Here is a 487,587-nt window from a genome sequence, read left to right as displayed (position 1 = left end):
TAAGCATCATACTAATAAGTAATAACAAACTTTGAGCATCAGATTATGTATAACAATATCTACAGTAATTAATGTAGTGTTACATATAGTCCTTGAAATTGTGGTAATAAATGATTTATGAATAAAATATGTGATTGAAAAGCGCTTCTAAATGGTCCAGTTGAATATAATATAAGTTTGAGATTTAGTTTGGTTTTACTCATTCGATCATTTTGCACACTAAAATAATGAGGTTTTAGATTTGAAAATGACCATTTGATCAAAAATTTAAACGTTATCTGCGTAAGTTGCTTTGTTTTACTAGTTCTTTTAAAATAATTCCCAATAAATTTATTTGCTCTTAAACTTGACATACGGTTTTGAAAGGAATTCAGTCTGAGAAGCTAGACGACCGGAACCTGCAAACTATTCGAGCTTCACTGGAGAGTTTAGCTTCAATCAATAAACTAAATACAAATATATAGGAAAGTACATAAACACGTAAAATAAAGAGGTTAATTTTAGCTCAAAGAAGAGCTAAGTAATTTCAATGGAAGTACCGCAACATTAATTTAATACTTAACAAAAAATGATTGCTAATTTGCATGCAAAATTTTAAAATTAATTAATTTGATCAAATCCAAGCTATGTTAGCTCAAAATTAATCTAAAATTATAATTTGCTCCTCTATTACACAATAGAATGTATTCTGATACATTATGTACACCTACTTGATACGTTTTGGCGAAAATCGGAGCTTACATTAAGCCGACTAAATAGTAAGGTTTCTTCACGCACCTACACTATGTTTATATTTACTATTAATCGAAGATGCTTGCGCATTTGTACGTATAAAAGTATATTGTGAATATTTTGCATCACGTAAAGCATGATACTGAAGCATTATTTTGTCCTTATCTATTTCTAGGAAATATTTTAAATCCTTAATTCGATGACAACGATCTGTTTTTAATAATTACCCAAAGTTCGACGAAGAAATTAGACTGATAGAAGCTTTATAATATTAATTATTTAAAGTTTGGACATTTCAAAGGCTAGTTTCTCGTTCCTATAAAATATAATCTTCATTTATTTAATGTACTTATTTCAGAACTTTAGGACCTAAGAGGGTTTAGGTTCTCAGTTACCTAAGTGCGGGTTGATAGATGTCACATTTCGTACTGAATTGGTTTGGAAGTCGAAATTTATAAACTATGTACAAACTATGTAAATATATTCTTAAATATTAAACTTACGTTGTGATGTATTTAGTTAGAAACCTAGGTGTAATGAAAATGTAATTTGTTACTTAAATATCGATTACATTAAATAATTTTAGGTAAATCTGATAAACCTTATGGATATAAATGAATTTATTAAGATATTGAAATAATAAATCATTTGCCTAATTGAACATTAGTAGATAATTCACAAATTGCTCACTTATCTATCAAATTAACTACGATAGAGTACCTTATAATAAATACAAATTACGACCTTGCTCAAATTAATAAATTACTATCAACCACGAATCTAAAATGTTCATTAAAATAATGTACATAATAAATGAAGATATACTTATAAGAAAGAGTAGTTAAACTTTTCCTTTAAAACACTGATAACATAAATTAAAACATAATTAATATTATACTGTTTATTAGCATCAATTTCTATATATACAATATTGCTTTATGCTCTGAACTAGGTTAATAGGTATCCCTGGAACTAGTGTCTTCCCTTAATTGAAGAGAGAACAATATTATATCTAAACTAGGTTTGCAGTGTAGGTCAGGTTTCTTGTAAATAAAGAAACTGTTTCAATTACGGCTGCAACCTTAGAGGCATAAAATAAATAGACATTTTATTCTAAACAAAGAAATAATGAAATACTTTAGACCTTCTTAAACATTTAATGATAAATTAAATTTGCATATAAAATCTACACTGTATATTTTGTCATCCTAACATACTTGATCGATTTATTTTCTCGAGAAAAATTTGACATTATCTGGTTCTAGGCCAAGAAGTTCATAAAATATAGGACGTACTGAAGTTACAGTGAAATCTTTGAAGTAAATAAGCACGTGGGTGTTGTCCTTAGAGAAGGGTCATTCTTTTAATGAGACAAATGCGATTACCGGGGCTTAGAAGCCTCGCACGTTCGTAATCCTCTATAAATCGTGAAGGAACACAGTCCATGTCGCATTCAGCTATACACTTTCAGTGTCGGTGAACAGAAAAATCGTATACAAGTAGTGACTTCAACATGGTTTACAATTTTAAAGTGTATAAAAAGTGCTCTCCTAATGGAAAAATCACCCTGTATATGCCGAAGCGGGACTTCGTGGATCACATTTCTTATGTTGAACCTATAGGTCAGTTTTTTTTCGATATTATGCGATGAAAAATAAGGTGAAAACTTTCCGCGTATGTAATCTATGCGTAAATTCTTAAAGTTATAAAAGTTACCATGGATTATTTCACATCATCTACTCCTCTACGAGGTCCTTGTCCCTGCAGTGGGAACATAATGAGCTGATGTTGGTGATATCACATCAAAATTTTAACTGTAATTTAAGATAAACTAAAGAAATTCTATGCTTCGTGTTTTCGGGTTTTTAAGTAAACGTAAATTAGTATTGAACGAAGGTGTAGTAAATGACACAATTATTTACAAAAAGTTTGTACCTAACGGTGATTTGAAACTTTCTTGCTTTAAAGAAACTTAAAACCGTTCCAACAATCAAGGAACCTTCTAGAAAATCAAAACAGAAACGAATGTAGCGCAAGTTGTTTACAAATACGAAGTTAACGACTAAGATCGCAACAGCTGAAGCTATCCATCATCATGCAAGACTGGCATGCTCCTTCTAACAGATACGACTTTAATAGCACCTATTAAGCAGTGTTTGTAGTTCGCCTTCATGTTTGCAAAACCTTTTGCCTTTCGGATTAATCGTGATAACTTTGGTAACGGTGGAATTTTTAATGATGCTCAGTTTGGCCGAATTTTAGGATGTGAAATAATTATGTTACGTAATTTTTTTGTTTTATTATTTTCATTTCAATTGAGTCGGAAGCTTATAAAGTGACATATTAAATAGTCATCAGTAGCAAGAAATGATTTCTTTACTGAGGTGATATTGTACATCAACAATAACCATATTGTGTTTACAAAAGGAAACAAACAATAAACATTTTAATTGAATAGCATTATTTGTGTTCGATAAACAATTTAGTTACGCATCCACCCCAACCCTCGGTATTAGGTTGAGCAATAGCCTTCCGCTGGCCTCAGCAAGACCACCGGAGAGTTCTTGCAATTTAGCATAAGCGTTGCAGTTATTGAAAAAACATTTATTTCGCAATAAGGTATCGATTGTATCATTGCATGTAATTCTGGCATTAACATTTGTGACTCCAAATCGTCCACTTGTTATAGTTAATAATTAAATAAGTTTAATTTTAATTTTATTTTATTTTTTTAAAAAAGTCAAATCGCTCCCGCAAAGTTTAACTGGCGCAGCCGGTAGGATAGCCATATAAGGTCTGCATGTCTAGAGGTCTTCAAAATTAGCCCTAGAACATTGCTATAAAGGCCGTGCTATCCTAAAAGAACCGAATAATAAATTTGTTAAACGACCACGACGAGGACATGGGATCGACGATCGGTTGGTGAGTAAAACTTTTTGCCATCCTTTCTGATATATTCCTATATCCTTTTCACGAGAGTGTAATTTTGACTTTTAACTATTTTTAACTGTTATTTTGGGATTGAACGTCTCGCATTATAACGGATCTGGTTTTAATATGAAATTCTATTAAATCAGTAATTAGTTATAACTTATAAGAAATATCGTATTTAATTCTAAGAAATTGTCTTGCATAAAACTCTGCACAGACTAATTAACTATAGAGTGTAACTTAATTAAAAGTTTTAAATTAGAAAATTAAATGATTTTTGCATAAAGAAATATTAATATTAATTGATTTAATTGATCTCAAAATCGATCGTAATTCAATTAATGATTTTTATATTTTATATGTGATTTTATACCTAACTTCAAGTTTTAATTTTTATAGTAATTGATAACATATATTTTTTTTATTGTGCTATATTTTAAGAATTTTTATTATATTGTGTTTTAAATTGATTTCTGTGTGTGTGTGATTTTTATAATTCGAAATTATTGTAATTGGTTAAAGACTTCAGAACTTTAATTACTCTGTACTTATTTAACATGGAAAGCGTAAACGTAATAACAATTCCGAGTGATATGTTAAAGCTTATTCCTCTTTTTGGTGGAGACAAAAGAATTTTGAATCTATTCTTTCGAAAATGTGAATATATAATTAATAAATTTAGAGGGCATGAAGAGCAGAATATTTACGTTTTACATGCAATAACTAGTAGATTAATAGGCGATGCCGCCGCGTTATTATCCGAGCGCGAAGATATTAACACTTGGCCCGCGCTAAAAGAATTACTGGAACAACATTTTGGCGATCCGCGAACTGAGGATTGCATAAAAATCTCTCTCGAGTCCTGTAAAATAAAATCCGGGGAAAGTTATCTTGAATTTTGTAATAGGATACAGAATATTAGATCGTTACTAATATCGAAGGTTAATTTATCGGTAGATACGGAAATTAAACGCGCGAAAATTGCGATTTATAATCATACAGCCCTGAACGTTTTCTTGTATAATTTGCCCGAAAGCATGGTGCGAATTGTTAGACTAAAATCGCCTAATACATTAGAACAGGCTCTAGAAATTGTGTTAGAAGAAGTTAATTTTCACGAACAATATCAGTCGCGCAATCGTACCCATAATAATACAACGGTGCCCCAATTTTTACAAAATCCTCAACAAAGATTTAATTTTGGGACACCAAATGTACCTCAAAAATTTGGTTTTAAATTCACACCCCAACAACCGTTTAATAAAAATCCACAATTTGGTTATAAGCCACCGTTTAATAAAAACCCACAGTTCGGGTATAGGCCTTCATTCAATCAAAATGCACAATTTGGTTATAGACCAACATTAAATCAAAATCCACAATTTGGTTATAGACCAACATTAAATCAAAATCCACAATTTGGTTATAGGCCAACATTTAATCAAAACCCACAATTTGGTTATAAGCCTCCTGAAACTTTTGGTATGACGCCACAGAATTTCGGTCAAAGACCTCCTCAAAATAACCGCTTTGAGTCTACGGACGTTTCCATGAGGACGGCACCCCCTCGACCACAAAATATAACTCAGCCAGGTTTTAGAGTGAATGAAACCGACTTACATAATGACAATTCACTATATGACAATTATTACTATGACTATAATCCTTACGACTATACGAATTACTATGGCTGTAATCCTTACGACTATACGAATTACGAATACGATGAGAATGAGATTTATACACCCACTGATGATACTCAAGACATTAATGTGCTTCCGTCTGATGAAGAAAATTTTCAAACGAAAGCCTCTATAAAGAAAAAATCATAGAATTAAATTGCGATCCAAATCTGAAATTGCCACACATTTATATTCCTGAAATTAATTCCAAATTTATGGTTGATACTGGGAAGCAAAATTTTAACGCGGACGCTTTATCTAGAATTAGAGTTAACGCTACGCATTCCGATAATGAAAACGAATCCATGGTTGTTAATATAGGCGATAGAGACAATAGGCCAAGAACGCGTAACGACTCTAGTGCAATTTCTATACCAGAACGCGATTCTAGTGAAACGATATCTATTCCCGACTCTGAAACTCTATCGGCGCTAAGTTCTCCTAGAAGATGTGACTACCCAGTCAGGTCACCATCTGTAACGTCAAAATCGGATACAGTTCATTCAGCTAATACAGTAGAATCGTCCGGTATACCTATATTACATGAAGCAATAGATACGAAACCAAATCAAATTTTAGTATATACGTGGTTTAAAAACGAAATGCAAGTTCACGACCTTTCACGTGAAAAGCAAAAGGTTTTAGAAGTATTCTTGCCTACTAATAACCCGGATCTAGTAAAACAATTTTTAAAAGAGTATATTAAACCAAAAGTTAAGTATTTCATTTATTTCGAAGATGATGAACATCGCAAACAGTTCACTAGCATTGTCATAGAATTATTTAGAAAGGATACAGTATTGTTAATTGAATGTACGGAGCGTGTAGTTTTTATAGAAGATGAGAAGGAACAAAAGGCTATTATAATAAAACACCATCAAGGCAAAACGTGTCACCGCGGTATTAAAGAGACTCTAGCAAGTATACGTAGATATTATTTTTGGCACAATATGCAGGAAACTATTTCAGCCCTTATTAATGCTTGTGAAACGTGTTCTAAAATGAAAATGATCGAAACTAAGCAAAAAGTAAAGGATAGGAGAGGTGGTGAAGATCAAATCAGTCTCCCTTCAGGAAAAATTATATTTGCGCAAGACGTTAATAAGCGAAAAAGCAAGGATAATCCGCGATTCCATAAAGCTAAGGTTATAGGTCAAAGGAAGACTATGGTCCCTATTAAAAATGTAAAACGCCTTCCGCGTTGTGGTGTTGGCTGATAGTGATGAAGTCAGCGCTGACCCTTCAACTACAACCTCTTAAACATAACCGGAAATTTAGACTATAGTGACGCAATTAGATACGATAAACTTACAGCTAAACTTGAAAACGATCAGACTATCATTAGAAATAAAATTACCTTAATATCTAAAATGCTCGATAGTTTTATCAATTCTACTGAAGTCTTAAATCAAAATTCTAATATATTAGATAAGCGTTTAAAAATTGTAGAATCTATGATTAAGGAATTAGCATCTAAGGATAATCATTGGGTTTATACTACTTATGTTGTAAGCCTTTTAAATTTATTTGTTAGTAATTTTCGTTCTATTTTTATAAAATTAGGAGAAATAGAGACTGCTCTAGCATTTAGTAAAGTATCCATATTACATCAAAGTATTATTAATTCTACTGAACTGTTGCAACATTTAATTCTTATATCTCAAACTGAAAATTTAGTGTTTAAAGCGAGTGAGGCAAATTTAGTAAAACTAGAAGAAACTATTAATGTTAAATCGTATATTAAACAAAACCAGATTACGTTCATAATGGAGGTTCCAATTACAGATAATTATACTTATAACTATTACAAATTATACTCTATACCTATGTACCGTGAATCCGATAGTAATACCGTTTCCATTTTTCCTAAATATCCTTACCTGTTGGCAAAGGGGATGAAATACTTACCGGTCGTAAAACCGTGCCGATCGCTCGCTGCTGGAGAACAATTTTTATGCGATGAACAAAATCAAACGCCATATCCTGAAACTACTTGCATAGAACAACTGCTTAAATTTGAAGGAAACCCAATGCACTGCGAACAACAGCTAATCAATATAGAGAATGTGAGAATTCAAAGAATCACACCTTATTCATCTTTGCCCGATCGGTTAAACTGTTTACGTCGTATAAAAGTAGCTCTGTGAATTATTTTCTATAACTTCAACAAAACGTGTGTCTATCAGTATAAATATCGACGAAAGTGTTCATAAAGATATACTTCATTACTATAGTGTATCAAAAGTGATTATAATAACGTAATCAAGTTAAATACTATTATTGTGTGTTTCAATAGAACAAAATAGTGAAGGGTATTAGTAAACTCACGTGCGGCACCGTGTGACTAACAATCAATCCTAACGCTTCACTGCAATACGGCGAATATCGCGTGCGGTCGGCGCCAGAGCCGAGCGTCCGCGTCGCAGTGGCCAGTGACTCATACAGCGTTTATTGACCAAAGATTAAAAGAAACAGAAGCGGTGAGTTACTACTTACTCCCTATCGATTACGAAGTACTGTTTTTATTATATATCAATAAAATAAGTTTTTCTTTTATACTTGAAATATAAAAATGGTTGTGAAGAAATGTAGTACATGTTTGAAAAATGTAACTAGAAAACTACCTGGACTGGAATGTAGTAGATGCTCTAAAATTGTTCATGCAACTCCGGAATGTGCGAAATTAAATAATAAGCAACTGAGCACTCTACGGGCTTCAAATAGCCTAGAATGGAGCTGTGAAAATTGCCTTAAGAACATTTCTAATCGCTCCTCCTTCTTCACTCCCGAGGAAGAAAGTGAGGATGAAGACAATGGAGACGAAAACCCTAAATTAGTGAGTGTGGACATCAAAAAGCTACTGCATGATATAAGCCAGGAAATTAAAAAATCTATCAGGGAGCAACTCGAGGATTTTCAAAGGGCTCTCACTTTTGCCACTGATGAAGTCTCTGAAATGGGAGTTAAATTGGAGGCTCAAGAAACTAAGATAAAGAAACTGGAAAACCGTAACATGGAACTATGTAACCAAAACAAAAATCTAGAAATCCGTGTGGCCGCCCTAGAACAGCACATTCAAAATACTGAGCAAAAAAGCCTTTGTAATGCATTAGAGATTGCGGGTATTCCCAAACTACCGGAAGAAAATCTCAAATCTATCGCTACTTCCATCGCAAATAAACTAGACATCAAGGTCATAGATATAGAATCTCTTCGTCGAATGCCTGGACGCAATGAGAAACCAGGACAGATTTTTATAGAACTAAAAAGTCCCGAGATGCGTGATCAGTGGGTTGCGGCAGCTAAATCTAAAGAAATATTTGTTAAGGACCTGAAGCTCCCAACGTGCACTACTTCTACTGCTGCAGAACGTATTTACATACGTGAGGCCCTCACACCAAATATGAAAACGGTACTGTATAATGCTAAACACAAATTACGCGGAACCTACAAATACGTGTGGCTTAAGAGGGGCAGAATATTTGCAAAGAAAGCCGATGGAGATAAGCCTCATATAATTCGTTCTGTAGGTGATATTGATTTGCTACTAAAATAGATATTAATACTACTTGTCATTTAAATTTAGTTTTTAGATGTATTCTGTTTGACTTATATTTATTATGGCTTCATGTAATATTAGTAATAACAACCCAACAGAAATATTGAATTGTATAGATATAGAATGTTTTTTGAACAAGTTGCCATACACGAAGTATCAATTTTTGTGTATGCATGTTAACATACGCTCCATGTATAAAAATTTCTGTAAACTCTTGCAAATAACAAGCTCCGCCATGTTTGTATTCGATATGATCGTTGTATCAGAATGCTCAATATCAACCGAGGTCTCCAACCTATTTAATATACCTGGCTATGTAATGTACTCTAAATTGCGTGATAATAAGAGAGGCGGTGGTATTTTGGTTTATGTTCGAAATTATTTAAAGTTTACGGAAAAAACTGTACCTAGTAATACATTTGAAAACTTATGTGGAACATTAAGTTTAGGTAATAAATCTACTGAAGTCGTTGCAATATACAGACCACCATCATCAAATAAAACACAATTTATACACGAACTACGCAAACTATTATCAGCAGTAAACAAAAGTACGTGCAAAGATGTAATAGTTTTAGGAGACATTAATATTGACCTGAAAGACTCTAAAAACGATACACGTGATAATTATCTTGACATGCTTTCCGAATTTGGTTTAATGTGTGGCATATCAAACTACACACGCATAGAACCTAGGGATAATAAAATCACAAAATCTTGCATTGACCACATTTTCACTCGTACTGACGACACGTCATACACTGCAGCAGTTGACACGGTGTTAGCTGATCACAAAATTGTAATTATGGCATCCGTATATCCAGACACGTTAGCTCATCGCTATAATACAAAACCAAATAGAGCTACCCGAACACAATTTGAAAAATTAAAAAATATAGATTTTGAATGTACTAACCATATGAAGAACCCAGATGAAATATATAATTACATACATACACACTTCAAAAATGCGTCAACTGAACACGATAATAAAAAACACAACAATTGTAATGCATTTCCCTACTATGGATGGATGAACGAAAACTTAAGTAAACTGTGCAAAAAACGCGACTACCTATTTCATAAATGGAGAGCTGATCCAAACAATCATATCCTCAGACTGCAGTATATTAAAGTTCGAAATAAAACTAATAAACTACTTGAATATTACCGAAATAAATACTATGAAAATAAAATAAAAACTAACTACGGCAATCCGAGCAAGTTATGGCAAATTATAAATAACATATGTGGTAGGGAGTCAAAAAGTATTGATGAATCAATACTTAAAGCGTTTGAAGCCCAAAATATATCAGTGAAACAAATTGCAAATAAATTTTCCGTTGAATTTTATAACTCTATAAAAAATATTATTCCAAACTGCACTGAACGCCTATTTAAAGAGTCTAGAAATGTCCCGCCAAATGTATGTATGAGATTTCAAAAAACAACACACAATAGGGTCTCCAGTGTTATTAAAAATCTACACAATAAAAAAAGTCCCGGCATAGATGGAATAAGAAATGTGGACGTTAAATATATATCAGAAAATCTTACTGTTGCTATAGTTAACCTTATAAACATCTCGGTCCAGACAGGTAAATATCCAGATAAGCTAAAAGTAGGATGTATCCGACCAATATTTAAAAAAGGGACGCACGATGACCCTGTGAACTATAGGCCAATTACATTACTCTCGTCAATTGATAAAATAGTCGAAAAAGTTATTAGTGATCAAATACATAAATTTTATAATGATAATAATATAATCTCTACTAATCAATACGGCTTTCAATCTGGAAAAAGCACCAATGCCCTTCTATCAGACTTTACTGATACCGTAAACTTAAATCTGAACGAAAAAAAACACATTCTGGTGCTATTTATTGATTTTTCCCGCGCCTTTGAAACCCTTGATCATGAGAAACTAATATATAGATTGGAGGATAGTGGATTGGCCGGTACTTTACTGGCTTGGTGCAAAAGTTATCTGCAAAATCGCAACAACTTTGTCAGAATTGGTAGTACGTATAGTGATGCTACAAAGGTGGACATGGGAACAGCGCAGGGTTCTGTGCTGGGCCCCTTGCATTTTCTGGCATACGTGAATAAAATGGGAGAAGCAATAGAACACTCCAAGATATTTCAATTTGCTGACGACACATGCCTTTTAGTATCCCATAAAAATGTTGACACAGCGATGAATTTGCTTCAAGATGACTTCGATAACCTGTGCAGATGGTGTCATGATGCTGGATTAGTAATAAATTCACGAAAAACGAAATTAATGCATATCAAATCTCCCCACATAAACGGCAATCTATATCAAGGTATAAAAAATCATACGCATAAGTGTATGCATTGTAAACCACGTGCGACAACTTGCGAATGTGAAACTGTTGAGGCTGTCGACTCCTACACTTACTTAGGTGTAATAATCGATAACAGATTCAACTGGAGGATGCACATTGAAAAGGTGTGCAATAAACTTCGATCTTTTCTGGCAGTCTTGTATATTATAAAAAACAGATTACCATATAAAACAAGACTGTTGCTGTACAATGCTTTTGCTGATTCTATAATATCATACGGCCTAAGTAGCTATGGTAGGACTTATAAAACATATATGCAAAGGATTCTGAACCTACAAGTTCGAATTCTCAAAAAAATTGTGTCGCCGCAAATAAAAATAAAATTTAAAAATGACATACCTAAACTTTTCAAACATTGCAGTGTCCTGCCAATTAATTATAAATTTGAATTTCAGTTGCTCAAAGAAAACTTCTTCAACACAAAATATCAAACATTAAATTCACACTCTTACCATACACGGAACACTACTCTTAATAAATTAATTAAACCATTCTCAAAAAACATGTATGGCCAACGACGTACCGCGTTCTTGTTACCAGATATCTTGAATGGGTTGGATATTAATTTAAGAAATTGTATCACCAAAATAAACATAAAACGTAAACTTAAGCAATATTATCTAGACAAACTGTAGTTGATGTTATAGTTATAAGTATCTATAAAAAAAAAACTGTTATTTTTGTGCAATCTTTAGACTCAATTTATGTATTCTACAGTTAAACCGAAATTGTTTTGTTTAAATTATTGTATACGAACATTACTATAAACCTCAGTGGTTTTTTAATTCACAACTGTACACTAATATATCTGTAAACCTATTTTGTTTCTGATAATAAATAAAAAAAAAAAAAAAAAAAAAAATAAGTTGGATACTTTTCTCAAAATACAGAAATACTCTGACTCAAATTTGCAATGGTGATGTCAGCAAATATCCTGTCGTGGGCACATACATAATGACCATCGACGAACCATGTAGCATCGAGATCCAGAATATAACGATTCGCCCTCACCAAGTAATCACTGAGAATGATCCTGTAGAACCAACAAAAATTATAGTTTTGCCGCAATTACCTGTGAATAGAACTCCAATATTATCCAGTACACGTGTACTCAATATGCGAGGCATCAACTTGGACGAAGTTAAATATATGTCAACGATATTAAAGCAATCAGTGTTCAGTGATAGTGAAATGGTTAACAGTGAAAGAAATTTTAGATTCAGTGCTACTTTAGGCTATACGTCTCTATTTTTAATCTTTGTACTTGTAATTCTATTTTTACTTTACTTACTTCGTTATAAGATATTAAATGTAACATGTCTGCGAAATCATCGGATAGTTATTAAAAATGAACAAACCGATAATTTCGCACTTAAGGAGGGAGGAGTTACGCATCCACCCCAACCCTCGGTATTAGGTTGAGCAATAGCCTTCCGCTGGCCTCAGCAAGACCACCGGAGAGTTCTTGCAATTTAGCATAAGCGTTGCAGTTATTGAAAAAACATTTATTTCGCAATAAGGTATCGATTGTATCATTGCATGTAATTCTGGCATTAACATTTGTGACTCCAAATCGTCCACTTGTTATAGTTAATAATTAAATAAGTTTAATTTTAATTTTATTTTATTTTTTTAAAAAAGTCAAATCGCTCCCGCAAAGTTTAACTATTTATCTTCGAGTGTCGGCAACAATAAACTATGTTTGTTTTTATACTCGAATTATTTTACAGAATAGAAATTAGTTCCAAGGGATTTAGAAACATGATAACATATTATATCATATATGGCATTATTAACACTAAATAAATCCTTGGCCTGATTATTAGTGTGTTAATAATTTAATAGTTAACGATATATATCCTGGAATACTATCATATTGACCTATTACGCATTAGATTATACGCGATTTGCGCAACCAACCACATTAATATCTGCGTGTTAGGTTTTTATAATTCCTTAATATTTTGGTGAAAAATTTGATTCTGTCTTAATAAATCTATTGACCGTTGCGCTTATATACAATTTACTAATATTTCGAAAACAAAATTTCGGGTCATTTTTAACAGGATGGCGGTTCTACAGGGGTCTTAGTACGCAATGACAAAAAGAAATAATTTGGAAAATCCAAAAGTGCACGCCTCATAATTTTTTTTTAATAAATATTTATTAATTATTATTTTTGTTTAATTAATAACAATTAAACCACATCGAATCAGACCCTGAAAAATGAAAGGGTTCTATTCCTGAGCATACTCAAGCGTAAGAGAAAAAAAAAGACTCGATTAGTAAAGTATTTCGGTCGCTATCGTGTTAACAAGAAAAAGGATCCGCACATACAGACACACGGACGTCCAAGACAGAACTTTTTTAAACTGTTTTTTAACTAGTTTAAATAACAAAAATGACATCAAAAATATCATGAACGTTAAAAATAGTGTTTTTTCTTAATATGTGTGTGTATGTATTATCTTACAAGTGCAATGTATGATACATAAAGACATTTTAAGTTTGAAAAATCAGATGTTTTGCGCGAAGTGACAGTAGTACCCACCTCAACGCTTCGCTTATGAGGCGTGCAAAATGATGGCCAGAACGCTGATACCGGATACCTTAAGTTACTGTAATATTTTTATATTAGAGAATCTTAACATAAAATATTATATTAATTATAACATAAAATATAATATTATGTTCTTCACCGTGTGTGATGCGCTTAAGTCGTCATTAAATCGATGCTATATGAAAGCTTTCAAGAAAATTATTTCATAATGCAAGATTCTCAATTATTCCGCGCTCTTTGCACACTCTTATAATATCGTTCAGACATAAATATATTAATTATATTACACACAATTACAGATGGCATTGTAGTAGTGGACGATGAGTACGTCCGCGGTCGTAAGGTCTTCGCCCAAGTGGTGTGTACCTTCCGTTACGGTCGTGAAGAGGATGAGGTGATGGGCGTCAACTTCCACAAGGAGCTGTACCTCGCTTCGGACCAGATTTATCCAGCCCCTGAAAAGCGGTCCTATGATCTGACTCGTACTCAGGTATGAGTATTATTTGAGGCATAAGTATTAGGGGCGAATAGTTTTAGTTTACGAAATTTTTCTATCTGTTGTACCTTTAAATAATAATGTCATAACTGAACAATGTAATTCTGATGTTACTAGATAGAAACTATTGATCTATTTTCAATATGTAAATGATTTTACTATTCAGTAATTCTTATACTGTTACATAGAAGCCTTTTTAAAAAAATTTTACATGATTACAAATAACATTGCCAAATCTTTAGCAATCAAAGACGTTCAAAAGCACCGAATTGAATGCCAACTCAGTAACCTCACCCCAATTCCAAATGAAGTCATTACCCTCTTCCTATAAGGATTATATAAGACTGAAGCAGCTGTTTAATCATTCATCCTTATTACTTTACGGCGCGTATTAACCAGCGCTAACAATAATTAGATGAGCGCGGTTGAACGCCAGCTCCGTGGTAAATGAAATCTATTTGGGGATTAGCTCATGGTTCTTGAAAAGCGGATTTTACAATACAACGTTAAACGTAGTTACGTACTTGGATGGAATCTTGTAACGCAATAATGCGGTGTGGGAAATTATTTACCGAATAATTATAAGCGAGCGAGTCGAGTTCAGCCGGGGGCGTGTAATGAAGAAGTAAATGGGGCTTTGGCGGAGAAATTCATTTCATATATAATTTCAAAACTAGTTGCACGTGGCTTTATGCGTAGAATGAATTTTCTCTACAAAGATTTAAACAGATTTTTTTTCAGTTATTTAATAAATTAACCGCTTAAAAATAAATCGAGATAATCAATTTTTTTTGTATGTAAATTTCTATAAACTAATTAGTTTTTTAAGGTATAAATGTTATTAAATTTGCAACTAGTACTTATAATTTACAAATGGCATTGTGTATCGTAATATGCTGATTATAATCAATTTCAATGGACGCTGTGCATGGTTCAATATCTCTATTGTGCGTTTAATCTAGTGATTATTATGATTGACATTAGAAGGTAAAAATTGGAAAAGGGACTTACTGTATTTGTTTACTGTATGTGTTTTATTAGAATAGTGGATAGTACACATTGGAATACTTTTGTACGCCTGTCTCTTGGGTCTAGATATTTTCATATTCTGACTAAAAACGGATGAAATTTCTTGGTATAGTTCACTTACAGACCTGTTTTCATTATTTTGCGAAAGGCCCTTTTAATATTGTACACTAAGCAAATTTGCCAACTTACCAGACATGGCCAATTAGATATCGGATATATCTTACTATTGAGGCCTGTCATCAATACTTCCCAAAGCCTTAAGTGCGGGCACACGTTATACAATACAGAGGTTTCAAATATCCTTTTGATTCCCGATCCAGGGTCGTGACCATTAGGACCTTAAATAGCACCCCTAAATTGTTCAATTTGTTTCAAGTGTTTGATTAATTGGTTGGCATAAAATGTATTATTGTTACCGGCTAATAGATCTATCTTCAATAGGTATAGATATTTTCCCTTTAATGAGTGTTAAATTTGGTATAAGGTTATTCAAGAATGAGAGAGGAAAAGAAGTTTTTTGAAGAATTATGTTGATTTTTTCATACCCGTTGGTAATTTTTGAATTGACCGCCATCTCAGCAGTAGACAGTTTCTATTTTCAATTGTTTTCGAAAGAGTTCAACTCTATAAAATTTTACTTAGTAAATTTCGTATTTCGTATCCTAGGAGAGACTAATGAAGAAACTCGGTGAAACCGCGCTGCCATTCCGTCTGTCAGTCCCTGCTGGGTCCCCTGGCTCTGTGACCTTACAGCCAGGGTTGGAAGATGAGGGCGAGCCATGTGGAGTGCAATACTACATCAAGCTGTTTGTGGGAGACACTGAGATCGATCGCTCCCATCGCAGGTATAGTACAGTATAGTCCAGGAGACTAATTAAGAAAGGTGAAAAAATGACATTATTGCGTGGTACAAATAAGTTACTTATCGATTTCCAAGCAAAAAATAACATGCAAGCATCATACCAACTATAAACGGAAAGGTATTCACGTTCCTTCAGATATTTTATGAATTTATAAACACTCTACTTCTCTACACTCTAAGAAATTTTGTTCTCTTTCCGTACATAATTCTAAATTATACTTTTTAGTATCTGATCTTGCCAATAAAATACAATAATTCAACTGTAAATACGCGTCTTTTATAAACACATAGGAGCACTGTAGCCCTGGGTATCCGCAAGGTGCAGTTCGCACCAAACAAGCCAGGGCCACAACCCTGCACTGTGGTGAGGAAGGACTTCATGCTGTCTCCGGGACAGCTTGAACTGGAACTCACCTTGGATAAACAGGTAAGTGATCAGGAAATCGTTATTTGAAATAATTAAGTAATTAAGTGAAAGTCTTGAATTATGGTTAATTTGGATAATGTCTTTCAATGCACTAGTTTCCCTGTCCTCTTTTTAAGATGTAACTTTCCATACACAACCATCTAATTTTCCGAATAAAAAAAAACTTACTATAAACAAAATCATCTGTAAGTAATATTGTCCCTTGCATTTCGTAGCTGGAAACATTTCATATTGATCATGCACGTCCACAAATTATCGAAGTTCCTTTAAAATGCCCTTTGCTATATAATATTTCGATAAAGTCACTAACCTCTGCATTCCTATATAATTAAAATCGATTGTTAAACTATACCCCAATGTTATAATAATTGTATACATTGTTGTGCTGCGATCTGCTCCCGAAAATAACGTAACGCCTTTAGACCTAACAAGATCTAAAGTTCCAAGGTCTAACGACCTAACAAGATCTGTTTTGTGTAGGTACATTTATTGTTGTGTTTGAATTGTATTGTCCTATTCTAATTGTATTGTGTGCTAATCGTGTTTATTGCAATTTTGTGGAGTCAAATAAATGACCTTTCTTTTATTTCTTTTCTTCTAATTTAAATAAATAAATAAAATCCCAGCTGTACATCCACGGGGAGACAATAGCCATAAACATAAGCGTTCGGAACCACAGCAACAAGGTGGTGAAGAAGATCAAGGCCTGCATCCTGCAGTCCGTGGACGTGGTGCTGTTCCAGAACGGGCAGTACCGGAACGTGGTGTGCAGTGTGGAGACACAGTGAGTTTATGTAGCTTATTTTAGCAAAATTTACGGAAAATTAGAAAAACTAGTGGTTTATTTAGCTAAGTTTTACGAAGACTGGAAAAGTTCCGGAGATAAGAGAGGTTGGTAGGAAGGCATTTGAACTGCAGAGGGGTGACAAAGGATGAAATAACAACTAAAGCCAGTTAGAACCAAACCTAATTTAGCATAGTATTTTAGTCTTTTAATAGTACCTACATGAAAAATATATTTTTAATTAGGTGTAAGTGAAGATTTACCTTGTACGTCCAATTGATTTAGTTTGTCCAAACTCGATTTTTACCTCCTGTAAAATCTCCAATCTGTTTGCAATTTGTCTCATGTTTTGAAGTATTTTCCACAACTTTCAAATATTTGTAACAGATAATATTTCAGTAAATATTTTATTCCCAAACATATTGTATTTCAGAAATGCAGTTCGTTTACAAACCAAATCTAATTACACGTATTCAGAAATTCAAGCTGCACCAACGTTTCTCTAAATAGCGTTTACACACCACATATATTTATTAAGCAGATATAATTAGGCGATGCATATGTTTAACTTAACATTACCTATAACTTACATTTCTATTTTCTTGATTCGAAATTTCCTAAGACACATTGTTTATGTAACTACATATTGTATATGACGTGTTCTGTGGATGTGGCTAGAAATAAATTTAGCTTGAGAAGAACTTTATAGCTATTTTAACGAAAACAATATTTAAAGATCAACTATTCTAATCACCTGTTTTATAAGAACAGAACCTCTAACAAGCTCAAATCACGCGCTTGTAAAAGGGACGAAAACGCAGAGAATAGAAAAATTAGACAGACAAATAAAATCGAAAGAGTAGAAGAAGATAGAGATGATCACGATAGAGATGGCCTAGGGGTAGAGGAGGAGACGAGGGTTCGAATCCCGCCTCATGATCGAATTTTTCTACTCTTAACAGATTTAAAATTTATAAAGCACTAGTAATGCCCCGCGGTTTCACCTGCGTGGCTCCGCTCCTGTCGGTCTCAGTGTGATGATAATCCTAAAGCCTAAGCTTGTAGCCTTCCTCGATAAATGGGCTATCTAACACCGAAAGATTTTCAAATCAGACCAGTATGTTCCTGAGATTAGCGCGTTCAAACAAACAAATAAACTCTTCAGCTTTATAATATTAGTATCTAGATTTGAAGGCTACAAAACTAAATAGCGGGGACCGAATCCAGAAATTCCGTAACGAAAAAACCTCACGCTCCCCACTACGACGGGCACGGAGGTGTGGCTTGAAGGCATGCAATAGCTTTACCGCGGCAGTCCCCGAGTGCCATACGTCTTTTACATTCATTCATACGCAATCATGCGGAAAAGAGCAGCATCCTATCTCTCTTCGTGGACAGATGGGAATGTCTTGAGACATTGGAATAAAATCCATGTCTCAAGCACATTATGATTTAAAATAGATTTAATAATAATAATAATAATTTAATAGTATTGTTGATAATTAAATATGTAATTTTAATACTTACATAGTTTTTAAGGTAACAAGATACTAACTATTGCAATTATCTGAAAAAAAGACGGGTTGTACTCCGGGAGTGCCGGCAGAAGTGAAAACTTGATTATTAACGTTGAGCATGTTTGATATTTTGGAATGGTTTTTGATCAGGTCACGTGTCCTGACGCGAGTTTAAGATTTTATACCCATTACAGAAAAAGTGCTCAACGTCGCTAAAGAAGTTTTCACTTCAATAAATAAAATAAAATAAAATATAATCCACAGGGACGGTTGTCCCCTGCAGCCGGGCGCGAGCATGCAGAAGGTGGTGCAGCTCCGCCCCGAGCTCAGCACGCTGCGGGATCGCCGCGGGCTCGCACTGGACGCGCAGCTCAAGCGGCAGGACAATAGCCTCGCTTCTACTACGCTGTGAGTCTTACTTTAACCCCGAGCTCAGCACGCTGCGGGATCGCCGCGGGCTCGCACTGGACGCGCAGCTCAAGCGGCAGGACAATAGCCTCGCTTCTACTACGCTGTGAGTCTTACTTTAACCCCGAGCTCAGCACGCTGCGGGATCGCCGCGGGCTCGCACTGGACGCGCAGCTCAAGCGGCAGGACAATAGCCTCGCTTCTACTACGCTGTGAGTCTTACTTTAACCCCGAGCTCAGCACGCTGCGGGATCGCCGCGGGCTCGCACTGGACGCGCAGCTCAAGCGGCAGGACAATAGCCTCGCTTCTACTACGCTGTGAGTCTTACTTTAACCCCGAGCTCAGCACGCTGCGGGATCGCCGCGGGCTCGCACTGGACGCGCAGCTCAAGCGGCAGGACAATAGCCTCGCTTCTACTACGCTGTGAGTCTTACTTTAACCCCGAGCTCAGCACGCTGCGGGATCGCCGCGGGCTCGCACTGGACGCGCAGCTCAAGCGGCAGGACAATAGCCTCGCTTCTACTACGCTGTGAGTCTTACTTTAACCCCGAGCTCAGCACGCTGCGGGATCGCCGCGGGCTCGCACTGGACGCGCAGCTCAAGCGGCAGGACAATAGCCTCGCTTCTACTACGCTGTGAGTCTTACTTTAACCCCGAGCTCAGCACGCTGCGGGATCGCCGCGGGCTCGCACTGGACGCGCAGCTCAAGCGGCAGGACAATAGCCTCGCTTCTACTACGCTGTGAGTCTTACTTTAACCCCGAGCTCAGCACGCTGCGGGATCGCCGCGGGCTCGCACTGGACGCGCAGCTCAAGCGGCAGGACAATAGCCTCGCTTCTACTACGCTGTGAGTCTTACTTTAACCCCGAGCTCAGCACGCTGCGGGATCGCCGCGGGCTCGCACTGGACGCGCAGCTCAAGCGGCAGGACAATAGCCTCGCTTCTACTACGCTGTGAGTCTTACTTTAACCCCGAGCTCAGCACGCTGCGGGATCGCCGCGGGCTCGCACTGGACGCGCAGCTCAAGCGGCAGGACAATAGCCTCGCTTCTACTACGCTGTGAGTCTTACTTTAACCCCGAGCTCAGCACGCTGCGGGATCGCCGCGGGCTCGCACTGGACGCGCAGCTCAAGCGGCAGGACAATAGCCTCGCTTCTACTACGCTGTGAGTCTTACTTTAACCCCGAGCTCAGCACGCTGCGGGATCGCCGCGGGCTCGCACTGGACGCGCAGCTCAAGCGGCAGGACAATAGCCTCGCTTCTACTACGCTGTGAGTCTTACTTTAACCCCGAGCTCAGCACGCTGCGGGATCGCCGCGGGCTCGCACTGGACGCGCAGCTCAAGCGGCAGGACAATAGCCTCGCTTCTACTACGCTGTGAGTCTAAAGCGCGTCACACACTATATTGACGTGATAACGTTTTTAAAATCGTTTAAGTCGGGTGATATGTTCAGAAACTTGTGTCACACCAAAACCTCACGAGCGCGATCGCAGGTATAACGAGAGAGAGACGGACCGATCTCCCGTCTCATCTCGAGCGCTGCCACCAATAAGACGTTATCACGTAAACATCTCGATTGTAAACCTACTTTACAAACAACCAATTTTTTTTTAATAAATACTTATATAGATAATTAACGCCCAGACACGGAGCAAACATCTATGTTCATCACACAACAGAAATGATAAGTATTGATTATTTCTTGTTTTCCTAATTATCTTCTTGTCTTTTAATTTTGTATACATCAAGCTAAACAGATTGTCAATCATTTAATTCTATTATCACCATTAATTTTTAAATATCCAACTAGTCTACATTCTGTTCAATGAATAAATCAGATCATAGGAAAGTTTGAGCAACACAACGTTGGCGATTCGCCATATAACACAGGTACCTGTGAATTATTGATGAATGTTAAACCTATTGTTTCAAAGAACTTCTAAATCCTAAAAGGTTAGGCTTAGGCCTACTACATTTTTAAAATAGTATTGATTTAGGTCTTTTCACATCGTAATGGAATAAGGTGGTGAATGTACCAGATAATAATGTAAATTTAACATTTTATCCTGGGATATTTCAAATGAAAATAATAATCTTCAAATTATTTTTCAAAAAATTTATTACCTTTACTTCATTATCACTCATATTATAATTTCAAGAAACTATCAAATATGTAGGAGAAAATAAACTAGAGATAGAACCGGTACAGAGACGCATTTCGCATCGTAGCGAGCACAAAACAGTGAATTTAAGTAAAACTGTGCCTGACAAGTCCGTTCTAGATCTGCAGATATTATTACTTTCGAATTTTTTTGAGAAAAAGTGTACACGTGTCAGAAGTGAAACTTCTTTGACAAGATTCAAAGATACCGAAACCGTCGCCTTACTTCATGACGTTACGGTATTGCCATGACGCGACCTTGAAATTTTACTCTCAACGCGCCTAAAGAAGTTTCACTTCAAAATTACCAAAAAAACTTATTTTATATTTTATAAAAAAAATTGGTTGTCTGTAAAGTCGGTTTACTGATAGTTGAACGTGACAACGTCTTAAGACTGATTGTGCTTCTTTGTCGGTCGTTCCGCGCTCTCGCTTGCACTTCAAGCCTTACATGGAACGCCTCAGAGCGAGGTAACGCCGCATGAGTCATGTTTTTTCGTGCGTGCAGCTGGCTCTATCGAATTATAAGACGTTGTCACGTCAAAAACTTAATTGATTTAATAAAAAAAAAGACGGGTTGCACTCCGGGAGTGCCGGCAGAAGTGAAAACTTGATTATTAACGTTCAGCGTGTTTGATATTTTGGAATGGTATCCGTCTTACGCATGGAATATAAGGGCTAAAAAAAAAATCCGTCTTACGCTTTTTCGATCAGGCCATGTGTCCTGACGCGAGTTTAAGATTTTATACCCAACGCCGCTAAAGAAGTTTTCACTTCAAAAAAACTGTTACAGATTGCTCGAGCCAGAACAGCGTGATGCATTCGGCATTATAGTGAGTTACAGCGCCAAAGTGAAACTGTACCTCGGAGCACTGAACGGGGAACTGAGCGCAGAGCTGCCCTTCATACTGATGCACCCTAAAGTAAGAAATATTGACGATATCCTCGATCATACCGACTTTAGTATTCACATGTGAATAATTAAGATACTAGTACATTGACATTTTCTATACTCTACTATATTCAGTATAGGAAATAAGCGAATTGCTTCGCCCACCGCCTAATGGTTTTGCCAGATAGAACGCGTTCTTAGCGCACCTCAAAGCGCTAACCTGACGTCACGATACTTCACGCTATAGGCTGTCAGATAGAAAGTATACTTAGGCGGGCCGCACACCAGGCATCATCGTCTGATGACGACATTCTCATAGACAGTTTAATAACTGATGCAATCGATATTTAACAAAGTAAATAATTTTGTTGATCATGGCAGTTTTAGTATAAATATGTGTTGTTGTAATAATAGGTATTTGTAGTGATTAATCGTTATGGGCCGGTTTTACCGCTTGCTGTAAACAGTCTGTAAAAATATTATTTGTATCATCGCATCATTACTATACTGCATGAGTTGTGTCAATCGAGACATTGTCTAGACGTGTTCGGCTTTTACTCCGAGATCAAAGGCGTTGGTCTACTGTATGCTTTTTATACTGTGGCTCAACAGAATAATATATCAGGAAGCTGCAAAACTGTAATGAAAAAAAACTGTAACATTATCTTGTAATTTAGTAGTTCTATTATAATTTGTTAGTATACTTAGTTGATAATTCATTGCACTTGTTAAAACAGGCCAATATTAATTACCTCAATTTAACTTGAACTTTTATAAGAATTGGATCAATATACAATTTTTTTTAACAAAATACGTTTTTTATTGAGTTAATGTATGTAGAATGTAGAGTAAAACATTTTAGTGCCATAAACTGCATTAATTGGCCATCTTTCTACGCACATTTAAATCCGTCCACATTTAATGCACACAATTTTAATTAAAAATTTATTCATTAAAACTACCTATTTAAGAAATATTTTATTATTCAAAATCTGACAAAATACATCTTTCACAGCCTGTGTTCACAGCTTACTATTCCATGTTACATAAATGACAAACGAAATTACATAATTATATTAAAGTGTTTTCATTTGTTCTACACACACCCCCAGAACTTTCTGAACTTGACTTGACTGAATTGTGTTTTATTGATTAGACACACATCATTAAAACACAATACAAGCCATAATTTCCCACAAAAAACAGCATAATTTCCATTAAATAAAAACATTTCCCTTGAAGGAGGGTCGCGCTAAACTAGTGCAAGCTGACAGCCAGGTCGACGTCGAGATGTTCCGACAGGACACTGTGCATCATCAGGAGAGCATTGATGTCTACTGAGAATAATAATAATACATAGAAATATAAAAAAACGTCAAAAAATATGTCTACTGATTATAAAATATAAAAAAAAATGACAAAAAATATAAAGTTGCATGTACATGTGAAATGTATTTTTATTGATATTTATCGAAGATCTGTAGCATTGTGTCATGTGTGATAAAAAATAAAAAATAAAAAAATTACAAAAAATATAAAGCTGCCTTTACATTGAATGTATTTTTATTGACGATATACCTATTTTTGAATTATGTAGAAATGTTTTTTAATAGTAGATAAAATTAAAGTGGCCTTATGAATTATTATTATATTAATATTTTTGATGCGAAGACAAACTTATTCCTAATTTATGTTTGAGAATAAAATAAAATTAAAATGTCACTATTATAGTTACAGATAAAGTACGGGTTTTTTTTTTCTAATCATATATTGCTAAGAGTCTTATTTTTCTTTAATCAATATTATAGGAATTGAAAATAAAATATGATATAATATTATACATGTTGGATTCTAAGAGAAACTTAATTCATAACAGCATTATATTTTTAGTAAAAAATAATATAATGTAACGTAAACTAGAATTGTTAAAAAAGCTATAGGAACGTAGTTGTAAGAAAAAATCTATTTATAACAGAACTATGTAGGTGCCTTATTTTTTATTAAATTTTGCACTATGTTTGGCTGTAAGCAAATATCACTCGTAGTGAATTATCGAATTTAAAATATTCAAATATTTACTTAACTATGGTATTATACCTACAATGTATTATTTTAACGTGTAACGTATCGTCTTAATATTAAAGGAAAATATGAATGTTATTAACATTAAAATACTTATTATTAACATGAAAATGATGGCAATAAATAGATTATTTTGAAACTGTGTTTTATTTTTTCAACCCTTCCCATATTTAGTTAAGAATCTTTTTATTTTTACCACCAAATATATATTTTTTATTTAATTTTTTATTTAATCGTGTGGTCATAATAAAATTATTATGTAATGTTAACAATTCATAGCAAGCACCTGTCTTTGAGAATCTGTGGTCGTTCATGGGTAACTATCTCATACTACTGACACTGAAGTTACTACATACCTATTCAAAAATTCATATAGGTATACAAAAATTCATAAAATTTAAACGAAAACGACCAGACTACACGGGCTCTATAACGAAAGCGCATCTACCCATAAAGGTCACTAGCAATTTAAAACTGTACTGCACCAACACATTAGGATAGAGTTACGCAATATCCCTAATTCTTCGCAACAAAAACCCACATTCATTCAAATGATACTTAGCTCGAGTGCGCTGGAACGACAATAAAAGCCTTTACGAGCCTTGACGCCATTATGATTCATTTGTGTCATCTACCCTAACGACTGCTCTCTTGTTGGGCGAGTGTACACACGCGGGGTATTAAAAATAATAAGTGTAGTAAGTAGTTAATTATTAATGTGTGGTTATGTTGTAAATTATTAGTAAATTGAAGGAATGATAGTGATTTTTTATAGAAAAGGATTATAAAAAAGTAATGTCTACGTGGCCGAATACGTGGCTATAATAATATTAAAACAAACGGGTGAAAAAATTGCAATTTATAATTAAAATTTATTACATATTGTATATGCACCTTTACATTTCCAACAAATATACCAATCCCAACCTTATAAGCTTATTCATAAGTCTCAATTTGTAACTCTAGTTATGTACTACGGGTACATAGCACCCCATTTATAACGCTTATCCTCATTACTGATTATCCTTAGAATGCTAAGTGTGTAATAAGTGAATTAAGAAAACATCCAACTGATGGAAGGCTTAAGTAAAAACAAAGATACCATTTTGAGTTATCATTTTACATGCATAAGAAGGTATTTAAATGTATCTGTTATTTTTCATCTCTAAATGGAGAATCTATTCATGGTCAAACTGTATAAAGTACATCATTAAATTATATCGTGCCTTGTCGTTTTTAAAAATGCGCAATGTGTAAAGAAAATCCTTCAACATTTCTTGTAATTATATTATATAATGAGATAGTTAATAACATACGAAGGTGACACAAAAATGAAATAAAAACAGTAGTGTACGAGTTTGATTCTAGTTATTGGCATAGAGAGGATTGCATCTAGGTACTTAATTGTTATGTACTAGAATTTGCTTTGAACGTAGTATTAATATGTTTTCCTAAAAGAATGTTGGCAAATTACATACATAATAAAATAATAACCTTATATTAAAAGAACAACAAAACACACTAATTATTATCTAATAAAAAAATAAACAGTTACTTCACATTAATAATAATATATGACCATAATAAAATACCACGAGATTTCCAAAAAAAAAATATGTGTACCCATAAGCTTAGCTTCTTAAATTAGCTCTTAAATTAGCTTCTTTACAATACAACACTAACACTTCTTAACCAAAATCATATATAAACAAATCCCCACATTAACAAACATACAAAAACGAATATAATAGCGCAACTGCAGCGAAGAAGTAGCCTGTAGATCCGGCTGTAAATTACGAGCTCGTAACAGAACGGATGTGGTCGCGCCTGGACCTCGGCTCATGATTCAATAGAACAATGATACTGTCTTATTGTTTTTTGGTAGCGATTCGTATTCAGTGTAGCTGGGTTGAAAACTTGTGAGAATGAAAATTGCGAATTAAAGTTGTGGGTTTCTATGTTTTATGTGTGATTTTATGACATTTTGACTGCACTGGGCCTATAGGCCAGATAGATATATTATATATCTGATAACTAGCCGCTCGTTTCGGTCTCGCCCTGGATAAATACGAAATAAATATAGCCTTTGTGGCTCAGGAAAATATAACTTTCTGTTTATGAAAGAATTTTTGAAATCGGTGCAGTCAGTATGTAGTTTGTGTGTACAAACATAGATGCAAGAACACAAATGTTTCCCGTTTATAATATTAGTTTGGATAAATATTACACCTCGATCTTGCTTAAAAGATCAATACGGTATGAGCAGTGAAATTGCTGCTTTTATAATTTTCATTTTTTAATACAGTCTCTACTCTAGTTTTCTTACAGAAACCTTGTGAAATAGGCAGAAGGCCATTTTTACAAGTTAATTTTGTTGTAAGTGGAGACTGCTAGAGATTGTAAGCCTACTTCTTACTTTTCCTCGTTGTAATTTTGTAAGTGAAGGCCTTTAGGCAGGTTAAGCAGCAATCATAATATTTTCCATTTGTTTTCGCTTTTATTTTCCAAATACCAGGAAATTTTTATATGCGTCCAAAAATAGACTGGATCTGTTGGAATAACAAAATACGAGTCATTCAATTGGTTGAAAAGGGTTTAAAATAAGACAAAATATTTCCAAGACAACCTTTAATCTCGTCCAAAATAAATAACAGTAGGGCGAACTCTTTGAGTTTTAAACTTTATATTAACAAATCACTTATAATTATAGCTACCTAAATTATGTCTAAGCTAAGTTTCTGAGACCAATCGTTCGATGATAAAATAAGTTCGATAGATACAATTTGTTTGTGTTCAACTAACTAGTAATAAATAAAATAATTTGAAATAATCAATATATAATTATTATGATGATCATTATCGTTATTCATTCAAAATATTAGCATCGGCACATTTACTTACTAAATTTATATAAGCATAGGTACATATTATAATTTGTGTCATATAATTTTTGAAAGAAAAGAAGTAAACAAAACTGGATACCACATAATACAATTTATCTAATTTCTATGAACCCTGAAACAATGACACAGAACAGCCATACGTAATTTTGTTAATTATTATTAGATATATGAAAAGCAAGTTCTTCATTGAATAATTCCTGGAATAGTAGAGCAAATATATAACAAATATAATAAAACATTTTTCTGATGTAATAATTTACTTATTAACTTTATATGAACACAAAGATAGTGTGACAGGATATGTAAAAAGTGATATGTTCTATTTAAAATTCACTCTTTTATTCTACTTTTTGTCATTTCTAAAAATGATATGTTTTCAAACAAAAAGTACATCTATATACATGAGTCGAGTTATTTTACCGTCGAACCGAATACGAAATTCAAATCTATACAAGATACATACAACACGCCATTCCAAAGACCGGATCTTTCCATTACATTATTTACAACTGTCACACACGAGTCCAATTAATTATTATTATCTTTTACATTTATTCTAAGTCGTAGACATGTAAAAAAGTGGCAAAGACTCAGTCACTTACAACCTACTATGTACATCACAGTAACGAAACGTATAAGAGAACTATCGACTTAGGAAGGTTCTTGAATATCCGATTTTTAGTGAATTGGCAAAAATTAAAAATTGCAAATTCGCCGTTCAAATGCACTCGATAAATGAAACGTAAAATCGGTTTTCGGTTTAACTTAATTAAAGCTGTTTGAAAGTTTACTGTTTCACTTCTGATTCGTTTGTATGACATGAAATTAGTCATTGGTTGTTTCAAAATCGGATATTCGGCTTATTGACGAAAATTTTTCATTAACTACTATTTTTATTATTGGAGAGCAAATCATATTTGACACATTACGCTTTGAACAAAGTTTGGAATATGAAAACGGAGAAAATAAAATAAGGCGATTATTTTTGAAGGAGATATTTCATTCAAGCTTTGCACTATATACAATGCATTTATACATTATGTGTCGAATATTGAAATATTAATTTTGTATTCAGTCTGGTTTTTATATATTATTATATATAGTGCTATATTCTATTGACTCTATGGATATTTTGAAGCGAGTAAAAGTTCTAGTGGCCGTCGTAGAAATAAAAGTAGTAAAAAATTTAGTGTACAAAGTACCCTTCTGAAATATCTCCTTTGGTAAATAATAATTATTATCAATGACATTTTACAGAGAAAATGAAAATCATAATCTAATTAAATTGTTACTTTGAAAATTTATTTCATTACCACATTCATAATTTAGATTTTCCCGTTATCATGTGACTGACTGGAAATAAGTTTTTAACAAAATCCTTTTTGTAGCAATTTTAATAATATAAATAATATATAAATTTATAATTGAATGCAATAAACCCAAAAATATCAAATTCAATTTTAATAATGTGGTTATACCAAACTTATTCATAGAGTTCACACAAATTTGATTACATTTCCGAATCTTATATATAAAAATGAATCGCAAAATGTGTTGGTAAGCGCATAACTCGAGAACGGCTGAACCGATTTCGATAATTCTTTTTTTATTATATTCCTTGAAGTACGAGGATGGTTTTTATGTAGAGAAAACGTAAATATGTTCCACGGGCGAAGCCGGGGCGGACCGCTAGTTAACAATAAAACAGTCTGAAGAATCGCACTGAATATTACATAACATTTTACTAGTCACAAAGAACACAATATACAAAAAAAATAACATTTCCACGTGTCACACTAAAAACAACTAAACAATTACAAAAAAAAATACATATTGTGTCAATAATTAAGTCAAAGGGTAGCAATGCCAGAAACAAGAGAAGTTAGGCCATATTGCGTCACAGATTTTATTCTGGACTACCGCGATCTAACCTGATGTTAAGGCTACACGGTACAGTTAAGGTTGATTTACGCTAAACCGTGTTACGACCGGACCGTGCCCTGTCCGTGCCCCGTCCGGGCTTCGATCAAATATTATTGTATACTAAGTATTTTTAGAAATAATTAAAGATTTTAACGGATTCTTAGTTTCCCCGTTACCACTCTCGCTGCAAAGCGAAATTTTGGGATAATATTACCATGAATAAATCCCGTTTAAAATCCGTTAAAATCTTTAATATCTAAATTATTATATAGTTTTTATATGAAGTGATTCATGTGGCCCGGACGAGACCCAGCGTTGAAATGTATATGTATTGTTTCATTGGTCGACACGATGTAGCGTGAATCATGCTTTTCCCCAGTTCTAAACACAAGACTCCGGTATACGGTTATCTAGCAGCTTCTCCTTAATGGCGTCCACGTTGAGGTCGGTCGCCGGTGTGACGCGGAGGGACGCGGAGGCGCTTCTACCGAGCGTGACGCCGGGGGTCGTGGCTCGCGCGCCCCACGTCCACGACGCGCCCGGGCCGTTGCAGGCCTGTGGATAGAGATACATCTATACTAATATTATAAAGAGGAAAGCTTTGTAATTATGTATGTATATGGTTTTCACGCATAAACTACTGGACCGATTTTGATGAAATTTGGCACAGACAATCTTTAGACCCTGAGAAAGATCATAGGCTACTTTTTAATGCGAAATATGTACCACGGGCGAAGCCGGGGCGGACCGCTAGTTTTAAATAAATAGTGATAAATCTGCTATCAACTGTTTAGACTTGTTTATTAAACGACAATTTTTATAAAGAGGGTAGGCTTGAGCAGCTAAGTTAATTGGCTGCGATAAATGCATAAAAACTTTCAATTTATTATGCTATTCAAAAATTTTGATGTTTCTTATGATATTAGACAATACGTAATCTAATAATACTAGCAGGAGAAGTTATATAATAAACTTCATCTACTACGTAAGTTACTTACTACACGCAGTTTATTGTATGTGTAGATTTGTTGCTACCTAATCGATTATTACGGGAAAAATTTGTTGTCAACACCCACAATTTCAAAAATTTTACACTCAAGTCTTTTTTTGCTCTACAAACGAGGCTCAAGTTCTACAAATAAAGTTATTGCGACCTGAAGTAAATATGTTGAAACAGCAGGTATCATTGTTCCAGTGATAAATGGCCAATGAATTAGTTACCTTAACTATCATTTATCAACCGCACTTGGCTACGAAACGAGCGAACTTTCAGCATGTTACATTACATCTGTAATTCTGTTGGCAGATGTGGGACGTAGTGCTAGTTTCCATGTTCTTCGGCAACTTATATATTCTCTTTTTAATGAATTTAAAAGCTTTTATAACGGTTTGGTTTAATTTTAATTCTTTAAACTTGAGGATACTGTGCATGTTGCTGATATATATTAATATCTAAATTACTATAGTAAACCGAAGGATCTATAAAAAAAAGTAAGCATATTTTTCCCAAATATCGCTTTAATTTAGCTCTAGTCTAGTATCGCCACGTATAAAACCCATTCAAAACCTATTTCAAAATTCATAATTCTAAATCTCTCCATCCGAAAGGTAGAATTAATAAGAAAATTGGATCAAATTAATCATGGACATTGTCTTTCGCCCGTTTACTGGTCGTACTTCTACCTCAAGGGGTGTGGACAAAGGAAGAGTCTAATAAAACTATCGCGTTAATTAAAAAGCGCCCTCGAGCCGTCGAGGCGACACGGTTAATCAACAGACAGGTGGATTTATCGCACTTACTCGAATCCGGCTTAATGCTCTATTTGAGACGGCCGATGGTACTTATGAAGCGATCATGTGAGCTGTATGATATAATTCTTTTGTTGTTTTGTATGGGTAAAATAATATATTTGATAGTATCGCAAATAGTGGCTAAAGGTAATTACATTAATTACTGCATGTTTCTGAAATACTTATATTATCCTCCTCATAATAAGGTTTAGGAAATATTATTATTACAATAAAATGCTCAAGGCTACAGATAAAATTTGAGCAAAGCTAGTTAATGTTGTATGAATAATTAACTTTTAACAAACAATTTACCGTTCACAAATCATTCTATTTTTAATAATAGCCTACTTTTGTAAAAACTATTTACTATTCACTTGAACTATGGCTGCAATATAGGGAGCATGCAGATAAAGCTATCAAGGAATAAAATCGCAATATCCACTAATATATGTTGGAAAATTGTAATAATGGATGCGATATCGACGTAACAGATGCATTTTAGCGATTCTGTGCGTGATCTGCGAGGCGGGTGTAAAATACCCAGTTGAAAATTAAAGGCACAAATCAATTGGACATCTTGTTCCATTCCTGAATTTAGAACACTCGGCACCAGAGTTATGTCGCGACCCTCACAAGTTTATGTAGTGTCCAAGAAAGGGTAATAATCGAAAATATCTGGATATATTATGCGTTTGATATAGCTTTATGGAATGAATCTGTAAATGTGTTCCAATTTATAAGATTTCGCTTTTATTAAAGTAGATTGGATTAGAATATAGTTGGAATCTGACCAAACTATTTCTACTTTTTATGCAGATAAATTTTGATGCCAGTAGCTTTATTAAAAATAGTAAAAAATACGCTCGTGATAATCACACTTCTTGCTGCTTTTCGAGAATTTGCTTAGTTTTCAGCATTGCCTTTGCATTAAAGTGTTAGTTCATTTAAAATTTTAATTACTAAAACATAAAAGTACAAATAACTAAATATGGACAACATTCGATCAATTTAGTTTTTTACGAGAACAGTCAATAATAAAATCTAGGGCTGTGACAATCACTCTGCGTAGATTAGATTTGCCTGAAAAATGCGCAGTCAGTTATACCCCACATTTGATATAGGTCTTTGTTTTACGACCACGATTGAGTCCGTCAGTGGGCAGTCCGCGGTATCTTTACGGTTGACGGCCAATAACTTCTTTTTACGAGCCATTCTTGATACGAGCTCTTAAGATCTTCGCGAATGCGAACATTTAATATAAAAATGTGTATCTTTGTAAATGCTAACGTAGATGTTGACATAGGTGATTTGTTGAAACCAAATGATTTTTATTTTTATTTTTTTTTGTTTATCATAATTTTTTTAATTTTTTTATTATATCGGGTTTCTAGTAGTGTTTATTGATATTTGAAACTGTAATGAAAATTGATAATTATTGGAAATATAACTTTTTTTGAAACATTGAAATAAACAGATATCACAACTGATAGCTTTTACAAGCTTTTATTATCCTTATAAACAATGTAATAACAAAACATAAATTAATTCAAAAAACCTTTGATAGCAAATATCACATCAATTAGACATTACCAAGAAACACCCAACATTTGGATTTAATAATGATACAACAAATCAAACAAGTCATACACTCAAGCCTAAAACTAATTTCCTACAAGAAAACTCCATACCTGCTTGCGTCAAAGTTCTGCTATTTGTACTGTGAATCATTTACTTTAGCAAGTCCTCATCAAACAGAACTGCTAACCGAGTTACTAAACGATAAAGCAAAATGAGACGAATTTTAATACGAACTCGTCAAAAGTCTGATCGCGAAGGTTAATTCGGTCGCAGTATAAATTTGCTGATACTTTTGCAATTTTGGCGGCGAGCACTTGGATTCTAATGACGTTGCTTTTATTTTAATTAGTGGAATAAAACTAATTTAATATTATGAAACTAAGTTAAAATCAAATTTGAAAAAGGAGGTTTGGTTTGATTGAAATCTTGCTTCAAATTTCTTCAAAGAAGTTATATGATATAAAATAACTATTGTTAGTTTATACAAATATTGTTCTCTGTATTTCGTACTATTTGGAAGGTAAAAGCTCAAACATTTAGCCTCAAAATTATTTAGTTCTATACAGACCCAGATCAGTCTTTGAGCCTATAGAAATCACTAGTAACTTTATTCTATAACTGATTCGAGATTCACAATTACGGTACAATTTCCTCCAAGACATTGCGAAAAATGAAATGTTATTACGGAGTGATAAAAACGTTTCACTGAGCCTATAATCCTTTTGATCTTACAAATCCTCTTACGTTTTTAATATAACGCGCTATTTATTCTGTCTTGACCGATTTCGAGATTTCACTCCATTTTATTAAAGCCTGCATGAGAAATGTTTTATTTCGATAGGCTTGTTTATTTCCATCTTTAATAGATAATCTTATATATAAAATTCTCGTGTCACAATGTTAGTCTGCATACTCCTCCGAAACGGGTGGACCGATTCTCATGAAATTTTCTGTGCATATCGGGTAAGTCTGAGAATCGGCCAACATCTATTTTTCATATGTACCACAGGCGAAGCCGGGGCGGACCGCTAGTTGTTTATAAAAATTTAATATGTTAACGTACACTATACTTAGAGTATATTTTTATTAAGTACCTGCACTTAATAAAAAATTAATGAATCAAAAATCTAAATTCGTATTTATTGTTGAGGTAGAAGCTACTGCAGACTCATTAAACTGGTAATAAATAATTGTAGTTCAACTAAAGAATTCATCAAAAAGTCGCCGAATATGCAAATAATTTACATTCCATCGTCCATGTCCATACTTCAAAGACATACAATTTCCAATTTCATTACCGAGATCACCTTACAAGATTTGTAAACATAAACCACAGTTACACATCCAAAGCAACATTACCAAGGAAATGTGCCCAAGACAGTGGTAGCATTGCCACAGTTAATAGCCGTGCTAATGCGGCCATAATGCAGGCCAGACCTTGTATTACCTCTGCACTAAACTAAGCGAAATTAACAGATGCAACTATGTATCTTTTAGGTCGCTAATTGCAAGTACTGCAGTGTGCTTTAAGGATAGATAAGTTGTAAGGAGGCGGTAAAAATTGTAATCCCTTTAAAGTGTTTCTTTTGACTTCCAATGTTCAAGAATATAAGACATTTTTTATGCCAATCTACATGACTTTCGTGTTTAAATATATTTCTTTGAACCGAACAGACCGGTATTAGAATTAAAGATACTCCAACTTTTAAAACAGTATAATAAATAACTTATGTCCAAGAAAACACGTGAACGCACTTCACAGAGCATTTAGCTCCAGGGCATAGACTTTTTAACTAAATTACCATAAGAACTAGTACTAAAATCTAATAAATAAAGCATACTAACTGGTGTGGAAATCGGCACCGGTCCAGATCTGCTCGGAGACGATACAGCCAAACACGGCGCACTCGATGTTTCACCTGTCGGGAACAAAATAAATTGGATAAGCAGGTGGACTTAGGCAAAGATATTACGCGCCATTTCGGTTTGGCATTTGTGCACAATGGGTTATTAGATTTAAGAGACAATTTATATTTCTTCACTTGCTTTTAACGATGACACCATAAACAATGGTAAATTAGACTATAATAGCCTTTATTGCAAGAAAATTTACAAGTAACAATAATTTAATAGCTTAACTAGGTTTCTTCTGGGTATCTTGCTTGCCTTTCGACAAAAGCCTCCTCCAAACTCTTCCACGATTGCCTTTGAAGTGCTGTTCTTCTCCAAATTAGACTATAATATCAGTTAAATAATATTTATGAAGTCTAGGTTTACTACGAGAAAACATATTCTTGGCCATAAACATACTTCAGAAATCTGTATTATTTACAGCTTCAAATTAAGGCGATACGTAAGTACCATAATTAATAAAACTTTAAAAGTAAAATTGCAGCAGTAAAGCCCCGTCGCAAAAACTAGATCCGCTGACAAAACTGAACGTTTCGCTCATTAGTTCCCGTTCCCAGCAGTCTTGAAGCGTTTTTAACATTTAAAACGGCCAGATGAAGTTCCGCGGTCAACAATTAACCGTCAAATTTATTACTGTTTGCTGTCGGAATGGGCTGCATAAATCTTACCCGGTTTCCTTGCAGCACGCGGGATTTGCCCATCCCGGAGAAAAAAGATTGATTAACGAGCAAGGCCAAAGCGACAGATTAAGCTGTGAGCTCGGATATACGTAATTGAACATTTTGATCTAGGGTTGTTCTCATAAATATCTGGCATCATTTGGCCTAGCCTAATTTAGCTTCTGCTCCTGGACACTACGTTTGTTACTGTGACATGTGCTTTATGTGGAATTCTTCGAAGATTAATGTCTCTTGGACGAAATTGAAACAACCTGTTTGGATTAAGCAATATTTGAAATCTTATTTTCACAGAAATTTCTCAGAAACAACGAAGCAATAAAAAGTAGAAAGTGTAGAAGAACATAAAGAAGATTATTTAAATTATGGCTACAGTTATAAAGAAAACATAAATACGTTTCTACGTAAAATAATCTTGTTAATATTATCACCAAGAGCAAATAAAGCTAACTTTTAGGAAAAAACATCGATTTCCACGTATGATAAATGATTGCTACGGAAAATGTCACCCAAAAAAAGCTGCGAATTTATTCATTTATAACCTCGAGCAACTAATTTTGAAAATGAAATATGTACTACCAAAATAAAAAGCTTTGCTTGGCTAGAGGAAAACCTTGATTGATCAGGGAAATGGGGGTGTGTGACAAATAATTAATTGGAGTCCTGCTTCGTCACACCCTCCTTCATTACACTCACAATCTTTCTGATAAAACCCTTGAGAACTTTCCTTTTTGCAATCAGGGAGGTGAAACCCTATGTAATAGAACTAGGCTCGAACCTATCTAATTTCCAATTGAAGCTACAGATTTTTGCTGTCGAAGGATTATGTGAGCACTCCGAGGATTAGTAATTATTGGATAAAAGCTAATGCTCGTCTTCACGTTATATTATGTATTAATCAAATGATGCTGATATTTTAAACAAGAGTTATTGAATATTTTTTTATTTTAGTATGAAATAGGTATATCAACTAATCCCTCTGATAACAAAACCCCTCCTCTTTTAAATATAAAATATGTATTAGTAAATAGTCCAAAATTGAATATCGTATTTCAAATATTAATATAAGTAGTTAAATATTAGGTTATAAAAAAAATAAATGATAATATATTTCAAAAAGTGTAATAAACACATTCCGCAATAAAGAGGAAAATTAAAATTTAATATTGATGCAACACTTGAGCTGTTTTAGTTTAACAAATAAATAATTAAGATTCATGACGGTAGGCACACAGCACGGCAAAGTAGAGCTATTAATGAAAGCAATTTGAATAAAGTTGGGCACATTAGTGAAGCTACCCGCTCTGCGCTGCGTCGATTCATTATTTCTTGTAGTCTTAGTTGTTTTCCTCCTTCGTGCGGTCTACGACCACCTGATTCGTTGCAGGAATAATTTTCTATTTTATTGTAGATTATTTCGCTAATGACCGGCCATTATTTCGGCTTCTTGATTATTTTCAGTGAGATACAGACTGGAATAGCGTTGAAGCCATTTTTATACTTTTTAGAGAAGCGATTTATGGAGAACGCTGACATAAATATTATTTATTGGTATAGGTATTCATTTAGTTCGGCACTGACGACAGTAACGTTCATTTAAATTTTTAATCTTATGGTATATGTTCAAGCTTTATGTAGTGCACAAAATCAGAGAACACAATAATTATTAAAACCATAACACGACCTTACTATACTTAACACAGTGCGACAGAGTTACAACTGGTTCAAGCACTATAAGCTTTTTTGTGCACATTTTAACGAGGTAACGCAAAAACTGCCAAATGAAGATGATAACGGCTCACAACGGGGACAAGATCTGCGATCAATCGGCTGACTTTTAAATGCTGATTCCGTATTGGAATATTTGGCGGGATTCGGACTGCGGTTGCGGGCGACGCGACAATCGGAGCCCTCCGGCATGTTTTCAATTGCTAGTGTCGTCCCTGAATATTCAACACGACATAAATATTCATGAATACGGTCGGCGTCGAGCTTTATGAAAATATTTTTCAATAAACTCCTTCGACGCCTGTCGCAATGGATTTATCCTCCAATCAGCCCGGCGCGGCTTAGAAATAGAAACTATTGTATCGGCAAGCTTATCTAATTATCTCCGGCTCTGATTAAATATACGATTTAGTGCTGTCGCAGCGAAGTATAAATAAATTAACATTTCATTAAATTAAATTCAGTGAAGGGTTTTATATGGAAAATATTGTATTTTGTAATTGTATTGTCAATGCTACGCAATATGACCTTTTTACGTATTACCATAAAATATTTTATGAGACAATAGAAATCTAATTATTTAGTCATTAGTGTGTCTTACACATAATATTATCAAACATAAGAACATTATCGTAACCTACATTCAGCATTCACTATTAAACGCTATAAAATTTTCCCGTTGGTAAATTAATATTTTACCGCACTAAACCATTTGGCAAACACGCATAGTGTAAGAGACACTGGTCATGTTCTGCGTCAAATAATAGTCCACACTTCGGCGTCCAAAACCGCGAATTACGCGTCATTCGCACGGCAACGTTAAAATTTCCAGGAGGCGATGCGGCGCCATAAATCCCCCTGTATCATATAATGTGGGAGTTTTTATTGGCGGGAACATTCATTACTGAACAATTTATAGCCCGCTCCGGCGTTATGAATATGAGATGGCCTTTTATTCATCGGTTGTTAAGTTTCGAAACTGGTATACTAAATGCTGATACGGCATGCGTTGTGTTAGTTAGAAGTATGGGTTTTCTGTTCTTTTTGTTTGGTTGAAAGAAATTTAACAACGAAGACTTTGATCTTAGAATCATTTTCTTTTCAACATGCTATATTAGGTTATGACGTCGTTGATTTTACTCATACAAAAATAAATTCTAAAGTGGTTAGAATATATTTTCAACATGCCAACGAACGCTATGATGAAAGTCTTACCAGGCCTTTTGTTATGTATTTTGAATTTCACAAAGAAACCTAACAAATTACAAAAATAATTATTCATTCAGACTTCCATGTCCAATATAAATATTACAACGAGGGCTCCTTTCACTCATTGCTTTTTCTGCAAATTAGTCCACGTTCGCGCAATTCGTCACACGTAAGTAGGACGATTTTTTCATTTATATTTTGGAGCCTGTGTCCGCGGGGTACACCGAGTTATGACAGATATATTTCAACCCACGCATTATATTAAAGGGAATTTAAAAGCGTCAGTTGAAAAGGCGGATTTGGCCTGGGAAATTACAATTGTCCCACAGAATGTGACAATTATAATCATTTTACAGGACTCTGGATTTCATCTGTTCGCTGGAGTGATAAAGGACTAATTATATTCCATTCAACTGTGTTCGACTAGATTTTTAAAAAGCTTTAAAAACAATCACATTTTTTTTCTCATCTTTCGTAGACTTCATTATAATTAGGTACATCGTGATCGTGATTTCGTATTTTTCGTTGTTATAGGATGATAATTTTCACATTTTTGTTGCTGGTAGTTGATATTCCTTGTGGCTCTAAAAGCAAAACTTTTTTCATTTTAATTGCGCCGGCTACTGAACTACTTAGTACCCTCTAGACCTCTCGGATCTACGCATAAAGAATTAAAGATTAAGAATACAAAAAAAATATGAAATGTGACGTCAATAAGACCCAACCAAGATTTTGAATAGAATAGAAGGCAAGATTCATCTCTATAATAAATAGTATTGTGTGTCATGTTTTAAATACCAACGATATTGTAATTTAAGCTTTAAAAACATAAAAGTCAGAATATCGGTAAAATCCCAATACGTTGGATACGCTCCCCCAACATTAATTTGATTTACAGGCCTCTTTAATTGTTAACTCGTTTTTGCGATATCGATAGATAAATATCCTGATAATGGCATGCCATTTTAATTAAAATGTATGTTGACTTAAAATAAATGAACACATGTGAAATTTCGCGGAAAAGCTTTTGTAATAACATTTAGATTGTAGAATGATTTTGCAAATAATTCTGTGTATTCATCACATAATTATTAATTATGTGAAATTAATAATTTGAAAACTAAATTTTATATGTTTGTTGCTATATTTGTAAAAAAAGCTTACGTAAATTTTTCTACGAGATAGTTTTGTGATACGAATATTGATACCATTATTATGTAAGAAATTATTACGTAAGACTCCCTTTTTAACAAAGTATATAAAGATTTTGAAGACTTTCGAGGTTACTACTTCAGAGATAAGCAGCTCTTAAGCTACCTCTCTCTATTTAACGCATCGCTTAGACTATGACGTTTTCCTATGCGTGTGATCTAATAATAGACGTAGGCCTACTCGATACTATTAATACTTGCAATTTCTTTAGAAAAATAATCATTTAATACGTTTGTAAGAAGGTTGAACGTTTATTCATCGATCGAGCGGTTTGCTGGCAGCGAGTGAGCACCGGAGATGTACTTTAGCGTTTAATTATCGCGCATCGTTAGTACGTTGTGGCTCTGAAATAAGCGTTTATTGAAGGACATGCAATATTTTTAGGTTTATGGTACCGGCTGGAAAAAGGGACGCCTTGTTACATGTTTGTAGTGACTGATAATATTCTATCGTATTTTCTTTATAGCATTGGAAGGCAAACGAGCAGATGGCCGATGTTGATGGCAAAGTGCGTCGCCCATAGCCCATAACATACGTTATGGGTGTTGCTTACCATAGAGGGGAATGGGATGGGATAAAAACGGTCTTAAGGAGAAAGGTGGAGCTAACCGTGAATTAGGTAGCGATGTGCTTTTGGCCTTTAAGAAACACATATGCTTTTTTCTTAAATATATTCGATTTTTTGAGGAAATATTATAATCAAAACAAATAGTACAAGGAATAGGCTATCTTTTCAGAGATTGCTCTCTGAAAAGATTCTTTCCATCACTCTCACGAAAAATCCTGTTTATACTTTTCTCATTATGTTTTTGTAGTAGCGTGAGCACTGAGCATTGAATTCAAGAGTTTTTCGATCCCACTGGGAACTAACAAAATAAAAATTTTCTGTCTGACAGGACACAAAAGGTTGACTTCTCTTGGCTGTGTTGTATACACAATAAATAATAGTAATAGTCATTCATTCACTTGTTTAATAAATAAATGAACCAATCCGCTCATTCCCTAGCCTAACCCGCGACCGCGTGTCGCGTGCCGCACGCCACACCTCTTTTCACTTACAGTCGCGTGAACGGCCACCCGTCGATGATTGACAAATTATTGTGTGACGTACTTTGATTTTAATTAGGGCTATATTTGCTTGAAGTTTGACACGCTTGCCGTGGAGTAAGAGCGTGTCTTATTAATTTTCGTAAGAGTTAAATAAAATTATTAAAGGCACATAAAACTTTCATACATAAAAAAAAAACAGAAATATACTATGCACAAAGGGCAGCCTTATTGATAGCTAGTAAGTGATCTCTTTCATACTAACAGTTTCATGATGAATGAAGCGCTTTTAATTCCTTAAGCATTGTTTGTAAGCAGTCATTTGGAAAATCAATTTATTTAATTTCTAGGAACTACTGCGGTTAGAATAAGAATGCAATGGCCATTAGACAGTAGGTACGTAGCCATTGTACAATATTGTGTTTAGCTATAATCGTGAACTCTATTTTTGTAGTCATTCTTGATTATCTTAAAGATATTTACGAGTTTGAGAAAGCTGCAATTTTAGCACTTAGGTATTTGGCTTGCGTAGCGGTCTAGCAAAATGTGTCCATATCACAATATCATTCGTATTAAACTTAGATCAAACAAGTGTGTTTTCTAAAATGTTTTAAGCACTTTGCAATATACAATATAATATAAATATCTTATTGAAAATATTAATTTAAATTGATATAAGGGGCATTTGCTAAAAAGGGTGGCTGGTTGCTAAAAGCCGTTTAATATAATCCATCACCAGTAATAATTACAAAAGGAGTCACAAAATGTTAAAAAGGGATATTTTATATTATTTCGACAAATTGAAAAGAACAGAATGAAAGCGATAAAAGAATATATTTACTAAATATCTTAGATATTATCTTTGTTTTAGACGTATTCAATATTTTAATGTCTATATCGTTTGTACAATTACGTAAAGAAACAAATCAAAACGTAGCGACTCAGGGACTATAATAAATATTAATTACTAGCTTTCCGCCCGCGGCTTCACCCGCGTTTTCAAAGAAAAACCCGTTCCCGTAGGATTTCCGGGATAAAACCTATCCTATGTCCTTTCTCGAGTATCAAAATATCTCTATACCAAATTTCATGCAAATTGGTTCAGTAGTTAAGGCGTGATTGAGTAACAGACAGACAGACAGAGTTACTTTCGCATTTATAATATTAGTATGGATTAATAAATCGTGGCCTTTCTGCTACACATTCCCGACATTCGAGTTAAAATCGGAAATAATATAGATTGTTTTCACTCCGTATAAGATAATTAATATCTTCTCTAATTGATAAGGTAAGGTCGATTTTCCAAAAATTCTTTCTTAGGACTCTTCCAGTTTCCTAGGAAATTTTAATGAGTGTGCGGCTGTTGGTCAATATAATATTATGTGTTTAGGACACTTTTTTCTAAATTCCAATACGACAATAATTAAAATTAAACAGAAATTAATTCACGACTATTCAGTCAAATTAGCTAAAAATTAGACTAAATAATAATGAATTGAAATGTTTAATGTGTTCCTAGAATTTATTTTATTCTATTGTTTGTATTGAAATCAATCTCAATAAAGCTAATTGATCAATTGTTACTTGAAACAGAGAATATCCTTCGTGGAAAAACGAAACGTGAGAACTAATAATGGGGAAGAAAATACCTAAACATTTAATTGTACGAAATACATTTTAGTATGTTTTATATTTAATTTTTAGACATATAAAACTTGGGAATAGATTTCAAAGGTTTGTTTGTATAAATAACGTAATCAACAAGACATAGCATTAAATTAAAGTTTTATTTTCAACGTAGGTATGTGTTTTAAGTTGTAAAATCTTATTACTAGTCTACGTCATTACTATAAATTGTTATGAAAAGCTCATGGAGTGTTTACCTAATATAGGTAAGTAATAACTTTGCAAAAAGAAAATCTTGTCCATTTCAGTAATTTCATACATGATACCGACATTCATGAGAATTGTATGTCTATTCTTATATCACCCATTTAACGATAACATAACAAAAGACAGGTAGGTTTCTAAAGACAGGCTCCATAGAGCTTTGTAAAGTCGGAAACGATAAAGACGGCATTCGATAACTTCCCGTTAACAGACGGATTAAAACTTGAATATGCTCAATGTTATTATCTTTATACTGCTTTAGTTCTGACTCTAAAATTGTATGCAGCTTCTTCTATTTTCAACCGACTGCAAAAAAGGAGGAGGTTCGCAATTTGACTGTTTTCCTCTTTTGGTTTTGTTATTTAAGAAATTTAGACTGCGCGAACCGATTTTGATGATTCTTGTTTTTTAAACTAATGCCTTCAAGGTTGTCCCATTCAATTTTGTATAAGTTCAGACCATTTGAAAGCATTTTAGTTATTTGTTAAAAAATAATGATAGTTCAATAAATTTTTACAACAAAATTACAATTGATCAAGTAGTATTTTATTGAAAGCACTTCACTGTTTTGTGATACAAACATTTCAATAGAATTAATGTAAATTGGATTAATTGTTCGCTTCGTAATTCGTAAATATTTCCAATACACTTGTAACATGTAAATTTTATATTTATTTATAATAGGTATTAGTAATCGTAATAATTATTAAACTGATGAATTTCCTCCTCGTCTACCTATTTCAATGGAAACTAGCCTATTACGCATTTACGAAATATTATAATGTACAGAATATTCACCATACCAGTGAACTCACAATAAACACAAAAAAGTTGAATAGTTATAAATACTGACTATTTGTATATTTTTTTAATATCGTACTACAAGGAAGCGACACTTTGCTGACGCGATATTTTTTCCCATTGCGTTTCACTTATTCATTAAAAAACGCAAAAATATTTCACTATAAAAGTGCCCGAGGCGTTTGTTTTCAATCCCACAAATAATTTCTCAAAAAAAGTTGCTGGCTTTCATCGGTCATAATATGAATATTTGAAAGGGGATACCAGTTAGTATTGGCGCGGCCTGAAATTTTATTTTTAAAAGGAAATGTATTTTAGCCGATTGCGATGGCCGTTCGATTTTTACGAGTCAAAGATAATGCTGGAGTTAAGCCCTGTTTCCTCTTGTGGGTAGGGCGGATGGAACGTGTAATTCGTTGTTATGTGGGGTTTTCTTTTGTATTTTATTAGCATGTACCTAACAGGATTATTATTCCATAGGTACTAAAAACTAAATTAAACGTCACGTTTTCTGACTAGTTTAGTATCTTTAATTATTGAACTTGAACACTTCATAAAGTCTAAGTTATGGTAGGTGGTCTCTAGTTAGGTATCTAGTTAGGTTCTCTCTCGACAGAACAATTTTATAAGATGCGATCTTCAAAAACAATTCGAGAAATAGCAGCCTGGCGTATTGCCCGCACATTGCAATCAATGTCAATGGCTTTTAAATAATGTCAGTGAAGTTAATCTTAATGGCTTAAATTTTAACGTTTACGTATTATTTATATCATTTACCTTCATATACGAATACATTAAAATGAATTCAAAAATATTATTGATATATTAAGAACTAGCTTTCCGCACCCGCGTCTTCGCCCGCGTTTTAAAGAAAAATCCGTTTAGTTCACGTTCCTGTGGGATTGCCAGGATAAAACTATCCTATGTGTTAATCCAAGTTATTCTCTATGTGTCTGTCAAATTTCATGAAAATCAATTCAGCAGTTTTGCGTGAAGGAGTAACAAATAAACAAACATACAAACCTACGTAGCATCTTTTCCCTCCCCTTCTATATGTATAAAAATGAAACCCGTTTTCCTTGGTCACGGCATCACGCGTGAACGGGTGGACCGATTTCGATAATTCTTTTTTATTATATTCCTTGAAGTACGAGGATGGTTTCTTATGTAGAGAAAACGTAAATATGTACCACGGGCGAAGCTGGGGCGGACCGCTAGTTATTTATAAAAGTTTAAAAAAAATCATGAGTTTACAAAAAAAATATCAGACCTGGAAAAGGTCGACATGTAAAGTGCTTTAATAAAACTTATCAGGAGTCGGTCTGTATTATCAAATACGAAGCCATGTGGATGAAATTGTGATTTGGATTATAAATGAACGCAACTTGTGAAAGGGACAAATTTTCTAACAAACACGTACAAATGTTTTACCAAAAAGGTCTACCTTTCCTTAATAGAATATTAAACAACTTTTGTTTTCACAGTTTACGCGTGAATATTTTATATTTACGCGAAACCAAGCTTAAAACATTTTATCAATTTGTGCCTATATACGACCCGTGTTCATATATCTACGGCGCGACATTCGTTTTTGTTTAATTCTTTTTAATGAGGGACCTTGGGCCTAAGACAAAGTAACAATTAAAAAACGATAACGAAGTTAGAAAAGGCAAAAATGTATGGGATTGACATACGCCGCGTTAGATCACGTGGTCTATCTAATGTCAATCCCATACATTTTTCCTTTTCTAACTTCGTTATCGTTTTTTAATTGTTACTTTGTCTAAGGCCCCTTATTACCAACTCTAGTATACGCAATTTACAAGTTTACAAGTAAGGTATAGCTAATGAAAATAAAATATAAAAGCTTACCAGTAGGTATAACTACTAAAATAAATCCAACTTCCACATGAAAATGCTTATCATTAATTAAAATATTTTTTTACGTGAAGGTGAGTAGATGTAAAATATGTATAATATAAATATCTATAATATCTATAATAGCTGATGGAGTTAATGTTAGCTTTAATGTAAATACTAAATTCTATAATTCTAAATTCTAATACATACATATTATTACCTTTTCATACTTTCTATCTTAACAGTATATTTCAAATTAGTTCTAGTTTTAAGTTTACACAAATCCTTAGGGCTGCTACAACAGTTTTATACCCATAAAGCTACCGAATTGCACGACCCTATATCTAGTAAATACAGAAACTATCTTCGCCATTCTCAGTCGCCCGTTGAAAGAATAATGCTCTAAACTGCAAAGAGGACTCGACAGCTCCACGTATCCTCTATTTAAATCTTTAATACCCTCTGTTTATATCCCTTACGTACGAGTATAAATTGGCTTAACAACTTATAGTGCATGCTTGACAAAATACGATGCTACGCTTGGTACGATTTTGTTCTTTGGATTGTTACTTCGTTGTGTTTATCTCTTTGTGGAGGACGAATTTTTAGTGTTGGTTTGCGTCATAAGTGAATATGAAAATAAAAACATCACCAATTATGAATCATCAGTAAGTTTATAGTCAAGTTGGTCAAGTCTAAAAAAACTTCTATTCTTTACTTGACTTGGAATGTTTGTTATTTTCAGTAAAATGAAACCACGAACTTTCGGTGCTACGATAATAATTAAGTTTCATAACTTAATAACAAAAACGATAACGTACTACGAGATATTTCTAATGTTAGACTTAAATTCTCAAAGTCTCAGAATGTTTGATAAGACCCCTTGGGTCGTACAAAAAGTGTATCTTATAGAACAATAAATTTCGATCTTATCTTAATGCAAAAAATTATAATAATATCGCATATTTTTAGACGTTCCCATATTTCATGACACAACACGATAGGACCACATTTTTATGTTAGCCAGCACGGATTTTCTGCCCGAATTTTCAAGGCTCGTTTCGAAGCATTTTATCGGCGTAATTTTTTTTTGAAAAACTTTATTAAAACAATAGTAGCGACAGCTATACGGCTAGATAGGCTTCAAATTTTCAACTATATTTTTGTTTGAAAAATAATATAGTTGAATTTTGATAGGCGAATAGTCAAGTTTTAATTTCGGCCATATTGAATTATGATCCACTAGCCTGTCCTATTGACGTCACTCAGGTAGAAAAATGCGTTTACCGGTGAAAATTCTGCTTTTAATTAATTTAGTAAAAACTAGTATTTTACTGAAATTAAGCGTATTTAAGTGTGAAATACTATACTTTACACAACTTTCCCATAAGGGTATAAACCCACAATAAAGTTCATTCGGTTTTTCTCCTGTATTTGACTTCCTGTATCATATTGAACGTTATACATAAGAGGTATGAGAAGGAATAATTTTCTCTCTCTTCTTAATCTCTAACTGCAGTCTTATCGTATCCTTCTCATCTTATCGTTTCTCATTTGTATCATCATCACATATTATAAAAAATCTAATTTAATAATAATGCTATTTTAGTTTTTATAAAAAAGGTAATCTCAACAATTAAAAGAAATAGTAAACACTAATTAAAAGTTACATACCCGTGAAGCTTTTATCCGATGGTATAATACGGTAAAGTCTATTCAGAACACTTTTATTTTTTACGCTTGCTATCATAGTAAATTATGTTAGCGCGGTCTGTGTCCGGGATAATACCTATTCCCTCGGATTTCGTTCACATTCCTTGAACTGTGTTTATTTTATGTATTCTTATTCTGATTCTATCCCAATGTGTATGATGAAATTGGCTGTCGCGGTGTTAGCGAATTATTTTCAGAATATATCCGCGACAAATCTTTGTTTAATATCGTTCGCGTAATTTTAACGTACACCAATCTTAGGGTTTTATTATGTTCGTGGTATTTAGGAAAATTGTTTATAGTGAAACGAATTTTTTCATTTTCTTTGTAATAATGTTTTAGCTAGCAGACTAATCTACAAGGATTTCTTGAATAATATAAAAACATATTACTTTTGAATGTTATACGTTGTGTTGAAACGAAATCTAATATAATATTTATAGGTAACTTTGAGACTAAAGAATTCTTTTGCTACATTATCTACCTATATTATATTTATTTAGTTTAGATGAATAGTTCAATATATTTGTATTTTTTAATAATTTCTCAACACAAGTGAATTTACATGAATTAAACGTAGTATCTTAATCTTCTTAACTAAAACTATCACTATGTTCTTAACTAGGTTCGTTAAAATAAAACGAGATTCTTCATGATGATGGTTCACTCTATCATTCACCATCATCACAAAGAACCATAATATTATTCGTCGTATCAGCCATGAGACGTCCTGGTGCACAAAGGCCTTTCTATTTTTTTTGGACTAAATATTAGTACTTATACTCACAATAATTATTAGGTATAAGATCAGGCTCCGCATCATCATGCTCAACAGGCTTATCAAGCTGAGCAGACGGCGGGGCCTTCCTCGGTGCCCGCCGCCGGCGCGCCGCCCGCCACGCGGCCACCGCGAGTGCGAGCGCTGCGCCAGCGCCAATGACGGTCGCACCGGCAGCGCCCGCGGCACCCGCGCCGAGAGATGTTTCTGATGCTGGAATAGGGAGTTCGTGTGATTAGTGCTGTAGATTATCACAAATGTTACGTGATTGATGAGTAAGTTTTTTGCTTATCTTTGACAAAAGTGCTTCTAGAAGAAGTCAAATTGATTAAATAGATGAATTAGTTCTGAATTTTGTTTTTCTTGATTTTTTTTAAACATTGAAAGTATGTTAAACCAATGTATTGGGAGAGTACGGATATGAAACGCTTAATATTAAATGGTACCTAAATCTCGTAGAAATTTTATATCTAAATACGATTAAGGCTAACCTAACCTAAACCATATTTCGGAAAAACACATTTATTATCTTAGCGAAAACACAACACAACACCGCTTTAAAAATTATAAAAATTATATTATTTACGTTCATACACCAAATAAAACTAAAACAAGAAATCAAGAAAGGAAATACAGAACCCAACTTCTTGATTGCACACGTCATAATCCGGTAATGGTGGAAGAAATGGTATAACATCTGGATTTCAAAATGAAACCAACACCGCAGCGAGCAATAAAAATATAATAAACGTTAATATCATAAAACATGCCATTTGAATAAAAATACGCTCGCTGCACTATAATTTAGTGATCCAATTACGGGTTAAGCTTATCGAGCGCATAATTACGTCTGCGAGAGGTTAATTTATGTTATAAGGAATAAATAATATTATTTTCATACTCAAAAGAACGTAACGTTTTCTTTTACAGTGGACGATATAGTTAAAGAGCAGGAAGTCGGGTCGCTAACATAAAATACATTTATATTGTAATAACTGTCAAGTAAAAACACAAACAACTTCATATTTTACCGGTATTAGTATAGAAGATAAAATTAATAAATCAAATATAGATGCTAGATGTTTCCCTTTATCAGTCCAGTACGGACTTTAAGAAAAAATCTTAACTTGTAACCCTACAATCATATTATGGAGTATAGTTATCAGTTATCAACGATACTATCATTATTGTCAGTTACTTAAAAAACAATACCCTAATACAATGTACACTTTAACCGCTCACCCCGACCTATAAAGTCCAAAACCAAGCACTCGCAAAACTGCAGCGGAATTATTAATAGCCTTTAACTTCGACGGCGATATACAAAAACAGGCGAAACTTTGCAGATGATGCTTGCCAGAATATAATCGGCAGATGGATCGTTAAATAAACAGAAGGACGAATGCAGCAGAGCGGCAACTTTGTGCCGGCATTCTGGTAACTTCCAACTTATGAAATTGCCAGAACTCTGCACTTGCTTAAATTTCGGACGACATTCTTCGACTGTTTAAATATTAATTAGCTCGGCTCTAATAGGGTCCGTAATAGAGGGGGTTATTCTGAGCGTGGTTGTGGAATGTAGTTTGATTTGTTGCTTTTGTGAGGTGCGTTTGCTCTTAGAAGCTTGATTAGAAGTTTAGTTAACTAGACGTAGATTACGCTTTTGATTTTGTCATTAATAGGTACATATTCATTTTCTATATTTCTTGTTACAGTTTACTTGCAAAGTAAAAAGCATTGCAATTCATAATATATACCTTCTAACCTGAAAGAGAAGACAGTGAAGAGAACCTGAAAGAGAACTTAATAATATTGTATACTAGCATACCGCCCGCGGCTTCGCCCGCTTTGTCTAAAACCTAACAAATTATATACTAAAACCTTCCTCTTGAATCACTCTATCTATTAAAAAAAACCGCATCAAAATCCGTTGCGTAGTTTTAAAGATTTAAGCATTAAGCATACAAAGGGACATAGGGAAATAGGGACAGAGAAAGCGACTTTGTCTTATACTATGTAGTGACTTAACAAATAGGGCAACACTGAACCCTAATTACATAATAACACAAAAGTTTCTTCTTATCATTTTTATTTCAATGGAATAGCAATATTAATCTACCACAAAAATGACTTGTTAAGCCATATTTTCATTTCAGATATTTTTTCGGGGATTAAAGTATTCGATTACAAGCCGATACACCGGTCTCTATAGAATTGTTTCGATATTTTATTACAAAATAATGTCGAAGGCTATTACACTGAAAAACTTAATAATTATAATAACAAATGTTTGTTTCCTGATCACTTTACTATAATAGCGAGAGGGCAACTTATCTTCCAGTCTAGGAATTCTCGGCAATGAGCTATCAACTTAGCATGCTCTAAAGTTGCAGATAATATGAGGCCCTATCGAATAGTGTTTATTATTTAGTTACATACAAAATCATCTACACAAGTGCAATTTAGCAAGTAACAAACGAAGTAAAATGTAATAATTTGCATCTCTTAATCGAATATTCGGGCCAATAATTTAACTAAAGCGTCTGCGGCATTGGACGTGATCATATTGACCACTTTTCCCGATATATTGTGTCCGAATTTCATCCAGGCATGAATGCATGTTGCGACCGCACCGCACCCACGCGGTCCTACGCGGACGCCTGCGATGCGTCACGGAACGTTTGAATTATTTATGTGAATAGGCTAGTTCTAAATTATATTTGATTGAATTAAATGGTGCTATTATTTTGGGTAGATTGGGATATAAGGTAATAAGTGACACTTTATCAGAACGATACGAATAGTTTTAGTGATAACAAATAATAATTATTGATTTTATGTATAAAATTACAAGTTTACAACTGCTTGTATCTATGTGATTCTAATTAGCTTATATTCTTAAGTCTTTTAAGCTCTATGTTTAGGGAGCTTTTAAAAACACGTTGTTATTTATTTGATTATTTAAATTAAAAAAAAATTCTACTACGTATATTAAAATAATTAACCAAAAATAATAACTTTGACTAAATTTTCTTCAATTCATCCTTTTGTGACACCGTATGCATAATTTTGCTAAATACCACACATAGTTTTAGAACTACAATTTGACGAATAATATTTCAAAGGGTTTAAACGGTTCACTAGCACTCATTAGGGTTCGGATTGGAGTTGTGAACTTTTAATTGTAAAACTGCTTTTGTTTCCTGCATGTAATTATAACTTATATTTTATATTAAATTGGCATGTTAATGGAAAGGGCTTCTTTAAGTACTTTTATACATAAAGTTTCTTTTAAATGCTGTAATTTTGTTTTATATTCAAATTGTATGAATAAGTGACCTCTGACCATTGAGGTAGTACTTAGTATATGGTAACTCAATGCCTCTGACACGTATAATAGTTGACCTTAAACACATTCAGCAAGCAAATCATTTGTCGTCAAAAACTTGTAAGTATTAACCGACCAAATCAAAACCACACTTTCAAATGAGGTATAACCCGGCCAAATTGGGAGTGACATATACAGGTGTCTTGAAGCACTCTGTCAGAATGGGCACTTCAATAATTAATCCTGTGCGCAGGTGCGTTCAGCCTATGCAAATTTCATTGCTCCAGGCATCATGTCTTTACTGTTCTCATTTGAATTATTTCAAACCCGCCAGGTATTCGGTATTATTTATTGAAAAAATAATAATATGGCTTTTGATGTTAATTCATATTTTTCTTGTTTTATCAATTTCAGCTATGGGATAATTATTTTGCTATAGTGAAAAAATTGCATTTGTATTTATTTAGTAAACAACCGTCAAAAAAGGAGGTGTGCTCTACATTATTGTAGTGGGTAACTAGAATAAAAAAAATCTAAATTAATACGCCTATACCTATTTGAATTCAATATAATTGTTACTACATCTTGCATTTTTTTATGAAAACATTTAATTCTACGATTGTTTCTTTGCGTTAAACAACAATCCATATAAAAATGAGCAAAACGTTATCCTTTCTATTTCTATTTCAAACTATACTGAAGAGCTAAGCAAAATGGCTGCGAGAAATTTTCCCACCTTCACCATTCAAACTTCAATTAATATTAGAGCATCCCTTAGGCGCTGCGAAGGCATTGAAATACGAATCCTTTTTAATAAACCAGTACAGCGGAAGAAAAAAATACTACTCGAATTTCTTTTTCTAAATACATCCCGTTAAATAATACAGAATAAAAGATAATATTTAACTTGTGGAAATGACTGTTATTTTTTGGTAATGCAAATAGACGTTTCACCTTTGTTATTAGTAATAGATTGTTATATTTAGTACTATGGAAATAGAGAGGGTAAGTGATGTGGATTTGGGATACTCGACCACGATAAACCTTCTAGCATTTGACACATGTAAGTTCTATGAAGAATTTTTTTACACAACAATACCCAACGCCGCTTGCAAATGCTGAAATGTTTGATTTCTAAAATATCTTTGTCTTGTTGAAGTATCATATTAAAAAGAAAAAAAAATACATCAAGCTATATCAACATAATAATTTGTCTTGTAAAAGCAGTTCCAATTAAAAAAACCGCGGGAGCGGAAGCCAAGTAATTGGTAACAACTCAAAAATTAAAAATATCCTAAAAATAATATTGTACAATATGAAATTACTTTGCCGCTGTTAAAACAGGAAAAGGTTGCTTATAAAAATATTTTATAATTAAATCAAATCAGAATCATGGTTTTTTGACGCGAATTTTTGTGTATATTTTTTATTTAAGTGGCTTTCACGAAAAAGCTCTCTGTTTGTGAAAGATTACTCAAAAGAAAATGGGTCGATCCCAGGTTTAATATTTTACACAAAAATCTGGGTGTATTCTGACACATTTTTCTATCAACAACTTTATTACTAAATTGTGATCACTAACATATTATAAAACAAAGCCCTCGTGCGTATCTGTTTGTACGCGATAAACTCAAAAACTACTACATCGACTATCATTTTGTTTTAACCATCAGATAGCATGATTTTCGCGGAACGATTTAGTGTATGATTTGTTATGTTGACTAAGCTACGTTACCAAGTTTTTATAAAATAATTAAAAGTGGCCACAACTGTCGAAGTTTAAACAGCCAGGCACGTTCGGCCCGCAGTAATTTGTTCCTTATCAGTTGAAGCAGTTCTTTTCCGAAGCTCCCATTTGTACAACAAAGCGCTTTTACGAGGCCGTTTAGTTCTCAAACAACTAACTATTAGCGCTTAAGTTTCGCTAGTTTATATAATTATATTGTCATGTGATGTTTTGAGTTGGAATTTGATTTGGAGTTTAGGGTATAGGAGAATTTTGCCTTGCTTTGTTATTCCCCGTATGAAATGTTTAATGAAGGTATTGTATGTACCATATTGATTATGTAAAACTTTAGTTCTATCAAGATCTGTTCAAGTATTCATACACACTTTCAATATAATGTAAGCTATTTATCTACTTTATTGGTTTCAAATTGAAAGTTATCATAATCTAAAAGTTCGTAGGAATGGTATAGAAAGTGTCAGACATTCAAGGTTCGATAGGAAGCTGTAATGTGCTAAACGATTGAAATATTTATGGAATTAATAATTTGTATAAATAATTATCGTTCCTGTCGGCACTTAATCGTTAAGGGTTTGAAAAAAGGCTCGGTCTAGCAAGACACAGAAGGGCACCTGCATACCTTTCCATAAGCATAAAACATTAAGTATTCAAACAAGAAATGGTAATAAAAATAGAATTTTTAGATACACCATGTATCTATGTCAAGCGGCTGCGAGTGGAGCGTGCGTAGCTCGCAAATTGCCACAAATTAACGTCGAACCGGCAGTTTGCATGAAATTATTATAAATATTAATCATGAGCGCGTATTAATGATTGAAGTTGCCCGCGGCTTAAAGCCACTGTGGGGCTGTGAAACGAGAGTTTCAGTAAAGAGGTAGCGGGATAGAGAACATTAATGGATACTGTACTGGTATCTCAAATAGATCTATTTGATACTAAACAGCTAGTTTTTTTTAATATCGTATAATTAAATAGTGTAAAAAGTCTATGACGTTTTACGTATGTTGTATTTTCAGGTTTATTTCAGCATTAAGCATAGGCAAGTGGTCATATTGCGTGTACTGAATGTGTAGTCACAGTTTATTTTACTATTTTTTCACAAAATACAAATAACCTTGGTCACAGCTACTATGAATTAACACAGTAAAATATAAAAAATACGCCTATTAACATAACAAGTTCGGTTTGCAAAGTAATTGCATAATGTTTAGAGGCGTCAGTTGATTATATTATAATGCGCTTGCTAGCCACACAGTATAATGTATTCATTCAGTAGCACACGCACACCTTGCAAACGAGCGTTTCGTACCGTAGACGGACAGCTTTGACAACGAAATGAATATATTTACTGTGTCACGAAAGAGATGGAATTGAATTAGATCGCTCAGAATATATTACTGTCGTGAAATATTCGGTTGAACGCGGTTTAGGAGTCAGAAACAAACACCTGGAAACGTCATATCCATTATTTTGATTAACTAAGGCCCGATATTTCAAAGCTTGTATAAAACTTATTCGTCGAATAATGTATAAAACTACCATTTTAAAAACGTATTCTAATTGCCCGTATTTGACAGTTTACGTGACATTTTAATATTATTGTGTAATACTTTATTGGACGGATAAGTTTTATCCAAGCATTGAAAAAACGGCCCTAAAAGCGCGAAATTCCGTGTTCCTGTGATATGTATGAGGTTGATGCATTGTATATGTTCCTATATTCGATACCTGATATGAGAATTTCAAATGGTCTATTTTTTATAATATTCTGATAGAATAAATAAGATTAGATATGTTTGAAGATAGAGTTTGGCGTAAGATTAAGCATTCTTTTAGATTATAAAACAAGCAATTTCTGATCCCGACTTCTGTAAAAATAATGAAACATGATTAATATATTTTTTCTCTTCACATCTTTATCTTATACACATCCCCTGGGAAAGAATGTCATAAGATTTTACCCCAAAAGCTCAGAGCATACATAATAATCGTATCTCTTTACGAAATATATCCAATTTGTATGTAAGAGTACATGTCACCTGATTAGTAGAGGGGTGCGGTTAATGAATATATTAGTGCAATCAACAAACACATCTTGTTACACCTCTCATTAATAATAATAACATCTCTTGACTATATTATTAAATTAATTAATGATAGATGTAATTATTTCGGTATGTACATATTTGGTATACATACTGAGATGTGTTTTGTTAAAATAATTATTATAATATTCAAAACCGGAATATTGATATTAAGGTATAAGTTTTCCAAATCTCGATTTAATAGAAATAAACATATTCATTATTGCAATTAATTAAAGGTATACTTGTTATAATTATAAATTATAACCAAGTAGTATTACTTAGAAGTACGTACTTGATGCTCAACGTAGAGCATACGTAGACACGTCGTAGACATCTACATTAGCGTAGCTTGTGCTACGATATCAATAAAATTTGCTATAAACAAACGAAAGAATAATATTTGGATAAATTTTAATAAAATTAAACTAGTTATGTAAATTATTACATCTAGAAAATTTTATACAAATACACGTGCCCTATCATGAATTAACCCCTTAAAATCTAACACTTATTCTAACTTCTTGACAATATAACAATGTTGATACAGAACTAGGCTACTCGTTTCTAACTTACACTGATACAGTTAACCTTGATATCACACGGCCCTTGTCTTCTACAACATACACTATAATTAAAGGCCATATACCCGAAATCTTGTAAAATTACTTCCAACAGACTTATTCATACCCTTGTCTTATACAAGCCCAACGTGTATGTTTATCAATTCATTATTATTCACATGGTAGGTTCTAGATATTTCGTGTGCAAATCAATCAATCTATGTGGATGTATACAGTATGTTAATTGAGATGAAAATTTATCCTCGAATGCGCTGCCTTGAAATAATTGTGAGCTAGCTTTGCGCCCGTGGTTATGTTCTCTTGCATTTTGCTTAATTCCGTATTACAAGAAGTGTTGTGAATTTCTTATATTCGCGGCTGTTTTATTTTTGTTGTGGTTTATTTTGATTGACGTATTTTATTGTAAAAATGTTTGCATTTAATAATCAGGGAAAATAGCGCACTAAATCTTAGTTTTCAGATATTACTTTTATTTCACACTTCCTTCAGCAATTCAGATGATAAAACATTTACGTACTGGACAAACATCACAATATTATTATTATAATAGCATTGTTGTGATTTCATTACTCAATGTGTCGAAAACAGAAACGAAATCGAATTATTCAATTACTTAGTGACGTCAACATTAAATAATCATCCACATGAATTATGTAGTAACCAAAACCGAAGCTTGAAGATAAAACCTCCGAACTTACAGCGGATCGATATAATACCACCGCTAACGTCGACACCTTTTTATATGATAATTTAGCAAGCAATAACGATCATGATCCAAAGTTTAAAGCGATTGAAACCTGATGAATATTCCATCAATATCACGTCATATAACCGTAAAGCGCTGCAGCGCTGAATTATAAATGCCATATTTCCGTGGATCTGTCGGATTAATTACTGCGCGGAAAAATACAATGGCCCGAAATAAATCATCGATGAAGCTCAATAAGCTGTGATCGTTTCACCATTTTTTGTTGTTTTTATTTTTGACATGCACGCTACGTACGGCTCGGCATTTCCAGATAGCGGAATAGAAACGTCTGGTTTATTCGTAGTGTATGGAACGTATTCTGTGCGTTTGTTTAGTAGAGTTATACCACGGAGTTATATTTTCAAATGTACGTCGTAAAGATTTACGAAATATGCATTATTAGCTTTCTTATTCGTTAATTTTCAACACGTTAGAGATTAGAGCGAACGGGATGAATGTCCAATTTAAAATAAAAAAAAATCATGATCGCTTTAAAATATTTTAATTAATCAAGTCAAATACAACATTATAATGGAAAATCACCAATTCTAAAATTTTACTCAGAATACTTAAAAAATACAAATTTGTAATTTATACGAAAGCTAATAATTTATTATTGTCTCTTAGGCATTTAGAAATAGAGTTTTAAGAAATTTTCCAAGCGTAGAAAAATCGTCTCGTTCACAGTAATATCAAAAAGAATTAGATGTTTATTTTCCTTTTACGCTGTTTAAAAATTTTTCCACTGAATCCGGTTTTAGTTTCTCTTAAATATTTTTCATCTTATAATTCTTTATCTTAGTGCGATAACTCATAATTACGTGTATACGCTAAAATATTTTATATTTAGCGAGTGTACATAGTGTGCTCTTATCTCACTAGTTAAGGCTCGTTCACACGTAATCCAACTAAGCCTTAATAAACTATTCATACAAATAATATTTACTTGATCTTATAATAATTGTAGTAAAGCTTCTTACTCAAACTATAATTCCCATATTTGCATTATAAAAGGAACTTGATTGCTATGAAGTAAATAAATAAATATTATATTATTCAAACTAGCTAGAAGAAACAACAGAAACAGCTTTAAGTCTCGGAGCTGCATGATTATGTTAAAATTCATTAACTAAACCATAAGTATAATATTAAATCGTTTGTACTATTAAGAAAAAACCAATCGTGCGGCTCCACACATTCTAAACTTGGTGTACTATAAAATCGTGCGACTCCGCACGTTTCTGTTCGACTAGCCTTAACTAGAACAGCGCTTCTCATTTGGCTCTAATGTAGTGCACCGGTTGTTTATTAGTCCAGCCATTAACACGGTATGTTTTAAAGAATTAAAACTCCCGAATACGGCATTTTCTTACGTAAGCTGCTGGTTTTATTATACGTATAATTTTATATATAATACCATAAACAGGTTTAATAAATAGTCTATTTTGGTTAATTAAATAATAATTTACATATAATAATAATAATACACAATAGAAAACTTTAAATTTATAAGATTTGTTATTAAAAAATCAAATGCATAAGCTAATCAATAACTTATATCTTTATAGAGCGTTCGTTTAAAATGATTTGATCGCTATTATCAATATTTTTAGTTTTAGTTTTAATTAATATAAAACATCACTATCAATTTACATTTGAAAATCTATTTCCATTTAGAATGATTAACAAATTGAAATGAAAATGCATTTTCATTATAGTTTTATTAGCAAAGTGCTATAAAATAATAACTCCATTAAAAATGTGATATTTCAATGTAACAAAGAATTTTGATAATATATTCAATATTTAGCTGATTTGTTTTCACAGTTATAATAAAATAATTGACATTAATGAAAAAGCTATCGATACCAATATTTTAGGAAGAGTAGGCAAAGGAGTAGACGTGTCAACTAACATCATTTCAACGATATTTAGTCACTTATGGCATCATTTAGTATTGATAGCGCGTAGTAAAAGGAAACTCTCATGTGATAACTGATGACTGATATATGCCACCGCGGAAAAAGTAAAATTTGTCTAGCTTCGTAACTAAATCCAGTGTCCAAAATATAATCCATCCTACTATAAATATTATAAATGCGAAAGTTTGTGAGGATGTGTGTGTGTTTGTTACTCTGAACCGATTACAATGAAATTAAGCACACATATAGAGGGTAACTTGGATTAACACATAGGATAGGTTTTATCCCGGAAATCTCACGGGAACGGGAACTATGCGGGTTTTTCTTTGAAAACGCGGGCGAAGCCGTGGGCCGTATAATTTATTATTATACAAAATGTAAAAGATAAATTTGGATGATTGGAATAATTTTTAAAAACAGCTTGACTCGAATGCTGAGATCAAAGGCCAAAAACATCAATTGATATTTAACAAGATTTGATAAAAAATAAGAACAAAAGAGTACACATTTAATTTACAATAGAAATTGCGTCGCTTATTTGGTTATGTAAATGAGATTAATATATTTTTAATAGTCTACTTTTAAATATTTTAACGGGCAAAAATGTGTTAATAGGCTTCTGTTAATTTATATAGGGGCTTTACTTTTGTACTTTTAAATTAATTATGTATCTTAATTTTCATAAATCGAAAATACAAAAAGAACAATGAGCTATATTATAATAAGTCTTCCATAAATAATTAATTATATACATAATATTAATGTTTGTGAATAAATTACAAACCACGGTTATTTAATAAGCAATCATTTGGAAAGAGATCAAAGATTCCATTCAAATTGATGATACGGAAATTAAATGGTAAATTGATGAAAATTCATTGTTAAATAGGCAAATAAGCTACAAGATGAAAAGGTATCTGTCATCTTTTTCATGTTGTTAATATAATATAGCTTGGAACTAATACCATTTGTACTATATTATTCTCATTAGCAAATGCCACACTAAAACATTAAAACACAAACATAATTGGAATTTAGGGAAACTAGTTTGACGCAGATGCGGCAATCTAAAATTGAGTTAAGAGTAGAATGTCAGAAGAATAAATATTATGTATATTAACTATAGCTGTTAAAAATATTGTTTCAAACTTGTTTCAAATTAAATAAAAATACAATAATATACAAGGTGGGCCAAAAGAAATCACCCTATTGGAAGATGCTCTCATTTTTGCAAATGGCCGCCAATGTCAAATCTATTTTGACATTTGTGTACTAGACAGATGTAGAATACAAGTGAACAAGCCATGGAGCGATACAGTCCCCAAGGACGCGGAATAATCGTGTCTATTTTTTTTGCGTAACAGTTCGTCGCCGATTCCCCGGCCGTCCGACACCGACTGCGCAAACACTGCGCCGTTTGGCCACCAACCTTGAAGAGTAAGGGACCACACGAGACGTTGCCAAGAGTGGCCGGCCCCGGAGCGCCCATTCTGCCGAGAATATCGCCGCTGTTGCCGAGGATGTCGAGCTGTCGCCGGAAACATGCTACGGGCACAGTAGACGCTATAGGGCCATGTTGACTGAGTTTTTTTCTGCCGCAATTGGACGAATTAGGACTGGAGAATATGTGGTTCCCACAGGACGGAGCAACGGCACACACTGCGCGAGCCACAACCGATATTCTGAGGGCGGCTTTCCCGGGTCGCCTCATCTCTCGTTTTGGCGATTTGCACTGGCCCGCAAGACCGCCCGATTTTACCGTTCCAGACTTTTTTTGTGGGGTTTTTTGAAGTCCCGTGTTTACATGAACAAGGCTGAGACCTTGGAAGCCCTCAAGGACAACATTAGACACGAGTGCGAGAATTTGTCGCCCGAAGTTCTCGCTGAAGTGATGAGAAATGCCCTAAAACGAGCCCGTATGGCAATCAATTGTGACGGCGCCCATTTGGTCGATATCATCTTCTCGGCTTAACTAATAAAATTTTAAAGGTTCAAATAAACATAATCAAAAAACAGAATCGAAGTTTTTCATTTAGAAAAAAAATGAGAGCCAAACAACATCGGATGACTTCTTTTGGTCCACCTTGTATTTCAATAAGAACTTAATCGCACATAATTATTAAATGTTCAGTTTCAAATATGTTCCCCTTGTATTTTTAAAACAATGTACCTCATAGAAGATGTCTTCATAAATAATAGAACTATTTACCAGCCTCCGATTCCCTATCACGCGGTTAGAGGTTACCCACAAGGGGATCGCCGTAATATTTATTCAAAGACCTTCAACATAGTTTACGACGTTACCCATAAGGGTTTATAGATCAACACCTTGATATATTTTGTAAGAACTAAGCCACTGTTAGCTGTCTTCAACTATTTTGAGAAGCCTAATGTTTCGGTTTGTTATGAACAAATGTATTTTAAACGTTTATTCACTTCTATTAAGACCAGATAAATGATCCAGATATTAGATAATTTGACAATAAAAATATCTTAGTTTAATACATGCTATAATGTGTGTTTACAATATATTCTTTTCTAAACATGGTACGATGGTGATATTGTTACAGTTTAATTATGTTAAACCATACCGAACAAAAAGCAATGGGGCCTATGGCGGTCGACTTGACCCATGGGTTTTTGTGTGACTTAGAACCCTTTCTTCTTCGTCAAACAAAAAAATTTCCATCTTAAGTCAGCAAAATGTAAAGTCCTTGTTGTGGCAACACCTAGGCTTAACTTGCTTGCCGAAGGATCACGTGTTTATATCATAAATAGACTTCAGATACATACTATAACACTAAAATATTTTATTTCCATTCATATTGGCATCCTACGTTTCAACTTACAATTTAAAAGTCGTCTACAAATATCAATTATGTGATGTTGTTATCAAAAACATCGCTCGCGAAATTTACGTTTGAAACGAATGCTCTCCGAAGTACATTTCACTCAGCGCTCGAATACCTGGATCGAACTGTTTGTTTTCAATTTCCTTCAAAAATTATTGGCGTCTGTTTATTTGTGCCCTGTACAAGTGTAGATAGAGACTCGCCCGAGCGACGTAATCCTTTGGGTTCTTACGAAAATTGGTTTTAACGAAATTGAACAAAAGTCACGGAGCCATTTTTCATTTATATTTAATGTCTTGAGTACTTTCGCGATTGATTAATCCATCAGTCCTCGGAATCACAGACACAATAGAAAATCTATTGTGTCGCGCCCCGATCGGGGCTTACGGTGGTCAATGGGTTAAGTAAATAGACATATAGGTCGTTGCTAATACTCGATAGATAAACTGAGTTTATTTGGGAATTCATCGGGATAGGAAATAATTAATCATCGTTGTACAAAGGTACGAGAAATTATCTGTAATAAGAGTACAATAGTGTAATTTATCATGAAAGAGCTACTGAGGTTTTCTTAGAAATATAAGGGAGTTGATTTGATTTATATTATTAAGTATGTGAACAGATTTGCGGTTCGTCTAGTGAGGTGGTTGTTTGTTGTGGCAAAGGGGTTTGAAAAACTTTACCCTAGTAAAGACATCTTGAAATACCACAAACTATTATGAGATAAACCTGTGGTAGACAGGTTTAAGGCATTAAGCTCTAAGGCAGGTATACTATTAACGAATGTGACAGTAGGTAAAGAACAGGAGCAGACAGAACATTAATTTAACAACGAATACATTACATTGACTTTCACGTCAAATTTTTTGTACGAACAACAATTCCGATCTAAATCAATCCTGGCCTTCTGTGCCCCATATTTATCGAAGCCTAATGGTCCGATGGGCCACCCAAAATCCATGAGCCAGCTAAACGAGATCAAACGTGCGATATTAAAACCTTCCAAACAAGTTCTGTAAGGAGTTTTGGCGGCTGTCAGGCGAGAAATTAAAGGTCCGATATCTTAAAGGCTGGTCATGTGACTGATAGCCTATTTTTCGGGATCACTTGCGAATTTCGCTTCAACGAATGCGAAGTAATAAGTGCTAATGTTATGTTTGATTTTCGTTTGCTGTGATGGATTGAAACAATTTATTTTTGTATATAAAACCTTCGTACCTTTTTCACTTCCTTGAATGATTTGTAAAAAAAGAATAATGAATTTTTTTTTAAATGTTGTTTTTATATTGGAAATAGTAATTATTTACCACAAACCATTTTCTGGAATCTAATTTTCTTTTGGTTTTAAGTTATGTTTTCTGTTAGATGTATGGTATGTATATTTGAACATATTTTATGATATAGGTCTATTGCTTCTTCGGCATATATGCCGTGTTCACAAATCAACTTGTACAATGTACACCTTTATAGTTTGGCTAGAAGTTAGAACTACACGCTCTTAATATCAATACATAACCTCACGACATTCCATTACTCCAGTATATAAGTCCATAATTGGTGAATGCATTGCCGCAAGCATACAACGCTTCAATAGATATTGTTGCTGCCAATTTAGCTAAAGCTTAAGGTCAAATTCGGTAAGCAAACAAGTCTCATCCAAGGCATCCTGAGAGGCTCTTGATTAATCTCGCCGCTGGATTGAGGGAGTTTAATTAAAAAGGGATTATACGGAGGTTGCACTCGGCCTACATGTGCCGTGCTATCTGAGTGGCTTTAGAGGAAGAATTAATCCTTAACTTGAGCTGTGCGCCCCTTGGACTTTTAACGTTTTTGCGTTTACGACGTTTTGCTCGTAGCTTATATGTGGCGTAAGAGATGACCTCGTTACTGTACAGCAAGTTTATTTATGAATTTGGTAATTTATTTTGTGTTTTAGGTTGAACTGGGCCATCAACTATTTAGACGATCAAAATAAATATTGTGAATCTTAGGCCGCAATGGCAATTAATATTAAAACAACTAAATATAATCGATTAACTCCATTAGCCTGCAAATTTGTATTACTAGGCCGGTCTCATTTTATTTCGGAGTTACGGAAAAATACAAGGCTCGTTGGCGCAAATGTTTGCGGAGCATAAAGAAAATCACGGTTCCACGAAGGCATCAAATCTTCGGAACATTTTAGCTGCCACTTTTCTCGTAACTTATATTCTCCCGGCGAGCCTAATGTTTTTCCTTGGGCTAATAATTGTAAGGATAAGGGAGTAAGCGCCAACCATCACTTAGTGTGGCCCGCTATCCCAAGAGACGGCCATGCTATAAATTGAGTTGTGCAAATTGAATCGAGAGATTTCACGGGCTGTTTTAAATTGTAATACGACTGACTAGATATTTGGTAATAGGTTTCGGATATATCGCGGCGAAATGTTTCTGAGCAAAACGAATTCGTGGAAACAATATTATGTGATAAAATCTTTTACATATTATAGCGTATTCAAATCCCATTAAATGAAACATTCCACGCGTCTAATATATCGTGGGTGTTTGTGACAGCGATATTAAATGTAAGTGAAGTCCTGCGTCAACAAGTGGGGCATGGGACAGGCATTTCAAATGTGTTTCACAGAGGGATTGCAAAAAGCTTACAAGCATGGTGATTATATAATTTCTCTTTTTTTATATCAAAACGTATATAGAAACTTGAAACTCTCATTGGAGTGTAATCAATTAAATTTAGATAAGACTAAAGTACCTAAAAAGTCTGTACCTGACCTAATTAACTTATGTGTCATGATTTGCTTCTTATTGCAGGATGAATATGACCTAAACTTTTTTTAAGTGGGGAAATATTACATCAAGGCCCCCGGGGAAGGAGCCGTGGGCTATGTCGATTTTTACCGACTAAAACCCCACTGTGTTCCGTCGAGCCGGATCAATGATGGGTATTGTGTCGAATTTTTCCGCGACAGTATTATGACGTAAACATAGCAAGATGTTACTAAATATACTCAATCCAATTAACCTTCACACGCTTTTTCCATGTATCTTAACCCTAACTTCTTAACACTATTACATACCTGTTCGTTTCTCAGGATCCCTAAAGAGGATATCTTCTAAGGGCGTGGGGGGAGACCTCCCCTTACTGTTCACGGCTACAGCTGTCAGTCGGAACCGAACGTCCCACTCCAGGCCCCGGACTGTCCATATGGGCTCTTCTGATGTTAGGTTTATCCTGGAGACGTTATAATGGGTTATAGAAGTGTTCAATATTAAATAATTGATGTGGCTAAAAGTCTGTGAACGTAAAAGAAAAATAAAATTGTGTTACTAAATATAGTTTCTGTATTTTGACGATGGAATAGCGTTTCAAAAAGTAAAAGAAAAAAGAATAGTCGAATAAATAAATGTTTGAGTTTGAAATAAATGTTGCAATAGCCCGCGATTAACAAAAGTGCAAATATTATATTCGTTGTACCTATAAGGGTAATTGTGAAGAATACGAATAATAATTATTATGTTCACAAAACAGTTTTATAGAAAGAACCTGCGTTATTCAAAAAAAGAACCCTAAAATAAAATAAAATAATCGTGAAAAAATTTAAACAGAATTCAATTACAAATTATGACACATAAAAACTGTAACAAATCGTTTATAATGTTTCCCAAGAAGAATTACTGCTAATTACAGGCTTTAATTAAAACGTTGAATAAAGATGTCCCAGTATATTAGATATTCCGTTAGTCAGAGGCATTTTGAAATAATTAGTTTATAATGACGATGTCGCAGGAACCTACTGTTACCTGGAAGTTTGTAAAATTAATTCATATTTTACCATAATATTAAAATTGCATTGCGTAATTTTCATTGGTCTGATATATTGAGATATTATGTGTTCCAATTATGTTGTATTCTTTTTATTTCTGTTTATTGCTTGATTGATTGATATTGTTAAATAAATTATCTGAAACTAAAAAAATAAATATAAGTTTCTGTTATTTTTTATCATATCTTAAAATAAATGTATTATATTTGTTCAAATCTCAAATATCGACACCCGTTTGACAGTTGATTAATGACTCTGAGATCGGAACCGGAGGGTGTGGGTTCGATCCTTCGTCTAGGAAAAAACAGTGTTGAAAATATATTTTTCTTCCCTGTATAAAATATATATGAGTATGATTAATATGAGTTTAGTTTTCATATTATAATTGTAATTGAGCCTATAAAGTGAAAAATATCAATCAACTTAGACTTTAAATTAAAGTCCTTCGTAGTGACTTTTTGTATTTAAACGATAAATTCAAAAATAACTTACCGATTTTAATTTTTTTTTTACCAATGAATCTTGTGGAAGATTTATTTTGTTAAGATAATATATGTTAAGTTTTATTCTCTTCAGGCGAAACTAGTAACAACTGCAACGTCCCATATATTTAACTATGAAAAATATTAAGCCAATATTAACATATTAATTAATTCACATTACAAGTAAATCAGCGTTTTAATCTTTAATAATTAAACCACAGAAAGTTTTCCTTCCAAGACGTCTTTTTCGGTGCGGTAAAATATTATTATTAATGAGATTCAGCCTGTCTCTTTAGTGTACTTTTGGGTATTGTTCTAAAACATTGTAACAAGCCTTGAAATCTAGTTCGTATTATATTTGCTTTTATAACATTAAACAAAAAAAAAACTTACATTAATTCACCGCCAACAGTATTAAAAAACCTAAATTAAAAATCACATTATAAAATTAACTAATCGATTGTCTTCTGTTTTTAAAAGAGCGCGTTCGATTTTTTTTTTTTTACAACTGGCCAGTATCAAAAATAAATTATTCATATGAAAGCTTTTTCGTTGAGTGCCAAGGAGTTCGTATATGTTTTAATTTTGTTCCGTCAGCAGCCATTTTGTAGAATATGCTCGCAAATAAACATAAAGTAGCTGATGACTATCGTTTATTGCTGCAAATGTTATTACGTATACATTTCTCCTCAATAGGCAATTTCACTCCATTACTGTTTTTATGATCGCAATAGAGACATATTCCCGTCTCCACTCTGTAATGTATGTGTTTCAATTTATAGTAGTTTTTGTAAAGGCAAATTTGGTTTAGGATGTTATAACAATTTGCGGTAAGTAGATATAGTCATATTTTCTTATTATTTGACATTTACCTAACATGCAAATTACCATTTTTGTGTTTGACAGTTAATATTTATTATTTTTTATACTAGCAATAATTCATATACTTACATAAAGATACCCGTGTATGATTAATTATTTATAAGTTGATGTTTTTTAGAATATAACCACTATGTAAGTAGTTTATTATTAATTCATATTATGTTGCTTTTAAATAATCTATTTGTTTATTGAAAACTTAATTGTTAATAACGTTAATACAGCTAATCACATTGCGAGAAAATTGGACAAAAATAAAGATTTTCTACATTATAATAACCTCTACATTAATTTATTTAATTTTTTAACAAAAGATAAAAACAAACATTTGCCCACATAGGACGAGAGATCTTATAAGATACAAAGGGTGTCCAAATATACAGCCATACAATATGTAGTCTTGTTAACTGCGATTGTCCGAGCCCCTCTCCATTGTTCCCTTCCCACACCCTGTAGCTAAACCCTTTTTTGGGTCATTACCTTTAACGAATTATTTTTTATATTGTACGTCGGTGTACGTTTACATTGACATAGATTGAAATGTGTGCTATTTTGGGTTTTTAGGTTACTATTTTTGTATAGAGATGTTTATAATGTTATACGCGGCGTTTGTTAATTTTTTTAATTCTTCTTTTTCGCGTTTTAATTCTACCAGTAAAAATAGCTTGTTTGTAAAAAATCTAATATGCCTTTTAGATAAAGTTCATGAAATTTGGTTTAAATATTTTACTCTGTATACGGACCAGCAAACGGACCAGCAGTATGTTTTTTTACATGATTGTGAAGTGTGTATCGAGTTAGCAAGGTTTTAATTTTAAGTCAAAATTATCAAAATAAAATAATAATAAATAAATTTCGGGACAATTTTCACACACGGCACGATCTGATCCCATACTAAGCTTTCGCTTGTGATATGGAAACCAGATGGCTGATAAACATACATATATAATTTTAAATAAATACTTATATAGATAACTAGCGGCCCACCCCGGCTTCGCCCGTGGTACATATGAAAAATAGATGTTGGCCGATTCTCAGACTTACCCGATATGCACAGAAAATTTCATGAGAATCGGTCCACCCGTTTCGGAGGAGTATGCAGACTAACATTGTGACACGAGAATTTTATATATAGATTAACACCCAGACACAGCGCAATTACTATGTTCATCACACAAATATTTGCCCCGGGTGGGAATCGAACCCACGACCTCTGGCTTGGAAGGCAGGGCCACTACCAACCAAGCCAACCGGCCAGTCTAAAGAAAAAGATAATAAAGTCCAAAATAAATACGACAAAAAGCAGATATTTCCACGAATTTTAACGGGAAACGTTCCCGAATTTCCTATAATATTGTTTCACATTCCGCATTCTGCTGACTCCTTCATGTTATTACATTATGCTGGGTTTTAATGTATAATGAACGTACGTTGTTCAGCGCTTAATGAGTGTACCGTGTTTACAGCTCATCTCACTTTCTGATATAATATATTTGGTGACGAACTTATAGCTTGTTCACAATGAAGTTCGATAATAAACGATGTAACACAAGTGATAACTGCGTTAAAAACAACCGACTTCAAACTTGCACTTGCAACATTTACAATTACAGACAAAAATGCTCATAAAATAAAAACTACTGGGCCTATCCGAATAAAATTTTTATGGGACCAATTCGACACCATCCCGCATCGAACAAAAAAAGAATCACGTAAATCGGTTCAGAAACCTCGGAGTAATCGGTGTACATACATAAAAAAAAAAAAAAAAAAAAAACATACCGGCCGAATTGATAACCTCCTCCTTTTTTTTGAAGTCGGTTAAAAATTTAAAGGTCACGTAATGTAGTCTCTTTTGAAACAACGAAATTTAGTAAGGTAGTGGTATCTTTTCAATCAGTGAGGATAGATTTCCCCTTGTACCATCTTCAAATACGTGAATAAACTCACAAAAATTATTTATTATGTTCTGCCTCCTATTGACTGAAGATAAATCTTCGGACGGATAAAAAATATAGGTAATCAATCATTAATTAAAAATTAACGTCCTAATTTATATAAGCTAAAAAATAAGAGCTACATCATATAAGTGCTTTCCTTGCCTACCTAATTTTAATAGTTACCTTTTTCCATACGTTTAACGAACGTTAAATCCTTGGAATATTTCTTATTTATTCACCATGTATCTTAATACAATATAGCCACTGAAAAGCCACATAAAAGAAACTTTATAGGATTTTCTAACCATTTCGAAGATTACCAAACGTGCGTTGGTAATCTGTTTACTGTTAAATCGCATTTGTTATGCTCAAACTAGTATAAGAATAGGCTTTGGTGAAAATTTGTTTGTATGAAGGCACAAATCCCCTGTCTATCGATCAGGATAACTTCAAAGATTTTGACTGTAGTGTTTTTTGAAGTGAAACTTCTTTATCGGGGTTGGACAAAAATTTAGTGTAACATTTTTGCGTTACGCCGTACGCGTAACATTTTTGCGTTACGCCGTACGCGTGACATTTTTGCGTTACGCCATACTCGTGACATTTTTAAGGTCATAAAGAAGTTTCACTTATTACGTGTGTACTCTAGTACACGCATACATTTTTTTATTCACAGCTATTGTTCCAGTGAATTAAATTCTATTGTTTTTATGTAGTACAAGCTTAAGTCTGCTGCTTTGTAGAATGTAAAATCATGACTCTACGTTTGTGTTAAATTCCATCCAGATCTGGTAAGCCTATTTTGCATTATTGAATTATATTTCATACATACATATTACACATTTCTTATTATTTTATATTTTCAGATGATCAAGTTTGTTGTTGGAGATGAAAATATTTACACAATTACGTTTAATTTTTTATGAGATTTATGAAATAACAATTCATATCAATTACAAAAAAAGAAAAACGGGTGGAAAAAGCGAAAACATCGCTGTGTCACAGAGCAACAGCATGCGGAACCAAAAAATGCGCGATATTAAAAACTCCCCCAGCTCTTGACAAACGCTGCTTATTAGTCAAATCTTGTTTTAGAGTTCCGTATTTTATAGACCTTTACAGCTTTTAAGCCGATATATATTTAAGTCCATATATGTCATTTGAGACGCTTAAAATATCAATTGAGATAAAAAAATGATCTAAATATATAATATCTCTCATCCCGATTACTTTTCCAATTTTTATTTCGTCCAGAATGCACAATTTATTGTTCTCAAAAGTATATAGTTGTTTTATTGTTCTCCTCTATTTCTTAATAAAAATTCCTTTCTACGGAACCCTGTACTACAGTTCCGAAACGCTCTTATTAGATTTTATTGCGAACAAGAAGTATGATTAGAGTCTTCATTAGCTTACTTTGAGCTCACGTAATTAAGTGGACGTAATGTCTATTTAACGCTGCTGTTATTAATATTTTATAATTAAGGCGAGGCATTTTTAATTTTTGTCTTTTCTTTGAATATGTTCGATGTTCTGAAGAGTTTACTGTTGGAGAATGGAACTATAGGTAGTATAAGAGTGATAGTCAAAAATAGCATAGGTCCAAAGTTTCGCTTAGTCGGTACGGTTATTTTTTTATATTTAGATGAATCTATTTATTCTTCTTTATACACATAAAGGAGGTTCTTAATTGGACTGTATTTTTGACAACAAACACTCACGTGTTGTTAGATTTTTGTACTTCTGCTCGTAATGGATAAACAAAAACGGATTTCCAAACATTACCATAACGATTTGTACAGAAAGATATATTTAATAGCTTCTAATATTTCTTACCGAGGTTTCCTATCATCCCCAGAATAGACTTCCAATAGGAAATGCTGCGGCAGGCCACCGTCGAAGCCAGCGACGCAGGACACCTCCACTGAGTCGGAGGTTTGATTCCATAATGTGCAATTGCGGAGCGCGTGTGGCTTACCTATCAAACAAAAATGAAGGTATTTTTTTAATATGATAATAATAAAAAGGCCATTTGATACTACATAAAAAAAATAATTTATTAGCTTAATTCAGATACCAAGATAAGATACATGTAAGCCATTTCGAGGGTGCTAAAAGTATTATCATCGTGATTGTGTGAACATTTAGATCCAGTATCAGTCATAAATGTTCACACAATAATTTTCCATCCTCGTAGGTGGTCATTGTAAACGCTTTGCTTAGGTTTAAAAGAAGTTGTTTGTTTTACAAGACGTTAGTGATTATTATTGATGACCCATTACTTTAGTAGACCTCTGTTTATTCTTGATTCATGCTAAAATATTTCTAGAAGATTTATTTTTATCCGTTAAATAATATAACTTACCAGCTGCCACCATTTGGAAGACGCACGGCGTGATCTGACTACCTACTTCATTAGACGCTGAACACGATAATGTGCCGTAGTCCAAATCTGCTACCGGCGTGTATCTAAAAAAAATTATAACTGAGCAACTTATAAAAATTCAAAGAAGTATAAACAAATATATTAAGAAGTTGATTATTGTAAAAGATTGTTTTTATAAAATAGGATTCGATTACTTAAAATACAAAAAATACTTATGATGTAGCTACGTATTTAATACCACTTCATGTTCGTCTCAATTAGTAACCCTTAGCCGAAACACGGCTCGAACAGCTTAAGGTGCGGTCAACATAACCACGTGGACACCGCTTAAATATTTTAGGTGTCTGCATACGGTAAGATAAACGGAGACCAACTTGTAGGCTGTTATTAGTCAAATTCATATGGGCCTTAATTTATTTCAACGATTTTTTTACGTTTATTTGGTTAATTATTGTGTGTTTCTGTTAATCATCATTAAAAATGAATGTTTATTTCTTTCTCTTTTTATATTTTAAAAATACTTTCTGTATTTAAAAATGTTCCGTAAAATAAGTATTTCCCCTTCTTATTTCATAGCATCCAACTATAAATTTAATATGCTATAAAACAAGTATTCCCCTACTTATATCTACTAGTATTTCACAGGAGTTCCTCTACTTATATCTAATTTGGACCAGTATTTACTTCAGCAGCACTTACTTCAAACTAGATGCGCTGCCGTTCGACGTATATCGATCAGCTGGTACGTCGAGGGTCTCTCCGGAGTTGTTAAACTTCCACTTGAAGACCGCGGCTGGTGGGTCCGCGTCCACCTCGCACACGATCACCACGGACTCCCCCCGCGCTGCGCCCACCACGGATACCCCCGTGGTGCTACCACTGCGACAGGAGGGGGCATCTGTGAAACAAGAAATAGGAGTTATATCTGTATTATTTTGAATAGGTACGAAATATCCTTTAAAATTTTTAAATACGATGGTACCACGTATTTTTACACGTTGTAACATAAATAATTATATTGTTAATTAAGTACATAACTGTACGAAATGTTTTCTGCGGTGTTAACTAAAATTATAACAGACTAGCTGTGCCCTGCGATTTTACCCGCAGTGCTCCACTCCTGTTCGTCTTAGCGTGATGATAATATATAATAAATAGCCTTCCTCGATAAATGGGCTATATCCAACACCGAAAGCATTTTTCAAACCAGACCTGAGATTAGCGCGTTCAAACAAACAAACACTTCAGCTTTAAAATATTAGTATAGATATTAGACCTTTGGGCTTTAAATTATACGCTCTTACGTTGTTTTTTACTTGTAAGTCCTTAGCCACAGGAAGGTAAAATGCATTACATGATTCATAATGGATGTAGGAAGCAACAGCTACATATGTACGCTTACATAATTAAAGAGAACCTGAAAGCAGACTCTTTTTAATTCCTTTTGATATTTAAAGTAAGGGCAGAATGATATATTTTAGGGCCGATTTTTCAATGCTTGGATAAAACTTATCCGTCCAATAAAGTATTATATTACACGATAATATTCAAATGTCACGTAAACTGTCAAATACGGGCAATTAGAATACGTTTTTAAAATGGTAGTTTTATACATTATTCGACGAATAAGTTCACTTAACCAAGGATTGAAAAATCAGCCCTTAATGGTAATAACAGTTTATCTACGGTAGTGTCAGTTATTGCCTTTTATTGATTGGATCCTCTTGTCTTCACAATTTTGAAAACTTAAATATAAGTTTTATTTACGACAATTTACTATAAATAATATTGTAATGTTACCTAGAAATATTCAGTTAGGTATTTCAATACAGCTGTGCAAATGAGAAAACATTATCGTATTCCAATCTCGCAATGGAACTGTCTCTGTAATAGTTCATTCGTTGTGAAGATTGAAACGGAGACATCACGATTTAGGTGGGTCAGATAGTATCGAAAAGGAATCACTGGGTACAATAGTTGTACGCAATTCCGACCTCTCAGGTGTGGTGACATGGTTTATTTTAGCGTGTATACGTTTGATATAATTTGTGGTGTTTCGGAGGGCTGTAGAGCAATTTGATAGAAATGAGTACGGTTGGAGTGGAATCGAAGGTGAAATGCATTAAGTGGAGCCGACCCGGTGACACGCGATGCTTGAGATATTGGTCAACGGTTTTATGGTTCTACTAGATCAGGACTTTACATACAGGCTTTGTCTGTGTTAAATGAATAAGCGTAATTAACTTTTGAAAATGTCAATGTCATCAGTCATGTGCCATCTATCCAATTGTTGGAATAGGTAGTTTAACTATTATGTAAAAAACCGATATTTTTTATTTATGACTTACTTTGACTTAACAGAGCTTGCCACATTTTTTATTTATAGTTGTAAGTAAATTGTTAAGTTTAAATACCTATACAGTTTTGTCAAATATTAGTTTGTATGTAAATTTATTGAATGTTTGGCTATGTTTTAATTTTGTTGTTCTTTGACTTCTTTTGTAATCATTTTCTATACATTTTATTTTGCTCTTCATTATACATATATAATAAACACAAATTATATACATTTACTATACTAAAATACAACAATTGTATAACTTCATCGAAGTACTTGAAAAATTAAACGTTAATAACTACCTACCAATAAGCTTTCCAGTAAATTGTTAGCACAATTTTCTTCGAACTAAGAAAGACGAAAGCGTTAAAATTAAAAGCGTTTTCATTGAGTTTAATCTTGTAGAAATATTTTATTATTGAGCTTTATATAGATAGAAACACCTATTTAATTCTTGGAAAGGTGGAGAGCTTTCGAAATGAGAGCTATTCTCTAATAAAATTTCATTGTTCTTCGTAAAATACTTTTCTTTACTTTTATTTAGGAAATACAAGGAAATGCACTCCGTTGATTGTACTTGTAGCACGTTTGTATTGTAATTTGAAAGTATTGCGTGGGTATAAAGTTCGGTTAAATGGATTCAACGCATCGAATGTTCGCGAAGGATGTCGTCTAAATCCTGGTACTATACGCAGTATAGGTGATACCTAGTAACTTGGATGTAGGAAGAAATTTAAAAATATACAAAATCGTCTAAAATCATATTAACGATATGCCTATCATTTGTGAACATAATTTTATCATTATCTATAACATCAATAAGATAAAAACAAAGACTTATTGAGTGCAGCCAGAAAATGAAAATGTGCTATATTGTATCAACCCTAAATATAATATACCATAATATATTGTAGCATCTATTTTACCTAGTATCTATGTACCTGAATACCTACACATTATTATTCAATTCTACCTTGTTATTTTGTAAAATATTAAACATTTTAATGTTTTCCCCCGAAAAAAGTTGCACAAATGTTAAACCTAGAAAAAAAGCAATGTGAAAAAGACAGCTGTTGGGATCATGCGCTTTTTTATTCCAGTGTAAGCTGTGAGTTTCGGCGCAAATATTGGTTCCGATTCCGAAACATTGCCATTGTTTATTGGGACAAACCGGAGCCTTGTTCGGACATACATACGGATTTTTAAACGAAATATCGCTAGTGGAGATTGGGCTTGGTATAAAATGTGTGGTGCAGTTGTGAATTAATATATAAATGAGATATTAAGATGGACATGATGTGTAATAGATTTCCTCTTATGAGAAATGTAAATTCATCTCGGTAATATTAGTGTAGATCATGTTTTATAATGTTAAAACCAAATTATTAATAGGTAGGTAGTAAAGGAAAGATAATATTATTATCTTCTATGTTGTAAAATCCCAAAAGCTTTATATAAATGAAATTTTAATACAGTATTGCGGGTATTGATATCTAAATTTAGATATATGATTGCGAAAATGCTTTACCGGATTTCCTAGTAATTGTCCAAAATTGGGTAGGTATTAACTTACGTACTTACAAGTTGATATTATGTTATCAAATATTGATAACTTATATATAAAATTCTCGTGTCACAATGTTAGTCTGCATACTCCTCCGAAACGGGTGGACCGATTCTCTTGAAATTTTCTGTGCATATCGGGTAAGTCTGAGAATCGGCCAACATCTATTTTTCATATGTACCACGGGCGAAGCCGGGGCGGACCGCTAGTCTTATATATAAAATTCTCGTGTCACAATGTTAGTCTGCATACTCCTCCGAAACGGGTGGACCGATTCTCATGAAATTTTCTGTGCATATCGGGTAAGTCTGAGAATCGGCCAACATCTATTTTTCATATGTACCACGGGCGAAGCCGGTGGGGGGGGGGGGGGTAAAATATATTATTTCCGAATAGGTGAACAATTATTTGTACGTTATTATTTATAATAATAAATTACATATTTCCTTAACGAATTACCGCTGAAAGAAGCGAAATAGTATTTAATTTAACTGAAAATATGTTATATCAGGTACGACAACAAGCAAAACACTTTATCGGAACTAAACCCCAAATTACAAAACTATCACGTTTCCATCTGAAACAATCGATCCAACAATCCAATAGAACACATCTTAAGTTGTCTTAAGTGTACACTTAACCCCCACTAACATTACAATTTAAGCGACATTTTAAATTGAAACAAAAGCTACGGAGTCGCAAGTCGCAACTTCATTCCGAAACAATTTTCTTTCGGAGCAGAAATTTATTGCAACATTTCCCGCTATGGGTCCATTAAAAATTCCTGTCTTGTTTCGTCTTGGGACGCGGGTGTGACGTCACCAGGCACCTGGGGCCTGCAGTCAATAGTTAATTTACGTTAGATATAACTGTATCAGTTTAATTAAGATGAAAGTTGAGAAAAGTATTGCATGTGCACTTTGTGTTATGAGGTATTCGAGAATAAGTTTGTTTAGAAACTTATTTGGTAAATATATATTTGACTGTATGTTTTACACACGGAACGCTGTTTTCTTAGCATCATTATTACTTTGTATTAAAGTAACATGACTCGAATAGAGAAGGTCTCTTGTCGGGTTTTCTTCGTAGAAACTTTCTGATCTATACTTAGGTAATATTATAAAGCTGATGAGTTTGTTTGTTTGAACGCACTAATCTCAGGAAATACTGGTCCGATTTGAAAAATTCTTTCGGTGTTAGATAGCTCATTTATCGAGAAAGGCTGGCTATATATTATTATTACGCTAAGACCAACAGGAGCGGAGCCACGCGGGTGAATTCGAAAATTCTATGACCATTCAAAATTTCCAGTTGTAAAAGATTTGCTGAATATTTGGTTTGAAATTATATAGGTAGAAACTAAACCATTAATTAGAAAATATCACGTTTCCATCTGAAATAATCGATTATTATCTGAAATAATCGAATATTTGGTTTGAATTAAAAAAAATGGCATTGAAATTATATAGGTCGAATGTTCGAGAACTCTACACGCACTAACAAAAACCTTCAAAGTTAACGAAGTGAAATTTGCGTTAGTTGCGATAAACGATACAAGTTTCATCGACAAGTTTTAATGATCGTCTTCAAGGTAGTTAGTTTATCTAAGAATTTAAATTTTGCAGATTTATTACGGTTTTCATAAACATTAATAATTCACTTTTAGTATTTCGAAAATTATAACGAAAGTGGTAAATTAATACTAACTATTAAATTCAGTCAAAGTCAGTAAAGATTAATCACGAAATCAGTAAATAATTTTGAATTTAAATAGAGAAATAGTTAAATTAAAGAAGGATAATTCGAATCTTCAAATATAAAGGACGTACAAAATGTTAAAAAGACTATCAGAAAAATGTATGCCGAAGCCGGGACTAATAGTTAGTTTTTATAAAAATTGAATTTTTAATAGATTTACAAGTATGATAATAACTAGCTTTTTGCCCGCGGCTTCGCCCGCGTTTTGAAAGAAAAATGCGCGTAGTTCCCGTTCCCGTGTCATATCCGAGATAAAATCTATTCTATGTGTTAATCCAAGTTACTCTCTTTAAGTGTGCTAAATTTCATTGTAATCGGTTCAGTAGTATTTGCGTGAAATAGTAACAAATATACATATATACATAGACATCCATCTTCACAAACTTTCGCATTTATAATATTAGTAGGATTAGTAGGGTAGGATATTATGTACCTCATAAATATCGAATAAGGATAAAAAAAACATTATCCAAAACGTGCCTTCTTGAATGTCAGTAAAATATAAAAATGCAGTGAGAAATTCTACGAGTTATCATCATTATTCACATGAAGGCGCCTGTAATCACATTTTATTAATATTTCAATAAATCGAGAGCTAAAATATGAAGCATAAAGGATGTACTTCTGAGAAATGTGTATTTTTAACGTTCGAGTAATCATTTCAGAGTAATATTTTTTAATTTATGTTGTTTTTGAGATTAACACACATATTAATAATTGTGTTAATTTATATTACTTCAACAATTATACAAATATAATATGAATCCCTTATTTTCTTAGGCTCGCCATAACATTGATAATCTAAAACCAAACCAATCATATACGGAAGTTTTTAATATTGACATGTACATTTTAAATTCTACAGAAAATTAGATATGCAGAAAACTATTACAATAGATAGGTACCTATATATAAACAATTGGATTTGCTCATTAGTATATTCCAGACCTTAATTACGGATTATTAAAAAGTTACTACACGACTTATAACTGTTTTCAAAGCGATTCATTATAGCCCATCATAATATTAATTGACGGGACCGAATCGAGAAATTCCGTAACGAAAAAACCTCACGCTCCCCACTCCGACGGGCTCGGAGGTGTGGCTTGAAGGCATGCTATGCAATAGCTTTACCGCGGCAGTCCCCGAGTGCCATACGTCTTTTTTATTTTTCGAGAAGATTATATGTTTAAAATTGCATGATTCACATACTATACAAAAACATGTACTTTGATGTTAGGCGTACTGTGTGACTATACTGAGCTAAATGGGGAACATTGGTATAGGATAGGTAATAATAATAATAAAATTTTTGGTGTATAATATTTGCATTTAAATAAATAATATGTGTTCTAGGTTCGAACTTATTATTAGTTTGTGCGAAGATAGCGTCGTTTATGCGGTTAGTATCCTCCTTTTAGGTTCCTTAAAATAATTTTGAAATCCACCATCCATTGCACACAAATATAACAATATTTCACCAACAATATAATTTACTATAATTATAAATTAGCAGGGATGACTCCGCGTTTATAATAATTATAATTTATATGTCCGTGCCTTAATTAATCCTGAGGCGCCATTGTTGGTTCCAACTGATTGTTTCGAATGAGCTCCAAGTTTAAATGAACCGGGCTTTTTCAAAACAGGCCTCCACGCGAATGAAATTCTATGATTGTGTTCGCGATTTGGGCGGAACAAGTCGTATTCAGAAATATTCAGAATTTAGACGTTTAAGGCGGGTGCATTCGTATAGTGACAAATGGGCGACGGGATTTGTCTTGTTTTGGGAGAATATGGGATTGAAAAGTGAATTAAATTCGCTTTGCATAGGATGAGTGTTAATTTATAATGTATACCAGAAATGCAGTTGTTTCTACATTTATGATATTAAAGATAAAAATACATATTATCTATACTAATATTATAAAGCTGAAGAGTTTGTTTGAACGCGCTAATCTCGGGAACTACTGGTCCTACTTGAAAAATTCTTTCGGTGTTGGATAGCCCATTTATCGAGGAAGGCTATAGGCTATATATCATCACGCTAAGACCAACACGCGAGTGAAACCGCGCGGCACAGCTAGTATATAAATAAATGCTCATAACATAATATTATGACAGGATAACTATGACAAACATAATGTATCAATTTGAATACCATCAAAAAAATAGAGTCAAAATTAAATATTTTGCTTCCCCAAACGACACCAACATTAGCACAACAAAATTGTAGTAATTTACCAGATAGTCACATAAAATTCAACATATTAATTACAACGAAATACTAATATGTCCGATTACTTACGTCTATTAAAATGTTATACATTACCTATTGTTTGCTTTATCGAAATTCTTCAAAGCTTTGCGGCGGTTAGCTTTATGACAACGTCTTACTTGCAGTTACGTATGCAATGTGAATAAATCAATATGATTACATATTTAATTTTCAGTATTTTATTGAACCAATCCTTTTGATGCATTCGAGTAAAATAGGAGCAAGGGTACATACATATAATATGTACAATGTACATATCTACCTCTATATTAACCTATCCCTAACATAGACCCTTGATAACTTAAAACCTCTATAACTTAAAATATTTTGTGTTTCCCTTGGACTTTAACTTATCGAGGTTCTACTGTACTATAATATCATCAAGTTGTAAGAAGCTTTGTATTTGTACCATTTATTTGCACATCAACACCTTAGTACACCCTAAAATGCAGTCGTATATCTATAGATATACGACTGTAATAGATAGATCTATTATTACATTCAATACTCACATTTAACCCTAAAATGCAGTTCGTTGGACACGGTCTCGCCCTCCCCATTGAGCGCGGAGCACGCGTACCTGCCGCTGCTTTGCCTCGTCACCTTCTGCAGCACCAGGCTCTGGTTGCTGTGGAACACGCGAGCTGTCGCGTTGTGCGCGAGCGGTCGGTCCTGGAGGGTTAAGTGGTTAGAGATTTATATGTATGTACTATAAAACTGAAGAGTTTGTTTTGTTGTATGAGGTAATAAGAAAAACTACAAAATACGAATTGAAGAATGTAATTCATATCGGAGAAGGCTTCTAGGCTGTAAACCTTGTATTACAAGCAGTGCAGTAAGGAAAGTGTTTCAAAATTGTTCCTTTTGAGTGGAATATCAATCATTAAAGGCTGTTCAGTCGATTGAACTGAACAAGTTGATGATATAAAAATTATTGAGTTGTTTCATCTTAGATTTATTTTTATAAACATTAGAATTTTATATTAATTCCTATACTTATATTATGTTATTCCTTGGTAAAGAGTATCCCAAGAAACAATAGAACGTAAACATCGATTTGTTCATGGAAAATTTCCTAATAGGTTAGTTCTCGCAGCGACAGAAACATTTGCCAGTCTCATTTAAAAACATACATTTTAAGCTGAGTAAGTAGGCTTGTATTGAGTATTACAATCGTAAACCGGGATGTAAACTAAAAACGCTTAAACCGAAACGATCTTACGTGAACTTAGCATAATTTTGCTGACACGAAAAGCTTTTTAACGCAAAAATAGAACAGCGGTACAATTATAGCAATTTCATACATTTATGATATTGAAAACGGGTCTAATTAGTCTGAGCTGAGAGAGAAAGTTTCATATATTTTCAACATATCACATATTGTACCCATAAAATATGTTAAACTCATAACTAGAAGCTGGTAACTATATTAATAATTGTTGAATAAGATAGATGAATCTTTAACGAGATTTTATTAATTAATTTGTTATTTAAGCTATTCTTCTACGAAATAGAAGGTGATTGTAATTTTGAACTTTTTACGAATATGGTATAGATTATACGATTATATCGAGGAAATAAAAATTACTGTACGTTAAGTAACCTTTTATATACTTGTTTATGTACAAGAAGAATATAAAATATACAATTATTAACACCTAGATCGAGGATAAAGATGAATAATAATAATTTTTGGCAAATTCAGAGCTAGAGGAAACATCAAAATAACTATGAATTAGTATTAACTTCCCCGTCTTCTAACAAATAAAGCGCAAACCTTTTTAAAACAAGTACCAAGCTAAGGGCCCTGTTTAGGGGAATATGATTATATACACAAAGGGATGCCCATTAACTGCGTTCTATAAAAGATCCTCGTTGGACAAAGGCTGGTACTCTGAAGGCTGGGTTATTTCTTTTAACAAAAGCCTGTCTAATTATTAAAGATAAGTGGTGGAGATTTAGAAGCAGTGACGGTGTGATGCCGTGTGATTAGAGTTGTCTTTATTAAGGTAACTGTGTATGCTTGGGAATTGTAATATAGTATGTAAAAGAGGAAGTATTTTGCTGTTTTAGCTTATATGTCGAATTTAGAGTGACAATAAGACAATAGTAACCAGAAAAGATATCCGGGAAAATTATCTATATCTATACTGTATATAATAAATCTGTAGAAGGGTCAATTCTGTACATTGAAAATATTGAAAAAATAAATAGCAGGGGGTGTTACTGGATCGATACCAAAGCCAAATATGTGATTAAAAAAATTTTTGTCTGTCTGTCTGTCTGTCTGTCTGTATGTGAAGACATCACGTGAAAACTAACGGTTCGATTTCGATGAAACTTGGTATAATTATACCTTATTATCCTGGGCGTAAAATAGGATACTTTTTATTCTGAAAAAATACGAAGAAAAAAAATAATCTTAATTTTTCAGTTTTATCCATAGACGTTGTTCTGTAGAACAGCGAACACACGTTGGGTATTATTATAGGCCTAGCCGTATTTGAGTCCAATAGATATTTATAAGATGTTATTGTCAGAGTTACTCAAAATGGAGAAATATACCCTCCACGCGAAGACCGACATCCGCGCGGACGGAGTCGCGGGCGGAAGCTAGTTCTAAATAAATGTAAATATTTCAATATTCCTTCATATCTATATTTACTTATTTACCAATACTTTAGGTTTCCTATATCTGCCATGAAAAGTTATTTAAATAATATTCCACAACACCTATTTAGACCTATTCAAACAGCATGTGATTTTCTCGCTTATTCTGTGTATGTCCTTATTATACAATTATTTAGAAAAAAATTCAACTCATGAAGCAGATAAGTGGATTTAAGATCTTTATATCACCCGTTTGCAAAAAGAAATTCGCATCGAATTCTATTTCCTCAGTCCGAATGTATCTAAAATTAAAAGGACATTTTAAACCGGCAATACGAAAGAAGCTTTGTGAGAATTGAAAATACAAAATTTCCCGTGACTATTGTCAGCCCGTCGCTTTGTCAGTCCGTTTAAAAACAGTTACATTATGGTCTTGTTTTTTTTTGTTTTTCAATTTTTTTTGACGCGAATTTTAGCTGCCACATTTATAGTTCTTCGTTTTGTATTACTAATACGATTGCTGGAAGATAAATAATCTATACTTGAGGTGAAGTTTTTGATGTTAAAAAAAATACGTGCGGCACTCGAGGACTGCCGCGGTAAAGCTATTGCATAGCATCGTATCGCTGTGCCGGTCGGAGTGGGGTGTGTTAGATTTTTTCGTTACGGAATTTTTACATTCGGTCGCCGCGCCCAAAGTCTGAGATAAAAGCTATGCAATAGCTTAAAAAAATCTTTGCATCTTTTTTTGCTTTAGTAGTTTAGTAGTTGAGGAACCAATATAATTTTTTAAATTGAACAAAATAATCAAACAACCAGAAATGATATTATGATATAAACTAAATCCTATTTCATAAAAGTATAATTGAAACATCAAAAATAAACATTAATGAATAAATAATTTAAGACGTTTTGTACCAAATAATAATATGAGTTGAAGCGTTATTAAATGTGCGAATGGAATTTAATTTGATAAAGTATTGCGTCTGAATACTTAGACTGTGTTTATAGAGGTAGTAACGATAAAATTATTAATATATTATGTACTTAGGTACTCTAAGCAATAAACTACATTAATTTTATATTATTTTATTATTAACTAGCGGTCCACCCCGGCTTCGCCCGTGGTACATGTTTAGTGTTTACGTTTTCTCTACATAAGAACCATCCTCGTACTTCAAGGAATATAATAAAAAAAGAATTATCGAAATCGGTTCAGCCGTTCTCGAGTTATGCGCTTACCAACACATTTTGCGATTCATTTTTATATATAAGAAGAAGATTCAAATTCCATGTCGACATATTTATGAGAACATTGAAAAAGTATGAACAGTTTACATTATTATCTATTCAAAGGTGATAAAGATTATAGTTTAGTAGAACCTTTTTTTAACTCGGGTCTCGAATAATATTTTATATTATATAAAATATTATGTTTTATAACACTACTTCGTAATATCATTAATATTTTGAAATGAATGAAAAGTATACTTCTAAGTTCTTTACGTAGCTGTAGTAATGAGTATGCGTAGTGTTTACAATAGTTTTTAATCACGTAATTTTGATGACAGTTCACAGTAAAAACAGTAAAGAACAGAACATATAAGTTAAGCACTAAAGAGTTGCTTTCACGTCCAACCTCACATAACGACACTGCCAGGGTACATAACCATTATTATTAAAATTAATATAAAAAAGTTTTTATATCTAATCGCTTGCTCTCACACCATAACCACAGTCTTACAAACGACCTTGTTTCTCTCTGCAGACGACTTCAAAGTTAAAACGTTCCGGCTTAGTTTGAACATGGAAATAGGCTTTAGTTTCACTCGTTTTGTGTTGGACATATTACTTTATCTGTCTTGTATTTTTGCTTATGAAAGTCAAAGTAAAAAGACAAAAGTAAGTCAAAAGGAGGAAGCTATTTTTACGAAGTGAACTAAATATATTCAAAATCATACACATTTGAACAACTAGGCAAAAATGAATAGTGTTCATAAGTCATAATACTTTAACATTACTATTCGAAAATCTAATCGAACGTTCCCGTTGCTGCTCGATGTCATCTCGATAAGCATAATATTATTATCATATCAAATTCATATCAAACTAGCGGTCCGCCCCGGCTTCGCCCGTGATACATGTTTACGTTTTCTCTACATAAGAACCATCCTCGTACTTCAAGGAATATAATAAAAAAAGAATAATCGAAATCGGTTCAGCCGTTCTCAAGTTATGCGCTTACCAACACATTTTGCGATTCATTTTTATATTATAGATTTCCCAAATCCCATATTATTATTATAATAGTTAAGAAAGCGACAAGTAGATGTTGCCTCAAGAAGCTTAACCTACCTTTAGCGCTTACCTTACTTCAAATTTTATATCTATTTAAGGCACCTTAATCCTAAGCGCATTACTTCATCAACGGAAAATCTCAGTGAATCAATTCCAGCTGAAAGGAGTATAAATTGAATCGTGAGTGTCGATTAGAGTGTACCGGATAATAATAGGAGATCATCAGGAAGACTGCGGGGTGCCGGGTTAGTAGAAATAACTATCGGAAATCCGTGAGGAAAGGTACGTTATTTTGTGAATTATGTGCAGTTTGGTGTGCCACAAGGTAAGAGATTTAAAGTGATTAAAATGGTTTGGTAAATGAAAAGGTTAGACTGATTTGTTAGAGAAAAATTTATACTTATTAGTTTTTTTAAAGGGTTGACGATCATAATTATGTCAAAAAACCCTGCCATTTATCGTCTTTACCATAAAAAAGTAAGTAAAAATCAATATGTTACAGGCAATAATTAAGAGCCATCAGGCTATAATTTTTTTTATTCGCTAACAAAATTACATCTGTACTTTAGGAAATTACACATTATTGTATATGACATACACGTGCCTGACATTTTGAATTAGATTTCAAAGGAAAAATAATAGAATTATGTCCATCTGTTTTATGATAATATTGTCTGAGATACTCGGTTTTATCAAATAATATCTTAACGGTTACGTTACAGGTAAAATGGGTAAGGAAAATCTTTGAGGAAAGTAACCCAGGTATTACTAGTTATGTTTTGTGGTTTCACTCTTGAGAATTCATTGCAATCTACTTTCTATATTAACTTGATTATTATTTCGAATTTTGCATAGACTTTTCCCAAGTGCAGTGTGAATTGTTATGGATCCTTTTTCTGGTTTAATCTAGCATATTTATTTTATATTTAATTAATATTAACCTTTGAAACATTAATTTTGTAATTCACGTTAACACATTTTACAGCATAACATAACGTGAAGTTTCAACATCGTTTTAGTTTAATAGAAACTCCTACACGCGGATTAATGACGAAAATTATCTAAATGTATTAAATAAATAATATAATAAGTAATGTAATAAATCAGATTTATGCCTAGAACAATGTTGGTTATTTATATAAATAATTTAAATTAAATCTAATAACTTAATTATCTCGGAGGTTAAATATCATTACTTATTTTAATATAAAACGAACAAAACTATTATACATCCAAAACAATGGAGCATACAACACTAGTAAAATAAATTTGTCTATATCACAAAAGGTTAAAAAATATTATACATAAGATAGGGAAGATAATTAACCGCCACCTAAAGCCCCATAAAGTTCTCTATGTAATTAGATACGAGAGTGGGCTGAATACGAAAGTAAGCTCATATTAGTTATATTTTTTCATATGAAAAATGTTAGATTTGTAGCCGATAGAACGTGCAAAGGATAGGTCAAAGTCCGAGGTGAATAGCATTTTAGGATTCTTTTATATTCTGACTTTTTAAGGGACAAGTGAACAGGCAAGTCAATAGATAGAATGAAGTGAGTGTGTGTATTTTTAACTGGTAAAATGATTGTGAGCATAGGGTATAACTGGGTATAACCGTATAATGTCTAGAACGTTCTATATTTTATTTATTTCAGAACAGCATAAAGTTAATTCTTAGGTCTGTATGAAATATTACAATTACAAGCTTATATCCATGACATCACCATCAGGACCGAAATTAATGGTTAGTAGACTATTATTTGTTAAAATTTTCTTTATTCAATGTCAGCTTATTGTGACATTAACAAAAATTATTCGCTACAAAAGACTTCTTTCTTTATCACATAAATCCAAACAGAAAAACTAAAACTTTAGTAAAAGCAAAAAAATATTCATTACATAGTAATAAAGTGGTAAAAGTTGGAACAGAACGGGAATATTTGCGTCAAGGACAACAGATGTAGGCCAGGTAAGTAATATAAATCAAGATCTGAGCCCCGCTTTAATATAATTTTTGAAATGAAATGACAATTCATATAATTTATGGTCTTGGGTTTTTAGAAATTAACGTAAGAATACGTAATTAATGTAGTATTTAGGTTGGTACTCTGTCTAAGAAATGATTCAAGGTTTGGATAATATTTTGAATATTTTATGATATTAAATGAAATTAAATATGATTTGCGAGATATGTCTAAAATATCTTACTTAATCGCTGTTATTATAATATAAATTTTCTCCATTACATTATAAGTATGAAAAGTTCGAACAAAAATACAACATTTACCTTCTTCTAGCATAAATTGTGAAGAATTGAAATTTCTCAGAAGTATGGTCTGACAATTCAAAGGTAAAAGATTCACTGCATACATACACATACGTAAATCCTGAATTATTACTGACAATCCCTGCAAGACCCATGGTATATCATATGTACAGTATACACGGACCCCTTTTCATAGAAAATTAAACCACAGTCATCAATATAGTTTCAAATTGTGCGCCGAAATATATTATATGCCGTATTATTTTGACGTCTCATTCGTGGGTGGTTAATATTCCGGGCGATGTTTTGGTCGCCCTCACGAGCCTAATTGATGAGAGTAATTTACGCTCAGGATTGAAGAGAGCGACAAAGGGAAACCTTCTCGAACATTCTGGAATGTTTAGAATTTTTGAAAGGAAATTTTCCAGTCGTTTGTCGAATCTCTGTGATATTCTTGTTCGTTGAACGCGTTATATTTATGTGAGGGAGGAAATATTCATAAAAAGATGAGAAGCTAGATTACTCAGGATACGTTTTAATCAAAGTCTTGATACAAATTGTGTTAGATTTTTATTATAGAGAAGCAATTAACAAACAAAATGCTGAAAAAAAGGGACAGCAGCCTGTCACATGTCCCCTTCCAAAACCTGATATCCTTTACAAATTATAAGAAATCCAGTTGCGAGATTCTCAAAAACAGAGCAATCTTATTATTCAGAACGCTAAAATTCGTCACCGTGGTACGTGAGCGCACCACGGAGGTAGCACTAATATAAGCAAGGAGGCGGCGGGAATTTTAATAAAGAGCACGAACAAGGCACGTCTGAATTTAATAATTCCTTGATTGACGAGTGCTCGGATTTGTGTTTTGAGTCGACCTTTTACATGGCTTTGATACTACGACGTTTTTAACTAGATATCGAAATGTTTTAGAACTGTTCCGTTTCCGTGGTCGTATACCACGAATTGAATTCAGAGATTTATTTTTGTTAGGTATTGACTGACCAGACGCTGACGCAGACGCCAGATATTTCCAAATATGTTTGTCCCATGTTTCTTTTTCTATTACAATACGTAAAACTTTTATCATTTTAAGAAAGTTTTTTTTCACCACTAACATTAGATATCTAATAAATTGACAAAACTTTATCTATTCAAGTCTATTTATCACTCAAACTACAAAATTTTATTTCACGAAAGAACTAGATCAATGCTTTAAAAATTTCCATTTCTATTTTACTGGAAAATTATCGTTAAATTCCATCAATTGAAACGATAGTTTTCTCACAAGTTTTTCTTTAATTTTCTCGTTTGTTAGTACAAGACTTTCTAGGAATGAAATTAATTAAACTATTACTGGAATTTTCTGTTTTATTTACGTTCAGATTTCAATATTGATGACTAAGTATTAGAACTATCTAACAAAAGTAAAAAAAAAAAACTCAATTTACAAACTTTACAAAATCGAAAAATATTTGTTATCTGTAGAAAAATATGGCGGGCTCGCTATAGTCTGTATTCTGTAACATAGATAAACTATAATATAATAGTCTGTAATCTGTTTACATCACTTATACCAAACAATAAACAAAATGCCTGATTCCATACAGCAATCTCATTTCCAAGTACATCTCGCTTCATCGATAAAGTATCTTAGCAGTTTCGTTAAAATTTTGAGCGGCAAAATTACGCGGGGACATCAAAGTAGGATTATTCAAAGTCCCTCAGCGATAATCCTTGAAAACAGCGTCTTTCGGTGTACTCATTCAATTTCCATGTTTTCACTTCATTGCGTTGTAAGGCGTTATGTGAATTAGGATTGTTGCTTTGCGGCTTTCTATTTAAAGTATCGGGGGGTATTTTTGTAAAACTCGATAGAATTGTATTTAATTTTCCACGGATGACTTTGTGTACTGAAAAATATCTGGTACTTATTAGTCGAATAATTCAGATAATTTTTACTACACTTTGCAACATGGAATTATTACTATACACATCTCCATAATATGTACCCAAACACTAGAACAAGACCGTTAGTTGTCAGAAAGTATCATAATATAGCTTCATCATATCCAGATTCCACGACTTCCATCTTATTCAACGCTGCATTACCTAATACATAAACTTGCTTACCGATTTTCTCGAATATTCCACACACTCAACATTAACTAAAATAATCAACAACATAATATACTGCATTGAACGCATTCGCAAGTTATAATTGCTGGACAGAATTCAATCTAAAGCAGAATCATTTATGGAATATTGGAAATGCTTTGAAGCCAGCGTGTACCTCTCAGCGGGGAACAATATTCTCCAAATTTCCTTCATAACTACCAAGTACCGAACTAGTGTTTTCTGCTACACAATTACAGGGATCGCTGTGGAAAACTTCTAGAATGTTCTAGATGCTTCTATTGGGACGAGCGAGGAATTTACTGCAATAGTTAATGAATATTTGCAATTGCTAGGGGATTTGTAGGAAAGACAAAGGAAAAACGCAGTATTGAGCATCCCATGTAAAGGTAAGTGTTATGATTATGTATAGTACACGGTCTGGTACCTAGTTACTTCTTTATTATCGACAACAACTACAGTCAAAAACTTTTTCAATAAAATATAACAACTTTCAGTCAATTCGCACGAAAAACAATTTGGAAAGTACAGTCTTTTCTCGAAATGATAACATGCAAGTATATTATTTCTTATTCAGATACCATAAACGTCTGTTTATGTTTTTAGCGCAATGTTTCTTCAGTTTACATTATCTCCAGAGTTTCGAGCAATAATAAACAATACCGTAATGGCAATAAAAACTCCACTCAAAGAAATTGTTACGGAAAAAATTCCTCACTTCTGTCGCGTAAAGGAATTCCTTAGACTGAATACCTTATAATTTTCACTGAATTTCTTGTGCTCGAAATCTTGGGAACATTAAATCCAACGTGAGTTGTAATAAAACAAATAACACGCCGCATACGGTAGGAAATAATTCATTATAATATAATACAGGCAAAGAGCCGCTGCTTAAGATTTAACCATATTCCTTACTCGGAAATCCTCTTAAATTATTAATGTGCAGATGTGAAGGTTTGATTGCAATTTCGAATAGTTTTACAATTAATTTATGGTTAAGTTAGATTGAGTTTAGGTTGTATTGATTCGGTTGTTGAAAGTTAACTACAGAATATATTCACTGCCTTGGGATTTTTCGTAGAGACTTTGACTCGTTGGTATTCTTTTTACTTTAGCTAGAGTTTAACAGAATTCGAATTATTATTATAACTAAGCACAATTTTTTTCTCCTTTTAGGTCCAAAATTTAAATGATAATGATTATCCACTAAATAAGAGAGACTCAGTAGATTTAAATAGCTTCAATGAGTTCCAGTAAAGATACATAATTTATTCATGCTTTCTATTTGACAACAGAATAACCCAGATACGCTATTCAATTTACAAAGCCATCCAGCGTCCGGCTCTTAGGCTAGAATATGTTTTGCTACGATGTGATCCCATAGGAGTCGTATCGCAAAAAGCATTATGTGGGTAAAGGGGTAAGTTGTTGAAACAAGGCTTATTACGAGATGAGAGCTAATATTAAATGTGAGATGCTGTATGTTTCAATTATGTACATTAAGTTCTGCTGATGTATTAGAGATGAACGTATTGATAATTGCTGATTCGTATGTTACTTATAGAATGATGTAATAAATAATTGGGAGGTTTCTGAGTTTTATAGCTTTCTACTGGCGAATGAAAATATAAACATTGGTTATTGAAATATCTCATAAACATAAAAAGAGCGTGTGTGCCGAGCACACGTGTCAGAAGTGAAAATTCCTTGGCAAGATTCATAGATACCAAAATCATCGCCTAATACTCCATGACGTGACGGTATTGCCATGACGTGATCATGAAATTTTACTCTCAACGCGCCTAAAGAACTCTCACTTCAAAAGGAAATAAGAGCCTTTGCTTTTTTTTAACATGCGTCTACATGTAGATTTAAATGGTGTATTTAGCAAGATCAGTCCCTTTTTTATAATTTCATCAAAGATACTTTAAACTAATCGAAATATTCAATACTCCAATATCAATAGAATACAAACATCGTCACAGCAATTTGGCCGTAAATGTATGAGGCTCCAGCGATGCATGAAAATAGACTAGCCTTGGGAAATCTAGACTGTCTTGGAGTGACGGGAGAGTACAAGTGGAGTGTACAAGCAATGTATAGTGTCTTGTAGACTTAACGCAAGTCAATTGTTGAGAATTTAGGGTTTGTAAAATGTGTTAAAAAGATTTTGGCTGTGCTGTGCGTTTCAATGTCTTTAATTACGCTTTAATTAAATTTAGTTAACTTTAGTTTAGACTTCAGAGGCTGTACAGTGTATAAGTAAAACAATAGCTTTGTGTTATTGTGTATATTGTGTGAATACTTACTTATTTATTGTTTTCTATTTAATTTATATTTTTAAACTAGCGGTCCGCCCCGGCTTCGCCCGTGGTACATATTTACGTTTTCTCTACATAGAAACCATCCGCGTACTTCAAGGAATATAATAAAAAAATAATTATCGAAATCGGTTCAGCCGTTCTCGAGTTATGCGCTTACCAACACATTTTGCGATTCATTTTTATATATAAGAAGAAGAAGATAAAAAAGATAAGACATACTTCAGACGATTATTATCAATGAAATGGACAGTTTTTGAAAAATTCTGTGTATCGCTTACGACAGAGCCTATCAAAACACATAGAAAAATACATGAATATACTAACATCATTCTGTTGTTTTTAATTTCATCGTCTATAGGGTAACGGCACCAGTGGTCAGCCTCATAACAGCTTTTTGAAGTTTTGACAATTGCCATTTCTACAACAATCGTCGAATAAAAAAACGTACAACATGTATGGATTTATTGTTTATTGTAGTTTCGAATCAGCGTTTATCAAAAACAATAATTCTCTTAGTAAAATATATAATTAATTTTAAACAAAAAATGGCCCAGTGTCCCAGTGAACAGCCTCTAAAAACTAATAAACAGCCTTGTTGAACCCAGTGTTCAGCCTTTAGTAAGTATAACTAATTATGAGATCAAAATAAACAATGTTATATCAAAATCAACTATATTAATCACATTTTTATAGCAACGATTCACTTAGCACAAAAAATGTATATCGCACATAATACAAATATTATTTTAAACATACTATTACAATCTCTTTGTGTCTTCTTATTTTCTAGGAACTTCTTATTATTTATCATAAAAACAGCAATAATTCTTTTTAAAAAAATCAGCGATATTAGTTTATAATATTATTGATGTATCTATAATCCACAATATATATAATTATAATCAACCACAGGAGGATCTCTTTCGGAGGATTTCTCTGGAGGATACTGTTGTCTTGGCGGCATTTTTAGCTAGAAAAAAAGGGAACAATAATAACTTTTGGATATGAATACACATAATACCATTATTTCAGGTAAAACTTAACTAACATGAAGTATTACTTATAGATTTAAACACAAACATTCGCATTTATACTTAAAATATTATTTCAATAACATCGTGGCTGAATACTGGATCATTGAGACCACAGATTGAGACCCAGTGGTCAGCCGCTTGAAAAAAATATTTTGAAATGCGGCTGACCACTGGGTTTTCTAACAATTAGGAATAATCCCAGTAATCAGCCCCAGGGGCTGTCCATTGGATCTTTCATAAAAAATCAGTATCCAATGGTCAGCCCCTCAAATTTTTAAGTAAAAAAACAATATTTTTTATCAAATTTCATAAAATTAAATGTTCTAAGTAATCTATAAAGTTATTATCTATAAAACACAATTACATTTCATACTAAAATATATTATTTCTCACCTTTCAAAAGAGCACCACGTGAAACAAAAAATATTGCAGACATGACACTTCTGCTCTTGTCGGCGGACAGCACCTGTACGAACGTGTTTACTTCTCTCCCCTGACCCCCTGCTGCTCCTATCGCGTGATGCATGAACCAATAACGAAACAGAGCTTCTATTTAAGTGCGCGTGATTTGGTTATTTTGATTACAGCGATATTTATGGCCAATAAACAACGCAATAGGCTGATCACTGGTGCCTGGCTGACCACTGGTGCCGTTACCCTAGTATAAAAATGAATCGCATAATGTGTTGGCGCATAACTCAACAACGCCTGGACCAATTTGGCCAATTATTTTTTATAATATACCTTGAAGTACGAGGATGGTTCTTATGGAGAGAAAACGTCAACATGTACCACGGGCGTAGCCGGAGCGGACCGCTAGTCATTCTATATTTTTGTTAAAACTCAAAAAATATTGAACAAGATGTCGTGTTCCAGTCAACATTTTCATTTCCAACCGTCACTCGACGTTGCACTTATAAACGACTTGTTTGCACATTCTTCGCATTTCTTCGGGACTTTACAACATTTTTCATTAAGTTGTCATATTATATCATGATGGGAATGTACCCTTACAGTTTCGCAAGGGATATAATGTGTGCACGTACCTTTTACTATACCTGGTCTATATGTAGTTTGGTTCATGCCATCCAAATGTTTGGAAAGTTTTCTTTCGATTACTATAGATAAATAATTAAAAAAAAATCAAATGATTTGTAAAGAAACCGTAGTTTCCATAAACACGTTCAATATAGGTAGTAGTTTTACATTTCTTTTGCATATGTGTGTTCATATATTTTCAGATATTTCGTCAACATTTTTTTTAATCGCTAATATTTGTTGTCAAAATATACCTGATAAAGTTTTAAGATGGATATCTAACTAGATATCCATATTATCTGGTGAATACTCCTCTAATTCCAACTGCAACATCACAAACAACAAAAAACAAACACTCTACATTATAAAGCCTGACACATGTTTATAAATATAAAACGTCGCATATAACGATTTATTGCTGAGTTCTGCAAAATGCGCGTACATTTATATTATTCAGAATTCAAGTCTCGTCTGTACTTACTAATGCTAGCTTTTCGTAAGCGGCATTTTGATGTGATACGTTAATATTTAAATGTGGGGATGTTATCTAGTGGAGGGAGCAGATTTTTTGATATTATAGTAATATTTTTTTGTTTTGTAAGAACTGTTTTGTAGGGTATATACCTAGTAGTAGTTATTACATGATTTGTGGTTGGTTGGTTTTATCTACTCATGATGTAGGATACTGTTTTTAATTGTTTAGTACGTAATGGTAAGATATTTGAGCATAATTGGAAAATGTAAACATATTATTTAATAAAACAAAGAGACGATTAATTTATATGTGTGTTGTTTGTAAAACTTTATGGTATTTATTAACATAACATAATATATCTAATATTTAAGTAAATAATAATTCATTAACAAATAAAATTATAACTCTTACATATTTCAATTAGAAAGCGAAGTTAACCCTTTTCCACGACAAAAAACGAACATTCCAGAACATTTTGATTTCGCAAATGAAATTATATTACCGTTAATAACGAAAAATATCCTTTGAGGGGTATGGGGGCGTCAGAAAAGCTTTCGAGTGGCTCTCTTGAGATGGCCGCCATTAGGATCCAACAATTAGTATGCCATTAGAGGCCGGCCCACGGTATTAGGGTGCCAATTTATATAGGTTGTATGATAGTTTTCGTGTTGAAAATAATATTTTTGAAGGAAATTTATTAGGTTTGATTTCGGTTTTTATTTTAATTTGAAAATATAGCTAAGATATACTTATCTATACTAATATTATAAAGCTGAAGAGTTTGTTCGTTTGTTTGAACGTGCTAATCTCAGGGACTAAAGGTCCGATGCCCCTGCCACTTACACTGATGGAAAGTGTTACATCAACATAGAGGTGGTTACAATATTTTGTGAAAATAAAATATACCTAAGCCACTATAATACTATATAATAGTGTAGAATAGTAACGGCCGCACGCATAGTAACTTAACTACCTACAAGAGAAATAAAATTTATCGGGTCTCTCAGACCCTATCCCTCTTGACACCGCGTAATTATGATACGACCTCCTTGATAAAAAAATAAGTAGGTATATGAATATTTAATATTGTGAGTAAAAAATATTATGACAATTTAGTAGTTAGGAATTCTACGAAATCTAATCATGAAGCCTCGGTAATAAACTGAGCGGTTTCTGAGTGAAAGAGAAACAAACTTTCGCTTACCCCAAAAATAAACTAAATGAAAAGAAAATTTTTTGTAACAATTTTCCTGGTCAAGTCAAGAAAAATTGCGAATTTAACATGAAAATTGACAAAGTATAAATTTTGCATGTAACATCATTTTAAAAGAAATGTTTAGATGTTTTCCTGGAAATTAATATGTTTATAAAGATACTGCCTTATATTTTTATCTACGATGAAAGATGATAAAATTATAAATATAAAAATTTTAATTTTATCACTAAATGTTTGAATCATTATAACTGAGTCACCCAAAACGACTGCACCAATTATGATAAAATTTATAACACAGATAGCTGTTAAATCCTAGACTACTAAAATATTATTAAAATAGAAACGAAGTAAAAATTATAAAAACACTTCAACGAAAACCTACAGTTGTCTTCATAAATTTTAACAACTTATTTATATTTTAATTTTCCGGTCTATAAATTGTAGCGAGGAGATCCTCCAAAACTTTCGACTAATTGTTCTTTTCGGAACAAAATGGCAACAACAATACAATCTTAAACAAATATCTTGTTGAAGGGTCTTAAGTACAAACAAATGACATTGTAAAATAATATTATAATATCTTCTCGTTTTATTAACAATCTACATGTTTAGAATGATTTAACATATTATAAGAAATTACACACGAGGCCGGGTTAAATATTAGTTTGAATGTAATAAGAAAATAAAAAATAAATAAATAAAAATCGTTTATTTGTTTCAAAACACAGTGTACAATCCTTTTAGAATACACTAGTCCCCACACTAGGATCCCCTGTGTTGTGGGAAACTAGTCTCTTCCTATGTTACAGAAGTATTTTTAGTTTCTAAAAATTAAAAGCTATACATTGCAGTGTAAGAAATATAACAAAAAACGAAAAACGAAAATAAAATATTTAACAAACTCCAGTGTATGTGTGAGCGAGTGTGCGTGCATGTGAGTGTGTTTGTGTGTGTGCATGTTTATGTGTGTGTGTGTGTGTGTGTGTATGTGTGTTTTATTTTTCACTGACAAGCAATGCTTCAGTTTCACTATAATTTAAGTTAAGTAAAAGTTGTTCTAATCTCTTTTTAAAAATATATATAGATGCATTTATTATATTTACATTTAATCTTTTAATGAACTTATTGTAGAGGAAAGGGCCCCTATAACTATAAAAGCGTTTGACAAAATAGGTATTACATTTCGGAAGCGTGAAATTGACTCGTCTTGGGGCTCTTGATGTTGGTGCAAAGGTTTGCTTAGACATTTTGTGGAACTTTTGTGCGGTAGCCAGAATGTAAAGTTGACGGACTGACAGAACTTTTGCGTCGGCGTAGAGTGTAGATGTAGCATATCGAAAAGGTTTCTTGTAAGCAACTTTGAGTATTGCCCGTTGAGCGCGCTCAATTTTAAGCATAAGGGTGGAACCGCCGCCTCCCCAGACTGAAATGCAATAAGAGATAATGGATTCGCAGAGTGCTTTGTAAACTAGTTTTATTGTATGGGCATCGGCAACTGAACGTAATTTTTAAGAATGTACTGTGATTCTACACAACTGCCTAATTGATGTAGGTAGATAGAGAGAATAAGAAATCGCAGCAAGTCAACGACTGCAAAGTGAGGGTAGTTGGGTCGAACGTCGTAAAAACATCGTCCGAGCCCCTAGGCACGATTCGTACGAATGCGCCACGAGTCAAAGGAAAGCGGCAATTTATATTTTATAGTATTCGACAGCTAAACATGTTTCGACAGGAAATAGTGACAACTATTCATCCACAAAATTATTAAATCAAAAGTTACGTCTAACAATATATTATTTAGCCATAGAGTATCGAAGGACGCGAGAAGCTCGAACCGTATCTTCATCAGCCCTTATATTATGTTCCACTGCAGGAACTCAGTCTTCTTATGAGGGCTCATAATCCACCACGCTAGGTAGGTACAGATGCAGGTTGCAGGATAGCATATAATATGTCACGTCATTGCCCCTGCTGCAGTTACGTGTGTAGCCGGCTTCATCTTTTTTTTATTCTTAGACAGCTTATAGGTTAGTTTAATGGATATACCCAAAAATATGTAACTGATTTCAAAACTCTTTCAAGTATTTATAGCTATTTAGCTATTTAGCTTTAGACATTTGTCTATATTTATGTATCTTTACTCTGAGTCAATACAGAATTTGCTCCGTCATCTAGTTTCATTTACAGAACAGTATAAAAATGATTGTAAAACCTGTTATCTCACCAAAGTCTTAACAATGAACACGTCTAGCTGACAGGCAAAAGGACATGATATTTTGTTGTGTTTAAAAATCCGTTTTGAAAGCCCGAGCTGTAAATTCAGTATATTATTCGAGCGTGTCGCGAGAACGGAGCCATTTTTCAAAAACAATCACATATAAAACAATGAGGCATGTCCACGCGATTCGGACAAATGGCCGCTTGTATGTCAAAATTCGAAATACATTGCGGGTGCGACGTCGGGAGATATCAATAATTTGGCGAACGCAAATGATTATAAATTAGATGCTAAATGGGGCGTAGAGTAATTCATAAAATCTCATAAAATATCAGACTGTAAACATTTCTATATTGATGGTTGTGAAGTGACGAAAAGGCAAAAATAAATTGCAAACATTGACAGGAATAAAAAAAAATGTAGCAGCCGAATTGAGAACCTCCTTTTTTTGCTGTCGCTTAAAAACAATCAATTTGAAACAATGTGCAGCCTCTTTAGAGAGCTTTAAGACCTAAGACCTAAATCTTGCACTAGTCAAAATAAAACACATTCATATCATAGCATTACAGTTGTACAATATTTTAAACTTCCATACCACTGCTCCGAATCATTCTACTCCTTTGTATTCTACTACACCATAATCGTATTAAAAATATCATGTCCCTACTACAACCAAAACCCGAACAAACCAATTAAAATACAAAATTTACAACCCCATGATCATTCGCAAAGCGACCGCAGCTGAAGCACCATGTACCTCGACTGATTGCCTCTGATTCTCAGAACGTAACAACAAAAATAAAAGTTTCTGATTAAAACGCGAGTACAAAGTGATTATCAGAGCGTGCACTGTCATCTATTACTTGCTATTGTTGCATCGATGGAAGCTTTGATATTGTAAATCTCGCGGTCGATGCAGGAGTGCTTTAGAGTACAAATTTTTGTTATTTTTAGGGGATTGGCTAGTGTAATATGTTTTATTTAATAATATCATTGTAAGTCGTCGTATTTTACCTATTTGAATTTGCATTGTGATATCAATTTTTATTGTTACTGTTTGTTAACTGTTTGTTCTGGTTAATGTCAGGAAGCATTGTTGCAATTTTGAATTTGATTTTTTATAAACTCACAATTAATAATATTAAGTATAATTATTAATAGTATTTACCGAGCAAAAAAGTGACAATCCAGCGTTATTAAATATAGTACAAATATTACAAAAGATCGTAATAAGAGAGTCATTCAACAAAAATATTTCAGCAAATACCATCTCAATTATAATAAAATTACTCATCACACTGCGTAAAGCCAACAATATAATTTCATACATAATATTCACGGTTTCAGTACATTTATAAGCCGCGATAGAGTCGGATAAAATTGGACGGCATAATTAACCCAATATCATTAGGCTAGACCAAACAAAAGTCCCTCCCTTCTAATTAAAGCAAATATTGTGTTTTGTTTTTCTTTATTGGGACTTGTTAAAACAATTTTACTTAATTGCAACTTGGGCCAAATTGTTCGATGAGCGAGTACCTATTTTGGTGAGTTTCGTCTGGTTTTAATAAAATTGTTGTGAGGAGCTCGCATCGGTGCCGTACTATTATTATATTTTAATATAGTTTTTCGCCAAATTTCGTAATATTCATGCTGGATGCGAATATTATATCGTATATTGCATGAGAAATTAAATTGTCGTTTAATGTGAGAGCGGCGTAGTTACATTTTAGGCTACTTGTAAACTGTCACATTGATGTTATAAAGAGGAAAATTTATATCCTAGGTGCATTTATGGGTGTGCTAGTTTCTCTTATATACTAAATAGACTCACGTTTAAATACCAGTTACCTCTTCCAGCATAACTTATCAAATTATAGTCAGAGAAAGAACGTACGTAGCGTTTACCTTACGATTTATTTATTTTATTTTTAACATTAATCGCGTATTCGTCCGAGACTATGCGTGGTAGTAAGCTTAATTACAAACAGACTAGAATATTATTTTCATAACCTATTACTCATTAAGAGAGAGATATACCTCAAACACAATTTTTGAAGTGAAACTTCTTTATCGGGGTTGGAAAAAAATTTAGAGTAACATTTTTTCGTTACGCGTGACATTTTTCCGTTACGCGCCATCTTTTTCTTATCCCTACCACGCGTGATTCGACGTATTTCTGTAAAGTTGCATATAGTAAATTATTTTTGAAAAATAAGGTCATAAAGAAGTTTCACTTCTTACGTGTGTACACTAGTACACGCACACATTTATTTTGTTCATGTTAATTTATACAATCGAATAGTCATTTTTGTAAACTAAATCTTTGCTTGAAAATACGTATAGAAATAATAATAAATTAACTCACATCATGAAGCCACGACAGCTTCCTGGCCGGTGGGTTGGCTCGCACGTGACACTCGAAGTAGACATCATCCCCTTCCTTGATGTCTCCAGCTGCTAGAGAACTTCCTAATCTTAATTTAACTACAGGCGGATCTGTAAAGGAATGTTTTATTTAACAGATTAGCAATTAGATAGAAAAGTAGTGAAATGAAGATATCCTAATTTTATATAGATTTTCTGAATCCGAATGTTTCCGGGCCTAACAATAAACTTACGAAAATAGTGAGCAAATGAATTTACAAATATATTAAATCAAATAGAAATGAATCTCTGTGAATCTTTTACTATTTTTCGACCAATAGAGGAATTAATTCATGAACAGATTAATTTTTAAATTAATCATCAGTACGTTTACGTATATGTTCTATGAAAATATGGTCGCAATAACATTAGCATCCACTATAACAAAATTGCGAAACTACAGTAGGTAAGTACTTATTATGTAACTAGCTTTCCACCCGCGGCATCGCCAGCGCAGTCAAAGAAAAACCCGCATAGTTCCCGTTCCCGTGGGATTTCCGGGATAAAACCTATGTCCTTTCTCGGGTATCAAAATATCTCTATACCAAATTTCATGCAAATTGGTTCAGTAGTTAAGGCGTGATTGAGTAACAGACAGACAGACGGAGTTACTTTCGCATTTATAATATTAGTATGGATTGTATCTAACATAAAGCTACTTACACACGACATTTATAGTCCACGATGTCTCCATAAAAAGTGTCGTGACGTTAGGATTCTCGGCACGACACGTTATCGGTTTGCTGTCGTCATCCAAAGTAGGAACAAAGCTCATTACACTTATTGTCAGGTTGTCTCTCAACTCCTCCTGTAAAAGAAACAGTTATTTAAGTCTAGAAGATTCTGTTTAGGTATACAGACAATCAATTACTAGATTTATTATTTATTTATTTATTAACACTTTATTGTGCTGGCATACAAAAAAATCCTTAAAATTATAACTTATAACTAGTCCAGCACAGAAGGCGGCCTTATCACTTAAGAGTGATCTCTTCCAGGCAACCTACTGTGTGGAGTAATATTATGATAGAGGAGGTAGGTAGGTAGATTATTAAGTAATTTCGATTTTCTCAAATATTGGATAAACTTAATAAAACTTTTCAGCCGTATTGGTAAACCTACTACCGATTAAAAAAGAAAAAGAGATAAAATCTTACATGCATTTAATTATATTTTTACATACAATTTTAAAGATGGCGAATAAACTTAATCAACATTTTCGGCTCTATATATCTGGAATTTGAGCCCTAGAAAAACATGTTTGAAATTCTATTCCTCACGATGATGTGTATTTCTTAGATCTAACATATTCCGTATGATTCAACCATCTAAACCACTTCAGGGAGCGCACCATGAAATGTTTTTGCAATTCAAATTTATACATTTTTCTTTATGCTGTGAGATGTTGATACTCAAAACGTTTGGCATAAATATCTGGGAAAAACTAAACATGAGATTGTATGTTTATCAGCACTGTACAAAATGTGACTATATTTAAAATAAAAGAAAATCTGAAGAATATTCGACATCCGCATCCAATGGCGGAACGCTCAAAGACAGTGGTGGGAAAACGGAAAGTATAAAACATTTTACAAGCATCTTAGAAGAAATCTAAGAAGCATCTAGAAGCTTACAGTGATTAGGCAAGGATTTACAAAGATACCCCGTATGTTTTGGAACCGTATAGAGCTGTTAAATTTAGTTACTTTTAATTAAAATATTCGACAGTCTCAAGGTCAAATTTCATGACAGTAACTCGTTCCACAGACAAATAATTCAACCATTAAAATTACTGATAATTCAAATAAAACAAACCGATTTAACGCTGAAAACCGAGCAAATTACTCACGTCACGTTACTGGCCAATGAAACAATAATTCGGATCGCGTCAATGGCAATACAGGGAACGCATAAACATGTCAAAATGCTCATGAACGATTCAATCGTAAAATATCATCGAGAAGTGACGTGCAACAAATTCCGTCAGAACGCACTGAATGCAAGCACTATGCTTAGTTTCAGGTCCCTGTGATATATCGTGGAATGCCTGTCGTGAACGCTTTATGATGCACAGGTGTAAAATCAAGTTGGTCATGATTTTCGAGTGTAGAGTTTCATCTGTTAGTACGGTTTTATTAAAGGCACTGCTCTGAACTTCTTAAATGCCGTTACCAATTACGTTCTCTTATCTTTATTATATCTATTTATTTCTCATCATCCTAGTCAATGAATGGGCGGAGAAAGATGTAAATATAACTATGGTTATGGGCTATGGCAGAATCAGTATTTCTGATAAAATTTTTAGATTTCCATTGAATAAACGTTTATTTTTTCAAATCACAACGACGCGGTCATCGCTAATGAACCAAAACTTTAAATGGGTACATAATATACCGTAGCCGAAGTCCGTAACCCCCTAATCACTAATTACAACTATCCTACAACGAACATTTTGGACAAACAGCGTATTTAATAACGCGCTAGATAAAACTGAATATCGGAGTTCATAATTACATTCACGTTGTTCGTAAACAGCAGTTTTAGTTATAGTTCTGTTCAAAGGCTTTGTTTGAAGTTGTGGACTGTCGTTGCTTGTTCGGTTTGCACCTGAATGCAATGCGGAGTCTGCATAAAACGCTTGCGGTTTTAATGTGAATGGAATAATAATACGATAGGGCTTCGTGTGTTAACGGTTTAGATGAAAACTTTTAGTATAGATGCAGATGGCGTGTGACATAGAAGGAATGGTCGAATTTTTGTAACTGTCTATGTTGTTTTTTGTAATAATATGAACTTCTGTCATTATTATGATAGAATAAGATAAAAGTATAGTCTTACTGCTAAAAGTACAAAAGTTTCATATCAACTTATGGACTAAACTCTTGCGTGTCAATCAAAGATTTGTAGTGTTATAAACTACCTACACTACAAATATTCGATTTATACAATTGTTTCATGAATACTTGAGAAAGCGTGTATACATTACTGTTTACACATTTCATGAATATTTCAGTGGTACACCAGAGTAACGTCTTTCAGAAGATCACGTCGGAAACCTATTAAGGGCCCCATTGTTCGGGCCTATATCGAAACTTCGCACATAATTCGGTATCGATTATGTAAGCTTAAGCAAATAGTTGTCCGGTCACACGCCGCGTGATCTCTCACCGCAGATTAATGGCTCCTACACACTGCGGGACACTATGGAGAGATAGGGTTGTCAATGAAATAAAATTTCCGATGTTTACAAATGAGTACCTACTCATCGTATTATATCTATTATACAGAACGGTGAAAGAAAACATCGTGAGGATACAGACATGTAAAATAATCAAAAGTACGACGACATTTGACTGTGAACTGATATGAACGTGGCTGATGATGATGATATTACACCTGTATAATAGCTATGATCTCTTACTGCAGAATATTGGCTAAGCTGGACATGAAATAAGGTGGTTGCATAAAAGTTGTAATATGAATGCAAATGTTACGACAACAACAATTTTTCTGTGGTACAATAGGACTGTTAGGAAATTAAAATACTTGGTGTGTTAGAGATATAGATTCGACAATAATAGCTCCATCTGTGTCTCAAAACTTCTTAACGTCATTATCAAAGTATAGTAGCAGTTTAGTTATAAGAGCATAATAATACATTTCAGTTATGAGGGCTATATTATGCTTAATGATAAAAGTTTTTAACTAAATTAAGGTACATACAGGTAACTACTGTATGTTATCATTGTATTTTATGAAATACGAGGTTATAAAATAAATTAACAGACAACAGAACCTTGAAACTACTATAATTGTAGAATCGCTGCAATAAATAACATTTATTTCATTTCTTATGAAACCTTAGAAATCTGTGGAGGCAGCCCTGATTAAACATCTGGTATTGTGTTAATATATTATATTATACAATTTATACGATCCTAAACTTCAATACGCATACCTTTGGCGATAATGACTGAATTCCTAAGACCTAATAGTATAGGTAATAGACCGTCAATATATTTACTTCATGTCTTTAATTTGTTTCATTAATTAATTATTATTATATCTACCAAGAGAAATACAAGTAAATCATAAATGCCCAAACACTTGATCGAATCGAAAACGTCTACCTAATCACTAGTACACTACATCCACAACAAGTTTAACTTCTGTGCTATTTATTTTGACATAACTATTGATTGATCACACCTTTTTCTACCCGATTCAAAAACTGCACTGTAAGCATGTTCACACAGTTTTTAGTTGAATTATACGTATCCTAGACCTATAAAACATAAGCCATCGCTCGAGGAATCATAATACGTCATGGTGAAAACTCAATCCATTTACCATTCACAAATAAACCGACTTTTTCCCAGCGAATTAACTCGGCACATAAACACAATCGCGGTTGAAACGTTCTTTTCGAATAAGCACCAATCCGCTTAGCGGATTTATGCACGTTTGGCCGCGATTTGTCAACTGCTATCAATAATGCAACGATTATATCGCTCGTTCGTACTCGACTGGCTTAGGGTGATTTTCCACGAAAGATGTTGCTGTAGGTGTGACGTTAATCATGCAATCATATTTCTTGATGCATAATATAGCTTAGCATTGGTGGATTCAACTCAGATGTGTTTTATGGGAAGCGATGCTTGCTATGGAAGGTCGCGAGTGGTGTAAATGCGCAGCTTGAGCTATGCAATGACGTATTGATAGTGGAGAATATAATTCTCCGTTCTACACATCATAGCTACATCACTCACGACCATTCATAGCACACTTCAATATAAAAAAGAACCGAGCACCGTGTGAGAAGTGAAACTTCTTTGGAAAGATTCAAAGATACCAAAATCGTCGTCTTACTCCATGACGTGACGGTATTGCCATGACATGACCTTGAAATTTTACTCTCAACGGGCCTAAAGAAGTTTCACTTCAAAACACATCTTAGTTAAATCTGTTTACTCTAGCGCAAAGCTATATGCCATCAATGAATATGATTGTTGGATATAGTACCCATCTACAAAGCATAGCACAAGTTGATAAGCAGCCTTATCCTACCCTTTTTCATCGCAGCGATCACGTATGAACGATAAATCGTAAGTGCGACCCTCTCCGCGATTGTCACGTACGCCTCAATGGATGTTATAATTCTAGGAATAATTTTGAATTCTTTCCCGTTGTAAAGCAGCTATTGTTACGCCTTTTGCTAGTATTTGTAGCTTTCTGGAGTGTTAGGTTAGGCACGAGTAAGTTCGATAATACGTTGTAGATGTGTTTGTAATTTAAGCAGTATAACGTTTAATTGGACTAAGGTAATTTCCATTGATTTATTGCCATTTTTCAAATAAGCAGCATATTCAAATATTAATGATTATAATCTCATTACGTTCCTATTATTATAAACTTTTAATGTTGTTCTATTTTCTTTGCAGCTCGGCGTTACATTATCAAAACTAGATATTTTTATAACTCTTCAATCGTCGTATCTATTACAACGATAGTATGTATATTTAACTGAATACGGCAAGATAATTTCGACACTGAATATCTTAATTGCTATCTTAGCTATCGAATATCATCCCAAAATACCATTCCCATCAGATATCACAAAAGCATGTACCATAAACCAAAAGCGTCAAAGTCCACTAAACGCCAGAAATAGATGCTCAGTTTGCTTAGGCCTTAACATCGATAGGGAATTTAGGCAGACTATACAACTGTTATAATTGGAGGAAATATTATATCTATACTAATCACTACATAGTATAAAACATAGTCGCTTTCTCTGTCCCTATTTCCATATGTCCCTTTGTATGCTTAATGCTTAAATCTTTAAAACTACGCAACGGACTTTGATGCGGTTTTTTTTAATAGATAGAGTGATTCAAGAGGAAGGTTTTAGTATATAATTTATTAGGTTTTAGACAAAGCGGGCGAAGCCGCGGGCGGTAAGCTAGTAATATTATAAAGCTGAAGAGTTTTTTTGTTTGAAAGCGCTAATCTCGGGAACTACTGGTCCGATTTGAAAAATTCTTTCGGTGTTTGTTAGCCCATTTATTGAGGAAGGCTATAGGCTATATATCATCATGATAAGATCAAGAGGAGCGGAGCAATGTGGGTGAAACCGCGGGGAATAGCTAGTTGATAATATTTCTTTTACGAGTAATGAGCATTATAAAGTATGTACGTATCTATAAGTCTTATAACGTCTCTTACATTTTCCGATAGAGTAATTGTAAAGATAAATTATTTTGTTTTGTGTCGATAATACTTTCGAATGTGTTATATGGATTTAATGTGATTATTTTAAAGCAAAACAAATGGCTCTTTTCATAAATTGATATTGTATCCCAAATCCACTCTACAAAACTATAGTTATACAAACGAATGCTATGTTTGTGTAACTTTAGTTATCTTGTAGCCATTTCTTCTGTATTTTAACGATTCAAAGGCGGTTCTAAACGATTCTATATGCAGTTCTAGTTGACGATTTAAATGTTTAATTTGCAGCTACATAGCCGTGTATAGCCAGCCTTAAACATAGCTATTACAGCGGCATATTGAAGTACAATCCCGGGAGGTATCGAGTTGGTACACACTCGACATACTGTTAACTCAGCGAGGTTTACGGCTGTCGAGCTAAATGCCCAAATGCTTAGTGTTGATCGAACACCAGTACATTCCGGTTATCAAGAAGTTTCTAGAAGTTTTTTGGAACTAGATTCCAACATAAGCAGTGTGCAAAAGTGACAATCATGTGTTATCGATTAGAAGATGAATTTCAATGCTCTTGTAGAAAAAGCTGCTAATAAGTATGTTTGAAATAAGTATTGTGGCTTTATGTTAAAAAACTTGAGTAAATAGTAAAGCATCTTCGCCAATTTATTTTATAGTAAGATTTTGGGTGGTTCTGGTTTAGCAGATTTATTCTTATTCACACAATAAGGCTTATTGAGTGAGGTAGAATACTGATAATACAGTAAAGATTTTATAGAATCTATGTTATTTTCAACAATATTATGTTCAGAAATACAACTTTAAAAAGCCCTATTTTAGTGTAAATACCGTAAATATCACAATAAACATATTACAGGTCAATAAAAGAGGTATTTCTTCAGGTCGTAACCTGAGCAAGACTGCTAAGGACATTCGCAGAAGACTCGGCTTAGTACAAAAAACCTGGCTCCATTCTAGCGAATAATGCGGACCATTTACTTGTCTGAAGAAAATCAATAGGTAAACCTGATGTAGGTACTTTTTATTTAATTGCTTTCTTTGTACGATTTAAAGTTCAATCTCAATATTTTAATACTACCTCTAAAAAGTCAAGAGGGATTCCCACATCGTCTGATTAGATGTTTCAGAATTAACATTACTGCTGAAATCACTGCTGAACATAATATTTGTTATCTAGTATAGCATTTTAGTTTGATTTTGTATATGTAACCTTTATGTCTACAACCAGTGATCTTTAGGATTACTGAACCAAAATTTAATTTCAGATATATAAAATACAAGTGACATGTGGCATACATTCTTTAGTTTTTACTTCTTTGGTAATTTTAAAACTAATCTGTTGGTTACGTAAGTTTGAACAATATCTTAACGGTTACATAATATATTTTGATATTATCACCAAAATCTTATTCCGCCTTTTTCCACCAAAGTGAAGGAGGGGAAACACTCATGGAAATTTGTATGGGGAATGTCAAACGATAACGTGACATGCGTGCGAGAGAAGTCGAGTAGAAATATATAACTTGTATCTTTCTTCAATAAAGTGCTTTGGGGTAAGTTATTACGGGGTTAACCCAATAATATATTGAAATGTAAATGGTGATTGTTGTAATAAATGTGACTGATTACTCAACTCTATTTTCATCACGATTTTTTGTTGTATGACATGTAAATGCGAAAGTAAATCTGTTTGTCTGTCCCTTCTTCATACCTCAACCACTCAACCGATTTGGGTAGAACTTTACAGTGATAGCTGGAGACCTGAGAATGGACATGGGACTCGAAAATCATACGGAAACAAGAAATACGCCGTTAGAATTTAGGGTTTTTTTTTCTGTGAATACAATATTCGCAGTTACTACGCATCAAAATTTAAGATTTTCAATGAATTCGTATCTATTTGTAATAATAACACGTTTTATCAAAAATTGTTATAAATCGGTGAAAATTCAGGTTAATTTATTTGTTTATTTATTATCGATAAACTTAAAATATACATTTTAGACTCTTTTTGTGCACAACGTTCTAATAACCCCGCATAGCAGCCTCTTCGTGGCAAATGAGCATCATTATTCTGAGAGGTGATTCAGTCAGTTGGGAACATGCCAAATGGAGGAATTTTTTTTTAATATTGGTGGGTTTAAAGTTTGATGTAGTTTAGATTTTATGTATTCAAAATTGATAGAAATAGCACTGTGTGTAATATAATATTATGATTTATAAATAATTGTGTTTATACGAAAATAAAAACCATTTGTTTCTTCCTATTTTAATGAAATAAATACCGTATTTATATCATAATTTTGAAAGTATGTTTAAATATGGAGATTGTTGTTCATATAATATGAGTTTTTCCTTATGTGGGTATGGCGAAAAATTCGTGTGAGGTGCGGGAAGGAGGTATATTATTTATTATTCACTAATAATAAATAATATACCTCCTTCCGTAATCTTCTGTAATGAAATTTGTATTAGAGAAAGTTAACTATAGCTGCATAACGTCTCTATAAAATCAATAAAACGTAACAGAATATAGAAATCTCAACATAATATACCTATTTTAAAGTAAACTGCAACCATCAACAATGACAAAACCCACATTTTATCCAACCTCATAAATACTAGAGATAGCGAAGACCTTAATCGAAGTGCTTTCATAGAACGTGTCATAAACTGGAGACTTTACAACATGGTCGGATAATAGGGTCCCTGAAGCTCAAGTGGACACCACTTTAGGGCCGGCGCCCACTGCCGGCACGGCACGGCATGGCACGGCAGAGCATCCCGCGGCGTGCAATGGCATCCCGCGGCGTGCAGTGGCATCCCGCGGCGTGCTGCGTGATCCCGCGGCATTCAGTGGCATGCCGTGGCATCCTGCTAAAAGCCCCACTAATGCTGCATAAGTTTCAACCTTATTTCAACTAGCTAGCAATCATAATTCCTCGACCCCAAAGTGACGCATACGCCTCGCGGGATGCAATGGCGCGCCGCGGCATTCCTTGGAATGAAACAGCAAGACACGTCATGCCGCCGCATCCTGCGGCGTGCCGCGTCATGCTGCAGCATCCTGCGATACGTCGCGGCATCGTGGCATCGAAATAAAGTAACTTCAATTCTAAACTGATTGAAATAAGATTCAAAATAACTTCATTAGTAATAAAATCCTCTGCCCTGCCATGCCACGCCGTGCCGGCAGTGGGCGCCGGCCCTTAAGTTCCACAGTCCACTGGCCATACAAGGTTATTGAGTTTTGTTATAAACCGGACGAATTATGTGTTGCATAACTCGGCGCTAACCAGAAGGCACGCGGTGTCGCATTGAGTACGAGAGCTCGCGGTTAAATGTTTGATTGTAGTTTTTAATGTGATTCGCTAGGGTCCAACTGGAAAAGTTATGTATTTATATGAAGGTTATTACTATTATGACCACTATTTTTCACTGAAAATTTTTGATAAAAAACGTCTGGAGATCTTGTTTATAATGATAAAGAAGAGTATTCGACATCTTCCAAACTGGAAAATCTTTGATATCCCGGTTTTCCTGACAAATAGCCAATAAGTTAAATCCAAATTGATTCTTTCTTATTTCGTTATTAGGTAAGAAATTTATAAAGTGTAATCTATATCATCTTTGTCATCATTTTATTTAGATTTTTAATAAGTACTCAATTTCAATTTTAATGGTTTTGAACTAAAACGATATGTTTAAACGTTGAAACTATAAAAATGGTTGTATAACAGCAGCACTTGATAATAATAGTATAGAGATTAAACTATAACCTACAACTTCATGAACACAATAAACATACGTATATATTTCTTTTAAATGACAATGATCACGCATAAAACTACATCTCTCAAGCTAACACGCAAGGGATGCGGGTGAGAGAGGCTATGCGAGGTGATCTCGCAGCTTATTAACTGTGGCATTGGCCGGCTGCCAGGGCTGCCGAATTATGAAACTGCGAAACTCGGCTCTGATTAAGATTTGCATGCAACCCTATGCGGGATTTTTCTTAGCGTTACAAGTTACAACGCTATGTTGGTGTTTGGAAGTTTAATTTGATAAATAGTAATGAAGTAGATAAATAAGTAGTCAAATAGAGACTCTTTTTTTATAAATTTTTACGTAGTTTGAAGACAGGAACTTGACGATATAAAATGACTGTAATAACTGACTGTATTATGTTTGATTTTAAATAGATGGTAATACGTATATCAGATAGAACAAAATTCAGAGAGGTATTACGGACTAAATATGAATTCATTGGAAACGAAAAATTTTGAATTAGTTTTAACATAATTGAGCTTGTACAAACAGGCAAAAACAGAATGTAGATACAAATATAAAAATATGTGTTTACTAAACCACATTCTCAGTTACCGAGGTTAGTTACAAAATTGCCAATGAACAAAGGGAAGGAATCGATTTTTCAACAGGCAATTAAATTGATGTGTTACAAGCGTCCAGTAATCGCAAACATTTGCAGTTTAACGCCTTCCGAGCCGATATAGCTGTTAAGTGTTGTATAACTTACTAGTAAATATTCCAAAACAAATTTCTAATCACGCTACATTTCACATGCTTTAAGCTATTTTACAGCTAAATCTCGGACTAGTTTAGTACGCTTTAGAATTTATTTCTGTACATTTTTTCGTTTATATTGTGTACTAATGTTACAAAGCACAGTTGTATTAAATTGGATATGTAAGTCTATGATATGAGATGGGTTGCGTAAACCCTACCTCATTGTAAAAAGACGGGTTGCACTCCGGGAGTGCCGGCAGTGAAAACTTGATTATTAACGTTCAGCATGTTTGATATTTTGGAATGGTATTCGTCTTACGCTTTTTCGATCCTGCCACGTGTCCTGACGCGAGTTTAAGATTTTATACCCAACGCCGCTAAAGAAGTTTTCACTTCAAAAAATCTGTACAAAATAAATGAACTAATTCAATAAGCAACGTTAATACTACTAATACTTGTTTCGCTCATGTATTTTGTTTCTGATTTAAATGGAAAAAAAATATAATTTAGTTCTTTCTTATTCACTCTTTGTGACCTCCTTTATCCAATCTTACGCTGCAGCTGTCAATATCTAGGTATCTAACTGATTGGTTTTTCAATAATAAAAGACTCAAATCATTGAAAACTTTTACTTTATACAATAATTATTAACCCGCCATTGGTGACGTGAATTTGACTTACAGCGTTGGTGACCCCGGTCTCACGCACCGGGGTTTTTGACTACGAGTTTATCTGTAATTTACGGTTCATGCTACTTTTCATTGGGATAGATATAAAATTTGATCTTTTATTGTCAATAAAACATAGGTATTTAATAAATCAAATCTCTTTTATTAGCATAAGACAACATCTTTGAAATAACTAAAATTGTCAAGTATTTTAACAAAGTTTTTTTAAAACTCAAAAATAAAGCATCAATCTTAATTATTTAACAGTAAAATTAGGCTTAGTCAGTCTTATGACACTGAAAACATAAAATGAAGTAACATAAATGGTAATACTTCGACCAAAAAAAAAAAAAAAATATACAATACTAAAATCACTCATCTTCAACAGCCAAACAACTAGAGCAAGTTATTGGTACTACGTGCGATCTGGTTCGAAATTATCTGGTTCGAAGTCACTTCCAGATTCACTTTCCGATGACGTTTGTAATCTGTCCTCATCAGATACTGCTTCTTGCAAAAGAGCCTCGAGACGACACTGATTACTTTCGTAAGACATGCTGAAACAGTGTTCACAATTTGAACAAAAAACACGTAATTTCTTGTAAAATATCGATCAAATCTAGCAAAACACTTACTAATAATAGAATTATATGATTAAACTATAAATTACAACAATAGCTTTATCAAAATAAGTAAAATAAAAAAAAATACACAATAACCATTTTACTTACTTAGTTGGTGACGCCGGTCTCACGCACCGGGTTTTGGCCAAAACTCAGTAACGTGCGCCCGCGTCGCTGTCATGGGGTAGGGGTAGGGTAGGGGGCGCGAAATTAGGCAGCTACTCGAAACCACAGTGCAATTCGATAAACGGTGACAAAAATATTGGGGTTTCTTTAACTGCCCGGTCTCACAGACATATGAGGTCACCAATGGCGGGTTAATTAAACATCATTTATTATTATACTCGTCAATAACATTTCAATCAGAGCCCTGTTTTGGCAAATACTTATCTATGAGCCAATATTTGAATAGGTCTATTTATATCCATATTTATTCATAATCAAAACTTTTAGTTATAAATTCCTGATAACGGAGGTTTTACAATTACTGTTTCCAAGCACTTAAATAAAATATTATTTGAACTGCCATCCGTAGTAAACCTTTAATAAAATTACAAAACTTCGTCTTTGCGACTTGCCCAAGGACTGATTAATGTTAATCTTGTTAAGTCTTACAAAGAAAACAGAACAATAAATTAATTATAGTAAGTATTTAGTTTATAGAACTTAATTAGAAACATTGAGTTTAACCAATTAGGGACAAACTAATCATTACTAACCTTAATTACAGTTTAAATGTAGGCTGGATAATATAAACGCGAAAGTTTTTGAGGATTGATTGATGGATGAGTAGACGCTTGTTATTTTTAAGCTATTGCATAGCTTCTATCGCGGGCCTTGAGCGCGGGGACCGAATCCAGAAATTCCGTAACGAAAAAACCTCACGCTCCCCACTCCGACGGGCACGGAGGTGTGGCTTGAAGGCATAGCATGCAATAGCTTTACCGCGACAGTCCCCGAGTGCCACACGTCTTTTTTATGTAAAACAGCTCATTAGATCTAGATTAAATTTGCCACAGAGATAGATTAAACTTTGGAATACCGCCCCGGATTGGTGGAAAGACGCGGGTTCGAATCCCGTCTCGTAACCGATTTTTTTCTATTCTTTAAAAAAATATCACGGTTTATTCCCACATTTGATATCATGTCCCAGATATAAATCTTTTTTCTCTATTTCATATTTTATTCTGAGAATAAACAGGAAAAGGTTCGACTCAGCATTGACGTAGTTTTGCAACCAAGACGTTGGTAGCCTGCCAAACGGCTTGAGAATGTACAACGTTATTTTAAAATGTGATAAAGACATGACAAAATCAAGATGTTATGAATAATAGGTTTATTTATTTGGAAATTTATAATTTTATCGATTTTTAAACCCGATTAATTAATATAGTCATCGTTTGTTATTTGTTACTGTATATATTTATTTACTAGCCGTTCCCCGCGGTTTCACCCGCATTGCTCCGCTCCTGTTGGTCTTAGCGTGATGATATAATATAGCCTATAGCCTTGCTCGATAAATGGGCTATCTAACACCGAAAGAATTTATCAAATCGGACCGGACGGAGTAGTTCCCGAGATTAGCGCGTTCTAATAAATAAACAAACAAACTCTTCAGATGAGATTTAGCGTAACTTAGGGCCGATTTTTCATTGCTTGGATAAAACTTATTCGTCGAATAATGTAGAAAACTATCAGTTTAAAAACGTATTCTAATTGCCCGTATTTGACAGTTTACGTGACATACTAATATTATCGTGTAATACTTTATTGGACGGATATGTTTTATCCAAGCATTGAAAAATCGGCCATTAATAGATATCATATCCTGAAACCAAATAGGAGAAGCTAATATCATCTTACACTATATTTAACAAGTTCAACGAATAGCCCGTATGGTTTCATAACGTATAGTAGGTATTGTATATTTTTGCATGAATAAAGCATATAATAACATAACACATAGTACTCAATACATACTAAATTTTTATCACAAACAAACAGTATGTAAATAATGTCTTCATTGGAAACTTTTGGAACGACGAGAGCTCGTTATAGCAACCTAATTAATGCAAATACTAATTACATTGAAAGTAATTAAGACCAAATTAAAAGATACGGGAATGTCCCTTAGTAACGAAAAAGGCAAATAACCAGATGGCTTACGGTGAGCTGCGACCAAATTGGGCCTTTTACCCGGCTATAGTGTTGTGTGAATGTCGATAAACGGTACGATAAAATTCTATTGACTTGTCGATTTTCCTAATATTCTCAATTTAACTTTACCTTTATTAAGTATTGTGCGTATTTTCGCAGAAACTTTCATATAGTGCTTCTAGTGAAGTGGTCGCTGAAAATAGCAATTTATTAATTGAACGGAAATTTCGTTACGAGAAACTGAGTATCATTCGCTCAAAAACAGGTATTCGAATTATTATAGTATGAATAATATTTTTATTCAATTTATTAAATTGGTTTAAGTAATTTTAAAATATTGGTGAGCACTTAACAATATTACTGTCAATTCAAGCCAGTCTATAAAACTATGTAATGAAAGAAATGTAACAATATAATAGTTTTATTGAAGCCTTATACATTTAATTAATTATCTGTATGTCCGTTTAATTAGGTCGTGCTAAGATACATTTTAATAAGATAATAATTTGCTTTTTAATAAGATAATTATATTTCTTTGTTTCATCGATAAAGACAAGTCGTCACTATAATAATATTTGATGCAAATTTTAATAAAGAAGTTATTCTGATATAGTCAGGTATTTTAATTACAACGTAGCAACAGGAGGCTCTGGAAAATAATTCGGGAGTAAAAAGGCTGAGAAAGTATTTGATTTGAGGTTTTTGGTTAATATCAACAGAAGAACTTGTGTTATTATCTTATTCTGTATTTTTTTTTCTTGTAATAAAAATGATTCTTACATATTTGTTTGTTGAATAAAAAAAAGACGTGTGGCACTCGGGGACTGTCGCGGTAAAGCTATTGCATGCTATGCCTTTAAGCCACACCTCCGTGCCCGTCGGAGTGGGGAGCGTGAGGTTTTTTCGTTACGCAATTTCTGGATTCGGTCCCCGCGCTCAAGGCCTGCGATAGAAGCTATGCAATAGCTTAAAATTACATTTATTTTAACTATTTATCTTATTATAATCGCCGAATTAAAAAAAATATTTGAGTAAGGATAACTATAGGCATATTTCGAGTTAATATAATATTATTTTTTGAACTCGATTAAACAACGCAATCCATATTTAACCCGAATTTTATTATGTAATTAAGCCAGTTAAAGATTCATTTAATTTTAAATTCAAGGTGCTCTATTTTAGGGCAATTCATTAGGCGCAGTCCACAATAATTAAATTAGATACATTGCTGCGTACCTTTCGTCTAATTTAGGAGATTATATAACTGTGTACGTAATGTATCTAAACATGATTCAAATATCAAAATACGCGGGATGTTATAGAATGTTGTAATGTTCAGAAACATGCGTTTCGGGTAATTATTCCGAAACTAGATGTTGTGTATTAAATTCTAAATTAACTGTATACATCAGTAGATTTTGTATCGTTTGTATGTAATTATACTATTCCACTTATTTTATCAATGTGATAGTAGGATGTATGAGTGTATGTTTGTAAGTTTGTAACATAATTCTGCTAATAATATCTTATCTAATAACGTATACCAGCCAAGTCAGCGAGTCCTTATGGCAAGAACAAATATGATTGTATTTTTCAAATACAACGTTTAGCATATTATACTGTGGTCCAATCCTCATCAGAAGCCACTCTCATTGTAACTTCGTCACATTATTTCAAAGATTGTCATACATATCAAGATACTAGCTGCGCTCTGCCGTTTCACCCGTGTGGCTCCACTTCTGTTAGTCTTAGCGTGATGATATTATATCCTATAGCCTTCCTCGATAAATGGGCTATCAAACACTGAAAGAATTTTTCAAATAGGACCAGTAGTTCTTGTGATTAGCGCGTTCAAACAAATAAACAAACTCTTCAGCTTGATAATATTAGTATAGATTATGTTTATTCCGTACTAGCTTCCGCCCGCGGCTTCACCCGCGTGTTGTGTTTTCGCAATGAAAGGTAGGAAAGCGTAACAGACAGACAGAGTTCCTTTCGCATTTATAATATTAGTAGGGATTACACAAAGAATATAGGTATTGAATAAGGATCCATCTCACAGGCGTAACGTGACAAAGGGGAACTTTGCGCCAACGTTACAACAACTTCGGGAGTGTGAAGTACCCCATTGTTCCTGAACGTCGCACAAGTTATGCACGAGCTATGAATAGAGTGGCTACACGTTGTGTGTTGGAATGGACACATTAGTTAATAGGTAATGCAATAATTAATGTTATATTATTAAAAGATACAATACAATTACTTAAAGTAATTCTGTATTCAAACTTGGCTTCACAATGCCTGAGGTAAAATGTTTAGCAATAAAAATTCAGCACTTTCAATTTTCCCTTCCAATTTGAATTGCTTGAATTGATATGTGAACATGCATACAAGTAATAATTAATTTCACTATGCTAAGATGCAGCCAATCGTGATATGGAGAGCAATATTTTATTTATAAGGAATGCATGAAATACTATTTTATAAAACATCAACTCCTCAGAAGTTAACTATCCTCACTGACTATAACGAAGCTGTTGTCACTAATACCACCTAATAGACAAAAACCTGCCTCCATATCAAATCTCACCCTAACATCAAATGCCACATTATAACTCCCAAATATACAGCAAATGTTACTTAACATCAGCTGTTGCTTCCCAAAAATCCTATCACCACCCATAGCATGGACACTCTTCGGACGTTAGACATGGGCACCTGTAGGCTTTATTATTTATGGATAGGACGCCTTACGACCTGCCTGTAGGCCTTGAACAAACGACTGAGATCGTATGAACTGTGAAACCTACAAAGACAATTTATAATACTAATTAGTAAGAACTTAATCCTATTGTAATTGATAAGATGGTTTACATTTGTAGTCAACTTTTGTAATCAATATCTCATAATCAGTATATATAAAATGTGATAAATAGATAGATATATCTATCTTATTTGTAACAAAAAAGCCGATATTCAAAATGTGCTTAACATTTAAAAATAATTAAAAAGTTTTAAATTCGAGTTCTTTTCTTCATCATATGGATTTATAATCCATAAAATATAATAATACGAATTCTGTTTGTTACAATATCAGAGCTCCGAATTGGATTAAATTTGTACTAGAATTAGTTGAAAAAGCAAGGTCAAAATATGATAATATACCTACCTACTTTATTTGTCATCAATTTGGTTTGAAATAGGCGATGCCAGATCTTATCCTTAGATGAAAGCGAGAGTAATAACTAGTATATTAAATCTTTAAAACTATACGCAACGGATTTTGATGCGGTTTTTTTTTATAGATAGAGTGATTCAAGAGGGAGGTTTTAGTATATAATTTACTATGTTTTAGACAAAGCGGGCGAAGCCGGGGGCGGAAAGCTAGTATTATTATAATTTATCTATCTATCTAATTTAATCAACCAAAAGCATAAAATCCATATTGCATGCTAAACTTACTGGTCGTTAAGATTCGTGCAACGCTAGACGTTCACTTAACATAGTTATGTTACTCCGCATATAGAATGATCATTTAGGTAATTTACAATTCATTGCCTAATTAGGAGAGAATTGGCGGTTCTATTTGCAAATTATTTAATACTAGTGGTCCGCCCCGGCTTCGCCCGTGGTACATATTTCGCAATAAAAAGTAGCCTATGTCCTTTCTCGGGTATCAAAATATCTCCATACCAAATTTCATGCAAATTGGTTCAGTAGTTTAGGCGTGATTGAGTAACAGACAGACAGACAGACAGAGTTACTTTCGCATTTATAATATTAGTATGTTAGTATGGATTGAACAACGTGTGGTTTGAAAGGATTAAAATAGACGTGTTAATTTATAGATACTAATATTATAAAGCTGAAGAATTTGTTTGTTTGCTTGAATACACTAATCTCAGGAACCGAGTTGAAAAATTGTTTCACTGTTAGATAGTCCATTTACCGAGGATTATATCATCGCTTTATGACCAAGTAGTGGGTAAAACCACTAGTAATAAATATAATGCTAATTTTGTAAGTGGAAAAAGAAGTGTTGGTCGAGAAGTCAGGTTGATGATTAGTAAAATAACAGGAAAAAATTATACGGCAACTTTTACTGATAAGGAAAAAAAGGTTGGAAGAAGCTTTTACTCTTGGAAACATTAATGTGTAAGTAAAGGTTGTAAGAAATTAAATCTTGTATTTTTTTTTGTAAATGAAATATAATAAGCAAGGGTCCTATAATATCAATTTTCTTAAATTTTCAGCTTACATATTATTATTAAGATCTATATGAAAAAAATGTTGTGTGGTTTTATGAAACCACGGTAAAAGTGAAACTGTTCGAACGGTTCCGAACACTGCTTTGTGTAGCGCATGTCGCGTGCGGCGTGACGGTCGGCTGCCGAGTAGGTATACCTACTCGGCAGCCGCGATACACGCGACATGCGCTACACAGACCAAAAAGTTTGAGACGATGTAATAAAAGTTTCACTTTAAAAAAAAATAATAACGTGAACATGAATTAGCACTTGGGTTTACAACATAAAATAAAAACTATCAAATGATTTTCCTTATAAAATGCTATGCACTCGCAAGATACGCGTAGACGTCATCCGTTAAAATTGTGCGCTCATTGAAGTGAGTTGAGTTTATTTCTTGAATCCGTTTTCATATTTGCAAAATTTCCAGCTTCGCTTACTTTGTAAGTTTACGGGCCGCTGACTGCATTCTACGAAAATGTATTTTATCGTGTTACTGAGTTTTGAAATGATACTTTTACGCGAGATTGGCTTTATCAGATGATTGAGTAATAATAAATGGTTATCAACAGCTTATTTTATTTACTTATAATAAATAACAGTACATGTGAATCTACGTAGAATTTTTCTATGTCCCAAAGAAAAGATGTATATAAAAATATGTGCGTAAATAATTAATAAATGCTATTGTCGTAATGAAAACATTATTAGAAGAAATCCTGATCTTCCAAAACTTGTATTGAACATATTATTTTAATTGTATAGTTCTATGTACCTTAAAATAAATTATTACACATTGATCGACGAGAAGCACATGTGCAGCAAAAACGCACCAAGGCGGCGCTTCTAAATCGGATACTAGATAGCGTGCAAAAAGCCGCAAGCGTGCAAAAACCGGCGAGTCGCAAACACGTAAAAAGTGGCACGTCACTGCATAGACCACGCTATGTACGTGACACGGTACTGGAGCGAGCCATGTCCCAATCTTTTAATGGAATCAGTTTTTTGGATGGACTTTATGGAACTATTCTGGGTACTTATAGGTGTCTAGTTTTACTGGTATATTTATTTTGGGGAAATTTGGTTGCCACAGTCGAATAGAGACTTCGTATTGGAAGGGTTTAGAAATGGAACGAAAGGCTTGGTTGTTATTTATGGTAATTTTTCAAATACCTGTAATTAAATCCTGTAAATAATTTGTATAGATTTTTTAATTTTATTGTTAATATTTATTACAATTTACAATTTATATTCATGTTAAAGTATAAAAATAAAAAAGGGCAATAAAACAATTTGTACAACCCAATTAAAAAAAAATTATAGGTTATTGGGCAACCTGTATTTAGGAGAAAAAGTTTGCCTTAAGCCAATACAATAGCTAAGTTGTGATCGTAGTGAAACTGTAAGAAATAAAACCGTTAGAATGTATAATGCTTACCATTAAATAATTGAACGTGATGAACCGTGCTTGTATTATCAAACTGCTATAATAAAAGACAATGAAAAATTCTATTTTAATTTGCATCTGGAAAATAAGGCAGATAAAGTTAAGATCAAATAAACTTCACGGCACAGCTTTGTTCAGAAAATGCAGGCACGAGACAAAAAGTTAAATTATTTGATGTTACTTTAATTAGAATGTCGAGGTTCATTGTTTCCCTTTTCACTTGAATTTAATACTTAATTTGTTCGAACGTATTTTTATAAAGTTTTTAATGTTCTGCGGTGTTGCGGAAAATGTTTAATTTCTAATGTTAGTAGGATTTAATAAAAGCCTTTAGCTGATGTTAATTAGTTTTTTGTAATTCAAAGTAGGTATGGATATTATTCAAGATAGAGGGTAAGATCTTATATATAAAATTCTCGTGTCACAATGTTAGTCTGCATACTCCTCCGAAACGGGTGGACCGATTCTCATGAAATTTTCTGTGCATATCGGGTAAGTCTGAGAATCGGCCAACATCTATTTTTCATATGTACCACGGGCGAAGCCGGGGCGGGCCGCTAGTATTCCAATAAATTTAAGAAGAAGAAGAATAAAGGAGTTTTTAATTAAATTAGTAATTCCTATAATCATAATGAAACAAAGTGAAATTAAAAGATTATTCCCAGAACTCCTTCCACAGCTCATTCCTCCAAGATCTTTCATTAATCCATATAACCATTTCACACACTGCAGTGTACTCACACATAAACAAGGACATAGAGCTATAACAAATAGACCATCCACTAGAACGAGAGGTCACGCTCAAACGATAAATTCTAAGAATTCCTTACCAGTGTAAACAGATAGCAACGTCCAGATACAGTTGCTATGTCACTGATGTGTTATACGTTCGTTACATTCTTCATCAACTCGTGTACGTTAAATTGTTTCTGAGGGCATGTCTATTTGTTTTGTGTGTCTTGAAAGTATTTTTATTTAGACAGGGAGCGGAATTTTAGAATTTTTGCGAGCATTATCTTGAAGATGAAATAACTAATATCTGAAAATACAACTTTTTGTTTTGAAATTCTTCTTTTCTTGAAAGCAAATAATTGGTTTCAATGTTTGCCTCTAATTTAAATAATAAAAAAAAAAAATAATAAACTTCTTCTTTTTGTTATTTTCTTTTGCGCATTCCAATCAGCAAAATACATTATACACGCGTCCCCTTATCATCTTCTGTTTTCACTGTTATATGAATAAACTAGATTCCTATTAAAGATGTAATAGAATTTGGATATTTTCTGTATAATGTCAATTTAAACACACTTACTTTAATCAAATAAAAATGTAATACGCTCCCAGAAATCTTTCGGCCAAGTTTCTTTTTTAGAGAAAACATGATATTGAAGGTAATCCTGGTAGAAGCAGTGACGCAAACAGCTGTATTGGCTCTTTGGACGTGCAAACACAAACAACGCAGGGGAAATTGGACTTTCCACTGTAGTAAATTGAATTCTTATTCGCAAAACGCCCCACCAGCAATCGCTGAAAAGCTCGACTCAAAATTTATTGTTTATATCATTTCAAAGACATCTGCCTCGTCAGTGAAGATTATTTTGTAGGGAATTCCATTGATCATGTTTTCATCGATTGTTCTGTTTAGTTGTTTGTTTGGCACTTCAAAGAGGAATAGGAAATAAATTAATTAACAGCCGTTGTGTAAAATAGTACCTAATAAAACTTTCAATCTTAATGTACATAATATTTTACGATCTATTGATTTAAACCGGCTACTCACGTACCTGCAGCAAGGGCAATTTTGAAATTTGACCCTTAATTGGCTCCTTAATTGTGATATTGTGTATAGGCAGGCAGGAACAATTTAGAGAACAACTGAAATTGCTCTGACCGCCGACCAACCGAGATTGTTCCAATATTGCCCATGCGGCCTTATAACATATTGTATTGTATTGTTATTATAATTACAGTAAAATAAATGACTTGCAAAACTGCCCGTTAATTTAAATAATCCTACAGATGCTATAACGCTTATTACAGCAGTTATCGCATAATTCGGACACATGGTAAAACAATGCATGCGTGTTAAACAAGAACATACATTTTAACGGCTATTCGGTTATTTTAACACGCCTCATCTGTATATTTGTGTGTAGCCGACTTCTTTAGACTCGATTTTGACCCATTTTAAAAGGATTATTTATTTATTTATTTATGTATAATAAAGCGTCTTTTGAACTACATCTTCTCTATGTATACAGTATACAAATCTTGTATCACAATGTTACTCTTCCGAAATAAATGGACCGATTCTTATGAAATTTTGTATGCCTGTTGGATAGATCTGAGAATCGGCCAACATCTAGTTTTCATACCCTTGTCGTAGAAGAAAGAAGAGTACAGCAGAATATCGTTTGCCTGGACAGCTAGTAATTTATATATCTATTTATCTATACTAATATTATAAAGCTGAAGAGTTTGTTTGTTTGAACGCGCTAATCTCAGGGACTACTGGTCCGATTTGAAAAATTCTATCGGTGTTAGATAGCCCATTTATCGAGGTAGGCTATAGGCTATAATTATATCAGTACGCTATGACCAATAGAAGCGGAGCAATGCGGGTGAAACCGCGGAGCATAGCTAGTATTATACATAGAGAAAGATATATCACAATGTCCATTGACAGTCACCGCTGACCAATATAATATCGATGTAACGGGACACGCAATCGATCACGTTTTACCAAATTCATTTTATTTACATTTGCCGATGCCGTAATTACTGCGGTTTCGTTTTAAATGAACATTTTCAGAGGAAAAACATTTGATTAGTTGACTTGTGTTTTTACAACTTCTGGATATGTTTAAATGATATGTCACAGCTCCCTGATTTGTTATGTTTAGCTCATCTCTGAGTTAAAATGACACATAATATTTGAAAATGTACATATTTTTGTGGCATATCTCCTTTTATTGACCTTTAGGTTGTTAAATGAAGTTTTTAAAAGAAGGAATAGGGTATTGATAGAAGCTGTTTATTATGAGATAGCAATTACCAATAATTTTACTTATTTTTTTAGGAGAATAAAAATTCAACACATCTTATACCATTTTATACGAAAAATATTCGTCCATAAAATATTCATTACAATAAAGCAATTTCTTATTCGAATAAAATAGACATCCACTTAACCACAAACTTCTTCTCAAACATTGCTTACACAAAAATCCATCTAATTTTTCAAAAATTACACCCAAGATTTACCCCAAAAATGTTCTAAAAATTGCAAACAACTCCATACTCGGATACAGTGAGTACTGATCGTTATCTCCTCAGAATAGCCAAGAGGGCCCTCCAAGATTGCGCCTCTCTCGTTAGTTTAATGCAATACTTGGTCACTTTAAAAACCTGATAAAGTGGCGCCTTGGTGCAGTGTAATATGTACTTTATAACTATAAGTTTGGCATGTCAAGATTATTAAAGGAAAAAGAGAATACTGCTGCATTGAAAAGATAAAATTTTAATTTGTTTCGTTGATGCATAATATTGACTTTTAAATAATGAACTACTGTCCATTGATGTAAAAAAACAATCCCTTTTTAATGATAAAGATTACATCATATCAATGTAATAATAATCACTGTAATTATTACCTTAAAAATTATTAATACTACGTTTAAATTATTAACATTCAACGGACGTTTTATATCACGTAATTCTGATATCGATATATCAATACAGAATGAGTTCATCTATTGGCAATAAAAGTAATGATAACTTTTAATAGCTACTGCAAAATATTTACACTGAAATATTAAACCCAATACCAAGCTGAAAGATTACATTTGCAGTGCAACGTAAAAACTCAAAGGTATTTTAAATTGCAATACGGAAAGAGCAAAGAAAATGAAACTGTACTAATTAAACGAGCCCGGGTGACGAAATGGGTTAAAAAGGGAAATAATAAAAACTTTAAATGCCAACGACAAGAGGAGAGCAGTTGAAAATAAATATCTGAAACGGTTTTAATTCTAGGGAAGGTAACTTTGACGCGTTCTGATGAGAAGCGTCCCGGAGGAAGGCACCTGACTGTTACTAATGGGCCTGTTTTGCGGTAGTCATCAACGGACTTCAAAAAGGAGGTTTTTTTGGGTTTGATACTTCAGAACTTTCGACAAAGTAGATCGATTTAGATGAAACTTTTTTTTTATTTGAAAGCTGCATCCTGTGTGGTGCCATTAAACTCCGTCTAGTTCTGACAATTTGAAAATAAACAAGTTTTTTGTTAAATCAAATCTAATTATCGTGTTCGGCTTGAACTGTTCTCATGAAATTTTTTTGTACATCGGGACTCGGGTAGATCTTAGAATCGGCCAAAATCTATTTTTATACCCTTTAGTGATAGGAGTAAGGCAGAACAACGTTTCCCAGAACATCTAGTAATTATATAACTTACGGGACTATATGGGAGCTACGGCTATTCTGAGCTTAGGGCTAGTGATTTGTCAATAGTGGCTTGTATGATTTTGGGCATTGTTTGTAACGAATTTGCGGTGGCTCTTAGTCGTTTGTTTTCGTTTGTGTAGTAGCCGTGCTGGAACAAACGCTGCTATTGATTATCAGTCAGCCTTTGTGAAGTCGGTACCATCACAATACCATTGTACTAAGTGTGGTGAATTTTATAGATGACAGACAATTTTTTTGTATCCGCTCAGAATGGGTTTTAATTTTAAGGACTTGTGATTGAATAATAAATTAATGAATGTTATATGGGTAAGTTAATTACAAAATAGCGTAGTTCAGCTTAGTTAGGTTATAGTTTTTTATGTCGAAGAATGTGTACAACTACATTATTTTATATGTTTGTTTTTAAAGTATAACCTACTTATTGTTTAACTGATTAAATACGTAGTAGGTACGACGTAAATCATTATTTTTACAAAGTGAGAAAACACATTTAACATAAAAGAGTATTGAATGAAAATCCTATTTCCATATTACATAATAATATGTATATAAAATACATTTCCTTTGAACATTATTTACAATATAAGTCTCAATAAATCAGTACGCTGGCTGCTGACCTCTTAATCTTTGAAGAGTCCACTTCTAGGAAGGAGTATTTAGTTTAGAAATCAAATTTATTCTAGGAGACGTTATTCACTAGTTATGACTGCGGCGTTGTCTGTATTTTATTCTATTTAAAGCGAGTTAAAGAAAATAAAAAATGCTAACAAACTGATTCTTTTTATTTCTCTGTGGGTGATTGTAATCGTATTCATATTACAGTGAAAAACTTTTCCGATGTTACAAATAGATTTAGTCTCTATATTTTTATGCACATCATTAATTCTATTATTATTCTATTGTATCATGATTGAGAACACTACTAAAGCAATGATTTCGCAAGATCATGATTTAAAATAAAAATAATATGGAATCGTGGTAATTAAGTAGCAGAAGAAAATAAAAATAGGACTAGTGTACTCCAACAATACGTAGGATTTTGTCGAGAACCTAAAACAACATTGACATATTGATATAGCACACAATAATGGAGAGCATCGACCAACACAGCTCCAGAAGTAATTGCACGACGTTGTACAGTCAGGTAGATGGCGCTTAATTTGCTTTGTGAACAAATGGCATTGTATGAACACTGCTAATAAATTCAAAATTAGAGAACCAAACAATAAAGATTTTAAAGAACTCAAAGCTTTACATATAAGAGAGGCTACAGAATTACTGCGCTCATTCCATTGTATGAATTTAGTGTAATAAAGTACTTTAATAATTCCTGGAGTATACTAACCAGTCATTCCAGCTTAATACGACGAAGCTGCAAGCGAAAGCCAAAGTAATCCCATTTCACCGAATTCTCTATGCACAAAAAGCACTGAACAAAATGTTCGCCTATTTTTCTCTAGGAGATATTAAGTTTATCTTCCAAAGTTTTTTCAACGGCATAGTGGACGGGTAAAGCGCTAACGGCTCACAAGTGGCCAAACTGGGTGCCGTAAATCTTTTTATGTGATCGTAAGAGTCGCTTAGTTTTACGGCAGTTTCATTATCGTACTTAAAACGGACTATCTGAACGTCAGTGGAACTTGAACATTGCGCATTATGGGGGTTTTCAATTTGCCTTTTTGGCAGACTTTTTGACTATCTGTAATTGTGGTAATTTATGGTGAAATAACGTGTGATGTCGCTATTATCACTAGTGTTCTTAATGTTTACCGTTTGCAGTTTTTGGAACATAGTGATGGCTTCTCTATAGCTTACTCCTTCGTACGATTTCTTTACGTTATTAATTTATCCCTAATTTACTGCATGTCTTGTTATATTATTATATACCGCAGATATACATATTGTTTTAACTTTCACTATAACAATTGAATAGTATTATTCTCAAGGGATAAATAACATAGTTTTTTCCCAGAGATAAAAATATAAGTTCAACATACCTAAAAGTGTAGCATAACGATCCAGAGCATGTTAATAATAAAACAAGTCTAGGCAGTAATATACCTGCAAAGTTTTCCCGTTGGACAAAGAGTTAGATAATTACATTAGCAGAACTCTAGAGAACATCTAGGCTAAATATTTTACTTAGTCAGTGACTGTATGCTTGAATTTTTAGTACTTTCGAAGGCATTTCGGAGAGTACTGAATACCCTGAAGTCGAATTTCAGAAAGTTCTGGAATCTGTGTATTCAATCGAGCGAAATTGTAAATTCCGAAAATGTTTATAGAAAATAGTTAAAATTGTTGTATGGAAAGATTGGAAGGCAGATTTTATTGTTTTAATGAGTTTCAAATGACAATTATTGTAACTGGGACACATTTCCTGTCCAATAAATTTTCTATGTAGATATTTATATCTTTCCGCTTTGTAGTAATCTTCAGTCACTAAAAGTAGACCAAAATGAGATTATATTTTTTGCGACGGCTCCACCAGGGGAGTTAGAAATGGCCAGGTAATTTGCCCGAAAACGGCGCCAAATGTCTAAGTGACATGGGCCATGCATCATTTCGGAAACTTCCCAGAGGAATTATGGTGAAATATTATACTTTTTACTGAACATAAAAATGTTTTTGTTTTTCTATGACAATCTTCAATTGTATTTTTGTGAATTTAGTTATTTATGCTCTTGAGAGAAAATTTAAGATCAGGAGATTCCGCATTTTTTGTCATGCAATTTAAACATTTATAAACTGACAAACAAAGTTATTATCAGTCATTATGAATGCAAAAGACGTGATTCTAGCCATATATGTATTTTATGTGTAAGTGTGTCCTATCTTTTACGAATAACTTACTCCTTATCTTTATATTTTAGTATAGTATATAGTAAATCCAGTATTGGATATGAAAATGGAATTAAAACGGTACACGTTGGGCAGCTAATGCAGTGCGACGGACTGGCGTGACGCCAGCCGCTGCAAGGAATGTCCGAGCTCAGCCGTAATCAACTCCTGAAAACGCGCTTTGAATTTCCTAATTAGAAACAGTTGGCCAGGAAGTTGATGTGGCTGATGTTGTGGTGACAAAACTGAATCTGGGTACTGATTGCTGAAATGTGTTCTGTCAGTTTGAGTTATGTGATTTGGTCCTGGATTTAATTTAGGCGCAATGTTGGTGAGACAACGCAAATGTTTGGATAACTGATATAATTTAAGAATTTCATATTACATTAAAATACAAGTTGTCAAAAGAAGTATGCGTTTGTATATTTCAGTAATACCTTATGACTAACTGATATTATGAAGAGTTATGATCGACAATATATTGAAAGTAGCAAAGAAATTTGGATAGAAAATCTGCTACATTGTCTTTACATAATTTATTCATTACGTTCTTGTTGAAATAAGAATAGAAGAAATAATAATAATTCGTTTAATATTCATTCCATGTATTAACAATTTTGTAACCTTGAACATTCAAATACGGAAAATTTATCTTCTTACTTAAAGCAGAAAATTATGATAATACATTCAATTCGCTTTGTCCCTGAAAATGATATAACTGCTTTTGACACAAATTATTATTTGTTACAAAATAAAAAATTTATCGTAACAAAAAAACTTGCCGTAATAAAAAAATATACCAGCAAATATAGCTCAAATCTCTTAAAAGTATCGGAATTAAGCTATTCCCTTTGCCCGTTCTGGGTTCTTTGCGAATGGATTGGCAAACACACTGGGGCTGTTTGCTTCACAAACTGAGCTTCACGAGAATGCAGGGCCGGATTGTAACAGTTGAGGCCCCACGGAGGCCTTATAATTACTCGAATAATAATATAAGGGCCCCATAAGACTATTAAGTATGTGAATGTCGGATGTTTATATCGTAAAATGCAGATTTTAAAGACGAATGGGAAAAAATATTTAAAATTGATGTAAGATTTACTTTCTTAATATGGTAAATTCAATAATTTAGGCAGAGTCTTTTTAGAAAAAAAGATTTGATGTTTTGATTACTATTCTATCCATCATACTGAATGATATACATTTTATTTTGGTTTAAATACAGATTCAATTCAATTAAAAAAATTGTATCGCATGTATTAGTTATTAACCATACAATTATCGGGCCTCAGTATTCAAATAAGTGCCTGGATAGCTAAACTACTTTCACGCTATACCGTCATGTCTATCCCTTAATGTATAAAGCCCACCCTTTAACTTACTCTTAAACCTTACACAAATACTACGTTGAATAAATGAAAACTCGTAAGGGAAGTGAATTATTTTAGTATTGCTGTTTTATATGCAAATTCTGGAGTTTTATGTAACATGTTTTAAGTAGAATTGCTGCACTTTATGAAAAAAATATTAAACCATTTAGAAGGTACGTTATTTGGGTTTAATAAGTACTTTTAAATATTGTTCAATTTTGTTTTGTGACATTAAGACAGTGAATTATTTGGGCGGATTTCATTATAAAGATAATAAGTGCCGAGATATACAGTACATTTTGTTTTAAGCATTTAATTTGACAACATTTACAATTGAACATTAAACACACAATCGAAGAAATTAATTTCAGTATTCGCAAATAAAGTCTTATTAAGATTATTTGCGTTCATAAACAAGAAGCGAGGAAAATCAAAAATGAGGGTGAAGCAAATTCTAAATTTCACGAAAGTGCGGTAGGCGAGGATCAAAGAGAATTCTGTATTTGTGATATTCAAATTTATCAAAAATTTGCTTTTATTTCCTGCTCAGAGATGTTCGCTTCGGAATGCAATATTGTTTATAACAAGTTTTTTGTATTCCCGTTATTGTTTATGCAATTAAAACTTTTCGATGTTACGCTTCTGAAACTTGAACGTGTAATGAAAGTAATATGAATATTTTTAATTGTAAACCAACGTTTCGTAGATTATAAATGAAAATCTAGTATTTTTACGATAAAAACAGCTGCACTATGATAAGTGAGGTAATTCATGTTATATTGTATCCATTGTAGTATTCGTAAAAACTGTAAGTAGTTAGTAGCATTCATATTAATACAAAATATCTGACCCTTATTTCAATAAAATTCATTTTACAGGGAAGCGATAAGTTAAGCAACTGCAAAACAAGTCCATTATCAGACTAATTAATTCTACACAAGACACTTAAATACACAATTATCCAAATAAACAGGACCAATGCACATTGAATCCGTCGCAACCCTTACGCAACAATTAGGATGGTCCACACAGTGCGAGCAGCCTCGCGATGTAATTGCTATGTGTGGACGTGCCTTGGTCGAGGATATCATGTGTGCCGCATTCCCCAGTTACAGCCTTACCCACATTGACCGAGCTGCTTCGCAATTTCTTCGCGAGGCTGCTCCCTCTGTGTGCACTCGCCCATTACCAAGCAACTAGTGAGAACAGTACTCAAGGGAAATCGGACAAGTTTCAGTTGAGGGCTTCGGATGGGTCTGACTCGAATAGGGTCGACTAGTGTAGTCTATTAAGCGGAGTACACAATGCCGTCTGCGCCCAACTTGCTCTTGAGAACGCTTCCTTAGACCGGAATCTAGTGACAATCAAGATCTCGCGTCTTCTCGCCGTGAAGATTCCGTTTAATTAAATTTAACTGGAAGTTTTTAAGATCGATCACTTTGTATTTTTGGATGTTAAAGATTGTCTTGGAAAAATGTTTATTCAAAGCATATTAAATAGCTCGAAGAATTATTGAAAATTCGATTCTTGTCATAAATTTATTTCAAAATTTTATAGACACAAATTAAACCTGAAATTATTTTATAAATTCATGATCCTCTAATGCCTAAATTACTAATTATTTTGGAGCCTAGCCAAGAATTTAATAAATAATTAATATCTCTATAACAAAATATATACCTACAAAATTCGATATCTCAATCTTGTTTTCAAGCATGATCTTTCGCCTCATATAAGAAAAATTTATCTACAAGGAAACGCGTATAAAATTACGTTCTAATGAAATGAAAAGTACGCGGTGAGGTTACATCAATTTGCCTTTGATGCGACCACTCACGGAGAAGCATGCATAAGTTGTCAATATAAAATGCCATAAGTTTCTTTGTGTTGGCTGTAATTTGCGTGACCCAGCGTCATGCAATTACATTTGGCCTGGAGTAATGAAGTGAAAAATCTCTCAAACGCGTCTGCACTAAGCTAATGAGGTCATGTGGCATCTAAGCACCAACGCGTACAAAGTTTCCTACTATTTTCCAGTTAGTTACAACGGAATAATTGATTGTCTCCATATAACCTAAATGAGTTACAGCTCTCACGAGTATATTCTCTAATTATTCGTGGCCTTTTTGGGTGAATAACGAGTTCATTTGTTTTATAAGAGGAGAGTAATAACAGGACAAAAGAGCTGATTATTATATGAGCATTTATTTTGCGCGGTTCTAAAAGGAATTCTGGGGTTAGTGCTCGTATAATTTATTTGCTTTTGCGTCGACCGTCTTATAGTTCTGCGTTCATAAATATTATATTTCCCACCGATATTTGGAGGTACTACCTACCATTTTTTCACCAAGATATTTGGTGTATGTACACAGGGTTTTGTCGAAAGTTTTCTTATTGTACAAACACTGAGAAGACATTTCTAAAGGAATGTAAACATATTGACAATAGACCTTCAACGTAGAGTTTGTTAAAGCGGATGTAGAATCAATACGATCATTCGAGTAAAATCAGATGGGCTTTATTGTCAGATGTAACGCACCATTTTTGTAATGAGGTTGTCTGCTAGAAGATTCTATGTATTATGTTACCTCAATGTAACGAAAGCACAGTATAAAATCTTAGGTTTCAAACATATGCCTGTTTCAGCACGAAAGTCTTACTCCCCAGAGACAAAAATTGTGACCGCAAGGTTACGAACATCACATAAACGTAAATGAATGTCAATATTTATGCCTATATCCTGAATATTAAGCCAAATTATAACGAGCAAGACTAGTGTAACCCTTCCATCACGATCCAATGGGAAATGACTACAGCATCTCAATCCATTCCTGATCCAACATACTTGACTGGATTCATTGTGAGTCAGAATCATTTACATTACAGCAAGCCCGGTTGGCTTGGCGGGGCGCCAGTTAAACCACCGTAGATGCACTTTATGAGGCATACCTAGAATATATAAAATCTTTGACAAAAATGTTGCTTTATTTTAAGACTGAAATCTGTGTGAGTCGCGAGGTAACCTTTCACTCTCATAAAAAGAAGCCAATGCTCTAAAATAGATAGTAAATTATCTCTGTAAGGAGGTAAACTGACAAAAAAAGCCTATCATGTGCTAATCCAGACAATAATCTACGTCTGTACGAAATTTCATTATGACATACCTATAACTTTCAAATCCTCTAGAAATTAAAAACTTTTTAACAGGTTTGAAACGCGTTTTCATTATAATATGTATTATTTAAACCGAGTATTATACACTCGTGTCAAACCAAACACGAGAAAATACTATTCTTATAACTTCTTCTTTCAATCCTTAAATAAATTCATCAATTGCATAATCATTTATTGAATAAACTTGATAAAATTCAAACAGTTTTGTAAGACGCTATCTAGCTGATAACAGCCCACATTATACAAAAACTAAAACAAGAACAAACTATCGGGAGATACAAAGTTTCCTCCATAGCTGAGATCGTTCCCCGCGGGTCTATTGTGCTGCTATCATATCATACACGAAGCTAGAACCTGACGTGATAGACGCTTTTAGATATTTGAAACGGTACTGTCACTCGTCATTCTACGGTGGTATCGTTGTTTAACGCAGATAGCTTGATGGTGTTTCTATACGTATAGACGCATATTTGAAAACTAGCTGCTCCACGCGGTTTCACCCCCGTGGCTCCATTCCTGTTGGTCGTTGCGTGATGATATATAGCCTATAACCTTCCTCGATAAATGGGCTATCTAACACCGAAAGAATTTTTCAAATCGGACCAGTAGTTGCCGAGATTAGCGCGTTCAAACAAACAAACTCTTCAGCTTTAAAATATTATAGTATAGATTTCAAATCGGACCAGTAGTTCCCGAGATTAGCGCGTTCAAACAAACAAACAAACAAACTCATCAGCTTTATAATATTAGTATAAATAGTAAAGATTAAAATTCACGTTTTATCCCGCTACGTTTAGTGGAACACAGCGAGGATTGTCGTCAAGCCCTTACTTATTGTGCGTATTAAAAAGATCAAGTGTCGTTAATTGAGCGATCCTGGGACTATTAAAAAGTATAATTGAAGTATTGGTTTGAAATAAGCGCTCTAGTTAAACTTAAATATCACTAAAGATTATGTATTATACTAACTGGCTAGCTGTTTTTGATTAATTTTATGCTCATATATTTTACACCTGGTCATTATGTTCTTTTGATTTTATTTTTTAATCTCTATAATATAAAAATGAATCGCAAAATGTGTTGGTAAGCGCATAACTCGAGAACGGCTGAACCGATTTCGATAATTCTTTTTTTATTATATTCCTTGAAGTACGAGAATAGTTCTTATGTAGAGAAAACGTAAATATGTACCACGGGCGAAGCCGGGGCGGACCGCTAGTTTTAGTTATAATACTTGTTTCAGTTGCACATAATTTATATAATTGAAAGCGTGTAGGTTTGCCAAAACTTCTTCATATTTACCGTGAATATAAGAACTATCATAAGTTTAATTTTGAGAAGATGTCACGAGAACTTTTGAAAATTGAAGCAACTTTCATCGCAGTCACTTGAACTTATTTGGAGTTGTGTTGTCGTAAAGAAAGTAATTTGAAAAATATAAAAGAGCAATATTTTTGTTTTGTGGAAGAAATTCCGCTGGTACATTGCTTTTATTATATTTCTAAATAAAACTTTTATGTAACGAAAAAATATCGTTCCAAATTAGAATGGATATTAATCAATATTAATTATTACTCAGAACTTTCCTAGCACTGCTTTTACTTAAGAAAATAAAAAGTCAAATTTAAGGTTAAATAGAACAGTGAATTCCCACAACCCATCTAACGTTAAAAAAAAAGTTATCTTTATTGAAACTGGCTAGTTAAATAATTGTTCCAAAGGACAAACTTTCGCATAAAGTGGCTTCGCAGAAACATTTTCCACGTGTAAAAATGACTTTGTTCGTGATCGCAAAAAATAAACAGACCCTCTTCAAAGAGAACTGCCTATTATGATCTTGAAACTGCTTATCTAAACTTTATTACAAAGAAGTTTTTAATGAACCCACTAGAAACTCAGATTGAGCCTGCGACTCCGCTATGGAACCAATTAGTTTAGGAGATTAAATGGTGAGGCGACGATGGAAAATTCTCGAAAAGTTTTTCTCTTGAGCTAGGCTCATTTACCTCGGCCGATTTAGCTCTTAAGGGAAGTTATGAGTTTCTGAAAGATTAACCTTAACAGCTTTACTAAATTTGGTTTTAATCGAGCCAGTCGTTTCGGCGACACACCTGCTTAGGCAATGTTTTAAACACCTATAAGGTTCTTGGGCCTATTAATGAGGTACGCTTCGATGTAATCGAGCTAGAAAGATTTATTTTCACTTTTTGTTTTGTTTCTTTTTTTTACACCGTTTATGAAGATAAGTGTTTGCGGAAGTGTTGTCGTCGTCTTCTTAAGATTATCATTATTAATCGAAAGTCGAACATTCATTTTCTAATCTAATCAACTAATATTATTTATTCCTTGAACATAAGCAAAAAGAGGACAACATCATCAATCAAGTCGTCTTTACTTTAGAGATAAGATATATTTTTTTTTGTTATTTTCTCTATATATTTTCTTTGTTATTATCTCTATAATATATAAGATTTATTATAGAGATAATAACAAAGTCTTATAAATTTAAAGTAAATTTCAGCTTCCCACCCCTTCTCCCACATATTTTGTTTATCCATTCAAATAGTTAATTCATCTATTTAGATAGGCTTCATGCGTTGTACTTCACACTCAAGTATGTGTATCATGTCATGCTGATTAATCTTCTAGCGTGTTCTCAAAGTATGTTAGTGTTTGAGTGACCCGATATAGTATGAAGCCTTGAGACGATGTGTCGTGTAGTTTAATGGCAAACAAGGTGGTTTTGGCTAACAGTGACGTTCTGATATTGGCGTAAAGTTAGAAAGTGTTAGAAGACAAGTTATTTATGTATATTGTTTTCTTATTTCTACGAAAAATTACGTAATAAGTCATAGAAATATAATTTTCGACAAAAAGTACAATTCTGTAAAATTAACAGATTAATTGTTACAAATATATATTATTGATGCTGTAATTATTAACAGATATAAATTTCAATAATTGCAATAAAGGTTTATCTTCACATAAAATTTAAATTTCATAAATGTATGTGAAAATTGTCCTGAAATATTTATTTATTTATACATTATCTATATTTTTGTAGATTTTTAAGCCAAAAGATATACGCTATCTATATCATAATGACGTTAAGCGCATTCCCTACAACCATCTCTCGTTTACACGACCTACTCCGGGCAAAACAGCGTCTGTTAAAAATTAATTGGTACACAATTATCACATTGGAACCGTTCCAAACATTCGTCCGTATTATTTTATAGCAACCGATATGTGTAATTCGACATAATACGAGAAATCTCCAAAGGAATATTGATAAAAGATATTCTTAGGGATGAGAAATTGTGTGTCAATGATACTTGAAATGTGATATTTGTTAGCAATGTTTGGGTTTATTCTTTTTATTTTCGTATAAAGTATTGGATAAGTGATATTGTTATAGTTAATACTAGTCAATAGCAACTGACCTAATATTTAATTGTATCCTTGTGAAATGTAATACGAAAATAATATTTCCTAGTAAATCTATACTAATATTATAAAGCTGAAGAGTTTGTTTGTTTGAACGCGCTTATCTCAGGAACTACTGGTCCGATTTGAAAAATTCTTTCGATGTTAGATATCCCATTCATTGAGGAAGGCTAGGCTATATAATCATAACGCTAAGACCAACAGGAGCGGAGCCATGCGGGTGAAAACGCGGAGCGCAGCTAGTATTCTATAGAAGTTTTTTATAGGATTTCTCATCTTCATAAAAACGATTCGTCTGTTTTGCCAATTATAACAATTAAATAAATAAAATAAATAAATAAAGCTTTTATTAATTCCTTCACTTATATCTAATTACAAATTTTGTTGTTAGTGTGGTTAGTATTAACATTTTTCTTATTTCTCTATAACAATTCTATTATTTAAACATTAAATTAAGTGTTAGTTAATTAGTCTTTCTAATTGTAATAGTATGTAATTAAATATTTGCGGTAAAAGCCTCCTCCAATTTCTTCCACTCATCCCTGTTCTTAGCTAATCTAGTCCAAAGGGCACCTGCATGATTTTTGATATCATCACTCCATCGTGTGATTGGTCTTCCCCTCTTACGCTTTTTATAAAAAGGTGTCCAATTTATTACCGAATGTGACCATCTGTCATCTCTCAATCTGCACAGGTGACCTGCCCATTTCCACTTCAATTTACATACATATCTTACTGCATCTTGAGCTTTCGTTCTTTTTCTTATATCACTATTTCGTATTCTATCCTTAAGTTTAATATTCAAAAAGCTTCGTTCCATGCCTCGTTGGCAGATGCTAATTCTGTTTAAATGCTTTTTTGCAAGGGGCCATGTTTGACATGCATACGTTAGGCAAGGTGTAAGACATATGTCCATGGCTTTAGCTTTTAGTGGAATTGGTATTTGTCCTTTGAAAATCTCTTTCATAGCCCAATATTTATTCCATGTTTGCTTGACTCTTCTTTCTATTTCTTTTTCATTGCATAGCTTAAATGAGATAAGATGTCCGAGGTAAATGTAGTCTTCAACATATTCTATAGGAGTTTCATTTATTGTGACTTGTAACTGGTGGCTGTTTGTTATAATCTTAGTTTTTTCCTGATTTATATTTAAACCTGCTTTTATGCTATATTTATTTAGCGATTCTATCATTGTTTGCAATTCTCTTACATTTTCTGACAACAGAACTATATCGTCTGCAAATCTCAGGTGCGATAAATATCGTCCATTGATTTTGAGACCATATGACTCCCAATTTAGCTGGCTGAAGATATATTCCAGTACAGATATAAACAGTTTTGCTGAAAGTGGATCCCCTTGTTTAACACCACGGTTAATCTTGAATGTTGGTCCTTGTATATCTAATTTTACTCTAGCATAGCTGTTTTCATATATTGTTTTTATAATTGATATGTATGTGTCGTTGACACCTTGAGCTTTTAATGCTTTCCATATAGTACTATGTAAAATAGAGTCAAATGCTTTTGTATAGTCAATAAAGCATATATATAAGGGCTGGTTGAATTCTTTATATTTTTCTATTAACTGTTTTACTGTATGTATATGGTCAATTGTAGACATTCCTTTCATAAAGCCCGCTTGTTCAATGGGTTGTTTGTCATCTAAGATATATGTCAGTCTTCTTAGCAGAGTTGAGGTAAATACTTTATATATGCATGGAATTAAACTAATCGGTCTGTAGTTACTTATAAATTTAGGGTCTCCTTTTTTGTATAATAATATTATATCTGAGCATAGCCATTGTTTTGGAAATTCTATTCTCTGTAGAACGAGGTTGAATAAATTTGTCAGAGGTTTTACTATGTGTGGTTGGCTCGCTATGATCATCTCATTTGTTATACCATCGGGGCCGGGGCTTTTTCCTGATTTGAGCTTTTTAATAGAAAGTTCCACTTCACATTCTAGAAAGGGCGGGACATCATCAAACTTTTTGTTATATTGTTTTTTATTGGTCATAAAATTTTGCAACGTTTTACTTGGCTCTTGATTCGTACTGCTGTATAAGTTTTTGTAAAACGATGTGGCAACATCCAGTAATTCCTTTCTGTGTGTGGTAACAGAGCCTGTGGGTGGATTAGTACATAAAATATTATAATCTGTTTGAAAATTTTCCATCCATTTGTAAATGGAAAATCCATGTAGAGACGTCTTCAAGTTAATTACTAGAGCTACAAGCTTGAGCAAAATATTCTAAAGGTGAGTTCATAGATGTGCGATGTTTAGTTAGACATAGAGTAATTGTATTATAGACCCATATGTTTAAAACCCACGACGTATTAGAAAGTACACGTATTATACGATAAATATTTGTATTAAAAACAGGTATTATTTTAGAAATAAGTGTTAATTTCTACACATAGCTTATGAAATCCTTTTCTACAAAATTATAAATACTTGAAAGATTATTTTGGTTTTATTTTACTTAAAAATGTAAAACTTCTTGATGTGGTATGAGCATTGAGCACTCAATAGTCATACGTAGCAATCGTAGCAGGCAGTGGTACGTAGCAATCGTAGCAGTCGTACGTAGCAATCGTAACAGTCGTACGTAGCAATCGTAGCAGTCGTAGGCCGCCTCTATGAATCCCTGGTATCTCGATGTTTTATGATTAAAGAAAATGATATTCGAGACTAAAGTTCTATACTCCCGTCATACTTTTTAATACTTTCAATCAAAATCTTTTTATTTATTTCTACTTCGTTATATCAATACCTAAAATCAAATATCTTAACTCCTTAATAAACGTAGCCGTAGCTGGTCACTTCTACAATTCGCTACATCTCCATGTGACCACACCCTTACAACAGCAACGAGTCCCACAGGTCAATAACCCGCGCTTGCACTATCGTCTATGCCCCATAAATTATTTCATTTCATTGCGTTCGACGTGCTATATTGCAAATCATGTCTAGATTAAGATTGCCTTCAGCGTATTGAGTGGTATTGATCTAAAATTGGACTGACATGTTAATTAACACCAAATACATATTTCAATGGATGTAATTGGACTATTATATTTTCAGAACTGTTTAAAAATTGCGACGTATTTAAGTCTCATGATCAGAATGTATAATTTAATCGAAAGATTGAAAATAATATACATCCCTTGTTGTTTTTAAATAATCTATGTATAATAATTTTCTTTTAGCCGAAGTATAACTCTTATTAAATATGTTTCCACATTTTTCACGTCGATATTGAAATAGAGAATCACAGTATTCCAAAAATTATCACTCCTAAAACACTTAACAATCGAGTCGAAACAGTCGAAACTATTGCACCATAAAATAGGTTTAGAGACATTGACAGGTTTTTCAAAATATCGATTCTTATCAACATACCATCGATTTCTCGACAAACAAAATATTTACTCCTACTACCTAGTATATTATCTGTGCTCCAAAAAACGCTTCACCATGATAACAGCGCTCAATACTTTCCATCAGTCGCTCAGTTACAAGCCATATCTCGCAGACTTAGCTAAATTGTTCTCAAGAGATTGCAGCCTCTGAATGCACTAATCGTCTCGCTAATCCACTTGCCCTATTAATTGTTGGCACATTCATGAATGTAGCATTTGTAGGTTCAACTTATGTAGGAATTACGAAGTTTTGGTCGTGAAATGGGTTCGACAGTTTTGGATTTGGTTGAAGTAATTTGAATTATAATAATTGTATAATATTATATTAGTTTTAGAAGTAATAATTAAGAAATTGGTTTAATAACGTAGAAATATAAGAAAATACCTTTATTTTGTTAACATTGCCTCGAAAGGCTATTTGCCTTTAATTTTTATATAATAATTATTAATTACCTAGTAAGTCTTGGAATATTCCAACGTGATAAGATTATATACTTTAAACAACTTATTACAAAAGAGCACTATACTTATTGCCAATACATTTTTATATTCTACGTGTTATAGGTATACAATAGTAATTAAACAAACACAGTAAACAATAGGAAAAAAACCTTAGCATACCCAGCCAAGCAACCGGATTATTGATCGAATTTTCAGTTCGTCTTTTCAGTATTCATTTTTATGTAACTTTATCCCCCAACTAGCTGCTTCGCGCGGTTTCACCCCCGTGGCTCCACTCCTGTTGCCCGTAGCGTGATGAAATATAGCCTATAACCTTCCTCGATAAATGGGCTATCTAACACCGAAAGAATTTTTCAAATCGGACCAGTAGTTCCCGAGATTAGTGCGTTCAAACAAACAAACAAACAAACAAACAAACAAACAAACTCTTCAGCTTTATAATATTATCCCCCAATTGTAATTAAACGTTAACAATAACCCTCATAACCCGTTTCATTGTAACTAAAATCTTGAAACTTTAAATGTATAAAAATTAATAACCCTCTGGCACGAGTTGGGAACGCGGTTTGCGGCGAAGCAAAGTGTTCTGCGATAATTTGATCTACCTCTGTTAGACGTCTGACTTCCAAGCGTTATATTGTTTTTCTTTTTACATTATTTCGTAAATGCTTTTGCTTTAGTTACCGTTAATTGTCAATCAAACGCTTGGCTTTCGATAAAAATCTTGGTTAACCATTTTTAAATTTTAACGGTAAATTAAAAGTTTCCCTGTAGGTACACAGAACGTACAATATGACGCAGTGATTTGTTAAATTTTAATGCTCTAAGGTTAAATTACTTTTATCTAAACATATTTTACTATATGCAAAAAATTAAATATTCAAACATAATATTATAATTTCATCACACCATGTTTTTCGTTCGGGATTCGGCATTTGATAGTTTTATGTATCACAAAATAATAACACACTATAGAATAGATTTTGTTTTTCACTTGCTGTTATATTGTAGTATTTTTATTTGCAGGCTCTATTACAGAGCTTAATGGACTTTAGCTAAGCTTAAAGCTTAAGAGGTAACATTAAATTCGTAGTAATTTTAAGAGTATAATATTAAAAGTTACAAAATATTATAATGTAGTGGAATTTTAACCATGTTCTTTAGCATTACTTACTTCATTTAGTTATAATGTTATGTTTTATAAGGTTGATATGTGATTTTCATGATACTGAATACAAGGAAATGACAATTTTTCAATAATGCAAGAACTCGATGAATAAAAAACATCTACGCATAGGATTCTTGGAAAAGTTGGGATATTAGAAAAATGTAGGTACTTAGAAATTCTAAAAGGTTAAAACTCAACTTCAATATGAAAATATGTAACGAAAACTTAATTATTAAATGTGGGTATTTTAATTTATATTTCGGACCAAAGATTAAGTTAACAGTATTATAGTTGTGATTTCATGAGTATATTTATTTTTTTGGTAACCTCTGAAGAGTTTGATGGGTTGCAACTTGAAATTTGTCACATGAAAAATAAAAACGCGCAAAATTTTAATGAATAAAATGCTTATTCTTTCGATATGATTTCCATAATTATACTAAAAATTCTCGTAAGTTAATGACTTAGAAGCCATAGCAAAAATGTCATTACTCTAACTCAGAATAGAATTACGAATAAAAAACATAACTTATCGTTCATAGTCCAAGAACACGATAACTTTTTTCTTACTTAAACTTTTAATTTGCAGTTAACTCGCCATTTTGTAGTATTGTGCAATAATGGCGCGAATAATTTCTTATTGTTTTGTTTTTTACGGGCTAAGTTGGTGCGGTTAGTTCAATGGCAAGTTTTCAATGAGCAGCGATAATTGGATACCCGGTGAAATGCTAGTCTAGGAGATGCCGAACTTTTTAAATATTTGGTACACATTTTTATTCCACTCTTTATTTAATATGTTTGAATGTTACAAATAAAGTATTAAACTTAACTATTTTTTGTACCTGTATTTTCCTAATACATATTTTTACGGAATACGAAATAGAAAAGTTAGATACGATGAATATTATTCACAATCGTTTCATTGGGAGAAAATAAAAAGGAATAATAATTTATTTCAGTAATAAGTTAATAAGTTTTATAGCAGCATCATATTCAATTTTTACCTACAAAAATAAACAAGATGAATGAAAGTTATATCAGCTCTTGGTCTACAACTTAACCGCAACATTGTCTGATGCTAAAAACCTTCCTCCACGCTATGTTTCGAAACAATCATAATTTTGAAAATTTACTATTAAATTTCTTTAATAGATTTCAATTTTGTTTTCTTTGTGTTGCCTCTTATTGGACGTTGAAGCTTTTCACGTAGTAATACAATTTCTACAAGGAATATAAAAGTTTTCATATATTTTGAATTTAATATTGGTTAAAATGTTTAATACGTTATCGATTCTAGAGTCCTCTACTATGTTTTATATTATGCTAAAATAATACATCACTAAAACGTCGGCATAAAGCGACGGTGAAGATCACACATCACACACGGTGAAGATACTACTTATAATATTTTATGTTAAGATTCTCTAATATAAAATATTACAGTATGGTCAGAACGCTGATACCTTAAGATACTGTAATATTTTATATTAGAGAATCTTAAGCGCGTCACACACGGTGAAGATACTTTAATATTTTATCTTAAGATACTGTTACAAATGACCCGAAATTTTGTGAGTCATTTGTAACAGGATGGCGGTTCTACAGGGGTCTTAGTACGCAATGACGAAAAGAAAAATGATGGTCAGAACGCTAATACCTTATACCTTATACCTTAAGATACTGTAATATAAAATATTACAGTATCTTAAGATAAAATATTATAGTATCTTCACCGTGTGTGACGCGCTTTAAGACGATACACAAAAAAAAATCTACTGCTTGGCGGGCGGAGTCTAATAGCTCGCTATCGCGAACGCGGGTGTGCGCGAAGTCATTCTTGCAAACTCGCCGCGCTGCCGCTGGCCGACTCGGGACAAACATGTATGGAGTCGTCATACAGTTATAATATTCTTATACATATATTTAATTGTTGATTTATTGGTTTTATTTTCTTGCTTATAAACAAATAATCTTCTTTTTAACAACTACTTAGACATTATTAATAATAATATTTCGTAATGTTTACTTTATTACAAAATAATACAGGTTATAAATAATCTTTAAAATAACAAAAAATATTGTTACTCTGAAAAAATGAAATGGTACTCAATAACGCGGACTACTGAATGGATTTAGATAGAATTTGATGCTGACGTAGATATTACGTCATGCCCAGAAATGAAAGGTAATATTTCTGAAAGAAGTTATAAACCCTAATTCTTCTCAGTCAAAATCAAGAGTGGAAGATATCACTAATACAGTAAAACTGATGCGAAACTTTGGATGTTAATTTGTATATTTTTTTGTTAGTTGTTACTTAATCACGTCAAGACTACATTACCAATTTTGATAAAATATAGCTAATTGCCTGGATTTACACATAGGATACTTTTTATCCGAACTGAACACTTCTGTGGGATAAGACAGGATTCACGATATAATCTAATTCCACGCGGGCAAAGCCGCGGTCGGAATGATATTTTTTTAAATAAAAAAATTGTTTAAAAAAACACAAAATATATTGACGCATGTATTTATTTTTTGCACTCTATTATAATTGTAATTATTCATTACAAATAATCAAAATAAAATAGCCAGAACAAAGTTAGGCCCTGGTAGGGTAGGTAGGCAGGTACAGCAATGTGAGACGAACACTGGCTTATTTATACCAATAATAATGTATTATAAACATTAAATTAAGTTTACTTTCTAACAACAAAAATACATAATATTAGCTAATGTGAAAGCGAATCAACCAATCATCCCACAAAAATGAAATGTGCACACAAATATTCATCCAAATCGGTTCATGTCATTAGGAGGAGTGACTGCAGCGCCATCTTCCGGGCCCAATTGTGTTTCCAGATCACCCAGGAACTCAATTTAATATACTTACACAAAATTTTTCGAAATGAAAACTCACATTACTATGTAAATATGAATATAAACCTGTTTTATTACTAAGCAATTTCCCGCACAGGTGTAGTAAGTATAAATGAAATAAATATCAACATCAAATTCTTTATACAACATACTTATCTACCACCTTCTAAGAAATGTAATTCTTGAAATTATTTCGTATTTTTTTTTAAATATAATACTACTCCAATGAGCTCCTGTTCCATATTATGTCCGCCATACTTCCACTAAGTTCACCATGATTTTTTATTTCTTTGCACTTTGTTGCTTTTTGCTAAAAATGGAATCATGCGTTAAAACCAGTAGAGCTTTGATAACATACATTTTTGACTGAATAAAGGTACTTACGAAGGAGTGGATTCACATTGTGAACAATCAGTGGGTTTATTTTCCTTCTGGATTCCGGATTTCTGAACAGATTATTTATGCTATAAATGAAAAAATCTTACACATTCGTTATGTACTTAAAACAGGGGTACATATCAAACATCGTCTATAATACAATTATCATCAAATTTAAAATAAAACCAACTTACTTCATTAATTTGTTCCAATTGTAAGCATTCTTTTTCCTCCAACCTTTATGTTTCTTCTTCTTATTTTTTTTATTGTCCCCATTTGTCTCATTTTGTCTTATCGTGTTGTCACCCTTTTTTACGATTGCGCGAGCGACACAAGTTCCCCGTGTGACGGCCGTAGCGGGAATGACTCGTGCAGCGATCGGGGTAGGAAGGTACAGGGCGGCTCTCGCTATATTGGCTGGTCGCGCGCTAATTTCAAGTATTTCTTGTTTATTTCAAAACCATCGCATATTTCAAAATTCTAACACGGTAGACGTATAGGTTGTATATTTTATAGTTAATATCCAAAAAGTCGTAACGTTACATTTGTTATTTTGAAGATGCCAGAGATTAAAAAAAAATAACAATGATAACTTTGTATTTTTTTTCTATCGAGAAAATATCATGGAATCATGTTTCTAAAACGGTAGACGTATTGTGTTACTATTGAACTTTCTTGTCAAGAATTTTCATCACGACAACTTTAATAATATAAAAATTACGAAGGTTTGAAAAGGGCCGTAAATGTTAGAAAAATTAATTCATCACCTTAACATGAAATATTATAGTATCTTCACTGTGTGTGACGCGCTTAACTGTATAATCGTTTATGTATTTTTTATTTATTAATCAGTTAATTCATTGTTGAATCAATGAAAATATATAAAATATATTTTGTTAGTAGGTATTGCGAATCGAAACCGCGTCGATATAATGTTAGTGAAACAATGTGCCTATCGTAAAATATAGAATTTTAAGGACCTATCGTAAAATATAGAAGTTACTTCAAAGTAGGAGTATATTTGATAGGTATGAATTATAAAACACCGTATCCACTCTTATACAAAGTTTTCTCAAATCAAAAAGCGTAGGTACCTACTTGATGAATTTCAGTATTCCTTCGTCATTAGGGAGCATTAATTCAGCGGAGATTATGCGACGAGCCCCAAACTTGCTCCTCTCCCGTGCACTAGTTTCGAAGTCGCTTTTAATAGTGATGCGATAACTTTACCGGTTCACAAATATCGATGAACGCAAAACCAACCAAAAAACAACCCAAAACCTAACCCAACCATTTGTCACGCCAAGAAATACCAATTGTTTCCAATTTAATATCCGCAAAAATGTTATATAAATTTCATATCCCCGTATCAGCTATCAGCGATGTATCCGACGCAAAATTAACTTCCGATTGCGCCACAATTTTAATGGTCCGCCAAAAGATCGATAACATCGATATGAAATATTGGAACGGGCATCCCTAGTTATCGATAGCAGAGCTGGACTATTGCCAACTGGTCTCCATCATCGGCGATAATTACCGGCCAAATGCGGCTTTCGGACTTATTACGTGAGTCCTTGTATATTGCATCGTCGTCATGTGTTTGCTTTTGGACTAGTAGTTCGTAGCCAGCGATGTATCAATCCATCAGCGATTAGGTCATGGATGTCGCAGTGGAAATAAATAACGGCTATTTGCACAATAGGCTATAATATTACGCAATTTAGGGTTATTATTTTTGATTACGTTTACGCAGTGTTATTAAATACGATTTAACATGTACATTATACATAGGAAGTTTAACTTTGGATAAATTAATTTCAACATTAAAGCGAATAGACTTTCTGATATGACTGTTTGAAATTCATATATGTACTTAATTTTTAGACCTCGCGTTGTTAATAAGTAATTCTCAAATATATTCTCATACAAAATTATTATGCCAATAGGCAAATAAGTTAGAGACACACACCATATACATTATACATTTAAAGGGTAGATATATTCATAGGTTCCGTGCCCGGTACAGAAAATCAGGGCAGTATTTAATATTTCATAATTAATATACGTTCTATCTACTGCAACTTGCACTAATTGATTCATAAATCGAATGAAAAATATTTTCACTCCTGTATCATGTTTGGTTTTGATTTCATAATCATAAACATCCATCAACAAATTACAAACAAAACCAAAAGGACGACTAAAACAAAATCAAAATGAAAATATCCTAAAAATATGAGAGTGTTTCATTTTAATATTTTGTAATACGTTACTAACCTTCATTTCAAAAACATGATTTGATATGACTTGAAAAAGTACTCTTACCAAAATTGCAATTAAAAACAATTAGCTTTTGAATATATTATGTCATAATTTTATTTGAATAAACATTCTACCAGACCTCACAAAACAAATTACTCTTACTTTTACTCCTGTGGCGCTAAAACCCCGTAGTACCCACTACGGGGTTTAAACCCACAACAAAACAAAACACAAAACATCAATAGCAATTATAACTATCACACTTGTCGAGTTAGTCAGGTACGATCGACTTCAATTCGACAAACATTCAATTACGAGCCAAGTCAAGTATTTGGCAAGTCGATAATCATTAGAACAACGTGGGGGCATTAGACACAGAATGTCGAACTAATGGTACATTAGTCGATGAAGCGGTCGCTTAAATCTCAATTGTCGCCTGACTTACGATTATGATCACGCAGGAGTAAACTGGCCTTGTACGTGTTAATTGCTAATGGTAACAATCCAAGCATTGTCGGTCTGTATATCAACGTAACCAATAGATAGATAATGTATCGTTTTGGTATCCTTTGGGATTGTGCATTAAATGTTATAATGTAACTAGCTGCGCCCCGCACCCGCCTGGCTCCGCTCCTGTTGGTCTTAGCGTGATGATTTATAGCCTACAGCCTTCCTCGATTAATGGACTATCTAACACCAATTTTTTAAATCGGACCAGTAGTTCCTGAGATTAATGCATTCAAACAAACTCTTCAGCTTTATAATAATATAAATAGTATAGATAAATCATAGCAGAATTTTAATGAATTTGAAAGTGTAGAAGCTTAATTGGATAAAGTTATAACTTTGTGGAATAAATAATTAGTAAAATAAATATACAACACGTTGCCTAAACCCGAACTAAGCAAAACTTTTAATAAGGACATTTGATAGCATAAACATACTCCAACAACATTTTTCTCTTACTATAGGTACTAGTAGTACACACAACATGAAATGAAGACTAATTTACTGCGTGAACGCAATTTTTAACCAGTGGTGTCGATTGAATCGATATTCTTAAAACATGCGCAGACATTGTAAATGTCCAAAGAGATGTTTCTTTAGGGGAATTTACAAGAGCCGATTTAGGGAATTTGAAAGTTCAGCATACATTATGAAACTTGACACTACCTTCCTAGTTTACGTATGCACCAGATGCCGACACCGAGTCTATTCGAATCGGATCGAATAAAATTGTTATCGTATCGATTTTCGATTCTCATATCCCGGTATCGCGTGATCGTGGTACTTTGGAGCAGGCGTTGGCGGTATTCCAGTTTTCTTTCCGACCATTGTTATAATCGCAATTCATGATTATTATCGTTCTAAAATTATTTGCATAGGTTACCGTTCCGCGTTATTAACGAGCGATTTATTTTATCGGATACCGTGTAGTATCGGTACGATTAAATGTGAATTTTGGCGTTTGTACTGAATCTAATTTTTAGAGGCTTTTAGTAAATTTTCGTACGTCTGAAACTTTAATAATCATATCTCAAGTAGATAGACTGTTCGGAAAACCTGGAATGGAAAAATATGTTAGCACAAAGCACAGCACAAAATGTTAACACATCTAGGCGATAATCAACAAAAGCATAGTGAATACGAAGGTGTATTCACCATGTCCAAAAGTACCGTGTAAAATTAAAAAATATGCGTGTTATTTACTCTTGTTTTGAAAGGGTTTACGCTCATTAGTTATATCTGACTAAATTTAAAGAACTACAGACATTAGGTATATAAATGATAAAAAATTAGGAAGAAATCACACATAATATATGGCTCTTTGAAGTGGGTGTAACAACCAGCACCTGTAGTCTCGACACATTAATCGACATCGATCTCGACCGAAAACGGTCGGTAACTAACGATGTTCAGTAACTATAGTATGGACCTAAAAAATGTAGTGTTGTTTTTCCAAGAAATTTACCCTGATATTATGGAATATATAGTAAATTAAAATTAGTTACATAAATTTTTCGCATTATTACAAATACAATTGCATATGAAAAAAGCACATGTTATGCATAAAAAACATGGCAGTTAATTTAATTTTAATCAAATTCGATATTTTTTTATATCAATCGTTTAATTAATGTTCTATTTATTACATATTCATGGAATCCAAAATTCCATGTATGGCAATCTCCTTATTTACTTTTTTGACATTTGACATCAATCAATCAAAATAATATTTCTATCAAAATAAATATAAATTTTGTGTTTTCAAGAGGATAATTTTTAATTATTATGTTCTTAAAAATCCTATAAATCTATGGGATAACAAATATCCTAAGAAAACATCAATCTGCGTTATGTTTTTATATAGTTAAAGCTATTAGTTTTAGATTACTAATATTTTGTTATTTGTGAAGTGCAATAAAATTCTAATCAAAAGACTCTAAAAGCTCTACAAGATAATTCTGCTCAATTCGAAGCCTTTCGAGAAATCTTTAAGACATTATAGAAACGGACGGAACTAAAACTAAGGACGGAACGGATAATTTGTATCACTTGTATTTTTAGCTTGTATTATTACATATATTATATTATGAGCATCATTGTATATTTTATTACAGTTAATAAGCAAAGGATGAATATTATATGCAATTGATTTAGCGGTTCACGGGTAATTATTTATGTAACAAATATAAATATTTATCTATAAATTTTATAATTTACAGATGAACAAGTTACTAGAATTATGTTGATGAGAGATGATGGTTTTGAGCCAAATTTTCAACTACGCTATTATAAACTGTTAAATTAAATTTTTCTAATAATTTTTTTTCTTAATTCGATCGTTTTTTATTTGTATTCATCTGTATAATTTTATTATCCTAGAAGTTCAGAAAGAAATTAATCGAATATGAATGCAATAATTTAGGCTGAATAAATGCAGACAGCAGTACACTACATATTTTAATATTTATTTAATATAATATAAGAGGCTTCTTAACATTTTCAATAAAATTTTGAAACCATCTTAAAAATAAAACATTATTTGTTTATTTTATTTTAATTGCAATAACTTTAAATAAGAGAAAACAATATTGCGTTAAATCATGTAGCATCGGAAGTTTGAAATATCTTTTTTATTATAAAATTATAATCCATACTAATATTATAAATGCGAAAGTAACTCTGTCTGTCTGTCTGTTACTCAATCACGCCTGAACTACTGAACCAATTTGCATGAAATTTGGTATAGATATATTTTGATACCCGAGAAAGGACACAGGATAGGTTTTATCCCGGAAATCCTACGGGAACGGGTTTTTCTCTGAAAACGCGGGCAAAGCCGCGGGCGGAAAGCTAGTAATCTATAATTTTTCCGACATTATCAACCGTATCTACAAATCCACACAAACCGTAAGGCCCTTCTCCCATTACGATACTTCTAGAATACGATACTCAAGTAGAATACTAGTTAGATATTTGCTCGCTACCCGATGCTCACATATTATGCGACTGAAAAATGACTAAATTCATCATTATTGTGCCTCGTTTTTGTAGACGGACGCTATGTCGAGCGATTCCAGTGACGACGTAAAAGTAGGAAGTAGGTACTGCAGGATTCATCCATATATTGAAAGAAACATAAATTGTAGTTTTTATAGCCGCACGAGAACTACAACATGATGATAAGGATTTTTTATCTTTCTACCGAAGAGATACGCGCGAAACGCGACGCAAAAGGGACCAATTAAACTAGTCGCGGACGTGTAGGATACCGGTAGCGTAATGGGAGAAGGGCCTTCGAGATCTTGTCGAGATCAAACGTCGGTATCATAACGATTGACAATGTCAAAGAATAATTTGTTTTGACAATATTCGAATGTGTTGCAAAGAAATGATTTTCCAAATCCATGAAATCTATATTTTATTTATTTTTCATATATCTACGGAATTGAAATAATGATGTTATTAATTTAGATAAAAATGCATTGCTACAAGGCTATTATTATGTAAATATTTTGACGCATAACGGAAAGTTTTGTGAAGAATAAAAATTATAAACAAATATGTATCCATTGTATACTTCCATCAAATTGGGGAGAGGTATTAAGCGACATCATTTTCATTGCTGAAGACGGGACTATAAATTAGTTATCGGTAATTACCGACTAATTTGTACAGACTAGGGCCCCAGTTCTTAGAACGAAAGCTTCCCGCCCATGCTTTTTGCTAAAATACGGAATTTCAGTAAAAAAATTATATGCTATACATAAAATTAAGTCAAAATCTCTTCTTTATGAAATAGTTACGACGCGACGGCATAAAAATACGCTCAAGCTATAATTATATGTAAATATATTCAGCTAATAGAATTAAGTTAATCAAGATCAGAAAAACCGCCCGTCATACGCAGAAAATTATTTTTTCACATAATTAAGGTCAACAGTATAGCATTAATTAAATTATATCGAGTATTGGTCTAAAAATAGATTTTAAGTAGTTTATTTATCTTTCTCGTTATATTAACTACGCGTTCAACGCTTTGTGGAACTATGGAAAATTCCAGGTATTATTTATACTGAAATTTATAATATAATTCAACTATTTAAATTTATCGTAATTTAATAGAAGAAATATTCTATAACTAGAAGAAAAAAGATACCAGAATCGTCGCATTGCTCCATGACGCGACGGTATTGCCATGACGCGAACTTGAAATTTTACTCTCAAGGCGCCTTTCCAAAAAGCGAAAACGATGATATTAATATCAAAATGATTAAATTCATTATGATGCATAATTACAAAAAGCCTTGATTACTTAGTAAAAGTCAATAATATAATAGTAATAGTCGATATCTTATCCTACTAAGTTGCCATAATACTTTAATATCATATTCAAAGTTACTCAGCGGTACAAATCGCAAAATTTCCATTGCACCATAAAAATACATCAAGTTTCGCGTTACCTATATTTAGTTCTTTATAATTTTACTAGCTGTTGCCCGCGACTTCGTCCGCGATTCGGTCGTTTTTCGTCATTCGTCGTTTAAAAAAAATACGTGACACTTTATTTTTGAATGTTCTTAATTGTCTCTTATAAAATTTCACTACATTAAAATTGAATACTCTGATAAGAAAATCTTAAAATCATCGAAAATCATAGACATCGAATATCTGAGGAAAACATGAATGAATGTGATTTAAATTCTACATTTCTTAGTAATTAAAATAATAATCTAAATTAAATGTAGATTAACAGTTTGAGCGCACCATTATAGAATATGTACCTAAGTAATAAATTACGTTAGTTTAGATAGTAACTTTACTAAAAACACGATGACTTTCTTTCGCGCTCGGTACCACAAACTAAACATGTTTGTGGTACGTGGCCCGCGTCACTTTAGGGCGCGTTCCCACTATGTCGTAACGACTAATTTATCGTTCGACGACTGTCGTCTCTACCTGTTCCCATTATAACGATTGTTTGTCGTCAACATTTTTTATCGTTTAGCGACTGTCGTATCTAGCTGTTCCCATTGGATCGCGACGACATTTTATCGTTTTCTGGCAGTCGCTTTGTCGTTTACACATCATCAGCAAGCTACAAATCTAGTCGCCTCTGCGTTCGCTTGGTGATTACTAGTGCGTTTACTCTCCTGAGTTCAATGGACGTCATAGAGTTGCCGTCCACGATTTTTTATCGTTTTACGACTGTCGTGCTTGCCGTTCCCACTGTCACGACAAAGTGTCGTCACTGCAAAAACTGTCGTAGACGACAGTAAATTGTGTCGTTCTAAATGTGAACACCTCCATTTAAACATATAAGCCACGACACTTAAAACTACACGATTATCTGTCGTCACGACACGGTGGGAACGCGCCCTTACCCCCCACGAGTTCCCCTCCGTTGCTATGCGAAAATACATTCGTCGCCCTACTGTAGGAAAAATTGTAATACTGTGGCCTGGGCGTTATAACACGCTCAGGGAATTCCTGAGTGCTGATAGACTTCCGTCTATCGGCATTTATACCAATTTTATATTAATATCACCATCTTGAGGAAAAGCTTCTAATGTCGATTTAAAACGCATTTATACGGATTAACCTGATGAATTAACATGTTCTAAAAATGTGAAATGAGTTCAGTTTTAAATTCGAGAAATATTGATTTCTTGTATTCGATTATTCGTCGTAGTCGAATACAAAATAATATATTTAAAGAAACTTAGGTTGGCCTTCAGGCAAAAGGGATCCTATCAAATGATAAACTTGACCTTGTATCTTAAAAGTAAGAATGAAAGGAGCATCTGATAATTGTTGAGCACCAAAGGATCATTTAAAACGCAATACTATAAGAGCTAATATTGTCTAAGAACTGTTTAGATTGCACATGTTCCTCTAAAACTTAAAAGTAGTGATTTCAAAGGTTCTGGCGTATCTTCAAACGAAAGCCGACTCCTTACTCCACTTTAAAGCATTACAAAAAGAACATACTACGTTAATATCGCCTATACAGAAGATGATCTGTAATCAATTGTGAGGTTATAAGCAAACCCACTTTTATATTATTTTGTCGGACCACACCACCGAATTTGTAGATTGATCTTCTATGTTTACCTCTAAGTCATTAAGACTATGTCGAAATCTGTCTGCAGTAAGACGGGCCTCTCGCTATTCGTCCGTTTCAAGAGACCAATAGTTTCAATTCTTAATCTTTCATTAAACAAACTTATTAATCGTTCTTGTCTCAAATAATGGTAATATTCGCGTCCCTACTCTAGTCATTGCTTATGCTCATGTTCATCTTCGAGAGATCGAATAATATTATGGTGCATCCTATTATTTGTCAAACGGTCTTCATATTGAGTAAAAGTTTCAGAATTCTCGAGATAAAATATGACGATCGTGATCAGCTGTGAGACGTAATTCCCTCTCAGTGAGGGTTTCGGTCTCACGGGATAGTACAATATGCCATTTGCGATCAGCTGTGAGACGTTATATATACCCTCAGTGAAGGTTTCGGTCTCACAGGATAGTACATGCCGTTCGCGGTCAGCTGTGAGCCGCAATTCTCGTTGTGAAGCGGTTTCAGGTTCGGCATAACACATGTTGTTTTCGGTCAATAGTAAGCCTCTTATCTCTAACGATCCTTGAGAACTCTTATTTCTCATTTTCTTAACTTTGCTCGAATTTCGATATATAAAGATTTTTTAGGTGGCACTGATGCGGGTGAATAAAAATTAAAACGGACTAAGAGTGTTATAATCTCAATCATCATCATCAATACATATAATAAAATTGTGGAAAAGTGATGTCTGTACAATTAAAATATGTAGAAAAAAATTTGCAGGTGTTATTATTATCGAGAAATCGAGAGAAACCATTTTTTTCTCTTAAAAGCTCCCCCCATCGCACTTCCCGAACTCCGATTGACCGTAATTTATTTTTCCTTACATTTTTATCATATCCTTTTCTAATGGGTTTCATCCTACTGCGATTTTTTTTTGTTTCAAAAATTATCTACCCTGGTGTATAGGTAAATTTTCCACATAAAATGTCCTTTAAATTATGTCGTATTATATTTTTAACCCCCGACGCAAAAAGACTGGTGTTATGTGTTTGACCGCTATGTATTTCTGTGTGTGTGTGTGTGTCTGTCTATGGCACCGTAGCTGGCTAACAGGTAAACCGAATTAGATGCGGTTTTTTTTGTTAGAATATTTTCCGACGCTGGTTCTTAGATAAAGTGTATCAAAATTGGTTCATCCACTTATTATACCTACATAGGGGTAAAAGTGGGAATGAAAAAAATGAAAGTTATAATTTATTTTTAAAGATCGTCGGGAAGTTTATGAAATTATTTATTCCTTTATCTATACACTTTTCTTCGTCTCAACGGTTTAGTTACGTGCTCTCTCTCTCTTCAGCCTTTAGTTACGTACGTGAGACAGGAAAGATCTAATTTGGATTTGTTTCTGGATTTGATAAAAACTGAGTATCGATTAAGCTGATCAGTGGCTACTGGCTACACCATAGATTATTAAAAACATCCGTTTAAGAAAGGAAGGAAATAGAATTTGCTCCTCTCCCCCCCCCCCCCCCTGGTTCCTAAAAAATAATATGACATAATTTAAAAGAAATTTTACGTAGAATTAGTTATAGTTAGGCATTTTTGATTTTCGATATTATATACTAACCATAATTTTTAATTACAATAATATGTAGTAACTATTTGGTATAGGTTAGGCATTTCATTTCTTGATTTTCTTTAATAATTTGGTACGTAAGTTTTTTAGCTCAGTTTAGTAAGAAATTTTGATAACAATTCTTTTAATTATTTATGGTAGTACAACAGTACAGTATGGTTGTACGTATTTACTCAATAATTGTATGTTAAGTAGTAATTCAGCATGGGCGTAGCCACGGTGGGGCTGGGTGGGGCGCTTACCCTGGCTTTGATCTGGTAGGTACTAATTGTGAAGGGGAGTGGGCGTGGGCGTGGGATTAGGACTGAACGTGGCATATGGCGTGGGAGTGCGAGTGGGCGCGGGAGTGGGAGCATGAAAATAAAAATGATTTTTTATTGTTGCCCCACCCTGAGCCCATGGTCATAGGTCCCATAGTCACTATTCCACGCGAACGAAGTCGCGGGGACAGCTAGTAGACAAATATAATCAGAAAGCTTTGAACTCCTAAGCTCAACCATAAAAGATAGACATTTATGATGTCGGGAGATATTTTTTATATAATATGGAGAACATTTCTTTCATACTTGATTTCTGTGTAGCTTTAACCATTAAGATACACGCATTAAGAACGCACACGCGACGAAAGCTTAAAAATGGAGTTGCTGCTCTGCTCACGAATATGAAAAATAATTGTACCAAGTTTCGTTTAAATCCGTCGAGTAGTTTTTGTTTCTATAACGGTTATACAGACAGACAGACGGACAAACATTTTTGACGTCGATGTCGATCTCTAATCACCTCGTGATAGTTATTTAGGAAATATATTTCATGTGCAGAATTGACCTCTACAGATTTAATATAAGTAGGTATACATATATTTAGATTCCAATTTCCATGTAACGTTAAATTCGACTATACAATAACTAACAGACAACGCAGGTTACTCTCGTTTCCGTAAGTTGAGGCGGCTACATATTCGGTCCTAATAACATGACTTTTTGTGAACGAAACGACAGCGCGGTTTAATTCGATGGCAACACCATCAGAAAAAAGGAAATATTTTTAACTTTGAAAAAATATTATGATTTACACTATTAATACTATTTTAACATTAACACAAAATATAAGACTGTGAGTGTGTAAAAATAAATCCAGCTAGTTTCACATCACACTTATGTTTATAATTAGGTATACGACATGAAAATATATTAATTACCAAGCAATAATCATACAGATAAATACTGAACAAAAGTATTAACAGTCAAAGTATATTTTTACTAACAACATGTAAATGATGAAGGAATAATAATTATCAACGAACTAACCTTTTTGTATTAGAGTCCCGCCTCGTGATCGAATTATTAAAACACGAAGATTTTTAAAAATGTAACCAATGAACACAATCAATATTAGATTAACTGTAATGGTGTCTAGTTTGAATTAAAATAATATACATCTACCCTCACTTTTAAAAATGTAGTATATTCACACGAATTATATAAGCGCACCTTAAAGGGAAGGGAAGATTTATTATGGGTTAAAGAGTTAAATAAATAAATAACATAATTATATTTAAATTATTAATTTTTAACATTGTGTTCAGTAGTGATAACATGTAAATTGATTTGATTTTTACGAAATCTCATAGATGGCGCTGAATCAAATTTGTCTTTATAGTACTAAGATTCATTAAACAGTTTCTCTGCCCAAATTACGTAAATGACGTAGTTTTTATAGTGTAAAGCTAGATAATAGCATGGCTTACTCAAAAACAACATTTAAACATGAGTCTTTAGATTGTACGCTGTCGTAGTACACGGAATACGTAAGAAAAGTAAAGGTTCACAGCTCCTCCCCCGGAGGTGATAGCATGATAATATGTTTAAAAAAACCTCACACGACCTGTTAGTAATATTCATGCAAAATTTGAAGTCAATCTATGCAGTACTTTTCGAGATTAGCTCGGACAAACATACAGACAAACAGACAAACAGACAAACAGACAAACAGACAAACAGACAAACAGACAAAAATTCTAAAAACTATATTTTTGGCTTCTATATCGATTATAGATCATGGATTATGTATTCTTTTAAAAAAATATTCAATGTACAGTTTTGACTTTCCTACGATTTTATTATATGTATAGATAGCATGTAAATGCATTCATATAATAACGTGACAACTTCGCTACGGTGTTGCTTTCACAGGTCAGTGATCTAATGATGTATGGTTTTGATGTTTTATTTTGCCCTATTTAACGCTATTAATTTATAATTCACGTAATTATGGCGAGTAATAAACACTGCATTGAATGCACAATTTAATGACTGACTTTTTTACTCTTTTCTATTGTAGCACCCTGTGTCTTTGGCTCGCAGCACTCTGTATACCATAATAGTGATGAGACCTTAGTAAATAAACTGCTATTATATTAATTACTAGCTTTTCGCCCGCGGCTTTGCCCGCGTTTTCAAAGAAAAACCTGTTTCCGTAGGATTTCCGGGATAAAACCTATCCTATGTCCTTTCTCGGGTATCAAAGTGTCTCTATGCCAAGTTTCATGCAAATTGGTTCAGTAGTTGAGGCGTGATTGAGTAACAGACAGACAGACAGAGTTACTTTCGCATTTATAATATTAGTATATGGATTATCACTGAGTATCAAACCTACGGGAAGTTTACAGTTTTTGTACCACCAAATATCGTCTAGCATAGTTTAAAAATTCATCAAAAATACATAACATATAGAAGAAATACTTTTATCGGATTGTTAATTCTATCATATTATCTGAAATAACTCATAATATGTAGGATGAGAAGTACTTTTTAACTTCGTGGATAATAATTCTGTAACATTTTTTTCCTCTATAACTTACCGTTATCCTCTTTAACTGCCGCTTCCCCTTATACCACGTGATGATAGCTGGAGGGCGGCTACCAGCGGATTCACAGGCGACCTCGTACCTCCGCTCTGCCGTGAGCACCCCTCCCTCCCCCATCTCCGCTGGCTTCTTAATCTCTACTGTTAACGGCCTTACTGTAAACAATATTTATAGTGGTATTTTGGAGATCTTTAAATACACATGTCTTATGTATTTGACTTGAAGATAGTTCATTTGCTCTCAAAGGGAACATCTTCTTTTGGTTGTAGCGTTGCGGTTTATAGCCATTTAGGTTTCCTCGGTAATTAGAACACAAAAATACTTTCTCAATTTTACCAGCAGTTCCTGAGATTATGGCGTGCAACCAGAAAAACAGACAACCTCTCCCACTTTTAACATAAGTGTAGATTTATTTGAGTGAAGAAAATAAATGATTAAAGATTATTCTCCTCTTTGTTGTTTATGTTCTACATATAAAAGTTCGTTATTCTATTTCCAAACTTAATGAAAATAATTGCCCTCTTATGTAGTCAAAACAAACAATCAAGTATCTTTAAAATCAATAATAATGTTAACAAGAGAGCCCTCAAGGTATTATTCTCCTAATTAGGTATATTCAAGATATTTAGTATCAAAACGACGATTTAATATCACTCAGAAATAAACATTTCTACAAATAAGATTTCTTTCTGGGAACGTGGATTCAAACGTATACTTTTGTGATAAAGCAGGCAAAGGTAGTAAAGCTTGAAGGTAAGGGACCACCATCGTCCAACAAAATTTGAAGCACCTTGCGCCTCTGAAAATGGCGCCTTGCAAATCTACATATTTCCAGCTATAATAGATATACTTACAAAACATATCCAAAACCAAAGAAACTTCCTTCGGCGGGACCAGGTGCGAGTTCGCAGCCTGGCATGTGAACACCGCCGCGTAGTCAGCGCGCCGTATCGCTGGCCACATCAGCCTGTTCTCTATGACGTCACCGGTGTTGTGCTCGTACTCTTCGTCCACGAGCACACCGTTGACGAGCCACCGCACTGAAGGCTCTGGCCGGCCTGGAACAAGGGACAATTTGAAATAGAAGTTAAGGCTATCGGAAGAAGGTGTAAAATACAATGGGATCAGGAGTCAGGACAGTAAATATTTTTCGGGAGTATACGCAAAACTGGACATGCAGTTAACGTTTAGTTGTATTTACAGTTATGTATGGGCAGAAGTGAACCTATTATATTAAAATTACTTATCTTAATAAAGGATCCGATGAAGTGGAATAATTAAATAAGCAATCAACCTAGTGCATAAATTCGATACAGTTGATATTACAAACAAAATCCGATGCTAACTGCATTAGAGCGATAAATATCTAGTGAAATTTCTAATTTGCCATCTGGAAATATGAGTTTATAACGACCAAAGTTATTTACAATTATAATTGGTGTTCTCTACATTTCCAAATAAAATTGTCATCTAGGCAAACATCATAACATTATTAAACAAACATGCTGGTAATGGTACTTAGGACATATTCAGAACGAAATATTTTAATGACGAAGTATAAGTACGCTTTTGAATGAGCTATAATAATGTTACCAGATTATTGTGTAATTAAATATTGTATTATTTAGGTAATGCTGCTTTAGCAGGGATTTAGTTACGTTGAATTAAAACAGTCAGGTTTTCGGGACTTCAGTAATCAGTATGCCCATATAGATGATTTGATCACCAATTGAAACTTAGAAAGATAAGGAAAAATTTCATCATCCTACTATTTTTATAAATAAATTATGTTACGTAAATACAGAATAAAAAAATAAAAGCCTAAAGAATGAAAAAAAAATTGTTCGATCTGATGATGATTAATTAGGTCATCGTGATGAAAGCACCACCTCTTAATTATAGTGTATTTGATACAAAAATAGATACTTTACAAAATATTGTAAAAAATAGATACTTTACAAAATATTTTCCATTACCAACGTGAAAAAATATAAAAGCTAATAATACATTGAATAATTCCACCCTTAAAAATCAATTCAAATGACATTTAAGAACCAAATAACAGACTTGTTGACGACGAAATTCAAACTACAAAAGCACGGAAAGCAATTCACACGAGGCGCTGTAAGATTTGCGTCCAACCACTTTAGCCAAATTAAATCAGGAATAGTGTTGGTGCGTCCAATCTAATTCAAAGTGTCAATGGATTCAATTTGGATTTGAGTTCCTCGAAGTTGCTCGGGCATGCATCTACTCATGAAATCGGTTAGCACATGCTCCTAGTTTTCGTGAGGGAGTGATTTTATGAGGACGAATTTATTTTCCCATTAAATTAGATACGGTTGAGTGGACTGGTGAACGGTTAAAGTTATTGTTCTGTGTATAGATAAAATTGTGATTAGGTTTGATTCTTATTCTATATGGTTTTAAGTAAAGATTGTTCATTGTGTAATAGTTAACATTAAATTTATTAGAATATTATGTAAATGTTGAAACGTATGCATTACATTTTCGGTTATTTAATCATATCTATTTCGGTTATAAATAGGGGAAACATGACATGAACATTGAACATAGAGGATAATTAACTCCATGTCTTTAGATATTTGTGTCTTTATAATAAAGAAGATTCTACATGAGTTTACTCTTGAGACTTCACAATTTTTAACATTATTCCTAACTCTTATATTCCTCTGAATTCTCGTTTATAGCAGACAAAATGCAATTCGCAATACAAATAAAGGTGCACTTAACTTGTAAGAAAGTTAACAATTTTAATGAGTTTATACAACGTTCCAGATCCAATTGTAATTTAGAATCTCGGGTATTGCAATATTGTCTGACATCTCCTTAAATTAGTTGCTAGCTCTCCAGGTCTTATTATGTTGAAATAAACATTTGAGTCACCTGCATTTCTATTTTATTCCTTCGCTTGTTCTGAATGATAAATATTTCATTTTATTGTCTTCGTTTGTTATTTTGTTGTATATCAACTGACAAATTTAAATCTAGAGACTAATTATATTTAACGTCAATCATTCTTAAATAAAACATCTAATAATAATTTCAAACAAATGACTGTTTGTATCATATACAAAACCTATAAAATTGTTCTGTGTTACTTAATAGGTTAAGTTGAATGCAGTAATATTGAAATAAAAATGAAAATTACGTATATAAATTTATAAAGAATAGAAAAAAATCGATTACGATCGACGAATGCCATAAAACCAAAAATATCAAATTCAAAATTACGTATTCAAAAAAATAGAAAAAAAATATATAAATAATATATAAATCGTATATAAATCGCCAATAGCAGAATGTCTATGCTTATCATTTAAGTGAAATTGAAACTCGACAAAATATTGTTAGCAGATTGTACGTTTATGAATCAGCTGTTACAGATGAAAAATCATTATTTGATATTTATGAATTTTATACAAAACAGGAGCAATTAATATTCTCGTCTTCGTTCACCTCGGAATCCTACAAATCAATCGATCCAGTCTCCACCTTTTCGTAATTACAAATAAAGCAGGTCACGAGCTAGCGTACTCCAGTACTCAAATTCAGCCTAGAGGCAATAATCACACGCCAAATTGAAATTTATTTCGATAACCATAAGGACTACTCTTGTACCGTTTTTCCACTCTGTTAAACAAGCAATGCTTATTTAAATTAGATTTCGGTGTTTGCGCAAACACGTTGCTGAAATAATGAATTTGTTCATGATGGTATTTTATTTTACAGTAATAAATTATGATTTAGATTATTTGTATACAAGCAGGAATAAAGAAATAATATTTCTTAAATCTCAGGCCTTTTTAAACTTTTTACTCATACTTGTTAAATTTTGATACTTGAAAGGAAGAGCGCTTTTTTTGTTCGAGAGTTTTATCTGTCATTCACTCGAATATACAAAATACTAGCTGCGCCCCGCGATTTTACTCGCATTGCTCCGCTCTGGTTGGTCTTAGCGTGATGATATATTTTTCAAATCGGACCAGTAGTTCCTGAGATTAGCACGTTCAAACAAACAAACTCATCAGCTTTATAATATTAGTATAGCGCATCGTAGCGTCATATATAGAGCTCATAGTATACTAACTAAAAATGGTAGGAAAACAAAGATTAGTTTGTTAATTTTACCATTTTCAACGTATTCTAATAAATACCTATAAACTATAAAAAAATATTCAAATCCACAAAAAGGTGTTCAAAAATACATTCATAATTGAAATCAAATCAAAGCCATAACAGCCAGCAGTTTCAATTAATATTCAAAACAAATACAATTATAGACGCATCACAAATAATTTTCGTCTGCCACAATAGAGCGCACGATACGTGTGACTAAGTAATTATATCGAATTTTCATTAGCATCCACTATTAGTTCGGTAATAGAATATAATGTGCGGTATGTCTATTAGTGATATTAAATTTAAATGAAGCAAGGAGCATTTAATTAGCGCTCTTATTATAATAGAATGTCGCACTAATTATGAATTTTATAGGTACTGTATAGTGATGGTAATTTGTCAGAGCAATATTGTTATTTTATGGCCAGTCTACTGTCGAAAACAAGGAAAACTAGAGATATTTTATTGGCCTTTCCTGAATAAATTCAGGTTGACTTGTAACGATTGGTTAGTTCACCAGAATAAGATATTTTTTTCATTTTTAGATTGACTAGTATTTACCAGAATAAGTTTCCTTCTAGTACTTTAAAAAAGAATAATATAAATAGACAAAGCTATTGATATTGTCTATCTGTTATTTAGTTCACATTCTCAGTTTTAATGATGCTTCTTTTTACAATTTTAGCTATATTTTTTCTCAGAACAGAATCTTATATATAAAAATGAATCGCAAAATGTGTTGGTAAGCGCATAACTCGAGAACGGCTGAACCGATTTTAATAATTATTTTTTTATTATATTCCTTGAAGTACGAGGATGGTTCTTATATAGAGAAAACGTAAACATGTACCACGGGCGAAGCCGGGGCGGACCGCTAGTATAATATAATAATTGATGCTATCTGAAGAGTAAGAAATGAAATGTTTGTTAAAAATAGAATTTAAAATATCCATTAGTTCTGAAGCTAATAAAGAAATCTTACATTCAGAAATAAATGATGGAAGACATTTTATTCTCCCTCATAGTGATGGCTTATTAAATCAGGATTTACGGTAAATTGGTTAGAAATGGTCTATCCATTTTATCTGATTATAAGATAGTTAAAATTCAAATTGACAAGGGTCGGTGTATTTGCATAATCGTGAAATTGATTGGAGGCTTTTCTTGAGGAACAGGTAAAAGAATCAATTCTTCGGAGGGCAGATGTCGTTCTAATGAGGTGGATTTAGGAAGCGAACACTTCCTTTTGGGCGCCTGTTGCTTTTGAGAAAATGATTTCTTTCTTATAAGGGGTGAGAGATCGTCGTCGATGGTGGGACCAAATAGATGGTAATTGTGTACATGATAAGATTTTTTTATTGCTTAAACTATGACATTTTAAGTGTAAAATTTATCTGATTTATATCAAACTAGCTGCGCTCCGCGGTTTTACCCGCGTGGCTCCGCTCCTGTTGGTATAAGCGTGATGATATATTCCTTAAGCCTTCCTCGATGAATGGGCTATCTAACACCGAAATATTTTTTCAAATCGTTCCTGACATTAGCGCGTTCAAACAAACAAACTCTTCAGCTTTATAATATTAGTATAGATATTCTGCTGGAATATCTTAACTTTGATACTACGTAGCGCTTTTACCGTTTTAAGATTTGCATTTCGAAAATGTTGTATTAGATAGATAGATTCATTTTTAGACAGCATTATATTAATGTTTGTTTTAAAAAAGCTTAGTCCATATTCTTCTCTGTATCATATTACAGTTTCCTGATTTTAAAGTAATTTTACAAATTTTACAGCTTTTTTACTACACAATTTTTCCTTATACATCCATTACCAAATCGCTTGCAAAGTCCGAAGTTGTCGCTTTATAGGATCCAGGTGTATAATACTATTTTCGTAAAAGAAATCTTTGTGCTAAAGAATAAAAGCATTTTCGTGTTATATCGAGTTGAACTGCGCAAACATTCAGTATCCAATACGTAAGACTTTGAGTTGAAACTTCTTATGTAACACTGCGTACTTCCCGTGACTTTACTCGATTTACTTGACATTTTTTAATATTGGTTAAGATTTTGAAGATTTTGAGATTAATTATAATATTTTTACTGGTATGCTACATCTATGTAACGATAGAGATGACTTGATTTCTATGTTATAATAATATGTTTAAAATAAACTGGTATCTAACTGAATCCTTAAATATCTCAAATACTCAACATGTATCCATTAATATTTGAATTAATATTATGAGTGAATTTATTATTTAGTTAAATAAAATAATCCTATACTACGTACGCTAAAGCAATTCCAATAAAGGACAATGCACCAAATTCTTCCCACCAACCAATGCTTCTTTATTTAATACTAGCTTTCCACCCGCAGCTTCGCCCGCGCACTCAAAGAAAAACCCGCATAGTTCCCGTTCCCGTGGGATTTCCGGGATAAAACCTATCCTATTTCCCGGGATAAAAAGTAGCCTATGTCCTTTCTCGGGTATCAAAATATCTCTATACCAAATTTCATGCAAATTGGTTCAGTAGTTTAGGCGTGATTGAGTAACAGACAGACAGACAGAGTTACTTTCGCATTTATAATATTAGTATGGATTCCATTCCCCCAATCAGCCCACAATATGCCGTCAAGTCTATGTTAAGAACAGTATTATATACGGTTGAAGCAATATAATGAATTATTCATCACTCATGGACCAGAAATTCATCACTTTATTGTACTGCAAACACTGTTCCAAGGCATCTGAAACGTTGTTAGAACGTCGATGGAATTTCATTTGGAGTAATGGTGTATAAGTGATAAAGTGAACCGTTTAAAGGGACTTATATATCTAGCTGGTTCAAGAGAAGATTTTTTAAAAGTATGTTATAATTCTTGAGAAATATAGAATGGTTTTAATGCTATAGCATATGATATGTTATCTTATATGATAGATAACCTTATGTATGATAGACAACAGAGGAATCAGTTACATAAGGAATCAGGTAGATTTTTTCATCGTTAGTTAGTTAGGGTTAGTCTGAAAGGTGACTACAATCTAGATAGAGCAGTGGGGCGTTGCATTTCTATAGCAACCTACCCATACTTACCTAATTCAAGTAAAAAATTTAATAAGTCATAAAAATTCAATCGACTTATTCTATTGTCTTAGGGTGATGAACAAACCTACTCTCCCACACAATGTTTTATAACATGTCACAAAAAATACCCTTAAAAATATTTCCCTTAAGGCAAAACGTTTCTCGCATGGCGCGCTTTTTACCACTTTAGAGGGGACTGAGGAACTTATCTTTTGTCTTTATCACGCGCACACTTGACGGACGTTGTGAAGTAGGACAAAAACTTTAAAGAAGGCTTTGATTTATTAACGTATAATCCTGTATATAAGTGCACAAAATAGAATTAAAGTATAAATTTAAAAAAATTGGTATAAGAGGAGGTTGGATTTGTTAATCCATACTAATATTATAAATGCGAAAGTAACTCTGACTGTCTGTCTGTTACTCAATCACGCCTAAACTACTGAACCAATTTTCATGAAATTTGGTATGGATGGTTTTTATCCCAGGAAAATGGCGCAATCCCGAAAATCCAACGTGAACGGAAACTATGCGGGTTTTTCTTTGACTGCGCGGGCGAAGCCGCGGGTGGAAACCTAGTAGTTAATATAGTAACAAAACATTATTTCAAAATATGGTGATGGAAATTACTATCTTATAATATTATAATCAACGTGAATCACTATAAGTACATAATTTTATGTGAACAATCAACCTGTAATCAAATTTGAGCAAATGAATGAACAAAGAGATAAATAAGAAAAAAAATTAAATAATAATATTATCATCCTCTTTTTTGTGTAAGTTATATGTCAACTAAAGCCGGCTACTCACGTACCTACCTGCAGCCCGGGCAATATTGGAACAATTTCTGTAGCACGGCCGCGGCGGTAGGAGCAATTTCAGTTGTTCTTTAAATTGCCCATGCTTTCCTATACACATCACAATTAAGGAGCCAATTAAGGGTGCAATTCCAATATTGCCCTGCTGCAGGTAGGTAAGTACCTAGCCGGTTTAATAATACTAATCTGGACACTCACCTCCAAGCACGCGGCATGTAAGCAGTACATCATCACCCTCCTCATGAGGGCCAAGCGTGGTGGTGTTGATCACGCGCCCCCACCGGTCCACCACCACTGGCTTTTCTGGTGGTACTGTAACAAAATTGTTTCAAATAGAGTTTTCTATAGACCATATCTTTAAGCTAGACCATAACTTATAACTATTATACTTGTAATCAACAGGAACAGAGTCTATTTTAGACTTTGATTATATTATGGTAGCAGGTATTCTTCTTCTTATCTTCTTATATATAAAAATGAATCGCAAAATGTGTTGGTAAGCGCATAACTCGAGAACGGCTGAACCGATTTCGATAATTCTTTTTTTATTATATTCCTTGAAGTACGAGGATGGTTCTTATGTAGAGAAAACGTAAACATGTACCACGGGCGAAGCCGGGGCGGACCGCTAGTGTGAGTATAAAGATGTTAGATGTTGAATTCTTTAAGATCTAGCACATTCCAGTTTTATCAAGGGGATTTTCAACAATTGAAAGAGTTATCTATACTAATATTATAAAGAGGAAAGGTTTGTAATTATGTATGTATGTATGGTTTTCACGCTTAAACTACTGGACCGATTACAATGAAATTACCACACATATAGAGGGTAACTTGTATTAACACATCATAATAGATAGGTTTTACCCCGGAAATCCCACGGGAACCAGAACTAAGCGGGTTTCTTTGAAAATGCGGGCGAAGCCGCGGACGAAAAGCTAGTAATGTAAATAAAGTGCTAATAGATTTGAAAGCTAATAAACCAAAAACCGAAGATGGAAGCATAATTATTGTACTTGTACATATTTGATTATGGATTTCCTTATATTTTCAATAAAAATCATAAAAAATACATCAAGATCTGTATAAAATAGTTAACCACAATGTGTCGAAACGTATGACTTCCCCACTACAATCATATTGTTAGATATCAAAAGATAAAAAGCATTGAATTATTTATGAGACAAAAGTTAGTAAACGATTTAGTTTCATTCTTTATGTGATAGGTCAGTGATGTTTTATTCATTTGATTATGAAAGAAACTTCGTGTTATACCATTTTTTTATAAAAGCGTAAGTAGTTAGAAAAAGATATGTTTTAAATTCTGATACGTAACTTCAAAGAACAAATAATTTATTAGCATTGAATTATTTATTTAAAAAAATATAAAAGATGAATAAGTGCCTGAACTATAATAAATATATCTGCAATTCAAATTACTCTATGATAAACTCATATATAAAAATTTAATATTTTAATACCATAAAACGAAACATCTTGTGTTATACAGAGAAATAATGAGAAAATCAACTTTAACACCACATCAAATTCAACTCTACAACATTAGGAACTAGCAAATAATTAATCCAAAGCAAACGCAATTAACAAAAAGAAATGTCTCTTTGTATAATCGAGCAGAACTTTGGAACAACGTTGAAATTTCCGTACAACTTGCAAGCTGCGGTTTTCTTCTGACAAGTTTTTGAACCTCAACCAATACGTGGGAACCGAACTTGGGAAACTTTATAACGATTCACGTATATGAACTTTATTCATACGATGCAAAGAAACGAATCCGCGAACAAACAAAGTATGTGGCTCGTTTAAAAACGTTGGGAAGGAGATTTTGCACGCTTATTGAATTGTATGGATTACTCTCACATAGTATCTAGGTAGATATTGTTCTAGAACTTTGTCGAAAAATGTTTTGTAAAACGATGGTAACCTTAACAATAATATAATAATACTCATATAAGTGAAGTATTAATCATATCAAAAACAGACATTGTACATGTGACGGAGATAGTGCGTAGTCATATTATGGGTCATGTCGTTAATATCCACCATTATTAATCGCCTTATATTTTGTGGATAAATAGCATGATTTTTAACTCCAAGATTTGACAAGATTTAATTCCAGTTGTTGAGTTTTTAAAGGATCACGATAGATATAACCAGAGGGGATTATTTTATTTCCTAAACGTGCAATCTATTAAACTTAGGGCCGATTTTTCAATGCTTGACTAAAACTTATTCGTCGAATAATGTATAAAACTACTATTTTAAAAACGTAATCTAATTGCCCGTATTTGACAGTTTACGTGACATTTTAATATTATCGTGTATTACTTTATTGGACGGATAAGTTTTATCCAAGCATTGAAAAATCGGCCCTTAGAAACACCCACCACTTCAATGAGATGTTATAGGTAATGTAAATGTTAAATTTCATTCATTACATATATTAAAAAATAATTTGGAAAATCCAAAAGTGCACGCCTCATAATTTGTTTTTAATAAATATTTATTAATTATTATTTTTGTTTATTTAATAACAATTAAACCACATCGAATCAGACCCTGAAAAATGAAAGGGTTCTATTCCTGAGCATACTCAAGCGTAAGAGAAAAATAAAGACTCGATTAGTAAAGTATTTCGGTCGCTATCGTGTTAACAAGAAAAAGGATCCGCACATACAGACACACGGACGTCCAAGACAGAACTTTTTTAAACTGTTTTTTAACTAGTTTAAATAACAAAAATGACATCATAAATATCATGAACGTTAAAAATAGTGTTTTTTCTTAATATGTGTGTGTATGTATTATCTTACAAGTGCAATGTATGATACGTAAAGACATTTTAAGTTTGAAAAATCAGATGTTTTGCGCGAAGTGACAATAGTACCCACCTCAACGCTTCGCTTATGAGGCGTGCAATAAACAATACCCAAATAACTATTAATGCTATCAATTCTATTAATTAAGATCGTTTCAGAAGTTCAACGTCTAAACATTTATTGACATGAGTTAATTTTCCAATTTCTTCCAATTATTTCTCAAGGTATTAAATATATATCTTCTTATATATAAAAATGAATCGCAAAATGTGTTGGTAAGCGCATAACTCAAGAACGGCTGAACCGATTTCGATAATTCTTTTTTTATTATATTCCTTGAAGTACGAGGATGGTTCTTATGTAGAGAAAACGTAAACATGTACCACGGGCGAAGCCGGGGCGGACCGTTAGTTTATAATAAAATCATTTATTAATTTTAACATAAGCTGTGTTTCCATCAACTCTTAATTTGTTATCCAATCAGCTTAACATATTAATTATATTTCTGAATTCCCTTTTATCAAAAATATTTGATTATTCATAACTAAATAATTCCAGCTAACATCAAAGGCGAAATTTCTCTTATTTATAAGATAAACCGGTCCCAATAAATTGCCTGAAATTACAAACAGTACTCTCTCTTATTTCTGTTTATCTGGATAATCTATTCGGGGACTAATTTGTTTCGAAACGCCTACGTAGTTAAGTAAAGGACCGATGTTAAATAGTGGTCCTACTAGTAATAGTCTGGGTGTGTTCTCTTTCTATAGTAAATTTGTACGATAACACAGATGTTTTGGCGCTTTAAATTATTTCTTGAATAAATAATTTGAAAATGAAATTTAAGCTCTAGTAATCAATAGTATATGGATAACGGCCAACCAGCTACCCGCATTTTTTGCGAATTTGAGTTAAATAATATTATGTAAAGTGTATATTTTTTGTAATATCAAAAATTAATTCTATTTTTCAAGCATTTCTTTGAAATAAACTGAATATACTAATACAATGTTTTTCACCGGAGTTTACGATGGGAAATTTCGATGTAGAAAAGTGTCTACGCCTATATTAAGTGAAACTTAACTTTCTGGTCCATCGCAGATCAATATTTTACATGATGCGTAAGGAACTATCACTATTTATACACATTTTAATTTTCGTATTTTTTGCAATATTATACATATACCTATCAATGATCCAGAAAATAAACATCCATCTAATTTTCGAATGCATCCTTTGTACAGGATTTGGCGACCAATACGCCACGCGTTATGAACTCGAACGGCGATCAATCACCGTCTATGTGCTTTTCTAATTTAAACCAGATGCAATAAACAATAATATGGGATGAGCTGAACGCAATTAATCAGCTAGACACAACCAGGTGATTGCTAACAGTTCAGTTCTATTAGCATTAGGCTACCGAACGAGCGGATATACAACGTCTAATTCAATGCTATGTGTAACAGAATAAGGTCCCTTTTCGCTTGCACCACCTGAAATAGTATCTTTGTCTATTTTAGGAGGGTTATTTCGGTGGGCTACGTTTAAAGCGTCAAAGCCCAATTGGGTTTTACATTCGACGCAGTGGGCTCGTCCAATCTAACTTTAGCCTCTAATTCCGGTTGAAACATTGACTACACTGAATAAAAGTTGTGTCAATTCATTAACCTTTTAGGTAAGGAAATTAAGACATAACGGGTATGTTATAATTAAAACCGTTATAATGGAAAGCGTAACTTTTCAAAATCGCAATTTGCATTTAATACGGAAGCTGGGACAACAAAGCATTGATAGGATCCGATCTTTAATGGCTTCTAAACAAAATTTAAACTTAAATTCAATTGCTAAGTTCGATCAGTTTGGAACACGTAGGAACAAATAGAAAGTGGAGACACGCTTCTGTTTTCGTTTATTCTTCTCTATACAGTTCAGGGTAATGATAATGTATTCGATTCTTAATGGATCTGTTCAAATGTATAATTAAATTAAGAGTAATATAGAACAAAAGATGTTAGAGCAAAGAAGAACAAATATAGAGCACTAAATTTCACCATTCGTTAACTCTTTAGATTTTGAAGGGATATATAAGTTATCAACTACATATGTGTTTATAGTAGTAGTATTACCTATTTGATATCTTTTATAATACATTTGGCTTGATTATGAATAATTATTATTAGAGCATACAATGCCACCTATACGTGTTGGCAGCTGATTGATGAAGCTTTCTCTTTTCTATCCTGCAAGTTAGACTGAAATAGAGCATGATCGCTTAGATCGGTTGCATATCATGCAAATGCGTAACGTTTTATGCACTATACTCATTACTCTGGCCAGACGCGAGCTATATAAAAATGCATGGTTTATTTTGGTCACTTGTACAGCATTACAATTCACGTAAACATGTTATGCTTGCATTGTCGTATAGGTATTACTTCACATACTAGTCAACCATACCTACATAAATTTTCAAATCAAGTTTTAACGGTTCTCCCTACCATGACTCGCTTTATAAAAACGTTATGTTCTGCACGCGCGTCCCCACCAGCCTTGGCGTTAAATCGGTCAACAACAAACCTCCAGGGAAAAGAATCGTACTGCGGAAACGGCGTCGAATTTAAAGCAGCTGAAATTGAATGGCTGTAAACTGATCGGATTTCAATAAAGCGACGAATGGGAGCTAACGAGCTGGCGTTGTTAAAAAGACCCATCCAATTATCGTGGTGAGGCAAGGCCGAGTGATTACGTCAAGATTGGGAGTCATGAGTGCGTATTTATTACGAGTGTGTAATGAAGGAATGCTGTTAACTGGTATGGTGTTATAATTAAAAAAAATACATTTTTGTAGTGTGGAGTTGGAGTTTTTAAATGAAAAACAAATTTTATTCGGAAAGAAAAGAGTAGGTTGGGATCAATATTAATTCTACGCTTGATTTCACAGTGTAATAATATCTTCCGCTCTATTAGACTTTTAGTGATGGAATGCTTTGTTATAATATGTTATGCTGTTTGCCTAAATTACATGACAATACAAGCTATCAAAATCTACAGATCTTTGCTATTCCTCATAAAAAATTCTTCGTTACTTTCGTCATAAACTAACTATATATAACGATGCATATAACTATAGGCACTATTTATTAAACAAATGCTATATTAAATATTGAATTAAAATCATAAATTGTGTAAACAATGACCCGTTAATGAGTGTGGTGTTTAATGCTGATTTTGTTTGGACAATTATGTCGTTTGTGGAGCGGCTTCATGTTAAAATCACATCAACTGTACTGTTATATAATTGGAAAAGTACCTAGAATGTGATCACAATAATTTATTTTAGGAAACTTTTTGTATTTTAAGGGTCCGTGAATCAGAAATTTGGTACGACGTAACGTCTTATAGCACAGATAACGGAAAAATTGTGAAAAGCATTACTCATTTTCAGTTAGGTACATTGATAAAAAAAACATGTTTGAACAATGATTGAATATGAACCCTAGAAGCGCGAGTCCGACTTGCACTTATCCGGTTTTTATTTAAACTAATATTGCCGCTATATTATAAAAATGCTTCTACTGAATAGCCCAAGATGGTTATGATTGATGTGTAATTTTAATTTTTATCATTTACAAAGAAAATAAACTACATACATAGTATTTCTATCTAAATCGAAACATACCAAGACTTGCTTTAATAATATTTTTATCTACATATTAAAAAGTTATAAAATGAAACCACGTTAATCCCCTTTCAAAGTTATATATCGTATAATTCACGCTTAGATAGCAGTGAATATAAAAAAATGTGTCTGACCTTACATTGAAATGCCATGAAAATGCTAATAGCTTCCATTCCCAGCACCTGAAGGTGAGAGGTGGAGATAAATGTCAAATAAAACAAAGAAAAACATATATTTTTATCAGTAAAACTAAATTATGTACTAGCGGTCTGCCTTGACTGCGCCTGTAGCTTTGTATTGCTTTAATGTTTTTTTTTATAACTAGGTTCAGTATATCCAAATAATACAAACTATATTAAATCAGAATGTCACAAACTTTGCCTCTTTATAACATTCGTGTAAGTTTTTTTTCTTAAAATTTATCAAAAAGTTTAATCAACTTTATACTCATCATGAATACTGAATAATCTTTAGTAAAATTGAATATAAAATATCCCATATTAAAAGCACTAAAAGCAATAAACAGTAAAATATTCAATATCCATTCCTAAAGACCGAAAACTTGCAAAAGTAGCTCTTTATACTCCAAGTACGGAACCAATTTATAACCCAAATGAAGTTACAGCGCTGGAGTATTCGCCGAGTGTAATAATAAGCCTTAAAGCTCACATTTCAGTCGTACCCATAAGTTATGTGGAGCTTCCTTAAGCTATTTAGGGCGGTCGCACACTAGGACACTTTAAATATTACCATTAAATAATTAATCAGTTTTTGATGACGATTATTATGTTCAAAGTTATCTAGAACACTTTAGATATAATGAATAACAACACTTGGATATTAAAAAAATACTTATTCTTTTTTATAAGTAAAACTTTGAGTAGACTATACAAGTATTATTATCATAACTTGTATTACGATTTATAAAATATCTACTATTAAAAACATACTGTGTAATTATGAAATTCTAGTTATTAATAACTAAACAAATTGTATCCACTGCTCAAGAATCTCAACTGTAAACCTGTAACATAACAAAACTGAAAACGTCTTTATTGCGCAACTATCGCTAGCCGTAGCCAAGTTCTCGAGAAGCCTTACATCTTGTACTCGTATATCTGCCGGGTACAATACTGCACATTCCGAAGTGAGAAACTAAACAATTAAACGGGCCCTAGTTTATGAATACGTATGAATTCCAATACACGTTCGTTTCCTACCGCGGCAGCTTAATTTAGTACTCTTGAGAAATTAGAGGGAACTTGCACAATTATTGTAAAGACATAATTCCAGCTAATTGAAAACATATTTAACTAAGTGTTAAATTCACTTTGCACGTTCGTTTAAACGCAGTTCTTAGTTTTACCGCATTCCTTTGAAGACTTGGTCCTCGAAAATTCGTCGGTAAATGTGGGAACAGAGATGACGTCATTGGGTTTCATTTACATAAATATGTATGAAGAACAGAAAACAGATGGGACAGGTGTTGTTTGTACGGTTTTAAATTAATTAAAGGGATGATGATATAGGAGGAGTATTTAGTATAATTACTGGGTACATTATATTTTGGTATACTTCACTCAAAAATGATAAATTAACAATATATTATGTAATAATATGTGTATTATGGATGAATATATCGAGGTACGCGATATAACACTATGTGTACAATAATTTATCATTATGTATTCTAATGCAGTACGAGAGTGCTACATTATTTTTCGCAGAATTAATTTAATAAGATGATAAAGTGCCTGGCCGCTTCTGTACCACGTGGTCTGCGTGGTATAGAAGTCTATGCGACATCTGCAAAGTTATATCTGAACTTGTTTAGACCCAGGTCTAACCATGTACACCCGCACCGCTCCATAGCATATAGAGCCCTACTGCTTCTACTCTTAACTTTTAAAACTTACCAACAACAGTGAGGTTATATCTGAAGCTGGTGGTCTGCGTATTCCGGAAGTCTATCCGGCACCTATACACGCCCTCGTCGCGGCGCTTCACGTCTCTAACGAGGAGGGACGCGGGGGACGGGGAGGTGGAAAAGTGAGCCCGGGGCCCGAAGACTTCTGGCGCTGACCAGTGCCGCGCTTCGGAGAGGTGCTTGCCACGGACGTCGAAGCTGCAAGAGAGGATAACTAATTATTAATCATAGAATTTAGTCATTTCGGTATACATAGTAGGTATCTCATTAATTAGTTAACATAAAGTTTGGTCATTCAGGGGGACTTTATACAAATGGTATAAATAAGTGACACATAAAAAGACAGTTATGAAGCTATTGAATTTGAAATATGTTGAATTGTATTATAGGACCAAAATTTACTTTATAAATAGTAGCTCTATCGTGTTTTTTGCAGATTTTTGTAAGAGAGATTAATTTCACTTTAAGATACTTTAGATTCACAAAATTGACATGAACAAAATTTGTTTTGAGTTCAATGTTCTAATAAGATGTAGGATACACGTCAACGCAAAGAGTGTGTGATTATAAAATAAAAATAAATGGATAAAGAATAAAAAATGCAACAGAATTTAGAAGAAAATGGTACCAGCTTAGAAAGCTTTAGCACCTGGTCCCAATAAATTGGCCGGTCCAAACTTCTAAGTATGTAAAAGGTATATTGTCGGGCAGTTCGAAGAATTCCTAATTTGTGAGCTAACTCTTTCAAAACTCAAACATTTCTATCATTTTTTTTGAAGCAATACTATAATTATTACGATATATAATTATTACGATACGCTTAAATTAGCAGGTTCATCAACAACGACTACGACTTAAAAATTTCAGAATAGAAGCAATTTTTAATACGACAGAAATCAAGGCTTATCTTATTACTATAATTACAACAATCATTTCTTTTATAATTAAAATTCGCAACCAAGTATATATTTCTTTATAAAAATCACATAATAAATAGTGTTCATTTTAATATTCATATCCATTGAAGTCTCTGCCGCGAAACGATTAATAAATAATACAAACAATCGACATAAAAATTTATTGAAATCGTAAATTGAAAATGCATAAAAATTCAACTCATAGCTTTGTATTGAAATATGCATGAAATTCATTTAATATTTTGCTACTATTTGCAGTAAAGAAAGTATTGTTTCAAATTGAATATAATAAATTTTAGGATATTAATACGCAAATATGTGCTATGTTTATTATAAGTATTCTAGTAAAACTGACACTGGACATGAAAAATTCAATTTTAAATAAGTCAAAAAACTGAACAAGCGATTTATAAATAAATACGTATTCGTATATTGATTGGTAACCCATCGGAAAATTTTAAGGTTTATCATAATATTCAAGGCCATCTCCTTGGTTCAGTGGTTTACGCGAGAGCGTAGAACCAAGGGGTTCGATTCCCGGTGGAGACGAAGAAAAAAAAATGTCTCGGTCTGGCAGGACACAGAAGGCTGATCACCTACTTGTCTCTAAAGAAAATAGATCAGTGAAACAGATGTATGTATAATGCATCTGCTCCTTACCCCACAAGGGGACATGGGACTTCACTTCTTTTTTTAAATAATATCCAAAATATTATACTGCTTAAAATGTGTTGTTTCTTCTAAAAAGCAACGCATACCCGGCATGGAATCTTAACTTAAAATCCAGTCCAAACTCTACGCCATCACATATTTTACAGATTATAATATGAAACCAAGTAAAACTGGTAAAAAAGATAAGATGAAGCCCTTAAAATAAAATATTAAACGCTTATTCAACTTTGTTTTTTTTTGCAAAGAACATAAACTAAACTAATCTGGACTTATTTATATTTCAAAAGTTCTTCAACGGATGAATTATGAAATTAATTTTTAAATTGAAATGTGTATACGGAGTTCATTTTGAAGTACTTTTTTGAGGGACCCCTAATGTTCCAATGCAAATGGTTGTATGTAAGGATGTTTGATATTCTATTCAGAACTGAATTCTCAAGAGTTAAGGTAGAAAGTTGAATGATGAGTGGTGTCCTCAGGGACGTAACTGTGATAGAGCTTCAGCGCGTGACTTTTGTCACCTTGGAAATTTCACGGCAAAGTTTAAGGAAGGGTTGGGAAACTGTTCGTATAATGCATTTTTGAATGTGAAATCGCTATGGAGTTATTTGAAATCTCGTAATATTAATACTTCTCGATAAATTTCGGTAAGTATTGGATTAATGTTTAGTTATTTATAATAGAATAAACATATGTAAAGGTATAGAACAATGTTTGAAAAACATATGTGATCCATAACCAACATTCAATTTAAAAATTAAGATTCTAGATGGTTCTAAAAACGTGATTTATTCGTTAAATTAATATTCATTATGTTTTACAACTACAATCTAATAAATTAACAACCGTTCATTGCAAAACAAATTCAATACCGACTACCATATTCTACATCCAACTATTAATAACTGGTACTTATTTTTTGAATCGGTTCATTAGTTCCTGTCATAAGCGCATATATACAAACAAACTTCATCTTTATAATAATAGTATAGATAACCGCCCAATCCAATATAAAGTTTGTATCACAATTTTCATCACGTATTCGCGATCCCACTCCGTCAGTCGGAAAACGACGACACTTTGCAGTCCTTTGTCAATTTACCACTATCCCATTAGCATTTCACACACGTTACGTCTTATTACGAAGAACATATATTTGTATATGTTTGGAGTGTTTGGCTACGCGTTGTTCTTGTATTGGTCACTTTTGTCATGCTTTTTATTGCGAAATATGTTTGAACAAGAATTTGTAGTCTAATGTTCTAAAGAGAAAGATTTGATGTTTTGTTTGTTTATTTAAGTCAGCCAAGTGAAGCTCAGCCGAGAAGCAGCAGGAAAATGAGCTGACTAGCCTCATGGCGATCATTATCGCTTAAGAGCGATCATAAAGTTCTATGGGTCTAGCATCAGATATTGTTTTATTTGGATGCATTAATATCATACCTGTGCAAAATTTTATTGACAGTATTATATGCCTACATAAGAATAACATTTATATGTAACTAGTGGTCCGCCCCGGCTTCGCTCGTGGTACATATTTCGCAATAAAAGATAGCCTATGTCCTTTCTCGGGTATCAAAATATCTCCATACCAAATTTCATGCAAATTAGTTCAGTAGTTTAGCCGTGATTGAGTAACAGACAGACAGACAGAGTTACTTTCGCATTTATAATATTAGTATGGATTGTTAAATATGTAGAAAAATTAGGTATGTGTACTTTCCTATAAGCACATTCTAACAACCACAGTGGCTAACTTTAGTCGTCAAAGAGATGTTACGACGAATATGTTTCTCTTTTATTATACTTTCGAGTACTAAATGAGGGGCTTCGAAAGTCATGTCTGTATATTATTTTCCTGTCTTATATTAAGTACAAATAGATATATAATTTGCAATTAATTTTGAGGAAAAAATATATTAAGCTTATTAAATACTGAGAATTTTAAGACATGTATTGTTTAATTAACGTATCAGTTATGTAAGTACACGTTTAACATTCAATAGCTTTTAGGTGATTTTAAACCTCCATAGCTCTAATAAATATCAATATTCCAAAGTGTGATACATATATAAAACTATACAGAACTAATTTTAAAAAATCTGTAGGTTATAATATTTTATATTTTTCGGTGAACGGTCTTTAAAATTGAAACTTCATACTCTACGATAAAAACATGAGCTAAACCTGTAATTTACGTTGTTATAATGTACCTATACATTTTTTTTATTTATAACGTGTCTACTGTCTAAAATTTAAACGAAGTATCATATTATTTGTACCTATAACTTTACTAACAAAAATTAAATTATATAACGCTTGCATGCTAATACAATCGCTAAGCGTATTATCATTAGCGAAACAATGTCCTATTTTGAAAATTAAACAATAAAAATAACATAAAAATATTCCTGTTTTATTTGTAAATATCAAAACGGCATGTTGTTCCTGTATTGAAGCACTGTCAAAACATTTCCGAACGATTCTGCTAAATCCAAAACAAACGTAATTCAAGCTTTTTGTACCATTTCATTTGACGTATTGACGTTTTTATAAAAATTGTTTATGTTCCTATCGGCAACGTGGATTTCATAGAATGTTTATTTGAATTTAATTCGGTTTTATTTTGGCGGCAATATTTGTACTGTATGGGTCGATAATTTGTTGATGGGTATCAGGTAAGAGGAGCCAAAAGATCAGACGCGTCACCTGATGTAAGTGTACAGCGCCGCCCATACGCACTAGCAATGCCGGGGACATTGTCAGTGTGTTGCCGGCCTTTAAAAATGTGAAGCAAGTGTAAAGTTGTACAAAATCCTTGTATATATAACCAATAACACACTAAATACAGAGCATTAAATGCAATATTAAAAGAGTATATTATCATTTTAAAAGTACCACATTACAGTAAAAGTGTTAAATAAATAGTTATGTAAGGTATAATGTTTTGGCAAAAAAAGTATTATTAATTAGTATAAGTATATTATGTTCTACTCATCGAAATTCCCTTAAACGCACACGGGAATCTCTCAAACATCCACAGTTCTCTGCTCGTTTATATCTGTCAGCCCGTATGACGCCGAAGGCCACCGAAGGCAGTATCCATTGCTATCTCACCGTTGACACGAACAGAATCAATTTTTCAAAAACAATACACTTTTTACTTGTTATGCTTTGTTCGAAATTATGACCTATGTCACTGAGCGATAACGTACAAAACCGCTTGTCACAGAGGATATGGTCTGTATACTTTGACGTAACAATAACAACCTAAAATAGTTTGGAAAATCCAAAAGTGCACGCCTCATAATTTTTTTTAATAATTATTTATTAATTATTATTTTTGTTTATTTAATAACAATTAAACCACATCGAATCAGACCCTGAAAAATGAAAGGGTTCTATTCCTGAGCATACTCAAGCGTAAGAGAAAAAAAAAAGACTCGATTAGTAAAGTATTTCGGTCGCTATCGTGTTAACAAGAAAATCCTCCGCACATACAGACACACGGACGTCCAAGACAGAACTTTTTTAAACTGTTTTTTAACTAGTTTAAATAACAAAAATGACATCAAAAATATCGTGAATGTTAAAAATAGTGTTTTTTCTTAATATGTGTGTGTATGTATTATCTTACAAGTGCAATGTATGATACATAAAGACATTTTAAGTTTGAAAAATCAGATGTTTTGCGCGAAGTGACAGTAGTACCCACCTCAACGCTTCGCTTATGAGGCGTGCAATAATAGATATACATACCTTGTATGTTGGGAATTTATATGTTTACATTATTTTATTCAGCACGCAGGTAGAGTTTAAGCTCTACAAAAATGTAAAATTTATCTAAAGACGAATCATTCAGTATTTTCTTACAATACTATTTCCCCCCACAAAAATAAATGTTGTGAATAAACCTAATAATAATATAATTTTGTCCGATATTTAAAACACATATATTAAAATACTTGAATATGTAGCGCCTGAATAAAAATTACGCTTAACAATAAACATAACATTCAACAGAAAATAATATTATGTAGGTATGTAGTTAAAAATTTACTATAACCACACTCTTATCAAAAAATAACAAAATTATCAAACAAGATAAGCTCCCAACAGCACCTGCCATAACCATCGATCTCCGTTCATTATTCCGCGCCACTTTCACAGTCACAATCCCTCCATTTTTTAGGGTTCCGTAAACCTTCCTTCTATTAAAAATAATTTCAACTAAAATGTTTGATAGTGCTAAAATAGCTAAGTAAAAAATGTCATTTGCATTCCTAGGATTTAAATCCGATGCATTTATTTTTTAAATTTAAAATTATGTAAATTACAAGCAAAATAATTGCAAATAACGTATCGGCGATACATTGATACGTTGATTTATTGTAATACCGATAAGCAGGAATACACTAAAAGACTGATAGATTTATAATATTATAATCGCAATAATAAAAAAAAAATTGTATCAGTAGACAGTATCAAATTTAAAGCAACATCAGAAGCTCCAATAAATTAAGAAAGAACCATCAAAAGTTAAATTAAGACCCACTATCGTAAAAGACGCAAACCTACAGAACTCAGCCACTATAAATCACTAGTCACTTGACCGTTTCTATGTTTATAAAAACCGTGCACAGTTAGGGTTGTCACTTGAATTGCAAATTTAAACATGACGCCCGGTTCTTCCCTTGCGACTATTTTGGTCATAACGTTGCCTGTTTTATACCATTTTCGCCTAGCGTGTGACAGAGTTGTGTGGTTGTATTTTGTATAAGCTGTGTTCTTTGTGGAGCTCATTGAAACCGTGACAAATTATTGTAAAAGTTTTGTTAACTAAACTCCTTAATATATGAACGTGGAATATTCATATACATAGTAAGCTTATACCTTAATGATATTATGTAGCTATAGGTACTAATTTATAGTTTATATTGTACATAGTAGTTTCGAACTAAAAGGTATTGTCGTATCATGTTATTTTCAAACAGATTGTTCATTGATTTCAGATCCTCACTGATACTCATCTAGATACATAATTATGTATCTAGATGAGTATCAGTGAGGACACTAATTAGTGGCAAAACATCTCCCTCAAAATATTTATAATCGTGGATGCTCTTTATGAGCTGTATAGATTATCATTTCTATATTAGAGTGACCGGTTGGCTTGGTTTGTAGTGAACCTTCCAAGCCAGAGGTCGTGGGTTCGTTTCCCACCCAGAGCAAATATTTGTGTGATAAACATAAATGTTTATTCTATGTCTGGGTGTTAATTATCTATATTAGTACATATTTAAAATTATTAATTTATTTTTATCAGCCATCTGGTTTCCATAACACAAGCGAAAAGCTTAGTATGGGATCAAATCGTGGTGTGTGGGAAAAATGACCTGAAATTTTTATTTATTTATTATCACTTCAAAAGCTTAAATCTTCATACCCCAAAATACGTACCAGCATGATAACTGTACCATTCTATAAACGAAACATAACTCAGATAATCCCAATGTTCAATGTTTCGCGCCTTCGATCTGTTTTCAAAACAACTGATTGCTAGAGACAGGTTGATCATTGACAATCCGTATTGTACATAAATTAACGATTGCTTTGTGAAGTCTATTGTGAATTTGGAATGTAAATTTTTATCCTGAATCTATGATAATCAAAGGTATTGTTGTCAGAGATTTTGCTGAAAATGGTTTGGTAAAATTATTTATTATGGTATGAAGTATGCTATATTAGAAGGGTTTTAATTAGTTCTTAAATGGATAAATATTTCTCCTAAGCTATGATAAAGCCAAAAGGAACAAACAAAACGTAGAAGATTACTGATGGACATGATTATCTATACTAATATTATAAAGAGGAAAGGTTTGTAATTATGTATGTATGTATGTATGGTTTTCACGCATAAACTACTGGACCGATTTTGATGAAATTCGGCACAGACAATCTTTAGACCCTGAGAAAGAACATAGGCTACTTTTATTGCGAAATATGTACCACGGGCGAAGCCGGGGCGGACCGCTAGTTATACATATAATTATTTTACTACAATTAAACTGTAACGAATGTTTATTCTATTCAAGTTATTTTTAAGCGATATGCTGTCACTTTTTACTAAGACTGTATTTTTTCAGAAATACTACTTGCCGGCATTTCAAACCTAGTCTTTTTGACACGAATATAAATATTAACAAGTGGTTTAAAACACTGTTAGAAAACAAAATATGTTTTAGACATTGACTGAAAACAAGTACTATATCTGCCGATTTTCCCTGCCCACCAGCCATTTAAACTATGATATACACGAATCAATTTTCTATCTATACCCTAAAATGTTATAATCATAATCAGTAAATACAGTGGTGTGAGAAAGCGCGATTTATAACGTAATAGCCAGGGCGATACACGGGGCATAATAAGCGCAAATAACTGTTCATTCCGAACCAACACGTAACTTGTGGTTTGGCTCAAGTTATAGACAGATAGTTGGTTGTAATATGTCCTTTTGTGGGTAGAAATATTACTATTTTATAAACGCCACAATTTGTGTTATGTTCCTCTTTCAGACGAAAACCATTTAACAGACTTTGCTGATACTTGGATTGATGATCGTGTGTTGAATATTTTTTAAGCTATTGCATAGCTTCTATCGCGGGCCTTGAGCCCGAGGACCGAATCCAGAAATTGCGTAACGAAAATCCTCACGCTCCCCACTCCGACGGGCGCGGAGGTGTGGCTTGAAGGCATAGCATGCAATAGCTTTACCGCGGCAGTCCCCGAGTGCCACACGTCTTTTTTTATGTAATTATTTGCAAATATTATTACAATATTACTACAATGTTGACAGGATGCAGTAAAAAATAAATCAATGTCAAAATTCTTGATTTATTTTCATAATCATTCTACACGACACAAAATATACTTAATCGGAGTCGTTGAATAAAGGCAGTTTTCATTCTTATGAAATTAAGCGAGGTATTCGCTATAATAAATCGCTTAAGCTCTTATCTTGCGTCACACGAACTATTATGGTGCTGCTAAATTATGTATGAAATAGCCTTCAATCGATCCCCCTTCGGACCCCATCACAGCTCTAACCAAAGCCATTTAAGCTAATGTTCCAATACTTTTGTGGGTTAAACACATCATGGGAATAACTAGCCATAACATATTATACGTATCTAAGGGCCGATTTTTCAATGCTAGGATAAAACTTATTCGTCGAATAATGTATAAAACTACCATTTTAAAAACGTATTCTAATTGCCCGTATTTGACAGTTTACGTGACATTTTAATATTATCGTGTAATACTTTATTGGACGGATAAGTTTTATCCAAGCGTTGAAAAATCGGCCCTAAAAGATATAACCTTTGTTCCAGAATCCGTATTCATACGCAATATAACTGATTGAAGTAGCTTTTTATTTAATATTTTAGTTCTTTACAAATATTTACCGTTGTACTATTCGATGATATTAGTTTGTAATGTGTGCGCTGGTTAACTCTACATTTATTTTACGAAAAAAATCGTGATGATATTTTCATTTTAAGTAGTTTAAAGCGCAACATATTATGCGGAATCGATTGCGATTTCAAAATTCGTGCACTTTAAATTATGTTAACCTTCAACAGATATATTATTATGGCTTCTAATCTATGTATTGTGACGATCTCGGATCTGCAAGTGCTTTTAAAGAAATCTGGTTTATCTATAGGTATATAAATCTTACCTTATTTAATTAAATAAATTCAATCTTAAGGTCACACAGCCCACACAAGTACATATAAAAGGCAATTTAAATGCAAGAGACATTTCCCCACTATAAAGGCTATTTCGAACAGACCAATTCCCAGGTCCACATTAACATTCATTTCCTGCGATCTAACTATTGAAAGTTCACATTAATTATTGTGTAGTTCAAACTATAGAAATGATTTCAATCTTATAGAAGACTCTGAATATAATTTCTGTTTCGTTACTCTGCGAATACTGTTAAAAATGATACATTCAACGACTTGACATTTCATACTAAAATCAATACGAAATAAAATGTTGTGTGGTTTTATGAAACCACGGTAAAAGTGAAACTGTTCGAACGGTTCCGAACACTGCTTTGTGTAGCGCATGTCGCGTGAGGGTCGGCTGCCGAGTAGGTATACCTACTCGGCAGCCGCGATACACGCGACATGCGCTACACAGACCAAAAAGTTTGAGACGATGTAATAAAAGTTTCACTTTAATTATATAAACTTTTTGTTGTTTAAAACACATGTACGAGGAATAAATTAATAACGAAATGTTTTCATTGAAATTAGCCTATCTGTGAATATCATACTCTACACAACACTACAGAATGAAAGGTTTTACTTCGCAACATTTTATTTTTTTCTTTAATAATTCAAACATCTGATCAAACCTCACCACATTCATCTATACAAAACAATAATTCCAATCAAACCACAACTCCAATCGCCAAAGATCAAGTGACGAAATACAATGCTAATCTCATATAAATTGAATCGCATGAGTGCAATTCGGAACTCAGCACCGACATGCAATACAAAGGGATTTGCCAAATCCTGGGTTTAGGGCACAAAAGTTCGCCCGGTTGATTCGCTCAAAACGATCAGATTTCGTGCGACACTGCAAAACTGCTAGCTTCGTATATTTTTGGTCCCTACTATGTTAAAAAGTCACGCGTTTGATGCAACTCTTTCGTACTTATATTGGAAGATTTTGAATGTGAGTGTTACTTGCGTTGGTTGGTTGGTTATGATGCGTTGCTTGTGATGCGTACTTTCTTAATATAAGTAATATTCAGTCCCCTCTTATAGGATATTGGTTAATGATATTTTGCATTAGTTTTAATGATTTATTTTCTTTTATATTATGGAGAATGCATGTAATGCAATGTAAATATTACAAGTCCGTGCCCAGCCCAGACGTGCCTTTTCCGTTAGTTTTCATATCCATCAAACTCAAATCTCTCTGTTCTCTACATTATTATTTGAACCAATTTATTTATTATTAATCTAGTAGACTCAAACATAGTAATAGGTAGTTATATTATATCTATGTTAATTAAGATCTACAGCAGCAACATTTAACAAATAATAACCCTCATAGAATATTCTATATCTCAACATCGCAATCAATTGGACAAATTTTGTTTCACCAAATTGTCAATTAAAAGTTCGTGCGAGTTACTATAGTAGGTGCAAACTGCTTTCGTTATACCACGCATGTGCAACGACAAACTGGCTGAAACAAATCTGTATAGAAGTGGGTTATCCCTTCCTGTCTGTTTGTCAGGCATTTGTCCGCGATACCACATGGATTTGTGCGTATTTACTTACATGTATTTTTCTACTGGCGTTATTTTGTAATAATGTATTTGTGACTGTTTGTGTGGTAGAGAAATTGGCACATGCGAGTTACTACTGAGAGAATTTGGGTTCGACTATCTGAGAAGATTAATAAAAAAAAGACGGGTTGCACTCCGGGAGTGCCGGCAGAAGTGAAAACTTGATTATTAACGTTCAGCATGTTTGATATTTTGAAATGGTATCCGTCTTACGCATGGAATATAAGGGCTAAAAAAAAAACATCCGTCTTAAGCTTTTTTGATCAGACCACGTGTCCTGACGCGAGTTTAAGATTTTATACCCAACGCCGCTAAAGAAGTTTTCACTTCAAAAACTAGATCCAAGATCCATGTTGAATGAAATATGTCCGTATGTATCGATTTGTAAAATTAATAAATTCTCGTATATACGCATATTTTGCCCATCTCGGTATATCACTTTTATATCGTACTTTTTTATTTCGCAATAATCACTATTTATTTATTCATTCATTCATACATGGACCATGCATTTACCAGAATATAAAAAAAACGCGAGGAAAATATCTAAACGCTATTTCATACACAGTAAAAAATATTTGCTCGTCATATAAATATAATAATATGAATGAAGATATAAAAAATATTAAAGGTCACTGCAGTAATATCCGCATTCGCGAAATAGGGAATACGATGCCCAAGAATAAACATAATATAAATTGCTGATCGTATATTGATAACAGATTTGATTTATTGACCGCCCAGTTGATAGTGCCTTAATTCAAACAACATTTATTTATTGAACTAATGTTCTTGCTAATTTAATCATAATACAGATAGATTATTTAGCACTGGTTTGCAGTCAATGAAAAGAAATAGAGGCTCAGTAATTTTCTTGTAAACTATAACTGTTCAACTGTATTGATAGAAAAATAAACATTATATAAACATGCTATAGTAAGGTATTAAAAAACGCAGATAAACTGATCCTATAATTTTATACCAGCTAAAACCCGTAAAACAAAAATTAACGGAGTTGTCTATAATTTACAAGAAATATTTTTTTGGTGCGCATCAACATTAGTCAATTATGTCAGTCAGTCAGGCATTAAATAATGTTTTTAAAGTAAGTATTTTAAAAATTTAATATATCGATTGTATTGCACTAGCGCCGGCCACTGTACAGGTGAAAATACACTAAAGCCATAACTTCGAAAACGTTCTACAGTCGGCAGGATATTACATTTGAGATAGCACGCTTTGCAAGGCCTTTCCTTTTTTGTATTCCAATAGTTTTTCTCGTTTTTATTTGAGGACACCGGGCGATATGGCTGAATGCTGGTTTAAAAAATGTTATTTCATACATGTAGTATAAAGCTTACAATAATTATTATATTGTAGAGGTGGTAATATTATATGTTAACACGCGTGGTAGAAATAGATACGTTTAAAAATCCTTTCCTAGTTCTTCACGTATCCTACAAATATTATTTCGCCATAGTCCATGAATATTCTAAAATGCATTCAATTAGTCTAATAATTTTATAATCATTACAGTCTTGAAATCTGAATATTGGATATGCTTCAAATAACTATAACTAAATATTCGCGCTTACACGCATTATACCTTCATAACCTTTGTTAACAGCCATTACATAACAGTAAGAAATTACCATAAATTCTTTGACTTCTTAATTTAAATAGTATATTGCACAAAATAACTCTAAACATTGAACTACAAAAATCAATCCACTTGAATAAAATACGGTAGATACATCATACTTCATCATTCCCTGTCAATGCTCCTTTATGTGGCTTCTAGAAATTTACCAAGATTCCATGTACTTGATACGTATGTAAATAGTGTAAAACTTGATGTTCTAGGAATACCAGGAAGTCACTATTGAGTATTGGTTTTTGTTGAAATAGTTATCTATAGATACTAATATGATAAAACTCAAGAGTTTGTTTAAGAGAGCTAATTAGAAGAACTAATGATTTAAAATTAATAATAATTCTTATAGTGTTCGATAGATTCAGGAAGGCTTAATGCTACAACCGATATGATACGTTATCAATGAAAAATGTTGCAAAAATGGCAACATATATTCCTTTTGAAATAATTTGTGGATGGAAAATGGACTAGCGGAGGTCCGAAACAATTCAAATCTCCACCGTCGTAAGAAATAACTTAGATATTATGTACATCGCATACTAATGTATCAAAGTCCCATATCATAAACACGTTCCATATAAATTAAACGCATTACAATTAAGTATAATCCGGCCAGTTTATAAACAACGCTAATCCCTAAAAACCAATAAACTAACTAGCATACAATTTAAATTAGCATAATATTGGCGGGATTACCCGACCATATTGTGAGCGGCCGGGTGGCAGGGTCATCGATCGTGGTATGGTTATATGAATTTATTGGTACACACAATAGTGTAGTTATTTTTGTTTGTGTGCGTTTGGTCAGCTGCTGTAGTGAGGCTATAGCACAGAATAATGAGGGATAACTATAATTTTGAAACGAAGTTCCTCATCGCGTTTTGCGAAAGGCAAGACGGAATTATTAAGACCAAAAATTATAACGACACGACCGTTTGGCGTGCCCGTGTTTCTCCGTCTGTCTCTCTCTCTCATAGAAAGCAAGCCAGTTATTTTATTTGTAATCATATATTTGACACTTTAATACAGTTGCACCTAAAGAAAACCTTACACCTGCATAAATAAAGAAATAGAAAGAGTACAACTTATTGGGCGGTCTTATCACTTATTAGTGATCCGTTCCGTGCAACCAGGGTAAAAGATAACAAGCAAAATAAAAAATTGTGCAGCACGAATTTTCGATGGAATTTTATCTACTTCATATTGTCAATTTACACAAGGAATTTAGGCCAAGGTCTATAATTTTTGAACCCATAAATTTGAACAGGAAAAGCCGCTGGAAAAGGAAGAAAATATAAGAAAAACAAAATGCAAAATAATTTACCGTCGCTTTGAGGACGGGAAGTGAGTCTTTAAGGGAAACACGATTTCCGGTTCAACTATGAATCCTATCGTATCAAAGTAGCTGAATTTAGAAAAAGAGTCACTGAAATCTCTTTTTTGTGAAAATGATAAAAAATGTATAATGAAAATTTATTAAAAAATGTAAAAAAAAAACGAGAGAGGATTTTTTTTATATTTAAAGATTTTCGGACCGAAATTGTGAATTGTAATTCCTTATTCATAAAAATAATACCTATAATAAAATTAATATACCTACAATTATACAAAATGCTGAGAACTATTCAAAATGTTATCTAATATTTCGAGAATATCAGAGACAAAGAGTTAAGGAGAGGTTTAATATCTAGGTTTATGTCAGGACATGAATATCGAATGAGTTCGGTTAGAACGCTTCTTAACTAATAATATATATTGTATCGACCTGTATCATGTACCTAATAGCTTTCAGGGATACCTTGAAACCACTATTATGAGTAGACTAGCTTTCCGCCCGCGGCTTCGCCCGCATTTTCAAAGATAAACCCGCATAGTTCCCGTTCCCGTGGGATTTCCGGGATAAAACCTATCCTATGTGTTAATCCAAGTTACCCTCTATATGTGTGCTAAAATTCATTGTAATCGGTTCAGTAGTTTTTGCGTGAAAGAGTAACAAACATCCATACAAACTTTCACATTTATAATATTTATGAGTAGATATCAGATGGGAAATTTATATTATGTTTGAATGAGAGAATTTACTAACCTAGCTACTAAGATTTCAAATCTATATTATAAAAAACACTGAATTTGTTGCTAAGCGCAAACCTCGAGAACAGCTGAACCGATTTCGTTATTTTTTTTATAATATTCCTTGAAGTACGAGAGTGGTTCTTATGGAGAGAAAGTGTAAACATGTACAACGGGAGAAGCCGGAACGGATCACTAGTACGCTAATAAAATATTGAGTAACGGTTTTAAACTTAACCGTACTAATTGTTTATTACATAGAGGAAACAACATAAGCAAAACAAAAATTACTCTAACTTATAATAATATTTCGAATCTATAAACGCAATATCGATTGATAAAACCTCAATACTTATATAAACAGAAATAAAAACGTAACGTTATTAAAACTCTCAACGTTTGCATGTTCTTTACAACTTTCATCGTTTTAAGTAACGTTACCCATAAATGGCATAAAAATGAGCGTTAATTTCCCTAAGTCTTAAATTTATTAGACCATACATAAAGAAATTAAGAGCTTACGTTATTTCCGTAATATTTTGAATTTCACCTCATCAAGGGAGCACGCAATTTGCAGAAACATTTAATATAATGTTTATGTTTTAAATGAATATGTAACAGAAATGTAAACAATGGCTTTACCCATATCATATCTCGGTACTATGTGATGATATTCGACATGGATTTTAAATTACATGATTATGACGGCTATTAAAAGACAAATATGACGAAATACAAAACGGGTATGTTTATCACGTTTTATAAATGCTATGGAAAATTGCTGAATCTTATAATATAGTTTTAATATAAGCTCTTACAACAGATAATCAAATAATACACTAGAATGATAGAATAAGTACTACTAACAAACATCTAAAAAAGTTTGAAAGTGAAGTCCCGTGTCCCCTAGTGGGGTAAGGGGCAGATGCATTATGTATACATCTGTTTCACTGATCGATTTTCTTTAGGGACAAGTAGGTGATCAGCCTTCTGTGTCCTGCCAGACCGAGACATTTTTTTTTCTCGTTTCCACCGGGAATCGAACCTATGACCCCTCGGTGCTACGCTCACACGTCAAAAAAAGCTTAAATACTTACAAATGTAACACAGTTAATCTATAAACTTTGATTGTCTTAAACATTCAAGAAGAGCTCTTTGAAGCTCTAAACTAAATCCACGGGAACGAACGCGACAATAAGGGCTTAATCTCCATACAAATGTACCGTATAATTAAGGATATGTAAAATATCAATGAACAATACCTTATTGTGTAACCCTCGTGTCTAATGGTACGTGTAATGAAAAGGTAAATAATACAACGATTTGTTAGAACCGCTATTAGAATGGATTTATTTTTATCACGTGAATGCTTTAAGCTGGTTAGAGACGAGGACACTTTTTAAGATGACAAGTTTTTTTAATACATAAGAAATGTATTAAAAATACTTGTCATTTTAGACTCTTCCTTTGCTGAAAAAAATTAGCTTAACTACCTATATTATCTGTTAATGCAATCATGTGATACAGTGACAATTTGGTACGAAAACTTAGGAGTACTGGCAACTTGTAGTGAAACCAATTCATGATAAAATATTGTTTAACTGGAAATACTTGACGAATTTTAACCTATTTATTTATATTTTTTTTATTTAACCTAATTTTAAAATATGCGTTACCCCGATTATTTTTGATTATTTATACCAATTAACAATGTTAGTTAATGCTTACAAATCAACAACGATGTAATTAAAATATACAGGGTGTAATCGTTAAGTGTGCACAAGCGATTATTCCGTAACTATTGCAGATATCAAAAAACTTTAAACTGATATCGAAAGTACTTAACCTAATGAGTAAAATGGCCATAATAAATTTTTAAAAATAAAACGAGAAATAACCAAAAATGTTACATTAAACGCTCCCATACAATTTATTTCCCATACATTTTGTATTCATAGTAGATTTTCGAAGTGACGTCCTTATTGTGCAATACAATGAGGAGGTCTATTTACAGTTTCTAAATGAACTTCCCTCCAAATTTGCGAAGTAATTAAAGCAGAAAACCAAAAAAACAAAAAAAAAGCTAAAATCTTTCATATTAAATGTATAGGTTGATCCAAAAGTAATGATAATTGGGTATTTCCTGTGCACATAAAAATATAAAATAAATTTTTTATGCTTGCTCATGTAATCACTAAGTTATCACAAAAAAATTATATCTACAGGCCACGTTTCCAAGTATTAACATTAATTTTAATGTGAACAGTGCGAGCCAGAATGTTTCCCGACGAAAAGAAACAACGATTCGACATTTAGAGGGTGAATTTCTAAATTTTTAATGAGATCAGGATAATTTTTTGTCACGATTTGTGACCATGGGCGTTACCTGGGTTCACCATGTTTATGCTGAAACCAAGAAACAATCAATGGCCTGGATGCGAGCTTCCAAAGTGACGGTGAAGATTTTCAAAGTGAAAATTAGTGGGATAGATTAAAGCCGTAGTTTTTTGGGACGCTGAAGAAATGTGCAATATTTTAAGAAGGTAGCCACTACTACACAGGGCTCTTACTACACAGACCAAATTAAAAGATTGCGGGTAGGTTAGTAAGAAAAAGAGACATGGCAAACTTCAGTCTTGAATGTTGGTTCACCAAGACAACGCACCAGATCACAAAGCGTCAGTTGCGATGGCTGCCAATCAAAAATCGGCATTGAAAATGCTTGAACACCCACCCTGTTTGTAAGATCTAGCTCCTAGTTAATTCTATCTCTTACCTCGGCACAAGAAACACCGTCGATACAAGAAATTTTAAGACGACAGCGAAGTGATGGCCGATTTTGAGGGGTTTTTGTAGATGAAGTCAAAGCTTTTTTTTTTTCTAAGTTAAGAAAAAAAAATATCAAAGTATATTATCTAGTTAGAAGACTATCTAGAGAAATACATAATTATTTTAACTGTAATGACCTTGTTTAATATTGATTATCATTACTTTTGGATCAACCCATGTACATGGGATATTCATATCTCATACTAAATGTATGGGAGGGTTTAAAGTTAATTTTTTAGATATTTCTCGTATTATTTTTAAAAATTTATTATGCCCATTTTACTCATTAGGTTAAGTACTTTCGATATCAGTTTAAAGTTTTTTGATATCTGTAATAGTTACGGAATAATCGCCTGTGCACACTTAACGATTACACCCTGTATAGTGGTTAAAATAGCATACACCATAAATGTTTATTCGTGTATACTGTGCCTAATTCGGTCCCTTAATAAAGCCTACAATTAAGTGAGCATCATTCTTTGTTTGTACCATGTTTTGGATTATCTATTATCGAACAGTTACTGAGAATTAGGGCAAGTTTATTTGCAAGGCTATTGGTACGTTTAAATGATATTTTTTTGAACTAATAATTTGTTTAATTACTGTTGGTTCAATCAATAATATTGTATCATTACTTTCAATTGATATTTCGAAAAGAAATTACGTCTATTATAATGATTAGGTATAATAATTCAAAAATAGGTTCATTATTAATATAAATAATGTTTTTATCTTCATTTTCTGACAGGTTTACTTAGTTTTTAAATAATTATGAAAACCCAAATAATATTAAAAAAAATTAAGAGTAAAGAATGTATTTTGTATGCCCGTTTTTCCCAAAAACTATTGGAAATGGAAAGCAACGACATCCATTCATACTTTCGGATTCATTATATTAGTAGGCCAAGTCTCAAGCCTTTATTCCTTTGACGAAACTCTTACAAAAACATGTTTGTTCCAATAACAATCTCAACCTAAACTACAAGTTTCGTAACACATTAAAATGTCACATCAGACTTCACGTCAAAGGGGGCGAAATTTCCGAAAAAAGTGCATTAAAATCACGGAAATCGAGATATAATTCAAGTCGCGAAACCGCAACGTGACAGAAAAATCCGGCGCGTCTTTCCGCTGCCACGTAGCACGCATGCATCCCTCGTCATGCATGCATGCACACTAGCCATGCATGCATGAACACTGGCCATGCTTGCATGCATCCTCGCATATTAAAGCTTCCGAGTTCGGATACTTCATACTTTGAAGTTGCATTTTATGAAATGTCATACGTATCTTTAAGTTGATAATATCATGTCGGATTTGTTGCGAACTTTTAGTGTCTCTTTGATTTGCTGTGAATGTGAGAATTAAACATTCTTTTTATATTGCTTTTAAAAGTTACTTTATTTCTACTTAAAAATAAAACAGTTAATAGAGAAAGGGATAAGTTTAGATTTTAGAAATATTTTTCCATTGTAAGGCAGAGTGCTGGTTAGACCGCAATATTTGCTCACACTTCAATAATTATAAATATTATATTGATGTTGTTATAATTTATTTAATTTACAGGACATAGATTTACAAATTAATAATTTAAGATGTCTATAACGCAGACAACAAGCAACGATTGGCAAACTAAAAGTTCGCGCCACGAAAAATAAAAAATAAAAAATAATTCCAAATATAAATTCAAATTAGAATCTTCTGCTGCAATAATTAAGGACTTAATTTGTACATAGAAGTTCCGAGATTGTATTTATGAGTCGAAAACTAATTTAAACAGCCAACCGCAACTCAAGGATTGTTTAGTTCGTAACTAACTATTGTCTTATTTTCACCGCAATTCAAAACAATTTCACATAAGTTGTAACGAGAAATCTTAAATCTGGGAAATTCACGTCTTTCTCTACGAAACTTCAGCCACACGCTACACGGTTTGCTGCTGAATTCTTGCGCGTGTTTTAGTTTTTTAATAAAGTATTAAATATATTTTAACTAGCTGTATGCATTAGCCTGGCATTTCGCTCATAGCACCTGTCTAAAAATAGTGCAAGTGCAAACAGTAAAGGTAAGTTTTTTTGTAAATTGAATCTTTTATTTACATGCTGGAAAACTCAATTGTTAACATATTCTCTGTATACCATGTTTTTTTGACTAAAAAATTAATTTGAATTTGAATTTATAGGAAATTTGAAAAACGTCCGTTAAGTAGTTTGAAATCAATGAAATAAGGTTGTTTTTGCTTTTACGTTATTTGTGAATCAATATTTTTATAGTGCAACGATTATAATGAAACCCTTTCCCAAGGTTAGAACGAATGTATGTGTACTAAATTATATTTTGTTGTATTCTTTGGATATTAGTAGATAAATATTATTGTAATATTATCTTTCCTCTCGCCCAGATATCGCGATTACCAGTCCCCATACTAATTTCCATACTTACCTTCACCCTCTTTTGTTTTTCCTATAAAAAAATATTTTTGAGATATCTTTACAAAATTGCTTTCAAGTATATTCAGTGACCTAGGTGTGAAATATGTTGTACATAGAAAGGCATATAAGCAAGATATCACAGTGTTTAGAATTAATATATTTCAGAGGCTTTTCTTTTCTTTTTTACACGCGTAATAAACATTTAATTAACTCTAAAATACTTTATAAAAGCAATTCATAACCTTTTAATTTTCATGTTTCACAGCAGACAATTGATTGATAGACAAAACTCTTCACGAAATTCATTTCATATAGCACAATCCGTGACATTAGAATCAGGGCTAGCACATGCATAATATATCATTTTCCCTTCACGCACGTGTAAAACGTACCACAAACTTTAGGTATTATGTCAGCAATTATAATATTAAAGGGTGTTTGCTCCAGTTTCGAACAAAATTTCATAACGCGTTGCTAAGAGCTGAAATCTAGTGGATATTCTCGGCTCGAAGTTTTAATAACCGTTTTATAAGTAACAGCTAAACTTTTGAACGCGATTCTATGTCTATGTGGAGTAAAACTAATGTGAAATTTAGTTGCAAATCGTAGGACTAAAACTTTACGTTACAGATAATAATTTTCGAGGTGTAGACTCAAGCTAATTGCTGGAAACTGGTAAGAAATAAACATGTATGTTGATGACATTAATATAAATACAAGATATTATTTAATTAATTAATCTTTAGTTACGCTAATTTCAGTAAGCTACATTTAATCTGATTATAGGCTTTTTTTTAAGTGGGGAAATCTTGCATAGATACCCACGGCCTCCGGGGAAGGGGGTTATGTCGGATTCCTACCGACCAAAATCCCACTGTGTTCCGTCTAGCCGCATCAAAAAAAAACCTCACTAAACTCAGATGCTCGGGTTTTTTTATTAAAAGTATAAGATAATAATAATATGATTGTATTAATAAGTTCTTGTTCTGTGCTAAAAGTCCCGTTCTATAGTTTTTTTTTCATAAAATAATCAAAACGAAATTGATATGAAGTATGGATATAAAATTAGGAATTTCACAGATAAACTTAATAAACACAATGTACGATTCACTACATATCTTCAGCAACTCATAATAATATATTGTATAAATAAAATAAATACGTACATTCATTCAAATCAATTTACATCAAACTCAGTAATATTAATTATGTTATACAACACAAATTGTAACCAGCGATTAGTTTAACTAATTGTAATTAAATTAAAAACAAATACACGTGAAATATTTGCAACATAGCCAAGACAAACGACGAGGGACGAAAACTCCAACCTCCATTATACAAATTAATTAATGTCTCCTACAGTTGTCTAAATCCAGCCTCGTGTGAGACGTTAGAACGAAATCCTAAGTTTTGTAGACTTTAGAGCTTTGTCAGATAGAACGCGTTTTTAATGTCGTCAGAGCGCTAACTTAACAGTGTGCTACGAGGGTGAGATGCTACACGCTACGCGCTAATACGCTACGCGTTCGCGCTACGGCTATAATAGCTTTGTCTAAACGCGTACTAAACGTGCGTCAGTGTGTTGACATTCTGTTTATTGGTATATTATTACCGCATCACGTAGTACCTATGATACATCTCGGCGTCATAGCACGGCGTCAGGTTGACGCTCTGACTCGTTATCATCGCGTTCTATCTGGCAATGCCTTAAATTTTGTAGACTTTAAGTTGAACGGTGCTGTCCCGTTGATATAAACAAACGAAGTATTTGCAGTTCAAATTTTCCGTTCGCGTTGTTATGTTTTAACTGTTTGGCTTTATAACTTCGCTCTTTACTTGTTTGGATTTTAATATGAATACAGGGTGCAATTATCGCTATTTTGAAAAGTGTAATTAGGTATACTGATAATTTTGTTATCATTCTAATATTTGATATGTTTCCTCCTTAATACTGAAATAATCGCGTAGTTCTATATCTGAGAAGATTTGATAAGCTTTTTCATTGTGACTAATACTTAAGAGATTGTCTCATCTTCTGATTTTGATTGAACACAAAATGGATTAAATATTTACGTATAAAAAATCAATGAGTGGAAAGATAAGACTCAGAGACCCACATTAGGCCTAATCGAAGATTTGTTCGCTTAAAGGATATAATAATATGTCAGTTCTACTTTGATAAGCAGATATTATTATATATTTTTACTTAACACGTGTATGGCCTATTATACTAGATGACCTGCTTAACTTCCTTCTCATTACTGTATAATATTACGTATTCCTTTGGGATTATATTAATTAGCCTGACCTGAATACCTGAGACCATAAGAAACGGAACATACTATATCCATCTTTGTAAGTTTTTAAAGTCAATTTTACAATGAAGATATTGCTCTCTTAAAATGCATATCGAGATATTATTATAATTTAATAAACCTATAAAATACATAATGCACATTATACTATTAAATAATTTCCATTCTATATAGCAAGATTAGATATCTATTAACTATAAAAATAATTGCGTGAGATTTTCCTTTAATATCGTCATAACCACGCAATCTAAGACGGGCAACATCTAGTATATTAAAGATAACACAACACCGTCATAAACCATAACAATAATCGAAGCAATCCCAATATAATACGGTGGCAATAATATTAAAATAAGGCCCGTTTCAATGGAGCATTATAAAGTGAACAGATAAGACGAAACATCTCGACCATTAAGACAGTTCGGTAATACTAAGGGTGTATAAATCACAAACTTCTGTACCATTTATCGGCGCAATAAACTGCTTTACGAGGCCGCTAATAGAGCCCGCTGTATGCGCCACACGTTTGGATGTATTGGGATATTTTAGTGTCTACAAATAAGGGTTTTTTTTGGGATAGTGATTTATTCGTATGGTATCGTATGTTTTTTTTAAAACGTTTACTTTTGCCAATATTTTTACTAATATCTTTTTATCTTCCACCCGTCGGTCGATTGCTACTAAACCAAATTAACGTTCTTAACCCCAATCATATATTACCAAAACAATAGACTATACTACCTTTATGTAACATCAATATCATAACACACCAAACTTTAAAGATATATGAATTTAATTCAAACGCTTCACAATCATATTAATACCATTACTAAAAGGCAATCGCGGATAATTGCTAAACTCTGCACGTCTTCGAAAACTAATTACAATGATACTTGGTACATTCCTACTGATATAAGTTTATGATAGGGGGTATCTATGGTACGTGTAATTCCGTTTATTGTACTATTAAATCGCTCCATTTAACTGGATTTCACGTTTAGATTTGGAGAACTTTGGAGATATTTTAAATTGTATAATATTGTAGCACGTACTAGGTGATATCTTCAAGCGTAGAGTGAACAGGTACCTTCTAGGGAAGCGCGTTCCATCTTAGACCACATTTCAGCTTAACATCAGGCGAGATTGTGGTAAAGCGCTTCCTTATTACCAATTAAAAAAAAGATGTGTAGCACTCGGGGATTGCATGCCGCGGTAAAGCTATTGCATAGCATGCCTTCAAGCCACACCTCCGAGCCCATCGGAGTGGGAGCGTGAGGTTTTTTCGTTAAGGAATTTCTAAATTCGGTCCCCGCGCTCAAGGCCCGCGATAGAAGCTATGCAATAGCTTAAAAATATTCTAATTAAATGTGTATTAAAATAATCCTCTTGTTATGTTTATTCATGCTAATACAATAATATATACCTATAACCTATATATATATATATATATATAATACCTATCCACTTCATAACCAAATTATAATTCTTTAATGCAAGTTACATATCAAAAAAATAATGCTAAAATACTTAACGATGAGAAATAATTGCATTTTATAAGGTATATTACTAGCTTCGCTTCGCGGTTTCACCCGCGTGGCTCCGCTTCTGTTAATCGTAGCGTGATAATAAATAGCCTATTGACTTCCTCGATAAATAAGCTATCTAACACTGAAAGAATTTTTCAAATCAGACCCGTAGTTTCCGAGATTAGCGCGTTCAAACAAACAAACAAACACTTCAGCTTTATAATATTAGTATAGATTATAATATTCCTTATGCGTAACTACTAGTAGTATAAAAATGGGCTACTTTAAAAATATCTTGTCAAGCTTTTTACATAGTAACTAAAACATCCTATCACTCAACAATCTATTGACTATAAAATAAAAACCCCAAGTAAGTAATGCTCAAAAATAATAACAGCTATCCAACTATGGGAAATTATACCTTTTTTCAGCATGCAGTAAATGGTCCGTCAAAACAGAACCTTACGACTTAATCATACACCGTTTCAATCAATTTCCTTATCTATTAACATAAATCTAGTGCTTTTCGTGTAACTGGCACTTAAATATTTCTATATACCGCCTCTTTTATGTAATGACACATGAGGTACTATTACGTTTTTAGATTCACGATTGATAAAATGTATAACGATTATGAAAATTCTGAGATATTATAGACTCATAGATAAAAAAGCCTTTTTCGTGCAGTTTTCGGTTCATTCTTATCAAAATATCGAATTACAAAAGGTCTTCCTTATGTACAAAAAGTTATACGCCTAATATTTTGTTATAAGATTGGTTATAAGTAAAAATATAAATGTTTTCTTTCCTATTTAACTCTTGAATGTCAAAAACACTCTCTTCACTCCCAAGAAAGGCTACCTCTTCACATGTCACCAAAAAATCTTCATAATTATTTCTTCGTCACAAAAATAAATATATTTTCTATAAAAGCAATAATAATAACAATAAATAAACAAATTCAGAAAGATCTTAGCGTTATATTGCTAGCAGACACTTCTCAAATAGAAACTCATGCATACATCAGCCATAAAGTTGGATGTCAAATTTATCGACTTATAAGAAAACTTGGCGCAGACGATAAGCCAAAAATATTTCGCGTTCTGCCTTGGTATTCAGTTTGATAATTGTATTTGTAACTTTATTTTCACGCTGTGTTGTATATTGTCACTAAGTACAAGAAAGTTTAATTAGTAATTTAGTTTATTATGATAATCTTATTCTTATTTGAAAAAAATACTAATTTTTTTTCTTATTTGAAAACATACGCAATATTTTTCCTATCGACACTTTTTTTCTGAAAACTTTATTAACATAAATAGAACTCTATTTTTATAAAATATCACATCGATTTTAAATTTTATTGAATGTATAGTTTAATTATATTTAGTACATAAACCAAGCAAAGTTTTCGTTGAATTTATCTTTATTTACTATTTCCAATACATTCTTTTGTATTTTTCGTTCAGAAATTTAAAACATAAACTTATACAAAATATATTCCATAGAACTCGTTACTAAATGAATCTCGCGTCCGGACAAATTTCTATAGCCAGGGCATAAAGCCATGTTTTCTGCATCTATAATATTATAAGCGGTAGCGGAAAAATTAAAAATAATAGTGAGTTTGTGTAAGGCCATTTCATGAACTCTCTTTTTGCCATAGTATGGTTTAAATTATACAATAATAATGCTTTAATAACCTATTGCTAAAAACATGTCACTTCCATTAATTATTTATAACAGTTGCTAAACAAACATAAAAATACTTTTCTCTCATTTTCACATAAATAAAAAAAAAGCTTTACCGTAGCACTCGGGGACTGCCGCGGTAAAGCTATTCCATGCTATGCCTTCAAGCCACACCTCCGCGCCCGTCGGAGTGGGGAGCGTGAGGTTATTCGTTACTAAATTTCTGGATTCGGTCCCCGCGCTCAAGGCCAGCGATAGAAGCTATGCAATAGCTTAAAAATATAAGAAGCACCATTATATTTTCTAGACAGTGCACAGAACAGTGATAAGATTTATAGGGAGACTACCCTCCCTACAAATCGCTTATCACATTTCCCATGAACACACACTTATCTGTCGATCTTTATTCGCTCGGAAAATTCCACTGATGTTTCGCTCGGGTCAGCGAGCTTGCTAAGTGACGTCACAGGTGTGTATTGACACTGCAATTGAAATACATGCCTTTGAATTGAATAATTATTGTGATTATTTTATTTTATACTTGCATATTCCCTTGAGTTTCAGCTATCAGAATAGCAAGTACGAAAATACAGCATATTTGAAAACTTGAATTTATATGGCAATTGAATCAATAAAATAGTTTTTTTAAAGAATATATTGGTATACGTGATTGATATTCGTGTCCAAATTGTATTTTATAGAATATTTTCAGTGTAGTTTGTGAAACATTAAAAACATTTATAAGTATATAGTCTCGATGTCGATAGAATAAATTAGATAATAAATTGTAAAACTTCACTTTTATGTTTCAAAAACTATGTATAATATACCGAAGGCCATAAATTATTAACAAAAATAGAATACAAAATATGCCTTCATCATAACTTAGATTTCGCGTTATTCCAAATAGTTTACACGACGCTTTATTTTTATTACTCCATAAAAATAACCCTTATTTCTTATTTATTCGTCTACGCAAAAGGTAGCGTCACGTGGCATTTTGAATGTAAATATAAGATAGTCATGTACCTTCCCTCGAGAGTCATAAAAAGGTAGTGCGTTGTGTACAGTTATTTCGAGAAGGAATACAAGACACTACCATGTTTATGAGTTCGATGGGGGCGAAAAGGCTACAGTTGAAATATCAAGTGCTATAAATTTTCTATGACATTTAAATGAGTATGTAAAATATAGTTAATCAATTATATTAGTGCATCGTTTTAAGGGAGACTCTCACTCTCATGAAAATGGTATCTAAAAGAATAAGTTTGAACAAATAAACTCTATGGTAGAGTCCTTAATACTAATTAAGTTAAAGTATTCTCTATATTCAACAAAAAAAAAAAAAGCGGACTGCAGGCATAAATATCAAGTATGAATAAGATCAAATATATTCTTTAAAATACTCTATTTTAAGGCCTATGAAATACCTAGGTAAATACTGTTTTCAATCAGTCCATGGCCTCGACATTCACTAAAATATATTTATAAAATAAAAATCTCTACCATACCCCGATACTAAATAACATGTTTGTTTCATGATTGTGTATATTCAACATAACCCTTATTCAAACACAAGTCCCACTGTGTAACTCTATGTATCAATTATGTAACATTATTTCTAGGTCTCAGCCACTTGGAAAGTTCTAGAAACGTGTGATTTAGGTTCTGTTGAACGCAGAAGTCTTGTTTGCGAACTTTTAGAGGTCTGGCCGTTCGATACAAAAACTTGGAGCTGTTAGCAGGCTTTAAAGTACCTGTAACTCTGTTATGTACACTTTCAAGTATTTTTAACGCTGACTTGGAAATATTGTGGCATATTTTAATTTAAATTTATTGTGTAACTCCTATAGTCAGTTTCACAACTTCTGTATATGTTCAGTTTAGCTTATCTGTTAGTTAAATGACTAAATAGTGCATGAAATTTGACGTCAAAAATATCAAATCCATACTAATATTATAAATGCGAAAGTAACTCTGTCTGCCTGTCTGTTACTCAATCACGCCTAAACTACTGAACCAATTTGCATGAAATTTGGTATGGGGATATTTTGATACCCGAGAAAGGACATAGGCTACCTTTTATTGCGAAATATGTACCACGGGCGAAGCCGGGGCGGACCTCTAGTAAGCTATAAGTGATTCTAAATAAGTAAAAATGTTGGAGATAAATAGCCGCTGATCACACCACAGGCATGTTATGTCCAGCAAGACACATAAAATGCTGATTTAATTCTTGAAAAACTGGTAGAAATCACTGCATAGTGATATGAAACCCTCTGTGCTTTTGTTTACTGTAAAATTGTTATTTTATGTACTTGGTTTATTTCACAATAAAGTGTTAAATAATAAAAACAATTCACATACCTCATACCCAGACAGAATATTTAAAAAAATAAAGTACATAAAAATTAATTGGTACTACCATCACGCATACATGAGTAAATGTTTACAGGATAAACAAATAGCGCAAAGGAAAAGTATAAATATTAAAATTTAAATTGGAACAATCTGTCCTTCCTGTCGCCATCTGTATTTCATTCATACCTACGTAATTATTATACGTCACTATTATTATTTATTATGTATTAATTTATGTAACAAAAATAAATAATATTGAAGTGAAACTTCTTTATCGGGGTTGGAAAAAAAATGTAATGTAACGTTTTTTCGTTACGCGTGACATTTTTCCGTTACGCGCCATCTTTTTCTTATCCCTACCACGCGTGATTATTTCTGTAAAGTTGCATAGAGTAAATTATTTTTTGAAAAATAAGGTCATATAGAAGTTTCACTTCTCACGTGTGTACACTACCTAGTACACGCACACATTTTTTTTGTAATGAGCATTGAGACAATAACAATTTACGCTCACCTGATAATTATATCCTTAGGGAAAACATTTCACTATTGTATAGTATTTTTATCATTTCTAGTATCATTTTCCTAATGACTACGTATTTGAATCTTTTCCTGTTAAATAATAAGGTTAATAACCTCTGAGTACATTTGAATGCATGGACTTAATGCATTTTATGAATCAACGAGAGATTTTAATTTTCTCAAGTATATGAAATTTTAAATGTATATTTGCGACTTTAATTTCTACGCAGAGATCGAATTAATGAAAATTCCTCAATATTAACCATATCAAAAGTTTTATAGCGATACCGATATAAGTATAAGTCGAAATTTTTTTTTAATGTATTAGCGGGCAAACGAGCTGGCGCGTCACCGGATTATGCGATGATTGGCGCCGCCCATAATCACCCAAAAGACCTGTACGGTTGCAGGTGTGTTGCCGGCCTTTTAGGGATGAGTACTTTTTGACGTACCCTAAGTCATATCTGTCCGGAAATGCGGAAATTCCTCTTTTTTTAAGATGGTTCGAATTACTAGATAGTAGAAGAAAAGCGGCCGATTTATCCCTGTTTAAAATGTATTATTATTACTACTTTTATTTATCTTACTAATCTTTTTCTTATTATTTCACTAGCTTACCACCCACGGCTTCGCCCGCTTTGTCTACAACCTAATAAATTATATACTAAAACCTTCCTCTTGAATTACTCGGTCCAATAAAAAAAACCACATCAAAATCCGTTGTGTAGTTTTAAAGATTTAAGCATACATAGAGACATAGGGGAAAGCGACTTTGTTTCATACTATGTAGTGATTCAACATTACGAATTGACAAAATATTTAATATTTTAATAGTGATTGGATATAAGTTAATTTCCTCTATCACGCAGGTTGTTCAAAGAATATTACATTCAATTTCAACTTAGCTCGAAAGCCTTTTAAACCGGATATTGGATGGAAGTTGGAAGAAAAAGTTATATATGACTTCACGGTAAATACAGACTCGTAAGTTCTTTGCTTTATCTATTTATATACACTAACCTGAAGAAGAGTTTGCCTGGAAGAGATTGCTTTTAAGCAATAAGGCCGCCTATTGTACACTTTCCAATTTTATGTATTCATTTATTTTAAATTCCTGTTATATGTACAATAAAGTTTCATAAATAAATAAATAAATAAATAACCTGAATTTTCGTGAATTTTCAACTCTTTGCTTGGAAATAAATTTATAGATATGTTTGCAAATGATGCTTAAATATTATTCTATCGAGTGGTTTTATGTTTGCATTATAGATTACATCTTTTCAAATTATGTTTTTATAATATAAAAATGAAACCCGTTTCGCGTTGTCACGGCATCACGTGTGAACGGGTGGACCGATTTCGATAATTCTTTTTTTATTATATTCCTTGAAGTACGAGGTAGAGTAGTAGTTCTTATGTAGAGAAAACGTAAATATGTATCACGGGCGCCGGGGCGGACCGCTAGTGTTTTATAGTAAGGTACCAGTCAGCTTATGAAAAACTAAGCAAAACATAATTTTTATGTAGGTTATCCCATTCAATTATTGATTATTGATAAGAAAGAAAGAAAGAAAGAAAGAAAATACATTTATTTTAATGTCTTGCCACACAGGAAAAAAACAGAGAATAGTAAAATACAATAAAGTTTGGAGTGCGAAGAAAACAGAAAATTATATTCAATACTGATTTTAACATTAACACATAGGGTCTGTGCAGCATCAAACATTAAAAAAGGGAACCACTCGGTGATATTCTGTGATGCAGAGGCATCGCAGCACCGGTTTTCAGTGGGCCCTCCTCGACAGTCAAAGGAACAGTGTAAATTTTTAAATAATATATTTATATAGTTAAGAGAAAGCGATAGGTATACATAAATAATTAATATATTAAAAAAGAAAAACATATTACATAAATATACAATATACATAATTACATTATAATTTGTATGTTATAGAATTATAGAAACTTTACTACATATATATTGACTAGGTTGTAAGGGGAGCAAACAATGTGAAACATTTAGTTACGATGCAACTAAATAAGAAGGTTTATATAATTTCTAACTAGATTTTTATAATTTTGCGAGGGGTTCGTATCGTGGATCTTTTCACTAATTAATAAGTCAAAAACGTTAATAATTAAAATAAGATATAAATATAACAAAAGAAATGTGTGCGTGTACTAGTGTACACACGTAAGAAGTTAAACTTCTTTATGACCTTCATCATTATCAGCCCATGTTTGTCCACTGCTGGACATAGGCCTCAGTCATGGCACGCCACTGAGCCCGGTCGTTCGCTCGTTGCAGCCAGTTATGCCCAGCCTTTATGACCTTATTAAAAAATAATTTACTATAATATGCAACTTTATAGAAATACGTCGAATCATGCGTGGTAGGGATAAGAAAAGGATGGCGCGTAACGGAAAAATGTCACGCGTAACGAAAAAATGTTACACTAAATTTTTTCCAACCCCGATAAAGAAGTTTCACTTCAATAAAATGTACTTGTCACAACTTCCTTTTTATTCAAACTGTAGATTGAATATTCACTCTGTTCATATTACCTACTGAAAAATTAATAATATTTATGTACAAAAATATTTCAACTTACACATCATAATATAAGATTTACTTTCCTCTCGTGAATAGAAGCTCTATCCATTTATTATTACCTAACGAAAATATGTACCTGTCAATACATTTCACCTAAAAGCAATTTCTATCTTTCGGTGTTGTTTTTCTATTTCTGTATAACATATCTAGATGGAATTTAATATAACCAGACTTAGATATCTGCCAATATATCAATTTTTGTTTCTAAAAAAATATCTTGTAGATTTCACGTTACATGTAAATTATATTCGATGAGAAATATTTGCTACAAAACCAACAATTTTGCAGTAACATCAAGTTCTTTCGAAGCATAATAATTATATTTCTACGTATTAAACATAGACCAATAAAAAATACAGAAATTTTTTCAGCAGCACTTTTTTCCTGTCACCGTTATTATTGAGGAACTATGCAGAACTTACATATAATATAATTATATATATATATATATATATATATATATATATATTAGGGTGGAGTGATAATGTATGAAAGAAATTTTTTTTTGTTTTTTTTCAAAAGGCATAGCGACAGAAAGGTGCCTTTTAATGAGTGAATTCAGCATACAAAATATTGTTTACCTGTCTTGATGTTTTGAGGTGCCCCAAACCAATTGAAAATTAGAAAAATATGATTTTTTTCGCAAACTTTGATTTATTTTTTAATCACACTATTTTTATGGCCTTCAAGTCTATTATATAACAAACTTCTTTGTGATACACTAAATAATAGCCTGATTAGTTGTTTTAACGTATTTCATTAATGAAAATGATATTATAGAGGAATGAAAATATCAGAAATAAGTAATTATTTAGTACTAGCTGCGCTTGCGGTTGCCTCGCGGTTTCACCCGCGTGGCTCCGCTCCTGTTAATTTAAGCATAATGATATACAGCCTATAGCCTTCCTCGATAAATGGGCTATCTAACACCGAAAGAACTTTTTAAATCGGACCAGTAGTTCTTGAGATTAGCGCGTTCAAACAAACAATATCTTCAGCTTTATAATATTAGTATAGATTATAATATTAGTATAGATAACGCTGTTTTTTTTTTCAAAATTAGGCATTAGCAGTCGTGATACTGATGCTCTTGCCATTATAAAATCATTTTGTTTACTTTCTCGGCAAACTGCACTTGAAGCTTATGTCACCAATTTGATAACATGCTTTACGGCCTGGGCAAGGCATAGAAAATCTTTGATATTCTGAAACGTAGTCAAACCGCTTTTCACGATGTCTTTTAAGGTTTCTTCAGATAAATTAGAAGTCAGAGGCTCAGTTTTCTTACATTCTTGCCACATAGTTAAGTTGGTATAATCTTTTGAGCAAGTACAAGAGAATTAAAAAAAAATGCATTTGCAACTTCAAATATCAAATAACCTTTGGTACTGAGTGACAAAATACTTCAGTTATCTTTTCTTGTTCTTTTTTGTTAGTTTGTCGGTCTTGATAAGGTTTTAATAAGCGTCTATATTCATTGAATATGGTGTGTCGAATAAGTTGTAGTACTCTATTAAAGCTAATAGTGGGAAGCGATGCTTTTCGCCACACATCAAACATTTCCGTAGCTTATCTTTCGGAAAAATCATGAATTTTGTTATTTTATCAGGTTTAAATTCATATCTAATAAATAAGTAATAGTTTCTTAGCATCAGTATAAGTTGGTAATTGAGACACTGGGTACTTCTCTGGCAAACAAAATACAGGACAACATGTCGTTTGTCGTATTTTGACTTCCAACACTTTACTGTAACAAAGCGAAATTATAGATAGAACTCACATCAAAAATATTAAATTATGATCTTAATTGTATTTACGTGTAAAATATAATTAAGAAATATTACTAACATTAGTGTTATTTCCTTAACGGCACTGTTCAAAATCAACGTTTCCTACAGTAAGATTCGGCGCAAACGGGCCACCGACCAGAGCCACTGGTAGCCAGCGATAGCCACTTTTTTATATATTGAAATATTATGTATTCTGTGTCTTCCCGTTGGCAACCATCGAGATAACACAGAATCTGATTTAGCGTTAATTTGTCAAAATTAAACTTTAATGATTTTCGACTAAATTTTTTGAATTTCTGAAAGTTCATGATGTTGGGGGCACCTCTAAATGTATCATCTGCAAAGTATAATTTTGCATGTGTATTTATGAGCAATAATGACATCTTTTTACAGGTATGCCGAAACGAAAATGAAAAAAAATATTTTTCACTCCACCCTAATATATATATATATTTTGTAGCAGTCACATGAAAGCCCCAGCCGCAGCAAAATATACTCGTTTATATTAGACTAGCGGTCCGCCCCGGCTTCGCCCGTGGTACATATTTCGCAATAAAAGGTAGCCTCTGTTCTTTCTCAGGGTCTAAAGATTGTCTGTGCCAAATTTCATCAAAATCGGTCCAGTAGTTTATGCGTGAAAACCATACATACAAACCTTTCCTCTTTATAATATTAGTATAGATAAACGATTTAATCAAGTCTTTATTTACTAAACCTTTAACAGGTTTACCTACTCTAGACCAAGAACACTTTCAAAGTTATCAAATCTTTCAAAAAACCAACATTACGTATGTAATCCAATGTCCTGACATGTAGACCGTGAAAGGCCTGTCCTAAGCGCAAAACTTGTATATTGTTTTACAAAGTTTCAGGCTCACGCTCCCGGCTGTTATTAGAAACAATGTTTTAGTTACAAAGCAATAACGTCAAGCACTACGCGTAACACACTATACGCCGCGAATCTCAACGAGAACAATGGGCCTTTGTTGCGTCTTCCGTCGCAGCTATAATTATGGGATTATTTAATTTATTACACGGAGCTTTGTGTTATTTAAGCGCGATTTCGCTTAACGGTGTTAGTGGGAGTGTGATCGTCTATTGATATCGTGTACCTGGAGACTTGAGTAGAAATAGATAAATGGGTTCGCAAAATGTTTTTAAGCTATTGCATAGCTTCTATCGCGGGCCTTGAGCGCGGGGACCGAATCGAGAAATTCCATAACGAAAAAACCTCACGCTTCCCACTCTGACAGGCTCGGAGGCGTGGCTTGAAGGCATGCTATGCTTTACCGCGGCAGTCCCCGAGTGCCACACGTCTTTTTTAATAACGTGAAAACATTGAATGATTCTTTTTAAAGCAGAGATAAGACACAATATAATAACCGCAATGTTAGTTTTTCTATCATTATTAGATTGATTTATCTAGATGGGCAAAACCATCAATCTTACACAACTAGATACTTATCTATTATGTTCGTAAAGTGATCGTAAGTAAGCTTGGCAAAAGTACTTCAATAGTGCAAAATCATTATTAGTTCCTTCTATGATATGATTTCACTATGATTTCCTTTCTTCCTAGCGTAGAGAGCGTAGAGTAGAGTACTACTCTACGCTCTACTTTACTACCTACGTAGGTAGTAAAGTAGAGCGTAGAGTAGAGTACTACTCTACGCTCTACTTTACTACCTACGTAGGTAGTAAAGTAGAGCGTAGAGTAGTATAGAGGGTACAACATCCTACAATGTTGTCTGAATCATAATATTATTATCTCCTCTTACAGCGTGGGTTGTAATGGAATTTACCACAAGTATAGAAGTGTTTACTGTTTACTATCTAATCACATTCGATTCAGCAATTAATAAACAAGTCATAAATAAAACAAAGCTAATTTCAAATGCGATAATTATTCCCTTGAGCCATGAAATTATTAATTCATCGGGTGTTCGCAAGCGCAGCACAGACAAAATATCAAAAGTACAGACGCATAATTAAGATTATCATTCGTGTCGCGAACATGAATAATGAAAGACTTCTTGGGGTTGTAATTTAAACTTTATTACGGAGGCAATAAAACTTTACGGTCCCAGTGACCCTGTTCGAACTACGCGAATGACTTATCAAAGTAGATCTGTTCCACAGCTGGCATTTCATCATGGTTTTGGAGCGTCGATATGCGGTACAAGTTATGAGAAACTGTTCCTTCTCTCCTATACCAACAGTTTAACAGTAGTTCAATCCAATGGCATACATAAGGTATTACCTATCTGGCTTATATTCTATGACACTGCACTGTATTTCCTTCCTCTCTAAGATTGGTTTTTAATATGTAAATTAGGTATATACTGAAAAAACAAAGATTAACGACCCTTTTAGCTACGATCTAGAAGATATTTCATTTTTTAAGTTCAAAAACACATTTTAACGAATATATGTTTTCACAATTGAATACACAATATTCCTTTTTCCCGCTTCCACTTACCCAGAACACTTCAACTGCGAAATAAATAGATAAATAAACACATACACATTATAGTCGACTAACTGTGCCTCACGGTTTTACCCGCATTGCACCGCTCCTATTGGTCTTAATGTGATGATATAATATAGTCTTAGCCTTCCTCGATAAATGGGCTATCTGAAAGAATTTTTCAAATCGGATCATTAGTTCCTAAGATTAGTGCATTCCAACAAACAAACAAACAAACTTCATCTTTATATTGTTAGTAGTATAGATTCCATTCCCGCCTATAGCTTGCACCACCCGTCCCCAGTATTCTACAAACCACAGTGCGTTAATATAATACATATAACTACTCTGCTCACTTACACTAACCCAAAACACTACAATATAGAAATAATCAAAACCACATTGAAGGCTATCCTCTGACGCCTATACCTTGCACCCTCCATATTCTACAAAGCACAGTGCGTTAATATTTCACACAGAGGTCATACCGGGACGGGCCACTCTATAAATTAATTTCGATCTCGGATTATGAAGGAATTTATCCCTAACTCCGGGAGCTATTGCTCGAAGATTTCAATACCGATTTACAAGCTCTGCGATTGGCACTTTTGTGGATTATGGATTAATTCAAGATTTAGAGAAATCCGATTAAAATATGAATAACGATTTGCGGTAAAACCCTTATGGATTTATGGCTGATTAATCTCATAATAAACTGATATTAACGAGGAAATACATTGTTTGTTTGTTACGATTTAGTATTGTTTATTTGATCGATTTTATAAATATTTATTGTTGTAAAGTTAGTTTCATCTTTAATGAGAATATATGCTTATATATGTATTCATGCCAGGCTAAGCCGATAGTTACACATATTTTTGTAATACATAATAATATGGTCTAAGATCCGAATATAAGTCGAATTGCAACGGCGTGATAATAGAATGAGACCAATTTTATAATAAATTTAGTGTATTTAAAAATGTATTAAAAATGGGTTGCCTGGGAAAATCCTGGACAGGATATTTTTTATTAATTATTAAAAAATCTTTTATTTTCATTTTTTATTAATTGCAGTTTCGAGATAATAAAACAATTTTGTAATAAAACAGCGCTGACATATTTTTTTTCCATCATCCTATCAAGTGAAAGTAACTGGTACCGACATACCTGTTTATACCTGCCAACCTAGCCGTTTGTCCCGGTAAATATTAGAAAACGAGTATGAATGCACATTCTGTAGGTTTCATACTTTAAGTCTATTATAATTTTTTTTTATTATGTTGATACTGCAATTAATTAAAAAAAAATATTTTCTTTTTTAAATTCATTAAAAATGTCCTGTCTAGGATTTTCCCAGTCAACCCATTTTTAATACATTTTTTAATACACTAAATTTATTATAAAATTGGTCTCATTCTATTATCACGCCGTTGCATTTCGACTTATATTCGGATCTTAGAATATAAGAATAAAAACTTGAAGAACAAAATTTTTACCACTTCTTATAAATCGAATATTATAATAAATAATAATCATTGAATTGTTCCATATACTCGTATTCCACAAAATTACGTAAATTTATTTCAAGTTTTGAGACCAAATACACAAATAACACCATTTACAAACAAAATAAACATAATTTACTATACAATAATCCACCATGGACCAATATTAGAAAAACATTTTTGGAACCGAAATGTTCTATTTATTGTTAAGAAGGCCGAAAATCATTGACAAGTAAATGACTCTCTAAGAAATTATTGTTACTCAAAAATGTTAATTTTTGGTTGGTAAAATCATTTTTGTATTCCTATTTCTTTATTGAAAGTAGTAACAAAGATATATTACAGTTGGAATCAACACTATAATGTTAAGTAATGAAGCCGCCCAAAAGTTGTCTGTACATTTTTCAATATTATTTTGAAGTTACGCATTTTTATTGAAGAGTTAAATAATAAAATAATAATTCCATACCTATCTTTTGAGCTTCTTTCAAATCAGCACAAAAAGTAGTAAGTAACATATTACACACACCACCACAAAAGGCAGCTTTTTCCAATTCAAACACGTGCAACCTAAACTTCTGCAGACACCATTACAACGATTCCTTTAAGACCAACCCGAGCGAGAGAACAAGCGTACTATCAGAACAACTCGTGTGTAAGCTTCATCAGTCTGTCCTTATCGCCTGTCCACTGCTGCGTCACAATGATTAACGAGACCGCACAAAGGAACCGAGCGCACAATGGTCAAACAAAAATATATAATATCGTCCGTTCTAGCATTGTCTAGCCTCTAACCGCTTTATAAAGGCTTTTGGACCAATCGTTTCACAATTTTAAGGCATCGATCAATCTAACAGTGAAAAATGCATCAACAGTGCATTCATCTTCCTGGCGTTGATAGTTTTGGGAGTGTATTAAATTGGCTATGTTACTTGGAAAGTACACAGGGCAGTTAACCGACTGCGCAATAAGGGGTAATTATGGTTATTGGGTCATTAACTGAATTATTCTTGGTTAAAGACAACGAAATAAGATTTATAAAATTAAAGAGAAAACAATAATCTTTAAAATTATTATCCTAATTGTATACATTGCAAATGTCGTGGTGTTTATTAATGTTAAAATTAGATTCGTATAATTACATCCTTTTACAATATTATTTACTTACGATTACTACATATTATCTACTAATATCTTAACGAAATGAAACGAAACTGAAAAATAAATTCAAAATGACCTACCATGATGCGAGGTGCAGTTACCGTACTCATACATCACAAATTCAATATAATCTTTCAACAAACTGAACCATTTATTGAGTGTAAGGAATCGGGTCATAACACACACGTTCGTTATTGCAGGAAATCAATGCCTTTCAACTTGTGACGTCACCAGCATTTATGTTGGTTTTAATTGTTATTTTTAAATGTAATCGAAATGAAGTATTATGATAATGTGAAAAATTAAAGAGAGTTGAATTTCGTGACAATTTACTTGTCGAGTATTATTTACGTTTAAGATGAGTTAATACAAAAGTTAGCTTATACCCCAAAATTCCCATGGTATTAAGAATTTTCTCCACGGTAGAAAAAAGCCTATTAACAAACACACTTTCGCATCTTTAATATATTATATACGGACAGATATTATTAATACGAAAGTTTATAATGATTGAATACAGATCTGTATTAAATGTATAGATATTAATGACACCATACTAGCATGTAGAGCCGTGGGCTCTAGCTAGTATTCATATACGTATAAGTATGTTTTTCTATTGTCTACGTTTTAAATGTACTTTCCTTAGTTTGTGGTTGATGACGTAGTATACACTATACAGTATTACATATTTAATTAATATAATTAAAGTATTCATTAAGTCTTAATGAAGTATAATAATACAATAATATTATAATTAATATATATATATTCCTTATTATTTCCTATAAATGTTTGCCTATTTGCTCTAAGATCCTATGACTTGAGATATAAGTAAGTCAATTTTTACTCTTAAGAACATAAAAATATCGAACCCATAGGCCATAATGAATAAATCAAAAAAGGGATGAATAAAAGACGAGCAGAAAAATTATAACTTACACAAGGAACTATTTCTTACAGTGACGTCATCAATTCATCAAAGATTATAACTAACAAATTAACAGTACTCTCATAAAAATATTTTCACACCAAACCAGCCAGTCACTAAATGATATCAACGGTCGCTATCAATAAAAACAGATAACAATTTGATCAGCAAACGCCGAATCGAATATTTACTCTGGTTTCAGAACAATTTGTTCCTGTCATGGCCGCTATCAATCATAAAACAATAAAGGTAAAAACACTAACACCCACTTACTACGGATGAAATCGAATCGATATTAATATCGCAATTTGCAGAACGCTTTTTGTTGCGTGAAATTATTGTAAATGTAAATAAAAAGTTGTATAAAGTTTCTTTTTTCCATTTCAGGTGTGGAGGATATACATACAGTTGACCGTGGATATGAACATGATGACTACCAAAATTTTTCTCTTTTTTCTCTGTTGGGATTGAAATCAGGATCTTTCGATAACAACGACTGGTTAGTCGACAAAATCCAAAAATAGCGCCTGAAAAATAATTATATGTGTAACGAGGTACCTATATTAGATGTATTACCGACAAACGACAATAATATTTCAAACGATACAAGACCAAACAACGTTACGCAAATAGACAAAGAAAGAAAATTGAAAATGCATATAAAAAATACCAAAAACAACAGCCAATCGAATACAATTATTCGATAAAAGAACTGTCTTCAGCATTATTCAAAGGAGAAGCAATGACTGACGCGGACGGTGAACCATTTTAAAATGAAAAAGGACAAAACAGTTATAATCGCAGAGTGCCGACAACGTTTAAGTGTTGTTTCGTAGACGGAAATTAAAATGGATTTCCGAGTTTTTATCCGCTGCGAACTTTAAAAGAATTGGTTCACTCCGCCTTGAAAAATAATAACCAGCGTCTGGATTCTAGGTTAAAAGATCACGTAGTGACAAGAAAATGTAATTTATATAATGGATTGAATGTTGTTTGTGGCTGTTCGCTTTAGTGTTATTTTGTTTTAGAGATGTACCTACGCCGTACGGATCTATGCTTACGTGCTACGTGTTATGTTTTAGGTTTAATAAGAGCAGTTGTATTAGATTAAAATATTATATTCTGCTGTATACTTTTATGCATGTAAATTTTAGTCCATTATATGTATAAGGAGAGACAAATTAAAACGATGTTAAATATTTTACCATTTCTGAAAACTGAACGGAATTGGTTTCTAAGGCATGGGGGGTGTATAATAAATGAATACCAGTTTGAAAACATTATCGTAAAACTGTTATTTGAAAACCTCCTTAGCTTAGCAATGAATGCGTGAGCGTCGAAGGACCTGAAAAGAAAAATGTTCTCAGTCTATTCACAGAACTAAAATTCAGAAAAAAAACCGTCGAATTGAGAACCTCCTCCTTTTTTTGAAGTCGGTTAAAAATAGAGGAGTTAAACCGAGGTCAATTTCATCTGCCCATACAGACTTTCACACCCGTTGTCCTCACTTCACGTAGTTCTTGTATACAGTTTTAAAATAGATCCTTTGAAATCGACAACCCTCGTACATAAAGTCAGCAACATGGAAAAAACCATTGTAACCGGCATTGTTATATTTCTGTATCGGATGACACATTAATCAATATTATATTGACACGAACATCTGTCTACAAGACTGATGTGGGGGGACCATTTATCAAATTACCCACACTTTCTACAATTGATATTTGATAGCAAATATTGCGAAACTGTAGTTATGTTTTTGGTAGTAGTGGATGTTTTAATGGATTGAATTGAAAGAGCCAGTGTAAAGTTTTTGGTAAATATTATATTTTTAAACGAACTGAGTGTATGTGTCTCTACATGTAAGCCCGGTTTCCTATAATATTTTTTACATCGATACCAGTGGTTAGATGCTAGTGAAATAATATATAATATTACCTATTATACATAAGTAAGTAAGTGAAGTCCCATGTCCCCTAGTGAAGTAAGGGGCAGATGCATACATCTGTTTCACTGATCGATTTTCTTTAGGGACAAGTAGGTGATCAGCCTTCTGTGTCCTACCAGACCAAGACATTTTTTTTCTTCGTCTCCACCGAGAATCGAACCCAGGACCCCTCGGTGTTACGCTCACGCGTCAACCACTGTACCGAGGAGGCGGTCAAACCTATTATACATAATAATATAAAACTAGTTATAAAAATACTAGATAATTTAATATTTAATCGTTCCAAATCGAAAGTGACATATATCATCACAGATTCACTCAAATAAATTAAAACTATCCTGCAAATAATTATTTATATTATTTTAGTTAATTTTCTACCCGAAACGTTCAGCCATTGACGTGAAACCATAACAAACAACCATTCATTCAATCTCTACATATTCAAAAACATTCGTATTTACAATAATAAATGAGTAAAATTATCAATATTTACTCAAATTGGAAGAAAAACAAAAACAGTATAGTTATAGGAGTAGTAACTCCAGAGATGAAGTCACTATGATCAAACTAAAAGGAAAAACATATTCAGAAACGTGTAATTTTATTATAAACAATCGTAGTAGTTACTATAAATATTATGCCATAACTGACAATATATGCTACAACCAATCGTGTCGATTTTTTGAGAAACCGCGCAGCTATCAATGCACAAAATTGAAAAAAAGAAAAAGAAACATTCGCTATGAATGCTATGAATTCACTCCGTCGTTTTTGGGAACGGTAAAAAATTGATCTCCCTTTTTTTCAGCTCTATGTCTATGTAAATAAACAAATCTCGAGGATGGCTGGACCAAATCAGCTCACAATTTTCTGTTTAAAAAAAGAGAAAGAAAAAAAAATCGATGATAATATAGTGAAAATAAGACTTCTATTTTTCACTTTTAGCCGAGTATAACTAGAGTAACATAAAGTTTTAATACAAATATTAGCTTATATCGTTACATCATAGATTATTTTACCCCCAAATGAGTAGAAGTCATGATATTACAGAATGTTGTTATTTTGTTATTACCAACTTACATTTTTTTTATAATATGTGTTTCTCGCTAAATAAAACAATTCACTTTTTCATCATATTACTACGCTAGTAATTTTTATAGTGCATGCAGTGCTCATTTTTTATTAGTTGTTCTTCATGTCCTATATTTTTTGTGTATTTTTATACTTAATCATCGATGTACCGCTGCTAATGACCCTCAATAAATAAATAAATATAAGTAATAAAGACGTCAAAAGAATACATACCCTTGATTACGTATATCCAAGCTACTAAAATGCTAGTCGTGTTGGGATTAGGGCCTCATTGAGTTATCGCCACCCCTGGGACCTTACCTCCGTCTAATTCAAGGTTTGTTTACAGAACAGAGGTAATTTACATTTGTTTTTGCATTATTATTATGTATTTAATGGTGTGGATGAATTATATGTGAAAGAATAATAAACACACACTCAAGTACCAATGTAGCACATAAGTTTTTGTGCTCTATATCTACGCCTCAATTAGGAAGATGGAAAAGAAATTATCGATCTATAAATACTAGATGAATTAAAATTACAGTTCGAAGAAGAACAAGAAGTTCTTTCCTCTAAAAAATGGCATTATTCCTGGATGAAACTGACTTTTTAACACGATTTTATTAGCTTCACCTGTATGTTTGCATACTGACTCATTTAGACTTGATTCTGACCCATTTTAAACGGACACATTTAAAAAAAACAATCAAGGATCGGCGACAATACAATTATTTCATGAGTTTAAGCGTGTTTTTTAGTTTTAATAAACTTTACCAATTATTTAAAGTGTTTAACCCCGAACCAAACGTCCGAAGCTATCCATAAACAACCTACCATACCAATAATCCTTAAAGCTCTTCAGATTATCTTCAAGACCAACTTCACTCCAACAATGGTATAATCAAGCGTGGGCTTTGGCCGAAGTAAAATCGATTCGCAAGGTATTTATCAGAACATCAAAGAAATTCTAATAATAGGATGAGAAACCATTGCAGTCAAATACAGTATTAATATCCGTGTACCTAGTAATTTTCTTCGATACTGCGTACGTGGTCTTCTGACGGGATGTTATAATGAGCGAATACCTTGTTAATGTACCATTTAGCAGTATTTTATTGAAAAATATTATAATTATGAGGATTTACCTGTACTGATGTTCTATTGTATAGGATTTGCTTTAATTAATAAACTTTTATACATATACTTTTATAAATAATTATGTATCTTGCAAGATGTAATTTGACCATTGTAATGATGACCACATCATACATCAGAAGAACCATGTCAAATTAGTACTGTTAAAAATGGTCACAATAAGTAAAGAACCTAGTAAAAATACCAACTCAATCACCAGAATCTTTAATAACAAAAAGGTCTCTATACAAAGACGTATATATAAATGTAAAGAGTAACATTTATCTATCTAAAATCCCTTGGAATAGCATCAAAAGATCGATTGACTGTGAAGTCTTCATTATTGTGACAAAAATACAAAAGTCCACCGCATGATTGTCTAAAATCACGGTCCGTGTGCACCTTGATAGCATTTAATGTACTGCTGGTGACAGTTAATTTCGTTTCCGCTCGCCTTTTGATACTCCTTGTTATTTCTCTCCACACTGTTACCATAGTATAAAAAGAGAAGTAGCCCAACTCCCGGAGTTTAGGAGCGCACGGTATCTTTTAACTCGCGCGGCACAGGGTTGTCACTTATCACATTGATACTTTAAATAATTGTAAACCTAAACAAACTACACTCACAGCAATAGTGTGGCCCAAACATGAACGGTCCCAGAGTAGGAACCGAGCGGCGTGGTGTGCGTGAATACGTACATGAATGGGGAGCGTGGACAAGAGCTCCGCGTACATACAAACGGCGCGATGTACCTTTGTTTGAGAATAACTTACTTCTCTCTTTATACTATGCTACGAAGTTGATGGAATTTCTTTTATTTGCTGACTTGTCATGCATCGAGAATGTAAATTGTCGCAAATTTCGCGCACGACGTTCATGTTGGTACGTTTTAAATTATGAGGAATGTTATTTTTATGTTCTTGCTTCTGCTTTTGTAGATTGCAATTGTTTTTCAGTTTGTCATTGTTCATTTAAGTGAGCTATGTGAATTTGTGTATGATATACGCTGAAGGGATTGGATAATTTTACTTGTAATGTACCTTTAATGAAATCTTGTCTATACATATTATATCATTTAAATATTTTTTTTATACTAAGCAATTGTAATGAAACTGTCTGGTTTGTTTATGAACTACTTTCATTTGTTATAGCTCCAAGAGATATCATCTTATAAAAAGAGGTTAGATCAAACAAATATTGAAACGGATTCAATCAGGAGATTGTAACTATTCAACATAAAAGAAAATTCTAATACCTATTAATTTATAAATTCTATTACCGTCTGAACTCCATTCTTCAGCAAAGATTTTATTTAAAGGTAGCAAGTACTACGTCAAAGGGCCTATTAGCTCTGAATTTAAATCAGGGCAAGTTCGTTAGTACTTTCTACAATATGAAGCCTACGTGTCGAATTTCAAATAATTCACTTCATTAGAATTATTTTTCATTATTTTTAAATACGCAAGTCTCGGTATAGGAAAAAGACGCTAGAAACTCAATCGTGTGCGTAATTATTAATTATTTTATTAAACTATAATGAGGATGAGGATGGACTTATAACAAAAAAAGCTTTATTATAATGAGGATTTCTTAAGTAAATAAATTAATGAAGCGCTCTATACGTAAGACTGTTATGTCGTCACTGGACACTTATGACGTCACGAGATCAACGACTGAGTATTGGAATGCTCAAACAAGTTTTAGAACTTTTTGTTATAAACTACGTAAGCTTTGCGTGTATGCTTTTTGCGTCGACTACTAATAGTATATCATAAGTTGTAATACTTGATTGAATGCGATATAGTTCCAAGCAAATCTCATTTATAAAACAAGATGATCGAAAGAAAATCTCTATAGTAGTAGCATAATGTCCTATTTCTTATTCTGTACGACGGCTTACTAATTTGCTATTATATTATCTTAACCTAAACAATATTTTAATAACATTTTATATCATACTTATATAAAAACTTTAATAAAACCTATAAACCTAAATCAAAAATATATCTAAAATAATTTGGAAAATCCAAAAGTGCACGCCTCATAATTTTTTTTTAATAAATATTTATTAATTATTATTTTTGTTTATTTAATAACAATTAAACCACATCGAATCAGACCCTGAAAAATGAAAGGGTTCTATTCCTGAGCATACTCAAGCGTAAGAGAAAAAAAAAGACTCGATTAGTAAAGTATTTCGGTCGCTATCGTGTTAACAAGAAAAAGGATCCGCACATACAGACACACGGACGTCCAAGACAGAACTTTTTTAAACTGTTTTTTAACTAGTTTAAATAACAAAAATGACATCAAAAATATCATGAACGTTAAAAATAGTGTTTTTTCTTAATATGTGTGTGTATGTATTATCTTACAAGTGCAATGTATGATACATAAAGACATTTTGAGTTTGAAAAATCAGATGTTTTGCGCGAAGTGACAGTAGTACCCACCTCAACGCTTCGCCTATGAGGCGTGCAAAAATAAACAATGGAAAACCATAGAAATGTTTATAAATCTATTCAATTTAATGATTTAAGTCGTATTTCTCTTTTTATAAAGGAAAAGTGTTGTCTCAACTTATTATTGTACAAACTTTATTTACCGTACTAATTTTAGTACATTCACCGTCGAACTCAAAATCTGATATTTTAGAAGTCCAATATAATATTCAGTGAAGATATTGATCTCTTTGAGAGCCGTCAGCTTAATTAGCGTTCGTAATTAGCAGAGTCTATGTAATCTCCTTAATATTTACGCGGCTTAACTGAAATGCCTTACTTTGATATCTTTTGAAATAGTGGATTTTTTAATCACGGCAAAATGTAAAGAGTCCATGCGGCAAGGCTTTTCTGGGTGCGCGAATTACGTTTTTAGTAGGGTTGTTATGATGGAACTTCAAGTATTACGGTCAATAAAATTTTAGGGCTCTATAAAAATATAAACAAAAATGCATTCATAATGAGATTGATGCAAGAAACTGCGCGTGATCGAGGAAAGTGGCGTAAACTCGTGTCGTAAGCCAAACTGGTTGGGTCGCAGAGCTAGTAAAGTAAGTAAGTAGTAATGAGATTATGTATAAATAACTAGCAAACCGGGCGAACTCCGTTTCGCCACCAGAGACACCTTTTCTTTGCTATAAACCTCACGGAGCCCGAGACCTTTCCAACGAATGCAAAACCGTGGAAATCGGTTCGTGCATTCTGGAGTTATAGCGTCAGGAAGGAAAACCCGACTTATTTTTATATAGTAGATAGTACAATAGTTTTAGTTGAGTGTTGCCTTAGTATCTTTGGGATCTGAATGAATTGAGTTCATATTCAAGTATGTATTTTGTACATATTTCAAGAGCAAAATGCTAAGCTTATCTTTTGATAATTTGCATTGAATTTCATTGCTCAAAATAGATGTATCAGTCAGCTAATGTATCATTTACTTAATATGTAGATTCTTTTATGTATATAATATTTACATGTATATAATAACTTCATACATGACTAACAAGCCCGAATAAATTCATAATTCCGAAATAACAAAACATTTGAAACATGAAATCAATTTAACGGAAACTTCAGATGTTTCGTGAATTGTAAAACGTGATTTTCAATGTCTGCTCTTTGGAGTATAAGTTGATATATAATTTTCATTTGAATAATAATTCAAAAGCGTATTTACAATTATTGACACATTTAAGAATTGTTTACACGGAGTAATTCACAAAATATGAATTATGGTGTTTACAACCTTCGTACAAAATTACATTTTTTAATATGAACATTATGATATATTTTTATGTAGATAAATAAAGTTTCTATGTTCGAGAATCTAGTTTTTATGTTGTAATAAAAATATGTAGATTGATAGAACGATATCAACTTGAAGAAGTATAATAGTGTTTTCTATCTGCCACATAGAAAATCCATACTAATATTATAAATGCGAAAATAACTCTGTCTGTCTGTCTGTTACTCAATCACGCCTTAACTACTGAACCAATTTGCATGAAATTTGGTATAGAGATATTTTGATACCCGAGAAAGGACATAGGTTACTTCCCACGGGAACGGGAACTATGCGGGTTTTTCTTTGAATGCGCGGGCGAAGCCGCGGGCGGAAAGCTAGTTGTTAATAAATTGATGTTTTGCAAATTGTATGACACACGGCAATCGCTGATCAATAGCTTAAAGATAAAGATAATTAATAAACATTACTAAATATTAAAAGGTTGCTTTATACTTGATCTATTTATTTTCTGTACTCGAAAATCTCGGAACTGATAGGAATTTCGATTATAAATTTTTATTCCAAAGCTAAAAAAAATATCAGAATTTCACGTAATGTGTCAGAATTTATACAGTTAACTATAACCTTATATAACACGTGAATAAAAAGTAGTCGATGATAAATAACATTAATGACACATGTAAACGATAAAACGATTAAGCTAACGACATTCAAATGAACAAACGCGCTCGATTATTAATAACTTATCAAATATATTTCTAGTATTACAAGATTTCGGATATTGAATTAAATAACAAAAAATGATACTCAATTTTCGATCTCATTCTGTGTTTGTTACTTCATCACCGACGTTAAAAAAACGTATTAGTATTTTTTACAGTAACATCTTTTGGGAACGTCTGCGATATAGCCATAAATATAATGCAGTACAAACGTTTGTGTTTATTTGTTGCGTTTTATATTATAATCATTTTGTATTCAGTTTAATTCATATCGCAACGTGAAAGGTCACCCATTTACTCACTGACATAGCAGATAATAAAATGGCTATTGGAATCGGGGCACCTCATTTTATTCTTCAAAATAAAACTGTTATTTCTTCAATCAGCCGAGCTATCTTGAATATCATTGGATACTTTATTAATCACGAAAATCAAATGAAGTGAAACAAATACAATCTGCTACAAAATTGATACGTCTGGACTTCCCAATGATAATACGATGTTTACCTCATTACTGACCCGTCTATCGCTCTGATGTTCGGAGAATAATTGGCTGACGTCATTACAAACGATATAGCAGTTTCTTGTTTAAAAACCCGTTCAGTGCGAGACCGGGCGCGAAAGTGGTCAATCGTGTGTACTGTGTACTACATTATAACCAACGTTTAAAATGGCCAACAGATATCTGTTGTGCCTCTTGTTCTTGTGTGTGACGCTAAGTGCGGTGAACGGGAAATGGGGTAGTCGTAGTAGTTCTCGCTCGAGCTCAGGTTCGAGGGGATGGGGATCGAGCAGTTCAGGCAGATCCTCGGGATCCTCGGGATGGGGATGGGGATCGAGTTCTGGAAAATCATCCTCGTCTGGTTCGAGTTCCGGTTGGAGCTGGGGCTCAAGAAGTCCATCAAGTTCAAGTTCGAGTTCAAGCCACTCTTACCCGTCGTCATCATCTGGGCTATCGGGTTCCAGCAGTAAGCACAGCTATCCATCATCAGTATCAGGATTATCTGGATGGGGATCGACCTCTCATAGCTATCCTTCTTCTTCGTCGGGATTATCCGGACGAGGTACATTTTATTCTTCGTCATCTCCATTTTCAGGTTTCAATCATAACAAAATATTTAAATCTACTATCGTTTACTCCTCATCAACTAAAACTAAAGCATCAACCGCCTTAATGTCGATTCTAATAACTTATTTGAATCTGGTTTTATTAATATAAAAAGATAAAACGTATATAATGATACATATAACATGCAATAAATAATTCGAGGTATTTTATTAGGCATATATTATTACAGGCAAATAAATGTAACTTGGATAGCTTTTATCAGAATAATATTATCTAAAATGAACTTTTTCACTGTACAGTGTAGATTTTAATTTGCAGAACTGCTTGTTTTTTGCAATACAATTTTACATCCGGTTTATTTTGATGCCAGATATAAGTTAGTAAATTGTTATTGTTATATGTGTAAAGTGTATGTATTATGAACAAGTATTATGTAATACAATGAAGTATAATATGTAAAGTATTTATTAATCCAGTGTACTTATTAAAAAACTTTAAACCTAGTGCTGCTCCAATCGTTAAAGAGGAGCTATTGAAAATCAGTATTGCAACTGTGATGCAGCGTAGGCTGCGTTTAGTTCCACTTTTTATGTTTTATTATTTTATTTTTCATGTTTTTTGTCAACTATTTGTTACAACCGTGTTGTTTTTAGTGTATTTTTCTGTGTGTTCTGTTTTATGGAGTCAAATAAATGTTGTTTCTTTCTCTTTCTTTCTTTCCTTCTTTTTCTCTTTCTTTCAATCTCTCATTATTTTCTATACTAATTACAAAACGCTTTTAATATTCCTGAATTTTGCCTTTATCACATGTAGTATCAACAAACAAAAATATTTTTTATTTTCTTTGTCAGATTCCCCAAAATACCCATGGTCAAGTGGAAGTTCATCAAGCTCCGCCAGCAAATACCCAGCATCAACAGGTTTATCTGGATCTGGCTCTGGAAGCAGATATCCAGCGTCAACAGGTCTATCTGGGTCTAGTTCTGGAAGTAGATATCCAGCTTCTACAGGTCTATCGGGATCAAGCTCGGGAAGTAAATATCCAGCATCAACGGGATTATCTGGATCTAGTTCTGGAAGCCAATATCCGACAAACTCATGGCTATCGGGATCCTCTTCTGGTAGCAGATATCCAGCATCTACAGGCTTATCGGGATCCAGTTCTGGAAGTAAATACCCGGCATCTACAGGTCTATCAGGATCTGGTTCTGGAAGCAGCTATCCAACAAACACATGGCTATCGGGATCCTCTTCTGGTAGCAGATATCCAGCATCTACAGGCTTATCAGGATCCAGTTCTGGAAGTAAATACCCGGCATCTACAGGTCTATCAGGATCTGGTTCTGGAAGCAGCTATCCAGCTTCCACAGGTTTATCAGGATCTGGTTCCGGTAGTAGATATCCATCAAATTACGGTAGCAATACCCATAATCCACCATCGAATACATATCATAAACCTGACTATAGCTATCATCCTAGCAACACTTACAATACTAATTCAGGCTACAGGCCAAACACGCACACTTCATACGGCAATTCATACGGATCATATGGCAGTAACTACCATACACCCACTTATTTCTCATCACCTCAACACATTTATGTAACAGAGTACAGAAATTCAGGAAGTCGCTATAATGACTTACTAACAGGGCTTACATTATACAATTTAGGGCGTTCTCATAGCCATTACCATGACCATTATTATTATGACGACTACTACAGGCACAGATACAATAGTAACTCCGGTTATCGTCCTTCTAATGCACCACCTAGAGACGAAGCACATTGTTTATTGAGAGTAAAAGAACATAATAAAATTGAAGAACTAAAAATCCCATGTGAAATCGTATCCACATTCACAGAAGGAAGTAAAAAAGTATCTAAAGAATCAAGTCAAGTAGAGAGCGTGGTTTGTCACAATTCTACTACTGTTATAACTGAGGGTGCAACACCTTCTACAACCAATAGTCCGACTCAAAATATGACTGCTGTATCATCTACAACTGAATTTGTTGCCAAATTATCTGTTATACCAATTGTTACTGCCTTATCTGACAATCAAACAAGTGTTAAGGAAAATATAACATCAACATTAACCCCACCAGTTATTAGCACCACAATTTCTCCAGCGGTTAACATAACTACACCATCCAGTTTATCACAAAACATTTCATCAACAACAGAAACCTCCACTCCAGCAACTAATGTTTCATTATCTAGTAATAGCACTGTTTCATCAACACCTTCTACTAATGCGACTATATCTGTATCAAATACCAATTCAACTGAAACAACAACACCCACCGCTGTATCAAACACAACAATCCAATCAGTGGCCAATATCACTACACCAAAAACCAACACAACAGTAACAAACACAACCACACCAAGCACAACACAAACTAAAGAAACAAAAATAACAAATTCAACATGCGTAGTAACATCACAGCTGAAAGACCCGCTTAGTGTGAAAGGCCCACCGCCCGATCCAAATGGTATGGAATGTGAAGTAGAAATAGTCACAAACAACCACCGACTTAAATCTAAAGTGAATTGCGTTACATTAATGGAATATTCGAGAATGCCAGAACCTAAAAAAGACGCTGGTATTGTGCCAGATAGAGCGAAATTGAAATCTTGGTTAACCAAACCACCATGGTGGATGTCTATGTTTATTGCTGTTTAAATTTAATCTTTAGAATTTAATTTTAAGTATTAATAAGATACTGCCCCGTATATGTATTATCGATATGTAAAGACATTTGTATTGTGTTTCTTCCTTCCTTATGTAAAGTAATGTAAAGGCTATGAAAGAGATATCAATTTATTAAATGATACTAATTCATATAAAATTACTTTTAGTAGGGGCCAAAGTTTATCCGCCGATCCGCACATATACATAAGTCAATATAAGGACCTTCAGTTCTCAATGAAATAAATAGTTAATTTAATTTATCTGTCAAATACAAATGTATTTAATGACAGATAAATTAAATAATTAATATAAATATATTATCTAAACACAATGACAATGATTATTATTGTATTTAGATAATTTGATCATTATAATTCTTGTCTTTTGTAAATATTTTTCCTGTTTATATTTTAAGAAATTAGATTAGTATACCTACGCAATGAAATGACTGCCGTGAAATGTATAACCTATTTTTGAAATAAACGATACACAATATAAAGATATTTTTAATTTCCTTTTCCTGGCAAATGTTTTATTAAAATAATCAATAACTATACAATAGTCTTAATAATAGAAAATAATATTCCCGTAATTTTTTGGACTTAGCTAATCATAAATATTTATAATATTATGTATATTTTTTAATGAACAGCATTTAATATAAAAAAATCGAAATTCTATACTAATTTTTACATTATAATATTATTAATATTATGACTCCAGTCCAACATAAACATTAAAGACTCAAAACAGTTCGTAGTAGCTGCTAAGGTTATCGTCTCTGATAACTTGTGTAATCAGTTTTATCGTTGTGTTATTTTAAATAAACGTGTAGTGTAAATATTCTAACCATAGAAATCTAAATAACAAGACACTAGAAGTCGTAAGCGTGCGTGACCTTGTCGCCACTCAGGTGATTTGCACATCACCAGTGCATTCGTCACTGTTCAGTTGCTCTGGAGACGTATGAGTGTATACATGGTGTGTTTCAGCAATTCCCATTGCGGAAATTCTTCCACAAGTTGTAATTATACTTATAAAGGAATAATATTTCATCGGAAAATATATTTTTTTAGAAATAATGCCGTTTTTCCTTAAAATTATAGAATATTTACAAGTATTACGAGTGTCACCCAAGTGTCACCATAGTAATCGAAATAACAATGAATGACACAGTCGACCATTCTTATTATCACGTTTGTTCGTATTGGAGCAAAAAGTCTCATATACTTAGGGATGTTATTCTAAAATAAACCGTAAATTCGAGCGTTAGGATACATATTCAAAAGCTTAATTTAATAGATAAGTTAGTTTTCACTAAAATCAAGCTGTCCAATAAAAGTCATAGTTTACTTGTGTGTACTGTTTAGCTTTCGATTTGAATGTGTTGATTTTGGCGACAGCGGTTTTCATACGAATTATGACATTCTAGCACTTCTATGTGTCTTGTTATTTAGATTTCTATGATTCTAACTAATTGACATATAAATCTATATTTGTTGTAATAAATTTGATAGTTTGTCTTTCTGTAATTTTCATCTGGATTGGAAATAATAAAATATCTACCCTATTGAAACAGAGAATACCTAGGTGGTTATCACGACGTCTTAAAGCAGTATTAATCCCAGTGTGGAAAAATGACAACAATATATAAGTCGTCTAGCACCATCTCTTTCTCACGCTGGTAATAATACTATAAAACCCACCTGATATAAGCAAAAAATCGGGCCATTAATTGAATTTAAATACCGAGAATGAAAGCTAATATAAAATAATGTTTCCCTGACAAAACTGTCAATTTATGTAATGGCACTGAACCGTCATGCTGAACTGTATTTACCAGTGAAATAGTTTTAAATTCGTGGCCGTAACTTACGAACCTCCCTATTACACTGCAGCGGTATAAATTTCCCACTGCCTATTTTGCAGTTATTATAGCCTGGTATATGCAATTTGTTATATCGCAAAAAGGCTTGCATGTTCAGAGGAAGTTTAGAGAAGGTAACTGTTTCGAATAGTTTCAGCCTGTGGTCATTACATCTGGGGTTATTGTTTATGCTAATTTGGTCGTATTTAGCAGTTTGTTTGTGTGAAAAGTATAGGACTTTCATTTATTAGGGTAACTGTGGGACTTAATATGATACCAGTAATTCAAATAGGTTTTCCACTTTTAGAACTTTATCATTAACATGCTTAGAAATATTTTAAATAATTTAAAGAATAAAAAAATAAGACTACCCAAGCAAGAAATTTTTTTTGTATTGTTTATATTTCGTCCAACATAAGCATAATAAATTATACTAAACAATTCGCTCTTAGTTGTTATTAATTTCCATATCAGCCTATGGTTGCGGATTATTTTTACCTTGATTAAACTTATTTTTGGGGCTGCGTTTTTACCTGAAACAAAAATTAAATATATTAAGAAAGTTATTATTTTTATTCAATAACTAAATAGCTATATTGGCCATTTTCTGATACTCTATGTATAAATATTATGAGTAATAATTATTACACTAGGAGTCAATTAATTGCTATAGCGACAGTTTTTCCTGTTGATCTACTCGGATATTTTAATGAGGTTAATATTTGCCTTACCGCTTCGAATGGGTAAAAAGATAAATGTTTTCAAAAGCTATCGGAAAAATCTTAGATCATTAAGTAATGGATAACACTCGCAGGCGTTTCCCCTTTTGCCGAGGTATAAGATTATTTTCATCGAAAAATCTTATCCTTTCATAAAAACTACTTGCGTAATCGATTACAAGCACTCTGCGTATTCGTAAAACGTCGAACGGACGTCTGCGAGTGCTCCGCTAAAAATGCCGTTTTGTACTGTCAAGTCTTGCAGAAGCAATTCAAACATGTCGAATATTAAAAAAGATGGAATAACCTTTCATTTGTGTATATTTTTTTATTTTTTTAACGTACATTTCTAATAAAATGCAATTTCTAATAATCATCGATGTATCGTTTAGCGATATGATCAAGAAAAATAATCGAGTCATGTTTACTCGATCATTGATGCGGCCCCACGAGACTATCATGGAAAGAAAATATACAAATTTAATCTTTATGAACTAGGAGATAAAGTTGAATTTAAAACGCCTTAATGAACCGCATTCCTTACGAGACTATCTTGTAAAGAAATACAAATTTAATCTTTATGACCTAAGTGATAAAGTTGAATTTAGAACGCGATATTGAACCCCACTCCACATGACTATCTTGGAATGAAATACAAATTTAATCTTTATTATCTTAGTGATAGAGTTGAATTTAAAAACTCGTCGCTTAAAAGGTCGTAAATTTTTACGACTTTCGTGACACAAATTATTTTTGTGAATGTGTGATTATGTTTCATTGTGTTTCATCAGTGTGAGTTACCCTCCCCGCACCAAAATCAGCAGAAAGTTTAGTTAGAACATTTGCCAGCGTACTCCATCCATTACTTAATGATCTAAGGGAAAAATAGATGAATATTTATACTAATAATATAAAGCTGAAGAGTTTGTTTGTTTCAATGCACTAACTCAATTCTTAGTTTTTGTGTTTAATAGTCCACTATTAAGGAAGGCTTTAATAATATTATCATGTACAACGTGTGTGAAATCGGGGCATAGCTAGTTAGTATAAAATCATCTATCGCCTGACCAATTTAACATTGTTTTACCCAAATTATCTATTGCCAGACCAATTTAACATTGTTTTACCCAAATTATCTATCGCCTGACCAATTTAACATTGTTTTACCCAAAATTTGCAACGCAAAGCCGCTACAAAACAAATTCGACAAAACTATGTCTTAATAAATATAATACTGCTTTCAAACATCATGGTCTCTCTAACCTTCCTAACGAACATTCACACTTTACCGCCTACTATTGACAGTTTGAATGTATTTATATGCGTACACCCGTACTACGTAGACTTGTGTATGCATTGGACTGTCTTGGGGAAACAATAATAGAATGGAGAGATCAATATGTATGGTGCATACGAGCGGAATGTATGGAGATTACGTTGAAATGTTAGTGGTAGGTATTTTATTCTTATTTTAACAGAGACTAAAACTTTTACGTTTTAAAATTGGGGAAATAAGTTTCGAATTAAATCAACAAATTAAGAGAAGAAATATCCGCTTCTTAAAAATATAAGTGTAGATTATTATTGAAGTTAAATAATATTTAGCGGTAATAATAGTTTGTTATTATCTGCTAAACATAATTTTTGTTATTTTTATAGCACAGTGATGAAATTAAGAAATTTACTATAAGAATACTCAACTCCTTAGAGCTAAAGTAATTGTGAGCGCATACGTCTAGTCTAGCTGGACCGTTTAGAATTTAGATTAATTTTAATTGTAGAGTCCTGAAAAATGATTTCATCACATCTGAAAAATCTTATCCAAATTCATTTGTATGTTTATTTATTTGTTATTCCTTCATGCAAAAACTGCTGAACCGATATTCATAAAATTTGGCTCACACATAGCGGGTTGACTTGGATTATCACTTAGGATAGTTTTAATCCCCTCCTAAGAGGCCCGTGTTCCAGTAATGGAAACGTATATGGGCTGATGATGATTTTACCCTGAAAATCTGAAACTATGTGGACTTTCCTCCAACGGGTGAAGCTGCGGGCGAAAAGCTAAGCTGTTATATAAAATAACAGGAAAATCAATTGAAACAGTCGAATCTAAAAATATATAATAAAACGTTGTATGCGTCATCTTATAATATAAAAATGAATCGCAAAATGTGTTGGTAAGCGCATAACTCGAGAACGGGTGGACCGATTTCGATAATTCTTTTTTTATTATATTCCTTGAAGTACCAGGATGGCTCTTATGTAGAGAAAACATAAATATGTACCACGGGCGAAGCCGGGGCGGACCGCTAGTTCAATATAAAATTAACTGCCAAAACTTTACCAAGCAATTTGACCGTCTTAATAACACTTTATTGTCGATTAATCAGCGTCTCGCGATATCGATCTCGTTAATGGCTATTAAATCACTTATTATGGACCTTTGGGCATTTTTGTATTATATTGTTATTTAATGTGTGAAATATAGGTTAGTTGTAGGTATGTACCTTAATAATTAGGGTATGGGTATAATAAAAGCTATTTATTAATTTTATTTCGTGTTTAAACATATATTGCACGCCTCATAAGCGAAGCGTTGAGGTGGGTACTACTGTCACTTCGCGCAAAACATCTGATTTTTCAAACTTAAAATGTCTTTATGTATCATACATTGCACTTGTAAGATAATACATACACACACATATTAAGAAAAAACACTATTTTTAACGTTCATGATATTTTTGATGTCATTTTTGTTATTTAAACTAGTTAAAAAACAGTTTAAAAAAGTTCTGTCTTGGACGTCCGTGTGTCTGTATGTGCGGATCCTTTTTCTTGTTAACACGATAGCGACCGAAATACTTTACTAATCGAGTCTTTTTTTTTCTCTTACGCTTGAGTATGCTCAGGAATAGAACCCTTTCATTTTTCAGGGTCTGATTCGATGTGGTTTAATTGTTATTAAATAAACAAAAATAATAATTAATAAATATTTATTTAAAAAAAATTATGAGGCGTGCACTTTTGGATTTTCCAAATTATTTTTTTATTACTTTTACTACGAAATATTAAGTACTAAGTAGACGGTTAGATTTTTGTTAGTGTTTTCATTCAGTTTGTTGATTAGTTATGTAGGTAGGTATTAATTTGCCAATGACTTTTCCTTATAGATGTTTTGCTCATACTGCTCTTTATAATTAAGCTATTGCATAGCTTATATCGCGGGCCTTGAGCGCGGGGACCGAATCGAATCCTATTTGGCTATAGGAACTAATTATTTATTCACAAAGTTCGCATAACAACTCATGAAAATTATAACGAAGGCCACCTTCCCCTTCAATAATAATTGACTCGAATAATACCTACATCATTTTCATATAATATAAAACCATATTTCCTTGCAAATCATCCCAAACACATACGTATATTAAATCGAAAAAAGTATCAAATTATAACTTCCTTTACATACACCCATATTTTTCCAAATCATCTCAAAAAACCTATATTAAATCGAAAAATCGTCTCTAATACAAACGGAAGGTAAAGCAATCAGCTTTAAGTAGGGAGTTTTTTCACCGGAATCGTACGTGACAAATTTCGTCACTCCGGTGCGTGCTTCGCGCGTGACCGGGCCAATTCCGCCTTGTAAAACAATAGCTATCATACTGATGTAAAGATATTGTAAGTAGAGCTTTACGCTTTAAATTTTGAGCTTTTTAAGTATAATTAAGTATAATCAATATGAGTTGTATGACGTATGTGTTAGCCAAGATTTGAGTTTTTAATAATTGAGGATTTAAATTAATGTTTGTTACACTTAAGTGCACGTATGATGTAAGAAGTAACGCTTCGTTATTCAAGCTTAAAAGTAGGCAATAAAAATATAACATACGTACTTAAATAAGTCAAAAATTTATCGAAAGCTACTTGGGACAATATAAAATGGACAAGGAAAAATCCTGTGACAGAAAGGAGTATTCAAACTAATATTACAATACAGATCCGAATCAGTATAGGATAGTATAAATAAAATAAATAATTATTATTGTTTCCTAAAACCAAACAACCTATCGCAAAAATAATCATGTTGCGTTTTACAAATACAATATGTAAATGAATGCAAATGAAAATTCTGTTCCCTGCTGATTTATGAACTGATAAATCGCGAATACTAATTATTAATTATTGAATAAGCTATTATCAAGTTATTCTGATTGGTATCAAGCATCGAGGGGCGTGAAATTGACTGAAATGTTATTACGTCCGACATAACTTTTTGTTCGCTCATTACGGGAAACGTTATAAATGATTTTTTTAAAGATGGGTTCGAACGGGGACCAATTACAGTCTCTGAGTTATTGAATAATCAATTAGTATAATGTATTGATGAAGTATCATTTTTGCTTCATATCTCTCCATAAATTGTATAAAAAAAAGTAAGTAGACGTATCGTAAAATCGATTCATTTACTTTATTTTTCATTGTGAATAGGGAAGCGTTTGACCACAATCGCCTGATGTGAGATGTGGTCCAAAATGGCACGCGCTTCCCTAGAAGGTACCTCATTCTACGCTTGACTTGTTAATATAATAAATAAAAGATTAGTAATACTGTTTCTTCGAATTGTTTTTTGGAGTTATTTTAATATTCACGGAGGAGATACTCGTTTTAACACAGTTTACACTGTCACATAGAAATATGTATTTTTACTTAATGTATGTAATGTTCACTTGAATAAAACTGCTAATACTGATAAAAAACGGATCTTGAAAAAAGGAAAATACATTTTCGGTGTTATTTACCTTATCCTACTGGAAATCTACTAGATGTATTATTGTAGTTGTAATGGTATGGATACCTTCGTGTTACACTAACATTTGAGTGGATTTTATATAATTATTAGCCGCTCGCCACGGGCAGAGCTTTTTGTAGTAAGTTTTAAATTTTTTAATATTTATTATCCTAAGACAAGAGGCAAACTAAAAAAGTTTGGAAAATCCAAAAGTGCACGCCTCATAATTTTTTTTTAATAATTATTTATTAATTATTATTTTTGTTTATTTAATAACAATTAAACCACATCGAATCAGACCCTGAAAAATGAAAGGGTTCTATTCCTGAGCATACTCAAGCGTAAGAGAAAAAAAAAGACTCGATTAGTAAAGTATTTCGGTCACTATCGTGTTAACAAGAAAATCCTCCGCACATACAGACACACGGACGTCCAAGACAGAACTTTTTTAAACTGTTTTTTAACTAGTTTAAATAACAAAAATGACATCAAAAATATCATGAATGTTAAAAATAGTGTTTTTTCTTAATATTATGTGTGTGTATGCATTATCTTTCAAGTGCAATGTATGAATTATGATACATAAAGACATTTTAAGTTTGAAAAAATCAGATGTTTTGCGCGAAGTGACAGTAGTACCCACCTCAACGCTTCGCTTATGCGGCGTGCAATATTAGGTATGTTTTGAAATCATTAAAATTTATACAGCCATTCCTGAGTTATAAATAGTGTAACTAACATGACTTTCTTTTATATTAATTCTTAAACATTAGAGTTCAAAGTTAAATTTTCAAACACTTTTCAAAATGAGATTAAAATAGAAAAATAAACAGCAAAGTAAGCGCAGTTTTGTCCCTATTATAACGCTATTGTTTCACAAAATGTCTTTATGCTTTTTAGCTATTTTATACGTGAGAAATGAATTCGTTTTTGAATTCACCTAAGCCTTAAAAATTTCACATGAACAATACGCGTCTGAAACACGCGAAATGAGAATTTTTTAAGAAAACTAATAAGAGTAAGAACGAATTAATTTTAATGAAAGAATGCTTTGTTTAAACTGTGCTTTAATATTATGTACGTAAATGTTTTAAAGGAGCGTAGTAAATTATAATGCTGTTATTAGAGACCCGAATTAACCAAAATGAATCGTAAATTATTAGAAAAATATACACCATATAAACTTGAATGTATGATTTTCTTATTACTGAGTGGACAAAATACTATCAAACCATAAAAAGTAAATTATCAGCATTTCATATAGGTACCTAATAAGTAGGTAATAACTTCCTGTTCAAAATCTAACACCAAGGTCACAGAGCATGAACAAATCAAGCCAACAAATTACGCCAATATAACCAATGACATTCCCATTTCTCAATATTTGCCAACAGCCAAAAAGTTAACATAAGCACGAAGTCACACACACATGCATCCATATCTTCATACATACACGTGCATACTTAACAAAATACGAACAAACTCGCACTATAATTGTCACCCACCATAATTACTTTGTCGTGCAAGTTCTTTTAACATCTTAGACACTGAGTTATAATTATTGTGCAGTCAACAGCGACTATTAAGGCTTCGTCAGATAGAATGCGTAGATCGCACGCGTCGCGCTAACCTGACTCTGTGCTATGAGGCCAAATTGTGGTGTAAAAAAATGCATTATTTATTGTGTACTGTCAAACAAATCAAGCGACATCGCTTTGACGTGCGCTAAAAGCGCGTTCTATTCGAAAAAACCGTAGGCGCGTAGCATAATACAACGCGGCGTCATAGCAATACATCGGGACGTCATAGCGTGGTAGCCGTAGCAGGCTTGCGCGCGCGTTAAAATCGCGTTCTATTTGGCAAAGTCATAAGATATAAGAGCACTGACTAATAGCTACGTCTCCGCCACACCTCTGCGACGAAGCAAAAACCCACTATAAAGGTATTAAAATTGTGGTCTACGTAACTTTATACGTTCTTTGAGCTTGTTAGACAATTGTCAAGGGCTATTAAGGTTCTGTTTCACTTATGGCGCGACTTTGACGGCAATCTTGTTGTATTATGTTGCCTAGATTTATTCACTTTTAAGGGTGAAATCCTGTGACCCTTCTGTTGTATACAACTACTATAGTAATACCTCGTATTTCATAGTTTAAATCAGTTTTATTATGTTTTATCTATTGACGACAGATAGAGCAGAACTTGCCTAATTTAATATAATGATAACATTGATCCTTAGCTACATAATCAATATTTTTTCTATTTAAGTTATTAGGAAATATATCTATACTAATATTATAAACCTGAAGAGTTTGTTTCTTTGATTGAACGCGCTAATCTCAGGACCTACTGGTCCGATTTGACAAATTATTTCGGTGTTATATAGCACATTTATTGAGCAAGGCTATATGCTATTTATCATCACGCTAAGACCAACAGGAGCGGAGCAATGCGGGTGAAACCGCGGAGCACAGCTAGTATTTCATATTTTAATGCTTCTTTCATAATCTGATCTAAATTTTAATAAACATCATCATCATGATACTATATTACTCCAAATGTAAACACATCGGAAGCTTTCGCTATTTGAAAGCAAATCCATGCCTTGGCACATAAATAAAATCATCATTTTGTTAACAATATCAAGTTGTAATTGATTTCCTAGCGCGTTCAATAAACTAAATTACGAGTAAATCTCAATGGAGCAGGCACGTAGACTAATCCATGGACATAATTAATTTACCTACAATTGCTAGAAACTATTTGTGACACTACACGTAGTACTTGTAGGATAAAATCAAGACTGAACTCAAACAAGTAACTATTCTCTAATCTGTGCTCAAACTCAATGTGTCCTGCGTGAAAATCTCCTCTGCACTGTGATTACTACAGAAGATGAGATTTTATTAAGGAAAGCTTTGATGAAATGATCGCTTTTACAAAATATACTACTGGATGGATTTGAATTAAGCTAAATGTCTTACTGAAGCTGGTGTAATAATGGAAGAAAAGAAGGTTAAAATAACACAAAATTTATCACTACATAGTATAAAACAAAGTCGCTTTCACTGTCCCTATTTCCCTATGTCCCTTTGTATGCTTAAATCTTTAAAACTACGCAACGGATTTTGATGCGTTTTTTTTTAATAGATAGAGTGATTCAAGAGGAAGGTTTTAGTATATAATTTATTAGGTTTTAGACAAAGCGGGCGAAGCCGCGGGTGGCAAGCTAGTATTGTATAAAATATGGTTTTCAAACACAGGTTTATATTTAAACCATATATCTAATCATTAAAATCTCAGTTCAAAAGTATTTACAGTACTGATCATTCTTCAATATTGTGACAATTATAAAAAAATAAAAATAAAAACAATCAAAATCAGGGATTATCTTTATTTCTGACATTTTAGATACATCGGAACTTTCATTATGCTCTTCTTCATTTTCACTTTCCCTACTGCCATCACCTATGTAAATCATTTCATCGATTAATTTAATTCACCTTTAAAAACAAAACCAAGAAGGGTATGTAATAGCAGCTCTATATAATTCCACACAGAGAGAACACGTGCAGTCACCACCAATATTTAAAGACGACTGACGGATTTTTGAGTTTTTTGACTGACAGGCTACCGTCACCTACCGCCCGATTTGTTTTTGATTGTGTATGACCGTGAATTGACTTCTATTTCTTTTGAACAAGGTGTAAAATGCAAGTGCGTTGTTTAGGGTTCTTACGATTCAATAATTCGAGTGTCTTCGGAAATACGACAATTAGCGAAGATTTGCATGCGCATTATTAAGTTTGTCAAAGTACTGTACTTGATTTTGTCCTTAAATTCGTCCGCGGATGAAACCACGCTGCACAGCTAGTAAGTAGTATACTATAATATCAACGAGTAACATCTTACTCATGCGAACTTACAGGCTGTCTTAATATATCAACAACCCTTTTCCAAAAATCTCACTACTACATCTATCTTTATATTCTGTCTATGGGTTCTAAAGCCCATCCAAAGGGGATTTTCTATCTAAACGTGAGTCAAAGCTTAATAAGCATTTCACCATTCAATTATTTCCCGTACATCAAAGTCCAACTTGTATCTACTGCGGCTTTAGACTGCGGCACATTGCTTTTATGTGACCGACACAATCAGTTAATCAAAATTAATCGTCTTATGATCACAACTTATCGATACATTATATAGTGTCACAGAGTCATAGACTAGATAGATATAGTGTAGAAAGTGCAGTTTTGTAGACAGAAGAAAATTACAAAATCTATGACGAGATTCAGATCTAGTCATAAATTTTGTAAGAGACCAATCTTATATGCATTTTTTTAGTGCTGCCTGCACTAAAAAACTGCACTTTATTCGTAATACAAAAGATTTGTGAAAAGGATCCAGCCAGCTGATCGTATTTAAAAAAATCTACAAAATTCTTAACTTATAACAAAATCGTTATTTTCTTGGTTGTTTTACAATAGTTACTTATAAAACTGATCTAGGTGAAGATCAGTCTAAGAAAAAAAAAAAGATGTGTGTCACTCGGGGACTGCCGCGGTAAAGTTATTGCATAGCATGCCTTCAAGCCACACCTCCGTGCCCGTCGGAGTGGGGAGCGTGAGGTTTTTCGTTACGGAATTTCTGGATTCGGTCCCCGCGCTCAAGGCCCGCGATAGAAGCTATGCAATAGCTTAAAAAAATACGTGTGGCACTAGTGGACTGCCGCGCTAAAGCTATATTTTCATAGCATCGCATCGCTGGTTGTAGCGGGGCGTGTTAGGTTTTTTCGTTACGGAATTTTTACATACGGTCGCCGCGCTCAAAGTCTGAGATAATAGCTTAAAAAGTTAATCCTTTGTAGAGCTATACATGTTATTTAACTAGGTATTTTATGTCCACCTTTTATTTTGCGTATAATACCTACGCATGCATTGTGAGTTTGTCTCAATAAAACGAATAATAATATCATACAAACGCTACAATTTATTACTTAAACAACAACAAAACAATATTCGGGTGAATTTAGTTATAAACGTGATCATGTTTATCATTTATCTAAATATTGTTGACACAATTCAGTGAATATGATAAATATTGGCTTTCATTGAATATTGATGAGTATACAATTATGTGTTAAATGGCTTTGCACACAATATGTTTAATATGTAAATAATCACACGTTTTTACGTTTTGTGTCCATGAGAACCCTCCTCGTCCTTCAAGGAATATTATAAAAAAAGAATAAACAAAATCGGTTCAGACGTTCTCGAGTTTTGCCCTTACAAACGCATGTTCTCATTTAATACTTATATTCTGAAAATCGTCACAGTGCCACTGAATCATGTACCTACTCCAATCAATAAAATCTCGAATTATTTCATAAATATTTATAAAATTAATATTTCCAACATTAACTTGAATTACCGGCCAAAAATGTTCACGTTATAAACGTTATAAAGTCTTCTCTTTTTGGCTAACACGTTAAACGTATTACGATTAATTAATAAGATATTAACGTGTTTTCGCCATTTAAATTAGTAATGTGAATAAATTCGATCACCGACGCGCGACGTTTCCACTTACACGGCCAAGTTAATTAATGCAAAATAATTAATTTATTCCACGAATATATTATATTTTAGCTGAACGTTATTTCTGAAATTCAACTCGTATAGTATTTAATATTGATGAGAAACTAACAAATTATATATGTACCTATTACATAAAATATGTTATTAATTACGGCTCGTGTAGGACGGGGTAATTGTTTGACAATTTCATAAAATTTTAACCGAACTGTACAAAATGATGGTATTGCTATACGCGGGTAAGTATATGTTTATTAATTTAATATTTGGCATTTATATAGTTTTTTATTTATTTAAATAAATGATTGAAATATATTTTTCCGTATTTTTCATAAAAGAAATGGATAAAATATTCAGGAAAACCTATGTTATAATTGTAATACACAAATTGGAATGTGAAAAAACGAATGTATTTTTTTAATACTTCAATATCAAATATTTTTATGCTAGTCATGTTATTTGGACTGTACTCCCAATCATTCACTAGATGCTATGTACATAAAAAAATTTAAAGTACGTATAAGCTACTAGCTGTGCCCTGCGGTTTTACCCGCAGTGATCTGTTCCTGTTTGTCTTAGAGTGATGATATATTATAGCCTATACCCTTCCTCGATAAATCTACTATATAAAAATAAGTCGGGTTTTCCTTCCTGACGCTATAACTCCAGAACGCACGAACCGATTTCCACGGTTTTGCATTCGTTGGAAAGGTCTCGGGCTCTGTGAGGTTTATAGCAAAGAAAAGGTGTCTCTGGTGGCGAAACGGAGTTCGCCCGGTTTGCTAGTTAGCTATATAACCCCGAAATAATTTTTCAAATCGGACCAGTTATAGTTCCTGAATTAGCGCGTTCAACACACAAAAACTCACAAACGTCTTAGTTTCATATTGTCTCGAATGTCTTCATTAAAAAAACTATATTGAAGGTTGCCTGGCAGAGATGGCTTAGAGCCATAAGGCCGCCATGTGTACATTTTGAATGGTTTTGTTGTACCTACTTTTATTTTATAAGACTGTTGTACAATAAAGAGTAAATAAATAAATAAATAAATATTAAAGTATTCTCCTCTCTCTGATTCGATCAAGTCTTCATTACAAATACTATTTTAAACTACTCAGAAAATAGCGCAAACCTAATGACCTATGCATACCAATCAGGTCTTTAGGTCTAATTAATAGGCTCAACTCGCACTGGCTCTTAATCGGCCATGTGGTAAATAAAATTATAAGGGGCTGAAAGGGATAATTGTGTTCAATTACGCCTTTTTAATAAATGTGCCTCGCACTATTGTCATTTGTTGTGATTTGGTATGTTGGAATGATTTAAGGCACATAAGAAATAAACTCATATACTTAACTGAGTTTATTTCATGCTGAATTTAGAAATGTTTAAAACACTTTGGCCGGTTGCAGAGCTTCACCGACCATCAAGACAAGCGCGACTGACGTACGCACTGATGGTCGGTGAAGCTCTGCAACCGGCCTATATGTTCTTAAATGATCCGTTAATTTCTCATGGTCTGTTGGATTAATCAAAACTTGAATAAGAATAATATTACAGCTTATAAACAACACTCACTAAAAGCAGCAGAGGAATACAACAAATATCTACGTATTACGCATTCTATCTCCCCTAAGCAAAATGCGTGGATTCAGTTACAAATTACAATGTATTTGATTGCATGACGCATGCACTTCTTTTGTCATGAAAAATGTTCTACGCTTTTTCATTATGAGGTTATGTTTATATTCTCGACCTGATTATGAAAAATGTATTTGTTTTGGGCGACTTCGTTTTGTAAAGGTATGATTTAATTATTGGCGAACTAGGTATAGTATTCATTTCTAAATTAAATTGTTGACATAAATAACTAAGATAAGCATGTAGAGATGCTTAATAACAGTTTCTTTCAATAAATTGAGCTTTCACAGGTAGGTACTTATCGCAACAATTATTGCTTTCAAAAGCTTTCACAGGTATTTATTGAAAAAACTTTTTCTTATTAACTCTCTTGACATTTAAAATGGTTTATCTAGGTCTATTATATTATTCTTTTTCAAGTTGTGATCATTCAATCAAAGAAATAAATAATGAACCGTGGCACTAGCAAAATATTATGTATTCTCTAATTTCTAAATGCATTACTATAAAACATTAATATTTGCTGCAAAACTATTATTAATTAAATAGATTCTCTAACCAATAATAAAACTATTCATCCCAAAATATGATTCCAATAATGCGTATCTTTGAATAGAGATTGGTTGGATAATATTTCATCGCGAGGATTATGCCTACAACTGACGTACTAAGAAACCTTCCAGTGCGTTTATCTTGTAGATTTAGCGGACCCTCGGAATGAGAGCGTTAGGATTAGGTCAAAGTAGGAATGACTGTAATATATAGTGTCTTAGTTTAAATAATCGTGGGTTAGGTTATGTTTACCAAGTGTGTGTTAGAGATGAGATGATTTTTCTTTGCCTCTGATCTTTTATTAGGATACTAGTGGTCCGCCCCGGCTTCGCCCGTGGTACATATTTCGCAATAAAAGGTAGCCTATGTCCTTTCTCAGGTATCAAAATATCTACATACCAAATTTCATGCAAATTGGTTCAGTAGTTTAGGCGTGATTGAGTAACAGACAGACAGATAGACAGAGTTAGAGATTGTCTAATCTAAAAATGAACGCCCCTCCACTGTGTTTACGCTCACATTCAAAGTACGTGTATAGACGCAATACACACAAATTGGTCTGCCTCATTGGTCGTTTTGTCCTCCAGTCCAGTCCATGCCCGAACGACAGGACCAGTTGGCCAACTAGTGCATAAATGACGCGATGCACGACAGAACGGACGTGTACATAGCGCGCTCTCCCCGCCATACAATGCTAGGCACCTGAACTGATCGCCCGATTAGTTGACAAATCAGTGCGCGAGAGAGTCAAAGTTTGCAGTAGAATCGCCGCGCGCACACATATAAAGTGGTTCAATAATTATTTGTCCTCACACATTGAAACAATTAAGTTTAGTGGAGGGGCGTTCATTTTTAGATTAGACAATCTCTACTTTCACATTTATAATATGTATTAGTATGGATATTATTCCGATGTTTCAAAATTTATTTTGTTTTTAAATTAAGAATCTGACTTCATATATAAATTATATTCTTTGTGAGGATGAGTATGTATTGTGGTATGTATGTATGTTTGTTGCCCTTTTCACGTGAAAACTACTGAACGGATATTGATAATATTTGGCAGCAATATACGGTCTATCTTATGTGTCAGAATAACACATAATCCAAAGATATATTTGTTTTTACCGCGTAGCACAGTACTCTATACCTAAGTATAAAAAGCACAAAAATACATTTTTTATTAAAAAAATATAGATCATTCTCAAGATTTCATCAACATACAAAGTTACATTAGGTACCATACGTTTCAATAATCCTATATATATTGAAGCAATACATCTCTGTTCTGCAAAGGAATAGCGTATCTACATCCTAGATTGAGTGTCTTCAGATATTCTCTGATAAATCAATCAGCTCCAGGATATCCCTTTATATGCTCCATACATATCCACTATGACGTCACTGCCTTTGTGTTGGTATAAAAATTTAAATCAAGATTTAAGGAAGGTATTGCTGTATTGGTTTGGTTTTATGGGCATCTAATATTCAATATGAGATTCATTTTAGCATAAAAAGTATTTAAATATAATTTTTTCAAAGATAGATACTTACCACAAATTCAAAATTTACACCGAAAAAAATCGGCAAGGAATCGATAATAATAATCAAACTTTTAAAAGTGTTTTATTCGTTACATTATTTTGTAATTATACAAAAAAAATGTACTGATGACTTAATAACAACTTTATATTGTGTTCATTGCTCCTAATTTATCACTCAATTGTTAAACTTTCATATAATGTACACATGCATTCCCGTGTCTTGGTACTTGGCGGTTGTCCAGCCGTCGACCTAAATATCAGAACTAATAGTGAGTTGTGATTTGTTATCAACTGACAACGTCAATAAATTGTCAATTAAACGGAATAAGTCCTATATTAAGTTCACATAATTTTTTATTCAGAATTTAATCAAGAAGCTGACTAGCTAGAATCTACTGATACGTAGCTCTTAAATCAAACATATTATCACAAACTATAACAATAATAATATATAAGGGCTAGCAGTATAATTAAGATAAGCTATTAAACATGGCCACTTTTTATCGTATATTTTCTCTGGGACATGTTATCTTACTAAATAGAATGTATTGTATCTCTTACCACCAAAAATGTATGAAGAAATTATCTTCTTTCTATAACTTCTCTTAACAATTCATAAAGAACTAAAAAGTAAACTAAATGTACCATACATTACCTCCTGAATACCCGAAACTCACAATCAATTAGAATATTCGAGAAACACAATTCCAACAAAGTCGATTCAAACTCGCATTTGGTTTCATTGCGAGCGGTCACTATGTATACAATTACTGAATTCGTTTTAACACGAAACATTCTGGTACATACCTAATAATATTATGTAGTCTTTGAAAATGTTCATTCATAAGCATAAATTTGTTTAAGACTAGGGAGATTTTGTAGCGTATCAAAATCTTAACACTAGAGCGCACGCGCGGGGGACATAGGTCACCCAGTGTATTATATTGGAGTTTAAGATTTTATACCCAACGCCGCTAAAGAAGTTTTCACTTCAAAAAAATCACGTAAATCGGTTCAGAAACCTCGGCGTAATCTGTGTACATACATAAAAAAAATATATCCGCTGAATTGATAACCTCCTCCTTTTTTTGAAGTCTGTTAAAAACCAGTCGTAGGCTCTGTCCGAGTTGATGTGTTTTCCTTAAAAATCTTCTGACAATGACAAACATATTATAAACGAAAGACTTATCCAATTTGATCCAGTCCTCTGAATCACTTGTAGTCGAAGTCGGTGCTCAAAATAAAGAAATATAAACGCACAAATCATTTTACTTTGATTTATTCGGCCTAGATGTAATAATAAAGAAATAAAGAGTTAAAACATTGATTAAAAAAGTTTATAAGTAATTGTAAACCCTTTTTAAGTTTACAATTTATCTAATTTAAAAGTTAGCGAAGTCGAATCTGAACAAAATATTTTAAACGAATTGGACTCCAAAATTTAAAATGTCAAAATGAACAATGTAAAATATGTATTTTATAGAAATGTTCTTATTAAATTTATGTAACTACATAAATTTAATCCCCTATTTTAAAAAGCCATGTTTAATTTTTCATCAGCAATCAGATTATTTACTTCACATAGTGTGGAATTAAATTTTCACGTAATTAACAATTTTATGACGTTCGTAATAAAATTACTTTCATTACGATAGTAATTATGTTGATTACTCTTAATTATTTAAACAACTGGCAATATCACGCTGCTTCTCTTGTTAGTGACCGAGCAGAATTAAGGATAAGCTTTAATAGGAAATTATGTACGTACATATAATTAGTTATTTATTACGTAGTGTATACGATACTAATATTATAAAGCTAAAAAGTAAAAAGTTTATTTGTTTGCTTGAACGCACTAATCTCAGGAACCACCGGTCGGATTTGATAATTTATTTCACTATAAGATATTCTATTTATCGAGGAAGGGTATAATGTATATCATCCCGCTAAGACCAATAGGAGCAGAGCAATGCGGGTAAAACAGCGAGGTACAAGTATAGTAACATGTTATTTGGCTGCGCGTTATTTTCTTTTTATATATTAAAATGTTTCCTCCTCCTATCGCGATGATGTGTAAAAAAATTGGTTGTCTGTAAAGTCGGTTTACTGACGATAGTTGAACGTGACAATGTCTTAAGGCCGATTGTGCTTCTTTGTCGCTCGTTCCGCGCTCTCGCTTGCACTTGAAGCCTTACGGAACGCATCAGAGCGAGGTAACGCCGCATGAGTCATGTTTTTTCGTGCGTGCAGCTGGCTCTATCGAATTATAAGACGTTGTCACGTCAAAAACATTCCAGTCAAAGCTCCTTCATTTACATATTATTCAATTTACAAAATAATCTCTCAATCAATCCATCAGTTTAAATTTAAATCACCATTATCATTATCAATAGTAGGTAAGCCATGTATATTCGTATATACATCGACTGCGGCTTGTTTGAAATCAAGCCATCGTCCTAATTAAACTTGATATTAATGATCGTACGTTAATATATTAACTGACTTAATGGTTTAGTGGTTTACCTACTGGTTTTAAGAGATGGGTTCGAATCCTATGTCAAACTAAATAAAATTTATAAACACACGTAAGAAAGTGTAAGATAGCATTTTTGATGTAGCTTTTTAGTAGCTAGTATTTACACTGTTATTAATAAAATTATATTAATTTATATACAACTAAGGAAAGAGGAGCAAACATGCAACCATTCAGGAGACAAATTTTCTCTCATATACATAATATTAGTAAGACTAATAGCCAATATTTTCAAAAAGTTATATATTTGGAAATAAATAAAACAAAACGCTTATATTTTATTGCAAGTTAAGCATTTTAACTTTTTTTTTATTTCGCTTTAATAATCATGAGCATCTCATTTAAATCTTAGTTCGGTGCTCAGAAAGTTTAATTAGAAGACGGAATCGCAAGGATTTAGTGAGTCAACTAGACGCGGATCGAAATGTTGCTGCAGATGGGAACTTTATACGGCGAGTTATACACAATATGTTTTTATATATTTAAACTAGCTTTCCACCCGCAGCTTCGCCCGCGCAGTCAAAGAAAAACCCGCATAGTTCCCGTTCCAGTGGGATTTCCGGGATAAAATCTATCCTATTTCCCGGGATAAAAAGTAGCCTATGTCCTTTCTCGGGTATCAAAATATCTCTATACCAAATTTCATGCAAATTGGTTCAGTAGTTAAGGCGTGATTGAGTAACAGACAGACAGACAGAGTTACTTTCGCATTTATAATATTAGTATGGATATATTATATTGTAATTTCACATATTAGCTTCATATAATGATATAATCACTTTTAGAAGTTTTATTAGTATAACTAAATAAACACAACATTATACAAAAAAGTCAAACACAGAAAAAAGTTGAGAAATTTCGCCTTTTATGATTTTGATAGATATTATCCTTATATCTAATTTAATAATTTAATCCTTATATAATTTAATAATTTAAATTTGTATTTTAATAATCTCAAGCACTCAGTTGGACAGCACAAGTGACGGCATAGTGATGAATCTTATTATTTTATGCTCTTCTATCGTTCTAGATAATATGTCCCCTGGTGGTTCAATTGACCCATATTTTTTTCCTATGCGGGCTTGTAGTCTAAGTATAAAACAAGCTTTAAATCGATCTAATTAAATGCCACTTTTAACACTGTTAACAGCAAACATGTACGCACTTTTAGATAAACATATCATACAATAAATCTTCAATCTTTAATCTAGTTTTATACCAATACGATTCCATGATTTTTTCATTCACAAAGGGTACCAGATACCCGATTAGCCCACAGAATGTAACTAGTTACGTAACTAAGCCGACAATATCAGGGTGTGTCCAATTTGGGCGGTGAACCGACCGCTACGAGTTTTTGCGCCAATAACTTCACTTTACACTCACGAGCGAGGGATTTTTTACGGATAAGCCGATAGAACGGTTCGCCGAAACCAGGCTGGATCCGGATTGCGTTCAATATTAACAAGCAATTGTATATGCAATTGTTTGTTTAATAGGCCCTCTACACAATGGGCAGCGTTGGGCGAGTAAAGGCAATCACGATAGTGTAGCTTAAGGTGCTTTTCCACCAATAATCTGCGGGATGTGTAGCGAGGGATGTATTTGTTAATTATCAATAGTAGTTTGAAGTTTGAAGCGTTTAGCGTTTGAAGCGATACTACTGCATCTTATTGGTGGAAAAACATCCGAAATGACTATGATCGTCTGACATTGTAGATGTTTCATAATCGCCGTAATGGCGCCAAACATCGACGATCATTTGTTGGGCCAACGCTGCATATTGTGTAGAGGGCCCATAAGGATCCCGTAATAGGAAATGATTGCTGGGATCCCAAATAATAGGTCAGTGATATTGCGTTTTATATTTTTAGTGCTGCTGAATTGATAAACAATGTATATCTCAATAATGTTTGATGAGTGGAATATTTCAATACAAAATGTTAGGTTATGAATGTTTTATACATAAATCTTAATATTTGGTCTAATGTTCGAATGAGTATGTTGATTTCAGAATGGAAACATTATTCGTTCTTTTAGGATTCGTAAACATTTGGCTCGTGAAATAACACTATGGTTTATATTATCAGTTAAACAATTTTGCTTTGAAGTTTAATTTAAAAATATTGTAAATACATAAACAGATTGACTATACACATGACCAAGAAGGTAGTATATTTATTATTTTTTTACTGTTTTTCAATACTATTGATCATCATAATTTTGCTTTTATTACCTACCTTATTAACATAACTTAACAAATGACTATACAAGTAACAGAAATTCCAATGCAAAACCTTTACAATGAATCCCTTTAACCCCTTTACCTAATTCTCCATACATTACAATACATTCCTTAAACATACAATCATAAAATACCAACCAATTGACTACAAACCCTCCACCAAGTAAATAAGGTTCATTTTACCATGTACACAGAACCCTATTACCAAACTTACAAACATAGGAAACATGTAACAATAACTGGGTTACCATTAATGCTACCTGACTTCCGGTGCCGACCGCACCGGAAGCGGCGCTTAGGCCTCCTTCCGCTGGATGAGCATTAGGAATGAATCGTTCAACATCATTCAAGTTTTGCAAATACATGAAGGTATATAGGAAAAATATTTTTAGTTGTCACTGAAAATAATATAGAGAAGTTTTAAGTTTTCACAATTTACAATAGAATAGAATTAGAATTTATTCGCAGTAAAAATCAAACATAAAAAATACACAAGAAAAATAACAGTTTACTACGAAAAGGCTATGGACTCAGCATAATATGGTGGAAACAATGACCAAAAGGACAGTGCTGTCACCGCTGTTTTTCATTTGATACTCAAATATATTTAACACTCATAGTAATGATCTATTTTTGATTAGCGATATAAAATAATACGACGTTTTTGCATCACCTGGATCGTGATGGCTCAGTGGTAAGTACCTCCATCTTTAAATCAATTAGTCAGGGGTTTGGAAGCGTGCAGGTAACAAAAATTGATGTTTCTATTTATCTATAACATCGTGTTGAAAACCGACAGTTCAAAGAATCAAAAGTATGACAATTTTAATTTATCCACTATTTATGTTACCTACATCACACCCCGGACACTCCATACAAAATGATTGTTTTGACAGTCACACTGTAGATACTGCAAATGTGTGTGTTAACGCTTTATGGTTGGCACATTTGTAAGTAGCGTAAAAAAAAATTCGCGTTTTTCTGATGAAATACATCCGTAAACAGCACAATATTTAACCATTTTCTACGAAAAACGATAATCACAAATCCAAAATAATAAAATTACTTTAAGTCAATTTGATTAATGTTGTCAATCTTCGTTGCGTATCGTCCTTGCAGAAAAATATGGCCCATTTTATGTCTGATCGCGCGGGGGTGAGGTAAGTTTAATTTTGGCGGGAGGCGGAGAGTGTCCGTTCTGTAGCGTTTAGCTACTATTATGTATTCTGTGCCTACATGTCTATTTATTAGACAAAACATTCGCTGTCACATTGTGTTCATTCACCAACAAATAAAGTCTATCAAAAAATAAAAATGAAGTGCTCCAGTGCACGCGCTCTATCGACTTGAAATCGTGAACATCCTGAATTATCACAAACTATCGACTACACTGTATGCCAGCTTTTAGCTTCTATGTTAAACGATTATCAACCCTATTCCAAAGGAATACAGCAGAACAACAGCGCAATTTTAAACTGGCCACCTCTCGCTAAATCAAATGACCCGAGCATCTGGCTATTGAAAAGTGGACTCTATTATAAAGCAATAAGCGGTATACACGACGTATATGTTACATGGATATATCGAAATAATTTGTACAATTTATAGGAAATGTTTCGATAGCTATTGGAAAGTGGGTAACGATTCTGTCAAAGGGCTAATAGTCTCGATGTTACGAGCTCTTCCAGCTTTTTACCAATTTTATGTATTTTACGATCAACGTCAGATGACTAGTCGTTTCAGTAAGAGGTTTTATGGCTTTTGCTAGCATCGTAATGAGGTAGGTCAGTGCTTGTTAGTGTGTGTTTATTGTACTTAGAAAATTTTATATGAGGTTATAAGAATGTGTAGGTTATAACTAATATTATGAATATTTTATGGCGTCATTATATAATAACTTGGTTTATGCCTAAATATTAGGAATAGGCCTTAGCATTCTTAAAAAAAATAATATTTACGTTCACGTAGATGTTGCTCATCCTGCCCGCTAGAACTTTTCTTATATCTTACTAGGATTAACCTCATTCTTCGTCTTTTATAATATCAATCTGTAATAAAGATCTCTATAATTTAAACTGTGTTTTAATTTCCCAATCAGTCATATCTTGATACCTATTCCTCGAGATATCGGGTAAGAACGGGAAAAACCCCAAAGCTTGGCGCAATTTGTCCGGAGTGGGTGAAACGGTGAAATATTCGGAAACTTCCCGGGCATATTAAAGTTCGCTCCTTTTGTAAATGTCACGTTTGGGGCCGCTTTGAGGTACGGTCTTGCTTCTTTTAATTATCAATTTGTCTTTCAAGGGTTTTCGAAAATATCCCTACGCTGTTTTCAAATGAGTTTTTAATTATGGTTGTACTGTGGGTGTGAAGTTGATTAAATTGGCTGTTGAAAGGAATGAATGATTCTGTTACGAGTTTATTTTTGATTTTATTACAGGAAGAGACTTCTCTTTTGACCTTGCTTTGAGTAAAAGAAGAAAATATGTGATAATATAGTCGTTATTTTACTGTAATGGTTTGTTATTGGTATTAATAACGTTTATTTATGATTTATGCGCAGCTTTTTGTGTTGAAGCAAAAAAATATAATTAGAGATTATTAATTTATAGAGTTTTATGATGTAATTTTTTACCATAATTAATACTAATATTCTCAGTAGAATTATAAATAGCATTTGTTCACAATTATTTATGGAATTTCAATATTCACGAAATATTGTCTGTATTAGCTACAGAAATATGAATTGAATACTCTCTATTTCTACTACGTTTAGAAAAGCTATAATAGTAAATCTGTTCTACAAGCACATAATTGTACTTTGTAAGTTATATAAATAAAATATTTTATACACTCAAAGTTAGAGCATATACGCACTATGCGGGTAGCCGCATTGCGGGTAGCCGTCCGGCTGACCGCAAGCACAATTATGTACGTAATATTCATTTCTATGCGCACTGTGCGGTCTGCGGTAGCCGCATCGCAGTGCGCATAGAAATGAATATTACGTACATAATTGTGCTTGCGGTCAGCCGGACGGCTACCCGCAATGCGGCTACCCGCATAGTGCGTATACGCTCTTAAAGCGTCTCAAATCTAATTGAGCAAGTGTCAAAATTCACATAAATGCTAATATTTTCTAAAATTACCAAGCCAATTCCCAGATTTTATGGATTAAAACATATACGTAAAATATTTCATATTATAAAAATAACTCCATTGAATTCTATAGCTACAATAAGCGGATATTTTTGGATACGAATACCTACTCTGCTATTTTTTATTAAAAATATTGCTTTTGCTGTATTCAGCAAATTTAATCCTTGTTATTTTTAGAGAATGGTTACACTATTGAATTTCTGGGAATTTAAGAAAATAAGTATATAATTTTGTAGAATAAGCATACATTTTTCTTATGAAAAAATTGACTGAAAATTAAAGATAGTGAAAAACAAGTTAACTAAATTGACAACTAAACTGACTGATTAGAACAAGGTTTTGAAAGAATTACAGGTTATACATGGTTTCAAGGAATTCTTCATCTAGGGATTTGGATTCTAACAACAAACACTTCAGCTTTATGATTTTTTAGCTTTACTTAAAGATCTTTCAAGTATGTTTTGCTATTTTATGAATAAAGTTGGTTTTATGCGGACAGAACTTATTAGTTGATGTAAAACGAGTTACTTTCCAATGTGAAATATTTTCCATATGCGACGAAATAAGTATCAAATTAATATTAGTGATATAAGTGGAAAATCTAGGTTAATATTAGTCAAATATATCACAGATAGTATGCGCATCGTCTGTAAAGGTATAAATTGGGGCTCTGAAATATAATTACCTCAAAATAGCATTAAAAATTCATACAACAATAGCCTACAGTTTTGACCAATTGAGCTGAAACCTTGCACAAACAGCCCAGTTTTAGATCTAGGTCGAGTAAATAGGTTAAATCGGTTACGTTCTCAAAGAAAAAGTTCGCAAGTTTTTTCTTAGAGCAAGACAGAACTTTTAGAAGCTAGATTTAAAATTGTAAAATCTTGGAATTGTAACTGTAATTAGCTATTGAATGTAGGTATTTTTATAAGCACGTAGCTGTAGTAACTCATATTATTATTAGTATAAACGTCGAGCTTATAACTATCCCCAATATGGATGCGTTTTTTATATGTAAAGTATATAAAAATATATTTTATTACTCTGAAATTAAGAAATGATTGCGTATATATTATCAAGTATGAAGTAAATACTTCCATCACACAGTCAAATTGAATACATAGAATTTTGACCTCTAGGGTGGGTACTCCCAACAAAGTACGCTGGCGGCTGGTCTTCCGCCTACAAAATTTATCCTTAATTATTTAAACTGGGATATAATTAACGGCCTGTGACACGCTGTTAACCTTTTATAAATAGGGAAATATGGAATCATAAAGTTGAACAATGAGCTCGTTACGACATAATGGACTTCTTGAATGAATTAAAAAAGGTACAATGTAAAAAATGTTTGGGATTACATAATGAAATACGGTGAGATGGTTTCATTATTTATCTGTATAGAAGTTAAATTCGAGCGTAATTTACTTTAAAAATGATGCCGTTGTTCTGCGTTTATTTAATCGGACGTACTTCATTAAGTGATTTTAAGGTACAGTGGCCTAACAAAGGGTGTTGAGATATCTAGAGCTGTTTTTTTTTATATTTTTATACTTTTAAACAATGCCATTTTTAGTTATAGGTTCAGATCACTACTACACGTAACGTAAATAGCTCGTACGTATTAAGAAATTTGTACAGTTTAAAGTCATAGATGATAATTAAAAAAGTGCTCTATTATCTATGCTAAAACATAAATATTTTGAAATATATGATTACGAAATATTTTTCATCCTGCTACAATATTGTGATAGGATTAACGCCTACACCCCAAAATCTCCAATTGCAACTGCAATAAATAATCAAGGAAACTCCATAGTTTTTTGTCTTCAACATAACCTTTAATTTAAAACATTTAAATCCCGAGTTAATTGCCCCAGCACAAGAAAACTAAGGAGCATTAATTAATTCATACAGTCGCGTCTCGTGACTTGCCAAACTTGCAAATTAACTACAACACGTACTGTAAGGGTGCTTTTCCACCAATACTGTACGAGGGAATTGTGTCGTGTGAGGATGTCTAGCTGTGCTGTGAACATTTGTGGGGGTTTCCACCTAAGTCATCATTGGCCTATACGTCTATTACAGACGGTTTATGGTGCTATGCCTGAGCAATGCTTTTGGTGTCCAAACAATCCGATGCGAGATCGACATACTTAACCTAAGTAGTGCATAGAAATTGTGCAGTACGAGAATGCGTTGAAAAGTCTTATAATACTCAAAATTATACAACTAATAAATATTCCTCGCACGCATTCCTCGCACACATTCCTCGCACACATCTCTCGCTTGTTTTGTATGCTCAAAAACCTAGTACCGCTGAGCCGTTTCGACCAGAGCTATGCTGAGCGAGGTAAATGAAGCGATGTGATTGGTTCGTTACAAACACATCCCTCGCTACGCATCCTCGCACATCTTTGGTGAATAAGCACCCTCAAACCAGCTAATGAGTTCGGCTGAATTACAGTTAATTTTCAGTCTAGATATGCACGCTACTAATATAGAAATACGGTGAAGCTAGCCAGTTTATTTAGCGATATTTAATACTGCTGAAGTTGCGAACTAAAGCTAACGCTAACACAACTTTTAATTTTTATTCCCTGACGAAGAGAATCATAAGGTTTTTATCTATGTGTGTGTAAAGTAAAATATGAATGAATATACGATGATTCTATGTTCCTGCGCTATGTTTTTGAACCATAACAGTTTTGTCAGTACTTACTTTAATCATAGAATATATACCTACTCTAACGCGTCCTTTGATTTGATGTATATAGAAGCAACGGTTGATAGCATTTATTAATCAGTATCATTATGGTCATTTTCAAACGTGTACTACGTTACACAAAATGAAGGCGAAAAATGTATAATTTAATAATTAATAAGACTGTACGTACTGTACCCATACGGCCATACCACAAAATTATACAACACCTACGATATAAAATTTATTATCAACACGTTTAATTATACGCACGGCTATTATAAATCAAAGGTGTATAGAATTTCAGTTTTTCTTTGCTCTATCATACATTGTAAGTATAGAAAAAGGTCATTTTTTTGTATCTAACTTTGATACCAGTCAATAAAACGACTTCTTATTAACATAGAATAAATTTGTAATTTATAAACATGTATAGCGTGTAATATTTTAATAAAAATATCATAATATCTTGTACCATATAAATCCATATAGTTTTCTAATAGAAATAAAAACATTATTACCTTTCTGCAACAAATATGTAAATGATATCACAAAGTACGATCATTAGCTAATCTAAAACTAAGAAGATAATGCGGTTTTGCAATATGAAAGCTTTGTGTCGTTTCCTTTGATAAATTGTGTACTGTAGCATTTTATTTTTCTTGATTTGTAAAATGAAGGAAAATACACGTGCATTATTTAATAGTGTAAGTTGAAGTCGAGTGGGTTATAGTAATATTTTAAAATACACATACAATTTAACAGTAAACATACCATGACATAGAAATAGTCGAAGGACCCCTTTCCATCTCTATTTTTAGGAAACTTTTAAGTATAGAAAATGTTATTTTTATGGAATAGGAGGCAACGGAGCGGACGTGTCATTTAAAGTGTGACCAGCGTGACATGTTTTATTTATTAATATAATGATATTAAAACAATTTCAAAATATGATGTTGCAATCCTTCCAAGGTTTGTAACAACGCTTACAGCCGCGTAGACACACAATGCACAATTTTCTGTCATTCGCAAGGTAGATAAAAGATGTGCCGACATAGACTAATTATTTATCTAGTCATCACCTACAAATATAGAGTAGTATTAAAATAGAGTATTGATTTTATTTGGCATACTGTTTAAACCTATTTATTTGTAATGTTTTAATGATTTCTTGATACCAGGAACATCATCATGCCAGCCTTTGGGAACTTACCTGTACAATGGTATCCCAGCATCATCCCTGAACCAGAAGACCATGTAGACCTTGTCGTTGGCCGCGGTGCCGAGGTCGCAAGGGAACTGAGCGACCATGCCCTCCACCGCCTGCACATCCACCGTCCGAACGCCAGCTGTGAACAAATATCTGTGTTATTTTCTCGTAAAAGATGGTAGATAATGTTTATTATTGTCACATTGGTGAAGTTTACTGGTACAATTTATTTAAGAATAATTAACTCGATTCAGTTAACAGAGAAAGAATCTACTGAAGGGAATAGATGTAATTTTTTATCACTTTTTAATATGTTTTAGTAGTTGCACTAATTCAATAATATTTTACTAGTTCCACATAATGTAATCCATACTAATATTATAAATGCGAAAGTAACTCTGTCTGTCTGTCTGTTACTCAATCACGCCTGAACTACTGAACCAATTTGCATGAAATTTGGTATAGACATATTTTGATACCCGAGAAAGGACATAGGATAGGTTTTATCCCGGAAATCCTACGGGAACGGGGTTTTCTCTGAAAACGCGGGCGAAGCCGCGGGCGGAAAGCTAGTGTAAAATAAGTGAAACTAGTGTGGGGATATAAAATGGTTTTTAATTCGTATTTAACTCACTATTTAACATTTTTTTATATACAAGTCGCAGTCGTAAAGAGAAGTCTGCTAATTTTTTATATTGAAAAATGAAGACATCATTCATGATCTTGGGTAGAAAAATCTCCAAACCCAACTATTTATTCCTTCCATCCTTACTCTTACACCAATTTTCTCAACAATCACGACACACTAACTGTAACAGAAATCACATAGTCAATAGTTTCCAATGTACGTTATTTCATACAAACATCCCTTGAGATATGATTGTTAACGAGTGTATGAAGCCTCATTATATATTCATTATGCTTTGTCACAAGTGAGGTTCGTTTACATGCATGTCTTTGAACCTTCTTTGTTTCTCGCCAATTATTTGTGAATACGTAATAGTCGATTGAGTAAACGTTAGATAGATGTCTAGGTTGATATACAATTTTTCCAGTGCAATTTTATTCGTACTACTTAATAGTTTTTCACCTACTTTGTCTAAAACTTAACAAACTATATACCAAACCCTTCCTTAAGAACCACTCTATCTATTAAAAAAAAATACATCAAAATCCGTAGCATATATTTTAGATACATAGTACGGACAGACAGCGAAGGCGAATTTGTTTTATACTATGTATGTAGTAATTAGCAGTTAAAAGTTTTTAACAATTGATTATTTATAATTAGTGTAATGATTTCAAAATATTATTGAAGTTGTAAATTAATGGGATATAAATAAATAAGTAGACTTTTTCATTAAACTCTATTACTAATATCACAATAGAATAGCATAGAAAACTTTTTATGACATAATAAAAAAAAATACAAAAATTGATAAATAATCTAATACCTACACAGAAAAGAATGAAAAAAATAGCACAATAGTGGTAAAAAGGAATACCCGTCAGCCAAGCAGCAACCATTAATTAAAATGTATGACTGCACTAATTTTCAGAGGATCAATCATTTTTGAAGTGAAACTTCTATATCGGTGTTGGAAAAAAATTAAGTGTAACATTTTTTCGTTACGCGTGACATTTTTCCGTTACGCGCCATCTTTTTCTTATCCCTACCACGCGTGTTTCGACGTATTTCTGTAAAGTTGCATATACTAAATTATTTTTTGAAAACGCACACATTTTTTTATTTTGAATAATCCAACTCTCAGTTAGTATTAAACCATTAGCATTACTAATCAAACATCAAAATCAATTCAAATATGCAAATCTGGCGAACTTCCTCAACTAATTGAATCTATCTATCTTTATTATTACAGTAACTTTCAATACCAACTATCGAGATAATTAATTTCAAGATCACAATGTGGGGATTACCAACAACCGGATGGCTATGATTAATTATAGATTATGCATAAATTATGAATATTGAACCGTCTGTCTTGAGGACTTAGGTCTAGATTAGAATGGCTTATCTTGCATGTGATTTGTGAAATACAATGGACGCTGAATAGCATTCGATTATTGAAAGAAAGATAGTGGAGTCATTTGAAAGTATTAGTCTATCTATTGCGAGGTCATTGATCCCAATAAACTGTTCTATGATTTCATACATATTATTTTATTAATACTAGAGACATTAGGTCAATCTTGTAATTTTCCTGGTAATGCTTAAAACGTAGAGACATAAGGTGCATCTAAATTAAAAGGGCCAACGGTCAAATGACGCTTAACTTGGTTTTAAATCTACACCATGTCAAACAAAATGAGCAACAAAATTGCGCTTCAATGCGATTATTTACTGACACGAATTAGCCGAGTTTACAAAAATTACGCACCTCAACGTTTTAATTACGCCCATAAAATCGTAAATGTTTATATGATGTCCGAATTTTCCCGTTTTCGTGTTAACGCATAGTTTGGTTTTGACGTTAATATTGCGGGCAGCACCGCACGCGGCCTGTAATCAAATTTCTGTTATAGGTGTAATGTTGTGAATTATTATAACGATTTCGCGATTCCTGAGGTAATTTCGTTTAAAATTATAGTATTACACCGCGTCGGGAGTTTATACTCGATTACCGAATCGTCGGTTACATTGACCGAAAACCACAGCGTGTTTTAAATTTACAGCCGAAATTTTGTGCGTGTATTTTTAAACGTGGTGTATGATTTTTAATGTATCATATGAAAAATGTTTAAGCTTCATTTATTATTTAAAACATGGAGCATAATTTCATCAATAACACGTAATATTAAAAAGATCCAAATATCGTAGGATGGGACATGATATTATTATGACCACAATCGATTACTGTTATCTAGCTTGATTCTTTATATAGAAGGTTCAGTAGCGATACTAAAAAAAATTATTCAGATTCATCTATACTAATATTATAAAGATGAAGAGTTTGTTTCTTTTAGCGCGCTAATCTCGGGAAAGACTGGTCCGATTTGAAAAATTATTTCGGTGTTAGATAGCCCATGTATCGAGGAAGGCTATAGGCTATCTCGCTAAGACCAAGAGGAGCGTAGCACTGCGGGTAAAACCTCGGAGCACAGCCAGTCTAAAATATGGAAATTATAAAAATAATAGAAATTGATAGCGCTTTACAAAATTTTAAAATTCGACCTTGTAATACAACAAACCAAAAGATGACAACAACAACGCGTTCTACTGCAGCATAATTTCATAAAACCCAAAACACATCACCCTCTGTTAAATTTAACACAATTACGACGTTATTTACCCAAATTAGCTACAATAAAAACGCTGCACACGCATTACCGTTCATTATAACACATGTATGAATTGTAACAATATTTACGAACCAAAACACTCGTCTAACTCGTAACACCGTGTCAACGAGCCTCATAATTCACGAGTGGTGTCGACAAATATGTAAATGTGACAGTTTTGAATTCTAATAAGTGGTAATATGATTCAAAACTATGTAACTAATGCGTATTGTTGTACTTTCTGTGTAAACTGTGCCAATTATGTTGGCCTTTTATTTGAATTTCAGTCTTGTAAGGATTGTGTAGACGTAGAGAGTATGTTTAGCTTTCATTGCGACGTAAAAATAACAATTTCATTTATAAATAATCGAATCATTTATACATAAAATTTGACATCGATATTAGAACAAGCTCGATCTTAAAAATTTCACTGGCTTTCAATAATGGATAAATTGTACATTGGATATCAAACACATTCTACCATATTTCAAAATATTTTTTTAACTATTCATAACGGTTTTCTTAGCTTTTTTTCCGTGATATTCCTTACTAGCTGCGTTAAGCGATTTCACTCGCGTGGCTCCGCTCCTGTTGGTCTTAGCGTGATGATAATATATTATAGCCTATAGCCTTCCTCGATAAATGGGCTATCTAACACCGAAAGAATTTTTAAAATTGGACTAGTAGTTCCTGAGATAAGCGCGTTTAAACAAACAAACAAACTCTTCAGCTTTATAATATTAGTATAGAATATAGATTATAGTGTGTTTATTCGCAAAGAGAAAGGATATATCCTTTCTCTTTTCTAAATTTACAGTGTCATAAAACCCATTTCTGCATAAGTAACATATATCCACTATCTAGCCTTCTGCCTTCAGCCATCTATTGTCACGTTTAAAGAATTCTAAAACTAAATCAAATCCATCAATGTTTACACACAAGCCTTCAACATGACACATTACATTAATCTAGCAAAATTAAATCCCCTATTAGCAAACAGTCTAATAAAAATCAACAAATCCATAGCTTCCATCAAACCAACACACCCTCATCCCTGTCCGGCTTTGACTATTCCAATTAACAAATGGAGTGACACCACACGACCGAGTGTTCATGCCACTTTTAATTACCATAGTGACGACCGACATGCCAACTCATACTGTCCATACGTACATTGCTCACTTGCAACCGCTGTCGTTAAGGAAATGCCAAATTGGAGCGGTAATGTAACTCGTAACTGTAAGTTTGTCAATCGGAATCGTTCATTGGTACAGGTCGATAGATGAAAAGCGATTCGACACCGGCTATCGTTTTATTTGCAAGCAGACTTATTGAATTTATTGGCTGTATGCTCGGTCCTTGACTGAATTAAATATAGTTGTGTTAGGATTTAAGGTTGATTTTTCACAATTAGTTTACGCTGTTGTGACTGATTTAAAAGGAGAGTGATATAAAAATTTATTTGCATGAAATTACAGTATTGTAGTTTTTCCTTTATATTTGTATGGAGAGGGAATAATTATAACAAAGGTACGGATATTAGAGTAGGAACAGATTTATTTTAGACTTTATCATAGTATATTACTACTTTAGGCAATGAATATTAATTACGGACTAATTATTGATTGATCGATTTCATGCTCTACTAATTATAGAGCAATGCATTAAAAAATACAAATATTACGCATGGTAAGGTAATTTTACATTAAAATATTGTAATCTTTTCATTACAACGTGTGTTATAAATATCAATTTTTTAAACTAACAACGTAAATACTTGCTCATTCCTTCAAAATCACTTCCTTGTTATACTGAAAGTGTCAAATTTGCTCGTAACAATAAACATGAAAAATAAGGGCTGGTTTTCCGGGAATTTGTCGCAGCGCAATTAATTAAACAGTTATCCCGCAACCGATCAATCAACCGATTTAGCTAATTGTTTAGCCTTGTCCTAATTTGTAAAATTTCGCACTCTCAGACGGTTATATTATTATTATGTGCTTAGATATAGACAAGAGATAAATATTTTTGCATAAAAGATACATATGAACAAGTTGTTATTTGTACGATTGAATAAACAAGCAATTTTATAACAAGTTTTAAACGTTGTTAGAAATAATATCTTTATAAAATAGTTGTAATAAACTTGTTTGCTAGGAAATGTAAATACAGAAACTATATTGCTGCAGAAAGCATTTACGTAAAAGTAGAGCAAACATATTATTTAAGTAAAGTTGTGTTTTACAAGACAATACTTACCTACGTATAAAACATCACGTAGAGAACGTAATTCAGAACAAATTTATAATTAAATCGTTCAGAAGACACGCACATATAAAGTACCTATTTCGTATATAGAACGTATGCATAAATAAACGAATGTAGAGTAATTTCTTCAGTTTCTGTTCGCATCGTTGAATTTGCATACGTCACGAGTACCGCTTTATACGCACGAGTGTTTGCTAATTAGGATCGAGTTTACCGCTGAAAACGGGACTTAAGATATCGGCGCACTTCATCTTATCTCATGATTATCCGCCATCAATCTTCATTAGCATGATTCCTTTGCATCTTTGGATATCTGTGGAGGTATTCTGAATAATATAGCAATTTGAGATAAACTAGATACGTTTGAAAGCCATTTATAGTGTCTTTACGGTGCAAAAGCACCTTAATATACATTTGATGAAGCTTTGCGTACGCTTCATTTGACGTTGACAATTTTGACAGGCCCCTTTTTACACTTCGTGTATCTTTCGCATTTGATGATGATAATGCTTGTTTTTTCTCTTTTTATACATTGTATTCTAATATTGAGGTGTCAATTTTAATGTAAAGTATATTGCAATATGCAAGCAATGTTGTAAAGAATTTATTATATACTTTTAAAAATTAATAAGATGTATAATAAAACAGCTAAAATAAAAATCTCTAGCTTTCATCAATGTTGTAACAAGCTTATTGAAAATATTTATTTTATCTCATTTATTACCCAAAAATGGATTTAATATCCACTTTTCATATAATCTCTCAACACACATTAAAAAAGACTAAATACACACGCTCAGTGAACACGAACAATTTAAAAAATATCACGCAAAAACCGAACATTAACAACTTTTTTGCTTTATTTACTGTAAAGCATAAAAACATTAACGGCTTTAAAATTACCTTAAAAGGCTGAAAACTCAGAACCTGTCAACTTATTTCCAATTACACAAATAGTAATTTCAACACTGCATAAAATGAAATCGGTAAATAAGCTCAATAATTAAGCCTCAATTTGCTCTTTGAACGAAACTTTGGTATAAAATTGTTGAATGAATTTCCAGTAACATTGTTTATTAGGTTTAAAAAAATGCAGTTTGATTGCCTCTGTGCGCCGTGTTTGAATAATTACTTCTGTGGTGTGGTAAATGCGAATACGTATTGTTTCAATTCTATAAGTTGTTTGAATGGATGATGTATATCTATTATCTATAATAATAATATTGGTTATAAGTTGTTAGTAAGTTGGTTTGTTTGAACGCGCTAATCTCAGGAACTACTTGTCCGTTTTGAAAAATTATTTAGGTCTTAGATAGCCCATTTATTGAGGAAGGCTATAGCCTATAGGCCATCATCATCGCACTAAGACCAACAGGAGCGGAGCAATGCGCGTAAAACCGCGGAACACAGCTAGTCATGAATAAATTCTATAATAACATTGTTGAAAGAGCCTAATGATAAATTAGCAATAGAATAGGAATGGTTACGACATACAAATTTTTACTAATGTTCAACAAACTCAACTTCAAAACTACGCCTGTACACTTTACTTAAAATACCTACAAAACAGTATTAAATGAAATAGATACATTTTTGAAACGAAACAGTTCACGGGCACAAGGTGCGCATTTAATCATTTCATGAGCAGAGCATCTGGCAAAGACATAATTCCCGAAATATTTAGACAATTCCAGCTTTTGTTTCCATCGAGTAATTAATATTCATTCATAATAATCCGGTTAAAGAATCGCTGCTTTATGATACAGCAATTCTCGAGTTATTAATGGGGATATCGTTTGAGGCACACCTTTTGTATTCAAGGCTTCACTTGATTGTCTGCTGATTTAATGGTGTGATTGTTTAAATCGGAATAGGAGAAGCGCACGATTTATAGATATAGGTATATTTATAGAAGCAAGACGTTTTTAGCTTACCTTTTATTACAGTAGGTCGATCGAAGCAAGGCGAATTAATTCCACCAATAGAATCATTTTTATGGCTAATCTGATTTTATCGTGAAAATATAGCACTATAAAATTAAAATATCTACTTCGTCGTTTATCGTACTTATTTACTTCAAGGAATATTATAAAAAAAGAATTAACGAAATCGATTCAGCCGTTCTCAATTTATGCGCTATACATTTGGCGATTCATTTTTTATAATATACAATACATCATGCCAGAAAAGTATAATTTAGTATAATTTTCATATCTTCTCTGATTGAAAAGCATTTTTACTATTTAATTTTGTGGAGACATTTGACGTAATCCATACTTAATATTATAAATGCGAAAGTAACTCTGTCTGTCTGTCTGTTACTCAATCACGCCAAAACTACTGAACCAATTTGCATGAAATTTGGTATGGAGATATTTTGATACCCGAGAAAGGACATAGGCTACCTTTTATTGCGAAATATGTACCGCGGGCGAAGCCGGGGCGGACCTCTAGTAATATGTAAATGTTAAAGGCTCTTGCCTTTTGCTCTTGCATAGTATAAAGAGAACGAGTAGGTCCGGCGTTTAGGAGCGCACCGTACCAAAACTCGCGAGGCGCAGGGTCCCTTGTCACGTTGATATTTTAAATAATTGTTTAAACAAACACCGACCAATGGTGCGGACCTCACGAGAATGGTCCATGAGAAGTGACCGAGTGGCGTGTGTGTGCGTCAAGCTTGCGTAAGTACATGAACGGGGGGCGTGGCCAAGCGCTCCGCGTACATACAAACAGCGCGTGTACCTTTGTTCAAAGATAACTTACTTGTTCTCTTTATACTATGGCAAGAGGCAGTGAAATACGTGTTGTGTGGGTGGACGCGTGTAACCTAAGATACCTTTATTTGCTGAGACTGTTTTTGATTCAATATATAAATTATTGAGGCCATTTTATTTGTTTGTGTAGAGTGGGACATTTTTTCTACTTGTGTAATAATATTATTTGTGCCTGTCTTTATTGTTTTCAATATAAAGCTTAACTAATTTTACAGTTTTTGTTTCTTAGTTGAAATGAATGGTTTGAAAGTATTTTAATGATTTAAAAGCTCTAAATTTATTTTTGCAAATTAACAATGGATTAATAACTGAAGTTACAAATAGTATTTTTTATGTTTACCTCTAGGTATTTAAAATAAATTTTACTGAAATAATAATACTGTTGGATATAATATTTATGTGTAAAAATGATTATGTAATAGCTAAATTATTTTTAATAATATAACATATTTTGGCCATGATACAATATTCTTGCATCCTTCCTGAATACCCAGTACTATTTTCTAGGGGCATCATTTGCATGTGCTACATAATACCGTAGCCTCGTAGCACTCGTAGCTTGTTGCCTAAGCTCGTAGCTTTGCTGTGCTACAGTATTAAACAAGATGTAATAAGTTTTTGGTAATTGTGAACTAACTGTAATATATGAAGTAACTATGGAAGCTTATTGGATAATTAACAAGTTTATGTGCTATTATTAGTATAATTTATATGGTATACGCTCGTTGTGGTGTATACTGCAACGTATTTACTCTATCTTATCCTTCCTACTAATATTATAAATGCGAAAATTTTTGAGGATGGATGTATGTGTGTGTTTGTTACTCTTTCACGTAAATATTACTGAACCGATTACAATGAAATTTAGCACACATATAGAGGATAACTTGGATTAAGGATAGGTTTTATGATAAAAATCGTACGGTGAAATATGCGGGTTTTTCTTTGAAAACGCGGGCGAAGCCGCGGACGGAAAGCTAGTACGATATATTTACAAAGTTGTTAAGTTTATAACGTTGATCAAATAAAAGCTAGAATATAATTTTATATGTACATAAAATGTTATACGGAATAATGTTAGTCATCATCGACTTCCTGTACATGACGGCACATTTCTTTTGTAGGAGTTGAAATGAGGTCGGCTAATATTAACAGCTGTGTCAATAAACGCGTTAGGAATATTATGCGAATCAGAAAGAAATGATTACATTAAATATCAGTTTAGAATAGATACCATTTATTACAGCCCCCCTAGTCAAGTGGTTTTCTGTAAGCGTAGCGTTCAATAGAATAGACTACGAATGTATGAGATTGACGTAAGCTGTAGATAAAACGTATCTACAGCTTACGTCAATCTCATACATTCGTAGTCTATTCTATTGAACGCTAATCTACAGCTTACGTCAATCTCATACATTCGTAGTCTATTCTATTGAACGCTAATCTACAGCTTACGTCAATCTCATACATTCGTAGTCTATTCTATTGAACGCTAATCTACAGCTTACGTCAATCTCATACATTCGTAGTCTATTCTATTGAACGCTAATCTACAGCTTACGTCAATCTCATACATTCGTAGTCTATTCTATTGAACGCTAATCTACAGCTTACGTCAATCTCATACATTCGTAGTCTATTCTATTGAACGCTAATCTACAGCTTACGTCAATCTCATACATTCGTAGTCTATTCTATTGAACGCTACGCTAACAGAAAGCCACTTGACTAGGGGGGCAGTACAGTTAAATTGATTTCACAGTCAAAATCAACTAGGCCTGAAGTCAAATATGAACGATGAATGATGCTAATAATACCAGTAATAACATTTGTTGGCTGATACATTTCTAAATAATAATGCATGTACCTGTAGGTAACAGGTGTTTGAATTAGACGTGAAGAAGATCTTTAGGGCTGGTTTCACCAATTGCTGAAAACGTCTTTGGTAAGCTATTTGCAATTTTTTAAGTATATTTTCATATATTGCTTTTCATTATCTATAAGATACGCGATATTGATAATAAATCAAAAATCTGTGAAGAGGGTTATAAATGAAATTCAAATTCAAATTATATTTATTTGTAAGAATCTACTTAAAATCCACAAAAAGCACACGTTAGTGGAAAAATTGTGATAGTTGTAGAATGTGCTATAAATAAAAAAAGAAACCGTCCAAAATGGAGTAAAATGGAGCAAAAGTATTTTGTGTGGAAATTCTTAGTAAATCTCCTCGATTTCGAGCCCATTGTCAAAATGTGCGCCTATAAAAAAGTTAAAAATAAATAGAGAGAAGAATATGTGGGAGAATTTGCTTTCAATACAACGATATTTTTTTATACATTTGGATCAAACGAATGAAAATATATCGTAGTAGATTGTATGGATTTAAACGCCAACTAAACAAACATAGTTTTTATTTACTAGTGAATTTACCATTAATAAATTTTTTTTCGTGTCTATGTAGTGATCACACATTACATCACTACATAGCATAAGACAAAGTCGCTTTCCGTGTCCTTTCAATGTGTTTGTACGCTTAGATATATAAAACTACTCAACGGATTTTGATAAGTTTTTTATGATAAATACCACTGTATCTATCATAAAAAAAAACTTATCAAAATAGAACCGAGTTCTTGAGGAATGTTTTATAAATTGTTAAAAACGAGGGAAGCCACGCGACGAAAACTAATATAATATGTAACCATGCCATAATATTATATTTTCTGCATAGAACGAGACAAAAATACCATTCGTCCAATCCAAACACTCTCGAGGAAAATAAAAGTTTTCTATACACTGCAGTAAACTTGTGCATAATGGTTATTTACACGAAAGTACACTCGCAGTAAATAATGATGTAAGTTTGTATCAAAATACGTCGGTAAAAGCCCCTAACGACGTCCAACCGCGGGATTAGTTTTGATATTATTTAGGATTTACCAACTTTCAGCCGACTTAAGGTTTTAGCAACGTCCTTTGTGCCTCTTTTCTTGTAAAGTGGATTCTTATATTAATATTTTCAAAGATAGTTCGAGCTCTTTATCCACAGATAAGAAATATAAGTATTAAAAATAGTATTGATTTACCTTGGTGTACCGCAAAATTTTTTTTATTTAATGTGAAGGAAACAGGTTGCGCGTGTGTTGAATAATTAATTTTCCATAAAATATAATATAGTGATGTTCATTTAATTTTTATGAAAATACAGATCTTGTATCCCGTATAAAAGATGTATTATGAAATTTTTCATACTTTTTTGCGTTTTGAATTTCATTAAGCTACTGTTGTATGAAATAATTTATTTTTCAGAGCAGACAAAATTGCTACTTGATGTAAAGTCACCACCTCGCATAAATAACTTTGTAGTTTGTCGGCTGTTTCTCTTTAATCTGATCTTCGCACAAAATAAATAAATTAAATCTTCATTATTACTTTACTATTTTATATTTGCAATACCATAAAAAAAAACATTCAAAATATAAACTTTTTTCCATAAAAAGAACCAGCAAAAATCAGGCGAAATACTTATTGATTTCAACTCCACTCCATGCCATCTTTAGATAAAAAGCAAGGATCAAATATAGCGTTGAACCCTCCGTGCTATATCGATGACCTTAGAGTGACTCTTACCCTGGAAACCGCTTTCCCTCTGAGGGTCTGACGTCATCGTTTTGTAGGGCGTAATGAGTACCATTAGCGTACAATAGTTATTATCGACTTTTTGATTGTTTTTTTTTGTTAATGAATTTTATTTGGATGGAATTATGACTGTAAGTACTTTGCTTGTTTTATACGTTTACTGTTTATAAAATGTGGGTAAACTCGTACTTTTGTTGTTCAAATCGACTCGTTAAAATAATAAAATATTTAATGGCATTCCAATTATAGAACAAAGAACTAGAAAAAATAATAGATAACACGCACTTAGCTTAATTTTCAAAATCGCTCTTATATTTTCAGACTTTATTTAGTTCAAAAATAAAATCAATGGATCTTGTTAAAATCAGATTTATATACAACTAGAGGTCCGCCCCGGCTTCGCCCGTGGTACATATTTCGCAATAAAAGGTAGCCTATGTCCTTTCTCGGGTATCACAATATCTCCATACCAAATTTCATGCAAACTGGTTCAGTAGTTAAGGCGTGATTGAGTAACAGACAGACAGACAGAGTTACTTTCGCATTTATAATATTAAGTATGGATTTCCATTTCTTATTCGTATTATTTATATTGAACCAATATAGAGCATTTACGTCTACTACCCAACTGTATTATTCAATCAATAAAAAATAACATCATTAATCTTCAACCTCACTTGAACTAATAAATTTAAAAGCAAAAACTAGACCTCCATATAAATCTAGATCTACCTTATTTCACTTTCAACTCAATTTTCTAGTTTCTTCGGAATAACTTCTTTAGTAACTGGCTTCTTTATCCGAATACTCGAGGGTAACATTTTGAAACATCTTGGTCTTTTTTGAAGGATAGGATCTTACTAAGTAAAGAAACGTTTATTTAACTACTATACGCTTTTGGTTCAAAGCAATTTATTTTTACTAAGTTATTTATTGAAGAGGTTCTGCTGGGGTGCTTTTATTTTGATGAGGTAGTGACTAATAATATTATTAAAATCAATAATAAAGGTATTTGAGAAGTCTTTCTATGATATAAATCATAGAACATCGTTTTATGTTATTACAAAAATGAGTCGTTTTCATTGATTTAATTCAATATATTTAAAGTATTACGTATCAAAATTATTGTTGAGGAGCGACGAGCGGCAGGACAACGAGGCGTCCGGCTCGCGTTGAACGAACGGGAGCGGGGCTATACTTAGTAGTCGACGACGCGCGCGTAGGCGACGGCGGGGTGCTTTCGCCCCGCAACATCCGGTCCCCGTCTGTTTAACTACACATGTTTTGTACCCTTTGTAAATTGTATAAATATAGTAAGATTTTATTGTAAATAGTTGTAAGAGATCAAGCTTGGAGGAATAAAGAGCTATCAAGGAAGAAACTGAGTTTTCAATCAACATACAGTCCACAATATTCAGTGGTCCATCGAGCGCCGGATCAAGAGTACGAGCGAGCTGAAACCCTACTGGAAGAAGAAGCCATCGATATCTACGGGATAATATCGAAGCATGGTCGTCACACGCAGCCAGGGCGAAGCCGCGGACACGGAAGACCGGGCTATGGAGCAAGTGCGGCAGGAGAGGGCTCGACGTTTAATACTCGACCCTCCGGCCTCACCGTCGGAGTTGAGGACTACCACAGCCACCGAGTCGGCTGACGTAGCGCAACTACGGCGGCGATCACCTACAAGGTCCGTCAGATCGGCACGGTCCACGGGGAGCACGGCCACACGAATTAAAATGGCGGAATTAGAGGCGGCGGAAAAACTCGCGGCCATTCACCGCAAGGAACTCGAGCTTGAAAAAGAGCTCGTAAAGAAGCGTCTGCAAGTCGAGGTGTCGGCAATAGAGGAAGAAAATCTACAAGAAGACATCATCACCGCACAAGACGAACATCAGAAGGTGGACGACTGGCTGCAGGCGAACCCCGTAAACACACGGGGGGAGCCGAGCAAAGACGACAGACAACTACGGTTCGGCGTGCAACGAGGGCGATCTCCCACGCCGACTAAGTCCCGAACGGGCATCGAACAGTTAGCAGCGTCGTTAGAGAAAATGGCACGACCGCGGCTGCGCCACGTAGAGCTCCCAGTATACGCGGGCGCTATTGAAGAGTGGCTGCCGTTTCGCGCTGCATTTAAAGACACGACAGAAATGTACAACGTCTCAGACGCGGAAAATATTCAACGACTACGCTCGTGTCTAAGAGGCGAAGCAAGAGACGCCGTGGCGGCATTACTACACACCGCGACGTCGCCTGCACTGATAATCCGAACACTCGAACAATGTTTCGGACGGCCGGAGATACTCGTCGATAGAGCATTGGACGAATTAAAGAAAATGCCGAGGCCGGGGACATCGGCGAAAGAATTGAATAGCTTCGCCGTTAAGCTGCAAAATATAGTCTGCACAATACAAACAATCGACCGCAAAGGATACCTTTTCAATCCGATGCTGGCGAGAGAGGTTTTGGACAAGCTAAGTCCACATATTCGATCGCGTTGGTGCGACTACGCGCTCACACAAGAGGGAACGATAGACCCGGAAATCGTCGTGCTATCTCGCTTCCTTATGCGAGAGGCCGATCAGGCGCTGCGATACACGTACGCGCCTGTGAGCGACGCTACGACAACAACATCGAAGCCAGCGTCACGAAGGAAAACTGCAGTCTTCAATATTGTATCAACAAATGAAGAAAAGAAAGAAAAAACATGTCCGTGTTGTGGGCGTGACCACGAACTCACTGCGTGCCCGCAATACACAAAACTCAGCGTAAACGAGCGATGGGCGCTAGTAAAACAAAAAGGAATTTGTTTTAAATGTGCTACAAGGAAGCACAGACGCAATTTCTGTAAGGCGAAGTTGTGCGGCGTAAACGAATGCCAGCGCTCACATCATTCGTCATTGCATAACGAAGCACCGAGGGAGGAGCCATCGACGTCTGCGGAAGAAACCGTTATGTCAGTTGCGGACCGCGCGACCACACATCGACGCAACGTTTTATTGAAGATGTGTCCCGTCACCGTGGTTGGTCCACGGGGGGAGATCAAAACTCATGCGCTACTGGATGAGGGATCGACTATATCTCTCATAGACGAGGATATCGCTCGTCAAATCGGCGCAGAGGGCCCCACATTGCCTCTTTGCATACACGGGGCGAACATGAAACAAAGTGAGAAGAACAGCAAATTAGTTTCCATTCAACTAAAAGGAAGCAACGAAGACATCACACACACGGTGAAAGCGCGAACGATGAAAAATCTAAAACTTCATCAACAAGCCATACCGAACTCGCTTCTCCGTTATGAACATTTGCGCGATATACCCACCGATGAAGTGTGTTACGAACGAGCGCACGCGGGCCTGCTAATTGGTACAGATCACTGGGAATGCATTGTATCGCGTGAGCTGCGCACGGGCGGTCCCGACGAACCGGCCGCGTCAAGAACACAACTCGGCTGGGTGGTGCACGGAACCGCACCTCAGAGAGCACTTATAAACAAAAATAATGTGCTACACGTTCACGATAGCGAGCATCAACAACAACTCGACGAGCGACTGCACGACATGGTCGCCGAACATTTCAAAATAGAAGCCTTATGCATCGCTAACAAACCACGCATTAGCGACGCCGGCGCAAGAGCCACAGAGATAGTTCAACAAACTATAAAACAAATAGAAAATGGTTATGAAGTCGGACTACCGTGGAAAAGAGACAACACTATCATGCCTCTCAGCTACAACAACGCGCTTCGTCGCCTAACAAACATCGAAAGGAAAATGGACGCGTCACCGGAGTTTGCCGACGAGTACACGCGACAAATAAATAATTTATTTGCAAAAGGATACGCGGTACCGTGCGACGGATCGGAAGCAAAAAGCAACGTGTGTTGGTACTTGCCGCATTTTGCCGTTACTAACCCAAACAAGCCCGGCAAACACAGACTCGTATTCGATGCGGCGGCGAAAAGCTACGGAGTTTGTCTCAACGACGAGTTGTTAGAGGGACCCGACATGTTGCTATCTCTACCGGGCATACTCTTCCGGTTTAGAGAAGGAAGCGTGGCAGTAACAGCGGACGTGCAAGAAATGTTCTTACGAATCAAGATTCGCTCTGAAGATCAGCCTGCACAACAATTTCTGTGGAGAGGTGATAAGCGTGATTCACCACCGCAACAGTACAAGATGACATCGATGATCTTCGGCGCAGCGAGCTCGCCATTCATGGCACACTACGTGCGTAATCATAACGCACAAACCCACGCCGAAAAGTATCCGTTGGCGTGGGAGGCTATCACAAACGGCCATTATATGGACGACATGGTCGTTAGCTACGACAACGTAGAAGAGGCGTGCAGAGCCGTAGAAGAAACAAGAAAAGTGCACGCTGTGGCAGGCTTCACATTGCGTGGGTGGAGCGCGAGCAACGAGCGCATATTGCGAGACATACCGCAAGAGCTGCACGCCACCGCGCCGACTCAGCTAGGCGGCTCACAACCCACGCCTAAGATACTCGGCCTCATGTGGGATGCCGTACGAGACGAATTGGGATTCAATACATCTATGAATCGCGTGCCGGCGGAGGTGCGAGAGCGAGAGCGACCGCCGACAAAGAGGGAAGCACTCAGCGCCGTCATGTCTATCTACGACCCGCTGGGACTTCTAAGCCACTTCACTATACGGGCGAAGATTATACTACAAAGCTTGTGGCGCCTTCAGATATCGTGGGACGAAGCGATACCGGCAGAGGAGGGCGAGTTATTTGCGGATTGGCTTGCACAATTAAAACAAGTCAGCAAGCTACGCCTACGACGGTGCTACGACGCTACGAAGGCGCGGGGCGTCGAGCTACATGTGTTTTGTGACGCGAGCGAACAGGCCTACGCTGCAGTCGCGTATTGGCGTACGCTCAAGGACGACGGCAGCTACAACATCAAATTGATTGCGGCTAAAGCAAAGGTAGCTCCCCGACGCACACAAACCATACCGCGTCTGGAGCTACAAGCGGCGGTTATCGGCGCGAGACTCGCTGATACGATAAAGCGGGAACATCGATACGAGATCGAACGTACGGTCTATTGGACGGACTCCTCAACCGTCGTTCAATGGGTGAGGAACGACGCGAAACGCTACACTCCGTTCGTCGCACACAGGCTCGGTGAGATAGCCGAGCTAACCAACAAGACCGAGTGGCGATGGCTGCCTACGCAGCATAACGTCGCGGACGACGCTACAAGACTTTCCAACGTCGACGTAGACGTACGTAGATGGTTTTACGGACCGGATTTCTTAAACGAAGACGAAAAACGGTGGCCCACGGAACGAGAAGCGTACGAAGAGGACGACGTGGACGTACTACACATCGACGAGCAGCCTACCTTGTACGACTGGCTGCCGGACCCCGCACGTTTCTCAAAATACGAAACGTTAGTGCGTACGATAGCGCGTGTGTTAACCTTCGTAGACGTGCGTATTAAACGCACCGCTACAAAAATGGAGTATCGCCACATTCAAAGCGCAGAGCGAATGCTCATTCAGCGCGCACAGCACGATAGCTTTGGTGACGATATAAAGAGACTACAGGAAGCGCGCTCAGTCACCAAATCGAGCAAATTATTCAAGTTAGACCCAGTATTAGAAGAAGGAATCGTGCGAGTGAGAGGTCGCATCGACGCGGCTACGGCGCCGGTCGAGACAAAGCGACCGATTATTCTAGACGGCCGACATCGAGTCACACGCCTGCTAGTTCTAAAAGAACACTGCGCAGCGGGACACGCAAATAGGGAGCGTGTGACCAACGACCTAAGACAATTGTATTGGATCATACACTTGCGACCAACAGTGCGTGCCGTCGCGAGAAGCTGCGCGTTGTGTCAAGTGCGACGTACGAAACCACAAGTCCCAGCCAAAGGGGACTTGCCTCGCGCACGATTAGACGCATTTCACAGACCTTTCACTAACTGTGGAGTGGACTACTTCGGACCAATGCAAGTGAAAATTGGAAGACGGCGTGAAAAGCGGTGGGGCGCGTTATTTACGTGTCTCACGTCACGCGCCGTACACATCGAAATCGTCGCATCGCTGTCTACCGACTCCGCAATCATGGCGCTAAGGCGTATGGCGGCGCGTAGAGGCTGGCCGCGTCTCATCTACTCGGACAATGGGACTAATTTCAAAGGCGCGAGTGAGGAGTTGAAGAAGGCACACGGCGAGTGGGCGGCGGCGCTGAGCGAAGAGGCGCTGCGACACCGCACCGAGTGGCGTTTCATACCGCCGGGCGCGCCGAATCAAGGCGGCGCGTGGGAGCGGCTAGTACGCTCTATCAAGACGGCGCTCGGCGCTACGCTTCACGAGAGGGCCCCCAGCGAAGAATTACTACACACGCTACTTACGGAGGCCGAGTTTTCCGTCAACGCACGACCGTTGACGCATGTGAGCGTCGACCCGCACGACCCGGAGGCGCTCACGCCTAATCACTTCCTGTTGGGCTCATCGGCGGGCCTACCTACGACGACACAATGCGACGTGCAAGATCGGCAGATGTGGCGAGCGAGTCAAGCGCTCGCGAATCATTTCTGGCACCGCTGGGTGAAGGAATATTTACCCACGCTGGTGCCACGCGGCGAGCCACGAAACACAGCAAGGCGCGTATTGGAAGGCGACGTGGTAGTGATCGTGGACCACACGTTGCCCCGCAACACATGGCCGATGGGTGTCGTAGTGCGCACTCATGCCGGCCCCGATGGCGCTGTACGGGTGGCAGAGGTGCGAACAAGGAGCGGCGTGTTTAGAAGGCCAGTAAGCAAGCTCGTCGTCGTGGCCAAGGAGGCTACGCATGCTACGCCGGGGGGAGAGCTGTTGAGGAGCGACGAGCGGCAGGACAACGAGGCGTCCGGCTCGCGTTGAACGAACGGGAGCGGGGCTATACTTAGTAGTCGACGACGCGCGCGTAGGCGACGGCGGGGTGCTTTCGCCCCGCAACATCCGGTCCCCGTCTGTTTAACTACACATGTTTTGTACCCTTTGTAAATTGTATAAATATAGTAAGATTTTATTGTAAATAGTTAGCGCCGTCGTGCCACCACTCCACCCACGCGATCCGCGCCGCCCCCGTCGTATCAACGTGGAGGCGGCCGAGGAGCCGCAACCGGGCCCGTCCGGCTTGCAGCGCGCTAGTGCGCCTGCGCAGCCGACCGCCCCCACACCGAGGGCGACAGCAGCGCCACCTAGCGCCACTGCCCCCGCACCTACTACCGCTACTAGGGCACCGCCTAGCGGCGCGCCGAAGTCGCCCCGCTACCCGCCTATCGTGGTTGAGTCGCTCCCAAACTGGGCGACTCACCTACGTAACATCACCGCTTCGCTGGGGAGACAGGTGAGCGCGCGCGCCTACGGGACTGGCGTGCGCTTCTCGCCCCAAGACGAGGCGGAATACCGGGCGGTCGACCGGTACCTGCGCCACATCCAGGAGGAGGGAGAGGAGATCTCCTGGTTCTCGTACTCCCCTGAGGCTGAGCGCAGTGTCAAAGTCGCCGTCCGCGGGCTGCCGGTAAACACGCAGCCCGAAGAGCTCATGGCTGCGCTGCGCGACCGGGGATATGACCCGGAATTCGCGCGGCCCATTCGCGCCCGGAAAGGGCGCCCCGGCTGCATCTTCCTCGTCATCTTGAAGAAGACGGAGAACCTCACGCCGGGCATCTACGCAATCAAGGAGCTGCTGTACATGCCCGGCGTCACCATTGAGGCGTGGCGCTCCAAGCGGGGCCCCGCGCAGTGTCACAGGTGCCAGGGCTTCCGGCACTCCTCGCACAACTGCCACAGGCCGCTTGCCTGTGTGCGTTGCGGCGGGAGCCATGCGACCGCGGACTGCCCGCGGCCGAGGGACGCCCCTCCCATCTGCGCCAATTGCGCGGGACCACATCCCGCCAACCACGCCTCATGCCCGGTGCTGCGGCGCGAGGCCCGCAACAAGAAGGCGGGCCCGATAGCGCGCACCACAACCACCCAGCAGCAGCCGCAGCAGCCGCGCGCCGCACCGAATGTGCGGCCCAGCGCGCCGGCGGCGCCACCCGCGCCCGTGGAGCCGGTGCCTCGCGGAGAGGCCCTCACCACGGGTCTCATGGCGGCAGCGAATAACGCCCCCGCAACCACCTCCACAAGAAGAAACCGAAAGGGGCGCAGCGGTAAGAAACGTTCCCGCACGCAGCCCCCTCGGACCGCTACCGCCTCCGTGCTCCCCGCCGGCCCGCCCGCGCACATTCCGCAGGCGCCGGCGCATGCGCAGCAGCGCCAGCCCGAGCATATACGAGCGCAACCGCCGACCTCCGCTCGGGTAACTTCGGCGCAACGAACGCAGCCGAACTTACCCGAACCCGCCCGAGTACTGCAACAGCGCACAGCTCAACCCAGCTCGACACAGCTCGGCCCAGCATCGGCACAACTCGACCCAGCCAAGCGGGCTGCGATGCGAGTGGCGTGCCAGGTGCTCCAGAGCATGCTGGCCGCGCTGGAGGAAGGCGCCGACCCGATCCCCATCATCATGCAGGGCCTGCTGACTCTCGCTCAACAGTGAGTAACCGCTTCATTTACTGGAACGCGAGCGGGCTCAGCAAGGAGAGAACGACACTACTGCGCCACCTCATGCGGGAACAACGAGTAGACGTCGTCCTCCTAAACGAGACGCACCTGGGCGCGCCTGACAAACTCAGCGCGTCTGGCTACGTCTCGTACAGACAGGACGAATGCTCCCCGTATGGGCGTAAGTACCGCGGACTTGCGATCCTTATCCGCAAGTCCATCCCTCACACCCCACTCCCCGCTTTCACATCCCAATCCTTTTCCGCGCTCGGCATCGAGGCGGAGTTTCCGGTGGGCAGGCTGCGAATGTATGCTGTATACAGGCCGCCCGGGGGGAGAGTTGACACGAACGAGGTGAAACGTCTTTTCGCCTCGAGCGTGCCGACGATCGCCGCGGGTGACTGGAACAGTAAGCATTCGCACTGGCTATCCCGCCTCGATTGTTGCAACGGCAAAGCCCTTTATAACATTATCGATTATAACGACATTGTTATAGAGGGCCCTTCCGAACCTACTCATTATCCTCGTACAGACTCCCACCAAGCGGACGTCATCGACTTTACGATTCACAATGTGATCCGCCAGTCGATGACGCAAACTGTTATTGTGGACGATCTCGGCTCAGACCACCTGCCGGTATTGGTCGAGATCACCGCAAACAGTTCCGCGCTTGCCCCATCCTACTCCCGCCGCTGTGTTAATTGGGAGTTATTTGCGAATGCGCTTGAGCGCTCTACGCCCTCACGCGCGGTTTCAAGCGCCGAGGACGTGGAGATATTCGCAAATGACTTGCATGATGCACTCAAGTCCGCTCTTGTCCAAGCCACGACTCTTAAACCGTCCACGTCCATACTCCCCCCCATTCCTTCTCATATCAAAGCCCTTATCCAGAGGAAGCGAGCTCTGCGACGGCAGTGGCAGCATTCGCGCTGCCCCACCCTCAAGCGGCAACTTGCTCGTTTGCGTGAGCAAGTTAGCGATGCGCTTGAGGCGAACAGGATCGAGGGCTGGCACCGTGCGATCGACTCGGCCGCCGAGGACTGGCCCTCGCTCCACAACCTCTGTCGCAGGCTTAAATCTTCAACCGCCCCCGCGCGCCCACTCACCGATTCCGCGGGTAATTATATATACGCCCCTCAGGGTCGCGCTGACTTGTTCGCCGAACATCTGGCACAAGTTTTTCAGCCGAACCCCCTGACGCCGTCGAGCGCCGCCCACGCAGCGGTGGTGAACGAACACCTATCAGGTTTTCTAGCATCACCGATACCGCCCGCTGAGGAAGTATTCTTCACCTCCCCGTCCGCCGTCCGCCGTGCGATTTCGCGTACAAAGTTGCGCAAAGCGCCCGGTGAGGACGGCGTGACGAACGAATCCCTTCGCCACCTCCCCCGTAAAACAGTCGCGGCTTTGTCGCGGCTGTTTAACGGTATATTACGCGCCGGTCATTTCCCTTCAGTGTGGAAAACCGGTCGCGTAATAATGATCCCCAAACCCGGCAAGAATGCCTCCTTAGCGGGCAGTTATCGACCCATCACCTTGTTGAGCACAGTCTCCAAAGTGTTCGAGTCACTACTGCTGCCTATGCTGCGTCCGTACGTGTCGCCGCGCGCTGAGCAATTCGGCTTTCGCTCGGCACACAGTACCACCCTTCAGGTATCTAGAGTATTGCACCATGTTAGCTCCGCCTTGAACAGGAATGAGAGAGCGGTCGCAATATTCCTAGATATCGAAAAGGCTTTCGACCGCGTCTGGCATGAGGGTCTTATATATAAGATCCTTACCACCACCCAATGCCCCGCGCGACTCGTGAGGATATTGCACTCTTTCCTCACGGACCGCTCCTTTCACGTTTCCGTGTCCCCCGCCATTTCCCGAAACCACTCTGTGCAGGCGGGTGTCCCGCAGGGCAGCTGTTTATCGCCCGCGCTATACTCCGCCTACACAGATGACTTCCCCTCCCCCGCGCCAAATTCTAATCAAATCCTCGCGCTATACGCCGACGATGTAGCTTTGATCGCCGCATCGTTGAATACAACGCATGCGATGGTTAAGGCGCAACGCTGGCTTGATGAGTTGCCTGCTTATTTCGAGCGTTGGCGGATATCTGTCAACGCGCGAAAGACACAGGTGATTCGGTTCGGTGGTTTGACTCCCTCCCACCAACTCACCTTGGCTGGTGAGCAGATCCCATGGTCCGATACTGTCCTTTACCTAGGTGTAACTATTGATTGCCGGCTTCGCTTTAACAGCCACGTGAAGCAGGTAATTAACAAGTGCAAAGCCGCCCACTCCATACTTCGTCCGGTGTTATACTCTGAACTCCCGCTGCGTATAAAGGTAAGCGTTTATAAAACCTACCTACGGCCGCTCCTCACGTACGCCGCGCCCGCCTGGTATGTGTATGTGTGTGAAAGCCTGCGCCGCAAAATGCGTGCGCGGCAGTCACTCGCATTACGCGCTATCGTCGGTGCGCCGAGGTATGTGAGAAACGAGCTAATACGTAGCGATCTCGGTGTAGAAACGCTGGATGAGTTTATCCTTCGTCTCTCCCAAAATATGTTCTCGCGGGCGGACGCCTCCTCTCATCCCCATCTCCGAGAGATTGCTCCGCACCGCGCCATTCCCGGGTCGCGTCGTCCAAATCCGCGCGATCTACTACCACCCCCCTCTCCTAAGGCGAACACGCCGTCCTCACCACCGGCATTGCAAACAATGCCGGCGCCCCATACCGCGCTTCCAGCGCCACCTACCGCCCACGCACTTTGTGCGCCCCTCACTATTCCCTCCTACCAAACCTATTCCCACGCGCAAATAGCGCAATCCCTAACAACGCCCCCACCCACGCAAGCCCCGCCTGCGACGGCGCTCTCTATCGCGCCGTCTGTCGCCTCACCCTGCATAACTCCTACACAGTCGGTACACAACGTACCCAGCCACTCCACCGCCCACTCCCACGCGCAATTGGCGCCTCCTATCGCTCCCATCGGTTTTGTGTCGCTCCCGGGTTCCCTGTCCGTCCCTGGCTTAAACACAAGTTTAAGCCGGGCTCGAAAAACTAAACACGGGTCGGTTGAGTCATCGCAAAATGCGAAAAGATTAAAGATATCAAAGTCGGGCACAGTCTCCTATACTGTGCCCCAAATAACTAACACTTTTATTCCCAAACAGGGCGATTCGTCCTCCCAGTAACCCGCCCGTATTAGCGGGCGGCGCCATACACCTGCTGCAGAGGACGAATCGTCCTGAACAGCATCCCCCACGCAGCCTCCTAACGGAGGCCGCGTGTGTGAAGACCCTTGCTTGCTTGTAAATAGTTGTAAGAGATCAAGCTTGGAGGAATAAAGAGCTATCAAGGAAGAAACTGAGTTTTCAATCAACATACAGTCCACAATAATTATATAATATTGTATATAATATTGTAGTTTATTCTTGTAATATATTATGTAATAGAGTCTACGGAGGCGACAAGGTAAGAAATATTAAAACTAAATCGTGCGTTTGCAATTTGTAGCACAACTACAACAGTATTCGGTGTCCAAAAATAGACTACTTTCTCTTTTAATATGTTACTAAAAAACTTAACCTATTTTATCGTCAATAACATACAAGTCCAGACAAGCGTGGTTACCGAGTCCCGTATTTTTCCAATATTATAATATTCCGCACTAACACACCAAACACTCGAGCCACAATCAAAGCATTATCTAAAAATAAGCGATTTATTCGTAAGCTAAAAGCGTTGCGATATAGGGCGGGGTTCCATCAATCTTAATAAAAGGCTTGAAAGCCATATTTTTCTTCGTTTTCCAGGCGTGGTGTGTCAATCACGATGATAGACTAACTTAGATCAAAGACGTTTGTACTGGTGTCCATCCGTCCTAACCTTTGTCTTGTTTACATTATATATTCGTGGAAATATGTAAATAACGCTTAGTGTTCTGTGTTATGTCTTATTGTTGTTTATAAGGAACATAAAGGTAGGGTCTTTTCGAATTGTGTTTATATTTTCTGTGGTATGCTGCAGAAAATAGTTTTTGGAATAATTTTTCAATACAAAAATTGCATCGCGAATAAAACAAACTATTAAAGTTTATCCATGTATGTATATTTGACATCATAATTAACCTACCTTTTGCTCACGGACTTGAACCAATAAATAGCATGACTCCAGACGGTGTTCAGACTACGTATTCATAAAACTTGGTGATACCAATAAATCCCAACACAATAAATCCCAAAAAAAGCTGATCTCATGTAGAGCCAAGCGTCTAACAATACACGACATAACTCTATAAGCAACTGAAAAATCTACATAGAAATCCATACTAATATTATAAAGCTTAAGAGGATGTTTGTTTGAACGCGCTTATCTCAGGAACTACTGGTCCGATTTGAAAAATTATTTCGGTGTTAGATAGCCCATTCATCGAGGAAGGCTAAAGGCTATATATCATAACGTTAAGACTAACAGGAAGCTAGTAAATAATAAGGTCTATATAATGATTTATATTAATTCGTTTTGGTTTCATTAATAGTAATGATACATCGTTCCACCGATATAATTCAAAACACACATCAACCAATTACATACACGAGAGACACAACATACATGTAATATTTTGCATGCAGTTCTTGAGTTAGACCACAGTATAAGTTACAAATATAGCAATAACAGTATCGACATAAAGTTCGCTAAGCTCCCGTGGCACATTTAAGCCTGTTTTCGTATTTCACCGCTATTTAAAGTGACTCTATGTTATGTATTTAAATGAACCCCACTGGGAATGTGGGACTGAGAAAGTTATTTGATTTTGCGAACCGCAGCGACGCGGACTATTATGTGAAATGCACCTAGTTGTTTGTTTCATTTTAACCTGTGTTCCGTTGTAAAAACAAGGCTTAGCCCGTTTGCCTTCATCTACACAGTTATACCATGGCCTATATAAATCGTATATGAATATTTGAAAAAAATTGAGTGAATAAATACTAAGAAAACGAATTGTAGAGGATTGAGAAATTAAATAGAAAACAGTAATCAATAGGTATCAGATTCTTTACAAAGTTTCGATAGTCAATTTTAAGGGGATTACTATGGTCAAAACCGGAAAACACCTTATACATATTGAATTTTGTTGAGGAAACTGTTGGTACGATTGTCTTAAAAAAAATATATGTGATACTCAAGGATATAATTAACAAAGTGTATTGTTTACTTTTCAGTTTAGAACGGCCTAAACATAAAAAAAATACATACAAATCAACCCCTTTTTGAACATAAAACGCATTTTGTTAGGAAAACGGCTACATATTTATACATGAAATTTATACCAAAAAATATGTTATGATATTTGTAACAATTTGTATTGATTGTTTTTTCAATTTTCATTATTATCGTTAAATTATCAAGAAAAAACTCGAATTTATAATAAAACCCACATAAAACCTCACCTCTATTGCATATTTTCGACGAAATTTGACGGTGTCAGTTCGACTCGGACGGGGGACTGTACGTGCGGTTTTTTTTGCAAAATAACGCTAAAATTCACCGAATTGAATGTTTTGTTAAATTAAACCAGATTGTAATAGGTATTTACATGAGCAGTTCATGAAATAAAAGTTAAAAATAGGTATGTAAAGATATAAAAATCTGTTTGTAAATTAGTTTTGTTTTTGAAAGGCGTCATTGAATAATATCCAGTGTTGATAATTTTTGACAGTAAAATATTATCAGAAAACACATACCTACCTATAAAACAGTAACCAGATTTTCCCTGTGCCTTGAATATTTTTTAAAAAAGATTAATTGCTGTTCTATCGTATATTTTAAGGGTCCAAAACAATCCAAAGCCGGGAGATACTGACACAAAATTTTGGGTCATTTGTAACCGGATGGCGGTTCTACAGTGGTCTTAGTACGCAATGACAAAAAGAAAAATCATGGTCAGAACAGTGGTACCGGCAGACTAGTCGCGTGGGCGTTAGTCGAACTCGTCGGATAAATTACGGAAGGCAAACGATTTGTAACACAAAAATTTTAGGATTTACCGATAGCCCATAAAAAGAAGTAGGCGGTAGTGTCATGCCATACTTTTCCGGTGTAATTTACAGCCCACAATACCGACGTGAATGCGTTGATTTAAAAAAAAAATTCAACCATTTGTACCAGGCTAATTTTTGCACAGGTAATCATAGTCCAGTAGCCATGTACGAAAATCGCCATGCCATACTTTTCAGACAGTTCCAAATGGTCGCCATACCGCCGAAAATCAGCAATTTTTTTTAATATTGTATTCCGTTCCGTTCCGTTCCAGCCTTTTAAGACGTCCACTGCAGGACATAGGCCTTCCCCAAAGATTTCCATAACGACCGATCACCAGCGGCCTGACTCCAGCGGCTCCCCGCCACTTTGATCAGGTCGTCTGTCCACCTCGTTGAAGGCCGTCCCACACTGCGACGTCCTGTACGTGGTCGCCATTCGAGAACCTTTTTGCCCCAACGGCCATCGGTTCTGCGGGCTATATGCCCGGCCCAACGCCACTTCAACGTACTAATACTAATAAACGTATAGCAACATTTTTAGCCGATGCCATTATACGAAATTCTCAATTCAACTGAATTTTTTGTTGGTTCCGTTACCTCCGCACTTTTAACTGGGTGAACCGATGATTTCTTCTACACTAATATTATAAAGAGGAAAACTTTGTTTGTTTGTTTGATTGTAATGAATAGGCTCATAAACTACTGGACCGATTTTAAAAATTCCGTTCACCATTCAAAAGCTACATTATCCACGAGTAATATAGGATAGGTTTTATCCCGGAAATTCCACGGGAACGGGAACTATGCGAGTTTTTCAAAAATTAACCCCGAACTAACTACAAAATACATAACAAGTCGTAAAAAACGTGATTTCTTGTCCGTTTCCCTATTTTTTTCGGTGTGTGTAGGTTGCATGCATATATTCCTACTAGAACGCTAAATACATTTGCCTGGTCACCATTACCATTCGATACACCATGACATGGTAGAGGCCGTTCTATAGAATTACGTCAAATAATGTACTCCATCTTTTATATCTCTGCAGGTGAGATGTTCTCCACCCTAGCCATCATCAGGTCTCCAGAATATAGTAGAGTCCGTGTTCAATAAAATTTATTTCTAAATCGGTGTTTTCTTAACTGTTCCCCACTCTAGAGACTTTGCTTATAACGGTTAATGTTGAAAGATGAGTCTTCCTACATTACATTTACAACATACATACTACACAATATTTACTATTCATAAATGTAATACATATGTTACTGCCTCTCAGAGAAAACGTAAATTAGGTAGAAACCAACTACTTAACACATTACGATACAATACGATACAGTATACAATTCCATAATCTTTGGTCACTTTTACTTCAACAACGATGTATATTTATAGAGGGCGGTTAAAAAAACAAATTCAAATGTAGTGACAGAATCATTAAGGTCGTTGAACCGTGTAATTGCCTTAATAAAACTTTGCTATCATTTTGCCAATATTAATTGGTAAACTTTACTTAAAGTTTCAATATTATTGTTAATTAAAATTAATGAATTAAAAAGTAAAAACGTTATAATATTATTTATTCAAAACTTTTGGAAGCTGTAGTATAACTTATGGCAGTTTATCAAATCCAAAATTATATATTATTAGTTTTCCGCCCGCGGCTTCACCCGTTTATAGTGTAAAACTTTCATCAAAAAAATCGCATCAAAATCCGTTGCGTAGTTTTAAAGATTTAAGCATACAGAAGGATATAAGGGACACAGAAAGCGATTTTGTTTTATACTATGTAGAGATTGATAGTAATGCCAATATACACAACAACAATAAGTAATACATAACATTCACAAAATTTTCATCACTGAAGGGAAAATATTAAAACGGAATCTTGTATCTTTACAGACTTTCTACCGAATATATTATGCACATTTTTATGGGACGGTAAACAAATTAGTCACGATGTCACGGGAAGTATAAACATAGTCGCAGGTGTAAAGCCGCTCTAAGTGACATAAACCCCAAATTATGATGGAATTTATGTACACCGATGTCTTTTGCTACTTCAATAGATTAAAATATAGTAATTTAATTTATTTAGTTGTGTATTATATTATAAAAGAAGAGCGTGTGTGCCGAGCACAGATGTCAGCAGTGAAACTTCTTTGGCAAGATTCAAAGATACCAAAATCGTCGCCTTACTCCATGACGTGACGGTATTGCCTAAAGAAGTTTCACTTCAAAAGTGTAAATGAGTATGGGTAGATGTTGCGCATAAGTTTTTAAAAAGAGGCAGATTTGGATGAAAAACAAGGAAATATTGAATAATATTTAATAAATAATATTATTCTAGGTGTTCATCAATCATAATTTTATTATTGTACTAGCGGTCCGCCCCGGCTTCGCCCGTGGTACATATGAAAAATAGATGTTGGCCGATTCTCAGACTTACCCGGTATGCACAGAAAATTTCATGAGAATCGGTCCACCCGTTTCGGAGGAGTATGCAGACTAACATTGTGACACGAGAATTTTATATATAGAGATATTATTATGCAGCAATACCTTTTCAATGTGCAGAATGCAAACACCTAAGAAATGCAAATAAAAAGATTTATCGTTATTTAACTATACATTTTTCTAGTTTATCTTTAAGCATTGCAGCCTTCTTTACACCGTAAAAGAGACACAACATAGACATAAAAGTGTACCTGAACAAAACCCCGTATCTATTATCCCAAAGTGTCCCCAGACATGGGACCAACATGACTACTGTTTCACTTATCGGTTTGTCTTTATGAATAAGTAAATCCTTATGTGACCATGGAAACCTTTGAAGCTAAAGCTATAGTTGAGCATTGCTTATGCTATTAGAATGTTTATCCTATTGTTGGTTATCCGTATGTCGATATTGTTGAAAATAAACGAGTAAAATACCTTATATACAATTTAAGTTCTATTAAAGCAACACTTAATACATTGTTTCTTTTTTTATTTCGTTTTCAGCTTCATATTATACCATATTATAATTAATAACTATAATAATTATTTTATGTGTAAATTTGATATAACTATTTAGTATTTATATTAATTTTTTATAGATACATTGAGTTCAGACTCTAATAACAAAGTTTCAGACAGTATATAAACTAAAACGAATTGTCCAAAAAAATCGATCAGTGCAACAAATATATATCTACTCAAAACACATCAAGTTGTAGTATTTTTCTACAAAACTACAGTAACGCGGTCTGAATGATAGAAAAATAATGATACAACGTTTCAACACCTCAATCAAGAAACATGTATTGTACGATAAATTGAACACCTATCCCACGGAATAAGCTGTACAACGTATACGTAATTTATGCGTAAGGGAGCGAGGCAGGAATGGATTTTTCTCGTATCGTGATCAACTTTCGGAGAGCACGTGTTCTTTCACATCTTATCGATATAACCATAAATTGTTTCTGCTTTTAAGAGCCCCTGTAACGTTTTGTTACGAGCTATCGTTCGAAAGTTTTGTACGGCCTATTTTCAAAGTGTTGGAGTGCTCATTTTACCTGGCAATTACCGTTTTATGGTGCGATGAAAAATGCGAGGTGATCTTAACTAAATTGGTATATGCTTTTAGATAAAATAGGTTTATGCTTTGTGGACATTTACAATTTAATGTTAATCGTTATCCAGTTACAATGTCTTATTATTACAAGGGATAACGGTACCGACTAATGTTATAACATATTCGCAACCATGAATTTACACAGATCGTTTAATTATTTTATAGAGACTCATAAACAAATACAATTTGCAGTTTGCAATCCATATTAAGTTAATGTTTTCAAATACTTCAAAAAAGTAGTTGTTCTCTTTAAACCGAGCTACAGAAAGAAAGTCCGATCGTGCATGGAATACTGCTCTCACCTCTGGGACGGTTCCGCCAAGTACCAGCTGGAGGCGTTTAAAAGTGGTAGTCGAGCACGCTTCGGCAGGAATTGGGCCAGCTCGCACCGGGGAAGGTACCACACCCCCACAGAAAACCGGCGTGAAATAGTAGCTACTACTGTGTTTCGTACGGTGAGTGGGGGGGCCGGAGGCCCGTATGAAAATGAAATGAAATGAAATGAAATGAAATGAAATGAAATGAAATGAAATGAAAAAATATTTATTGCCACAAGTTACACACACTTAACAACTACTTACATTACTAAAAAAAAAAATAGGGAATTTACATGGCAATCGGGTCAGACTCAGCCATGCTGTCGGGCTTTAACACCTGAACAGCGCTGATTTTCAGTCTGCCCGTAAGTTTTTATTTCCGAGGCTCACTAAGTCTACATTAAAATACAAATACCAACCAAAAAACATACTTTACAGTTCTGAAAATAATTTGCATTGTTATTATTAATAATTACTTACGAATAATATTATATATATTTAAAACAGATTTATATAGATAATTAAGTACATATTATGATTATATTAAATAAAATAAACAGATATCTATGTATATACTTCGTTACTTATATATACATACTAAAAACATATAAATATATAGAAGGATATATTATTATATTATACATTTGCAATCCACAATTTTGCTTTATTGGGGTGTCCAGTTTGATATTTGTTTGTTCAAAAGTCTCACTTTGTATTTATGCTTGAACGATATGTATGACATATTAAGTTTCAAGGGTGGAGGAAGGTCATTCCAAATCTTCGAGGCAGAATACTTGAAACCACCCTTAAAACCCGACGTGTGGTGCTTCGGTATTACCAATGCATTGCTACTTCTACCTCGTGTATTCTTACCATGGTACTCCTGGGTCCATTTCAATTTTTCATAGAGGTAGACAGGAACTCCAGTGTGTACTAATCTATGTACCAGGCCTGCTAGATGTAACTGTCTACGACCGGCCATCTTTAGGATCCTTCGGCTATTTAGGTAAGGTGTGATATGTGCACGCTTTGGTATACCGAAGCAGAAACGAGCGCACGCATTCTGTACACGCTGAATTGCTCGCTCAGTTTTAGCGTACAAGCGGGGACCATATACAGTATCGCAGTAGTTAAAGTGGGACAGAACCAATGACTCTGTAAGCATTATTCTGGACCGCTCTGATAGATCTTGCCTAAGACCATACAAGACTTTCAATCTGTAAAAGGCATTTCTGATAGTGAGATTTATATGATCGTCATATTTAAGCTGTCCATCCAACACTATGCCGAGATTCTTAGCCCTATCCACTTCAACTAACTGTTTATTATCGATCTTTATTTCCAAATTAAGATTTTTTATTTTCTTTATTTGATTTTTTGTACCTAATACAATGTATTTGGATTTGCATCCATTAAGTACCAAAGCATTCTGTTTAGCCCATAATGACACCCGTTCTAAATCTTCGTTAATTTGACGCTCTGTGATTATTGAATGTTTGGGATCTATAGTATAATATATCTGCGTGTCATCGGCATACAAGTGTACTTTACCGTGTTTTATGTGTTTTATCAGGTCAGTAGTGTACAGTGTGAATAAAACCGGACTGAGTATTGAGCCCTGAGGACAACCACGCGGAGTTGGCTCAGTTCTTGAATAATTTAAGCTTCCTTCATTTTCGGTGACAACAAACTGTTTTCTATCGGATAGATAGGATCTGAACCAGCCACTAGCATTTGGACTAGCACCGTAGTACTTTAATTTGGCTAGCAAAAGTTCCTTATCGATGGAGTCAAACGCACGAGTGAAGTCCAATAAAATCATAATACTACCCATCCCATTATCACTGTCTGATATGACATCATCAGTTACGTGTGCTAAAGCTGTAGCTGTGCCATGCTTCGCTCGAAACCCAGATTGAACATTTGGCAGGATTTTTTCACTGTCTAAAAATTTTACTAATTGATTACAAACTACTCGCTCAATAATTTTTGATAAAACAGGTAGTATACTGACGGCCCGTAAATCATTCAGTTCCTCCACAATTGGTTTTTTTGGCAAAGGCTTTATCTTAGCAGTTTTCCAAGCATCCGGAAATGTTCGGGTAGATATGGATGTGTTAACCATCCGCGTTATCCGTATCCCTTCCTTATCCCTCTCCCCATCCTTCTTACTCCTCTCCTTTCTTCCCGTCAATATTCCCTTCTTTATCCCTCCCATCCCAATAATTCCACCCCATCCCTACCCCCTTCAAACAAACAAAATGGCAGCGGGATTAAATATAGAACTACCCCAGGAGGGTACTAGCATCACCGATGCTGGAGAATCCCTCTCTGAGTGTCATCGCTCAGGCTGCCCCGCGTACTCTGGGGGGGGCAAAATTCCGCTTTTCAATACAGCCACAGGCATAAAAGGTAAGCCTTTATCGGCGACCCCTTCCACATTACTATCTGTGGACTTCTGCAACATTAGGGGACTTCATTCAAATCTAAATGCCGTTCATCAACATCTCGAGACGGCTAAGCCGGCTTTACTCTTTTTGACGGAAACGCAGATCTCCTCTCCTGCTGATACATCTTACTTAAACTACCCGGGCTACACGCTGGAGCATTTATTTTTACCGCGTGCCGGAGTTTGCGTCTACGCTCGAGAGGATATCTGTTGCCGTCGCCTTGGCATTCTTGGAGACAACCTGTCTATACTATGGCTTCGCGTAGACTGCGGCGATCACCCCCGTATTTACGCATGCCTTTACAGGAGTCATAGCGGAAATGCCGAAACCGATCGCCTCACCGAACACATGCAAGATACGATCGATGATATACTGCAGAAGTTTCCCTCCGCTGAAATAGTGGTCCTCGGCGATTTCAATGCCCACCATTCCGATTGGTTAAGATCAAGAACCACAGATCATGCGGGTAGAACTTTCCATGACTTCGTGTTGTCCTACGGCCTATCTCAGCTCGTATCTGTACCCACGAGGATTCCTGACGTGGAGGACCAAACACCATCTCTTTTAGACCTTTTACTCACCTCTCATCCAGACGACTACCATGTCTCAGTTGAAGCTCCACTTGGGTCTTCCGATCACTGCCTGGTGCGGTGTACCGTGCCTGTCATACGCAAATCTCGGTCAAGACCAGCAAGTTTCCGTCGTGTCTGGCACTATAGATCTGCAGATTGGGACGGCATGCGTACATTCTTTGCGTCCTACCCATGGTGTCAGATTTGCTTTGTGTCCGAGGATGCTGACGCTTGCGCTGACTCTGTCGCTGATGTGGTCACACAGGGTATGGAACTCTATATTCCTTACTCTGTGGTACCCGTTGGCGGCAGGTCTCAGCCCTGGTTTGGACAGCCCTGTAAAACGGCATCCCGTTTTAAACAGGAATGTTTTCAGGCCTGGGCAGAAGCCATAGCAAAAAAGGACCACAACGCAAAGGATTTAAAAAAAAGGTTTAATGCTGCCTCCCGACAATACAAGAAGAGCATTCAAAAGGCCAAGGCAGAGTTCATCAAGAGAACTGGCGAGAGACTAGCACGCTACCCTTCAGGTACACGTGCCTTTTGGTCACTTGCCAAGGCTATCCAGGGGAACTTTTGCAAATCATCCTTCCCATCTTTGCGTAGGGATGACGATACCCTGGCCCACACCGCAAACGAGAAAGCCGATACGTTGGCCTCACTCTTTGCGTCGAATTCGACTTTGGATGATGAAGGAAAATCACCACCTACCATCCCATACTGCAGCACCAAGATGGCTGACGTGAAGTTCACGCAACGTGCTGTGCGTAGAGCCCTTCTATCACTTGACATTCATAAGTCGAATGGGCCAGATGGAATCCCTGCAATAGTTCTGAAAACCTGTGCTCCAGAATTGGCTCCAGTTCTTACGCGTTTGTTTCGATGCTCGTACAACTCCAGTATAGTCCCAAGCACTTGGAAAACCGCCCTGGTACACCCTATACCCAAGAAAGGTACGCGCTCAGACCCCAAAAACTATAGGCCGATCGCGGTTACCTCCTTGCTCTCAAAAGTGATGGAATCCATCATAAATTCCCAGGTGTTACGGTATCTAGAGGATCACCAGTTGTTAAGTGACCATCAGTACGGTTTCCGTCACAGTCGTTCGGCTGGTGATCTTCTGGTGTATCTGACCCATCGATGGGCATCAGCAATTGAGAGTAAGGGGGAAGCCATGGCAGTTAGTTTAGACGTGGCCAAAGCTTTTGACCGGGTGTGGCACAAGGGGCTCCTCTCCAAATTGCCTTCATACGGACTCCCTGAGAGACTTTGCACATGGATCGCCAGCTTTCTCAAGGCACGAAGCATTAAGGTCGTCGTCGACGGATCATGCTCAGAGCCCTTGCCTGTGAATGCTGGTGTTCCACAGGGCTGCGTGCTGTCGCCTACGCTATTCCTTTTACATATCAATGATATGTTACAAATACGTGACATTCATTGTTATGCCGACGATAGCACGGGTGACGCCGCATATACCGGTCTTGCAAATCTCTCTCAGGAGCAAGTGGACGAGCATCGAAAAAAACTTGTGTCTAAAATTGAGAAATCCCTTGAAGAAGTCTCAATATGGGGCCAAAACAATCTTGTACAGTTTAACCCCTCAAAGACACAAGTTTGCGCATTTTCAGCTAAGAAGAAGCCTTTTGCAGTGTTCCCTAAGTTCCAGAATACTCCGCTCAATGCCACGCCTAGCATCGGAATTCTCGGTGTCGACATTGCGAGCGACGTACAATTTCGCGGTCATTTGGAAGACAAGGCTAAATTAGCCTCAAAGAAACTCGGGGTGCTCGCAAGAGCGAGACAGTACTTCACGCCAGCTCATCGCCTGCTACTTTACAAGGCACAAGTTCGGCCACACATGGAGTACTGTTCTCACTTGTGGGCTGGAGCACCCGAGTATCAATTACTTCCTTTTGACCGCCTTCAGCGTCGTGCCTGCCGCATTGTCGACCTTCCCGAGCTCACCGATCGGCTCGATCCATTGGCTTTGAGGCGTAATGTTGCGTCTCTATGTGTATTTTATCGCATTTACAACGGTGAGTGTTCTGAAGAACTATTTGAACTGATGCCACCTGCAGAGTTCCATCACCGCACTGCTCGACACAAACAAAAATATCATCGTCACCATATCGATGCATGGCGTTCGACAACTGTGCGTTTTGTACGGCATTTCCTGCCTAGAACCACTCTCTTGTGGAACAAACTACCACCTTCCGTGTTCCCCAACCAATATGACATGGGAAGCTTCAAGAAAAAAGCCTACACCCACCTTAAAAGCCTTCTTCCACCTCAAAACCGGCAATACGTTCCCTAATGCTGTGAAACGTCATGGGCGGCGACTATCACCTACCATCAAGTGGGTCGCCTGCTCCATTGCCGGGGTTGCAATAAAAAAAAAAAAAAAAAAAAAAAAAGGCGCTTGAGGCGATAGAGAGGCGTGCCAAGAGGCTCATTAACGACGATGACCTAGTAGGCAAAAAGCTCCAGAGCCTCGGTCACCGCCGCAGAGTGGCCAGCTTGTCGGTCTTCTATCGGATACACTTTGGAGAGTGCGCTGCGGAACTGCACGATCTCGTTCCGCCATCCCCGTTCTTCCTTCGATCGTCGAGGCGCACAGATTCTAGGCATCGCCATATGGTGGACGTTCCATGTACCCGGACTAAGCGGTTCGGTTCCACATTCTTTATCCGAACCGCGAGGGACTGGAACATGCTTCCTGAGTCTGTGTTCCCCGACGAGTACAATATGGGGGTCTTCAAGCGTAGAGTGAACAGGTACCTTCTAGGGAAGCGCGTTCCATCTTAGACCACATCTCAGCTTAACATCAGGCGAGATTGTGGTCAAGCGCTTCCCTATTACCAATAAAAAAAAAAAAAAAAAAAAAAAAAAAAAAGAAAATCTATAGAAACATATTATTGACATAGAACCGAACATTTCAAGAGTCAATAAATTGCGAAGTCTCTACATCTCAACCTACAATATTGTCGAATTCCAAGCTGTCTATTCTTGTTAGAGCCGATTTTGACCTTAGATAATATATAAATGTCAATGCAAACATCACACCTGTCCTCTGCAGAGAATATATTGCATGTGAAGTAGTTTGGTGAATATATTTGCGTGTTATGATGATGTTGTTTGCCGCATTTTGAACGTTATAAAAGCTACGATTGGTTCATGAGATGTTTTTGAGGAGGTTTTCAATAAATAAGAATGTAAATAAAAAAAAGACGTGTGGCACTCGGGGACTGCCGCGGTAAAGCTATTGCAAGCTATGCCTTCAAGCCACACCTCCGTGTCCGTCGGAGTGGGGAGCGTGAGGTTTTTTCGTTACGGAATTTCTCGATTCGGTCCCCGCGCTCAAGGCCCGCGATAGAAGCTTTGCAATAGCTTAATAAAAACTTATATTGTTTTTACTGCTGTCTATTCACATTATCTATACCTTTAAAGAGAATAGATTTTTATATACTACCTAAGTATGCTTGTAACAAATTGTCTCAGAAAGCACTAGACGGGTTTGGTTGAAACAATTCAGTACCTAATATAGATTATACATTAGAATAGCACATGCTACACGAATAGAAACTTGATATTTCCCGCGGGTGAAACCGCGCAGCACAGCTAGTGTAACATAAAGAGGGTCATTTTAAATTCATAATACCGCTTCGTTTAAACTGCACTGTACATTAAAAACGTATTGAAATCGCACACCAAGAAATCAGTCGTACTGCGCACATGCGAATCCTTTACCCATTTTCTACCGAAATGGTTAAACGATAGAAGTTGCATATAAAAATATATTTTCCACTTGAATTCTACGACCGTCAGACCGATTTCTAGTGGTCGTTTAGTGCGAGCACCGCCGGGGCAGGCAGTTAGTACATATTTATGGTACGCTGCAGTGTATTCCTGTCTATTATCCATTGATACAATGGCCTGAAATACGGAAAGGTACAGAGGAAAAATAAAAGTTACATTGCGAACGTTTAGGTGCATTTTTAAAGAGAATTTTATGTAACAATTGGTAGTTTGAGAGTCATACCGCTTATTGACTTTTGATTGTTGAGTTAAAATAAATAACTATTGTAATAAACGACAGTCGACAAATTTAATCATAATATAAGAATGAAACTACTAGTGTATATAGATAGTGTATACTCATTTTTAACTTGGCTCTGTGGTATACACAATATGGAATTTTTGATTGATTGATTGATTGATTGACATGGGTATGAAATACACCTGGAGGAAACATAATATTATATATTATAATGAATACGAACGCTACACGGTTTTTAAGATAAAGCTTTGTTACACCAAATGTTATGTACCTCATTGTGCACGCATTACAATTGATACAAATCATAGGGATGTTCTTATCTCATAGTCGATTGGTAAAACGTTCGAAACTCTCAAGGAACGATACAGGATTCCCAAGCCTACATCGCAAAGAAAGTTACACGGCTCCCATTATCGGCTGTCTGATGCAAATGTTTGCGGCTCAAATAGCTTTGTTTTCGAATTGTTCCCGTTTGAATTGCTCTTTCATTCTTGTTCAGTCGTTTGTTTTTTGTTTGCTGTAGGCATTAGTGTTTGTATACGCTTGCTAAGGTATAAATAGTTGGTTTAATACAATTGATAACGAACTCTTTATTGCAAGTGGTGTAACTTCTATAACAGCTTACTGTTTTATTGTACAGTGTAAGTCGTTGTAGAAACGACAATTAGGTTATTTTGTTTGATTGAACTTGGATGAAATATCCGCAGTTCGACTGCAATGTGAAATATATTCTGAACTCCGTAATAACGGAGAGAGAGTCTCTTGTATTAAATTTATTGGAATTTCTTGCCAGGATTATCCTAAATTCTATAAAAAGCATAGAACAGTCCCTCCTTCTCTTTTAAGTTAGCAAACAAATCTATAGCGGTATTAAATATCGTTTCAACCAGGGCCACAACAATAACATCTAAATATTTGCATTCAAGACCCTCATTAAATAAAGTAAACATCTGAACCCGTTGATAACTTACACCACTAAAGCTTGGTCAAATTCGATTGACACTGTAACAATACAATTTCCTACAAAACAGTATAAGATCAAACGTCTGGAATCTATAATTGGTTTTGTTTCATACCGTCTGTATTTCAAGGAAGCTTCGCGATATAAAAAGGGGATGTACTGCGACATCGTTACTGGGCTCGTTTATCGATACTAATGGCTTCAAAGTTCAATTTATGCGAAATATTCTTGGTTCGAATAATAGTTGCCTTGTATATTGTGGCGTGAGGATGATTTCTTATATTTTTTAGGGTTCCGTACCTCAAAAGGAAAAAACGGAACCCTTATAGGATCACTTTGTTGTCCGTCTGTCCGTCCGTCCGTCCGTCCATCCGTCCATCCGTCCGTCCGTCTGTCAAGACCCTTTTTCTCAGGAACGCGTGGAGGTATGAAGCTGAAACTTATATCAATTACTCAGGTCTACTGTCCCTTGAAGCTGTGAAAAAAATCAAACTTCTAAGCCAACGCAATCAAAAGATACAGCCGTTTATGCCGCAAATTTTCGACACTTGCAAGGGAATCAAAACCTACAGGGTGCTTCCCGTGAATTCAGAATCTTGAAATTTGGTACGAAGCAACGTCTTATAGCATAGATAAAGGAAAAATTACGAAAACCATAAATTTTTAGTTACATCACATAATATATATTTTTTTAATAATTTTAAACTTACTACCCATTTCCTCATAAACGCGTAGAGGTATTAAATTGAAATTCATACCAAACACTCAGGTCTATAATACCTTTAAGCTGTAACAAAATCAAACTTCTATGTCAACGCAATCAAAAGAAACAGCAATTTAAGCTGCATATTTTGAAACTCGCAAGTACTCGCAAGGGAATCAAAACCTAAAGGGTACTTCCAGTCGACCTAGAATCTTGAAATTTGGCATGAAGCAACGTTTTATAGCACACATAAAGGAAAAATTCCGAAAACCTTAAATTTTTAGTTACATTACAAAATATACCTATATTTATTTTTTAACGCGTAGAGCTATCAAGTTGAAATTCATATCAAATACTTGGATCTAATTGCCTTTAACCCGTGAAAAAAAAATTGCAGGTTTGTACGGAACCCTCGGTGCGCGAGTCCGACTCGCACTTGGCCGGTTTTTTTTGTTGATCACATCACTTTTCATAATATCACCAATAATTTTGATTATTTGTTACGTGTGTGTGTGTGTGTGTGACATTTATTAATAGGTAATTGAAAGTCATTGTATACATAAAACTCTAAAAGTTCATATACCTATTTAAATACCAGCAACATTTTACTGTCATTATCTTGGTGTTAGAAGAATTTCTTTAATTTAAAGGCTCGTGTAACGTTTTATATTAGGTTACAAAATAAACTTAAAGAAAAAGATCTACGACGACATCAAGGACTCATAATTCATATCTAGTTACAACTTCTTTCAAAATACCTTAGTACCTTTCATTCGAAATATACCTTCACAAACTACAAAATTTAAAAATACAATAAAAGTTATTCTAATGTGCATAAATATGAAAGGCAAGTTACAATTAAGTGATCAGCAATATCAGCTCGTACTGCCTGTTACGGACTACCATTTCGAGTGCTCGTTTATATGGAAATCGTCGTGTCGTTTCACTTAGGGCCGACCGTTGGATCGCTTGTCTTGTAAGGAACGCAAAAATTCCTTGTCAAACGATGGCTATAAAATGTCAAGTGTCAAATGTCATTTCGATAAGAAAAGAACACTATACAATTATAAATACATGTCAAAGTAAAATAATATAAAAAGGCTTTGCCAAATTATAGTCAAACTAAAACTGAGTTTTGACGAATTGTGATTTATAATTTCCTAAGGCATATACAGCAACTATAAGAACAAATATATTAAGATTAAATACAATTTGTTCAATCATCAAGCAACATATTATTGATAGTGTAGAGCAAGCCGTCATAACATAATCAATAATTGACATTTTAGAAATTAAAGATTTTTTAACGGATTTTAAACGCGATTTATTCATTATATTATTTTCCCGACGTTTCCCCGTGACCACGCTCGTATCGCTGTAAAGTGTTCGAAACGTCGGGAAAATAATATAATGAATAAATCGCGTTTAAAATCCGTTAAAAAGTCTTTAATTTCTAGAATAATACAAAATAAAATAAAACAATTGACCTTTTAACAAAATTTTACAACCTTAGAATAAATGCTAACGAAAAGTACACTTTTAAAACTACTCTTTCAGTATCTATTCTACCAAAGTCAAACCCATTTCGATCTGTTAAATTAAACCATATTTAACTCTACCACCGCCGTATATCATGTTTTAAAGACAAACTAGTTACTTTTTAAACGTCCAGTTAAACAACTTCACGCTAAATCTGTCACATTTCAATTCTTGACACTAAATATACTTTCTTCACATTTCAATCCTTCACACTAATATATTTATCTCTACACCTACACTCGTACTGAAGGGTTGTTATTCACCCACCTACTAAAAGTGCGCAATTACATCCGAATTATAAGCACTCAGACATCCACTCTAGCGCAAGGTTCGAAACCATATTTCTTTAAAAGCCGCTATTAAATTTTGAACGTGATATTAAGGATGTACTCGTCTTTTTGAATTAAATTTTTAATTATGTGTGTATAGGTTTTTAATTGTTTGAATGTTTTTAGGGGATTTAGAGCAGAATTGAAAAATATTGTTAAGTAGGTATATTGTATATTTCATAGTGGATATATATGTTTTCATTTAAATTTATGAAGTTTACACTTTATAATAACTGATAAATTCACTTACGTTAGAGTAAAAAAAAAAACATCTAATTGCAAATAAAATAAAAAAAGACGTGTGGCACTCGGGGACTGCCGCGGTAAAGCTATTGTATGCTATGCCTTCAAGCCACACCTCCGCGCCCGTCGGAGTGGGGAGCGTGAGGTTTTTCGTTACGCAATTTCTGGATTCGGTCCCCGCGCTCAAGGCCCGCGATAGAAGCTATGCAATAGCTTAAAAAAATCTCATTATTTATTTACAATTGTGGTTACAGATATCATATTATTATAAGATAGTATAACATATTTTTTTCCAGCACAATTCCTTGTTTACTGTAGAAATATTCTAAACAAACAAGCATTAAATCTTGTGACTTTTTTTTTTAAAGTACAAATTTCTATTCGTATCCCTTTTGTTCAACATACCTAACCATCTCCCTCACAAATGTATAAAATAGCTCAAGCGTCGACACTAACAACACACTAACAACGCCCAAATTGTGACGTAGCAACAAATATCGTAACACAATGCTAAACAGAATAACGAAATAAAATAACGTTCCCATCTGTACTAGCAAATCAATCTAATTTGTTGCGTCGCGCTATAAACATGTATGCAGTGTATTCGCAATTGTGCACACTATTTTGAATTCTCAGACTAACTGCAAGCGGCTTATTTTGCTATGCATTTGAATATACATAATGAATGTCCCTGTGTGCAATAGCGTGAATGACGTAGGGCTGTGTAACAGGTAAAAAGTTAACGGAAAAAATAAGTTTTTTGTCATAAAATAATATTTGGAAAGCAAATGACTTAGATGTACTGAAAAGTAACAGAGTATCATCATTTATACTGTTTATCAGCCTACGAAACCTGCAATATCTATCTATAGAGGGTAGGTTGATAACTAATACATTATCCTAAAAATCAGGGATCATTATTTAATCATCCTGAAAAGAATGAGTCTTACTTAATGTGAAGTTGTGTATAAATATAGTATTAATTGAATTAAGACATATTCTGATAGTATGAAAACGAAATTTTCTTCATCAAAAAAAATATGAAAGCAAAATTGTTGTTCATAAAATACACAAGTTGACAACCCTATCCGCCGTAATGTGACAATTTGAAATATGTTCGTATTGCATTTCATGTATATTAGCTCCACGTAATGCTCATAGCTAATGAGATACTCTATTTAGATGACAGGCGAATGAAAACGTAGTAATTCGAGACGTTTGATCTTTGGAGAGAACGTTAATTTAGAATTGGCATACGTTAAGAAGTAAAAGGTTACGTCTAGGAAAAAAATGTGTGCGTGTACTAGTGTACACACGTAAGAAGTGAAACTTTTTTATGACCTTATTTTTCAAAAAATAATTTCTGTACGCAACTTTACAGAAATACGTCGAATCATGCGTGGTAGGAATACGAAAAGGATGGCGCGTAACGGAAAAATGTCACGCGTAACGAAAAAATGTTACACTAAATTTTTTTCCAACCCCGATAAAGAAGTTTCTTCAATAATCTGAGTTGTTGTCTTTATCATTGTTACGTATCAATATTGTTTATCACATTTAATGTCTGCCACCCACGCTAATGTACACCTGACAGGTCCAACTGAGTTAGTAGTCCTGCATAGCTTTTTCCTGTACAGTCGACCGGAGCAAGATTGAAAATCAATTCTTTTGAGTGACACCGTACGGTATACCTAAATGTCCCCACACACGTCAGATGACCTGTACAGGCCTACCTGTACGGCAGACCGTAGCTTCTAGGGCCTAAATTATGTGTGTTTACCACTCAAAATATATCCTTAAATAAAAAAGTCCGTCCTTATGGTTTGTTAAGCGCATTACCATTTTACCAAAAGGTCCAAGGTTGAGATAAGGGCATCAATCTTTGTCTGATCTCTAAAGGATTATTTATACGAAAAATAAGGAAACCCTTTCATCTCTATGTTCATATGTTTAAAAATTCCAACGATGATTCGATTGTTCGTTCTTTTTTTTGTTACTTTTAAGTGGAATTCCAGTTTTTTGGTAAAAGCTTCATCATGACGTAGAGCCCTATTTTAAGAAAAAAAAAATGAATATTACCTTATTAAGATTAATTATACTCACTTCACTCGATCGACTGTATTTTTTTACATCAAAATATCGTCCAGAATTTTCCTGTTACAGTAATAATTAAAATATTTTGTTGTTTAAACAGTCCTGTTATTCACTGGATGCAATTATTTTGTCAATGGAGTGTTTATCATGACGTCATATGCGTTTAGTTTTTAATCAATTCCATTAAGCAAAATATGTAATTTTACATTCAATAGTGGTTATTAAATTTGAGTTTTAATTGATTGAAATTAGAGTTCATTTGTGCTTAAATAATAATGAAATTAATGTGTATTTGTGTTTAATAGCGTTTAATATGAGAGGCATATAATAATAGTTTTAAATTGAGGTTCAATGTCCTCTAATAGAATGTGTATAATTTATTTAAAAATAGCTTTCCGCCCGCGGCTTCGCCCGCGTTTTCAGAGAAAAACCCGTTCCCGTAGGATTTCCGGGATAAAACCTATCCTATGTCCTTTCTCGGGTATCAAAATATATCTATACCAAATTTCATGCAACTTGGTTCAGTAGTTCAGGCGTGATTGAGTAACAGACAGACAGACAGAGTTACTTTCGCATTTATAATATTAGTATGGATATATTATATATTAAGTATGGATAATATGTTCTTCCACAATCTAACATATTATTTTCTATATACTTACTGTGGTTCTTCAGTAATAGTAAAATTACTTTGGTAGATGCGCTATATTATAAGTTAGACTATTAAGTTAGACTCTTAAGACATCGATACGTGAATGATTATAAAGTGTATTTAGTTTAATTTTTAGTTTCACGAAATATTATTTACCAACGATGAATGATTTGAATAAAAAAAATACTCCATTTTTTCAGTAAATGTAACTAACGTATTGGTCGATTAAGTATATTGTTCAGTCTAAAACTTAATAAATTATTAAATATCGTTGTGAAAACGATTAGTCCTGTACAGTGTACATGGCAACATTCTCATGTAAGATATGAGCCCAGTTACGTGACACGCGACACTTGTCACGCGGTAATGGGCCACTGTGGTGACGTAATCGATGACGTCACACTTCATTATGGGACCTTTTGTTTGTAGTGTCGCGAGCGGAAGATGTTCAATAAAAGGATCAGCATTTCTGAAAAAAAATATTTCTAGTAATAACTGCGAGTAAAACATACTGTATTGATCTAAATCTGTTTTATTAGGCACTTATAAATGACTAGCTACGCTCCGCGGTTTCACCCGCGTGGCTCCGCTTCTGTTGGTCTTAGCGTGATGATAAGCCTTCCTTGATAAATGCAGGGCTACCCAACGCTGAAATATTTTTTCAAATCAGACCACGCGCCTAAAGAAGTTTCACTACATACATACTAATACTTTTTAATAATGTCGTAACCAGCTTCACAAAAACCTTATTTAAATCGAGTTAAACCTATCCAGTCTACACCGTAAATTAGTTTAAATTTAACACAATACCTTCATAGTTTAGCTGTGACATGGAGTCCAGGATTCCATTTATATACGTCTAGCTGGAGTGTAACGGACAGACTTGAATTTCCTTTTGAATATTACTACATTTAGTATGAAGCAGTTTGCAATAAAGCCTGTTCTGTCATTTGAGTTGCGTTATGTTTATATCCCGACTTTGTTTGACTATTATTGTCTTTACTATGTCAATCTGGAATCTAGCGAACCGCTAGACCGTGAATATTTGAAACTAGTTCAACTTTATTTTATTGAAATGAAATATTTCATCTGTCTATTTTGTCTTAAGCCGGCTTCTCACGTACCTGCCACAGGGGCAATATTAGAATAATCTCGGTTGTTCGGCGGTCGGAGCAATTTTAGATGTTCTCTAAATTGCCCCTGCTTACCTACACACATCACAATTAAGGAGCCAGTTAAGGGTGCAATTACAATGCCCCTGCTGCAGGTAAGTGAGTACCCGACTTTACCTTGATTAAAAGGACAATGTTGTTTCATAACCTTTTGATTATTACTTATGATTGATTCAAGCGAACACTTAATTTTATTCCCAAAGCGGTGACTTTTGTGAACAATAATTTCTGTTATTTAGTAGGTACATCTCGTCAATACAAAGACTTTCAACATAATATTAATTAATATGTAAATACGCCAGCAGTCTATTAATAAACGGATTAAAATACAATAAGCTCAATTAGCATTCATTATAAAACTAATAGCGCCAAGAAAATGATTTTGTTACGGAGTTTCATTATTCGGTTGCAAAGTGATTCCGTCAATGCTTCTGGCAGCAATTAGAAGTTCAAATTGGACCGCGACTACCCACACATGACGGATATAGAGATACTGGATCCTACACACGAAACTTGTGTGTTTGTTACTCTTTCGCGCGAAAATTACTTAACGGTTTTTGATTTATGGACCTATTATGGTACAGAAGCTATGGAAGTTCTTGCTTCTTCCTGCAGGTTTGTTTGTGAGTGAAGCCGAGTGAAATTTAACACTTCAATACAGACACGGTGTTTCTTGTGACAGCGAACATTCTGTGTTCATTTTTTTATGTTATTTTGAAAAACACAATAATCCTAGTCAATTTAAACTTACTATGTTTGATTAAAAAGCCCAATTCCATTGCGTAAGTAATTACTTCCATATACATAAAGCTATACAAAAATTGTGTCAGAAAAATTCGTTTGCAAAGAACGTTTCTCGACTGCTGAATAGTTTTCCTTTTTATTTTTAAAAATACTGCATTAAAAATCTCAAATGTAAGTAAACTACATTTCATTTGCTTTATATAAAGCAGTCCAAAAGTCAACCACACCCGGTTGACTTTTGAGCTGCTAGACTATCTTCTAGACTTTCCACTTTCTAGACTATCTTCTTTAGCAAAGCTTCAATACGCAAAACTAAATACTCTCAAGAATTCCCAGAAATCCTTCAAGTCTAAGTAATGCAGAAACTGTAAGTAGAACTGCATATATCTGCATTTAATTTTATTATTCATTCGCTGTAGATACATGCTAATTTAATAATAAACTCATGTTTGTTACACATCTCCATATTAACGAGTCTTCCGCATAAGGGTCGGTTCATATATAACGGAATATGCGTCGCGTATTATCGGTCGCGTAACGCCAGAACTGACAAATGTATAGAAAAACACTCGAACGTTCACACTCAACCGGTGATACGATATGCGGCGATTACACCTAACGAGTACAGTGGCGAGTCAGTGTCCTCGGCCGAGTGCTCGGTTGGTATAAACACTTCAACGAGTGCTCGGCCGAGTACTCGGCCGAGAAGAGCGGCGAGACAGTCACTAGAATCCCAATTTGTTTACTCGGCCGAGTACCCACTCGCAATCCCGCTCGGCAGGTATAAACACGCACTCGTCGCGTCACTCGGCCACTCGCCACTCGTTCGTTTCGTCATTGTATTTTTTCAAAGAATTATTATTTTTATTTATTATTTCTAATAAATCCCACAATTCGTTAATAATATCTGGTAACAGCCGATTTAAAACCCGTTTAAATTCTTTTTTTTTTTCGATCCATTGCAGACGTCCGCGTCGTGATCAAAACTGAACTGACTCGCCACTAGTGAAATACGTGTAAACACCCACTCGGTTCGGCAACTGTCTCGGCCGAGAGCGTATTTACTGACTCGCCACTGTACTCGTTAGGTGTAATCAGCGCATTAGTGCGTCGAGCGTACAGCGAGTGTGAACGGTCGAGTGTTTGTGTTGTTTCTATACATTTATCAGTTCTGGCGTTACGCTACCGATAATACACGACGCATATTCCGTTAGATATGAACCGACCCTAAATGTTATAAATGAAACCGACATGCCTTAGAGTCAAATGTTCGTCGACACGTGACATCCGCCAACCCGCATTTGGCCGAGGCGGGATGCCCCTGTCCAATCTGTGGGAACATGGGCTGATGATGATGAAGAAATCTTTTAAATGCGATGATGATGATAAAATCTTATAAATGTTAAAAGTTCGTATGTTTGTTTGTTACTCCTTCATGCAAAAACTGCTGAACCGATTTTCATGAAATTTGGCACACACATAGAGGGTCTTTTTATGCCGAAAATCCCATCTGACCGGGAACTACGCTTTTCCTTTGACTAAGCAGGCGAAGTTGCGTGCGGAAACTTAGTTCCGATATAAATCCAAAGGATTGATATATTTTATTGCTTTTCCAATTAAAAATAACTATGTTTAAAGGTAAACAAGAGCATGGCTACTTTGATCCAAGTACTCTCATTCAGGCTAAGTAATTATTGACCTAGATTAAATAGAGTAAATAATTGTATTTATGTTGCTATCTCGTAGATTGACTATCGATGGCTTGATTTTGCTCCAACTTTAACAATCCTCAGAAAAGGCTAGTGTCTCGGTATTTTGAACAAATAATTTATTTTGCATTTAGCATTGTGGAAGAGTCACCGGACAAACTATTCAAGTATTTAATATTTTGAAATCATATTATATTTCATTACTAGCGGTCCGCAACGGCTTCGCCCGTGGTACATATTTCGCAATAAAAGGTAGCCTATGTTCTTTCTCAGGGTCTAAAGATTGTCTGTGCCAAATTTCATCAAAATCGGTAGAGAGGTTTAAGCGGGAAAGCGTAACAGACAGACAGACAGAGTTACTTTCGCATTTATAATATTAGTAGGGATATTAGATTGGATATGCTGTATGTGTAATGGAAAAACTCCACCTATTACATAATATATACTTTTAATTCTTTAACTAGAGAGCTCTATTATTTTTAAGTTCATTAGATTTTGCATTATTATGCTTTGATTTACTATAATTATGCCTGATAATTGGGGTGATGAAAATCAATAAATATTTTAATATTTTTGCTCCATCCAGTACCCTACATCCATGTTCAATTTAGCCGCTAGGAAGCGTTTTGTAGAGCCTGCACCGACCGTGCCTAATGTAACTATGTTTGAATAAATACCTTGACTGTGATAAATTACTTGCATAATATACTGGGATTAAGAAAAATCATTTTATGCCAAGCGTAGTTGGGTAATTTATTGTTTTATAAGTAGTGTAAGATATTGTTTATTAAGATGTTACAGTACAACAGTCTAAACTGAAAGTAAATCAATTCGAATTTTGAGTAATTTTATAGAAGATAGATAGAGACAAGATTAGCAATTTAAATCCTACTAATATTATCTTATATATAAAATTCTCGTGTCACAATGTTAGTCTGCATACTCCTCCGAAACGGGTGGACCGATTCTCATGAAATTTTCTGTGCATATCGGGTAAGTCTGAGAATCGGCCAACATCTATTTTTCATATGTACCACGGGCGAAGCCGGGGCGGGCCGCTAGTAATATAATAATATTATAAATGCGAAAGTTTGTGAGGATGTGTATGTGTGTGTTTGTTACTCTTTCACGCAAATACTTTTAAACCGATTACAATGAAATTTAGCACACATATATAGGGTAACTTGGATTAACACATAGGATAGGTTATATTCCGGAAATACCACGGGAACGGGAACAATGCGGGTTTTTCTTTAAAAACGCCGGCGAAGCCGCGGGCGGAAAGCTAGTTGAAAATAAAGAGAGAAACACACACAATAATAATATATTTTATTGCTATAACTAATAGTTGTAGTAATTGAAGTAATTTACAAAGTATACAGTTCAATAAACCAAGAAAACTTTGTTATATAATGCACCTAGACATGAAAAAACGTTAATACCGCTATGTGGTTTATAGCAAAACCAAATTTACAACCACGAACATTTCGCGTAAAATGCAAATAACAAAAAGATACCGAACTGATTGATCCCTCATAAACGTCCCTTAATACATTACGATTTAATTTACGAGCCGAGATGTCGTGACGACGAAATATGACCTTCCTTATAATCTTATTTTTATTCCCCCGGTATTACATCTAAGCTAAAATCAGTTAAAAGGCGAACGCAAACGTATAAATTTGCATGACAAACGTTAACCGCACGGATGTACATTACTTTTTTTAAGAAAAATATGACGATAGAGTTCGGCTCTATTTCCATAAATAATAAATAACGATCGTCGATCCGTATTCGATATTTATTCTGTTCGGGAATTTTCATCCCCTTATCAAGTTTTATTCAACTTGCAGACTTCATCAGCGCACGTTTATATTTGGCTGGTATTTTTAAATTACGTTGTGCTTTTACAAGTTTTTTTAACAATTTCAGTTGCGAAATGAGTGAACAATTTATGCATGAGCACAAATCTTGCGGATGAATACAAATATGTTTTATGAACATTGAATATCTAACGATGCTATTAATATTATTATAAAAAGAGCCTGTGTGCCGAGCGCACATGTCAGAAGTGAAGCGTCTTTGGCAAGATAAAGATACCAAAATCGTCGAGCATCAGATTTATTCAGATCTTATCATATTTGTTATTCAGATAAATTATTGTCTAGATTCTCTACAATAGTGTACCATTTAATCGGGTACCATAAAAGTGACGTCGCGTGTCACAGCTCTGATAAGATACTATTTTTCTTATACAAAGTGCAGTTTTGGTTGCAAAGTGCATAGGAGCATATTTAAACTAAAGATCATTAAGATGGGACAATGTTGGTAACAAATACCTTTTCTTTCGTTATAGAGGTACAATTGCAAAAGTATTGTCCCGTGTCCCCTAATGGGGTAAGGAGCAGATGTATTTCACATCTGTGTCACTGATCGATTTCCTTTTCCAGTAAGGTGATCTTTTGTGAAACAGAAATTTTTATAGACTGGACTCGTTTTTTTACAAAACTCCTTGATTATTAAACTTTTGTTATCTTGAGACTGTAATTATAAACAATTACTTGTGGCTTTACTCTAAAAAAAGCCGCGGGTAAATCAAGTATTTATAGAAATAGTTTTAAGTTTAGTTTTTAGTTTTAAAATATAGATCGTATGTAATACTCTAAAAAGTTATGTCTGCCAAATATCATCAAAATCAGTTCAGTTGTTTTCGCGTGAAAGAGTAACAAACAAACACCGACATTTAAATACATTGTACACATAGGTAATATGTCGCATAATTGGTAACATAAACCGACGATTGAAGAGACATAAACATCAAAACTTATAGGAAATGTATTTTATATTGCACGAACAATTATGTCAAATGTAAGTGGTTCGTGAAAGACAGCGATTTAAAAGTTTTCGCTCCGTGTCTGATAACTTTTGGTTTTATTTTTGGATAGCAATAATCTATATTAGCGTTGATAAAATTATGAAAAGCATGTGAATTCACTGGTTTATTTATTTTTGCGCAGAACTACTTCATTGGGTTGATAAAATTATTAAAAGTAAGTATGTGAGTTTGCTTTTTTTTTCATTTTGCACAGAATTATTTTGCGTTTTGTGTCTATCATCCTACTATTATTATAAATGTCAAATTTTTGAGGATGGATGGATGTTTGTTATTCCTTCACGTAAATACTACTTAACTGATTACAATGAAATTTGGTATGTAGGTTTGTATTAGTTGTAGCTTTATATTAGTTAAAATGACTAAGTATATTTGTAATATTATGATTGACTATTCAAATTTATGTTCCTATCTGTTATCGATTATACGTTATCGAGCAATATTCCAGTTATATACAACATTTATATTAAAAACTAGCGTTCAGCCCCGGCTTCGCCCGTGGTACATATTTCGCAATAAAAGGTAGCCTATGTTCTTTCTCAGGATCTAAAGATTGTCTGTGCCAAATTTCATCAAAATCGGTCCTGTAGTTTATGCGTGAAAACCATACATACATACAAACTTTTCCTCTTTATAATATTAGTATAGATTACACTCTAGAAAGGAAACAACAATTAAATAGAGCCGAGTTAACAAAGAACGTTAATTTAAATCAGATGTATATCTCGACAACACAATCTAACTATTATAACAATACAAGAAAAATATGAGCCATTAAAATGCAATCTTTCCAGTAAATAACTATCGTTTTATGTAAATCGCCTTAAAAATAAATTGTAAAAGCAAATATTGTACGTGTTCGCAATTTATCGTTTCGCCTACCAATTACTATTTGCTTGAAGCCATTGCATGACTTAAAACATAATACCGTAACAATTTTTATAGCGAAGCCTTACAAAGCTTTTTAAAATCATTCAAATGGAGATTTTATTGCTAATATCCGTTTTGTTAACTGGCAACGATTGGGAAAAGTGAATTTATTCGAGAGTAATTGTAACGTAAAATTTTATTTGGGTTTTATGTTTCTTTTTTAATTTGGGAAGATAATTGTTTGAAGGGTGAGGCTATAAAATGGTCGACGGATTGTTAGTATTGGCAATCTTTATGTGATTTCATTCTGTGGCTTTGATTGCTAAGTATTTGAATTCACGGAAAAATATTACCCTAATTCTTGCTCTAGAATCTAGACTATAATAATCTTATAAATTTATAAAGAATAGAAAAAAATCGATCACGAGGCGGGACTCGAACCCGCATCCTTTCGCGCCATTCCGGGGCGGATGCCTGACCAACTCAGCCACTCGTGACCCGCCAGAGCAATCGAATTTATTCTATTCTTTCAGTTTTATGTGTCTGAAGGGACACACCGCGCGCCATCTATTGAGATGATTAACAACCATTTCAACCAATATGAAGCACTTTTCAGTGAATACAATATTGTAACGATGGAACACGACCGTTTTTTGTTGAAATTATATTTTTGGTTTAAAGGCATTCAAATGCTTTATAAATATAAATTTATAAAGAATAGAAAAAAATCGATCACGAGGCGGGACTCGAACCCGCATCCTTTCGCGCCATTCCGGGGCGGATGCCTGACCAACTCAGCCACTCGTGACCCGCCAGAGCAATCGAATTTATTCTATTCTTTCAGTTTTATGTGTCTGAAGGGACACACCGCGCGCCATCTATTGAGATGATTAACAACCATTTCAACCAATATGAAGCACTTTTCAGTGAATACAATATTGTAACGATGGAACACGACCGTTTTTTAATAATCTTTCTAAATACAAATTTCAGGCTAAAGTTTTCACATTAAAACCATTCAGGAACTAATCAAATATGATTTTTATAATGGGTATATCTGTAGGAAGAAATAAAATGTATTTATTAATTTTATACATTTGCTCAATATGACTTTATAAACATAGGTAATATAGTTGTCGTGTACCTATAATGTAAACATAATTTCACCATCAAATTACCGACCATATTTACCGACACAGTTAAAATCGATGATACAGAACAATCTATTTTAACCGACTTCAAAAAAAGAGGAGGTTCTCAATTAGGTCGGTATATTTTTTATCTAAATTATTTTTACCACAGTAACAAAGCCCGTCATCAAACACACGCGTCAAACGCCTCACGAGTCGAAGATTCTTTCAATATCTTTGAAAAATTTCCAAACTTAAGTCTCTGAGGCTCTATATATCCGAGCCGTGACTGGTCATTCTCAGCGACATCTGATAGACGAGGGTCCGACCCAACTAATGCGAAAATGAATTATGTAAGGAAATAGGCCTCGTTATAAAATAATCAGTGTTTAATATTTGAACACTCGATGTTCTGGATAAATGGGAACGTGTTTCGTTTGATGTCTCAAATTTATAAACAGGTAAAACTACTGTTGAAAATAATGAGCAAGAATAATGTTAATATGATATTTTTCATGTTTATTTATTAAATACTAGTGGTCCGCCCCGGCTTCGCCCGTGGTAGGTACATATTTCGCAATAAAAGGTAGCCTATGTCCTTTCTCGGGTATCAAAATATCTCCATTCCAAATTTCATGCAAATTGGTTCAGTAGTTTAGGCGTGATTGAGTAACAGACAGACAGACAGAGTTACTTTCGCATTTATAATATTAGTATGGATTAAGAGCCAAACGCAGAGATTTGTAATGCTTTATCTTCTTATATATAAAAATGAATCGCAAAATGTGTTGGTAAGCGCATAACTCGAGAACGGCTGAACCGATTTCGATAATTCTTTTTTTATTATATTCCTTGAAGTACGAGGATGGTTTTTATGTAGAGAAAACGTAAACATGTACCACGGGCGAAGCCGGGGCGGACCGCTAGTAAAATATAAATTACATTTGGTAATATGTTTACTGAAAAAATTCAATGCTGAATGAAAGTATTAAAATAACTAAGGTATAATATACGTTATACAGGTATTTTCATTTCAATTATTTTACAAGTATATATTATGCAGTTTTTTTGTGAACCAATTTGTATATTCCTTTACATATTTTGTATTTATCAAGACGATTCCAATACTTCTTATGATAATAAAAATCGAGCGTTCGGGTTGCCATATAAATTGTAAGAAAAGGGGTCGCAAAAGGCCACATTAATAATGCTCAGATATTGAACCATAATATTAAAAGGCCGGAAAACCTAAAAGGGGAAAGGAAACAGGCTTAATTAAGGTAATGAAGGATCATTCAGGCCATTATTACATTAAAATCGGGAGCTACTCAAAACATCTCGTGTTACGGCACAAGTATCAAATTTCAGAAATTAAATGATTTCACGTTTTAAATTATTCAAAACCTTTCTCAGCAATTACTGGACGCTGATATTAAATTCCTTTGGGTTTTACGCTATTTGAAATAATAATGGCGAACAAAAATATACAGTACTTAAATATATCTTGCCGACCTTTAGGAAGTTTGATGGGGTTTAATTTGATCCGTTTTCAGAAACACGACTGTAATATTTATTACTAGCTGTGCCCCGCGGTTTCACCCGCATTTCTCCGCTCTTGTTGGCCCTAACGTGATGTTATATATATAACCTTCCTTGATAAATGGGCTATCTAACACCGAAAGACAATCAAATCCGACCAGTGTTCCTGAGATCCTGAGAAACAAACAAACAAACTCTTCAGCTTTATAATATTAGTATAGATTAAAAACGTAAATTTACGTTAACAGTATATTAAAGAATATAGACTTAAAATGCATTCGATATTTATCTGAGCGTAATATTGTACCTACTTAAATATATTTTGGAGCTACGAAAGAATAAAATTATTTTTTATTAATGTTTGCTCAACCTAACACGGAACAATGAATTTATGATAAATTTCCGTATGCAAATCCCGATGGATTACGGATTATTTTTCCCGGATTTGTTGTTTATTCACAAAAGAGTAAAAAATTTTTGAATTTGAACGCTTACCTTTTTACTGAGTGTCTCTACTGGTGGATTTTGATTTTGTTGTATCTTTTAGGGTAATTGTTAACCCTATAGGAGTATAGGAAAAGCTTACTCAAAGGAAATAAAAAACAGTACATTTTACATATTCTGTTTTTTATTTCCCAGTGGTAGTATTCAGTAGAACTAAATTCGATAGAATATATAACGTAGGCATCTTCAAAAAGTCACGAACGAGGCCATTAAGGGAAAAATGACATAAAAATCTAATGTTCGTACAAAGCTTTGAGGGAATCTCACAAAATATAGTAGGCGTGATATAAAACACGATATCAGAATAATGATGCCCCGTGAATACCTTGTATCACATTATTTACGAGATATAATGAGACGTGACCTTATACGTCATTATTCTGCTGCGTTTTATTGTGTGAAGGAGTATTTTAATTATTTTTTTAATATAATGAAACCCTTATGAAATTAAGTCAAGTATAGCGCTTGCTATTAACTCGTTTATATTTTTGTGGCCTAATTTGTATTTCACGACGCGCCTTTAGCTTTACTACTGCGAGACAAATATATAATGAAAATTTATAAAAATTTCATAAGTACAAGTATATTCTAATCCTAATAATTGTTACCAAATATTCTGATCGAAAATGACGCTACATAGTATGTATAAATCAGTTGATTTATTGATCTTCTGTCACTATCAAAAGGCCTGCTATAGTTCAGTAAGGAGCAAAACATCAAAGCGTTGATGCTTATTCTTAAAAATACCGTCAAATACACACGAATAAAAATCGACTTTACGCCTGGGAAACACAGCGCTCAATCACTCGAGCTACGGCCTGTTTAAAGGTATGTTTTTACGAGTGCCCTCGATAAAGCCCCACTGAAATATGACTCGGATTTGCAACTCTGCGGCTGTCATAAAAGAAAACGCCAGGTGGCATGTTGCTTTACGAAAGTGCCTTTTTAAATTTTAACACGCTCCCATAAAAGTTGGCTAGATACAAGTTGGTGACGTGTTAAATCTTAAGATGACACAAAATATAATCTAGTATTCATAAATCATACACGATGTGTTTGAAATGCACGAGCGAAGTCGAAATCGCGAAATATATTACAATGATATCAAAATTAAAAGATAAAACTTTTTTATTACATTTAATAAATGTTAATCTGCTTATCTCATTATTGGTTACACACAGCCATTTCAATCAAAACAAAATATCAATCAATTGCTATCGACTGTAACAAAATGAACGTAACACTAACCTATAAAACATTTTACCATCAAACCATTAATCACATGTCATTTATAATTAAAACACTTAACCATCAATTCGATACATTGAATCACAAACAAAACGCAGGTATATAAAATAAATATATAAATAATATTTATGTGAAACATTCCGCAACTATGGTATTAATAAATGGATGATTTGCGATGATATTCGGTTAAGCTGTAATGTATGCAAAGTCACGTGAGCGGTATTGTAGTGTGGCTCTGCAAAATTCGAACCCACGGCTGCAATTATAATTTCCGAACTCAATGTATGTGCATTTGTGTGCGTTCCATTTAGAATGTTGTAGTTGTAACTATTTTAGGAATGTTTAAATCTTTACATTACTTTTTGTAACGTTGATAACTTCGATTCATTTATTAAGATCTACAAAATGCATTAATATGTGTAACACGTAGATTAAAAGTTAAAATAACTATTTACTATTTTGACTTTTAGAAGCAAATACAGAATTAAATTTTGTTTCAATCCCAATAAACTATGAAACAAAGGAACCAGAAGAAAAGGAAAGAAAAATAATAAACACTGAATTATGATGTTTACTTTACGATAAATATCCAATCCTCTATCAATCCTGCTTTAATTGCACCCTGTTTAGCAAACAATTACTTAATTCTCTTTAATTGCTACAACGCATGCGACCTGCTTCATTCTCGAGTCAAGTGAACAGTCGTAGTTGCACAAAGCGCAGTCCAAATCAAACTGCCATTTGTAGTGACCATTTAATTATCGTAGGAGTATTGTGGCACACGTGCCCCAGTCTAAGTGATGGGCGGTCATTAAGCAAGTGCTGTGAAATCGGCCAATTACGAGTCACCGTCAGGATTGGCCGTTCTTTGAGAGGCGCTGAAGCGAGAATCTCGGATGTGTCTTGAAGGTGTCCTTTCTAGGATTAAAGGGGTGGAATGAAAAGCGAATTGAGTAGTTGGTGACGATGAATTAACATTTTTAATTAAAATGTATCTTTACTTGAAGAGGTAGAGGTTATGTGTGTCAAGGGATAATATTTCAGGCTTCCTTATCGGTTTTAAAAAGGCCGAAACATTTGAAGATATGTATCTGTGAAATTTCGTTAAGAACTTTATAATAATTACTACGTAAGATTTAATACACTGTTAATCTCCATCTCTTCTTTTTCTAAAAGACAACTTCCATTCTCTATATTCATGTATCATTTATACAATATTATATTTAATTTTGGTCGCATTAGACTAATTTATCTTTGATCAAGTTAACCTTCTCTTGTCCTTTTGTCCTTTTCAACCTCCTATTCGGTTTTCGAAATAAAACCTAGGCATTATTGATACCCAAAAATGTTATAATTGGTTGTTTGTAAAAATAATAAGGTATAACTTAATTGGTAATTATTTTGTCTCAACTTTATTCAAGCTAATAATATTGAAGACAAAATGTTTTCTTTTATAAGTTCTGACATTTTATACTATTATGAAACCGTCTGACCGCCTCCTTGGTATAGTGGTTGACGCGTGAGCGTAGAACCGGGTTCGATTCCCGGTGGAGACGAAGAAAAAAAATGTCTTGGTTTGGCAGGACACAGAAGGCTGATCACCTACTTTTCTCTAAAGAAAATCGATCAGTGAAACTGATGTACCTATGCATAATGCATCTTCACTTATGAAACTGTCTCCAAATGTATACATTTTCGCTGACAATAATTTGATGTAACAAATGAAAGGTACTTCAAAGACATAAAAAAATATTTAACATTCGTATTATCCTCTATTCTGATTCAATGGTTCACTACCTTAATGTTTTATCTAAATCTAATATACGTTGATGTTCGGGACATCTGCAAACAGCTGTCCAAGTCTGGAGCACTTCGTGGCACTCCATAATTGTCTTTACATCAACATTGAAAGGGATTAAATTAGAATGAACGGTGTTCGGTAACAAGTTGAAACTCGTTTCCTACCCGTTTCGGAAGTGCACCGAGTTGACACTGAATTCCCGCCGGATTCAGAGGTCGAACTTTGGAAGCGGAATGTTCTGGTCTTGTGTGTGACAAATTTTGGTGGATTTCTTATGATTTTTATTCGTATTGACGCGTTATAGGTGTGAATGTGCTGGGTCGGCATACTATTTTTGACGAACAGTTCTTAAAAAATGTACTCTTTAGAAGGCTCTTGGAAAAAAATATATGACGTACTTGAAAGCTTTCTGATTTGTTCAGTATCTATTCTGTGATATTTTTATAACTATTTACAGAAAAAAATTGTATTCAATTCTCTTTTCTTCGTCTTGTTCTTAAATATTAGATAATAGGCTTTGTACCTTTGTGTCAGGTAGTCTAGGAAAATACACGGTACCTATGATCCTATTTCACATTGGCTTTGTGATAGTGACAGAACCTAATAGGTAGATTTCTATCCGACCTACCTGTTCCTATAGAAGTAATTGGAAGACGTAGAAATACGTTTCAGTGAAGGCAATTCTATTCAATACTGAGTTTCTTTTTGTATAAAATAGTATAAAAAATACTCAACAATGTAAAATATATTTAAGATAAGGAAAATGTAAGATGAATCTTGTTATTATCAGGATTGATTAATTTCGACCCATTGGTAGCGTGGTTGATTATGTCTTTTTGAGGTCCTTTCCTGAATAGGCTTTGATGGTAATGATAGAAACAATTAATTTATTTGTCAATTGTCACTTTCAAAATTATCATTGCTTTGAATTTAAATGAATACATATTTAAAAAATTGCACATCCAATTTTATCTACATACAAAAGGATTTCTACCTCAACCAGTGTAACATTCGCTTGTAAATTATAGGTCTACGAATATAGCAGTAATAACAATGCTCATAAAGTTTACACTCGAATGGCAATACGTAAAGCAATTATTAAATTGAACAAGGAATTAGTCGTAGTTACTGTAACTGTACTATCAGTAACACTTCACAATAGAATAATCAAAGGGAAAGGTAATTGCGCGAATTTCGTCGTTAATTCGGTATCGTGGGAGTACTTAGTTATTATATTAATTACGTTCACTAACGTCCATCGTATTTGTTACGATAAGATCTACAAAGTAGTGCAATCAAAATATGTTAAATTGATAAATACTTGGAGATAACTTATACATACTTGATAATTCTCTTAACAATGACACACACACACATACACGCGTAAACACACACACGCACACTATCACAAAAACGCGTGCTGCAACCCGCAAAATTAGTTTGGGACCCACTGTCGTACAATTCATTTCATTTCTTTCTTCAGTAGAATAAAAATATATAGTAAGGTATTCACACTTAATGTTGTTTAAAACACAGAACTGTGGCAGAACGTAGCACATAAATGTCTAGGAAATTTTATATCATAATAACCCTTGCTCTTTAAGTTTCACTCGTGTGCAACTATTCCAACAAGAACACACAATTCTATATTAATTTTATACTGATTTTGAAAAGGCAAGAAAACCGTTACCATAATACTGTATCAAAATATATCTATTCTTTTCGACTAAATTTTATTCTCAACAAAAAACCTCTTTGAAACTATCACAAAACAACTTAAAACCTTCCAATTAGTAACACCCACTCTAATGAGTGTCCTATCTATTGTTCCAATAGTCTGGTCTATAGAAACGTATTGCACCCACTCAATATTTATAAATTCCACTTAACAGCGTTTTGAATAAATAAATTTCCATCTCCCTTCAGCTGGCAGCGGATCGTAAACGCTTGAAAACAAAGCGTTCATTTGTAAGCAACGGTTACATGTATAAATAATCCGGTCGAAAATATTGGACAAACATGAATAAGAATTTACGAATGGTTAATTATGGTGTCTGAGTGAACGGGCTTATTATACAATAAATTTATCAAAATAATTATGACTGTGGAAATTTTAAGTAGCTCTCGCGAAGGGGATGCCATAATATCTTAAAGTAATTTTAATTCCAGTGTGCGAAAGAGATGAAAGTATTGAAAGGGATGAAAGTATGAATACCCGTACCATCATGTCTTAACGCAGTATTATTAACAGTGCTCTAGCGCCGCTAGCGCCATCTCTTTCCTACACTGGAAGTAATACTGCTATAAGACATCAAATTAACCCAGCAAGTTATATTAGTATAGAATTGCAACTCAGTATGAATTTTAAATGACATGGATATGCGTCACATCAGTTGCAAAGCTGTTTGTAAGGACTTTTATTGTATTCATAGGTGATACTTACTTTGTTATTTACATAGTTTTCTATTAAGTTCCTCCTATATTTTTTAAATAAAGGTTTGTGGGTTAGATGGAACTGTATACGTTCCAAGTGACTATAATATTATATTCCTACTCCTGTTATGTAGAGCTTCAACATTGTATGAAAAGCTTATGAGCAAGACGTTTGAGGTGGTTTTTGTATCGAGTTACGTAGCTATCTCAACCAATAAACAAAATAATATCTACTTGATAAAAGTAGTACGTAAAATATTTGTGGAATAGATTGCGGCTAGCCTAAAGAATCATTACCCGGTCTACGAGTATGACACTATAATGCGTTAGTCGCATTCACTAAAAAATATTTGAAAACCCAAAGTAAAATTCAAGCCTCAATTTTTTGAAGACCAAAGAGCATTTATTTCGCCTGGTGTTAAACGAACGAGTAAATGTATTGCCTTACTAAAAAAATGTTTTTAGTAACCAAAATCATAATATCAGCAATGTCGTGCAATGAATGCTCAAGAAATCATCAAGATATATAATTTAATCTAATCATTGAAAAGTAAAATAACAAATAGTTTTTACTCTCACCTTCGAAAAAGAACCAAGTGTAGAAAAGGCATAAATAGGATTCCACAATGAAATTACCGTCACAGTATGAAATGGAAAAAGGTCTAGCAACGGCATTACTTCTATCTGATAGTATTACCAGAAAATATCATTTGCGAATTGAGTTTAGATACATGGCTCACGTACAAGATGGAGTGGAGGAATTTTAATGAGTTTCTAAGTTCTGGAAAGGACGAAGGTGATATGCATTGACTAACGATTAGTTCATGAAGAATAAAGTTTATACTATTTCATGGATATTGTAGTAAGATAAAAAGGTTGATAAATCGATGCTTTCGTAGTTCATTGAATGAAGATTATTTGTTGCAGTGGATTAAAGAAACCAAATCAAATGATTCCGGTATTTAAATAAGATTATAGTTGTAGGTACAAAATAACATAATATGGTATACACTGCAAAATGCTTCAAACCGAAGTTTAAGTCGTAAGTAATCGTATCCCAAATTCGTAACTGCAAACTTACACGATAAAATGAATTTATAGTTTATCGTGACGTTAAAAATCTGAAAATATTATAGCACACACAAACAGTTGGTACATAAAACAAATCGTGCTTGTTACAAGCGAATGGATGGTTCCATTGGGGCTCGTAAAAATACCACGGCGTGAGTGGCCGCATTATAAATTAGTGTAACTATTTTAACTGGTATAAGTGATGTTTCATTGGTGATGCAGTTGACTCGAATAAAAAGGTAATATTTTTTTTATTTATTTAGAGGAAACAATTTTTATTTCTATTGTTTACAATGCGAACTTTCCTTTTTTCTGGTGTTAGTTTGCTGAGTGAAGCCGCGCGCAGAAGGTAGTGTTATAAATCTATCGAGATATGAAAGGAAAGTTATGAAAGGTATATATTATCAAGCTTTTAAAACGAAATCAAACCATAAGTAATATTCATTACGTTTTCTACAAAATGTATAAAAATACACATCACATAAAGAGCACAGTTTTTCGCCCTTCTTTAATACAAACCTATTCTCATAACCGTTTAGCTTATATTTTATAAACTGAAAATTAGCCTTAAATTCTATGAGGATATGTTCAAGAACATTTAAGTATCTAGTTCTCAAATAAACACGTAGTAACTAGAATTCCGGACCTATCTAAGCTTATAATCTTAGTTTATTTAATGTAAGGTTTGTATTTCGGTTTAAATACACAAATATTGAGTATATAACAACTACATTTTTATATTCGTATGTCTGTCCGTGTAACCTGCTTAACGACTGAATCAATATGAACGGGATTTTGACTGGTAAGTAATTGCCTGATATTTTATGGCATAAAGAAAAAATATATATATATATATTAACTTTTTCCACTTTGTCATTGTTATAATTAATGTAAAACTACTGTCACATTAATTGTCTTATTATTGGTATTCCTTTTTATTGGCGTATTGTTTTGTTAAAGTTAATTATAAATATTGTAATACAAATAGCTGTAAGGAATCTATGTATGTAAAAAATAAATAAATAAATAAATAAATAGCTAAAGCATATTTTTCACATGAGGGCAAGAAAAGATGTCGGCCGATTCACGCAAATATAGTATTGTAAGCGATATTGTGACACGAGAATTCATTCCTAAAACAAAGAAGAATTTTTAAAAAACAAAAAGAAGAATGTTCGAGCAAAATAGTAATATTATCATAACATAGCTTGCCTTAGATTACGTCTTGTTAGTGGAAGATGAATTTCACAGTTGTTACGGCAATTAATTGAAGTCACAACATTCATTTGTATAACTTACAGCAATTTAAGCTTTATGACGCAAATGTTTTATAAGTTTTTAAGAGAAATAAAAATATTGGACTTTATGTTATATATATAATCACATACGATGTGCGATTGTATAAAAACACAAAATACTCAGCGAAAGCTAAATAAACTATCGCAATGAAAATTAAACTTATTTCTAACTAGCTTCCTTTGTTTTTAACTTTGTTTTTTTCGCAATAAAGGGTAGCCTATGTTCTTTCTCAGGGTCTAAAGATTGTCTGTGCTAAATTTCATCAAAATCATTTGAGAGGTTTAAGCGGGAAAGCGTTACAGACAAGACAGACAGAGTTACTTTCGCATTTTATAATATTAGTAGGGATAGTAGGGATAGATACTACAGTCTTCTTTACAGCCTTCGTTCTACAGTCTTCTTACTAATATTATAATACTAGCGGTCCACCCCGGCTTCGCCCGTGGTACATGTTTACGTTTTCTCTACATAAAAACCATCCTCGTACTTCAAGGAATGTAATAAAAAAAGAATTATCGAAATCGGTTCAGCCGTTCTCGAGTTATGCGCTTACCAACACATTTTTCGATTCATTTTTATATATAAAGAATTGCAGATACAATTACCTATAACATAACCTTTAATCTCGTATCCGTAATCAAAGTTTATGCTTTATTACTAATACATAAAATAAATCTGATGTCCCGTTAAAAGTAAACATGAATGAAATTTCTAAGAAACCACGAGAGTTCAATCTCAAATATCATTCCGTGTAAATTCTTGAGAAAAGACCTAATCTCCTTAAACCCTGGACTCCGGGAACGCTACAGCATTCTAATAATAAAATGTAATAAGAAGTAATTGCGCCAAACCACGTGTAACATGACGAGTACAATCAAAATGCAATTTCGTTACAGAGGATGTCGAGGCAAATAGGGCTGCCACTTGCGGAATTGTATTTTCTATTTATTTTACACAAAATCTGAATTTTGAACTCCGTTTAATGTATTGCTTTTTGTACTTACTTTGCTTTAAGTCCCATTTAGGTTATCATACGGTCGTTAGTCATACAAATTACAAGCTCCTTCAAGTTATGTGCCTCTGGAAAATGTAGTAAGTGTGTATGTAACTACTTTATGTCAATATAAATCATAGAAAAAACTACATCTATTTATATATAGAATTTACCTAATATTTGCTTAGTTTCATTCACCTTGTTTACCTAGATAATAATAATATAGCTAGTATGATCAATAATTTAAAGTAAGATATTCCAAAATTTATGCATTATTCACTGTTTGTTAGTCTGACACAAATTCGCTAAAGAATATTCTCTATAACATTAATTTCATCTAACAGTGAAAATAATTAAGTCTGTCTGATTCAAACGTAATTAAAGATTCCAGTAACAAATCTATTGAATACAGAAATTTCATTCAAATCGCTATTTTAATTAAAAACTGAAACAAAATCACACGAAGCTATAAAACGAGACAATACAAAATAATGAAGCACATAATCCCCATGCAAGGCGTGACAAATTGAAACTTATACAAACCGTAACATTTATTATTTTCGTCACAATTGTAATATTTCAAACGTCTATTTCCGGCCCCGGTGTCCCCGGGCTCACTCGGCCGCAATATGCATTGTCCGGGACAATTTCGTGCTTTTGTCGTATCTCGTTGTTTTTTCAATCTTTACCCTGTCCTGATTTTGAATAAAGGTAGCTAAAATTGCAGATATTGTATTTCGCGATGTTTTCATATAGCGAGTTAAGCACTTTATTGAGACTCGAATCAGTTTGATTGCTAATTGTTTTTTTTTGTGTGAGTTTATTTCTGCTTTTTGATTGGATTATAATGGATTTAAGTAGAATCAGTTAGTGAGTGGTGGAATATATTTTTGTCAGATATTACGTTAGTTATTACTGGGATGGCTCTTTTTAGTAAGGATAGCGCATTAAAATTAGAAATGATAGACTGCAGGATTCTATCATTGATTAACTATTAAGAAGTATGTTCTTCTTTTATTTACTTCTTTTTTTTCATAGATTTTCAATATTAAGAAAGAATTTCCGGCAGGATACCAATATCTGTTTACAGTATGAAAGTCGAATAGTCGAAATATATTTATTCCTAGCAACATGCAACTTATTCGTCTTATCACTCAACCTTTACTCAGTTAAAATGAAAATTAATAATATTTATTTGCCCGATTGAGTAAAAGATACATACTATATTCTAACCCATAAAATGGGAAATTTTTAAACAAACATACAATGACTGCGAGATTAATGGCTCGATTAAAAATAATATTTTATTTTAGTTTACCATGTTCAGGGAATGAATTAAAACTCAAATATTAATTACTTAGAATAATAAATTATACGAGCAATAAATCGTTCCCCTAATCTAAAACAATTCAATTTACAACTTGCAAGAGACTGTAATTACAGTTTTATAGTAATCGTCTAATTACAATTGTGAGTAAACTTCAGAACGTTTTACGTATTGTGTAATTAAGATGGCCGTTTAATGTAGCCAAAGAGCTGTTGAATATTTTTTTTGTGTGAACTTTTTTTTTATTTCTGGAAAGATAAGAATTCGTAGTATATTGAGAAGTTCTAACGTCTAACGTTAAGTAGAAGCTATTATTATTACACACAATTATATAATATTTACAAATTGAAATGTAGGTAGGACATTAATTTAAAAATATAAACACTAAATATAAACATTAATCTTTCTCTCATTCGCCTTTTACGCTATAGCACGTATTTATGGAATGCCAATATTGTCTTTACAATATGAGTTATTTATAACAAGTAAAAATAAAATATCAGCATTCCATTGATAATACGAAAATAAACTTGAATAAAATGAAATTCAAAATTAAATACTTTAGTATCTTATCAAACTTTGCATAGAACGTCTAAAATTAAATCTAAATATCATCAGAGGAGCTCCTAAAATTCCGGGAACCTTTATTTGACTCAAGCTAAATATATTTAGAAATTCGATAACTTTATAAAGGCTCAATTGAATGCTTAAACGAAACAAATACATTACGGCAAAAATAAGAAAATAATAAAGGTTTTTGATACAATCCTGACAGCTTCGAATGACGTGGCTATTATTTTTCGTTTCACAAACATGTGTCCAAAATGTGTAAGTGGCTCTTAGTATTTTAGTCCCATAGAATGATCGAGCGATTACTCAGGCTTTACCGAGTTAATAAGTAGGCATTAATGTTAATTGGGTTTAAAGGTCGCGATCGTTTAAATGTTTCTGATTCCACTTGTATTGTACTTTCCCTTGCATGTAGCGTTCTACGTAGCTTCTGTTTTGTATTCTAATTATAAGCTTCTGGATATTTGAAACTACATTGATTACGTGTATTTTCATGCGACGTAAAAATAGTTTAATACATATTACGAACTAGGAATTTTGTACTCGATGAATTACCTTAAGAAAGCTGTACATAAAACGAGGAGAAAGCAGGTTTATAATATTATTATGTTGTTAAAAGCACGCTATGGCCAATATATAATACAAGCATCCATGAAAAACGCAAATTTAAAAAATACTAGCGGTCCGCCCCGGCTTCGTCCGTGGTACATAATATTTACGTTTTCTCTACATAGGAACCATCCTCGTACTTCAAGAAATATAATAAAAAAAGAATTATCGAAATCGGTTCAGCCGTTCTCGAGTTATGCGCTTACCAACACATTTTGCGATTCATTTTTATATATAAACTAGCGGTCCGCCCCGGCTTCGCCCGTGGTACATATTTACGTTTTCTCTACGTAAAAACCTTCCTCGTACTTCAAGGAATATAATAAAAAAAGAATTATCGAAATCGGTTCAGCCGTTCTCGAGTTATGCGCTTACGAACACATTTTGCGATTCATTTTTATATATAAGACTAGCGGTCCGCCCCGGCTTCGCCCGTGGTACATATTTACGTTTTCTCTACATAAAAACCATCCTCGTACTTCAAGGAATATAATAAAAAAAGAATTATCGAAATCGTTTCAGCCGTTCTCGAGTTATGCGCTTACCAACACATTTTGCGATTCATTTTTATATATAAGAAGATTTAGACTGTCAGCTCTCGAAGTCGCGTAACTTTATGAGTATTCCTGTAAAAACAGACTAAGTTGCACCAGCTAGTAACAAATAAGCAATCTACCTTCCATACAATTTAATCAAGCAGTACACTTGTACAACAAAAAGCTGAGCACAATCATCGCTGTAAAGGAACGGAGATCAATGCTTAACCAGAGTTTATTCAAGAGGTCAGGTGAGCTGGCGGGGATCCAAGGTAAGATTTGATTTTGAATGAATCTTTTTCTCACATTCCCCGCTAGCAACCGCTGTCTTATTTACTTTGCTGTACCTGAATCGAATATTTGTGGAATTTCAGATTGCAGAATTGTGAAGGTTTTTATGGGTAAACGTTAATAGTTAAATTATCCTTTACTCTTTATTGTATTAAAAAAATATGGAAGTTTTGAAAGTAAATTATAAAAAAGTGTGTGCGCCGAGCACTCGTGTCGGAAGTGAAACTCCTTTGACAAGATACCAAAATCGTTGCCTTACTTCATGTCATGATGGTATTGCCATGCCGCGATCTTGAAATTTTTCTCTCAACTTACCTAAAGAAGCTCCACTTCAAAAAAGAAGTTGGACGGAATATTGTATTAAAGTGTATAATTGATATGCAATCTTTCTAAAAGAAAACTCATGAAGAGAGTTCATGACAAAATTTCATAGCAATCGTAAGTCTGCCAAAGAATTCTCAATTAGTTCTGAGGACGTTGACCTCTTTGAGTTTACGAAGGCTAGAAAGCATTAGTGAAATGAACAAATTGAATAAAAAGGAACATTACAGATGTAATGAAATTCATTACTTCACTTTACAACTAAATTTGATTAATTACGAATTGAGTCTAGGTAATTCGTAATTAATCAAATTTTGTCGTTAATATAATAGCCAAAAAGTTTTACAAAACCTTTCCAAATAAATTGTCACGCATCATAAAAACGTTAAAGTTAAATCATACAAAGTTTGGGACATTTCTCCAAACCCAGTCAACGCGAAACGGTATCCAATCAAGCAAAAAACTAATCGGAGCCGAAAGGAAGTGGACCAATTTCCTTAACTATATGTTCGAGATCCTGGAATGCAATATAGCGATGTTTTGTGACGTCACTGTATCACTTACGCAGGTCCCAATTCTGAAAGCCCTTCGAGCGTAAGAATCGCAAATGAACAAACGCCTGAAATTGTTTTGAAACATTTCGTATGTGAATTCTTTGTGAAGCGAACAATTCTAATTCATTTCGGCTTCAGCCTTGGAAGTACGGAAGATGTAGTCGGAATCAAATCCAAAAGTTTGCTATTCATGAGGATTTGTAAGTATTTATTACACGTCACTCTTGTTTTTGATTTAATAAGTTTAACTTTGAATGTTTATTTGTTAATATTGTTCTTGGTTATATTTATTTAGTGAATATGTATTAAGAAAGGGAATTAAATAAAGAAAATGCAGAAATCCCCTATAGGTTCAATTTAAAATTCAGTTGCCGTCGACAAAACTTTAACTCGTTGGAAGTTCGCAACATTGCAGGTGAAGAGAAACAGGCAGAATAGATTCTTAACTTGGACGTATCTATTTATAGATTTATATTTATCCTAAATTTACTATTTACTTGAAAATAATATTTAAATGTATGGCTTGGAACTGCCTTTAACTTATTTTTAACCTAAAACAAACAAAAGTTACTTATCATTTCATAACAGTTTAAATACAAAGCTGAGGTGGGCGGTGGCATAAATAACTGTACTGTCAATATATTATTTTAAAAACACGAGTATAAAAATATTGTATACAATATACCCACACAATAAATAACTTAGGTACTTTATGAAAGCAAAACAATCGTTTTTATAAGATAGAGCCATTCCCGTATTCGTACGTAATGTTAAAAATGTTACTTTATTTTTCCCTATTTAAAACAGAAAAACACGATCTAACCTTGGCACTAAAATCATAAATCACAATTCAAACAAAGCAAACGATAAATTATACAAACGTATTCATAAAAATAAATACAATATTCCAATACAATGACTAAACACAATACACACTTAATTCAGTGGAAATCTATTAAGTGATACCAATCTTTGTTAATACGATTAAATGGAAAAGCTATAGCTACGGTGCACTTACAAAACATTTAAAGACTCCTCATTAGGGCGCTTCACACAACACTGCGGCCCGCAACTGAGATTGGCTGAAACAATTCTTCTTTATTTACGTAACTGTTACGGTTGCTTTAAATTTACTGTTAGAACGTGCTTACAGAGATTTCGCTACAAGCGTCCGTGTTTTCCCAAAGTAATCAGTTTGGTTTTAAATGGAAGAATGCTCGCACGCTGGCAAATTGAGGTTAAATACTGTTATTAGACAAATAGCTTTCAGGGTAAGCATTTTTATGGGCATGTAATTGAGAGCTGGATAAATAAGTTGAAACGCGTAATGTTACTGCGTATGATCTTATTGTTACATTTTAATATTATCTTAAGACATAATATTAATTATTTTCTACGCTTGTTTCAGGTATCTTCTTACACTCTAACATGATGTTAATTATAGCGAATCAATGAATTCACAAATCTATGCTGATTAATTAAGCGTTGAAACTCCTAGCAATTTCTTACCAACGCACAAGAAACGCTTTACCGCAGTGCAGTGTGAAGTGGCATAATATAGTGGTAAAACGGAACGGCTAATGATCACGCCATACAATCATTATTCGACTGCACACATTGACAACCAATAAGTGGAAACTTTGTGTAATAATCTGATTAGCTTTCTATTAGCTATTCACTTTATGTGGCTGTGCTTTTTGTGGGTTAACGTCGAAATTCATTTGTTTTATCCGTTCATTCAAGAACTGTTTGTAAATTACTATATTAGTTTTATAACATGCAACGTTTTTCTGCCTTACTCTTGTCACTTAGAGGTATGAAAAATAGATGTTGGCCGATTATAAGACCTACCTGATATGCACACAAAATTTCATGAAAATCGGTCTAGCCATTTTGGATGAGTATGTTAACTAACATTGAGCCACGAGAATTTTTATATATAAAGTTTAATATTTGTTTATATTCGATACAACAAGTTTTATATTTTCATCGTCATAGCTTTACAAATTCAGAGAACCTTCTCTTTACGGTGTTCTCTAAATCGGAATTTTTATTATTTTCTGGCGCTTCTACGCCCACATTTAATATCTATGTTATAGAATGATAAATTTAGTGGCTTCAATTTAGTCATTCTGTTACTATTATAATGCATAATGGTAATAAAAGCAGTCAAATAATAACCTATTATATTATAACACTAGCTGTTCCCCGCGGTTTCACCCACTTTGTCCGCTCCTGTTGGTCTTAGCGTGATGATACATAGCCTATAACCTTCCTCGATAAATGGGCTATCTAACACTGGAAGAATTTTTCAAATCGGACCGGTAATTTCTGAGATTAGCGCGTTCAAACAAACATACAAACAAACAAACAAACTCTTCAGCTTTAGAATATTAGTATAGATTCTAAACATACATCATATCAACCAAGTATATACAAAATGTATACATATATTTATATTGGATATAATATGTTTTAGTTGATGAAAGTTACTCGATGAAATCAATAGATTTGTTTCGATTTGATAATGGAAACGGGTCATACAACAAGTTTACAACTATTCTATAGAACAACTAAGCTATGCAGAACTGCTAGCTTTCCCCTTCTTAACTTCTTTGTCTAAAATATAATCCATACTAATATTATAAATGCGAAAGTAACTCTGTCTGTCTGTCTGTTACTCAATCACGCCTGAACTACTGAACCAATTTTCATGAAATTTGGTATGGATATATTTTGATACCAGAGAACGGACATAGGCTACTTTTTATCCCGGGAAAATGACGCAATCCTGGAAATCCCACGGGAACGGGAACTATGCGGGTTTTTCTTTTACTGCGCGGGCGAAGCCGCGGGCGGAAAGCTAGTAAATTATATACTAAAACCTCGAATCACTCTTTCTATTAAAAAGAACGTGTTTTTCTCGAGCACACGTGTCAAAAGTGAAACTTCTTTGACAAGATTCAAAGATCTAAATCGTTGCCTTACTCCATGGCGTGACGGTATTGCCATGGCGCGACCTTGAAATTTTACTCAACGCGCCGGATTTTCAAATCTGTGTAGTTTTAAATGCTTCTAAGCATACATACAGTCAGACACGGGATACGACTTTATACTATGTAGTGATCACACAAATCATAGCACAGCTAGCATGCTGTACAATATGTCTTCCACAACCGCTATCAACAGTTTATCGCCGTCCCATATCACTAATTCCAGATGCTTGCGGCTACAAAGTATCCCTGTTAATTTAGTATCAAGCCTTATTAATGTTGGACCACCAAGAGTCTTGGAGAGCCGCCAATACCTCGTTTGTTGACCGTGGTGCGGAATAGTGATCACTCCTTGGAACTAAATATGTAATTTTGTACATTAGGGAGTGGCAAGTGTTATTGGAATGTTTTTTGTTAATTTAGTTTTGTTTAAAATAACTAAAACAGACATTGTAAGCTCTAGATACTACTGGACATACTTTTCTTACGTGTGAAGTCATCGTATTTTTATTTAAAAACATGTCTGCATATCCTAACATTATGTGTGTCTGACAATAAATTACCTGTACTATATAAACGGTCTATATGATAAACAATGTATTTTCTTGTGAAAAATAAATTTACTTTATTCAAGTTTATTCAATATAATCAGTTGAAATAAAACTGAAAGATAAAATACATATAAAGAAATAGTACGAAGTAATTTAAACTAATGACACGTTTTGATACTGAGAATTATGTTTTATAATAAAAGGATTTGTACTGAGATTTCGAATGTAGCTCCAACATCATTATTCTTTTATAATATTTTAAGTACTAAAGTTCTTTTATTTGATCTGATATATTTTCTGTTTGAGTTGAAAAGAAAGCGCTAAAGACCCTTTTAAAATTATAATGCTTATATACTGTTAACAAACGTCAAGGATTAAGTTTTTCTTTTTGTAATTCTGGTATCTGATGTATTTCATGTTTTACTAAAAGTGCTGAAGGCTCTCTTAAAATTATAACGCTTAGTCGTTGCCTATTAACAAACGAATAAAGCTGAAAAAGATAAATTGTTCACAAAAAGTTATCAAAGATACATTTCTTTGCAGACAATCGCTATGAATTATGAATAAGATAAGGCCACAAAGAGAATGTTCGAGATGTAACCTTATGACGTCACAAATGACAAGCCTTCACGTTGCCTCACAATCGGGGTTCCAGATCAGTTGTTATAGAACATTAGAGTAATTTAAATTTTTACGATCCTTATATTGACGAACGCATTAACATTACGGTCCCTGTTAGGAAATGTAGATAAAAAATTTGAGAAACTTGAATTATGATTGTGAATGACTGTTTTTATGACTCCAGAAAGCATTCGCGGCAGTTACGGCTTCGCGACGCCCACCGCCATATTGTAAAATTTACTGGTGTTTCCCGCGCTTTTTTCCAATATTGTTCAAGTTTTATATTGTCGTTTATTGAAAATGTACCGGTGAAGTGATCATTGTAATCATAATAAAATTGGGAACTCGCTGCTATTTATGCGTAGTTAAATTTGGAAGATGCCTATAAAATATTATAGTGAGATAATGATTACTTTTTGTGCGATTGCCCAAATGTCATGACCAAAATGCCATTGCCAAAATGGTTATGGACAGGTTTTTGTAGGTATAAAAGGGTGTTGAAAGATATACTTACATTGTTTTCATGTTGTTGATGATTTTAAGATTACGATTCCATCCAGTAGCGAGAATGGAAAATATGTTCAACTACAATAATTTCAAGTATTCAAATACTCATTAATAAATTTAGCCCACTATAATTTCCAAAGCGAAACAAATTTCTTTCAAAATGAACTGACTAGAAGTTGTGAGCGTTTGAAATATTTAGATGCACATATTCTGCAATATGGCTATTATGAAACTCCAAAGCCCCAGATTATTTAGAAGCAAATTTAGCATATTTTAGCATAAGGCAAACGCTCTGGCCCCAGAAATTTCGTGCATAAGGAGTTCATATGTTAGTTAAGTTGTGAAATATGCTGTATAAGGACGCAATTTCTCTTCAAACGATGTATGAAGTATCGTATAATGATAGGGACAGGTTGAAATTTAGTATTGTACTAGCGTCGGTTGTGGAGCTTTCCAAACCGATGGTAATTGTTGGCTTGTTTTGTTCTGACGTTTTCAACTTACTTTTTGTAGGAAGAATTGGATGAATAAGTGTGTTAATTATTATAATACAGAATTAAATATTCATTTTATTTGGTTTGGACGTCTCTACAATAATACAGGGACATTAAATTAGGGTGTAAAGCTTTATAAAAACTTAGCCAAATAAAAGCTTTTTTTTTTCAATGTCGATCACAGTTTAATGTCTGGTAGAAAATTAATTCTTTATCAGCCAAGGTGACAAAAAAGTACACAAATTTTCATGAAATAGTTTATGATATAAAAAGAGTTTATACGACATATTAATAACACACAAAATTAAATACAACGAAATCGTTACAAATAAAGTAATCACTAGTTCTTAGTTAAATCACAATAGGATATTTTTTACTACGTTGCTAACGAAATCTTTGAAATATTTCTAGAGCAATACGATCTGAAATTCCACACTAAAAACGATCATAGCTAAAAAATATGAAACGTCAATTATACACCATAATTATTTGGACATGAAAGCTTGTTTGCGCAATATTTTGATAACAATACAAAGCAAAACAAAGCCCTCGTTATGAATAATAACTCCATAATCCATATGCTTTGTTCATCCATGACAGCCGTATTTCATTTATCAAATTAATGTCGTTTCCTCGAATTTAGGAAAGAGAAAAAGTATCGATGCCGTACCATGCAATTCGCGTTTTAACTGCAGCTTTATTAAACTCATAGATTGGTTCAATACATGATGTGAACGAGCGACCTACATGTCAACTTTGTAATCGATGTCATGTGAATTTCATTGAATTTGAAACACACGAGAAAAGCAACAAAATGGCTTGCTGGCTTTTTTCTGTATCTTCTTTCTGTAGTATGGCGATTCAAAGGCGCTTCTGAAACCTAATTAAATATAAGTACCAAGAAGTCACAATACAAAGTATCACTTATTCTATAAAACGCTATGTGCTACTAGCGGCTTCGTTCGCATGGTCAAAGGAAATTCCAATGAGAATGACAAAGACCGCATTAAAAAGTATATATGACTCTCTATAGGCTCCTCACTATTTGCAGAAGCACAAATCGTGTCATAAAATCGCTCCGTTGCGACGAGCAAATACACTTTCGCATTTTCAATAGTAAGATTGTTTGACAGGAAAGTACCAGGGAGTAAGGAATGTACAGTAGCTTACCGAGCTTATCCTGCAACACGGTCTTGGTGTCGCAGCGCACGAGGCACAGCACGAGGAAGAGGCACACCTGCCGCGCCATCATGCCGCGAGATCACATGCACGCCGGCGCGCGCGTCCGCCACCAGCGGCGCATGTCCGTAGTTACTGCGGACAAATATACACTGTTAAAAGATGAAAGATAACATTTTCAGGAATCTTCTGAGATACCTTCATTATTGAGAATCAACAAACCGTAGTTTGTAGTAGTACCTACTAAATTAATTCTATATGACTGTTCATTTCATAAGGTTTATGGTAAGGTTTTATATTATTTTTTTAATAATATTTAGCCTTTAAAATAAACGCTAAACGACATACGTTTCTCATCAGGCGCGTCTACCACGCTGGCCAAGTGTGGGTTGGCCCATGTCACAGTCACGTCGGTGAATTTTTTCATTCTTTGGCATGTCGGTTATCTCAAGATATTTTCTTCGCCGTTTCAAGTAGTGATGATATTATCAAAAATATAACGACATCAATTCAAATTTATTAACTCACTGAAAAATGTATGGGGAAAATATTTTTACGTGATATATTCATCGTTTTTCTCACATTAACTACCCCCATGGTTACACTTCCATGCCCATGGGACGTAACCTTTCAGAATAAAATCAAAAAACTTATATTTTAATACGAGCTGACCGCTATTTATATGCAAATTTTCATCCAAATCCATCTGCTCTGTCAGCTTGGTCTGAAGGCTTAGCATTTTAATCAAGAAAGGCCAGAAAAAATGTGTCTGCAATGGAATTCAGAAAAAGAAAACATTAAAATGCGCAGTAAATATCCATACATATTATTACATGCCTGGTAAGACACGCTCGCGTTTGATAATATAATGTAGAGTTGAAGCAGTTATCATGAGCTTGCAACTGTCTAGTATTTAAACTGATAAACATACCTCCAACGGATTTACGCTTGTGAATACAGCATAATTTTATTTTCAAAGAACCAATCCTCTCAGAACCACATTCCTCTTTGTAATCGTATACAAAATAAACTGGTAAAAGCATTGTGCATCTCCGAGAGAATATTTACTCCTTTATTTATTATCCAGAACGTTGCCAAGTCGTATCTGGAGCTAAATTTCAAAAAGGAATTAACCTGGTCGGCCAGAGCGGCCGGGGACTGTCGCACGACAGATTTTATTACAACCATGAATAAATTTCACCACTGGGACGTTGGCTCGCACCTCATATATTATAACGACGGTTAAAACCATCAGAACGATTTACTGCGATGCTATAACACGGCACGGTCTAAGCGAGTGGCGTACACAGCGCGCGATGGATGATGTGCTAAATGAAATCGACGATATATTGTCCACTGGAAACGATCTTGGTACGTCCAGAGTTACATGATAGGGTAAAGTTTAGAGCCGTTTCGTTTAACATTTTATAACGTTATCTTTTGTTCCTTAACCATTTATAAACATTATTTATCTATGTGCCCAGCCAATTCATGTTTATTTCAGTGTTTACGAGCGAATGTAATGGTCATGCTCCGATCACGGCAAGCTGTTACGGATTTTTAATGGTAACCGTAAATTTTGTCTTCAATGAACTTTTCTGCGCCTCATAAAGTGAACATTACATTATGGTTTAAACAATTTTGTGGTCATTATCTCAATTCTAGTTATAAATTACAGTTACAATTCTTCTTATAAATCATGAATTTCTTTTGAAAACACATTTTAGTCAAAAATTTGTCGATAGTTGGTTATATCCTATTATTTAAACTAGCCTCACAATTTCACTGTCCATAACATGTCTTAAATATCAATTGCTAAAAGCATACGATAAAGTATCTTCCTATCACAGAAACATTATTCAAACAATTCCAGTAATTCTGAAGAGCGCTACAAACGCCAATGCCTTTACATAAACCGAAGTATGCTTTGTACAATTAGCATGAAATGTAATAAATCCAGTGCATAATAATCAAATGATTCGTGTAAAATACAACGTATAATTATTTAATTAATTTATATACTTCGGAGAAATACATATCTTTTGTGTGAGAGCTCATTTAAACTGTACTGATAAAAACTAAATTATACGCCACTTTTCTTCAGAATTCTGAACTCTAACTTTCTAGTTAGAGTTCAGAATAGATATATATACTCAAAGCTTTAAATATAACCTACCTCGTTCCCAACTTAATTGTGTATAATAAAATGGTTGCCAAATTATTTTGATAATTAATATCAACGATAAAAAAAAACTTTTATGTTAAAAATAGATTTGACCAACGTCCTTAGTTAAAATCTTTTTTGACCGCAAAAATCAGTCAAATAAGTTTTTGACTCAGGTCATTTTGGTTATTTATTTGGTTTTGTGTATTAGTTCTGTATCCATCCTAAAGACGTTTCATTATCTCTACTAACACAAAAGTCACTTTATAACATGTATTTATCACAAAGACCACGATTTGAATCACAACTTACCAACCCTTTTATCTCATGAAATGTTAAACAAAATCAGAGATCCCAGCAATAAATCAGAGAGAAGAATCGCGCGGTTATGAGCCAATTTTTTTGTCCCTTCCCTTTTTCAGATTTTAATTCACAGGTGTTCACGTGTTTTGATTTACGACCATGTATATATGTATATATAATTTATGGCGGTAATAAAACTAAAGTTTATTGTTGTAGATAGATTTGTGAGGTAAATTCTATATATTACTAGCGGTCCGCCCCGGCTTCGCCCGTGGTACATATGAAAAATAGATGTTGGCCGATTCTCAGACTTACCCGATATGCACAGAAAATTTCATGAGAATCGGTCCACCCGTTTCGGAGGAGTATGCAGACTAACATTGTGACACGAGAATTTTATAAATAAGATTTACCTACATCTTAATATATGTATATAAATCTCGTGTCACAATGTTTGTCCTCAATGGACTCCTAAACCACTTAACCGATTATAATAAAATTCGCTCACCATGTGCAGTTCGATCCAACTTGAGAGAAAGGATAGTTTAAACATGTGGGTACCACGGGCGAAGCCGGGGCGGACCGCTAGTAGGTATATATAGAATTAATACATGTTAATAATATAATGGTAGAAATGTATGCAAGTAAAGGTTTACCAATAGTTATAAAAAGTATGGAAACTCTACATTATCTATTTCGTATTAAATGCTTATAAATCAAACATAAAGAATTGTCTCGATTGTCCGTTACACAATAAAATAATGAAAAATAAAAATATCATAACCATATAAAAATCTAACGCCGCAATTAATTCTTATGAAATGTTATCAAAATTTATATGAAATTTTTAATTTCATCTATAACTACTAATATTATAAAGAGGAAAGGTTTGTAATTATGTATGTATGTATGGTTTTCACGCATAAATTACTGGACCGATTTCAAAAATTCTGTTGCCATTAGAAAGCATCTTCACTGAGCAACATACCTATATTGCATTTTCAAAAAAATTAGAGATCCTTACCAAAAATGCAATAATGTAACCCAAGGTCTGAGTTATCTATTCCTTGAAGTACGAGGATGGTTCTTATGAAAAAAAACGTAAACATGTAGGAACCACGGGCGAAGCCGGGGCGGACCGCTAGTAATTTATAATATACAAAGTAATATAGTGCATCTCTATCAGAGTAATAAAACACACTTCAAACTACACTAAAATAGTTAACCAAATTAAACTATAAAATGAGCAAATGGGTGTAATAGCGTATTTCGATACAATGATAGTTATTTAACAAAGTTAAATTAAGCTACGGCTAAGCTTAACCGGGATACGAGCGGTCACGAGCTTAGAACTGGATTAATGGTGAATCCAAATTAATATATTGTTAACGGTATGCTTCCAATTTAAATAAAAGAAATGGGGAATTGTTCATATATGGGACATGGATGTATTATTTAATTAATTTGTAGAGACATTTTAAGTTTCATCTCTTCTTTTTAAATGGTACTTAATGATGAAGTGTGAAAGATTTTTAGTAGAGCTCCGTTTTGTTGTTTGTTTTATACCTAAAATGGTAGATATAAAGAAAGAAAGAAAAAAATTATTGTCTTCAACTCCACCACACCACACATAAACTGGTTAAAAAATATTAAAAATAAAATGTAAATAATCACTATACACGATGTGCGACTTATTAGTAGATGACAAAAGGAGTTGTCTCAGCTAATAGTTATGCAAGAGCCAGAGCCCTTATACAGTACCGTAACCCGTAGTTTTAGTCGCTTAAAGCTTGCTTGCTTGCATACCTACATTTAAAAGGATTAATGTTAGGCCTATAACTAAAAAAGGCATTAATAAATTTAGGAATAATATTAATAAAAACCTGCCCATACTAAATGATCAATCCTATCCTAATAGTCCTTGTGAAATGTTTAAAAATCTTTTTAATTTAGTACATAAAGAATTTGAAAAAATATTTAAAGTTAAATCTTTAAATATTACCAAGGATTTACCATTTAGTAAATGGGCGACAGCTAGTATACATAGGTGCAGGAACATTCTTTATGAATTATATGGTATGAAGCAATATAATAAAGACCCATCTTTTCTTAGTTATGTTAGAAATTACTCAAAAATTTTTAAAAAAGTTTGTTTCACTGCAAAGCGTTTGTATATCAAAGAAAAAATACGCGACTCTGATAATAAAGTTAAAACAGTTTGGTCAATTATTAATGGTGAAATGGGTAAAAGCAAATCAAGTAATACCATAAAACTTGTAAATAATGACAGGGTTATTGACAAAAGTGCTGATGTTGCGCTTGCTTTTGAAGAATTCTTCAGTAGTGTCCCTGCTACTATTACTAATAGTTTAAATTCGTCTTCAGCACTTGCAGAGACCTTTTTGAGGGACCATGTTGCGGAGTGCAGTACATTATTTGAATTACGACACGTAACTGCTAATGATATTGTTACTGCCTTTATGACGCTTAATCTTAAAAATACTTGTGATCTTTGGGGAATGTCCGTAAATTTAGTTAATAATATAATAGAAAATATTGCGAAAAATTTAGCTTCCATATTTAATAAGTGTTGTGACTATGGTACATTTCCTAATTTACTAAAGCTTAGTAAAGTTATACCTTTATTTAAGAAGGGCGATCAAGAAGACTGTAACAATTATAGACCTATCTCTATTTTACCAACATTAAGTAAGGTATTCGAGAAGTTAATATTAAACCAATTGAGTAGTCATTTTGCATCTAATAATTTACTGCACACCAAACAGTTTGGTTTCACAAAGGGGCGCTCAACCACAGATGCTGGAGTTGCACTTCTAACACATATATATAAGGCATGGGAAAACTCAAAAAATGCTCTAGGGATATTTTGTGACCTCTCCAAGGCATTTGACTGCGTTGAACATTGTACTTTGTTACGTAAACTTAATCACTATGGAATTAAAGGAAAAGCCCAGAACCTCATAGCGTCATACCTGCATGATAGGATACAGACTGTAGTTGTTAATGGAGAACGTTCTAGCGGTGCGTCAATTAACATTGGTGTTCCACAGGGGTCAATTTTAGGTCCCTTCTTGTTCTTGGTATATATCAATGATCTTCCCTATTATTTGCAGGATAGGTGTGAAATAGTTCTGTTTGCAGATGATACCTCATTAATTTTTAATGTGGATAGGCATGACCCAAATGTTGACGAAGTGAACAGTGCTCTTTTACACATATCTGAATGGTTTACTGCCAATAATTTATTATTAAATGCCAAAAAAACCACTTGTGTTGAATTTTTACTTCCTAATGTAAAAAAGTTGAACAGAGATATTACCTTGAACGGGGAGGTATTGCATCCTACTGAGTCTACTGTATTTCTAGGGTTAACATTGGACGAGAAACTACAGTGGGGAGCCCATGTCAACACCGCTGCAGGTAAGCTCAGTTCTGCTGCATATGCAGTCCGAAAAATAAGGCATCTCACCGATGAAGATACGGCTAGATTGGTTTATTTCAGCTACTTTCATAGCATTATGTCCTATGGAATTCTACTGTGGGGCAGGGCTGCAGATATAGAAACTATATTTATCTTACAGAAAAGAGCCATTCGCTCTATATATAATTTACGTGCTCGGGACTCACTAAGAGATCATTTTAAGAATACTGGTATCCTTACTGTACCATCACAGTATATATTTAATAATATTTTGCATGTACACAAAAGCTCTGACTTACACACAAGAGTAGGAGATAGACACGATTATGGCACAAGGAACAAGAATAGAATTGAAATGCCATTTTTCCGATTAGCTAAAGTTAAAAATTCATTTATGGGTCAAGGTATACGCTTATACAATAGAATTCCTCACAATATTAAAGAGTTTAGTAGTTCTAAATTTAAAACTTACATAAAAAATGTACTAGTTCAGAGAGCGTACTACAGTGTTCAGGAATATATGGACGATAAAGACCCATGGAGGGTTGTCGCGTAAAAACCACAGGACAGTTCTTTGGCATATTATGTAGTTAGGTAGATATAAGTTACATATTATGTAAATTTATTGACATTATTTAAAAGAGCAACTATGGAGTTTCTTGCCGATTCTTCTCCATAGATACTGCTTTCCGAATCGGTGGTAAATGTTAAAAATACTATGTAATGACGATTCGAAAGTGCTACTAAATAGTAGTCTAATTGAATAAATGAATGTTTGAGTTTGAACAAAAGCCGCTTAAATAATATATCATTTATTCACAGAAATAATAAAATTGAATACATACCTTTATCGTAATTAATTTCCACACCAAAATACAATAACATTAAAAATATACAGTGGACATGATGCTAAAAAGATAACATGAACTGCAGACCTACTAAGGTATGTATCGTAGACCTGCAACCATTCCTGATATCGATTAATAAGGTAAGTACTTATCATTAGTCTGTTGAATAATTAACCAAAAAAAAAGCCTTGAAATGTTGGTGTTTAATACGAGTTTTTAAGTTCTTTGTTAAGTTTTTTGCAATAAATTCCATCACTTCGGCCACTAGTTATAAATTTCCCGCCAATTTACAACATACACATTTAACACAAAATTATAAAATCTTCAGCAGTACAGACAGCGCATTATTCACTAACATAAAGACATTATTCATTTGGTCTGTACGCGAATTCAAAAGTGCGTCCACTTTTGAATTTGCTTGAAAAATATTTCAGCATCAAACGTATGTAGGACAGGCTTTTGAAGTAAATTAACTCGATCTGTGTCCATTCTACTCGGAACAGAGGTTGCAAACAAATGACGTGAGCGTACAGTCTATGAGCATCGACTTTTTGTTATCTGAAGTGGGGTTAGAACTATAGAAATTTGTTGTGTTGTTTAAAAATGTTTTAATAAAAAAAATGGAATACTTTTTTCATGGCAATCCCGAATAATATTTCTGGATTCTACACACTATCATTTTGTAAGTACAATAAATATACAGGTATTAAAATACATAATAATACAACATTTTAATAAAAATGTTCACCACTGGTAATTCACATAGTTTAAACTCACAACCGTGTTGCATGAGTCAGGGTGGAACATCATTGTGCCACAGAAAAGTCAATTTAACTATAAGCCAAGGAAAGCTTAATTTCAATAAGTACATATACCATTATCCCCTGTCTATTTTTGGTTTAATGCATCTGCTTTCCAATCGCGTTAAAAAGCACTATTTTTGCGAAGCCTCAGGAAGTTATAATATGTATGTTTTTGTATACTTACTTTTTGCGGAAGTGACATTTAAAATACAACCTACGCAGTGGCAATAAATAAATTAACGCAGAATGTATCGCAAAATAACAAGAATTCTTTTATCGCTGTTGGAGGCGTGTAACACATAAAAACATTATTACTTGAATACCAAAACTGGTTAAATAACTCTTCTAATGTTGGCCTTTTATCGTTGAGCTTTGATGATTTATTTGCTTTATTCTGGTAATGATATATTAAATAGGTATACAGTTTATTCAGATGTCTAGTTTTTATAAACTTCTAGCGGTCCGCCCCGGCTTCGCCCGTGGTACATATTTACGTTTTCTCTACATAAAAACCATCCTCGTACTTCAAGGAATATAATAAAAAAAGAATTATCGAAATCGGTTCAGCCGTTCTCGAGTTATGCGCTTACCAACACATTTTGCGATTCATTTTTATATATAAGAAGATAAAGATAAATATTATTAATCCTAAGAGAACACAAAAGAAACAGTGAATGGTTTCATGAATCTAAAAGATTATATACAATTGTCAGACCTGACTCTAAACTCTATCAGGTAAGGTATCTTATAGAGATCATCTACATATGAAAGTGAAGGAAATTGTCCACTTTTGTTGTTGGAAAACTTTAAACTTACGGTTAACGTAGCTTCTTCGTGTGATCTTTGAACGGAAAGACAATTTAACTACGTTATAATATTATATTATTGGAACATAATTATTGTTTTATATTAAACTAGCTGTGCCGCGCAGTTCACTCGCGTGGCTCCGCTCCTGTTGGTCTTAGGGTAGGATATATAGCCTATAGCCTTCCTCGATAAATGGGCTATCTAACACCGAAAGAATTTTTCAAATCGGCCTAGTAGTTCCCGAGATTAGCGCGTTCAAACAAACAAACAAACAAACTCTTCAGCTTTATCATATTAGTTTTCAACAATATATAAAAATACAGTACAATATCGTTCTATCGTAAAATTATAGTATGTTATCCAAATCAGACATTCATTGTCCCTTTAAAATTTGATGAAAAATATTTCGGAATTATGAATTCAAATGCCGCTCTCGTCTATTCATATAAAAGAATTTATTAACAGGACTGTGGAAAAATTCATATTCCATGTTAAATTCATTTGGCATTAACGAGTGTATTTATATGCTATAGATTTTTAATTTGTCAGCTAAAAGGTAGAGTATGAAAATAGGTATATTTTTTGTACAAAAATATTGTTAGCGTCTGCATTTTGAACAAAATATAGGACATATTGTTTGATGAATGTACTAAGCACTCTAAAAATTAATGTTATTTGCGTTCGATTGAACATTTTTTCTTTTATTTTTGTTTGTCACTGGCGTCCACAAATATCACATTGTGGTTTGTGCTTTTAAGCCCAGTGTGCTCATTCCCGTACATCTATATACCAACAGATGTTATGCTATGTTAAAATTATCGATCACTAGCTTCTGCCCGCGGCTTCGCCCGCGTGGTGTTTTTCCGCAATAAAAGGTAGCCTATGTTCTTTCTCATTGTTTAAAGATTGTCTGTGCCAAATTTCATCAAAATCGGTTGAGAGGTTTAAGCGGGAAAGCGTAACAGACAGACAGACAGATGTTACTTTCGCATTTATTATATTATTAGTAGGGATTTTCAGTTAGTAAATAGTTTTGCTGACTAGAGACTATGTTTTTTTTGGCAACTCAATCTCCATATCTTACTATGTAGTTGTGTAGAATCACATCACCTTTTTTATATGTGTATAATTTATGTCCTTCTTTTGAATTTGATTACAAATGAACTGAATTAAATTACTGATTTAACTAAAATCTTTATTTTCTCTTTTTTAATTAAATTACTCAAATACTGGGTATATTTTTCTACCTTTGTAAAAGTTATTATCTAGGTACTACCGAAGCCTTAAATTTCATAAACACAGATACCCCATATACAATACACGATCAACGTTTTTAAATAACAATATACCATCCACGAACTTAATTGAAATTCGTTTAATATATCCAATTAAAGTATGAAAGCAGCCAATCAAACGCGAAATGCGGAAGTCGAAACACAATAGATTCCACTATATATTGGACATGGAATACATCAAACTACATAGTTATAAATCATCTTTTGAAAATATTCCTCGATAATCTAATAAAGTTTACTGCTTGTCCCTTACAAAAAAGTTGCTATATTACGCGTGTTAGTCGCACGTTTGCTCCGCTTGGTTCTAGGTCGATTTTAATTTCTTTTTTTTTCGAGTCTCTATTTTAAAAGACTATAAGGAATACAATAATCTTTATGCAGGATTTGGTGCTGGCATAAGTATAACACGCAGCAACTCTAACCTTATATAGAGTTTTAATGCGCAACCATTGATACACTAAAGATATAATAGGTCTAAGCAACCTACGACCACGACACATTACATTGATAAACTTCATAATAACTATGAATGTACTACAGATATATTGTGTTATGTCAATTAGTTTAGGTAAATCTTTAAACTCATCATAATAAAGAAGGTTTTTTTTTATAACGAGTGGTACGAATAGATTTCAAAATTGCCCTTCATCGAAACGATGTTTTATTGGGATGTAGCGCGATAATTTTATAAAACCTTTCACTTACACACATGTTTGTATAAAGTCGCTTTCAAAGTAATGAATGCACCAAGCTTTATGTCTTTGTTATTAACTTATAATGTTTTTTTTTATGATTTTTTATACACAAAGCAGAATAAATCAAATAAAGGTGCGACCTTGCCATCGACTTTCAGAGCGCGTCTGTATTATTAGGCATTTTCACACGCGACCTGCGTTTGTGAGGGACGTCGAAATTACGAATAGATTAGCCCCTAGTTTTACATCCTACCCTTCTGAATATTTTGCTTAATTTTACCGGATTTGTTTGTAAAAGTAGATTGCGAATTTTTTGTATATTTCATTAGGTTTTCGCTACGATATGAGCAAATCTGGGTTCTATAAACCTTTTTTGTCAAAAAAAGCATATTATCCTGAATAAATTTGAAGAAATAGAATATGTTATTCTACCGTAACATAATTCATTATCAACATAATAATGAACCTCATCAACCAGAATCAGATTTTATCTTTCAGTTATTTAAAGATTCATATTAATGCTTATCAGTATTGCTCACCGGAATTATCACGCCAATTAGGCAGTATATAAATATCAGTATGAAATTATAACTATCTAATACAGATTAATTATATCGAAAACCGTTCCGGTATCACAGCCTGCGGTGACTATTATATTATAACCCGACCTAGAGAAACGTAATCGAGTGGTATTGATCAGGCCAATAATAACATACCCTATTATTCTGTTGGATTGCTTTTCCTTTGGGACTTTGATATCATAAATAAAGGCAAAAGTTTTTCACGAATATTATTATGGTAGAGAAATGCTAATTGTACGTCAAGAGTTAAATTATTTTATGAATTGTCATTTTGTTAGGCGTCTATAGGAGTAACGTTGCTTGTTACAATAAACATTTAAAATTTTCGAATAACATTTTGATCCTCTTCAATAGTAATACAAAAGTGCTAGTATTAATTCACTTTTGTATAAGTATGTAACTCTATCTATTTAATTAAGTATTGAATTTGAAGAAAAATAAGAATATCATGTCGAAACTAGCGTGATAAAAAGTTGTATATGTGTTAATTAGAATAGTATAAGAATTCATATAATCGTAAGATAATTGTATTACAAACATGATAATAACATGACTACAAAGTATGTCCACGAAACATTTCCTAAATCGAAATCCAATCGCGGTACATACCTCCGAACTGTAAAAAATACCGTATAATAATTACGTAACAAAGCGGTCGGCATCCAGACCGTAGCCCAAAGCGACGTCAATCGAACTTAATTGATCAAACCAAACTCTTCATCAATTCATAATTTGTTTAAAAGAAATTTAATGGGCTTCCCGTTTTCGTGAACGCCGAAAACTTGGTCAAGTCCCTAACTTTGCTAAATCTTAATTGTTTCAAGTCTCCGGTTTCATTTAGTTTCGTTCCGACTGACTTGTTCCGTGAAAGTCGTTCAACTCATTGTTGTTAGCTTTTGTATAATGTTTCCTTTTTATAATTTGCCAAGGAATTTCTGTTGCTAATTTTGAGGAATTGCCAAAGTTTTGAATAAATGTATTTATATTAATAAATGTCTGGTATTTTCCGCTATTTGTCCGCGAGCCTTGTAAATAATTTTCATTGTTTATTACGTTTTTGATGGCATGTTATTTTAATTGCGTGTCAAGTGTGTCGCAAATTTCAGCTTTCGCGTAACAAATTATTTCTTTCGCTGCTCGAGTGAATGTGAACTTTATTACGACCCCCTAAATGTCAAATATTTTATTCCTTAAATCTGGTTTTAAAATAAATTTGCTTATTAAATAAGGTACCTAAACCCACATCAAAGTTCATACACAGGCAATCATATTATTCAAGACAGCTGAGTCAAAAATCTTAAACGCGAATCAAGTCATGAGGTTTAAGCATTTATATACCTTTTTATTAATTGACTGGATATCTAACAAAATACATCTCGATTGTTCAATACATAATATTATATTCCTATTGTATTTTTTTTCTTTACTATAGTTTTCTATGTATGTGCTCAACAAAGATTGTAACTCAACATTAATCAATCCCATTACTTCACGCTATTAACAATTTCTTAACAAAATATTATGTTCAAAAGATAACCTCGGCTGACGTCCAGCACATAACAGGGTGACGATCAATACTCGGCCATTCCATTTTTCTTACGAGATTGATCTAGTTTATTTTTACTCTCAAGGTTTTATAGAAAACTGTCCCATTATTATGCTAGAACGTATCTTACAATTCATTTTATATAGTTAACTAGAGGTCCGCCCTGCTTCGCCCGTGGTACATATTTCGCAATAAAAGGTAGCCTATGTCCTTTCTCGGGTATCAAAATATCTCCATACCAAATTTCATGCAAATTGGTTCAGTAGTTTAGGCGTGATTGAGTAACAGACAGACAGACAGACAGAGTTACTTTCGCATTTATAATATTAGTATGGATGATATTAGGCTATTCGAGAGAGAATTTGGTGTCAAAATACAATTTTGGATATTTTCTGACATTGTTTTTGTTAATGTCTTGAAGTGTTTAGAGTATTTTTAAAGCATCCAGATAATCTTAAAAATCAAGATAAGGCCATACCGAAAAGGAAAAAAAAATATTTTTTATAGGAATGCATCACAAATCTTTTTTATTTTATGCACTATGACATCTCCTTTCGTACACAATCTGATGGTGATATTTAGCCATCTTTTCTTTTATTACTTAAAGATAACAGAGATAAAACTGGATCAGACCCAATCTAAATCTATAACGACCTTGTTTCGGATTCTGTCCATTAATTTGAATATTAATATTCTGAACTATTCACAATTGTATTAACAAGTTACCATTGGGACCAGGCAAATTGTATTATGTGTGACACTGCATTTCGTTGTAATACCAGATGTTGTCAAAGGACAGTATTGTAGGGTAGTATTCACAAGGGTGTGAAGATTAAGGAGCCTTGTACTAAAAACATACTTAAATACTCTTTGATTGTTCTCGGATAGAACTCTAAAGGATTCAAAATTGTATGTCTTGATTGTTGACTCCACTAAGATTAAGAACACAACTTATTCAATGAATTGCTCGTAGATACGAGTAATTCATTGAATAAGTTGTTGTGTTTTATTTTTAACTAGCAAGGCACTTGTCTTGTTAATTAAAACATTCAAACTAACATACATACGGTACAGTAGGTACTTGCTGTACCGTATGTATGTTAGTATTATGTTATTATGAACGTTTTAATTTATCACCTATATGTTATCCAAATCTGGCTTTAAAGGTTACCATATTTATAATATTAGACGTGTATTTTCAGCTGAAACGTTTTAAGTCAACTTAGAGATTTTACGTTTGTAACTTTTTCAACAATATACTTGATTTCAGAGCATCAGTTCAGTTTGGTGATTAATCCAGCCCCCAGTGTGCACTAGCCCCAATCTAAAGTTTCTGTCAATACCCACAACACGATAGTCCAGTCATTACCATACCCGACAGCTGTTACAAAACAAATATTAAAAATCAAACTTTAAATGGAATTTTGATTTGATTTCTTCGCAACGAATTATAATTTCAAATTACGGAGATGAAAAATCTGGATCGGACCGAAGTTGAGGCTTCGGTGTTAAAAACGGTTTTAATGTAAGAAACATTAAAAAGTTGTGATGAGACGCTGTACTATACTTTGGAACGTTTTATCGGGATGAAGTTGGTACTTATTATGCTAAATAATTTGCCGTCATACATTTTATATAAGGTATATTATATGGGTATTTCAGAATTCCGGGAACGCTTACTTGATTTGATTGGGTACCGAGTTTGTGTTATTTGGAATTAGGTCACGGGTTCCGAGCGTTCGTTTCCTTTTTTTATGGACATTTTCATTGGAATATGATGTCAGGACTAGAGGATAAAGAACTAAATGGAGCGAAGGATGTGTGGCAAAATTTCTGTGTCGATTGTAAATCAATTCTGCGGAGTTCAATCGTAGAAGCTTTATTCAATTGCTTAAATAAAAGATGTAATACTTAACTCTATTTATTTAGTTTTCAAAACATTATTCGCACCTGATGAATATTTTCGATTTAAAATTATCATTTCCATATTATGAAGCCATGATACAAATTGTGTTTGAAAGAAAAATGAAATAAGACAGCAATTCCAAGTATCAATAAAATTAAATTGACAAGCCTTCTTCAATGTTAGCGAAGACAACGAGTACTTGTACCTTCAAAAGACACTAGTATTCAAAAGAATCGCTGGAAAAACAATCCTACACAATACACATAGGTATAGATATAGACCTATAGTTGAAGAATTCACATACATTATTTCTTTTACCATTCAATGTTAAAGTTTCCAGAGTTTACGTATCAGTAAGCTGGCTCAGACGGATTCACACTAGTATAATACTCTTTTCTAGGTAGAGTCCACTAAACCTATACTCGCCAGGTCTTTAAACTTTCCACTCATTCTTTTACCTTCAAATGTTTAACATTTTCTCTAAATTATCTTTATATCTTGAGGTATTTGAGAGCTTAACGTTGCTATAAAAGTGATTTTTAAGCTATTGCATAGCTTCTATCGCGGGCCTTGAGCGCGGGGACCGAATCCAGAAATTCCGTAACGAAAAAACCTCACGCTGCCCACTCCGACGGGCACGGAGGTGTGGCTTGAAGGCATAGCATGCAATAGCTTTACCGCGGCAGTCCCCGAGTGCCACACGTCTTTTTTTTTCTATATTTTTTACCTCTTAAAACACCCCATTTTTTGAACTTCAATTTAGAAACCGATTAAGTCTAAATTACAGTTCTAATACATAAATAGTCTATGAATTTTGAACAGAATTCATTTTAATAAGTACCACAGATAAGAAAATCTTGCAGTAAAATCACAAAAGACATTACAGCATAAGAATCACCAGCGATCAGACTTCACGGATGAAGTGTCTCTCTATTCAGCCGTGACGCTCTCGGACCACATTCTAGTTAACTTAATGATTATAGATGCAGGCTCTTAAGCTATTATGCGAGAACAAATAGAATGTTCGAGAGATTTCTAGAATATCTATACTAATATTATAAAGAGGAAAGGTTTGTAATTATGTATGTATGTATGTATGGTTTTCACGCATAAACTTCTGGACAGATTTTGATGAAATTTGGCACAGGCAATCTTTAGACCCTGAGAAAGAACATAGGCTACCTTTCATTGCGAAATATGTACCACGGGCGAAGCCGGGGCAGACCGCTAGTTTTGTTATAAGTCTGAACGGATGAAGAATTTTAGGCATAGCTTTAGTAAGCTTTATATCGTAAAAGCTACAATTCATAAATTAAAAAAAGAAGGGGAGCGATATTTCTATTACTCATGCGATTTTTTTTGGAGTGAAACTTGTTAAAGCGCGTTGAGAGTAAAATTTCACGTTATGGCAATACCGTCACGTCATGGAGTAAGGTGACGATTTTGGTATCTTTGAATCAGGCAGAAATTTCACTTGTAACACGTGTGGTCGGAACACTTTTTTTTAATGAAATGAAATATGACCTCGAATGACCTCGAGTCACACTAATAAAGTAAATTGCATAACATATTACCGTATAGAAGAGCGTTATAGACTTTAAATATTGTAGGGCTTAACTAAAAGCTTAACTCAGCACTTGTTTTCTACAATATTGGAGTCAGGCATATTAAGGTACCATAGAGTACACTTTTCAGCTAGTCATCAATTAATAATGAATCGTTTTAAACTCGGAATATGCTAAATTCTCACATTTTCAGAGAAAATATCATCTACTAAGTTTAATTGCAAGCGTGTGTAGGTAAATTAAGGTCGACTTGACGGACATATTTCTTAGGTTAACTTAACTAATTTAATTTCTTAATATTTGTTTTTGCATATTATACATTACCCATTTCAATAATAAATATACATCACACATTCTTAAATTTCAATAACAAAATTTACCTGTGTGCTTAGTTGGTGACCCTGCCTTCCAAACTAGAGGTCGTGGGTTCGATTCCCACCCAAGGCAAATATTTGTATGATGAATGTTTGCACTGTGTGTGTATGATGAACACAGATGTTTGCTCTGTGTCTCTGGGTGTTAATTTATATAATATCTATATAAGTATTTATTTCAAATTATATAATATGTATATGTATGTATATCAGCCATCTGGTTTCCATAACAACAAGCAAGAGCTTAGTATGGGATCAGATCAATAACTATCCGATATCTATCATCCATACAAAATAACATGACACATTCTACCGCACTACCTTTGCCACCATGAAAGTTATACAAAACTAATCAAAAAACTTTAAATGCCGCAATCTGAATCCAAATATAGTTTGAAACAATTCCGGGCCAATTGAGTCTACACCAGTCTATTCACAACAATACAATGGATGTCGAATTAAAAACGCCATTCTAGTTTTAACAAATAGAACAATACCAAAAATTGAGATGAATACAATATGGGAATAAAAATACGGTTCGCGACCGCAAAATAAAGATTGTTGTGGCTTTTGTGATTTTAGAATGAATTAATTTTGTTTTTTTTTTTTGTTTTGGGGCGTGCTTGGAAGCGCAATGCCTGATTATTGTGTGCTAAATTTCATCCGATATTTGACCTTCTGGAACGAGTCTCACCTGCGTACAACGTATGTACATGCACGTATTGCAATGAAACGTATTATATTCGAGACATCTACTTAGTAATATGAAAGCTTATAGTCTAATACTTAAGTCTTTATTGTCGTGATAAATTTAGAACTCTATATGTGTATAAAGTAGATTTTTTTAATGTTAGAGCGATGGTACAAACTAGTCGGTCACCTGATGGTAGACGTTCACAATGTCCAATAAACATTTGGATAAGTAAGATCTTGGGTGACCAGGAAATAATTTGATTCCACGAAAATAAAGCAAATTATATTGCAAAAGCATATAGCCTTATATAGCATTCCTCAAAGCCGGCAAACGTTCGCAGTGTTCCCTAATGCTGTGTATTGTCACGGGCGGCGACCATCACCTACCATCAAGTGGGTCACCTGCTGCATTGCCGGGGTTTGTAACTAAAAATAAGGTGAAGGATATTTTCAATCTCCCACACAAAAAATACAGTCTATAAAATAATTCAATCAACTTCTAAATATAACTTAAAATCATTGAATGTTTACCAATACAGTGGGAAACCTTAAAAAAAGTATAACTTTAATATTCTTGAGTGATCGGTTTTTAAAGGTTTTCTTGCAAACTCTCGCTAAACTTCATTGGTAGTGTTTGGTTTAAATCCCTGAGGAGACCAAAAAGTTTCAGCTGCTGGGAGTAAACAGAAAAACCTTTAGATTTTATCTCCTAGTATTAAAGTTAAATTGAAAAGGATATGAAATCTACACTTTGTCCGTGGAACGTCTCGTGGGAACATGGAACATATTATTGTGTTATGTTAAACGTTATAATATTATAGTGAATTAAATTACAGATCATGAAGTTTTCTTCAACCTTTTATTTATTTATTTATTTAAAAAGGATAGCCAACAATTGTTAACACTAATTATAGACATACAATGAAAATACAATTAAACATATCAAATGCAACAATTAATTATAGGCTAACACCACATGCTTTTAGTGATAGTATGAACCCAAAATGTTGTACAGAACTTTTAAAACGATCGGCATGAGAGAGAATAGCCAAACTATTTATGACAAAATGTGTTGAATGGCAATACAATATTGGCTTGTTATTATATTATTATCCTATCCCCTTCCCCCTCTTACTATTATTATAAAGGCGAATATTTGTAACAGTAACTATTATCGAAAATTTGTAACATATTATTGTAAAAACTGCTGCATATCTTAATGCCACTTGACTAAGAAAAAGATTAATTGATGTCTATCTGGACCTTCATCCAACTGCTAACGATTATATTAAATCCCCCTCACCGATTCTAGCCAAATTTTTAAAGCTATTCCAAAATTATATAACCATTCGTTCTTTCAGCATCTGCGCAATACCATTAGACATCGATGCGGGACAAACGTGACCAGGGTTCTGACGGTCGTTATGGTGACCGATCCAACGATCTGGGATTACTTCAGTTTGTGGTTAAATATATCGCTCGTAGTGAGGAAAAGTACCTGTATGTGCTCGACGATCAGAAGAAGTTTTTCGAGTGGTTTTTTCATTAGTAAGTGATATAAATCTGCTGTATCCTAATATTTGTCTGGCGTAATATTCATTCATTGCTAAGTTAGATGTATCTGGTGTTAAGGGTTTTATTAGTGATTAATAATCTATACTAATATTATAAAGCTGAAGAGTTTGTTTGTTTGAACGTGCTAATCTGAGATTAAATTTTTTTAATCGGACCAGTAGTTCCTGAGAACTACTGGTCCGATTAGAAAAAATCTTTAGATAGCCCATTTATCGAGGAAGGCTATAGACTATATTATATTATTACGCTAAGACCAACAGGAGCGGAGCCATGTGGGTGGTTTTAAATATGACCAAAGTAATCATGTATACTATATATTGTATAAAAAATTGTCTTAATTATTGTTTTTAGTATAAGTAACTTTAAGAGCTTTCATATTACAAAAAATGCCCGCTTCTTCACAAATATGAGCACAATGATGCTAAAAAATTTCAAATGTTATTTAAATATAATAACATTACCAAAACACGCATCGCAAGCGTGGGAAGGAATCCATTTTTATGTATACTTGCAAATCAGATAATCCAAATTGGTTTTTAGACGTAAACTCAATTTTGACGTGTACTCCATTTTATCCTCTAGATAAATTGGGTGAGATAGCGGGGAGTGTGAATGTTGCGTATAGTATTCCTGTTATTTAAGGCTTGAGGCTGAAACGAGTAGAAAAGCCAGAAGAGAGGATTTCATAACTTCCTGGTATGTTCCGTTTAGCTTATCCATCAGTTAAAATAACAGTGTATTAAAATAGGTCATGATTTTATTTATGTATGAAAATTTACGTCAGAAAGTGTCCAATAAGCGATAGGGACATTTACAACAAGCGGTGCATATAACCTTCCTCAATAAATGGGTTATCTAATACGTAAAGAATTTTACAATTTGGAACAGTCCTGAGATTAGCGCGTTCAAGCAAACAAAGAAAAAAAAATTGCAAGAGTAAATTTCAGCTTGTAAAATGTTTTGCTTTCATCAAAATTAATTCTAATATTCGTAGTACGTTTTAAGGTATTGAAACATAAACATAGCACTTCTATTAGTGGTATATAACCTTAGCTTACCTTCACAGGGGTTCAATACGATGTGGCCAATTACGGCGTAGGATTTCCCTTGTGGGTTACTTGATGCAATTTTAAATTATCAGGGAAGTGTCATGATTTCCTTTATTACTAATATATAGTAGTATTTTAACCAATGGTACCAACCAGTACCTAAATATCTAAATATTGAAGTGAAACTTCTTTGGGTGTGTTGAGAGTAAAATTTCGAGTGTCATGGCAATACCGTCACGCCATGGAATAAAGCGATGATTGGGTATCTTTGAATCTTGTCAAAGAAGTTTCACTTCTGAAACGTGTGCTCCGCACATCCCTTTTTTTCATATCTTTCTAAATAATTAACTATTTGAATGTGAGTATTTGAATGTGTGTTATATATAACGCCAATTAATAAATAATAATATCCGGCTACACTTACAACAGACTAGCTGTGCCGCGCGGTTTCTCCCGAGAAAGAATATGCATAAAAGTATCAACATTTATACATTCTTCCACTTTATAATATTAGTAGGATTCTTAGAAAAATATCTGTATAATTAATTAACAAAATACGTAAGCATCTCCACCTTAACGGAATATTTTGAGAAATACGACCTGAGCGGGTTAGAAGGTCATCAATTAAATTTATGACAATAAACATTTGCTGCACCATATATTGCTCCTTTCATTTGAAATTCACTGGAAGTTTGAAATGTTTGACTCATAAATGGAGCAATGTATAGTGTAACGGGTAACAAAATCTGTGTGATTTGGCCTAGTCCCAGGCGGAGAGTTCGGTCGTTTCAAGGTGATATTTCATTTCTACGTTCAAATTCATACTCTTGTAAATGTTTCATGAATTTCTTCCTTAAATTCATTAATGAATAAACTAATTAGAAACAAATTCAGGCCTTAATTGAAAATTAATGAAGATGAAAAATGGAAACTAATTTTACTATGACAAGTTGTATATTTTACTAACGAATTAACAAAAAGTGGTATTATTTGCTAAAGTCGGTTAACATTATGCAATAACACAAAGGTAGGTAATATTTAGAGTTAGTAGTAACCACTATTGCGCTAGTAATATTATGCAGCACTAGCGGTCCGCCCCGGCTTCGCCCGAGGTACATGTTTAAGATAAGAGCTATCCTCGTACTTCAAGGAATATTATGAAAATAGAATTATTAAAATCGGTCCACAGAAGCACACAGAAGTGTCCGACGTCACAAAGAACAGTTGCACGCTGACGTGGCAGAAGCCGGAGGACGATGGCGGTTCGCCCATCGAGTACTATGAGATTGAGAAACTCGATCCGCTTACTGGTATGCGGGTTATAGATATAGATAAACCAAAATATCGATTTGTTTTCCGCAATCATTTAGTAGTACTTCTACTAAAACTCTCGTCTCACACCACTGCTCAATACAAATAATATGGCGAAAATAAACCATTCTCTATTCTTGTAATCCAAACTACAACACGGTTTTACCTCATTAAGCTTCTATTTTAACCAAAATAAACGTGTAAATAACGTGTAATAACATAATAAGATTTCACTTAACAATATTAAAATGGCGTAAAGATCCTATTAGAAAATTAAACTCATACATAATTCGCTTAAGGTAATTTACCCGTCACGATTTTTAGCACCTAAGCTTATAACACGAGTTAATGAGATGATATGAAAAGTATGCTTTATTATAATAATACTAGATTTCCGCCCGCGGCTTCGCTCGCGTTTTCAAAGGAAAACCCGCATAGTTCCCGTTCCCGTGGGATTTCCGGGATAAAACCTATCCTATGTGTTAATCCAAGTTACCCTCTATATGTGTGCTAAATTTCATTGTAATCGGTTCAGTAGTTTTTACGTGAAAGAGTAACAAACATCCATACATCCATACATCCATACATCCATACATCCATACATCCATACATCCATACAAACTTTCGCCTTTATAATAGTATTAAGATAAGATAAGATTAAGATTAAGATATTGGCTTTTATGGATTTAATCATGAATTTACATTTGTTTGATATATTAAGTAATATGCAAGTAAAATGTTATACAATAGCAACTCAATGCAAGTTAAAGTTGTATTTTTACCTTAATATCGTTTGTTTGGCGTAACACATGCAAGATACCTTCAGTAATTTTTATTATTTCGTTCAGAACAGGCTCTATATATCTAGATTTACCAGCTTTGTATGTATATTAGGTATGAATTATTTTAACAAGTATTATATTATAATTATTCCCAAACACAACATAAAAGGCCAGAAAAATATTTCCATATCAAAAATTCAAACCAATTGATTTGTCCAACAATGACTTACAAATTACAACAGCCAATTTATTCGCAAGATGGCGGCACAAAAAAGCAATTTTCACGCTATTACTAGCTATGTTTTCGACGAAGCTCCATACCAGATCAACGTCTCATAAAGTAGCCTCTTGACACAGTATTCTAGGTTCTAGCTACAAGAATACTATTTTTGTCTAGACCTCAGGTAACCGTTGAGCTTAGATATCCCGTTAAGGCCTTGTTAAGGCTGTAATTTGAAAGGACACCACGGCAGAATAGAAATAATAGTTGCATTAATAACTTCAAAAATAAAGTTGCTGCTTTTATTTTTAAAAAACAACCGTAACCTACTGTAGAATGTAGCATCTCTCTTTTGTGTCTATTTATCTGTATGTATGTTTATTAATTTTTTATTTTCGTTATTATTTATTACTATTTTCTTAATGTTCTAGTATATGTACATTCCTATGCCTTCTATTTATATGTATGATATTTATAACGTGTAATATTGTTTATTTTATTAATATAATTTCTATCCCTCTATACTTCGGTCTGTAGCTGTACTTCAAACAATAGGGGCCACTGAAAATCAGTGCTGTGCTGTTGAAGGCACAGCTTAATACTGAGTTGGTCCCCTTTTTTGCTAAAGGTCTGCCACACTTTTGTCTTTTTCTGTGTTTTTTGTATTCCTTATTCTTTTTATTATATCTGTTGTTGGCTTTTGGCGAAATAAATTATTCTTATTCTTATTCTTATTCTGATTCTAAATAAAATTGTATAAAAATGAAACAGAAGTCGATGAATGTATTGGTTTTAGACACCCTAAAAAATGTTCCCTTATGTCTATGAAAAAAAGAGCGGCACATTTATATATTATATAGAGTATATTAATATAGAGTTGTCTTGCATATTTATTTTTTATCTGTTTTACAATTTAAATATAACGAATACATTACAAATATAATATCTACACACCATCATAACGAACATTAAATAACTAACCCAAAAATTCTCCACAGCTTCCTAAATTCCCCTGTAATAACAATTAGACGATAAATAATTATCCACAGTCAGAACGAGAGTCATCTCATCAATTTGTTTACGTCCAATAAAATCGAGAACGCTAAATCGAGTCTAATTGGGGTTCCGAGTTAATCGATACATCACGGGCACTCGGGCAGAGAGCATCACTCTTGCCTTGTAGAAAAATATACACTAAGGTCACTATACAGACGGAGGAAATAAAATAGTTATAAGTATATATTTAGTAGGGTGTAGTAGGGAAATATTCTGAGTTATTGAATTTGTAGATTGTAAATCTATACTAATATTATAAAGCTGAAGTGTTTGTTTGTTTGTTTGAACGCGCTAATCTCAGCAACTACTAAAATTTATTTCACTGTTAGATAGCCCATTTATCGAGGAAGGCTATAGGCTATATATCATTACGCTAAGACCAACGGGAGCGGAGCAATGCGGGTGATACCGCGCGACACAGCTAGTCTACTATATAAAAAAAATAAGTCGGGTTTTCCTTCCTGACGCTATAACTCCAGAATGCACGAACCGATTTCCACGGTTTTGCATTCGTTGGAAAGGTCTCGGGCTCCGTGAGGTTTATAGCAAAAAAAAGGTGTCTCTGGTGGCGAAACGGAATTCCCCAGGTTTGCTAGTATAACTTATAAATATTACTCATAGCTTAGAATTCTCATCATGGCTTGAATAATAAATAATTGCAGGCAGTTATGAAACGAAGTCAGTAAAATTTCAAAATTCGGTAGAGCAAAAGACATACATATATGTATACATAACAACATGTTTAATACGTACACTCTACAGATATCACACGTACTTAAAATTAAAAAATGTTGAACTTAGTTTAATGAAACTGTAGTTGCACTAAGTTGAACAATATTTAGGCCAATGGGAGAATATTTTGCAATTTGTATACATATATTATATACAACCGTGTCGGATGGGTCCTTTTTAAAATAAAGGCAAATAATATATTGTTTTTTATGCTTCACATAATATCTATATTATGGTCCATTTGCTCTTATAGTGACGACAATATTATTTTTATATTATTATATTAAATTACATCATGATTTCGTGTCGTAATATTTCTTATATTATAATAATATAATGCATAAATATTTTATCATTTAACCTGTAGGGTTGATGTATTGAATATTTTTTTTTAATTTTTTACGTCAACATTTTATGAATCTAACTTATCAACTTCAAAATAATCATGTGTTTCTTCAATATTTATTGATGATCGATACTGCTATTTAAGTGGATCGTAATATTTAAGGAACAGCTTCTATTTTGTAATTTAACATTAAGGACAATGATAATTAACTTTGACATGAGTTGAGAAGGAACTCAATCATAGACACAATTTTCTTTACAAAAAGAACTTCTTGACATTTAAAAGAAGAGTATTTCTGCATTAATAATTTGAGATTTTTATACAAAATACTTCAACCTATACTGATTTAAAGATAGACTGGATATCAGAATAGGACTTATGCTACCTTTTGTTAAGAAAATGAGACTCAATGTGAAATAAATATGAGGTGTAAATCGTGAAGGTCACGCGAGTGAAGCCACGGGTAAAATGTATAATATAGTCATATACATAATAATGTAAAATAAGTTTGTATATTATTTAATTTGTAAGAGAATGAATGAATGAATGAAACCGCTTCATTGTACACCATTTCAAACAGGAAAAAGACATACATATACAGAAGATATACATGCACAAATGGCGGCCTTATGGCTTTAGTGCTCTATTATTTTAGAAAGTTGCCAACCCTGAACATTTTATTATTTACTCTAAAGTCGAAAACAAATTTTCTATTTAATCGTGACAAGAGTTTTCCAACATTTCAATGTGACGAATTAGACAATTTATTTGTTTTACAATGTATAAAAAGGATAGAAAAAGGAAAAAGAATCAGCTTTCAGTAATACTATCTCGACAAGTAAGTAAGTAAAAGACACCTCTGAAATTATTATTATTTTTAATTTGATATTTAGTATTTGACTTTCGATTACAAAACACATTGTAGTGTGAATTAAATTTATTTTTAAATTTAATACGATTTTAGGCACGCAAGCCTGTTCAGTGTTCACTTTAAAGCATGTATTAGATTTTAGATATGTATTAACTTAAATGTAAAATTTATAAAATATAATAATTTGTAGATACTGAGAAAGCACCATGAGCAAAATTGTATTGTTGGCGTTAGTGGTTCTAGTAATTGGTGCCCAGAATGAAGTATCTTGTGATGAGAAGCGAGATGCTGATTTAAGCCCACAATATGAGGATAACCCTTTTTGGGGTAGTCGAGGAAAACGCGCAGCTAATGCAGAACCACAATATGAAGAGATGCCGTTCTGGGCTAGCCGCGGAAAGCGAGAAGCCAACGCAGAACCACAATATGAAGAGATGCCGTTCTGGGCTAGCCGTGGAAAACGCGCAGCTGACGCAGAACCACAATATGAAGATAACCCTTTCTGGGGTAGCCGTGGCAAACGCGGATTTAAAAAGGGTTTGAAAAAAATTATTAAGGGCTTGGTTGGAAAACGCGAAGCCAAGGAAGAAGCACAATAATCAAAAATAAAAAATATAAGCACCAGTTGAATTAGAAAATATTAAACGTCTATCTTCTAATGAGCTTCTTAAAATATTTGTTACTGATCGATCTTATGATTTTTAGAAATACATCACTGTGATAACATTTGTTGACCTTCAATTATTAAATTACATATTAAAACATTGTTACATTTGATTGCCAAATAATATCTTATTTTTTTTCAATAAATCATAATATTATTATATTCATTGTTTCATTCGTGGATATTCATTTTTAATCTATCCAATATTTATTATGGATCACGAACCCACATGTAGCCCGAACATTTTAATTCCTTAGAATATTCGTAATTGAAAACAACAAGCTTATCCCCGAAGCCTTTAAAAATGCTAAAAAATGGAAAAAAAATAATTTTAATGATGATCCTAGATGATCATTGGATGACCAAAAATAAGTTTGCATATTATTTAATTTGTAAGAGAATGAATGAATGAATGAAAACGCTTCATTGTACACCATTACAAACAGGAAAAAGACATACATATACAGAAGAGATACATGCACAAATGGCGGCCTTATGGCTTTAGTAGCCTATTATTTTAGAAAGTTGCCAACCCTGAACATTTTATTATTTAGTCTTAAGTCGAAAACAAATTAGCCCACACTCGCAAGCCCTTAATAATCATGAGATTAATATGATGATCATTTCTGGGGATTTCGTTGGAAGCGAGAATCGGAACCAGACACAAACACCGACCAATACTGCATCCACATCTGAAGAAGTACGACTAGTTAAATGACGACTTATAGTAGAAAAACATAACAATTTAAAAGATTACAGAAATTTGAACACATCATTAAAAATTTATTCTATTCATTATAATATCAAAACACACATAGAATGATGTCATAGTCTATGATAGACATTGCAGCATGTTTTATTTTTATTTTCAACTAGCGGTCCGCCCCGGCTTCGCCCGTGGTATATGTTTACGTTTTCTCTACATAAAAACCTTCTTCGTACTTCAAGGAATATAATAAAAAAAGAATTATCGAAATCGGTTCAGTCGTTCTCGAGTTATGCGCTTACCAACACATTTTGCGATTCATTTTTATATATAAGAAGATTATTTTCTTTAAAGATACGTACATTGTTTGTATTTTATACACTCTATTACGGAAAAGATGAATTCCCGTGGGGCCGATTCGGTTTAGCAGGTTAACGGAAACGTTGGTGACCAGCCTTAAGTGTACTGCCAAATAAGACATTTTTTTTTAGTCCAAACCAGGTATCGAATCCAGGATTCCTCTATTTTTCAACTGTACCAAGGAAGGAGGTCAATTGGTCAATCAAATACATAAAAAATATTGGATCTTTGTCTGTTTTTTTCAGTGAGTTTGTTCCCTGCAATTAGGATATTAAATCCCAGATAAGTATCCTAATTGCGGTGAGATTTTCGTTCTTTAGCGAAAATTAAAATGAAAATGACAATGAGAATGAGAATTAGAATGAGGATGAGGATGAGAGTGAGAGAGAAAGAATGAGAGTGAGATAGAGAGATAGTGAAAATTCTCATTCTCACTATCTCTCTATCTCACTCTCATTCTTCTCACTCTCACTCTCGTGAGAGAGAGAGAGAGAGAGAGAGTGCTAGAGAAAGAATGCTAGCGATAGAGAGAGTGAGAGTGTTAGTGAGAGGGAGAGTGCTAGTAGTAGTAACTAGTTTAATTTTATTTTAAACTAAACATTTATTTTAAACTAAACATAAAAAAATAAATTAAACTAAACATAGCGGCCTAAATTAATTAATTTGAGGTTTGGAACTGGTTTAAATAATTATTGTGTATTGAAACACAACTTGTGGATGCTGATACGTGAACTTTATTTTATAAAACTTTATAGCAAGCTACATTATGCCCACACGACACTACACCATGAACAAAAGGGACAGGAGGAGGGAAAAACAATTCATTTTTACTTTATAGACAACAACAGTTAACTATTACTAGTATATTATTATTAGTCTGTGCTATTACTAAAATACAGATTATAATATTTGTCTATTACTAATTAACCTTTACTTACCTAATTTATAATCTTACTAATACTTACTTATACAATTTTTATTTTGAACTTGAAAATATTTTTTTTAATAATAAATAAATGTTTGAGTTTGAGTTTGAGTTTAATACTCTCATTGCACATATTTATAATATTTTTGACTGGAAAAATTTTGAAACCTACTCAAACTATCAATAGGTACTACTACAAGCTACATCTGGCCCGTTTCGCGTTGTCACGGCATCACGTGTGAACGGATGAACCGATTTCGATAATTCTTTTTTTATTATATTCCTTGAAGTACGAGGATAGTTCTTATGTAGAGAAAACGTAAATATGTACCACGGGCGAAGCCGGGGCGGACCGCTAGTGTACAATAATTCACCTATTACATATTTTCTATAGTGAATGCCTTCATCAATTTCCTTAGTTTGTTCTAATCTCAAGTTACTTTCCATTGGAGAATCATTTTTAACTATTGAATTTTCTGAATTGTATTTTGCAGCCAAATATTCAATATTTAATTTAACGACAATATATTTTATCATTACCATAACTATATCTAAGACCATTTAAAATTTTACCCAAGTCTTTAATTGCAAATCTTTTCATAAAGTTGGTTTTAACTTCTTCAATTTTATTTTTATTTTTACAACAAAATAATTCTTACAAAATCTAATCATTTTACGAATCTATAAAAACAATCACCATACGCTAGGACTTTCTTTGGTACCGTGATTTATATATGCTTCACGACCATTTAAACATGCCGTTTATCATGCTGAAAATCATAAGGTCCTTTTTAAGATGACTAAGGGCCGATTTTTCAATGCTTGGATAAAACTTATCCGTCCAATAAAGTATTACACGATAATATTAAAATGTAACGTAAACTGTCAAATACCGGCAATTAGAATACGTTTTTAAAATGGTAGTTTTATACATTATTCGACGAATAAGTTTTATCCAAGCATTGAAAAATCGGCCCTTAAAGGCAGATTGTTTTATGCTTCATATAAAATGCGTATTATGGTCAATTTGCCCTTATCGTGACAACAACATTATTTATTATGTTATAATAACATAATGCATGAATATTTCATCATTGTGAATGGTAGGGTTGATGAATTGAATAATAATTAATTATTTTTGTAATTTTAAGCTATTGCATAGCTTCTATCGCGGGCCTTGAGCGCGGGGACCGAATCCAGAAATTCCGTAACGAAAAAACCTCACGCTCCCCACTCCGACGGGCGCGGAGGTGTGGCTTAAAGGCATAGCATGCAATAGCTTTACCGCGGCAGTACCCGATTGCCACACGTCTTTTTTTTCTTCGGAACGCGTATTTTTCCATCTAACAAATGTGATACTTCCATATTTATTTATGTTCGAAACTCCTATTTATTCGACCAATCCTGGTTAAATGATAGACTGGATACCAGAATAGGACTTATGCTACATTTTTTAAGAAAATGAGACACAATGTGAATGAATACGGGGTGTAAATCGTGAAGGACAAAGGCAAAGTCACTGGCTAATGCTAATACAACGGCATATAGTCCTATAATATGTTTATCTTTTAATGGGTCAATGTAAAATCAGTTGGCATGAAAATTGATTTTTAGTGACTTTATTATTATTTAGAAAGTTGCCAACCCTGAACACTTTATTACTTACTCTTAGTCAATTTTCTATTTAATCGTGACAAGAGTTTTCCAACATTTCAATGTGACGAATTAGACAATTTATTTATTTTACAACGTATAAAAACGAAAAAAAGATTCAGTTTTCCGTATTACTATCTGGCAAGTAAGTTAGAAAAGACACCTCTGAAATTATTTTTTAATATATGATAATTACTTATCTTTTGGTTATAAAACACATTGTTGTGTGAATTTAATTAATTTTTATAACGATTTTTGACACGAAAGCCTATTTATTTTAAATATGTATTAATTTGTAGATACTGATGAAAGCACCATGGGCAAAATTGTATTGTTGGCGTTAGTGGTCCTAGTAATTGGTGCCCAGAATGAAGTATCTTGTGATGAGAAGCGAGATGCTGATTTAAGCCTACAATATGAGGATGACCCTTTTTGGGGTAGTCGAGGAAAACGAGCAGCTAACCCAGACCAAATAACTTATTATGACGAACCTTTCGGGAAAAATCGTAGGAAACGCGCAGCTAACACTGAACCAGAATATGTAGATGACCCTTTCTGGGCTAGTCGTGGAAAACGAGCAGCTAACCCAGACCAAATATATTATTATGACGGAAATTCAGACCATCGTAGACAACGCGCAGCTAAAGCTGAACCACAATATACAATCGACCCTTTCTTTATTAGGCGTGAAAAACAATATGAAAACAATGTATAATACAAAAAATGCTGCACTAAGAAAATTTATTAAAAACTTTTTTAAAGCTTATTTGAAAAACTGTCCTGCGTAACTTGTACACATAAAAATATTAATCTTAAGAAAATGTCCAGAGCTATTGCATAATATATAGATTGAAGAGTAAGAGTGACGCGTGTAAAGAAGAAATAAGTAAATGTGTATCTTTGTAATCAATGAAACTAAATAATGCTTGAACGACTGTTAAATTAATTTGAGAAAGCTATTTTACATATAAATTCGAGTGATAGGAAATTACATTGTTGTACTAGCTGTTAGATGTAAGATTTTTCATGTTACAAACTTACATCCCCTATTTTATCCCCTTAGAGGTGAATTGATCAAAGTCCTTTCTTAGCGAATGCCTACGTTCTAACCTAACCTGCAATTTAATGCCAAATTTCAGCACAATCCGTTTATTGGTTTAGAATTAGATTGTGCGTTGATAGATCACTATGTTAGTGAGTCAGTCACCTTTGAGTTTTATATATTTAGAGATATCCACTACACAGCAGAAAGATTAGATTTTTGTTAGTTTTTGTAATAAACTCAAACAACACTACCGAAACCAGTATTTTTTTATTGAAAACCTGTAAAAAATCTGTCCATAAGAGTGGGTCAAAATTGAATCTCATGTGTCCGCTGCATTTAAACAAGCAGATACAGATAATAAAAGCATGTTAATATTTATTCAATGGCTTTGTATTATTAAAATTTTATTTCTCCGTTAACTATCAACAAACATAAATTTCACAGAGAAGGAGCGAAGTCATTTTAGAAAGCTGCCAACCCTTAACTTTTTATTATTTACTCTAAATCAATTTTCTATTTAATCGTGACAAGTTTTTCAACATTACAATGTGACGAATCAGACAATTTATAATATTTTATTTTACAATGTATAAAAACCAAAGAAATAGGAAAAAATAATCACTTTTCAGTATCTGACAAGTAAGTATTAAACCTCTGAAATCCATTTTTTTATTTGACTTTCGATAACAAAATATATTGTAGTGTTGATTCAATTTACAGTTTAAATTTTTTTGAGTATAAAACTATTATGTGTTTACTTAAATATGATTATAAAATATTATAATTTGTAGATACTGACGAAAGCAGCATGGGCAAAATTGTATTGTTAGCATTAGTGGTTCTAGTAAATGGTGCGCAGAATGAAGTATCTTGTGTTGAGAAGCAAGATGCTGATTTAAGCCCACAATATGAAGACGATCCGTTCTGGGGTAGTCGTGGAAAACGCGCAGCTAACGCAGAACTACAATATGAAGACAATCCGTTCTGGGGTAGTCGTGGAAAACGCGCAGCTAACGCAGAACCACAATATGAAGACGATCCGTTCTGGGGTAGTCGTGGAAAACGCGCAATTAACGCAGAACCTAAATATGAAGACGATCCGTTCTGGGGTAGTCGTGGAAAACGCGCAGCTAACGCAGAACCACAATATGAAGACGATCCGTTCTGGGGTAGTCGTGGAAAACGCGCAATTAACGCAGAACCTAAATATGAAGACGATCCGTTCTGGGGTAGTCGTGGAAAACGCGCAGCTAAACCTGAACCCCAATATGAAAACGATCCTTTCTGGGCTAGCCGTGAAAAACGTGAAAATTCAGCATTAAGAAAATTTCTTCAAAACTTTTTTAAGGCTTATTTGAAAAACTGTCCTGCGTAACTTGTACACATAAAAATATTAATCTTAAATAAATGTCCAGAGCTATTGCATAATATATAGATTGAAGAGTAAGAGTGACGCGTGTAAAGAAGAAATATAAGTAAATGTGTATCTTTGTAATGAATGAAACTAAATAATATTTGAACGACTGTTAAATTTATTTGAGAAAGCTATTTTAAGTATAAATTCGAGTGATAGGAAATTATATTGTTGTACTAGCTGTTGCCCCCAGCTTCGCCTGCGTACGATAAATTTTTATGTTACAAACTTACCCCTATTTTATTCCTTTGGAGGTGAATTGATCAAAGTCCTTTCTTAGCGAATGCCTACTTTCTAAAATCTACCTGCAATCTAATGCCAAATTTCAGCACAATCCGTTTATTGGTTTGGATTATTCGTTGATAGATCACTATGTTAGTGAGTCAGTCACCTTTGAGTTTTATATATTTAGAGATATCCACTACACAGCAGAAAGATTAGATTTTTGTTAGTTTTTGTAATAAACTCAAACAACACTACCGAAAACCCGTTTTTTTATTAAGAACCTGTTATAAATCTGTCCATAAGAGTGGGTCAAAAATCAAAATTGAATCTCATGTGTCCGCTGCAACTTCACAATCTTGTGATTTGCGAATGTTTTTTTAGGATAACTTATGGACGTGTTTAGTAATCTTTATTATTTACATATTTCATAAAATACTATAGAAAATGGAAATGGAACGGTTTATTTGCGTTATTAGTGAATTAATAATAATATTTAATTTCAAATTTACCAGCTGAACTTTAAAGAATTTGAACTTTAAAGCTATACTTTAAAGCTATAAATATTTTAAAACAATATTTACATAATGTTTTAATTTTCAAGAGTACGATCTTTTCTAAATATACTTATTATTTATAAGTTTTATTTCACAGAAATCTCACGCTAAAACAAATAATTTCACTTATTGCAACAATCCTGATTGAAGTCAAGTGAAACATTATTTTTCGCTACACCTTCCCGGACATTTTGCGCCAACCTTTCCCAGTATTAAATGGTAATGCTATTTGCAGTATTTCGTACTTTCTTCGAGAACAGTTTTATACAATTTACGAACGTATTTAAATACTTTCAAGGATAAATATTTCAGTGATTTAACAAATAATTTCAAGTAGGAGATTTGTGTGTTTTATAATCATTCTGTTGCATTCTGTTAAAACAATTTAACGGATTTTGGAGATTGAAGTTAGTTTTGATAATGTATTAGAACAGTTTTTCAATAGCTGGGTCCACACCGGACGATCCACCGCGATCCGATCGCGCGCGGCAGGCGCGCGAATCAAAGATGCGGGCGGTGTGGACGTGGCGTTTGGAGCGCGCGCTCCCTGCCTCGTGCGATCCGTGTGCGGTCGGTTTTTGTGCCCGCTTCAAAAGGGCCTCAGTTGCGTGATGTTTTTGTTCGCAAGTTTCCAAAAGTGGATCAGCCGCAGCAGCAGCGATTCTGGATCGCGGATCGCGGGATCGATGGATCGTTTGGTGTGGCTATTAACAATAATTGATATAGCTTAAGTACTAAAAAAATAGCAGGTCAATTTCTGATTAAGTATTGAAGAAATTTTATATAGGCAGTTTTTGGAGAGCGCTCTAAAATTATTATTTTTTCTTTATTTTTATAGAGCATCTCACGAAAAGTACTGAAATGAAATTATTTTACATCACATAACAGGCTACATAATGCTAAATAATATTAAAAAATATGTATTTGATGCAGCTCATACAAATTATTTTAAACTTGAAGTCCATTATACATAATAATAAACAGTCCAATTATGTACATTTACGTAAAAAGTTATTCTTCTTCTTTCAGTTTTTTTTGTTAGTTCTTAAAAGTTGGTAGAACAAAAGATATGCATACTTATTATACCAACCCATTTCATACACACTCTACCGATAAAGACTTTATATTAAAAACTACTGAACCGATTTTAATAATACTGTAGGTGCCAGCACTAAGTTGAACAATATTAAGGCCAATGGGAAAATATTTTGTTATTTCTATATATTATTATATTAATTACATACAACTATGTCCAATTGGTCCTTTTTAAGATGACTATAAAAATGACTACGTTAAAAACAACCGACTTCAAAAACCGAAAAGTAAAAAATAAAAGATTTGATATTATTAATTACTACATATTATTTAGAGCTTTTTAGTTTTTTTTTTTTTCAACACAAATCAAACGAGCCCAAACTCGATAAAGTTGAGTCAATATATGACTGAGTTCCTATGGCCACCTTCCGATTCCATCATCAAATTAGCTCTATGTCATAATAATGATTTATCGCTATCCAATTTATATACATATACAAAATTTTAGCTCAATCGGTTACCGGGAAGTGAATCAAAGTTACTTGCAACGTTAAACATAAAATAAAAACTACTGGGCCTATCCGAATATGGGACCAATTCGACACCATTCTGCATCAAACAAAAAAAAGAATCACGTAAATCGGTTCAGAAGCCTCGGAGTAATCGGTGTACATACATAAAAAAAATATACCGGCCGAATTGATAACCTCCTCCTTCTTTTGAAGTCGGTTAAAAAAGCAGATTGTTTTTATGCTTCATTTAAAATCTATATTATGGTCCATTTGCTCTTAGCGTGACAACAACAATACAATTTATTATATTATAATAACATAATACATCAATATTTTACCATTCAACAGGTAGGGTTGATGAATTGAATAAATAAATTGTTTTTGTAATTTTTTATCTCGACATGAATAGGTACTTTTACGAAAATAACAAATGTGATTCTTCCATATTGATTGATGATCGAAAATCCTTCTTTTAAAATGTATCTAAGTATTTAATGAACACCTTGTATATCGATATTGAGGACATAAAGAAAACTGACTTTATTTTTTATTTTATTTAATAGACACACATTAGGTACAGTCAGAATTTGAACTGACACAATCTTTTTTTTTGTTTGTCTTTATTAATAACTTCAGATTTATAATAAAAAAATATGTGCGTGTACTAGTGTACACACGTAAGAAGTGAAACTTCTTTATGACCTTATTTTTCAAAAAATAATTTACTTTAAGCAACTTTACAGAAATACGTCGAATCACGCATGGTAGGGATAAGAAAAAAATGGCGCGTAACGGAAAAATGTCACGCGTAATGAAAAAAATGTTACACTAAATTTTTTTCCAACACCGATAAAGAAGTTTCACTTCAAAAATATTTCAATCAACTTATCAGATGTCGGACATCGAAATAGGACTAATACTACCTTATGTTATGAAAATGAGACTCGTGTGTGAGCGAAGTCATTTTAAAAAGTTGCCAACCCTGAACTTTATTTACTCTAAATAAATTTTCTACTTAATCGTGACAAGAGTTTTCTAACATTTCTATGTGACGAATTAGGCAATTTATATTTTATTTTACAATATATAAAAACCAAAGAAATAGGAAAAAAGAATCACTTTTCAGTATCTGACAAGTAAGTATTAAACCTCTGAAATTAATTTTTTTATTTGACTTTTGATAACAAAATATATTGTAGTGTTAATTCAATTTACAGTTTAAATTTATTTGAGTATAAAAATATTATCTGTTAACTTAAATGTGATTATAAAATATTATAATTTGTAGATACTGACGAAAGCACCATGGGCAAAATTGTATTGTTGGCGTTAGTGGTTTTAGTAATTGGTGCGCAGAATGAAGTATCTTGTGTTGAGAAGCGAGATGCTGATTTAAGCCCACAATATGAAGACAATCCGTTCTGGGGTAGTCGTGGAAAACGCGCAGCTAACGCAGAACCACAATATGAAGATATGCCGTTCTGGGCTAGTCATGGAAAACGCGCAGCTGACGCAGAACCACAATATGAAGAAATGCCGTTCTGGGCTAGTCGTGGAAAACGTGCAGCTAACGCAGAACCACAATATGAAGAAATGCCGTTCTGGGCTAGTCGTGGAAAACGTGCAGCTAACGCAGAACCACAATATGAAGAAATGCCGTTCTGGGCTAGTCGTGGAAAACGTGCAGCTAACGCAGAACCACAATATGAAGAAATGCCGTTCTGGGCTAGTCGTGGAAAACGCGCAGCTGACGCAGAACCACAATATGAAGAAATGCCGTTCTGGGCCAGTCGCGGCTAGTGAGAAGCGTATCTTGACACAAGACCGATTAAAACTGCATCCACATCTGAAGAAAGCATGACTAATTAAATTACGATTCAAAGTATTTTGTATACATTTGCAAATAAACTTCTAATGAAGCTGATATTTAAGTATTTCAGTTTTCTTTTGTTAAATAACATCCCATAGCTTACCAATTTTAATAAAACCAACCCTTCTGGTTGGTCTTATTAACTGTTTTCAGAACTGCTGAATGGATTCCTATAATTAAGTTATCGTTAGGTTTGCCTTCAAAGTATTAATATATTTAGAGAATTATGTTCGAAGAACAGCATCATAAATTATGATACTCGAATTGCAAGTAACAATCAAATTGAAATCATGATATTATAAGCTAAGAATAATTTAAAACAAATGTGAACGAATTTTTATTTTAAATTATTTTCCTTTAGTGATTGTTGGTTTTATTTTATACACATTAAACGGGGAAAAGGGGAATTCCCGTGTCAACTTGTATGATATGAGTTGTTCCATTAGGCATAATATGTTTCACTGAGCCTTGTCGCGGAAAAATTAAATACCCGCGGCCCCATTATTAAAGCAGTTCAAAGGAACACAGTAGGGTTAGTTAGGGTAGTCGGTAAGAATTCGACTTAACCTCCAAGATTATGTTCTGCCAGATTTACCCACTTAAAAAAAGATGATCAGCCTTTTTTGTTACTTCCCACTAGGTCAAACCCCTCGATTTGTCGCTCTTTGTTAACAACTGTATCAAAGATGTCTATGTACATAAAGTATTCGATTTTTTGTCTGTTTATCAATGAGTTTATTACCACTTTTTATCAACCTTCATCTGTTAAATCGTGTGCTGGCCTCCGATGCCACAATTGACATTTTTGCTAGCAGTACAAATACTGTCCTAGACCTCTGTATCAGGTACTCGGATGCACTTAGTATGTAACTCCATTTTGTTTGTATTTTTGTTAACATATTGTTACTAAATTCTGTGTATGCTTTGGTATTATTACTGTAAGTACAAAGAATGATTCTGTTTCAATAAATAAATAAATAAATAAACACTTTTCGTTTTTCGTTGTTTAGCGAACATAAAAATTTGAATAGTTTTCGTTATCTTAATTCTTATTTAGTATTCATTATAATTTTATCAGCTATTATCGTACAAGTACGTCATAACATGTCTTCTCTATACCTAAGACCATGATAGCGTAATAAGCTACAAGCTATAATAATTTTAAAATGGTTTCGAAGGTCAATATCAAAAACCCCCATAAGTTGAATAGGAGTGTAGGTATTATAATTTCAAAGTTGAACGACATATTTTACTTGCCATAAATTAAAACATTAAATAACTACTTTTATCAAACGATAACCTTGGATATAAATATCATCATGACTTATTTCAGGTATATTGAAAATATTTGCATATTTAGTTACCACTCCAATTCCAAGTATACCAGGGTTATCACTACAGTACTATTATACAATTTCCTTAACATGAAACAATTCATAGTTTCTATAAAATGTTGTAACATCATTTATTTTAAAATGACAACCCTTGAAAATATACAGCAACAGCACATATATAAGCAGTTTTGTCGGCCATTATTTATCATTACACGCTTGAACATTGCGGAAAATTTCTGTGTATAAATTTCTGTAAGTATCGAATATACTTTCAATCATTGCTTTAACATTTTAATATTTCAACGCTTTCCAATTATATCTGTGATGGCCTGTTTGTCACTTTTCGACGTAAATTTTTATACCTTACTAGCTGCTCCGCGCGGTTCCACCCCCGTGGCTCCACCCCTGTTGGTCGTAGCGCGATGATATATAGCCTATATAACCTTCCTCGATAAATGAGCTATCTAACACCGAAAGAATTTTTTAAATCGGACCAGTAGTACCCGAGATTAGCGCGTTCAAACAAACAAACAAACAAACACTTCAGCTTTATAATATTAGTATAGATAAGCTAAATGGAAAATAATCAGAAACCTGTGATACCAGCCCTAAATGAAAACTTACATGAAATACTATTGCTATTCTATGACTTCATGTCTTTTCTCAACTACTTTACTTATGGCAAATACTTTTATAGATATTTTGCATCTAAACCTATACCTAAACAAAAAAACAACTAAGATAATTTTTAATATAAGGTGTCTATATAAAAATACTACCTGGTAGAAGTAGCAGTAAATTAGTGACTAGTGAATATAATAAATTGGTTGTTTTGGCTGATTCGAAATTAAACGTTCGTAAACTATCGTATTTAAGACTAATTAGACTGAAAAATACTCGCTCGGCATAATTTTTATTTCCTACTAGGTTTCCGCCCGCGGCTTCGCCCACGCAGTCAAAGAAAAACCCGCATAGTACCCGTTCCCGTGGGATTTCCAGGATTGCGTCATTTTCCCGGGATAAAAAGAAGCCTATGTCCTTTCTCGGGTATCAAAATATCTCCATACCAAATTTCATGAAAATTGGTTTAGTAGTTTAGGCGTGATTGAGTAACAGACAGACAGACAGAGTTACTTTCGCATTTAATATTTTCGCATTTAATTAATACTAGAGGTCCGCCCCGGCTTCGCCCGTGGTACATATTTCGCAATAAAAGGTAGCCTATGTCCTTTCTCGGGTATCAAAATATCTCCATACCAAATTTCATGCAAATTGGTTCAGTAGTTTAGGCGTGATTGAGTAACAGACAGACAGACAGACAGAGTTACTTTCGCATTTATAATATTAGTATGGATTAGTATGGATTTAATTGCTCTATGTTGCTATTTTCAAATTTCATATTGCTGGTAATAATGATTCATATTTTTTTTTAGAACAATGCATCTGTCTCCACATCTTGCCTATCTATTATTGTTACATATCCTAAAGACCTGCATGGTGGAGGGTTATATGATCTTTGATATGAATAACATATTTTTAAAACCTCTATCGGGAAGTCACAGAGCCCTGCGTCAACTTACAGATAGCAGATTAACAGTAGAAGAACCAGGGTATAAAGCATATCCGGTTACTCCAAGGACGTGGCGAAATACGGGCAAATAAGCTTACTATTTAATGAAATAAAGTGATGAAAATTATTGTGTTTTGTTGTGTGTTATGTGTTATCTGTTGTATTTGCATTTTGTAATTTGGTGTATAATTTTTTTTTGTGCGTCGTATTTGGTGTTATTTCTTAACAATTTAAATGTGAGCAGTATTTGTACTCTTCTTCTCAGGTTTTCAAAGAATTGCGTTGTTAATATACGAAAATAAAACGTTTAATTCAATAAATCATTAAATTAATGAAGTACCTACTAATCTACATATTAAACAAGACAATGAAAAACTTTGTGAAATCAGCAAAATAGTGCAATGAAAATAACTAAACTATAAGAGCACAGTACAAAAAATAAAAGTACACATATTAGAACAAACTCTGCAGCTTCTATTTTAGAAGCATCTAAAAATGTACATAGCTGCCCCATTTACAAATAGGATCCAATGAAATTCCCTTTTCTGTTTCATTTATATTTTCGTAAGGTGTTTATCTCGTTACGTTTGCCCTGATTCCTGTAAAAGCAGCATTCCGAAGGGTTTGTGAGATGATTTTTAATATTAGCCCTCTTGCCAGCCGATCGATACGCCCCTGTTTTTCCTGGTGAATAAATTTGTTTGAATATTTCGCAAAAAGCGGGATAAGTATGCGATTTACATTTTAAATGCGTAGTTGAATGTGACGGGTATCGCCCGTGATGGATAATTTTCTGGCTTGTTTGTTTAACGTGAGAGAAAGAGAAATGTTTTAGGCAGTGGTAGCTAATAGCTATGTAGGACTTCGACGGTATAATATTATGTCGTGTTCATGACTGGCAAAAGTAAAATATCTATTTTCATCTTATAGATATTAGCTAAGAACAAGAAGATATAAAGGATTATTGCGCATACCCTGACAGGAAACCTGCATTTACGCAGCACAAATGATTGATGATGATATTGTTTACTATATCAAAGCAGGTTTGATTTCCACCATATTTATTACTTCTAACATAACTAGATTAGATACTACCTACATCCAGTAGGTATTAATGACCAAAAACATTTAATTATCTTCAATATTTTAGCCAATATCATCTTCCGTAAATTGACTATCCAATACAAAAATAAAAATTTAACTCGAACCAAACCCCAACAAACAATCTTCATGTTTGAAATATAGACAAAGAGTTACCTATAGATTTTATTTTTGTAAAAATGTATTTTTGTCTTCAACACTTCACTAGTTTTTACCAACGTCTAATTTATATACGGTTTATACAACACTGACAATGTTCCACTGAAACTTTTAGAACTTTTTCTTCACGTATAGAATATAAATCATATTTAACGCTAATTCTGAGGTTAAATTAAAGAAGTTGAGAACTTTTAACGTGAGCCTCTAGTCCTTCTTAATCTCGGAGATTCATTAATGAAAGTAAAATTCTTGTAAGGAATAATGAGATTAACTGAAATGACAAGAATCTAATTTTAAAAAACCGTAATACCTTCAAATACCTACTGTGTGTTCTTATAAAATCGTTATCGTTTAAAACGGATATTATATCTATAAATTTTCATTTTCATTCATCATCATTATCATCCATAGAAATCTAAATAACAAGACACATGTTATTTAGATTTCTATGTCATCATCAGCCCATATACGTCTATGATATATAAAAAAGCTAGATACGTTACCCGCTCTCTATTTTGGCAAGAAAAAACTCAGCTAAGTGCCCGAGTTTCACTTAGTCACGCACCATTCAGCGTCGTGGCTGGACGTTCTTTTTATATTTTAATCGGCAGTTGTTATTACGAAGTACATATGTGAGACATGTATTATGTCTCGTGCGTGAGAGTGAAAGAGAGAACAACTGTATTGGTGATAATGCGTTAGTAAGTAGGTATGTATTAATTACGCTGTTTTTTAGTGCAATGATGTTGGCGTATGCCGCGTCTACTAGTATAATAGGTCATTGATATACGTTCCCACTGCTAGATCACGGACCTCCTAAATTTATTCTCATCTATATTAATATTATAAAGCTCAAGAGTTTGTTTGAACTTACTAATGTCAGGAACTACGGGTCCGATTTGAAAATTTCTTTTGGTTTTAGATAGCCCATTTATTGAGGAAGGCTATATATCATCACGCTAAGACCAACAGGAGCGGAGCAATTCGGGTGAAACCGCGGGGAACAGCTAGTTATGAATAAACTTATTAGTTTAGTCGTATTAAGTAGTTTTCCTATTAACATTGATATGAATATCGTTACCCTAACTATACAAACATAATTCTATACTTTCCAAGAATTCATCCCTAATTTATATTCTACAGTGATAAAAATATCTTTATTATTCTTTTATTATTTTATAAGATACTAGCGGCCCGCCCCGGCTTCGCCCGTGGTACATATGAAAAATAGATGTTGGCCGATTCTCAGACTTACCCGATATGCACAGAAAATTTCATGAGAATCGGTCCACCCGTTTCGGAGGAGTATGCAGACTAACATTGTGACACGAGAATTTTATATATAAGATTTATCGCTATAAATCAAAGACAGGGAGTTCTACTATTTTCTTGGAGTTATCGTCGACAATCACAAAAAATAGGATCATAAACAACATGAAGAATTATAACAAAACTAACTCAGCCAATAAATTATCAACGGCAACACTTGGTTTACCGGGCCCAACAGCACCAATTTATATATCTGAGAGCTTGACCAGTAAGAATAGAAAATTATTTGCCCTAGCACGCGAAAAAGCTAAAGCTGGTGGGTATAAATTTGTATGGACATTAAATGGGAAAATCTATGTCAGAAAATCTGAGGGCTCTCAACGTATGGAGATAAAACGTGAGACTGATCTTCTTACACTCCAAAAAGATTGACTAGATAGTAATTATACATCTTTTTCATTTATTATACTAATTGTATTATGTAAGTCATTTAATTTTTATAGCATAAATTACTCAGTAACTCATTGTACCACAAGCCTAACTATCAATAAGTTGAATAATATTTTCCCAATACCCTCACAAACATTTATTAATTATAAAAATTATTACAAACTATATTGTTGTGTTAAAATAACTTGTTACATTTTATGTATAAAAGTTAAGTACATTTGTGCGGCCGCGGCGTTTTTTATGTCTGATATATTAGTTAGTTCAAATTGTTTTTGCTTTAATTTGTTGAATATTAAAATAAAATGGACAGTTTAAGGAATATCGAAAAAGAGTTGGACAACTTAGGTGAAGATAGATCCTATACTTGTCTTCCAAACGAATGTTTGTCACATGTACCTCGAAATGGTAAATCAATAAAAATATTTCACATCAATATAAGAAGTGTGAATAAAAATTTTGACGGATTATTGGCATTGCTATCTCTTATTAGAGTAAACATTGATATCATAGTATTGACTGAATGCTGGTTGAGTAAAACATCTAATATTCCTAAAATTGATGGCTTTTTAAGTTATTGTTCAAAAGATAATCATAACCAAAACGATGGCGTTGTTATTTACATTCAAAGTAATATTACACATACCATATGCTATCCGGTTTTAATTGAAAGTAGTGGGTTAATCTGCAAACTCGGGAATAATTTTGCCATAATAGGTGTGTATCGACCACCTTCTTTTAAAAATGTGGATAATTTTATATTAGGATTAAATAATGTTCTGTCAGAACTGTCGCAATTTAGTACGGTTGCTTTAGTAGGAGATATAAATATTAATATTATACCGCAAAGTGACACTAGCTTCAGCAATGATTATCTGAATATGCTTGCAGGCCATGGGCTGCTATCTACACATTATTTACCCACGCATGGTCGTACATGCTACGATCATGTCATTCTGAAGACACGATATTTATTTAAAACACTAATCATTCAGAGTACTTTAACTGATCATTATTCTACATTGTTAATTTTAAATGCTTCTTTGCAAAAATCGAATAATACATCGTTGATTCGTCGCGTGGATTTTGATAGTATAGTTAAAGACATAACTGAAACAAATTTTTCTGATATTTTTGTTTCTAATGACCCGAATTTTGTAGCTGAAAATATTGTGTCTCGTATTTCAAATATAATAAATAATCACACCTCGACTAAAATTATTCCAAAAAAAAAGCGTAACCTTAAACCGTGGCTAACCCCTGGCCTCTTAAAGTGCATACGAAATCGAGATAAGCTGCATAAAAAATGTAAAAAGGATCCAAATAACGAAATACTTTTACTGACATATAAACGCTACCGAAATTTTTGTACAAAATTACTGAAAAAATTAAAACATCAATACGAACGCAATCAATTCGAAAAAGTTAATGGTAATCCTAAAGCGACATGGGAAGTAATAAAAAACATCACACATGCCCCTACCAAACCTTCATCAAGTACGGATTTGCTACATCTTTGTGAAATACCTTCAGTTTCCGTTAATCATATAAACGATTTCTTTTCAAATATTGGAAATTCCCTGGCGAATAACATTCTTTCTACTAACGCAAATATATGTTTCCCCTTAAGTGTGCTACCGAAAACATCGATGTTAAATTCATTTGGTCTTGTAGATGTTGATGATACTGAAATTATTAATACTATAAATGATCTGCGAAATGATTGTGCCGTAGGTGTCGATGGAACCTCTTGTAGAATACTGAAATTGGCATTACCAACACTTGCACCGATAATATCTAAACTTTACAATCTTTGCTACTCCACTGGTATTTTTCCTAGAGTTTTCAAACAAGCTATTATAACTCCAGTACACAAGGGTGGTGACAGAGGCAGTATCAATAACTATAGACCTATTTCTGTACTTACTAGTCTGTCTAAGGTTCTTGAAAAAACGCTGAACAAGCGTCTAATGACTTACTTAGAAAACTATAAATTAATATCGGACAACCAATATGGCTTTCGTAAAGGCATATCATCAGAAGATGCTGTTATGAGATTAACTGAAGAAGTTTCAAGAATACTGGATAGAAAAGATAAGTGTATTGGTATATTTTTAGATCTAAAAAAAGCTTTTGATACTGTCTCTGTACCCAAGCTTGTGAACAAGCTCGAAGAAATGGGCATTAGAGGAGTAGGGCTTGATTTATTCAGCAATTACTTAATTGAAAGAAGTCAGCGAGTGAAGGTTGGCGATTATATAAGTGACGAAATCAATTTGTCTTACGGAGTTCCTCAGGGCAGTGTGCTTGGACCCACCTTGTTCTTGGTTTACATAAATCAATTGTGTATGCTTAACATACCTCATTGCAAAATTTTTACTTACGCAGATGACACTGCTTTAATAATTGAAGGACATACTTGGGATGAAACGAGAGAGAATGCAGAAAAAGCTCTGTCTGTTGTTATGGCCTGGCTTTCTAATAATCTTCTTACACTAAATATTAGCAAGACTCAGTTCATGCTCTTCTCGCCCTCTTCAGCTGGCTTTCGACACATTGATCCCTCATTCACGATTAAAATTCATACTTGTAACGGATTACACTGTGATAGTAGTACTTGTAATTGTCCTCATCTCGAAAGGGCGAGAACTATAAAATATTTAGGAATTCATATTGATGAAAACCTCTCTTGGCATGTCCACATTCAATATATGACTGCTCGTGTCCGTAAGTTAATTTATGTCTTTAAGTTATTAAAAAATTCTGCTGATAATCGAATCCTAACTATTGTTTATAATGCTTTAGCTCAATCGATCTTATCTTACGGTATTGCAGTGTGGGGTGGAGCTCCTAAAACAACTATTTTACAGCTTGAAAGAGCCCAGAGAATGATTCTGAAGATTATGACTAAAAAACATTTTAGATACCCAACTACAAAACTATACGCTGACTGTAAAGTCCTGTCGGTGCGGAAACTTTATATCTTAAATATGATACTTCGTACACATGCACACTTAAAATATGATAAACATCTCTTATCAACTATACGTAGGAATAATAAAATAGTTAAACAAGAATCTTGCAGAACCTGTATCGCGGGTAGGCACTCTTATGTAATGGGTCCAAGGCTGTACAACAAAATTTCCCAAATAATATCCATTTATCCACTCACAAAAAATAAACTAAAATTAGTTTTGAAAGAATGGCTTCTTACTCTGAATTACGAGGATACAGAGGTATTGCTAACTGTTAGGACGTAATACTTAAGTAATGAAAGTAAAATACATTAAAATTAAGTATTTTTTTTTTATTTTTTTCTATAGACTTAGTGAATGACTGGCTTTATATATCCAGTCATTCGATCCCAAGACCCGTCGTTGGTCGTAGGGCTAAGTGCAAGTGTAATGGGAAAATAATTATTTTGCCTAAATAAATACAATGAAAATTATATCATTTTAAAATATACAAAACCGTTGCTTTCTGGACTGGTGGTTACAACTGAGCTTTGGTATAATAGTGGTTTATATATTCTTTGTAGTTTTTCTTATTTCTAGTGTTTTCTTTTCTCTCAACAAGTATAAATAAAATGTGATCCAACGAAGTGAGGAGTGGGGGCCTGGTGACCTAAAATACAGGTAATTTTTATTACCTAGTTTAGGCACCAGTCTCACACTTATTTATATGTAATGGAAATGTGTACTTATTTAATGTAACCAATGTGAGAAAATAAACTCTTTTTTATTTTTATTTATTTATTTTATTCAATTTAATTACGTAACTTGTTATATTTTTACATTTATTCCACACACAGACAAGCTCCTTGTTAGCGAACACGAAAGTACATTTAATTATAAAGTATTTCAACTGCGACATCGTTATATTTGCACAGTCATGTTTGTCACAAGTAATGTAGTTAATGAAAATGTGAAACACTATCATTTTAATCAACCTGTGACCCCGTACCGAGTTTAATTATAAACGCACGTATCGCATTACGCGGCATACGTCGTAAGTTTTGTATGACACCATTCCGGGAGTCGTAATACGAAACGCGTAATGTAGTTTGTAACTGATAGTTTGGTTTTATGTTAGTGCCGTAGTCAAATGTCACAACATGTCATAGTAGCGACCTAGTTTATGAGATTGTTCGCTAGTTGACCTGCGGGATGAGCTTGAACTTTCGCATTAAAGTTTTTAGTCTTCAGCTCTGAACGGCTTTGAAAAATGGACTAATTTTTCGTCTGTTGTAAGCGAAATTTTGCGCTCGCTTTTCACGAAGAGTATTATGATGGACTAGTTTTCTCCCGTTACTATGCTTGTCTATTTTAAAAGAACTAGTATTATTGCACGCCTCATAAGCGAAGCGTTGAGGTGGGTACTACTGTCACTTCGCGCAAAACATCTGATTTTTCAAACTTAAAATGTCTTTATGTATCATACATTGCACTTGTAAGATAATACATACACACACATATTAAGAAAAAACACTATTTTTAACGTTCATGATATTTTTGATGTCATTTTTGTTATTTAAACTAGTTAAAAAACAGTTTAAAAAAGTTCTGTCTTGGACGTCCGTGTGTCTGTATGTGCGGATCCTTTTTCTTGTTAACACGATAGCGACCGAAATACTTTACTAATCGAGTCTTTTTTTTTCTCTTACGCTTGAGTATGCTCAGGAATAGAACCCTTTCATTTTTCAGGGTCTGATTCGATGTGGTTTAATTGTTATTAAATAAACAAAAATAATAATTAATAAATATTTATTAAAAAAAAATTATGAGGCGTGCACTTTTGGATTTTCCAAATTATTTGTTATTTACTATTTTTTTTATTTTTCACCTGAAGCGACCCCTGAAGCACCCATTACAGAAAAAGTGCTCAACGCCGCTAAAGAAGTTTTCACTTCAATAACCAAAGTATCTATTTTAATGAAAAATTTCGTAACACATAATCTATCTATGTTCTAACTGACAGGAACATTTTTCCTTAATTAATCTCCCCAGAGATCCAACCAATCTCAAAATGGCCGTAAGAATTACACGCTAGCAAGGCGACAGTTTTTGAGAAATTAATCGCTAGATATAGGTAATACAAATAGCCTGCAAATAGCTACTTATAGCTATTTGCAGGCTATTTGTATTACCTATATCCTATGATATATAAAAAAGCTAGATACGTTACCCGCTCTCTATTTTGGCAAGAAAAAACTCAGCTAAGTGCCCGAGTTTCACTTAGTCACGCACCATTCAGCGTCGTGGCTGGACGTTCTTTTAATTAACTCAGATTCTATATTCATCTCTTTGTAATAACAGATAAGGCGTATGTTGACATCTATGTTGTTTCCCTTTCTCGGAGCGATCGGACGGAGTATAGGGCCATATAGTGCGTTAGTAAGTAGGTATGTATTAATTACGCTGTTTTTTAGTGCAATGATGTTGGCGTATGCCGCGTCTACTAGTATAATAGAGTCATTGCCTATATCTAATTCTAATTCTTAAATTACAACAATATTATCGAGATAATTCATAGTAAAAAAGGCAAATAAACTATGGTATACTTGAAACAAACTTTAGTAGTGTTAACCATCTTCAGTTTATACAAAACTAGTTCGTCCGTTTTATCTAAAACTTAGTAAATTATATACTGAAACCTTCCTCAAGAAACACTCTATCTAATTAAAAAAAACCGTATCAGAATCCGTTGCGTAGTTTTAAAGATTTAAGCATACATAGGGACAGAGAAAGCCACTTTTTTATACTATGTAGAGAAGTATTAATAACACCACTACAACCTATCAACCTTCGCTAATCTTCTCGAATATTCTAAATTGATCAAGTAATTTATTATTTTCCGAATGACTATCGAACGAGCCCATTCAATATGCAGACTTAAACAGGTCAAGAGATTATTCTACTCTATTATTAGTCGAGAACGCTTAATTTCTGAAGAATTTAATTCTTTAGCCAAGTGAAATGGAAGCAGTTTGAACAATAGTTAATTTTGTAGCTGTTAAAATTAATAGACCATTGTGTATAAATCATTTTATGAAACGGGAGCGTCAGTAGATAGTTATTGGAAACAAGTATTAAAATTTATCTTTTAGTATGTATGACCGTGAAATTGTATTTTATCCGACTTCGCTAAAAGAGGGAATATTTACTAGTATTTATGGATATTTGATTGGGAAGTGTGAAAGACACTTTACGTGAATCCTGTTAGTTTTAATGCGAAATTAGTAAAAATATAACAATAAAAAAATGGTCGAATTCATGGACTTTCTTATATTGTAAGTTCGTTTGTCTTTTACCTATTAAGCTAACACGACTTATTCATTTTTGATAATGTCTTGAAGGGGGCCATTTGTCATGTATTAAACGCTTGAAAAAATACTTCAAAACGAGCAAGGTCGCGGGCTGAAAGCTAACGAATAATTTATATGCCATCAAATTAATAACTAAGAAACAGCAAAGCCCAAGTAATAGTATTAATGTAATGAAATTTCTTACAACAATGATCAATACCGAACTCGTTATAACATAAAGAAAACTTATATAAAGGAACAATATAAGCAATATACGCTTTCGAGACGGAAAACTCATTCATACATCACTGTTATAGTTTAGCTTACCTGGCTTTGCTTGCATGACTTTCTAGTTTTGGGATCGAGACAAAATATTGCCTATTTAGTTATGTATTGAAATACTTAATCGTACTGCCAGTTGTCACATACCATAAAAACATTATATTAAGTAAGTAGGTATAATACCACAGATAATACACTGTGTCTCCTTGTCCACTAGGTTGTCTGGAAGAGATCGCTGTTTGAGCGATAAGACCGCCTGTTAATTTAATAGAAAAAGCTGTTACACAGAAAATACAAATGTGTTATTACATCACACGTGTACGTGGATATCCGTACTAGGCACAAAATCCAACGCTTGTGAGGTCATTCAAATAAGCTATATTCCTCTCTCTCCTGTGAGGAATGAAGTATCTATATGATATACTTACTAGCTTTAACCGGCAGCTTCTCTCGCGTGGTACTCCGATGAAAGTAGCCTATCTAGTAATCCAGACTATAATCTATCTCTAACAAATTTCATCAAATCAAATCAAATCAAATCGACAAATCATCAAATCAAGCTTTCACTATAAGTATGACAAATCGTTTGTGACAATATGCCTCACTTCGAAAATTTTCACCAAACAAGAATACTTCACACACGATAAAGTTTCACCGAAAATAATTACAATAAAAATAAATCGCACGTCCATTCGCACATTAATAAGCCAATAAATATTTATTCGTGTATTCAAGTCAAACGCAAAGAGCAATTCAATAAATCATTTTGGAAGATGGCTGCGAATAAAACTCCCCAATTTGGGACGCCTTAATAAAATCCACATGGACGGTGCAGAGCCATGGGCGTTTATAAATGAACTCTTCTGTATGAGTTTATTAATAAGTAAGTTTTGACGCGTGATTTTGTTTGCATCTAGTTATTGTTTCAACGCATTTTAGTATTGTAAATTTCCTCTTGAGTTATTTTTCTACGATTTCCTCACGGTACATTTACATCATACGAACATAGAGCTAGAGCTAGAGCAAGAGCATTATTTCGTGATCTCTTACGGCCTTACTTATAAAAAGTTAAACAATGGATAAATTTCAACCATTTCCTACCATAGCTGTGTCCTGCTCTTGCTCACATGAAACGTCATTCATAAAAACAAGACAGGTTATTGCAATAACTAATCCATTGCTTAGCGAATGGGTAACATTTTATAAGTAAGACCGTTAGTGTAAAGGAAAACTCCTCGACATCATAACCTACTAGACACCGTATCTAAGGCGAACACATTTATACAATACCTTTGACTAATGAGTACAACTTACATGTCACACTAGAGTATAATATATTCGATGCCACGCGTCTGACTTTGTTTAGTATCAACCCAACGAAAACTCGTATTCAGTGTTGTTCAGTACCAGAACATTGCATAGCATCTTTTCGATCGCACTAAGAACAACGAAAGAATGCTCTACGCCTGTTTACACTAAAAGAATTTGACATAGTGGGGTTAGAATGAACATTCGCTCGATTGATGTAAATGTACTACCGTCATAAAGCGATGCGAAAGCGAATCATTATAAAACACCGTTGCCTAGCAACTAAACAGCTAAAATGAACTTATATAATTGTGAGCACAATTTGGCTCCACCCCAGGTAGAGAGGTATTAAAAATCGCTTACTATGAATTTGCACTAAGTACGAAGTACGCCCTCAACTCTTAAAATGGGTATTAAAATTCACCTGCTATTTCAGGTGCAAAAAGTTCATTTTATTCGTTCATTCAGGTCAGTAGTTCAGCTGGTGAGGACTAATTCTTTCATAATACGAAAAATGTTCTCCGACATAAAAATGTAATTTGCAAACACGAGTGATTCTAATAATGGAATCTCGGCATTGGTGTTATATTTTTTTAATGCAGTTAATTTTTTTGCTTTTTTGTAAGTAGAGTTTGTTTTAGTAATTTAAGTTGGAATATTTTTGCTGTTTATATGAAATATTATGGTCTATGTCTCGTTCCGAAATCGGAATTTAAATTTTAGGTATATAAGCGTACCATAAGGCGTGATAGTAACACAATATGGTCAACTATACAGTTAGGTAGGTATACACCTATAACATATTAATCCATACTATAATATTATAAATGCGAAAGTAACTCTGTCTGTCTGTCTGTTACTCAATCACGCCTAAACTACTGAACTAATTTGCATGAAATTTGGTATGGAGATATTTTGATACCCGAGAAAGGACATAGGCTACCTTTTATTGCAAAAACATGTACGACGGGCGAAGCCGGGGCATACCACTAGTATTATATAAACAAAATTAAAGGCACTTATGTGCCAATAATAAATTGGTATATTAACATTGTTAATACCTACTTCTTATTTGATGGAACTCAGTCAAAGTTTACTGTTAGTCATAAACGCCTTCAAGCAATTATGGCTATATTAATATTATAACCGAATAAAATTAAAAATTTCCCTAATTAAAAACAAACAGAGTCGAAAGGTAAGGTCAAAATTAATCCCGCTTTTTTAACTATCCGCCATTGTCAATTTAATTGTTAACAAAATGGCGAATCTCTGACGTCACAGCAACTTTAGTGATTATTGGAAGCAATAATATTGGATCAAGATTTTCATCACAAGTTTGACATAACTTGACGTTGACAGAAGGCTAATTGCGAATGTTTGTGTAGCAGCTATCCAATCAGATTAGAGGCTGTTAATAAGTGATGTGCTCTGAATTTGAATATTACTCAAATTACTAAGGTGCCATATAATTTATCTTCAATTAAACTTGATTAATTTGCACTCTCTAACAACATGTAATGGGAATTTATGGTCTATGTGTGTGTAATCTTTGAAGCTACTAATAGGCGAAGTTTCATTTCCTCTTTGTACTTTATAAATATTTATTTAAACTAGTTTATTAAGTTTACATTTGTGTGAGTATGTAACTGACAATAGTAGAGTTTAATTGGCATGTATCAATATCACAAATGGTAACAAATATAGAAAAATAGTATTTCTATTGGACTCAGTGGTAAAAAATACTGCAGCAAGATTACTAAAACATAATATGAAATGACTACACTGTGTAAACAAAATTGATCTACAATCCCTTCGACTCTACATAATTCATTATACAAAGTGTAACACCTCAATTGACTTTGAACGCAAAATATACAAGCAGCCTCAACGTTGGTAACTTTTCCTAACATCCAGGTCGTCAAGTATCTAATGTAGGGTGTCCCCACGTACGGTCGATACGGGATCAAGGTCGGGACTTAGTATGCGACACGCGCCTGAAATTTAACGCTTCGGGACCGTCCCGACTGCAGCCGCACATGTGGTCACCGGTTTAATGGATTTCCAAGTATTATCATTAAAAATAAAGGCCACTGTAATGGAAAGGGGAAGGAAAATGTACGAAGGTAATATTTGGGAGCGTTTTCCTCTTAAAATATAACGCGGAGCTAATAACATTTAGAGATTACCTTTGTCGCGCGATGAAAGAAATTCACTCTTGTATTTTTGCGTTTATTTGGCTATTGTGTGCTTTATGACGGGTTTAAAACACGGTTTTGTATTGTGGTATTGTTGTTTTGTTAAACCCTGACATCGCTATTATGAAGCGATATTCAAAGCAGTAATAACATCTATGTATGTATTCGAACGTAAAGGGTCATATCGAATGTAGAAATAATAGATTTACAGGAATTTCGTATTACAATGCAGATTTGCCGAATGTACTATGCTTTATCACAATAGTGGAGTGGAACGCAGGTGAGGTTTGTTTGAAGAGTCAAATTTCAACGGTGATACAAGCAGTTATTATTGCACATCTAGGTTTATACCAAACCATGTAAGTTACGTATATTTTATTAAGACATTTTCAACCATTTAAATAAAATAATAATCTTCACAAGTATTTATTATTCTTACTAGATACGTAATCACAATTTCATGCACAAAAGCACATACCACACAAACAAAAAACCGAAACACGCTTCGCCACGCCTTCGCTTGTTCAGCTCGACTTAACCTGCTAAAGCTTATTCTTTTCACAGCTCGGAAACAAAATTAATGAGTTAGCCGGGGCGAGAAGTTACAAGAAAATACATTCATCTTTCGATACTACAGAAGTTGAGACAACTTGCTTGTGTTAAAAACTACATCGCTGGCTCGTTCGTCTTTAGTGTCGACTAGTTAAATTAGATAAAGTATGCTGACTTTCCGTGTACAAAATAACATGATGTTTTTCGTTGTATTTTGTGAGTAATTAAGTGTTTATATTTTAATTTAAAGTCTTCTATAGTATTTAAGTCTGTACAAAATATTGTAGGTATAATACTAACCGACATAAATTATGTTGTCAGTTTTGGGAGCTTATTATAATTTCATCAAAAATCTATTTTAATGAAATATGTAAGAAATTAGCATAAATCAAATCAATCACAAATTACAGACAAAAAGTCTTCAGTAATGCATATGTTATGAGATAATCGAATGAAAAAAACAATAAAGTATACGTAGATATTTTTCTAGAATCTAGACGATTCATTCGATACATCTTCACAAAAAGAGTACATTGACTTCGTCGTATTTTTTTTCTATCTTAAAAACCCCCATTTTGATGTGGGTTCTTTATATTATTCTCTATTTGAGTACCGTCCACTGAATTTTCAGCTCTGAAATAATGGAATAAAATTTATTTAATACTAGGTTTCCGCCTGCGGCTTCGCCCGCGCAGTCAAAGAAAAGCCCGCATAGTTCCCGTTCCCATAGGATTTCCGGGATTGCGTCATTTTTCCGGGATGAAAAGAAGCCTATGTCCTTTCTCGGGTATCGAAATATCTCCATACCAAATTTCATGAAAATTGGTTCAGTAGTTTAGGCGTGATTGAGTAACAGACAGACAGACAGAGTTACTTTCGCATTTATAATATTTTAGTATGGATAAGGACCCGGTTTTACTACAAAATTTGTTATCATTCAACATAAACGATTTCATTCTTAAGAAAGTTTACAGCACATATCCGATCGTTATAAAAATTTGTCTGTTTGTCTTTATTATTTTGATTTCACTTTAAATAAAAGGCCCAACTATGTTCATAACACAAAAATGTGCATTTCTCACTGGAGTCTGGAAAATATCGTACATGATATAAGTACACAGAAGTATAGAACTAATAATTCGCTTCAAATAGAAGAAAACAATTCTATAATTACGTAGCCTTTTCAACACACATAAAAACTATCAGAAAACAATCCTACAAAATACTTACATTGTCTATACATTATCCACAATGTTTCCATACATGCATGCGTTCATACTTTTCAACCCTACAAAAAACACACATTCAAACTCAAACTCAAACATTTATTTATTCAATTAGACTTCTTCTAGAAGCACTTTTGAAACGTCATTACATATTTTTAACATTTACCACCATTGCCTACTGGCATTATCCACAATACCTTTCCATACTTTTCCTTGTCATCTTCACACACATACATCAAAGCAGGCCTTGCATACCACAAATGCCGTCTTACGTCCGACATAACCCGTCGTTACGCCAAGATGGAGGGACCACGTCTCGGAAAACTAATTACTACCATTTGTAACCTTATATAGCTTTCTGTATGGCAAATGAGACGAAACACGCACATGTGTACAGGGGTTGGGTTGGGTATGGCAATTTTTAAGTTGATATAATACCTTTAGATGGGATTCTTATTCTTAAGGATACGAACTATTTTTTTATAGTGCATGCAGTGCTCATTTTTTATTGGTTGTCCATCATGTTCTATATTTTTTGTGTATTTTTTATGTAATTTCATCGATGTACAGCTGCTAATGAGCCTTAATAAATAAATAAAATAAAAATAAACTATAAGTACAGAACAGATGTTGTATTTATGTGTAAGGTTTAATTAATTATTAAGTATAGCATTATCTAAGACACATACGTAAGCATTCTAATAATTGCTTTTTACGGTAAGTGAAAAATGTATTATTTATTTACATAGCGTATCATGTATTTCGACCAAGGACACAAAATATACTATTTTACCATAAACAGTAATAAATTCTAGTTTTTTTATGTAGCAATAATACTACATATATAGATTTTACTTGTATTATATTATAGTTAACTAGCTTACCGCCCGCGGCTTCGCCCTCTTTGTCTAAAACCTAATAAATTATACTAAAACCTTCCTCTTGAATCACTCTATCTATTAAAAAAAACCGCATCAAAATCCGATGCGTAGTTTTAAAGATTTAAGCATACAAAGAGACATAGGGACAGAGAAAGCGACTTTGTTTTATACTATGTAGTGAAGAGTTTGTTTATTTCAGGAATTACTGGTCCGATAGAGTATAATAAATCATCACGTTAATACCATTAAGAGCGGAGCAATGCGGATAAAACCGCGGTGCACAGCTAGTCAAGTTAAAAATAAATGCTCTGACCTAATTTCAATCAAGAAATTTCCAAAAAGATTAGTCGAACAAGGTCTTAAAGATGCGTGGCCTTCCAGGATACTTGAAACAACTATACTGCCTCTTACATAATATTATATTAGTTCGTACTTTTTATAGAATATCTTCAATATTATTTTTCAATCTATGATTCTTGATTCCTCGACCAGCTAATTGCCTAGTTAGGCACCTGATAATTGAGGTTACAGGACGATTTGACAAAATAGTGACATTTTTAGTGGGTACTCTACGGTAATAGGTAGTAAATAAGAAAGGCTGTTTATCCCCTGATAATTTAATAACAACTAACCACAGGTACGAAGGAACCAGACCAAAATCCACGCAGACGTTGATTTATGGAAAGAGTCAAAGCCCTAATTGATTGCATTGACAGTCGTCTGAACGCCAATACCCATTAATTTTCGCCATTTCTACCCCTTTTTCATTAATTACTCTTTTTCATGAATCTGTCGAATTGGGACCTTTTTGCTATTTGATCAGTTTAACTTTTTGTAAGGGGCCGTAATTGCTAAATTACCTCGAAAAAGCTATTTTGGGCTCGTATTATGGGGAAATTAAAAAGATTCCATTGTTCCGATTTGGCAAATTAAGTGGAGCAGTTAAATTGGTGATTGTTATTTGAGAACAACAAAATTACACTAAAAATTAGTTTTCCTAACAAATTTATAGCGGAATTATAAATACCCGTTACCCGGAGTTATAAAATGGACCTTGACCTTTATAAGCATCATATAAAATATTGATTTTATGGATTATAAGATGGTTAAATAATTTATTGAAAATCTCCTGAAATCTCGTCAAACTGACTATCGTTTTCAGATTAAATTGTAGGTATTAATTGAGAATTGAAAAATAATCATTTCATTAATAGAATCATAGCAGAAGCCTTGTAAAAGCTTTATAAGAAATATGAGAAACATTGTAACCAGCAACTGAAAAAATATGAATTATTCTAAGATTATTCCATAATCCCCTGTTTTATCAATACAATCATGATTAATTTCTTATTAATATCCAAACACTACCACAATCGTACCCGTGTGAAAATATTAATCCCTGAAATGGTTCGAGCATTGCAATAAACACTTAAGGGCACACGCGAAATGTTAATCAAAACGGCCTTCACTTAAACTTTATATATTTGAGAATGTTGTTAATAACCCACATTATTTTTATGGAATAATGGTCACTGGCCTCGTTAGACACGGTGAGTTTAACAACTTTGTATACAACTATGAAACTTATAAGCTTAATCTATCATAAGATATTAGGCCATATTTTGTGTGAAAGTGATTTCATAAAATTTATTGAAAGAACTTAAAAGCACGGGATAAGATTTTTTCCAAATCAACATTGGTATACTCTCATGGATTTGCCCGCAGTTCCCGCTGCGGTCAAAACCACTAGAATAAAATTTCGTCTAATTAGACTTTTTCTTTTTGAAAAAAGAAATATCTATATTTAGCTATGTTTTCAACGATTTTCATTTCAATTGTAATATGAACTAATTCAAAAGATAATGTATGCAATTATAGGCCTATTGCAATTCTTTCAACTCTGGCAAAAGTTTTCGAAAGTTTAGTTTGTCCGAATATCCAAAGTTACTTTAAAAAATACGTATCCGACTACCAACACGGTTTCACTACTGCGAGGTCTACTTGTACTAACCTGGTTCTATTTGTAGAAAATACTATCGAGTCTGTGGATGCTATTGGGCAAGTTGATGTCGTCTATACAGACTTCTGCAAAGCGTTTGATAAAGTCTCACACAGTGTACTAATTAATAAACTATCTCTTTATGGGTTCACAGGACAATTTCTTAAATGGCTTAACTCTTATTTAGAAAAGAGGTATTTTTATGTTGTTGTTGATGGCTATAAATCTAACATATTTGATATAACCTCAGGCGTGCCGCAAGGTTCACACCTAGGGCCCATCCTGTTTAACATTTTTATAAATGATCTGCCGAATTGTTTTCTTAACTCTATTCCTTACATGTTTGCCGATGACCTTAAGTTAACCATGACTATAGGTAGCATTGATGATGCTTTATTACTACAAGATGATGTCAACAATTTGTTCACCTGGTGCAAAAGCAATTGCATGGAGCTCAATATTAAAAAATGTTCATGCATTACATTCACACGCAAGACCAATCCAATCATCCATAATTATACATTGAATGGGTCACACTTACAAGTTGAATCATCTATCCGAGACTTAGGGGTAATTATGGACAAAAAGTTAACATTTGTTCCTCATATTGACGCAGCGATTAATAAGGCTTCAAAATCTTTGGGTTTTATTATAAGAAACACTAAATCGTTCCAAAATGCTGAAACCAAAATAATGCTATACAATACGCTGGTGCGCAGTATACTGGAGTACTGTGTTGTTGTGTGGAGACCTCACTATGCAGTGCACAGTCTCAGGATAGAGCGTATTCAAAAGAGATTTTTAAATCATCTTGCGTTTTCTGTAGGCAAAGCAAAAGAATTAAAAGGCTATAATGACCGTCTAACCCACTTCAAAATTAAAAAGTTAGATAATAGAAGGAACGCATTAGACTTAATGTATTTATTTAAAATTTTAAACGGTCATATAAACTGTTCGGCGTTGCTATCAAAATTCAAATTTAGAGTTCCTTTTTCATACCCCAGAAATCCCGTTAACCTTTTATCTCCTCCATTACGCAAGACTGTCCTTGGTTCCAACTCTCCGATTCCCAGACTATGTAGACTTTACAATAAATATGCTAAAGATTGTGATATGTTTTCCCTTAGTCTAAATAAATACAAGTACCTGGTTAATCACTTAGACTAATGGATGTTGATTTGTTGTTTAGATTTAAGTATAACTATTTTTTTCTCACTGTATAATAACACCTTTTATAGTTTAATTGTACGCATGTGGTGTTTACCTACTTAAATTGTGCACTTAGTTTTAAGATTATTGTTTTGTATACTTGCTTATTTGTGTAACAATTACTGGTAAACCTAAATAAATAAATAAATAAAATAAATAAATAAATGAAAACCGGTGCTCTATGTTAGTTGTGAAAGCGTAACCAATCTACTTTCAAATTATGTACTTATAGAGGTAAGCATAATTATTGATTAGAAATTATAAATTTGTAAAATCAATCTGTCTGAAATCTGTAACCCAGTAACGGCTTTATAAAATTATAGCAACTTTTTGACAAATAACTATCGGCAGTCAATTATTTAATTTAATAGATGGATTGAATAAAACCGATTCCACCTATAAAGTTTATTAGTCATGGTGTTAATTAAGAACAATATTTTGTGTATTTCATTAATAAAATTCCATGACTATTTATTCGTGAGTTATTATAGTTACATTGACCTGTAATGTATTTTAACCCATTGACCACCGAGCGGCCCGATCGGTCGCAATAGATTTTCTATTGTGTCTGTGATCCGAGGACTGACGGATTAATCATAACCCTTAAACAATTTCAGCAATAATATTTTTGTACATTTTTATTGTAGTTCAATAGGCTTGGAATGGCAAAAAACACAATATTTCAAGAAAAAAAAAATTAAATTGGTATATATTTTATTTGTTCTCAAATTATCATGTAATTTTCCTTTTTAATGTCCTTTTATAATCCATACTAATATTATAAATGCGAAAGTAACTCTGTCTGTCTGTCTGTTACTCAATCACGCCTAAACTACTGAACCAATTTGCATGAAATTCGGTATGGAGATATTTTGATACCCGAGAAAGGACATAGGCTACTTTCTACCCCGGGACTTAGGATAGGTTTTATCCCGGAAATCCCACGGGAACTATGCGGGTTTTTCTTTAACTGCGCGGGCGAAGCCAGGGGCGGAAAGCTAGTTATATATATAATACATCTCAGTCTATCAATATATTAGGTATATTAAAAAAAAACACTTTAATAAATTTTAGCCTACATATAAAACCAAATGGAGTGTACATAAAAGTGAGTCTTACGGAACGTCGTCTGACGCAATAAAATTGATTGACCAGATATATTATCACGCGTCGATCCCTGAATTAACTCTATCCCGTTTATTCTCGAAGTTTTTGAACGTCTTATCATCGGCTTGATTGGATAGGAATTCAGATTTCAGTGTATAAAGAGATCATGAAATCTACACTAATATTATAAAGCTGAAGAGTTTGTTTGTTTGAACGCTCTAATATTTGGAACCTGGGGTCCGATTTGAAAAATTATTTCACTGTAAGAAAGTCCATTTATCGAGGAAGGCTTGAAGCTACTTAGAATCACGCTTTTGACCAATAGGAGCGCAGAAATGCGGGTAACGGGGCACAGCGAATTATTATTTGCTTAATATGCTTGTATGCGTTGGCTATAAATTGTACTTGTGTTGTGTCTGTTTAACATTATTTTTATTTATTTATTTATTTATAATCTTGATTGCATACAAAACCAATACAAATTTCACACACACAGACAGGACATTTTGATGAAAAGGGCGGCTTTATTGCTTCAAGCAATTTCTTCCAAGCAACCCGAGCAACCAATGTATTGGAAAAAAAAAGAAAATTAAGGTACATTATGTACACAATAGAAATAAAAAAAGGACATCACATAATAAAATAAAAGACAATTATGTGTGAATATATTATTAAGCAACTAGTGGAGAAGGATAGTCAGAAAACTATTGGTTCATATTTTTCACATATTATAAATTTTTATCTATACTAATATTATAAAGCTGAAGAGTTTTTTTGTTTGAACACATTAATATCAGGAACTACTGGTCCGATTTGAAAAATGAAAAATTTATCGAGGAAGGCTAATAGGCTGTGATATATTATCATCACGCTACGACCAACGGGAGCCTAACAATATGGGTAAAACCGCGGGGCACAGCTAGTTAAAGTATTAAAATTATAAAAAAAACTCAAAGAATGAAGAATACACTTGTATTAAACCTCTTTTGGGTACTGAATATTAAAAGCTTGTCATTTACCTAACAAACTTTTTACTAACTCGTTAGGATTTTTAATTGTGTAAAGGGAAATACGTTAAAACTGTGATAATGAACTTCAAACTTTTGAGTGTTTAACGTAGTTATGAGACATGAAGTATATAAATAAATAAAATAGTACGATGTTTTTAATTTTAGTTCAATAGTAAGTGGGAAAGATCACGTTATAAAAAATAAACAAAAATTAAAAACATTAATTTCAATTTGGATGCAAACATTTCACATGAGATTTAATTTGAATTCCACAGCCTGAAATAAATTATCTGAAACTCAGTTCCGTGAAATGAAAAATCCTTATTATCACGTGTTTATGCTTTAATAATATTCGTCTATCTATACTAACCTACACTAATATTATAAAGAGGAAAGGTTTGTATGTATGTATGTATGGTTTTCACGCATAAACTACTGGACCGATTTTAATGAAATTTGGCACAGATAATCTTTAGACCCTGAGAAAGAACATAGGCTACCTTTTATTGCGAAATATGTACCACGGGCGAAGCCGGGGCGGACCGCTAGTAGCTGATAATATAATTGTCGAAAAACTATGAGACACGTATACCAAATAGAATACGGCTTTTTGTTTATTTCTTCAACGTTCAAAACGCAATTAGAGAACGGTGTACAAATAAAACTTAAACCAATCTCAATAGAAGCATTCTTCACTGAAATATCTCCGTTTGTTTTAACTATATCAGATTCTACAAAAAAATTTTGGCGAAAGACTTACTATACTGTATATGATGATGATTTGTATAATATACTCTACGAACGCTAAAAATCCTGATTTTAAAATATTATTAATAATTACGCATTTTTGTCGAAAATTAAAGAAAATAAACACGCCCGTTTTATCACGGTATTTTCTTCGCTGATTGAGACATGGAAAAGCGTGTGTATGTTCTGATAAACAGATTTTTTTTACTTACATGATATTAATAAAAATAAATAAAATAAAATAAAGTTTATTTGACTCAGAAATACAAACACATGGAATATACAGATCTAATTTGCAGGTACATACATTTTGTTACAACCAGAGTTTAAACAATGACCCCTATGCTAGGTTAAACCTGTGTTATAGGGGTCATTCATACATAATACATTTTTATATTTATATGTACATTACAATATTCATGGTATACATAAGTGCAGGTGAAAGTATTACAAAAAAAAAAGAAGAAAAAACAATAACATTTTCAGATAAAATTATAGTTTTTGATTAATTGATGTGTGCGCGTGTGTGTATGTGTGTGAATGTGTAGATGTGTGTATGGATATGTGTATGTTATATATTTATTGTGCTGTGAAGGAGATTCTCAGAGTCGTCATAGTTGAGCGTTAGAAGAAATTCTTTTAGTTTACGTTTACATTGGTAGTTATTAAGGGCGAGTAAATTTAATTTTTTATCAAGAGTGTTGTATATTTCAGTGCTTAAGTATGGATAGAATTTTTTTGCAAATTTTGTTTTAGTAAAGATTTTAGGACAGGGAAGTGTGCGTCGTTTTGGAGCAGATGTAGAAACTTGTTTAGGGGATAGGGTTCCATGTTTGCGTAGTACTGTGCGGTATACGTAGAATTGACGAACCGTCATTACCACAAATTGAGAATAAACTTGTTCGGTGGGGTATCGGAATGGTTTATTTAAAAGGGTTTTAATCACAGCTCGTTGAGCTCTTTCTGCCTGTATAATGCTACTTTTTGAAGATCCTCCCCAAACGGTTATGCAATAACTGACGATGGATTCGCATAAGGCCGAATATACCATTTTAAGGATATCCCTATGTGCGGCGAGTCTGAGTTTTTTGAAAACAAAAATAAGTTTTCTAATACGTGAGGAAACTGCTTCTATATGGGGTTTCCAGGTTAAACAAGCGTCCAGGTGCACTCCTAAATATTTTACTGATGCAGTACGGTTCACGGACGGGCAGTGACAGTTTCTCTGGCTTGTACACGAGTGAGCTGTGAGGGTGTAAGAATTTTCGTCTGGGAGAGATGATTGTCTGGGGCCAAAAGTGACAAAGCATGTTTTTTGGATGTTAAGAGTGAGACTATTAGATGCAAACCAGGACATTATTACACTAAGCGAGTACTCGGCTACTTTTTTAGTTTCACTCCAATCCTTGCCGACAGCTATTAGTGCAGTGTCATCAGCGTATGCTATAACCTTAGTAGATGGTAGTACTAGTTGGCACAGTTCGTTGACGTAGATCTGGAAAAGGAGAGGAGAGAGCAAGCTTCCCTGGGGAACTCCACAAGTGACTACCTCTTCCCGGCTGATATGGTCTCCGATTTTAACGCATTGAGTACGGTTGCTTAAGAAATCTTTAATCAACTTATATGCAGTGCCACGTATTCCGATGTTATCCAGTTTACGTAGGAGGATAGGGACAGAGACTGTATCGAAGGCTTTGGATAGATCAAGGAATATGCTGATACATTTGAGTTTACTATCCAAATTACCTATCACTGATTCAACAAGTGCTGACACGGCGTCTTCTGTTGATAATCCCTTACAAAACCCGAATTGATTCCTAGCGATGATGTTATATTTGTTAGTATAATTAAGCAATTGTTTGTAAATAATTCTTTCTAATATTTTAGATATAATTGGCAGAACAGATATCGGCCTATAGTTATTCACACTGTCCCTATCCCCCGACTTGTAAACTGGATGTACGACGGCTTTTTTAAGAGCTTGAGGAAAGATGCCAAGGGAAAGAGACATGTTGCAGATATACGTTATGGGCGGTACAAGGATATGCCTAGATGCTTTTAGTAATTTGGCGGATATACCATCCCAGCCGGAGGAGCAATCCACCCGCAGATTTCCTATGAGGAGATCAACTTCGCTTTCATCCGTCTCCAGAAATACAATTGAATTTAGTTGTGGACTATGAATGGGTAGGTGTGGTTTAAGTGCATTAATACACTGAGGGTTAAAGGAGATTTTACTGGCCAGATCTGTACCTACGTTAGCAAAGAATGAATTTATCAAATTAACTGATTCGAGAGGATCTACGTTTGATTTAAGCAGCTCGGTTGGAGGGGATGTGCTTTTGGTGATATCAAGTGCGCCCCGAACAGCTTCCCACATTTTCTTCGCGTCCTTTCCAGCTTCATTAAATGTTTTCTTCTCATATTCCAATTTAAGTCTCTTAAGCAGGTTGTTACAGAAATTTCGATAGCGTAAATAGGTTAGCTTTAGAACAATATTTAGAGGCTCATTTTTTGTTTTCTTGTGCATCCTGTCTCTATTTCGGATGCATCTTAAAAGCCCGATAGTAATCCAGGGTTTAATGATTCTATGTTTAGAGGGGATAATTCTGTGTATAGTGTTTTTAATTATGATAGGAGATATTAATTGAAGTAAACGGTCCATTGCTGCATTTGGCTCAGTAAATGCGAAGATACTAGAGAAATCACAGCCTTCGAGGTCCTTAATCGCATTAGATATGTTAAATGATGAACTTTTGACTTTATTTAAGTTTTTAATATTAATTGTATCTAGATTTAAAAGAATGGCACTATGGTCTGTTATTGTGGTCTCTAAAACAAGCGTCGTGTTTCTACTTGTTGTTTTAAGCAGTACATGGTCTAGGCAGTTGTTGAGACGCGTGGGAATGTGGTGAGCCGGGAGAAAGCCGCTGCTGGCCAAAAGATTCAAATACTGATTTGTTCTTGGATCACAGTTATTGACAGCAATATTTAAATTTATATCCCCAAGTATGGCGGCGTTCTTAAACTGTTTATAATTAATTAATATGTTTTCCAAACTGTTTAAAAAATTGTCAATATTATTTTGACATGGCGGTCTGTAAATAGCGATGATAATTAAGTTGTTTTGGATTGTGCAAATTAAGCCGCTGGCGTCAACTAGTAATAGCTCGGAGATATTAAAATTCAACGTGTTTTTAACATACATTACAACACCGTCATTCTTGTTTATAAGTTTGTTGGTTCTGGATGCAGTATACCCTTGTAACGCGGGTATTGTCGCTGCGTTTTGGAGCCAACATTCGGTCAAGATTATTATATCACAATCTAGTTTTATTGTTACGAGAAGGCATCTCAATTCGCTAAAATTCTTGTTTATACTTCTAACGTTCATATGTAGAATATTAAGTGCATTGGTGTGGACTTGTATAAATTCTGAACAACGATTAGCAGGACATGTGTAAGAAGAGGACACAGTTAGATTGTCTAATTCCTCGTTTACATTGTTAATAACCGCCATTTAGAAATAAAGAAGATAGGTGCATAATAGAAGTATAGCTAATAAGCATTATTTTTTTTTTGTGTCCTATGTCTAAGTTATTCAAATTAATGATGCTAGACCAATATAGAATATGATTGTTCTCTTTAAGTAAATCCTTGAACAGTGTTAGGTAAATGCAATCGAGTGTAACAATAATCAAGAATAGTGTGTGAGGTTGTAATAAGAATGAATGTGTTAGTGTATCAGAGATTTTGAAAGCACATAATATATCTACTCGCATTAGAATTAAAAAATGAGTGTAATTTTGTGTACAATTTAGTATTTGTGTTGATGTTAAATGACGATTTGAAACTTGTTTTTTATGGTAAATTATTTTAGGTATATAAGCTATATAATTAATGCATTTAAAGTTAAGATTATCGAATTATGTTTATGTAAATATCAGGTTCAGTTTTACATGGGCCATAAAACATAAGAATAATATGATTAACACATACGCCATATTTATTTAACCACATATTTGTTTGAAATGTTATAATAAGATGGAGGATAATTAAATTTAATCCAACCATACAATATAATAGATTTATGTTAGTCAGAGTTATGAAATCGCACGAATAATTCGATAGTACAACAGAACAATACAGTTTTATTATACATCTACAGCTGTATTCTACGCAAATGTAAGTTACAGGTAATTTAGTTGCAGATAAGTAAGTGTTTAATGTATTTATAATACTATAGACACCCGCTACATATTCACTCACGGAACATACCACGAACAAACGGACAATGTACTTACGTACTTGACTTTCAGGGTCCGACTGAATATTGTTATAGCCACCATACAAAGATAAAACAACACTCTTTAAGTTTATTGTCACATACGCGCACGTTACGCAGATGGTAGTTGTATACTGATTAATAATATGCAGTCTTAGTAGTAATATTGTATTTTTGTGAATAATGTTAATTGAAAGGCTTTTTTTACACCTAGTATAGTTTGATAAATAGTTTTTTATGACATGTTCATTTTTAATGATATATAAGAATAAGTGCATGAACTTATTTATTGTATGTAGGTTAAACTTAAGATTTATAAAATGTAAAAATAAGAAAAAAAAGTGTGAACATGATATTATATCTCTTAGGATTAGTCATTTCTGGCTGGAAAGAGTTTTCAGATCGTCTTCTGATTCGATTTTTATGTACGGAAAGCCTTCTTGTTTACGCATATATATATTCCCTTTTGAGATCCAACAGAACTTATAACTGTTTTGTTTTGCAAAATCTCTCGCCAGAAAGTAGATCTTTTTCATTTTTTGCGTTAGATTCTCGGATATATATACAGGTCGTGATTGTCCCTCAATTTGAAGATGGTTCGTGCTCAGTTTATTGTTGTCATTGTCCTTATTAAATTTTTTTATACCATTCAGAATGTTTTCTTTGAGTAATGTGGTGTTTAAGTGAGCTATAATAGGTTTGTTTGTCGAATTTTTGGATGGAATACGGAATATGTCACGTATATCGGATTTTTGAATATCAATATTTATCGCCTTCCCAATATTAATAGCAAATTGTACCAAGTCACTTTTTGTTTCTTGTGGCTTCGTAGGAATATTGCGAATTTCTATACTTGTATTCCGAAGTTGCTTTTCTAAGTTTTCAATTTTAGTTTCAAGCAATTGTGTGACGCAACGGTGTTCTTTATATCCTTGTTCCAAAACGCTCATTTTATTATGAATTTCATCATATTTTTCAGAAAAGAACTCAACAGATTGTTTAAGTTCTGCAAAATTCGTTGTCAAATAGTCAACGCTGGCTTGTATAACTGACAGTTTTTTGTCCTGTTGCGATTTAAAGCTATTCATTAGATCTGTGATCTCTGATTTGAAGATTTGAAACATTTCAGTCATGTCGCGCCGCAACGTACCAAGATCGTCCTCTCTCTTACGTTTTTGGCGCTTAGTAACACCGTATGATGTTTGTTCATTGCTCGGGTCTGAATCATATCGCTCTGTCCCTGTCTGTCCAGTTGACGCTTCGGATGTACTAGCAGCATCGAGTTGCGGTGGTGTTCGTTTAACAAACGGCATTGCTCACTCCGTCGCGTCAGGTACAAGGATAACAGCGATGGAAGAAGTCATATACAGTGGAATCCTTTTAGGAATAGGTTTCACTTCACTACACGATAATGATTTAAGCACCCATTAACTTTTGTTGACTATAAACAAGCGTTTTGTTTGATTTCGGTCACACGCTCACGCGTCCACTCACTTCGACGTTCGATCACGGAAACCATTAATGATGATTATTTCCTACGCGGTTTCCCGCCATAGCCAAAACACACAAGAATGTTAAATAAAAACTAGCCTCAGCAAAAACAATGAAATAGACATACTCAAACTCATATTTAATTCAACGGTAATCCCAGTACCTTTTTAATATTCACCTCTCCTGAAACTTTTATCTAAGAGGTTGGCACACAAGGTATGGGATCTCATAAACTTTTGTTTAGTTATACCTCCAATACAGACCCGAATATGTAGGGACCGAGTGTCCATAAGCCATAACTCCTCGCCGTAATAAAATGGTACCCAAAATCTCATATGAACTGAATTTATGGTGTCATAGTACTTCTTACACAAGTATTTTAGATTAATTTTGACCTAGAGACCTTTGATGTAATAAAATTTGGGACGATAAGTTGGGAATTTTTATCGATTTCGGATATTGTTTTGGGGTTAATGTATGGCACGGGTATGGAGGCAATGCTCCTGTGACATTGTTTTGCTAAGCTTTGGTACTGATGAAAAATACCCTATATAAACTACAGTCGATAATTTCATCTCCGACCAAAGAACAGTGTTACGAGTTATTTATATCCGTCTGTAAATAATAGACATAGCCAGAACAAAAAACTGTTGGACAGACGGCATTAGAAAATTCTTACACTATTTAAGATTTACGTCATTCCAGAGTACCAAAGACAGTATTTATCCATACAAGTCTTATCCGATAAATTCTAATCACATAAGAATATTATTCCTCCTTAAATTTCTTCCTAAATTTTCGACAAACATCTCATATATTTGGATAACTCGTATTTGAACGAGTGCGAGCGAAGGATCGGAAATAACGCTCATTAAAAGAATTTGAATCTTTTGAAGATTCGCGCCAATTATACAGCCCAATGAATCCAACATCAAGTTTTAATTAATGTACTTGAGAGAATTTACACGTCAACGATCATGTTTTAATGCCTATTTTGTATTATTTAGTGATAAACAATTTGGAAGAGCGAACAATTTGTGCGAAAAATTGTAATCTTAAAAATTTTCACCTTGGAATGTTACTTCGATTGGATACGCTACTTAATAGGTTCTAAAGACATAACAAGCTACTCAAGTAAATATGATTTGATTTTCGTTAATTATGATCTATTTACATTGAATTAGCTTTTTGTCATTTTAAAGAACTGAAAAGGTAATATAAACCTAATGCAAAACACCCCCAACGTCTAAGCGTATTTCAAACCAGGAAAAAAATGTAGGTACTTGTAAATTATCAGTATGTAAAATTATTTCCAAATCCTAAAGCCATTTTTTCTTAATTTTGAATTTACAATCCTTTGATTAGACGACAGATTAATAATTGTGCCCAGATTCTCTTTGATTAATAATTAATACTTAGTTTACAGTTTGTCTTAAACCAGCGCTTTGAGCCAAGTTTGATATTCAATATTCTATTGAAAACGATAACTATTTATTCTAGATGACTATGCATCTTGTATAATATGCCTATAAAACTCTAGTCATTGGTGAAAAATGAGGATTGATTTCATGAAACAAAATTTTCTTTCGGATTATTTTCTTGTGAACAAGAAGTTAAACAAAAATACTTGTACTTTAAATTTATATACGAATACAATTTAATATAAAACTTTATACCTGAGAATGTACGCGGTATAACGCATCTTATTTCACAGATAACATGCTTTAATTAATTTTATTTGCCAGACTGTATAACTGTGAATCTATTTCGTACTATTTATGAGCGAAGGTTCAAAGTATTTATCTTTAGCAAGTACCTTATAATATACCTAAATTAGCTCTTTTAATACAGGCTTTAAAAGATTTATTATTCCTATCAGTGGAAATATAACGTACCAGGGATTAAGAAGTTAAAAGAGGTAACAAGGGTATTCGGGTCGCTGGCCAATGATTTACCGAGGACCGTCGCAAATTACCAAGCCCCAGGCCAGGAGTAATGATCCTGCTAAAGAAAAACTGCCGTTCTGGCCTCTTAGTCTGTTACCTTTGGAACTTTAAAGATGTATGTTCCCTAACTTATATCAGTTTCTCTATTTTGCAGACCTTCCAACTTTCCATTTAAAGTTTTGTATTTTTTTCACCGAAAATTATAACTATTTTTTTCTTCTTCTCAATAAGGTTTAGTTTAAAACAAAGTAATGCTGAATTTGCCAATGAAAATATTATTCTTAGGTTTTTATTGAATTCTGTTCGACATTTTCACCCCTAAATCAATTCTAATAAATTCACACTATTCGAAAAGATAAACGATCAGTAAAAACTTGAAGAAATATTTGAAGGTCTAGAAGTATGAAGGTCAAATGATAGTATTTGGCTAAAACATGATTTGAGTTTTTCTTTGTTGTTTTTTAATCTGTTCAACTTTTGCTAAAAGGTTGTTATAACTATGAAGTTTATAAAATGTTGATAAGGTCAGAAATATCCTACTAATGTTATAAATGCGAAAGTTTGTGAGGATGGATGTTTGGATGGAGGTGGTTTGTTACTCTTCCACGCAAATACTGCAAAGAAATTTGGTATGTAGGTAGCTGAAGACCGAGAATAAGATATCTAGACTAGTTTTTGTCCCGGAAATCTCACAGGAACGGGAACTATGCGGGTTTTTCTTTGAAAACGCGTGCGATACCGCGGGCGGAAGTTTAGTATATAAAAAAGGGTAACTTCTGTGCCATACAGAATCAATATGAGATCTTGGACGATATTCCCTTTTTAAATATTCTTAGTATATCTGGTTAATACCATAAAACACCATCTTGTTACTATCTTCGAATTCCAAACTAAAAAGGGATGTCAAACCATGACGAGCCATTTTCCTCGCCCCTAAGAACGCAATCAGGGGTGTCGCTGACAAAGAACTAACAATGATTTATGCACAACCCTAATTATCGTTAAACAGCTCTTAAATACGCTATTGTTTAGAAAATTTGGAGGATATTGTCTGGAAAATATGAGCATGCGTTTATCTTATCCTGATTTTATAGATTTTGAACATAATATTTTAGATCAAAACTTTGCAAACAAAGTCTTGGCAATATGACGTTTATGTAACAATATTTTTTACACGCTTTATATTAGCTTCACCTGTATGTTTGTTTGTTTGTAACCGACTTCTTTGGGCGCGATTTTGACCCACTTTAAACGGCCAGATTTCGTTCAAACTTTGTAGATTTATTGAGGACCGATGACAATACACTAATTTGATAAAATTTTCTATTTTTTAGTTCGATTTTCTATAAAAAGCGTGTTTTTTTTAGTTTTATTAAACTATTATTATTATATAGACAGATGTCTCTACGGAAATCACAGTAATCCCATTCTATATTGTGTAATCCCGTGCTATATTGCATAATGCACATACAAAATTAACTCGATCGGTTACATTTTCTGCATCATTTTAAATGGAACTCATGAACATTTTAAACGTTTTAGACAAACTATATTTATCTAAAAGTGACCTGAGAGGTGAACATTTATGTGTGTACTTTGACACGATGTTAAACGCACGCAAGCAAAGCCGTGGGTGGTAAGCTAGTCACAACATAGTATAAAACAAACTCGCTGTGGCTGCCTGTCCGTCCCTATGTTTACTTAAATCTTTTAAACTACGCAGATTTCGATGCAGTTTTTTAATATATAGAGTATAGAGTTCTTGAGGAAGATTTTAGTATTTAATTTTGTAAGTTTTATACAAAGCAAGCAAAGCCGCGGCGAAAAGTTAGTAAATATATAAATTCGTTGTAAGTAGCACGTCCTACGTTAATTGTTGTGAATGTTTATTGCCTACGTTTGTTGATTTTCACGAGGGGAGGCATTTAATGCGTTCACCCCTGTTATAAAGTGAAAATATAGATGTTGAGAATTTCAGATACGTGGGTTTGTTCTTTATAATGTAACAATATGATAAATACTAGCGCATTTAATTTGTTGGTTAAAGTTAAACATTTGCATAAAAATTTATCAGATATTCAATTGATTCATACCACGTCAAAAAATTTGGCAAAAAGTTCTTTCTTATCACTAAAATCTCAGATATTTTATTTTTCAGAAAACTATAAAATTTAAAGAACAAAGATAAAGACAGAATGAATTTCTGAAAAATGAAGAAAATGGATTCAATTCTTGGCAAAAACAACCATTTGGTCATTTTTATTTACATACCTTATCCTTCGTACCTATGCATTTTAGAAATACAATATATAATTACACTCTTAGACATAACATACATATATTTGTATATATTTTACCCAATGTGGGTGTTTATGGAGCAATTAGGGACACCCAAGAGCCGTATCAGACTACGTGGGTGCACTGTGAGGTGGAAGTTATCGAGACAATAGACTCCTTTATGATTTTGTGCTGATTGCTCTTCGTTAATCAATACTATGAGTTTTATTTGGGTTTTGTATATCTTTTCATTTTGTAATACGCTGTTTATTTCAAATTCTAAGGGCCGATTTTACAATGCTTGGATAAAACTTATCCGTCCAATAAAGTATTACACGATAATATTAAAATGTCACGTAAACTGTCAAATACGGGCAATTAGAATACGTTTTTAAAATGATAGTTTTATACATTATTTGACGAATATACAATACATTAGTTTTAACCAAGGATTGAAAATATCATATAAATAATTTTAGAAATTTTACTCTTTTTTTATATTTTAATAATATGATGCATGCATTATATGAAAGGTTAGTTTCGATAGATATAAATGTTGAATTCAATCATGCTAAAACTATGGTAATTAGACGATCTATTTTACTAATATACCAAATCGAAATACAATATAATTGAATGACAGCAAATGATTGTGCAATGTGCATACTTAATATGAAAATATAATTAAAATCTAAATTTGCACACGATTTGATCATAGAAGGTAGTTTAATTAGCCATCGTAATATAAGCCTATTTATAAAAATAGATGCTTCACAATTTTAGCATAAAATCTTCACTCATTCGTTATCATTTCAGCGAGACAGAGGTATTGTTAACAAAACTGATTGTCACCTGTTAATCAATACCGTCTATTGTTTATAGAGTTCATACGGTATTGAATGAGAACTATTTAGTAGGTTACGTTGAACTTTGTCTGTGATGTTTGTTCAGATATTGTTTTAAATAGGTTTTGTTTCATTTTCAGTATGAAATTTATATAATTTATTATTTCAACATATACAATTTAGCGTTCCGCCCCGGCTTCGCCCGGGGTACATGTTTACGTTTTCTCTCCGTATGAATCATCCTCGTACTTCAAGGAATATTATAAAAAAAAGAATTAACGAAATCGGTGCAGCCGCTCTCGATCTAACCAACACATTTTGCGATTCATTTTTTTATATTATAGAGTCTATAATATAGATAGACATATTATGTGAATTACGATTTAGACTACCTAACTGTTTATGAAGACTACTCTACCGTTTTTATGTTATTGTGAGAATCACTTAATTTTGAAAATAAAACTAACGTTATTTTGTATTCGAATGGAGTAGAAAAATATCACTACATAGTATTAAACAAAGTCCCTTTCTCTGTCCCTATGTCCCTATGTATGCTTAAATCTTTAAAACTACGCAACGGATTTTTTTTTTGCGGTTTTTTAATAGATAGAGTTGAGGAAGGTTTAAATATATAATTTATTAGGTTTTAGACAAAGCGGGCGAGGCCGCGGGTGCATGCTAGTTTTCTATACAATTAATAAATTGGCAAGTCAGAAATTGCTGCAATTAAGAAACATTATATATTTATCATGGAGGGGAAAGCTGAAGCTCCCCTAAAAGCCATAAACATACAACAATTAGATGTGGTGCTTCGTGAATGACGTTTATTTCCTTTACCGTAGACGTCAAGAATATCTATTGTAATTTAATATAAATTTCATGTATTTTACTACCAAGTATATAATAATATGAAAATGATATAAATATCCTTCAATTGTTCACACTGAAATAATTTAAAACATGACACTGACCATCTCAATTAATTTACTTTTTATTGTTGCCTTTAATATTATACTCTAAACTACGAGTTTTGTTTTATATGCAACCGAATAAAAGTGAAAGAAAATCACTTTAATACCAAGTCATATTAGTTTTATACAGCTTGAATCTATGTATTTCTTTTATTAGAGAGAGTAAATTGAAAATACTTTTTATGTACGTAAAGCATATAAGTACATTTAGTAAAAAAATAAAACAAAAATTAGTCTGGAGGGTATTCCTTCGAGAGATGTTAAGGAACGATGTAGATTCAAATCTGTTTCTCTAATTGATTCCTGTATGTACCAGCCTTTTTACCGTACTTTGCCCTCCCACGCGGACAAAATCGCAAAACAGGAAATACATTGAATTCTTTACATAGTCCGCGGTTCCACATGGTTTTTTACACGAAATAAAAAATATTCGACACCGTTATAACCGGAATAGGAATGTAAAAATTTCAAGAGTAATTTTTCGAAACTACACCGTCAATTTCAGGCATAATCCAATTAAAAGTTCATATGGGGAACTTTTAACAAGTTGAATAACGTGTCTGATATGAAAATTTTCCTTTGGACTTCTAATTATCACCTATAGAAAGTTCTAGATACTTTTTGTTACCGTATTTTATATTTCCTTGTAAGATTTTAACGAATCCTTTGCTTTTTGCAATATTGTTTTATATTAGACTAGCTGCTCCCCGCGGTTTCACCCCCGTGGCTCCACTCAGGTTGGTCTCAGCGTGATGATGTATAGCTTATAGCCTTCCTCGATAAATGGGCTATCTAATACTGAAAGAATTTTTCAAATCGGACCAGTAGTTCCTGAGATTAGCGCGTTCAAACAAACAAACTTTTCAGCTTTATAATATTAGTATAGATTAATTTTATGATCGTTACTTCGGAATGACTATAAATATGTGTAAGTTCATTTTGATTCCATTATTCAACGTGAAGGTTATAATCATAGTGAGTAAGAAACAGTCGGTTTGGTTTCTGTATATTATTAACATTTACAATTTTTGGTGTTACGCCTGATGTTTTTTATTGCCTTGCATACATATTATTGATATTCTTTTTATAGTAGAGAGCATAATATACTTTCCTTTGAACATTTAATTACGTTATAATATAATATAATCTTAAGCGTTTTATCAATTTGTTTTGCAAAATTGAGTGAAATCTTATAAATATATTTTTTTTTGTTTGTCACTGTAAACAATAATGTTGTTAATAAAATGGTTTATGGGGAATTCAAACCACTTAATTTCCGATAATTTCAAGTTGTTCTACGAATTTTTATCACTTTTTTTCAGTGTCTAAATCGTGTCTACATGGCATCTATTGAAATTAATATACAACTAGACCACCAATAATGTATACTATTATTACAACCTTGACAAAGTTTCAACCTTAGACATTGCATAGCCTTTTCTATATACTTAGACTAAACCACAGAATACATAATAGTAGCTAAACGCTACAGAACGGACACTCTCCGCCTCCCGCCAAAATTAAACACTTACCTCACCCCCGCGCGATCAGACATAAAATGGGCCATATTTTTCTGCAAGGACGATACGCAACGAAGATTGACAACATTAATCAAATTGACTTAAAGTAATTTTATTATTTCGGATTTGTGATTATCGTTTTTCGTAGAAAATGGTTAGATATTGTGCTGTTTACGGATGTATTTCATCAGAAAAACGCGATTTTTTTTTTACGCTAGTCACAAATGTGCCAACCATAAAGCGTTAACACACACATTTGCAGTCTCTACAGTGTGACTGTCAAAACGATCATTTTGTATGGAGTGTCCGGGGTGTGACTAAACCATTAGTTTGTATTATACTCCTACCATTTAAACGCAACTTCCTACCAGACTTATACACGTACTACAATAGTTCGTTACAAACTATCCATACATAAATATGAAAGGAAAGCCGAGAGCTCAAGGGTCGTGTTACTTGAGTTCTGACACTTGTGTCTGAGTGGTGCTAATGTGGAACCCCAGGTCTTATGTCGCACTTTGCCATGGATTTAGCGACAACCTTGATTTTAGTATCCATTTTGAGACTACATTGTAGAACAAGTTTTATCATAAATGGACTAGCTTATAATAACAATTTTTAACAAAAAATACTTTGTTTAGTGAATCATATCAATAAAATATTAGAGTCAACTTAAGTACGCACTGTTAGGGATAGCTCAAGCAAATCTATTCGAAAATTGATTGATTTCAAACAACCACAAAAAAGTACTAAACTACAAATAGTACATTAAAAATTGTTTAGAACCATTTTGAGAACCTTCTTATAAAGCAGTTATAAATAAAGTTACCGTTAAAATCAGTTAATACAATATTTATATTTTTCAACTTGGACTAAGAGCGAAACTTGTAAAATGCTTATATTAACGAACTTTGAAATATATCTTCGGGAAACAATAAGTTGTTTCGTAAGAAAGTACTTTTCCATAACAAAGTTCTATTAACAGTTTCATCTTTTTACTGAGGCTCGATTTTAACAGGATAAAATACCAATTTAAACATGATACATAATCATTTTTTTAACGACAGAATAATTGTAACTTTTGGCATATACCTAGTAGTGGTAAAAGTTAAAAATGTGTTATGACGATTCAAAAGTGGTAGAAGAAGTCTAATTGAATAAATAAATGTTTGAGTTTGAGTGTTGAAGATGGATATTTTTACCTACATAATATAATATATAACTAGCATTTCATAAATAATTTATTTCATAATTTTAATGAATCTTAAATCTCTATTACTTATGAGCTAATTTTTGTATAAAATAAATTAAAATAAAAACATGAACAACCCTGGCTTACTAAAAATAGTATCGAAATTTCATCAAAAATCTACTTTATTTGGCTGAGTATAAAGTATCCAGAAATACTCTTGTAATTAGATTGATTACATACTTGTTCTCACTGGCATTTCTTATTTGCAAAGTATTTTACATGATAAATTATGTTAAAAAATGTATCTTTAAGTAGATACTTAATATATTTGAAATATGTGAGAGAGAGATGCTGAATAGTTTGTTTGTTTGCTTGTACGCGCTAATCTCAGGAACCACGAGTCCCATTTGAAAAATTATTTCACTGTTTGATAGTCCATTTTCCGAGAAAGGCTATATAATATCATGATGCTAAAACTAATAGATGCGGAGCAATGTGGGTAAAACCTCGGGACACAACTAGTTATGTTATACACGTAAATAATATAATTTTTTCTACGAACTTCCATTCAATCGAAACTTTCATTTTCTCGCACAAACCACGTCGCCATAACATTATTAAATTTTAGTGCATTATATTAAAAATTATTTTTCAAAGGTACGCAAAAGTCAATCTTTATAAGTTGACTACTTACAACCCCTGGCTTTACATGAAGTGATATATAGTTATAGATATAATATGTTGAAGACACATTTTTATTCATATACAATTTATACTAAACTTTATTATAGTTTATGCATTATTTAAATACAATTAGTCAATAATTTTGGAACGTGGACTTTGTCATAGTATGATTTTATTTAAATGAGCTTTGAAATGGGTATATATTAATTATGCAAGGTATATATTAAATATGAAGACACAGCATATTTTCTTACATTATAGACTATTTAACTAAATAATTTATATAATCTCTTATAAATATTTTACAATCATTGCATATGCTCTATGTAGAGCAGAGGTATCGCAGTTGTCAGAGCCTCCCACTTAAGTAGAAATATCTACACGAGCGTGTAAAAATTAAAATGTATATTTAAATTCAATACTATTATTTTCATCAAAGTTTTTTTTTTGTAATACATTATAATATGTTTCATCAAATATATTATAGAACAAAATTGCATCCTTCAGTATGCAATCCCTATTTATGTGCTAAGATCTTTAATTCTTCGCAACTGAAATTGATGTGTGATTTAAAAAAATAAAGTCGTTTATATAATAACATATACGTTCAAATCCGGGGCGAGTCGATAGTTTGCAATAAATGTAACATAAAAGATGTACTTGTTTCTTAAATTGACATTTATTATGACTAAAATTCGTAAACATTTTTGTTTAAAGTTTTCGACAAACAACCAGAAAACAAGCCAACTGCAATGACTACTAATGGAGTACGTATTGCCTTCACAATTCAATTTTCAACTATCCACGCATGCATATAAATGTACAGCATGCATGATTAGCAGCTATGCACACACAGCATGCATAGTAAACAGTAAAGTGCTAACCTTGAAATCCGAACTAAGTTTCTGTATATTTAAAATATGCGACACTAATTTTCCACCCTTCTTTGTACGTCTACGAATTTGCGGGCGGAGCGTAGAACCAAGGGATCCTGGGTTCGATTCCCGGTGGAGACGAAGAAAAAAATGTCTCGGTCTAGCAGGACACAGAAGGCTGATCACCTACTTGTCCTTAAAGAAAATCGATCAGTGAAACAGATGTAAGTATGCATAATGCATCTGCCCCTTACCCCACTTGGGGACATGGGACTTCACTTACACATGTGTTCAACTGTTTATAAATTATATTATTTCTGAATAGTCTCCAAAACTATTAACTGATGTTATCTAATAGAATTTCTCAAATACCAAGAAAATTGATATTTAATAATTCTATCAGAGATCTATGAATAGAATATTATAAATTCTCTTTTTTGGCCACGCAAGGTTGAAGCAAGGGTAAATGCTATTAATAAATTAAAATTCATCCGTTACAAGTTATCAGAGTTTAATAAATGAATATATAATATTATGCTGATAAAATTTTGCATAAAAATTCGAAAATAAAAGTAAGTAATGGCATTGAGCTTGGTAAACTTGGTGGTTGATATTCTTGTATAAATATTTTTACTATTTTCAATTAATTTCTCGCGTTTATGACCTTTACCACCGGTTTTATTCAGGTTACTTTTTACGTAATGGAAATAAATAAATAAAATAAAAATAAAAATAAAAAAATAAAAAAAATAAAAAAGCCTTTTATTTCTAGACAGTGATAAACATAACAAACATAAATGTAACTTAAAAAATAAAAAGTATTTTAAAGCAAAATATGAATAAAAGTAATTACAATCTAAGTTTGTTCATCTGCTAGAACCCCTCTGCAGGTGAAGGCCTCCTCCAAGGCTGTCCAGTCTTCTCTAGATTTGGCTAATTCCAACCAATCCACACCGGCTACTTTCACTAAGTCATCTTCCCATCTTGCGCAAGGTCTTCCTCTTTTCCTCTTACCAAGTGGGCCTTTCCAAGCTGTGACTTTTTTGGTCCATCTCTGGTCTTGCAAGCGTGCTACATGTCCGGCCCATTTCCATTTTAAAGTCAGCGCTTGTGCCAGCCCATCTTTGGCGTTAGTTATTTGTCTGATCTGTGTGTGACGTATTTTTTGGATTTTCCTGATGTTCAACATGCTACGCTCCATTCCCCGTTGGCATGTTATTATTTTGTTTCTAACGTTATTGTTGAATTTCCACGTTTGGCAAGCGTATGTTAAGCAGGGCAAGAGGCAAGAGTTCATGAGCCTTGTTTTTAAGTATATTGGTAAGTTGCCTTTGAATATTTCTCTTAAGCTCCAGTATTTATTCCATGTTAATTGTGACCTTCGTTCGACTTCACGTTCGTTACTCTCGCGAGTAAAGCTGATTTGCTTACCTAAATACAGGTAATGGTCTGTATATTCCAGAGGCTCACTGCCGACCGATAGTGTTCTTCTAACACTATTTGTCATCAGCATGGTTTTGCATAGATTCATTTCTAAGCCTACCCTGTTACTACCTATGTTCAAGGAATCTATCATGGATTGGAGATCCTTCCCAGATTGAGATATAAGGACTAGATCATCCGCGAATCGCAGGTGGTTTAGGCACTTCGTTCCTATCTTTATGCCGTATTGACTCCAGTCCAAATGACTTATTACGGATTCTAGTGTAGCTATAAATAGCTTTGGGGATATCGGATCTCCTTGTCTTACACCTCTTTTTACAGGGAACCACGGCCCGACTTTCTCGAGTTTCACTCTACTTCTGCAATCACTGTAAATATTCTTTAGTACTTGTATATATTCTTTTTCTACGTTCTGTGTTCTTAATGTTTCCCATATACTATCATGCGACAAGGTATCGAAAGCTTTTTTATAATCTATGAATGCCAAGTAGAGTGGGCATCTCATTTCATGAAATTTTTCAATGAGAAGTTCCAGTGTGTGTATGTGGTCCACAGTCGAGAATCCCTTTCTAAAGCCGGCTTGCTCTACCGGTTGTCTCGCATCAAGAGTGTTACATATTCTGTGATTTATTATAGAAGAGAATAATTTATAGACGCAGGGAAGAAGACTTATCGGCCTGTAGTTCGCGATATCTTTGGAGTCACCTTTTTTGTAGATTAGGATTATATTAGATTCAGACCACTGGGTAGGTGTTTCTCCTGTTTTCAGAACGAGGTTAAAGAGGTTTGTCAGTGGTTTCGCGAGTTCTTTTGATGCAATTCTTAAGGTGTCATTGGTGATATTGTCTGGTCCGGGACATTTTTCAATTTTTAGGTTTTTGAGTGCCGTTATGACTTCATTGATTTCGATTTGGGGGGCGGTTGCGCGTTCACTCTCTTTGCCTGTAGGAAGAACTATTGCGTTATTTGTATCTTGTGGATGTTGAACGCTGTACAGATTTTTGTAAAAGTCTGTTGCTACTTTAATGATATCACTCCGGTTGTTTAGTACTATCTCATTTCGTTTTAATCCGTCTATCCATGTTTTGTGCGTTCGCAGTTCTTTGTATGCTTTTTTTGTGCTTCCTGTTGTGTTAATGTGTTTCTCTATGATGTTTTGTCTATGCTTATTGTAGTCTATCTTTATATATTTGCTTGTAAGTTTGTAGAGAGCACGAAGCTCGTTTTTTATCGCTCGACTTTTTGGTTTGATTCTTTGTATTTCTTGTTTTCTTCTTATAAGTTTCAAAGTTCGATCTGATAAGATTTTATTCGTTTCTTTGTTAGCGATTCTTGCATATTTGAGACTTTTGGTTATTGAATTTATTATATTGTCGTAGTAGTGTTGAACCGACGTCTTCTCGTCTATTTCTGGTAAACCTTCGGATATATTTTTGTTCATGGCGTCTTGGAATTTTGCAATTTCTTCATCACAGTTTAAGTTTTTTATTTGATCGGTGTTATATTTACTTCTGGACTTTTTAGACGCTGCCAGTGTGATTGTTGCTCTGACTGCTCTGTGGTCAGAAGGGTAGTTTATGTTCATTACTTCAACATTTTCGAATATCTTTGTCCGGTTAGATAGTATAAAGTCAATTTCGTTAGTATATTTCCCATTTGGTGATCTCCATGTCCATTTGTTTTTAGGTTTTTTCTTGAAGAATGTATTTAAAATCGATAGTTTGTTTTCTAAAGCGAAGTCTACCAATCTCTGTCCTCTTTCGTTCCTTTCACCATATCCATTTTGTTTCATTATTAAGTATTCTTCTTTTTTAGGTATTCCTATTTTCGCATTTAAGTCGCCCATCAGTATAAAGTCTTTATGAGCCAGCTCTAATGCTTTAGCCACAGTTTCGTAAAATTTGTTAATATCCTCTTCATTTGCATTTTCTGTTGGTGCATAAACTTGTATAAACGATAGGTGGGTGTCCTCTAATATCATATTTAATAAAGCTACTCTCTCAGTAAGGCCTGTGTAGCTCTCTATATTTTTTTTATGGCGTATATTTATCATAAAACCCACCCCGTGTAGGCCAGGTGTGACACCTGTATGACACAGAACAAAGTCTTCATGTTCTTCTATTTTGTTGCCCATTCGTCTCGTTTCAGATAGTCCTATTATGTCGTATTTTGTATTTTTCAGAGCTTCGTTTAGTTCAATTAGACGTTCGTGAGAAGATAGAGTTTTAACGTTATATGTCATGATATAAATTTTGTTTTTTGATTTAGGTTTTGGTTCTAAAATTTTTATAGGTTCTTTTGAATCCTTTGGAGGGTTTTGGTCATAATCTTCCACGGTGACCAGCCGGCTTGGAAGATGTTTGTTGTTATGTATTTCTAATTTACTTGTATAATCTGCAGCAGAGGGGGACGCTCGTTGTTATATATTTTTATTCTTATTATCTTTCGTGGACAAGAAGTTCAGAATTCCGGGTTTCAAGACTCCCTCAGACAAACTAGAAGTTCTTCTTAATGATGTGTGGGTTTTATTCTTCTTACTGGCCTGTGGTTTCTTTTCGTTGTTAGAAATCTGTTTGTTTTCTGGAGAAGTTGAGAGCATTCTTTTATTGTTATTCGTTGCCTCTTTCTTCTTTTCCAGTATAACCAGTTTGTCATATTTTATTATTGCAAGGTTTCCCTTTTCTTTTTCAATCCGGACCTGTTCTTGCAGTTCTTTTCTTTTTTCTAAAATGTTTAGCGGGTAGTCTTCTTGAATATAGTAGCCAGATTCTTTTAATGCTTTTTTCTGTTTAAGGATACACACTTTCATGCTGAGCGTAGAAAAGGTGACGGTTATTGGTCTAGGTTTATCTCCTTTTTTTCCAATTCTTCTGGCCTCTTGAATATCTCTGTTATCTACTTCTAGAGAAAAGTACTTATTTATAAATTTGATCAAGTTACTCTCCAGATTTAAATATGAAGTTTCAGTTTCTTCTAATCCAAAGAAAACAATATTTCTTTGTCTCGCTTGTTTTTCTAAGAAGTATAACCTTTTTTCTTGATTTTCTAACTTTTCCTTGAGGTTTTCATATTTTCCTTCTAATATTGCAAACTTTTCTTCTAGTAAACCATTTATGTTTTGGGTCACTTGGTCGGTTACCCTTTCCCCGCTTTTCAAAATAGTGGTTTTTTGCTCATCGAGTTCGCTTTGAATTTTCCGTAACATATTCATAACTTCTTCCATTTTTCTTGTATTAACAATAAGTGATGATTGTAGAAATGATATCAGTAGCGACCTCTTGTGTCTATTTCTCAAACTGTAACTAACTAATGATCGTTCGTTCGATTATGCGTTAAACTCGCTGGTGGCGCCAGTTCCAGATGTTTGTACTAGATGGCGCTTTTACTATTTGACGTACTTAATTTGCTTAATCATTGCGACAATAAGGTTATTTTTTTTTTTCGTTTATTTTTTAGGATTAGCTATGTATGCAATGGAAATATTCTTGAATTTTTTTTTGAAATAATTTCGCATTTAACATTACAAATATACAATACATACGATTTAAAAATCACTTCCATCTTGTAATTTTAGTACATAGAGCTGCTACTACTTACATGAATCGTATTATTAATTGTTCCCAAAAACGAGACAAGTTTTCCATTCATAGAATATACTATTTAGTTAAGAATATGAATAATTTATATGACACCCCATATAATACAATACAATATAATAATTAAGAATGGGTTAGTATTAGGTTGCGATTTCAAAAACTCTTCATTTTAATTATATAACCAAACGATGCTCTGCCTCTACCATAATAACCTGCATAGAAATAAAATGTTATCTCTAAGTGTGGCTTAATTGCTTCCAAAGCAATCAAAACTTATTTAAGTGTATACACGTAGGATATTTTATTACAGTTTACTGACTCTATCTATTTGACGACTCTACATATTTAAACCACAAGAGTATTTACTTTGTAGTGTCTAGGCTGCATTCAAAGTATCCTCTACTAAGTTTGTAGCCCATGGGAGAGATATAGCATATTCATGTATGTAATCCATATTCATAGTATAATTTGACCCAAGCTATTTGCACGTGGAAGCCTGATTTGGGGTATCAAAATATTTGACACGACCTATATAATAACTGACAATCGTCAGTCTGCATTTGCATTTCGAGTTTGATTCGATTAACTGTGTTTGGAAGGGTTATACTTATTAAAATCGAATTTGTAGAGCACAATAAGTGATTTATTTGAGCTTATATTACGAAGTAGGACGCGAGGTAGAATTATGCTGTTATAAATTATGATTGATTATAAATTGATTATAAAATAATTATTTCGTTAAAATAGTGATTAAGTATAGGAGAAGATTTTAATTGAGAAATATAATAGTTTATTTCACATGATAGAGCTTAGTAGATCGAAGCTTATGAAGTATTACTATTTTCTAGTAAAGTGGCGCCCATTAGAGACATGTAAAATTACATAGAATAACACATCCTTCCAAACCTACAACTTACCAAATATAAAATAAGAGCTTCCAGTATCACATGCACATACACAATTCGCTCTACATAACGCTGTCACGTTTTATCTTACAAATAGATCGTATTTATCATATCCTATCAATATTTTCGCACGTGAAGCACGTCAATTCACAAACACAACACTCACTGAATGTCGTATACACTCGCGATGCGGTATTCGAGGCGGAGCGACGCACGTCCGTCCGCTCCGAGCGCTCGGTTACAACTGGAGTACAGCCTTCACCGCGCAAGCCTCCATGACTCCATCAAAGTACTTCAGCAGAATTGTTAGACGCTAGCGCCAAGCACTTTCATAAGATATTAAGGACTTGATTCCGAACCAATCGGCGTTCAATGTTGTTTTAAGTTGCTCATTTTAATAAGTCCCGTCTAGAGGTGCTTAGAGCTATAGTTTTAGATGAATTCATTAACGGCTTCTGTGAATCCGTACTGAACAAAATCAATTAATGTTTTTTGTGTTTTTAGTGTTAGGTTGATAAAAACAAATTTTCATTAAGGTTAATGAACTTTTTTAACCTTGTAAACATAATACTGGGAGTTATATAAATCAAATAAAGAGCAAAAAAATATTGCGAGGAACATTTTCAATAAGGAAACGAAATAATTGACTTGAACTTTGCCTTGTTGAAATTTTCCCTACAAACTTCATCAAAGCTAAAATTATAAATATATTTCAATATTGTCAGCGACTTAAATATTTTAACGTTATTAAAGTCTTCCGTTTCGTATTATATGTATTAAAATATTATGTTTATGTTATTAAATTATTATTTTTTAACAAAGCTCTTTTCTAAAATATAGGTACTATTAAATAAAATATGTACATTTAAAACAAGCCGTCCCAGCTTCGCTTCGGAGGTATAATTTCTTTATACAAAAAAAAAAACAACTGCAGCACACAATTAGTAATATAAAAAGCTAAAGTAATAAATAATTATGTCAAATTACATTAATATCCGCCATCAAAACTCATTTATACGGAATAATTAATATAACACCTAAAAATGTAACTATTTTATTATGTCCATTTCTGCTTGAAACGAATACAGCGTTAATAATAACATATTATTATAAGACAAATACATAATAAATTATATTTATTTAATAACATCTTACACAAATAAAAATGAAATTAATATAAATAATATGATTGTTTCGGAAGCTTTCTCAGAACATACAGCGCCATCTAGTCACATATTTAGTAACACAACAAAAGCAAATGTCTTATATTAATTTATTATAATATTAACTAGGACGTCATACTATTTACAATGACTATCCGTATCCAATATCCATGTATATACGTGATAATATACAGTACTATACGTGATAATAAAAATTACGCTCTATAAAATCCTAAGCATACCTAATCAAAAGTCCATAAGTTAATTCAGCGTCTCACTCGACAAGTCATACAAAAATGCACCCATTCATCCACCACTTCAAAGTATTTGCGAGTGCAGTCCTTAATCCAGCATTCAGCATGGGAGCTGCCCTATCTCTGTTTGCATCCTATTTATACCTGCAACGGACAGATAAAAAGGAGTCAAAGACAGATAAAAAGCCTATCTCCAACGTTTGCACGTTTGGAATGCTTACAAAATAAACTCGGAAGGTGTGCGGTGCGCGTGTGTGTCTGTGAGTGCGTGTGTGTGTGCCGCCGCGGCCTGTGATTGGTCACCGCAGAGCTGTCACTATGTAAGCGTCATTAGTGCGGAGTCGGTCATAAAACTTTCATTTGTCAATCTGTTTGTATGGTCAGCAGATAGGGTTGCGAATGTTTTGATAATTTTACGTTTTGCGATTTACAGTTCGGTCTTTCTAAATGGTAGAGATATGGTACGATTAAATTTACTATGGATAATAATAATTAACAATACCATTTTATATATGTACGAATTTATAATTTAACTTAATGTATATTTAAGTCTTAATCTAGACTAGACTGTAGTTAAAAAAGAGCGTTTGTACCGAGCACACGTGTCAGAAGTGAAAGTTCTTTTCCAAAATACAAAGATACCAAAATCATCGCCTTACTCCATGACGTTACGGTAATGCCATGTCGCGACCTCGAATTTTTACTCTCAACGCGCCTAAAGAAGTTTCGCTTCAAAATAAATCGTTTCAATAAATAAATAAAACAAACAAATTCATTAAACATTTTATTTCCAAGCTAATAATATCACACTTTTAATATAAAAATAATGTCAAAGAATTATTTCATAGCCTCGATCATAATAATAAAATGAAAACACTCCTATAACATGCATTTTATTACTGTCTTCTTTTAGTTTCACCTTCCTCGTAGAGCGGTTACGCCGTAGCAGTTTGCTACGTCATAATATAAAGAAGTTTCATATTTAAAATGAAAACTGAATATTATTTAAAACTTATGGACACATTATATTTGATTTAAGCATATATTTATAACTTCGAACTATTATGAAATGAAGCTTATTTGTTTTATTTGTGTAGTTGTGCAATTAATAAAATTTGTCGTAGCGAACTTTACACTGAAAGTAGGCCTGTGTACAATGGAAACAAATATAGGTTGATGATGATGATGATATAATTTGTACTATCTATATAATATTTATGAGAGAAAATTATAATTTTAATTTGTTTTAATTATATTCCTAATTCATACAAAAACAATTATGAAAATAAACATTTAATTAATTCTTCCTAAATCTAGTTGTTAATTATAAGGGAAAAGAATGTAACAAACTACAGCAATTACAAGAGTAAATGTTAATAAAAACTCTCACTTTTATGTGACACAGTGAGTAACTTGATAATGGGGTAACTCATAACCATCCGAAATAATTAACTGTAGGGTTGTCACATGCGGCCTTGTTAATGTATTTTTGTTCTTTGACATAAATTTAATGTTTAATTCATTTGATAAGTTATGTTTACCTCTCTCTGTATATCATTTTTATTAGCCATTTAACAAAATTATATTAAATTCGAAACTAAGAAACTAATTATTACAAGAAAAAATATTTATGTTGCTTTATATATTTCTATTGAACACCCTGGACTATCAAATGCATCTGATTTACACAAGTAAAATAAAATTTAAACATATCGAGGTACTATATAATATACTCTATGGACTATATACCCATAAATAAAAATAGATGTCTTTTAGTACAAACTACCTATTTTTCCATAGCCAAGACGAAATTTCAAATGTACTACTGTAAAATATTCGAAATATACCGTCCGAAAGCGTTTATCTTCAAATTCAGCGAGCTGTCATTTTAACAGTCACGATGACAGCTGACCTTATCAGCACTTGACACAGGTCCGACTTAAGCACGCTAGCTTCGCGCCGGTTCAAGGGATTCATAGTTGTGTTATTTATTTGAGTATTGATTATATATCTATATATCTTCGGACATATCTTTCGATTGGAAGCACTGGTATTAAGTGGTGATTGTGGTTGATTGATTGGTTGGTTTAAATTGAAAAACAGTTTGATATTTTTGTAGAGATTTTTTTTAAAGCAAATGTCATCATAAAGAACAAATTTTTCTATTTACGTTCATAAGTGACTATAATTCATTCCCAGAAAGACGTAATGAAATACCCTAAATCCTGGAAACGCCATTCAAAAATATACGTCATAGGTATCAAAATAGACGCAGAGGGCATATTTCGTAAGCATATTTAAAGGACGCTGCCTCTCGAGGGAAAGAGGTCGGAAGAGTCCGCTTTTATGACAGGGCCACGTTAATGGTGCAATAAACAAACCGCGATAATAAGCATTTGTCAACAGTATGACAGACAAATGACAGGTGGGATGACGTGCGTGGTATATTTTTAACGAGAAGACAATCGCGCCGTCTACGTATGTGGATGCTATCATTTTTGCAATCTAAATGGAGAATGGAATTGGGTTGTGTTTAAAGTAATTTTGCCCCGTGGTTTCACCTGTGGATAACACATATTCACGGCCTTCAACCGTATAGAGATTGAAAAGCGTTGCCTATTTGGGTATTCTGCTATTTAGCATTCAATTTTAATCTATATTGGTAGTGCATAACAAGTAAGATTACAAAATTAGGCAGAAAACAGATGTTATAATGTTCAATAGCACAGATTCAATAGTTTGTTAACCTGAACAATAACTCGTCTATGTGTTTTAGTTCTACAGTCTTCCTATACATCGTGCTGTTTCAATGGAACTTGTCACTCGTTATAATAAACTAAATGTGAGCTGCCGATACTTCTCACTCCGATGAATAACATACTACGTTGTTCTTGGAAGCTTTTCAATTGTTTATTTCAATACTGCGCGTAGTATTCATGATGATCTTTTTGAAATTCTCTGAAAAAGTTTGTATTTATCTCGTGGTAGAGATGAAAGTACAATAAAAAAGCCCATAAAGCCATTGAAAACATGAATTTATGAATCAATTTGGTTAACAAGTTAAAATTAAAAACATGTATAGGGAGGTATATATTTTATGTAAATAAATTCTTATAAATGTAATTATATTCTGAAAGGTGGACACTTTTAACTTACTAAAATAAAGTCATAAAATATCAATGACTAAAAAAAATTGTCTTGCGTTTAGATTTTATTATTCACTAGCTGTGCCGCGCGGTTCCACCCGCATTGCTCCGCTCCTGTTGGTTTTAGGGTGATGATATATAGCCTATAATCTTCCTCGATAAATGGTCTATCTAACACCGAAATAATTTTTCAAATCGAACCAGTAGATTAGCGCGTTCAAACAAACTCCTCAGATTTATAATATTAGTATAGATTGTATATAAATAGGATAAGAAATAAACTTTTAAATCTACAATACATCGTAATGACAAAAAATACTCAAGCCAAAAAGCGAAACAGTAACAAAAGCAAACGACAAGATATTTTAATACACAGCGATACGATTTCCGCAACATTTGTGAAGGGTGAAAAAGTAAACGGGAGAACAGAGTTTTTGTTATATTGTCATCACGGTATCGCAACGAAACCATTAGCAGATTGCTCAATAGCTGGCTCTGAATCTCCTTTTAGAAGCTGATTGGTACTTGGGTTTTTGAACACGTGGTCTGTTTGGTTATTCTATATTCTATAAATTAAAATTTCCCACATTCACTCGGTTTGTTTTATCAGTAGACCTTATAAGGTTATCGTTTACCCTAATAGAAGTCCAGTTTCCTGCAGTGGGAACATAATGCGGTGATGATGATACGTCGTATTGATTAAAAGATTATGCTTTAGTTGATTCATGATCTGTATGCCTTTTTTTTTTTTTTTTTTTTTTATAGTGGGGAAATCTTCTTAGATACCCCCGGCTCCCGGGGATGGAGCCGTGGTTATGTCGGATTTCTACCGACTAAAACCCCACTCTGTTCCATCGCGCTGCTTTGGACGGAACTGCGGGAACGGTTACGACTCTACCGCGTGTCCCGCCCAGCAGATGCCCGTTTCCAGGCCCACCACTAGAACCCCCCTCGCTGGCGGCTGCTGGAACGAAGGCTTACGCCACCAACGCGCAGACAATGGATCTTTCCCCGCTCCATCATCCGCGTTCCCCCGAACCCCCGACCCCATCACCGTCCGGCCGGAGGGTGCACTCCGGAAGGTCCTCCGATGTGTGAAATACACGTCGGGGGACCCTCCAGCGCACTTTTATAGAGATTACCTCGCAGCCCCCACCTCACCAGAGGTGGCGGCCCTCGGTCCGGCCCCACGGACCGGATTACGAGTTGGCAGACGGCCGTTTTACAGCGGCCGCCGCCCCACACCTCTCTGCAGGAGTCTCCGCGCGTCATCACAATGACGCGTCGGGATCCCGCCCTCCGCTGCACGGCGTGGCTTGCTAAAACAGCGAGCCCGCCGCGCCGCGACCTCTGGCCGCCATCCACCGCCGCATAAAAGCCGGCTCCTCTCTGGCCCACAAACAGGACCTCTGCCGTCGGGTCAGTCGAGGCTTTCCAACCCCAACTGCCGTTCAGCGCCACCTTTGCCTAGTGGACACGGGGTCCGCCAAGCCACGACCTCTGGCCGCCATCCCACGCCGCACACAGCGGCCGCTGGGCCACACCTAGCCCTGGCCGTCGGGCCGGTTGAATCTCCCCGACTCTAAACCAGCCGTTCAGCCCCTCGCTGGTCCAATTTCGCTTCACTCAGAGGGCCATAACTCTGAGCTACTGAGCCCCTCCGCCGCGACAAGGCCTGGACCGTTGGGGGGATGATCTGTATGCCTAATGTTATCCTAGTCAGTTTTAGAAGAACAGTGCACGTAATAAATATGAAATAGTTATTAAACTCAAATATATGTCACTGGTTTAGATCCGGCTCGAAGGACCTGTACAATATTATATATTGTACCTGTACAATATTATATATATTGTAATCTTTGTATATATGTTTAGTAGGTTTATGTATTTTTATATGTATATAAATAGAAGTAATTTTAATATATTAATTTATGTTGTATTTATAAACTATGTGTAACGTTGTGCTTTATTTATAATTATTTTTTTTTCTTCGAATTTATTATTTTAAATTAATTAGTTATTTGGCTTCCTAGCCTTTGGTATATTATGCTCTGTCCTTTATCTGAAGGTTGCCTAGCAGAGATGGCTTAGAGCCATAAGGCCGCCATTTGTACATTTTGAATAGTTTTGTTGTACTTTTACTTTATAAGACTGTTGTACAATAAAGAGTAAATAAATAAATAAATATTATACATATAAACTCTTGTTGAATAAAATTCAGACACCGATTAAAAAACCTCGTAATCACTTTATATTACTTCCACTTTTTATTGCTTTCGAAAACCAACCAAAAATATAAAGGATTAAAATTATTCATCACACATGTTTGCGTGTTTTAAATGGCTAATTTAGTTAAGTGTTACATTATAACATACACTTTTCTATGTTAATGTTAATAAACTGCAAAATTGCCCTTTGTCATGGAGTTGAATATAAAAATAATGAATACATTTAATATATTAAAATAATTCTTACCAAGTCTGCTTCTGTTTTTAAACTGATTTTTATTTAATACACAGAATTAATTATATTAGAACATTAAAAAAATATCAGTGTATGGTACCTATGTATACCTCGATATGTCACTATTTCTGTGGGAATTCCACGAATACCAGTACAGAATTATTTTAAAATATTACCTATAATTCAAGCCAAGGATAATTAAGTAATAAAAACCGGAGAATAATACGCAAAACGAAAAATGAACTCTGCGAAGTCATTAAAGCTACATTTTTAATTTAATGTTGAAAAATAACTTCACGATTAAACTCCAAAGTTAATATATGCACCCTTCTCAACGGAATCTGAGCGTATTTTTAAAGTTACCCCTTTGGGAAATATTAAGGATCGCAAGTCGGGATGGTGGCCTATATACTTATCACTTCGCAAGTTATTATCAGAATACGATGCCTGAGTTTATATTCTATCTAACGTAAAACTTGATTTGTGTATAAATGAAAAGAGTTATAAGTACCTATAGTCGATTAATGTGTTACAACTAGCTGTAACCCTCGTTTTCAATCGAGCGATATAGACTGAAAGCATTAAGGTTTGTACGGTTTTATATCCAAACTTTAATCTGTATAATATTGAGATATTACAATCTTTACTTCCTTTCTATACTATGCTTACTAAACTATAATCCATTCTAATATTATAAATGCTAAAGTAACTCTGTCTGTCTGTCTGTTACTCAATCACGCCTAAACTACTGAACCAATTTTCATGAAATTTGGTATGGAGATATTTTGATACCCGAGAAAGGACATAGGCTACTTTTTATCCCGGGAAAATGACGCAATCCTGGAAATCCCACGGGAACGGGAACTATGTGGGTTTTTCTATGACTGCGCGGGCGAAGCCGCGGGCGGAAACCTAGTTTTAATATAAATACGATTATGTGCTTGTTTGTTTATGGTTCTCTTATTTATAAAATTGCAGCGGAATTATTTAATTCGTTTTATAATAAAACACATAATACTCACACATACTTCTTATATTTCAAATAAGTGACTTACTGATAAGAGGATGTAATTTTAGTTATAACTTTGATAAAGGTAATATTGGCGAATATTATATTATTCAGCAAAATCCTGTGATTTCTAAGAATTGTTTGTTTTTCGTAACATAATATGTTATGTATCCATGTCTATAATGAAAAGTGATAGTCCTCTTGTCTGGATAAGATTGTTTTTTCCAAGAATTATGTTATTAGCATCATTTCACGTAATATAAGTAGTATGCCAGTTTAATTACCCTCATATTTTATCTATGTTTTGAAATAATAAATAAATAAAACGCTGTCTGTATACCAATATTTATTGTTGAACATTCTGGTGTGATCTCGATGTAATATCGCCTGATGATTGTTATTTTAAGGCTTATAATTAAGACTGATTCAGTGATGTATTTAAATGTCGTTTAAGAGTAAAAAAAATCTTATATATCTATAAAAATGTGTAAGAGCAATATTTACATCGAAAATTTTAATCAAACTAAATCTTACACTAAAATATTCCTCATTAAAACGTAAACAAATCCAGCAATGTTAATGCAGCTCTTAAAAGCTCGCCCTTACCCCTTTGAAGTGCCTTATTACAAAGTATTTCACATTCCCCAATGTGTCTAACGCCCGAACTCAACGGACTATTTTCCAAATTCCAAAAAACATCGCATTCACATATACGAAAAAGTCTCAGAATTTCTTTGAAAGGAACTGAAGCATTCCATACACTTAACACCCGTAGGTACCTAAGTCTCGAAAACCCACTTCGGTTAAAACTTTAGGAAAAATGTTTTAATCAAACAGAAACCTTTCAATGAGAATATTCTTAGAGTGAAACAAATAACTTACTTTTTGTTTTTGCTTCACGATGGAATCGCGTTTTGAGGAGGTTATCCATTTTGTGGATGAAATTTTCTTAGTAATTTTTAAGCTATTGCATAGCTTCTATCGCGAGCCTTGAGCGCGGGGACCGAATCGAGAAATTCCGTAACGAAAAAACCTCACGCTCCCCACTCCGACGGGCTCGGAGGTGTGGCTTGAAGGCATGCTATGCAATAGCTTTACCACGGCAGTCCCCGAGTGCCACACGTCTTTTTTTAGTAATTTGACTTCCTCAATTCTATACAAGTAGAAGTAACGTTTCCCTAATATTGCTATGAAAGCAAAACCAATTCTGATTACAATATAACTCATGATAAAGTTTAATTAAACTACGCCAAGTTACTAATTAGACTGAGAACTTTGGTACTAATTTCCTCAAAAATTAGTGCCAGTTATCTATACTTATAATAAATCTGTAGAGAGGCCAATTCTGTACATGAAATATATTTAAAAAAAAACTATGAAGGGGTGATAAGGGATCGCTACTGATGCCAAAAATGCAATCAGTAAAATTTTTGTCTGTCTGTCTGTCTGTCTGTATATTCGTTATAGAAACAAAAACTACCCGACGGATTTTAACCAAATGGCACAATTATTCTTCATACTCCTGGGCAGGTTATAGTAAAAGAATCATGTAAATCGGTGTAGAAACACCAAAGTTATACATGAAATACGCTATAAGTCATCGCGCGTGAATACAGAATCATGCAGCCATAAGGATTATTTTTGTGTATCAGTTGCCGCGTTCGACGCGCTTCGCGGCGGGAGCTATAAAAAGGCGGCGGGTCTGCACCCGTTTCGCGTTGTCATGGCATCACGTGTGAACGGCTGAACCGATTTCGATAATTCTTTTCTATTATATTCCTTGAAGTACGAGGATGGTTTTTATGTAGAGAAAACGTAGGTAAATATGTACCACGGGCGAAGCCGGGGCGGACCGCTAGTGATCAATAAAATTAAGCATTTTATAACAATGCCTTATAAAAATTATCAAGTTAAAACGTTTTATGTTCAACATTAATATTTTATAATAAACCCTGAACTCGTAAAAATGTAGCATCAAGCTTCAAGGCCTAAAGGCTTGCTATAAAATCTAAATGAAAATCAAAAATGAAAATCATTTCTAAAGCAGGGGAAAGACAATCGCTGTGGGTGACAATAACCCTTAAATTAATCGTTACAAGGACCTATTACCAAAATAGCAATAAAATTAAACGCAACTACCCTCCTTAAGGTTTTTTTAGAGAATAGACAAACGAATAAACGTTCATTATCATTTTTTTCTTTGCATATATTTTATAAGTTCGCGTTATAAACTATAGTTTCCAGAAAAAGAAAGAGCCTGTGTGCCAAGCATATGTCAGAAGTGAAATTTTTTTGGCAAGATTCAAAGATACCAAAATCGTTGCCTTACTCCATGACGTGACGGTATTGCCATGACGCGACCTTAAAATTTTACTCTCAACGTGCCTAAATAAGTTTCAAAAAAACTTCAAAAGAACTGAAATCTGCTCTGTCACTCCAATTTCAAACTACCAGACGCAGACATTACGTTATGAAAAACTGTTAGCATCAGTACCTACTAAGTAAATTCCAAATTAAGCTTGATGAAGATGACTTTCATTTTTCAGCAAAAACTAAAACATTAAAAATTAATAAGGCAACATAGGAAGATTATACCCGATGAAAACTGTAATTAAATGCTTATATTTTACTTTATGGACATGGTATTTCTTATAAACTATAAGAAATACTATAACAGTATAGATTTACTATACTGTTTGAACGCGCTAATCTCGGGAACTACTGGTCCAATTTGAAAAATTCTTTCGGTGTTAGATAGCCCATTTATCGAGGAAGGTTATAGTATATCTTTACGCTACGGCCAACAGGAGTGGAGCCACGGGAGTGAAACCGCGCGGAGCAGCTAGTCTATACATTTAATGAATCTTCAATACATAATGATAAAACGATTTCCTCTTCTATAAGAAATTTAAGAATGAAAACAAAAGAACAGGATACAGATATTAACACATTAAAAATGGTATGTCTTATCTACCAATGCGATCTCACCACAAAAATGTTCGTTTAAATCAAAACGAAGCGTCTAATACAAGTACGAGAGCTTCATAAAATAACACGTAATAGCAGCCGATAATACTGCTAAGTGCGAGAGTTCCTATTAGCTGAATCATATAGCCTAAAGCACACAGCTATCAAATTCGGCGAGTACATTTACCATCATATCGATATCATTTTATTACATTAGTTCAATAACGCGCATACATTTTCGGAACACAATTTTTGATTCGATTGGGGAAAATGTATAGAAATAGAAAATCATATATTTGGGAGAGGGTCACATTTTGGGTAGATTGATGTCTTTGTGTCGCATGAATTTATAGATTACATTATCATAAAACTCCGGTATGTTAAACTACGCGTTTTATGTAGTGGAATAAAAAACTTCTGTATGTTGATATTATGTTCATAGGACTTTTCGTTCCATAATAATTCATAATTCTGTATTTACGATAAACATGGTATAACGATGTTACATTTGTTTTACTTATGTTCAGTCGTTATTGAAAAACAGTATGCAAATTATTATCTACTAGCGGTCCGCCCCGGCTTCGCCCGTGGTACAAATTTACGTTTTCTCTACATAAGAACCATCCTCGTACTTCAAGGAATATAATAAAAAAAATATCGAAATCGGTTCAGCCGTTCACACGTAATGCCATGACAACGCAAAACGGGTTTCATTTTTATATATATTTATACACATAATATAGATAGAACATAAATAAAATTAATTAAATAACAATGTAATTATGATTCTAGAGTTCTCAGTATTTATGCAATACTCCGAACACAAAACATTTTAATAAGTCAATAACAATTCAACTTCCTCGAATGGGAGGTAAAGCGCCCAAAAAGATTAAAATCAATAAACATTATCTGGCTCCAAATAAAGTTCACAATCAAGTTAAAATATAACACAATCCGAAAAGTTCAGAAACTGGATACAAGGAGGAAAGTTTGTGGTAGTAAAACAGAGTTGATCGTTAGAATTAAATAATTAAGAATACTGGTGAAGTTGCGGATTGATGACTCTTTTGCGAGTTATATGCGACCGCTTTTTCGAGTCTTTGTTATAAAATTTATACGTCAAACATTGCCATAGCAGATACTCGAGCGAACGAATAATTTTATAGTTCATATTACTAGAAGTAGTTCTAGTTATGCTTCCAAAATAACCATCTCTTTATTGCATGAAAATATATATTTTCGACCAATCTTTAACTGACTGGGCAATGCTCGGGATTGCTTCGTTTACACTAAATTAGTATAACATTCTTCTTCTTCCACAATCCATAAATAAAATAAACCAAATGACTAAAAAAATACGTGTGGCACTCGTGGACTGCCGCGGTAAAGCAATTGCATAGCATCGCATCCCTGTGCCGATTGGGGTGGGGGGTGTTAGGTTTTTTCGTTACAGAATTTTTAAATTCGGTCACTGTGCTCAAAGTCTGAGATAAAAGCTATTCAATAGCTAAATCCACGCTAAATAATAAGAGGGCGAGTCACCACCTGCCAACATATTTTTACTTTCTTTTAGTAGAAAGGCAGGTGCCATAGTTTCCCATAGTCCCCAATACCAGTCCATTTAGCATCCCAATCCATAGCCCATTATTAAATTTCCATACCCTGCAATAGTCCTACATCGGCCGCGGACTGCCCAGGGCTGTATCTCTATAGTGCAGTCATGGGCAGGCTGCGGCTGGTGTCCCACAACACAGTAAAGTTCTCGAAAGGGCCTCTGCGTGTTGGATCCGTGTCCCCACGTAAGCCTTCCAAAGATCCGGGTACCGTCCTTCTGGTGGTACCCGAGTATTATGGAACAGAGAAACATAATAATAATAACCCTTTACGCAGCTCCAATTACTCCTGCCCAATTAAAAAGCACATTAATATGATATCAGCTATCACTGTTGACAGATAGTTTAATTTCATGAATCACTATATAATATTGACACAATTACAAGCAAATGTCATACGCTGTTGATATCAATTAAGTGAAGTGTAATTAATCATGTCCGTTCCCGTTTGAGAGCCCTCCATCTTATGATGTTTATATCAATAGTAATAATAATAATTGATAGGCAAATTATTTGCGCTAGACTGCATATTTGAACAATGAATGCGTATGGTTTTATAATTGATATGCGTTTGGAAATTATTTCGTGGTTATGTCCGTTATAATTACATACAGATATATAGACCTTTGCTATGTAAATATTCCTACCCCGTGTAGTATAGGCATGATAGGTAAATAATTGTACCTACTAACCTTACTCTATCAAGTCAAGTGAAGTAATAATTATTTCTTTTATAAATAAGTTTCAACTACTTTAAAAACTATCAATAAAATAATATACACAACAAAATCCACCTCCTAAAATTTTAAGGTACAAATAGTATTTAATAGATAGACCGGGAGATACTGACACAAAATTTCGAGTCATTTGTAACAGGATGGCGGTTCTACAGGGTTCTTAGTACGCAATGACAAAAAGAAAAATGATGGTGTGAACGCTGGTACCGGCGGCTTAGTCGCGTGGGCGTTAGTCGAACTCGTCGGAAAATAGCGAAAGTTAAACGATTTGTAACAGTATGGCACTTATTTTTCCTGGAAGTTTGAGGATCAAAGAATATAAATACAAAATTTCAAAGATCTAGGTGTTGGAAATCTTCACTTATATAAATTAATACTAAATTAATTTTTCAAGTATGACAGGACTTTTTCCCCCTACTAGAAGTATGGCAAATATAATAATGGTCACATTTTATCAAATACTCTCCAAAAATCCAAATGCAATACTGGTACAAAAAGTTTGGCGAAATAAATTTTTTTTGCAGATTTTCGGCGGTATGGCGACCATTTGGAATCGTCCGAAAAGTATGGCATGGCGATTTTCGTAAATGGCTGCACGACGATGGTTACCTGTGCAAAAGTTAGCCTGGTACAAATGGTTGAATAATTGTTTTATTTAAATCAACATATTCGCGTCGGTATGGCGGGCTGTAAGTCACACCGGAAAAGTATGGCATGACACTACCGCCTACTTCTTTTTTATGGGCTATCGGTAAATACTAAAATTTTTGTGTTACAAATCGTTTGACTTTCGCTATTTTTCCGACGAGTTCGGCTAACGCCCACGCGACTAAACCACCGATACCAGCGATCACACCATCATTTTTCTTTTTATCATTGCGTACTAAGACCCCTGTAGAACCGCCATCCTGTTACAAATGACTCGAAATTTTGTGTCAGTATCTCCCGGTCTAAGAGAAATAAACACCATATCGTAACGACTTATTCAAAACAAGTAATAAAACTAATACACACAGCACATAAAAATGCAAAGCATAATATCAGCTCGGATGGCCATTAATTTCTGTAGGTAGAGGGTTGTCGATACAAATATTGATAAAAGGCGCCCGCTTAGCGCCGACGTGTCAAAACCGGAGCAACGCCTGCAGGCGTTTCATTACGTGCTCAGAATAAAATGATACACACGGATATGAAGAATGATGAACAAAGTGTACATGAAATTATGTAGATGTTTATCTAGTTAAAATGTATCGCTCAGTTTACGTGTTGCTTTAGGCCTAATAGACGACAAGGATTTGCTTTTAAGTTTTTCAAAACTATAATACAGTGTATTCGTGATTATTTATGATTGCTTGAGTTAAATACGCCTATTTTTATGTTTAATAAATAAAATATGTATTCTATATTTATAGAAAGACCCTTGTCTACTTACTGACCTTAAAAAGGCAAATTTAATAAAAATAGAGCTTAAACTTGTTCTATCTCTATGTATTAAAAGCTACCTCACCAAGTGTCAATCAGAGACTAAAAGGTTTCGCAGGAAATTAACACAAATTTTTATTACACCTAGATATTTAGCATCCTTTGATAAATTATTAATGTTTTACAAAGTTTTATTTTGTCTCAAAATACTTAATATTTTTATATTGAAATTTTTCTTCGAGGGATATAAATTTTATTACGCACAACAATTCATTAAAAAATTAGTAGTATATTTTGATTTATGATTTGAACCATCATTATCATGGTTTCCACCAACTAACAATAATAAATTATTTTTATTAAACCTTAAAATTATTACACATTCTAGACATTCCAATACATGCTTGTACTACCTATTATAATTATTACATAGTAGAAATCAGAATCAACATAATATATCATTGTCATCCGATTAAGAAATTATTAAGTACGTCTTATAAATGACTTATTCCACGACTTACTATAAAGCAGATTTATCAATAAAACCACGGAAAAATATCTTAAGCGTGATTCAGCGGCTATTGGAAGAACTCCATAACCATTTATCGCCTCTGTGGCGAGCGTAATTTTAAAAGGATTATGCAGTTTTATTAAAACTTCTTAGGGAAAACGCTACGAACGCGTATCCGATCTGCAATTTAAATACTTTAAATGTAACGGAAAGTTTTTAATCAAGGAATTATATTACGTGATGAAATATTCTTTTGAAATATTCCGCTGAGACGATTAAGTCGCTTCAGTGAAAATAACTCGTAATTATTGAAAATAACTTTGTTCCGCTTGTATGAATATAAATCGCGTACTTTTAGCATGGGGAATTAATGGTATTATATTTTTTTAAAGATTAGATTATAGAATTTCGTTGTAGTTGCGGTCAAGATATACCTAAGTGTAAACTTGAAAGAATTTATCATTCTATCACTCTCATATTCATTGTTTTATTAATTTCTAATAATTTTAAACCCTGAGATAATCATAAAAACACATGTTTTTGTACATGATGTACATACGCCTTTATTTATTTTTTTTGTGGGGAAATCTTGCATAGATACCCACGCGACGGCCTCCGGGGAAAGGGCCATGGGTTATGTCGGATTCCTACCGACCAAAACCCCACTGTGTTCCGTCAAGCCGCATCAACGACGGGGCCACGGGTATAGATGATGTACATACGCCTAGGTTACGCAGCTCCTACTAAAAAATAAAAAAAGAGCGTGTGAGCTGAGCACACGTGTCAGAAGAGTAACTTCCTTGGCAAGATTCAATGATACCAAAATCGTCGCCTTACTCCATGACAATATTATGACGGTATAAAACTACCAAATGTAGGGACACATATATGCAATTCGCTGATCGAGCTTTTTGTATATGTGTGCGTCCACATTGTTTCCCCGACGCTTTCTACATTTAATAGAATTATTATTCAGTAGTGCATAACGGCTGAGTAACAACACATATTGTAAAAAAGGATTAAAAGTGATTAAAGTAAAGGCTTTATTATTTTGGCAACCTTGGGGGCAGCAGCACTACTCAACACCAAACATATTGATCATGCATCAGAGTCTGTAAAATAGACGTGTATTGTTCCGAACTATGATACCTGTGTGGAGCTTGTCTGTGCGAACAATGGGGAAGTTTTATCATCAGAATCAGATAATCTTACGTATATTGTTAGTTTAGAGACTGAGAAGCTATCTTTGAATCTATAGAGGAAGTATGTGTGCCTCTAAATATTATACAGGGCGTTTGTTTCAAAAGTGGGTCCGTAAGATATAGGAAGGTAAATTAAGCACTACAAGATTTACTCACAACCATAATCTATACTAATATTATAAAGAGGAAAGGTTTGTATGTATGTATGTATGTATGGTTTTCACGCATAAACTACTGGACCGATTTTGATGAAATTTGGCACAGATAATCTTTAGACCCTGAGAAAGAACATAGGCTACCTTTTATTGCGAAATATGTAGGTACCACGGGCGAAGCCGGGGCGGACCGCTAGTATTATATATTTTAATTGTGAACTCTTCTTCATCTTGCCCTGATAATCACGCTATCCATTATAAAGAACAAAATGAAAATTGGGGCAGTAGTTTTTTAGTTTATAGCGAACAGACAAACAGAGAGGCGTGACAATTATTTCTAAAGACAGTTTTCTATGTGGGTTCTATTATCCGTTTCACTCGACTGTGTTAGAATTTTGTAGCTTGTAGTTGATTCCAGAATAATTTAAAAATGTCATTTGCTTTTCTTGTCATTACTTCTGAACAATAAGCGAAAGATCTGCAATAGCGTATTTCGAATTGTTTATTGTCTAATCACGTAACCGAATACTACACGTTCCTCAAAGAAATATCGAAGGAATAATATTGAAATTCGATTCCAAAGGCAAACAAGCGTAAACTTATAAAGTTGTGCAGCGTCTGACATATTTATAGTGTTAGGATGGATTTGTGATGCACCTGCAATGAAAAGCGGTCGGGCTAAGGGGCTATCGCTTACCAGAGTGGGGCGCGGAACTACGAAAATAACGTTTGTTCGAAGAAGGCATAATGTATGGTAAACAGAGGAATACACCGTATCCGAGATTGAAGGTAAATGTTATCGGTGTATTGATGTATTTACGTAACAATTATTGTTGTTTCTATGAAAAACGATCACTTGACGTGTTGATCTTAACTGTCTTAATGAAGTTATTTATAAATAGCGCTATAACAAGTGTAGAATAGTTTATTTTAGAATTTCTTATAAAATGTAGGAAGTAACGTTTGTTGATCAATCAGTAAATGTTATTTGTTAGGTACAATTTTTACCATTAGCAGGAGGCTAGAGCTATAGATGACGCTTAATTATAACATAATGTGTTACTTTTAACCGCGTTGAATCATTTCCAAGGGAATTTCCTTTAACCACACGGGAAAGTTGAGCGGAAACATGGTAAATAGCCCTTTTCAACAATATCATACCAAAATACTATGTAAAAATATTTAAATTCCATATTAAAGAAAACGATAAATTCAACAAAAATAGTAAACGCTTGAAAAAACAATAAATTATCCAAAAGTTCCCTCCAATCTTCTTACTCCATGGCACTGCTGCACAATGCTTACACAGGCCCGCCCAGCGCACATAAACCGGCCAACGCCGCGATCCAAATAGATAATATTTCATTCATTCCTCACGATATTCCGGAATTCTTTAATCTCGATCGTGAACGCTTTATCGGATACACAATTTTCTTTATTTCTTTCATATTTTATATTGGAATATTTAAGGGAAAATTGATATGAATGATGGTAATGACTTGGTAAATAAGTCCAATGTCCTCTAGGGGTTAAGGGGCAGATACATTATACATCTGTTTCACTGATCGATTTTAACCTTTATAGTAATACCTCGAAAAGTTACCCGATCCTTTTTTCTATACTAATTGAAGTCTTAATCCCAATGTAATATAAAACGTCCAAATGCGTTAATTTGAGAAAAGTTGCAATCGCAAGGTAAGGCAATTCTTACAATTAAGAATTGCTCACGGCAGCAAAGTTAACGTGAACCAATTTCATTCTGTGCTAATAGGAACCCTCTGATAAACTTGTCTATATAGATAGAACGTAGTTTACATTGTTTTATAGATGGGGCATTTCACGCGAAGCGGACACAGATTTCAGGGTCAGGTTTCAGATTTCGGTTATATTTTAGTATGTTACACCTGTATATATCCTCGGTATGTATACGAAAATTTTTTGCATTTAGAAGCTTAGTTTTTAAAATACAGGTGTTTGAAGATGTCAGTAAGCGCGAGGTATGGGGGACTTTGAATGTAATTATCAGTTCAAGAAAAGTAATTTTTAAATAAATTGATGACTGAATAATATACCCCATGAAATAAACTTTTTATGCTCATATTTCGAATTTCGAATTTATGTTTCAATTCCTTAGAAAAATAAAAAAATATTTTTCTTTGTCATTTTTTTCAAACTTTGCGTATTTTTAATTTTTTTAAAGATCATTAAATAAATGGCTTATATTATGCTTAAACTTCATGCAAAGTTCTAGAGTGATCATCGCAGTAGTTTAGAAGCTACATGTATTATAATGGCGAGGCGCGGCAATATCCCCATACTAGCGCCTAGCGCGACGCACTTGAATATTCATACAAACGGGGACAAAAAATAAATTCTAGAAATTTGAATTAAATGAGGTGTCAACAGATAGGTCTTTAAAAATTGATTGGAGGTTTATAAATAAGTTTTATGATAAAATAAATAATTGACGAGATATACGTATTCAAAGTCGTAAAAATGTCATATTACTTTACTGAATATTTTTTTTTAAGAAAACTAAAGTAATATTTTCTTGCTTGTTATTTACCACTATAAAATCTTATTAAAACCTGAAACGGTGTTATTAACTAACTATAATGAGATAAATACTGCAGTACGGTGCGCTAACCAACTAAGCGCTAGTATGGGGATATTGCCGCGCCTCGCCATTATAATACATGTAGCTTCTAAACTACTGCGATGACCACTCTAGAACTTTGCATGAAGTTAAAGCATAATATAAGCCATTTATTTAATGATCTTTAGAAAAATTAAAAATACGCAAAGTTTGTAAAAAATGACAAAGAAAAATATTTTTTTATTTTTCTAAGGAATTTAAATATAAATTCGAAATTCGAAATATGAGCATAAAAAGTTCATTTCATGGGGTATATTATTCAGTCATCAATTTATTTAAAAATTACTTTTCTTGAACTGATAATTACATTCAAAGTCCCCCATACCTCGCGCTTACTGACATCTTCAAAGACCTGTATTTTGAAAACTAAGCTTATAAATGCAAAAAATTTTCGTACACATACCGAGGATATATACAGGTGTAACATACTAAAATATAACCGAAATCTGAAACCTGACCCTGAAATCTGTGTCCGCTTGGCGTGAAATGCCCCATATATCTTATTGGAGGTCAATGACGTTATACTATACTACAAATCTGCGAAATTTGGTTATATTACATTATATTAAGTATATTATTTCATATTACAATAGTAGATATTCTATGCAATTACATAGGTCTATGTTCTCTCCTTTTATATTTTTGATACAAATTAGTACTTATAATTATGTTATTTTCTTGTTGCATCTTCATAACATCACCACTGCTCGAACGGTGACATCTGCCAACCCGCAATTGGCCAGCGTGGTGGATTATGGCCTGTACCCTCATAAGAGGCCCGTGTCCCAGCAGTGGGACCGTATATGGGCTGATGTTGGTGATGATGTGAATTCATATCTATTCGTTTTTCTCATACGTTTAATTTAATCTTCCATCCAATTTTATTGGCCTTTTAAAACAGTATAATATATTATGAAAGGAGTAATTAAAAATTTCTTCATATTCATCAAATATACATTGTTATTACATTCGGATTTGTTAACCAGGAGTCCGGTCATGAGTGCAAAAACCTGGAACGGCTTAAGGGAGATTAAACGATTAAAATATTACATGAACATAAAGTACTTATATCTTTTTGCACACCATTATAATAAGCATGTAGGATAATGTAGTAGCTTGTTTTAATTGTAACTACTGTCATTTCTATTTTTCCCAAAAAGAATTGAAATTTTAAATGAAGTCAATCAAACTTTTAGATACACATTAGAATTGATATATCGAAATAGAGGTCCAAATAAAATGAAATCTCGTTGTGTATTAGTAGATAACTATTTATTTAGCTATGATTCAGCTATGATTCAGCGTATATACCATCAAATATGAGTTTTTAAGTAGGTAGGTATATATATATTATATATCTGTTTGCAGTTCCACCTAGAATTACCCATACACACACAAAATAATAATATTCTACACAAAAATCTCAATGTATTCCTCACACTGCATTTCCACACAATCTCGGGACAAAATGAAATCATCACAAACAGTACAACGTTCGCTAAAAGAGTTCTGTTATTCAAACAACTCCAGAGACAGTTTGTTAACATTTAGGTGCAGAGCAAGTCTAATAAAGTGAGACTAAAGCTGGTTCTGTCGGCGCCCAATTTGCGCGGTACACGCTGGTGTTTCTTGTATTGTCGATATAACATATGAAATTAAGAACATGTTAAGAAGTGCTTGATATGTAGTTTAATAAATCGAATACTGTGTTCTAGTCGGGATTTTTTAACTTGAAAATTTCATTAGAATTTTTACATAATGGCTCTACATTTTCGTTTTAAATATATATTAAATACTTAACTGAGCTTAATTTAATAAATAAGTAACATTTGCGGTTAATATTAGAGCGCCTCAGCGCCTCTTACATTTTTTTTTTTTAATTTACAATACAATTTATTAATCTTTTCTAATCATTTTCATTTATACAAACATTACGCACTCATTCGAAAGCTGTTATTCACTTATGCGTGCACATTTCTGATTCACATACACAAATTAAACATTCCCCTATTCACCCAAAACACAATACAAAGATGGCTTTTCACTGACCATGGCGATAGTCGCCATTGTTAGCCGGCTTTCGAGACTAATAAACTGAGAGACGCGATAAAGGTAGTCTGTCGCCTCGCCCAATTTGCAAACGCCACAAGGCTGTGTTCACATCGTGGAAGGGATTTCCTGTATGTGAACTTGGGTTTATATAATGGCTTTGTGTTTGGAGTTTACCGCCCACGGCTTCGCCCACTTAATCTAAAACCTAATAAATTATAAACTAAAACTTTCCTCGAGAACCGCTCTATCTATTAAAAAATCACATCAAAATCCGTTGCGTAGTTTTAAAGATTTTAGCATACATAGGGACATAGCGACAACCTTCCCATTGTACGAGTAAGAATATTAAACACGATCATCATACCTTCCCTATTTAATCACTCGAGTCTCAAGTACAATGGAGTACTTTATGAAACATTAACAGGATGTGTGTGTCTTTGTGTACAAATGTAACTACAAAACAAATATAACAGGCTAAAACTCTAGCTAATACATCTTGGTGAATGCATAGCGCAGGTTCCGTCAGAAGTGGCTCCACAAATCAAAAGTTTTACATGGCTTACGATTAGGCTGGTGACGCACAGAGATAATGTGCTAGAGACAACGTAGTATGCGTAATGGCTTAAATTTCCTATCGACGGTTCTGTGGTATCATTAAGAGTGTAAGAAAAATATTGCTTCAAAACATTATAGCAGAATAGTGATAAGAATGTAAGAATTATAGCGACTACGAAATAGTGCAAAGGTTTCCCAATTCCGACCATCTGATGAAAAAAAATGGGATCCTTTTTGTGTTTATTTACATTAATAATTTATTTATTTTAGCACAAACCTTTAATCAATTACAAACACATCATATTATAATGTATTTATAATATATTTTCACAGAACACACCTTAACATGAAACGAATTTTCGCTTTTCATTACAAAGTTTATATAAATACATTTACATTTAACCCATTGTACAGCCAACCTTATTAACCGGACAGTTTCATTTGAGGCGGAAAATAGGGCGATTCTTAGCGCTAAGTTGGAAATGAGATGGGAATCCTAATTCAATCCGCTCCATGCGACACATATTAAAGTTTCGCCGCGGGAATGTTGCCTTAACAGAAAATACTTGCTAAACTGCACTTTTTGTTGTACTGTGGTGTTTTGTTGTTTAACATGGGAGTTTTTGAACACATAGGGGTGAATAAAGGAATAATTTAACGTGGTGTGAAATGTTATAGTGTAAAAATATGCACAAGTATGTATATTATGTAAAAACATTATTTTGATCACTTTTTTACATTTAATTGTAGTAATAGAGTCGTTTACTCCAAAACTAGGTACAGGACAGGTACAGGTTTTAACCTGTACATCAAAAGTTAGTATATCATAGACTTACACATGTCAATTTTTTTTATGTATAGGTCGGCAAACGAGCTTGCGCGTCATCGTACAGAAAGAAGATGTAAGATTATAAAGATATATATGCACAGTATTCTATTATGATTGTATAAATTTTATTTACTTTCTTTAAAAAATATGAATGAATAAGAAATTTCCAATAATTGCAAAGTCAATGTACCTACATACGCGACTTCATCAGAATTCAATCTAGAATGAGAGCAATTTATTAAAATTCCTGCAATCAAGCCTCTTGTTAACTTGCATTGATATTTCTCATGAATTTATAACAATAGCGTGCCTCCGGCTTCGCTTGAGTTTTGTGTTGTTGCAATGCTTACATACTAGAGCAGATATTAGTATATTTATATGTATAAACTAGCTGTGCTCCGCAGTTTCACCCGCATTGCTCCGCTCCTGTTGGTCTTAGCGTGATGATATATATTATATATAGCCTATAACCTTCCTCGATAAATGGGCTATCTAACACTGAAAGAATTTTTCAAATCGGACCAGTAGTACCCGAGATTAACGCGTTCAAACAAACAAACAAACTCTTCAGCTTTATAATATTAATATAGATTAATTAACAGATATATTCTGTTAACCGATTTAATATTTCCACAAGTCAAAGTCAAACATGTATTTATTCAATTAGACTTCTTCTAGAAGCATTTTTGAAACGTCATAACATATTTTTAACAACAACGTATTTTTACCCACGTTTATTTATTGAAGTGAAAGTTCTGTAGGCGCGTTGAGAGTCGCATCATGGCAATGCCGTCACGTCATGAAGTAATGCGACGATTTGGTATCTTGAATCTTACCAAAGAAGTCTCACGACAAACACGACTAAAAAGTCTAAACAAAGATTCAAAATCCTCACCATATTCGGCGGCATCGGAAAACAAATTGCGCAGCAAGTCGCGACTGATAGTTGCCATTTCGATAACGCCTGATGGACGGCGGGAGGCGGCCTGACGGAGTGCCCGGGCTCAGGCCTTTGAAAGCTTTCAAATGAAGTCAATATTTATGGACGTAAATAACATTTATTAGAGTTGTTTTTGACTCGTGTACATGTGAATGTTCTAGGCTAGCGCGGTTTTATAATTGATTAGAAGTTATATCTTAATTCTTTTCATAAACAAATATCACGCGAAAGTATTCTGACAAAAAATATCGTATTGATTTAAAAAATAAATTGTTTGTCATTGGATAGAAATAAAATAAAGCAGTATTAGAATATATTATGAGTATCGTTGCGATTTATGTTCTTCTATATTCTGGTACCTATCATAAAAAAGACTCCTCCACGAAGTATGTAAAAGTTTAATTTTTACTTATAATTATAATATACGAGAGCCTGCTAATATTTTCAATATACAGCGCATACAACAGAATCTGTACTATGTTTTATACTTTTTGACCTCTAATAAACATATCAAAAATCTTGTTAAATCAGCGAATATCTGACAACCTCTTTATAAAGGTGCATGACGTTGTAGTACACTGTAATAAACTAGCTTTCCGCCCCCGCTCCGCTTGCGTGCACATCTCGTTATCGCGCGATGGCCGTTCCATACAAATTTACATTGAGTATTTCCTAGACGAAGTTCTTTAGGAAAAAACTAGCCTGTCCTGATTTAATCTATCAATATTTTAAAATTAGCACAAAAGATCACTTAAAGTGTAATTAATAGGTACTCTATGTAGAGTTACTTTCACATTTTCTATAGGTCACAATCTATACAGTAATATATTTATGAAATGAGCGTTAGTATGTTTTGATGTTTGTTATGCAATCACGAAAAAATGGCTGTACTAATTTGGATAAAACTTAGTACACTTAACGTGTACCACTATTTATACGGTATACTTTTTATTCCATTTGAATTCTTAGCGAAAGGATTTGCTATAGATTAAGGATTTCCATATGCAATTGTATATTATTTTATATTTACTAAAATATATTTCTAATAACCCATGTACTTGACAGAGGCGGGGTTGTATGATTTGTAGCTACACACCTCTTCAGAGTAGCGTGACCATGATTTATGGGTACAGCCGTTCTGGCGAAACAAGTATGTACCTACTAGGTACATATAATAATATAGAGCTGAAGAGTTTGTTCGTTTAAACGCAATAATCTGATTAAAAAAAATCACCGTTGGATATCTATGTGATCCCCGAGTGCTATGTATGTACCACGGGCGAAGCCGGGTCGGCCCGTTAGTAATATAATAATAATGTTAGTAATTTAGTTATAATTCCCGGTCATGGCAAGTGAATTTTCATTTGAACAATATGTGCAAAAGTGATTGTTTATTTGTCTTTCTTTCACATCGTAACGAAAGTATTTTATGATAATATATTTATACTAGCGGTCCGCCCCGGCTTCGCCCGTGGTACATATGAAAAATAGATGTTGGCCGATTCTCAGACTTACCCGATATGCACAGAAAATTTCATGAGAATCGGTCCACCCGTTTCGGAGGAGTATGCAGACTAACATTGTTACACGAGAATTTTATATATAAGAGATATTCTAGAGACAGTTAAGAGGCTAAAACACTTTCTATGGATATTAACAACTTTTTGAGACATCTCACGCTGAATTTCCTTTAGCCCTGCAGGTGAAGCCGCGGGTAAAAACTAGTGATAACCTAATCCTCACCCTACCTCACCTCGGAGCCAATAAATCGGAGAACTCCAACAACTTCACAAACTTGTAAAATGCCGACTGCATAGCGCTCACAAAGATCTACAACTTCTACGCATATCACAACACATGGAGAAACTTATATTTTTACGGCTTACTTCGACTTGTGTTAAGCCGTATTTGATAAATCGCGATTAGGAATAGCTATATTGGATTATAACGCCAATCACACGAATATTATAAACGCGAAAGTTTGTAAGTATGCATGTATGACTCTTTCACGTAAAAACTACTGGACGGATTTGAATGAAACTTTACAAGATTATACATCAAAAAAACACATGAAATATATAATAATACCTGATTTTACTCGCGGGTTCGTCCGCAAGTGAAATCTGAAATATTTTATGATAATATTCACTCTATATCTCTTGCAAATAGTAGACAACATCATCATCAGCAGGGACACAGGCTTCCTATGAGGGTTCAGGCCATAATCCACCACAATGGCCAAGTGCGGGTTAGCACATCGGCCAAGTGCAGATTGGCAGCTGTCACATGTTGTCGAACTATTTGATTTCCTCATGATGTTTTCCTACTCCATTTCTAGCATAGTTGAAGTGAAAATAAATTTAAATATCATGGAACAAACTCTACTGAACTCTATACTTATATTAGAATAATTCTTTATTTGTTTGTAACGATTTAACTCTAAAATCATAATAACAAACGCAAGTACGATATAATTTCCACTTGAGGACAACTTTTCAGTCTCCCATTTTTATAAACTAAGTGAAAATATTTTTATATTACCCAAAAACCTTATTAAAAGATATTTTAATTACGAGCAATCCGTTCTCATAATGACAACAAACAAAAATCCCTTAATTCCAAATTCAATGAACGTAATATTATATAAGAAGCAATTAATTAATGTAAGAACTCATTCTGTACAATAGCGCGGTTACTACCCGGCGGCCATTTTAGGATGTCGTTATGCCACAGGGTAGCAGTCACGATTATAAATTATATTAACATATTAGGTATATTATAATAATGTATGGATCTGAATATTTATTTCACGTGTTATGTTGCCCGAGAAAATAGTTATCCTGGTAAATATTGATGGTTAGTATAATTATATAACCACTAGATTTCCGCCCGCGGCTTCGCCCGCGTTTTCAAAGGAAAACCCGCATAGTTCCCGTTCCCGTGGGATTTCCGGGATAAAACCTATCCTATGTGTTAATCCAAGTTACCCTCTATATGTGTGCTAAATTTCATTGTAATCGGTTCAGTAGTTTTTACGTGAAAGAGTAACAAACATCCATACATCCATACATCCATACAAACTTTCGCCTTTATAATAGTATTAAGATATTATTACGTAAAATGTATCTAAGAGTAAAGTAGAGAAACTGTACCTTCTATATCTTTATCTGTATTTCTATCAAACTGTATAATAAATAATGAAAACATGTAGGGCATAGCAATTAAAAATACTAAAATCCAATTTAAAATACTTGCTTGACTGCGATTAATACTAATAATACTTCGTATTAAATTAGTCTTTTTGATCTTAATCCCTTGATATTTCCTAAATTTTCAATACATTTTTAGAGCTGAAGAATAATATTACAATTAATTACAAGCTTTCATATTTATAATACAAAACAATTACGCTTTTCATAATGCTAATTGAAACTTGTTATTATAATTACATTTTGTAGACAACAGACATATAGGATTTCCAATTAAAGTTTAAGTTTACCATCCTAGGTAGATTCTACAAATACTGGAACTTATTCCTAAATGGATACTACTAATACTGAAGTCACTATTGAAACACTATTGAACTGTAGAACACATACAAACATACAAAACGACACAACAAAACGAAAGACGGCAATTAAATGACAATAGCTGTGTTTTACCTGAAAATAAAACACATATTAAATACTTACCTATATTTGAAGCTTACTTATTGAGAAGGTACCTAGCTTTTTCCGCCTATTTTCCCTCTCTTTCTCGTTGTATATATGCTATCTCTCTCGCACACGGCACACCTCCCACCAGGTGGCGCGGCCGGCGCACGATAATGTGCAGGCGCTTGATCTTCTTCATTGAGTCGAAATCCTCAACAGGTGGACGTTAAGTGTAAGCTTCAAATATAGGTAAGTATTTAATATGTGTTTTATTTTCAGGTAAAACACAGCTATTAAACACTTGACCGTAATTTGAAGCTTACTTATTGAGACCTGTTTGTTACCCACCTGGTGTACAATATATGGACGCCAATGTGAATTTGAATAGGTACATAAGTAATTACTTATTTCTTTATTTGAAAGAGTAAGGTGTGCAGATAGTATACCAATAAATCACACAAATTTTTATATTATTTATATTAACAATCCCAGATGAAAAGTTAATCAAATAAGAACCAAAAAGTTAATCATAATGATTAAAAGTATTAGAACTTATGAGATTGGTTCAAGCGTACCTTAGTTAACCTTTTGGGCTTGAAAAGTTAAAGTTACTACAATTTTCACTATCTTTAGCGTAAATCTGCGAAAGCGCCAGTAACGACTTTCAATTACGCATTTAGATGTTACTTACAAAATGAAGCAACAGCTGATCCCGACGAGGCAAAAATACCTCAAACTCAAACCTTTATTTATTCAATTAGAACTCTGTAGAAGCACAATTGAATCATCTTAACATAGAATTACCACCTGTCTCAACTCACACAGTTTTAACCCAACCTGCTACAAGCGGACAAGAAGAGAACTTGGTCCTTACTTTTGGGGTCAGAAATAAATTTAAAAGGTCACCCCTTGAATAAGGCAATAAAATATCAAAACAGGTAAACGGTTTTAATTATAATACAGATTTTTAACATCCAACCAAACCGTGCGGTATCTATTAATGTTTAGAGCCAACGCCACCAATCATAATCTAAACATGGCTAGTACTTTCAGTACAATGCATGAATTATTTATTTAAAACTGATAGGTCATAAACTCTGTACTGGAAACAAATATACTGAACTTAAGAGACTAAAATGATAAGGAGCTTATCTGTGTCCCAAAACTGCAATTACTACAGCCAAGTACGTTACTTTTAATCAATTCGGTTTTAAGATATAATTATGATTTACATCAGAACTTATATACCGAAAGCCTCGGGACTACATAACGTGACTTATCTTCTTATTCTTATACTTATATAAAAATGAATCGCAAAATGTGTTGGTAAGCGCATAACTCGAGAACGGCTGAACCGATTTCGATAATTCTTTTTATATTCCTTGAAGTACGAGGATGGTTTTTATGTAGAGAAAACGTAAGTACCACGAGCGAAGCCGGGGCGGACCGCTAGTTTATAATAATAGTGTTTGTGCACAACACTAGGCAGTCAACAGCTATATGAACGTCAGATAGGAAAAGAGCCAAATTTATCCAGTCAGTAACAAAGGATTTTAACTATAGTTACTTTATTCTAATTCAACCAACTGCTACTAGCTACTCCGTATGTCTTTTGGATAGACGGAGGCAAATAGGATTTTTATTCCAACTATATCATTTGATATTTTGAAAATGTACTCCACATTTTCATACCGTCAGAGTCATTTTGCAGATTATAGTGGTGCAGCACTGAACACTGTCTATTAGGTGGCTGATGCTGCTGACCGGGCCTTCAGTTCCGCTTTCCAGAATACCTTCACCCTTCTAGGTGTTACTACTACTGAAATAGCGGTACTCTATCGCGTCGTTCAGGTCTCTAACTGACATAATGGCAAGAGAGATTATAAGCTTAACTATGCATTATTATGTTAAGGAATATGGTGGGTTTTGAATACTATCGTCGTCTGAAAGTATCTCCTTTCGATTAACTGCATTAAGGATGCAGATCTGATCCCATCTTTGTTCCGTAGGAATGCTACGACAGTCTAAACGTTACACTGAACAAAGAAAATTGCCCTGAATATAGTCGGTTGTTCCAACATCCGTAATATGGCTAGCCTAAGGTTAGTTATCCCTTGATTGTGACTGCTACCAATGGAGGCATTGCTCTTGTGTTGTCCACAGTTGTGCGAGTGCAAAAATGAAGAACTGAGCTCGTGGGGAGCTATGTCGAATGAATCTGTGTTAAGATTATGACAGTATAGGACAGTTAGCTGTGGATGCGAAGACAGGACATTACTTTATTCATCCGTAAACACGCGAGGCAGCCACGGACAGCGATATAGCAAGAACTAAACTAGCAAAGTTTAGTTCGCTTACCAGACTTTGTCATGTTTTAAATGCAGTATATCCTCTGAATAGCATTGCATTTATGACTATTGATAAACTTAATTCACCCGTAAACACGAGAAGCAGGCACGGATAGCGATATAGCAAGAACTAAACCAGCAAAGTTTAGTTCGATTACCAGACTTATATTTTAAAAGCCGTATAGCCTGTACATTTCATTTATTGCCCCCCCCCTCAAAGCAAAGAAATGAGAAGTCATTTGGCAGAGCTTTCTCGTTAAGGGTAGGGGTTCCAAGTAACATCTAATAATAAGAGGCTTTTGTTTGGAAAGATTGACTTTCCGTTATTTATCCTCTATCCTATGTAACTCAACAGTCAGTATTCTCAGCATTCGTTGAGTACTTAAACGTTTTACGTTAATAGTTGTATATAACTTTATTATACAATATAATAATCCTGGTGGGATGACAAAAAACTTGTCTAACAAACGATTATCCTAATCCCTCAGCGATTTATTGTTTGAGCCCCGAAGAAAAATCTCATGGGTGCAATAATGAGGTCAAATGGGTTGAAAAACGAGTCAAATAAATTGCCTACAAGACCGGGCAACTAAAATAGGCCTATGAGAGGTCAACTATACGTAATCAATCGTCATTTGTTACATTCAATCGCTTTGCGATTAAAAAATCTCTTCCGATGTTTGTATATGAAAATTGGTCGGCTAGTGCCATTTAATTACGATACCAAACATACCGTTGACACAAGGCTTGGTGACAATCCTCGAAACCACCGCCACAAATCATCTGCGAGATGATATTTGATCCGACTCGCCTTCCTTTGTTGTGATTAGGCTTTGCATTGGTAAATACAATTTGTTCAATTCCAATTTCCATAATTGGTAAACCAATGGTGGTTTCCTGATTCCTGAAGCGTAAACTTTTAGGATACGAAGTATCAATTTCATGCGCCCATTATTTGACGTATCTAACCTTTATTGTATTTATTAGGTCATTTACTATACTGCCCACTGTGAAGTAGATTTCAAAACCTTTTTCTACCTACCTTAGAAGAGTGAAGATCCGATACGGTCATATCCAAAACTTCTTTCGTGGGTCCTCGTTGACAAAAGCAAATATCTATGATCATTTTAATGATCAATCCTTTGTATATTTGCACCAATCGCCATTAAAGCCCCGCGAGGGCTGATATATATTTGCACCATTTCCCCGTGGGGACGGTTGTTATCAAAGCCCCGCGAAGGCTGATATATATTTGCACCATGTCTCCGTGAGGTACTGTTGTAATCAAAGCCCCGCGAGGGCTGATATATATTTGCACCATTTCTCCATGAGGGACGGTTGTAATCAAAGCCCCGCGAGGGCTGATATATATTCGCACCATCTTTTCCGTGAGGGACGATTGTAATCAAAGCCCCGCGAGGGCCGATATATATTTGCACCATTTCCCTGCGAGCGACAGCTGCGCGAGGGATGTTTGTAACTAGAAATAAGTAGGGCCTGCCAAAAAATGCTTAAGAGACACCCTGCGAGGGTGAATTTGACCTGGCTAACCCCTGCGAGGAGTAGTGGCCACATTTATGTATTCTGCTTCGAGCAAGAATACACCTTAGTGCTAATATAAAAATAGCAGTAAATAATCATTTAAATAATATAGCAATTAACAAGGTCCTTTAACTTATTTTCCAATGTTAGCGACATTTAATAAATTCATAATTCAAATCAATTCACTAAATTTTAAAATGAACTTCGATTCATATTTATTTTTGTTCATGCAATCGATGTAACATTTAGTTGCTTTATATCCGTTAACATTCCTTACGAACGCAACCATACCGTCGTAGGACGTTATAATATTTAATTGCACAAAATAATCTCCACTCACCCGCAATTTTTTACTTTTTGTCAAGGTGTACAAGTTTATAATATTATTCTAAAACGTTAGAAGTGAATTGTAAATCCTTTGAAATAAGTGTATCTAAATCTAATTAATTATATTAAGATATCTCGATAATTATTATACGATAACCCTTTCAGCACAAGTTCAGTAAACCAAAGAATTTAATTGTAAAATTTTTGGTACTTACTCGTTTTAACAAAAAAGTTGCATCATTTGAACATAGGAAACGTAATTTTCAATCAAATTAGCCGTGTGTAATATGTCTATTTTCACATAAAAACGGATCAGAATAATACTCATAAAAGGACACGTATAGACTACGGATAGTTTTGAATGTGTGGAACATTCATGGTACGTATCTACTATACATGAGCGAATTCCATCATTATTCAGTTGAGCGGTAACTCCCGTACGATTTATAAAATAATATCACAACGTGTTCTGACATGTCGTGACTTCTTGGAGCTGACTCATCTCGTTCGATAATTTTTAGTAATAAACTATGATAGGAATTCCGAACCGTTCCTAGCGATAACGACAATGTAATAAAGTCGTAGCAATGGATTGTATGCCTGTAAAGCTTTGAGTTGGCTCATATCCATACTAAGTATTAATTGTAATTTTTCCACGAAAAATTCACTTGTACCCTTGTAATAAAAACACATTATTAAAAATGAAATAAAATATTAAAAATATCTATATACAAGAGAGGGTATTTGATATATCTAGTAATATCAAATAATCACAAAAGTAATATTAACGATTCGAGTAAAGCCGAACGGTAACACCGTTAAAATAGCTTTACTCACAGTATTAAAAATTCAAATATTAATTAGTACATATTGCATAATGAAATATTTCAAAAGAAAAGTTACTATTTCAAGTAAAATGTAACGGTTGTATCGTTAATTTTAAATATCTTTATTCATGCTATTAAGTATATAAGCATATTGAAAAATAAACTATTGCTGAAGGATTCATTAAAAACCTCAGCATTTTAAATAAAGTCCAACGATTATACCGTTGACTTTAAAGATTTTTACTCATTTTTAAGTAAAATATTATTAGAATAGATGTAAAAATAACTCACTGTACCGATCCGACGGGATACACTTTTTAACACTTTTAGCACTTGCTTTAAGCAATACTTAATACTTAATAGCACCAAGGTTGTAGTCTTGTAGACAACCTTCTCGCGGCGGAAGCTAGACGCCAATGAAGAAGATCAAGCGCCTGCACATTATCGTGCGCCGGCCGCGCCACCTGGTGGGAGGTGTGCCGTGTGCGAGAGAGATAGCATATATACAACGAGAAAGAGAGGGAAAATAGGCGGAAAAAGCTAGGTACCTTCTCAATAAGTAAGCTTCAAATTACGGTCAAGTGTTTAATACTAGTAGGGTTGCAAAACCTTCACGGAGGAAGAATTCTTTTATTCTTCAAAGTAAAAACGCATATTTTATAAAATTGTTTCGATTCAATTCACTTCAAAAATGAGGTCGACCAATAATGATATTGTTGCAATATTTACAAAGAGCAAAAATGCAAATAGTATTTATGTGTATGACAAAACTATTGATTAAAACAACACAGTTTTAATCCACAAGGACATTGAAAGTAGTTGAAAGTATTATTAAAATGACGTCGTTGTTAAAATTCATTCGCGAGTGAAATATAAATATGACAACGTTATAAAAGTCTATATTATTTTTTAAATAACTTTTGTTTGCCTTTCCTTACCCTGTACCACCTTTTCTATACCTTTTCAAAATATCTTAACAAATAATGAATTTTGCTCTTTAAACATACCTACAATTTTTTCCACACTTTAACAATCTTGCAATAACAATAACTACATGCTATCCAGAGTGTTTTTGCAAGAATAAACATTAAATATTTCCAAAACAATCCAACTCGCATCGAGACTCAACCCTCCTGTAAGTCCCAGTTAATTGACGGGATTGTGAGACCATTCCCGAAGTTTAAAGAATTGACTATCTCGAGCGGGATTGGCAAGGGTTAATGTGGAGTAATTAAAGTTCCTGATCCTTCGATTGTGGTTCAACTTGGATGAGAACTAATTTTTGAAGGATTGGTTGCTATGGCAACGTGCATCTTTTGAATTCAGTTTGTCCTTGAGTTTGTCGCGTGAAAATGTCTGGGATGTTAATTTGCGCAGCAGCTGTAAATCCATGAACTTCATACCTACAAGCTACAAGTATTAGAATATTGTCGTAAATAGTAAAGTAAGTTAAAACTAGATATATATTACGAGTAGGTAGGAAATTTAAAGAAAAACTGCAGATTAAATGTGTACCTGTCCGTAGACAATAAATGAATGAGCAGTCTATATTTGTAGAAAAGAGCAGGTAGTACGTTGTTTGTCTTACTCTACTTTTCAGCTGTTAATTAATATTTTCATAATGATAATGTAATTAATTGTTCGAATCAAGACCCAAACAGTCACAAAATAGATAAAACGTAATCAGACAATTTTACCTAATTAATACCAAGTGTTACTGAAACAATATCCAATAAAACGTTTATAAATAATTAGATTTCACAAAATAATCCCCAAAGAACTAAATACATTCGTCGGGAAACGTGTAATCTTGTGAAGCCTTTTTATGCCATTCGTTATAAATGATTTAAATATACTGTTAAGTGCCCGCAATACGAACGAATTGAATATACTGGAGGAGAACAAATTACAGCTTGTATTGCATTTAGTGGTTGCATAATAAAAGTTACAGCTTCTATGAGCCCTGTAACAAAGAGAGAGAGAGAGAGAGAGAGGGAGGGAGATGCATATTTTTGTGTTCTTACTTCTTTTTTTATTTAGATGAATTTAAAATGCGTAGCTATTAATGTGTCTGTTAAGTTTTTATTTGCGTTTATTTTATCATCACCATCATAATATTATACGTCCCCACTACTGGGATACGGGCATCCCATGAGGGTTTTATATTATAGGCAATATAAAGTAGATTTGTTACATTTTTAATGAGAGCAAATTAAGCAATCAATCCTTACCCATTACTCCAGAAACATTACGTTTTAGTATTCATTACCAAAACTATGCACAATCGGACGTCTATCACACCGACGATTCCATACAACCCCTCGTCTATTAAACAGAATCTTGAAGAAAATGATCGACGCCCACAATCCCAAAGGAAGCCGAACGTAACATAATTGGCGTACGTTTGGAGCAAATTAGCGGGAGACGGCACGCAGTTAATTCTAACGTTAAAACTCAAACAAAAGGGAACTTCAAAAGGACTCATTAACTTGCCACTCAAATAATGGAGTTGCAATAGAATATGAGTGCAGATGCGGCTTGTTAGTTACATGTTAACGATGGAATGTTTTTGGTCCAGTGTAAATATACAGCTATTACAAGGTTTTTAAGGGAAAAGTTTTTGAGGCATTTATTTTGTGGTTATTGAAAAGGTCGGAGCCGTCTCGCTCAACTATGTAGAGCTTGTTTGGCTTCATAAGTTTTCAGTTCTTTAGGTATTTAGTAGAAACAAACATATACACATATTATGAAATATTAAATATTTAATACGTAAATAAATATGGCGTTTGGATATATTAATTTTTATCGAGTAAATACGCAAATGGACAGACGACCTGGTCCGAGTGGCAGGGAGCCGCTGGATGTAGGCCGCCGGTGACCGGTCGTACTGGAAATCCTTGAGGGAGGCCTTTGTCCAGTAGTGGACGTCCCACGGCTGAAACGAACGAACGAACGAAATACGCAAAATCCTACCACTACTTTTATGAGCAAAAAATTAATAAATCTTCGCTTTCGAAACTTAAATATGACTCTATATCTAACTTTCACTGATAAAAACACATACGTAGGTATTATAGTATATAGTAAATTTGCTGATACAAAACCCAGCAATCACATGTCACATCTGCAGCTTCGCGCGCCGTTTATAGGAAATTCCTGTGGGAATGAGATCTCCCACCTCAAATATATCACTCTAGCCCTCTTATCTCCAGCCACTAAAATCATATCATAAAATCTCTCCTTTTCTATGTATTAGAAAGACAAACAAACAGACTTTCGTATTTATTTAGAATGGATATGCCACGTCTATACTTACATAATCTATGACATTAATTAGAATTAATTTTCACATTGGAGATAACACATCATGTTGAACAGAAACAGAGAATTAATTCGTGAATTCGTAAGTTAATTCATGAGTGAGACAATATTGTATTAATGTATCTATTTTTAAAGTACACAAAAAGTAAAAAAATCTCATTAGACCTCTACGCACTAAAATTTTCCAATGTTATTTTGGTAGGTCACCTTTATATAACACATGTATTTTCATCCTAAAACAACATCAACGAAAGTGGCTTTGTCATGTTATTATCAACATAACGACGCAATTTCAAATTAACAAAATGGAAATATCAATTTATAGAATTCCGTCTGTCCCAAATGTACAATGTCAAATACAAATGTTTATAGTGTTATATATTATATTTACTGATAGTGTTTATTAAATCTTTCAAATAACATCCCTTAATTATTATTATTCATAATTTTAACCGCATAACTGAAGTGTCTTGCGATTTTGCTTTCATTTTTTGGCAGGCGTCTCAAATTTGAATAGGTCATCGTATTAAAATTTTAATGAACAACAAATTGCTTGCATATGTAGGTACGTACAAATTATAATTTAAAGACCCAGAAATTCAATACAAATTAATTAACACTCAAAAAAAATATACGTTTGCGCAATTAATATAAGCGATTTAACCAACAATTAGCGTAACGTTTAAACACTTACCCCGGCTCTAACACTCACAATTATTTATGAAATTTTATAGTATAGTAATTAAGCATTTTTTGGAGCGCGAAATTTACAGCGCCCGCCCTCTTTTACTTTTACTGCAATTCTTTTCCAACTTCTCATTGGTGTTTTAAAGTTTTACGGCAAGTGAAATAAAATAGCAGGGGTTAATGAGTTCAAGCTTCGGAGCTTAGTCTGTTTCATTTTTAGTTCGGAATGAATATTTTTTGTTGTTTTTTGCTTTGATGTGAATTGGATGCTCTTGTTGGCTTCTAATTTGCGTCTATCGATCTTGGATATTAAAAGTCAGCATTTATTATTGGCTGTCTTATTGTAAAGTAGAATTGAAATATAATACTTACATATTTTCAAATTTTTTAGGAGGAACAATGGCCTTGTAAAATTTGTATGTGACAAAATAGTCGCATGGAATTTCGAGCGTGTTATTGAATAGTACTAAATGCTTTTTACTGAATTCTGTCTAAGGTCATCATTATTAAATAAAAAGAACCATCATTTAAACACTGTTATTAAATTGAGAAAAATATACGTACCTAGTTGTTGATTTAATTTTACTATGAATTAAACTAAAAAAATATTGTGTTTCTGAATTGAAACCAGCTCCAATCACTCAAGTAACGAACCATTACTGAAAGTACTGAAATAATATAAAAAATGGCGAATCTTTCGATAAATGATAGTACCTACCTAATCAATATACGTTTGAAATCAAAGAATTGAAATTAATGAGAATTTTTATAGGTACAATTTGTTAAATAATATATTCGTTTATTTCCGTATAAAAAATTTGACTGCATTGTCCAATGTCCAGTTATTTGATTTCAGATGTATTATTAGTTTTTACCCCCATACATAGATATTCTCATGAAATCAGAGTCTCTACTAAATTGAAACGAGATTTACATTTAAAAAATATTACTTTAGTAAAATGTTATACCCACCTGTACCTACTAAGCCTGACTACCTTCATAACAATCACACTGTTAGGTACTTCTACCTAATAGTACCTATAAATTATTAAAAACTACTAATTACAAAAACTACCAAACGCCTGAATGATAATGTAAAGTTTTTTAACGCTTTTGTATTTAAATTTTAGTCAGTATACGAATCTACATAATAATATTTTCATTAATTATTCTAGCATCAAACGAATTTGAAAAATTCCACCATTCCTAATCAACTAAATTCACTCGCAACTATATTTACTTTAGGCAAACGATTTGCATTCAATAGTTATTAGTGAAATAAACAAAGGCCCGTAATCATCGCTACTATTGACCAAACTTATCTACACAATAGTTTACAGTATGATTTATCAGTAAGTTTCAGCCACATTTGACTGGTAAAGGCTGAATAAATGTGGTAAGGTGTTGTTCACACTTGCGGGTTGTTCTTGTATTAAAATTTATTTTAAACGTTGAAAAATAATTCTACATTATGTAATTTTTGTATTGTGTTGCACTTTTGTTAAATTTTAATTCAAAATCAGTTAGGTAAAAGATAAAATAAAACAACGTGCAGTTACAAGTATAGGTACCTATTTATATAATATTTTTAAATGCATCCTAGATTTTAATTAGAGATTTGCAATGAAAACAAAAACACACGGAGTATTTCTTTTTACTTAATTACAAAATATGAGAGTAGGTAGGGTACTGTATAATTCTGTGTTGCCACCAACACCAAACATATTACTATAAAACATTTCCTAAACATTCCTAGCACCTATATATATACCTACATATTATTATTCACTAAAATGAAAACATAAAGCCCCACACAAACAATCGTTCATATTGGGAGCCGCAAAACAAATGACTTGTATGTAAATGAACGTGATTAGTGAACGGGCTGTGATCGAATTATGGCCTAACGAGCAGACCCTGATTGTTGAGTTATATGCAATGTGTGTACACCTTTATTTTACCTTTTCAAGTGTGTTAGGTGGTGTTAGGCAGGTTGCTTAAAAGTATGTTTATATCTTAGAGTAATTATAGGGCAGGATATCTTTACACTATTTTACAGTACATCTTCTGTTTTACAAAAACGGACCTGTTATTATGGATTATTATATCTTTATAGGAGAGCGTCTCTGAAATTGGAAAACGGGCATTAAATCAAATAAGTCAACACAGATTGTAATTTTAGATTTTGAGCATGATAACTAGGGTATGTAGTTATCATGCTCAAAATATCTTTTTACAAGTTTGATTATAAAAATATTTACAAAGAATATAAACAAAATACATTAAGAATTATTGTAATGGGCTTATCGAGAACGTTAAGAATATTTCATTGATAATAAAAATAAAAAAAGAATTCGCAGTCGGTAGGATTCGAACCTACGCTCCCAGAGGGAATCTGATTTCTAGTCAGACGCCTTAACCGCTCGGCCACGACTGCTCATACTAAAGCTACGAAATCAAGCCTGACTTCCGAAGCTTATTTCTTACATTATGTATGTAATTATATACCTACTAGAGGTCCGCCCCGGCTTCGCCCATGGTACATATTTCGCAATAAAAGGTAGCCTATGTCCTTTCTCGGGTATCAAAATATCTCCATACCAAATTTCATGCAAATTGGTTCAGTAGTTTAGGCGTGATTGAGTAACAGACAGACAGACAGAGTTACTTTCGCATTTATAATATTAGTATGGATTACCTAGGTAAATAATAATATTATGTAGGTATCTAACGGTGCATCATCAAACAAAAATAGAGCTAGAGCTAGAGCAAGAGCATTCTTTCGTGTTCTTTTAGTGTAAACGAAAGCTCGTATTCAGTGTTATTCAGTATTAGAACATTGCATAGAATCTTTTCGAACGCACTAAGAACAACGAAAGAATGCTCCACATGTTGACACTAAAATAATTTGACATAGTGGGGTTAGAATGAGCATTCGCTCGTTTGTTTCATCATCGCTATTTTTAAGATTACCACACATTGTGTTAAATCTTTATTGTCCGTGCTTGGTAGATACCTAATAAATTAATTAGTATTTGAGAATAACGAAGGAGAAAGTCGAATTTCGATGACAGAACCATAATATCAATACACTATATTGTACCCATACAGTTAAGTCGTAGATTTAACCAACTATAGACGTGACATAGAGTAAAGATGGATGTTGATGCTCTTTTGAGCGAAATGTAGGTTTTGATTGTTTATCCTGGTAGGTAGGTCTTCAATGTCACATTAGCTTTAGCCATAAAATTTAAAAATTTAAAATTTAAATAACATATTCCATAATCCATATTGAAATAAATTTTAGTAGTTTCGTTCGTGGGTTTACCACGCGACACAAATCAATGTACCATAATATAAACCAAGTGATTAATTATTATTAATCTTACTTCATCACTATCACTACATAGTATAAAACAAAGTCGCTTTCTCTGTCCCTATGTCCCTTTGTATGCTTAAATCTTTAAAACTACGCAACAGATTTTAGTGCGGTTTTTTTAATAGATAGAGTGATTCAAGAGGAAGGTTTTAGTATATAATTTATTAGGTTTTAGACAAAGCGGGCGAAGCCGCGGGCGGTAAGCTAGTATATTATAATGGTGAAAATTTGTAAGGGTGAATGGATGTTTATTACTCTATCACAGAAAAGCAGTTGATAAAATCTGTATAAAATTCATTTCAGATACCAAGTGTGTAAAGCCCTTATTTTTCCAGAATTGAATATGCTGCCAACCACTTATATGCTATTAATTAGGTGAAAGTTCTTTTTTGCTTCTTGATTTTTGATTCTTAATTGCTTCTAATATGCTTCTTTGATCCTGTAAAGTTCTAACTATTCTAATGCTGACACAATATTCCGTTTCGTATAAACACCGCTCATACAAAAAGACCATTGGGAATGAAAAGCCCCTACACTGAAGATACCTTTGACAAAAAGAAAACTCGCAGCCCGAACAAAGGCGGTGAGACAAAGGGTTTTATAATTCGTTCGTGAATCTAGATTCCCTCCTTTAGGGGTTAATTAGTGGCAAAATACACTTTCCCGTGAACTAGGAATGAATTCATTTATTGACGCTTTGTAATCCCTGTAATTTTTGTATTAGAAGCAAAAACTACACCAGTTTGGTTCCAAGTATAAGAATATGCAGTACTAGATAATATTATTGTTATTTATTGTATTCTAATGTAGGCATATAGCTCGTCACTTAGTTGAGGAGGACGACAAAAAACTGATTCTACATTTTATACTGATTGTAGCCTGCGACTTTGTCTCCATTGGCGCATAAGCCTAATTGGCCTAAAATCTCGGTCATAAACATTATGTAATATGATAACAAAATGAATGTAATAGTTACTCTTTATTGGAGATATTTTTCATTGAAAGTTTTGTGACAATTGGCACAAACATTTGGCAAATTATCCTTAATAATAGCATAGATAGACATCAAAATATCCAGAACCCAACATTACCTATAAACAACATAATAGCCCCACAATAGTAGCTAACAGGAGAAAATGTTAAAAGAATATATGGAAAATTACTTTTAAAATCGTTTAAAAATGGTTTCAAAGGAAATATGCAGGCATATGTACGAACAAACAGTCCTGCCGTTGCTGAGCCAACACTGTTCAAACATTTTAAGCTCCTTTACTCTTACTGTGTGCTTTTTAAATATCTCCTTAAAGAATTTCCGTAGTAGCCATATTAGAAATGGGAATTGTGTACGTGGTAAGACGATTTGGGTGAGCGGAGGATGTGTTTCGAAGAATCGGGATCATTTTAAAAATATCGTATTTAATGCGACAAAACAATAGAAGTCTGTTACAATTAGTTGCTGCCATATAATCCTGGCTCTGTAGTCAGGAATAAATAGTGTATTATCAGCTCTTAATGTAATTTTAGTGTACTAAACAAACTAAGAAATTACATTAAGAAATGTTCAGTTCAGCTTATCTGCCAGATAAAATGACAAATTGTTTTTGAAAATATTCGTCAAAAAATATGAAATCTATCAGGTACATTAAAGATGTAATTGGCTATGAATCTCTAAAAATACTAGTTGACCCGACAGATGTTGTCCTGTATTTGTGCACGGTGCAAATTGCCAAACGCGTCAAGTAACAAATTAACTACTACAGCTGATCAAATAAAAGTGAAAGTACGTATTATATCGAGTATGGTTTTAAATAAATTTACTCTTTTTGAACAACACGTATAGCAGTCGTGGCCGAGCGGTTAAGGCGTCTGACTAGAAATCAGATTCCCTCTGGGAGCGTAGGTTCGAATCCTACCGACTGCGAAAATTTTTATTTTGGAATTTTCAGTGACATTATACGAACAGAACTCGTATATCGCAAATGTAGAATTTATGTAAAGGGTTTACCCATGGTTTACCTAATTTATCGTCTATATCCCGTTAACCCTTAATAAGCCATGGGGATATTATTTTCCCACCTTGGCATTGCCCACAAATTAATTATTATTGCACGCCTCGTAAGCGAAGCGTTGAGGTGGGTACTACTGTCACTTCGCGCAAAACATCTGATTTTTCAAACTTAAAATGTCTTTATGTATCATACATTGCACTTGTAAGATAATACATACACACACATATTAAGAAAAAACACTATTTTTAACATTCATGGTATTTTTTATGTCATTTTTGTTATTTAAACTAGTTAAAAAACAGTTTAAAAAAGTTCTGTCTTGGACGTCCGTGTGTTTGTATGTGCGGAGGATTTTCTTGTTAACACGATAGCGACCGAAATACTTTACTAATCGAGTCTTTTTTTTTCTCTTACGCTTGAGTATGCTCAGGAATAGAACCTTTTCATTTTTCAGGGTCTGATTCGATGTGGTTTAATTGTTATTAAATAAACAAAAATAATAATTAATAGATAATTATTAAAAAAAAATTATGAGGCGTGCACTTTTGGATTTTTTTTTTTTTTTTTTTTTTTTTTTTTTTTTTATACAACAACCGACAAAGGAGCAGGCGGTGTACTGATGGAAATAATCACCGCCGCCCATGAACAATTGCAACATTAGGTAACTTTGCGATTGTTTTGCCGGCCTTTGAGAGACGCGTAGGCTCTTTTTTTGAAGGCATCCATATCATAGGTAGATGGAAACACCGAAGATGGCAAGCTGTTCCACAATTTTGTTGTTCGGGGCAGAAAATGCCGTGAAAAGCGCACAGTTGTTGAGAGCCACTCATCCAGGTGATGCGGATGGTACTTGAGCTTGTGTCGTGCAGTGCGATTGTGGAATTTGGCAGCCGGTATTAAGCCAAAAAGTTCCTCGGAACACTCCCCATTGTACAGGCGGTAGAATACGCACAGAGACGCAACATCCCGCCGCAGTGCCAAAGGATCGAGCCGATCGGTTAACTCGGGTTTGCCGACGATTCGAGTGGCTCGACGTTGCAGGCGGTCAAGAGGAAGTAGTTGGTATTGGGGTGCTCCAGCCCAAAGGTGAGAGCAGTATTCCATATGAGGCCGAACTTGTGCCTTATAGAGTTGCAGGCGGTGAGCTGGCGTGAAATACTGTCTCGCCCTAGCGAGCACCCCAAGTTTCTTAGAGGCCAATTTGGCCTTGTCCTCTAAATGACCCCTGAACTGCACGTCGCTCGCAATGTCGACACCGAGAATCCCGATATTCGGCGTGGCTTTGAGGAGAGTGTTTTGGAATCGAGGAGTCACCGTGAACGGTTTCTTTTTGGCGGTGAATGCGCACACTTGTGTTTTTGATGGATTGAATTTAACAAGGTTAGTCTGACCCCAACTGGAGATTTCATCCAGGGTTTTATCAATGTTGGACACAAGTTCGTTCCGATACTGATCCACCTGCTCCTGAGAGATTCGTGCGTGCCCGGAGTATGTAGCATCGCCAGTGCTATCATCAGCATAACAATGAATATTACGTATTTGCAACATATCATTGATATGAAGAAGGAATAGCGTAGGCGACAACACACACCCCTGCGGGACACCAGCATTCACAGGCTGCGGCTCTGAGCACGATCCGTCGACTACGACCTTAATGCTGCGTGCCTTGAGAAAACTGGAGATCCAACTGCATAGTTTCTCAGGGAGCCCGTACGAAGGCAGTTTAGAGAGAAGACCTTTGTGCCACACCCGATCAAAGGCTTTCGCTACATCTAAGCTGACTGCCATAGCTTCCCCCTTACTCTCAATAGCGGAAGCCCATCTGTGCGTTAAATAGACCAAAAGATCGCCAGTCGATCGACTTCCACGAAAACCGTACTGATGGTCGCTTAACAACTGGCGATCTTCTAGGTGACGCAACAAATGGCGGTTGATTATGGTTTCCATAACCTTGGAGAGTAAGGAGGTTACCGCAATCGGCCTGTAGTTTGATGGGTCAGAGCGGGTGCCTTTTTTAGGGATCGGGTGTATCAAGGCGGTCTTCCAACTGCTTGGGACAGTACTAGTGGTGTATGAGTACCGGAACAGGCGCGTTAGAACCGGAGCCAACTCAGGAGCACATGTTTTTAACACTATTGCAGGAATGCCGTCAGGTCCATTCGACTTGTGAATGTCAAGGGAAAGTAGGGTTCTTCGCACGGCACATTGCGTGAATTTCACATCAGCCATAGTACTATTACAATGTGGTATAATAGGTGGAGTCTTTCCCTCGTCATCCAGAGTCGAATTTGACGCAAAGAGACTTGCCAGAGTTTCGGCTTTGTCTCTTGCAGTGTGGGCCAAAGTATCGTCATCCCTGCGTAGTGGAGGAAACGTCGATTTACAAAAATTGCCCTGAATAGCTTTGGCAAGGGACCAAAAAGCGCGAGTACCAGATGGGTACTGGGTCAGCTTCTTACCAACGCCTTCAATATACTTTGACTTTGCCTTTATGATACTGTTCTTGTAAGATCTGGAAGCAGCGTTGTATCTTTTTTTCAGTCGTCTGACGTTAGGATCCTTTACCGCTTGAGCTTCTGCCCAGGCCTGGAAGCGTTCCAAATTATTTTTTGTATTTTTAAAGATACGATAAAATTTAAGGAACGCACCTTAAGATAGATAGTTCTTTTAATTTTTTTCTAGCAACACTTCTTTCTAAACGTCAACTGTGAATGTCAGTAGACAATCGAAGTAAAAAGTTAATTAAAACGACCGTTTTTTCCCGAAATTCAAGATAGTTTTTGGATCTACGCCCAGAAAAATTCCTGTAAATATGCAATTGTTTATAATTCGTAAAGAAGAACGTGTTATTTATCAGATATAAACAAAATAACGTACGAAAGCTGTTACTTTGGGTTATTTTTTCTAATTTAAAAAATGGTGGGAAATTAGTACCCTGTAGCCGTGCATGAAATCTTTAAGTGGGAATATATTTCCCTTTATCCTGTAAGGATACCAAGTAGGTATAAAAAGTAAAAAGTTGAGTAAAGTAAAAAGTAATTTAAAAATTCATACACATTCAATAAATAATAAATTTAATGATGCATATTTATTTTTTGTCCCTGTGTTAAAATCGACGAGTAAAGGCGCAGGCAAAAGCGGCAAAAGTGGGAGATTATTTCCCACATGTATGTTCATGGATATAGGGAAATAATTTCCCACAAAACATAACTTTTAATGGTTATAGGGAAATAATATCCCACCGCCAAAAAAACCTATAAGCTACCCAATATTTTACTTTTTAATATTTTACTGTTTAATCTTGATATAACCTCGTACTGATGTATTAAAATAAACTTGTTTGAAGTCATGGCCGATTAAGGGTTAAACGATTTGGGTGAATTCCTATTTATAGATTAACGTCATATATTTTAAGAAGGACTTTCTTGATTTTTACTAAATCTTGATAATAATTATAGTGAAAATGGAGGTGAAAATGTTTATAATGCGCTACTACGCCTTAGAATAAAATAAGTAAATAATTCTTAGACCCCTTTCGCGCTGTCCCTGCCGCGTCTTTCATTGTCACAAGTGGTAAGATGTGCTAAGACGCGCAAGCACGGCCACAGGCGCAAACTTGTACCTGAAAACTAACTTGATATTATGCAGTAGAAATATTGTCCAGCGCTCAAACATAAATTCAAAATGAGATAATTATAAAGCATTTTCGAGAGAGTCTATTTTAAGTTTTTATTTTTCATAAAAAGCTACTTAATACAAAAAGTTCCGCAGTCGGTAGGATTCGAACCTACGCTCCCAGAGGGAATCTGATTTCTAGTCAGACGCCTTAACCGCTCGGCCACGACTGCTATATGAAGTATTCAAAATGATACATTCATCAAAACTGAGTACTTTCACCTTATTGAATCAACTGTTATTAAACTTATTTACACCGAACTAGTATTGATAAATATTCATGATCTTCGTAATAGAAGTTTATGTTATTTTATCCATCTATCGGTGTAAACAAAGTTTCATTTATTAATTATGCTAGTTAAACAGCGACTGAATTATTAGAATATTCTGTTTGTTGATAAAGACGAAGCTTTACCTATTACAAAATTAATAAGACTCAGAACAGATTCTTGTCTTCAAATAAGACAAGCTTTGAAACCATAAAATTCTTATATAAATACAGTACAAAAGAAAAGAAGAATCATTTATTTACCAAGATCAGTAGATACCTACTCAAAAATCGATTTAATATGTAAAAAAATAATGATATGTTTTAAGAAACAATACGTAATGACTGCAATTTATTAGACCTCTGAACACAAAAATCCACTCAGATTATGCAATTTTATAAATTCTTAAATGGTCTAAAATAGAAACAATCTTCCAATAAACCCCCATATTGTACCAACAGTTCCTAGACTATTTAATACAATTACACATACAGTCTAATTGTATTAAATAGTCACAGTCTGCTAAAACTTTGCGAAAAAGCAATACAATACGTAAAAGCCGTTAATATAGTGCGGTGAGCTGCTTCCCATCGGTTTGGAGGTTCGGAAGATACAAAACTTTGTTAGCGGCAATCCAGAGGATTTCCCCTGTCAGCGAAAGGTAATATAGTGTTGGAGTTGCTTAAGAAAACAATAAAGTTATTTAAATAATTTTATTTTGGTTAGTGCGTTGTTACAATTTCGGTTCTAATAATGTTTATTAATACAATGACAACATTCAAAGGAGAGGTGACACCACCAACATCTTTATCGGCAGTGGTGACTACGTTTCAGATGGCCGAGCTGCTCCAATGCTTGTTCTGCAACTGCAACAAAAAAAAATTGTAACCTGTTTAACGTTTCGTTAATTATTTTGTAGTATAACTTATATGACTTATACAATGACGTATCGATGGTGTATCGATGTTGCAACGGACAAAAGTATGAATTATTTTTAAAAACCGTAATTTTTACATATTTTTTATGACTAATCTGTGCTATTTAAATTTTAAACTATCTGGGTACTTAGTTAAAATAAATACGATCGAAACCATGAGCAAACGCTAAAATTAAATAACAACGCTGGGAACTGCATATTACAAAGTTATTATTACATTAGCTTATTACGAATGAATTATAGATGCGGTTTTATCTTCATTAAAATAGATTTGTCATTTCAGATTTCGAATAAACATTTTCGTTTGCACATATTCATTCCTATCAATATTGATTAAAATAGCATAAATAAAAGTATCGTTATAAAATATCACAAGCTCTTACACTACACGCGTGAAAGTCAGCAATGAGTAATTTGTTTGGCTGTTTCCTAAAGTCATAGTGGTTTCCTCGCAGGATCAGTTGAGTGTTCCGTGTGGAATTAATTATATTACCTATCACCTATATTATATGTATATTTTACTAGCTTTCCGCCCACGGCTTCGCCCGTGTTTTCAAAGAAAAACCCGTTCCCGTAGGATTTCCGGGATAAAACCTATCCTATGTCCTCTCTCGAGTATCAAAATATCGCTATACCAAATTTCATACAAATTGGTTCAGCAGTTTAGGCGTGATTGAGTAACAGACAGACAGACAGAGTTACTTTCGCATTTATAATATTAGTATGGATTATATGAATGTTGAATATACCTATCAAACTAGATGTGGCACGCGGTTTCACTCGCATAGGAAGATTTTACATTCCTGCTCTTCCTGCTCTATCAATCATAGCGTGATGTTATTTTGCTTATGGCCTTCCTTAATAATACCTACATTAATACTTTCGGTGTATGTTTAATTTGATAAAGTTTTATGAAAATAAGTTAACATAAAATAACGATAATTGTAGCATCAGAGCTTTCAACAAAAATCGCTCTATGGAATTGTTCTGACATAATAATTTATCTACCTATGGTTAAAATATATTATGTTATAAGTTTCCAATTATTTAATACTAATAAGTAGTATTCATTTTTTGTGTGTAATGAATAAAGTAAAAACTAGGTACGCTATAGATTTAAAAAAAATCTTAATCCAGGCGAAACAACAACAACATCATTAAGGCTTAGCGGCCGTAACTTTGAATCTACACCAATTCCAATTTCCAAAAATTAACGTACTATTAATGATTAATCATTAATATTAAATTATTAGTACTGACCCACTTTTCTAGTTTGGCCGACATAAGCTCGGTCAAGGTAGATATATCGAGAAAGTGAAGGAACAGAATAAGTGAAGGTAGTTTTTTATATAGATAATGTAGAGCAGTCGTGGCCGAGCGGTTAAGGCGTCTGACTAGAAATCAGATTCCCTCTGGGAGCGTAGGTTCGAATCCTACCGACTGCGAAGCTTTTTGCAATTTCAACGACTTTTCACAATGGAGAGCAATATGCAAAAAAATATAATTTTATATAATGTTTATAGTATAATTTTTAAGTCTGTTTTTGATAAGCCGAGACAGCAACCTCTAAATATTAATGAAAATAAATACTCCAAAAAAAAAGTCCGCAGTCGGTAGGATTCGAACCTACGCTCCCAGAGGGAATCTGATTTCTAGTCAGACGCCTTAACCGCTCGGCCACGACTGCTTTTTCTAACGTGTTGAAATTTGAGTATAATCTTCATACATGACTTTCTATATCCATCAAAAAGTGAAAGTCAATGCAATAAACAAGTCTGATTAGGTAGGTACATAAAAACCAATTAAAAACTCAAAACAAGTATTTTTAGACTGAGCCCGGTCAATTAAACTAAATTGAAAATTCATAATATAAAAAAAATAACATGAAAGATACCTACCCAATATTATAAATAATAATATATCGACGACGAAATACTGAAGAATCTTATAGATAATCTTACACCCACCCATACTAAATTAAATGCAATCAGTTATCGCGAAAGAGGGTAACAGTTCAAAACTTATAATCGTTAGATAATAGCCTAAATCCCTTATTCTTCCTATAAATAATCCAACCATAATCTTCAATTATCTTTACAGAGGGGAACACCCACTAATTACTAGGGATTATAAGTATTATTTATCTTTTTAAGTAACAGTTTATCATGATGCAATCCAATCCTTTAATAATCAAAATTATAAATTGCTCTCCTTAATCTTTTTTGATAAGGAAACTTTGTGCACAGAAGAAAATTTGATTGTAATATTATTTGTAATTAGTCTCAATGTACTAATTTACAAATAAATTAAAAACTTTTACTATTAGACATTGTTTTGGTAACGGAAGCTGATTATGATACACTCCTACTGTGCTCGTACTTAACCTCTCAGCTTGTAAGCTAGGATGCCGTCCCTATATCATATCCTTTTCACTGATAACAAGAATCCCACAGCAATTTTACGAGACCTATATCACTACCATAATCTGATGAGAACAACAAAATCTCGTAAGTCAAAATCCATCAGGCGGTTTGTGCTGTACTGCATGCCATAGAAATATACATGCATACTCTCGACAACATAACTCCGTCTTTCGCAGTTGGGTAAAAAGAAGAATGGCCACTCTACAATCATCCCTGCCAAAATATAACAAACAAAAGCGAAATCCAGTCCAATTTATCACCACTATTTCACAAACTCATAATTTATGTAAGATTTCGGGCGTCCGTAATCCGGCGACCAAACTTAGTAGCTATTTAGTTTAGCGGTCGAGCTAAGCGCAGTTTGATACTCGGCTCACGATGCTGGCCTATTTGCTTTATTTACGACGCCAGTTCTGTTGTTGGAGACTAAGAGATTATTACGATTTTAACCCGCTCTAATGGCCCTCTATTAGCTGAGTTATAATGATAAGATTATTGTATATTTTGCCTCCCGCGACTATCTTTGTTGTGCAGTTGTTTTGATAGATATGGCTGGATAATACAATCTAATTCTAAATGACTGATTATATTAAATAGCGTAATGATTATAGTATTGCTATTTTAAATACCAAGCAAAAATATAAGAGACATTTGGAAGAAATATGTACAATCTTTATTTGATTTTCCAGAGCTACAATAAAATTAATTACGCTAATTTTGTATCCAGCTGAAAATAGTCATAAAGAGATATTGTATTGTAATCTTGGAATAACTTAAACAAAGATTATAAAGAGATTTTGATTAATAATTGTATAGGAATATCTAATTAATTTGATTATACTTACCTGTAGCGTACTGGTCTCTGGATTTTAGGTGGCGAAAGAAGACGAAATTAAACTTGCGCGTATAAAGTTTATTAATCAAAATTACAGAGTGCGTTTAGACAATTTATTTTAGTGAGGGAGTGTTCTGCTCAGCGGTTGCGTGGCGAGTCCAAGTCGTAGAGGACAGTGGGGTCAATCCGCGGCCAATCGCACGGCGCCGCGACGTGACGACGCGATGACGCAGTCGCAACGCTCCGTTCTGCACGATTTTGTTGCGGCAACATGCTCCCGGCCTTGGAACGTGCTGTTCCAACGAACTGTCGACCACGAAGCGAAGAATCAGCTATCTGGTGAAGGAAGCGGACAAATTTTAGTGAACGCCCGACGCACGATGCCGTCTGCAGTACGAATGTCGGCCACTCGTGCTACTCCATCCTTCCCCGGATATGTCGCGTGGATGCGCCCCAAGCTCCACTTCAACGGCGGCAATCGGTCGTCCTTAATGAGAACGAGCGTGTTCTCCTTGAGCTCCCCCTTGTGCTGGTGCCATCTGGTTCGCGTTTGCATCTCGGAGACATACTCTTTGGACCAACGATTCCAAAAGTGCTGGCGTATTTGCTCCACCCTCTGGAACCTCGGGAGACGAAGCTCAGGCACGTCGTATAGCAGCTCAGCCGTTACAGGTGCAGTCAGCGGACGACCAACAGGAAATGTGCAGGGCTAAGTGGAAGGAAATCATTGGGATCTGTGGAAAGATGGGACAAAGGACGGGAGTTCAGGACAGCTTCAACCTGGGTCAATACTGTGCTAAACTCCTCGAACGTTAGATGTGCGTTACCTACTACACGTTTGAGATGGTGCTTGCAGCTTTTTACTCCAGCTTCCCACAATCCCCCGAAATGACTAGCGTAAAAGGGTATCATTTTAAAATTAATATTTTGCGAAGTTGCATATGCTTTAATTTCATCAGAACAGGTAGCTAAAAATTTTTTGAACTCATTCATGAGACCGACAAAGTTCTTCCCATTGTCAGAAAAGATAGTCACGGGTTTACCTCGCCGCGATATAAAACGTTTCAAAGCTAATAGATATGATTCCGACGATAGATCGCTAACAAGTTCCAAGTGAACCGCGCGTGTAACAAAACATATAAATAAGCATATGTACGATTTTTGTAACTTAGCACCTCTGCCTTTACGATTCAACGTGAACACTGGGCCAGCGTAGTCGACACCACAACGTATAAACGGATAACCTGGGTCCAGACGCTCCTGCGGTAGATTCCCCATAATAGGCGCGACCGTAGTCGGTTGCAGTCGTGCGCAGCGCATGCACGAATGTACCACCTTCCTAGCGATGTTTCTGCCGCCGACCGGCCACCACATCTCTCTGATCGTAAACAGTAGAAGCTGTGGCCCGGCGTGGAGTAAACGTTCATGCTCGAACCGAAAAAGCAAAAGTGAAAAATGATGATTAGCTGCGATTAAAATAGGAAGTTTTTTATTAAAACTAAAATTTGGCGAATTTTGAATACGCCCACCTACACGAATTAAATTATTATTTGCGTCAAAGAATACATTTAATTTAGAAATTTGATTGTAGCCTGATATATTCGTTATATTTTTATTATTTTTAAGCGCATAGTAAATATCGGGAAACGATTCCTGTTGACTCAACTTTGCTAACGTTAATTCAGCACGATTTAATTCCTCGACTGATAATAAACCTGTCCACTTATTAGTTTTATTTCGCGCGTTATTAATAAAACGTAATACATAAGCAGCTGCGCGTTTAAGTCTATTATATTGTGAAAATCGAGAAAAAATAATTAAATTATCGTTTAAATTATTACTTATGTGACAACAAATATTTGTAGATTTAATTTCCGGTAAATCTGTATTAATTAATTTGGAATGTTTTAAATCGGGCAATTCAAAATGTACATTATGTAAAAATAACGGACCCTCCCACCATAAAGATGAGGAGCTAAGCGCTTCTAGACTTTGCCCGCGTGAGACTAAATCGGCTGGATTATCCTTGCCTGCGACGTGACGCCATGGATGTTCCTTGGTCAGCTCGTGAATCTCTGCCGTCCTATTTTGAACATAAGGTTTTAATAAATTAATAGGCATACCTAACCAACCTAAAACGATAGTTGAATCTGTCCAAAATACAATTTTATCAAAATTTGAACGCAGTGATCCAATAAGCTTATAATATAATCGTGCACCTAACAACGCACCACACAACTCTAATCTAGGTATAGTTGTAGGTTTAGTCGGCGCGATCTTACCCTTCGAACATATCAAGCGCACTGTGACATCAGCTGTTGCATTGATCGTACGAGCGTATGCGCAAGCTCCGTACGCGACCTGTGAAGCATCGGTAAATATATGTAGTTCGGTTCGCACTGGATCAATGCACATAACGTGACGCGGTATTCGTAAACTACTAAGAAAAGATAATCCATTTATAAACTTATCCCATATTTGCGAAATTTCGTTAGGAACCGATTCATCCCACGTCAATTTTAACAACCAACATCTTTGTAATAAATGCTTAGCGATAGTAATAAACGGACTTAATAATCCTAGCGGATCGTATATTTGTGAAGCACACGATAAAATAATACGTTTTGTCACTACTTCACTCTTTTGTATAATTTGCGTGAAATAATAAATATAATCATCGAGACTATTCCATCCGATACCTAAAGTTTTATTGTTACAAGTTTTATTCAGTAAACATAGATCGTGTGTTTGCGATTCATTAACGCTAGGCGTAATTAAATTTAAATTATGACTAAAAATCCATTTTCGTAATTTAATACAAGCTGACTCTAAAAGACTACTAGTTTCTTTACAAATATTTTCTAATTCGAATATAGAATTCGATGAAACTATGAGATCGTCAACGTAAAAACAATTATTAATAGTATCGGCTACATACGGAATATTCGAGTGTTTGGCTAATTCCTTTAAACATCTACAACTTAGATACGGTGCGGATGCCGTTCCGTACGTCACGGTGTTGAGTCGGTACACCCTCAGCGGCTCTGAGGGATCATCCCGCCACAAGATCAGCTGCAGGTCACGCTGATCTTCAGCAATATTCAATTGCCTGTAAAATTTTTCAATGTCAGCGCATGCAACATACCTATTCTCGCGAAAACGTAATAAAATAGAAATCAAGTCACCTTGAATAGCAGGTCCAATCATTTGTATGTCGTTTAATGATACGCCGGAACTAGACTTCATACTCGCATCAAAAACTACGCGTAATTTAGTTGTGGTGGCGTGCTCCCTAAACACACCATGATGCGGTAGGAAATAGTGCGGATTCCCATACGTATTGACGAGACTCATATGACCTAAATTAATATACTCCTGTATAAAATCAGAATACATCTTTTTATAATTAGTATTTTGCTGAAGACGTTTCTCTAACGCGTAAAAACGACGTTCAGCTTGTGCGCGTGTATTACCTAATAACTCAGGTGATTGTTTCAACGGAATTGAAACACAGAAACGACCATCGGAAAGTCGACGTGTTGTGCGAATAAAATGTTCCTCACAAGCAATATTATCTTCGCTCGATAATTGCTGTAATTTATTGCTAGGCGCGGATAATTCTTCTAATTCCCAGAAATTCCTAACTAACTTATCGAGTGAATCATCTTCCGTGGATAATGTCGAATAATTACAATTAATATGTGATAATTTTTTATTACTAGTATACGGAAAAGATTTAATTGCACCTGACACTATCCAACCTAATTTGGTGTTTTGAAGGAAAGGACCACTTTTCAGGCGCATTTTTCCTTCAGTTATTAATTCCCAAAATAAATCAGCACCGATCAGTAAATCAATAGGTTGACTTTCGTAAAAATTGGGATCAGCTAACAATAAATTGTGAGGAATATTAAATTGATTGAAATTAAATGTAGTTGTAGGCAATTTTGATGTAATTTGGGGCAAAATCAAACATTGAAAACGGGCAGTGAAGCTCCCGTCGCGCGATTTAATTTCAATGTTACAAGATTGCGAACATTGCGTAATAGAATTACCTACACCGTGAATATGTTGAGTGGACTGTAATATTCGTATATTTAATTTATTTGCAAACGATTGCGTTATAAAGGATCGCTCGCTTCCGCTATCTAGAACTGCGCGTGCGCAATAATACTCACCCGATTCATTATATACTTCAACTATCGCCGTAGACAATATGACAATCTGTTGCGAAGAATTGTCATCCTTTGTATGCATAACGGTTTGTGCGTGATTATTAATACATTGAAGTTGCATGTGTGCGTTATCTACTGAAACCACTGAAACGGGATGCGTATTAGTAAGCGAGGGGTGCTCGTACGTAGTTAACGTCACTGTATTTTGTTTAATTGGTGATAATTTAATTGCATCACAAAGTAAACTATTGTGCTTTTGTTCACACTTTCTACACGGACCAAAAAGACAAGTACCAACTAAATGACCTGGACGCATACAATTAATGCATAAGTCTTTATCCGTAATTAACTTAAACCTCTGTTGCGGGGATAAGTCGAGAAACTGCTGGCATGAATACAGCTGATGCTTTTCGTTACATAGCAAACATGACTTGTAATGGCTGCGCGACTTATTGGATTGCGATTTAGAGTGTTTGTTATCCGAAACTATGTTGCAATGAATTTTGGATGACGAATTTTTATTTTGGTAAGTAGAAAATTTATTTGAGTTATTTGAAATACTAGGTTTACTGTGATTTACGGATAGTGTAGTTAATAAATCGGCCTTTTCTTTAATGAATTCTAATAAATCGTTTAGTTTAATAATTTTGTCCTTGTTTATTTTGTAAAAGGTATTTTTAAATTGTTCCCACTCGCGTTCAGTGGTAGGATCTAACTTTGAAACTACGATATAAATAATCAAAGTGTCCCAGTATTCCGTGGGTTCTCCTAAGATTTTAAGAATACGTAAATTTTTTAAAACTGTATCAATTAAATTGTGTAATTGAATAGCCGATTCTCTTGAGACGTTTTGAAGTGAAAATATTGCCTTAATGTGACTTTGCACTATTAATCGCGTGTTATTAAAACGGTGTAATAAAAGCTCCCATGCAACCATATAATTTTCGGATGAAAGTTCTACGTTTTCTATAACGATTTTGGCATCGCCTTTTAAACTCGCCTTTAAATAATGGAATTTTTGAACCGGTGGTATTGTTTTCGAATTGTGAATTAAGGATGAAAACGTGTCGCGAAATTCTACCCAGTGTTCATGTGAACCGTCAAAGCTAGGTACAGAAATAGTCGGTAATTTTACTGAATCGTTATTAAAATTGTTACAGGTCGTATGGTCGTGCGCTAAGGAACAGTCAATGGATTTATTAACAGATCTATCCTCGGAATTATCTGGGTTTACCATGCAGTCCAGCATCGCCAGGACAACATAATATTCCCTCTCAAACTCTACGCGTGATTCTATGAGTTTATCCGTTTCTGACTCCGGGACAAGATCTTCGATTTTACTTTGTACTTGGTTGAAATCGTTCATTAAACTTTGCGCACCTGGTATACGTAGTTTTAGTTCTGCCCTTTGATGTGTATCAAGATCCACGTTTTCAAAAGACGAAACATATTTCTTAAAATTCGTTAACCTACATTTGATTAACCCCCTTTTTTTCCTCAAATCCTTAAGCTCCTTTTGCTCAGAAAGAGACATAATGACTGAAGTAAAAAGCTACAAGTACTTACGTGCCACGTGAAGCAGATTCTTCGGTAGCGTAAAAGCACGTGAGGAGGCAAGCAACACCGAAAGCTCTGGAATATACAAAGCACAGTATCACTCAGATGAAGCTTTACAGGGTTGGATAAATTAGCTGGCCGTCTTACCAAACTGCACTGTAATTTTGCGACTTCCTTGCCGATTGCGTCTCCAAAATCCAGGATGTGATCCGGTGTCGAAGGTCCAGAGAATTTATGTAGCGTACTGGTCTCTGGATTTTAGGTGGCGAAAGAAGACGAAATTAAACTTGCGCGTATAAAGTTTATTAATCAAAATTACAGAGTGCGTTTAGACAATTTATTTTAGTGAGGGAGTGTTCTGCTCAGCGGTTGCGTGGCGAGTCCAAGTCGTAGAGGACAGTGGGGTCAATCCGCGGCCAATCGCACGGCGCCGCGACGTGACGACGCGATGACGCAGTCGCAACGCTCCGTTCTGCACGATTTTGTTGCGGCAACATTACCTTTTGTTTAAATTACTTACGATTATAAATAGACATTTATGTAATCTTTAAACATTGTAATACAGCCTTTGTAGTGCTTTGTATTCTCTATATTAGCATCTAGCTATTAAGTTGTTAAATTCGAAGAAAATTATTCATATATTTTATAGTATTTTTAGATCTATGCCAAAGATATCGTTCTAACATTTTGAAGCACTTCAAAATAAAGAGTTTCTGAGAAATTTTACTCGACATATTTTATTATTGGTTCAGCTTTTATCTGACTAAACTATAAGAAGAGTAAAATTGATATTTGGGTTAGGTTAGAGTATTTGAATGCAATTAATAACGTTCGTGTTTTTGCAGCTAATGTTGTTGTTCATATCACAGCTCGGGAAAATCTTATCGTATTTGGCTTTAAAAACTTAACGCTACTCCTGTAATTCCTGGAGTTTAAAAATCGAATCTTCTCTACATTTTTAAACTCTACATTTCAACAGTACCTAAATAAACACAGGTTCACGAAGGCACTTATCCAGTCCAAACCTTTACCAGAAGTCTGATCGGAAATAGAAAAACCGCAAACCATTGCAGTGAGCCAACACTCAAGTGAAGTGGCGATCGATGGCCTGTCCACGGAACGAAACTGGGCTAGTAAACCTTTTGCATAAGATTAAAGTTTTTGAAGTTTGTACTGTAATTATTACAACTTTACCTAATATAATATTATAATATTTGTAGTTGTGCGTGTTTTATATAAGTTTTAATCAGAAAAAGTAAACGTGTGTTGTTGAAAATGGATAATAAATAAATAAAAATGGTGTGTTTCTTATTTCTGTCTTTAATTAGTATAACTACAACTAATGAACATGATCGTGTTTATTTATAAGTTTTGAGCGAAAATTTTAAAGTATGTTGCTGAAAATTGATATTAAATAGATATAACCTGAAATAATATGCTGTTTTGGTATTACGAAAAGACGTAGGCAGAAGCTATTAGTTGATTGCAATTAAAGATTAAGTAATTCAATACATGTAGTAAAAACTTTGATCATCAAAATAACTTTAACACGTCTTCTTGAATATTAAACAAAAGATCAATGTAAAATACGCCACTTATGTAATCTATACTAATATTATAAAGCTGAAGAGTGTGGAGGAAGGAAGGTGGAATTCCTCCATCGAAAAAGGGAGGATCCTCGACCAGTCTACTCGACTGGCCGGCCGTGAAGGCCCCGATGGATGATGTCGGAAAGTTGTATATATAGCTCTGTAGCGAAAACATTTCGCTTGCGCGATTCAGAGCGAGGTGTCGCTACAAAGAGTTTGTTTGTTTGAACGCGCTAATCTCAGGAACTACTCGTCCGATTTGAAAAATTATTTCGGTGTTAGATAGCCCATTTCTCGAGGAAGGCTATAGGCTATATTATATCATCACGTTAAGACTAACAGGAGCACAGCGGGTAAAACCGCGGAGCAGAGCTAGTGTAATATAAATTGTAATTGAAATATTACGAGAAAGCTATATTTTTAATAAGAGCTCAAAATAAACCTCACCATACTTCAAATAAATTCACATAAATGACTACCCAAAACTCAAAAAGGACAATCATCCGTTCATTCCGTTGTGCATTTTCATCAAACGCATGAAAAACCGTTAAGCCAATACAAACCGTTTAAAAACGGAGCTGTAATCAACACTCGAATGCAATCGATGCTGTGTCCACGTGGTTTATAAATTTACAACGAGTTAAATCAAACGGCCCGCTACGTTGCATAGCATCCTGGGTCATAAATCGGTACCTAAATCGGTATGTTAAGGCTCGATAAACTTATTCGCACTGATACGCAACATTAGATATTTAGGTAGTCACTTGTTTAGGGAAAAATGGGTAGGTGATCGTTATATCTGATTCAAGTGAAACTATAGACTAGACTATAACTTATTAATTAGAATTTTTAAAGAGCTTTCAAACGTGAAAATAGTAGCATTCATTATAAATTCCATTAAAATAAATTTATCGAGACGTACAGAGGAATCTAAATTATATATCATCATACATTTCTTATTCCTTTTTCTTTTCTATTAAATTGTAATTACAATTAAAACATCTTGAACCATCATAAAAAGCCAATATTAGAAACACATAATAACACAATATTTATCTTAGGGCCGATTTTTCAATGCTTGGATAAAACTTATCCGTCCAATAAAGTATTACACGATAATATTACAATGTCACGTAAACTGTCAAATACGGGCAATTAGAATACGTTTTTAAAATGGTAGTTTTATACATTATTCGACGAATAAGTTTTATCCAAGCATTGAAAAATCGGCCCTTATTATGCAAAGACCGTTGTATCAGCCCTAACACTGACAGTCATAATCAAAATGCTGCGATATGCACTTCCTACTCACTGACTCTATGCAGTTCTTTATTCGACGTGTGCATTGTGAAATGTTTAGCTTTCATCACAAATATACCAATGAATAGTTTAGATTTTAATGCAGATGCGGCACTTTGATTATACGCGGTTTATGCCACATGGGACGCAGTAAAGTAGAGTCAACAGATAAATATAGGTAATTATTATTTTAACGTTTATTAATGAATTTTCTTGTAGATGATTCCTGAATGTGAAAGTGGGCATCTACATAACAATAACGCTAGTTTCTGCTACGAGGGTAGACTAGGGAACTTTAAGAAATTATACTTCGCACTAATATTATAAACGCAAATGTTTTTAAGCATGTATGAATCGAAGGATGTTTGTAAACGGGTCATTGTCAAATTTTGCGCAGGTAAACTTGTCCCTCAAAACTTTTTTACTTCTATACCATTAAAAAGTTAACTGTCACTGAAAACTTTCAGCAAATACAAACTTAATCGCATTACTAATAATATATTAATAAAAGAAAGGCCTATTTTTTATTTTTTATTTTATTTTTTAAAGTAACATTGTGGTTTTTTCTGGTAACAGAAGGGTTTTCCATACAAATTTGACCTGTCCCAAGTAGCACTTCGTTATAGAAAATATAAAATAACTACAATTTCCAATATACCAACCCACATCAATTAAAATATTACTATAAACAGAATATTGTAAATATTTCTAAGAGTAGATTTTAAAACCGATCAGTGCTATAATTTATTTTATAAAAAAATTTTTAACTTTGTCCCACGTAGTGTTTAGAATCGTGTGCTCTACTATGTTACTAAATAAATAATTACTCAAAATAGAGGTGGCGCTGTTTTCGACTTTCTATTAGCATGAGCAAGGTTTCTGCAGCCATTCTGGTCGTTCGTTAGGTCGGGGGGAGGGGTACATTGAATTTCAGTCGACCGCATGGCGTTGAACGTGCCGCGTGTTTTTATTCCGCATCAACATTGTTACCTCCCTATTAACGTAAGTAAAACCGTTTTTTTCTATTATTTTACGTTCAATTTGTTGTTTAAGGGGTAATTATGCTCAATTTGAAATAAAAAAATAACTAAATGCATTATTCTATGATTTATGTCTTTTAGAATGTAAAATTTACAACTCTGTTATCATCATTCTGTTACTTAGCTCATGGTAACAGAGTTGAGTAAGCATGTATTCTTTAACTTTTGTTTGAAATTTTATATTTGTAATATTTTTTTTCTTAATAATCGGTTTCCTAAACTAATTTTGAGTTGTTATATGTAAATAAATCATATATAATTAAATGTAACCTTGAAGATATTGTTACAGGATATTCTGCCGTTATTAACGCCCTTAAAATGCTTCTCACGCTAGCTGAGCAGCAAGCAAGTTAAGAGAAACATATCGCAGTTATTTACAGATTATATAAAATTGAAGTAACAATTACAAACAGTTAACAAGAGATACGAGACGTATTAAAAACAATGCAACAGAGAAAAACGAAAAAAGTCTAAAAATAAGGACGGCAATCCAGTAAATCCAGTAAAAACTATTAAAAAACGCCATGAAAAGTTAAGAATCGGAAGGAAAAGTATGCTATTGATAAAATATTTGACAAGAAGGCCGTTAAATTCTCTAGGCAGGAAATACAAATTATAAAAGAGTGTCTTGCTGTGGATCAAAGTTTCATATGAAAAAAATCCGCCCACATGTAAGAAAAATGTTTTAAAAACCAAAATCAATCTTTTCGAACGTGAAAACATATCAAGAGTATGCAATTTATTCACTTATAGTACAAAAAGAACAACTAAGTTACTGTGTTACAACTCTGTTATTTTCGTGTCCCGAAGATTAAAGAACATATTTACGAAATTTAGCAAAAGCTATTCAATATAAAACTGCTATATTACAATAGGTTAATTTGCCAGATAATGAAGCGGTTATATGTTGTAATTAGCTGTTAATTTATAGATATTTCATGGAGTTGTGTAGAATTTAAGGTTTGTTATTATTGATAAAGTAACAGAGTTGACTAAAACTTTAAATGAATTACTGTAAAACTTAAAAAAAAGCTTGTACTTCTAATGGTGATTATAAGATATAAGACTGTAATTAATATAAAAGCCAAAATATGTGCGGCTGGCTTATTTAATTTTATGATAAAAAGTAAAGTATAATGATAACAGAGTTGTATTTTTTCACCACCCTGACGCACTAAATCTGAAATAAATCTTAAATTATTAGCTAAACATCGCGGCCAACTTAAATAAACCATACTTCAGTTGTTTTAACAGGCACAGGCATAAAGAAAAGTTCAATTTTAAAATATTTTCTTTTTCACATTTTTGAAATCTGCAGTTACGTTTACCTGCGCAAAATTTGACAATGACCCAAACCCTCTTTCACGTAAACACTGTATAGATTTGGATGAAGAACAACAACATTACAAGAGTACAGGTTATATCAGAACGATACATAAGCATAACACATGAGCTATGGAAGACTTGATTTTGCACGCGGGTTCATCCGCTTATTACGTCGTACAAATTATAATATCTTCTTATATATAAAAATGAATCGCAAAATGTGTTGGTAAGCGCATAACTCGGGAACGGCTGAACCGATTTCGATAATTCTTTTTTTATTATATTACTTGAAGTACGAGGATGGTTTTTATGTAGAGAAAACGTAAATATGTACCACGGGCGAAGCCGGGGCGGACCGCTAGTAGATAATAATAAAACCGAGGCGAGGGGCTAAGGTCACGTACATAAAATGTTATTGCTACTCACGAGTTTAGGAGGAAGTCAATCGTTACTTCGACATCAAAGATAGAATCAAGAGTCGCAGAAAAACACCAAAGAACCCCGAGGGCTCTCGGAATAACTCCAATCTGACACTTCGCAACAAAAGACAGTGTTTACAATCCGGATGTGCGTCGAACATTGTCCGTTTGGACTGGGTAATTGGTTTGTCCCGGTCAACACAGAGGAAACAGTTAAACACTGTGAGTCTTTCACTTGAAGAGCTTAATTAAGAAGAAGTCTACTAATTATGAGATGCTCTTTTGTGCAAAATGTTTACGATAAGAAATATAAATTCCTAAATTTATTAACGATGAAGATATTTTGGAAAATATTTATGCTTATAAACGTTTCAGTCATCTGCTGGATATTAAGTATATCATAACATCAACGAGATTGTTTAAATAAAAGCTCTGATTTTATTATTTAACTAGCTTACGCCCGCGGCTTCGCCCGCGTGTTTTTTCGCAATAAAAGGTAGCCTATGTTCTTTCTCATTGTCTAAAGATTGTCTGTGCCCAATTTCATCAAAATCCGTTGAGAGGTCTAAGTGGAAAAGCGTAACAGCCAGACAGACAGAGTTACTTTCGCATTTATAATATTAGTAGGGATGAGGAAGACTAATATGATACCATTACACAGGTTATATACAATACATTCCTGAAAACATGTGAAAATGATAAGAGAATAATAATAAAATGCTTCTTGGCTATGTTTTCGTTGCAATGAAAACTACATAACACAATAATAACACATGTACCACATTCTGTAATAAGATGATCTTCATCATACAAGATTTTAGATTATAAATCACACAGATAAACGAAAACACAAACCATATGCTAGAAATTTGAAAAGCAATGAGAGTCGTGCAAAATTCGACATAAATGGGGTCGCAATCCCCTTTATTTAACAAGCCCTCATCGAAGATTCACACCACAAAGGTAATTAATGTGCGTAGTTATATCCTACAGAAATCTATACGAACTATGAAATACTAGATTTCCGCCCGCGGCTTCGCCCGCGTTTTCAAAGGAAAACCCGCATAGTTCCCGTTCCCGTGGGATTTCCGGGATAAAACCTATCCTATGTGTTAATCCAAGTTACCCTCTATATGTGTGCTAAATTTCATTGTAATCGGTTCAGTAGTTTTTACGTGAAAGAGTAACAAACATCCATACATCCATACATCCATACAAACTTTCGCCTTTATAATAGTATTAAGAAGTATCTGTATTGATACTTCGTTGATCTATTTCCATACCATAAGTTGGACACATTTCTGGTGTAAATGTTTATAGGTTTTTACATATTATCGTCTGTTTAATTACTGCTTGCTGGTATCCTCTTTTGAATTGGCTATTCTCTTCATTAATAAACTTAACTGATCTATTTTGATTCATTTTTCTTATATTTGGCATTGACATAACTAATGATGTAGCTAATCATCATACAAAAATATGTTTTTTGCATTAGCAAAGTAAGTTCATTGCTATGCCAACTCTGATTTTGCTTTGTATACAATACTTTTCTCTTTAAAATTTATTCAATTAAAAACTATCTCGAATATTTATAAGTTTTCATGCAGCAGTCGTGGCCGAGCGGTTAAGGCGTCTGACTAGAAATCAGATTCCCTCTGGGAGCGTAGGTTCGAATCCTACCGACTGCGGAACTTTTTGAATTTATAAATAATGATCGCATATTTTACGAATAAAACAAAAAATAGTTGTAAATTTTTTGTTAGTGTTAATTGTTTTGTTTCTTATTGAAAAATTACATATCTAAACTTAATTTATACTAAATAAGGTTAAGGTAATATACGTTGAAATATATTTTCAATTCTCAAAATATTAAATTTAAGAAGGCTGTTCTTTATATTTGTACACTTGTTTAATTTAATTAATGCAATATCAATGGTCCGGGAGCCAGCAGCAGATTTTATGACCAAGTTCCTCTCAAGCGGTAATTAGTAAAATGCATCAAAGTATAGTATTATGAAGCCTCGTGAACGTCAGCTGGAGCTCGGTTGGGGGGAAGAGCGGTTGTAGCCTCCCGTATCAGCTGACGGTTTTTCCACCAAGATACAGCCAGCTGACATATATATTTATCCACAGTTACATATAAGCTATCATCAGGTAAATTTTTGTTTGAGAGGAAATAACGGAAAATAAATTTTTCTTTAAATTTAACTTTCATGTTCGAGACACCAGCTGACGTATAATACACCATGTTGTAACCAGCTGACTATATTTTTTCGTTGAGATATTGGGTTAGCTACAATTTGACAAATTTTTAGCTGAGAGGAAATGAATGAATGAATGTATTTTTTTTCCTATGTGCGTGGGAGGCTACAACCGCTCACCCCCCCAACCGAGCGCCAGCTGACGTTCACGAGGCTTTATAATACTATACTCTCATGCGTCTGACGAATTATCTCTTGAGAGGAAATAGTTAACCAAATTTGCACCTGGCTCCCTAACCACAATATAATACAAACAATTGAATTTAAAACCTGACCTTGACTGACATGCTGAAAGTAGAGCGCTCTCTCAAATGCTCCACTTTGTTAAAATTAGGCTGCATGCGACGACGTATGCAGGCGACGTATTTGCGCAGTAGTTAATTGCGTGATTATGAGTTCTGTTCGATTCCCGGAAAAAAAATTCATCTCTATTTTTAGTACTTTAGTACTACTGATAGCTGATATGAAAGTTTTCTCTGTATTTTTTTATCATGTCTTTATTATAATATAGTTTTACTGGTACTATTATATTTTAGACATTATTCCACATAGAGAGAGAGAAAAGAACCGTAAGTATAGATAACATAATTTTTATTATTAACTTCATAAATTTTATTTATTAAATAAAACTCCTTACATTAAGTGAACTGTGAAACAATAAATGCAATAATTAACCTTCAGAGTACAGCTTTAGTCATGAAATTCATACTATTAATTTAAAGTGCTATAAATAGCAAAACGAGGCATATTTGAAAACAAAGAAACGCCCCACAATGCTATTTTACCTTCGGCCATTTAAGCAAAAGTGAATTTCACTCGAATTAAAACGAAGTATTACAACCGACCTCAATATTCAACAGTTCTTTGTAAAATACCGACTCTATTATCCCGGGCATGGTAAAGACAAAAATTAAAATGACAAACGCGAAAATTAATTCGTCACAAAGGCATATTCCGTATCGACGGTGTATTAAAAATGCCGGAGCGTTGTTTTTATTGGAATTTTATACGCGGTATTACAAAGCAAGCGGGATTAATTTCTAACAATTTCAATGTTTTTTTCGGGGAAGCAGATAATCCTACCGTGACAATATTACCTATAGAGTATAGATGTGTGCTTTTGGATTAGTTAGTTACTCTTTCACGTAATGCTGATTTGATTTGTATGACGTTTGGTACAGACATAAATTAAAGCCAGAATTAGCTACTTTTCAACGGGTTAGGTATCTTGCGTGCAAAGGAGCCAACAAGTATGTCTAGCTTTTGCCGCGGTTACGGGTGAACTTTGCGAAAAAATGCAATAACCTACTCAAAGTGTATTATACATTACTAGCTTCCGCCCACGACTTTGTACGTGCATCCCCGTTTTTCCCCATTCCCGCAAGAATTTCGGGAAATCCTTTCTTAGCGGATGCCTACGTCCTAACATCTACCTGTATGCCAAATTTCAGCCCGATACGTCCAGTGGTTTGGGCTGTGCGTTGATAGATCACTATATCAGTCACCTTTGAGTTTTATAGATATAGATTACTTATTTAGGTAAACTATGAAAAAATAAACTACTAAACCAAATTTTTTAAAAGATAAAACATGTTAGATAACATACTATGTGCATCGCATTCTACTATTTGACTCATTACACAAGGTTGAATTATTTACTTCTTGATAATAATCTCTTTAGATATTAACGATTCGCGTATAAATTTATAGTCCAAGACCTACTAAAATAAACAGAATAAAAAGGATGGGCATAATAAAATGTAAAGAGTGGACTAAATCAGTGAGGGTTTCGACCGCGTTTTAAAATTTAGGAAGGATTCTGTTTTGTAAACACAGTACAGATAATATTTAATATTTGAAACCTTCGACAGACAAAATAAACATATTTATTTCATTTAATAGAGTTTTTATTAAATTAATTAAAGTCCACCATAAAAAGGTTTATTCTTTTTTGAACCCTCGTGTTCAAAAATGAAACAAAAATAGTACAGAGATATTATTCATTTCTACGTCATATAAGGTTGCCAAAATTTACAAAAAACTACGCAGCCGGTAGGATTCGAACCTACGCTCCCAGAGGGAATCTGATTTCGAGTCAGACGCCTTAACCACTCGGCCACGACTGCTGTGAATAAGGTTCTATAAATTAAGAAGTCAAAAGGAATTGCTATAAATTGATTAGTATGTTAATGTGGAGGTTTCTACCCCCAAGATCCTAGTAAATTAGGTACCTTAATTGCGTGGAATTGTAATTGTCATTGAAAAAGAACACTGACCTAAATACTAAAAATTTTCTAAGTACCCTCATTAGGATTAAGAACTAACAATAAGTATTAAAACATATGTACCTAGCGGTTTGTGGGCTTATGACTTGAATGAGTTTATGATTGCATCAATGTAAATTATATCATCTAAGAATTAATATTATGTTAAATAATAAATAAATATCTTCTTGCGAACTCTAGCACTATTGTTACTTGTATAATTTTATTTATTACTAGCAATGCCCTGCGGTTTCACCCGCATAGATGCGATATCGTTACAGTGAAAAGTCTACTATAGGTCGGACTATAGGTTTAATTTTTAATCACATGAAAATCACCTTTACCCCGTCCCGCACTACGGCCTTTGTTTTTTTTTTTTTTTTTTGTTTTAGTGGGGAAATCTTTCATAGATACCCACGGCCTCCGGGGGAGGGGCCGTGGGTTATGTCGGATTCCTACCGACCAAAACCCCACTGTGTTCCGTCAAGACGCATATTGGTAGAATTCCTCCGTGACCCCCGCACTACGGCCTGCTCGAACAGTATACCTACTATTTTCTGTAGATTGACACTTTTAAAAATTCGTTATATCTTTGGAATGGAATATCCAATTCTTTTCATTTAAAAAGTATTTTGCTGGTATTGAAACAGTCTATAATAAAACATTTAATGGGATAAGGATTAATATATGTGTATGGATAACATGGTTTGAATACTGTCGGCACTTCTATTTACTTTGAAAACGTAAAAAAGTTGTTGTAGTAACATAACTACTGAAGATGGACATATGGTATCGCGGACTTTCTTGTAGATATTGATCCATTCTATAATACCGTAGAACATTTTTTTGTTCTATCTTCAATAGATTCCGCAGCGCACGCGATGACAGAAGTTTTATTGAGGATTTTTTTACACCTTGGGTTACATTATTGCATTTTTGGTAAGGATCTCTAATTTTTTTGAAAATGCAATATAGCCTATGTTGCTCAGTAAAGATGCAGCTTTCTAATGGTGAAAGAATTTTTGAAATCGGTCCAGTAGTTTTTGCGTGAAAACCATACATACATACATACATACATACTTACAAACTTTTCCTCTTTATAATATTAGTATAGATTATTTAAGTTTAGAATTAACGTTGAGAATGTATTTATTGTCATCGTCAAATGGTCAAATATTTATAAATAAACTAAAAGACTTTAAGTCATCAATTTTACAATGAAAACAAGAACTGTTAACACAACATATTTTCTTTACAGTTCATTACAACAACACTGACACTGGCGTTCAATGGGCTTTCAATTAAATATAAAAGCTATACTATCTTAATAGGTTTAACACGATCCTTAAAATTCAAATTAGAATATATTATAGTTTGTAAAAGAAACTCATGTTGGTATATCTATATACTATCTATAATAATATTATAAAGCTGAAGAGGTTGTTTGTTTGTTTGTTTGAACGCGCTAATCTCAGAAATTACAGGTCCGGTTTGAAAAATTCTTTCGGTGTTAAATAGCCCATTTATCGAGGAAGGCTATAGGCTGTATATCATCACGCTAAGACCAACAGGAGTGGAGCACTGCGGGTAAAACCGCAGGGCACAGCTAGTAACAAATACATGTCTAACAAGCAAGTGTATTATACCCTAACCCCACGGAGTGGATTAAGTTTTTCACTTCCTAAGCAAAATTAAACCATATTTAAGCTAAAATGTCCTACTCTGCGGTCTTCGCTGTAAGAAGCTTTTATTTAATCTGTGATGACTGAGAAAACGTTGGCTTTTATGTACATTGAGGTAAAATCTACGGAGTTTATACAGAATGTTTGTAATAGATACTCTAATAATGTACTAGGAGATAAGGAATTACGAAGTATTCTTCGTTGTTTTCTGTGAATACCATGACCTGACTTCTGGCTTATACAGATGATTTTGTAATGTTGTTAACAACTGCACAAAATGTAGATGGTGTAAAATATCAGAATTGACAAAATATGTATGAATGTCCGACTAGGTTTTAACTTTTAACAGTCATATATGTTATGTTTCATATAAATAGCTTAATAAATAAGAGATTTAAATTTATATACCTGATAAAAATTTACGCCAAATTTTTAAGTGATTTGAGTTGATTTCAGAGTGCATAAATAATCAACCTCGTAGGTATATCATTAAAACACGTGTAACATACAGTAAAACAAAAGACATAAATCTCACATTAAAAACTTACACGACTCTCGTTCAACGGAGCGAGAACATTATCGCCCATCCAAAAAACAGCCGCGAACGACACCACTTACCCTGATTGATGAAAACAAGAGCCACGCGCTTCATGTTTCGCGAATTCCCGCGTTTATTAAATTCCTTTTTATTTCAACGGAATCTCATTATATAATCTACAGCTTCGAGACGTGAGGCCTTTGCGGGAAATTATTATTTGTAAATATTTTAATTGTACTGTCAAGAATTTCTTGACTTTTTTGTGATGATTCATTTAATACGAGACAAAAGTTTTTAGAATGCGTCAAAATATATATATATATATATATATATATATTGTGTTTACAGCATAAACTTTACTTAACTCTTTCTAGTTTCTCTCTTCTTTCTTTTTGAAGTGAAACTTCTTTAGGCGCGTTGAGAGTAAAATTTCAAGGTCGCGTCATGGCAATACCGTCACATCATGGAGTAAGGCGACAATAATATGTATCTTTGAATCTTGCCAAACGAAGTTTCACTTCTGACGGGTGTGCTCGGCACGCACGCTCTTTTTTCATTTCTCTTCTTTCTCTCCTTTATTATTATTTCTCTAGATTTCCGCCCGCGGCTTCGCCCGCGTTTTCAAAGGAAAACCCGCATAGTTCCCGTTCCCGTGGGATTTCCGGGATAAAACCTATCCTATGTGTTAATCCAAGTTACCCTCTATATGTGTGCTAAATTTCATTGTAATCGGTTCAGTAGTTTTTACGTGAAAGAGTAACAAACATCCATACATCCATACATCCATACATCCATACATCCATACATCCATACATCCTTACAAACTTTCGCCTTTATAATAGTATTAAGAATTAAGATTATATGATATGATAGAATTTACTAAAATAGTAAAACGAAATAGAAACAACATTGACACTAGCACAAACATTAATAGGTTAACACCACAGGTTAACAGATTTCGTTAACACGCTGCTCCCGTATTCTCTTATAAGGTCCCCCAAAACACAGCAATTGAAATTACGAGCTCAGCTTATTCCAACCACAGAAGATTATTTTGTATGACAATGACTTAATCCGGGTCTCAAACGACGTTAGCAGAAAACTGTGATTTTAAGATTCAACACAGACGATCTCCAGGGTGCATGCGTTTTGTATGTTAATGCGCTCATACATACATACATGGCGCTAACAACGTATTCAGCGCAGTCAAGTGATAACCGAGGCACTGGGTTTGCATCTGTTACGAGTTTAAATATTTATCGTTTGTGATTTTTCGAAATATACGTACCTATGTATATGTTGTTATTGGTATTATATCATCTTGTATTATCTATACAATATTATTGTAAATGTGAAAGTACATGGATGGGATCACGGATGGCCGAGTTGGTCAGGCATCCGCCCCGGAATGGCGTGAAAGGATGCGGTTTCGAATCCCGCCTCGTGATCGAATTTTTTCTAATATTTATAAATTTATATAATGCGAAAGTAACTCTATCTTTTGGTCCATTTGTCTGCCTCTTCTTCTCGCCTAAAACACTGGACCGATTCGGTTGAAATTTGGTACAAGAGCAAGAACTATACGAGTTTTTGCAGAAGCCGCGGGAAGAAAATTAGTTAAATATTTGGATAGATTAAATCGTTTGTCTTGTAAAAAAACATTTTTTATGAAGTATGAGACTCACAATTATTGTAACATTGACAAATTAACCACTAAAATAATCGTCCTTGACATAATTCTATAAACTATTCAATTCCCACCTAATTATAAACAAAATATGCAAACTAGAGCAATAACTTTCCCAAACTTCGTCTATATTACATAATAACCAAATGTGAGATAATAATTTCGTATCATAATAAACATTATTACTTAACTTTACTCTCGAAGATACGCTATAGTCGAAATTTTAGGTCCCCAGGGTATAAGTCTGACGGATTTGTTACTTCTAATAAATGTTTCAATGTAAAATAATATAGCTGGGATTGTATGAAAATGTTTGAATTTATGAGGTGTGAAAAAAAATATGGTATAAGATAGAGAATATAATGTAAATAGTATGGACATAATCGAACAGAATGTAAGATAAGTTTCACCCGTAAAATCTGATCTATCTTCAGATCTAAAAGAGAAATAAATCTAGACGTATTTTGTAAACGTTTTTTGTTTCTGTTTGTTACGATATAGCTCAAAAACTACTTGATCTATTTCAAAAACCTTTAACATTAGATGGCTACTTTACCCAGTAACGATAGCTTCTATCGCGGGCCTTGAGCGCGGGGACTGAATCCAGAAATTGCGTAACGAAAAACCTCACGCTCCCCACTCCGACGGGCACGGAGGTGTGGCTTGAACTTTGAAGGCATAGCATGCAATAAATAGCTTTACCGCGGCAGTCCCCGAGTGACACACGTCTTTTTTAATACGCTTTTATCAGCTTTACCTGCATCTCTGTATGTCATCGACAAAGACAAGACAAGAACCCATTTTTCAAACTCAAACTCAAACTCAAAAATTCATTTATTCAATTAGACTACTATTTAGTAGCACTTTCGAATCGTCATTACATAGTATTTTTAACATTTACCACCGATTCGGAAAGCAGTATCTATGGAGACAGACAGATCTAATTCAAACATTGTACACTTATCAAAGATCGCGTGTGTTAGTCTTTTACATTATAATATGAATTACTAGTGGTCCGCCCCGGCTTCGCCCGTGGTACATATTTCGCAATAAAAGGTAGCCTTTCTCGGGTATCAAAATACCTATCTCCATACCAAATTTCATGCAAATTGGTTAAGTAGTTTAGGCGTGATTGAGTAACAGACAGACAGACAGAGTTACTTTCGCATTTATAATATTAGTATGGATTGACAGTGTAAACATTAACCAAAATTATTTTATTCGCTAAATACATATAGAATGAAGTGTTGATCACTCGGTAGACAATAGATTGCAAGATAGGCTTGGCTGATAGCTAGTAACGATAGCACACACGCAAACCTAAATATAGGGAATGTAATTTGTTTTAGAAAAACAAATTGCTCTGTTTAATATCTATGTTAATTTTTGATTGGGGATGTATTATTACTTTAGGTGATTGTGTGGGTGGGAGGATATGAAATAGCTTAATTTTCATTGATCAACCTAAAAACTATAAGCTATTGTTATCTTCTATATATTTCTGATCATCTACTTCTTATTGATATAACGCGAATTTAATCAAATAATTATAGTTAAGAAGTAAGAACTGCAAGTATGAAAGTAAAATGCGGTAAAAGATGTAGGTAAGTGCCTAATGCTTATGTACGCGATTGTACAATTGGGAAATAACTATATTATGTAAATTCAGTTGAATAAAGCTGAATTGTCATACACGAAATATTATAATGAATTCTTTTCCTAAAATTATTACAATAATTCCAATTTCTTTGCTAGAATCTATGAATCATGTTATTCTAATGAGACTCAAAGTTTTCTGTTTATAAAATAACAAGATTTTACAAATGAATAATAGAAGATAGAGGTTAATGCACCCATTTTCAAGATAAAATATTATTTTACCTTTACTGCTTTTAATCTTCATCTAGAGTATTTTATTTCTTGAAAAATATTTATTTCTTTATCCGTATAATACAAACATCAGAATGATCAGAGCGGAGACAAGAGGGCTTTCATTCTCTTCACAATAATCTATAACTAAGGTAAATGAATCTAAGTATTTTATATGTATTCGATAATCCCTCCTCTCTTAATATACATGCACGATAATGTTTTTTTATCCTACTAATATTATAAATGCGAAAGTTTGTGAGGATGGATGTATGTGTAATGTGTATTGTGCATTGTGTATGTGTAGGTGTGTATGTTTGTTACTCTTTCACGCAAATACTACTGAAACAATTACAATTAAGGCGAAATACAATCATGCTTGTGCACCTTTTGGGCTACGCCCCGTGGGTGGAGCATAAGCACACTAACTTGGATTAACACATAGGATAGGTTTTATCCCGGAAATCCCACGGGAACGGGAACCATGCGGGTTTTTTTTTTGGAAACGCGAGCGAAGCCGCGGGTGGAAAGCTAGTTTTAATAAAAAACAATACATATCCCATCGAGGAAAAACTTCGTAAATTTATATAAGTAATTATATTTAAATACAATAATTAAACTGTAAGAGGATTAGAGAAGAGAGTTTATATTTTATAATTAAATTTTTAACTGTAAAAATCATATATATTCGAGTTAACAATAATATAAATGGAGCCGTCTACAATAAACAGCTCTATTATAAACACTATGAAGAGGGTTGACCTAAAATACAAGTTTATTTACCCAGTTTGAGCACCAGTCTCAAAATTAGTTCTATATTGTTCACAGAACAAATGAACAGACAGCACCTGAAAGCATACAACGATTTGGTACATTTCTGTTATCATTAAAAGGGATTTGAAATTATTATTCTGTTCTCTAGAGGGAAAGGAATGAGTTTTATTATAGTCTCAGTACTTAATAAGAAAATTTTCACTCTTTATTATTTACAGACATACAATATAATAATAGCACCATGAAGTTGTAACAGTGTTTTGGAAGCAACACTCTTTCAAACTAAAAACTAAAAGTGTTTACATACTCTGGACTTAGTTATGTTCTTGAAGTATATAGTTAGTTCCGTTGCTGCTCGCAAAAATTGACAAACAGCAAAATGTATGTAAATTGCATAAAGTTACGTAATTATTCATCCCTTTCTTTGTTTTTCACAAGACAACTTATCACAAAAAACACACTGCACATGTCTCAACAGCGTAATCCACTGAATCTCCTCAAAATTCTTGATAAATCGAACAATAATTCGTCGTAAACCAAACAAAGGCATGAATTCATTACGAAATTTCCCATAACACCTGATTCAATTACTCCCAACTTGTTCGCAAGAACGTGTAATTAAATTTTGTTTGGACTCCGGCTTAACAAATAATATCCGACTTTACGGATTAATTTAGACCGAGATGATTTATTACTTCACTTTTGAGACTACAGATGATTACTGCAGATTTTCGGTGGTATGGCGACCATTTGGAATCGTCCGAAAAGTATGGCATGGCGATTTTCGTAAATGGCTGCACGACGATGGTTACCTGTGCAAAAGTTAGCCTGGTACAAATGGTTGAATTGTTTTTTTTTAATCAACACATTCGCACACACAGTATGGCGGGCTTTAAGTCACACCGGAAAAGTATGGCATGACACTACCGCCTACTTCTTTTTTATGGGCTATCGGTAAATTCTAAAATTTTTGTGTTACAAATCGTTTGACTTTCGCTATTTTTCCGATGAGCTCGACTAACGCCCACACGACTAAGCCGCCGGTACCATCGTTCACACCAACATTTTTATTTTTGTCATTGCGTACTAAGACCCCTGTAGAACCGCCATCCTGTTATAAATGACTCGAAATTTTGTGTCAATATCTCCCGGTCTATTATAATTCCATGGAGCCGGCTGCACGCACGAAAAAACATGACTCATGCGGCGTTACCTCGCTCTGAGGCGTTCCATGTAAGGCTTGAGGTGCAAGCGAAAGCGCGGAACGAGCGACAAAGAAGCACAATCGGACGTTGTCACGTTCAACTTTCGTCAGTAAAGCGACTTTACAGACAACCAATTTTTTTTCATCAAATTTTAATTTGTGCGAATTATGTGATGAAATATATCTTTAGCAGTTACACATTATTATTATCAATTTATTTTTAACACAAAACACACGTTGTTTTAAAAATGGCGTCTCGTCACTTTAGTAACAAAATATTCCTCTCATTTTGTTCCATCCGAAAGAATCTTCTATATTCTATATTATTATTGTGAAAAAATTATTAAGAAAGAGCCTGATAAATAACAGGTGAAAAGAATTTGTTATTATTTACATCAAATCCTTCTAGCTTTAGAAGGTCTAGACTTTAATAAAATATTATTTAATAAATTCATATCTAGGGTTTATTCTGGTCTGATAGAAATAGAAATTGAAAGGAACTTTGTCCATACCTGGGTAGGGTTAGATTTTTTCGTAATATAAAGGATAGGATAGATTAAATCCGATGTTCTTTTCACAGCATTTATTATATTTTTTGCTTAATAATGGTGTTCGTTTCACTATATTTATTCTATTATGTCATTTTTTGGTCAATATTCAAAACGGTACAGATTATATTCGATATTCTTTTGACTAGCGTTACTCTTTTTCATGATATTTACACAAAGGGTTAACATTCTATTAGGGCGTGTAATATTGAAGGTAGATAACACTTGATGTATTTGCCGAGTGAGTTACAACACTGAGCTTTCGACACTTTGGTGTACAATGCTTGTTCATTATTATAATAAAAATTTTAAGTTGATGTACGATTCCGAATTTCAAACACTATCGATTAAGCTTAGTTTATTGCTAATATTCCATACCCATTTCGAATTGGTTTTATTTATTTTTCCACCCTTTTCATATAATATGTTACATGTTATATTATATTGTTCAAATATGTTTATTTCACTTTTTACGTGGATTACATTACTTTCCCCACTAGTTTCATCAATTTTTAACTAGGTACTGGTCATAAAATAAAATTAATGACAATCACTTATTTACATTTTACATACCATTGAAATTTTAACTCGCCATCTATGACGTAAAACATCTTGTACATGTGTAATCTATCTCTTATTTACCTGAATTTAAAAACTTTCTTTAAACACTGATTTGAAGAAAATAATTTTATAAAAATGTATTGATAAGCAGCAATGTATCCTTCAGCGTAGATAAAGCGATATAATTTGTATTGTTTGAAATGAGGAAACTTACACCAGGTGAAAACATATTATGTTATCAGAAACTCAACAATCTCGTCCCCTTTTTGTTACATTGCTGACTTTGTACCTACACCTACAAACATCGTGGTTTCAAGCGAGCAATGGATGTGCAAGCGAGCGTTAATATAGATAGTGGTGTTGATAAGCAAGGCGTGGCAATGTAATGGTGGTAGATGGTACGATAGCTAAGAGCATCGCACGCGAACCGACAGACACGCTCATAATACACGAGTCTACATGAATACCAACAGATAGGGTGTTCCTTCATGATTTAGAACTTCCTTACGACATTACTCTGCTCGACTTTTAAAGGACTTTGATGTACGTGACCGAGTTAAAGAGTGGCTAATTTGAAATGTCAAATTTTAGTAACTCATTTTTCAGGCGTCTTTATTTTGCGTCTATTCCCCGCAATGTTTATAGCCTTCCTCGATAAATAAATATACTGAAATAATTTTTCTTCGTTAGTGCGTTGAATGAAGTGAAAAATAGATATGATTTTTTTGGAAAAGGTATCTTCCCCGTACCTCGCAAAGGAACACGAGATATCACTTCTTACTTTCCAAATTTTAAACTAATTTTATAAAACCCCAGTTCCGTGATTTTAAATCCAAAATAGACGCTTTACAAAACCTTCCTGTAATAGCATCTTGGTTTATCAGATAGTACAAGAGCATTAATTAAAAGGGTTTCAAATAGTAAAGAGGTAAGGCGTCTGTGTCTCAACCCTCCGTGGTTCCTCCTTGAATTAATTCTATTTTAATGCTGTATACCAAGTTAATTGCAATTTCAATTAGTTTTGCCTTAACCGAATTAAAAGGCTTTACTTATTTCTAGTTTTAAATATTCAGGCTTTGAAAATGGCCTAAATAACTAGGGCGTTATTGAGAACGGCTCTAATAATTCCGCCGAAATTATTGGAATTTTTAATTTGGCCATTCTAAGAACATTAAACTCACTTTTATTTATGGCTTCAGACATTATATCAAGAAAATTATGCGGAATTTCTTAAAGAGCTTTGTTGTTATTATTATAGTAAGAAAATATAATAAGTATCCCCATTATGTCCATGTGGCTAATGAGACACTTTGGATATGTTTGAAATAATAATAATAAGAGAAAGAAAGGACTCAAGAGCTTTTTATTTGTGAAAAATAACTGAATTGGTACCTTATCGTAGTTTACGATCATTCCAAAACAGTTGAATAGCTACACGATTCATAATATTATGTATTGCCATAATGAACATCAAAAAATAAAAATTGGTTGAAAAGAGTTTTATAACTGTGTGAAGTAATCATTTACTATATTAATCTTACGCCAACTTTACAACAATTATTTAAATACCACTATAACTAAAATCAAACTCAAGTATTTATTCGCCTACACTTCTTATAAAATCTTTTAAAGTGTTTGCTAGTTTACTTTATTGATTTACCAAAAATATCTTCTAACAAACTTTCAAAGACCATTGCGATAAATCAACCGTATATAAGCCGTATATTAATCTGTTAAATGCAATTTTCAATAGGTGTTTCATACAAAGGAGTTTTCATACAAGGATAAAATATTTAGCCATACAAAACACGCAATGTACAGCAACCTATGGAATATACACCTCTTCCTTTTGTTGGATAACTTTTATCTCATCTAAGTTGCATCAGTATAATACTATTACGAATAAGATGGGTGGAATTCTTGACCTTGTATTAAGTAATGCCAGTAGCAGTGAATTACAGGTAAGTAGTGACACACCACCACTTGTCCCCATTGACAGTTATCATCCGTCTTTGTTGGTGAAATTAGCATATTTAAGGACTTATAATATAAACGATTCATGTGTACGGTCTGGTAGTAAATTAAATGAATGGAATTTCCGTAAAGCAGATTATAATGAATTATATGCGTGCATTCAAACATTGCGTTGGGATGATGTTTATTCGTCTACTAGTGTAAATAGTGCCGTAGATAGATTTTACACACAATTATTTGACTGTTTCGATAAATGCGTCCCTAAAAAGAGACATTCTATGAATAGTTCACGATATACTTATCCGACGTGGTTCACTACGGAAGTTGTAAATAATATAAAAATTAAATATTTTAATTTAAAAAAATATAAGCAGTTTGGTCTACAGTATAACTTTGAAATGTTTAAATACTATAGAAGTAAAGTAAAAATACTTATCAATCAGGCTTATCAGAACCATATAAAAAAAATTGAAGCCAATATTAAAGATGATCCCAAGAAATTCTGGGCATTTGTAAAGGAGCAGCGGTCATCTAGTAGGTTGCGTGTTGAATACGACTATGATGGTGTTAAAGTAAGTGGTATTGACGCCGCAAATGCATTCGCTAAATATTTTCAATCAGTATTTTTAAATGAAAAACCAAAACTTGATTATAAGGAGGCTGCTCTTGTATCCGGCGTTGCATCATCACGTATTTCTATTGATTACATTTCAAAATCTGATATAAAGCTTGCAACTCGGCGCCTTAAACCGCATTCGGCAGCAGGTCCGGATAATATACCTCCGTTCATTATTAAAGACTGTATATCAATTTTTATTGAACCTCTTCACTATATATTTAATTTGTCACTCCAAACAGATACGTATCCTACCGTATGGAAAACTTCGCGTGTTACACCAGTTCCAAAGAGTGGCTCCAAAGTGAGCATTGAGAACTATAGACCTATCGCGGTGCTATCTACTTTTGCTAAGCTACTTGAAATTATTTTAAATAATCACGTCTCACAACAAATAAGTTCTCGATTATCGGATTGTCAGCACGGTTTTCGTGCCCGTAGATCAACATCAACAAATTTAATAAATTTCGTCGACTACGCTTCTAAAAACTTAGATCGGAAAAAACAAATCGATGTCAGTTATTTCGACTTTAAAAAAGCGTTCGATCGCGTAGATAATGACGTCCTTTTGCGTAAATTTTCTATGATTGGTTTCACTCCCAGGCTGGTAAAATATTTTGCAGACTACCTCCGGGATCGTTTTCAATTTGTACAACTTGGTAGTTACCGTTCAGATCCATATGCAATAAATTCTGGTATCAGTCAAGGCAGTACCCTCGGCCCTACTCAATTTTTGGTAATGATCAACGATCTTCCAGATGTTATTAGTTCTTCCCAGTGTCTTATGTTTGCCGACGATCTCAAATTATACTTGGCTATAGGAAGTATTGAGGATTGTCAGGCATTACAAAACGATATAAATAGCGTCTGTGAATGGAGTAAAATCAACCGTTTAGATCTTAATGAGGCAAAATGTAAAGTAATGACTTTTACTAGGAGTAAATCCCCACATCTTTATGGCTATAAAGTTTCGGATAAGATTGTAGCTAGAGAGAATTCGATACGTGATTTAGGCGTATTATTCGATCGTACCTTAAGTTTTAATGACCACATAATTGATCTTTGCCAGAATGCATATAAAGCCCTTGGATTTATTTTTAGGCAGACTGCTCGTTTTAATGACAAAACTGTTATCATTAGCCTTTATTATGCATTTGTACGTAGTAAGCTCGAATATAACGCTATCGTGTGGAGCCCACATGAAAAAATTTACACGTTAATGATAGAGAAAATCCAACGCAAATTCTCAAGATGCCTTTTCCGCAAGATGTATGGATATTATCCCTACTTATATCCATCCTTGTACGTTACGGGGATGGTTGGAATGGATACACTGGAGCTACGACGCGAGCGCGCGCTTATGGTTCATTATTATCTGCTTTTAAATAACAAAATTGACAATCCCGTGGCACTGGGGGCCTGTGGTGTGTGGGCACCGAGCTGCTCCGTGCAGTGGCGCTGGCGGCCGCTGTTCGCGGAGAGCCTGCTCCGGACGCGAGCCGCTTGGAGTGCACCCACCCATCATGCACTCAATTTGTTGAATAAATTCTTACGTGCTAAATCTGAAGTGGACCTGTTTAATGTTAATATTGTATCGTTTGTCTCTAATTGTACCTTATTTTTAAGTCAAACTTTGTAATAATTGTTATCTTTGTGCGTGTTGGTATGTTTTGTACTGTTAGTCAAAGATGAATAAATAAATAAATAAATAAATAAATAAATCTCAAAAACAAGCTGGCTTTTTGCGTTGGCACCCTTTCGAAATCCGCTGTTTACTGCCAAAGTTTTCGGCCAAATGAAATCTAGATTCTTCTTATAAACAACGCGGAGTTTTCTGGAACTTTCGTTATTTATATTTTAATTTGATCTTTTGAGGTGTCGAGAATTTTGATGTAGGTATGGTAATATTTTTTGTTTTAATCTTGTTATTTTTATATTTAGATGTAGATACTATCAGAGGCCTTATGATAGATGTTTTATGCGTTCTTGTGCTTTTTTGATTAATTTATCTTGGTGAAGTTTCACTTTTTACAAAATCAATATTCGTATTTTCTAGTAACATTTTTAAAATCTTTTATATTCCATTTTAGTTAATTATAGCACTA

The 487,587-nt window shown here is 33.9% G+C and overlaps 4 protein-coding genes, 3 long non-coding RNA genes and 7 other non-coding genes across 15 annotated transcripts; 5 read left to right on the top strand and 9 right to left on the bottom strand.

Annotated features, from left to right (window-relative positions):
* Nucleotides 1-2,198: 2,198 nt before the first annotated feature.
* Nucleotides 2,199-23,769, top strand: Arr1 (arrestin 1). Its single transcript, XM_089701901.1, has 8 exons — nucleotides 2,199-2,354; nucleotides 14,136-14,326; nucleotides 16,028-16,206; nucleotides 16,515-16,650; nucleotides 17,277-17,434; nucleotides 19,216-19,359; nucleotides 22,316-22,445; nucleotides 23,657-23,769. The coding sequence occupies exons 1-8, from the start codon at nucleotides 2,246-2,248 to the stop codon at nucleotides 23,753-23,755; spliced, it is 1,146 nt and encodes a 381-aa protein (XP_089558027.1). The 5' UTR covers nucleotides 2,199-2,245; the 3' UTR covers nucleotides 23,756-23,769.
* Nucleotides 23,770-29,194: 5,425 nt separating this feature from the next.
* Nucleotides 29,195-252,091, bottom strand: side-II (sidestep II transmembrane protein). Its single transcript, XM_089709739.1, has 16 exons — nucleotides 252,082-252,091; nucleotides 251,451-251,586; nucleotides 171,635-171,843; nucleotides 163,395-163,508; nucleotides 155,997-156,200; nucleotides 155,137-155,297; nucleotides 98,940-99,084; nucleotides 98,218-98,348; nucleotides 78,744-78,903; nucleotides 70,993-71,191; nucleotides 70,273-70,376; nucleotides 69,744-69,885; nucleotides 63,860-64,014; nucleotides 47,527-47,730; nucleotides 34,537-34,610; nucleotides 29,195-29,877 (listed from the first exon to the last, which is right to left on the bottom strand). Exons 1-16 carry the CDS (start codon nucleotides 252,089-252,091, stop codon nucleotides 29,704-29,706), a joined length of 2,322 nt encoding a protein of 773 aa, XP_089565865.1. The 3' UTR covers nucleotides 29,195-29,703.
* Nucleotides 90,230-91,563, bottom strand: LOC149490187 (uncharacterized). Its single transcript, XR_016317604.1, has 2 exons — nucleotides 91,296-91,563; nucleotides 90,230-90,838 (listed from the first exon to the last, which is right to left on the bottom strand). It is a non-coding gene; the product is annotated as an uncharacterized LOC149490187 (long non-coding RNA).
* LOC149490186 (uncharacterized) lies at nucleotides 109,860-110,510 on the bottom strand. Its single transcript, XR_016317603.1, has 2 exons — nucleotides 110,449-110,510; nucleotides 109,860-110,274 (listed from the first exon to the last, which is right to left on the bottom strand). It is a non-coding gene; the product is annotated as an uncharacterized LOC149490186 (long non-coding RNA).
* Nucleotides 141,063-142,545, bottom strand: LOC149490185 (uncharacterized). The gene is made up of 3 exons (XR_016316418.1): nucleotides 141,999-142,545; nucleotides 141,811-141,872; nucleotides 141,063-141,736 (listed from the first exon to the last, which is right to left on the bottom strand). It is a non-coding gene; the product is annotated as an uncharacterized LOC149490185 (long non-coding RNA).
* On the top strand, nucleotides 219,699-223,142 carry LOC149490184 (uncharacterized). Of its 2 annotated transcripts, XM_089701139.1 has the most exons (3): nucleotides 219,699-220,178; nucleotides 221,035-221,508; nucleotides 221,554-223,142. In XM_089701139.1, exons 1-3 carry the CDS (start codon nucleotides 219,785-219,787, stop codon nucleotides 222,870-222,872), a joined length of 2,187 nt encoding a protein of 728 aa, XP_089557265.1. In that variant the 5' UTR covers nucleotides 219,699-219,784; the 3' UTR covers nucleotides 222,873-223,142. The 2 variants fall into 2 exon arrangements, with proteins under 2 accessions (XP_089557265.1, XP_089557260.1); XM_089701134.1 differs by having other exon boundaries at nucleotides 221,035-223,142.
* A 154,015-nt stretch (nucleotides 252,092-406,106) lies between the features above and the next one.
* Nucleotides 406,107-407,151, bottom strand: LOC149490182 (uncharacterized). Its single transcript, XM_089701122.1, has one exon. The coding sequence runs from the start codon at nucleotides 406,913-406,915 to the stop codon at nucleotides 406,112-406,114; it is 804 nt and encodes a 267-aa protein (XP_089557248.1). The 5' UTR covers nucleotides 406,916-407,151; the 3' UTR covers nucleotides 406,107-406,111.
* A 39,776-nt stretch (nucleotides 407,152-446,927) lies between these two features.
* On the bottom strand, nucleotides 446,928-447,009 carry TRNAS-AGA (transfer RNA serine (anticodon AGA)). Its single transcript has one exon. It is a non-coding gene; the product is annotated as a tRNA-Ser (tRNA).
* A 2,781-nt stretch (nucleotides 447,010-449,790) lies between these two features.
* Nucleotides 449,791-449,872, top strand: TRNAS-AGA (transfer RNA serine (anticodon AGA)). The gene has a single exon. It is a non-coding gene; the product is annotated as a tRNA-Ser (tRNA).
* A 3,854-nt stretch (nucleotides 449,873-453,726) lies between these two features.
* TRNAS-AGA (transfer RNA serine (anticodon AGA)) lies at nucleotides 453,727-453,808 on the bottom strand. Its single transcript has one exon. It is a non-coding gene; the product is annotated as a tRNA-Ser (tRNA).
* Nucleotides 453,809-456,204: 2,396 nt separating this feature from the next.
* Nucleotides 456,205-456,286, top strand: TRNAS-AGA (transfer RNA serine (anticodon AGA)). The gene has a single exon. It is a non-coding gene; the product is annotated as a tRNA-Ser (tRNA).
* Nucleotides 456,287-456,446: 160 nt separating this feature from the next.
* On the bottom strand, nucleotides 456,447-456,528 carry TRNAS-AGA (transfer RNA serine (anticodon AGA)). The gene has a single exon. It is a non-coding gene; the product is annotated as a tRNA-Ser (tRNA).
* Nucleotides 456,529-471,110: 14,582 nt separating this feature from the next.
* On the top strand, nucleotides 471,111-471,192 carry TRNAS-AGA (transfer RNA serine (anticodon AGA)). The gene has a single exon. It is a non-coding gene; the product is annotated as a tRNA-Ser (tRNA).
* Nucleotides 471,193-473,809: 2,617 nt separating this feature from the next.
* TRNAS-CGA (transfer RNA serine (anticodon CGA)) lies at nucleotides 473,810-473,891 on the bottom strand. The gene has a single exon. It is a non-coding gene; the product is annotated as a tRNA-Ser (tRNA).
* Nucleotides 473,892-487,587: the final 13,696 nt, after the last annotated feature.

Source organism: Colias philodice, chromosome 2 (assembly GCF_061535455.1).
Source record: "Colias philodice isolate Cphi_HAF_F1 chromosome 2, ilColPhil1 Martin Lab GWU primary, whole genome shotgun sequence".
Taxonomy (NCBI): Eukaryota; Metazoa; Arthropoda; class Insecta; order Lepidoptera; family Pieridae; genus Colias; species Colias philodice.
This window is presented reverse-complemented; position numbering and strand designations above follow the sequence as displayed.

Coding starts and splice junctions, on each gene's coding strand:
- Arr1 (XM_089701901.1), top strand. CDS start 2,246: ATGGTTTACAATTTTAAAGTGTATAAAAAGTGCTCTCCTAATGGAAAA. Junction 2,355..14,135: donor TTCTTATGTTGAACCTATAG/GTCAGTTTTTTT, acceptor ACACAATTACAG/ATGGCATTGTAGTAGTGGAC. Junction 17,435..19,215: donor GTGTGCAGTGTGGAGACACA/GTGAGTTTATGT, acceptor TATAATCCACAG/GGACGGTTGTCCCCTGCAGC.
- LOC149490182 (XM_089701122.1), bottom strand. CDS start 406,915: ATGGAAGAAGTTATGAATATGTTACGGAAAATTCAAAGCGAACTCGAT.
- LOC149490184 (XM_089701134.1), top strand. CDS start 219,785: ATGGCCAACAGATATCTGTTGTGCCTCTTGTTCTTGTGTGTGACGCTA. Junction 220,179..221,034: donor GTCGGGATTATCCGGACGAG/GTACATTTTATT, acceptor TTTCTTTGTCAG/ATTCCCCAAAATACCCATGG.
- side-II (XM_089709739.1), bottom strand. Junction 171,844..251,450: donor GCTGGGATACCATTGTACAG/GTAAGTTCCCAA, acceptor CCTCTCTTGCAG/CTTCGACGTCCGTGGCAAGC. Junction 70,377..70,992: donor GGCAGCGCATCTAGTTTGAA/GTAAGTGCTGCT, acceptor AATTTTTTTTAG/ATACACGCCGGTAGCAGATT.